Source organism: Gambusia affinis, linkage group LG04 (genome assembly GCF_019740435.1).
Source record: "Gambusia affinis linkage group LG04, SWU_Gaff_1.0, whole genome shotgun sequence".
Lineage (NCBI taxonomy): Eukaryota > Metazoa > Chordata > Actinopteri > Cyprinodontiformes > Poeciliidae > Gambusia > Gambusia affinis.
The window spans coordinates 20815556-21274101 of record NC_057871.1 but is presented as its reverse complement, the minus strand read 5'-3'; the positions used below and the strand labels follow the sequence as shown (position 1 = coordinate 21274101).

Genomic DNA, 458546 nt, shown 5'->3' with positions numbered 1-458546 from the left:
TGAGCTGTTTTTAGGGCGTCCTGCCACTTTAAATCCAAATAAGCTGCTGCTGGCCACTTCCTCCAACTCTATGTTCACGATGTCATGTGAAAATGGCTGCAAACAGATGGTAACTATTCAACCGTACAAGTTTGAAAAGCAGAAGAGAAGCCTCCTGTACAACCAACAAAAATGCAGCAAGAGGTTTCTGGATGTTAAGTCACTGTTGGTACACTTGTCTTTACCAGCTGACCAAATGTGCTGGAGCTTAGCTTAGTGTGCTAGGTAACGGTGCAATCCAAATCGATTGTGACTCAACAATCTGGAGGTTTTTGAAGATTCCAGACACCAAACAACATTAATTTATTACCAAAAAATGTCTGGGTGTTTCTGTAAGTTGTGTTTTTTTAGACCCAAATGTGAGTACAAAAAACTTGCAAAAAGTGCATTTTGCGTAATAGGTCTCTTTTAAATTTTAACCAAAACTAGAAAACCAGGCAAGGCAGGGGAATGAGAAGGAGGCTACCTTATTCCTGCTGTTAGCCAGGTTGATCCGGAGGACGCCCATTCCATGGAGGACAAACTTCATGGAAGTCAGGAGGTTATCCAACACCGCCGGCTGCAAAACAAAATCAGATCAGGTTGATTCATCAAAAACTTTTAAAAGTTTTTAAAAAGTTTGCAGCACATTCTCCTTAAACTCATATTCAGTGTTTAATTATTTGTCACATGGTCTGTTCAGTAGTGATGACCGTATGGACAAAGACTTGGGTCAGTCTAGCAGTAGGCAAGTTGTTACAGTATCCAAATTTAACATACAGTGGATTGGAAAATTATTCCAGTATAGTTTGTTCCTGCTTCCTACCTGCAACATGTTGTTGAAAGAAAAATATAAAAAGTCACATTTCATGTCATGTTGGGGATTCAGCAAACATGGGGCCAGAACTACAAGGCAATGCTTTGTAGTATTCATGTGTTATAATGGCCTAGTCAAAGTCCAATTGTGAATATGTGGCTTGATTGAAAAACTGATGCTCTGAATTTGGTAATAATGCTTATAAATCATGTTTAATTTTCCTTCCAATCAAGCATTACTTTGTGTTGATCTAGAACTTTAAATCCCTACATTTGATGTTTGCAACACGACTTAATGTGGAAAATGATTTTTTTTTCTTCAAATTGCACAAAGTATTTGCAAAAAAATATTTTCGCAAATAATACACATTGAAGAGAGACGGTGAACAAAATATGATTTTGTAGTTTTAAGAACATTAGCTGGGTTTTTATTTACCTTTGTTTGACAACAACAGTATAATGCATTTGTCTCTTTTTTTTTCTCAAATATGATCTGAAACTGCTGATCTCACTCAAAACATTCAACTGAGATGACGTGGATGTGGGTTTGGGAGTTCCTGTTTGGGACTGTGACCTTTTGAATTTGACTCCACTGAAACTGGGCAGCAGGGCAAAACAGAAACTGAGCCGTTATCATTAATCACAACGTAGATCTGGTTCAAAGCATGACCGGCTTTTTACTCCTGTTTTTCCTAAATATAATCATATGTTATATGATTATATTGCATTTTAAAGGCGTTTTAAGAGTAATTACTGAGACCATGAACACGACAAAAATCTCCAGTGAGGATGCCGCGCCCCCTGTTGGACATTACACCAACTGCAGGCGAAATCTTTTACATTTTGAACTGCTTGGTTTTCTGAGTCCAAGTTCAGCTTTTACAAACAATCTTTGATCGTAAAATGACACAGAACTATGTATTTCCACGGCCTATAGCCGTTCTGAAAAGATAAAGCATTAACTGTAGAATGAAAACTAAGACACTTTGAATTAGGCTTTTAAAAAAGTGTTAAATGTTTTGGCATAAAGTGTGAATAATTATATATCAGTCATTTTAAAGAAAGCTGCACTAAGACTGATTTTAGAATAACTGTGAGTGTGAATACTTCCTAGTGACTCAGTAAAGATAAATTTAAAGTTCAGCCTGATCAGTGTGCTTTATGGGCATTTTATTAATCCACCCTGACATCCGCTGCGCTCTCAGTGGAACATGTGAGGCTGGACAAGAGGGCGTTGTGTGAGTGGATTGGAAACATTTTGTGGCAGAGCTGCGTTGGTTCCTGTTGAAATAAAAGCCTCTTTGTGCTTTTGTCTATCTTCCTTTGGCTTCACTGTTATCATTGTCAGAAGAAAAGAAACTAAAGATCTCTATAGAATTGGTAGATTAAAAATCCCTGCTTTCTTTAAAACACCAAAATTGTTATTTTTGATACTATGACGTTAAAGATATTGCACAAATAAACTGTAAAAACTATTACTGATGTTTAACTTTCACTGGTCTTTGTAGGCTAATGGATCGCTCACAGTTTGGTTTATCATTTAGAAAGAAACGCAGCAATTGTCTCTAATGTTATCAGATTCAAAGTTGTTGTCCTCATCCCGTCTCTATCTTTGTGGTCCATAAAAGTCAGCAATAAAAATGGTTTCTGAACTGAAGGTGAATAAAACCAGATAAAAATAGGAGAGAAGAGGGAGAAGTAACAATGAGATGCAGGATGTTTGATACAGTGACCTCTGTCACTGAGTGAATTCCTGAGTTTGTGTAAATGTTGTAAATAGTTTCCAAAACCAAAAAAGGGAAGAATTTCATGCTGTTGTCTAAAACTGGCAGAAAACGACAACTTTAACAAAAGACATTACTCAAGAAAAGACATGGAATGCATTTGCATATCAAATCAATTATATAGCTTTATGTTATTAAAGCTAAAGTTTAATCAGTAATACTTTTATAAGAAATTATTATCAGATCATAATTTCCTGGTTAATGTCAAGTTGTCATAAGGAAGACATTTTGACTAATTTCAACTTTGTATTAAAAGTGTCATGATTTACCGAATGACACTTTATGACAATAGTCATAAATATTCATGAAGACTTACTCATGTTTATGACAGATGTCATGTCATGTTCATGACGGGTTTTATGTTTATCACAGGTGTTATGTCATGTTTATGACAGGTGTTATGTCATGTTCATGATGGTGTTATGTCATGTTCATGACAAGTGTTATGTCATGTTCATGATGGTGTTATGTCATGTTTATGACAGGCGTTATGTCATGTTTATGACAGGTGTTATGTCATGTTCATGATGGTGTTATGTCATGTTCATGACAAGTGTTATGTCATGTTCATGACAAGTGTTGTGTCATGTTCATGATGGTGTTATGTCATGTTCATGACAGGTGTTTTGTCATGTTCATGACAAGTGTTGTGTCATGTCTATGACAAGTGTTATGTCATGTTTATGACAGTGTTATGCCATGTTTATGACAGGTGTCATGTTTATGACAGGTGTTATGTCATGTTTATGACAGGTGTTATGTCATGTTTAAGACAGGTGTTGTGTCATGTTTATGACAGGTGTTATGTCATGTTTAAGACAGGTGTCATGTTTATGACAGGTGTTATGTCATGTTTATAACAGGTGTTATGTCATGTTTAAGACAGGTGTCATGTTTATGACAGGTGTTATGTCATGTTTATAACAGGTGTTATGTCATGTTTATGACGGAGTCATGACAGTCTTATTCACAACCCGTCAAATAAAGTGTTTCCTAAAGTTTTTAGAATGTGCTCTTGCATTATTATTTTGCTATTACCACTATGTGCCTTGAAAAGTGTCTCAAAACAACAATATCATCATTCATCACAATAAATTCTGTAACAATTTAATGTCCAGAAAAATGTGTTAACGTGACGGACCTTTACTGAGCCATGACTTTCTTTTACCTGAATTTATTTTCCAGCTGATCAAGCACCACCAGGCCTGCAGGAGCCATTATGTGCTTTTCCTGATCTTTTATTAGCTCTACATCACCTGAGCGTACAGAGTAACATAACACCTTCCTTTCTCTAATATTTGTGTGTAATTTTCCTGAAGGGAAGTCATTCAGATAGAAAAGAACATTTCTGACCTCCACTTCCTGCTGCGGTTTAAATCCCTGTGGGAACTCTGAGCGCCAGCAGACAAGTCCTGAGCTTCAGTACAGCAGTGTAATCTCTAAATCCATCCACCTACAGTGAACTATTGTTCTGCTCCAGGTTTGTGCTGGGTCTGCCTCTCTGAACACAGAAAGCGACCAGCCATTACAACCTGGATTGTGAGCATTTCCAAAGAAAGCACAGAGAAGAATGCGGATGAACGGGTTACCGCCTGATTTTAAATATTAGCCCCAGATTGTAAAACATGTAACGCATCATGAGAAGGTATGGGAGTGTTGGAGGAAGAGAAATGGCTATAAAAGATGCTATATTTACTAAATTTTTCATTAAAATCTGTGTTTTTAGCAAATATTTTTTTTCTACAGAATTAACACACTTTTCCGTATTCAGCTTCTCAAAGTTCTCGAGTTGTTTATGTTTATAAAAACATTTTGAAAGTATAAAATACTCAGTCAAAACAAGAATTTGATGCAGGAGATGTATTATACCAGATGGGATGGAAGGAAAGAAAAAGTGACGGAAAAACGGAAGGAAAGAAGGAAAGAAATGAAGGTAGGACGCAAGGGAGGAAATAAAGTAAAGAAGGAAAGAAGGATACAAGTTAGGGTGCAAAGAAAAAGGAAGGAAGGGAAGAGGATGGAGAGAGGAAGGAAGGACACAATGTGCTAAGTAACAAAGGAAGAAAATAAAAACATTCTTTTATTTTCTTAATTTAATTTTCTCCGTTCACCCAGACTGACTAGGAACGTCATATTAAGCACTTAACAGATATTTTGGACTGAAGATTTCATAGTTGTGGTATTTTATAAGCTCTGCCAGTCTGACACAAAGACAGAGTTATGTGTTCAGTCTGACCAAAGCCAGAACAACAGCATGGCCTCAAGCTTCAAATAAAAGAGGGATGAAACAACATTCCTCTCCTCATTTCCCTCCAAGAAGACATGGAGGTCTGTGAAAGTTTTACTGCAACACAAACCCAAATTAAAGGGCAACAAAGAAACACGAGTTAAGAAGCTCGGCCGCTCGCTGTGGGATGAGACGTTCGCTGCCGGGCTGATGGAGAAAAGATGCGTTTGAGTCAAACGGAGATAAAGACACAGATGAAACAATTTCCACAAAGGTCAGATAGAGAGCTGTGTGCGTGTGTGTGTGTGTGTTTGCCGTGGGAGAATGGGTCGGTTCAGGAAGGGAGGGACCGCCCTGTGGGTTAGTGTCATTTTCTCATCTGAAACTAAGGGCGTCAGCGCAGAACAAAGGCAGAGCTAACGGACACCAGACAGGACAAAGGAGCGGCGCGGTGGTGTGTTAACGCGCGTGAGCACGCTACCACACAAAACATTTATATCTGTAAAAAGTTGCTACTGAACCAACAGACGGGAAAACGTCTGGAAGAAGCTGCTGACAAACAGTTCTGTTTCTGAAAGGACTGTTTCCTGTTTTCAGATTCATCAAATGTCGAAAAATATTGAATGAAAACTTTTTCAAAATAAAGCTACGGTTTTTTTTATAAAACTTATTTAAAATGGTCACTAAAATCAAAATTTGAGCTTCCTTTTTCAAGTTCTTCTTTCCCACATTTATTTAAGTTTATGAACTGTGTTCACATTAACATCTGTATTCACGTGTGTATCATGAAATGCTTGATTCAACCAATCACAAGCCAGCATGTGTTTGAGTCAAACTGAGGTAAAAACAGATGAAACAGCATTCACAAAGCTCAAATAAAGATTTAGGCACGTAGACAAAGTCCAAACTGAGAATTGAAACGGGGAAGAGGGCAGAATTGCACGATTTAAGCATATTTATCTCTGCAATATCAGTTTCCACAATATTAATATCAAAAAGAAACATTAGCTAATGAATATTACTCGATTCACGACTGGAAGCAGACTGGCTATAACGCTGTAGATTTTATCAATCATTTCTTTTCTTTTTTACCAATTTTGTTTCAATAATCAAATTGATTGAACATGACTGTAGTTGTAGGCAAGTAATAAAAAAAATCATGAGTTTCACACACATCATGCTTTAAAGAGATAAAAACTGTAAATAAACACTTTACTGTCACATCCATCCCAATATGGCTGCCATGTAAACATATTGGATTTGGAGTTAGGGGATGGTGAGGAAACTCCCAAGTTTTCCAACTTTAATTCTCACTGAAGAGAATTTTCCAGTTTATTTTTCCAATGCCTGGAAAGCCTGACATCCAAGTAAATATAGCTTTCAAACAACATGGATTGTTGATACGTAGGAATGTTTCGTCTCTTTCAGTTCGGTTTTTATGCTTTTCTGAGGAGAATAGCCCAGTGGAATCATTGTTTCCCTGAGGATGGTTGAACTTGGAAACTTCTTTGGTATTCAGTGAGGTGGCATTGAGAATCAATGCTAACAGGAAGCAGAGGAATAAAGAGGCCAGATTCCAGACGACCGAGTCCCAGAAACAAAAACAAATACCAGTGAGACCTTTCCCAGATAAACCTCCAAGAAGAGGAATCAGCTGTTTTGCTTTCAGCAGGTAATTTAGTCCAGCCGTTCACATTTGGATACTGCGTAGGAAATATTCAAAGTGGTTACTGTCTCTCCCTTCAGAGGCTTACACAATGTTAAACTGACAACAAGCACGTCAAGCAAATTTCCAAAGGGCTGGCTCACACGAAGCTGAATTGACGACAACGGGCAGACGGGAGGTTAATTTTGCTAAACAACAACGACGAAACTGAATTGAACTTTAATCGGGTGTTTTAAGCAAAATATATTTTCCACGAACTCTTAATAAATCAGTAATATTGCACAATTAACACAAAGATGTAACAAAACTCAATAAACAATTTTATTAGATGTTGGTAGACTTTCCCGTTTTGCATAATGATTTTGAATGCTATAAAGCGCAATATGTTCAATATAATGTTGACTGATCCTTTTATTTAGACATTATAGTGTCTTATTTGCTTAAAAAGGTTCCAAAATGAGAAACTAAGAATGATAAGCAGAAGATTCTCAATATTAGAACCTCTTCTACTTAAACTCTACTGCCAAACTTTTTCAAAAATGACCATCTTTCATTATTGACTATTGTACGATACTTTGCAGAAGTACTCACACCCAGTGAATTCTTAACATTTTTTTTAGGTTACAATAATCAAACCTCACTTTATTTTATTGGGCTTTTATGGACCAACACAGGGCGTATCAAACTCCATCGGGGATGACTGTGACGTAATGATATAATACAAAGCAAACAGAATCTGACGTTGGTAACGAGTTGAGTTTGGTCCACAAAATCTTCCTTGTAATTAAAGCACAGAATGTATTTAGAAAGCCTAAATGAGGAGTATTTAATATTTAAATTACCTCCTCAGGTGAATGTCGGGATTTGGTAGCCACGCCCTTTTGGTTCCACAATCCCGACCTCAAGGTGTGAAAGCACACACACACAATCCCCAATCACATGAGATCGACTCATATGATCGAAAGAGGCTGACGGCTTAGTTGAAAATGAAGAGCAGCCACTGTAAGACGGCTAGAAATGATAAGTGAAAGCAGAAAGTGCTGCGTGTGTGTGTCTGTATTTTCGAACCAATTCCCTTTACCCCACCCCGTCCCAACCCCTGGAATAACAGAGGAATTTGGCTCCCATTTGCACTCACTCACACACTCACTCACACACAAAGAAGGAAAAGCAGATGTGAACTAAAACCACCGCATACCAGCTTGAATCCGAGTGTCATGACAAATCCCCTCTCGTCCCCCCCAACAGGAAAACGAGACTTCACCTCAGCTTCCCTCCGATCTGCATCACTGTTTCCTCATTTAAACAATCATTTTTTAAACCACTCTGCATTCTCTGCTGAGCTGCAGCTCTTCCCTCAGTGAAAATTACATTGTTCTATTCAAGTCATGCTTGTTTTGTAATATTTCTGGGCAGAGATTGGATGACGATCTAAGCCGAATTTGAGTTTCAATTAGAGCAATTCTCCGCACATCCCCCCAGCAGCTGCAGCTTGATTAACCTCTCTTTTAAATGATTAGCTAAGCTACATAGCTAAACCAGTGAGCTCACGTTGGATGCTTTGAACTGAGTGCATTACAAAGTGTGTTTACTTAAGCAATTTGTTTTTACTGGCTCTGATTAAATCATTTGATCGATCGGTTGCATCCAATTTTCGATAATACAGTCAGCTGCTTGTGTGATTTTGAAACGCGATACAACTTTAGGGAGATAATAAGTTGGCCAAATAAATAAATCTGCATTGATGGTGTCTGCCTACATTTAAATGAGGTGTTAAGCATGCATGTAGGGAAAAGCGTGGGAAAGGTTATATAAGTCAATCACGAAACAAGGAGGTTTTGATTTTGAAAGACTGGAGATGTTTGTTTCCTGCAAATTTGGCAGAAAAAAGGAACCAGCAAAAATGCTAACTTCACAAAAAAAACCCCACAAAAAACAAACATATAGTTTCAAATGCTTAGACAACTCAAATAAACGAACTTCCTAAAGATTTGATTGAATTGCTTGACTTCGGCGAAGAGTAGCTACTGAGGAACTAGAGGCACAGAGGCGGGACAGAAGTCAAAGGCAACTTTGTCGTAATAATTTTATCGTCTGATAGGCTACATGTTTAATTTCTGTCTTTCTTTTCACGGCGGACACATTTTCTCCCTGATAAAGCTGATACAACGTAGATATTGGGAAGATATCTGCTGAGTAACAAAAGAAACACACACAAACAAAAGAAAAAGGAGTCCAGCAAACTAACATGAAACTGTCCCACCACCAGCATTCTGATCTTATCAAATCAGTCAGAAAGATCAGGACAGCCTGGTGACGCTTTTGCGTCTCAAAATGTTTACTGCTTTCTGTTTTGTGAATCAGGTGCCAGAGAAACTCCAAGGAAGGTGAAGTCCCTCCCCTGTGTGCTGATGGGTCTCTGTGTGAAAGCTGTGTGAGGTTCCCACCTTGAAGCTGCTCAGCTCTTGCTTGGTGAAGCCATTGCTGTGGATGATTTTCATCTGTTTGACCAAAGTGCTTTTCCCACTCTCTGCTGCTCCTGCAAGGAGAGTAAACATGAGTTTTTACTTCCACATTTCAGTCGGACACCCGGGGATTTTTTAAAAGTTGATCTTGACAGTCGGTCTCACCCAGAATGAGGATTTTAACCACATTCATCTCCCGCTTTGCGCATTCGTACAGGTCTCTATCTATCTTGGCGCTGTTTATCTTCGCTTTCTTCTCGTCCTCTGTGTCTTCGGTCCCGAGGCACAGTCCCATCCTGAGCGATCATCTCCTCTCCGACCCAGACAGAGAGGAAACCTATAAAACTGCGAGCTCGTCACCCACTCCAAAAATAAAATAACCCAAAAATAACAACAACAAAAAAATAACCAGAAAATCTTCCCAGAGAAGTCAAACAACTCTGATTAAAGTTTTTTAAAAAGTTAGATTTCAGGCCATCTTGCATGCTTTTCAAACTCCTGCTGGCAGTTGATCGCCAAGCCTTCAGGCAAAACTGTTTTCACGCGTGGCTCCGAGCGCTTTCTCCGCCTCTCAGCGCCAGATTTAATCTGCGGTAAAAAAAAAAAAAAAAAAACAAAAACAGACCCAGAGCAGAGCTGTTCCTCCGCAGGTCAGCCTCCTGATCTGCCCAACAGAGGGAAAAGAGCCCACATTCTCCCACGGCAGCCCGCTGCCCAGAAAGAAACCTCTCGGAACTCCCTGGGGAAGTGACGTGGGCTCCGTGGGTCTCACCTGAAGACTTCAGCTCCAGCTCCGAACTTCGGCTTCCGCCGAGACGAAGTTTGCTACAGACATGATGATGTGGTGATGAAAAATCCATGTGAGGGGTTTCTGCTCTAAAAACCAAATATGTTCAAGGATTTAGTGCTCAATCACTTTTACAGTCCTCTCCGGAATGACCTCATCAGCGTCTCACATGACTGAAAGAAAAAGCAACATAATCTGCAGTTACCTTATCTGCTCCCGATCCTGGTTTCACTTTGTCTTATTCCCACGCATGTTTCACTTTGGGTCTCAGTTAGGCTTTGCTCATCACCTTGGGTGTGTTCATTTGTCCTCTGTGTGATGACATATGAAGCTCACACCTTAAGGACCCAGCACTGGATTTGAACCTAGTACAGATCTGGATCGTGAAAGGGTTAATTCATCCTTTCTTTCCTTGAATGAGTTTAATCTGGGCCGTGGCTTCATTAGTATTCTGATGCGTTCATAAACCATCATTCCTCCTCCACCCTGTTGCCATGAGGTGTGTGAGTTTGCCTTTTTTTTTTTTTTTATAATCAAACTATACCTTATATGCATGTGGAAATGTAATGGAACCCCATGTATTTAACCGTTGCCTATCAATTGCTTTATGTCGGTAGTTGAGTATTTTTGCTTAAGTAGCCTATTGAACATTATACACATTAACAGAGTATGTCAGCCTTAAGATGTTTCACTTTTCGAATTTTTTATTTATTTATTTGAAATGCCCCAGTTTCGTGATGCCCAGGCTTCTTGGGGCATCACGTGGTCTTGCGTACCTGGACGGCCACGCCTCCGAGGTTTAAACACTAAATTTTCCACCTACGGTAGAACATGAGACGCCTATTGTTTGTAAGTGACCATATAACCCTTTATGGATTGATTTGCAGCCACTTTGGCTTATATGAGGCCACTGCTGATGGCCATTGCTTCTTCAGGTTGTGCTATGCTCCTCACCAGAGCATTCCTTGGAAGAGAGGAACAAGCTTGTTACCAAATACCAAGATGATGCGATACCTGATGGCACAGGGTATCTGATGAAGACATTCCTCAGGCAGAAAAATGCTATCAAAGCGCACGTTTATCCAAAACCGTTCTGTGATGTGTGAAACTAAAGTGTAATGAATAGAAGTCACTTAGGAGCAAAGTAGAAAGAAAGAAAACAATTTCAAGAAACTGTGCAGTTGAATAAATAAACATTGCTTGAGATCTTTCCGTTTTTCTGCACAAGCACAGTGAAAAAATGCATGAAAGGTATCACTGTCTACACATAAAATTGATTTTGGTTACTCTAGCCTCATATCTCTTAAATGTCAACAACCAAAAAACATAAAAAAATTTTTTTTTAAAACCCTAACAGTATAAAACGATAAAACATAAAGGTTCAAAACTGATTCTAAGATGTGAACTTATGGATTCCTTAATTTGCATTTATAATCAGGTCAGGAGAGTTGTTAAAGTGTAGCTCAAACAGGTGTCCCTGCCGACTGACAAAACAAAACCAACCAATCAGAGAGGAGGTCAACATTTGTAGAGGAAATAAAACACCAAAAGGTCTGAAAGCTCACAGAAAACAACCAAACAGACCACCTGGTCAAAAACGCCCAGAACCCCAAGACACGAAGAGAGACCTTAATGAACGTGGATCAACCTCATGGTGGGATAGTTACTTCACAACAAACCCAAATGTTTTTTGTTTTTTTTCCTCCCCACCAGGGGGTCTTTTTGTGGGCTCTAGTGTCCCTTATATGACAGTAGGCTGACAGGAAGGGGGAGACATGCGGCAAATGTCGCCGGGTCCAGGATTCGAACCAGCGACAGCTCCGTCGAGGACTCAAGGCCTCCAAATGTGGGTTGCACTATCCCCTACGCCACCACAGCACGCCCCATATTTTGTCTGTTTATGGTAGAATTTATTCATGTGCTGAATTTTTATTTGTGGTATCAACGTAAAAGAGGCTGAACAGATGTATGCACACTTGTCTAATTTAGATTTGCAAAAACGAAAAACTAGAAAAATGTGTATTGTTTTCTTCCAGTTTACAATTATGTGCTAATTTGCACTGACATTTGTGGTTGTATCATAACACAATGGTGACACACATTAAGTCATGGATGTTGGCCTTATTTGTTCATTTACTATCTAAACTTCAAATAAAGAACAAAAAGGGCCACTCAACAAAGGTAAACAAAATTTTCTGTTTGGGCCTTGTAAAGATTAGAAATGTCCTCCAAGGGCCGGTAGTGGCAGAACGTATTGATCATAAACTATTCAAACATGAATAAATCTCTGCATTCGATGACTTCTTAAAGTTAAATAATATTGAACATCTCTTCACACTGATATAATTTGCCAGAAAACAGCTAAAATCTACTTTGATTAGACTGAGAAAATAATATTTCAGGCCAAAACTGCTATCTTCTATTAACGTGTCCCAGTCTGGAAGGCCATATGAAAAGCTTTGGCGGGCTGCATTTGGCCCCGGGGCCTCGAGTTTGACACACATAATATATAACAGAAACAAACTTAGTGTGACAACAGATCACCTGTCCTGGGGTCACAGCTCGACCAAAAAAAAACAACCCTGCAGCAGAACCTTCTTACACATTGCACTACTTTCTGAATTCATTTCCTCAGACGCGCCACTCAAAATATGGCGTCGACTGCGACGCTCGCGCGGCCTTTGGTTTTGGTAGCGACCCTTAAATTTCTCGGTCAGAACTACGACTGAAGGGGTGAATAAATGCTTTGAAAGAAATAACGAATGGATATACACAACGTGACATTACTAAATGTGATTTAGTACCACTTTGGAAGATGATGGCGGATACTGTAAAGTCATGCTAGTGTTGGCTGTGTGAGGGCTGCGGCTGAGTTAGCTTCAATTGTGTCGGAGCGACTGTGGCCTAATTTCTCCGCCTCAGCGAACCAGGACTATGTGCTGATCACACAAACGTCCACCTGCATGGATTAACACGTGACGCTTTTCACAGGTTGCCCATTTTATTTCAAAGTGAAATACACACACACACACACACACACACAAAAAGTTGTTACTGAAAAGCTGCGAAAAGCGCCAACATAAAAAAAACAAAACAGGTAAGTTTATATCTTAGGTTATATCTCACCACGTTTAAACCATTTTGTTTTCATGGATCACATTAACAGAACTCCGTTAAAAGAAAACAACAGAGAAGGTCTGGAAATGAAAATCTTTCCTTTCCTTGGATTGTCTCATAAAAAAAGAAGAAAATATGTTATTTATTTAAATCAAACAGCTCCAGAGACAGAAATGGTTTAAACCAACAGCCCTTACAATAATTTATAGCTTCAGGATCCAGGCACTACGTTCCTCTCACACTCACTTCCTCTCTTCTGTCTGCACTGGCTCACACTGACACACATTCATTCACACTTGGTGCAAATTCAGGTGGTTAAACTCCACAGATAAAAATTGACACTATTTCACAAGTTATTATACAAAACTATGACGAGGTTTTTAATACAGTGAGGACAAAAACAAAACTATAGCTACAAATTAACGGTGATACATTACAGCGCATTAAACATTACTGGTGCTAAAACTCCTTCACTTAAAAGACTGACGTTAACAGTTCATAAGTTATGAATAAAATCCCAAACTCAACATTCTTTCACGTGTAGTGTGTGACTCAAATGGGGAAAAAACTAAACCTAACAGAGAGAAAAGTAAAGTTTTCTTTGGAGGAAATGGAGGAGTAAAGAATTCAGCTAATTTTTTATTATTTTTTTTGAAAACTGAGATTGTGTAGAGGACCTGAAAGAGGCTGGCCCTGCTGAATCATCCTTCTTAAAGCTGAGTTGTACCTGGATGCATAAACCAGATTAAAAAACTGTCCAGGCGCGCTAATGTGCCACAGCTTCATCCTGCTGCGCCTCCCGCTCCTGGTGTTCTCTCCTCTTCATCGCTTCGAACACCTCCATCTCCTTAGCCTCCTTTTTCTGGTTCCTGGCTTCATACTGCAGCCTGGAAGCCCAACAAATATTTAAACATAAATTAAATAAACAGATTAAACTGTGCCGTGTCGCTCTGGCATTGCTGTTTGTACGGTGTGTCACCTGTTTGCGATGATCCTCTGCACGATGTCATCAGTGGTGAGACTGTTCCCGCTGTCGATGGTCCTGAATATCCCCCTCCTCCTCGGCTCCTAAAGGTCGAACACATAACTTACTGCATCAATGCAACCCAGAACCAAGACCAAATGGAGACCTGTATGAAAATATCACTGCAGAAACTGGGTCTCCTGGCGCCATCTTGTGTTAAAAAAAATAACAATGTAACAAATTAAGTAATGTGGTGATTACAACTCCTAGGTGCTGCACAGATTTTGTGTGGCAGTAATTTTTAGGCATCTTTTTTGTTGTTGTTGTTGTTGTTGTACTCACAGCGTATGGGTCGACCCCGTCCTTGTCTGGAAACACCTCGGTTTTGCCGTGACAAACCAAATCCACCTAGAAAGTAACAGAAATGCGGGAATACAGCAATAAATGTAGCAACTTTACCAAGAACAGTGAAAGATCAGCATGATGTCAAGTCAAACAGCAAAAAAAAAAGGTGTTTAAATAATGTTGTTTACCACATTTTTTAATGTTACAGTCTTATTTCAAAATGGCTCATTTCATCCTTCAAAACTATAAACACACTATGATGAGTCTTTTGCATATATCTATATGTATATATATACTACTAAGACATAACATGTGCATAAGTATTCACATTTTAGGATGCTTCCTAACATTTTGAAGCTCATACAGAAGCAAGTTTCTATCAACAGATTTTTAATTGCAAGCCCAGTTGTAGTTACTCTCTTTCTGTTGACAGTTTGAAATTTGGATGGAGAAAACTACGTGATCAAAAACATGGCTGTCCAAGGGAAGCTGCATTTACTGTCTGTTACTTATATTTGTACAATACTTTAATCACTAATGATAATGACTCTACTTTGCTGAAAATTAAATATTCTGAAAGTTATTCTAGTTTAGCGTAGATAAATTACTTGGATTTCCATAATTTTCACTGGGGAAACATGTCTTTAAATAAAAATTGTGAAGAAACCATTTGCCCGTTAGAGGTTCCACTATATGGAAATTATCACCAATAATGGAGTCAGACAGAGAAATAAAGATTCTTAGTTTCAACAAAGCGCTATTTGCTGAAAATCTGATGCAGTAAATGATGGTTTTCGGTGTTTTTACACTTTCTTCTCGCATTTGGGAGCAATTTGCAGCCATCTTTCAGCCAGGCTGCTGTTGTTCTCTTTAGCTGAACAGATAAAGTAGGTGCTAATTAATCCATTAAGAGAAAGTGAGAAACCCACCTTGAAATGATCCAGCAGGTCCTTGCCCACTGCATAAGGAGCGCCAATCACCACCTCTGACACATACTACACACACACACACACACAGAGAGAAACAATTAGGGAAAAACTAAATCTTCGATACTTTTTTCTTCTTTAAACGACTCTTAACCGCAAAGCCAAGCTAAAACTTTCTGCTTCCTTAAATGTTAGAAAATTTGGAAGTCTCTCAAAAGGCCTTCGTTAGAACTGATAGCAGAGCACACATTGATTGTGTAACATTGACATAACTGACACCAACAAACACACACACACACCACATGCACACACACACACACTCAATGCACACGGGTAACAAGGATTCATTGTTCTTGGCTGACGGCTAACTAGAAGGAATGAAGGGAACAGAGCCCGGTTCAGGCCGCGGTGCTGCGAACACGAAGAGCAGAAAAGCAGCCCACCATTCTGAGCATCAAGCATTGTGTGTGTGTGTGTGTGTGTGTGTGTCTGTTTGAGTGGGAGCTCACCCGACAGGCGAGGACGCTCAGAGTCCTCTCATGGATGTTCATGATCGGGTAGTTCTTCCCCTTGTAGCGGTTCACTTCCTGAAGATGGTGGGAGGACTCAGTGAGTGCTTTTACAGTCACATCAACTAGATTGCTTATAAACCATCTCCAGGAAGTCAACCATTTCTACACAGCCAGGAGTTCCATTTCGCTGCTCTTTTGTTATATTTTTGTTATTTACTGCAGCAGATTCACAAAGCAAATAGCATTACACACATGAAGACGCTAAGACCAGCAGATGGGACCAATTTGCACCGAGTTTTGAGTCGCTCTCTTTAGATGTGAATCAGACTGGAATAAAAACATGTTTTACTTTTTATCTGAAGGCACAGGATTGCTTCAGACTTGCATTTCTAAATCAACAAGTGATACTGCAGATGCTAAAAGAGATAACACATTTACAGTTTCTACAGCTGTAAATCACATAGAAAATACATAAAGAAAGGCAGGAGGTATACCATTACACATGCAAAATGCCTCATTTGTATGTGGGCTAACTGCCTCAGAGCAGAGTTATGCTGTACGGTTAGCAGACTTGTTCCAGGACCAGCTGTGCTGATGTATGCTGTTACAGAATTAGACAAATACTAACATTGAAGCACATTTCACAGCTGCAAATGCCTCCATAAATTTACACGTCAGAGTTTTCTCATGTGATAAAGGATACGGAAAAGATCAAAAGCTCCCGCCACATAAATGATGGCGTCTCCAGGCTGCGGCTCCTTCCCTGAGGCAAACTGGATGATCTTCTGGGATGTTTGCAGGAACTGAGAGACGCCCGTCCACGGACTGTGGACTGTAGCACCCTGAAACCGCCATGGCAGGACTTAACAGAGACTCTCTGCTGTCGCAGCGATGACAGAGCAAAAGCTATATGTAGTTTCATGTCTTTCAAGACAGAAACCATTTGTTTACCTTTCCAAAGTTGTCAGTGTGCTGCTGGTAATCTGTATTTTCCTGCAGGGAGAAGCACGCCAGGTCACAGTCAAGATAAGCAACAGTGGGCGACGTGCTGAACACGGGAGTGTGAACCTACCATGTTGCTGTGGTGGGCTTTGGTCATTAGCAGCATTCGTCCCACCAGGTCGGTGGTGGAGACGCCCTGAGTGCGTTTACACTCTCTGTAGCGCCCGGCACGCTTAACCTCTGCGTACGTGTCCTTACCGTCAACCGTTAGCGTGATGTCATCTGACAGACACAAAGCAGAAGCTCAAACTCTGAAGGAGCTTCCACCAAATCCTTTACAGTACTTCACAAAAGTATGCACACTTTTTCCTTATTTTGTCATCCACTAACTTTAATGTGTTTTATTGGGATACTATGTGATGAGGTTGTGTCTAACTGTGAAGTACAAGGACAAAAATACGCAGATTTCCAAATTTTCGGCTGAAAAAAATCTGAAAAGTGTGGGGTGCATTTGCACGTGGGCCAAAAAGTTGTGTTTTGATCTCATCTCAACATGTAGGTGAAGCACCTTCACCTACATGTTTGTTTGCAGAGTCCACTTCACAGCCTGTCTTTTGGAGAACTGGAAACGGGACCCATTCTTTAATAAAAGGCCAGATTTGTTGACCACATCACTGGTTGTGTGAAGTGAAGGTGTCTGTGAAAACCTCAAACTTTTGCCTGATAGAAAAGTGCGGCGAGAAAAAAAACCTACATAGAATACGAGACTGAATAGTCCTGTCACGACAAAATGTAAGACCTGTGACTCGCGTATTTAAGGCCAACTTTCACTTGCTTTAAGACATTAAAAAGCCTTTATTTTAGATAAATTACCTTAAGACCTTTTAAGTAGAAACGTCGTTCACACTAAGTGTCATTTTGTGTTGATTTATCACATCAAATCCAATTAAAGCAAATTGGAGTGTATCGTCAAAACGTGATGAAAAGCGTGTTAAAACAAAGGCGGCCTCACCTCCATGCACACAGAAGTCACAGTTGTATTTGTCCAAAGTCTCCAGAGTGGTGACATAAGGCGCTCCCTCAACTATCTCATCCACCCACTTGATGGCGCGGACCATCTTGTAGCGTTCTTCCTGAGTGAAAACTGGAGGACCTTTGTGTCTGGAAATCTCCGCTTTGAAAAGAAATTCTTGGAGTCAGATGCTTATTGCTGGCATGTCTGCGTCATACACACGATCCCTAAACATTAACCGCAGCTTTACATGAAACGTAATGATATGTCAAGTCTTTATTAATGAAAACATTTAAACCTGAAGGAGGAAATTCATCTCATACACGTTTGCCTCACCATCTGTGTGAACCCCAACTATGAGGTAATCTCCCATCGATTTAGCCTGCCGCAGCTGGTTGGAGTGACCATAGTGCACCATGTCGTAGCTGTGGAGACAAGACACCGAGAGTTTTAAAAACAACAGCTTGAAGAGCTGTTGTTTGTTTTATCTCAGGTCAAAAGAGATAAAACAACAACCACCCAGAGGGAGGCTGCAGCAACAGCACCCCAGGCGTCAGGCTTTCTTCTTTCAAAAGCAACTATTATCTTTTAAATGTCCTCTAAGCAAAGACGTTCAGGGCCAACTAAACAATCCTTTTGGGTTGAATATTCACTATTGGGCTCCATGTTCGTGGCTTTCCAAAATTATCCGACTTAATTTCACAAAACAGTCTGGTGCTGGTGGGTTATAGTGCTAAAGGTTACTGGGACTAAGGTAATGGCCACAGGCATCCTGTCGGCCACCAATGAGAAATGTTTATTTGACTTCGGTCACTTAGTAACTAAGGCAATCGATGCTTTGCTATGCTAAACCAGAGACTTGACTCAATCAGAAAAAGTAAACATGAGGAGAAGCGGCTGCTTTTATCAATACAATTAATAAATAACTAATTTGGACACTTTTGTTTAGTAGTGAATTAAAACTTTTACAGCTCTGTAAGATTACAGATACACCTTTTATTTACTGAAGTAAAAAGTGGATACCAGCAGTGAATTAGGCCAGAGATTACCAGAAACATCCAGATGTTTAGATCCATTTGACCAATCCGATCATTTTGGTTGTGACTCATGATCAGTGGTGTTGTGGATAAAATGATTCTGTGTCCTTCCTGTGTCTCTTTTATCTGCTCACACGCACACTGCCGCTGCTTACATACCCATTACACATAAGACTGGCGATGAACAACATGAAACTGGTAACCAATGCCCTTTAGGGAGGGTCCAGAATGAGGAGACGATAAAAGCAGAACTCGCTCTATAACTTCTGTCTCACTTGGTTGCACCCTCAAGGTGAGCTAAGTGTGGCCCAACGCTGCAACGACGATGAATGTCACTCTGTATCTGCTCCGTTTGGATGATTTTATAACATTTGTAACATCATTTTTGGCGTCAAATCCTGTTTCAAACTTAACAAAACTCATTATTTCAAGGTAAAACTCAGAGGAGTTTCATGGTCGGGACCCTTAACCGGTGAAACGAACTTGGTTGTTGCACAGAGAAGGCTAAAAATTGTTTCTCCTGGAGCCACTCTTAGCAGTACTTACTGTGCAGGTTAATTAGAATATACCTACATGTTATGTTACAATACTTTATGGACCAGATATCAAACACCTGTTTGCTGGCGGAATGCCTGTGAAATAGTTTACCTTGAACCAACACTCATGACGTTATGAATTAAAGGCACAGGAGATTCTATCTAACCCCAGGGCATAAGGCGTTTTAGAGAGAGCTACTACATTAACATAACTTATTACATTTAATTTAGATAGTTACATATATAAAGTATTCCCATGACCAAATGACAATCAATATGCAAAATAAATAGAAAAGCTATCACTATAAACCGGTTATACTCCTGTCATTAACCGCTAAGTAGCATGCTAACAGTAGCATGCTAGTCAGCCGACTTATTTCCTGCTGGGGCTTTCCACGAGGACAGCTTTAAACCAGACAAGCTTACCAATACCAGTAATACCAGTATAAGCAGACAGAGCGGCGAGTCCGACTTACCATCCATCGCACCACAACCGGACCACCCTCTTCCTTTTCTCCGGGCTACACGCGGAGGCACCCGGCTTACTGCAACCGGCTTCTCCGCTCTGATCCTTGGTGTCGTGGTGTCCGTTTTTGATCATTTCTACGAGTTTACAGAAATATGTTCAATGTTTTAGAGATGCTTTGTGTTTTAAAAAGTTACTACAATCTGTGCTGAAAGAATTAAACAACAAAAGTCGTCAACAGGTCAACTCCGCTTCTGGTGATCGGACTGAATGTCACTGAACAGCGGCCAACACCTCCGATTGCGTCACAGCGATCGGATGGTCTCACGATGACATAGTGATTGCATAATTAATCCAAAAAGAGATTTAAAGAAACAGAACCCGAATTTAAACCAAAAACGTTTGACTTCAGTTTAGAAATAAACTGACGCATTTGTAAATTTTCTAAATGTAAAAACTCCTAGTTGTAATTTCTCGCAAATTACCAAGTCTAAGTTATAATTTACACTTAACCTCAAATCCTTTTTAAAACCACGTCTATAAAATGAAAACCACGGAAGCCGATGTATATATGTAATGAAATAACTAATAATAAAAAAAAGTGTTGTAATTTTGGTAATGCCACCTTATAATTCTGCTTCAATATATAATTTATTTTATTAACAGAGGCAGAATTGAGTCCATACAGTATATTATGCTTCTTTCCTTCCTTCTTTCTCCTTAATATAATAGCAAGTAATCATATCAAAAATAGACTGGCGACCTGTCCAGGGTGTACCCCGCAGCCGGAGATAGGCACCAGCACCCTTCCCGACCCCACTAGGGACAATGATATACAGAGAATGGATGGATATCAAAAATGAAAATTTTAGCAAACTTCTTGCAAATAAATGTGCTTCATAGGACAATACATCTCCAAATCCCTGAATGAAAAAATAGAAGTAATTCTAACCTTTAAAAGAAACACTGGATATGTACTTTAGATATTTGTACAACCCTATTCCTATATACTGATACCCACAAGAACATTCTGTTCATTTAGCGTAAGCCAGGTTTATATTTGGGGAGAAAAAAACCCACAGAAGGAACTCAAAATAAACAACAAAAGCTTTTAATATTCTGGCTTTTGTTTAGCATCTGAATATCATCTATTAAAAAAAACACATTTTTTTTAAGTTTAATACCAGGTAGAAGTAATAAACCATCAACAAACTATCTTAACATACAGTTCTAATACACAGTTCTCAAGCTGCTTATGTTCCACACATTCCTGCAAGATACTGCTCTCGTAATTAAACCCGTTAGCATTAAAATGTCAATAAAACAAACAAAACAAAATGTTTTATGAACATTAGCACCTCTGGTGTTCTTAAACGAGTTAAAGCATTAAACGGTAAACATTGTTTGTTTGTTTTTTGTCTTATAAATAAATGCTTTACAAAATGCACCAAGGGAAAGCAGTCGCCTTCACATTCAGGTTTAACACTGTTTTCAGTTTTAGGAACTGTGAACCCAAGCTCATTATAGCTGTTCCCTGTTTTTGATTTAATAAATTACATGATGATCTCCATATCACATGAACTTCCTGAGAGAAAAATAATCAATGAAATTGTTACTAACCAAAGAAAACATTAAGTTATCACACAAAATAAGAAGTACCCAACATATGAGTAAAATATGAAAGACTTCTTTTCTTACACCTCTGTAAACAAATAAAGATAATCGTAGAATAACCCAAAACATATACAGTTACGATGGTCGGTTACAGAACAACTGCCAAGTTTAAGAAATAGTGTACGTAAATTACAACCCCTTCAAAATAAACACAAATGTACAGCACTGTAAAAAATAAAATGTATACAACTTTAACATGCACCTTTTGAAAAATGGAGTAAAAATATAGCTTTTGCATGTAGAAAAGTTAACAATACAAAACAAAATTTTTTTTTTGCTGCCTTGCTTCTCCTGAAACGTTTCATTGACAAACAAAAGTCCAATTTTTCCCAAACAAACACTAAGGTAATTGACTCTTTACATGGCAGCACCAGAAGAACAATAATAATGTTTATCTAGTCGATCTCCAACCAACTAGTTCCACAAAGGCTTGAAGAAAAAAGACAAGCTCACATGGTGCTGTGCATGCATATGGCGCAATCAGATGAGCAAAAAGTGCAGGAGTGTTTTCATTACTATCCAAAACCTGAAAGCTTCTTTCTTCAGGATCTTTTCTAAGACTTTTTAACCAACATTTTTGTTTGTAGTAATTTCCATTGCTCAGTAATCCCACAGTAACTGAAGTGGGTTAAAATCGCAGCTCTTATTAACCCCGATCCGCTAGCTAATGTAAAAAAGGTAATAAAAAAAAAAAAAAAAGAAAAGAAAAACTGCGACATGACGGGAGCTACTTTTAAATCCTGCTGCTCATATAGAATGAATGCAGAACAAAATAACAGTGCAACGATCTTTCTGTAAATCTCATACACATGATGCATGTGTATATTTATCATTTCAGCAAACAGCATCTTAAAGCTGGAGTCTGCGCTCCTCAATAAGATTAGGAAAATAAATCACTGGTAGCACCTGAATGCACTTTATCATCTCCAAGACCTTCCCTCATTTATGCCGCTTTTTTCTTTTTTTTCCTCCTGCCTTTGTTGTAGCCTCGACCGAACCAGCCGCCCTGCAGCGACGAAGTTTCCTCCGGCGGCTGCTGGTTCTCGACAAAGGGGCTTTCCTGGCCGCCGGGGGCAGCTAAGACCTCACGGTTATGGCTTTGGACTTCTTCTGGGCGGAGAGGCGTGGCTAGTTTGAAAATAGGGTCCTCTGCTCTGAGGAGACGATCACAAAGAAAGGAAAAACGTAGATAATCAGCCATTTAGTTTTTCTTTGCTTACATTTTTGCATGCTTTCATAAATGTCTAGTGGCTTGCAAAAGGATTCAACCTTCCAATTGCAAACTTAAGTAAGTAATTGAAGTCGCTCCTGACTGCAAGTCGCAGTTGATAATTTGTCACAAATTAAAAATAAAATTACCTAAATAAAACAAATTCACTCCACACTTTTTAGATTTTTTAAAAAAGAAAGACAAACGTGTAAATGTCCTTCTTCTTCTTCCTGATCCTAAACTATGTTGTGTTAGTCTATAATATTGTAATTTATAACAGCATGTGATTTATTTTAGCACTGTTCACCATTACTAGCATCTCCAACAGAAACTTCCACTCATGTCCTTAACAGAGGAAGTTAAATGGAGCATCGTTTGCAACTCTGTCGCTTTATCCAATCCATACCTGTCGTATTCAGGAATCTGGATGTTCAGCTCCTCCATGAGGAGCCTCATGACATCGTCGCACTTGCCGTGAATTTTCAGCACGGCCAGATCATCTTTTGGAGTCCACTAAAAATAGAAACAGAAACAGAAAGTCTGGCGCAGAACATCAAGGCATTTCAAAAAAAGAAAAAAAAAACAACCATCAAATTGAATGTACCTGGAGATTCACAATGTAGAGTTTGGGCCTTCGGTTTGCAGGCCTACTCATGGACCACAAACAAGCATATTTCTTTAGCACCTGTTCAAGGAAAAAAAAAAAAAAAAGAAGTCAAAACTCATTTATTTATGTTAGATGTGTTCAGGTAGCAAAGAACTAGACTTTCCGTCACAACAATAAATGTTACTAGTTGATAAGGTGTCTCAGAAATGATTGTGATTTAAGATTATTCCCAAGCAATATACTGATGATAACAACGCAGGGTATCCCTCTCAAAGACTAATAAACTTTCATTTTGTACAGAACACATCACAATGGAAGTGGAAGACATTTTGCATATCTAAAGTAAAACACAATAACCAATAGAGAGGAAATACAAAACCTGCCTTCAGACTGGAGCCCAAGCAGAGTATGACGTCGGCCTCGTTGGCAGCCTCCGCCGCTCCCTTCCAGTTCAGAGGCTGTTCCAGGGTTCCACGTTCCCCAAAGTGCACTATGGTGTCTCTCAGCTCACTGCCACAGTGGCTGCAGAGGCGCCCTGTCCCGTGGCGGTGCAGCGACGTCCGCTCCGTCACGTCAAATAAACGGACAAACTCCCTGGCAGGAGAACAGGAAGTGCACACCTGGAAACAGAGACAGTTGGTGCAACTCTGTTTGCTTTGGGAGAAACTTCCGCAAGACGGTTTATAAAACAAGTCATCCATTTTGTCTGGCAGATGCCTTTTAATTGTAACAGTAATGAGAACAGCCTGCCTAAATCCTATCTGGCTTTTAAATAAGGAAGCCGCGTCTCACCCTCCGCCTTCCTACATTTCAGTTAAATTATTTTTGGATTTTCACACAAGAGACTTTATTGACATAATTACAAATATTCATCTTGTAATGCTTAAATAGTGCTCTTCTCTGTAGATACAAGAAACATTTAACAAATATTTATGGACTTATGTTATTTTGTTGTCACTATTTTGTAAAAATCAGCTTTGACATTCAGGGTTTTCTTTTATTTGTTTTGCTCATGATTAATTTGGAAAAGCAGTAAAATGTCCAAAGTGTGACTACATTTACAGGCGTGGCATAAAAAAAACCCCAAAACAAAGGTCATTCATATTTAGTCAGGGCAAATATATAAGTTAAGTCACACTAAATTCAAACATGTGCGCCAAATTCATATATTTAAAAATCCTCTATGGTGTGTGTTGTGTGATCCTTCCAACACTAAAAAAAAAAAAGGTCAAAATCATTCCAAAAACAGGTTCATGTAAATCTCTGACCAGAGCTACCAGTCAGTTTGAGAGGCCGTGACAAACATCACAAGGCCTAAATCTGGGCCCACTTTGTCTCAATGAGAGACAAAAAAGAAGCCGTGGTAGAGGAGCGTTACCTCGATGAACATGTTGCCATGGAGCTCAGACAGAGCTTGTCTAGGCAGACCGCTTCGCAGGTGAAGTCCATCACAGTTCTGAGAAACAACATGTTTGACCTAAGTTGGGAAAAAAAAAAGAAGACATTTAGATGTTCATGGAAGAAAGGGACCAATCATCACCATCTGTTTGGGTTTAAACATACAAGCTTCTCTTTATGCAGCATCCTGATACACATGTGTGTGACAGTTGGTGCAGCTTTGCTCAAGTCTGAAGAGCTATAAAAGAAAACAGAAATGAGAGCAAAAATCAGTTCAAAAATATTTCTGAAAATGGATTTTCAATTTCCATCGGTAGCTATAACTTACCTTACGGTGCGGCCCTTCTGCAGCTGCGTCCACACCCCGTTAGGTCCTCTGTAGTCTGGGATGGAGGCTGCCTAAAATTAAAGTCATCATCACTTCTGGGAAACCTTAAAGTCACAAAAACACAGAGGAAGAAAGGTCCGGCCTACCGTGCTGATTCCTGCTCCAGTGTAAACCACCAGGTGATTGGCTTGCTTGACAGCCGCAGCCAGCTGCTTGACTTTACCCTTCAATTCATCAGCGTTGTCAAACACCTGCAAACAGCGCATGGGGATAAAGATACTAGACATATTAGAAATCAGGCCCCAAAGAGAACACATATGCTCATTTATAACTTTGCTTTATTTTTCTTAGCACATCATAATCTCAGTTAATGGGAGCAATTTGATGGAAGGGTCCCAATATGGAACCCTGAGGTACCCCCCTTGTGATTTTGAGTCTATTCTGGTTGTAAAAAAAAAAAAAAAAGGGTACATTTATTTATACCTCCCTGGCCGGTGTAGATGTTCTCCTAGTGTCAAAAATTACTGCCCTCCAAGAGTATTTTCATTTTTATTTTTCCATTTGGTAGTCCGCTGCTGAGCTCATTCATTCATCAAGTGGCCTCACCTCCTCCTGCTTCCTCTTCAAGACATTTCTTCGGATCTGCCTCCTGCAGAGCTCATCCACGGCCTCTCTGTGTAGCAGCAGCGCTGCGGCCTCTTCCTCCGACCGCTCAGCTTCAGGCTTCTTTAGAACCCGTCCGACCTGCGGAACAGCCGAGAACCCTCTCAGAAATACCTCCATGGAAACCATAGATTTAAAGCCCCGACTGCTAGATTAGCCTGCTAATGCGGTACATCGCTATCTAATTACGCTTTTCAAATGTCGTCTTACCAGTCGGAAAACTTTTCTGTCTCTTTCACGTTGTAGTATTTTGGCTTTTTCCAACGCTTTTCTCTCCGTCCGGGATGAATTCCCGGTCTCCGGATCCCCCTCCATTCCGACTGCGGTTAGCTGGAAACAAGCTAATCTATTCAAAACAAAGCGACTGAGAACGGAGGCGGACGTTAGGCAAATAGATCAACACGATGAGGCGACCAACAGCGACCCCTGCTGCTCGGAGTGTGAAACTGCCCTTAGATTCAGAACGTTTAGAAGAAAACAGCTTGACGGTGCATTACTGCCGTAACGAGAACTTTAGAATTATAATAGAAAAAAACTAATGCTTCCAAATAGACCAGAGAAACGGAACTGTAAATGGATAGCATCTCGTTTCCCTACTTTTAATTTCTAACCTATTGAAATTAATTCCGTATCAATATCGCTATGCTTTGTTGCTACCTTTGTCACTTTGTCTGCCATCTCATTTCCATTTACCTCAATACTTACTAGTATTCACCAAAATACTACCATAAACCTCATTCTTTGTGTTTTATACATTGTCTGCTGTATCTGAGAATCTACTCTATCCTCTGAATTACTGTTATGTAAATTTTGCAATTATAAACTTCTGACCCAATGATTGTTTTAAGTGACATATGGTACATCACTCACCCTTTTACCCACTACAACAAAAATTTCTGGAATAGATGCCACTCCCATCTTGTCATCTGAATTTTTGATGCATCTCTGCAGATCTGAATGTAATTATGAAAGCTATCAATATAATCCTGTATTTTCAGAAAAATAAAACAATAAGAAACCTTTATTATCAAATATAAACAAATAAATACCAAACATACTGAGCCTTTGTACTCAAGAATGTACAAAAGCCAAAGTCTACACATATTATGGCAAATCTATAATTATAAAATGGTACAAACTGTAAGGCAACAAATGCTTCCAAGCATGAAAAACATCCAAGTCTAAAATGTGACAGTGACATTTGGGTATGTCTGAGAACAGAATAAGCAAAAGTCAAAACAGCCAAACTGTGGGAATACTAAGGAAGGCCAATAGTGCTAAAAAATAATTTAAAATAGACTATTGAAATGTGACACAAGTAATTCAAATTCGATTAAATGTCATTCTATAAATAATGGTCCCACATGTGCAGCACATCTGTTAAGGGGGATTAACACTGCTCCAGTCAAGCTGATTGACTTGTCTTGCAGATATTTTTTTCAGTTATCAAAGTTTGTTTTAAAAAAAGGAATTAAACAGTTTAAAATTATGACACTGCAGCAATGGAACCATGAAAGACAAAAAGTGAAATAATTATACACAAATCTGCATTTAACACTTCAAATATGGATATATGTACAGACATAAAAAAAAAATGTAATAATTTTTAACACTTTTGGCCCTCCATACTTTGCTTGACTTTGTTGGAAGGCACAAAAAACATCATTTATTTGTTTTTGTTTTTTTTAGTATAGGTGCAATCACTAGCTCCAAAACTGAGTAAAAATGCACGTCAGGGGACTGAATACCCCTAAAGATGTGTGGAGTCCAAGTGAGCCATGAATTAGGAGCCAAACCGCCGGCGGCGTTTGTTTTCAACTCTTGAGAATATTCTGTTCTGATGAGCTACGATTCCTCTACTGAAAACTCTGAGCAATAAAAGAAGCAGATTAGATAAATAATTAGTTTTCCCTGAAACAGCATCTCTAAATCTCCTGGGTGTCTCCTGGGGTCGGTCAGCTACAACATCCATTTAGATTTCACATCTAAAAGGTTTCTTATCTAGCATTTATTCAGTTGGCTGAGGACATTGCAAGAGGAGTTCTCACTGGGGCCAATTAGAAAAGTATCATCGAGGTCTAGACAAGCAAACGCTTTTGGGAACCCTTTGAGGAGTTGCTTTAAACTGTCCCCGTTTCGTCTCCTGTGGTTTCTCGACGGAGAATCCAGACTTCGGGCCGGTCTGCGCCGGAGCCCCCCTGTGACATTCTGCAGCCTTTTTCTGAATCCTGGAGGGAAGAAAAGATGCTTTTTATTAGCTGAAATTTTAAATTACTGATGCCACATAAAAATCTCTAAAGTGTTCAAGACAAAACTAATTCAAAGTCAGTGCCAGAGAAATCACTATTAAAAAAAATCTAACTTTTAATTTGATTAAAATTATTCAGTGGGGAAAAAATCCCACCTTGGAAAATAACAAAATCACTGGAAGCACAAATGTTGCCTCTGTCAATAAGACAGCACTTAGTCTTCTCTCATAGCATTTTACAAAGGTCAAACCTACATAAACCAATGGCTCGTTGAACATTTCTGAGTTGATTTGGAACATTACTCTGCTGCCAAACATAATGACGACCCATTTTCAGTTCTGTGTAAGAATCCACCGGACTTTTATCTGAAGTTCCACAGAATTCTGATTAACCTTCCAAAGTAAAGGATTAACAGACTTCTTGGTGGTACCAATTAATATGCCATCGGTGATTTCTGCTTAAAACAATTACTCTTGAGTTACTTTCCACTGAGTAAATGTGATTATATTTTCCTAAGACTTTTCCATTGTCAGATTATGGGACAGCAATGCAAGATGAATGTATTTTAAAGCTTTTTAACACACCTTTGACAAGGTGTCAATAACTGTGGCTGGTACTGTATATATTTTAATGTAGGCTGGGTTCAACTTGTAGTGAACACACTTGGGTACACTGAGGGAAAACTCACATCCTTTCTCTCTTTCTCTCCAGAGATTTCTGCGTCGCAGCAGACAGAGAACTCTTCCTTTCGGCATGTCCGTTCTAAACAAGATTAAACACACGCACACACACACAGCTTTGTCAGCAGAAATAGGAGGGATCACAGGGTAGAAATATATCTACAGAGGACTTGAGTCATTCAGTCTTCTAATCATAAAGGCGCTTTTAGTATAAAAAATAAAATATGTTTGGTTTTAATTTTTGGCCATTTCTACTTTGGTCTCCTTTGTCTAAAGGACAAGGATAATTTAAGTCATGGTGCCACAATTGTTTAGAGAGAAATAGTTTTTTGTTGCAATCTGCCCAAAAAATGCAACACTTAAGTTTACTTTTAAATTTAGCTAGTGTTGACATGCTGTTAGGCCTGAGAAGATGAGTTTATGTCTGTTTCTATGAGCGTTGCTTGTGTTCCCTCAGGAAGAACTTGCTGCGTCCTCTAGTTTAGGTAAGAATGTCTACAATGATTTTCACAGGTGAATATTTTTTATTAACGAGGACCAGTAGCGATATCTTCTTGTTTTATCGTTCTTAAAGGGGCGGTATTTAGTTTTTTTTTCCAGCCAAATAGTGCCATTCTATAGCAGAACCATGTAACTATGTTACCTTCAGTTGTTACCAAAATGCTGTACATATCAAACATAAGCTAAAAGAAATTTGATTTCGTAATTTAGCTTCTTGAAATTGGGCCTGTGTTTCTTTAAGAAGAAGCTACTGCTCTTTCGGAAACTCTGCCTTCAGTACGTCAGCATAACAATAATCCTGCACCATGCCGTTAACAACCGTTTTCACTCAGCAGATCATCATACTCCCGGTTCCACCAGGTGTTTGCTAATTGCTGCTGCTAGTCTGAAGGACCTGAGTGGGAAGATGGCTGCTCTGTGAGGCAGAACCTCAGCTGGAGGAGCTTTGAGAGATCAAGGATTTCTCAAGCATGCATGAAAGAATCAAAGCAATCCATGTTTTTGATGAGGGCGTAACATTACAAGATGGTATAAAGCTTGAAAAAGTCGATTTTACATTATACCAGTCCTTTAAAGACAAATCTGTATCTAGAGGTCGAAGGTTAATGGAAACTAGAGATCTAAAATTGAATACAAAATTCTGATTGGTGCGTCTCTAAATGAAACAACACATGATACTCCATGTGTTGTCTTTTTCATAGCATGTCAAGTCCTGGTAAGAGTGATCAGATAAAAACATTAAGGCTAGAAATGAAACACCCCTTTTTACTTTGACTCGACATAGATGAAGAAAATAAATAACTGAGCCATGATACAAGTACGCTCCATGTTACTTTATTATGGAGCCAGATGGTCCAGAATCACCTGTTGTGCACCTGCATGTAATTCTACCACCCCAGGATTTACCGCACACTGTGGGGAGATTACCTGCCGTCTGAGCTGCCTCTCTCTGGCCAGCTCTCTGTCCCATCTGATCAGCTGCATCTGCTCTCCGGCTGACAGACTGAAGAATATGTCGTAAACCTCGTAACGGGCGGCGCGCAGCTGGAGAGTAGAAACAATTAAAAAGCAGAAGATGGTTTTAATGATTAGCTCGTAACGGCGCGAGTTAACAGATGTCTGTACGGCATGTGTTTGTGTTCACACCTGCAGAGCGACTCTCTCTTGCAATAATACATCTTGCCTACTACAGCGATCCCCTCTGCTGGCGCTCTGCTGCTGGAAGGCTTGCAGGAACTGCTGCGTGTCCTACACACACACACACACACACACACACAGATACACACACAGCAACATATAGAGTACTGCAAAAATATTCACCCAGCCTGAGCTTTTCCATATTTTGTCTTGTTGGTGTTTTGTTTGGGTGTAATGTGATAAGAAAAGCACAAAGCAGTTGATAATTGTGACACACTTTACTAAAAATGTGTACAAATGTTTTCAAAGTGCGGTCCGGGGGCCATTTGCGGCCCCTGGACTCATTTTGTGTGGCATCTCCCCAACAATTCAAGAATAAATTAGAACAGGTAGAACAAAAAGACGACTTTAAATTAAAATCTACTTACAAAAATGTTAAGACTTTTTTTCCAGAGCTTTCTGGTTGACTGCTGCTATCATGGTAACTAGGACCACATCTACTCATTGACATTTACTCTAAAGTACACCTTGGTGAAACCAAATCATATTTTAATTGCTGTATTAAACCTTGGCTAAATTCCGAAAGTGTTTTCAAATGAGTGCTGACCTAGATCTGTTTTTTATTGCTGAGAATAGACAAAATACTTTTTAAGTTTTCTTCAACTGAGCCAAAAATAAAAAGCAATCTGGACGCCTTTCATTTTAACAAGGAAAATAAAAACCACTTGAAGTTTTGGATCTATGATCTCATTCCTACAATAATCTGATTACATTATTTGTTTAATTAAAAGAGTTCATGGTGATGTCCCAGTCTGAAAGTGACATCATAAACTGGTCCGATATCAACCTAAAAAACGAGTATGGGGTTATATTTGGTCTGCATCCAAAGCATTTCTACCCAGCAGCGCCTGGATGCTGGGTAGAAACCAATGAATCTGCTTGGATGCAGATTCTTTGGTTAATAATAAATCAGTCAATTGTCGTTGTTTCTCTATCACTTGATCAAGCCTTTTTTTTTTAAACAATCCACACAACAAAACAAGTAATAAAATTATGTACAATTCAAGCTGATATCAAATTTTTGGCTGATTTTTGGATCTACATCATACCAGAAGTGAAAAAGTTGCATCCCTAATAGTTCATCTTTGGTTCATTGATGAGAGGGATTATAGTTTTTAAAAATTGCATTTTTTTCTGTCTGCGAGTGGTTTGAGGTGACGATTTTGACACGCGTGACAAAAAGTTTGGACACTCCTGGTCAATCATGCAAAATCTAAGAAAGTACATTAATATTTCTGTTTGTCAAAGTAAGAAAATGTGGAAAAAATGTCTCAGGGCATGAATACGTTTCCCAGCCACTTTTTAACGTCAATCCGTGATGAGCGTCAGTCCTGGTGTTTTTACTCACCCTGATGGTGCGCACCAGCTGCGCAATTCTCTCTGTCCTCAGAAGCCTGCGAGTTAGAAAGCCTTTTACGGCTGCAGCCACCAGGGGGCGGCAGCGCCGCGAGAGCGGGCTCAGAGGCTGATGAAGCCAGTGAGAGAGAGGGCAAAAGAGAGAGAGAATAATAAGAGAGGGGGAAGACAGAGGAGAATGCTAATTCCATCAATGACAACCAATTAATTTCCACCACGGCGTCTCAAGGTCCTTTTGCTGGCATCTGTTTGGAGCATCGGCGCAAGTGGACTCGCGGCTCATCATTAGAACCGAGAATAATAAACAGAATAATAAGCAGCTGCTGTGCTGTCACTCACTTGTTGATTCAAGAGCCGCAGCATTAAAGGGTCACGTTTGTTAAACAAATGGAGTCTAACGGGAACTCAGGTTGCTGGTTAGATCCGGGCACAATAGCACGCGATTGGTGCTGATTAGGATTTAAAATATATGGAGCGGGATAAGAAACTGCACAGGCAAAAGGTGGAGATGTTGTGGTAATACCTGAGGGAGGCTGGAGAAGGTCAACGCGTCCCCAAGTCGAGAGCAGGGAGACGCGTCCTGCAGGAGACGGTAACGTGTTGCCAACACCTGAGATGGACAGAAGGAGAGAGCAAATATGAGGATGGGTGTGTGTATGTGTAGGCACAGGTGTGTGTGTGTGTGTGTGTGTAGGCACAGGTGTGTGTGTGTGTGCGTCTGGGAGAAGAGAAGGGTGGAAAATATTGAATTGGAAAGGACAGCAAATGAGGCAGGAGGAAGAAATTAATTGGGGGTAGAGAGAAGAAGACAGAAGGGGAGTGACGGGGCACAGAGGGAAGAAGGATGAGACGAGGACCGGAGAGATCCGGGGAAATTAATACAAGCAGACAGTAAGAACAATGTTGGAGGAGGAATAATAGAAAACAAAGAGAGGGAGCGAATAAAAAGAAGAAGGAATCATTAGCGGCGGCACTCAGCGGGACGATCTGGCGCTTAACCACAGACGCTCATGAATTAAGCAAATTATCCTTCCCTTTTCTGTGTCAATTCCCTCAGTCCCCCCTCCTTCCGCCCTCCGCCAGAGAGTCCGGCCAGCTCGCTCTCACCGCGTCACAGAGCCAGAGAGAAGTCTTCTTTATTAAACAGCTTATGTTAATTATATTGTTGTTAAGGATACATAAATTAAACAGAGACCACAATTAACAGGGCGAGGACGGCAGCCAAGTACAAATATACGGACACGGGCTCCGGAACCAGGAACAGGTTGCCAGAGAACAGCGGGTGTCCTTGAAGCCTTGCATGGTCACACACACACACACACACACGCCTACACACAAACAGGCAGCCATGCCAGCTTGTCTTTTAGGGATGTAATGAAACATTTATGGTAGAATCCCCCTTTTTCTCCAGACTGCGGGGAGTCTGAAGGTCTCTTGTAATGAGCAGTCGTCTGCAGTCTGGCTCCTGCCCAGGAGCTCACTCGCACAGGTAGGCACACGGCCTGCGCGGGAACGCTTATGTGCTTTTTGTCTCAAAAGAAACATTAGCAGCCCGAGTTATTATTCTTCTGAAACAGTCAGAAATTCATAAGGCGCTTTTCAAAAAGACAAAGTCGAGACGAGCCAGATGTTGATTTATAATTCCTCAAGGGTGACTTTGGGTGAGCCGAGAACCCCGGGCAGGGTGAGTTATTGGCGCCGTTCTGGAATCACGCTGCACAGAATCTGTACGGCAATAAGTGATGCAATCCGATGCAAGAGGCAGGCCAATGGGAGGATGCTGCGCTGTTACAATGCCGTGCCTCAGAGTAAATGTTTTACTGCTGTCGGTGTTTCAGAAAGATGCAGATGCAGACCCACTTGTTATTGGCCCCGCTGGTAAAGATGTGCAAAAAGCTGCGAAATAAACTCTGATTTAAGTGTATATATTTTTTTTTATAAATCCAGCTCTTCATTTGAGAGAACACTTGTTCAAATGAAAAGCAAACAAAACCATGTTTGGAGATGCTTGTCTTTAACAAAATCTCAAGCAGCTCGGTTGCTGCCAGTCCAAACAACCCCATGAATATTCATGGAACTAAAACTTGTTTATTTGTTTAAACTTTTACTTTCTAACTTTCCTTCTATTACCATGTGGTATAAACATGATGATCACAAACAGTGAGCAGGATAAAAAAAGATTTAGGAACTCTCTGAACATTACAAAGTTTTGTTTCCAATTAAGGCTCCGACTTGTTTTAGTTATGGATGATTTTGATGAGTAATCGGATAAAAACACATTCTGCAGAATTTTCATTTAACTACTTTTTAAACACAATGATAGCAATACATTAAAAAGTACAAGCAAGCAAATAATTTAAATACCTTTTAAAATGAGAAGATAAACATTTTGTTGCCTAAAATGCAATAGCAACATTCATTTAGTGAATATTTGATCATTTGGATGAATCTAGAGCTAGAATAAAATAGCATTTACTAATCTGTTGTTTTTTTAAATTTTTTTATTAATAATTGCATAGCAAAAGTTGTTTAACAGGAGTTAACAGCATCTTAAATGCAAAATGTATATATCTTGTTTGGCCATTTTTAGGAGTCAACATGCCTGTTAATGATTACTCGATGTCTATATTAGTAGACGATTATTGCAATTATCAATTAATCACCATTTGACTAACTGTTTCAGCCCTATTTTCAATTTCACAGGCAGCGATTAGTAATTTCTTTTTTGTCAAAAATAAAAATAGTACGTTTTTGCTTGCCAAATTGTTTTCACTGTTATTATCAGCAGTTGGATTAAAGACAAACTAAAAGTGTTGGGCCTAAAATAAAAGACAAAAATACACGATAAAGGTTCCTGTGATTCTGTTGGTGAGACATTTCCTTGGTGCTTGTAGAACAGGGACTGTTGGACTGTGAGGAACCGAGTCCACTCAGTGTCTCCTCAGTCTAATACCTTCCTGTTTATCACCTGCCTGACAGCGAGGAGTTCCCAGCTGACGGTTTAAATCTCCCCGGCTTGTCCTCTCTTGAATCCTGCTCATAAAACGACTGCAATATTGAAGTAATCAAATTCTAATTTGACTTCTCAGGACCGTCTCTCATGATTAGATGATTAAGGCGGATCATAAAAGCAAAACAAGAGCTGTTTTATGGCAACTTATTTTTCACAAGTCCTACACTTTTGAAAAATAAGAAGAACTACAGCATTTCTTCCTAGTTGGACAGACTGTCCATGTTATTCAACTGCAGAATAATTTAAGTGGACCACAACCGTCCACTGCCAATCACTGCCGAGGAAAATGAATGGTGCTCTGGGATTTGCGAACGCCAGCCAACAGCGTGTCAAGTAGCATCGCGCCAAGTTATTTCTGCTTCCCAAGTTGCATTTTCTTTCGAACATTTTAGATTTGTTCTAGCGGTGGGGGGGGGGAGCTTGTATAGTTGGATTTTCCGCCAATGTGTTTGAGTGACGCGCCACTCATATCAGAGATATCTGTGAATACTAAACAACAAATGTGTGGGGATCCAAATATAATGTATTTGTGAAAGCATGTCCTATAAACTCTGATATTTTGATATAAAAGGTTTGTTTTCAAGTAAAAAGACCATGAAACAGCGTTTCCACACAATCTGCAAGACCTGTGCTGGTACCTAACACATGCACAAACACACTCACTGCACTTGGTTAACAAATGAAATTAGGACTGTTAAATTAAACATAAGTACTGACTATGGTCGGTACTCATGTATTTAAATTTGTAGGCACAGATCTGCTATCTTAATCACCTTAAATTATTCCCTCAAAGTTGCCAAATTATGTTTTAATGATCTCACCTGTAGGAGTTCCTCCTGCTGCTTCCTGTGCTCCTCTTGCAGGGCTCGGACTTGAGCTGCATGGATCTGTTTCAGTCGCTCTTGTTTACTTTTCAGTGTCTCTTGTTTCTGAAAGCTGCAGCCTTCAGACAAATACACCCCAGCTAAAGTTGACAAAAACAAATGGTCAAAAGTTGAAAATTATTCCAAGGCCAAATTCAGATGCAGAATAATTAGAGAAGCAAGTCGTCCTTGATCAGGAACAGCTCTAACTGATGACCAGGTGGTCAGAAAGTCTAAGTTAATTTTCCAACCAAACCATGCACCAGATAAGGAAACTGTAAGCAGTTGTTTTTAAAGGAACCTGCATTTTAAATGAATTGTCAAAACACATCTGAGGTTCACTAAGGCTGCAAGAAAGCAAGAGAGAGCAAGGCTTTAAGCGAATAAGTGGAAGGCTAACTGGAACATAGCAAAATTTTATTTTTTTGAACTTGTCTGCGTTTGAAAATGTCTAGAATATGCACAAGAAGAAACCCCTTTCTGTAATGCCAGCTATGCCAACTGAGCTTCTCACAAATATTTGGGCTAAAGTTGGTTTAAAATAGGGACTGTCCCAATCTAATATTGATATCAGAAATCAGTCTGATATCAATATCAGACTGATCATATCTAAAATCTCTGACAGAAGCACTCCACTCCAGCACTGAGTCCACCCCAGCATTTCTATCCAGCAGGGCTTGTATCCTGGATGCAGACTCAATGGTTAATAATGAATGTGTCAGTTGTTCACATAAAATAAGCAATGAAAGTACACATGATTTGTGCTGATATCATATCGGGTCATTATCGTATCAGAAGTAGTATCGGGACACTGCTAGTTTAAAATATCAACTCTTGATCTTTTTTGTTTTTAGCTATTAGTCATACCCTCTTTTGAAGAAATTGCACTCTAACATATGACATAATGTCGCCTCTGCTGCAAATATAAATAACTAATGACTGCTCATAGCAAAAAGACAACAAAAAATTACTCTCAATGCTGTTCTCGTATCAAGAGAAATTCATACTGACTAAAATCGCTATTGGCAGAACAAAGGAAATCTGAAATTGGTCCCAAAACTCTAATTGGTGACTTTCTTATCCTACTATCCTTCTACTTAACTTCATTTATTATAAATAATTACTATTGTTTTCTCTTTCAGCAAACCTGTTCTACTGTTTCAGAGAAATAAAACCTGCATAACTCAAAACCCCGATAGCCCTTCACTCTGTCCTTACCTGTAGGAGTGCAGGAGTTTGGTCTGACCACAGAGTCCACTGCTCGCCACCCTTCTTCATTCATCTCCACGGTCCCCTCGGTCACATGCATGAGCAGTCTCCGTTTGACCTTACACACCCCCAACTGATCCTCACCACCACTCTCTGGAGTCAGACCCTTTGTCTGACTGTAGCTACGCTGTGAGCAGAGGTCGGATCCTGATCCTTCCTGCAACCAAAGGTCTGACGGTGTGTCCACGTCATACGACCGATTAAGAGACTGTGAGGGGGCGGAGCCCTCAGCGCCAGCAGCTACTTTTTCCTTAAGATGTGAAAGGTGAGCCGCAAAGACGTTTTTGCAGGCAACATTTCGGAAAATACTGGGTATTCGCATCTGCTGCGCTATGGACATTGTATTTTTAGAAGGGAGTTGGACACCACACTGTGTTTTACTATTGCATCCTCCTTCTGGACTCATCTCATTTCTGTTTTCTTTTATTGAGGCTCGGACCTGACTATGTTGGCCTAGTTTATTGATCTCAAAGCCGTTCTGTAGGGAAACATCCCTGAGACTTGACCTTGGATTAGGTCCCACATCTTTATCCGTGTTCTTAAACTGAAAAAATGATTGTCTTTGCCTTAAGTCATCTACTTCATTGTCATCATCAGCATCCTGTGTGTCCTTCAAACAGCAGAAGGAAGCGTTTTCGATTTGCTCATGGTCCTTGCTGCTCTCAAGGTTATCATCACTTTGCACGCTGCAGTCAGGGTCCCGGCGATCGTCCAAGTTCTCTTTGACTGTGGACTCCAGATCTGAGATCAGCACCTTCAGACTGCACAGGTTGGACTCGAGCTGATCGATGTGCAGCGAACCTTTGGCGAACACGCTTGTGGCATCGTCTCCAACGATGACATTCCCAGAAGGAACCTCCGTTGGGCTCTGTTGGCAATCGAGGTTTATGTCCTTAACGCTGACGTCGTTAAAGTCAGAACTGGAATCTGATTTGGGTTCTGGTGTTCTTGCTGCATCTTCTGTTTTATTTTTGCAGGGAGCGGGACTCAGACAGAAGCTTGGGACTGGAACAGAACGGTACTTCTCAACTCCTCCATGAAAAGACGGCAGACAAGGTGGCTCATAAAACGTTCCTTGGATGAGGGAGGTTTTCAACAAAGACTCCTGCTGCTGAATCAAAACACCGACCTGTTTTGGTGTCGCTGTGACGTCTTGAGAACTGTTCAGCTTGTTTTTTAAGAATGTCTCTTCTTCAATGCTGAGGCGTTCCATTGCTTTCCCATCTTCTGCTACACCTTCACACTCAATCCTGTTTGTTTTCCAGAGTTGCTGAGGCAAGGTTTCCTCTGACCAGACAAGAGTGCCTCTTCCCTCCTTAGTCTTTTTTCCCTCTACCGTCACAGCGCCCTTGTGATGTAACTCCTCGTTCTCCTTGTCAGAAAGACTCGGCTCCTCCACTCGCCCTTTTGGCTTCTCCTGAATTCTCTCCTGGTGCATTTTAGTGTTTCTGGCTTGGTTCCTCAGCATCCGCTGGCGCCGCCGATACTCCTGAGACTTCTTCAGCAAAGCCTGGAGGCTAAGAGGACGAGACTCCTTGGGTTGCTTTAAGTCAGCGACTTCAATCTCAATGTCTGCAGGTTCTGCCTCTGCTTTGCCGGGAGGTTTCTGAACATGGATGACTTCTGTCAGATTTAGCGACTGCTGTAAATCTGCATCGTCTGACAGGCTGTTTTTTTCTGACAAAGCAAGTGATCCGTCATTCGTTTCTGTGCTGCTATTCCTAGCAGGATTTAGCTGGGCTGTAAAAGGAATGTCAACCTCTTTGTTCCGACTGTGCGGACGACTGAATTCAGGCTGTTCAGCTCTTAAAGGGTCACATCTCAGTGAATCGATGTGAAATGAGGTGCTACACAGATCTTTAGGTCCCATTATGTTTGTGCAAAAGAACGACTCGAGTCCAGTCCTCTCTAGCTCCTCTCCATCTATGGGAGGATGGCTGATAATATCAGGCATCTTGGCAATTGTGTTTGAGGTGCTGTGAAGGAAAAAGCCACCATTGTTGTTTGTTTCTTCTGTCGTCCAGACGCCAATCGTCCGGACAGAATCAGCTGTGGCATTTTCTTGATTCTCACAAGTGACATAACCTGAGGATAGTGAGTGGTGGCTTGCAGTATTAAAGGAACATGGCTGTAATCCTTGTTGGCTGTCCCGTCTCTCAGCAAGGTGTTTTTCCTGGAAACTTTGCTGAGGCGGCATACCTGAAGGAAAAAAGGCACTGTATGTTGTGGAAATCTTTGGAGGTTGGGCGGGGCCTGGTGAAAGACTTTCCCTGGTTCCAACGGAAACATCACAGCAGGACATGGAGAACCTGCTGTTGTTATCCAAGTGTGGAAATTCAAATTTAGTCTCCGTTTCTTGGAGTAAATCCTGCAGTGTTGGTGTCTTTCTCAGCTGCACACACAAGACAAAAAAGATTACAGTAATTAGACCAAAGGAAAAGTTCTTTTAACAATGTCATAAAAGGCAACAGAATTACAGATGCTCTAATCAGAGTTTAGAAGCTGAGTAACATTCACTAGTTTTGTAACCAAAGCTGATTTCTCCTTAAGATTAACAGCATTCAAAATACATGTTTTTGCTTTTCTCCAGGGTTTGGCTGATTTAAAACAAAGACATACCGAATAAAATGTTGACATTTCAAATAGTTTTTTTTACATATTTTATTGGTAATTAGCACAGTTAGCATCAGCGACTGTAAACAGCTGTCTCTGTGTGTATTTCATGGAGAATGTAGACTCTCAATACTCAGCAGTATCCAAAACACTGACAACATTACGAAAACCAGAATGTTCCATGGTGGTGTTTAAAAGATAAGGAGCAGAAAATGGAGGAACTTTGCAGAAATAAGTTCAGCCTTCCTGTTATCTGCTGAAAGTCTCACTTTTTACAACTGCATGAATGACCAGTAAAAATGTTTCCTAAATGAATACAGCTGCATCTTAAATGCCTTCTTAAATCTTTAGACTTCTCTGCCTTTATTGTTAAAAACACCTCACTGAAACTAAAAAAGCTTAGCTTCTTCCTTCAGTAACAACTTCAACACTGATGAGTGTTGCTATTAGCGCAACCCATTAGCACTTAGGGTATTTAGTGACCAGAAAGTGATCAGATTTTGAAGTTTAGAAACGGTTCGTCAAGCTAAAATTCCTCTCATTCAAATCTACAGCTAATTTCTCAGTGATTTCCTCATTAAATTGAATCTTTATACATTTTTTATTTTGTTTTAGACCCCTATTATATAAAAACTTTTGAAACAAATTATCTTCAAAATAAGGATTTCTTTCCAACATGACCAGGGTTTCAAAGCAAATTCACAAATCTAAGGAAACAGACACCAGTATGTGGAGATAATTATTCAAAAAATATATAAAGAAAGAACAAATGTAGATATCTTTTTTTTTTTTTTTACAAATTCCTCCACAGCAGTCTGAAGAACACAGCTGTCCTCACCCTCACACTAAAGTGTTATGATAACAGAGGATTTAGAAGCTATTTATGCTTTAGCATTAAATTAAAAATATTTTTTGGCCAGTGTAAAAATCATTTTTGGAGAGAAAAAAATGAGAAAAGAACCACAGGAGACCTGATTTAAAAGACTGCTGGGGTGTTTTGCCTTTATTAAACTACTGTTGCAAATCTTTAGCAACTCCCAAAGTCCCTGGGCATCTTAAATCTATGCGTCATTGTCCAGCAGAGGTAACTATCACCGCATGTTCCTAATGTTAATGTTTCAAACCAAAGTGAAGCTGTAAGTGTTGTCCTCTCCTCTCATGTTTCCACTGTCCTTGAAAAACTTTATTCTTTAAAAAAGCAGGAAGTTATTTCTCCCCCTGCTGAGCAGCAAGTTAAATACTGACAGGTTTGATTCTGTTTCCTCCAAAATGCACCAAACTGAACATTTTCACTTTTATCAATCTGTACAAACTGGATGTTCTTTAAATGCACATCATTTTGAGATTGGTATGAAACAAATCAAGATTAGAAACGAGTTTAAATAATTGAGGGTGATTTTGTAATCACTCAATTTTCTGTTGGATCTCTTTTAAGGAACCAGAAGCACATTTGAATGATAAAAAGTGCTAATTCAATTAAACTCAAACATACTTTCTTTTATCCCAAAGGAAATAGAAATGGTATCTCAACTCATATAATCCAAGTATCTTTAAAGAATCGCCGTGGATGGTGATGCTGTGAGCAGAAAAGATAAACTGAAAGCAGATTTTAACTAAATAATGTTGCAGTATAATAATCTTCAATAAGTATTGTGACATTTATCATCAAAATGTCTTCCACTTTTCTTCTTAGAGGTCAGACCTCAAAGAAGAAATCGGTATTGGCCAGCAATAGCCTTATCTTTGCATCCCTGTGCAGTATAATTACCTGAACACTGTGCAAGATAGTTTGCACATAGGCCATTCTGGAGTCATCCTTGAGCTTTTTGTTGGCTCTAGCTTCCTGTGCTTCGTCTCTGTGTCGCCTCATCTCCTCTCTCTGTTTCCCTGAGAGCTGTTTTCAACACAAAGCACACACTGGTGTCCTTAAACAAAGCATAAAACTAAAAAGCAACAGCACGTTCAAGCTCTTTTTAATATTCAACAATGTTTAACCGTGCAGTAAACTTCACATCTGATCAGATGTGAAAACATGCAATGAGCGGTTTTCCCCGGAAATTATTTGTGCATTTTCATGCTAATAAATGGCTACAAGATGCCCAGATCATAAAGTAGAGACTGCTACTGAAATGAACAGAGAACAACCAAGATTAGAAATCAGTTTAAATAATTGAGGGTGATTTTGTAATCACTCAATTTTCTGTTGGATCTCTTTAAGGAACCAGAAGCACATTTGAATGATTAAAAGTGCTAATTCAATTAAACTCAAACATACTTTCTTTTTATCCCAAAGGAAATAGAAATGGTATCTCAACTCATATAATCCAAGTATCTTTAAAGAATTGCCGTGGATGGTGATGCTGTGAGCAGAAAAAGGATAAACTGAAAGCAGATTTTAACTAAAAAATGTTGCAGTATAATAATCTTCAATAAGTATTGTGACATTTATCATCAAGCAATGCCGGTGACAGTTGGACTTTTCTTCTTAGAGGCGGACTCAAAGAAGGTGGCACCATCCAGCAAGGTAGCCTTATCTTTACAATATCCCTTCAAATAATAATAGTAATAATCAGAACACTGTGCAGAGACATTTAAATAGGCCATTCTTGAGTCATCCTTGAGCTTTTGTTGGCTCTAGCTTTTATAATTTTCTGTCTGCATGCCTCAATTGCCTATCACTTTGCTGCTGTTACACCTCAATTATCTGTGGGACGATAAAGAATATTTCTATTCTATTATATTTTACAGTATATTAGACACAGTCTCAAAGCTCGCAACATCTTTATAGGAGTGGGTGGGTTTGTTTTCTCTCATCAGAAAAATAAACCACTGGTACATCCTAATTTGTTTTATAAAAAAGTTATTGAATTGTACAAAACTCCTAAGCTAGCAATAAAAGTTACGCCACTGTCTTCACTCTCAGAGCATCTAACTTGTCATTGTTTGAAGTTTTATATTGTTCTGGGTAAGTGATTTTTTCAGTATTCTGCTCCATTATTGTCTGCTGACAGTTTTCTAATGTCTTACACCTCAAGGAATTGGTATTTCTTAACACTTTTATGTTGGCATGAAACACTTAGAAATAAATATATCTAATTGTAGATTCTTGTAAATGTGTGCTTGTTTACGGTTTAAGGTGAAATTGTGTCTAAAACCATGTATGTGGTGCTGACTTTTATGACAGAGATTTTTCACCACAGTGAGTTTTTCCTGGTTAGTTAAAGGCAGTGACGTGCGGTGAGGTTCATAGCTGGTGAGGCACTGACGTCATCAGAATCAGATTTGCAAATAGATGCATAGATTGACAGCAGTTTACAGGTTATGTTTCACTTCTGCATCCTTACACATACAAACTGTAGCTCACAAAACACACATTTCGACATGGATGACTACATTACAACAGTTGTAATGTAGTCATCCATGTCGAAAGTCGGGATAAGCGAGAGGAAAAAAATCACTATCTCTATTATAATCTATCGCTGCACTTGACTTGCTTCCCGAATCGTTTAGCCTAGCTCGCTGTCACTTACTCGGCAGTTGAGGAGTGAACAAGACGAACGTCTGGGATCTTGAGCGCCCCCTGCCATGAGGCAAGAGAACTGCGAACCTGTTCTCTGCCGTTTATAATCGCTCATTACAGAAACACGTTACACAAACACAGTTGGTGACAAAAGCACTGTACATTATATACATAAGCTAAATTATTGGAAATAAGTTCACATATTAAATTTGTTTAAACCATTTTATTGATACAGCAACATGCTCTCTCCGCTTAGCAGCCAGCGCAGAGCCAGGGGTTGCGAATCCAAGGTGGCTGCTGCCTCACCGCATCGCTTCCAAGCATTTGAATGGGAAAATAAGAAAATTCAGCGATTTTGAACAAATAAAAATCGAAATTGGTGAAGCTACATGAAAAATAAATATTTTTTAGTACAAACCACCGGATGAATATAACAATTTAAATTACTTTATGATTATATATTTTCTTTCTTTCCATGATGGCTGGTGAGGCACTGCCTCACCTGCCTCCCCTGACCGCACGTCACTGGTTAAAGGTGAAATCCAAAAGTTGTTGCTCCTGTGACTCTCAATGAATTAAAAGTTTTCAGGTAGTTTTAAAAACAACTCGATTGCTCTCAGACCTTCTTTTAAACACAGTTGAGATTCACAAAACGTTGCAGTTAAATATAAAGTGCACAAAATAATTAAGATTTTTTTTATGTATTATGGCCACCTAATGTGAGAATACAAAAAAATAATGAAATATTTGTGATTTATGAAACTCTCCCTCAGTGTCTATCCATCCATCTGTGGGGCAGCAGAAGGGGTTCATTCGGTTTACCGTTCATGCAAGAACTGCAGCTGCTGGGGTCAACCATCCAAAGCAAGGGGCGGCTCAAAATAAATAAAGCATGAAAACTTTTCAGAAAACAGAAGCGGATATACAGTTAACCTGCCAAGTTGGAGAACCTGATCTTAATTTACTCCCTGCTATAGGCTCGATTGCCTACATATAGCGTTCAAGTTATTCTAAGCTATGGAAATCCCAATTCTGAACAGCAAAAGATGGATTTCTGGTCATGTTACGTTTTTAATGTCAGATATCCAAAAACAAGAAGAAAACTATGCTCTAAATGACAAATCTTACATTTTTCAAATTAGTCACAATATCTAAAAAAATCTACAAACCACATTGAGTTGGGATAAAAATTGTGAAAGCGTCTTTTAAAGACTGCGAGACACTTTGACTCATTGTGGCGTTTCTGACTGTCTGACTCATTACAGCAGGAGAAACAGGTTTTGTTGTGCAATTACTGGAAGGAAACAGCAGTTCTGGTACGTGCAACATTAGTATGTTGTCACTCTTCTGAATTGTGACTCTGCAATATTTTAATGGTTTTAAGAAGAATTTCCATGTAACTCTAGGATGGCCACTCTACTGTAACTACCAGAATAGCTATTTTAAACCTCAATTAAGTAATATTGTAAGTGTATAGTGATGTTTAATTTAGCTATAACTAACCAATGTTTTTCAAAAGAAAATGACACCAATATTTATTGTTTTAGTTTAATAAAGAAAGTATTTTTTAAACTGTAGGCCTTCGGTTTTCATCTTGCCGACCAAAATTGGAATAGACTAGCAAAATTTTCTGTGTCCTACATGGGTAAAAAATATTGTATTTAACTTATCTTTTGCAAACTAACACTGTTTTTCTTTATTAGAATTTACACAGTGTTAGGAAAATCATTGTGTTTATACCTGATAAAGTAGGTAAACATGCAAATTGCATAGCGGTCATAATGACTGCCATGGTTGTTTTAATGTTCTAGTTTGTCTAATTAGCAGAAAAATCAAATGTTAGGACAATATTTGCATTTAAATGTTAGTTAAAAACAAGATGGCTGAAAAAAATACAACAAAAAACAAAAAAATATCTAGTTATACTTACCAAGTCTTTCAAGGATATAACTTTTTGTACTTGTACAGACCCGTAATAGGTGCCATCGATTTCAAGGAGCTGGCATGTCTGGATTGGTCACCAGAGGGCATAAGTGCTGGCAACGTGAGTGGATCACTGGTGTAACAGATAGTTGCTGGAGTCTGAGGCTCAGCCAAGACAGAGAGTGAAGGTCACCAGACAAAAAAAGATGCCTTGTGGATGCATTGCACCGCATTATGAGCACCTGCAGAGTTTGATAGGAGCCACATTGTAGGTGTGCATTAGGCTGAAGGGTTACATTGAGTAATGGCATCCATCCTTGTGAAAACCCCAACAGTGAACCTGGTCAGGTGTTGTCCACTTATTGTTTTATTGTTAGACAGTCCTGCAACTGCCTGCAACGTTGCTCTTCTCATAACATCACTGATTTAAGACGCACCAACTGCTTGCAAAATAAATAATTTACATATGTTGTAATTTGTTTGCAAAAGCAGATACACTGTTTGACTTCTTAAACATTTAGTTAAAAACTTGAATAAATTTTGTCTGGATCTAATGTGAAAAACCCTAACAGAAAGTAATGCTTAATTATGAAGTAAACTTGAAAGGATGCATCCTTTCATCGTCCGTTTCTCCCTGTCCATGTAGCGTCAACAGAGGGTCTGATTCCTGTCTCCAGCGGTCATTGGGTCGCCACTCCATCACATTTTTGGGCTTGATGTTTGATATTTATGTTTGTTTTTATTGATATTTGTAATAATATTTCACAAACTTTTTTTTTTTTTTTTTTACTGTTTTGTGAATGGTGTTTGATAGTGTCTGTGTTTGTGCCTTTTAGGTTTTTATCCACCCTGCTGCAAGGAAAATGTCCTGAACATATTATGTCTCATAAGAAAGTGAGGCATTCACAGTGAGCAGTTTAGCTAACAGTCATGTTTTTGGACAGAGGGAGAAACCCAGAGAAATTTCAAGGCATTAAACTACAAAGTGAAATTTATTTAGGAGCAACACAATACTTGACATGGTGTCATCCTCCAGCAGAACAATGGTCCTGAAAAGGCAGCCACAGCTATAATAGAACGATTCAGATTAAAACACAATGATATGCTAGAATGACCTAATCAAAGACCAGAAGAAGTGTTGTTCACAGACGCTTCCTATAATCTGATAGAACCTGATCTAGTTCATAAAGCAGGTAGAGACTTATGGTCCAAAGCCTTGCAGCTGTAAATACTGCTAAATTTCGTTCTACAAAGCATTGATTCACTTTTCAGATTTGCATTTTTAGAAAGATTGTGAAAACCATACCAGATTTGTTTTCCATTGTCCCGCTATGCTCTACTTCCACGACCGACCCCATGTTGTGGATATCTGCAGGAACACAAACCCCTTAATGCATTTTAAAACATGTTTATTGGTCATATACAAAATAAAGTAAGCTGTTTATCAACAAACATACAGTATTTACATCAATAAGATGCGTCGGACTGATGATGAAACAGTTCACTTTCATTATTACCAATACCTTGTCATCATATCTATCTACAAATTGCAAAGAAAAAGAAAAGTACAATAATTTAGTTGGAGATAAATACTTACAAAGACCGTCACATTTGAAGGTTTTTTTTTTCCCATAGAAAGTACCGTTGTACCGCAGAATAATTTATTACACCCCATACAGAAATATTACAAAACACAGAGCTTCTCATCACAAGGGCTTTTCTGAATACATTACGCCATATTCACACAAACTCACTACTGCTGTATAGCTTTAAACATATGATCGTATACTTTTGGAGACATTGAAACATCCCGGCTCCAATGAGCAACCTCGCTTAACCATAGATGAGTGATAAATAGGAAAAGAAGCTGATATCAAGGCTAAAATAAGTGAATGTGTTAAAAAGAGAGAGAGAGAAACAGAGAGAGGGAGAGAGAGAGAGAGAGAGAGAGAGAGAAAAGAAGTTTTGGTTGGACATTGTACAAGTGATGATGTGGGACAGCGGGGAGAAAGACACAACAGCAGATGAGGTAAGTCAGGAGGCTAAACAAACATCGTTATTGATGAAAAAGCCAAACGAACGATCAAAGGAATCCTCGGTTCATTTACTTTTATCGATCTGGATTTTGCGGTGGGTGAAAGGGCTTTTAGAGTCCAGTGGCGTGATTCAGTAGGCAGGAAAAACATCTGAACGAGTGCTCGCTGATTGGCCAAGCAGCGAGATAAGGAGTTAATGATTCCAGAAGAAATGGATGTTTTGAGGAAGGGCTTGGTAGGCCGCCGATTTGACTCGCGCTGCCTTCTTTGAAAGGAGGCCAGAGCGAGTGAGGCGGTTTAGGAGTGTTATCAGATGTGTCGCCACCGCCTCTTTCCAGCCTCTGTAAATTATTTATGGGTTCAAGTATGAGCGGTTTCTCTGGTTAGCGATGAAATGCCTTATCGTAAGAAGGTTGTGACCTCTGTACGTGCAGCGGAAAACAAGGCTGGCGTGTCTCACAGGTCGTAAACTCTGTTACGAAAAGAAAAGAAACCACGCCGCCTGCGCTCTGCTCGTACGGCTGAAGGTCGGCGCTGTCAGCTGACCGCGTCTGCTGAGGGGGAATCAGGATTAAACCTCTGTAATGTTTGACACCGTGGATCAAAGAGGCCACGCACTGCTTCACTAGAAATCCACATCTGGAAGACATGTTTCATCTTCCCCAGGAGAAGCTCCAGTGCAATTATTGGCACCCATGGTAAAAGTGTGTAAAAAGCGGTATTATAAGATGTAATGTTAATGATTTTTGTGGATAATTTTTTTTTTTTTTTTGTTTCTCCACCTCCTTTACCGCGTTCCCTCTTGCTTCCTTGTCTAGCCTTGTTTGCCACAGTTTCAGTTACACCCCTGATTAATTTATATGGCAACAGATCCAAGATTTGTCATTCCTTAGACACTGGATAAAGGACGCGTGCAAACCGTGAATTTAGAAAAAAAAAAAATCTTTATCTGTAAAAAGGTGCTAATACAAAAATGACGATAAATCCGTTTTACAATTCCTTTTTTTGTTGTTGTTGTACAAAAAACTATACAGCCTACACGGTCAAAAACTGTGTCTAGGTCATCCGTCCGTGTCTATGCAATCCGTCAATGTTTTTTTCAATACAATATACGGTCCGACAGGAAGTAAGCCTTTCAAAATAAAACTAAATTTCAGAATTAAAATGGCCTGAACAAAAAAACGTCAATATTTCCTATTCATGGCTCTAACATTTGGGTTTGTATCAAATGTTTCAGATCATTAAATGAATGTAATCAAACAAAACAACCTGGGCTATGCAAACAAGTTTGCAGAAAATTACACTCTCAAGCTGACAAAAGGTTGTGTCCTGCGTGGTGGAAGCATGAACAGGCTCGGTTGACCTCGAGCTTCTCAATGACGTAAGGCTGGACTTTGACTAGGCCACTTCAAAACATTGACTTAGTTGGTTTGGAACTGTGCCCTGCGACAGACTGGCGACCTGTCCAGGGTGAACCCTGCCTCTCGCCCAGAACGTAGCTGGAGATAGACACCAGCAACCCTCCCGATCTCATTAGGGACAAGGGAGGACAGAAAATGGATGGATGGATGTGTTTGGAACTGTTCAGAGGTGGACTTGCTGGTGTGCTTCGGTTTTGGGTTTTATAAAGCTTTCCAGACAGAGAGATGTCAAAGACTTTGTTTCAAATCGAGTCTTTAAGTTTCCTGTCTTATTTGACACCGGAGATCAGTTTATTTAAGAACTTTTCTGCTTTTACAAGTCCAGCAGTAATCGGCCCTGGCTGTGGCTAGTCAAACTGGGTGCACATACTTTTTCACAGCACTGAAAATGTATTCTCTGAGTGTAGACTTGGACAGGTAGCCCTTTTTTCTACTAAACATTTTCTGACTTATAGACATGTCTTCCCTTTTTAAATGGCATGTTTTCTTGTCTTTCCCATTTTGAAGCATGGATAAGAAAAATCACATAATTTTTATGACCCAAGGTAACAGGACGTCAGTGATTACCAGAGGAAGCTCCTTTAATTAAGGCACTCAGATTAAAGGTTGGATTTTTAAAGATGAGATTAGATCATTGTTGTTTTTCCTTTCGCATATTTTTTACCAGTGGTGCCAATAGATGTGAAGGGAGCCACGTGTCAAAGCTTATTTTACGCCATCCTCTCATTTGGAAAGAAATTAAAGAGATTTTATCATCGGAAATGTCACAGTTCACTTTTAGGAAAAACTGAGAAGACGCCACAACACTCTCAGCCGCAATTAAACAACGACAAGCCCACATCGGTTTTCATTATCGCTTACAAAATGCTTTTTAACCTCGTCACATCACCTTGCACCTGCAATTATAAAACAAACAGCTAGACAAAAAAAACAAAACAAAACAAAAAACAAAATAAAAACCACAGGCATGATAGCATCACTCCTCTTCTGAGGCAGGAGTTTTAATTTTACCCTACACCGTTTGCATAATAAGTTTTGGTTTAACACATTCATGCTTGTACAGACCGGATCCTTCACAAGCTGACGCCAGCGCAGAGTGGGATGAAACGCAGGTTGACAGAGGCACAGACAGCAGTAAACTCTCCAGTGGAAAAGAGAAATCTCTAGGTTTAACAGAAAAACAACGGAATACATCAGATTGACAGAGAGAAAATAGGTTGTCACCGATTGAGCTGATACATACTAATGCTTTTGTTTTTCCAATGAAAATTCCAGCATGATGTTGAAATCTGGATGTAGCTCGATTCCTCTGAATAGGCTACGGATCAATTCAATAAAATTTGGAGCCGTTTTGTCACAGAGTAAATTGTTGAAAACAGTTAAAATCCTGTAGAAACTGCTTAGTTTTTGCTCACCGTTTAAATTAAATTTACAATATATTCTTAAAGGTGGTGCCATGCTTGCTAACCTTTCTGCAGGGAGTTGTAGCAGTTCAGATAAAAAGACTCATCATTGTTAGAAATGCACCAATCGATTAGTCGGTTTCTCCTTCACTCTGTTATTTGGTTGTTAAAAAAACGGGAGAAAATAGGTTTTCCTGTTTGTTAAATGCATCAGCATTTGAAAATCCCCACCTTTTCGGAGGACCGTAACTGCATTAAGACCAAACAGGTTTTCTGATTCCCTTTTTGCTAAGAGTTGGGGACATATATGCTTCTTTTGTTTTCTGTGAACTCAATGTTACAGATCATGTTATGTTACGTTACATTTCAAAAAATCCCTCCAAATCAGCAAAAACAAAACACACACACAAATCTCCTCAAACGTTTCAACAAAAATTTGAAACTGAGGCCTGATCGGTGCATCTGTAATATTTAGAACCGGTTATAATCTTTTAAGTTGTTTTCATTTCATTATAATATCAGAGTGGAATTGCTTGAGACACTTGATGCAGGTTTTGGGTTTAGCAATCATCAGAGAAAGGTTAGGGACAAACTATTTGAATAATGAATGAGAATATAAATCCGTTAAATTTCCTTTCTTTCTATAAACCCATTTTAGTCTTTATGCTTTCCAGTCCTGACAAGACAAATCAAAACAAAACAACAGCTTACAATTAGCAAGTAGGAACACGGAAATATTGGAAATTGGATTTGGCCACTGAAGCCTGATGGTTTAAACTCAGTAAGTTGTTTGCAAGACATTGAAAGAAATCTTTAAAACCAGGTTAAAAAGGTCAACCTCGCCCTGGCAGACAGACCATTCAATAGCATAATATAGTTTGTTTGTTTTTTACTTTATAAAACATCGTATACACTTACAAATATCATTTAACTTCCCTGACCCTTCCAGAAGATCTTCAAAAGCTAACACAAGGACAACATTAAATATACATAAAATATACAGAGAAAAACAGAGTGCCTTATTCACACAGTACAAAAATAACTTACTGAAGGAGTGAGTTTGATGCAGCCAGAGAGCCTCTATCACCAGGTTTCACTTTTCTGCTAGCTTAACTCGAAGAGACAATATCGTTAAAGCCTCTTCTGTATTTTCATCCCAAAAGCAACAGGAACTGAACATAGCAACTGGCCAAAAGCAAAAGCAGCCACAACGTCCTGCTCAGAAATCTGTCAAACAAGCGAACTTGTTCAAATTCACTCTTTGTAAGTGCAGTTCAACAAATGACCTCGCAGGTCTGCGGCGTGGGAGCCGAACGACGTGGGGTTGCGAAAGAGTACACGATCGGAGAAAGAGTGCAGATACACACAACGTCATCGTCCACGTTTGGGCTGAAATCTAAAACAGATCAAAATCATAACCAACGAAATAGCTAGTAGTCACCTCGTTACATACCTACACAGCACGCCACACGCTAGTCCACCGTTACACACACGTGCCTAATCACTAGAGGAAAAATAAACAAAGCTATTCAGTAGTTAAGCCACTTTTGGTACAATTGCAAAATAGAGAGATTACTGTATATCAAACGGATTTTGTGATACCCTTTTTTTTCTATTTTTTTTTTTTTTTTTTACAAGTTGTTACAAACAATGCAAAGATAATTGTCTTTATAAAATTACAGACTCCACTATACATAGACTCTTTGAGTACAGAACACCACGGAGGACTACGCTTGTGGTAAAAGCCTGGGAGAAAAATAACAACCTGGTAGTGTGACTGGAAGAAAACAAAAAAGCTCGTTCAACAAGTCAGCCGACCTCCTCGGATCTGACCATCCTGGTGAAAATTAAATAGGAGTGAGCCTGTTTTTAATGAACCTGACACTCGCATTAATGAGTCTCATTAATATGTGAATCTGATGATGACAACAAATCTGAAGCAGTGCACAGCAAACCAAAGTGCCAGCCACAATTATTGGTGTTCCTGGTAAAGATGTGTCAGCAAATTATTATGTGTCGACATCAACTTACAATAACACGATGGAAATTAGTATTTGATGTATTTCTTCATTCATTTTAAATAAATGAATATAAATCTGAGAAAAAGCATTCAAATAAACTCAACTTTTATTGCAGCATAATAATCTCTTACTGGGAAAAAGAAAATCCTACTTGTAATTTGAGAGCATTCATCCGGTACAGAAAAAAAACAACCTGTTAATAAATAATTGTTTTGAACAACCAATGGTTCACAATTATTGATAACCCTGCTGTTGACACTCTGTACAACCCAGTTTTTGCCAATAGGACAGATTTTCTTTTCTCTTAGTCTTCTCTTAAAACAATTACTGCTGGAAAGATCCATCTCACTTTAAGCTTTCCAGCGGTTCCAGTTAAACTCCCATTTGGGTTCAATAAACTCCACATGTGGATGTAGAAAGTGTCCAATTGTTGCCATGGATACTTGGTGACCCAATGATGCCACTTTTTTTAAGAGTAAACCTTAAACTTGAAAGACTTATTGCATGTGGCGGCAACATTAACATGGCTAATAGAAATGGATCTTTGTCACATCATATTTATACCCCAAAAAACCAGAAAGTTTTGAATTTCAAGTTAAAATTCCCCACACACCAAGGGAAACAAATTGAAGAGACTGGGCCACATTGTTGAGTTTTATCCCCTCTCACTAATTCTTATAAGTTTGAGATTATGCTACTTCAACAAAAATGTGAACATTTTCTTTGCACATTTTTACCAGGAGTGCCAATAAATGCGTCCCGACCTGTAAATACTGTCTGATTCCTGATTGGTCAGCAGATATGCCATTAGGTACATCGTTATATCTGCATTGAATCCTAGCATCCTCCCTCAGTTCCTCTTGACTTTCTTCTTGGTGCATATCATTATAAGACCAAAGCACTTGCCCTTCCAATCTTTTTTTCTGTATTGAACATATTTTTCTAGAAAAATCTCACAAACCAAAGTTGTTTTCACATTTTCTTCAACAGGCTATTGTGCATTTGCCTCTTTCTATTTTTGTTAAGTACGAATTGCTCTGCAGCATCCTCATACTACTGACAAATGTTGGAAGTACGATATGTAATACTGGAAGCCACTTGCTCTTGAAAAAGGAAAACAGGAGGGAGAAAGAGCGAAAGACCATAGAAAAGAACACAGCTAACTAAACATAGCGATACCAGAACAAACACTCGCCACAGAATTTCACAGAATTCCTGATATATAACATTTCACACACAGAGAATACACCTTGGACCTCATGTGAATGACAACACGGTACAAAACAGTAGAAATACAGTTACCACCATCGTATATTATAGATTTTTCCATTAGTACTTTTCTGCAAAAGTTCTTGGGTGAAACAAAACTGGGCTTCTGTGCAGTCACTGAAATCAGCACGTCACTTTTTTCTTTTATAATTATTCTCAGACATAGCTGATGTACAGCTTGGGGTTTTCAATTGATGTACCTAATTTTTAATCAAAGATGCACCAAACCAACACGGTTAGAGATCAGAATTGGCCAATTTATTACTTGATTGGCTCTGATTTGAAATCTGCAGGTAAAATACCGAAAATGCAGATTTTCATCTCTATTTTATAAATGCATCAAATCTATCAATTCCAACTATTTTCTATTAGTTGCATGAATTTGACTGCCTTTCAGGGGGTTTTAATAATCAGATAGAGGCCAGTATCATATGCTGTGATGCCTAAATAGGGGTAATTTTTTAATACTTTGATTTTAATCTGGATCCAAAAGTCTATTAATGAACCTGCAGTAAAAAAAAAAATAATAATAATAATAATCGTAATCTTTCAAAACCAGAAATCATATTGCCAGGAAAAGCCTGATAGGTGCATCTCTGTTTCAGATTTCAACCTTTTTATTTAAACTCAACACTAGAAACTTGACATGATTCAAACGCAATTCCCGCAGGTTTTTCTAGTGTTTTCCCAATATGATCACTTTCAGGTTTAAATACGTGACTCTAGATCAAGTTCTCCAATTCTCTGACATTCGTAATCCATATTTTAGCCAAAGGGACTCTGTGTGTTCATCCAGTTCTGGATGATCAAACTCTGACTGGAAGCTTCTTTGTGAGCCAATAAAATATCCTCTGCCTCCATCTTGTCCTTCATCTGCACTGATCTGAGACGGACGATGGGAACACGTCGGAGTGGTCCGGGTGGTGCCGCCCAGCTGCTGGGAGTCGGTGCAGGTGGAGGAGAGGGGGGCGATAGAGAGGCAGGCTTACTCTGATGCGGCTGAGCTCCATCCTGTCACACCCTCCTCCAGCCTTCTTCCCCTCAAGACCGCGCGTCCGTCTTTGACTTGACTATTGTGATGACACTCGTCGCCGTCGCCACCTTCCCCGGTATGAGCGGGCCGATGACCGACGACGGCACCCCTCCGCCCCCACCGCCCCCGGCCCTCACCCCGACCCCGACGGTGGGGCTCCGCGCCACAGTCCTGGCGAAGGTCTGCAAGGCTTCGTACTTGGACCTCAGAGCGTCCAGCTCGATGCGCATGGACGCGTTCTCGTTGGCCAGTTTGTCCACCTCCTGCTGCAGCTGCGCCTTCTGCTTCTCCAGCTCCTCCTTCTGGGTGACCCGCTTGACCCGGCAGCTGGCGGCGTAGCCTCGGTTCTTCAGGGTGCGTCTCCTCTGCTTGAGCTGCAGGATCTCTTCCTTGGAGAGCCCCCGGAGGTGCTGGTTCAGCTCCCGCACGGACATGGTCACCAGCTCCTCGTCCGTGAGGCTGGTGCCATTTTCGCCCGGCTCACGCTTCACCTGGAGGAAACACGAGGGCGGGCGGTGAAAAACCAGATCGAACCAAGAGCAACGCTGAGAATTGGGTGGGAAACACATGAAAACATTACTTTCGTTTACCTTTAAGGCTTTATTTCCTTTGTTAGTCGTCGTCATGCCACAAGAGCCTTGCTCTTCTGCGCAAACCTTTGGAGAACACAGGAAAGCATAAAGCGTAAGAAACATAAAACAAAAGAAACCGTATTTTACCAAACCCCCCGTCCCCCTCCCCGATGGAATCAATATTTAGCACAGATTTATACCCACCAGAGAAAAAGGAGATATTAAGCGAAACCGAGCATTCTGGCTCTGTTGTGGGAGCATGGCACAGACTTTTTGCATCTGTATAAGACTGCATGAGTGAAAGTGACAAACGCTTCTTAGAATTTCCCTGACTTCCTGTTTCCTTGTGGTTTCACTCACAGTGCCCACTACCTTTGTACTCTCAAGCTCTCATTGGCTGGCTGGAGGCCAATAACGATGAAACGAGCAAGAAACAAGAGGAAGTGGTGAAGTTTGTAGGAAGGACTCCAGAGGGAAGCTAACTGTTACAGTCCTGTTTCAATATAAAGACAGACCATCTCAAAAGATAAAGAGCGCAACGCAGAGAAGTGTTCAAACCGCTCAAACGTTATCGTGCGGAACAACAAAATGTAATGTTTTTAACTGGGATTTTATGTGATGGAGCAACACAGCATGGTGCATAATTGAGCAACCAGCTGTTAAAGAGGCATGATTTTTAACTTTTTCTTTAACGACAAAACCGAGGGCCCCTCAAAGAAAATGTTGCGGCTCTGTATTGAGCCCTCAGGATTTGAAACTGAAATGTTTGCTCATTTTTCTTTGTTAAACAGCTCAAGCTCAGGCAGACTGAATGGAGAGCATTACGATGGGGGTGTGAATACCTCCAATACCTACGGGGATTTTTTTTAAAAAGAAGTAAAATCCCATCAGATCAATTAATATATTTGCTTTTGTCCCAAAGTGCAAACAAGGGACAAAAGGATGGAGACAGACGTGTGAATCAGAGGTGAACAAAGAGCGAGCGTGGAAGTGCAACAGATGAGATCAGACCTTGGAGCTCAGTGCTCCAGCGAAGAGCGTCTCCACAGGCTCTCAATGACAAGCTTTGTGTGTGTGCTGGCCTCCTCTCATCTCTCAGACCTCAGTGTATGTGCCTGAGATAAAGAGAGGCTATTGTTGCTGCTGCTGCTGCAAGATCATCATGAGACCAGTCATGATGACTCAGCAGATTGCTGATCTCAACCCAACCTGCCGCTTATCCCCTCTCCCAGCCTCCACACTTTGCTCTCTCCTCTGACACTTTATGTGGCGTCCACCCCCGCCTGCATGGCTTTGATGACTGTTTAACACCTTTTTTTGAAATCGGACCAGTGGGCCAAAACAGCAGACGAGCTACGGAGAGGCTAGAGAGGGAGAGTAGAGCCAGGAAGATGGCCAAGTTGTATCCGATGAGCTGCTAAACAGATACAGGAGGCACCTGTCGTCGAAGCTTTAGCAGGACGTTCTGCCATCAAGGCTTACCAAGGTTTTCAGAACGATAAAAAAAAGTTACGTCACATCGTCCTGAAGGTTTAAAACTGTCGTAATAAAATCCCAGAGAAGGTGCTGCAATGAGCTAAGTTTTCTCCAGCTGTCAGAGTTTAAAGTAAAGCTTAAAGGAAAGCAGCGCTGCCCCTCCCTCACCAACTGCTGCACAATGCTCAGTACATGGATTTGGAAACATCCTTAGTCAGGCAAAAAAAAACCAACAAAACCGACAGTGCTGTTGAAACTAAAGGAGGGCCACCTGTCACCTTTTATTACGACAACGTTGTTTTATTACTACAGTAGCCGAGCAACGTGTGCCATGTTTTTCTAAGTGACATTTTCAGTAACCGTTTCCTTACCAGAAATGGAGAGGTGTCATGACGTTTACCCTTTCAGCCATTAACTCTTTCAGCTCCTATCTGAGGTTTTAGTGGAAGCACGGTCAATGAAGTGAAACAGATTGAAGCAATCCATTAAAATTGCTCTCCTGTTTAAGCATGCCAATACAGGGTTTCAAAGTCAGGTTGTTCAAAAATAGGCAGATTTTTCGAAACAGTTGTTTTATTATCTCCATTTTTATCACCAGAAAGTCAAGTTGGGACAGATTGTGGAAAAAGCTAAAAAAAAAAAAAAAAAGATCAATGTCTTGTAAACTATCTGTGTTAAACATTGGGATTGTGCAGCAGGATCTTGATGGTAAAGCAAAACCTTTTCAAGTCTTGAAGTTGGAATCGGGATCAACCAGCGTAACTTTAGTGACGTTGTTCAAATTAGAAGACAACACTAATTACTGCACTTCCAACAGCAGTAATTCCAGTCATAGTTGCTTTAAATGGCATGAATCAGAGGAAACTGGAAGTCCATCTGATAAACTTTATATAAAATTTATTTATTCATGTTTCCATAAATGATGTGACGTTTTTTTTCTTCTACAGGTAAAGGGAATCGCTACTGATAATACAGAATCTCAAAAAAAAAAAAAAAAACACATTAAAAAATATCCCAACTGGCTGCTGCTTGGCTACCTGAGCAGAGAGTCTGACTAATTACTAAGCTAATATAATGTTGGATACCTGCAATATACAAGATTATATTATATCTTGCTATTCACGCAATAGAAGCACATTCACTTGAAATTTAAAGTACTAAGGTTAGAGGAGTTTTCTTTTCTTTTCTTCCTAACTATATAAATCAAAATAAATTTAGCAATTACATTATTAATGCAAAAACAACATTATTTTATTGTTTTTGCATCAGTAGTCAAGAAAACATCAAAATGTAAAACGACATCAAACATAGGTATGTTTTTACTACCAACTAAAAACTCATATCAGTCCATAACAGAAGAAAAAGTGAAATAACTCAAATGTGTTCATTAACATTTAAAATACTTTTAAATATTTATTTTTGAAACAAAGCTTTGTACTTGTGTATTATTTCTGCCTTATTTGCTTGTGTATTGCTTATCAAAGCTCTACAGTGAGAATGTCACACAGGGCCATGTTTACAGTGAAAGTAAGAGATTATTAAATCAAATAAACGAGCAAAGCTGCGAACAAAAAAAAAAAACAGCTGTGTGAACAAAAAAAAGCTCCTCCTTCAGAGGAAGCGATGGGTTTATAAGACACGAGGCCACATGTCTTGTTACATCTTTATTCTTTAGTACCAAAAAGGCACGGAGCCAATTGTGCGCCTCCCCCACAATGCACCTCTGCCTGTCTGTGAGGGTACCACAAATCCTACATTTATAAATAGCTGCAGATCAAAGAAAAAAAAAATGTAGCAGCTCATTAAGCGCACACGCACTAAATATGTCAATGCACAGCAATTTTTAAAATTCTGTTTACGACTGCATGACACGTTTAAAGTTGTGGGAATAACGCAAACGCCGTAGGAGGCTCCATCCAATCCTCCTGCTTTTATTCTATTTATCTTGAAACAACTCAAACTTCCTCTCAACGAGTCGGGATAACTCAAGTAACACGTGGCGACTGTTTTCAACAACTGGAGGGCTTCCACATGTGCTGCTGCAGTCTGAAGTTTGATTGTGATGCAGCCTCCTGCAGCTGGAGGTGCATCTTCGCACAATAGCTGCATCAAAGGCAGGGAGGCTGAGGGTGGCTGCCGGTGGTGGGGGCGGTGAGAGAAGACAGAGGGGGGGGGGGTTAGGAAGGAGGCCGATTTCCTGGCAAGCGCTGGTTTATTTCCCCTGTGTCGAACTCTCTCCACCCCCCCCCCCCCCCTTTCACCCCCCCTGAACACCCAACACCCACCCTCCATCGACACAGAAACAAAAAGCCTTCTGCCAAGATCGTGCACATTATCCCGCCGCCATGCCTGCGGGGTCTATTAAAGCACACACATGTAAAATGGTCGGCAGAGCTCAAACATGCAGCTTTAACTTTTTGGAGAAGAAGCCGACAGATGTGGAGAAGCTTTGAGTTCCTGCACCCCAGAGGTTCGATTAAAGTTACTTTTCAAAAGGATGTTTTAACGTGACAACAGAGTGTTGTTGCTTGGATCTGAGCTGACTGTGGAGCTAGATCCTACTGTCACAGTCTTAACACAATACTGCCAGGAAGAAGAACAAAAAGCAGCTGGCACGGTTCCCTCAGAGCCCGAGTGTCAACATCATAGAGTTAGTGATTACAAGAGGAGACACAGAGACAGCTTAAATATGCAGAACAATGGAGACAGGTGTGTTTGTAACGTTTCACCTGCCAACAGCTCAGGAGCACACAGGGAATTTGTTTGAAAGGCAGTGGGTGGTGGGGCAAAATCACACCTGGAAATGGAAAAATATATTATAGAAATAAATTTAAATATAAAAAAGTAGCAATTAATATTTTTACATCTACAGGGCTTTTTACATAATTACAGCCAACACTCTTAAGCAGATATTTGTTAATCGTAGTGTTCACAGCTGTTGTGTTTGTAAGGTGTTATGGTAAAATTCAACAGAAGTAGAGGTTGAAATATTGTAAACTATGCAACAATGACATATAAACATTTTAACAGTTTGAATTGTTTCCATCTGTGGTCACTCAGTAGCTCTGATTTATATTAAGAAAGATACTTTAAAACAACAGTGTTGAAAAAGGGTATTTTTCCCCCTTATTGTGTGATTTGTTCAGTGGATAAGATAAAATAACATGAAAGCAGTTTTCTGGCCGATCTTTAAAAATCTTGACCTGCTGGTTCTGATTTTAGCCCAGAATATATTCTTTTTTTTCTGGAAATGTCACTAAATATACCAAGAAAGTCACTGAGTTGGCAAAAGTGGGGTGATTATTGTTAACTGCAAACATGCAGATATGACCTGGTGGGCCGGTCTGTCAGTCAAACCTCTCTCTGCAGAGCAGAAGAGGACAGAGGCTGATATTTAGTCCTTTGGCCAGATAGATAAGATTAGTGGATAAGATAAGATTCACATTTAAGTATCGGCCGATCACCGATCTCCCAAAATTAAGGAAATCGGAGCGTGGTCGGTTTATCGGCTGACCAAGTGCTAAAATAGCAACTGGAACTGATTACAATCAGTAAAAAACATCACAATTTTACTTTAGCAACAACTCATTATTTCATTGATATGTTGAAGCCGGTGATCAGCACAACTCTGTAACCAAATTTAAAAATAATTCAATCAGACTAAATCTTTTTTAGGTCAGCTTCCTGTAGGTCAGCCACAGGTCAGCCAATGATCACAAATATTGTGAACTAGCCAATCAGAAGCTCACAAAGTAATGACATCATCATCTGAGCTTTTCTAAGGTGCAGTTATTTTAATGTATGTAAACTTCTGAGCTTGAAGAAATACTATTACTAATACTAAGAACAATGCTACTAGTACTACTACTACTGGTAGTACTACTACTTCTACAACTACTACTACTAATAATAATAATAATAATAACAATAATAATAATAATTAATAATAATAATACATTGTCTCTCTTTGTTCTGACGTTTTGAAAATACAAATAATTTTAGTAATTCTTATTTATTCAAACCATGAAAGGTTTAGCCTGATTTAATGTCAGTGGAAAAAAGGTTACATGTCTTTTTATTTACTGTACATAAATATTTATTTTCAACTGTTTAAGATGACGGTCTGCCTCCTCATCTTTTGATTGTTGTGCTGCAGCATTTTCTCTTGTTTCTGACTCCCAACAAATGGTTGTGTATTAAAATCCATAAAATGATTATTTGGCCAGTCATCAGTCAGTGAAACTAAAATAAAACAACCGAGTTGTCCGAAAGTGCTCCCTGTTTTGTTAAATGAAACTTAGTTTAAGACACAATAAAAGTTAATCAGTTTTTCTCAGTAAACTAAACTGTAAAATTTGCTATTCCTAAAGATAAATACTAATTAACAAAGCATATGAAGTGATAGAGGTGAATAATTAATATGTAACTCTACTGCAGTCTAGAAGTTCTTGTAATTAGAAATGTGTGATATTAAGAAAAGCTGAAGTATGGGACCGTATTGCAATGATTAAAACATGCTGACAACATTCACTGCATGTTTCAGCATGTGGCTATTTTATGCAAATATGACTCGTATTATGACTCGTATATGACTTGTATTATGAAGGTAATAACACTTTAGCTTTTTATAAAAAATACATAATAAAACTGTCTTAAGACAAAAAATGTGTTCAAATCCACACTACTAAACTACTGTATGCAACTTCCAGAAAAGTTTAGACCATTAGACCACATGGAAGTAACTCAGGTTAGCGATTATGTGTAGAGTAAAGGCAATGCCATTAATCGTACCAATCAGTGCACAAACACACATTATATCTTTCTATCCTCACAAGGACTTTTCATTGACTTCCACTCATTTTTGACTCATTCCTGCTCAACCTTGGCCCTGAACCTAATTATTACCAGTACATCCCTAAACCTAAACCTAACATAAACCCAGTTCACGTCTTAGTCCTAAACCTAACCACTAGTCCAAAATCAGCACTCCTTCTTGGAGCAGTGGGTCCTCACATCCAAGTATTTGCTGGAGAAATGGGTCTTACGAAATGAGAAATGGGAAAACACACACACACAGAGATATATATACTGTATATAAGCACACACACCTACACACACAGTCTCGGGGTGTCCTTCCCATAATGGTTGTGGGGTGTCATTGCAGAGCGGTCAATGCCACAGCCGCTGTTGCTACAACAGACAGGCTTTTTGCTGTGGCAGGCTGTATTTTTATGGAGCAACTTAAAGAACGCTGACAACTCAAGAGTAGAGCTGCTTACTGTTACAGTGGAGAGACGACACACACACACGCACACGCCTGCACACGCACACACACACACACACACACGCATACACACACACACACCCTGAGGATGGGACCCAGAGGCGAGGATGGGTGAAAAGGTGAAAAGTGTTAGAGATGAGCAAAATATGGCTTATAGACAAGAAGAGAAAAATCTGGAAGGAGAAGAAATAAACAGGTGAAAGACTGAAAAGACATTAAGGTGTGAGTGTGTGTGGGGGGAGGGAGCAGATGAGGACAGAGGGGAGAAAAGAAGAGATGAGGAAGAGGAGGAGTGGGGTGCTGTTGGTAGAGGACTGAAAGAATGCTGACGTCTCCAGAGCTGATTAGCGTTACACAGAGACATCACACCCACAGTCGGGGAAAAATGCTGAGTACGGAAGGAAGACAGGGTGGGGGGTGCAAATGACAAGGGAGAAAGAAGAGAAGAAAAAGAGAAGCGCAAGCAGGGAGGAGGAGGAGGACAGAGGTGGAGAGGAGGAGTGGGACGGTGGGGAGTGTAGAGGAAGGGGTGGGAAAGCGTTTGGGTGAAAATGCATCCTCAACACATTTGTAGGAGCTTAGCTGTTGAGTACGGGGAGGCGGAGGAGAGCGGGATGGTGGGGTGGAGGGGCGTTGGAGTCTGAGATATTAAAAAAAAAACAAAAAACTGAACTCAGCAGCAATCACAACCTCGAATCAGAAAGGTTTTGATCCATCAGACATGAGACCGTCAGCTTCATCGACAAGACGAGCATCAAGAAACTGGTGTTAAAAAAAAAACTAACTCAAAACTAAAGTATTAATTCCAAAGTGGTACCAGATCACACAGACACTCTTCAGTGTGAAAGTTGTTACTGAGTGAAGGAATGAATTTATAGTTTCTGTGAGGTGTTTAAAAGTACAGAACAAAACGTGTACAAATATGTTTAAAAGGAAACTGTTCTTACTTCATACAGAAGAATTTTAGTGTAATCAAACTGGAAGAGAACAAGAGAGAGTGAGACTTTTAGAAGACAACAGGAAGGCCTAACTAAGCGCATTAGACATGTCATTAAATCCTTCTGAGCTCTTGATTTACATTTTTATTAATTAATTTAAGAGTTTACAATCTCTATAGTATCCACACAGAGAGACTATTGTTTCAGCAATTGAAGCCAAGCTAACTGTGCTAAGATGTTATAAGACAGATTTATCAATTCTATTTTTTTAAGCCCTTTTCACAAAACAGTTCCATCATCAGTCCACAAAGATGAGCCCCTCTCTGAGCTGCCTCTGGCCATTCAGATTACAGATCGAGACGACAATATATTGCACTTGTAAGGTTGCAAAAATCTCAGCAGAGTTGATATTCAACATAACACTGGCAATGAGTGTTGAACATCTCCCACTCTGGAGGGGTAAATACACAGCTGGCATCTTATCAGTTTTGTTGTCTGCTGTGCATCACTGCTACAGAAAGAAATACCCTTGGCTAAAGTCCAGGGATCTTTTTTGTTTTAGCGCATTTCACCATGACTCAGCTAAAGTTTGCTAGTGACAAGGAATGCTGTGCACTCTGCAGTGACCCCAGTTAGTTTTCATTACATCCTTGACCCAGAAGCAGTCATTTCTTGTGGGTCTGTAACCACCTTGCTTGGCTGACTAGAGGGGTGACAGTGCTGGGTTGACTTCAACCCCCATGCTGTTTAGGTCCTACAGAAATGACAACAAGGCATCTAAAAGGTGATGACTGGGAACTCAGAGTAACTTTCCACTTTACTGCATTCCAGTTGTTCCACTCGTTAAGAGTCGGAAAGCCTTTGTTGTTCTAACTATACCCTGGTACCGCTGGGTAACAGTAGTAATAACCGAGCTGCACAGAACCCACTAGGATGAGGCATTGCAGGTGATTTTCCAGACTTGGAAGTCGAGATTTCCATGTTCCGACTACAAATAGGTTTGTAGTCCGAATGTCGTTTTTGGATGTTTTGTGAAAGAGCTTTTTGTTTTGAAGAGTTAGTTAAATCCTGTTTTATAGTGACTACTCTGTCATACACACAATGTGACATCACATCTGGTCCAATTATAAATAATGTACATTAGGAGTCATAAGGTGCATTCACACCAGCCCTGTTTAGTCCGCTTTAATCAAACTCCAGTTTCTTTGCCAAGAAAGTCTGGTTCGCTTGGGGAGTTGTGAATGCGTAATCAAACTCTAATGTGGACCAGAAAAGTGAACTCTGGTTCACCTACAAACTAAGGTCTCAGTTTGGTTGAAGTGAACGCTGGCGTGGTTCGTATCCAAAACCACCCTGACCGGAGACCGCTCCAAAAGCAGGAAGTGACTGTAGCACAAGGCATTCTGGGTAAATACATCCAATACAAACGGGAGAGTCTAATATCAGAGGGAGAAATGGCTGGAGGTCTTTTGCCAAAGGCAAAGGAGAAAACCTGCAAACACTAAAATCTGACATTAATCCATTATTGTTTACATTTAGTGAAGAAGGAAGTTCTTCTTATGTCTTCTTCAGAGGCTTTCATGTTGTGTCCTTCAGTAGTTCTTGATGCAGCGCCACCACAGGCAAAGGGGGGAAGATTATAATTTGTTTGACACAATGTAAACACATCTGAAAATTTAACAAACGTTGCAATTTTGGGTTCAAATCGAGTCTGCCAGACTATCAGGTGCGAAAACGTCCTTAAAGATACAAAGAAATTGACTAAAATAGGTAATGGCATGTTAATAATTTTAAGAAATACTATGATTGGGGGGCGTGCTCCGGTGGCGTAGAGGGTAGCGCGCCCCACGCCTGGAGGCCCCCAGTCCTCGACGCGGCCGTCGCGGGTTCGATTCCCGGACCCGACGATATTTGCCGCATGTCTTCCCCTTCTCCTTCCCCCTCTCCTGTCAGCCTACTGTTGTTTAAGGGACACTAGAGCCCACAAAAAGACCCCTTGGTGGGGAAAAAAAAAAAAAAAGAAATACTATGATTGGAATTGGCTACAAAATTCAAATAATCCCTGACATCGACCCTTGTTAGCAAATTGGGATGGTACGTAAAGCGAAGGAGTGGCAGGAGGTCAGAGTGGTAAATATGAGGCTTATAAAGACAGATTAAAGAGCAGAGGGAAGAGCACAAGACACCTTTCTCTTCGTGTAATGCAGACTAACAGGATAATGAACTCCAAGCTAGTGTGTGTGCGTGCGCGTGTGTGTTTGTGTGTGTGTTTTGGTTCAGACGGAGCTCTAATTAATCTTGTTTTAAAGAACCTTCTGCTCTGGCCACTGCTGCCCCACACAGACGAATTTCTTAGAAAGAGACTTTCGATTTAGCTAGCTGCTCAGACATGGGGGGGGAATAAATGTCCAGATTAGATGCTCCAAAAGCCACCGGGGAGGGAGATGAGTGGGTGTGCTCGCACATAAACAACACAGCGTTCAGGGGATGATCAAGAACAGATCGCGAGAGTCACAAGTCGTTTGAGATGCAGTGTTTATTGAATTATCCTGCCATAACAGCTGCTTTAACTGCACCGTCTCCCTCAGGCAACTCTCTGAGCAATAACTGAAATCACAAAGGATGGCATCCGAGTGAGGCGGCGAAGACGCGCAGCAGGACACAGAGGGAACGGGGATGGAGAGACACAAAGGCAGCATAATGTGGAAAGAGTGAGTTTAAAACCTCAGAGAGCTACAAAAACACAGCTGCTGGCTGCGGTCCCACCTTGCTTCTGCTAGAGAAATAAAAAGAGAGAGACCAAAACAAAGCAGCGCTTAAGCTGGCTGATCTAAAGCGGGCCGAGGGTGTTGAGGGAGTTGGTAAATAATTAACGACGGGCACTGTGTGGAGGCTAATTGAGAATTAGGAGCCAGATCAGAGATAATGGCAACCTGTGAATAGAGAAGACGCTCAGGGTGGAGATGCAGGACCATGGAGAGAGGGAGAGGGAGAAGATGAGAAGAGGACACCCATCTGAGCTGGGAGCGCGTGCAAGGGCAGAAAGAAAATAGGGAAGACATTAACAAGAAGGTATGCAGAGCGTGAAATAAGCATGATAACAGACGGAGGAGAAGAAAACACAGGGAAGGAGAAAAATAACAACAATCTTCACACTTTTCTGCAAGTTAAAAGTGTGTGTGCGTATGGGTGCGTTTTGTCAAACAAGTGTGTTATTAAAGGCAAGAAAAACTCCTGGCGTCGACACGTTTTTCCCATTTCAGGTAGTAAGTCGGAGTGTGATGACAAATTTCCCAACACAAGCAAAAAAAAGAAACTGCACTGTCAGGCAATTGAGCTCTGGCTCCCTTTTTTTCATAAGCACTTTTTCCTTTTTTTTGAATAGAGAAATATTCTACTGCTGGTTAAGTTACTTCCCTCTTTGTGGGTGTGTGTGTGTGTGGGGGGGGGGCTGTGCGTGTGTGTGTGTGTGTGTGTGTGTGTGTGTGTGCTTGGAAAACAAACAGAGCTGCGAGGGGAGACAGTATTAAGTCAAACCACACGGTGGGTTTATTTCTCTCTCTATACCTCCATCTTGATCAGCAATAGCAGTTTGGGAAGAAGAAAGTTGCAGCAGCGCATGAGCACCGTTTTTCTCTGTGGAAATGCTCAGATCTTTATCAGGCACGTTGATGAGAAAAGTGCACGGAGAAGCGTCTCGGCGGACACACAGAGACGTGTCCGGTGCCACAGGGAGCTCTGACCTTCAGCTCGGGGACATTCCTGGTACCCATTTTAAGGTTTTCCATCAGCTGCCCATCATTCTGGACGGTATGAGAAGCACGCACACGTACTGCTGCAACTATGCCACCTCTTTTTCTTCACTAAGGAATTCATCTATTCACGCTACGCAAACAGTCCAGAGCAAAAAACACAATCTGCAAACAAGTAACAAAAACAAGTTTAAACACTTTTCCATTCTGTTTTTTGTTCTTTTGTTTGTTTGTTTGTTTGTTTGTTTGTTTTTCGGTGATTATACTCAACTTAAATTCCTCAAATTAATAATGAAAAATAAAAACTTCTGATTTTACGGTGTGGTAAAGTTAAAGCTGAGAGATCTGCTTGTGACCAGAACTGGTTGGTTGGTTTTCACGCTGACCTACTACGGCTGGACGATATCAGGAAAACAGGCGACCTGACCCGTGAAAATGTGAGCGAAGGTTGCAATGGTGATGTGAACTGAACTGTACAGTGCTTATGTCATTCAGCCCCAGCTGGATTACAATAACAAACCCCAGAAAGTGAGTAGCAAGTTATGTCATGTCTAATAAGCCAATGCACTCCCACACTGACAATCTCTTTCTATGTGGTGGAAGTTGTGACTGCTGGAAGGAAACCTAAAAGTTTGTCATTTTCTGTGATGTTGAGGTGTTTAAACACGAAATCAAGGGTGAAAGACGATACTTAAAACGTCAACAAAGGTTCAATCTTGAGATGTGTCTGCGATTCATTCGGGCTGCGAGAGAGTGAGAGAGAGCAAGACTTTCAGCAGATAACAGAATAGCTGAACAAAGTAAAGCAGCATTGTTTCGTTTTACTCTTTTGAGGTTTTAATCTTTTATTAAAGGAAAATGTTGGCAGTTTTTGGAAAATAAGTAGGGATGGGAAATTATCGTAGCTTTCTTAATACAACAACTACAAAAGTTGCAACAATTTTGATGTATCATAATAATGATAAACTGTACTTGGTGTTGATTGCAAACCCAAAAATTAAAAGCATTGTCAAGATTGTTACTTTTACTATTTTTACAAGGTTATTTCTGTGAGAGAATCCAAAAAGACTGGAAGGAGATTTTAAACAAACAAGACAAGCCACTATGGAAATGTTAACCAACCTCATGTTGCTAACTGACAGTATAAGATCCCGAAATATCCATCCATCCATCCATTTTCTAACAGCCTTTGTCCCTAATGGGGTCAGGAGGGTTGCTGGTGTTTACCTCCAGCTAACGTTCCGGGCGAGAGGCGGGTTCACCCTGGACAGGTCGCCAGTCTGTCGCAGGGCAACACAGAGACACACAGGACAAACAACCATTCACACACACACTCACACCTAGGGAGGATTTAGAAAGACCAATTAACCTGACAGACATGTTTTTAGACTGTGGGAGGAAGCCGGAGAACCCGGAGAGAATCCACCATGCACAGGGAGAACATGCAAACTCCATGCAGAAAGACTCCGGGCCGGGAATCGAACCCAGGACCTTCTTGCTGCAAGGCAACAGCTCTACCAACTGCGCCATCCCAAAATATGTTTGAAATATTTAAACATATGTTTAAATTATGAAGTATTTATTTAAAATGTGTAAAATCCTCCTTTAAAGCAACAGTTCTCTCTCACACACAATATATAACATCAACTCTGCCTCCAATATTTATTAACAAAGAACGTTCACATCAAAAAGCTCAGAAAATTAATACTACGAACGTTGATTTTACATCCTAAACAAAGAAATCGCCCTCAGATTCTAATCAGTGGTTCTCTCACAAACAGCCATTTCAGCTTTTTTCCTCAACCAACTTAGATCCAATATAATTTTAGATCTTCAACAGACTTTTTAAATCACAATTTTTTTTAACATTTTCTTTTATTTGTAAAAATTCACACAAAATGTAGACTAGAAATACTCCATTCCTAATTCAACTGTTTTTTTTCCAAGTTGAAAAAAAAAATCCATTCTCACTTTTCTTTTTTTAACTTTTCCAAAGTTTGATAGTCAATATCTCCTTTGTGTATTTTTAACCAAAATACACAAAGGCAAAGACAAACCCTTGCCTTTGCCAACAGTCCAAGCTACATCTGGTTGGTTTTTAATTGATATAAAAAAGAGAAAATCTGCTATGTTCATTCATAATAAAAGAAGAGAAATCTAACTTTGTAGATATTTAAAATATTCTGTTCTTAAACAACTCCATTAAACCTCTGCCAATCTTCAGGTTGCAAAGTACAGTATGTTACAAAGACGATCGTTTGTTTCAAAGGATTTTTCCAACAAAAGCCAGAAGATCATGTAAAAATGTATAAATTTCACTTTAGATTGTTGTTCTAAGTACCAAACAATACAGTGCTTGGTTTGCTGACCTTAAATTTGGTTGTAATGATATGTAGTCAGTTAATTCTTAAAGAAGTTGCACTTTTGTTTAAAAACAGTTTAAATGTATAAACTATAAATCAGACTTTGGAATGAACAGAGGAAATATTTTAATGTCACAGGTGACGGTTAAGAGCTGCCACCACGCCGTGAGCTACAGACATACAGACTTTGTTCCCTCTCTTTTAACTCCTTGGCATTGATCCACAGAGACTGGTGCTTCTTTTCTTCTTGTCTTTCTTTCTTTTTTTTTTCTTTTTAAGGTTCACAAATTCATACCACAATCGGAGACTCGTCACACTGCAGTTAAAAACTGCGGCAAGTTGGCGCATTGAGATGATGCAACTAGTAGACAACCGGTATTGCGGGTATTCCTGTTACTAGGGCCTTCGAAGCTGTGCACTGTTCACAGGGCCTCGACGCCACAGGATTGTCACTGTGCACAGAGGGTCTCACGCAGACAGAAACTTCCCGAAAGCGAAGAAAGCCGTCGCCACAAGGGGAGATGTGGGAACTTTGTTTGAGACGTACGTTGATCTGAAGAGCTAAATGAGTTTGAACACAACTTAAACTAAAACTATGAACTTGTTTTCTGTCTGCTAATCCGTCTGGTGCAACTTACAATGAGATTTGTCTTGATTTCAGTCAGGTTATGTAAAAAGAAGTTAATGCACTTGTAGAGTTTGGGTATAAACAGACTAAATAACGCAGCCCACTAATGCGGAAGCAGATGAAGTGTGTGTAGGGGGGAGACAGTGGAGCACAGCAATGATTATGTACCAGATCTGCTTACACCATATTTCATCATTACTGTGGAGAGGAAAAAACACTCAAATATTGATCTGCCCCACTGCTTCCTTTCCTCCCTGCCTCTCTCACTCACCACCAAATCCGTCTTTTATTCCCGCGTTTCCATCTCTCGTTTTACTTCTCGCTAACACTTTCTGAAATTTGCAAGCATAACAAGACTTTTCTGAGAGGAATCCCAGTTGTAAAGACGATCATAAACACGCAGACGATACTTATGAATTATGTTCAAAAACACCAAAGTTTCTTGCCTTTAAACACACACAAAGAGAAGGTGGACAGAATATCGTGAACACCTGCGCAATCTATCGCAATCCAGGGCTTCAGGTGTGCAAGGGCAGCGCGTGTGAAGTTTTCTTTAATGTGTTCTCAAAACTCAGGGGTAAACAGACCACATCACGCAACAACTTAAAACTGAACACCAGTAATTAGGTTTTCAACAAACCTAACGGACTGAAAAAAACACTCATTTAGACACAACAAGCTGGGATGGACCACTCGTTAAAGCTTTTCTGGTATTTAAACTAAGCAAAAACAAGCTTTATGGCATTAAAGAGACAAATTTAATGGTTAAAACACAGGTTAAGTTCATGTTATAATAATCAAATAAAGGTATTACTAAGTCTTTTCATTAACTTTTGAAAAGCAAGTCTTTCAACTGCAGTCATTATTTGAAGACGCTCCTGGTAAAGTTGTGGGAAACGCTGTAAATAAATACATCCATTAAAGTAGCAGAGGAATCTCCCTAAGCTGAAAGTTTAAGAAAAAAATTCATCTGAGTTTCAGTGTATGTCTAATTGTTTCAGTAGAGCACGACATTTCACAGATGTACAATTATCTTAGCCACTCATCAGGAGCCACATTTATCTGCCACCACTCACAGTGATGGAGAATGCCTGGGAAGTCTTAAACTGTCCAAAACTCACTGTGAGAGAATTGGAGCAAAAGGTGCCATGTTGGAGTCACCAGGTCTTCATTACATCTCCATCTACCATGTTTGAGGTGTGCTTTGCTCAGACGAGACGAAGATTTGGGTTTGGCAAATGTGTGTCCACTCTCAGGTACGGCGGTGGATCTGTAATGCTGTGGACGTGTTTCTCTTCCAAACACCTTATTAGAAAGCAGAAAATCATAAACCATAAACGTTTTGGAATACCAGATGATTTAAAATTCGACTTTAAACCTTGGTTCTGTTGGGGGAGCTGAAGTGACCAGATCAACAAGAGGACCCTGAAATAAAGCACCGTCAAAGAATTTGTAAAGGATTTCTTAACCACAGAGGAAATGTACCTGAATTAAAAGTTGTATTTTTCTAAAGTTTTTCGGTGTGACATTATTCTAATGCAATGAAAGATGAGTTTGTTTTAAGGCACTTTATCTGTCTACCAATAAATGTGGGTAGCAATAAAGGCCACCAAGCTTTTATTAGCAACTTAATGACGCAACTAAGGTCAAAGCTAAACAACTAATAAAGCTAAACAACAATCCTTTATTTCTTATACAGCTCTAGCAGATGTTCCTGGACACCAAAGTTTCTTGCCTGTAAGCAAACACACACACACACACACACACAAAGAAGACGGCTATATTAACAGCGTACCTGTTAATATTTTCTGCCATACATTTAAACAAATTTCTTTCTGTCCTGTAGAGCAAACACCTGTCTTAGCTGTTTGCCCCGTCTTCCCTTCAAAGGAGGCTTTACGGAGCGTTTCATCAGCTTGATCCCCGTACACGCAGGGAATTGAGAGGCTCTTTACTCAGACAGACAAACTGCTCTGATGTGGTGAAACAGAGCGACGTTAAACCGAATTCAATGCTTTGGACTTTGTCCTGGAAGGAGGCAGCTCAGGTCAAACGTGGTGACGGGGTGGAAATGAAAGAAGTGTGAAATGTTCAAAGACCAACTGGTAGTAAAATCACTTCCCTTTGCAAAAAATAACTAAAAAAAGGAACTAAGACACGTTGTTGTTTTTTTTTTTGTTTTTTTGCTTTTACTTCGCTGCTACAATGCACAACAACAAGCAGATCTTAGGTTCTTGTAGGTGTTGTATATCTCAGTCTCCTCTTTGCACTCGCGCCCTCTTTCTCACATACACACATGCACGCACAAAAAAACAGGGCAAAGAAACTAGCTGTGGTAAGTAACAAGTGAAAACGCCATCTGTCAAGCGAGAGCGCATTTGCTTCGCCTCAGCATTTTCAGGGGAATGCCTTGAAGACAAAAAGGTCCTTGTTCTCAATCTCTCCGCAAATCCCATCTCTCATTCTTCCTCCCTCTTCCTTCATCCCCCTTGCTCCGCGCGTCTTGCCGCTCCGCCACCATCAGCAAAGTTGCACACATAAGCATTGGTCAGCGTTCAATTACCGCGAACACCAGGGAAGGATGGGAAAGTACTTGACAGAGAAATGCACTTCAAGCACTGATTAAATACTGATACCAAGTATAAAAAGCTAAGCCCCTTAGGTTGTGTGTGCGTACGTTCAACAAGAGAAAGGAAATGGGGAAAGTGTGTGAAGACAGTGGTGGTGGTAAGAGGGGTGGGGGGCTGCTTTTCCCTCCAATACTGATACAACTGTTTCATCATTATGACCCTCTATTACAGTACTTGCCAACTTGCTTACTACATACTTTTGATACACTCTGCAGAGTGCTGACTCTAACTAAAGCTGCTGATATGGAGTCATTAGGGGGTGAAGTTTCTGTTTTTCTTGTGCCCACAGAGCTTCCCTATTACTCTTTAGTGTTTAAGAGTTGCACCGCTCATAGGTTGCTACCAGGCAGCAGATAATGGCCTATCCACAAGAGATCAATCAGAGGATATTCTGTTGCAAGGCATTATAGTTCACTGAGCCGCTTTCCTTTTTTAGCTCAGGTCTGCGTGGTTCATTAACTGCCACAACAGTCAATCCCTTTCTGGGGCTTTTGTTTGTTTTATCGGGGGAGTTACTTAAGGTAAAGCCAGTATATTCAGAAAAACAGATATAAGGTTTTCAAATATTATGGCACCCAATTTGAATAAATGTTTACAGGCAAAAGCATGATGTTTATAAATTATAGTCTAATAGATATTTTTCATCTTAAAAAGAAGAGTCAGGCTAGCTAATTATGCTAAGGTGTATCAGAGGCAGATGTAAGCTTATAGATATCAAGATTTTCTCTATGAAAGTGACCAAATATATACATTATTTTTTAAACATAAATACAACCTCAATCAACTAAAAGAAGGCTAAAACCCTGCTTTTTAAGTCAGTCTAAAGGGGTAGTTCAACTTTTAAGTGAGTTCCTGTTAAAATGTTATAAGCACTTAGTTTCTTACCTGCAGGAGATAACTCTCTTTGTCTTTCATCTAAATCCAGATTAATTGGTCCAGAAACAAACAACTAGTCTGAGAGAAGCCAAAACCAAAGTGGAAATCACCAACCAAAAAAAACCCACAAAAAACCTCTAAGTTGATCCACACTATAAGAGAAATAGAAGTAGGTGTGCCATCAATAATCTTTATTGAGAAAAGAACATGCAAAGAGTTTTTCGATTAACCAACTGGACTCATCTAAAAGGAGAAAATAAGATGTTTCACACAGGAAGATTATTGGAGAAACACAGCCACTAACCTCCATTTTCCATGAAAATAATCATCAGCTTCTTTGTAAATAATAGCTCTAACCAAATAAGAAGACAGTTCAAAGATTCATGAATTAGCCAAACTTTTATGACGTTTTTGAGAGTGAAGTAGTTTAAGACGACAGAGGTTCTGTCTGCTCTTCACCAATAATCTGACTTTATTGTTGCACACTTTAATGATTAGACAGTGTGTTTTTCGCAGGTTCTTTATTTTCTTTACACTGTTAACACAGACAAGAGCGACAGTGAGCGCCTCCGCTGACCAGCCGTTACTGCACTAAATTGCCGTTGGCTCGCTGAGTCAATAAATATTTACAATATAGGTCAAAATGCTCATTCAAAACTTACACATAAACATTTAGTTACTTTACTCTAGCACACTTCCCCTCAACAAGACAATTTATGTAAATAGCAGCGCTAATTGATATTTACCTGTTAACACAGACAAGAGCGACAGTGAGCGCCTCCGCTGACCAGCCGTTACTGCACTAAATTGCCGTTGGCTCGCTGAGTCAGGAGTGCTCACCGTGCTCCATGTGCCAACTGGTGGCGAACTGCTGTAACTGCATCCCAGCTCAAGCAGGGGAAGTGCAGCCCAAAGGCACGGTCAAAAGAAGTCTTTAAATAAAGTAAAGTAAAAAAAGGGAGGGGGGTGTAATACTTCTAATGTCCATTCTGTCACACTCTCCCCTCCAAAATGTAATGTCGTCCCGACATTCGGGTACCCTAGCGTTACAGCAAATAAATCAGCAAACATGTTTTAATGCTTTACAATTATGCAGAGTACTTCTAGGAAGGAGTCAGAATGAATGTTCAAAGAGATGCTATGCTGTGTCCAGTCCGACAATATGACATATATCTCCTATTAACGCCACATTGCTGCAGTCGACGCCATTGTGCACGATGACAATCCACCACTTGATCCGCCAGTAGCGTAAATATCTGCAATCTCTTCTGAGAGTAAGGTACTTTAACTTAAAAGTAAACTCTACCTTTAAAAACATGCTGAAATTGATACCATGGGTACTCATCTATCATTCTACCTAAGATACATCAAAAAGTAGTTAATCATGCAAATCATTCTAACTTATTCACATTAGAGAAAAGGCTGTCCCAAATTATGGTAATTGAATCGTAACATAGGTTTTCTTGTTCAAAAGGATACCTTCCCACCCTGTGGGGTGATATGTCAGTCTCTTCTTGGACACTGGCAGCTGACTGGTGAGACTCATCTCCACTGTTCATGTTCTCTGGATGAAAGTCGTCTTCTAGTGTTGCATCCATGTCCTCACCAAGAGTTGGTTGCTGCCCTGGTCCACCACCATCAGCTATGCAGTCCCTTTGCATGTCCTCGTTGATTGGGTGGAACTCTGGTGCCTCCGCTCTCAGCTGACTCTCGATGAGATGATCTGACTCCATTTTGTGATGCTGTAGAGGTGGATGAATGATGGCTTCCCAGTTGTCTTCATCATCAGAGCTGTCTGCATGTCTCTGCTTCTCTTTCTTTTCGGGTCTTTTAGGTTGAGTGGTTACTTTTGGTTCTGTCGTTGAAAGGAAATCGCATGGAAGCAGCAGATTTCTGTGGATGGTCCTGATTCGCCTTTTCCACTTTCTGGGTGAATTTCATAGACAGGACTGTCCTGATGTTTCCTTTCTTTAACAAGGTACACTTTATCTTCCCAGAATGCTCTCAATTTTCCTGGTCCTCCCTTCTCATTCAGATTCCTAACAAGCACTCGGCAACCTGGATACAACTCCCTCCATGCAGTTTCCTATCATAGTGAGCCTTCCTCTCATCGCTTGCTTACTGGCTGTCCTGGATGCCAACTGATAGGCTTCACTCATCCTTGTCCTCCATTTTTCTGCATAATCCCGGTGGGAAGAGCTTTGGTTCTTTTCACTGAGACCAAACATAAGATCAATGGGGAGCCGGGCTGACCACCAAATAAGAGGAAGTACGGAGCATAGCCAGTAGCTTCTGCGTGTGCAATTGTATGCATGAACCACTTTTGGTAGAGAAGATTTCCAATCTTTTTTCAATTTCTGGCAGACTCCTCAGCATGGCAAGTAGTGTCCTGTTGAACCTTTCAACCTGACCATTACCCTGCGGATGGTATGGCGTTGTTCTTGACCCCTTGACTCCACTGTACTTTTCGAGTGATGCAAATAGTTTGTTTTCAAACTCTTTACCCTGGTCATGATGCAGCTTTGTGGGAAAACCAAACTTCAAAATAAAATCCCCAAATATTTTCTCTGCAGCTGTTTTGGCAGCTTTGTTTTTGCAAGGATAAGCCTGGGCAAACCGTGTGAAATGATCCATCACTACAAGGATGTATTCATACCCACCACTGCATTTCTCCAGATGTAAGAAATCAATGGAGACTAACTCAAATGGGTATGTAGTGATGATGTTGGTAAGAGGGGCTCGAGCTGGTTTATTGGGCCGCTTTCGTTTCAAACAACTGCATACACGGGTGACATAGTGTTCAACATCACCTTGCATGTTAGGCCAATAGAAACGATCTCTGATGAGATGCAACACCCTCTCAACTCCAAGATGACCCATCTCCTCATGAAGCTCCTTAAAAACAAGTGCATGATATTTCTGTGGTAGAAGGAGTTGTGAGCGACTGGCTGTCTTGCGGTGGAGTAGTCCATCTTCATCCATATATAATCTGTGTTTTTGTCTCATCAGAGCAACAGCCAACCTGTTGCCCTTGTGCCAGCCATGCTTTGGTTTTTTTCTGTGCAGTAATACATCTCAATACTTCACTAATCACTGGATCATCTTGTTGAGCTTGTCTAAGAGCTGCTCTACTGATGTCCTTTACTGATGTGTTAGCTGCATCACATTCCTCTGTGACCAGACTGTTGATGGTTGCTGGGCATAGCCATGGCTCAGAGTCTTGAAACTGAAGAGCAACTGCTTGAATAACACTGTTCATCACCTCTGGGTGTACTACCTGTGTGCAGGTTTGCATGTACTCCTCCATGCTGAGTGACATTCGGGAGAGACCATCTGCATCTCCATTTACTTTACCTGGGCGATACTTTATTGAGAACTGGAAATCAGCCAGTTCAGCAACCCATCGATGAGTGGTTGCATTCAGTTTAGCTGTGGAAAGCACATATGTAAGAGGGTTATTGTCAGTGTAAACTGTAAATGGTGGTGCATAATAGAGATAATCTCTAAACCTCTCACAGATGGCCCACTTCAGAGCCAGGAACTCCAGTTTTCCTGAATGAAGGTGATAGTTTTTTCTGGGGTGTTAGCGTTCTGGATCCATATGCTATGACTGCTAGAGTTCCCTGTTGTCTCTGGTAAAGTACAGCACCAAGCCCTTCTTGTGAAGCATCACAATGTAGAATGAACGGTTGTTCAAAGTCCGGATAACCCAATACTGGTGGCTTCACTAGAAAATCTAATAACTGGCCAAGCACTTCTTGATGTTTTGCTGACCATATAATTGGGTGTGATGATGGTAATTGTCCACTGTTCTGATTTTGTTTCCCTACTTCTCGCTTTTGTGTTTTCCTTTTCCCTTTTCTCAGGGCTTAAGGAGAGAAGATCATATAGAGGCTTAGCTATGCCGGAGAAGTTTGGGATGTAACTCATAGTAGGAGACAAATCCCAATAATTTTCTCAGTTCTCCCACTGTGGAGGGTTTTCTCTCTCAAAGCCTGTACAGGAGCAATATCTGCAGGATCCACTGTATATCCATCTTTTGTGACCAACTTTCCAAGAAATCTCACTTGGTTCTTAAAGATGTCACATTTCCTTGGTGTCAGCTTGACTCCTGTTTCCTGATAACGCTGCAATACACTTCTAAGATGATTCAAGTGGTCTTCAAATGTTTTAGAGTGCACCAAATTATCATCCAGGTAAGGCAAACACACCTCATCACGTAGTCCAGTCAGGCACTCCTCCATGGACCTCTGAAACTCTGCTGGTGCTGATGATAATCCAAATGGTATTCTCACCCATTCATACAGACCCCACGGTGTGATAAATGCAGTGAGCGGGCGACTTGATTCTTCCAGAAAGCCCTGGTGATAGGCTTTTCCCTGATCAAGGACAGAAAACCAAGAACTTCCAATCAGGCTATTTAGCATGTCCTGTATGCGGGGAATGGGATGACGATCTGGCAGAGACTTCTTATTCAACTCTCTGTAATCACAGCACAGTCTGAGGCTACCATCCCTTTTACGGACACAGACTATTGGGCTAGAATAATTTGACCTAGACTTTGTGATCCATCCTCTATTTAACAAATCTTCAAGATATTCTTTTACCTCATTGTGCAGTGGTTTTGGAACAGATATATATGTTCTTGTCACTGGTGTGGGATCTTGCAGTCGGATTTTGAGCTGCAGTGAGGGGATGGTTCCAACATCATAATCATCATGAGAGAAGGCTTTACACTCATCTCGGAGTAGTTGTTTCACCAACTGCTGTTGTGCTGGGGAAAGGTGGCTGATGGGAACTGGTGGATCCCAAAGATCTTCACTTTCAGCCCTATTTTGGTTCTCCTTTTTTTCTCCTTTGCTCTCTGATCCTGTTGAAGTTCCCTTTTCACAATTGAAATTTGGTGTCTCTATTTCATTTATTTTTGTTGATTCTGTTGGTGCCACATACATTGCTTTTACTGCTTGGATTTGACCTTTTTGCTTTTGGCGGGTAAAATAATGTCATGAGCAGTATCATTGTTCACTGGGATTCTGAAGCAGGACCAGGAACTCTGATGTAGGCACACTATTCCTTCTTTAACCCTTAGTCCTTCTGGTAGCTGCGACTGTGACAGAGGTTCAAACAGGACTCCTTGCTGACCTGCAAGTGGACCAGCTCAGTGTACTGCACTTCACCATCTTCGCCTGGCCAGCTGGGATGATGAAGTTTTCTCTCGATGCTTTAACAGTACTTATGCCCTGTTCCTCCTTCATATTTCTCATGACTTTTAGAAATACCTCTGCCTTCTTACTTTCAATGGAAAATGCTGTACTAACAGCTTCTGTGATGATGGTGGGAGGATCTAGACCCCTTTTAATAGGTACTCAATCACATTGTAACCAATGATTGGTTCTTCTCCCACTGCATCCTCTTCAGCAACTAGAACTGGCACCCAGAGCTCTAGTTGTGTTTGACTCACTGATGGTAATTTAAATTTGACCTCAACCCAGCCAATAAAAGGGATTGGTGTCTTATTCACTGCTCTTCCATCCAATATTCCAGGTCCAATAATCTCAGTGAGACTTCTGATAGTAACATGAGGGAGATTCTGCTTTCTCCATTTTTCACTCATGAGGCAGACCTGTGATCCAGTATCCCATAGAGCTCTGGTTTCCACTCCATCCAGCAGACAGATAATGGTACACTTCTTTCCAATCAAGTTAAGCAGTTTGTCTCTTTGTGATGGAGAGAGGAGGTTGATACCAACACTCTCATTCAACTCAGGTGCTGCATGTCTCACTCCTTCCATACACTTAAGTTCCGAATGATGTGTGATGTCAGTGGTCAGCTTGTGTCCATTTCCTGTTTGGTCATTTTCCTTTTTATCATATTCTGTTGCTGGTACAGATGTCACACTGCTCACAGACATATCTGCTTCTCCGGGCCTGTCTGATGTGTTTTTAACAAATCTACACCCACGTGATAGATGCCCACCTTGTCCACATTTGAAGCAATGGTCACAAAACTCTCCTCTATTGTTTTCCTGGCAATGTTTACATCCACGCCTCCGACTTGGTTTTGATTTGGAAATAGATAAATGAGAGTCATTAACCAGTCTCCTGATGTCTTGCATCTCACTTTGAAGTTGTCGGATGGCATCTAGGAGCTCAGTTTCTGTGTGAGAAGCAGATGATTGCACTTTTCCAGTTCTATTTTTTTTTTCGATGGAAGATGGCTGTTCTTGCTCCCAAACTGCTCCAACTGTTGTTTTGGGAACTGCCTGTGCTTCTGCTCTAACCTCCCTCACTTTCAGATCTTTATTATTCCTTCTGAACTTCTGTTGCCTTTCCCATTCAATACTAGCTGCCTCATTAGTCTTTGCTATCAGTACATCATCTGCAACTGTCAGATCATCCAGGAAGTTCTTGAGCTGGTGTTTAACATTATCATTAATAAGTCCTGTTCCTACTGCTCTCAGAAACTTCTTTTGAATCAGTTCTGGGCCGTAATCTTCCTCAGAGCCAGGTTCTCTAGATGCCGCAAGCAATCTTTCTTTTAACTCTATTGCTCTAAACAAGAAATTTTGTGGTGACTCATTACTGTCCTGTGTGATGTTAATTAACCGATGGTACAGGTCAGTGGAGCTGTCTTCTTTGTAATGACCCTTTAGTATTGTTCGCAGCTGTGCAATAGTGAGGTCTGTTTTGATCTCTAGCATGTCGCGAAGGGGTAGACCTGGGCTAATAGCCCTGACCACAGCCTCTATGATCTCCACTTCACTGTGATTTCTTTTTAGGCCCATTTCAATCTGATGGATCAAGTTTGAATAGGACAGTTTGTCTCTCTGACCTCTTTCTCCAATTTGGCCATTAATTTTAAATTCTCTTCTTATTGTAACTTCTGGTGGATGTGCTACAATGGGGTTGGTAGGTTGTTTTTTCACTTTGTTTTCCAATTTTGCCATTTCTCCCTGTAATTTCTTTGTTGCAGCCTGGAAACTTAACTGTAATGCTGCATATTGTTCTTGCAAACTTATAAGAGCAGCATTATCCTGATTCACAGCATCATCGACCATCTGTGACATCTCATTTTCGCTCACTTCTTTAGCTTTTGATATTAATCTGCTGAGGAATTCACAAGCCACATCCTCTTCCTCACAATCTATAGCTGTATCTACAGCTGTATTTATTAGACTGATCAGCTTGTGCTTCCTGGTTTGGTTTTCTGCTGAGACTTTTCCATATAAACACACCTCTTGTAGCTGGTCCACTTTCAACTGCACTAGGGCCTTACTTAGCTGGTCCTGCAGTTGCTCCAACTCCATCGCTGGTGTGCCACGATCTCTCTTTCTCTTTACTGAAGCACCGCTGATCCCCGTACGGGCCACCAATTTTTGTTGCACACTTTAATGATTAGACAGTGTGTTTTTCGCAGGTTCTTTATTTTCTTTACACTGTTAACACAGACAAGAGCGACAGTGAGCGCCTCCGCTGACCAGCCGTTACTGCACTAAATTGCCGTTGGCTCGCTGAGTCAATAAATATTTACAATATAGGTCAAAATGCTCATTCAAAACTTACACATAAACATTTAGTTACTTTACTCTAGCACACTTCCCCTCAACAAGACAATTTATGTAAATAGCAGCGCTAATTGATATTTACCTGTTAACACAGACAAGAGCGACAGTGAGCGCCTCCGCTGACCAGCCGTTACTGCACTAAATTGCCGTTGGCTCGCTGAGTCAGGAGTGCTCACCGTGCTCCATGTGCCAACTGGTGGCGAACTGCTGTAACTGCATCCCAGCTCAAGCAGGGGAAGTGCAGCCCAAAGGCACGGTCAAAAGAAGTCTTTAAATAAAGTAAAGTAAAAAAAGGGAGGGGGGTGTAATACTTCTAATGTCCATTCTGTCACATTATACTAAATGAAAACACCGAACAGCTACCTACTGCATTTATGAGCAGAGACATCTTCTGAGCATCACTTAACTTCTTCATATTTTCTATCTTTGTAGATTTTGACTGTTCTGCAATCGAGTTTTTAGAGCTGTCGACGGCTAACTCTTTCTAATGACCAACAATCTTAAAATATCCTGGGATTAGACAAAACGCAGAACTTAAATTCAAGTCTTAAAACGTGACATTTTTCTAAAACACAAATTTCGGCAAATTTGATTTTATCTTTCGGCGATTTAATTGCGAAACTGAAGCTATAGTTGAACTTCATTTCAGGTGGTATATTTCAAGAGTTTATTTCTAATCCTTTCAATGTTTATGGTATACAGTTTTTCTGAAAATGGAATATTAAATAAGACCAAAATAAGTAACTGAGCTCAGAAATATATACAACTATGTCAATGGAAAATTGAGTGGAAGGAAAAAGTATGAAAGGTGAATTGAATTACTGAAAAAAAGATATATATTTTTTGACAATATTCTAATTTACGATTCACCACAACCTAATTACAATTATCCCACATTTACCAAAAAAGCCAACATCACAGATACCAGAGTCTATCTTTTATTCCTCATCACAATATCAGCTAAACTTCCCCAAAATAAAAAAAAAATCAAATGTGCCGAAACACATATGAATATTACATAAGACTAATTTAAAAAAGGATGTTTATCACTGAAACATATCGTGATATATTAATGGAAAGCTAAAACGAATGGAGAAATACCTTCCTTGTTATTTTCTAATTTATTAATGTTCACCAGTAAATGAACATTTAATTTTACTTAATTTATTTAAAAGGGACAATAGGTATAAATAACAAGGGAACTTCAGTTTATATATGTGGCAGACTTAGCAATAAATAGAGGCTGATTTTCAGTGTAGTCCCTGTCAGGTTGGTGGTAATAAATGAAAAAAAAATCAGAATCATCTTTTTAATACGTTCATGATAGCTAATGTCAATATTTATAAAAATCCGGCAGATAAATAGGTTGCCTGAACAAACGGTCCACCCCTCTAAATAAATGCGAAAGGTCGAAACATGGTGACTAAAATAGTTTACAGTACGATGTCATTTGATGAGCCTCTGCCTATAAAGCACCAGCGGAACAAATGAATGGAAAACAAATGGATTCAGCTCCAATTCCGTTTTAAAAACCAGTTTCTTCCAACACAGAAATGGTTTAATTATCAGCAGAGAAAGAAAAAGTGAATATGAGCGACATAACGGAGCGTATTTTTGTTCCCTCGTCACAATATGAGCTGAGCTCCTCTTCCTTCGCTCCAGACCTTTGTCCGCCCGCCGCCGTGTTGCCATGGCTCCCTCATGCCTCCGCTCCGCTCGCGCAAACGTTGAGAAATAACAACGTTGTGATGAATCAGCATCTCTGCCGCCAGCCCAGCCGGTGTAGCTACAACACCGGCATGCCAGGAGACGAACCCACCGATTCCACACTTCGCTCCACTCACGCTCACGCTCACTCACACAATAAAAAGGAAAAATAAATCCTCTCCGCTGACAGACGCATGAGCTGAAGGCCTGTCGGGGGGGTGGCTGACACAAAGCAAATGTCAAAACAGCCGCTCCGTCTAAGCTAGCTGCTGGGACGTCTGACAGCTACCGACACTCTGGGATGACAGCCTGCACGTAGAGTCCGATTTGTAGGCACGTTTCAGTCACAGAACTTAACAAAGGGCGAACAGGCTGCGAGTCAGCACGTCAAATAAACCCACCTCAGGCGGCGCAGGTACCGAGCATCGGAGCAGCTGTCCTACCTGAATGTGTCCAGCTTGTGTCCGCCGCTGCTGCCGCCTCTCCGCTAATGAGGTTAGGTGTAGTTACCGCTCCGAGCTGCCAATGACGACCCCTCGCTCCTTTAGTTTCAGCCTCAAAACAAGGGAATCCCCAGGCTGAGCAGAGTAGCGCCCCCTCCTTCTCGGTCCTCTAATTCCGACACATAGTTTTTAAGCTTTGACAGCCCACCCGGCAGTCTGGCCCCCTTTGTCTGTGTTATTATGAAATCAGCGGCTGGTCGGTAGAGCGAGGCGGTTCGAGCGACCCAGCGGGTCCGCGGCGGCGCTCGTACCGAGCGATGATGATTCAGCACTACCAGCAGCGCTGACTGCCCTTTAAACAGCGGCTGGGGACAGGGGAGAGCAGGGGACAGCGCGGCGGCGGCGGCGGCGGCGGCAGCGGCAGCACGGCATCGCGACGGCTGAGGCGGCGGCGCACACTCAGCAAAACACCGCCACATTCAGCACTTTTCAGAGATTTCACTTTTGTTTCAAATTAAATCTGACTCACCAGAACTGGAGCCGGCGCCTTCGGAGCCTTGTTGCGTGGACACGGTGTGAGCGCTGGCAGGAGGACAGCCGGGAGTTGGAGAAGAAGCGCTTCTTTTTTCTCTTTTTTTTCCCCGCCGCCTCACGCTTTCTCACAGGTCTCTCTACATATATCCTCTGCCTCCTCGCTTGTTTTAGTCTGTGGTCGGAGGCGCCAGACGTCAAATGATGTTTGGATCACATGGTTTCATTCATGAAGGATCTACGCAACCCCGCATTTAAAGAGACACGCTACTACAGCGTGTTATAACAACAGGCGGCGTGGAAAGTGTGACAAAATCCGACAGCACAGCGCAGACTGGATGGATAAAACCAACCAAAACAAACCCTGCTGTTCTTCTCAGGAGCTGCGGAAAATGTAATACAGTTAGAGACGCAGCTCAATAAATCACAACACCCTCAAAAAGTTGCGTCATTTTTTCATTAATTCAATCTAAAATTTGAAAGCTATATATTTTATATAGTCATTACACCCAATCACGCGTTTATTTATTTCAGATTTTATGACTATGTCTCACTCCTTATGAATACATGCAATTCAGTAAAAAACAACAACAACAACAAAAAAAAAAACAATAAAAATGATTTTGAGCGCGTAAATGTTAGTCGAGACTGCTGAGTTGACTGACACTAAAAGAAACTGAAGGCCGAGAAAGTGCTCTACAGCAAAAATGTTAATGGAAAGTTGTGTGGAGAGAAAAAATGTGGGAGAAAAAGACACACAATCAACAGGGATAAACTGAGAGGATTTTGCCCAATCAAAGAGTTTGAGCAGATCCATAACTGATTCAAGATGCACCACAGATGCAGGACATGAACAACGACTGCTGTTTTCCTCATGTTACTGCACTCCTGAACCAGAGACAGCATCATAAAAATAAACTCAACTGTTGCTCGGTGATCCAGTCATCTATTTAATAAGTACATTTTCCCATTTCATTTGTAATTTGTGCCTGAGCTTGAACTACTGTAGGCTTACATTTCCGTTTTACCAAAATCCTTACTTGTTGGTTTTATGTTGAAATTAAAAGAAAAAACTACATTTTGGTTTTTCATCATCTATGAGCATCAAAATTAACCAAAAATAAACAAATGGAATGTATTACTCTGCTGATAATCCTGTGCAACACACATGATATTCACTTTTCGAATTAAATTACCAAAGTTTTTTTTAAACAAATCTCATCTTATTTCATGAAGATGCACATGTGGCAGTAAAACCAAAAAAAATTTAAATGATCGACACACCCATCCACTCAGAAGATAAAAATGTGTGGATGAATATAGAAGTTCCTCATATAGATGTGCCCGTAGAGCCAGGCCAGTGCAAAAGCAAACCGAGCAGCTGCATTTGGTCCCGAAACCAACAGGGGGCCCCAGAGAGCACTGGATGAGTCAAACAAGTCAGGCTCACAAATTTTACTTCTTGGTGTGAGTGATTCTTCATCAGCAGTATTTTTGCAAATCAAAGCATGAACTCTTGTAACTAAATTTTTACTTTGGTTCAGCTCTGCTTACATGTTTCTGTACATATTTTCTAAAAAAAAAAAAAAAAAAAAAACATCCAAATTACACTGAGATTCATATCACAAATTTTCCACTACCTCTCAAAGAAGGACGTGAATTGACAGAAAGGAAAGCTGATGAGTTTCATGTTGAATTTCCACCTTAGAGCAAATGACTTTGCTCTCACGTCTTAGATCTATTTTACACATACTGTATGTCTTATATTTACATAATCTTTACATAATCCAGCAGACAATCAGACGTTAGCTCTGTAAACACATCAGACAACAATTGCCATCAGTCCTCATTTATCCCAGCAAAAACCAAACCAGCCTATTAGGCCTGAAGTGCACCATCCCTATCCATTTCCATTTCAGAGGAATTAATGACTCTGTGTACAAGCCCAGGAAGCACTCAGCCATTATTAGGAGCCTATTTCCTGACAATGACACAGAAATAGCCTGTTTTTATTTACTGATGAACAGCTTAGACACAAGTTAGAGCTTTGAGGAGTAAATCTCTGGCAGGTTGCTGAAGCTGGAGGTATAACCTGATGGATCAGCTTGATGTCTCTGTTAAAAAAGATCAACTCTAACAGTCTGGACAGATTCGGTCCAGACATGGTAACATGATCGTAACAACCTGAGAAATATGACGTTAAAGTTTCGGCATATTCTTTACTATACCTTTATGATGTAATTAAGACAAATATGCAATAATGCTCCATTTCAGAGTGTTGCTGCTGGATTTCATTTTGGCTTAAATTTATGATAAGATAGCTGATAGAGTATTGGTTGCATTATTCATTTAAAAGTATTTTTGTCTCCATCACAGGTTGAAGATTCTTAAAATTATTAATAATTTTAAGAATCATTATAAGAATTATTATAAGAAAGAAATAATAATAAAAAAATTAAAATGTTCACTTTTACTGTTTTGATTCTAATTGTTCAAAGGACAATGTGTCATTTACTGCTCCTTGCAAAAGCAAACATACCCCCTTTTTACAGTTTGTCACATTACGACCACAAATGTCACTGCATTTCAATGGGATTCAATGGGATAGATAATCACTATATGATTGTGATGACGTAGAAAAATTATATAAAAATGTTTCACAAATGAAAAAAACTTAAAAAGCACACATATATTTAGTCCCCCTAGGCTTATAAAGTGCATATTTACTACTCTTGCCTACTGAATACTCAGTCAGATTCAACTGATAACCTCTGTGAACATCAAGTCTTGCCACAGATTCTCAATTGTATTCAGGTCTGGGCTTTGACTAGGCCGTTTATCAAATAATTACACTTAGATCTAGTCGATTCTATTATGCTCTGGCTGCATGTTCAGTCGTTGTCCTGCTAAGATGTGAACTTCCAGCCTGCAGTCTAAAGTATCTTAAAGGCTTGTCTGTTTTAATCCATCCATCCATCTTCCCATCATCTCTGACGAGCTTCCCTTTCACTGCTAAAGACATACAATAAAGGAATAAAATCAAACAAATAACAATATTTCTATATTAAAACCAGCATTGCTTGCACACACACTCCCTCTGCTCAGCAAACAGATGCAGCTTAAAAAGTAAGTAAATATACATGCTTCTCTCAGCACAAGGTTTCCAGCATGCTTTGTTTACTAACTTTACACAAAGGCTGTCTTTTTTTAAAGAAAGTCTGGTTCCGAAGGCTTAAAATTCATCCACAGTGATAAACTCGAGAGTTTTCAGACTTATTTAGAAAGAGGAAAGGATTTCCACAAGGCTATTGAGCAAAAAAAGCCACTTTGGAGAATATGGCTAAGCTGCCAAAATCCTAAAATGTGATCCCTGCACAGAGGTATGAAAGAAAAAAGGTGGTGGCTAGTTTTTGAAGACAAAAAGTTTTAAATAGCTAATTAAAAAAAAAAAAAAAAAACCGTTGGAAAACCGTTGTTATAACAAACCTCTGAGGATAACACAGAACAGCTATATGGTGAACTAATTACTAATTAGTTGATTTCTGAAGGTGCTTAAATTTTATCTAGGGGTATCAGAGCAGAAGGGGTTGAATATAAATACAAGCCACAACTTTAGGACTTTGTGTTGGTCTGGAACACAAAGTCTCAATAAAATACATCGACACCTGCGGTCGGAACATAAAACACCCTATCGGGTGTGAATACTTTTGCAAGACATTTGAAAAAAACATACAAGAAAAGGAAAAAGAAACCATATCGGTACAGACATGCAGTTACATTCTGAAGATGGAGGGGAAAAAAAAGCTCTGTGCAAGTTGTCAGCATAGGGAAGCTCTGAATGCAGATTCACCGACAGTGTGGTAACCATCGGAGGTTCCTGTTCCTGTGACCGTTTCACCAGACAGCTGCACAAAGCTGATACTGTATCAGCTCCAAGATCAATGTAATGCACAGGTCTCCATTTGATACACACACACACACACACCTACACACACACACACACACACGCACACACATACACACACACTGCTGACAGCCCAGGGGATAGCAAACACCTCTTTAAATCTACGTTTTATGTTGGAGAAAATTTTGTGTTTGCAGAAAAACCTCCTAAAAAACAAAAAGCTTTCCTTCTCTTCACAATGAAAAAATACAAAATCTTACCAAGTGGTTTTAGTCTAGCACAAATACAGGTACACTCGAAATAAGGCAAAACTAACTTACAAGAAACTTTTCAGCAAAATATGAGCTTGTTTTAAGTCAATAATTTCTTTAATACCATTTTTTAAAAGTACTAGTTCTGCTAAATTATTTCTGTCATATACATTTTTCTTAACTTGAAACAAGCTCTTATATCTTGGTAACAAGTTCCTTGCAAGTTAGTTTTATTTCAAGTGTACTAAGATATTTTCAGTAGACACCAGACTAAAAATACTCGATAAGATCGATCGTGTGTTTCTGCCGTTCACTCTTCATTGTTCCTGCTTCTCCGTGCTAGCAACCATGCTACTGCAAAGGTCACTGATTGCATTGATTGAATGGAGATGACAGACAGCATCTGGCCTACCTGTGGATAGAAATCTCACGCCAAGCTCCATCACACACACACACACACACGCACACACACGCACACACCCACACACACACACACACACACAGTAACAGCTCAGGATTATCAGCATCCGAACTGCCGCCTCAGACCCTCATGGTGTCAGGATGAGTGACACAGAGAGCATCTGCCTCGCCTTTTGAAGGAAGAGCGACGCCTTAAACCGGGAAAAGGTGGCAGAAGTCTAATAATGAGAGGCAAATAGAAGTCTCTCCTCGAAAGGCTAATCTTAACGGACAGTGGCAGGGCGAGTGTTGAATAAGGGGGGGGATTACGAAGACGCTTCAGCTGCAGAGAAAGAAGGAGGGGGTGGAGGGACTGTTGTACGCACAAATAAACAGCCAGATTGCACCAAGAGCACGTGGGGCGCAGTTTAATCAAGAGACGATGGTGTGTGAGAGAGTTTAAGAGGGGAAAATAACTAATCCTACAACAGCTATAAATTGTCCAATTATAATGAGGACATGGCTCTTCACAAACCATCGCTCCTCTTCATCATTCGCCATTATGCACCTGTATTGCCTGAATACATCCGGGAGCCTATCTCAAACCAGCACAAAGTGGCGGCTGCTAATCCAAAAACGTAGCAGCCCCGAGCACAGGAACGGGTCCAAATATCTAAAAAAAAAAAAAAAAAAAAAGCCTTAAAGAGCAGCACTCTGCTCTAGCTGCTCTCCTATTAAACCCCAAAATATTGCTGCTCTTTGTCCTCTACTATCAAACTCTTCGAAAACTCTCTACTATTGAGGTTTTAAGCTCACAAGCAGCCAGACGCAGAGAGGAACGTTTCTGCATTCCCACGTTGCTTTCATGTTCTTGTGAAATCTGTTTCTTCTGAATCTACTTAGGGCAGAAATAATCTTGGAAAGTTTTTACTTTTTACGAAAAAAGCAAAGCTTAAAAGTTACTAACTTACAAGAAACTTTTCAGCAAACCACAGGAAGTTGTTTTAAGTCAATAATTCCTTAAATATCGATTTTAAAAAAGTACTACTTCTACACTGATTATTTTGTTTATAAGACTGTTTCCCAATTTTTTTTATTGGTTTACGGCAATAATAACATTGTTTATTTAAGATACAAGGTGCTTGTATCTTGCTAACAAGTTACGTGTAGGCCTACATTAATTTGGTATTATTTCAAATGTACTGAAATATTTGCACTGGAAACTAGACTAAAAGCATTCTGTAAGAGACCCTGAAGAATAAATTTGTTCTTCAGAGTTTTCTCCTGAAGCTTTTATGTAATTGTGGAAAGTTACAGCCTGTGGTTATGCTGACCGTCCGAAATGTTACACCCCATTCTTGAAAAAGCTTTTGCTTTAAAACAATAACAACGTATTGAGCCAACAAGTTTGGTCTCGTTTTGGTAAGCTTGAAAAAAAATAAATAAAAATCTCCCGGTATTTTTTGTATCCACGTAGAAAGACCTGAGCGGCCATCGAGCGCTGCTGACGGAGGCCTTCTAAATCCGGACTGTGTTTCCTCTTAAAACAGCCAATCACAGCTCACCTCGGGGCTATTGAAGAGCACAAAAAATAAAAACACGTTTACGCTTCTTTTTTTTTAAGCATTTCGGTGCTAATTTTAGCAGGAGTGGATTTGATTGGAAAGAATTTAGGAGGCGCTCATCCACAGGAGGAGGCAAAAATAAAAACACCACAGAGATTCAGCTGGCGCGCGAGGGGGAAACATGTCGCCGTAGCAACGCAGTTAAAGCTGTTTACTGATTATTATGGAGGAGAAGCTATATTTAATCCAAGGTTAGGGTCAAGTTAAAGTTACTCTCAACTGGCAGTGGCATGAAGGTGATTTGATCCTCAAACTGTTTATATCCCAGGCAAGTTGATTAAAGAGCGCCATCTGGAGGACAGATTGGAAACATTTTAACTGATGAACAGATGCGCAAGAAAAGCTCATAATTGGCATGAATTTATTAAGTGTTTGTACGTGATGCATTTGAATTGTTTCTTCCTCAGAGTGAAATCAACAGCAGTGATGTAAAAAATGAAATTGGGTGTTTAATTTATTGCGGTTCTATACAGTTACACCCAAAATTTTAATATTTTTCTTAGCTGAAAAGTACGTTTTACCAACATGCTTCTTCTGACTTGAAGCAATCGTGCCAGTGGAAACAATTTACCTTTACAGGCAAACCTCTAATCCGCCGTCATCACTGAATAAATCGTTATCTGTCTCATAATAAACTGTCACAACATCGTGAGTTTGAACAAATATGTAAAAAAGACATTTTTTTTTTTAATAAAAATTTATTCACCATCTTCAGGGGTGATCGTAACTAGCCTGAGCTTTCATGACAGGATGGTTTGTGGTGAACCAGCTGCAGCATATCAGAGAGCAAGTGATCATACACAAAGTGATTGACAGCATTAAGACCTGCCTTCTGGTTCTGATTGGTTGTTTCTGAGCGAAGGGTGCATTTCCGTAGATGGCAGGAGAAAAACTGAGAGAAGCTAAAAGAGCAAAATTTTTTTCACATCTGTCTCATATTACACTGTCACCACATAGTGATAGTTTTGACAAACGTGGAAAAAAAAACAACCTATTTATAAAAGTTACATTCTGCAGCTTTAACGTTCAGATTGAGGCTTGGAGAAGATCATCTATAGTCTGCTTCATCCGTCCCATAACCAGCTTGGGATTATTCTCCCGTCGGAACGAACAGTTACGTCCGACGATCTGACCCAGTCAGTCACCGTCACCGACGCAATTTCCCATCAGATGAAATGTGGCAAAGGAAATTGCCCCAACAGCAAGAAGTGTTTCAAGCAGACAAGAAAACCGAACTGAATGTTAAACACAGCAGAGGCAGCATCATGCTATGGGGCTGATTTGCTAGTCTGGCTTTACAAAACAGCCAATGTTTTGCGACAAGAATATTCGCGTTACAGAGTAAGAGCTCTTTTTTATTCATAAATTAAAATTACTGGAAATAATGCTAAAAATGTTTAAAGGCTCAGAATCCATTTTTTTTTTTTCTAAAAAAACTGCAATGAATTTACTGTGGAGAAAACAAATATTATTCAGAGAGAAATTCGTTAATATATGTAATGAACTGTGCTTTTAAATTTACCTTATTTAAGCTTTATTGTAGCACTTATAGGTAATTACATCACATTTGCTGAAAAGAAAACATAAAAATTCTCTTTGGGCTTTCAGAGAAATCATAGGATGACAAAATTAGTGTTACATGACAGAAAAAAAACATCTGTTTGTTTTGTTTTTCTACAGGGGACAAAATCCCTGACATATCATTGGATGATCAAAACGTGTTCAGTCTCTGTTAACTTTATGCCAAAAGTAAAAATCTGGAGTTAATGTGGAACATGATGGAAGTATAAGGCTGTAAGACAGCTGATTCTTCTGGTTCCTCTAACTCAGTGTTTCTCAATACCGGTCCTCACGCCCCCCCTGCCCTGCATCTTTTAGGTGTTTCCCTTCTGCCACACACCTGTATTGAATATGTGGGTAATTAACAGGCTTCTGCAGCACTTGATGGTCATGAAATCATTTGAATCAGCTGCTCTGGAGTAGAGGTACATTTAAAACATGCAGAGTAGGGGGGGCTGAGGACTGGAATTGAGAAGCACTGCAACTGGACTTGTGTTCATGTATAGTCACAGTAGGAGGCGCCAGCTGTGCAGAATACTCCTGTGCCTGTGTGAAATGTATGTGTTCCTGGCTCTCGTATGAATAAATAACACCAGAAATGGATCTGTTGGCTGTTTTCAAAGCAGTCCTGAGTCCAGTTTAAATCCTACGGTTGGACGGGGCTTGGAGACCCGTTTGTGAGTCTGCCTGTTTAGGCGTGAACCTGCAGCATGTCTGTCTCTCGGCGTCTCTCTGCTCTCAGTTCTTCTTTTTGATCCCAGATGTGCGGTTGTTGAAGAGGTTGAGGCCCGACCGGCCGTTCCCGCCGGCGTCTCCGCCGACTGCGACTCCGGGTTGCTGCAACACTTTGTCCAGGGTGGTTTTCTTAATGGCTGCCGGAGAGATGCGCTCTTGGTCCGCAAGGAACTGCAGCTCCCTGCATGGAGAAATAAAAACAAAAAGATTAAAAAATAAAAAGCCAAAAAGATCACTTACTTTCAAATATTTCATAAATGAAAAAAAAACAAAAACAAAAAAACAAACAAAAAAAACTGAGAAGTGTGGGAGGCTTTTGTATTCAGCCCACTTTACTCTGTTACCAATTACTGCCTTCAATAGTCAGTTAATTAGTAAACAGCAGGGCTGAAACAATTAATTGGATTAATTAAGATTAACCGATTATTGAAATTATCGTCAGCTACTTTAGTAACTGATTTTTAACTGCAGTATTCAGACTGTAAAACATACTATTTGCTGAAAGAACAAAATACTCAGAACAGTAATTAAGCCAAAAATGTACAAACAATAAATACATACAATTTTCATTTATGATGAGAAAAATTGCTTCTTTATTTGTAAATATGTTGAACCTAAAATTTTTAACTTCACCTGGTTCCAATTCTGTAAAAAGAAAATCTCCCATTAAGCACATTTTGCTGTGAAATTAATATGTTAAAAAAACCCACCAGATTAACATTAAGTCAAGCAGTAAGCTTTTCATGTGTTGATGTTAGCAGACGCATCCTTAGCTAAAAATGATCAAGTATTTAATAAAACAATTCTACTTTGTTGCATACTAGCCAAGAAACTTTTTATTTTCTTATTTAAAAAAGAAACTGAATTATTAGTTTATTTGCATTTTTGATGCATTTCAAATATTGTATCAAAAAGGCTGAAGTGGTTAAATGAAAAATCTGAGTTCGATTTAATCTGGAGAGCAGAATGGGCAAACAGTTTGGCCTCCAAGTGCAAAGCTGCCAGAGACGACACAAAAGATCAACTGCAACAAAATGTGATTCTACAAAATTAAAGTTTGCTACAAAATAAAGTGTGAAAAGTTTAATTTGTGTATGAATACTTTAGCAAGACGCTCTAAAATTGGATAAAAAAAACCCAATCATGTTTACAAATAAAGAAGCATTTTTTTTTTCATCATTGATGTGAAATATGGATTTTGTGATGCGACAGCCTCACCTGGTCCTGATGCATGAAGCCTCCACCGCGTTGATCAGGAGGCTTCTGAAGCCACCGCTCTCCAAGAAGTGCAGGGCGTGGATGGTGGCGCCCCCTGGTGAGCAGACGTTGTCCTTCAGCTGGCCGGGGTGCTGCTCAGAGTCCAGCAGCATCTTGGCTGCTCCCTGAGGAACATCAGGACCAACAGAGCTAGAACAAGTCAAGCTCCAACCACAAGAGCCGAAATCATTCTGACATTTCACATGGCGATAAAAATAAGTCAAAATGCCAAAAAAAAAAAAAATCCTTTTGTGTTAGGTCAGAATCTACTACACCTCTTAGTTTGTCTGCAGTATCATTAATACTGAAAAGAAACGTTCCTCTCTCAGTCATTTTAAATGCTGCGAGACATTAATGATCTTTTTTTTTGCCTCTTAACATGCGGTGAAACACCTGATGCACAAACATCAGAGAACTCACCAAGAGAGCCTGAGCTCCGAGTCTGACGGCGAGCCTCCGGGGCAGACCCATCTTCACTCCTCCGTCTGCAAGAGCGTCCAGGGCTGTGAAGGCCTAGTTAAAAAAACCCAACAAAAAACGCAAAACCAAAGAGAAGGACAAGTTCAAGCTGCATTACTAATATCTGGGATTCATCTGTATGGTTGCTGTATTCATTATGCTGCCCTCTAAAAATTATTGTTTGACAGAAAAAGTCGAGATTTGCCATCAGGAAAAAAACTGCCTTTATGAAACCGTAACATCAATAACTTGTTTACGCTTTGGTCCTTCTTTCAAATTTAACGCAAAAATATGTTGTTGATTCTATGTTGCATTGTGTTTCTGTGTTCGATTTGATGTAAAGCACTTTGAAATGCCTTGATGCTGAAATGTGCTATACAAATAAAATTTGATTGATTGATTGATATCTTTAAGCTTATTGATGTAAATGCTGATGGGCATGGGCAGAAGGGGTCTCCTGCAGTAGTCTGTGTTACAGCTATTATGATGAAGCCTCTGACTGAAGACAGCAGGAAGGATTTAAGATGTCAATATAAAGTTATTAACAAAACTGGGCTCCTTCCTGCGTTCTTACAAAAAGCTTTAACTAGATAAAAGTAGTTCATTCATTCTTCTTCTCTCTCCATATTTCTGTATCATTTTAAAGATATAGCACAGTGGTGGCAGCATAGTACTCTGAAAAAAATGAAGTTCCTCAACTTATATTTAAAGCCTAGATGTAGAATTTAGATTTTGATTAGGGTTGAAACGATGAATCAAATTAATTGTGCTTAATCGATTATTGAAATAATTGTCAACTAATTTAGCAGTACATTAATCAATAACTGGAGAAGCAGGACTCTGAAACACACCAAAATAGAACTAATCGGGTGGCGCTTTTAGCTTCACCTGGCTCAAGTTCTGTTGAAAAACAGAGCTTCACTCACGTAGGCGGGTCCACTGCCACTCAGTCCAGTCACGGCATCAATCAGGTCCTCCTCCACCTCTGTGCAGAACCCAACACTGGCCATCAGCTGCTCCAGCAGCTTCCCATCCTCCACCTTAACCAAAACCATTTATGTGCATCGTCAATGTTCAGCTCTGCTTTTCAGATTACATTCATCAAGTCATTATGTTTTCCAAAGAGGAATCGGACCTCTGCATGCGTTCCCGTGGCGTACACGGTGGCGCCCTCTCGCACCACGACAGGAGTGTTGGTCATACACCTCATGACTCTGGGAGCCGAACGGTGCTGCAGCAGCTTCTGCATCAAGCAGAGAAGAGGAAAAAAAAAACACAGTAGGTGTGTGAAAAGAGAGTCACAACAGAGCTTTAACCAGCTCTCTGAAAGGAGGGATGTAGAAAAGGATCCAGGTCGTTGGGGAAACGTTCCAACAGCCTGCATGTTTTTAATGCTAAAGGCTTTACTTTCTCTATGGAGCTGATGGTAACGCCTGCAGCGCAGGAGACGATGAGATGGCGGTCTTCGATGTCCGGTCCGATCTCGTCCAGGACAAAGGGGATGATGTGGGGCTTCACAGCCAGAAACAGAACGTCGCTCCTGTTGACCGTTTCTTTGTTGCTCGTGGTCAGATTCACCCCCATTTTCTAAAGAAAAAACAGGAAACATGGGACTTTTTAAAAAAAATTTAAATTAAGAAAGGCACATTCTTCGTTTCACGCATTTCAAAACACCACACAGCTAAGCCTCACCCTCAGCCCCGTCACTGTGGGCAGGTCTGTGTCTGGGGAGCTGGCTGTGATCCTGTGGGCTGCGATCACACCTGAAGGAAAGGATGAAGAGTTGATGAACAAACATTCAATTAAGTAGGGCTGCACAGGTTGATGCAAAACAGGAAGCTACTAAAAACAATATCAGCTGATCTGAGATCACTTTATGATTCTGTTTGTCCATTAAACAGGATTCAGAAACTATTCCCACAGTAAAATTCAAGCAATTTTCAAGGTAAGTTTTCAAACTTTTCACACTTTGGAGATAAAAGCAATACAAATGAACTAAAAAACGTATAGCTGCACTATTTTATGATATAATTATTTATGTCATTAGTAATATCTTTTGATAGTATTGTACATTGTGCAGCAGAAAAAAAATCTAACAAAAATAACACCTTTAACACTTTACTGGTCCGAAAAAGCTAAAAAAATGAAATAAAATCAAAAGAGTGCTCGCCCGATGTTTTCTGAAATTTAGCAATTTTGAAAGAAAGAAAAAAAAAGAAAGAAAGAAAGAAACAGATACATATTTGCAAAAATTTTTACCTGCGGCAGTGAAACCTTTCACAAGTGCATGAGCCAGCTGGCCTGCTCCAATGAATCCAACGCTCATCCTGACAAATGATGTGGCGTTCACGACCTGTCCGAAAAATCAGACAGATGCTGCAGATCAACATCTGTCCTTTTTAAAAGTAAAAAAAAACAAAACAATGATAATAATAATAAAATATGGCGGCTTCTATACATGCTTTCAAGCCAAGCCTGATTAAAAAACTTAAAAATAAAGATGATGGGAATAGAACATGAGGAAAAAATTCTTCAAATACTCCATGAATATTTTTTAGAAGTAAATTATTTTACCTGGGAAGAAACATTACTGATTTACAGTTACGTTCATAACAACAAAGGCATGATTTATTTGATTCTCAGTTCAGAAATAGCTTCTAATGAGCCAAAATAAAAGATACATCATTGTAAACTGTGCTACGGCTAAGTTATACCGTTAACTCCGTGTAATACCATGGAGTTAGACCAGCTAGTTTCTTCCTTTTATCATGCTAGCTCTCCGGAATGCACCGGGTAGCCTTTTGCTAGCCGGGGTTTCTGGAGATTAAACTACTAATCATTAAAAACCAACAAATGTCTTACTGTTGACGTTACAGATGAAGAGACAATTGTCGACGTGACCTTTATTTCTCGGGACACGAAAAAATACCCACTTCTTGTGTCAACGTGGCTTCCACCTTTTTTTTTTTTTACTCAACCCCCATGTGCGCTGTGTACGTAAAAGGAAAGGGGATTAGACCAATCATGAACAGACGTTCCGAGGATTCGACCAATTAAAATGGGTAATGTAAGACGTGGGCGGGACATAATGTTCGCTACGCCCAGTTGCATCATTCCTCTGAGTTTTAGCGCTAAAGAGGATAATGGTCAAGCACAGTGATGTAGAAAGTAGGTCATGTTTTGTAGAAAGCATTGTTTGACTGCAAAACCTATCTATCTATCTATCTATCTATCTATCTATCTATCTATCTATCTATCTATCTATCTATCTATCTATCTATCTATCTATCTATCTATCTATCTATCTATCTATCTATCTATCTATCTATCTATCTATCTATCTATCTATCTATCTATCTATCTATCTATCTATCTATCTATCTATCTATCTATCTATCTATCTATCTATCTATCTATCTATCTATCTATCTATCTATCTATGCGAACATAATACATGAATACAAACCACTTTGTCGATCAATCAGTTAAACTTTTTTATAGACCATTTTCATACAGAAAGAGCCTTAATTAGGCAGTAAGACAAAGCAACAAAGCCAAGAACAACTTTTGAGTACTCATCTTCTCGAGAAAATAGATGTTTCCAAAACAAAACTCATGAGCTGCAATATATATGTTACAGAAATTGTATCAAATGATAGAGAAGCTGTGAAATCTGTAACAGCTTTTTTGTTTTAGGTATGAGCGTTAGCATGACTCCCTCATGTGAATTTTTGATTTCTGTCTACATTGACTGCTCAGAGGTGCTCCATACAAACTTTTTGTGAAACCTGAACAGTGAATCTGCCCGTTTTTAATTTACATCCCAGCAGAGCATCATCTTCTTCACTGTGTAGACATTAAAAGGATCAACGCTCCTCTCCAACTATTTCCTTTAATGTCTCTCATGCCACACAAGGCTAAATTTACTCTAGAATTATGAAGTTGGTATGTCTGCTCCCCTAAGGTACCACATTTATTTCCTCACAGGAATGCAGACTTGGGGTGGTGGGCTGTATGTTCATGTCTATATTTAAAGCCAAATGCAGCTGATGGCCCGGGACCATCAGCTGTTCAGATCCTCGTCAAGTCAGTCGGACTGGAGCAGAACTTCTTGTTCTAAAACAAAAATACAAGTAAAGTCTAAAACAATGGATTTGGTTGAGTCTTTATGCCATCTTCTGTCTGTCGGTTCACCTCTACTCATCTGACTGAGTTTTAATCTTGGTTTATTTAATAAACCGGTTCCTGGGCTCAAATCTCAACAACGGATGTTCGATTGGAGTGTGTGGGTTTTTAATTTGCATTTCTGGAGTTTCCCCCCCACAGACAAGCATGATCGTTTATTTATGGATTTTTTTTAATTTTTTTTATGGATGGATCCATAAAAAAGACACAAACAAAGGAAGTTCTCAGGTCTCTCAGCTTGGTGTTGAATGAGACCTTCTGCCTGTACAGATGTTTAAATTCAGTTTCCCAAAGTAAGTTTTCCTCCTCTTACAGTTATAGTGGCTATCCCAGCCTTTTTTTTTTTGTTTTTTTTTTGTACGATTTTCTGTTCTAATTATTTAAACAAAAATATCATCAATCTAATTTATTTTCTGATTAACTGAAGGTGCAAAAGCACTATATATATAAAACTTAGTTCACACCAGGTGAAGCTCTCTGCAGTTTCTCTCTGCGGCTCTCCCTCTCAGTCTGACTGACGCCTGTCCCTTTTGACCATGACTCGGACTCTGTGTGAGCGCCGAGGCATGACATGACGTTGCTGTTGTTTGATAAAACACTGAAAGATTCCTAAAAATGACCCGAGAGCAGGAATGTATTAAACTGGCAGATTTAGGAGAAATAGTCACGACAGATTGTTGCTAGCGGCAACTGAAGGCTTGAGTCGGTGTGTTTTGGTGCATGTGTGCAATGAAAGCAGGTCAGCAGGCAGAGAGGTTTGCAGTTTTCAACTGTCAGAAACAGAATCTGAAACAAAATCCATGAAAATCACACTCTGTGATCGCTACATGATTAATTAGAAATTTATTGCATGAAATAAGTATTTGATCGGTGAGGTCTGCTCACCTAACTGACCTAAATCAAGAAGTGACAGTTATGGGGAAAAATAATAAAAAAATTTTTAATGCACTGCATTTAAATTTAAGCTTTCAAATGTTTAAAATCATTGTGTCACAGATACTGACTCCTCACAATTTCTCAACACAACCCCAGAAAATGATTCCACCTGAGTGAAGTCGGCCCCTCACCTTCTTCAAATTAAACAAAATTGGTGTCAAACGCTTGTGTTGCTTTGTGCAGCAAAAATGTTGCCGCTCTTACTTTAAAGATATTTAAATAACATTTCAGGGGTCATCAAAGGTCAACCAGCCAGTCCACATTTACACAATCAAAAGAAATATGGTGTCAATAAACTATGCTACATTTGTCCTGTGTTTGTGCAGTAAAAAAGTATCGTTTGTCATTAGTAAGAATAAAAATAACATGTCCAGAGGTCATCAGGGATCAACCTCTCCCCACACACATTAACAAAATCAAAGAAACTTCATATAAATCAATTGCTCCATGTTGATTTGCTCCAAATTTTGTAAATGTGGCTGGAGGGAGGCTGACCTTTGATGACCTCTGGAAATATCTATCAATACCTTTAAAATGATAGCAGTAAAAATGAAACAATTTGCTGCGCAAACGTTGCACAAAAACACAAATTTTGTTTAATTTGAAGAAGATGGGGCCCAACTTCACGCTGGTGATTATTCCTAAGACAACATGAAAATTAAACACACAAGGAGCAGAATCTCAATGAACAGTCGGAAAGCTCAAAGGCATGAAGTAAAAGTAAATGTTGCTTACAGAATATTGCTTTTAAAGTTGCTATAACAAAAGTACTCTCTCATCAAAAGCCTCCGTAGTGATTGTTATCTTTCTAATTCTTCTTTTCCATTCATGCCTGGAATAGATCACACAGAAGTGTCACCATTTACTGTGGCGTGTCAGCTTCTCTCCACAGTAATCATCCTTACATGTGAAGTTGTCATGAATCCACTAAGAGAGAAAGAGAGAGAGGATTCAGATGCCGGCAACAAGCCACACGACATTTGGTCAAGCCAAAGCCCGGATCTTCAGGGAGGAAACTGCATCAGCAGCCGATGACATCAGAGATTAGTCGTAGACCAGCCGTCCCCCGTCCCTCTGTGCGGAGATCCAGAGGGGACAGCCATGATGGACACCTGTCACAGCTCGTCTCCGTCTGCAGAGCGTCTCCGCTGCTTGAGACGGAGACCGGCAGGGATGGAAGAGCGCTACGCATGAAGCAGCTGCTAAAAACGGGGGAGGGGGTCTGCAGTGACAGACGCTGTGCTGACACCGACTGCGAAAGCTTTCATCGCTTTGGTCTCTAATTGTTTGCAATTACACATTAGTCTCCGATTTTCTCTCTGTAATTCACAAATATTGGCAGAATGAGCAAAGCAGCAAATCTCTAAATCACACAGTGACGTCCTCGGCAGTCTTAGTCAGATTTGAACAAATGAAGCGGCCAGCTGGTGTTGGATTCACGGCTGGATAGCTTTACAGGAGGTTTGCTGCTCCACGTTCACTTTCTGACAAATCAAACTCACTGAACATTGACTTAAAAGAATAATATGATACACAAGGGATGTTTCAGCAAAGTTTCCATCAACACGAACCCGGACAAATCCGCCACTGAGCATTTTTTCTCAAACCTTAAAAGTGTAGAAAGTTGTTTGCTTCAAAATAATCATGACTTCCTGTTAGGAATTAAACATGGAGGACAGGAGGTTTACTTGCGTAGACGGATCCTGTAGAAGTTGAATGTCTGGGTGGCGCTACTTTTAAATAGTGTATTAGAATATAAAGTTAATAAAACACAAGACGACTTTGATTGGGAATCATGTCAAAGCAAGTTTGTGGACATATTAGCTCATTATGTTGGGCAGAATGTAACGCTCAGAACCGTAAACATCCGTTTTCCACAAATACAGAGTTTTGTCAAATGTCCACTTTGGGCATAATTTATTTATAAAAGTCAACTACGTTTTTGTGCGGATGAAAGGATAAAACGCATAAAAATGTATTTGCTTTCCCAGGTATCCAGTTTGCATGGACTAGACCTTGGATGACCAAAGCAAAAAAAAAGAAAGACAGAAAATATTGAAAAGAGCATTTTAATGTATGAGTCTAAGCAGGAGCAGATGTGGAATAAATGGGGAGAGAGGCAGTAAATAACACTTCACACCACACCAGGTATTCATTTACTTTTTCTCATTTGTAAAATAGATTTCACAAACCAGAATTGTGTTTTTAACAAACTAATCTTTTCATGAGACATGCCTGTCTCAATCTAAAGTGTTTGGTCTTTCTTTGTTTGTTTTAAAAATTAAAGGTTCCATTAATTTCTATAACTATGTTTTAGAGAATTTGTGTAATCCATCCCAGTTTGCCCAGTTTGCTCCACGCCAACAATTTGGCAGAACTCTACAAATCAGATGCCAACTTCTGTGATATCACCCTCCACTGGGGTACAGTCACATTTTCTTAGACTCAACTGCCATATAATAAATTTTTTTTGTTTTAATTATAAAAAATATGGCTGGAAATACACATACACATTGTGTCTTTATCCTTAATATCTGTAAAGTTTATATATTTATAAATTATGTCTGTATGTTGTGAGTTCTTTCTTTGTTTTCACCATGTCTGTGGTTGGTTCTGATTCCTCAGCAATTTTCTGTTTGGGTTTTAATGTAGTCATTCAAGCAGTTTCTTTAAATGGCTTTGCAGTCATAATATTTCTCTGCCATTTTGTAAAGGACTGTCTCTGCTTCAGGTCAGCACATCAGCTTATAAACTCTGCATGTCTCTAGTTTAACTTCAGAGATCATTTGAACAGCCAGAGTACGTGACAGGTTTGACCTGGCAGGGCCATGTTTGGAGCGTAAACACACAAAGATTGCTCGGACACGTCGACCTTGTTGTCAGTGTGATAATACTGGTGCGTTTCCAAACGTGGTGGTTCAAACTGAAGGTAATCTGGAGAAAACATTCCTTTGCTTTCTTTCTAAAAACCGCTGTCCATTTTCTTTGTGCGAGTTAAAAAAACATTACCAAAGCAGCTTTGACATCAGGAGCTCCCTATAAATGCGGTGTCACTGCTTCAGAGTGACTGCAGACGGCTGGTGTTTATTTTCGGCAGTCTGTGAATTGCAGGGTGTGGGGTTTGCAGATGGCAGGGACAGCAGAGATGCCATTACCAGATGTACAATTTATGCTGCACACTTTATGCGTTATTTTCACGGACAATGAAACTGCAGGACAGTGTGTGTTAATCCACAGACAAAAAGTGTCGCATTTAGATGGTTTACTTATGTATGTGCAGGTCTGAGAAAGCTTGGGCCAGGAATGGGTCAGGGGATTATTTAAAGAGGCAGGATGTCATTTCTGTGGGTGTCGCGTTGGAGAGGAGAAACTCCTCAGCAGTTCTTTGGATTGAAGTGTGTGTGTGTGTGGGTGTGTGCGTGTGTGTCCGTGTTTCAGGAGCGGTGGCCTCCATGCATGTCAGGAAAAGTCACATTATTTCAAATATCTCAGATGGTTGAGATAATTTCTAAACCACGGTTTGTCTCGAGTTGAGTACAAACTTTCTTTTCCGAATTGTCAGACGTTAATTCTTAGTTCAGTACGTCATCATCTTATGAGGAATATTTATTTCTTTATGAAACCACAAAGAGGCTTGGGACCATTTCACCCTTTTGGCAATTAATTCCCACGATTTTATGCCCACATGTTGCTATTTAGGGTATTTCTTCTTCTGTTTATATTTATTTCACCCATAAACAAACTTTTTTCATTCCCATATTTTATGCTTAATTATTGTGTATCAGTTTATTTATCAAGGTTGTATTTGATGTCCTACAAATACAAACAGCAATGGGTGTGAATACTTAAGGACATATGATTTTTTTATTCCCAAACCACCCTTTTCACTTCCTTTGTAAAAACAGGTTAAAAAAATAAATAAAAAGGATGTTACAAAAAATGAAGACAAAGTGAGCAGGTGTGAATACTTTCCAGGTGAACCGTAAAAAAAAATAAAGTTCTAAAATGTCATGCATGATGTTACATAATGGCAAGCTATTCTCTGGTGTTTTTATGTTGCATCTTTCCTGATGTTGGCAAATTAATAGGAAATAATTTCATAAAATTAAAGAAACAATAAATATGACAGATTATGACCCGTTGATTAAAATAAGTGAAGTCACGTAATCAAACTTCCTCACAGCACATTCTGGGTAAATTATGAACAGTTCATTTAAAACCATTGGCCATGAGGGCCGGCAGCAAACGTGATCAATAAGAACATCCTGGCACAAGCCGCTCCTTTCTGTACATCAAAACATGGGATGCAAAAATCTAAAACGACACAAGTGTGAAATCACAAAGAGAGGAAATGATTCGTAATCCTCCTCATGTCGAGAACAACCAGTGTTGTGTTTAAAAAAATCAGTCACCGCTCAGAAAAGAACCCATTTCAAACGTGGTCTTCAGGTAATGTTGAAAGAGACCCAATCGGGTTCAAATTTCTTTACCTGAATGAAAATAACAACCCAAAAATGTCTGACATGTAGTCTGAAAAATGTGACTTCTAACCAGCGACCAGCGGAAAACTTCCTACACGATGATACATCCATCAGGTGATATTTGCTGGATATTTTCTGTATTTCTTTTATCATATTTTTTTTTTTTTTTTAAACGCATGACCGTCAGACAATGTTTTATAATTTCACTCCCGATAATTGTTCTCATCCCTCCATCTTGAAGCACACACAGCACACACAACATGTCCCCTTTGTCAAGTAAAAAAAGATTGAAAAGAAAACACAGGAGCACAAATACAAATTTTTGGAGAAAATTGGAAAGCCTGAAGAAGTTTTTAACAAAGCCACTTTAGGACAGTGTGAGTCTGACTGTTTGAAAGCAAAATGTAAAGAAACAGAGAGGTAATATGTTCCCTGTAGCTTCAGACTGTTCTTTTTCTTCATACGGCCAAAAGACTCATAAAGATAATAAAAAGGTGAATTTATTTAGTAATCTACATGTGCTACAGTTTTCTTTATACAGGGCCGGATTTACAAGGCTGTGGGCCTTTGGGCTGGAGTCAATTTTGGTGCCCAATCCACTGCATCTACCAATGCAAATTACAATACATTAATATGTAGTCACCTACATTAATCGATGCATTTAAGGTTTTAAATGGCGGGAACAGCATGAAGCAGTGATCCATGTTGTTGCCCCCAGAAATACTATAACTTCATAAATTTCCAATATTTGAGTATCACATTTATTTATAAAAATGCCCAAAACATGAGCCTATAAATTGTACATAAAGTACAAAAGCAAAACATGTATTCATAAAAAAAATAATAATTATCTGGGGCCCCCAGAAACACGTTGAGATCTGAGCTTCTGCCCTGTAAGCCATTTCTAAAGTCTGGCCCAGGTTTTACAGGCGATCCTGCTCTGCAGCTACTGGCACCAAACACAAGAAGTATCCTAGCTTTCTGAAATGTTCATGTGAAACTGGAGTCATGTCTGTCAAGGTGTCATTATTTCTAGGTGGGTTGAAAGTTTTTAGGGTTCTGAGTGATTCTACACCCGCGAGTTGGTGGGAACGCGTGATGAAACAAATCGGATCCTCTGTGAGTACAGCAGGTCTGTCAGGTAAAGCCCAAAATTCACACAGGAGAACACGGCCACCACCACTTTGCTGTCCCAAGGACACTTCCCTTGTGGACACGACGAGGGTCTCCATGGAGACCCATATTTTGAGTCGAAGCAGAAAACTGGCCACACCACCGAGGCGCTCAAGTAGAGCAAAACCTCCAGGAAGGTGCACACCACTACGAAGCGATCGAAGGGCATGCACCTCACAGTTTTGGTGCGTTTACAGACGGTCATCATAACCACAAGGGCGGTGAGAGCAAAGCAGGAAGCGTACACGACCACACAGTAGATTGTGGCGGCGTAACGCGAGAACTGGCTCCCGTTGGCCAGAGCGCCAAAGATGATGCAGGCGACGAAGGCCTGCACCACTTTCAGAAGGCCGGGGACGGTAGCCATGTAGCCCACCACGATCTGGCCCGGTCTGGCCCGGCACAGGGCCACTTCGGCTCCGTAGGCCAGAGTTCCCAGGATGGAGCAGACGGTGACGGCGATGCGGAAATCTCGGACTTCACAGCCTTCGTACGGGCACTCGGATCTGACGAAGAACAGCGGGTAAACCACCGAGGCTGTCACGTACCTGCAGAAAGGAGGCAGGAAGACGGGTTCATCTGTCTGGTTTTTCACGTCATAGCACACTCAGGTTCAGCAAGTCAAGGCAAGAGCAAGATCTTAAAACTGATTGATTGATGGTGATGATTTTCTAAATCAATTATATAGCGTGGCTAGGAGGTAGGCGACGCGGTGCATGCTGGAAATGTCACAAGGTCATCACAGCTCAACAGGGTGACGCATAACATCACAAACACTCATAACTTTGGAGAAATTGAGCGATCGGTCGGTTGGACATCCATCAGTCCGAAGGGAAATGAGGGAAACCCAGACATCTCTTCCCCTATGGACGCTCTCCAGCTCTGGGGGAGACCAACTAGAGGGGATCTACAGTCTATACCTGTTTGTTGATTTTGATCCTCGTATTTGACAAAACATAATGTTTACTGATTGTTTCCTAATTGATAAATGGAATAATATTCATGATGCAAAGCGCTTTGAACTGCCTTGTTGCTGGAATGTGCTATAGAAATAAACTCGAGTCGAATATTGGGGGTAAAATCTGGAGGTGAATGATTATTTCGTGAGTGGACCTCCAGTGATTTCTGTCACCTACATGAGCGTAGCGCAGGCAGCCCACGTGACCGTCAGATTGTCCCAGGACACCCGGAGGCAGCTGTAGAGACGGGTGGCGTCCAGGAAGAAGACGGCCGCCGACACGGCGAAGCAGCAGCACCAGGCCGCCATGCAGAACACGCCCTGCGACCCGCTGTACCCGGCACTGTGGGTCACCATTGCGATCACAGCACATCCCATAGCTAACTGACAGATCCTGGCGCCACCCAGGGTGGAGCAGAGAGCCCCCTTGTTGAGGTACGGACTCCCCTGGGAGTCCATGGCTGACAGGAAAATGACTTGGCGTCCAGAAACAGCTCGACGTTTCAGGCCCTACACAGGTTTGTTGAGGATTTTCTTTCTTCAGGACATCTGTGAAGCAAAGAAACAGGGTGACATTTCCGTCATATTAAGAGTTGTAGGGGTTTTCTTACATTTCTATAACTGGTTGTACGTTCCCTCATTTTCTATCCAGTGTGCGACTCCTAGTTTTATAAAGTGCTGACTTAAAACAAAATGTAGTGTAGAAGTCATGCGAGTTTAAAAAAAGGTGATGTAAAAGTTGAACCACTGTAGATCTAGTCTTTTAGATCTACAGCCAGGTTTTGTGACTTTGCTTTAGTGAAACATGACACTCAACTAGATATAAAAATAACGATTTAGCTTCAACAAAACGATTCCCAGTCAGGTTTTAGCTGGAAACTTGGCACGCAGTCGGTGATCGGCTGAAGAATGATGAATATCTCAGGTCTTTGCTGGAGTCTCTCCCATTTCCGAATGACTTTCAGAAACATCTGCTGCAGACAGTTTTTCAAACCTGCATCCTTTCTCACATTATCAAAACTGAATGCTATGCCAGGCTGCGTTGTCAAACTGTCATCTGTGGTACTTTCTACTGATCCAATGAAAGAAATGGGAACAAATTACCTGAAGATACGATACAAAATGGATGATAAGTAACTTCTGTCTTGACTCAACCCTTGAGCTTGGAACCACTTTATTTTTCAATTATTCAAATGTCATGCTGTTTAACAAATTATGTAAAAATAAAAATAAAAAATTACTTTTCTTCTTGGGAGCAAAACACAATGGATCTGAAAAATAAAATAATTTAGAAAAGTCAACCAAACACCAGATTTGTAGATCATGATAAAACATTTCAAAATGAATTTGTAATCTTACATAAATCCTGTAAAATTCAGCTGAAAAAAAACAACAAAAAAAACAAAAATGTGTTAATAGATGGAATAAAACAGAAAGAGCTTCAATAAATCTGCACAAGCTTAAACTAATATTGATTTAAATGTAGCATTCAGTCTACTTCGGTGAGTCTGAGTTCTGGTTGGAAACTTCTGCAGCTCCTCAGTTTCCTTTTCGCATTAGTTTCTGTTTTCATTCATTTTGAAGATTCTTTTCTGTCTGTTCCATTTTTATTTATTTATTTTTTTGCTCTGTGTCATGCTACGTAACGACTGGAATTTTTATGCATCCTTCTCCAGACTGAGACATTTGCACAGTGGCATACTTTAGATGCTCTATAATTTCTCTGCATCCTGCAGCTTTAGCTCGAGAAAATTAGTAAAAAGTAAGTGAAGGTAATTTCATTTATGTAGCACAGTTTCAGCAGGAAAGCAGTTCAAAGTGCTTTACACGAATTAGAAAGAAATACATCAAAACGACAAACCAAAGGAAAGAAGTATAACCCCTTGTTTAAGGATGAGTAGTGCGTGATTTATAAACCAGTAGGCGTTTCTCTGGATTCCTGTTCTGATAATGTTGATAATGTTTCTCTAGATTAACTAATAAGTGTTTCTCTGGAGTTAAGTTTGTTCTAATCCCTGCTCTGGATTGAGTGAATTGTATAAACTAAATATTTCTGTTCTGCGTTGCTAAGCAGAAGAAGATAAGTGTTTTGAACGACTTCATTTTGGTCTCAGCTATTTCAGCCACGCCGAGATTTATTTTCGTGTCGATGAATCACAGCATGCCGAGACGGACACAAGGGGAAACACGTTTCAGAGATCTCCTGTCAGAACTCGGTCTGGTGCCGGCAGTGGGACACTCACCTCTCGGCTGACCGATCCCCCTCGATCACATGAGGCAAAAGCGCTCAAAGTTCTTCAACAAAACGACTTCCACAGCTCCGCATCATCAGCGCCGGGTCCAGACCCAACGCTCAGCGTGGAAAAACTCCACAATCCACTCCAGGTGAAACCTTCCAGGACCAAAATCCATGCTCTCATCTTCTTACTTTCCCCGAGACACACCCCGCCTCGCACACTTTCTCCTCCCAGTGTGGTGAGGAGGGGTCGCTGCTGGTCAGCGGGAGCAGAATGAAGGTTATTTGGGGCTGGGCCGTCCCCACGTGAAGAGGTGCAGGGCCCACGAGGCTGGGTGTGGAGTCAGAGGAATGCCGACACATTCCAGACCCTCTGGATTTCTAGCTGACCACATGAACACTGTCACTTTAAAATACAAAGATCGGGATTGACATGTGACGATTTACAACGGCTGAATAAGTCTGCAGATGTTAGTTAGGTTACAAATTTCAATAAATTTTATTGAGATTCTCTGTTACGGACTGAAACAAAGAGCATAACTGTGACGGGACAGAGAATATTCACTGTTCAAGCTATCATGAGAAAATGGAGAGCATGAAACGTATGCAAACCTACCAAGACGTGAGGTCCATCTGAACAGGCCAGGAATTAAAGAAAACCGGTACGAGGCTCATGGTTAGTCTGGAGGAGCTGCATAGGTCAAAGCTCAGGTGGGAGAAGCCGTCCACAAGATAATATTGAGTCTTACCATCCAGAAACGTGTCTTAAATTGAGGATTGGCAATAAGAAAGCTGGTGACATCAGCTTTCAACAGCTTTTACCATATTAAAGCATTAATTAATATGCTTTAATATGTTGCATATTAAAGCGTGAAAATGGTCTAGTCAAAGTCCAGACCTTAATCCAACTGAGAATCAGTGAGAGGACTTTGTGTCCACAGACTCAGGCTCATGTACTTTGGAGGGGTTCTGCTTTTATACAAAATCTTGTGACTCTTTCATTTTCTGTTGTAGGTTAAAGTCCTTCCTCTACAAATGAACCTGCAGCGCAGAACTCAAAGAAAACCAGAAACCGATGGAAGCCCGATCCGTTTATCTTTATTCATTAGAGCTGTAAGATTTCGGATAGATCGGTTTATATTCATTTAACACATAGACTAAAGCTTTGCACAACTGTAAATACGTTCACAGTAAAAGAAAAAACACGCTTAAAAACTACGATCCAAAAGGTAAATCGTTAGCAGCTGTTGTGAGTTAAAAAGCACAACGAACGTTACGCAGAGCCGATTTTAAAATATTTTCCTCAAAGCGGAGAAAACAGCAAATGCCATGTCATCCTCACTTTAAGTAAACTCACTACTTAAACTAGAATCAAGCCCTTTGGCTTGATGATGTAATTTGAATGAATAAAAACTGATTTCTGTTCATTTTTTTAGGTCTTTGTCTCCCCCTGCTGGTGTCACGCAGTCTTGACAGCCTCGGTCTAATCCATCAGCTCAGTCAGACATGCAAAGAGCTCCCCAAGTACTAAAATATAACACCAAATATTCACTCAAAATACATTATTGAACTATTAAAAATGTCATTATTTTGCGTTCAATTTGCTAAATGTTACCTAAAGACTAACTATGGCAAAATCACAGAGAGAGTAACGCCTCAGTCAGTTCATGCTTAATTATTTAACCTGATAAAGTACATGTTAGTTACCAAAAACTAAGCAGGATTGTTTCTTCTTAGACTTGGAAACTTCCAGGATCAAGAAGACAGAAATATTTCCAGTGTGAAGTTAAAAGAGCTGGAGAATGAAAGACAAACAAGAGCTAATCCTGTTAGCACAAGACTCTTTATTCAATCATCTGCCCATCCCCAACACGCTTCTCTCTCTCTCTATCCCAGGAACAAACTGGAATGAAACACAGCAATCGCCTTCAAATTAATCAGTTCAACGATTCCTCTCCAACTGTAAAGGCAGCAGGTTCTGGTTCTGGTGGATCAGGACTTCAGTGGAAGCACAGCGGAGGTGTGGATGTGGCTCTGACTCCTTCAACGCCTCATTTCTTACCTGGGTAACAAACAGAAAATGGTTAAATACGCCACAGGAAGCTTAGAAATGATAAGCGTTTAGATACTCTGGAACCTTTTCAAACTGCTGGAGCTTTTTTCACATCGTTCAATGTACGCTTGGGGTTCTGGGGGATTTTATGAGACAGCAACACAAAGAAGTGTTTAGTAGTCGAGAGGGAGGATATGCATGCTTTTTAAATTTTTTTGTATTCAGATAGACAATAAAGTCATGACTTCCTAATGTCTGATGGTGGACTGAACATTGCTCTGTGAGATCTTCAAAGCTTGGGATGTGATTTTATAACCCGATCCACCTGGAAACATCTCCATAACTTCCCCCAGTCTGTCTGGATGTTTGTACAAAATATTGAAAGCTACGTATCATTTTATTCAAGGTTTTCATTTACAGGCATATGTATGAATTAAGCTTCTTTTTGCTTCAATTGCAAATTAAAAAAAAATTTTTTTTTTTACAGTAGCGGAATATCAACAAAGTTTTACACACATTTGTAATGGAAAAGCAGCTGGTTAGGAATTAGATAAATTGGTAAGAAGAGCCAATGCACTGCTTCTGAAAATAGATCGGCTTACAAAATATTGTATAGTCAGGGCTCCCGTACATTTCTATATCCAAACTCTACAGATTCCCAGACTGAAATTTAAAGTTTTCAGTCCCATTTAGTCCAATTTTGTAAATGTATTTCAAGATATTTATAAAGTGGCCAGACGTTAAAAGTGCACCCCGCAAAAATGTCCAACTGTGAAGAAATGGGAGGAAGGAACCAAGAGAGAAGGAAAGAAAGGATGATGGCTAAACTGATAAATGGATGGCTAGACAGATGGATAACAATCCAAAGTTGGAAAACTGTTCATTTCCAGACATTTGTGGGAGCAGGAGCTCCATGGAACTCCGCACTGGAAAAACGCTCGTCATGGAGAGGAAGGACAAGAGAAAAGCCACCAATCAAAACCGTGCAAACACAAAACGAGGTGAGGATTCGTTCCTCCTGATGCGTCACCACTGATCCCCTCAGAAATGGACAAACAGCGCGACACACACACACACCGAGCAGAGTCTAGAGCGAGTGTGTTTCTGTGCACCGGTCCACACATGGAATCCATAATCCTCATTGAGCGCCCTCCCATCTGTCTTTTTCTTTTAACTTTCTTCATGAGAGAGAAAACAGCCACAGCTGGGTTCAGAGAGGACACACACAGAGATCAGCCAGAAATAAAACTCACAAAAACACAAACAACACGGGGGAGGGGCAGCAAACGGAGAGAATACCTCGAAGGAAAACACCAATATGGTGACCAGCAGAAACCCTACGACACACCAGAGGCTCTCTGGCTGGACACTCTGTGTGTGTGTGTGTGTGTGTGTGTGTGTGTGGTGGCATTCAGGACAGGATGTGGACGACAGATCTGAACCAACTGCTTGGTCCGAACATCCATCCCGATTATGTGAGTCACCAGCCGTTCTGTTCTTTAAAGGCAGCAATTTGTTGAATGTGGTTCGCTGTTCTCAGTTTGTTTGGAGCTTAATGGCGAAAAACTGCAGCGATAAAAAGTTACTTCACAAGAAAAAAGGGACGTAATTGATCTCAGCGGGCTTTTATTTCCATGTTTAGTGTCTAGTGATGTTTTCACTCCTTTTTAATGAAGTTTGTAAGCTCAATTCAGCAGCAAAGATGAACATTTTAAACACCGAAGGCCTGATCTACAAAGACTCGAAATGAGCGGCAAATTGTGCGAAGAATAAAACTGTAAGGGCAGAAAGAGGCCGTGTTGAACATAATTGATGAAAGGAGCGACAGAGGTGCAGACGACCCTATTTAAATGAGGATTTAAATAGTCCTGCTGTCATCATGGAGTGTCGGTGAACAGAGTGGGCATAAAAGATAAATGAAGTAGGAAGTGGTTAGGCTGCATGTAAAGTTATAATGCATTTCATTTAATGAGGTAAAACGCAACAGTAAAAACATTTAACCATCAAAGTAAAGCTCAAAACCTCTGTACTCGCGTCACACTAACCTACATCTTACCTCCGATCTTTATGTGACAATTTGAAAATAATAAACATCGCTTATTCAGCCCAAACATTGCAAACCAAGGTAAGGCCTTTACAATTTGTCACAACATAAACGCGCTTCATACGAGTCGGTCAAGAAACCTTCCTGGGCCTTAGAGCCGCGCTCCTGCAGAGCATCAAAACGTGACGGCGTGTTGCAGAAAGCAACTGGAATTATTCCCAACTCATAAACATCATTGCTGAATATATTTCTAATCAGTTTTTATTTTCTATTTAAATGTTTTACAAGCAAAGTCTGCTGTCATCGTATCTATGCCTCCTGCTCGACACCGTGACCTCAGACATCTCTTAGTGTTTACACTTAACCTTTCAAGTAAGTAACAAAAATAGCACTTAGGAATCTGGTTCAGGTTTGGTAAATCACGTTATAGGGGAAAGTAAAGTAGTGGAATATCTCCCTCCCACATTTCTTCGCTTCCTGGTGATCGCTGTGTGTTTTGCATATTCATGAAAGCAGACAAGCCGAATTTAGAGCGACTGCGACTCTCCTCATTTTGCAGGACAATCTTGTTTGTGCGTCGTTTGTAGATCAGGCGCGTGTGCACTTTATCAAGTTTGTACCAGGTTTTACAAGTCATATGGTTAAACAAACTTCATTAGTTTTAAACAAATTACAGCTCTTTCTAATACACTTTTGTTTTAAATAAATTACAATCACTTGAGACTAAGTGGCTGTTCCTTCTCTTCTGCCTAACATCAGACCAACCTGTTGCCTTCCCCTGTCTGTGATTCTTTCTCTCTTCTTCTTCTCTTCTTTCTCTCCATCCTCTCAGCTGAATGACATGAACTTCATGTTAAGTAGGCTTAAAATGCAACAGTCAAACCACAAAAGAAGCATAATTTTAACTAACAGCTGCTCCTGATCAGAACTAAATACATCACCACCGCTCACGAGTTAGACTGAGTGACGATATTTAAACTCAAGTTTGTCACCGCCGAGTTCTATAATTTATTGGTTTTACGGTTTCCATTTCACTCAACAAATGATGAATGTCAGCACAACAAAATAAGCACAAACAAGTTCCTTCATTTTTCTCGCTCTAATCCATTAGTTTGTAAAAGCAGCAAACATTGACAGGACAACAGCGACCTGTCATTTCACTGGCTAAGCTAACCTGGACATTTACAAGCGTCCTCTTGATGCACTTACCTGCTGTCTTTCAATCACGTTCAACTGTTTTTATGTTTTGTGCCCTGAGAGCTTTTTTGCCCGCCTCTCCATCTTTAGCTCAGGTGACAACGCGATTCTAATGGGAAAAAAAATCAAAGACCTGGCCACCGTGACAAGTATAAAAGCCGCAGAGCCGAACTGACTTGCACGCTTAACGCAAACCTCGAGAATAACTCAGCATGTGGGGAGGAGAGGGACTGAAGGAGCAGTCTAAAGATAATAATTGAAGTCCCTCTGTTGTTGATTACATCATGCACAAAGTTGTTAAATACAGAAAATGCCAACTAGAAATTATTTTTGCGGCACCATTTTGACGCCCCCTTAAGCACGGCACCCATGTGCGTTGCATGTCGTCCATACCCACTGTTTGCTCCAGTGGCTGTACATCCTCTTCTCACCTGGAAGTTTGAACCACTTGGGCACCTTGCCTGGGTCAGCTCTGGCCGGCTTAGCGCCATGTGGTCGTGTAGACGCTTCTGGCTCTTCCTGCGCAGACTTTGGGTCAGTGTCCATGGCTTCTGCGGGCGGCGGCAGCTCCTCGACAGGTTCTGAGCCGGGTGTGGTCTCTGGGGACCGGAGCAGGCAGCTACAGTAAGGAAACGAGAGGGAAAAAACCTCTGAGGGGAAGTGTTGACTGAGGCATGTTTGTGTCTGGATTATTTTCCTTTAGGGTTTCTGCTTTTTAAGACCATTATTAATGAAATTAAAGACTTGTATCACGACAGAAAATTGGATATTATATATAATAGTAGTACCAAGACTTTTTGCACAGAATCTGCATAGCAGATTAGCAACAGAGGTGAGGCAGTGAGGCATCCTTAACAATAAAAGATGCAAAACAAGCTAGCTAGCTAGCAAGGGTTTATTAGCAGCTAGTTAGCAGTAGCCTCAACCGTATCAAGTCGAACAACATAATTAAGATGTCTGAGTGCAAATTTGTTTTACCTGACAGAAAAGTCCCATGAAAAAAACTTAAATATAAGTACTTAAACACGACAAAATTTAAGACCAGCGGTTAATGTAATTAAGACATATTTTCCAGTGAATCTAAGACATTTCAAGGCCTTAAAATTCATACTTATTAAAGATGTACTTTGTCCTGGCTGGGCAGCTAAGACGAGGTTAAGTGCCAACATTGTCCCAGCAGCTGATGGTCACTTTTAAGGCTCTATCTTTAGAAGTACTGGGGCATGGTGTGTGTTTGTCTGCGTGTGTGTGTGTGTGTGGAGGAAATGAGGGTGAATAGGGGCACCTGTCACATAACCAAAACCTCAAAGAGATTCCACATACCTCGCAATGGACTCATTAGCTTGCAGGGCTGAAACAGACGTCTTAAGAAGATCTCTCTTTATGTAAAACTCTGCGGAGGAAAACTGGGTTGTATTAAAGTCCTCTGCAAAAACACAAGTATTTATTTGAAGCTGGCATAAAATGTGAGTAAAAGAAAAAATTTAAAACCTGCTTTGACGTCAGAGCCGAAGTACACCAGAGCACCAGGAAACAAGTCGGCCTGAAGACAGACGCAGAGAGCGAGCGAGTAAACAGAAGCTTTCAAAATGTTTGGCATTCTCGTCAATTTCTACAAACAGACCAAACTGCTGCTGCCTCCCGCTACAAGCAAACCAAACGTTCCTGGCAAATCGGAGGCAGAAATTAAGCTCGTTTCCTGGGATGATTCATGGCTCGGGGGGGATATGAACCAGCAACCACTGTTCTTTGAAGCGGACCACAAAATGAGCACCAATCAAATGGTTAGCGAAAACACTTTCACCCCTGAAGCTTCACATTCCTCCACCGTAGATGGTCCTAATGGTTATAATGGACCAGTGGCAGGAAGATAAATTATCAACCGTGTAATTTTGAGGTGAAAAACACAGACGGGTGGGCAGGCTGGGAGCACGTCTGTCACTCTAACAGGACAGAAGCGAAAAACAGGAAAAGAAAATGTCTTCTTCACACGAGAAACACACAAAATGGTTCTTGTGGAGGAGAGAACTGCAGTTTTTATTGGAATTATATATATATATATATAACTGGCTAAAATTAGGACAAAAAGGTTATCTTTTGTCTTAATTAGAGGTCACAGTGAAGCAGAAACATCGAAACTACAAAACTGGCTGAAACATTTCAATAATCCTTGTCAAAGAATATTTTGCTAAATCGCTTCATAACCCTGGCTGACCAGGAAACAGGCCTGAACCAATGAAGAATATATGGAGAGAGGAAGAGACGGCAGACCCAACAATGCAGAAGACCTGCAGAAGGTTTCCATGATTAACGTGCCTCAATGTACATTTTCCATTTTAATTAATCTCATTATTCAGTGAATTCTAGTGCGGATCAATATATGGATGCAAGGGGACCGGAGAGCACACCGCAAGCAGGAAGTGGACTGTAGCACAAGGCATTCTGGGTAAATACAACCCAAACAGACACGGTAGCCTAACATTGGTGGGGAAAATGTTTTCTGGGGTTTTGCCAATGGAAAATAGAAACTCTACAACCACTAAAATCTGATGTCACTCCATTCTGATTTACATTTCCTGAAGAAGGAAGTTGTGTTCAGTGTCTTCTTCTGAGGTTTCCATGTCGTTTCCTTCACAGATTCTTGGTGCAGGGAGGGCGGCGAAAAGGTTTCTCAATTAGTTTGGACTGTTTGACACAGTGCAGCGTAAAAGCGAAACTGGAAATGTTGCAATTTTGGTGCCCAACAGAACCGAGTTTATCGGACCATCAGGTGTGAGAACACCTTCAGTAAGCCTTAGCGCGTCCGCAGATTGTCCTCATGGAGACATATTCTCTGTAAAACGGTGCCGACAGCAGGAACTGCTGGGTTTTCATCTTTTACTTCCCTATTTCATGTCGGTCGTTTCGGCAGATCAAACAACTTTATACCAGCAGGTAATCACAGTGAATTGATGAGCTTCATCATCAAATAGATGTAGTAAAACGACCCGCATGACAAGAAGCCATCACAAACCACAACAACGATGAGGACGTATTTAAGTCTCTATCTTACAGCAGAAGTATCGGAGAGACTATACAACTTAGGGCTGAAGATAATTATTGTTTTAGTAATCAATTATTTTATCAATTATTCTGACAATGAATCAGATTTTAAAAAAATGGTCGCGTTCTACAGATTTCATTTAACAGTAGCTTTGTATACAATATTAGAAATGCATTACAAGATGGACAAATAAATTTATTCTTCAAATAAGAAAATGAACACTTTATTGCCTAATATTCAATACCTTAGCATTCCTTTAGTGAACGCTTGATCATTTGTAGCAAAAATACATCTGCAGCTAAAAATACTTCTAACATCAACATTTGAAGAAAAAAAAAACAATCAGCCCTTTTTGATTGACTTAGCATCAGTATAGTGTCGGGTAGTAGTGATCTGATGATCAGATTAATAATTGGACAGCAAAAGCTGTTTAATAAATTATTTTTTGCCCACTTGAGTGGTTCTGGATCGAACATACTTACAGTTAAGTTTATTTTTTTTATTTTTATTTTTTTACGTTAAATGCAAAACGTATAAACTTTTTGTACAGTTTTGGATTAGTTACTGCCCTGCGTTTGTCTTTCAGAAGTAGCATCGTTTTGAGTATGCACTCTCCACTTGACGATTATTTCAATCATCAGTTCATCACAATTAATAGTTTCAGCCCTGTAAGAGCTAAATGAGCTACTCTGCAGTGACACGGGGCAGGTGGCTGCCGGGGTCGCATGAGTTTACACATGCACGGTCCTCTCTCTGCCTTTGTGCGGCTGGTTGCTAAAACGGGACATACTGGCCTAATTGCTGTCATCAGAGCCCTGTGAGCAGGAAACAATGTGTTACAGCGGAACAACGAGCATTCCTGCGATCCCGTTCCCTACAAAGCAGCGCTCCGGAAGAGACGGGTCGACGAGAGGAGACCTGTGGGTGGGTGAGAGGAACGGACAGAGGGGGATAGAGTAAAAAACACTGGGTGACAGAGGAGGTGGCGGAACGGATCCTGATGGAAGAGCGAGGGGCAGACGGGCGAGGGAGGGGACGCCTGCTATAAAACGGCCTCTGGGTTGGGGAAACATTCCTTTCCTGACATGACACAAAGTGATTAAAGCGCACATTAGTGTGTGTGTGTGTGTGTGTGTGTGAGCCACATGTGCACAGACGTCTGTGTGACATGACAGAGAAAGATTAAAGATTCCTTCTGCGAGTCAAAGATTGATGTGTAGACTCCGAAACGGAGACAGACGGTTCGTGCCTGAGTGTGCGCAGAGATTAAAGATTTTGTTTTTGCGCACTTTAACGCTTTTAAGTCCCTAATGGGTAGAGACATGTGGGTGAAGGCCAGAGAGAGAGAGAGAGAGGAAGAGCCAGAAAGAGAGGGACCGTCTGGGTGCTGGAGGCTAAACGGAAAGAAGCCGTTGAAGTTGGGGTGCAGGAGGGCGGGCGGTGGAGGGGGATGAGTTGTGGGTAGCGGCTCGAGAGACGGAGAACAAAGACGGTTGCCGAACATGGCAACATCTGATTAGACTGAGACAGATCCTGACACGGGACAGCCTCAACAAAGACCTCTCAAAGTAGGCTTTTAAGGTCTTTGTTTTTTTTCCTGAAGGATTGTTATCATTTGTACCAGCCCCACTGAGGGCTGATTCTTCTTCTTCTTCATCATCACAACAAGATAAACTTCAAACAACTTCCCACCCCACCGCCGCCCCTTTGATTTGCCACTTTTTCAGGCGTCAAATACGTACGTAATTCCAACAAATATACTCAAAATCAAGAGAAGGAGCTAGAGGTATGGGAAGTGAGGCAACTACTTTATAACTCTGACACCATTCCCTCTAAACTCAAAGGCAACAAAGCATCCCGGCTGCCTACTGCTCCGTGTGTGTGTGTGTGTGTGTAAGATCAAAGCGAGGCCTGTATTAACCCCATGTGCCAGTCTGGGAAAAATCAAGCCCAGCTGGGGTCAAGGACAGTGGAGAGAAGGGGGCGGGGGGGGGGAAACAAGTAATGAGTGGAAGTGAAAAAAAAAAGGGATGGAGGGGGCAAGAATGCAGAGGAGCTTTGAAGAGCCAGCCGAAACATTTTATAGTTCTGTGCTAAGAGAGAGAGGGGGGAGAAAAAAACAGTTTTATTTGTTGTTTTGTTGGAGTTTAACTTTGAGGCAAATCAGTCCTTTCAACAGCGTCAGAGTGAAGCTGAAGGATCTTACCTCCACCAGAGTAGCTGAAGGGTCTTCCAGAAGAGTTTTTGGAGGGGTGATGACTGAAAAGGAGAGAGGTGAAAATCACAAACTGATAATTGAACTCATGATCAAATCAGCAGTTATTTAAACCCAACTTCAAATATAAGGCATGAATCCCTGGCGCATTCGTTCTTACGGTGCCCTGCACAAGTTCTCACTCCTTAAACGTATTCACACTATGTTACATTCTGATGGCTAATTTCAATGCATTTTTATGTAACCAACACAAAGTGGGTGTGTAATTGTGAAGAGCTATATCTGTCACTATGCTACTTTCTCTACTATTCTGCTGGAGTGACCAAGTTTCCTCCAGTCGTACAGAAAATACGGCGGTTCACGAATCCACAGCAACACGCATCCAACTACAGGTTAGCTAACCTAGTGACAACATGACTATTAAACCAGCTAATAGCTTGTTAGACTGTTAGTAACTCGCAGAAATTCTGGTAACTTCTGAGGCCCACATACATGAAGCTAAATGCAATCTGCTGGGTTTCCATAGATAGAAACCCATTACCAGAGTACCAGAAAAAAATATTATTTTAGCTGCATTGTATTGTAACTATGAAATATTTGGAATGTATGCATGCTGCTAACTAGAGTCTAGATCAGGCTTAAAAAAAAAAAAGTAACCCTAATCGACTAATTACCTTTAATTATAGGCTCCAGCCAAAAGTGAACCCAACATATTGTTTTAACTAAGATTTTCCTGCTTTTATTTTTTAACAGGAATTTGAGTAAGCAGTGTAACTTCTCCTGTTTTCAGCTTCGGTTTAACATCTTCAAGCTCCGTTTTGTTGTTTGCTGTAACCGCAGGGTGAGTCAGTTGCAAATATTTGGGGATGCGTCACTGACAGAAGTAGAGGAGAGCAGAGCTGCACCAACTCCTCTATGCAGACTACCATGAGTAGATTAAGAAAACTTTATATTGGCCCAACCCGACCATCAAGCAAATCATTTTGGCCGATAACATTTGTTGTTCATTTTTACAGAAATAAATTGACTTGAATAGAAATACAGTAGGGTGTCTTCTGTTAGTACTCAAAGGTGATTTTAAAGGTTTGCACAACAGCAGAAAGGCGGATCACCGTCTTAAAGGGTGAGTTTGGATACATGGAAGTCGTGGGAATAACTAAAAGGAAATTACATGCCACTTACATAAGTAGAAGCTGATCTGAGGATCCTCCAAGTGACTTCTCAAGAAGTCTCTCACTGCACCGACTGGACAAAAACCAATGTGGAAAAAACAAAAAAAAACAACAAAACAGCTATACTTCAATCACTCAGTTTGTGGACTGTAATTGATGTTTCAGAAGGAATTTTCCTTCAACCTGTTTTTTTCCTATGCTGGCTGTCAGATGGCTGTTGCTCATAATCCCTGGAATTACAGACTTGTCTCATTCTTTCTGTCTACATCGCTCTGCTGCGGCTGCAGTCGTGAATGTGTTTACGGTGCCACGAGTAAACTTCACATTGCAGCCATACCTGTGGCTAGTCAGGTGAAATGAGCACGCTCCAGCAATGTGGACCAGCACAAACACACGCACCTGTCTCCAGGGGCCTGAAGAAGCCCTGCAGAACATGTCTGTCTGGAAACTGGATCCGCAGGACCACCTGGAGACGCACAGGATATACATACTCTGAATTATAAAAAACCCCCACATGATTTACGTTGTAGAGGTATTTATGCCACTTGAAACTTTTGATATTTTGCCAGGTTACAATCAAAATTTAGTTTGTTTTGAGGAGATTTTATGCGTTTGACCAACACTGGACAGTGCGTAATGGTGAGGTTGAATGAACTTTTACTTTTAGCTCACGTCCGTATTCAGAATCCGTGAGCCAAAACTTAGTGGAAGCACATTTCTTGGGGTGCGTCCCTACAGGATGAATTGTTTCCTCTTTCTTTGAAAAGGTGGTGTAGTGTCAGGTCGTACACGGGCCTCCGGGTGTGTTGGAGCATATTTCTAAGCAGAGGTCTTACACTGGGACTGCTCATATAAGGAAATGGTATGGATTCCAGCACAATGTGGAGAGGGTCAAAGAACATATAAGGAAAATGTGTATATGGAAGAAACTGACGAAAGGAAGACGAATATGTTGGGGAAAGCCAAATATGGTGCTGTGGAAGAGACTGTTTCTAAAGACTTCTTCATGATTCGATTGTTTTAATACAGGTTGCACTTTAAAATAAAATCCTTATGTTGAATCTGCAGAGCCGGGAGTGTTAGTTTTACTCCAGATAATGTTTTAGAGTTTTAGTTTTGGTGTTCATTCTTCAACGTGTTTGCTGTGCTCCCGGCAAAACTTTAAAAAGGTTTGAACTTTCTTTCTACAACGGCTTTTTCTCTCTTCCGCAAAGACCAGATTTATTCATCTCAGCAGTTTCTCCAGCGTTACCATCGTCCTCTTGGATATCAGCTGATTAATGCGCTCCTCAACCAGCCAGCCAGCGTAGTTGGAGACCCATATCTTGGTGGGATTGTGGCGAGATGTGCACAGCTTCAAATATTACTTTATAATTTTATCCTGCTTTAAACTTCTCCACAACTTTCTCTCCACAACTCCAAAAGAAGAAAGCTGACTATAGCGCAGGGCATTCTGGGTAAACGCAAATCAAAACAAAGCTAGAGTCTAGTGTTAGTAGAAGAAATGGCTTAGAAACGCAGAAGAGAAATCCCACCGCCGCTGAAATGTGACCCTACTTTATTTTTGGTTGAATTTTGTGAAGAAGGAAGTTCATGTCTTCTTCAGAGGTTTTCGTGTTGTTTTCTTCAGTAGTTCTTGCTGCAGCGCCTCCGCAGCTTGCTCAAGGGGTTTGAATTGTTCCACAGTGTGAAAGCGAACCCCATCAGCTGAAAATGTAACAAATGTTGCAATCTTGGTCCCCAATCCAACCGAGTCTCCTGGACTATCCGGTGTGAAAACTCCCAGCGTAAAGGGGAATGAACAAATTTGTCAGTCTATTAGATTTGTAGTGGTAAAAAGAAAAAACTAAAAGTCCTGTCTCATTTTCCTTTCACTTCACACTCACGCACTACTCCATGTTGGTTTGTTACAAAACATCCAGATAAAATAGATCTCAGTTAGTTGTTGCAAGGAGACACAGTTCAAGGGTGTGAATACTTTTGCAAAGCCATGAAGACCAGAGGAATGTTTGGACGTTGCTCACTTTGGGATACCGTTCCATCTTTTCCTTCATCTGAGCTTCTCTCAAAGCCTTAGTGAGGAGCGGAGCCTCCTCTAATAACTTCCTAGAAAAACAGGGAACAGAGACAAACGGAGGTTCAGATACGAAGCGAACAGCGGAGAAATAGACGAGCGTGTGTGTGTGGCCGCGTGTGTGTGTTGTGCACGTCAGAGGCAGAGACAAATTGCTGTGGTCGATTTAACTCCGGCGTCGGTAATTGTAGCCATCGACATGGTAGCAGCGTCGCAGCGAGGCAGCATGTCGGCGCAGATTAAAGGTTGCGCTCGGCGAGGCCTCAACCTGATCGTGTTTGGTCCGTTGACTGGCCGGGCTGCACAGAACAGAACTACTAATTGCTGCCAGCACACTGCGTTCGCGGGGCCTTTGTAGTGTGTGTGGGGCGCGTTATAAAAGGAACCATGTTTGCAAACACACACACAACGTCTGCGCAGCTGCGGCCCGCCGCGGCCGCATCCAGAGACGGCCGAGTAAACTCGGTCCCATCTGTTTCGAGGAAGTGCTCATAAATAAATAAGAACTTCAAACTCATATTCGGCAGCATGGAAAAATAAAATAAAAACCTTCCAAACACACGCAGAGATGCCCAGCATTCTTCCTGCCTGTGGCCTGGCATCACTGCTGTGGTATTCAACAATTAATAGTTACATATTGACAAAACACCACAGGACCACATGCAAAACCGACTTAATTATCTGCTTCAAAGAGTGCAGGACCAGAAGTCGGATTCAGATGGGTTTCTGCGGCAACGCGTTTTTTTTGTTTGTTGTTGTTTTTTTTAACTGGCAAACAAACAGTTTTAAAAAACCCTTTAATTTATTTCCTGGTTTTGTTGTTTCCTTCCACTCACCTCTCGCTCTTCAGCTGGGCGAAGCGCTTACGCACGTCGTCCATGGTCACTTCAAAGAACTCGTCGGGCAGATCGGCGTGGTCCTCGGTCCGACGGAACGCATAGTCCATGTGGTAGACGAGAAGCTCCCTGTCCACTGGCTGGTCAAAGAGAGAAGCGACAATGTTGTGACCACGCCGTAACAGCAGCGACCCTGAAGGAGTATTCACACCCACTGAACTTTCACACATTTCGCTACAAACAGCCAGAAACTTCAACCAACACAAAGAGGCGCATAAACTGCACAGAGGAGAAGACAAGAAGATGCTGTTTTCAGATTTTTCTTTAGCAAGTAAAAATTAGAGAAGTATGGCAGGCATTTGAATGGATCCCACTTTACTCTGATGTGACATGTTCATACAAGCTGCAGACGCTTTGAAAACAATCAGATACACATCCTGTTTAGTACCACCTACGGAAGTGACACAGATTTCTTTGGGGTGAGAAGATTGGAAACGGGCCGTTCAGATTGCCGTAAAAAAAAAAAGAAAAAAAGACGAATTTAAGATGCACTAGGTTTGAAAAAAAAAAGAAAAGAAGTGGATTTGGGTCTCATTTGCCTGCTGAGTAAAAAATCCAGCTGTTTGGTGAAGACTTTAGAGGTTCGCAAGAGGACGTTAGTGAACAAGCAGCATCAGCAAACATCCTGAGACTCCTAAACTGACACAGATGGGCAAAGAGAGGAATATTCAGAGAAACAGCCAGGAGGCCCGTGGTAACTCTGGAGGAGCTGCAGCGACCGACGGCTCAAGTGGGAGAATGTATTGAGAGGAAAACTATGAATCGTACCGTCGACAAATCTGGTCTTTATGGAAGGATGGCAACAAAATAAGGCACTGTGGAGAAATGCGACCAGAAGCGAATCTTTTGGCCCACACTGAGAAACGTTTCCACAATGAAACGATTGGTAACATCATGCAGTGGCTGTACTTTGTCTCTGCCCTCCATTTCAGTCAAAATTCAGACATTGAATGAATTAGGGAATTTGTCACAAGAAATTAAATTCACAGATGTTATTCATTCAAGCTGACTGAGTTTGAGCTATTCAACAGAAAAAAAAAACCTCAAGAGTTGATGCTGTAGCTGCAGGAAAAAGTGGCTTTTCAAAAGTATTAACTACAAATGCATTACACACCTTGTATGTATTTATTTGTAAAAATAAAAAAGAGAGAGACAACAATTATTATTATTTTTTTTATTATTTCACATTTATGTGCTACTGTGTGATCATCTACGTCCAACAGATGCATTAATGTTTGTGGCTGTAACATGATAAAATGAGAAAAGGTTTGAGCAGAGACACACTGTATACACAGAGCAAGGCAGGGGAAGGAGGTTTAATTATTTAAATTATGTTGAAAATGTAAGGAATCGGGAGATGCAGGAGAAGACTCTATATGTAAATAAAGACAATACAACTCAAAAAGAGAAATTAAATGTTTACCTCTAGAAACTCTTCTGTGTTATCCAGATCCCGTTCTGCCGATTTGACAGTTGCTTTGCACTGACAAGACAAAAGATTAACTTGTCAGTAAAGCCAAGAAGTCTCGCGAAAATCATTTCAAGATGATTTTAACCATCCTGACATCACATACAAGAATCCACCTACAGTTCGTTTCACATCATTCATACGTTCTGACACCTCAAAAATATCACAAACAAAGCACTAGGGGATCTTTAACTCTGTTCCCAGTTTGGCAGAAATAAATTATTTAGCTTTTACTGAAAACTTCCACAGTTCTGCGAAAATCTGCTTCCATTCTGTCATATAATTCAATCACAAATGAAATCCACTTAACAGATTTATTTAATGTCACATTTCAACAGCTTCTTGTACTTATCAAAAGTGACAAAACCAGAGCATCAATGTCGTTATCGCTACAAGCCCACAATGCTCACCTTTATTATATGCCACACCATGAATGTGGTGTTTTTGATTTTTTTTAAACTGTTAAATCTGATTCTGTTTCTGGCGTTTCCTCGTTCTACCTCAGAAACAAAATGTCGATTTGGGCGGAGGTGAAAGCTTTTGTGCAAAAGAGATTTTCGACATCTTCTGATGCTCCATGAAAGCCAGCTTTTAAAACTGTTCCCCTCTATTTTGTTGTGTATTAATTAAATAAGAAATGTATGTGATGTGTTGCCGGGGCTCACTTTAGTGCTGTGGTTTGATCTGGCCTTCTTGGCTTTGGGCGATTGCACGGTCGTGGTTAGAGCCGACGGAGACGACGATGAAGACAGCGAGTGTCCGATCTCTCCGGGCAGACCCCCGAGGCGCTGACCGCCGCCAGAGAAAGGAATGAAAGGTGCTGCTGGAGCAGAGGAGGTTGGGTGAGAGTTCAATCCCGACGGTCCGGCTTCCTCTCCATCCTCGACTGCTCTCAGGACTTTGGGTCGAACCACATCCTGAGGTCCAGTGATGGAGCTTGGAGCTGGCACAGCTGGGGTTTCCGGTGGCTCGTGTGGATTTGATTTACTGGTTGGCACAACTTCAGCCGTCGCCTCTGGAATCGACGGCACAGGGTCGGGCTGAGGCGATTCGCTGAGAATGGCTTCCATTGCAACAGGTGTGCTTGGCTTTGCAAGAGGTTCCTCTTCCTCTCCTGCTGCTTGATTCTTTTTGTGTAGAAACCTACAACAAAAAGTGTTAGAATCACATCTCTAAAGTTGTCCACTCTTGCTAGTTAAAGTGAAAGAGAAAATAACATCAAATGTAAATAAAGCACAAATGTCTAACGATCACCAGAGAGGCACTAGAAAAATTCACCAGTGACCAAATCCAGACACTTTCCACCTTGGTCGGCCGGTCAGAAACTCAATAATGCCAGTTTTTTGTTGTTGTACGGACTGAGTTGTACCAGATGATGCCAGTTTGGATGCTGTCATGTGTCCAGCATCAGTAATAGTTTAGATAGAGACTGAAAAATTCCAGACACCGTGATGGAGCCTGATCCGATCCGACTAATGAACCTCACTTATAGGCCAAGCCCAAAGTAAACCCAGCAAACATTTTATTTAAGATTTTACAGCTTTTTGAGGAAGCAGTGGAACTTCTCCAATTGTTAGCTTTTGTTTAACATATTTCAGCTCCATTTGGTCACTTGTGTTTTTGACACTATGTTGAGACAACCTGGTGATTTATTCATGTTGCAAAAACATGAGAGAGAACAAGACTTTGGCAGATAATAGGAAGGTTAGCTGTAAAGCAGGAATGCTGTGCTTGCCATATTTTATTACATAGTTTTTACCTTTCTGTTATGCTAAATGTTTCATTTACAAAAGCTGACAATCTTCAGGTAAAATTTAGTGAAGGCTCTAGATACTCTATATACCATACCATACCAGCTTTATTTATAAAGCACTTTAAAACAACCACAGTTGATACAAAGTGCTGTATAATCCAAAAACACAACATAATAAAAATAATCATAATTAAAAATAGTTTAAAAACAAAGACATACACTTTAAACTAGATCTCACTGGTGTTGAAAGCCAAGTAAAATAGATGGGTTTTAAGACGAGCTAGCATATGTACATCAGGAAACTGCTGTTTTTGTCATACTAAATGCGCTAAATCGCTAAAAATGGAGCTCCATTAATGATTTTGGTTTATATTTCAAAATAGTAAAACTTTATTTTAAAGTGGAACAATACTGGCTCTTCTTCTAATAAAAATAACTGATCACACAGCACAAAGGTTAGAAAAAAAACATATATTCAGTGCTCATCTACTTGGATTGTAAACCTTAAGGTCAAAGCGTTTATCAAAGACAAAAGTGAACCCCAAAGTTCTGATTGGTGAGTCATTATTTTCATTTCTGATACAAAAAATGTCCTTTGTTGTTTAAATGGGATAAATTTCAGCTACAAGTGTGTCTAGGAGTTAATTTATTTTTATTTTTTTTACATTAAACCTTAACAATACTCCAACAGAAAATAAAGTACAGTTAAAGGCCAAAGAATATTTATTTTGCAAACACCAGAGGCTGGAACAGCAATCCCAATCTGTGGTTTGTTGTTAAAACTTAGGAGAAATTTGGACATTAGTTCAGATCCAGAGTTTTGTTTTTTGCTCTGACAAAGAGTGGAAATACATTAAAATAAAAACAATGAACAAAAAAAAAAGATATGTTTTGATATTCCAGCGTGATAAGGGTTGATGTGTTCGCCCTACCTGACAATGGCGCTTCCACCTGTAAGACCCAGAGACTTTAGAGTGGTTTTCTTTAACGCTTCCTCCCCACTCACCTACACACACATGGACAAGCAGCTGTGTTTCCATAAAGCTCACTTTCATCTCTTGAGAAAGGGAGAGTTAAAGGAAGGCTTCATACCTCGTCTCTCATGTAAACACATGCAGGAGTGGCTCCAGACTCGGTCAGCTCCGACACTCTGTCAGGATCCAGGGAAGTAAGAGTAAAACAAAGATTAAAACCAAAGGTAAACAGTAATAGCTTACTTTAACTGTGACAACAAAAAACAAGACATATTTCTTTTTATTGTCATTCCCCTTTGTAAGAGGAGTGCACCAATAAAACCTCATGGTACGTAGTGGAACGCTGCATGTATAAATCATGTGCTTACAATGTCGTGCAGAAACCAACTAAACATTTTACTATTGTTCCCCTAAATTACTGAAAATCAAAAACGACCCTTCCGTCTCTCGTCGTTCCCTACATTTTTGTTTTCCCCCCGTCGATGTGGAACTAATACCCACTTCTTAGAAGCATAACTTTGCTGGCAGGGAATCAGGATATGCAGTGATGTAATTTAATAGAGCCGAGATGAAGGCCGGGGGACTGCAGGAGCACCTGGCACCGCACAGCTGGAACTACTGCATGTTCCAGCTGTGCGGAACATGCGGTAGTTCCGCACTGCACAGAGGATGTTGGTTTGGCCCGTGTTCCATCTTTCATGCAACGCCAAGCTAAAATCTGCAGCACCCATAACGGGTGTATTCATTTCGTACAACATCACCTTTAACCTCTTCTTTGTCATTTATTTATTCAAAAGTTTTTTCATTTTTTTATCTTAGCGTCTATATTTTTTGTTATAGATAACATGTTACTGTGGTTTCATCTGTTGCTCTAATGTTTTTCTATCATGGCAGCATTGAAACAGTGTGTTTTAGTTGTTTGTGTTTATGGTAATGTTGATGAACGATGGTTTTGCACATTTGGGACAAACTGTCTACTTCCTATAATCAGAAAAAAAGACGACACTGAACTAAATGCTACCTTTTGATGCATCAGTTCTCTAACAGCTTTATGCTGAGATTAATATGCATTAGTGCTGCAAATAACAATTATTTCATTAATCGATTATTTTTTAACTATTAATTGAGTAACCAGGTAAAAAATTTGGCACATTCTGTAGATTTTTTTATTCACAATGAAACCTCCTGGTAAGATTATTTCATACAATGTGAAAAATCTGTAAGAAAATGCCAATAAACAAAAAACTCAATTCATTTAAAAAAAAAAAGAAAACAAGGACTTAATTGCCTTAAATGTCATAACAACATTCCTTCAGCGTATGCTTGATCAGCTGTAGCCAAAAAAAAAAAACTTCCATCGACAACATGTTAATATAAGCTTTCTTTGATTCGTGCATAACTGCTGTAATTTTAAAAGTTTATCATCCACCCTAGATCTGTCAACAAATTGCTGCTGAAGAAGGGGAATCTTTTCGGCCCCGTCCCGATCTCCTTGCGTCAGCCGCGCACGTTCAACACGCACCTGATCTGAGGAAAATGTGCGATCACTTCCCACAGGCTCTGTCCGGAGGAGAAGGAGCCCTGGAGCCGAGAGCCGTCCTCCATCTGGAGGGCGATCCGCACCTGATGCGCAGCGAGCCACAAGAACAACACAAGCTGCGTCAGAGAGCATACACGTTCCAACTACAACATAATGCAGAAGTAACTAGCGCCCATAAATGTTCAGCATCACTTCATCTACAATAAACTTCAAAATGAAAAAAAAAACAATAAAATACCAGAACACTACTTTCAGGGTAAAACAGGCAATATAAAACACTTTGAAATTTGTTCCTTTGTCTTTCTTCGCATTAAAGAAGCTAAAAATAATGCTCTACATTCATAAACCTCAAAAAGTCTCAAATTGATGAAATCTAAGAGAAAGTTATTGACTCTCTGATCTGGGGTCATTTTTTTCAGAGGAATAAACTCTTTGACAATCCAAGTTGTTTTGGTCGCACATGTGGGCCTACATCAGCGTGAAAACGAGCAACACACCCGGCAACAGTGTGAGGCTGATGTTCTCAGCTTCTGAGTCATACTCCGGGTTGTTTATGTTTACTCAACGATGCCGTTGTCCAGAACAGGGAGAGCGCTAAACGGCGGCTCACCGGGAGAGATGAAAAGAGAGACTTGGCTGTCAACACCAAACACTCACACACACGCCAGCCTGCCTGAGGTGAGTGGTTATGTGGACATGTATAAAAAAAAAATCTGTGAGGGATCAACAAATAAACCGTCCGTCAGATGAACAGAGCAGCAGATCAAACACAGCAATGAGTTTACGGATCAGATCATCAAGCTGTGATGTCAGAGGAAAGTAAAGCTCAGCTGCAACAAAGTGTGTGTTTGTTTTTTTTCTTTTTTTGGAGACAAGTGAGAGCGAACAGAGAATATGAACTTACTAAAACCTAAAACTGATGATGAAACTCACACACCAAGGTGAGCTACTAATGTAAGAGATAACGTGCAAATGTTTTTATCAGCAAATAATACAGGGTTGCTAGCTACATGCTCATAATCAAACCTTTAACTTTCCAGACTCAGATTTCCAGGGTTTTCTGCATATTTTGGAAGTATAAACACAGAATTTCAGTATCATTTTATAAATGAGTGGACAAATAGATGACAGATGTTCTAGATTGTGAAATGGATGAATGGTCGGACCGATGGTCAGACAGAGAGATCAACACATGATGGACAATGATGATGCCATTTGAGAAAATGTAACGTTTGTTGCTTGTTTCCTACTTGGTCACTGTATTATATTTTTATCATGTAAAAGCACTTTGACCAGCTTTGTTGCTGAAATGTGCCATAAAAATAAACTTGACTGCTTTAGTTGGACGAACACAGGACGGGATGGACGGACGGATAGATCGATTCTCTCACTCTTCCAAATCCAAGCAATGGTTCATTAAACAGGAAGCCACTAACTACATCAGTTAGGTAATTAACCGGTGAACAGCTGCAACATATTTAAATGCAGCATCCCTTTCCAGTTCGGCCCATTTGCTTAGTTAAATCCAGGTGTAATCCTCACTTCGTCAGGTTGCTTACAACCAACTGCATGCAAAACTATTTATCTAATACGCTCTTTCATTGCGTACACTATGGAGCATAAACACCAACATTACTAAAACTAAAATCTTTTCATCCATTAGACTTTTTACAGCCCAAAATTTTGAAACATGTAGAAGAGCATTGATTAAAAAAAAATAAATAAATTTAAAAAAAAAGTCCAACCATATGATTAGTATTTGAAGTTTGGAAACATAATCTGTTAATAACTCTGAATGCAATGAAGCCACTGTTATTGAAGAAGAAAAAGGTAATAATAATCTAGCACTTGCTATTATTAATAGTAGTGGATAATGTCATAATACTTCAAATCTATTAAAGGATCGAATTGCGCCTAAAAACTCTTCCGCCCATTTGCCTTGATGCAATTCTTAGAACAATATAAAAACTATTCACAGATTAGTGATTTAAAAATACCTACGTTATATCAATTTCAGTGAATTTCTGAATTAATTTCTGAATTTCTGAGGCTTCTTCAGATTCAGTGTAGTACAGACCGCTGCAGGAGATCTTTCCTGCCAACAGCCATCTTCAATAACTCTTTAAAGAATCTAAATTAATAAGTTACAACAACATTCACAAAGGGATTACTCTATAATGCCTTAGGGATTATAGAGTATTTTTGAATTTGAATAGGATTGCTTCAGAGTACAAAAAATTGTTAAAAAACTTACACGTGGAGCTAAAATCTCACAGGTAAATGCAGACAGGAAAACTTACCAATAAATGACACCACCGGTGTTGCCACTGTCAATGTCTTAATGGTTCTGGTGATGACCAGATTTTAACTTTTCCTAGTCTTTCACACACATTTTGTTTTAAAGTCAAGTTAACTAACCTGGCTGTCAGCTCCACTTTGTTTCCTTGCACTTGTCACCATTTCCAGTTTGGCATTGTTGGGAAGGTTGGCAAACCTCCACGGCAACGTCAGGTCAAGAACGGTCCTCTGAAACCTGTCAGCAAGTTCACAACAGAAATAAGACCGCTGGCACCTGTAAAAATGACTTGCATTACACTAATTACTAAAAGGTTCAGTGGAGCACAAAACCTACTTTTATGCACAAAGAAAAACATCCAAGCCTGGCAACATTTAGCAAAAAAGACATCAGAAGTCTCCTAAAAGCATCAAATGAAATCAAATTTTATTTGTATTGCACCTTTTAGCAACAAGGCATTTCAAAGTTCTTTACATCATAAAAACAAAAATATAAAGTCACAGAACACAGACAACAGACAACAACATCACATTTTGCTGTCTTTGCACATCAGAGTTAATGTTTCATGATTATGTTTCCAAAGCAACTCTAAACCGCTGGGTTTTTAGTCTAGATTAGCATGTGGTGGAAAGTTGTTACAATCTCAAGATGCCAAGGTAAATTTTTTGGATACAGTTCCACTAGGCATGTGTATAGTGGAAATATTTATTCAAAATTTTAGAGCACTTACAGAGAACAAGGTTGCTTATTTTCAGTATTTCATACTACCGTCCCTCAAAACTCTGCTATCGCATTCAAATACCTCCTACTTACTAACCAATACGCTCTGCTCTTCCTAACAACTGTTTCTGTCCTACATGGCTCGCCCACAAAACTTCTCTCCATCTGTTTGCATCCTTTTTCTCATACTCAATCTTCTACTCTGTGCAGATTAAGCCTAATCACTCAAGTCTGTCCTTTCCTGCCCACAAATTCACTTTGCAATTTCTCAAATCAAAGTTGTTATTGCTTCATAGCAGGACCAAACTTTAAGTGTGACTGGAGTTATTTGGAGCAAATGACTAATAAGGCATTTGCTCCAAATGTCACTTTATTTTTGAGAATGTGACAAGAGTTTAGATGGCAACAGGTTCAACACTTGAGTGTAAATAAGGAATCCTGCTTTAAACTGGAAAATTCTTACTCTAGAAGCAATTTATTTGCAAGGAAGATGAACAGATATTGCCAAATCAAGGTGTACATTTTTGGAAGACTCCTACTACCTAAAACATTTCCACAGATTATAAATGACTTGCCATGATTTGTTTTAGACAAAGAAAATCGGGCTTTTTTATTTTATTTTATTTTTTAGAAATTACTTTATCTCATGAGATTTTTATAATGCTCCTACCTTCATAGCTTTGAATTCAGACAGGCAATCAGATAAGATATATATATTGTCACACTCACTTTAAACCGTGATCATTGGGGTCAAATCCATGTTTTTTGCAAACATCTTCCAATATCTGCGAAAGGCAAACATAGCAGGATTGTAACAGATCAAAGTAAGTCAGATATGAACAGAGTTATGCTGACTTAATTCACCCGAAGGCTAAAACTGATCCGTCACTGGCTAACAAGTGTTAGCCTAGCATGCTAGCTGGAGAACAGTTCGCTCTCCTGTTTTCAGGCATGAACAGAAATAAAAAGCTTCGGGTGCCTGAGAGCACCGAGCGCTCACTGTACACCGGTTTACCTGTAACAAAGGTGTGTTTGGAGCCACTTTAATTGTTTGCCTTCTCCCGTTTGGAGTCAGAACCGTTACAGCTGAACCACTGGCTGCCATTGTTTGCAGTGACGTCACGGTGTTTGTTTGAATCAACTTTATTGTCCTCGTTACAGACAATGCAAAAAAAAAAAAGAAAAAAGAAAATTAAAGGACCAAATCACATTTCAAGCTGGGAAAAATTTGCTTCACAGCAAACATTGTATTCAGAACATTTTTTTCCGTTTTCTTTTTTGATTTGGTTCCGATAGAGAAAATAAATATGAAAAAATTTTGACCTGAGTGATTCATGACAGAAAGACAACAAGAACTTGCTCACAGTTTATTCTGAAGGCAAAGAAACTGACAAATGTTGAAATGCTGCAAATCGTTAAATTTATAGAGGCAGCAGAACAGCACTTTAGGAACATAGTCAGAATGAAAAGCTTCAAAAGTTCCATTGTTGTAGAAAATAGCAGTAATTGAGATTGCTAATTGGTATACTAATTTGATGATGAAGAAGATAGGCGGTAATGGAGCCCTGCAAGATACACGCTGAAGTACACACATATGTATCTTTTCACATTTTGTTGCATTACATCCTCAAACTTCAATTAATTTGTGAATTTTTAGTTGATAGTCAAGAAAGTGGTAGGAAAAGAAGACATGGTTTTCAATTGTGTTTTACAAGAACCTGAACATTTTTACATGTATATGAATTTAGCACCCTTTACTCTGAAACTGGTAAATAAACTCCAAGGCAATAAATTTCCTTTAAACATCACCTTTAAAGGAAGGGAGTTGAGCGGTGCATAATTTAGAAATAAAATTCTTCCTACAAGTTTCTGAAATTTGCATGCATGTGTCACCTCACAAGAGCTGAACACAAAGGCACACCACTTTATTACACTTTATTACACTTTATTTGTAAGTCTCTTGATTTGAACCATTAATCTTTCCTTTTCACTTCACTACATGCATTGGTCTATAACATAAGAATCCAGTAAAGTACAGTAAAGTTTGGGGCTATGGAGCGAAAAACTGTGAAAGATTTCAAGAAGGACGTATTGTAACCCAGTGTTTAAAAACACAAGAAAAAAGAATAATAATAGATGTTAATTCAATTCTACCAAAAGAACTAAAAGGTGATTACGTAAATCTTCAAAAAAAAAAGTGAAATAGGCCTTTAGTGTTAGCTTCTGTTGGCGGTTTGAGCAGCCAATGGCTGGCGCGGTCTGGTTTCGCGTCGGCCAATGGGGTTGATTGTCCCGCCCCTTTCAATCGGTTGTTTCGTTCGGAGCGCTCAGAACGCCTGAGAGCTAACAGCTGACGGTTGCTTCCGCTCAGAACGCTTGAGAACAGCTGACGGTTGCTTCGCTCAGAACGCCTGAGAGCTAACAGCTGACGGTTGTTTACTTAAAGAGCTAAAAAGAAATCGACAAATCTGGAGGTTGGTAAGGAAATCAATATTAATATAAATTGACTGAATATGTAATTCAAAGTACTAAATTCGTTTTATTAGATCTCGGAGAGTTTCCCCTGTAAACAGCTGAACCCCGAAAAATAGCCGTTGACAGCTCGGAGCATCGGTGAGTCATTGCACGCGCTCGACCGTTGGTTAAGAAAATTTGGTGAAAATTGGCTAAAATACTTATTAAATTATCAAATTTTATATAAAATGAAATGAATTGAAAGATTTTGTATTGTTATTGTTGTGTATGTTGTATTTGTTTTATGTAATTGCATTTTTTTTAAGATTGAATGTATATTATATTTTTTTTACCACATATAAGCTAATCTCTTTAGTTTTACTAATATGTTGGGAAATTTGTATTCTGTTAACTTGTTGTTGTACAACATAAAAAAAAACAGCAGAAGAACTTGAGAAATGATTAATTAAGCTTTAGTGATGCTGGCATCTTATGTGCTAACATGTTTTACTTTGGCCTTGTTATAGGTCAGGTTTTTTTTTGTTTTAGCTTGTTTGATACACTTTTGGCTTGGAGGGCCAAAGATTCCAAGACCCTCTTCTCTTGAACCTGGATGGCGAGCCCCAGCCCAGAGGACCAGGCGCACGGGTAGATAGTGACCCGACTGGTCACCAGCTGAGAGACTGAGACTGAACAATTGACTCATTGGAGACTAAAGTATTCAATTTATTTATTTATTTATTTTTATTTTTAAAGCGCGCAGTATTTGTTTGTCTGTTTTAAATGTGGATCCACCATTGTTAATTATATTAAATTTTGCTGTTTTCTTGTAGACACTGTGTGTTTCTTTGTTGCTCACACCTGGGTTCCCTCGAATTTAAAATCTTCTGATTAGGCCCAACTTCTTATATATATATATATACTAAATTAACCTGTTTTTTGTGAGTTGCAGGTTGTTACAAAAATTTGGCGAGCCAGCCAGGAGCCTAGTTGTGTGACAACAGTGGAACAACAATTTGAATTTTGTCTGTTAACACATTGGTACTATGGATTTCATTGCAAAATTAGGAATTAAGATACCAAATGCAGTCATTGTCAGTGGTTTAACTGGATCTGAAAAGGATGATGATGTTTTTGACTACTTGCGACAATGTGGTACAATAAGTAGGACACTAACAGTCGATGATAGCTCATCTGAGTTTTACCAGAACTGTGTCGTGGAGTTTAGCTCTGATTTAGCTGTTCAGGAGCTAACACCTGCATTGCCTTACCTGTATCCATCAGCTGAAAATCCAGATGTTAAATACTGTGTCCGCGCCCTAACAGATGTTTACACAAAAACCGTAGGGGGCAGTGTAACTGATACCTACCTCACTGAACTAAAGACCTTAGCTAAGTTAAGTGGGAAGGATTTTGAAGAAGTCTTAAGGGAGGTGATGTCAAAGTTTGAAGAGTCCATGGGATCTGTGGAGACAGCTGCAAGCCCATGTCCAAATAATGACACAGAGCCTACACAAAGTGTTGTTTTCCCTCCACACCACATTGATAACCCCCACTCTCCTAAGCTTGTTCAGAGCCCTAACCCAAGTTCCTTGAAACTTAATCAGAAACCTCACATGTTAAGTCAAACCGATCTAGTCTCACCTGAAGTACAGAGGATTGTGGTTGAACATGTTGTCAAAACTACAGAGAAGACATCTAATGCTCATTCCACCCTTAGGTTGAGAGCTTTTTCTGGAAAAAACCCTAGACCATATTCCGAAGCTGACTATGAAACATGGCGTTCCCATGTTGACTTAATGATGGGAGACACATCTCTTTCTAACTTGGAAAAAACCCGAAAAATTCTTGAAAGCCTTCTCACTCCAGCTTCAGATGTCATTCGACCTCTTGGGCCTGATGCATCCATTGATGACTATCTTAGGCTGCTTGAGTTGGCATTTGGCACTGTTGAAGATGGTGAGGAACTGCTTGTGTGATTCATGAACACTTTGCAGGATCCTGGGGAGAAACCATCTGCGTACTTGCATCGCTTGCAGGTGGCACTGAGTCTTGCAGTGCGCCGGGGTGGTGTAGACCCCAGATAAAGAGACAGACAGCTTCTTAAGCAATTTCAAAAAGGCTGTTGGGATGATAACCTACTGACAGAACTGCAGTTAGAGTTAAAGAAAAATAATCTGCCCACATTTGCAGAACTATTACTCCTACTCCGTACTGCAGAAAACAGACAAGAAGTTAGAAGCACAAGAATGAGAAAACACTTTAGTGCAACCAAACAAAAAGCAGCGTCATATGAACAAACTGTCACTGAAACAAAAATGGACTTTTCTGAAACAACTTCAAACACTTTAAGTGATCTGAAAAAACAGGTTGCTGATTTAAAAAGCCAATTAGCAGCAGTTATGAAACAAAAGAAACAAACAGTACCTAAGAAGAACCAAACAACAAAACCTGACCATGCAAACCCTGAACCCAACTTACCTTCACACAGCCGCCCTAGTTCACGGCCCAAGCCTTGGTACTGCTTTCGCTGTGGGGAGGACGGACATATTGTTGCCAACTGTGAATCTGAGCCAAACCCTGCACTTGTAGAGGCAAAACGTAAGGAACTAAAAGCAAAAAGACAAATATGGGATAGACAACACAATGGCTCTGCTTCTTTAAACTGAAGTGTGCCTCTGTTGAGGGACAAACAGAGGCTACCACAGAGTCAAACCGTCCCCTTGAACCCAAGCAAAATGTGCCGACTAAAAAACGTGCCATTTTAAAGTCGCATACTAAAACTGGCAGATTCAAACTGCCTCGAGGTTTAATCGGTACTAAAAGTACAGCCCAAGTAAAGATTAACAGCAATACTGTAAACTGCTTACTCGATTCTGGCTCCCAGGTGACCACGGTCCCACAATCATATTATGAACAACATCTGTCCAGTCATGAGATTAAGCCACTTTTTGACCTACTCGAAGTAGAAGGTGCAAACGGCCAATCAGTGCCTTATTTAGGGTACATTGAAATGAACGTCACTTTTCCAAAAGAGTTTCTCGGCATTGAAGCCGATGTGTCAACACTTGCCTTAGTCGTGCCAAACATTCGAGCTGCTTCCCAATCTTTGGTGTTAATTGGAACTAACACCTTAGATGTGCTTTATGAATTGTATAACGAAGCATGTTCCGGACAGCAGCCTCTCATTTCAGATGGTTATAAGGCAGTGTTAAAAGTGCTAGAGTTAAGACACAAACAGACCAAAGGCAGTAGCCTTGGTCTAGCAACTATGTACAACAAAGGCCCTCAGCTAGTCCCAGCAGGCCAGACAGTTGTCCTGGAAAGCTCGGTAGCTGTGTCAACTAATACCACAGAGAGATCCGTGCTGCTAGAGCACCCATCCTTTTCAACCTTACCAGGGGGTGTCCTAGTAAAGCCAAGTCTCATCAGCTTACCTGAGCGAGCACCCTACCTGATACCAGTTGTTCTCACCAATGAAACTGAACATGATGTGACAATCCCTCAAAAATGTGTGATTGGAGAGATCCACGCGTTCCAGAGAGTCCTCTCTCACCAACATTCAGTGGGATCTTCCAAATCTGAAGTCGGTCAAAAACACAATCTGGTTTTTAACTTTGAGTCCTCTCCTATCAGTACTGAGTGGAAAGAGCACATCTTGCATAAGCTCAATAACATGCCAGAGGTTTTTGCACAAAATGACCTTGATTTCGGTCGGACTGATCAAGTCAAGCACAACATTAAACTGTCAGACGAAACTCCATTCAAACACAAAGCTTGACCCATACACCCCAATGACCTAGAAGCCGTCAGAACATTTACAGGAGCTGCAACAAGCAGGCGTGATTCGAGAATCCACTTCACTGCTCTTCGCCCATTGTCAAAGCGAAAGAAAAATGGCGACGTCCGTCTCTGTATAGATTACAGAAAACTCAATTTGCAGACTGTAAAAGACGCTTACGCGCTCCCGAACTTGGAGGAAACATTCTCTACATTGACTGGATCTAAATGGTTTTCAGTCCTTGATTTAAAATCTGGCTACTATCAGATTGAAGTAGAGGAAGCTGACAAACCAAAAACTGCGTTTGTATGTCCTAGTGGCTTTTGGGAGTTTAATAGAATGCCTCAAGGCATTACAAATGCTCCCAGCACTTTCCAGCGGCTTATGGAACGATGTATGGGTGACATGAACTTAAAGGAAGTTCTTGTGTTCCTTGACGATATCATTGTCTTTTCCAAGACGCTTGAGGAGCATGAAACTCGATTAATGAAGGTTCTAAACCGCCTCAAAGAGTACGGTCTTAAACTGTCTCCTGAAAAATGCAAGTTTTTTCAAACTTCGGTGCGATACCTTGGACACATAGTATCCCACAAAGGGGTAGAGACAGACCCCGAGAAAGTGAAAGCTCTGAGTAGCTGGCCTGTGCCCAGAGACCTTAAACAGCTTCGTTCGTTCTTAGGTTTCTCGGGGTACTACAGGCGCTTTATCAAGAACTATTCGAGCCTTGTTAAGCCTCTCACTGATCTAACATCAGGCTATCCACCGCTGCGTAAGAGCACAAAACCCAAAACTAAGCCTGCTGAGTACCATGATCCGAAAAAACCCTTTGGTGAGCGGTGGACTCCTTCTTGTGAGCAAGCTTTCAAAGACATCATTGAGAAGCTCACTTCCGCTCCTATCTTGGCATTTGCAGACCCTAAGCTGCCGATTATTTCACACCGACGCCAGCACCACAGGGCTTGGCGCCGCCCTTTATCAGGAACAGGATGGACAAACAAGGGTCATTGCTTATGCCAGCAGGGGGTTATCCAGGAGCGAAGCTCGTTACCCCGCCCACAAGTTAGAGTTTTTGGCCCTAAAGTGGGCTGTAACCGAAAAGTTTGCAGACTATCTTTATGGGAACCAGTTTACTGTCATTACTGACAGTAACCCTCTGACCTATATTCTGACAACAGCTAAGATGGATGCAATGAGCTACCGTTGGTTAGCTTCTCTTTCCACCTTTAACTTTAAGCTCCAATATAGAGCAGGAAAACTCAACTCTGATGCAGACGGTCTTTCAAGGCGACCGCATGGTGAGTTATTAAATGATGCTGTATCACAAAAAGAGCTTGACAGGATACAGCAGTTCACCCAAACTCATTTGGCACAGCAAGACACCAGTTTAAGCCAAGAGGTGGTGTCAGCCATCTGTGAGAGACCCTTATGTTGTAGTTTCTCCGATGAACCTACCCCTCTTGTGCACTCATTAGCCATCTCGGTAAACACCTTACCAGATGACTTTGTCAATGAAGATGATTGTGGTGGTCTTCCAGTCGTGCCTCATCTGTCAGCTGAACAACTCAAACAAGAACAACGAGCTGACCCTTGCTTGCGCGAGGTCATTATCCAAATTGAGACTGGTAAAAAGGTTCCACCTACAGTCAGAACAGAACTTCCAAATATAAGTCTGTTGCTTCGAGAACTAAATCGTCTTGAGCTGCACAACCAAATATTGTACCGGACACGCCAAGATGATGGCAATGTCACTCATCAGCTCGTCCTACCTGAGCAGCTCCGTGAGGCAGTTTTTCACAGTCTCCATAATGATATGGGCCATTTAGGTATTGAGCGTACCATCGATCTCGCCAGAGGAAGGTTTTATTGGCCTCGTATGGCAGCTGACATCGAGAACAGAATCAAAACATGCAACCGCTGTGTGCGGCGAAAGACCCCTCCGGAAAAAGCTGCAGCGCTTGTGAACATAAAGTCTACCAGACCGCTTCAACTGGTTTGTATGGATTTCTTATCCATTGAGCCAGATCAAAGCAACACAAAGGATGTGCTCGTACTAACTGATCACTTCACTAAGTATGCCATAGCCATTCCAACTTCTAACCAAAAAGCCCAAACCGTGGCAAAATGTCTTTGGGATCACTTTATAGTTCCTTATGGCATCCCTGAACGATTACATAGTGATCAAGGGCCAGATTTTGAGTCACACGTAATAAAAGAACTTTGCAAGATCATGGGCATTCACAAGATTCGAACCACTCCTTATCATCCTAGGGGGAATCCTGTGGAACGCTTTAACCGCACCTTGTTAAGTATGCTTGGGACCTTAGAACATAAAGACAAAACGCAGTGGCGCAACTTTGTAAAACCATTGGTCCATGCGTACAATTGTACGAAAAATGACACAACCGGATTTGCACCTTATGAATTAATGTTTGGTCGTCAACCCAGATTACCTGTTGACCTTGCATTCAACCTACCTCTCCAAAACAAAAGTTTTAAGTCCCACTCACAATATGTGGAAAAACTGAGAACAACTCTCCAAGAAAGCTATAAACTAGCAACCCAAAATGCTAACAAAATGGCTGCCAGAAATAAAGCCAGATTTGACATGCACGTAAAACCATCCAAACTAGAACCCGGAGACCGAGTTTTGGTGCGAGCCGTTCGTCTTAGGGGTAAGCATAAACTAGCCGATAGGTGGGAGACAGACATTTATGTTGTGGTAGAACAAGCTGGTGATCTGCCAGTCTACACCATTAAGTCTGAAACTAAAGATGGGTCAGTGCGCACTGTCCATCGTGATCTTCTTCTACCTTGCGGGTTCCTTGCTCCCACAGAAGAAAATCCAACTCCGCCAAATCGGGTCTGCAAACCTAAAACACGGCAGTCCCCTGAGCAAAATGAAGAATTCAATCTTCCTGAACCTGAAAACGAGGAGCTCTATTGGCTTAGAGAACAACCTGTCCTAGAGCCAATCAAATTCACACAAATTTATGAGATTCCAAAACAGACATGGCCTAAAAAATTACCTGGATGTGACAACTTACCTGAATTCAACAATGTACCCGATTGTGATGACGTTCCTGGCAGTGACCCGGTAGTTCCTTCTGAAGAGAAGTTTGAAGCAGTAGCAAGTACTGAGCGTTTGAACCATGGTAGTGATTGTAAAAGTGAACCTAACCTACATAGTGAAGGTGTATGTAACCAAAATGTATCAGAGGACAAACCCAACCACCCAAGTCATGAAATCACAAATCCTGTGAGACGTTCAGAGAGACAAACCACTCAACCAAAGAGGCTCCAGTATAGCCAGTTAGGGAACCCACTCATATCCATTGCCCAGTCCCTATTCCATGGCTTAAGCCTTGCTTTTACTAGTGCCTTGATAGAACCTGAACTTGAAACCACTTTTAAGGGTTCCAGCATTCCTGTCATTTCAAAACAACCCATCCCATGCAAAGGGACTTGCATGTTCCAAGGGGGGACAGTGTAACCCAGTGTTTAAAAACACAAGAAAAAAGAATAATAATAGATGTTAATTCAATTCTACCAAAAGAACTAAAAGGTGATTACGTAAATCTTCAAAAAAAAAAGTGAAATAGGCCTTTAGTGTTAGCTTCTGTTGGCGGTTTGAGCAGCCAATGGCTGGCGCGGTCTGGTTTCGCGTCGGCCAATGGGGTTGATTGTCCCGCCCCTTTCAATCGGTTGTTTCTGCTCGAGCGCTCAGAACGCCTGAGAGCTAACAGCTGACGGTTGCTTCCGCTCAGAACGCTTGAGAACAGCTGACGGTTGCTTCGCTCAGAACGCCTGAGAGCTAACAGCTGACGGTTGTTTACTTAAAGAGCTAAAAAGAAATCGACAAATCTGGAGGTTGGTAAGGAAATCAATATTAATATAAATTGACTGAATATGTAATTCAAAGTACTAAATTCGTTTATTAGATCTCGGAGAGTTTCCCCTGTAACGGCTGAACCCCGAGAAATAGCCGTTGACAGCTCGGAGCATCGGTGAGTCATTGCACGCTAATCGTTGGTTAAGAAAAATTTGGTGAAAATTGGCTAAAATACTTATTAAATTATCAAATTTTATATAAAATGAAATGAATTGAAAGATTTTGTATTGTTATTGTTGTGTATGTTGTATTTGTTTTATGTAATTGCATTTATTTTAAGATTGAATGTATATTATATATTTTTTTAACCACATATAAGCTAATCTATTTAGTTTTACTAATATGTTGGGAAATTTGTATTCTGTTAACTTGTTGTTGTACAACATAAAAAAAAAACAGCAGAAGAACTTGAGAAATGATTAATTAAGCTTTAGTGATGCTGGCATCTTATGTGCTAACATGTTTTACTTTGGCCTTGTTATAGGTCAGGTTTTTTGTTTTAGCTTGTTTGATACACTTTTGGCTTGGAGGGCCAAAGATTCCAAGACCCTCTTCTCTTGAACCTGGATGGCGAGCCCCAGCCCAGAGGACCAGGCGCACGGGTAGATAGTGACCCGACTGGTCACCAGCTGAGAGACTGAGACTGAACAATTGACTCATTGGAGACTAAAGTATTCAATTTATTTATTTATTTATTTTTATTTTTAAAGCGCGCAGTATTTGTTTGTCTGTTTTAAATGTGGATCCACCATTGTTAATTATATTAAATTTTGCTGTTTTCTTGTAGACACTGTGTGTTTCTTTGTTGCTCACACCTGGGTTCCCTCGAATTTAAAATCTTCTGATTAGGCCCAACTTCTTATATATATATATACTAAATTAACCTGTTTTTTGTGGGTTGCTTGTTACACGTATACTTTTGCAAGACAGCCAGTTCTTTATTACATTAAAGATGTTTAACAAACCATATTTATAAGAAACTATGACATTTGTCAACCCCCCAAACCAAATGACATTGACATCAAGACAAATGGGTATTTAACAAATTCATTTCTTCAAGCTGTAATCCTTCTCTTGTAGATTTATAATGTCAAAATACACTTTTAAATGCCAACAGCAGTTGAAGCCGTGCCACTGATGAGAGGGTGCTAAAGGATGTCTTACTGTTTTAATAAATCCCAAACCCATCCACCAGCAAGGCATTAGATCTTTGACAGCGTAAAGCTCTTTTTCTTATTTTAGGACATTTAAAAGTAATGTGAAAAAAGAGATTTTAAATTATTTGCAGCGGCCTTTCAAGGAGAAGAAGATTGATCCTGTCAGAGGCCCGACCACAACACAGCAAATATGTTTCTCAGATGACTTCATGTAAGCACTGGGAGACGTCTGACAGATGACCTGGGCTGATACCAGAGAATCAAGGCTATTTTCTGTCAGCGAGTATCAGACCGGATCAAAGCCGGAGTCGCAGAGAAAAGACAATGGGACACATGGCGCAGCCATATGGAGAGGTGTGAAGGCCCAACAACGGACTGACTGACTGACTGACTGACTGACTGACAACTCGGTATATATTCAGACACAAAGCCAACGAGAGAGAAGAAGAAAAAGAAAGAGACCTCTGGTAGAAAACTGTCACCATCTGAGTAAACTACCAACAACTTGCTTCCTTCCTCACACTGCAGTACATAAGCTTTAAAATTTCCTGGATGGAGAGCGTGTTGTCACTTTCTCCATATCTGGTCTGGGTGTTAAAAACACATGATGTGATGCTTGTTCTGAAAAGCTTCTCAGGTGATAATGATCTGCACCATTCTTTCAGCTAAACACCTTTTTAATTGTGTGAGCAGTTTGGGATTTTCACTGTTCTTTTCCTTTTTGAATCCTGGAAAAGCAGAGCCAGTCCAATATTCTGCCTAGTACTCTTTTAGAGTAAATCTCAACAACGTCATTATTGCTCCCGTTAGTGGCTGAGATGTACTGGGCAGATTTCATTTAAATTTCAATTCAAACATACCTTATTAACCACAGAGTGAAATTAACTGGAAATCCATCCACGTGGATTTCCAGTAGCAGTCTGTGTTACAGCATTTCCAAAAAAGCCTCTAGGAAGAACTGTTGCTGCAGTCTCATAAAGAGGATCCTCAGGGTTGTTTGTCATGTTATGAAGAATCATTCTTTGCTCAACAATCTCCACAGGTTCCACAACATTTTTTTTCCTCAATGTTGTTGCGTTAGAAACAGCTTTTCCAAAACTGCAGCTGTCAAAAGGTGTTCCAGATTTGGCGGTCATTAGATTCTTCAACAGCCAAGAGATCAGCAGTATATTTGATATGTCAAGGCCACAGTGACTCATCACCTCCAGAGCGCAAACCTTTTTCTACAGAAAAATAATCATCTTTATTGTTTGTTTTAAATCATTTTCAAAGAATAAAAGCAACATTTAAAGGGTTTCAATCTTGAAATACATACAATTTTAATTGTTTTAAAAAAACATGAAAAAACAAAGATGTACAATAATTTAATAGCTGTATTTTTGGTGCTTGTTTTGTTTTGTTTTGTTTTGGTTTTTTTCAATAAAGATGTTAAGAGGGCTTAACACCTTTGAGGAGGACACAAGCAGTAGCTGTTGCAAATATTACTGATATGAACAGTAGGGCTCAGGCTGCATTTCTGTTGTACTGCTTTGTTGGCCCTGCCTGACTTTTCTCATGCACTTCACATATTTATTTCATAGGGATCGGTGACAAAGAATAAACAGTGAAAGAAAAAATAGCAACAAGTCAAGACTGGCCAACATAAATTACTGGTTTCAAATTAAAGCTTCACTTCAGAGGCAGTATCAAGACTTTCCTGTCCTTCATTTATTCATCTCTAGATCAAAACAGAAATACTTAGCATGATCAAAGATGTATGGAACAGTTTGAGATGTATTAAATCGCGACATGCAGAATATTTTTTGGCATCAGGACTACGCTAGATTGAGGAAAGCACACTCATTGATTTGGACTCACCTTTCAAGAAAAGAACCAAAACATTTTATTTTTAGTTTATGTGATAAGACAGTCATGCAGGAATGAATGATTGACGAGAGGTCTACGTGTCTCGTACTCCCCCGCTTAAACGCGTCCTCCCAGCACCTCGAGATCATCCCCACAATAAACGTGAAAAGTGAGGTTTCCGTTTTCAACTCACAAAAAGACATATATATGCGTGTGTGTGTGTGTGTGTGTGTGAGTGTGTGCACGTACCCCTCTCTCACACCGGATTCAATCAGCACTTCAAAGGCTGCGTGAGCCTGTGACGACACAACATCAAAAGGACGGAGGGCGAGACTCAAGCCCAGAGTGTGGGCGTGCCGCGGCGATGCGTGCGCTCAGGGTGTGGGGACAGACGCCCGGCGAGGAGTTTCAGCCAACCACAGCAGAGCCCGATTGGCCCGCGGGAGAGAGACAGAGAGAGGGAGGGACGGGTAGGAGGGAAGAACCTCAGATAAATACCCAACTTCATCCGGAGGTCGGGAGGACTTGGATCGGGAGAGAGATAACGCTGCGCCGTTAACAGACTTTAAACGTTTCCCTGCGGAGATGGATTGATTCAGTGATCCGAACTGGTTTTGTGCGTAAATTTGGGGGCAAATCTGGAAGCAGCCGCCTGTCTGAAAGAAACGATGGAGATCCATAATCTGCGCTCATTCAGTCCACCCATGAGCGAGCGATCGTCTCCGGGAGGGCTCCGTGCGCTTTAACAGGACTTCGCCTCTCTCCGTATAGAATGCTGTGTTTGATTCGGACCCTGCTGACACACACGCCCCAGTAACAGCTACAATATGAGGAGCCGCGGTGGGTTTCGAAGCTCGGCCGGTCTGTCAGCGGTGCGCTCCTGCCTGCTGCTGCTCTTCATCCACATGAGCGCTCCGGTGGAGGCGCGGCGAGTGCGTGGCGGCCGCGCTCAGACCCGGCGGGTCCAGCAGCAGCAGCCGCAGCAGCAGCCGCAGCAGACTCCGGAGCAGCAGCGGGTGGAAGTACCGGAGAGCTTCCCACTAGACTTCACAGCCGTGGAGAGCAACATGGACAACTTCATGGTGCAGGTTAAAAACCTGGCGCAGTCGCTGTACCCCTGCTCTGCGAAAAAGCTGGATCAAGACATGAAGCTGCACCTCTTGAGTAATTTGTCGGTGACCTGCAACGACGGTTCATCATCGGGGTGAGTGCACTGCTGGAGCTTATGTTTTAAGAGCCAAGCGAGTCTGCGGTTGGGCTCCCCTGAGCCCCTCATTCCCCTGTCACTCCGGATGTGACCAAAGTGGATCAAAGGAACAGATCAGAGAGCGCGCGCGCGGAGCGAAGAGACGATGACTGCAGATGCAGAGACCTTAATCCCCCATGTGACCAAGTTTTAAATTCTCCTCCAACCGGGTATATATGTGTATATATATATATATATATATATATATATATATATATATATATATATATATATATATATATATATATATATATATATCAGCATTAAAACAAATACACACCAAACTTTTATAGTATTATCTATTTGTAAACCATTTTCCAAATACACAGCATTGACGTATCACAACAATCCCTCCAAAAGTCCAAAAGTATATATTAATGCCTTGGTTTGCTAGTAATAATATTGGTCGTAAATTTGCGACCAAATGTATTCCATACTGTAAAAATAACCAGGACAAAAATTTCCTCCCTTTTGTGGATCATTTTTGTTTTCATAGATCAGTCGTTTGTGGTTTTACAGAGTCTCTTACATGCAGTACATGTTGTGGTGGTGATGATACGACTTTAGCTACAGAGTTCACAGAAATGTTTCTCAAATGTTACTATTATTCTTTGAAAGTGAAAAGATACTCTTAACACTGCAGTCGTTGCTAACGAGTGTGGACGGCTCCAGAGTATCAGTGTGTGTCCTCACAGGACGCATGGAGACGCACACTGTCTCGATGCACTGTGGAGGAGAGTACTTAAAGAGAGCCTGTTGTGGATCAGGTGGCTGCGTCTCTGTGCACAATCACTTCCTACCTGATCTGACATTCTTGTTCAGGTTCTACATCAAGGAGTCCAAAGGCAGCAGGAGGTGGCTTCTCTTCCTGGAAGGTGAGGATGAGCTAAAGGATGAAAGTCAGCCTGATGTCGTTCTCTGAAGCCTGTTGAGGTGCTCAATGTGTGTGTGTGTTTGATGCAGGTGGGTGGTACTGCTTCAACAAACAGACCTGCAGCAGCAGATATGAGACCATGAGGAATCTGATGAGCTCCACCAAGTGGCCACAGAGCAGAAGAGGTACGAGCTCGTCGCTGCATCAGTGCATGACCCCCGGGCGTTGTGCTTCACACGCTCACGCAGCTTTTCCCGTCACCAGAGGAAAGGGGGGAAAAAAAAAGTCTCCTGAATGGTCAGGATTCATCATGGAAGTGTTTGCGTTTCCTCTTGATCCATAAAAGCCAAACTCCCACTGAATTCCTTCTTAATTCCCACCAGGGATTCTGTCGAAATCTTCAACGCCTGCATGTACTCAATGGCCAAAGTGGGGAAAAGTTATTGGCTTACGTACTTCAATCAAAACATTCTCATTATATCCACAAAGACACAAATAATTATCCAGACTTGTGCCGGCCGTGATCCTCCCATTCGTCCGTTTTCTGTCTTCACAGGAACAGGGATTCTGTCTCCAGATCCAGAGGAAAACCCTCACTGGTGGAACGCCAACATGGTGTAAGAGTTTGTCTTTATGTTTCCTCCTTCTTCCCATTTTGAATCGGAAGAGAAAACTATTTATACTTTAATTGCTAAAGAGTTCAATTTACTGAAGATGTAAAAGGCAGCTGGCCAGAGATCAACGCCAGACGTTTAGCAGCTCCAGTACTGAAAAATCTGACTTTTTTTTTTACCCAAACCAATTTCAGTCACTAAACATTTCACATCGACCACCTTCATGTACATTAATGCACCTTGTTTGAGGTTAACATAATCCAGATCCATCTTAAAGACGTACACTTTCATGCGAGAGAATAATCTTGTAATCCTTTCATCTTCTGCTGGATGTAAAACTGCTTCTTCGGTCCAAGAATATGCAACACGGGTTTAAAAAAAAAAAATCTTTTATATGTTATTATCCTTAATAAATAGTCATCAGAATTGGAACCAGACCTCAATAAAAACCCAAAATTGCAACTGTCCAGGAAAAGACTGATTATTACATCCAAAAGGCATATTTCACTTGTTTATTTTATTTTATTTTTTGCACGGGTTTAGTTCCGACAGCTTTGGCAAACAATATGGTGGATCATGTTGCATTTACTTTGGTAGAGCAGATTGTTAAGGTAGCAAAGAACACATCTGCAGCTGTTATAAAGAAACGACAGCAACAGAGGGCGGAGTGTACTTTCAACAATTTGTCCAATGCCAGCATTTAATAACAAAACTTGCTCCATCGGCCGCACTTATAAACATATTCTCCAGTTTACTGTCCGACAGTCAGATTGCATTATAACTGAACATTTGTCAGCATCAGCAAACTGATGACCTTTAAATCCAGATGTTTTTGCCCTAATAAGAGTTTTATTTGCCGTTTCCTGCAGTTTTATCCCTTATTGCTCCAGCGACGTGTGGAGTGGAGCCACGCCAAAGACCGAGCACAGTAAGACCCAGTAAATTAGATCCATCACAATTTTCTGAGGTGTACTTTCCCCCACAGCCCCCATTTGTGTTTTTTTTTTTTTGGAAGCCACAACAAGAAAGACATAAAAAAAGATAGAGCTGATTGTTTTTATCCGTTTCAGAGAGTGGGGTGTTTGTAGATCTGTGAGACGGGATTCTGCTGAGGTACAAATCTGGGAAAGGATACTTCTGTTACTTTATGGAAATTGGAAACATGAACACTCCAGTATTTTGGCCTTTATTGCCCAGATTGGAACTATTTCCTCATTAAAGGGGATATGAAAGTCCTTTAAAAGGCTGCCAAAAAAGCACCAGAGTGACTTTTAGACTATAAGATACAAAAATCATCTGATCTGGTGAAAGAAGCTTGAAGTTTTTGGCACAACTCCTGTGAAAGTCTTTGAGAAGAAAGCCGACCACCCACTGGTTAATGCCATCCATCCCTGCAGCCGGCTGCTGTGAAGCGCAGCCGCACTGTGCAGCCGAGATGTTTGTATTTTACACAAGCTTGCAAACTGTTTTCGGGGTCAAGACGATGACAGATGCAGATAAATAACAAGCCAAAGCAAAAATCTGTTTCAGAGTCGTTGGAAGCAAGACTGGCGTCATGTCTGAACGTTTTAATAAGATTTCAACTTGAAGCAGAAAGTCCAGAATGAAATCAAAGAGGCGTCTACAAACAAACAGGAAGGACTGGACCCAGTAGAGGATTTAAAAGGGATCTACGTCCTAGCAATCCAACATGGTTTGATTTAATCATTAAGAAGAACAAGGGGGAGGAAAATCTTTCACAGGAAAGGCTTGCAAAGCTTCCTGGATGAATCTGTGAAGAAATCAGGACGCCAAATCTGCCAAAGGTGCATTTTATCAGCATTAAATTACCAGTTTAGGTCAGAAGTTCACATGAACTCATCACAGTCATGAAGGTCATCGCTTTTGAGTTTTAAAAGATTTGTTTTACAAATGAACGACGACTTGGTGAACTAGTTTGAATTACTTGTTGAATTTCTGTACTCCACACATGCTCAGAATGTACACACACACACACACACACACACACACACACACCTCCACACACACACATACACCTCCATTGGCAAGTCATCAGCCGTCAATCTTCTGACATAACTCCAAGTTTGGAGCACCTGCCTGAACTTTTCAGTCTCACCTGGTTAAACATTTCCAGGAAGAAGAAAACTGAGCTGAAGCTGCTATCTTAAAGCTGAGCTGTCGGTTCCAGTTTAACTCATGGAGAACCCACATTATTTCTCGAAATATTCTTTACAATCATGAGACAGTGACTCTGTTGTTTGCCCATAGTGATTAAAGGTACAGCTGGGAGAGGCTTTCAACCGAAGCATGGTGGTGGTGGTGTCATGCTGAGGTTCTCTCTCCTTCGGTGGTATTGGTGGATTTCGCAAAGTGGGTGAAATCATGAGAACTACTTTCAAATACTTGTACAGCTATTTGGTTTATGCTCGGACACAGCTGTGTGTTGTAACAACATCGATATAAATTAATTGTGGAAAACCCGAGCCTAAGTAATAAGCACTAAGAAACTTTCTGCATTTTTCTCCGTTCACTTTATGTGATGGCAGGAATGAAATACATCCACGTAGGATATTGTGCAGTAAGCAGGGACTTCCATCTTTAAAGGAGCAGGATTATGTCAAATATCTTGAGTTGTAAATCACATTACAATGTTATTCCCTCATTAAAAACATACCTGGAGTGTCCCATGCATGTTTGAGGAATCCTTTAAACTCCCATGACAACAAGTCAGAGTGCATAAACACTGGCTGCCTCAAAGCACTGCCTACTTCCACAAGACTCCTCCTTGGAGCCTCACAGAGCGCCTCTCGCCCCATCCAGTTCCTCCAGACTAGTGGCAGCAGCAATTAGCAAACACCTGGTGGAAATGTGCAACCGCCAAGCACATCATATGAACTACAGCTCAGTACAACGCTTTCTAAAAACATTTGTTAAAGCCTTAATAAAGGAGCACTGACGTGATGAAATCGGGGCATCGGAAAGAGCAGGAGCTTCTTAAAGAGACAGGGGCCCAATTTCAAGGAGTCACATTGCAAATAAAAATGTATTTTAAGACATGCTTGTTATATGAAGGTAACATATTTACTCAATTGTGGTATAAAGTGATACAATGTCCGTGGAAAATGCATAAACCTACAGTAGTCCAGCCTGTGCCTGACAGTCAGGAAATGAATAATCACGTTGTTTCCATATGTTCTCAGGTGATTATGCCTTCATGGGGTCTCTGATTATCAAGGAGGTGGTGAAGGAGCTGCTGACTAAAGGTCTGGACAAAGCCAAGGTTCTGCTCCTGGCAGGCAGCAGGTCAGTTCACCAGAGGCCTGTTTTGTAATTTTTCCTCCTCGCTGCAGTTTCTCCCTCTGAGCACTCTCTCTGGGTGTCACCAGTGCGGGCGGTACCGGCGTCCTGCTGAACGTGGACGGCGTCGCCGAGCAGCTGCAGGCGGCGGGCCACAGGGGGGTGCAGGTCAGGGGGCTGGTCGACTCTGGGTGGTTCCTGGACAACAAACAGTACAAAACCACCGACTGCCTGGACACGGTCAGCTGTGCCCCCACTGAGGCCATAAAGAGAGGCGTCAGGTCAGCGGAGGAGTCGTAGCAGAGAGGAAATGGTGACGGCTCAAAGAGGTGGCAACTTTGCTTGTGTTTTTTGCAGGTACTGGGGTGGACTGGTACCAGAGAGCTGCAGGCAGGCTCACGTAGGGGAGGAGTGGAGCTGCTTCTTGGGATATAAAGTCTACCCGACGTTGAAAAGTGAGTCACAGCACAAACCCAGAGGCTCTCAGTAAAACACAGAGCGGGAGTCTGACCCCTGGTCTGTACCGCGCAGGCCCGGTGTTTGTGGTCCAGTGGCTGTTTGACGAGGCTCAGCTGACCGTCGATAACATCCACCTGACCGGGCAGCCCCTTCACGAGGCCCAGTGGAGGTACATTCAGAACCTGGGTCAGGAGCTGAGGAGCACGCTGCGAGACATACCGTAAGAGCTGCAAACGCTCCTCACAGGCAGGAAGTGGCCAAAGAAGGAGATGGTTTCTAACAGGCTGCTGTGTTTCTGATTGGCAGAGCCATGTTTGCCCCAGCCTGTCTGTCTCACGAACTCATCACCAGGACGTAAGTAAGAACGTCATGTCGTCATTTTCGTCATTCCACCCTTTTTGAGCAGTGCAACTATTATTTTAGTAATCAATTATTATGACAATTAATCGATCAGATAAAAAAATAGGCTACAGATATTTATTTTCCTCACTTAAGGCTATTTAATGCAATATTAGGAATACATTAAAAGATGCAAGTAAATAATCACATTTTATAAATATGAAAATAGACATTTTATTGCCTAAAATGCAGTAACAGTGAGTTGGTGCAATTGTTGATTTGCTCTCTGAGGGGGGCTAGTTCTCCTAAACGTTGAAAACCCAAAACTTTCCCGTTGTCTCGTGCAGGTACTGGATGGACATCCAGGTGAAAGGCACGTCCCTGCCCAGAGCGCTCCACTGCTGGGACCGCAGCCTCCAGAGCACCCTGCACCTCAACAGCAGCCACGGCCAGAAGAAGCACCGGACCCCCCCGTCCAGGGGATGTCCCCTTCATCTGATGGACAGCTGCCCCTGGCCGCACTGCAACCCGTCCTGCCCGACCATCAGAGACCAGCTGACGGGACAGGAGATGAGCGTGGTCCAGTTCCTGAAGCACATGGGCTTTGACGTGCAGAAGATGGCCCAGCAGCAGGGAATGGACGCCAAGAGGCTACTGGGCATGCTCAGTAACGGAAGCTGAGCTGCTTGGTCGTAGCTGAACGAGCGCAGGTGTAGCTGTTGGAGTCTTTATAAGCACATGGATGAAATAAGAGGGGGGAAAAAAAGGAACCTCTTCTTACGTTGATGTCTTGGTGACAAACTGAACAATGTGCACAGTCACAAGTGCCTTGTTTATTTTGAAGACGTGCAAGTCGTGTACAACCAAACCAGAAGGTTTGAGCCGTTGGAAAGCTTCATATGGGATCAGCATAGATATGCTCCAAACTCAGAGGAGGCGGGTATAACACAGGGGCGTCTCAATGTAAAGTTAATTTATTTTCTTGACCCAAAGAATGAAACTCATTCTGCACATTCGTTAGTCAGTGATAGATTTCAAGTGTTTCTTTCTTTCCTGTTTCCTTTTGCATGAATTACTGCATTAATGTGGCGCAGCATGGAGGGTCAGGTTGCTTTGATAACGACCTTTAGCCCATTCATCTTTGTCTTGACATTACATAGATTCTCTATGAGGGTAAAGGTCAGGGGAGTTTGCAGCATGGTCACTGATCCAGCTTTTGGTACCACCGGCAGTTTGGATAGGTGCCGAGTCGTGCTGGAAAATGAAATCAGCATCGGCATAAAGATTGCGCAGAAGGAAGCATGAAATGACTTCCTGGCAGAGGCAGCATTGACTCTTGACTTCAGCAGGGTTTCTGCAGGTTTCAGCAAATCAAAATGAAGATTTTTTAAGATCACTTTGACTTAAATTTAAGACCTGTATCGCGACAGACATTAAAATAAATTGTATGTGTTTGCAGCAGAAGCGAGCCAATGAGTAAGATGAACTTCGTCCAGCCAACTGGTGGTAAATTTGCACTGAGCCATGTTGGACGTTAAAAAGTGAGCTAGCTTTAGCAGCTAGTTACCGCTAGCTGCTACCACCTTGAGTCACAGAACGCAGTGACCAGGTCTGCATGCAATTCAGCTTTGAGTACGTAATAGTAAACTCCTGAGAAAAAGAAAACTACACCGAATAAATAGTCCTTTCACGACACACTTTAATGTATTTGAGACCAACTTATTGTTTTTGGGGTTTTTTTAATTAAGTTGAAACATTTTAATGCCTTATTTTTAGAAAAATGAATTTAATACATTCTGAGGATGAACGAACACTCTGCTTCACAATCCTAACTTCTCTCTGTTTGTGAACTCCTCTTACTTCCACAGTTTTTCCTTCCGATCAACTTTCCATTAATATGTAAAACAATACATGAAAAGATTTAAAAAATTTTTTTTTTTAATTAATCTCATGCTTCATTCAAATTTTCAGAGAAATTCATCTTGGGTTTTCAAATCTGTGAGCCGCAATCAGGAAAACTAACAGAAATGAATGCTTGAAATGTATCACTCTGAGGGATACCTCTACAGAAGATGAGTTTCACTCTTGGGAAAGAAAAAAGGGATTTATATTCTTGATTATTTGGGAGACACCAGTATACGCAATAACCTGGACTTCATGCCCTCATGTGGAGGTAAAACAACGATGACAGCCGTCTTCAGCAGCCGGAGGGGTTCTAACGGGAAACCACCGGACTGGAAACCATTCCCAGTTTGACGTGGACATTCCCAGTATACTGTGGCCAGGGGAACGAGGCGGGCCAGAAATGGCACGGATTCCTCTGCTCACTAAATATGCTGCTTTTTCTCCGTGTAAAAAAATTATTTTATGGGAATTATTTACTAATAAAAACAGAATCTAACTCTGTTCTTGTGCCTACAGTTCACTGTACTATTTATTTTTTTATTGCTCAAATCTAGGAAATTTCTATATCAAGTCTACTTTTTATTTGCATGTTTGTAACAACTACTTGTATGCTTGTGGATCAATTACTTTGTTTTGTTTTGTTTTTAAAAAAAAGGTATTTTCATAAACTGTATTCTGCTCACCTATTTAAGCAAAAATAAATACAGATACACAGCGATGTAGTAAAATGTAATTTACTAACAAAAGCAGAGTGAAAAAAAACAAAAGAAACAACAAATAACTATTGACACCAACACTCCCAGAAAACCCAAAGTTGACCAATGACACATTAATGAAATATTTGGATGATGAACAGAAAATAGTTCACAGTTGGTAGAAAAAGTGCTTCTTTAAAAGGAGATGAAATCGAAATATTTCTTCTATAAATACAAAATGATCTGGATGTTGCTAACTGAGCAACATCCAGATCCTCCAGATCAAAAAAAGTCCTCTGACACAAAAGTCTGTCGTGTCTGTACCTTATTCGGAAGTAACGATGTGCAGATAAAGCATCAAGCTCTTTTCTATAAAATGTTTTCTTCTGATTTATTTTACCAGGGGTTTCGTACTGCTAGTTTGCTCCATATAAAACGTTGAATTGATCTTCCGCCACTGCATGAAGTTCATGAAAGTCTTTGTCTCAGTTACAAACCCAGCGGCTGAAGATTCCTCAGACAATTGAGGAAGTTCATCTTCCAGAAGCTCAGCGGCCTTAACAGGCAGAGTCCTGTGGCGGCGAAAAACAAGAAAAGTGAGCAAAATCAAAATCTGTTCATTTCAGTATTCAGCAGGAGGTACGATAATAATTGTAGGACAAGAGTAATTTATGTAGCTGTGCACAGACTAGTCAATCCCAGCGCATGAGCAGTCAGGAGCTGATAAACCCAGCTGCATTACTATTACCCACAGCTGAATGTGTAAAAATAAGGAAATATTTCTCTCAGATCTTAAAGTGACAGCATCACAACACAGATCCAACGACATGGTAAGATACAAACCAGAAATGAACTTTTTTTATTGTCATTCTATACTCTGTAGCTCAGATCAGGGCTGTTTGCAAAAAGGCCTCAGATTAAATCCACCTGTCCAGATTAAGGTTGTGCAGAATTACAGGCCGATATGAAGAAACTCTGAAGTCTGTAACAGAGCTGATTCAAATCAGACTTGCAAATAATCCCAGATTATTACATATCCCATGTTTTTAAGAACAACCAACATTTATCCTGGGAAAACTCTTGAGATCATTTTCAGCAGGCTTTTATTTTTCTCCCATCCTGCCAACTAATTAGGGACGATTCTAGGAAATTAAATGTTCAGGAATCCATAGTCGAAATGTGCCTAACAGCAGCAACAGAAAATTAATTATTTGGATTCATACAAGCCTGTCGATCCACAGACTGACCTGAATTGTGAGATTTCTCGCTGGAGTCCGTTTGCGCTCATGGATGGACTGAAGCCGAGTAATTAGGAACTTTTTGTCTTCTCCCTCCTGAACAGAGTAGTGAAAGAAAACAGGGAGCATGACTGAGTCTTTCTAATTCACTGGACTGGGAACAGGCAGAGCACTTACATTTTCTATCTGCTCCTGCAGTAAAGCGATGATCTTCCTTTGGCCGTCCACCACCTGACTCTGGAAGTAAATGACTATGCTGGGAAGAAAAAGACAGAAAGTCCCAAACATGCAGAGTGTAATTAGACAACCTGCATAATTACAGCGTGTTAGAAATGTAAGTTTAAACAGTACACTCTGCTCGCCTGCATCATCCTGCTATGGTGTGGTTCTTAAATGTGTGTGTGTGCAGGTGTGACGGGGTGTGAGTGTGTGTGAGAACTCACAGAAAGATGGCTGCTCCCACAAACAGGAAAAAGGGATTTTCCACCAAATAGGTGTGAGCTTGAGCCAGAAAGTACAAGTTGGGGTTTTCTTTAACCAGCTCAACAATCCTTTGTTTCCCCGCCTGGATCATGGTTTTGTTCCCACGGAAAGGACCGCATGACTCTGAGGATGGGAGCCTGTAGACAGAACAAAAAGGCAAAAAATGTGATGACTACATGTTTCTATTTTTCTGCATTTACACACACATCACCGTTACCACAGAAACAACAGTCTCTTTTGAGATTGTTGTTTTACAAAGGTTGATTTGACTAAAAGTGATCGGATTGATACCGCAACAGTTGTTGCTCAGAGTTTGTCGCAATTTTTGCGTTTTCTTTTTGTTTATTTTCTTGGACTTTTGGAGATTGTCCAAAATGTCCTTCCTTCAATCTCAGATTTTCTTTGCCATCACTTTTGTGCTTGTGACATGCTGCTCCATCTTTATGCGACACCCATGGTCCATCACCAAATTCTTCCTGAATTGTTGGGCAAAGTTGCTCTAGTTCCATTTTTAATTTGGGGCAGGTTTTTTTAAAAACCTCTTTAGGACCCAGATGTGAGACTTGCTGGATTTCCTTGACAACCCTTTCTTCAAGGCGACTGGACCCCTCTCCTTAAGGTTTTAAAAAAATGGCTGATTACGGTAAAATTTTACTAGCACCAGCTCCTATATCTAAGAAGAAGAATCTTAGCAATATTAAAGCAAACATTGAAGTGATGCTCAGAGGCCATTTTGTGGCAACTACTTGCTTTTTCACAGCTGGAAGTTTTAAGAAAAATCAGTAGGAACTGTAATTTTAGTCCCTATTCTGTGCTTCATTGGTGAGCACTGATAGATGATACGGTGTGCGTCGTCAGCGGCGATAACGACGGCTGCATCTCGAGTCGTGTCGCGGTACCTCCACATGGTGTATGTGACGCAGACGGAGGCACCGAGGAAGGAGGGGAAGCACAGGAGGGTGATGAAGATGGTGGTCATCTGGCTGACTCTGTACGGCCTGCTGGGGGGCTGGCAGTTCATCATCACACTGCTCTGTGGGAAGGAAGGACACAAACGCAGATGATCAGAGGGGTCAGAGGTCAGCCCCAGAGTCATACCAAACACGTGTGAAAGGTCAAAAGCTGTAAATGAGTAGAGTTTAATACCATCTTAATGTAGAAGAGCAGCAGCAGCTTGAGGATCTGCACAGCAGGCAGGAGAGGAGTGAAGAGAAGACCCAACCTGGAGAGACGAAAACGGACCACAGTCACCATCGTCACAGCACTCTGTGTGTGTGTGTGTGTGTGTGTGTGTGTGTGTGTTCATATGCTAGCAACACGGTCGGTACCAGGCTAACGTCTGTCCATAGATGAGGTCCAGGACATTCTTGGCGATATCAAACTCCGGTCTTCTGTTTCGCTTGAGCACTTTGTCAGAGAATAGCCTGCAGAGAAGCAAAGAGAGCTGTTGCTAATGTAAAGTTAGCGAGTGCTGAAAACTGCCACTATGTTAAGCTGCTTATTCTAGTTTTGGCTTCAGTTTATCCTAATTAAAACAACAAATGCAACAGATAACATTACTATGGCTTGTAATAATTAATATTATATTTAGGGCTTCAGCTAACTATTTGTTTTGGTTATCGATCATCTCTTCTAACAATCAAATTGTCACATTCCACAGCATTTATACAATATTAGAAATAACACTAATAATTTAGTTGCCTTTTAAAAAGAAAAAGAAAATAAACATTAATTGCCCAGAATGCAATAATGTACCATTCATTTCAGGAATGATTGATCATTTGTAGCAAAGGATTCTGGGAACAACGATGTACAATCATATTGTGATCAAGAGTTAGTTAATTTTGGTGATCGACTTCAGGAAGAACAAAACGGACATCCAGCCTCTCACCATCAGTGGGACCTGTGTGGAGAGGGTCCCAGTGTTCAGGTTTCTGGGCATGGAGTTGGAGGACAAGCTAACCTGGAGCACCAACACCAAGGAGCTGCTGAAGAAGGCACAGCGGAGACTGTACTGTCTGAGAATCCTCAAGAAGAACTGTCTCCCCTCAGACCTGCTGCAGGCCTTATATCACTGCTCCATAGACAGTGTGCTCACGTACAGTTTGTGTGTCTGGTATGGCAGCAGCACATCCTCAGACAACAAGGTGCTCCAGAGGGTTGTCAGGGCAGCAGAGAGAACCACAGGCTGCCTCCCTCCCCACCATGGAACAGATTTACAGGCGCCGCAACAAAGTTATGGACATTTTAAATGACTCTTCACACTCTGGCCATGGTCTCTTCCAGCTGCTGCCATCAGGCAAGAAGTACAGAGCAATAAAAACCAGGACAAATCGCCTAAAAAAACAGTTTCTACCCGATGGCAATTATGGCACTAAACTCAAAGGCATAAGAACTTCTGCTTTTGACGCCACTCTGTTAAAAATGTAAATTCTGTTTACTCTGCGACACCTCCAGGCGCTGCAACCATCTTCTGATGTCTATTTATTTCTCGTTTTGTGGTGTTTGATTTTTCATCTATTTATGTATGTATATTTATATTGTGTGTTGTGTATGTGTATATAACCTGCACTGTAACTCGAGTCAAGCACGGTCTCAATCTCGTTGTAATCTGATGATGACAATGACAAATAAATCTTATCTTATCTTAATTTTCATTATTTTGCTTTATTTTTTACATCTGGTCACATGAAGCTTATTAGCTTCATGTGCTAACGTCGCTCTACAATTGTATAAACTGGCGATGCTCTCTTAATTGATAGATTAACTTTCTTAAATCACGGTTTCTTCTTGCAGGTTGTGATAATAAAATATTAACTTGTTCGTATGACCTTCAGCCTTTTGGATGATTTGCAGCCTGACCACCAGCACTGGAGGTGTGCTTATTGCAACTCTAGTAAAATATTCAGCAGGAGGTTCTTGGATTATAAAGGTTGCTGGAATCGGATATGCTTTAAAAAGCAGCATTAAGAAAATTCAGCCGTTAACAAATCGACCCACCTCCAAAGCAGCTCTCCAAACAGGGTGGCCAGCAGAGTGAAGATGAAGTCGATGGTCAGGAAGCGATAAAGATCCTGACCGACAAAACTCTCCCAGCACTTGAATGTCTACAGAACAGAAATTACGCAGGATAAGCAGCGCATTCCTCTGCAAGAAGAAACAAAAGGATCGTCCTTCTTGAAAGCAGTCCCTCTCCGATAAAGTTACCTTGTTATCACTGGAGCTGCCAGCCACCCGTTTCAACCAATGGAAGCAGAGGACTCCGAGCACGCTCACTTTCAATATCAAGTTTCTATAAAACACAGACAACAGACGGCTCCAAAGATGCCTCATGTTCTCTTAGCACTGAAACAGCTGCGACAGGGCTCGACAAGAATCCCACTCCTCTTACCGACTGAGTGAAACAAACGTGCGCAGAGATGGAGAATCGTACTTCTCCATCCAGGCCGTGAACTGGAAGAGGATCGGTAACATCAAGTTGATGAAGGAGACGAGGACGGGCAGAGCCAAGAGGCTGGCTTCTTTTAATAACCCTGGATCCCCGGAATCATGTTGCCAACTTTCCTGCTGCTTTTTGTGGAGAGGCAGATAAGATGGAGAAAGTTACTACGAGGTGTTTGTCTCACTGCCATTCAGACGCATAGATTCATCTGTTAAAAAAAGTTTTATACAACCGTTTACAGATTTGAATTAGTAGTTTTGATTACAGGTCAGAGCTAATGTGACATACAGTGTCCATATTTTCACCGTTTGTTACGTTGCAGCCGCCAAAGTCAGTGCATGTTAAGCGGCAGACCAACACAAAGTTGTGGAAGGAGGGAAGGTAAATGATACATGCTTTAGGTGAAATTAGACCAAAACTGGACTTTTTGGCAGCAGGTGTAGCGGCAAACTGGGATTTCACACCAGGCAGCACTATGCTGTGGGGATGCTTTTCTTCAGCAGGGACAAGAAAGATGGTCAGAGTTGAGAGGAAGTTGGATGGAGCTGAACATAACATAGAAATATGTAGATATGTTCGCCTGCCAACTTTGAATAAATCTACCACAGAACTTCATGTTTTGACCTTTTTTTGTGCCACAAACCCACGATGCATCAAGTGACTATTCGATTACTCTTGAGGTCTCTTTTTGGGTTTTATGGACAGTCACTAAACATGTGAAGCTATGACTGTAATATAATGTCCTGGGCAAAGTCTGGATTTAAATCAAAGTCCAGAACGTAATAAAAACTAATAGTTTGAGCTATTCTGGCAGGAAGAATAACCTCCTTCTAGATGAAAAAGGTGATAAACACCAAAACAGTTCCCACTGTAACTGTAGTGAAAGATTTTCTACAAATTATTAATTTAGACTCTCCAGATTTTTGTTCACTAAACTACAAAACCAAGCTTTATCGACTTGACAATTATGCTCCATTTTGTGTTTGTCATATAAAACCTTTATAAAACACACACAAAATGTGAAAGTTAACTCCTGCATGTCAGGCTAAGTAAATTGCCAAAATATTTAAATATATCCTTCATGCAACCACTTGGGGGCAGTATCAATAAAACAGTAAATAACGAAAATCATCGGTTTGTGTGACTGATTTGCCTACATAGCAGAAGTGGGACAGTGAAACAAAAAAAAAAAAAAAAAGCAAATCCACTCAACCTTACTTCTTTGTGCATATAATCTGAGAAGTAGTAAATCCCGACCACGCATCCAGCGGTAGCCCCAATGCAGAGAGTCCAACCCAGGCCATGAATCATCAGTTTGATCAACTTGTCTAAGGTTGTACTCCTGGTGCGACTGTGATGTGCTTCTCCCAGCAGCTCCTACAGGGAGACGAAGTTGGGAGTGGTGAAATATTAACATCCAACACAAAGCAAGAACAGGAAACGGTGACGGAGGCCGAAGAAGAATGTGACAGATCATCACACTCCTATCAACCCTTTAAATAACAGCATAGGAAGGGAGGAAGGAAAAGGAGGCGATTTTATAAACAAAGTGAGTTTGCATGTACCTTGAGCTGGGTGCAGATGTTTTCAGACAGCAGCTTGACCGAGCTTTTCTTGATGACCTTAAAGTCCCACGAGCAGAAGACCTTCATGGCCAACATGCCGTTGGACTTGTCGATCCTGAAGCTCTGACCAAACGACTTTGACATACTTTCCGGAAATAAAATGCAAATATTTAAGTCTCTGTGTTAATTTACAAGATAAATTCCCAGTATTTCATTAAAAAAAAAAAAAAAAACCTCACCTGTACACAAGGATGATGCATGTAATGAAGAAGGAGAGTCCGATTGTGAAGAAATATGCAAGCGGCATGTTGTAGGACAGGGACTTTGAGTCACACTCCGGTCTTGGAGGACTGGAGGTGTTATTCTTGGAACAGCTCGGCAGTGTGTGGTTGCTGTAGTATCCGTAGTACAGCAGGGTGTTAGAGAAGTAGCCCTAAGGCAGAACAAATGCGATTCAGACAGAACCTTTCAAGCTTTATTTTTGCACCAAAAGTGACTAATTTAACTCAAAATGTTTCCACTGACTCGCACAGGAGATTTCTGATCAACACAGGAAATTTTACACTTTGATGAGATAACCATGCAAAAACGTACCGGCACTCTATCAACTTTGCATGTACCACATCCTCCATGGTGATAACATTTTTAAGTGAAGGACGATCGAGAGCAAAGTCCAACGTTTTAAAGAAGTCGTGGGAGCAATTACAAATGAGGAGGAAAAACTGTAGCAGTCATGGAAAGACCAAAACTAGGAGACGGTCTTGTTAACATTAGATTAGGTCTAATTATGTCGCTTAAATGCAGCTAAAATATTACATCTCCACCACTGTGGATTACTCAACAATCTTCTGCATTAATAAAAGCATTGTCTTTATTTTTATTTACATATTATGCCTCTCTGTAATGCATTATTTTACCTGCGGTGTCTTAGATATTCACCTTTTAGGCAGGAAAGTGGTTTCAGTGTAACCAGGGCTCAAACCCAGTCGCTCACATTAAGCATCAACATATTGCACTGCTTACATTCAAATCCATTAAGGAAACAAAAATCAGCCGAGCTCAGTTAAAATTTTTGTTAAATTAGCTCAAGAGTCAACGCTGTAGCAAACTAAATATCCACTAATTTGAACGGAAAAATGTCACGAGGACTTCACAGGACTTATGTAGCAAAATATCTTACAAATCCAGCTCCAGTTGTACGTTTTCAACTTATTTTAGGTTTAAAGAAATGCGGCACCCCGCTGGGGCCTGCTGAATACTTTCAGACACATGAAACAAGCCGCCAGTGCTGCAATCCTCAGCTGATCTTGCAATATCAATTATGTGTCAGGGTGGAACCTCTGGGAAATGATCACTTTACTTAACAAGGAAGTCCGCGCTGTTGAAATTATGAATATGTTTGTTAGTTGCGGCTGTCTGTGGAGCTTAGTGAACTAAAGCTAGCGAACTAATGGGAGGTTTGGCGAATTGCTCCTTCGAACTGCTTACCCCTCCGGTGAGGAGCTCCAGTCCAGTGAAGGACGTTCTGTTTTCAAGCCGCTCCGGGGGGTACACCGCCTGCGGAACCACCAAGAACGAACCCAGGACCAGAAAAAGGAACACGTTGAAGAAGAGGAGAGTTTTGAGGAACAGGAAGTAGGAGAGGACCCCGGAGCCGAAGCGCCCGCTGACTCTCTTGAGCGGCATTTGCCACAGATGCAGGGAGTGCAGGAAGGATAAACAGCTGTACCAGCTGTGCCTCAGGGCCTGAGAGGAGATGGAGAAACAGAGGCAAGTTAAAATCAATGTGGTGATTTAAAACAGAGTACGTGTGAATGTGGTTTGGAGAGTTAAAGCTCGCACAGCAGCACCTACAGGAAACACCCACTGATATCCGATGGCAAACCAAGAGAAATGATTTAAATATGATGGAAAGAATTGACTTTTTTTTCCTGTTTTCAGAAGATTTCTTTATACACCGTGTGTAGAAGGTACATTTGTTTTGGGAAAGGTTGGAGAATATTTTTAAAATGCATTATCCATCATCTCACCTCCTTGGCTTTATTTTCCCTCACAACTTCACCTCTTAATACATTTGCTGAACATTGACAACGCTATGCTGCAACACTCATATTTCACAGTGAAATCTCATAAGTGCTTTTATTCTGATGTAGTTTACTGATAAAACCTGGAGTAGTAAGTTGTCCAGTGTTTTATACATAGCAGATTATGCAGGAATTTACAATTATTCAGCATGTTGGTTGTCTGTGTACTGGACATCTGTCTTGATTTTCCCTTTTGCTATTGTTATCAAATGCAGAATTAATAGTAATGCATAAGAATGCCAAGAAAACAGAATCAATAAACAGTCACCTTTTAATGCAGATGATTTTTTTATTTGAAAACAATCGTAACGACCAAATGAGGTTTCTGGACGCAGCAACTCATTTCAGGACCTGATAGCGAGAGCCGTGCTTTCGCCACTGAACTTTCTAAGTGAATCTCCTGCTGTAGGAATGAACAACACAGTGTCTGCAGCAGCATCTTGCACCAACACACACACACACACACACACACACACACTCTTATTAGGCCACGTAAAGCACACAATGTTCAGCAAGCAGTTTAGAACATAAATTATGGATATATCAATAGTGTGCATTACTAAAATGAGCATCTTCCTATGGAGGGGTTGAGCTGTGAAAGTTTGTTGCTGAAAACAAACCTCTGGCTGGCGTGCAAAACACTACACGTAATGGAAAATGACCATTTCACACCCATCACCCATCATTCTTCAGAATGGACAGGAAACCAGCCCGGTGTAGTGGAAAGAAGTGCAACAGTACAATGACCCCAAACACAGTCAGAGCTATGATGAAACAACAGCTCAATGCATGTTCGTGTGTTAAAATGGTCCAGTCAAAGTCCAGATTTAAAACCGAATGAATGACAATCTTTGGAAAGAGACGAAAGCTGAAGCTCAAGTGTCTGCTCCGTCCATTTTGAGTTTGAGTCATTCTGCAAAGACGGACGGGCAAAAATTCTAGTGTCCAGAAGGACAAAGATGGCAGAAACACTCACTAGTTACACACAAACACACAAATAGATGGGAGGGAAATGTTCCCTAAGCTTTTCAGAGCGCTTCCTTTTCATAAGGGCAAATTACTTCCGGTTGGTCTACCAAGTAAAGATCCAGAGGAATGTAGAGAAGTTTGTTAAAGTTAATTGAAAAAAAGTGAAGTAAAATTGGAATGAATACGTTTGCAAGATGCTGTATGTGTGTCACCATGTTTATATTGAGGTTACATCTGACAAGTGAGGGGAGAAACAATGTAACAATTTTACTTTTAATAAGGTTACTTACTAAAATGATGTGAAATTTCAGATAACTGCAGCAGCGAAGGTTACGGCTGGAACGTGTTTGCTTGGTCATTTTCAACGTCAACCTCCTGATGAGAGACAGAAGTGAAAATTATACAGATTCATCAGCAAGAAAATGGAGCGATAAAAGCAATAATATTAATAATAATGATAATAATGTACCTGAGGCTTTTTTTCTCAGACAAATTCAGAGGCATTTCTTTGAGCATCCTCACTCGGTCAACCGCCGACAAGTCCTGCAGGTTTTTGACCAGCCGCTCCTGCTTCTTCTCTGCAACACATCCAGCAGGGCCGTTTTACAGGTCATTACGCCTCATTTCTGGCAAACGGTTTAATCAGCGGACACGTTTCTGCACCTGCTGAGTCTGTAGTGTCCACCTCCACGCCGTAGCCCCGTATGCTGGGTCTGGCGGAGCGAGAGAAGTCTTTGATGGACGCCCTTTTCTGCGTGCGTTTCCGGAGCCCAGTGGTCCTGTTGAAGTACTGAGAGAGGATGGCCCCCTGGCTGCGGCCTGCAGGATGAAAATGATCCGGTTCTTCAGCGTGTGGCGTAATACGTCATCGCGTTTCAATCAAAGTCATCTCACATTTGCAACAATGTAAAAAAAGATTATTCTGGGATAAATTTTCTTTCTATGGATGCTTATGCAAGTAGAGAGGGAAGCAGCGGTGTCAACCGAGAATGTCTGACTTCTCCCATGTGTTATATTAAGCTTGTCTTGCTCCTCCAGAGGGACAGCGAGCCGTTTCCATGACAGCCGGGAGAAATCTCCCCCATAACTCTGGGGCTATTCAAAGTCCATCTCCCACTGGTGCATGTCAGGAAGATGTCTCCAGGGAAGCACCCAGAGCTCAAACCGCCTTAGCCGAGTTGCTCTGATATGGAGGAACAACATATCGACAGGTGCAACTCAAAACGTTAGATTATTGCTAAAACATTCATTTATCTTAGTAACTATATTCCATAAGTGAAACATTTCATAGATTAACTGCACAGACTGACGTTATCAAACCTTTATGATGATTTTCAGCGTACAGATCATGAAAAAAAACATTTAGGATACATGCAGAACATTAAGTCAGACCAACAAAAACGAAATAATAATAATACAGCAACGTGAGCTTGATAAAAAGTAGAAGAGCTTTTATTCTGACAAATTAGTCTGGTCGGTTCGAATATTTTAATGAGATGTTCTTGGACGTCCTGAGATGACTGAGCTCCAAAACTCAGGTCAAACTCCTATTATCTTCTATTTTTCAATCCAGATAGTAAAATTTATAATTTTTATGTCACTTCTCAGTTATATTTGATCAGGCCAATAAAAATAGGGTATGTTTGATACAGAAATGTCTTCCTGCTGTGCAGGTTAGACACTCTATAGCTGTCTGAGGCTCCTTTTGCAAGAATCCTTGAATCAAATATGGCACTTTGAACAACAACGGTCAAGATGATCAGAAATAAATAAAATAAAACTTTAATAAATCCATATTTCATAATATAAGCTTAACTCCTTGAATTGAATTAGTGAAACTGGAATATATTGTCAATTACTTAGATGGGGCTGTAGAATACATATAAAAAATACAACAAAACAAAAAAGTCAGAGGAATCAAACCAAATGATCACAAGACAAATTGTAACATGTGACACAATGAGATCATTTTGCACAAACCAACACATCTATCAAACCATCTCTGAAAACATGCTGCACCATCTGATAGGAAGGCAAACTGCTTCCTCGTGAAACTCTGCTCAGTTGCAACACGTCCATTCTTCTCTTAAATGTACATCTTGTGGCACCGGCGATGCCAGCTTGAGTACTTATCGTGAATTAAGCAATTAAGGGAGAAGAAACTCTTATCACCGGCTGGGCTGGGCGATACAAAGCACTGCTTAATGTGTGTTTGCACACCACAGCCACTTACAATAAAAAAAAAAAAAAAACCACACAGAGCCATTGCATCTTTATCAGGTTTCACCATACTGAGGCTGGGTGTGACGGTGGCACAGTGTAACACTTTGTCTTACCACATTTAAATGCTGCTGAGGAGACACAGTTTTAGAAAGGTTATTTACAATCAGGGATGTGAGAACCGTCTCTTCTCAGTTCATCAGAGGAACTAAAAAACTCCCGTCGTTGTGAACTTATTTTACCAGTACTGACCGATGGTGCGGCTCGGCATGGAGGAGAGGATCTTCAGGGTGGCTGACGACCAGCGATCTTTGAGCAGAGAGTCCGTTTGTCTTTCACCTTCCTCCTCTCCAGTGTCATCACTTCCCATCCTCCGTCCCCGATCCTCATACGCCACATTGTCTGTCAGAGTAGACGCACGCGTGCACACAGTGAACGAACTGCTACGCAACGCTGAGAAAAGAAGACTTTTGATTTTAAAAGAGCAAATACATCAAATAATATTAGTCAGAATGAAAAACGTCTGACAGGGTAATTGCACGAAAGATTGCTTTCATTGTGTACAAAAATAACTTTTTTGGGGGGAAATATATTGAATGGACGTGTGGATGCTTTTTGGTGACAGAAAGCGGAGGGATTTAAGACTCTTGTTACAAACATCATCCGTGCAGAAAACATGAATGATATTCAGTGGTGGAGGACACATTTCTGCTCACCCACCAAAAACAGTCTCTGCTGAAAAATTTTTTTGCTTTAAGACCGTGAAACAATAAGAATCTTAGATTTTAAGGAACTGAAAACCTAATGGTGCGTTCACACCAAACGTGCTTTGAGAATCAGGTGCATCTAGTTTACATTCAAACGCACCAAACGGTTCAAATCGCGCTGTGCTAGACGCTCGAAACGCGCCACGGAGGCCTTTGACGCACCTCCACGTTGACTTCGAATGTAAACCAGATGGGCCTGACGCTCAAAACGTATTTGGTGTGAACGACCGTAAAGCCGAAGGTCACGGCAGACTGACTGAGCAGGAAGTCAACAGATAGCACTTGGGCCACTGCAGTCGTTGGGAGCATTAAGTGTATAAAGTGAGAAAATACTAATTAATCATGGATTATTTTTCCTCTGTCAGCACAAATTTTCTACCTATCTGGGCAAATCCCACCGAATCCACCAGATGTTCCTCCTGGGTCTCAATTGTTTCTGTGTCTGAGGTAAACCGGCCAAATGAAGGAGAGAACGTTTGATCGCCTCTGTCGACTTTGTTTACTTCCCTCCCGTCAATCACATGTGTAGCAGTAGCTTGAAGTGATTGAAAACTATTTTCCTCTAGGTCGGCCTCTGATGTTTTATGCTCTGATGCACAAGTTTGCTGTTCTAAGCAAAACGCCATTACTCTAAAGCAACTTCAGCCGTTTTCTCAGCTCTCTTGTCTTCATTTCTGATCAGGTTTTTGCATATTTCTCAATACACAAGCAGGACTGCAATTATAAAGACAAAGTGGCAACTGATAATTGTATCCCCTTTAATTTCCTTCTCATTTCGCATGAATAATATCTAATGGAGTACCTGGGCCCTCGTCTTCTGGATTCCTCTGCTGATGCTGCAGCTCGATGGCATCAGGCAGCCCCTCCCTCTGACTCTCTTCTTCAATCAGCTGGCTGAACGAATCATGAACAACTTCCTCGTCTGCTGGGCTTCTACCAGAGGAGCACATGGATTAAAAGTGAAATACAGTGAGTTGAGCACAGTCCAGATGTTTCAGTACACATTGGTGGGTCCTTTGAAAACAGGAAGCAAGTAGAAATACTGCAGATAAACTACAACGAATCAGAAACCCCCTGGGTGGAAAATGCAATGATTACAGTGTTGAGTGTTTATGTGGTCCTCCTTCTTGATGCACTGTAAACGGGGCCATCTGTTGTTCCATTTGTTAATAAAAGTCCATTTCCATTGAAGTCTATTGTTTGTTTTTTTTTCTCTATACAGAGACCACAAGAAGGAAACGCTTTCAAGCACAGCTTTGTGAAAACTGCATTTCTTCCAGGAACGGACAATAAACTAGATGTTAACAACAGATCACCAGGAGAGAGTTCAACATGTCCCTCCTTTACATTTCATCTTTTCTCTTCTTTCTCTCAGGCGTTGTTGTTGAGACAGCGTGAATGAACAAGACCCAACATGAGAAACCAAAGGGGAAAATAAAATAAAAAATAAAAAAAAGACACTCAACGGCAAAATGAATGAAAAGAACAATGATTAGGCTTACTCCAGTCCGGCTTCCACTCCGGGGTGACTCAGGTCGAAGTTAACATTGTGAGCCATTCTTCTTCTCTCACACCCACACTTGATCGGACCCGCACTCCACTCCCGGCATGCCGTTCAGTTTTTCCTAACCTGTAGGAGGAGCAAAAAATGTTAGAGGAGGATGTGTGCTTGAAGTACACTGGAGCAAAAGAAAAAAAAGAAAAAAAAAAGCCAACAGTCTTCTTTTCACTCCAGGGCTTCGGTCGTGTCTCAGCTTGTCCTCAACTGGTTTTACCAACAAAAACAAACAGAAAAGACTGACTTCACGTCAACCACCTTTGGTGTCTCTACATATTTGTGGAACAGAAGTAACAAAAGTAAATGTGTAACCACTTAAAGGAAGTAGATATTGGTTTAAAGCTCTAAATGTCTTTTTCTTTTTTTTTTGTCTCTGCTGAGACACAGCAGAGACAATTCTTATCACAGAATCCTCTGTGATAAGAATGATGATAATGACTCATGTTTGTGTCTTGCGTCACTTTGTCCAGACCGATAATGGATCTATTGTGGCTGAGAGCGGCAGTCGCCGCCACAGAAGTGAATATTCATGAGAGAACGATGACGGCCAACTGGAAAGAGTTTCTTTTGTGGGAAATTTGGACAGAATAAGTCGTTCTGCTATAAATCTGGCTTTGTTTAGGTGTTACAGCTCCATTAAAGGTTTCATCAAACATGCAGAGAGAATATGCCCTGTTGCTTAAATGCATCGCAGATGTGAACTTAAGCGTTAGTGAGGAATTTAAGATTCAAGAAAACTGAGGCCAGACGTGAATTAACGATCAATAAAATCTCCTTACAAGAACCATTATCAAAAGATGCTTTCGAGAAGGAGAAAAAAAGTGTTTGTGCAGACAATAGGTCTAAAAAACCGAGGACTAACACTCAACGTTACAATAACTTTTTGATCTTTAAAAAGACCAAAAAGTTAGTGGGTTTGATAGGATTTTATTTTGGGGAACTGGAGTAGAGGGGGGATAATACAAATTTATCCATCCATCCATTTTCTGTTAACCCTTTGTCCCTAATGGGGTCGGGAGGGTTGCTGGTATTTATGTCCAGCTAATGATCCGAGCGAGAGGCGGGTTCACCCTGGACAGGTCGCCAGTCTGTCGCAGGGCAACACAGAGACACACAGGACACACAACCATTCACACACACACTCACACCTAGGGAAAATTTAGAAAGACCAATGAACCTGACAGTCATGTTTTTGGACTGTGGGAGGAAGCCGGAGAACCCGGAGAGAACCCACCATGCACAGGGAGAACATGCAAACTCCATGCAGAAAGATCCCGGGCCGGGAATCGAACCCAGGACCTTCTTACTGCAAGGCAACAGCTCTACCAACTGCGCCACTGTGCAGCCCATGCAAATTTATTTATAAAATAAATAAATACAAATAAAAGTGAGGTGTAATTTTCCTCCCACTTCACAATTAAATGCTTTGTGTTAGTCTACGACATAACCTGCTCTAAAACGAAGTTACAGCAGGTTTACTAGTTTCTTAGTATTGTGAAGGAATTTTGTGAGTCTGGTGTTGAGTTTGAAAACAAATAGCATTTACATTACTTATTACTAATCTGAGTTGGTATATAAGATGTTTCAGACAGAAATTGAGGAAGTAACTTTCCTGTTTTAAACAATTGCTGGCATGTTCTGATACCAGTTTTGACCAGACAGAGTATTTCGGTTTAGGTACTTTCTGATTCAGAGTAATTAACAAGTTGGAACTTACACTTCACACAATAACTTTTGAAATAAAGATATATTTTATTTGGAATAGGGTGGCTCTTCTTTTTTAAAAAGGTGTCATCAACAACTTCTTCTTCTGTTTCAGAATAAGAAGCTGTTGACACCTTCTTATTCTGAAACAGAAGAAGAAGTTGTTGACACCTTCTTAAGAGATTGTTATCAGCAATTTCTTCCTGAGAAATTGTTGATGACACTGTCTTTTTAAGAGGAAGAGGCTTTATTTAGCATTACATACAGATTGGTTAGTCTTCGAATGCACCGTCACATTACTCGTTAATGGACGCTGTTTTCACCAAATATTTTAGATCTATATATTTAACCTAAATCCGAAAAGAAATTCAGACCGCCTCCAAAGAGGAGCTGCGTCTCAAAGGCGCGTTTTGCACAGACGTGTGAGATTGAAAGATTTATCAAACATGCATGAAAGAATTAAGGCAACACTCTGTGTTGTCTATATATTTCTGATATGGGAAAAATATATAGCATAATGTACAGCTAAATAAAAGGTAATTTTACATAATACTTTTATTATACCTTTAATAAGCCTGCGACGCATACACAGAGAAAGACAAATGAATTTGCATGAAAAAGCTGTGTCTAGTTCCACTTTTCCAAAAAAAAGGAATAAGTAGCTTGTTGAGGAAGGAAAGAAAGTCAGGTGCAGATGCTCATTAGGTGTAGAATAAATAAATGTGCATGCAGCTACACCCTGCTCCGCTCCTATCAATCACACATCCCAGGTAAAAATGGAGTTATGCTAATTAATGTACCCTACTTAACCTTTGTCTAATAGTAAATAAATAAAAGCTTACTCAAAATAATGTCGGACTCTAATAAACCAAAGCCACTTCGTCCTACCAACACTGACATCAATTCACACTTGTTTTAATAATTAGCGATAGCTAAACCTGGTGGAAAATAAAAACTACAGATATTTGCATCGTGTGAATTTGCAACGGTTTGTTATTCTCTAAAGAAGTTTTGATTTCTCATGTCTTTATTTTCTGAAAACCACATTAGAGGAGAATAAATCTCCTCCATAAATTTATTATTCGGCTTCACATATAACACATGCGCTTTATTTCCTTTGATTACTGAAGTAAAATTATGTTGAATTGAAACAAGGTAAATTGACTTCAGTAAAAAATTAACAAGCACTAATCATAAAACAACAGAATGAGCTGCAGGTTGAGCCAGCAGTTTTGAGTCCAACAGAAAAAAAAGGGATTACTAGATTATAACTATCTACACATTAAAGATATGCTCCAATCTATTATTGTCATTCGGACATTTATGTCTCCCCTTCCCTTAAGTGTAATAAAAACAGAACCTTAACCATCAATACTGAACATACAAAGTTGTGAACATAAAAGCATAGAGAACCAGATGTAAAAAAGCTGGAAAATATACGATTTGAATTATTATTTTTTTCAATCTGAAGAGAATGAATGTGAATGAGTTCATGTTGGAAGTGTCAGTTTAGTTTAGGTGGTGAATTACAATAATAAACTAATTCAATTTTAATCTGTGTAAGCTGCAGAACTTAAGACTAGTTAGTGTTGAAGGGATTATCCAAAATGGAGCCGCCTAAACAGAGTTTAAAATTGATGAGCTCTTGAAGAACCGTCCTATCTGCTGCCTTTCAGAAAGCTTCTTCCTGTCAGAAAGCTTCCTGTTTACATGAACTAGCATCAAAGAGCACAGCAGATTTCACCGCTTCATGTCATACTTTTAATTTAAGACCAATATCTCCACAGAAATGAATAAACTTTATCCAGCAAACTGGTGGTAAATTTGCTCTATCTATAATAAATGCAAAAAAAAAAAAAAAAGTTAGCAAGTTAGCAAAGGGCTATTAGCAGTTAACTAGCAGGAGCCTCAATCGTCTGGGTGGAACTCAATATTTTGCCTGACAGAAAAGTCCTGTGAGAAGAAAATACACATGGAATGAACAAGATTAAATAGAGCTGTCAAGACAAAACTTAAGATGTATGACATATGATCTTAAAGCATTCAACTTACTTTTTAAATTGAATTTAAGGTGTTTAAAGGTCTTCATTTTAGACGCATGAATTTAAGACCTTTCATCGGACATCTTGCAACTGTTCCAGATTCACTGAGAGTCTTAGGAACAATTTATTTTCTAAACAAAAACATCTAGTCCAGAAAGGTTGTATCAGATGTACACAGCTTTTAGCAAAAGTAAAAAACAGAATATTTACTGGAGGATCAAGACGATTTGTAATTTGTGGATGAAAATATGAACTGTTATACATACCATTCTGTTTGGAGTCAGAATATCTGGGAGTCAGAGGGGAGGGTCTGATGTAAAGCTGAAGAGAGATTTTAACTTTCAGCATTTCTGTCCTGTAACGGTCTATTCCAGGGGTGGGCACTCCTAGTCCTCGAGGGCCGGTGTCCTGCAACTTTTAGATGTATCTCTACTTCAACACACCTGTGTCAAATAATGAGGTCAGTAGCAGGACTCTGGAGAACCTGACTGCACTGAAGAGGTGATTCAGCCGTTGGATTCAGGTGTGTTGGACCAGGGAGACGTCGAAGACTTGCAGGACACCGACCCTCGAGGACCATGAGTTCCCACCCCTGGTCTAGTCAAAGCTCAGAACTACATCCATAAAAAATAAAGAGGTCACTTAACGAGGGGTAGGGTGCAAACAAACGTCCTCACAATCTCATAGATTTAGAGAAGTCTTGCAAGGCAGAGTGAGTGAATACTCAGGTCAAGATGTGACTTGTACATTGTACTCAACACTGCTACACACTAAGATAGCTAATACAAACAGTACAAACAGCCTTTTAAAGTGTTCAGTCACAGGTTGTTATATAAATAAAAAGTAACTTTCCCTGTCATAATGGCAACATGCACACAGTGCTCAATGCGCGATGTATGAATGTTGTGAGATAAAACAAAGACCCGGGCCCTTTTCTCAGGGTGCAGGTATTGCTAGTTGAGTCCTCAGTAATTAAAGTTCACACAGCGCACATGCATTGGTGGAGCTCTGAATATCGACCAGGAATATATCCAAACAGTTTGAAAATGTCCTTCTGAAACTTGTTTTTCTTCTGTGTAAAGTCCAGTTACAACAAGCTACAGCCAACAGATTTTCCCTATTACCGTACCCTCTCTCTCACAAGCAGGCTTTTCCCCATTACCAGACTTTTCTAGGATCATGTTGCACTTTTTTTTCCTCTCCATATTCCGATCATTTTCTGTGCAGCTCAAGACATAACGGTCCTCTTGAGACGGTACAGTTAGAGGCACATACTGTGGGAGTGGGACACAGCGCATGAACAATGAGTCAAAGTTGAGCTCTTCTCCTGCCAAATTAAATATACTTGAAACAAAGAGAGGAGTGGTCGACCACAAAACACAGATAAGAGTTTAGGCTGGATTCAGACGAATGTGACGGAAAAAAAAAAAAACTCTTGGAAGCTGCAAAACATCCATTTGAGTGGATTAATGTAGACTAAAGATCAATCCCTTGCATCATAAGTATGTTTATTATCCAGACAGAAACCAAAAGGAATTTAGTCAGCAGCATGAGGCTAAAGAAAAGGAAGGAGTTCGAAGTCATCTGTCCTGTAAACTCTGACCGCTTTAGACAACTAGAAAGTCAATCAGTTCCCACAGTACTTAGAAAAACTACTAACAGATCCAGCTATCCAAGCAAACGACATTTCTAGACTGATATTTATAGAGTTATTACCTAAAAGTTGAGGAATTAATTTTGACTGGAAATTGCTCTTAGGATACAGAAGATGACCATCATCTTCTGTATGTAGCTATTATTTTTGCCAAACAAAGCCCTATCATGGGGCATTTCTACCAAAGTGGTTCCGGTGCTTAAGCAGAGCTCTCTTTTTTTCACTTTTTGTGGATAATCACAGTGCAAGGAGACAGTTTAAATACACAATACATATTATTTATCTCAGTATCTTCACAAACAGAAGCCCTATCATTCCCAGATTTATTCTTAAGAACTTATTTTTAGCAATAAGTTGTGCTTTTGAATGCTTCACAATCACAGTCAAAGGATCTGCGGCACTGCTGGAGAACAGGAGCTAAAAGCACAAAATCTCCTGGTGGCATCAAAAGGCAGACGCTGCTGAAGAACTGAGTCGGAAATTATGTTTGTGAATGTCAGCAAATATCTGTGAGCTCAGCTCTCTGCGCAGCGCAGTGATCTACCTAAACTTCAGGACAAGTAATATCACAACATGAAGATGAGAAAGAGTGAGCTGATACTATGCTTATGCTACTGTCTTCAGCTTAGCACTGGGACCAGTTTAACAGAAGAGGAGACGGATATCGGCATCACCAGGAGTAACCTGATCGGTGCATCGCTGCCATTTATTGAAAGCTTCAATATCTACTTAGCAGTTTTCTTGAGATGTTGGATCAGAACATTTTGCACAATACAGATTGAAAACTGAGCAACATAAAGACCCAAGAGCATCAGGGTTTAAAACACACACAGGAGCATGCATATGACACAGATAAAAGGTATTTTCATGATCTTCTTTCTCAACATTTTTTCATGCTGCAACGTCTAAAGTCAAGTACACACAGCTCAATGGGATTATCATTCTGTTACAGTGTAATCAGATGCTCATAAAAAGCCAGTTTAAAAAATAAATAAATAAATAAAACAATTATCTATCTAGCCCGCCGATGCTACAGTGCTCTATCATCCTAACCAAGCATCTGTTGACAATTACCAAAAACAACAACCCTTTTCAACAATGCAGGAATCCAGTTACAGTTTAACTTCATACTGAACTCTGTTCCAGACCTATAATTGCCCTCACTCAGGGCAGGGGACTCTAAATTATAGGTTTGCTGTTGAGTCCTTCAGAGATACTGAACTGAATGCAACAAAAACGTTCCTGTTGTAAACAGAGACAGAAGAAGAACTCTAACCCGAGGGTAGAACAAAGGTCTACCTGCCATCACAGAACAGGAAAACTCTCCGATCAACTCAGATTGTGAATCTGAAACTTCCTCCGCCTAATCAGCTCCAAGCTCCGGGCAACAACAAAGGACAGACTCCCTCATCCTCACCACTTATAACACCGACTCTGCTCTGACTCCTGCCTGTTAAAAGTTTTCCACTCGCCTAAACTGTAACTAACGAACAGCGGCGGACAACGAGACAACTAGTTTCAGACTCCTTGTTAACCTGACACGGTTTTAAATAACAAACTAATCGCATTTTAAATGTGAAAGAGTAAAGAGGTAGTCAAACAAAGCACATAAATGCCAACTAAACCGAGCCACTTACCCACCAGCTAACTTGACAACCAGTTCAACCGCCTCACTGGGACGCCCGTCAGTCAAAACTGCAGCGCTGTGCCAGCGGCGGGGAGGAACCATTATCGAATTGCCTTTTAACATTAAAACAAACCAATACAGGTTTGACACTGGTTTAAAACCACGTCTATTTGTTTAAATATCCAATATAGATTTCGTGGAGTTTCAAGATATTTTTGTTGTCTATATTTTATTTTGTTAGTTTATCGACTTAATGTAAAGGTGACCCCCGCAAAGTAGGCGCGGATGGTTCGGTCCTTTTCAGACTCGCCGGTGTATACTTACTCAAAACTCGAACGGAGGCTGAATTTAGTGTTTCAAGTGTGGAAAAGTAGCAGCGACCTGCAAACGATACGTCTTTCACATAATGTGAAATGACCCAGGTCGGAGTTGTATGGGACATTGGGCAGAACTAGATTTTGTGCCCTCTTCCTGTTATGAACTTCCCCACCCTGAACAGGTTCCAGTAAACAATCTCGGAGAGGGGCCAAGTTCACGGATAGCTCCGCTAATTTTGGGAACACACTCAAACAAAGATTGAGCTTTAGGCATCAGATTGAACCCTACCACATCAATCTAATTATTGAAAAACAAAAAAAGTTATTTTATATTAGATTTTTTAAAATCAAATTAGACCATGAAAGATGGCTCAACAAACCTGCTGCGCTTATACAGCAGATAGTGTGTTTTTGCGGAAGTGACCCACTTTTATCACCGTAACTGATGTAGTTGAGCCCTTAATTGTGATATTTCCAAACCAGGCAATGATCATTTTAAAATGAAAACAGGTGTCATTTGGGTCAAAAGGACCCAAATGACACTCCTAATCGATCAGTTCCTGAGGTCTCCGCTTGAAAAATGTTTAAACAAACAGAAAGAAGAGCATAATTATGTGAGTAAAATTGATAAATTATTTTAATTAGGACCTGAAAAGTATGGGATGAATATGTGTTCAACCCACCAAAGTCAGAACTTCCCATTGTACATCACCGGGCTCAATGATTGGGGTTATTAATGGTGATGGGCAGATTCATTTGAACAACTTTTAATTAGTGTGAATCACATTTATAGACTTATTTTAGTTTTTTAGTTGTTTGCAGAAGAGGTTTTGTATGCAAAAAAAAAATATATATATATACTTGACCAGTATATCTTTTCCACACACAAATAAGGTTTTCTGTCTTTTATTTTTGCTTCCACGTGTAAAAATATGTAAATACTTTCTTTGCTAACTCTCCACTTCTTCTCCAAGTATACTTTGAACAAAAGCTCAACAACTTCTCTCCTCTCTGTTTCCATTCCTTGTCTCATAGCTAAACTCTAGCATCCCTTTGTTTCTGGCCAAGCAGAGTGCGTCTTTGACAGTTTCAGTAGAATGAAAACCAATCATGTGGAAACAGCAGCTAAGAAATGACGTTGACACCCATTTAAGAATGTATTGACTGGAAACCTCAAATGTCTTTGTGGTCTCCTGAAAGTGGGTGTAAAAAGCCTTCGTGTTTCATCACCTCCTTTTTTTCCCCCATCACTCACTGGCTGTAAACGGTGAACAGCCTCCCTGAGACGATGCAATGAAGTCGAGCTTTGGCCTAAAAAGCTTGTGATCTTCTTTTCTAATTAGCCAGAGTGGAAACTACTCACTGTGACAAGACAGAGCTGGAACTTGTGCTAAAAAAAAGAATTCAGTTTAAGATCATTACTACTAACTTTTTGTTGAATTTAAACAACTCATCACAGTCAATAATGAGTCAAGATGTCTGCATACATCAAAGTTTCATCTTATTACTTCCCTAAACCTCTCTGTGCTTTTTTTCCCCTTACCAGCCCATTGTGTGTGTATGTGTGTGTGCATTTCTTTTTGTCAAGTGAACTCAACAGTCTGCATCCTGTCATGTGACTTCCTGCGATCTGTTAAACTCCAGGCTCAGTTTGGACCAATTTTACACCTGAGAAACGGAAGCAGTCCCAGTAGCATGAGACAGAGCCGGTCAGCTGTTCAGAAGCACTTCTGCATGGCGTCCGCTGCGAGGCGTGAAGCATGGTATTCTGATGCAAGCCTCGGAAGTGACTTTTCACTTTTTTTGAAACTTTGAGTTGCAGCTCAAGTACAGAAGTCGACAGTATGTGTTGCTTACAAAGACGGACAGCTTAGTTTGCAATTAAAGAGGAAGTGCGGGGGGGAAAATGGAGGGCCAGAAAACAGTGAACTTCACGAGACTCTTGTCAGGTAATAAGAATCTAAATATTTCGACTCGGTGTGTGTGACAAAGTGAGATGAGAGAGCTCGTAAATGTGTGTAAGGCGATCAGAATTATTATCTCACAGGCATCATGTTCACAGGAAGCCATGTGTTTTGCACTGTTTCATGAAACAAAAGTTTATGTGCTTGGCTGTCTGTTCAGCTGGTTAGTCTGTGTTTAGTTATTCTCAAAACTAGACTTTTAAGTCAAACCTAAAGTCACCTTTTCTCCTTTTAATCAGAATGTGGCTGAAGATGATGGCGATGTGCTGGACTTTGACTCGACTCCTTTCTTTTTAGTTGTTCAGATGTAGATTTGCTACTGAGCCTCTGATTATTGTTCTATTTAACAACAAATAGAACAATAATATAAAGCTAAAATATAGCTATTATTGGACAGACAAACTTACGCTTAGGCAAATAATCTCAGGAAATTACACCAAAGCTTGTGATTTTTCAAAAGGTTGAAAACTAATTCAGCTTTGGCAGGACTCTATATTGTTAAATTGCTTTAACCTGTCCCAGACTTGTGCCATCATCCATCTGAATTAAGATAAAAATGTTGTTAAAAATTGAGATACGGTGACCAATTTTTCCTAAATTTCCCTAAATCCTGCAGGAATGGATTTCTGTTTTGTATGAATTCAACATACATTGTGCTGATTTACTTGTTGCTGTCCTGACAGATGAAAGCGTCGTGTCCACCCTGTCGTCAGACTCATGTGAGTACTACCAGACAGAGATATTTGACCTGCTGCCCAGTGTCCAGGCTGTCCGGTCCCAGCAGGACAGCTATGATACCAGCGAGGTCCACCAGGGTGGCCCGCAACCCGGGGAGACCGTCAGCACTGAGAACCAGTCAAGAGGACCCAGAGACAAGCAGTCTCTGCAGGCACTGCGGAACCTGACCATTTGTATGCAGGGGAAGAGGAGCGCAAGGTGGAAAAATTTTATGAATATATATATATTATTCTAAACTTGTTTAAAAACCTATAGAACTGTAAAAGCCTGTTTTCTAAAAGTGGAACTTCTGGAGCAAATGTAAAGTAAAATTAAGGGGTCACCACTTGCACTTGATTCAAATATTATTAGTTGTTGGTGCTAAAAAAAAAAAAAAATAAATAAATAAAAATTCTTCAAAGTAGAAGTTACTGTCTTTTGCTAAATATATATCTTCTGTTTTCAGTTCAGTGCTGTCAGACAACCATTTTCTAAAGAAACTTTAGTGGGAGTCTCGAAGCTGAAGTGGCCGCTGTAGTTCTGGACGTATTTCTGCAGTTGAGTGAATTTCAAACAGCAAAAGTTCAGGATGTAAAAATACACATCTGCTGTTAATTAGGGAAAGGAGGAAAATGCAGATCAGCAATATTGGTTTCTGGGAGTCATGGAGGCGGAGCCAGAGCATCAACAGGAAGAGGGTCTGGGCTCACATGAGGGAGGCGGGAGCCAGCTTGTTGCCTTGGAAACAGACGCTCCACAAAATTCAAGGTAACAGAAAATCTGAAAACCTGCGTTTCTTTCTCGCACCTTTTTGATCCTGTTTATTTATTTTTTTTTTTTTGTTGATTTTCAGGGAGGTTTGGCGTCGGAGTGAAGTCCTACTTTGTCTTCCTCAGATATCTGATCTACTTGAACCTGCTGCACTGTGCTCTGATCGGGGGCTTCATCCTGGGGCCCACAGGGTTTTATGGCACAAACAACAGAGGTATAGTTATATTTAACCCACCTCTGGTATAAAGTATGAAGCAGAAATGCAGTCGAGACATATGTGGAGTTAAATCTCGGTTATTTCACAGAATCGTTGCGATTTGGCGGAAACGACTCTGTGTTAGACTTCCTCCTGGGATCGGTAGGAGTTATTATTCTGAGCATGAATGCTAACACAAAATTACAGACATGAGGAAAAGCCATGTAAACATATTTTAATTTAAAACAAAAGATACCTGCTACATGCCACACATCAGCACATCTTCTGCTTCTTTTAAACCAGGGATTTCTGGCTCGTTCGCCTGTTTTCTTTGGCTTTTACACCAGAGGCTCTCTGGATCTCGACTGCCTGAACACACCCCTGCTGTACCTGGCTGGGATCCTCAGCATCATCGTCCTTAGTCTCATCATGGTGGTCCGCAGGTTGGTAAACCAGAGCAGTGCTGCAGAAACATCAATCATCTTCCGTTTACATGGGATCTCAGAAATGTGCCTGTTAAAATGCCAGACTTTAAAAATTAAACCCCAAAAATTCATTTTAAAGCTTTTGTCTCTTTTAGCTAGAGTGTAAAATGTAACTGAAAAGCAAATGTTGACAGGACAAAATCTATGCGACTTGATCAAAACTGTCTCTTGGTCTGGAGGTGTCTGTCACGGGAAAGATGCACTTTTTTTTTTAATCTACATTATGTAGCTGTCGCTCCGCAGAGAGGCTAGTCAACAATGACTTCAGAAAATAGGATTAAACTACATAAAAAATCCCCTGAAGTTTCTCCAAAAATTATACACGTACATATATATATATATATAAAAATTAGCCCAGAGGCTGAGGAGAAGCGCACAATTGTGTCATCAATTTCTTCTATTTTCCATTTTTCTGCACCAAACAGTGGAGCAGAAGACAGATGTCTTTTCTTCCACAGAAAACACTCAGACCTTGACAAGAAAACATTCTGAAAAACAGAAACCTATTTCAGAATGTGCTCCCGTCTGATGGGCCTCAGAACCAAAGCAACGCACCTCTTTAACAGAACTCGCAGTAAAGCACGATGGAGGAAGCATCATGCTTTGAGATTACTTTTCTTCAGATAGAATGGCTATTTTTTTTTTTTTTTTGGCCGGGTGGAGGAATGTGTGAGCAGTTTTGATTCAAAACTTTCAGTTCATAAAACGCTACAAATGAAGAGAGGTTTTACGTTTCTGCACAACGCTGAGTTCAATCATACGACCAAACCAGCAGAAATGTGTTTTACCAGAGGAAATTGGTAAATATGATGAAAAATTTGGGAACCAGAGGTTTTCTCTCAGTTTCACAGATTTAGAAAATCTTTGCTATAGAGTGGACAAACATTGTTAAATCAAGCTACAGTTCATTTCTGCAGGATTATGTCAAATAGAAGGTGGAAAAATGACGTGCAACAATAAAATTTTTCTACATCACACAAACCTCTCAGACATTTAATCCTTGGTGTGTACATTTTTTCTCCTCTTACAGAACAACTGTTGGCTACAAGCACACCTGGATGCTCGAGAAGCGAACCAGCATGAATGTGAGCTTTAAGGTCTTTTGTGGCTGGGACTACAGCATCCAGCATTCAGAGTCTGCAAAGCTCAAGCAGAGCTTCATCAGGAATGACCTCAAGGTGAGTGAGGAGACACACCTGCAGATGACAGCCTCCTGTTCTGCCATGCTCACGGCAGCCGACCTGATGCTAGGAAACAAAATGGAGGCAACACGCAGTGTGTACGAAACAGAAGAGTCTTCACAGCAACGGTTTGAAACTCTTCTGTGAACCAAATAATAGAAAGCTAAGAGGTGTCTGGCCAGAATGCAACCATTTCAATACTCCTGATGGAAATCTTTTTGCAGAGGCGTGTAATGTTTTGAAGATCCACAATATATAGAAAACTAAGAAATCAGAAGCTGGTTAATAACACAGCTCAATAGTATTAATAAAAACAAAACAAAATAATGCCTATCAATGTGCCAAAAAGCAAAAAACAAAACAAAGTACATTCTACCCTTCTATGTACAACTGTCCAAACATATTGATTATTTCAAATAAGTGTGGTCTGAATATTTTTGTTATTTTGAAGCTTTGGTCCCTCTTTCATTCTCAGTTGAATTAACTCAATAACTAAATTGTCTTTCTTTCTATTGACATTTTTGTTCTGTTGTATTGTTGTCTTCTTTATATATGATTTGACCAAATGTGTCACTCGGGAGACACTTTGAACCACTTAAAGCTGCAATATGTAACCTTTGTTAAAAATATTTCTTTATACGTCCTGACGGCATGACAAGAGACAGATAACTATGGAAACACATAGTTTCTCCACCTCCTCCCCAATGCTACTATTTCCATTTGTTAGGAACAACCAATCAGAAGCAGGAGGAGGGTCTTGTGTATCCTCTGCTTAAAGTGCTAATGGCAGCGAAACAGGTTGCAGAAAAACTCCTTATCCACCGTCATCAGTGGCTACGCTAACTAGCCTTAGCATCCACAACATGCTCTGTTGATGGGACCTAATGCATAGCAGATAGAAAGGACAGACGGTGTGAGTGGTACATACACGGGTATGATTGACAGCTCTAAGACCCTCCTCCTGGTTCTGACTGGTTGTTTCAGAGAGATGGCAGTAGTAGCACTGGGAGGAGGTGGAAGACTCAGATGATCTGTTTCATACTGTCAGAGCATAATGTTATGTAAAAAAACATTTTAAAAAATTTACTGCAGCTTTAAAGTATTTAATACCTTATTTTGACAAAACAAAACAAAACATTGCAAGAGGCAAACGGCTTATTTATCGACTGAATTTGTACCTCAGGCCTCACTAGGAAAGTGTTTTTTTCCCCTTATCTCCAAAAGAAATTAAAATGACGTGTAGCAACATTTAGGCGTGATCTTTATTACTATGTAAAAATCACACTAAAGGAAGTTACTCTTGTGCATCTTGTTGACCTACAGTAAAAATTGATCTAGACATTTATACTGCAAAAATCCGTTTGGCAGCTCTTCCTGGAGGAGATGATGTTTAACTTGAGAAAGGCTCAAAGGACTCTGGGACAAAAGCTGCGCCTCTACCTGCTGAGGTCTGTCCTGAACCTGATCGTTGTCTTTCTGCTCGGTGGAGCTTTCACCCTCATCGTCTTCTCCACAAACGTCTCCCTCAAAGAGGTAAGGAGTTCAGCCCTAAGTTTTGTATTTCTGCAGCAAATGCATGACTAAATATTGTTTGAAAAAATTGACAATGTCTGTTTTTCATAGTCGAACGACGTTTTGGTTCTCAAGCTGTTCCTTCATTATCTTTCTCCCATCACCATCACCTTTGTGGACCTAGTCCTCCCTCAGGTATTCCGCAAGATCTCATCTTTCGAGGACTACTCTCTAACCGTTCAAGTAAATGTAACACTTGTGAGGTGAGAGGCAGAAGGAGACAAACACCTTGTAAAGGTTACACACACATGGCCACAAGGGTTCACCGTGTCTTTTATTCAGGAGTATCTTCTTGAAGCTGGCTTCCCTGGGGATCTACTTATTTTTCCTCTTCAAAACACCAACATCAGTAGAAAATGTAAGTGAAAGTGAATGGAGTACGTAATATTCTACCTTCATAAAACCAACCCAATCTGAGTTATTTTGTTAAACTTGGTAATAGCTTAAAGATTTAGAATTTATTGGCATACATTATGAGCGCAGACTCTGGTTTGACTCTGCTTGAACTACTGGCACTTTTTTCAAAAAACAAACAAACAAAAAATTCTCCTTTTGACTTAATTTCTGTTGTTGCTGTGTGTGTTTCTTTTCAGCGTCTGTGCAGAGAAAACCAGATTGGCATTGAGATGTACAAACTGTGCATCTTCAACTTCCTCACCACTTTCTGCAACACTTTTCTGGTGAACTTCCCCAGGAAGTGGGTTGGCTTGAGATCACTCAGTTCCTTTCATAGTCATTGCGATGATTCCTACAGAAAGCCTATGCATGCTCTATGCCTTTTTTCTTTACCAAGCTGATGAATGTGCTTGTGTTCCTGCTGTTTGGCAGGCTTTTGCAGAAGAAGCGCCCAAACTGCTTGCTGGTCCGGCTGTGCGGGAGGCAGCGGTTTCTGATCCCGTTCAAAGTTCTGGATCTGGTCTACATCCAAACTGTGCTGTGGGTGGGAGTCTACTACTGCCCCCTGCTGCCTATGATCGGAGTGGTCAGCCTGTTGGCGATATTCTACATCCAAATGGTAGCAGACCAAAACAAGAGATTCGCATGATCAAATAAATTGATCGGGCATAACATTATGACCAGGGTGAGGACCCTGATTGGTTTGTGGCTGTGCAGCCCTGCATTCAACGAACTCTGGTGCATTTTCTATCTCGTAAACAGCACAAACCTCTTTACCATTTTAATCCGCGGGCGTTGTTGCTGCTCAACACATCCCACCCACTAGAAGGGTTCTGTCATGAATAGATAATCACTGCAAAGTTTTTCACTTCACCTGCCGGTGGTCGTAATGTTATGCCTGACTAATGCATCCCACTTGTGTTGTTAATATTTCTAATGAAACTTTTTAAAAATTTAACTAATGAAACCAGGCAACTGGGTGGTAGGCACGCAGATTTTATGCAGTAAAATGTATATATTTTATTTAAGTATATATGATTGAAGATGTTTCTAGTTCCCTTAGAAGCTTATAAAGCTTATAACAATGTTAGCAATGTTAGCTTAAATTACAGCGTGTTTGGTAAAAGTAAACTTCTTTAGTTTTATAAATATGATATTTGGAGCTACTAAGACAGGAGTCCTTGTGTTCACAGCTGCTGCTGTTCTTGTTTCTTAGACGATCTCCTCCATTTGGATACCAGTCAAAAAATTATACAAAAATGGTTATCCTAATAGTTGCCCTGCGACAGACTGGCGACCTGTCCAGGGTGAACCCGCCTCTCGCCCGGAACGTAGCTGGAGATAGACACCAGCAACCCTCCTGACCCCATTAGGGACAAAGGGTGAATAGAAAATGGATGGATGGATGGATGGATGGATGGATGGATGGATGGATGGATGGATGGATGGATGGATGGATGGATGGATGGATGGATGGATGGATGGATGGATGGATGGATGGATGGATGGATGGATGGATGGATGGATGGATGGTTATCCTAATAATGGAGATAAATATTACCCCTTTCGTAAACATTTGGCACTAAAAAAAATATCTAAATGTTACTTTTTGTAATTGATTGCAACTTTTTTCATCTGCAGCCTTAAAGCACTGGCGGCGGTGAAGTGGGAATAAAACTCATATCTCTGTTTTTTCAGTTTGATGTCCTGCAGTGTTGTGAGGCGGAGCAGCGGATGTTTCGAGCCTCCAGCTCTTCGGTTTTATTCCACTTCATGCTGCTGCTGGGTCTCCTCATGGCTGCAGCCGCACCGATAATTGACTTCCACCTGGTCGGGGGAACAAACACGTACGCATTGTTCCGTTACTCTTTTGACACTACATGTTTCAAGAACAGCATCCCATCTAAAATTATTCAAATTGTGTGTGTGTGTGTGTGTGTGTGTGTGTGTGTTTGTGTGTGTGCGTGCGTGTGCGTGTGTGTGTGTGTGTGTTTTTTTTACCAACCTTTTTTTGATACAGATTTTTCTCTTTGTCTCCTGCTTCAGGATCTCCTGTGGTCCTCTTAAAAATGAAACCGTACTTACCGTGACACACACCTGCGTGATAAGTCTTCCCAGCTCAGTCCAGAACGTTCTCAAGTACTTGTCCTCACAAGCCTTTGTCCTGCCTCTCCTGCTAGCTGAGGTGTAAGTTACATTAGGCGTCATCTTTTATCACAATGACGTATGCAGCTTTACCTGTCTGAAGAATGAGTTACTACCAACAGGTGGCACCAGAACACCCTGGACATCTCTTCATATTTTATCATGTTACAAACTTCATGAAGTACTGATTCAAAATGGCTGAATAACTATAACAGCTTCCAGATTTTTATTTGTACAACAATTTTGAAAACTATGCTTTCCCTTTCTTGTATGATGATTGACTTTGTATGTATGATGATTGACTTTGTGTTGCTACATCACATAAAACCCACTGAAGTCTATTTGGAAGCGGTATAAATACTTTCGCAAGCTGCCAACCATGTTGTGTGGTTGCTGTCCATCAACTCTGCATTAATCTGATAGGATCCACTGGAGATTAGATATGATGTGAAATGAAAATGTAACATTTTGTGTCCTCAGCATCATCCTGACGTCGTATGTGTCACGAGGACGCGCCAACCAGAAAGCAATCGAAAGGCTTAAAGACATGCTGATTATGGTAAGCTTCCAAATAATGTTTAACTCTGATATTTCTTATAGGATCCCGATATGAAATTTACAGGGTTTCTACCTAGTCTTAAAAAGTGGGTAACGTTTCACATTTCATTTTAATCCTGTTCAATGTCAGGATTAGCATGACGCAAAGAAAACTGAGCCTTCTGTTCATTTTTTGAAAGAAGGAAACATTCGTTTAACTTGGCTCTCGACATTTTAACTTTTATATGCGCTTTATGAGCTTCTGTCCTGTTTGTGTTAATACTACGTGTGTATTCTTGCTGTTGTCCCCCTACAGTGCAGCTCAGATAAACGGTTCCTGGTGAAGCAGCATGCCACCTTAATGAGAGGTCCTAAGAACCCAAACAGAGCCCGTCCTGCTGCTGTGGAACAGAAAAAGCCCCGGCATGGCGCTCCCTGAGGCTCCCAGTTTATTCTCCTCTGGAAACGGTGGAAAACAAGATGACATACGTTGAATTATTCACAAAGAAGCAGAGTGACCTATTGAAACTTGTGACCCAATTCTGTAAAAAGAGATTTTCAGATTATTTTTGCAACCTTCGTTGCAAACATTTTATACACCTGTGTTAAAGCTAATAACAGTGTACAGACTGCTAGAAGGCCTTTTATCAGTGTTGACATTAATGACATGCACATTAACCTCTTTATATGAAAAATAGAGCTTGGTAGTATTCCTAAATGTTAACTTAATATTATTCAAGAGGCTGTAAATGTTTTTATTTGTGTGTTTATTAAACTTTTTTGCACTAATTGCATGTTTTTCAGGCTCTTTGTGTGACGTCATAGCAAAACATCCCCTCTGTTACGTTATCTTCACACAACATATGTGTCCTTGACTCACTCCCACACATGCACATGCAATGAGACATACATGCAGAAAGGACCATGCCAAAGACACATTCATAGTCTTGTTATGAAGAACCGTCTCACTTTATATTTACTGCCAATTCTGGGTGAGTAATTTGGGACTTAAGATCTGAAAGGTGTATTTACTGGGTTAACATTCCTTCTGACTCGTGTTGTTGATTTGGTTTTTTTAATTTTTTATTTTTTTTTAGCTCTAGCAAGTTTGCCCGTCACGATAGGTAAGTGTGATCGTTCAGATATGGAGCAATGTTTACTCTCAACCAGCGAAAACCCTTCAAATACTTCGGTGCACTTTATAAACTTTAATGTGTCTATGGTGAACTGGAAAAATGGCTAAAACTGGTGTTTTAAAGGGATTTATGAGAAAATATTTAGTCAAAATGTAAAATTTGGGTTACAGATTTTCTGACTTCTTGGGTTCACTTTGGCTGGCTAATTATCAAAAAATTAAATCTCATTAGAGCTGTTAGAAAACACAGGGTAAGTAACAGGTAGCAACCTTAAACAATGTATGTAGCAAGATTTGACAGAATCCAACCAACTCACCAGCTACAATTTGGTATAATGGAAGCCTCAACGCTTAATCTGTGCTATGGAGGATTAAGGTTTAGCTGTCAATCCAGTACTAGCATATAAAAAGGTGGCAGATGAGTTCAAGTCCATAAAGGGATCAAGTAAAAACAAGACGGGAAATTGTTGTACATTCATCACTAAAAAAGCAATCACTGCACAGAGAGACAAGAACCGACTTTAAAATATGAAACCAAAATCAAAACGCATGAAAGATCAAAGGGAGAGTACACAATTTCAAGATAAATCCTAAAACATTAAGACTTGGCCTATAATGCCATGACACCTGTAATCAATTCTCTCAGATTGTCAGCATATTATATTTTGATACGTCATCATAAATGCACGCTTTTCTTGGGGGAGGTAACCATTTCTAACCCAAGAACATGTGATTTCAAGAACAATTGTCCTTCTCTTACTGCAGTGAGTCTGCTAATTTCAACTTGGCCCTTCCGCTAGTTTGTCATAAAGATTTTTGGGGATATATATGTACATTAGCTATGCTCCATTCTTTTTGATAAGTTTGCCTTGAATCTCCAGGTGAGCCAGGTTCTCTCCGTCCGGTGCTGTCTGGCCCTGACAGAGCCTACCTCAACACCAGGGTGGTCTTCCGCTGTTCTGCCCCCGGCTTGTCCTCTCGGGTCGCCTACAAGCTGATAAGGGATCGTCGTTTCCAGGTCGCCACAGAAGTCAGCCACAAAGGGGACCAACCTACAGCGTTTCCCCTGAAAGTCACCGCAGCTTCAGGCGGCTCATATCAGTGCAGGGCGTTTGCTGGACGAAAATCGGGACTCAGCAACAGGATCAAGCTGACTGTAGTCAGTAAGTACTGGACCTGTCTGGGTTCTACTGAACCTTCCCAGTCTAATGCCCTTTACCTTATTTATTTCTAGCTCCGCCATCAAACACAAGAGTGACCTCTGAGCCCTTTCCGCCGGTTGCCTACGAGGGGTCAAGAATCGTCATGAGCTGCGACGCTGAGCGAGGTTCCGACCTTAAGTACACCTGGCACCGCAACAGGAAGGAAGTGACCTCATCGACCGCTGGATTCGTTATCGCTGAGAACAAACTTGTGATGGAGGAGGTGACTCTGGACCAGGAGGGAAGCTATAGCTGCGTCGCTTGGTCTGTGGTGCGAGACATCAGTAGGTATTCAACCAGCGCAGAGGTCAAGGTGACAGTCAAAGGTAAACAAAACTATACTTCATGTATGTTGCATGTCTTTGCATGAAGGGTTTTGTCATGACGTGTGGTGGTGAAGTCGGACCTAAATGCAGGTGTGGCCGAGGCGGAGAGTTGGTTTCATATTTAATGGAAATTGATAACAAAAACTTGCAAAAGACAACACAGGGAGCCAGAGCAGAACAAAAACACAGGAACTAGGTAAAAAGCTGCCAGGATGTAAAGGGAAAGAAACTGGAGGAACCAGCAAGGATTGACTGAGAATGAGATGTAAAAATACTGAGGAGCTCCATTACAAAACAAGGAGCAGTGGCTGATTAGTAACAGGTTTCAGGCGTGAGGGGGGAGAGAGAGCGATAACATGGGACACTAAAAAATAGAGACTAGGAATAAATGAACACAATTAAACTAGAATCACTACGAAGGACTAAAGTGAAACAGAAATGAGGCGGATCTAATGAAAGTGTGAGACTAAAGTGAACAAAGAACAGAAATCAAAACTAGAATCAAATAATCAAACCCCAAAACAACCCAGCACCTGACAAGTTTGGACTCTTTTTTTTTAACTTCATCCCCAGGTGTTGGATGGATTTGTTGTGTGAAGTTGTTGGTTTGGTTGAGTTTGTTCTAAAATACATTCTCTCTCTCTCCACTTCTTTCTCCTCCTTTTCCACAGTCAAGATCTCAAAACCGGAAATTTCCATCTCCGTTTTCAAAGACGGGGAGAATTACCATGGAAATGTAACCTGCCGGTCCTCAAGAGGAAGTCCGCCTGTGAGCTTCTCTCTGCTACTGGACGACAGGGAGGTGAGGTCTGCCAAAGCTGCAGAGTCCCTCGCCGCCTGGTTCGATGTTCCTGTTGTGATCGGGCTGAACATGGGAGAGGCCCGATGCCGAGGGAGAACGGAGGTGCAGGACCTGAAGAGCGAGGCCCTCGCTCTGCAAGTAGGTGAGATGTGTGTTCAGGATCAAAATGCCATTCTGTGATCCACACTCCTGGTTCCCTCGCTGACCGGGAGCCATTTCTTAATTTCTCATCATCAATCTTTCCCTACGACAGGCTGTTATATTTTGAGAAAAAAAATGTGAGTAATAATTTGTCAAAGTCATATTTTCAACATGTTATTTACACATTTATAAATGTCAGAGATCCAAGCTAAATATTTAGCAAGTTAAATATTTAATTTGCAAATTAAATATTTAGTTTGGATCTACATATTCACTTTGCAAAATAGATATTTATTTTCCAGCTAAATGTTTTTGCAAACTAAACATGTAGTTTACCAACTAAGTGTTTAAGTCTGAGCTAAATTCTGTAGATTGTTTCAAACTAAATATTTTCTAAACTGAATATTTAATTTGAAAGCTAAATATTTAGTTTGTGTACTAAATATTTAACCTGTGAATTAAATGTTTAGTTTGAAACTCTGACATTAATACATTAATAGAATGTGTAACAACTTGAAAATATGACTTTGAAAAATGAACACCCATATTTTTTCTCTATGACGAGCTAAATAAATCAAAAATATTGCGGTTTGTCTTTATCATTATTATTTTACTCCGCATACCCATTGAGCTCAGAGCCTTCCTGTTGTCCTCTTGCTGTGTCTCCAGTCCCGGTCGGGGCGGACGTGAGAGTGGAAGTGGACTATCTGTACAGCGCCGAGGCCACGCTGACCGCTGCCAGGCTGAGCTGTCGCATCAGCAGAGGGACGTTCCCGCTCTTCTCCTGGCTCCTCAACGACTCCGTTCTTCTGCCCGAGGAGATTCAAACTCAGGCTGTCCTGTCCCACCAAAGAAAAGTCCTCTTCCTCCCTCAGCTGAGCGCAGAGGATTCTGGGTCTTACCGCTGCAGGGCCAGAGACAGCTACGAGGACTCTGGGCCCTGGGCCGAAAGCGCCGCTGTACTTGTCCGAATCACCGGTGAGAAAAAAAATAGTTATCATAAATGAAAAGTTGGAGATGCACTCTTACATTTCCAATCATTGTCCGTCAAAGTCTGCACAGTTTTAGGCAACGGAGTCACCAGATGTAGGATACAAATACTTTAAACAGTCGGGCCAAAGGAAACAAATCGATGTGTAACATTTCTGATTTATGCCACATTAATATTATATTGGTTTTCCATTCAAAGCAAAAGTAAAATAAGTACTACTTGAGTTAATATACTATTTCTTAACTTTATTAAACAATAATATCGTTGTTTTTTGTGGGTTTTTTTCTTGTACCCAGCTAATTTTATGCTGCAAAAGTGTAAAACATTACCAAGTTTCAAACTAAACATTTATAGTTTCCAGAGTAAATATCTTACTTGATTTTCTCCATCCAATCTGATTGACTTTGGGATATTATGCAGAGGAATGGACCAAAATGTAATTTTTTTTTAACGTGAGACAGGATGCTGGAGGGCTGCACAGTGGCACAGTCGGTAGAGCTGTTGCCTTGCAGCAAGAAGGTCCTGGGTTCGATTCCCAGCCCGGGTTCTTTCTGCATGGAGTTTGCATGTTCTCCCTGTGCATGGTGGGTTCTCTCCGGGTTCTCCGGCTTCCTCCCACAGTCCAAAAACATGACTGTCAGGTTAATTGGTCTCTCTAAATTCTCCCTAGGTGTGAGTGGTTGTTTGTCCTGTATGTCTCTGTGTTGCCCTGCGACAGACTGGCGACCTGTCCAGGGTGAACCCCGCCTCTCGCCCGGGACGCAGCTGGAGAGGAACCAGCAACCCTTCTGACCCCATTAGGGACAAGGGTGAACAGAAAATGGATGGATGGATGAATGGATGGATGGGGAAGATGGATACAAAAGCGCGCCACAGTTTTCCCATTTCTACTTCAAAAACAAAGTCAAAAACCATGCATAATTTTTTTCCCTCTAGTTCACATTCATGCAGTTTCGTTGTTTTTTTCACATGAAATCACATGAAATCTAAATAAAACACAATGAACTTTGCGGCTGTTTAACGATGAGCGATCTTAACCCTGGTCCTTTTATTCTGCTTGTTTTTCCCGTCAACCAGAGGAAAACCGCAACTCGATGGCTCAAGCATCACTCTGCAGTGAAACTTCACAAAGTAAAAAATAATATACGACACTACTAATACACTCTCATAAAGCCATGATGTGTTACATTAACGGCTTTGTGTCTTCTGACCCTCAGAGTTTCTTACTGAAGTTATCACCTTAGTGTTCTGCTGCTTCTTCCTGCTGATGCTGGCAGTGGCCTCCGCCTGTCTGTTCAAGATGCTTGACCTCTCCGCAGGTCTGTGCAGCAAAGCACGCGTGCAATCTGTCAAACTGAAATGCGGTATTCATTTTTTGCTCTCTGCATATGTCTCATTTGCAGCTCCTACCAATGTTTCTGCAGCTAAGTAAGTTTTTCCACTTAATTTAAAGTCATTTTGTCGTTTCTTTGATTTAAATCGCCTGGTTGTTGCGCATGAAATGTATATTTTCTGTGATTCCAGCACAATGCCATTTCATCTCTCTGAGCCGGAGTCTGAGACGGACACTTTGTCCCGTCATGTCCAGAACCAGGTAAACCTAGAATACGCCAGAGTTAATCCAGTTTTCTGACATGTTAATAGAACACTTCACTTCAAAACCCATATTTTTATTTTTATTTAAAGCTGTAGTAACATCTATATTTTCTTTGCAGCACTTTCATAAAATGATACAGAAGTAATTCAATAGAGGGTGCACTTACTCTGTGTACTTAAGTTTATTGTAATGTTTCCAGGCTTGACCAGTTGTTGCTCTCTGGAAAGAAATGTTACTAATAAAATTAGTGGAGGTCCTTTATTGCTACAGTTGATTAGGCAAAATTATAATTTTTGTGTGTTTTAATGTTAATTCAATTTGTGCTTTTTCTTGCAATGACCCGTGTGCCGTGTCTGCCGGGTCTCCCTCAAAACACAAATGATAATCACACAGAATCTGCTGGTTAAATAAAGAATAAATAAAAGTTTTTACAAATAAAGTAGTGCACTAGAAAAAATGCTTCCCTGTTATGTAGGTTATAGCTACACAGCTACAGCACTTATCGGTGTTGTATTTGTAAATACATGACATAAAATATTTGTGATCTCTGAAGCAGATGTTAGTGAACACCAGCCGTTTCAGCTTTTAACCACTCATCATCTTGAGGTTTGCTTGCAGGTTGAACACAAATTAAATCAGCCAAGAGCACTTTAAGCTTCTTCATTCAGGCTGGTCTTTGATCTTTCTTTAAAATATGCTCCTACGTCTTAGAAAATATGATTTTGGCTAAAGTTTAAGCTTACGGTTGCATGCATTCGGCAGTTCTTCTTCATATCTCACAATTTAATCAGTGGATGCATGTTGCTCAGTCGCTAGAGCAGAAAAACAACCACAACGTGTCGGCCGCCATGTGATGTCGGCTGACATGTGATCTCTGAGCGCAACAGCTGCAGGAGTTACATGCCGGTCTGGTGATAGTGTTTGGTGGTTTCCACAGACCCGGCTGAATTCGCTGAGTAAATCCTGTTTTATCTGTTAGCCGCCAGAGGAGCTCAAAATGTGGGCGGGGTTTAGGAAAAGCGAGGCGATCCGTCTCCTCTTGTTCCTGCCGCTGCAACTACCGGCAGGAACAAGAGCAGCAAGAACAATTCAGTCAACTTTTTATTCTTTTTTTTTAAATTCATTTCATCTTTACTTTTTTTTAAAAAATTGCAATTAGATTCTTTCAATAGTTTTAGTTAGATTTGAATGGATTCTAAAAATATCTACTAATAACAGAGTTTCATGTCGAATTATATTTTTTGAATAATTCACATTTATTAAAGTTTTTCACTTTGACAATTGAAATTGTTTAAATAGATCACATTCATAATTAATTATAAATAATTTCAATCTTCCCATATTGTTATCAATATGCTTCCTTTGTAATTTTAGGATTTGTATTTTATCAGCTTCTGAATTGATACATTTTAGTTTCTTGGGTTTTTTTTTTTTAATTTGTCACGTCTTAAAAAGTTTTTGTTCCACCTGAATAATTAGATTTTTGTCACACGTCACCCACGTAATTTATTTGTTTATCTGTCGTAATTTTAGTTTTGATTTTATTTAACCTGTCACCTCTAAAGTTTGAATTTTTAGTAGCCTATTGTACACTTTCAATTTTCAAATATATTTATGAAAGTCTTTCATTTTCTGAAACATTTGAAAAGAAAAAAAAATACTGTAGGTGCAAGATATATTTTTTACATGACTTAATGTGAAGGTACTATTTTTATTTCATTGTTGTTAATATTTTGTGCTCTATTTTAGCTCCCATGCAGACTATAAGCTTTACAATATAAAAAACATATAACTTATAAACAAAAACAATAAAGACATACTAATTCTGTCTGTTTCTGTTTCAGACCGCTGAAATCACAGTATGAAAACATCCCAGAAGATCCTGATTCATGCTAATTATTATGTATTTATGAAGTAACCAACTTTCTGTTTTCAATAATCTGATATGTTTTATAAAATGTTCTAAGAGTGGGCTATTCCTGTATAAAGAGTGATAAAATGTGTCGAACCACTACTGTACTTTGTAATTTTGCAAATAAATTCTAAAGACGTAAACATGTTTTCATCTATTAAGGGGAAGATGGGTCTCAGATATTTAAGATTGACAGCGACAAACGGAGGACAAAACTGACAAATTAAATGACAGTATATGCGAGAGTTTATTGCGAGGCAAAAGGTCCGTGTGTTTTCAGGCAGTTCTTCGTTTTTTTCGTTTGAAATGAAAAATGAAAAAACCGAAAATAGACTCGTATTTTGTTCATCAAACCAAAATCGGAAATCGGATTTGCGGCTCGTTATCCGATTTCCCATTTAGTGCACAACACGAAAATGGAAAAAGCGGATAACAAACGCTCAGTTCAAGTTTTCACGATAACATTTTTTGACCAGCGGTCTGAAGTTCTGCATGTATCAACTACGCAAGAGAACCGCAAGAACAAAACAGGAGGGGAGGGGAAAATCTGCGTTTTTAGCTAACCGCCAATAAAACTAGAAAAGAAGAAAAACCAGCTGTATTCACTACGCTCACTGTGGATAACTTCACTGTGTTTAGTGGGAATAAAAAATTAAACTTAAGAGGCGAAGATATGACTACTGAGGACATTGCAGTCATATTTCAGCTAGGTTTTTACTTTTATTCATGTTATGATTCTGTCAAGGCGAAGGGCAATAAACAACAACCAGAATGAAGTTAATTAACAATATTTATTATTACACAAATAAAAGGGGTTCCCGTTAACTTTATCCATTCGCTGTCAATCCCATAAGGTTCAACCCGAATTTAAACAGCACTGCAGGCGGACAAACCACTAAAATGTTCACTGCAAACTTAAGATGCACTCGATTCACTGCAAAATGATCACATGCAATCCAAACTCAAATCACACCAAACAGGAGAAAACAATGTTTTCTTGCTTCTCTGTGAGTCTAAGCTTGATTCAGTGAACTGCAGCAGGACGGTTTTATTTCTCCCAGCTGAAATGACGCTGAAGCTCGGGAGGCGTTGGCCTGCAGCTCTATCAGTCGCCCGCACGTTTCTCTGACTCTGCCTGTAAGGTCATCAGACGCACAGTTTCATCCGCCCAGTTACAACTGACACTTATCCCCTCCGATTTTTACACCATTCAAAGCCTCCCTCTGCATGAGCGACTTCAACATGTTTGCTTCTGTGTTTTTCGTCGTCCTGGGTGAGCAAGCCAGCAGAAACTCAATCGAGTGTCAAGGATTTTGAAATAATTTAACACTTCATCTGATTTCGTCTCCATTCCTACAGGGTTGTGCTGCTGCACAAAAGAGAGCAGTAAGTACATTTTCATGATCATTTCTGTGCCATACTGTGATGAGAGCTGATGGCTCTTTGGGATTTCTTTTCTTTTTTTTGTTTTTGTTTCAACAGATCAGTTCCAACTGGACCAGCCACGACTCCACGGCCCCTCGCAAGCTTTGGTAGGAGATATAATTTCCTTTGTGTGTGAAATTCCCAGTTCAGGAAATAATGAACCGATTCTTCTGACATTATACAGGTAAGTGGAGTCAGGTTACAGTTGGAGTTAAATGCATTCGGAGACATAAAGCAACAAGAGACATGTTGTAATTCCTGTCTCCAGGAAGGATGACCGTAAACAGATGTTTGGAGAATACACCCTCTCAGCCGGGGAGGGGATGGGAACCTTTTCCCAGGTTATCAAAGCTAAGCATGAGGGCTACTTCGAGTGTGTGGCCAGCGCACAAAACAACACTGAGATAAACGAGACTGTCAGCGAAGCACACTTCTTAAGGGTTATTGGTAAGTCCCTTGGACACTTGCATTGTTCTACACATTAAAAACTGTCTCCTTAGAATATAAGGTCAAAAAACTATTGTACACTCAGCAACAGTTCAACTCTGGTTAATTTCACTCATCAATGGCAGGAATGTCTTATTTATATACACTTTGTTAAATTTATAGAATAGAATAGAACTTCCTTTCATTGTTTTCAGTGGGGAAATTCACCTGTTTTTATCTTCAGGAAGGTGCTTTAGGACACCTCACAAATATATAATCATGTCTTAACGCAAGCATTCAATGAATTACAAATACACAGTGCAAACGAAATGCGTCCATATTAAGATCATATCTCTCCATGTTGTTGGTTAGTTATTGAAGTCCACATTATTTAGGTTTTATAAAATAGGGCTCCACTATAACAATCACAATATTGTGTGGTTTCATGGGGAACAAGTTGAATATCACTGAAATAATCTGGTTACAATCTGCTAAATGAGTACAGAAAAGACTAATAAAAAACAGTTCAAATACAGGAGCTCGAAAGATAAAATCTTTGCATATTCTCTTGTCTGACAGCTGTGGTAGTGACGTTTATGTCTTTTTCCTCTGTTTGTTTTGCAGTGCCAGTGGCCGGTGCTGCGATTGTTTACACGGGTCCAACAGAGATCTATGAGGAAACCAAGATAGAGCTGCAATGCAAAGTTGAATCTGGAAATCATGTTTCCTACAACTGGTTTCTCAATGGGCGCTTCGTCTCTCCGTCTCCTGTCCAGTGGATTGGAGACAACCGGATAATAATCACCAGGTCTGTGATGGCATAAAACATGGCTTGAAAGAACAAGGCTGGAGTCTTAAAAGAAATCCTTTTCTTTTCTTTAAGACTCGAGCACTAAACTATCTGAGCTTTTTAAATTGACTGCTAAATGTGTGCAAACCCACGTTTGTGCCTCCATATAATTCTCCAAATGTCAATTGTCTTTTGAAATTTACAGCAGTGCTGAATGCTGCTTACTGATTTAGAAATTCAGAACAGTTTTTATGTAATTTTTTAGCTTTGTTGAAGAAAATCATCAAGTAATGACATGGGGTCTTTGTGAGGAAATAATTGTTTTTCTGGTTACTCTTCCGTCTGCTGTGTTTGTTGCTGCAGCCTGTTGTGAGAATAGGTGTGAACTGCTTGCATTAGCTGCATTTCATGAGTCTATTTCCATCTGCACTTATTTAGTGAAATCTGCTCCGTAAATAAGAAATTATGACTGAATACTGAAAAAGAGCACAAAATAAACAGAGAAAATTGATGTTCTTTGTGAATTACCTCCTATTTTTACTGTAAAGATCTTACATGTCAACATCTGCTCTGTTGCTGAAACAAGACTGAAGTTTAGCTGATGCAGTTGGACATGATCAGCGCTGTAGCTTTTCCTGTCATCACTGGAAATATAAGGCACAGTGTCATCTGTTTTAGTGATAATCTGTTTCAGTTCCCCCTTTCTGAAACACAAGAAAGGGTTTAAAAACTTGCATTGATTCAAGACTTCTGCTTGACAGTTTTTTTTAACCATCAGTCTCTGTTTACATTTACCTCATTCAAACCGAAACACAGTGTACGGTTTTAAGATTAAAGTGTTTCAGAAGTCTTTGTTTGCTTGGTTAGAGTTGATGTAATCTGTGTCTCTCCTAGAGTGTCCTCTAAAGATGGCGGCTCCTACATGTGTCGGGCTAAAAACGTCTTCAACGAAACCAGATGGTTCACCTCCAACAGCTCAGACCTCGTTATCACAGTGAAAGGTTGGGAGTCGTCCGCAGCATGTGTTTGATTACACTGTGACTTGCAAACGCAGCTAAACCGCTTGAACTACTCAGATTTTGTCATGTTGCAACCACAAACAATTCTGTACTTTATTGGGGAGATTATTTTAAAATCAGTGCAGTTCAACCTGTTTCTTTCAGAAGTCGTTAGTAAAGTGAGTCGTCTAACCTCAAATCCAGCCGTCCCGTGAAAGAAATTTGTGATCCGAGTGCAATTCCAAATCAAATGCATTTAAAATGTGCAACGTGACAAAATGTGGAACAGCTCAACGGGGTTTAATACTCTTGTAAGGCGCCACATTTCCGCCCAGCAGATCTAACGCTCTCCTCGTCTCTGTTTCCTCAGATCTGGTGTCGACCCCTGACATCTCATTCACCGTGGTGAAGGAGGACGATGGCAGCTATTCAGCCAGGATCACCTGCCAGTCTGAGAGAGGCGATCCTCCCATAAGCTTCTCGCTCTACATAGGCACGGATCTGATGGTCAGGGAGAACGTTTCAGAGAGACACGCCACGTTCCGTCTTCCAGTGGTCCTGGACCAGCACTCCGGGTGGCTGCAGTGTCAGGCCAGGAACGGGAACCAGACTGAATACAGTCGATGGTTGCCTCTTGAAGTCGGTAGGTAATTGGGCTAACATAAAACTCTGCTGTGTATTTCTTACTCTGTAGATCTGCACTAAGTAGTTACCAAAATAAGAACCTCATCCCCCCCCAAAAAGAGACCTTTATCATGAAAAATCCAGACTCTTTGCTAACTCCCTGCTGTTGGCTGTGCTGCAGTACAAATGCTATCAACATTAGGAGTCCATGGTATTGCTTCATTGTGTTTGCATTGATTAGGGAGCGTTTCATTCAGCTACATGCTGCAGATGGAAGAAACCCAATCCGTTAAGATTTGTCCTTTGGTTTTTCTCTTTCAAAACAAGAACAAAAAAAAAACTTGTGGTTTTATTGTTTTTGTGTTTTTAAACTTAAATAAATGTATGCAAAATTAAAATTATTAAAAAACATAGTTTGATTTGATATAATATTTTTTGTTGTTGTTGTTTTTTATACGTGATACTGGAAATGGTGAAAGGCACCAAAGAAGAAGAGTGTAGAGGAGATTATTGCACTTCGTATTGTCATTTACTTTTACGTGGACTGTTATATACATTTTGTTCAGAGTTCATCAGCTCTCAATGCGATGCATCGACTCTATTAAGACAAGGATTTCTGCTGGTCGGGGTTTGGTTTAAGCCGATCAACAGTAAACCAGAACTGCACTAACAGTTTAACTCAAACTGAGACAGTAAAAGTGTGCAGAGCAGCACGAGGTCAAAATACGTCAACGGCTACAATACCTCTGACTTTGTGTCTCTTTTCTCTAGTGTCAGTCGCTGGCCCAGTGACGGTCCAATCTGAATACGACATGGGCAATAACTACGCCGTCATTGGCCTCAGGCTCTACTGCAAGGCGGCAGAGGGAACTCACCCGCGTTTCCAGTGGTACCTCAACCAAACGCCGCTACGTGAGCAGGGAAGCTTCTTCTACGTGGTGGATCTGCCAGAACAGTCCATCCTGCTGCTGGCCGTCGGGAGACGGAGCTCTGGAAAGTACCGCTGCGAAGTGTGGGACAGCTTCGACAACAGCACGGTCATAAGCAGCAAAGGGCTTTATGTGGACAAAGAAGGTGGACGCTGAATGTTGCTTGAGCAACGTCTCCGTGAGACAAATCGCTGACTCGTTTCCATTTCTCTACCTAGTGTTGAATCGTCTTCCAGCCTTAGTGGTGGCTGTGGTCTTCAGCTGTTTCGGGCTCCTGATTTTCCTGGTGTTGTTTTGTTGTCTGTCAGGAGTCATCTTCAGTAAGTTCGCCTGCTTTCATATCTTTGTTTGTCTTGTGAAGGGGAGATGCTGAACATTTGTCCGTTCTTCTTTCAGGGTGGAAACTGTCTCAACAGAAGTCAGAGTGAGTGGTTTTTTTGGGGGGTTTTTTTCCATTTATTGGAAAACAAAATAATCCCAAATGTTTAGCATGTAAATGTCTTGCTTTCTTTGGAGGAAAAGATAACGAATGACATCACAGATTCAAAGTGAAAATTAAAATGTGTCTATTCCAGTTTTCTATAAGCATCACAGCTGCTTATGAAAGAATAGACTGCAGTTTTTGAAGAGAAGTTCTGTTCAAATATTGTAAAACAGAGATTTGTCTCTTACCGTCTTCATGTGGGTTAAATCCAGCTCCCACAAAATTTATTCAGAACCTCCCTCATTAGTTTTGACCATAATTCAGTACGAGAATAAAGTGATGGAGATTTAGGACTACTAATTGCCAGAATATTTTTTGTTATGAACCTAAAGATGAAATCAAAAGAAGGTGACTGAGCTAAGTAAGAGTCTTGTTATTATTAGCCACAGTGCAACAAGTCCTGTACTAACATGGGGTGAAAGGTCATTTAATGAGGAAGATGCCATTAGTCCACTAGCAGGATAAAAAAAAACTAGGTTACAATTGCAAAAGGACTCAGGGATAAACATTTTTGCTTTTTGCAAACATATCTTGTGATCTAGTGAAATGGAAATGTATCTAAAATTGGTGTTTAGTCTGATTTGATGTCAGATTTAAGAAAAAAAAAAAAACTGCCCATGTAAATATCTGGTTTCAGCTGCATTTTCGTTCAAAGAGGAAGCAGCGCTATGGTGTATGCTTTGTTGCTTCTTCTGGGAAAAACCATTTTACCGCGTTCCACACCTCGATAGTAAATACCCTTCATCACACTGTAAATTTGTTTGGTTGTATTTCCCCAAACGATCATGCAGATTAGGTCCGGCAGGAGCTGAAACTTACTTAAAATGTTTCTGAAATGCTAACAAGCTAACTGTGTTTAAACTCACTGTTAGATCGAGTTTTGCGATGGAGGAAAGACTTGTTGTATCTGAGAATGAGATGGTAAGTCAGCATTCCTACAAACCTGAGCGTTTCCACCACATCACACCAGCAGCCCAAACGCCTGACATAAATCTTCTCCTGTAGGACTGGACAGAGTACGACGAGGACCCGGATGTGGCGAAAGCACCAAGAGAGGACGAACTTTATCAGGTGACGGCATCATTCAGTTCAATATTCAGCCATTGTTAACAAATATTCAAACTATTTTTCTCATATCCTGGTCAGGAATCTGAAGCCTCTGAGGACGAATGGCCTCAGATCGAGCAGGAAAGAAGGACACTGGAGAATGAAGCTGATGAAGACTCAAACTGAAAACTACAACTTAGTTGATTATCTGCACTCTGGTGCCGTTTTAGTGTAGATATTTGTAGCAACAGTTTTAGCAAAATGATGTTAAAGGTGTTTTTATAAAATAAGCAGTGTCTTTTTGACAAATATCTTGAACTCTTTCTTACATTTTGTAACATAACATCAACTTACTTAATTGGGATATTATACACAATTCTACATTAAAAAAAAAATCACATACTTAGCATTTATAACTGTGCTTTGCTGTTTAAATTCCCAGAAACCTATCAATGGATGACCAGGAATTAGACTGTACCTAAAGCATTGACTATGCATTGCTAAACTGCAGAGGAGGGAACCGAAAGAGTTTGTATTTCTGCTGCGTTTGCACTTGGTTTGGTCATAATTTTCTGAGCGTCCTAAATGTGTGCACCAACCAGTGTTGTGCAACTAACAAGAGCAAGAAGTTAAACATGTTGAAACTGAATCATCCATGTTCATAGTTCATCATCTAAAGACTGTTATCCAGTTTCAAAATTGGTTACTGTATCTGAACTGCCCTGTTGTTGTTGAAATAACAAATAAACTTGACTCGACACAAACTACGTTTTAAATCATGACTTTTAAAAAATAACAATGAAACATCTCAATTATCCTGTGACTAGTATAGAATTTGCAAACTGGTCTTATTTAATTGATGCACTTGTGTTTAGCTCTCTTTCGTTCTCTTTGCTCAAACAAACTGTATTTCACATTGGCTAGAAATAATAAAGCTGTTCTCGTTTTCCTGCATTAATTGCCAGAAATCAAAGAGGTAAAATTTAATTCAGACAGTTTGACTGAAAGCAGCTGCGACGTTGCTGTTCCTCAATAATGAAATCCTAGTTTTGTTTAACTGAGATAAACACCAGATCCTGTATTGCACCATTCCCTGCCTGCTGCAGGTTGCATGCAGTGTCAGCCGAAATTTGGCGAGGGAATAATTTGGTACAATCAGAGATGATGTTTAGGACACGAGCTTTGAGTTTATAATATTGTTGAGGTTAAGAAATGAAATATTTCACAATTCGGTCCCTGAATGTGTCCTGTGAGTTTCCTTTGAGGGAAGTTGTTGCAACTTCAGCTTTAAAAAGCCAAAATTCATCCCAAAACTTCATCATAACGGAGTGCGGTTAGGGCAAAATCACCTCAAATAAACAAAAAGATAATAAGCCAGGCATTAGTGTTAAGCCTTTGGTCCAACAAAATAATGTTTCACTAACTTGCAGGTAAGCTACATTGAAAAAAGAAATTATTCCAACGAAGACATTCTGTGTTGCTGTTTTTAATTGCGAAAAAAATCATACTTTATTGTAATGTACATGACCTTTGGGTTAAATAAAATCTGTATTAAGACATTTATCCTATTTACAAGACAAAACTTCAATCAGAGACCAATTGTTGGACATTTCAAGGTAATATCTAAATAGGAAATTTTTGTGATTGTGGATCAGATTTTTTTTTCAGTTTTTATTGTAAATGTTGGAGCAAAACTTACCCAATAATTTCAGTTTTTAGTTCTAATCCACGGTAATGGTCTCATTTAAATGTTTTTTATTTTTTATTTTTTTATTGCTTTCAAATTAAATTCTTTGTTCTTTTTTCCCCCCGATATTTTTCAAACCAACTCACTAGATTGTTTGAAAAAAGTCCTGAAGAAAAACTAAGCAGTTTTCTTTACATATTAAAGCTGAGCTGTGCAGCAGGAAAAATAGGAGGGCGGAAGTCAAGCTGGCCAAAGTTTACTGTAATTCTGGTGTAAGGATTAAAAAAAAGAAGAAGAAAGCAACGTATTTGTGAACAATCAACACTGACGGTCGGTCCTTCAGGCGGACGGCTCCCCGGCAGCTCCGCCCCTCTGCGCGCCGCTCTCCTCCTCCTGGTGCGGCTGTCACTTCAGGGAAACGCTCTCAGGAGGTGGCAGCACTTTTTAGCTTTGGTTCATCTAGCCCACAGGCTGTCTTCACTTGTCCGGGGGATTGGCTCCACTCCCAGGGTCAGGCATGGCGGAGACCGGAGGTGCAAGCGCATACGGAGTCGCGCTGGCTGGAGTGGGCTTTGACTTCTACAAGTTCGTCCGACAGCCGCAAACGATCGTGCGGGTCCTCAGCTGGGTGAGTGAGAGGCTGGAGGAGCTCAGACTTAAACAGAGTCGGTGGATATTTTAACCTAATATGTAAACAGGTGGACTCTGGGTTTAAATAAATAAATGAGCTGGAGAGTTAAAACCGGTTCTTCATGGTGCGTCTCCAGCAGGCGTCGTGTTTTTTTTTGTTTTTTTTTTGTTTTTTGTAGTTGACAGATCAACACTCAAGACAAAAGGCAGACAAACGTCATCTAGATTTTCACTTCCGGGATGAACTGAGCGTCTGAATGCTGCTGTTAGTCTCTGACCTTAACTCTGTCCTACTTCCATGTTGTGCAATATATGAAAACGACTATAGTTACACGTTGAGGTGGTTATGAGGAGAAATTATGGCAACTCATGCTGAGGGAATGTGCTGGTGTGATCACCTGTTGCTAGGTAATTTTATTAAATATAAATTTGTATTCTTGTGTCTCGTGAAACAGTAATATTTACTGTAAGCAGGGCCTAGTTCAGGAGGGCTAGAGCCAGTTTTGGTAGCATGATCTTCAGGGTGGTTAGATTGTGATCTCTTTTTTTATTTAAAATGTGACTAACTATGTTAACCTAAATGGAGTAACACAGTCACTGAAACTGACCAAACGCACAGTAGGAGATGTGGAGGATGCAGTTCAAGCTCTCTGTCTGTGCCCAGGGGTCAAAGGTTAGGTTAAAGGAGTGACTGTGACATCACTGTTGCCAGCAGTTGTGATTATGACTGAAACAATTAATAAGAATAATCGATTATTGAAAGAACCGTCAACAAATTTAGAAACTGATTAATCGATTAATCGTTAACTGAGGGGGAGAGGTGTTTTCACAGCATTAATTAAGCCAGAACTGTACTACAAATATATACGTTTGCATTTAGGATAAAAACATCTTTGTTTGTAAATATATTTAAGCCAAACCTCCTCAAGTGCTCTAGTTTATCTTCACCTAGTTCAAGTTTATTAAAAGAATGCTATGTGTTATGTTTTCCTTACTTAAAAAAGGAATTGAATCATTTATTTAGTGTATTTGTACTATTGGATAAAAAGGGCTTAAGAAGTTAAATTACATAAAAACATACATATTCTACATTTTTATCAGCTTAATCGTCAAAATAATTAGATTAATCAGTTACTAAAACAATCATTTGCACAATTTTGAGGCCTCTAAAACCACAGCGTCTCAGGCTTCGCCTGCTTGGGTCCGACTCAGACTGTGACGGTTTCCGTCCCTCTGTCCTGAAGTAGCTTCCTGGTGAAATAAAACCTTCCAAACTCTCTTTGTCTAACTGAGATACTCCTGAGAAATGAAACCCTCCAGATTCAGAGGAGTCAAAACATTTATTTTGCTGCAGATAAAGTTCTGCATTCAGGCTGTCAGATGAGGGCTGAGAACAGAACATGCCCTTGGCTGCCATCGTTGTTTATGTGAAACACAGTGTGTGTGAGGGAGATGATGAGTGTTGGTGGAAAATGGGGGCTCTGAACGGGCAGGTAAGGTGATACCTCCCCCCACCTGCTGACCCTTTCCTGTTACTCCTGGTCAGCTACTGCTCTCCCTGGGTAAATGCAGTGCATGCTTGCTGCGGCTGTGTACAACTCATCTGCAATTCCTATATCTGGTGACTTAAACCTAACTTTAATCTTGTTTTTGTTTTTTGTTTTCTGGAAACATACCTCCGGGTCCCATGATGTGCTTTAGCTAGTCTAGGATTAAGAGAAGTCACCATATGGTGCATTGTAGCCACTGGATTGTGATGACTATTATGGTCTGAAATGAAGAAAACCTGCAAAGGTCAACTGCTAATGTTCTGGACAGTTTATGAAAGCATAGTTTACCTTTTGTAGATGTTTAAAAGTTAGAATCGTTACTTCTCTGAGCTACAGGGAGCCAGTGTATGGACTTTAAAAATGGGGTGGTTTGCTCTAGCTTCCTGGTTTTAGTAAGAAGATTCGCAGCAGCGTTCTGGATCAGCTGTCTGATTTTTATTTTATTTTATTTTTTTCCTTTCAAATCAGACCTGTAAAGACAGTATTGCAGTAATCCATCCATCCATCCATCCATTTTCTTTACACCCTTCTTCCCTAATGGGGTCGGGAGGGTTGCTGGTGCCCATTTCCAGCTGCGTCCCGGGCGAGAGGCGGGGTTCACCTTGGACAGGTCGCCAGTCTGTCGCAGGTATTGCAGTAATCAATGCAACTAAACAAAGCACCAGAGAAACAAAACACATGGAGGAGTTTCTCTAGACTTCTCTAGCTGAGACATTTAATCTTGAAAATGTTCTTCAGGTGAGAGAAGACCAACTTTGTAATTGTCTTCATGCGTCATCCACATTTTGGGGCCTGATCAGTACTTTATAATTGTAATAATCGGGCAACAGAGACTCAGAAGGCCGATGAAGTGCCTCGCCCATGAACACAACGATGAAAGATGGAGTGGGGATTTGAACCTGCAACCCACCGGGTTACAGGTCAAACTCCTACCACTGCATCCCGTTAAGCCCAACAGAACTAGCGCTGTGGTTCTTCCACAGTCTGTATTTATGTGGATTGAACACTTTGTCGAGGGCGGCCCCAGTACTGTGGTAACCACGGAAACTGGACTCAGACATCGAAGTGGTTTGTCATTATTAGGAAGCTATTTAACTATTAAAACAACTTTTTCAGTGATTGTGGTGATGGGTGGCAGGTTGGAGATTTGCCTGTAATTCTGCAGTAGTGATTTGTCCAGATTGTTTGTTTGTTTGTTTTTATCAAAGGCTTAATAGCTGCTGTTTTAAAACACCTGATGAGAGGGATGAGTTTATGACAGGCTGGCCTTTCTTTAGAAACGTTGTGGGTATGATATCAGGACAGCAAGAAGAGCAGCTTAATTGAGTTATAATTCCTTCTAGTTTTTTGGGGGGTTGAGTTGGTAGAACAGTATTGTCTCCAGATTGATATTGATTTAATATTACATTAGTAACGGGCTGGATAATGATGATTAACCCTCTGATTTTCAGAATTTTCTCTGTAAGAAGCGAATTCAATGCAGTCACAGGAGGGTTTGTTAGTCACTCAACTATGGCAAACAAGACACAAGCAGGGTCAATATGTTAATGATTTCAAAGAAGAACGATTCTCTTGCATTCTTCAGGGTTAAGTGACACGTGTTCATCCTTTCTTTCAAGAGTTTCCAGCCATCTTTGTTTAACCTTTCGACAATTGCTTCTTTCTCTTCTAACTAGAGTAGTTCTCCATGTGGATTAGACATCAATTACAGAGATCAATGAAATATCAACACCCTTACTGATAAGTCCAGCGTTTGTCCTCGATTGTGTGTTGCATGTTTGATATTAGATATTGGATATTGATCACTGTTTTCATCCAACCATGTTTCTGCTAAAATCATAACATAGAGATTATGCTCTGTGTAAAGTCATTAGTTAAAATGACTTTAAAGAAAGCATATATATATATAAACTTATTTATATAGGACTGGGTTTCCCCCAGAAAACTTGCTAAGCCCAGTGGTTAGGGCGCTAGGGCAGTCGTCATCCAGCAGCCCGTCATGTTTTTGAGTTAAAAAATGTTTAAAGTTTGAAAATATCACAGGACAGGAAATTTGAAAATATCACTTGATATTTATGCATTATTTGAAAACTGGAAGACTAATGCCTAAACACCAACTATAAAGTCTTCAAAAAGGCAGTAATAAAAAATAACTAAGATAAACTAACAATGTCAAGCCTGGTGGGAGCTGAAGTAAAGCCTGGTGGGCCGCCAGGCTTCTAATACACTGAGGGAAGTCCTCAGGGCATAAAAACACAGACATTTTCCAACGTGCCACCATTCAATAAAGTGAAACACGATAAACAACAATAAGAACAAGAGAGCAAAAAATAAGGTGGAAACAAAATACAAATATACAACACAGACTGTTACCATGAAAGAATCACAAACTCTGAACCTCCATTTTTCAGCTCCTGCCACATTCTCCTCCCCTCTCCGCTCCCATTATGAGTGTTGTGGAGGGAGCTGGTGGCATCTCAGGAATCACATGGCAAGCAGCTGCACCCAAAATGAGGTCACATGGTGCAGCGAGTAATCAGAGCGGATAGTGGCTGACCGCAAGGACGGGGCGGGAGGGCGGCGGGAGGGGCATTTAAAGTGTCGACAGTGAGAAACGGGGCTGTTTGTGACGCAGTTTAATCTTGTTACCTGACTGTGGAAAGCAAATACAAGATGCTTTCATAGTTCTGCCTCCCGTTATCTAAAAAAATTATGAAATATGAAAGCCAAGCAAATTCCTCATTCTTTTGCATAGAAATTAGGTTGAATTCAGTTTTTTAGACATTTGCTTTAGTACTTTAATAAAGTGAACCAAATGACTGCCTCAAGGCTAAAATACGGTGTAAATTGACCTTTTATTTTAGCTTTATATCATGTTATGATGTTATTCCCCTAATCGAAAACATAAACAGAGTGCTGCTGCTTTGATTCTTTCATGCATCTTTGAGAAAATCCTTGAATTTCCCATGGCAACCATTCAGAGGTGCAGCAACGCTTGGTTTCACAATTTCCACAAAACTCCTCCCGACTAGCGGCAGCAGCAATTAGCACACAGCCGGTGGAACTGTGCGGCGGCTGAGCTCATTATTTCTGTCAAACGTTCCTAAGAATGGTTGTAAGCAGCAGGATGGAGGAACGCTGTGATGACCTGCTGGAGGTGGAGTGTCAGAAAGAGCAGCAGAGAGGCCAGCTTTAAAGTGTTAGAGCTCAAAAACAAATGTATTTTATGTTTAATATAGACAGTATTTTTATAACGGCGACCTCTTTTCTTCTCTTCTCTTCTGAAGGTGTTTGCCCTGGTGGTGTTTGCCTGCATCACCACGGAGGGGTACGTCAACTCTCCTAGCAGCTCCCAGGCAAAGTGCATCTTCAACCAGAGCGACTCGGCGTGTCAGTATGCCGTGGGAGTCGGGGTGATCGCCTTCCTGGCCTGCGTGGCCTTTCTCATGCTGGATGTTTACGTTCCCTTTATGAGCAACGCCCAGGACAGGAAGTACACTGTCATGGCGGACCTTGGATTCTCAGGTGAGTGGTGGACTTTGTTACATACAACAGCTGCACCAATCAGTAGTTGTTTTTTTTGTTGTTGTTGTTGTTTTTGTTCCCATCCTCTCTAGTTTTTAGCCCAATTGTTAATCCAATAAGTTGATTTCCATTATATGGCTTACATGTAGGTGTAAGAGGATCTGTTTGTAAATTTTATAAAAACGATGCAGTTGGTACAAACTCTACATCCAGCAGTCTGGGGTGAGCCGCGTCCCCTGACCTCAACCTTATGCTCGATTCGTTCGCACCACGGCTGTGAATTTGAAATAACGAAAGCTGCTGTTGAACCTGTTGGATTTTCAACTAACTGGTCACTTTATTAGATTCATCTACCTATTATGGGGTTGGACCCTCTTTTGTTGGTGAAGCTGCTCTGTTGGATCAAGATCTGGTAACTTAGAAGGTAACTGGAGTTCAGTGAACTCGCTGTCCCATCAGATGAGCGGTACGCTGTGGTCATACAGGGATAGAGGTTATCAGATGCAATACTATATCAGATGCAATTTTATATGATGCTGACCTGGTATTAGAGGATCTAAAGTGTCCCAAGAAAAGATCCCCCCAACCCCCGACCATTATACCTCCCCCAGCCTGAACGGTTGCTGAAAGACAGGATGAATATCTATACTTTACTCCTGTTGACACTACCGTCTGAATGCTGCAGCACGTCTTCTTACCCTGGTTCCAACAAATGGCTATTTGAGCTTTTGTTGCCTTTTATATTTTCTTTAACTGCTCAGAGATCAACACAAACACGGCTACTGCTGACTGGGTGATTTGTCTTTTCGGACCATTCTCGCTATACTCAACAAATGTTATTAAATTCTCACACCAGGCCGCCTCGCACCACGAACCACGCCACAATCAGAGCCAGTTCGTCCTCCTGATTTCGCCTTCACGTTTGAAGATGTGTACCTAATAAAGTGGCCATGTAAAAGTGGGCCACGAGAGGAGGTTGGTCAACATTTTGCCCTCTATTTATAAGAGGAAAACTCCTCCCTCTCTGCTCGTCATCGGCTCTAATCAGGTCAACCCTCACATAAAGACCTGGCCTGCTGCTTGGCAACCGAGCCGACCAACAGCATTGATATCTATGTCAATCAATGAGTCAGCCAACCAATCACAGTCCTTGACTTAACGCTAAACAAGAAAGAAACAGGAAAACAACAATCACACTTTGAAGCAAAACAGAAAAAAAGGTCATGTATTCCTGAGAATCTACATCATTGTAACTTTATTTGTATTTTTGTTATATTGGGATTTTTGTCCCTTCCTGAAAGTGGGCGATGAGACTGAGTCCTTGTATAATATAGAGAGCGTGTGTGAACATTCGCACTCAATAATGCACAAAACATTGTAATTATACTTTGACCTTTTTGCAGCTTTGTTTTTTGTTGTTGCTGTTTTTCATTTTTTTATGTTGACTTTTTTAGTAATGAAATCTATCTGCACATAGATATTTTGTGTTTTACCCACTTTAGGAGATATTTTGCTTTGGCTTTGTCAGCAGATGATTTAAGTATCCTTTTATTATCTGCCTTCAGTCTTTTGATAGGAAATGTGGATATATGACTCTATTAATTAACATGCTCCAGTAGGATATTTCTCAAAGTTATCTAGATTTGACCAGGAATAATAATTTGTCATATTCCATAAAGTCAACTGGATTGATCAGGGATCAAAAACGGAGACGGTGGGAACAGGGTGTAAAATTAAAATCTCCAGAAAATCACATGCAGTTAACTTGAAGTGAATGTTAAATTACATTTTAGATGTTTTTTTCTTCAATTATTATTTGCCTCTGATTCATTCATCAAACTACTTCAATATATTTGGATACAAATAATAATAATAATAATAATAATAATAATAATAATAATAATAATAATAATAATAATAATAATAACAATAACAATAAAAATCTGGGGGATGGCAGTCAGTAACCAGCTGTAGTTTTACCTCCATGTCAATAATTAATTAATCTAATTGTGTTACTCCTCTGTGAAGCTCAATCTCCTGGCATCATCATCATCTCCTGAATATATTAGCGAGTTTTTCCGTGCTTAACTCTGTACTTACTGAGAAGCAGGGTGGAGCGGCGGGAGGATGACCCGGCAGATTCTGATGAAATGCACGCTTATCAGCCGCACACAACACACTTCACAATTGGCCATTCTTCAAGCAAACAAAGACGTGTTAGTTTGAGGAAGAACCAACAGCTTGTGCTCAGCTGAGCAGATGGATACACTTTTAGTTGTTGTTTCCAAGTAAATGTCAAGCTTGCTTGCTCTTTATGTGAGAGTTTTAACTTTAAAAAGCAAGTGACTGTTTTTGAAATGCTGTCTCCATGTTTTCCAGGCGCGTGGACCTTCCTGTGGCTTGTGTGTTTCTGCCTTTTGGCCAGTCAGTGGTCTCGCACTCATGATGTCAGGGCGATCCCCGAGGACGCTGCGCGCGCCACCATTGCCTTCTCGTTCTTTTCCATCGCCACATGGGTAAGCACAAAGGCCACTGTGTTTGCTTTCTTGACGTATTCTCAGGCTTGGTTCCCACAAACATTTTACTGTGAGCGGATTGGTTGACGGTGGTTGTTTATGAGCAAGAAAACCTCTCTGAGTCAATTACATTCATGACTACCAATTAACCTCGTTAGAAAGCTGATGAAAAATTCTGACCAGGTAATTATATGTGAATGAATTTATATTTATATATTGTTTAGTAACTGCTGAGACATTTTGTTCTGAATAGAGACACACCCAACACTCCAAATTGTGTCGCGAATTTGTTCTTAAAGACCTAAACCACAGCAATATATAAAATACAATTTAAAATATATTTCTAGCCATGGCTGTTTTATTCATTTTAATCTTACCAGTTTGACAAACTGATTAAATAGTTGGCATTTATACCACCTCTTACAACCTTTATTAGTGGTTAGCAAGGTTAGCATCAGTAGCTTCCATATGTCTCTCCAAGAAAGGTTTCCAAAATAAAGCCAGCATTTCCAAGTCCAGCATTTTCTGCAACAAACAGAGGTTGAACACTCAGAGATAACGCAGGAAAAACTGCTATACCAATTTTGGGCTTCTTATTACAAGTCTTGTTAGTTGTGGTTAGTTTGACTATATTTTAATACTTATAACAACTAGTCCTATTTGCACCGTATTATTGAAGGCTGCTGTTGTTTGGTCACCTGGCAGTGCTTTGGGATGCTGTGTTCGCTGACTGAATAATGATTGGATTTGAAAGAAGTTCTTGCTCCATTTTACTCAGAAAAAGCTCAAGTTTTGGTCATTTCTGTCAAAGCTCTTTCCAAACGAAAGGTCCTGAGTCTGTTCTGTGTGATTAAACCCTACGTTAGCTGTAACATTTGTGTTAGCTAGCAGTTTTCTCTCCTTCTCCACATCCTTGTTTCACTTCTCTCCTGATAGACGAGTTGTGTTGTGAGGTTTAGCTGCTCTGCTATTGCCTCTTTATGACCTCATTGGTCGCTCCTGTGGAGGCTAACAATGGTGTTGAACTTCCTCTGTTAGTAAAAAACAAAAAAAACAAAAACATATAAGGTATGTTGAAATCCAGGCTACCTCTGGATATTTTTGGAAGCTTTTTTTACTTCTCTAACCTGTTGAGAAACAATGGCTCAACTTTTTTCAGGTCTTGAAAATATCTTACCTTGTAAAGAAAAACAAAATATCTAACCTTTTTTAAACCAGTTGGTATAAAACAAACGCATGTGAAATTGTTGCTTATTTAAAGTCTTGAATTCAATGATGATTTATCTGCTGTGGCCTTTCTCTCCTCTTTGAGAATATCTCATTGCATGTAGCAGGTCTCCGGTTTAATGAGGCAAAACTCTCCCTCTGAAAGCTAAGCAGACGGGTTTGAAAAACAAGAAGTCTCTGTAGTGTGATAACCGCGTTCAAAGTCAACATTGTCTGACTTCCTCGTGCTGCTGAGAGCCGAGTCTGAGACACAAAACACAAGATTTAATTTCCAGCCCTTTCAGAGTTCTCAGGAAATAGTAAGATTTCATGTGTTTGTTTACTTTAGTGAAATGTATTGTGATTACTAATAGTTTAATTATCAATTGGGAAACAAAATTATCACTTTGTCTGTATTTACATCCATAAATGTGTCTGTTATCAGGCACACGTTCCTGCTGATTCAAGTTTAACGCGGACCAGTTTGCTGAACTGCTAATCTAATGCTAGCATGCTTACTATTTGTTTTGATTGTTTCCTCGCTAATTTCATTGCTGGTCAAATTAATTCTGTGCAGAGTAAGGATACAGAAAAGGTTGTTTTCTCCTGCTCTATGAACATCTTGCTATGCTTTATAAAAGGAAACGACAGCTCTTTGCTGAGCAGGAGAAGCAAATGGGCAGCAGGTTATTACATAATACAGATTAGATGAGAATCTGCGGCAGCCAAAACAGTCGTGTCATTGTTAATAATGGAAAAAAAAACATGGGTTGTAATGGGAAACACAGGTTCAAACCCAGTCAAAATAAAGTACACTGGTTGTGGTACAGTTGTGTAAACAAAATGGAACCGTGACCTTTAGCTGGATGTCCCCCGATGGCTAGCTGCTGTGATCCAAACTCTGGTGCCCCTTAATATTGACTGAGAAAATATTTTACTACTAACTCATTGTCTATCATTTAAATTGTGTCCAAAAAATATTACTGCTAGTTGAATCAGACTGCCCTGCCAGTGAGCAGTGAATTGGGATTGACCTAAACTGGTCTGAGACCCATATTCTGCATTTACTTCCTGTGCCTCTATTAAATAAATTGGCGCTATTGATGTACATTTATGAAAACATGCGCCAAACTGTAATTCAAGAACATCCATTTCTATGGACGTCTCCTTTGAACAACATGGTCTAAAAATGTGTTGCATAACGGGGAGAAACTTTCAGGGACTTGAGTGAGTTTGACTGAATGATGTCACCAGAGTTGTGTGATATCTGGGACAACGAGACCTGCTGGTTTCCTCCAGACGAACAGGAAGCTGCGAATATATCAGCTTTCACAGGATTTTACAGATGAGTTGAAACATGCTGTGGTGGGGCAGGGGTTAAGCACAACCCACATAAGGAGGCCTTAGTCCTCGACGCGGCCGTCACAGGTTCGATTCCCAGCCTGGCGACCTTTTCCGCATGTCTTCCCCCTCCTCTCATTACCCACTTTCCTGTCAATTAACTATCAAATAAAGGCCACTAGAGCCAATAAAACCTTTAAAAAAATAAAAAAAGAAACATGCTGGTGTGAGATATCGCCTTATATGTGACACCAGCGCTTGCAGAGTCACATTTAGCTCAATGGGCTAACGTTTTCCGCTCTTACAAGCATCTTTCCAAGCTTTCATCTGCATTAAATCCTGAACGGTTACATTGTTAACCGTCTTTGACTTATTGCTGGAAAATAACTAGATGACTCACTAATCATCCTCTCCTCCTGCAGGGAATCCTGACCTACTTCGCCCTGGGCCGTTTCCGCCGGGGCGTGGACGACGTCAGCATTCCCACCTACACAGATCCAGCCCCGGAAATCCACACCCCGTACCCCCCCACCTACGCTCCCACCACCTACACCCCCACCACCTACACCTACCCCGGCAACGTGCCTGAATCCCAGAAGCAGCCCCCCTTCACCTCAAACCTCCCGCCGCAGAGCGACACCAGCTACCTGCCGCCCAAATACTGACGCAGAGGAGGGGTGTTGGGAGGGGTCTTCACGGATGACGGGGCGCTGCTGAGCGACAGAGCTCTATCGTATCGATGCGCTTTTACATTCAAGTCAACACACTGTTCAAAGTGTCCGGGGGGACGCGAGCCTCACGGTGGCCGGCTGGAGATGACGAGCCAACGCTGTTTACGCCATCGGGCCTGAGATCAGATCTGAAGACACTGAAAGAGGCTTGAGCAATGTGACCTTTGGCCTGTGTGCAAAAGCAACATTTACCTCAGACCAGCTGAACCTGCAGGGCGTTGGCAGTGAAAACAATCCTGCAGAGGAGCAACAATCAGTGTGGAGGAGGCCAAACGTGTGTTTCTCTTTATTCTGAAGACAGGACGGTCATGTGCCATGTTGTTTTGATTTTCGGGATTTTTTTTCTGTTTCTTTAAATGGCTCAGAAAGCTATAGTAATATAATTTACCAAAAGGTTTGTGGAGAAAAAACCCCCAACCTAATTTAAGTTGTATTTTATAACCATGGATTCTGTAAAAGTAACACAAATCCTGTGATAAGTAATCAGAAAAGGTTTTCCGTTCTTTAACTGCTTAAACTCATCAAAGCCATAACGATTGAGCATTTCCACCAGACTGACTGTACTAACTGTAACAGACGTGTGTTGGTTTGAAAAGGTTTACATGTGTTGAACTGACCTTTGAACTTGCAGCTAACGTTCTGATGGAGAGGGAGGAGCTTGGCCCTTATTGAACGAGTCTGTCCACTGAATGTTTTCTTCTTCTCTCTCTTGTGCAGCATTTCTTCCTCCACCGCCCAAAAACAGAGCAACGGCACCCTTCCTTGGTTAAACACTGACATTTTTAGTTTTCTGAGACGTGAGGGGTTTCTTCAGTTAACAGGCTTCACAAAAAACCTGCTCTCTTCAGCTTCCAGTTAATTTGTTCGCCAGTTCTTTCGGGTGCAGATCAGAGACCAGTTTTGGTTCGTTGTGTAAGCTGAATTTAGACCTGTGAATAGATTATGTTTTCCTTGAGTCGTCTGTGAAAACGGTGAAGTGACGTCTGTCATTTTTCATACAAAATGTGCATAAATGGTTCAGAGAAAAAGGAAGAGCAGACTTCGTTTGTACTGAGAATTGCCTTGCAACTTCATTCTGGTGGTCAAAGACAACAGATCCAGGAGAGTTCCTCTGGTTTAAAAACCACTTACAGCCTGCAGAGGTTTTCATACATCCCATTAAATCTTGCTAAGATAGCGTACTCGAGTTCTGGGGTTGTAGGTTGTGGGAGGATCGCAACTCCTAAGCTGCTTTGGGAACCGAAGAGTTTAAAATGTGATTAAATCTTGTGGTCATGTTTTTGAGTTGTAACAGCTGTGTCAAATGCTGAAAATCTAGTTCTTGGATCTGTGACATCTAAAGCAGTTTTTCTTTTAAATTTCTCACTTTAAACGGCTTGCTTTTGTTTTGTTTTTTTTTTCCCCCAGAAAAAGTGCCGTGAATAATGTGGCCAAGGATTTGTGATTTACTGAATAATTGTAGCGAATGAGCTCTGAAATGTGTGTAAATAATGTGCACCCCGTTTGATTCTTGCTTTAAAATAATAAAGAATTGGTTAGTGAATGGAAAAACATCGACATAGCATGTTTTAGTTTCCTCTGGTTGTGTATTCAATGTTAGCCTGGTAATAATCAGCTCCTTGTCCTAATGTTTGCTTCGTGCAGAAGATGTGGGATCTCAGAAATTGAGAAACAATTGCTTCCTGGAGACGTGGACAGTGTTTAGGTGGCTAACCTCCAAGGGTGTAACTTTGTGTTGCAAGTTGGTGGGGACAAGATGGAGCAGGGGTGGGGGTGCTGGTGCACCCTATTACTGGAAGACCTTTTCTTTTTTTAGTGCTAAGAACAATGCCAAAACTTACAATCTTATTCAATAAATTAGGATATATGTTGTTTTGGGGTTTTTTTTTAACTGTTGTAACCATTAAAAAATGTCCCTTTAAGTTCAACTTTATAAGTGGAGACACATTTGATGTTACCATTATAAAAATAACTTGCAATTAAACATTGGCAAAGCTCTATGTAATTTTCACAGGTGGTGAAGCGTTGTTCTTAGCAGCTGCAGAAAGTAACCAAGAAAGTTACTTTTAATGCAACTTAGTTACTTTCCAAATCAAGTAATCAGTAATTTAAGTTACTTTTTCAAGGAGTAATCGGTAATCCAATTAGTTACTTTTCAAGGAGTAATCGGTAATCGGTTCATGCCATCACTGTCCGTGACGTATGTAGTATGCCAGTTCGACGCTGTGAAAGCTAACCCGGAAATTGCCTGCGCTGTAAACAACCATCCTTCAGAGAAATGTCGAACTAAACAAGATGGCCGTTGTTGCCAATTCAATATTTGGAAGAGTGACCAACACGGACTTAACGGATTCGTTCACTTCCTCTGCTGCCATTGCTAAAGCTACAGGCAGACAATTGTAAAACAGCGTAGAAACATCATGATGATGTTGCCTGATAGAAATTCTACGGAGAAATCAACTTCAATGGGAGAGAAAGTCCAGGCGGAGCACTGAAGAGAGGTTAAATGAAATAATACACTGTAGAATCGAGCAGAATTGCGTCGGAAGACAATGGTCAGGCTAACTCAGCACAAAATCCTGAGATGTCAGAGAAAGTGACAGTTTTCTCCAGTTGTGTGGAGCAGTTTTCACATGTCGCCACGCACTGCTGACTGAAAGAATGTCATTATGCTTTACCTCAATACTGTCCGATGGAGTAAAAACTCAAACGTGGAGACTAAAGTAGAGCCACTTATCACTCAGCTAGCTGCAGGCTAGCTACACCAGCTAGCTACACCAGCTATTTAACCAGCAAGTACCAGCTAATTATATTTTGAAAATCAGGTTGAACATTCTGTATTTTATATTTTTAAGATGAAGTTAAAAATGTCCAATTTTGTGTAATGTTCTTCTACAGTACATTACGCAGCTCAGACTTTAAATGCAGAACCGATGAAAACCATACCCTGTAAAGGAGGATGAGCGCAACTTAAGAGCAGTTAGACGAGGAAGTCAAAATCGGTTTCTATTTCACAGACATGAAGTTTTCGACCCTGCTCACTGCAAACCACCGGCTCACTGCAGTGCGGTGGGTCGCTAAGATTTAAACTGTTTATTTTTATCCTCACTTTGCTGCGGTGGGGAGTTAGATTACACATCTTGGGGTGAAGAGGTCAAACGGAAGTAAAACATGTTTGAGGTTCCTACAGCTACTGTCAAAAATACTTAGACATAAAGCAATAAAAGTGTCAGTTCTGAGTTTATTATATAATTTCTGACTTTAAACAGAATAAAACAGATGTATTCTGAATTTGAGAGCAAAATGTGCATTTTCCTTAAAGATAATTTAAGATTTTATATCCGACGAGGCAACTTCCGCAGTAAAAATATCAGAATTGAACAAAAAGGTACCAATGTTACCTCAAGTTTATTAAATAGTAAGTTCTTACAAATTATGCAAAGATATCAAGTGCTTAAAGTCTTTCAAGTATCCAAAACGTCACACAAACAAATTCAGAATATTGAGTCGCTACGTTAATTCATCACAAAATCAAAAAACTCAAAAGAAGAAAAAGAAAGAAAATTGGACACACTTGTCACACACAGCAGATTGTTCAAATTGATGCATCAAGTCTTATGTTTCCTGCTCAGAGGTGCAGAGGGGAGAACAGTTTCCGGGGAACGTTGGGGTCGGCGAGTTTTCCCATCGGGACGTGAAGCGGCGTTTCATTCCTGATAGAGGAGCTGTTCTCTTTGTCCATCACCAGACCGCCGTAGCAATTTCTGCACACCGCCTGGTACTTGTCAGCACCGCCGATCACTTCCACCTGTAGAGGAGGAATAAATCCGGTTGGATTTGATAATGAGATGCAGTACAATCTGCTCCATTTAGACCAAAACTCATTAGACTAAAACGATCCGGTCCGTTTGTCTGGTCTCCTCACCTCCTGCTCTGCTCCGAGCCTCTTGGTGTAGGCGGCTTCTTTGTAACACTGCATGCAGACGGCGTGGAGCTTCACCACACTTTCTGCCAGAGGAACCAGGTTCAGGATGTTTCCAAAAGGCTGGAAGAACAAGCGTTCGGTTTGAGAGAGAAAAATTGTAAAGGAAGAAGCAGAACATCTAAATATAAGAAAGAAATGGTACAAGCTAGCTTTCTCGCTAATGTATCAAGCAGAAAGCATAATCGCTCAGTGGTTGTGTGTTTAACTGTGTCCTTTTCCAGGACTGAGCCTTAGATAGAGAAAGTGATGTCTGTAACTACCCAAAGTTTTAACCGTTTTTGGGATATAATGCGATGGCATCCTAGTAGCATTTTCAAAGAAATGAAATGTGGTCAACACGCCAACTCTAGAAGAACAGGAAATGATTGATAAAGTCGTAAAAACCAAAAACATCTGGACATCCAAGCAGGTGGGAACATGTCTGATCTTTATTTATGTATAATTGCTATTTTGTTAATACAAATAAGAAAAAAATTGAGAGAGGCAGGAAGAAACAAACCGCAAAAGACAGCATAGAAACATTACCTAGCACTAAAAGAATGGCGACTTAACAGCGTTACAATCACAAGAAAGGCACTATTGTGTGTGGTATAATGAGCACACTCGCTCATCTGCTGTTGCGGCCGATTGTTTGGATTCTGCCTTAAAACAGTTCATTGTGTGGGACGTTTTGTGACATCTGCCCAGCATGCGTCAGCACCCACCTTCCTCTGGAAGGTCCCGTCCAACGCGGCCACGATGACCGTCTTCCCTGAATTGGCCATCTCTTCACAAAAATCCACGGTGTCTGGAAACTGCATGCAGGAAACGGAGCGGATCAGATACGGGTTGCTTGTCTCACTCACATGAAGCTCAACGTTTTTAAACTGCGTGACAAATATCACCGTTACGACAGAAATACAGCAAAACGAGCCAGTTTTGCCCATAGTAGGTGCTTTTGGATCAGTGCTTCTTAAATCTACCATGTTTTCTTTTCGAGATGAAGACGGAAACGGCAGATGGTCGATCGTTCCAGTGAATGGATTTCACTTGTTTGTCTTGAGATTATATTTGCTCTCACTTGGTGCATTATAAATAAAAATGAACTGACCTATATTACAAATATCTGACCAAAACCAGGAAAGAGGCAGCGTAGATAAAAGTCACGATTTGATTTCAGTTTCAAAACAGCTAAAGACAAAGTTGACGCAACATGATTTAAATGCCATTACAGACTTTTCAACATTGTTCTCCGCCATTTTGTCTTCAAGTTCTCCTCCCACCTGTTTGCTCGTCTCCGCCTGGTGGTTTTATGTCACAATTCACCAGATGATGACTAACTCACTTCTCGTTGGTTGATTTCACAACTTTCCACAGGAGAGCTGGCACGCTCTGGTTTGCACAGTTTGTTTATTTCAGCAACATTGGAGGGTTTTGAGCCGTCGGAAGTCATGCCACGGCATCTCAGTTGGATCTGAAGGTGTACTTTAACTAGGCCAGTCCTAACTCTTTGTTTCCAGGTAATTCGGTGGTGGAGTTACCCATGTGCAATTGGAGATTAAAGTTGCTGATGAAAGGAGAATAAAAACAAAAATGTTGCCCAGGTCCCGAAGCAGCAACAGAGCCCCAGATCATCACACTACCACCACTGTGTTTGACTGTCGGTGTGCTGTTCTTTGTCTGAAATGCCATTTCCGTTTTACGTAGATTACTTTCCACAAAGAGTTACACTTTTGTGTCGTCTGTCAAAATGCAAAGGGGTCTTTCTTCCCCAGAGGTGTTGATTTTTATTAAGGTGATTGAAGGTTATAGGAGATTATTTGCAAACAAACTTACAAACTGTCCTTCGTCAATCCCAATCACGCAGGCCTTCAGAGCGGCGGAGCGAACGTCTGCTAGACAGGTGGCAGGCACGGCCTCCATGGTGTTTCTGAAACGGCAGCAAGATTCAGCAAAAAAAAGGTTTCATTATAAAACGGAAACTTGAGGATTTTCTGCCTTTAACATTCTGAAACAAAACTGCAGTAGTTGATTTTTAAATGCTAAATTTTTGAATTCAGTAACTACGGAACAAAACAAAGCAATTTCTTAAAATGTATGAAGTTTACAAAAGAAAATTAACATATGGTCAAACAGTACATATGGAAAAAATAGGAAGGTGTGTGTAGTTTTATCTTAATAAGATTGCTTTTGTTTGTAAATGCGTCATAGTGAAGTTCAGACCACACAAGGATGAATTGATGCCGTTTATTCTGTTTGTTTTGTCATCCTTTACAAAAATGCACCAGGGATTGATATCACTTGAAGGTCATGAACATACATGTTTGTATACAAAAGTTAGAACATTTTCATTTTTTTCGTTTTGATGGAAAACTACCGCGTCTTAGGGGAGACGGTGGCTGCAGTTACGACTGGATCATTGAGGTCAGACCTCAAAGAAAACCAGATACCGACTTTGGCCAGGAAAAGCCGAGTCAGTTTCTCTCTCCTTTTAATTGACGAGCCGTTCTGTGATAATGGAGTGTTGATAACTGTCAAATTTAATATTTGTTATTAGGCATAATCATTTTAATCTAGTGGTCAGTGACATATGACAGGACAAGCTGCTGTGATTGAAGAATATCACCAGCAGGGGTCAGCTCAGGCTCAGTTATTCCTGACAAACTATTTTCATCAGCAGCCACTGATTCCTGAACTTCAAACTTTATGCATAAAGCTGTCATTTTTCATGACAATAATAATAATAATACATGCATTGTTGTACATAAAGAAGGTACCAAACATGCTGAATCTCGACTGCGTTATAATGTTATATTTTCTTTCTCTTCCCCCCCCTTTAGCTGTGAGCAGAATAAATATCATATTCTTCATTGTATCAAGTTTTATGCTCATAGATTTAAAAAAAATATTTGCAAAATAAAAATAAAAACAGAAGCTTACTTGTCATGTGTGGCCACACCTGAGTCTGAATACCGGATGTCTTTGGCATATTTGATGACCAAACATTTGTACTGGGCCACCTGGAAACGGCGCACTCTTCTCATCAGTTCAGTGCTGCAAAATTATTCATTAAAAGCAGAATCATTAATACTGTGACCAAGACACTGGTCAACAAAGACATATTGGAATCATTTACATAATTATGCAGCACAAGCATTTATTAAATTATTTTTGATTCAACTATATAATAATAATATAACTCTACTGTGAGTAACAAGACCTGAACGTGATTCTATGATGGTACTAGTTTAAAATTTACTGAATTTGGACTGAAGTGTCTGGAGATTACATTTGTTGGAATGTAGTGCAATCTAAATAAATAAAATATAAAATATAGAGCTTTTTTAAGTCCTAAAAAACTTGCCAATTTGAATGTAAAAGCATAACAATTGTGTGCTTTGCACAAGAAGGATGTGAATGAATGGGAGTAGAGTAAACAAAGCAGAATTGGCGGGATGGTGATGTTTAAGCGGAAATCAAAGCAAAGATCATGTTTCATTCTCATTTTGAAAACTGCGGATGGATAAAACTGAACAAGTACATCAATTAAAGCAACGTAAAAATCACACACTTTGTGCTAAGAGTTATAAAAGATTAACTCACCTTTTGCCTGAAAACATCGGCCCAAATATAATCTAAAAACAAGAAAATTTGTGTAACTGTTAAATTAAGGAAAAGGCTCCCATTCCTTTTTACATCTACAGCTGATTTTAACTCAATTTTTGATACATTTTAGGTTTTCTCCAGCTGATACGAACCTGAATCTGTCCTCGGGATTTCCTCGGTGAGTTTTGTAACCTGATTGGACAAACTGGCGAATCGTAGAAGTCCATTTTGATTTAAATACACACTTAATAAAATATTACAATAAATAAAAGTTAAAATAAAAATATGCTATGCTTCTTGTAGTTGCTAACAAAGGATGTGCAGAGAAACTTTGAATGCGGCGCGCTAAAGTCAGCAATTTATTCTACGTCTCCACCAATAGCCTTGTTGTGACGTATCGCTACGGACCAATCAGCTTCAGCTGTCAACTGCAGCTGGGCAGGCTCCCGCCGCAACTATTGACCAATCAAACTACAGAGCGTCTTCACTCCCTCTGCTTTTTTTTCATTACAGTATGACGTTCTTTTGTGGTGGGAATTGTAGATCCTTTCCAAGATCCGATTCACTTGGCACTCGAAAGAACCGTATTTTTTCCACTCTCGAAGTAACTCTTATGACTGCTGTCGCTGCTATTCTCAGATAGATGAATGGATTTTAGCGTGTTAATCTAATCCCTTTACAGCAACTCACAGTAACCCTTACAAAGAAAAATCACTTAAAAGAGAAACTTAGTGTCTATAACAGAAATATCTGAAAAAGGCATAGCAGCTAAAATAGGACACAAACAATGCAACAGTAGAGGGTGACATTATATCTGTTCTCATAATTTAAGGCTTTGTAGAAAATCTATATAAACGACATATCATGTACAAGGGCTTGCACAGCTGCCTTGTAGCAAGAAGGCCATGGGTTCAAATCGCAGCCTGGGGGCTTTCTGAATGGATTTGTCATGTTCTCCCTGTGCATGCAACAACACTGTTAGGCTAGTTGGCCTCTCTCAATTGTTGGATATTAGATTACATTACATTCTCAGTTCCTGAAATGCAGCTGCAAGTTGAGAAGAGAGCAGAAACTGCCACAATCGTCTGTTCCTCTTTCTTTTTCCCTTCCCCTGTTGTCCAAAATCCAACCAGATAAAACACTAAGCAAAGTGTGTTGCGGAGCTGATTCTGCCGTGAACAATGTGTTTACACAGCGAGACTCTGCAGTCTAAAGATCAAATCTTCAGCAGATGGTGGTCACATTTATTCCTTCGCAGCAATCCGAGGTATTCTGTCTAAGTAAACGATGCATTGGATGGAAATGAAGAAAGACGTAAGAGTTTTCACTTTATCTGTTTGCGCTTTGGTTGCTGACGGGAGATAGAACATAATGTGAAGCTGGAGGAGTCGAGATCACTATGTGTGATTTGACTGTTTAGAGGAGGGTTTTTTTTTAAAGAAACAAATAAGGTTTTCATTCTCATTTGATTAACAACACAAAGAGAAAGTTTTATGATTGTAACATAGTCATTTTAAATTCATCAGCTTCGATAACCGTTGAGCGAAGATTCCCAGTGATCAGACCAGTGACTTTGCTCAGTTGTTTTATAGGTTGTGCAAAGTATTCAGATTGCACAGCCATGTGACTCTGTAGAGTTCAAAGTATATATCTTGTAAAGTGAAAAACGGTAAACAGACGCAATCATTTTTATCCCAAAAAAAGCAAGAAAATATTTTTAAAGAGGAATATAAATAAATGAATACATCTCTACAAGTAAATAAATAAATACATACATACATACATACATACATACATACATACATACATACATACATACATACATACATACATACATACATACATACATACATACATACATACATACATACATACATACATACATACATACATACAATATTTTAAATAATTTTTAAGACATTAAAAAGTCTGAATTCTTCTCACTAAATGAGAATGGATTATTTTAGTTGGTTGAGAATTACCTTGTTGGAGCTAAACAAAAAAATTTGATCCATGCCATATATTACTGGTGTCATTTTTTTTAAAATAAATTAGAAACAAATTGATTAAAATGTGACAGATTGCTGGTAAAAAATGCCTGAAGTTCTGAGTTACAGTTGTCTCTTTGCTGAGTTTTCTGTTACGTTTTGTTATGTTATTCTGTTATGTGTTAACACAAAATTCATCCTTTAAGTTTAACAGCTTTTCTGCTAGAGTGACGTGTAGCTTGAAGATAAATGGCTTACCAAAACAAATAACTGAATAACCTGCACTTAGGTAATGTTCAATGACTAGAAAATGAGGGACAAGCAACTAAAACGGCTCAAAATCTTCCAGAAACCCTTGGGGGGAAAAAAGAGAAAAGTTTACATAAACATTTTGAAATGTTCCAACAAAAGACAGGGCCAAAAGTCTTGAATCTAACAGGAATTGTGTTTCTGATAAACAGTACTGCAAAGTCATAACTTTAAGCCAGAAACAAAGGAACCAGAATGTGGCTTAGAAATGTTAAATACTGTAAAAACAAAACAAAAAAACAAATTTTTTTACACACTTTGTCATTTATGTTGGTATGTTGGGTTTCAATAAAAAAAAAAAAAAGTATTTGGTCAAGAAACCAAAAGTTCAATATTTGAACCCTGAGTCACTTATTTTTCACTGTTGCTTTGTGACATGGAGCTCCGTCATACTGAAAAAACATTGTTAATGAACAAACTGTACCTAGATCGAGGGACAAAGTATTTGCTTCACATGAAACTGGACTTATAATTTTTTTTTCCTTCTATGGACTGCCATATTTTCAAAATGTCCCAAACAATCTGAAGAGGGGCTTCATTAAAGAAAATAACTTCTCCTTAGTCCAGTTGTTGGACTTTCTGAGGTGCGTCGAAGCTTCCTGTTGAAGTTTGTGATGGTTTGATAAGTGGTTGATTTGGGTGCAGTTTTAGTTGCAGCAATAGTCTGTCCTGTGAAACTTTTTTGGTGCAAAGAAATTATGAAAGCAAGTTTCCTCTGAGGTAACTCCTATCACAAAGAAAATAATTTTCTTCAAGCACCACTCCCTTTAGATTCAATCATTCTGCTGATTTAATTCAGTGAGTAAGACAGAGACAAAACAACTTTATTGCCTCCCTTCAATGATAGGATTGTAGAAATGATTATAGCTCACTTAGTAGCAGAAATAAAGGAACCTGCAAATGAGGTTTCTGTGATTAGAGAAAAAGTTAATTAACTTTGATAATAATTTATAAACTTTATCAGACGGAGCATTTTAACAATACAGACCCATTCCACTCTGCAAACAAAAAGAACAAAGAATAAACAAATACGGCAACATTTTTATCTCTGTATTTTATTATTATTATTATTATTATTATTATTATTATTATTATTATTATTATTATTATTATTATTATTATTATTATTATTATTATTAAACAATCTCATAAAAATTGATACATGCAGTTCGGCCGTGTCGTCAGCAGAGGGCGCTCTTTGTTGCATAAGTATTCCTCCCTGCTTGGTGGTGTGTCAGCTCGCGTGGCGGCGGAGCGGCTCACAGGAGTGTTTTTCTGTCGATAGGAGCTTGAGAAGCAGTACTCACCCAGCAGGTGGTCTCACAGGATGGCGGCAGACGACGTGATCAAGGCCCACGTCAAGGCTCTGAAGGAAGGTTTGTTTGTTTACCGGCGACACGGTAACTTTGTTTTTAATCTGGCAGATCGACGGGGGGGCGGCGTCATTTCGGAGCACCGGTGTTGTGCTCAATGTTGTGTATCCGTAAATCTGAAAGCCCCGTCGGATAGTTATGAATGACTTTGGAAGTTTGAAGCTGTGTGTGTGGGATTTTTTTAGGCAATGAATGTGATTTTATTTGGTTAAAACATGCTAGCTAAGCTAAAAACATGTCTAGGTTTTTGTTGTTCATAAATCACATAGTTTGGAATTAACAGTAATTGTATATCCACAGTTGGATTTAAATGTTTACCACACACATATGCTACATACATGCTAATTTATATATTACTAAGAATCGCACCATTAAAATATGACAACATTATATTATCTTTTGTTTTATTTGTAGAGATTTAAAATGTGTTTTTATGGAAGCTCTAACGTAGTAAGATTCTCAGGACAGAGCATGAGGAAAAGACTTGTCCGCCAAATTATAAAATTTCATTGCACGGATTTTTTTTTTCCAGCCTGTCACAGTAAGTAAAGCACAGCTCTAAAGATTGGTGCATTCATTTACAAGGAGATGCTACACTCCAAGGTAGTTTTCTTGAAGCCTAAATCAAGTTGACGGGTTTAAAAGAAAAACCCACAACTCTCTCTTTCCAGTTTTCCTACAAGTTCTTGTCAGTCCATGATGGATACATTGTCTCTTTAGTGCCATGGTGCTCAGCTGTAGCGCTTGGGTTTCCTTCAGTGGTATTCAGGACAAATTTGCTGGACCCTATTTATGGTGTTCCCTCTGAAGGAGTGACCTCGTCCGACCATAACCAGTCTGAAGTTTAAAACCTGGTGGAATATGTCCAATAATGTGTTCAATGACCAGGATAACTACTGTTAGCAGTGCAGGCTAATAATAAGGTACTTCTCTGTCACTTGTGCAGCCAAACACTGTAGCAACATGTTCACCAAATGTGGTCATATCATGTCGTTTGTTAAAAATGTAATAAATACAAACCATTTAGAATTATTCATGTTTTACATATTTCCCATGTTGATTGTAAACGTTTGATTAAAAGATGGATTTTCCATCCTTTTCTTTTGCTTTTCAATTTTTGAATCACGTTTTCTCCCCAGGCACAGAGCGAGCCCGCGGTCTGGCTCAAACTTTAATCAATGTTCCGTACGGAGAGGGAGATGGAGAGAAACTGGACGTGTACATCCCCAAGACCGCCTCTTTGGGTATGGAGCTATGTTTCGGATGTCCCGAATCTACTCCCGGATAACTAGTAACCGGCTGCATGTTTTCTCTCTCAGACGTCAACCTTGTTATTTACATCCACGGAGGCTACTGGCAGTTTCTCAGGTACCGCTTCTTACCCAATGCTTTATTTTCCAATGTAAATTAAGACATCAAGTTAAAAAGAGAAGTCTTTGCAGCAAAGAGGAGTCTGGATTTATGGCTGTCCCACTCGTTGATAAGGACGTGGTTGTGGTTGCCGTTGGCTACGACATTGCCCCCAAAGGTAGAGTCATTTCTGATCTGCAGATAAAAAGATAATCTGAGGAGATAGACTGGAAATGTCAGCTGTGTGCTGCGCTTCCCTTTAAGGTAACATGGATCTGATGGTGTCCCAGGTTCGCAGGAGCGTTGTTTCTGTCATTCAGCAGTACTCTCATATCAGGTAAAAAAAAAAAAAAGATATGTTAATAGTAAGGTTTGAAGGACGTTCACCATGGTTATTTTCACTAGAATCAACTCCAGTGTGTTTAAATAATCTCTATGTGGTTCCTTATTCAGCGGTCTGTACCTGTGTGGCCACTCTGCAGGGGCTCACCTGGCCGCCATGGTGCTCTCCACCGACTGGTCCCAGTACGGCGCCACACCAGACATCAAAGGCAAGTCGCAGAGGATCAGGCTGGGCTTACTGGTGCCTTCAGAAAGATAGGCTCAGAAATGTCCGGTTGATTTTTATTTGTTCACTGTCGCTCTAATTTTCCTCCAAGGTGCTTTCCTTGTGAGCGGCATATACGACCTGCTGCCCATCCTGTCCACGTACGTCAACGAGCCTCTGAAGATGACAGAGTAGGTTCCCTGTGCTGGTCTGTTCTGATTTCCTGGAGTGCTCAAACATTGGGGGGAAAAAATAAACTTTTCTACAATCACAAAATCCTTGTTGCACACTGCTAACTTTGAAACCGCTGACAGAGATTGATGTTTGCAGATAAGTAGGCAGATAATTGAAATATATTCTAATGTATCTTATGGAAAAAGATTTCAGTCTGTTGGTAAGAGGAAACATTTATTCCTAAAAATCTACTTTTTTATTTGTCATAAAGCCTTTTGTTTATTGGGAAGCCTGTCACAATAATCAACTAATTATACCATTAATTAAAATGAGCTTGATCATTTCTTTGCTATGATCAATATTTTTTGAAGAACAACTTTTATTTATGGCGACTTCATAATCCACTTTATTAACGGTTTCAGTTGCATATGGTTTTTATTTGTTTTGGGTTGATTTTTTTTTTTTCATCTTGGATACTTGAAATGTCTTCCGCTTCCACAGTGGATGGGTCTGTATAAAATTAAAGTTTGTATAAAACTTTATATAACTTTATCAACAGACGTTCGAGGGTGAACGTCCGTTGTTATGCCGTTATCAATACATTGCATTGAAAACAACATTTGAAGTTCACCGCAATAATTTCGGGGACCATTTATCGTTCAGCAAAAAATGTGCTGTTTTGTCAGGCCTATCTATTAGTCAGAAAAGGTTTTCAAAAGCTTAAAATCCATATTTGCCTGCTAGGGGAATCATAGATCAATGGCCATTTGAAACAGATATGTAATTATTGATAACTTTCACCTCTTTGTATAGTTTTAATCTATGGATTTCGGATTGAGTCAATGCATTCTGAGTGAGTTTAAAGTTTATGAAGATAAGCAATGATCAGATAAGAGTTTCAGATTGTTGAATTAGCTAATTAAAATGTGTATGGCCTTCCAGTTACTCAGGCTTAATTCGGATAATCAGTCATAAGCTTAGATCTGGACACGATTGGTTGCTTTTTGAGACCTTTCAGTCGACTGGCTGGTTCTGCTTAATCGATTCCTTGATTCTACAGTTCTGAATCAACAGAGGGAGATTAAATGGAAAATAAACCAAAAAAAAAAAAAAAAAAGTGGTTAATCCCAGTTAATCAATGACTTTACTGTAGATGCTGGAAGGGTTTAAGTCTTAAAAACAGAAAACACAGATCTGATTTTAGACGTTTTGAACTCCTGCTGGGATTTTCATGTCCCGATTCTCCTTTAAATGGTACTGACTGGGTCGTGGAGAGCATCTGGTGGTAAATGTCATTGTTGGCGTCGCTGTAACTGCGCCGAGCTGGTGCCAGTCGGAGCCTCATTCCTTTGTGTCTGCAGGGAGGTGGCGGTGAGAAACAGCCCTAGCCAGCTGGTCCCTCAGCTCAAACGATCCTCGTCAGGCTGTCAGATCGTTGTGGCTGTCGCCCAGAACGACTCGCCGGAGTTTCGCAAGCAGTCAGAGGAATACTACAAAGTTAGTGGCCACAGCCGAGAATGAGTACCGCTGTGAATGACGCGGGAGCAGCTCGTCAATTGGAACAAACACAATTTGTGTTTTTCATGCACGATCAGAAACGTATTTCTACCTCATTCTGTTTTGAAAATACCAAGCTGCCACTCTGAAATTAAACCAGACTTAATTGCTCTTGTCACTAACTTCTCTTACTTTTGTGTGTCTTTAAGACTCTGGAAGCAGCAGGACTGACTGTGACCATGGAGGATGTGGCGAACACAGACCATTTTAGTATCATTGAGCAGCTGGTAGATGGAGACTATCACCTGACCAAGGTACACGCTCCCCTCACTTTCTGTTACGTTGGATTTTGTCAATACGGTGGATTCATCAGTGCTCAGCTGGGTCTGACCATGAGTAGCCTTTTTATTTCTTTACCCTCTCCTGTTGTGAAAAAAGGAAGATAGCTGAATCCACAGTTGCGTTTCAGAACTGGAAAAAAAGAAATGTCATCCTGATCCTTTGAGACCATTGTCAATAAAACAACAGTGACACAGATCTCAATTTCATTTACGACTGGGCTTTGACTAGGCCTTTCTAGCAGACAATTATCTTTTGACCTCATGCTTTGACTGAATGTTAAGTGAATTTTCACCACAGACTTTTGTTGCCACTAATCATTTTTTTCAGGATTGTCCTTTTTTTTTTTTTTTTTTTTTACATCATCAAAATGACTTTGAACTAATAATATAAACGCTCAATAAAATACAATTTGTAGTTGTAACCTAACAATATGTGAAAAATCTTAAACCCTTTTGAAAGATATCAAATTTTGTCAGAAAGAAAAGACCTTAAAAAGACCAGAAAACTATTGATAAACAGCACTTTAAGGAATTATTAAAAAAAAACATTTAAACTGTACTTTATATTGTAACACAATTTAAATATATTTCATGACAAACTTCTTTCATCATCTATGGTTCAACCTGTTGAGAAATCTGAACATGTTAGCTTTATAGCTTGTAACTTTTGCTTGTAACGTCAAAGCTGTAACTCTTTACTTTAATGCTTTCATTTCTCTGTAGCTCCTCCTGAAGATGATGGGGAAGAGCTGAAGTGTTCAACAGACCTCTGATCAGTCCCACTTCACCCACAATGAGAAAATAGGCATTTCTTCAGGGTTTCACTGTGGTAAATGTTCATTTTTTTTATTTATTTTTTTTTGTTATTTTGAGATCAATCCAGGTGACGTCAGTTGTTCTGATGGTTTAGTTTACATTATTTACAAATGTTCGTCGTCACGAAGTCCTAACTAAGCTTTGGATGTTTGGAACACCTTCGCTTCACTGCATCGTGGCAGAATCCACGTCTCAGGCTCGGCTGCAAACAGAATGCTGGACTACTGTGAATGTTGTTGTTGTTGTGAAGAAGCATGACACCACTGCACATTAAATATTTTTGAGTGGACTTTTACTTTTGACTTATTTCCGACTGGGCAAGTCTGACTGATTATTGCTGTTTTTATTTTTGTTTTTCCTTTGACAATCTTCAGTAAAAAGAATCGCGTATCATTCAACATGAAGGTAGCGTTTTCCCTGAACCTCCGGCTCCACGCTGAGATCTGACCCGGGGGAGTCCTGACGCGACACATGATGATGGCCCATAGCTTTTCCTGATCCTGATATATAATTGCAGAATTTTGATTCTACAAAACATGAGGTTTTGAAACTGATATTAAAATTAAACTGTAACAGTGACACTTTGATTTGCACTGCATATTGTAGCCTTGCACATTGTTTAACAATATTTACACCATGTTCTGCTTATCATTATTGTAGAATACAATAAATATTTATATTTAAGATAACATGTGGTCAGTTGTTTCTATTTGTGAATTCAATGACTCATCATTTCATAATAATTTCAGAGTGCTCATTACCTTTTAATCCAGCTGAACTGTGACCCAAAGAATAGTTGGTTTGTAATTGGTTGACTAAGGATCGTTGCATTGTGGATGATGTGTCTGTCCTTTTTTCGAGAGACTTTCAGTGTTTGAGTTCAGTGGTCATTCCATCAGTTTTTTTTTACTTGTAATTGATAATGTCAGACATCTTAAAACAAATCTAATGAAACGGTTATTTACCAAACTACTTTAAATATTACTGTGCGTTTGATTTGTCTGGGAACAATGTCAGACAAAATGAGGTCATTGTAGGTGGTAGTTTCAGATTTGTTACTGTGCTATTTACAATCTGTTGATAACCCTGTTCTTTCTAACCATCCACCTAGCTATGGGTGGAACATAGTCGCATTGTGCATTGTGGAGGAAAACATCAGAAGCAGAAAAATAAATACTGTATTCCTTCAACTTTTTAGATGTTTTATGCGCATGGAAGCCATGTTTGATCGAAACTTAGCAATTAGTCTAACAATTCATTTAAAACAATGCATTTCCGTGTTTTGCTTATGCAAACATTACAAAAACATCTTTACAAATTAAAATTGTGTCGTATGATGTGTGCCACCTTCAAACGTAATAAATGCTTTATACCAGCAATGTTTATAACTTTGCTTTCTATTTGTGCAGACATATAGCCTATATATGTTATATGCTATATTTCTGACTGGGAATATAACAATAAATAATTATCTTGAGTACAAACAAAACATAGCAGCAATACATCTTTAACAACGTTGACGCTTTTCTAAATAATCTACTGTATCACGTTAAAAATTATATTATTAATTATATTGACATTATATTGTCCCTGTAATAAAAAAAGTGATCTCAATTGAGATTTTCTGAATTTATTGATTTAATTTGTACTTTAAATACTAAAATAAAAAACTACATTTTTTAATATTTTGACAAGAATGACTTTTAAGTGTCTGTAAGCTGTTTTTGTATATAATTTATCAATGTGGCTGCGTAGAAACCCTATGGACACCATGTTTTGTTTATGACGTTTAAGAGCCGTGAGGTGCCCTTTCTCTTACTGTAGGGAGTCCCAGCAGTTCCTCCGGTGTAGGAGGAGACTGTCACCGTCCAACAGGGCGTCGTGAGAAGCCTCCACATCAGGTGAGCTGCTGGGGCAAATATGGGGACATGGGTCGAGTAAACTCTCCTTGGTGAGTCGGGGCGAAATGTTAACGTTTACAATGTTCTGTTGCTAGCTGATGTTAGCTGTGCGGCTAATAAAACGTCTGGAGGTGATGTCCGCTGTATGACATAACTTTCCGTCCGTGTGAAACACTTGGACATGTTCGAACATTTTTCCGGCTTACTGTTTGAGGAGTTTAATTCAGCTAATTCAGGCTAATTCAGCATGTACTGCCAAACTCTATGAACATTTAACCGGCTTTTGTAACCTCAGACTCTAGCTTAAAGTGGAGTTGTTCCAATTAATTCTCTCATCATTTACACACGACAAACAAGGGAAATAATGAAGATAAAAACCCGACTGACAGTTGAAATAGTCTAACATAGTTCGCAGCACAGTTGATTTGCGAAATTAACTGTTGAGAAAGCTTGGATGACGTGACTTTCTGCCCCGTTACGTAACATAACGTCCCACCGGCGTAAAGGAGTTAAAACCGCAGTTGACACTATACTTACGCCACACTTGAATATGAACGATATTTAGGTTTTTGAAAATCCCCTGTATGTAATTAGTTAACAAAACATTCAAGAAATACTTCAAAATTATTTAAGTGTATGACTATCTCTTCTTTAAAAAGGCATTTTTTTATTTGTATCATCTTCAATCTCGATTATTCTAGAGCACAGAACTTTTGCCGTTCAAAATGCAATGACAAAACCAAACAATGAAAAAAAATATACATTATTTTTCTTTGTTCATAGTACAGAAATATTGGAAAGAAAATGCTTTCCAATATTCCAATATATAAAAAAGAATATAAACATCAAACAGAAAAGCAGTTTACAGAAAAGGCAAGATTTTGCCATTTTGTTGTGCTTCTTGAAATACTGCTATTTCAGTCTCATCACTTTCCTTTTCTGTAGCATTGTTGGGGCTTGCCATGTTGCATTTGCTTCCTGAGAAAGAGCCTACTATTATTTTTCATGACCCTGAAAATAAATTTGAGAAGATTTAAAGTGCAACTTTTACTGCATTTTTTGGAAAAAATCAATTTCACATCAAATTTGTCTTTAAGCTGTATGCTGTAGCCTTTCTCTTATTTTTGGCAGATTTCTCTTATTTATTTATTAATTTTTAAAAGGTTTTGTTGGCTCTAGTGGCCTTTATGTGGAAGTAGTTTGACAGGAAAGTGGGTAACGACAGAGGGAAGACTTGCGGCAAACGTCACCAGGCTGGGAATCGAACCTGCGACCACCACCACGAGTACCAAGGCCTCAGTACGTGGGTCGTGCTTTTCCCCTGCTCCACCACAGCACCACCCCCAGATTTCTCTTATTAACAATTCAAATACAGTTCTTAATTCATTACTACGAAATCCAAGTTAGCTTTGGCTGTGAAACTTGAGATGATCTACAAGAGGGTAAAGAAAGAGACCTGCTGAAATCAATTATTCATGCGAATACGAGGGCTGAACGAGCGAGTTTCCCTGAGAGATGTGTGCAGAGCAGAACAACGTGATAGTAGCAGCCTGTTCAGGGGAGAAGAGGCGAAGGAAGGGTGAATAGTTTAATTCTTTATACGCCGTACAACAATGTCGAGCTTTGGCCTGTTGCGCAGGGAGGTGGAAAGTATGGGTTATGTATTCAGCAACGACAAAAAGCTATTTTTTTTTTTTTTTGTTCTGTCAAGCCTTGCGTGTTCAGTTTAAAGAATCGACAAGCGTGAACACGTTCAGAGAGAAGCAGCGGATGCACCGGGGGAAATTATGTGACACAAGATGATCTGTTCCACCCAAATGACTTCTTGGCAAATATTTTTTTTTTAAATCTTGTAGAATTTAGTAAGTAAATATAAATAAGTACACTTATTTTAACAATTTTAAGTTGTTTTAGAAGTAATATTCTGCTTAGAGTGCATATATTTAAATAGTCAAATCTTGTTTAAAAGATTCGAAATGGCTGGGCAGAGATTTGCTCTACTACTTGTCCTTGTTTAGAGTAGCATGAAGGGTCACCTTGGCCCTAAACAATAACAGATCTCTTATTTCAGCAGGTTCCACGTCTCTTTACCTATTTATCGAAGTTTCTGACGGAGAAGAAACAGTTTGTTGAGAATAAAAGTCTGCTAAACTTTTTAAGTTGTCTTAAAGTACTTGTCAGGAGAAACAATAAAGTTAAATCAGAGAGTCAAGGGGGGAGAATTTTGTACTACAGATTAGTGTGAAAAATTATAAAATGGATCAAAACACGTGACAAGTGTATAATCTTGACAGCAGTTCAACATGTTGATAAATTAAGGCAGACAGCAGGGTGAGGGTGTGCTGGTTCTGTTTCTGATGGTTTGGTACGTTCGTGGAGTTCTGTTCCTGTTCGGTATGCGGTCTGCTCAGCCCAACAAAGCCCTGTTGTGAACAAGGAACAATAGGAACAATAGGAACAAGAGCCCATTTTAGCAGCTTGCCCTCCTACCAGTGGCTATTCTTCTCCAGCTGCTATGAAAGCAGACTCATACTTGAAAAACCTCAAACTTTTCAACTAGGTTTTTTGCATTTTGTGTAAGCCTGCTGATGTCCCTCCTTGTTCTTCTTCTGCAGGCGGTGGAAGCGTTCATCTCCAACCCACAGCTGGCTCCAGGGATGAACCTGACACTTCCATGAACTCCTTCGGTTTCGCGGTTCGAGGCCTCCCCCTGGCCTTGTCGTCCATGACACAGGCCACTGCCTCCGACCTGCGCTTCCATCCCAGATGGAGAGCAATAATGGTGACCGCCCTGCTGGCCTTAGTGCTCATGCTGTACCTGCACCGGACCGTAGGGAACACAAACGCGCCAGCCAGAGGCACTCGCAGAGAGGAGGATGTGAGATCACAAAGACTCTCTTGGTGTCTAAAGAGAAAAAGGCCCTACAATGACACATACCCGTTGAGTCCACCAGAGAGGACACCGCACGGCATTCGCTACCGTATAGGAGTGATTGCCGACCTGGACACGGCGTCCCAAAGCTCCAAGGGTCAGACGTGGTTTAGCTACATGAAAAGAGGCTATGTGACCGTTTCAGAGAGCGCGGACAGACTGGAGGTGGAGTGGGATGCAGACACAGTCACCTTGGAGAGCAGTCTGGCTGAGAAAGGACGAGGTACGTGGCTAAAATCCTGCTTCGACACGCGGATGTGCATGTTCATATCAATATGTGGTGCAACGCCGTGCCTGCAGGTATGGAGCTGTCGGAGCTGGTGGCCTTCAACGGTCACCTTTACAGTGTGGATGACCGCACAGGTGTGGTGTACAGGATTGAGGGGAGCAGAGCCATTCCCTGGGTGATACTTCCTGATGGCGACGGCTCCGTGTCTAAAGGTCAGTGCCGAAGCTAAGGAACGCCAAAGATTGATGACAATTCCTTTTAAGAAAAACAAAAACTGAACGTTTAGTCGAGAACTTTCGCACCTTCCTGTATTCATACCTCCTGAACCTTTTATGGACTATTGTACACACGAATGTGCCTCAATCTAAACTGTTCCACTGTTTAGGTTTGTTGTCCTATTGGAAGGCAAACCTCTGAGCTACTCTCAAGTCTTTTAGATCTTCTAACAGATTTGTTTTTCAGGATTGTCATGTATTTAGCTCCACCCTTCATCCCTTTAACTCTGAGCCCTGCTTGATCTCTGTCAAAGAAAAGCTCCCTCACATTATTATGTGTTATTTTTTTTGTTTGTAAATGATTGTATGTACGGTGGGAACATTTGATTAGGGTCAGCCAGGTGTTGGTGGTCAAAAGAGTTGTCTGTGATCGCTGTGCTGGTGTGACTCAGGTTTGGTAATGTTGGATATTAAGACGGCCTGTGGAACAGCAAATGCAGTCAGTGGTGAGGAATACATTTTTAAGCTTACAAACAAACACTGCTGTTATTGGACTTCCATAAGTTTTCATTCATAACGGTGGCATCGGGTCAACTCCCCCTGTTGCCCACCACAGTAGCTTCAAGCTCCCACACAGGGTGATGTTTTAGTTTCTGTATACATATAGCCATTTGGATGTTTTATTTAGAGGTACCAGAGTACAGGAAGCTGACTGCAAATCCACAAAACACTACAGAACATTGTCTATTGAAAACTTGAAACATCGAGCATCGTCTTCCTCGCTTTTGACTTTGGTTCTTTAGTTTGAGTTGGTCTGTCACACAAAGCCCCAAAGCAGTACATTCAAGTCTGTTCTTGAAGCAATAAGTTGAATAAGAGCGAGGAGTACTTTTCCAAGGAGTTGTTTGCGATTCTAGTTAATGCTTTCATTTCCTGTGCAGGATTCAAGGCGGAGTGGCTGGCGGTGAAGGACGAGCACCTGTACGTCGGAGGTCTGGGGAAAGAGTGGACGACGACGTCCGGGGAATTCGTCAACAACAACCCCGAGTGGGTGAAAGTGATCGACTATAAAGGCGGCGTGGAGCATGAAAACTGGATGCCGTATTACGCCGCCCTGCGGAGAGCTGCGGGGATCAAACCACCAGGTGCATGTCTGCAGTCGATACCATCCTATGGTTGCGCTTAAAGACTAAAAAGTGTGGGACCTAAACCTGAGCCTTGTGGAGCACCAGTTTAAATCATACCGCTTCGATGAAGCACTATCTACATTTACGAACAGAAGTTCTTGTCAGGATTCATGTTTTTTTCCTGCGTTTTACGTTTTACTACTTTAGTACGTCTGGTTGAAATAAAGAGGTCAGTTCCTCCTCGTCGAGCTTGGTAGAAGCTTAACAACGGTCCATTCATTGGATTTAGGTGTGGCGCAGCAGGAAAACATTTGAAGCATGCTGGCCAGGGGGTCACCAGGATCAAAGCTGTAAAACATTAGGAACAACTTTCAGATCAAAGCTGCTAGACCACCTGCCAATTTCTGTGTAAAAGAAACATTTTATTAAAAATGTTTATTGCAGAAAACAGAATGTATAAAGTTTGGTTTTTTTTTTGGATGCTTCCGTTCACTTCATCTGACACAAAATGAAAAAAAAAATGTATTCATAGAAAAAGGATTTGTCCCGCTGCATTCAACATAATGACTGAAATGTTGCTGTCTTAAGGTTCTGAATCAAGTCAATTCAGCTTTGTGACTGGAAACGATCGTCCCGCTCAACATATAACGTGGACAGTTGGGCCAGCACCCTCAGTGGGGTTAAAGTGTAAATGAATCCTGGGCGTGCTGCGGTGGCGTAGGGGATAGCGCGACCCACAATTGGAGGCCTTGAGTCCTCGACACGGCCGTCGCGGGTTCGATTCCCGGACCCGGCTGCATGTCTTCCCCCTTTCCTGTCAGCCTACTGTCATATATGGGACACTAGAGCCCACAAAAAGACCCCCTGGTGGGGAAAAAAAAAGTGTAAATTAAATCCTCTTGCTCTTTGCAGGCTACCTCATCCATGAATCGGCAGCTTGGAGCGAGCGCCTCCAGCGGTGGTTCTTCCTGCCTCGCCGTGCCAGCCACGAGCACTACGAGGAGGCGGCCGACGAGCGTCGAGCCACCAACCTCCTCCTGTCCTGCCCCGCGGACTTCAGGCATGTGACCACGCAGCGCGTCGGACCTTTTAACCCCACCCACGGCTTCTCCTCGTTCAAATTCGTCCCCGACACCGACGACCAGGTCATCCTGGCTCTGAAGTCGGAGGAGGACGCCGGCCGGATCGCCACGTACATCATTGCTTTTACAGTGGACGGACGGCTGCTGATGCCCGAGACCAAGATGGGAGATGTGAAGTATGAAGGGCTGGAGTTCATTTGAAATGTGGCAGGGTGAACGTTTCATATCGCATTGTTATGATGATGGCAGATCGCTAGAGAGCATCGGGATAACAACGAGGGTAAAGCATTTTCTGAAAGCACAGGTGAAAGGTCAGCAGAACAATTGTGAAAAATGGACATCTGCTGATGTCTCCCGTCATCAAACACTAGAGTCAAACCTACATCACCTCAGTGCTGCTACATGTTTTAAATTTTGAGAAGAGACCCGATTGGAGTTGAATCTATAATTAAAGGGTAGAAAGTAAAGTGCTTCTAAAACCATAATTTATATATATATTTATATATATATTTATATATATATTTATATATATATTTATATATATATTTATATATATATTTATATATATATTTATATATATTATATAGGCCAGTTTTCTAGTATTTAAACCATGGGGAATGGTTTGCTAGTGAGGCAAAATGTTTTTTCCCTTTTCATAAGGTGCTAAATATTTTCTGATGATGGCATTCTTCATTGCTGATCATGACAAGCACAACGGTCCTCTTCACTGTGGAGGATTTAATGTTTAAGAAAAAAACAAATCTAATTTATTACCACAGGCGTATCTGCTTCATATCAGTGCACATTTAAAGAGATGGCTTTCGGTGTTTCTTCATTTTGTTTTATATCTTTAGCTTTTACCATCAAACTGGATTTATACCAAGGGTTTCCAAGTCGAAACGCTCAACTTAAATATGCTACTTTAAAAAAAATAAACCTCATGAGCAGAGATTTGTTCTTTTGAAAGGTTTGATATTTACCAGAGTCATGACATTCTCCACACCAAGTAAGGCTTAGAGTTATCATTCCATTGTCAGTCATTTCACAAATTTATCGTTTCGCTGCTTTTTATGGCCATGTGTAGTTCTTATCAGAAGTTTACATACACTTTATCTTGGGCAGAAACGTCAGAAAATTGGGGCGTTTAATGCTGGATGCGAACCGTAGTTCACTCAACTTGTTTGATTTCTTTGCACAGATTATACACTTGATTGGGTCGAGGTCAGAACCATTCCAGAAGCTCCATGTCGTCTCCTTTCACTCTAAACCGTGTTCTGATGTTTGCGTAGATTCGTTTCCTGTTGGAACCCAACCCATGTCCAAGTTTCAACCATTTGGTTGTAGATGCAGAATTAGGTGGCAGTCTTCTGCTGTTGTGTGCAATGCAACAACATGGCCACATAGCATGCTGCTGCCGCCACCAGACTTTACTGTTGCTATGGTGTTCTTCGGTTTGCACAAAGCCTCGTCCAGAACCTGTTTGAGCCTGTGTGTTTCATTACCATCCTGTGTGGATTGAAAGTAATCCATAGTAATCTCAGACATGCAGATTCTTTTTTTTTTTTTTTTTTTAAATGTCAAATGTTAAGTATAGTCACTCCACACTGAACAAACGGCTCAACTAAATAATTTGTTGGTGCAGCATTTCTACTTAGAATGACTATACAAGCTTTAGACAGGAATTTTATTTTTTTACACTACATTCTCTGTGTTTGTGTATGAATTTGCCTTTAAATCAAACATTGTAAGCAATTTATACTATAAGATATTTGTTTACTCGAAATATCTACAGCAGTGTAGCTTTTTTTTTTTCTTTTTAAAACAGGGTTTTCATATTCAGACGCAGTAAAAGCACGTCTCTGTGCAGCGTCTCTGTGCAGCGTCTCTCAGCTGATCACTCAGGGTTCAACAAACAGAGATAAAAAACTATAAAAAAAAATAAGTGTCCTTAATCTTAAATCCAGTCCTGTTTGTGTTTTACTGCAGAGAAACATTGAACTTTGTCGTGTTGTTTAGTGATCCCTTCATGTGTGGAGCAGACATTCTGGCACCATGACGCACGGTTACTTAATGAGGCAGGACGTTTGTTGTTGCTGATCTTTGTTCATCTTTATTTCCTTGTCCAAAGTTAAACTTTTTTATGCTTCTAAAGCGAGAGAACAGATTTAATAAAAAAGCTATTTAATCAAAGATTCATTCTTAATATATTCCCATTGTATTGTCTAAATGACATAAAATGCATTCTTTGTTTAATTGTCTTGGTGTGTGTGTGTGTGTGTGTGTGAGAATGTGTCGCCTTGATAAATGTCCCTCTAAACTTAGAAACGCCAGCGATTCACCGTGGACGTTTCCAGTTTATTGAAAAAATATCCTTACAGAGAAGACGTTGGCAAAATGTTAAAGACAAGGCGAAAGACTTGATTCGAACCGATGAGCGTAGTTTGCCAACATCCTAAATGCTTTCGCGTTACTGGAACTTTGTTGCCATGACGACGGCATCCTGAGGCAGACTCTTGTCCACGGGAACGTGCTTGAAGGAGCCGAGTTTAGAGTAAAAGTCGAGCATCCTCCGGTCGCTCTGCCTCAGCTCGCAGAAAACTCCTCTGGAGCCTGAAGGTTAAACAGAGAGTCAATAAGAGTCTATCTTTGATCAAATGCACCAAGGGTAAATATTAATAATAAAAAAAAACAACTTTCAATTCAGGAGTACACATTCAGGCAGGTCTAGTTTTAAAAAGTAAGGTGAAGATGATCAGGATCAGAACTACAGCATGCCTTTACTGTAGTAAAAGTAAAAAGCACCCATCCAAGAAATTACCCAAGTAAGAGTAAAGAAGTATTTGGTGAAAAAGACTACTCAAGTACTGAGTAACTGATCAAAACATCAATAACTTAATATAGAAAAAAGACCTAAAATAAACCAGAATACAATGTTAAGTGGAAATTCTAGTTTTAAGGACCAAAATAAAAATCAAAAAGCAAATTTTTTCCAAAAAGGTTTTACTCAATATAAAACTTTAACAAAAACAGCAGGTGTATATCTGGTGACTTTTAAAGTTAAAACAAGCTTATTCTCCATTAGCTTGTTTTAACTAATGGGAAGGGTAAGAGTAGCAATACGTCATACTAAAATTACTCAAGTAAAAGTAAAAAGTACAGAGTAATAATACTCCTACAAGTACTTTTTTTTTTTTTTTCAGAAAGAACGCAACTATTTACTACCCAACTCTGATCACGACTGATGTAAAGTAAAGCTGCAGCAACGGAGCAGGGCAGGTTCTCCTGGGGGTAAAAACCTTTAGACCCAAAAAGATTGTGATTTACTGACCAGCACTCAGAGCTTTGAGTCAGGGCGACTTACCGCTGCTCCTGATGGAGGACAGCAGCTGAGTGACCATACGCCTGACCGGGGACGGATCAGTGACCCGAGGCATCACTTGGACCACAAACATGGAGGGGTAATCCCTTAACAAGGTGTCACTTCCTGGCCTCTGGAACCACAACGCAACATTCGGTCAAGTCACACTTTGCTTATTTCCACCAACTGTCGTAGAAACTAAAGCTGGGATCTGAAGTTTGGACCACCTGCTCTGTGCCTGCAGCTTGTTTGGCATCGGTGAGCGCCAGCGCGTATCCACAGACCCCGATGTCATCCTCCACAACAAGAGCGCACTGTGGAGTGGGGGCCACGTCCCCCGAGGACAGGCTGCGGGCGGCCAGCAGAGCACATTACGACAAGAGGAAGTGTTTACAAAACAAACACTCATCACTGATGGCCAGCTGGCAGCTCCCAGCTGCTTTGTTCCTGGTTTTTTTTTTGTGTGGATATTTTATGATTTCAGACCTGGGGATAAATAACTGTCAAGAAATGAAAAGCTAAAACAGAAAAAACAACAATAAAACTGGGTAAAATGAAGAATGGAAGTATCCTTAAGGGGGGAAGTGCAAAGAGTGTTATTAATTCATCTATTATCTTCTCAAACGTGAGCACTTCTTCAAAAAAGGAAGAGGAATTATTCTGTCCCAAATTCACATCTTTCAAAGTACAGATTTAGGAAAACAAAGTAGAAAACTCCAATTAAATATATATCTGGGTTGGCTATTTGTTTTTTCTAGTTTTTTGGAATGATCAAATCTTAAACTGAACTATATTTTATATCTAGTTTGAGAATATGTAGCCACTCTTTTTGGTCCCATTTCCCCAGAAACAAAAACAACAAATATACGTATTTTTTGGGCTTTTTCTTACCGGTCACTGATCAGTTTAGGGCTTTGTTCCTCTCTTCTCTGCATCTCCTTAAAAATCTTCTGCACCTCAGCCTAACGGAACAGTTTTCATCTTAGGTCACATTTCAAATACAACCCAAACGGCGCCTCGGTGACGGACCTCACCTTGTCGCCGCTGCAGTAAGGACGGATGCAGTAGACCGCCGTCATGGGAGGGTGTTTAAATAGATCCCTGTTGCCATGTCCTGGAAGCATCCTCTGCAAATTCAAAACTCTTAACATTTTAACTTTGACCTTCTCCAACTTCAGTTTCTTCATTTCCTGCAGGCATTGAGTCATTACCGAATATTATTTTTGGAAGAAGCCACTACCCTGGCTTGGTTACCTGGAACTCTCCGGAGAGGCCTCCTCTGAAGCCCCACGGCTCCGGATCGTCGGTCAGCATCTGAGCGGAGGGTTGATCCTGACCTCCTGTGGAAATAAACGCGCGATATAAACAACACGCTTCTCTTTAATAAACAGCAGCTAGCATGTACTGTTTTTATAATGTTGGTTAATTTTGATAACGGTGTCTTGAGTTGATGAAAATAAAAGAGCTTTTTTATGTTACAGCCTACATTTATTATGAGGAAGACACTGAAGTTGAAGAGCGAGCCATAAACAGTCACTGCTAGAGCAGGCTGCCATTTCACAGTTTGGTATCCAAGCAAAGCAATGAAAAGTTTAGTGAAAGGAAAACATTTGGTCGCAAACAATTTTCTTGATGAAAGAAGATTTTGCACTTTATCTGGACTTGAAGTCCAGTGTGACGTTTCCACAGCTGGTGTTGGTCCACTTTGTTTTATGAAGTCCATTTCTGCTCAAGCTTTACGGAGATGCTGATTTTCCAGCAGCACTTAGTACCTCTCCAAACTCCCCTGACCTTTAACCCCACAGATAAGCTGTGTGTTGTTGTCAATGGAACTGCAGGGCTGCGACCAGTTGGCACAGCAATAACAGGTTGACAAACAAACAAAAACAAATCCTGCTCTTGAAAAACATTACCAGTTTTAATACGGCTTTTTGGGACACTAGTCACAAAGAATTGGGTTTTGTGTCACTAAACTGCACCCAATACCTGCATTTAATCGTATTTTAAAATTTATTGATACTCTTATTGAACAGACGGAGGATAAAATAGTAAAGCTAACAATCCTGACAACATGGACACTTTTGGACACGTTTTAAGCGTGATTGGGTAAATCTAAATTCTTGTCGCGATTCATCACAATAAATGACAAACGACACAATAAATGCCCAGCCCAATCGCCTTAAGAAATATAAACATTTTTAGAGAGACAAAATTTTGTATTTTTAATCAACACAAATAAAAACTTGAAATGCACTAAAAAAACAAAAAAATCTAAAATATACGAGTGAGGTTTTTAAAAAATATTAATAAAATAAACTTCTAATGACGTAAAACCTTTATAAATTTTGATCATTCTCATTATGCATCCTGAACTTCCAACTGTCCTTCTAGCAGAAAAACGTTTTCCCACCCAGAGTCTTGACGTAGGCTCGAGCCAGTCCCACGCCGCTCTTGATGTCGCAGATGTAGTTGTAGAGGTCGTACAAAACGCTGCGGTTCGGGGCGTTGGACAGACGGTTGAACATCTGCACCACTGCGTCGCACATGCCGTCGAACTTTCCCGCCCGGCCGCGCCACTGAAATCAAAAAGGAATATTTCACAGGGAGAACTACGATGCTCCAGGAAGTGTTTACAAAAATCTCTGCCCTACCTCATCCGTCTGCGCTGCGGCAGCCTCTCGGTGGGTTTTGAGCCAGTCCAGCTCCTCCAGCATGCTCCTGGCCGTGGCCCCGTGCTCGTACGGCAGGTAGAAGAGGTCCGACAGCAGGTTCAGGTCGTCCAGAGTCAGCGGCTCAGCCGTGTACAGCGGGTTGTCCCCTGGTCCGGGAACGTAGAGGCTCTCAGCCACGTCCGTCTGCATGGGCTCCTCGTCCGGCAACGCTTCTCTGAGGCGAGCCGACCGGCAAGCACCTGCAGGCATGAGTCGATTGGATTCCTGTCTCGCTGGTTTCCCCGAAGTTTGACTTAATGGGGGTGAACTCTGGCTGTACTCTACCTCCCGGCTGATCAGCGCTCATGAACTCCTGCAGCCAGTCTGAGAGGGCCAGAGTCAGGGCTTCCTGAGGGCTGTAGCCTGGAGGCAGAAACAGAGGAGGTCGTTCTCAGGGTCAAACTACACTCTGTTATTTAACTGACACACAGATGTACCTCCGTCAAATGATGATCAGAGATCAATCCAGATTTTTGTGATTTTTTCCCTATTTAGAACTTTCTTAAAACGTTATGGATTTTGTAACCAGTCTTCTCATTGTCTCAGTCTTAAAAGTGTCACCCTGGGCACAGTTATCCTACTTCCTCTCCTTCTGCAGACATTGCATGTAGTAAAGACTATAGTAGTAAGGACTATAGTACCACTACCATGTTTTAATGGAGCGTAAAGCATAACTTGTCTGTTCTCCAAGGACTCTTTGTATCTCTATGGTTTTTGTGTGCAAACAGAAAAGGGGGAAAAAAAAAACATTTAGCTGCTCTGCTTGGAACGCCCTGAAAGCTGAACTAAAAATGTCCAAACGGGTTTCACTGAACACTTTCCACAAAATTTTAAAACACCAACAATGTCCTGTCAACAGTGTCCAGTGAGTTTCAAATCTTGAATTGCCTATATTTTTTAAGTCACTGTTGTCGCAACTATTGTCAAATTGTTCCCCTTTCCTGTATTTTATTTATTTTTCTCCCCACCAGGGGGTCTTTTTGTGGGCTCTAGTGTCCCTTATATGACAGGAGGCTGACAGGAAAGGGAGAGTGAGAGGGGGAAAGACAAATGCGGTAAATGTCGGTCGGGTCCGGGAATTGAACCCACGACGGCCGCGTCGAGGACTGAAGGCCTCCAAATGTGGGTTGTGCTATCCCCTACACCACCACAGCACGCCCCACACCTTTCCTGTATTTTTAATGTCTATTTTTGACTAATTGACTTGTCCACCGTGGCATTTGTTGGCCAGGTCATTCTTGCAAAAGAGGTCTTGAGCTCAACTGGTTTTTATCTGGTTAAATAAATGTTTATTTAAAAAAAAAGATTCAATAGGCAGGATGTTTACGTTTTTTTGGGGTGGGGGTTTATTTCCATGTTTCTGTTTGTTACCTGTTCTGTCTGACATACAGATCCATAGAGAACTGCCAGACTAGCAGCTTTAAAGTTAGATATTTATCCCAGACAGCGAGACTCGCTCTGTTTCTGTACCATGTGTGGCCTGTAGGAGAATATAACGAAAGCGCGAGGCTTGCTTCTTTAAAAAACCCAAAACAAAACATTTTATGAATACCTTAGTGTCCAAAGCTTCAAAAATTTTGGGATTTTCCAATCTTCCTTAAAAGAAAAGGTTGTTCAATCATACTTGAAGACCATAAAATGTTTTTGGTTTTTTTTTTCCAATATAATTTCACTACTCCTTAGTGGTTTTAATGAAGAAAACGCGGATGATTTTTCAAGGCGCCATAAGCCAGGAGTTTACCTTTAGATGTAGCTTACATCTCACCCAAACACAAGGCAAGAAAAAAGCAGAACTCACCCATTCCCACATCGCTTCCTTCTCCAGCAGCCGAAGATCTACACCATGTTCCCAAAGTGTGGATGGCCACGAAGTTTAGATAAAACTCACAGTTGGGGTTTGTGAGCACGCCTCTCAGTTTAGGGATCAGCTCAGTGGGTCGATCCTTTATAAAGATGGAGTAAAAGCCGACCATTAAGGAGCTCACACAGGCAGCAGAGATGATTCTGCTGATGAATACCTTATACGGTCCCAGGAAGAGCCGTTGAGGATCATAGTCATTGGCATGAATATTGTCCCAGATGACCGGTGCCCTCTTCAAGACCGCCGTCACCTCCTCTATGGATTCAACTGAGATTTTGTTGGACACCACTTTTGGACCTGAGAAACAGCAGCAAAAAAAAAACAAACGGAATAGATGGACCCGATCTCTGATTAATAAACGTTGGAAATAAACCGACTATAACCTCACCAGTCCACAGTACGTCGATCCCAGGCAGGAGCTTTTCCCCAACCGTCTGCAGATATGAGGACTGAGGCACACTGGGGTTGCAGAAAGCAGCGCAGTAGTCTGGAGAGCCAAAACGAGTCAGAAGCAGGGGATAAAAACATCACAATTTAGCATCATCTGCTGTTTTAGAGGAACCTGACCTGTTGGGCAGAAGAGGAAGGTCTTGGCGTCTCTCAAGTGCTGGTACACCTCGTTGGTGATGGCCACCTGGGCGTGGGCGAAGGAGCTGAAGGCCTGCTTGTCCGCTGGACACATCTCGGTCTCGATGTCGTCAAAGAGCAACGAGAAGGACCGGCAGCCGAACTCCTTCACCTGAAACACGACAGCGGTTCAAACACGCTGGCTCAGCAGGATGAACTCACTAAATCTGAACGACTTTGGCTGCTTGTTGGGATCATAAAACCAGGAACTACCACACAGTGAATTTACTGACCTCTACAAGGAGTAAGAACTCCGCCTTCTAAAAGTATTCACACCCTTCACTGTTAGTTTTCTACTCCACTGTCTCATTCAGTACTTTGTAGGTCAGTTAGAAAGTCTTTTTGAGGTTGGTCTTTATAAACTTTACACATCTAGAGACTGACGTTTTTGCTCATTTCTCCATTACAAATACGTTGGGTTGTGCAGACTGTCTGCAACCATCGTTTTTTGTTTTTTTTTTTATATTCTCAAGGATTTGCTGTGTACTTTGACTGGGCCATTCTAACACAAATATCCTTCGATGTGAACCAGCTCAGTTCTCTGCCTTCAGGGTTGTCGTCCTGCTGGAGGCAAAGCTGAAAACTCCAACTCCAGCTGAAAACTATCATTTAGAGCTTCTTGGTTTTCTTCCATGACTGACTTGTTTTCAGCTCCATCCTCCATGTTTGTGGTTGCAAAATGAGAAAAAAAACAAAACTGTGAGCTGGGAGGAAGTTTAGGCACTGTAACTCAAAAGGTACAACAGCTAAAGGTTTTATGCCCACTCGTAAAATAAATCCTCTGGGAACCATAAAGCTAGATACAGTCAGCGGTCTCCTCTGCCCTGCTCCACCCTGCGCCTCGGCTGCCAGAGTCCTACCTGATCCAGCTTCCTCTTCAGAGCTGCGACCTCCCTGGGGTTGGAGAAGGTGATGTCCAGACCCGGGGAGATCGCGTAGATGAACTCGACCTGATTCTTTTCGGCTGCTGAAATCAGGGCCACCAGTTGCTCTAGGAGGAAGGGAAAAGACGGAGGCAGGTTCCGTGATTTGTCTCGACAGTTACCAACACAGATTAGCTTCGACACACTTCCTGACGACGTCCAAAGATGAGATCAGGCAACAAGAGGCATTTCTGTAAGAATGGCGAGGCAGTAAAAACCTGAAGGATTATCCTGAGATTAGATGGTAGATTCAGAGGGTTAAACATCAAACTTTAGCCTGAAACATCCCTGATAACAAGCAGAGATGTACCAAGCTTAGTGCTTAAACACCGTCTCCACGGAGATAAAGAGGACTCAGAGTGGGACTTTGAATTAGGCCGGCAGCTGACCCTTGAAGATGGCTGGTAAATCATTTCCGTGTTGATGTGGCCACACATTTAGTAACACTGTCCTGCAGCTGGTGCTCTGTTTACAGCCAACTGTCAAAGGCTGGCAGGTTTTCAAGAAAAAGAGGAACAGGCCCACAGCATCACGTATCCTCCGTTGTACATTACACTGGGAATGAGGCGTTTTTCACGACCTTATTCTCAAAGATCAAAGCTGAGCGTTGAGGCAGCAGCCCACCTGAAGTATTCATTGTGAGAGAAGTTTAATCTTGTCCTCTTGGTGTAACGATTTAAAACTTTAAATGTAAAAAAAATGTTCGGAGAGAAGCCATTTTCTTGTACACTTTTCCTTACTTGCAAAGACGAGCACTAATAAACTTTTTCCTTGTCTTGCGTTTCCCATTTTGAAGAGAAATTGTGCATCTTTCATATTATTCAATTATTCTGCTGCAATAACAGCTTTGTTTAGGGGTTTCCACACACTTTTACCAGTTTTCTCTAAATTGCCCTTAGTTATGAGGGCGTGTATCTGTGTTGCACCCCGCCACACCTCAGTGGTACTGGGCACAGACATCGGATGAATGCACAAAACTGACCTGCCTCCTCAGGAGAGTATAATTCTCTCCAATACATCCGGTGTTTGTAGTCGTCCTTGGGAGCGTACAGGTAGGTGTTCAGGCCCCACTTGTGCTCCCTGGGGAAAACAAACATGATCAAGTCACAGATTGTTCTGCAGATATGATGAGGTATGCATGGCTGCCTCAGTGACACAAAATCATTATCAAAATTATCAAAATCTTGCATTAAATGGAGTTTTAAATGTCGCTATATGATAGAACAATGCATCATTATCCCTAGCTGGGTCAGACATTGGAAAAGGACAGGGGCAGTAGCCCAGTGCCACAATATTGAAGGAGACAACAAATATGAGGTTGTTTTTTTTTTTATTTGAAAATCATGAAAGGTATAGTCAATTTCTTTGGAAACAACATGAAGTTATTGGCTGGGTTACTTCATATCTGCCAATGTATAGTACTAGCTTTTAATGTGCTGTAATTTAATTTGGAAAATAAATTTTCCTTAGTGTATCGCGGACCAAACAGCTCCAGCCCAGCGCCCACAAACCTTGTAAATGCGGCCCTGTCCCTCAGTAAGAAAAGTCTACCTCCCAGCAGCAGTTTTGTTTTAGTACACTCACCTTTTAAAGAGCTCTGTTCTCTGCTCCATAGTCCATGGCCGCCCATAAAATCCTGCATCCAGCAAATTTAAGCTTTAATTCACATTTTTGCCACAAACAATAAATAACAGCCTACTATAAAGAACCAGCAGATGTACCAGGAGGTAAATCTATGTTGATTTATTCGTCCGATAAATCCACGAGGAGTCTAATATGTACCAGGAGTGATTACTTATCTCACCTTCCACCACCCCACTTATGAAGGGTCTCTCGTCCCTGCCAGGTGTGGACATGTCCTCGGTGTGACACAGCCGTCTCGCCTCTTGTTCAGATGGAGCTTAAGACTGAAATGGCATGGCTCTGCTCCCTAACCTTTGCTTTCATCCACTGGTTTATGGCACCGTCTTATCGCAGCATGAGTAAACAGAGCTGATTCACCCAGCTGTACGGTTGCTGTGCAACTTCACATTCACACAAACCAGTAAACATCCGGTCTGAACGATAAACTCTCCTCCGCTCTTCCTTCCTTCATTCATAGCAGCAGGTGCGAAACTTCCAAGACGGAAGTTGCGTTCCGTCACAGTCAGCCGTTAGGTGAGCCGGCCATTAGTGATGACGAAACGAGAGTGGGAGGAGTTTCAGTTGAGACTAGTCAGAGGTACAATTTAATGGTTTAGCAAAGGTCAAGCTTTTATGTATCCTTTAGAGTGGAACCATAATCACAGTTTTAAAGGTTAATATGTTCTATCTCCTTCCTAGGAAAAAAATAAAATCAAAATTTATATTCCTACATCTGAGGTCTTAGGTAAATGAAAGGTAGTCAAGCAGGGATGTTTCATGGCGGAAATAAAGACCGTAGGAAGAGGATGGATCAAAAAACTTTAAACAAATACCCAGAATAGAAACAATAAAACATCTTTATTTTGATATAGAAAACTTTAAACATGTAACTTTGTGTGATGGAACGTAACAAACATGCAATAAAACATATTCAGTGCCAGAGCGCTACATAATGATGCTGTTCAACATTCCACCTGAAAAACTACAATCAGTGCTGTATTGTCATGTACAAATCAATAAATGCAAATGTGTTCAGCTTATTCATTCAAACCTGGAAACACCTGAAACAAAAGTAATACAACAAAAAAAAGACTTTGCTACATTATTGTGAGATTGATGCTCTGGGCTCCAGAAAGTCTCTCTGGATGATCTTCATGCTCCACTCGGCTCTGCTACCTCTTCAGTCCTCTCTGGGCCTGTTTCAGCAGCGAGTCAAAGTCCAGGTCTTCAAACCTACTCCTGGGGGGCGGCGGCTCTGTCTCTCTGTTAGCGTCTGAACAATAAGGTAAATTTAGGTTAAATTCATTTAAAATTACTATTTCATCCAAAATACACAAAAGATGTTTGTTTTGCCTTTTAAGCAGCAGTACGTAATTTAAAATATATATATATATATATATATATATATTTTTTCACATATTTGTTGAAACTGTCACCATGTTGTGAAGCAGTCAGAACCAGGGAGGGTATCAGTGACGTCAATTATGCTTGTGCATGTGCTGCTCACCCATCCCCGATTTTCTCTGCTGCGCTACAGCTACATTATCTCACCTTCCACCCGCTTATAAGGGTGGATGAACTGATTTCCTGTAATGCTAAGTTGCTCCTCCATTAACACATTGAGTAGTGTATACATGAGGTTGATCGACAGCACTAAGACCCTCCCCCTGACTCCAACTGGTTCTGAGTGAAGCATTTCTTCAGACGGTAATAGTAGGTGGAAGCGCTCCATTTCTTCAGATTATCTGTCTCATACTACACAGTCACAACATAACATTTTAACAAAAAATATAAAAACCTTTTTTTTTTAGATACATACCCCATCTCTAATGTTGGGAGTTAAGCTAAAAGAAATGACAGTGAAATGTCACTGAACACAGGGTTTTTTTTCCCAGAAGGCAACGCTTCTCACCCAGATCAGCGTAGTCAGAATTACAAAACTGCCTCCGGCCACCGAAGCAGAGGTCAAAGGGCAGCTCATCGGGTTGTCTCAGCTTCCCGCCGTTATCGATGGCTGCAAATGCGTCCTCTGTGTTGTAGAATGTCACGAAGCCATAGTGGTCGCTGTGGGGACCAACGATGGATTCCTGTTAATGCGGTTCAATAAGTGAAAGAAACGAGGGAGATTGACTTTGAGAACTGACCTGCCGTCTCTGAAGTGAAGCGACACGCACTCGACCTCTCCGAACTGAGAGAAGCGTTCCCTCAGCTCGTCATGAGTCATCGTTCTGCGGATCCGGCCGACGTACACCACCCTGCGTTCGTCCTGGGTCACATAAATTTACATACTTTCAGCCCACTGAACAAAAACAGAACGGTATGATACGCAAGAAAATGTACCCACTATGGCTTTAAGTTTCTGAATCCTCATCTCCCGTTCTCTGCTGCGCTGCCTGGACTCCCTGCTGCTGCGGCGAAGAGGAACAAAACAAAACTTAAAACATGAAGCTCATTGTGACTGTTTTTAACATACAGCTACAACGGTGTAAAGGTTTTCATCCATACGCTGTTTAACACCCCACTTCAAAGCAGCCATACTTCCTTGATGCCTTTTAAAATAGGAGTGTAACCATGGAGATCACCAAAATAAAACTTAAGAGAATTTTGTACATCAAGTCTGCCTGCGTTGACGACGACCCAAGACTTTTACACGTTAATGTGTGAGGAGGACTCATCAAGAAAAGTAACTCACGCAGACACATCCCTCCAGCGCCTGTGGTATATTTGTGGAGAAGACGACCGGGATCTGGACCGGGACCAGGACCTGGTTCTGGATCTGGACCTTGATCGGGCCTCGCTGTGACGCCGGGGAGGCGAGGCGCAGGAGGAGGGGGAAGACGAGCAGGAGCTGCTCTCTGAGCGCCGGCGCCGAATTCTGTGAGGAACAACAACGTGAGGTCAGAGAAGGTGGCGGTAACACCTGAGAACGACGAGAGACGAGGAGCACCTGGGTCGCTTTGGAGAGCAGGAGCAGGACGAGGAGCTGGAGCCAGAGTCCGAACGAGGAGACCTTACCCGGTACCTCCTCCTGCTCCGTCCCCTCCCAGGAGGAGTGGGTGGAGGCGTAGGGAGACCGCACAGCGCCGCCCTGCTGTCGTCTCGGCCGCCCCTGTCTGCAGCCTTTCTGGGTGAAAACCGCAGAGCTTCATCTGGACTCGTGTCTGTCTCTGAACTCGTCCTGGTTTGATCCGATCGACGGTACTCTGCAACCTGATCCGCCGTCCGCTCCGGTTTTGTGGCGGCTTCGGCCAGCTGCTGGGCTTGTGGAGGACAACGCTCAGCAGAACCGCAGTAATCATGATCGCAGCACAAATACGCGTAGATCTGAGCCGAACTGTGAGCGTCGGGCGGCTCCGACTGAGTCGTCCGAACCTTCCTGGTCGGAAGCGGGCGCGGGTCGATGATCTGAACGAGCTTCAGAGACAGACTTCTGCATCTAGTGGGCGGGTTCCTCTGGGTGCTCAGGACGACCTCGGTGTGTAGAGGCTCGGGGACGTCCGACGATTGGACGTCTTGCAGATCGTCTCCAGGGCTCGCTGGTTCCAGCGGCCCCACAGTGGGCTTCAGTGGTGATGTAGAGGTCAGCTCTGGTCCTTCAGGCTCAGGTCGGTCCAGGCCCACCCGACAGTTCGATTCGCTAGACAAGGACGAAGCAGCAGGAACTGGATGGGGCCCGTTATTACAAATGCCGTCGTCTATAGCTGAAAGGAAAAGAGAAGGAACAATGAGAAAGTGAGAAGATGGTTTAGCAAAGCAAACAGAAATAATCAAATTTCAAATCCTTGAAGAATCTTGAACAATTTGAGTTACCACAACATTTTATTTCCCTTTGGGATGAATAAAGTATGTTTTTTATTGCATTTCAACATAAAACCCAAGACAAGATTTAACGGAAAACACTATAAACACTAAATAGAGAGTTACAATGCTGCAGAAGTGATCTAATTGGTTTGAGCATCTAACTTTATCGCAGGGTTGAGTTATAAAAACAATGTCTGAAGCACTGTGAGAAGTAGCCATGAGTCCAAATGGTAACTCTGGGGTAGCAACAGAGATCAACAGCTCAGGTGGAATAAACTCCTGGCAGGACAACGCTTGGCAAACTTCCTTACAGGAAAAGGCCATAAAAACTCACGTTTACATTTGACAAGAGTTCAAATCTGAAAGAAGAGCCAAAGCTTGTTACCTTTTAAACCAGTAAGTATTTCTGGTCGCCATAGCTACGTAATAAGGATATATTAGCAGCTAGTTAGCAGTGGCCTTTAATGCCTCAAGTCTCAGAACACAATGAAGAGTCTGTCCACTATTCAAACTTTTGCCTGACAGAAAAGTCTCAACAAAAAAGACTACATACAATGTACAAGATTAAATAATCCTGCCACAACAAAATGTAGAGCCACAATTAACATATTAAGGGACAACTTCCATTTGTAAATAAATTAAAGACATTTTAATGCTGTAACTACATTATCAGCCCACCTTGTGTTTCCTCAAACTGCTCCAGCAGGCTGGTCAAGTCAGCAGCTTCAATACCTGAAAGAACAACAAACCGAGATCATTTATTTTTTCCTGTTCTTGAAAACATCATTACATTTAGTTTAAGACGTATTTTGCCTTGATTAACTTTAGAGAAGCTGTCAGTGAGGTAAATTGTCCCTTGTGAGAAGTCTATAAAATAAAATCTTTTGTTTTAATTAAATCAATCCAGAAACTCGATCTAGTCTTGTTCTCTGTCTCAGATGAAGTGACCCATCCTCAAGAGGCTTTACCTGATTGATCAGCACCACTGTTCTCTCTGCAGTCGTTCTGAGGCGGTTCTGGTTCCGTAGAGTCTGTAAACTCCTCCTGTGGCATCATGAGACCCTCTGTGGGAGGCTGATGGAGGCGTGGTGTGATGGCGGCAAACCCAACGTCTGGACTCGACGGCCGCTTTGCTCGGCTCAGATCCTGAGGAGATTCGGGGTAAACACATGGCGGCATCTCGGTCAGCTTGGCGTTTGCTTCCTGAAGCAGCGGGGTGTCCATGGCTTTACTGTCGTCGTTGGGAGGGGAGGTACTGAGCTTTGGTTCTGAAGATCTCTCATAAAGTGCTGGGGATTCATTTTGGATCTGTTGTGGAAGCTTGTTGCTGCGCAGTCTAACGAGGACCGGGTTTGGAGGATCGCTACTGACGAGCTTTGGCTTCTTCACTGGACTTCTGCTGTCTGGTTTCCTGCCGCTGGGTGTGGTTGAGTGCTCAGGTGGTGGGCTGGCAGCAGAGGTTCTGGGTTCAGGTTTTGAGCTCTTTAGCCTCCTGTGATGTAGATGGTTGTGTAGTTTAGCCTCCTTTAACTTAACTTGTTGGGTGAAAGTGTTGAACTCAGCTGCTGTGTTTGGTTTACGCAGGGGCAAGATGGGGGGCAGCTCTTTGGGCAGCTCAGACACAGAGGGCCAGCTGGTGGTGTAGTTCCTATGTTCCTCCACCAGGGGCCGTCTATTCAGCCGGAGCTGCCTGTATTCTTGCAGGCTCAGTGATTTGGTTCTTGTATCGCCTTTCTTCTCTTGTTCTCCGTTGCTTCCTTCTAAGGGCTGTGCTGAAGTTTGAAGTGCTGAGCCTGATGGCTCTTCAAGCGTTTTCCTGCTTTTCTCCTCAATTTCTTCTTTCTCTGATTCATCAAACGACGCCACATGAACAGGACCAAAGCTCACCCTCTTCTTCTCTCTAGAGATCGTTCCATTTAGCAGTACACTCTTCAGGAGTGAGCCACCCCCTCTACTTCCACCCTCTTCCTCCTCCTTTGTCTGTTTTGAAGGTGTCTCATCTTCAGACACGACATTTATCTCTTCGTCGCTGTCTTCGGAGGGCCGTTCGTACCGCCACACCTCTTCCTGAGAGAAAAGGGACTTGTTTTTCCTCGGATCCTCCTCCTTTTCCACATGCAGCTTCAAGCAATAGGGGTGCATGAGTTTCACCAAACTGACAAGGGACGTTGAGGTGAAAACCTCCACGTCCGCCTTCGCCCTCCTGGTTTTGGAACAGAGCAGCTTCTGATTTTGTTTCTTTAATATCTGGGGGCGGCCGTTCCTCTCTACTCTCTGCTCTCTGTCTGAACGGGTTCTCGAGGTTTCGTTTGGTGGTTTGGGTCTTGGTCGAAGTCTGAAAGAAGGCGAGGGTTCCTGAAGAGTAGGGAGACAAAGGCTGAGGTTCAAAAATTGTTTCTCGGACAAGAAGAAAAAAATATTATAGACAAAACAACACCCCATCAACAGCAATCAATAGAGTCCCGGCAGAATGTCAAAGAAATGTGCATTTATGCCAGCTTTTTTAGTCTGCTTTTAGTCTGCTCAAAGTCTAATCCATTTGCCTAGAAAGTCCGGTTCGTTTGGGGAGGTATGAACCCGCAATCAAACTCTGATGCAGACCAAATAAGAGAGCTATAGTCCACCTCAAAACCTAAGTCTTGGTTCGGTTGAAGTGAGCTCTGGTGCATTTTAAAAGCCCAGCTGGTCTGATATGGCCCCAAAAGCAGGAAGTGGACTACGGTGTATGGCATTCTGGGTAAATATGAATAAAAAAAAAAACAAAAACAAAAAAAAACGTTTTTATGGTGGATCACGGATCATGGCCTTTTACCAAAGACAAAACAGAAATCATGCAACTGGTAAAATCTGACAGCACTCCTTTTTTGTTTACATTCTGTGAAGAAAGAGGTTGGTCTAATGTTTTCTTCGGAGGTTTTAGTGTCGTTTCCTTCAATGCCTCTTAGTGCAGCGCCACCACAGGCGAGGGGGTGAACAAGTTTTTTAAATAGTTTGGATAATCTGGCACAATGCAGTGCGAAAGACAACCGCACCAGCTGAAAATTTAACAATTGTTACAACTTTGGTCGCCCACCAGAGAATCAGCCAGACAATGAGATATGAAACATCCTTAGACACAGAATTGCTTATCTAGAAATGGTGGGTTTCCAGGCACAGATTTAGCTTTTCAGCTGAGAGGGTGTTTTGATTACGTTTTTCAAATTTTCCTCTCTACTTCCTGTTTTACATCGGCCCTCTCCTGAGTGAATTTCCACAGTGGAACTTATGCATGTTACATCTACAAACACAGTAAGCACCTGCTTCCTCCTGCTGCAGGAATGTCGACTTAAGTCTTGTTCAGCTAATTTTCGGCATAAACTTCTGTCTCCTCATGCTGTCACAGCGGTAACACTTTATGACCTATATAAAGTTACTACAAAGTCCACGAGAAGATTCCGGTGTAAAAACTTTAAAGTGACTTTATCACTTCACTCTGCTCCGGTCCGGATTGAAATCTTGTGTTCTAGAGCAAGAAATGTGTGATTTCACAGCCGCAACCTTGTGAAACTGAACTATAATCACTTCAGAGTCTGAGAAATATCTGGATCAGTAATGACTGTTTTCTTTTGTTGCCTCTGAACGATTAGGTTGAGCAATAAATTACTTTAAATGGGTTGCTAAAAATAACTTTGAGAGGAAACTTATTACTTAGCACACTTCAATTAGCTTCTCCCCACCTGGAGGCGCGGCTCGTCTGTGCGCTTTGCTCGGTGCAGCAGCTCAGTGTTTGGCAGGAGGTCAAAGGGTGAGAAGATCCCGTCGTCGTCATCATCCTGCCCCACTCGGTCCAGCATCTCAGTCAGGGCACACAGCAGGCTCTCGTTTGCTTCCTCTGCACCGTTATGACTCTGAAAGAAAATAACCAACATCCGCACTTACCTGTCTAATCATGTCAGTGTGATGGGGAGAGCTGTTTGGCAGGATAATAACCGTCAAGGACTCTGTGCAGACTCTGCATGCCAATGTAAAGTTTCACCTCATGAAAAATGGCAGAAACATCTGAGCCAATTGTAACATTATCATAATATAATTACAAATGAATTGTTTTGCTGACTGCCTGCTGTCCATCATTAAAAAGATCCATAAGAATAAGTTATGAAGTAAAGACATTCTGGGTCACACTATCGACATGGATCTCTTCACACATGGCAACCTTTTATGATCTACTTTAATTCCTTGAAGACAATTACATCAGACTACATATTGTTGTTTCTTTTTGCTTCTTTTGTCCCATTCTTATTTGGGTCAGACCTAGGGGTAGGGATAAGTTACAAGCTGTTTCAAACTGATGGCTTGAATTGGACTGACTTGGATATTTATTTATTTTTTTTATACAATTTGTATCTGTTGATGTCAAAGTGCATGTCAAAATTAATAAAGATGAAAAGACTAAATTAAACTGCAAAGAACTGTTTTTTTGTTTTGTTTTTTGTTTTTACTGAAAATTCACAAATTTAGCAGAGGGTCAAATGCTTCCATCAACAAGCTTCAACTCTGACCTCTGGTGAAACAGATGAGTCTTCAAAGATGGCCAAAATAGAGTGGTCCACATCTCGACTTCTGCTCAGGACCAGCTGGAGGAACACAAAGGGAAAAACAGCTCCACAATTACACAGCCAGCAAACAACACACTCCTTTCCCTCAGGTGTCAGGAAAGCCCTAAAAACCTCCTCTTCTCAGGAAGTTTTAAGACAAAACTTCCCGATGTGGCTACATTTTCTGGGTATTTTTTGATAAATGCATTCATAATGGTAGAGAGGACCCCCTAATGAAGCGGAGGAGGAGTCAGCTGTAAATGAAGGAGCTCAGTAGTACTGCAATTACATAAATACAACAAGATAATGGGCACTTATGGAAACTGTTTACAATAGTCAATAAAAACTAGATAAGAGTGGATTTCCCTTTTTAGTAGAAAAATCTGCACATTGTTTTTGTGGCGTTTGTGAACCGTCAGTACGACTATCAACCGGAAAGACATTTAAAACGACACCGACTGCTCCAGAGAAGAGTTCAGCCTTTCCTCGGGAACATCCAGTCCTCCTGTCGTTCAAACGTGTCTGCCACTTTTAATACGCACTCAGTTAAAAACTCAAAGGTCTCATGAGGCCAAATAAATGTCGTCAGACTTAAAGAAACTACTATTTCGGTGTTAAAGTCAGGCTAATTGGTCCTCTTTAGTCATCTTCCTGAACTCTACCTCAGTAGTACTACAGCCACGTGTCGCTATGTGCGCATGTGGCCTCGCGAACCGGCGGAAACCGCCTCACGACAGCGACAAAAAACGCCCTTGTACCACTAAATTGATGCCGAGTTATGTTAGGCGGGGGAACAGGTACCTCATTAAGGGTGCTGCGGGACGGAAATTCGCTGTTGCCGGTAGCTAAATCGCTCTCTTCGCCCCTCTTCCGCGCCGCCATGTTGCTCCGCCACATGGTCCGCTGGCAGGCCGGACAGAGAGACACGTGGTCCACTGGCGGGAAGCAAGCGGCCGAAGCTGATCTCAGATCAGGTTGTAACCACCGCGTTGATTGTGAAGAGCGAGGCGGCGTATCGGAGTCTGACTCTGGGTCAGCTTTCCGGCTTCTTCCGCACTGCTTCGGTTTTATCTGCTAAAGTTCAAACACATTTCCCCCCCAAGACGAAAGACCGAACATCTGATCATTAAAGAGGTCATTAAAACAATCAAAACTCACCATAGTCAGGGACGAATGTATTTAAGATTTTTTTTTTTGAAAAAAAAAAAAAATAGGAATATAAAACCTGATAGTATTGTTTTACTTGTTTTTGGATTGTATACAAATTGCGACCTCTGGTGTCAAAATCATGACAATTTTTTAAACACTATATTTGATAATTAAATGTAAATGTTATCTTAATATATGACGCATTATTTATATTTTTGCCCTGTTTTAGCATATTTTTTCTTGTTGTATAAACGGAGTCTTATTCAAATGTTCATTATTTATTGTCTAAAAAACTGCAAGTATTTAAAGTACACAAGTAAAGACAATGAGCTCCACCATCCTGTTCAATGGCTAAATGGATTAACTGAAGCAATAATGCAATGAAACATGCCAAGTATACAGCTCACACACAAAAGGATAAAGAACATTACCAGTTACACTTCATATACAAGAACATTTTCTAACCCTTTCAGAAATCTTTGCAAGAAAAATGTAAATGAAAACCAAATATAATTTAGTTCCAAAGATTATCTGGAGGGAAAGCTTAGATACTGACCCCGTATGTGTCAACTGTTAACTATCATGTACTTACAACGTGATATATATATATATATATAGCACATGTACTTACAACGTTAAATGGCAGTATATATATATATATATATATATATATATATATATATATATATATATATATATATATATATATATATATATATATATATAGTCTTTATTTTAAGGATTAATCACCTGCGATAATCCAAAATGTTTATAAACCTAATTCGGACATGTCTTTTGGAAAAATGATATGTATACACACATGTGTCTATATATATATATATATATATATATATATATATATATATATATATATATATATATATATATATATATATATATATATATATATATAATCGCAGGTAAAGTGTTTGCACTTTGATAGCAAAGTCAAATTTCTTATTTGTGAGTTCAAATCTGACCAATACAGTTGATTCTGACAAGTTGCTCAGATTCTGCTTTAGGTTTCTTTCCATATTAACAGGATTAGTTTGATTTCGAAAGACCATTTCTTCTGAATCGGTGGTATAGCTCAACTGCTTAGTTGAATTAAACTGAAGTGAATTAAAGGAAAATCGCACCAAACTTGTGAAACCTCTTGCTGCTCATTTTGACCACTAGATGGCAGCATTGCACAACAATGTCGCATGTTTTCCGTTGACCACACAAGTTGTAAATAACTTAATATCATGAAACCGTGATTAATACGTCCCTCCTGACGTTGCACAGCTCCACCTGATGAAGGTCACTTTTTAAATCAAACGCATGTTCACACCGTTTTTGTCAGCTGGTGATTTTTTTTTTCCTGCCCAGCCCCCAGCTGAGAGCTGTGACTGTGTCCAACCTGTTGTCGTGAGCATACTCTGAGGAGTTGACCTTTTTGCTAAGAGTCATGGTGGGGTCAATGACTAGCAGGGAAGGAAATATAGCCACAGGCTCATATTTTAAAAGGTTAAAACGTGTATTTTTATTTTGAGCCGCTGCGTTTTGAGGTGTTTCAAGCATTCCCTCTCTATGATACGTCAGTCTGTGTGAGTTTTCTTCCCACATCAGTCTTCATCCCTCAAACCATCTCCTGCCTATTGGCGCACATTACTGTCTGAAACGGGGCCAAAACATCCTCCAGCGGGTGAGGTGCTGTGTGTTCAGCAGTGAGCATCTGAGTGTTTATGTAAACCTGGGGGTGGTGTGTGTGCGTGTGTGTGTGTGTGTGTGGGAGGGTGAGATCAGTGTAAGTAGGTTACCTTACTGCAGCATCCAGCACTCAACCATCATGTCAGTATATGGCCCCCCACATGCACAAATGCATTTAACTGACTCTGCAGTCACTGTCCCATTTTTCCACAGTTTTTTTTTTTTCCACAGGAAATGTAAAAATTCACCCACTCAGTGCCATTAGGCTCCAGAAAGCAGAGTGCCATCTTGGTCTGTGGTGAGTGAGGAGGAGGAGGAAGCTTAAAACAAAGCTAAATCGTTCCTCTCCTCTCTCCTGTGTGGCTCATCCCCTTTTCTCCCTCTTGACCCGTGGAAGGACTCCTACGGCGCTCTTTTGGCACGTCTGAATTTTTTAAGAACCCTTGAGCTCCTAGGAGTGAGGTTTATGTTTTCATCTCCCAGTCTCAGCCACACTTGGCTGCATCCGTGAAGGTTTTTTTTTTTCTTTTCTACGTGCCTTCCAGTCATCTTGGCTGCTCAGTCATGCAGTGTTTTGTGTGTGCACTTATGTGACCTTTCGAATATTGTGGGAGCCATGTGTTTAATAAAAAAAAAAAACAGGCAAAAGCACTCTGATCTTTAACTCCACACCAGGGGAAATAAACCCACAACTCGTGGGGCTTATACTACTTCAAGTCAGCTAAGTGAGCTGCCTTTGTCGATGTTTGATTTTTCTTTACTTCAAGTGGGCTGTCTTCTTCCTCCGTGGCAAAGAGGAGGAATGTCCTCCCAGAAGGCTGAGAGGACACCTGTTAGCGAGAAGTGACAGCCTGAGAGCGATACAAGAGAAGGAGGAAGACACTGACGTTTTGTCACGTTACAACCACAAACATCGTCTGGATTTAATGGGATACATCAACTTGATGTGTAACAGTGAAGTGGAAGGAAAATGATACATAGTTTTAAAACATTTGAAGTATTTTTGTGCACAAAAATCTGAAAAGTGTAGCATAAATAAGTTTATATTTATCACAACTTACTCTGTTTTTTTATTTTTTTTTATTGGCCTGTTGTAATATCCATCCACCCATCTATTTTCTGTTCACCCTTCTCCCTAATGGGGTCAGGAGGGTTGCTGGTTCCTCTCCAGCTACGTTCTGGGCGAGAGGCGGGTTCACCCTGGACAGGTCGCCAGTCTGTCGCAGGGCAACACAGAGACATACAAGACAAACAACCATTCACACCTAGGGAGAATTCAGAGAGCCCAATTAACCTGACAGTCATGTTTTTGGACTGTGGGAGGAAGCCGGAGAACCCGGAGAGAACCCACCATGCACAGGGAGAACATGCAAACTCCATGCAGAAAGATCCCCGGGCCGGGAATCGAACCCAGGACCTTCTTGCTGCAAGGCAACAGCTCTACCAACTGCGCCACTGTGCAGCCCGAGCTGTTGTAATATTCTAATTTTAAATGTCACGTTTTCATCAGCTGTCAGCTGAAAATCATCACGATTAAGAGAAATAATTCATAAATAATGTGTTTCAGTTGGTGATGGAGTTACCCAAATAAATTTAACTTTCAATAATATTCTAATTTATTGAAGGGGTCTGTAGATCTGTACTTTGACTGGGCCATTTTAACGCATGAATATGATGGATCATAGGAAATTTTTATTAGTAGTAGTAGTGATAGTATTAAACTCAAAAGTTAAAGAAGTCAAAGAAACAAAATTTAACTCCGGTAAAAGAAAAAAAGAACCCCAACAAGTCATGAACTTAACACACCAACTGACAGAGCAAATAATAAACAAAAATAACTAACGGAGGAAGTCAAAAATATTTAACTTAACATAGAAATGTTTAGCAAAAAAAACAAAAAGCTACTTTAACCAGAGAATAACCACTCTCCAATGGGAGCTGATGGTGCAGGACCATTGACCCTCCATGTGTTCAGATGTGCTGTGCTCTGGTCACCATCTTTTGTCTGTTAACTCTGCGGTTTGGGCAGGGGATGCAGAGCAGAGAGAAAATCAGTCGAGACCAGAGCCGAGAGATGAATTGGTAGGAGGCAGCGAACTACAGGTGTGTAGACGCTCCTGCACACACACGCTCAGCCACTCAGCATGGTAACAGAAACCGACATCAATAATGTAGCTGAGAGAAACAGAAAGCAGATTCAGCCTGAACACAGGAGTTAACAGACTGGCCGTGAACAGCCTGTCAGTCTGGGTTCTTTCCTCAGGCCGGATGCATGCTGCATTTCTTAAGCTAATTAGCCAAACACACAAACACTTGGACTACAAGACTTCCCAGAAAAAAAAAAACAGCAAAAAAATGTTGTGCCAAATTTAAAACTGTTTAAAAAAAAAAAAACAACCCTGACAAATAGAAATAATTTACATGATATAAGTAATTGCATAAATACTCACACCCGTTTAGAGACTGGATACAACTGCTGCCCAGGTTCTTCATCTGTCAATGCTTTATGGGAGAGTGGCAATGAGAAAAACACTGTCATCAATGCTGCACTAGAGTTTGCCAAAAGGCATCTGGGAGACTGGATTGGTAGAGAATAAGAGTTTGTTTGGTCTTTTTGTCCATCAGACAAGATGCCATGTTTGGCAGACAACAAACGCTCTGAGGTATTCTTGCTGGTGTCTTTTGGATCACTTTCCTGCTGTTTAGCCCATGTTTTCCAGTAGAAACTGGAGTTCATGTTTCTTCTGATCCAGACAAGTGGTCTAGTACTTGAAAAAGCATAGCAGCCATACACCATCACACCATTTTGGACTGTGAAGTTCTATTTGCAAAATGTTCAGTGAGTTCCTACACAGCCCCACAAAAAAAAAACAAAAAAAAAAAACAAAACACAAAAATTACACTTTATCTCATAAGTCCACCGAACACTTCACCGAAAGACTTGACTCTCCATGTGTGAGATGGATGAGATGACCAAACTGATGCCATTACTTTTCCTCTCGTGTGACCTCCTGAAAGAGTTGTTGAGGTAATTTTGGCAGGCCTGTCACCACTGGGAAAGTTCAACACTGTTCCATGTTTTCTCCGTTTATGGATTATGCATCTCAGCGTGGTTCGCCGAGGTCACAAACCCTTTCTAGGCTGACAGATGTCAATATGACAGTACATTTCTCTTGGTTGGGGCTTTTCAAGATGCTTCAAGTTATCAGACAGGTACTGGTAACAAGCAGGGACAGGGGAGGAAAATGTCAAAATACCCCGAGCTCTCTCAAGTTTTATCAACGACCACATAAGATCTTTTCCATATTGACTAAAGCAACATCCACTGCAGCTCTAAGGCAGAAAATTGCTGACTACAGTCATTTATTATTTGCCTTAATGGTCGCCACACGGCAAGAATCAATACGCAGAGCATAAACATGTCCATGACTTAAAAACAAAAATTGTAATTAATGTGAGTCTAAAATTGATATATTGAAAACTTTTTGTAGCAGCTAGTTGTGCTACGTAGCTAAGGCTAGCTTGTAAACAGAAAGCTTCCTGTTTGATTCAGTCATTTTGTCTGTTTACAGGCTTTGATTTTCTGCTAACTGACTGTTCAGATGTGTGTGTGTGTGTGTGTGTGTGTGTGTGTGTGTGTGTGCGTGTGTGTGTGTGTGTGTGCGTGTGTGTGTGTGTGTGTGTGTGTGTGCGTGTGTGTGTGTGTGTGTATGTGTGTGCTTGTAAATCAATAATTACGGTAAGGTGTTAGACAGCTTGCAGTGTATGCACACATTAATCTGAAAGTATGAAGTTGTTTCTATGAAACTGCTAATGTAGGCACATGTATGTGTGAACCACAGCTTTCATGCATTAAAAAAATGTGAGTGTGAGTTGAAGCTCATCATGCTTGTGCTATCCTTTTTCTGCCACATTGCCATGGTGACAGTGCCCTCCCGGGGTAATGGGGACGAGTGCGCCAGAGCTATTTATTCTCTCTTTCTCCCTCTTTCCTTCCATCGTTCTTTCCATCCACCCATGGCCCTCTCTCTCTCTCTCTCTCCCTTTCTCGCTCTCTTCATTTTCTTCCACCTCTCTCCATCTTCCTTTGCCCTCTTCCTCCTGCAGCCTCACCATCTTTCCATCTCACTCCTTTCTTCCTTCCTCGGCTCTTTCTTCCTCTCTGTGATTGGCTTAACACTCTCCTCCTCAAAATGAGATAGTGCTTAATGAGACAGAGGGTGAGGAAGAAAAGGAGGGGGTGACAAAGAGCAAGTGTTTTTCTTTTTTCACATAAAACAGAGGGAAGGGAACATTTCTGGAGGAGATTAATGCAAATTTGTGTTTTTTGTTTGGTGTAAAAAGAGAACATGAATGCACACCTTGTTCTTGTGTGTTTTTATATTTGGACATTTTGCCTTTTTCTGTCTCATTGCAGGACTTTTGATTCTGAATATCTGAATGGGAAGAGTGAAGTAAGTTTTTCTTTACTTCCTCTAAAAGTCTTTCAGATTATTAGATATTTATTCGTCACCTCTCAGGGTTTTTAGCTCAGGCCATTCGAAGGTCCTGAATCAGTCATAAATGTTGAGATGCTAACTTTTTTTCACAGCTTTTTATGTCAAAGCCACAAAATGTTATGCATTTTTTTAAGAGCTTAAGTGGTAGACAAACATAAAGTAGTTAGTAAGTGTGAAGTTGAGTGAAAATGAAGGACCTTATACAAATTAAAATTGGACTGCACATTTGGTATTTCCAACCCCTTTGCTATGAAACCACCAAATAAAAGCCATTGCACACAACTGACTTCACAAGTCACCGGATTACATTAGTCTCCACTTGTGTGTGATTTAATCTCAGTATGAATGCAGCTGGTCTATGTAGACCTCAATGGTTTGTTGGAGAACATAAATGAGCAAACAAAGTTCAAAGAGTGAAGTTAAAAAACAGATTCTCATTCTGGGAAAATCACACAGAGATCTGTTCAATTCACATTTACAAAAAGAGAAAAGAAAGAGGAAGTCTGGCACAGATCTGTGTCGATCAGTCGCATGAAATCTCAAAGATACACGATGAAGTTTGTTGTAAATGGACAGGAAGTCCAAAAACCAGTTTGAGGGGTATGAGGACCGCAAGGGCACTGTTTGTTTGGATTTTACAGAAAAGGGATGGTGCCACAACAAACAAGCATAAATCTCTCCTAAAGTGAACAAAAAACAAACGACAACGGTGCTCAAGCGCAAAAAAAGGTGACGCCCCTCTGGACAATTGTTTTAATCTCTCTGCCAATTTGCGTACACTGACAAGAAAATAAATGCCTGTATCTTTGAAGTTATTTTACTTTTTTTTTTTAAAAAGTCCAAATTAAACAGACGTGAACAATTTGATGAATTTGAAACAAAAATACCGACACATACCTATATGTACTGTTAGTGAACACGTGAAACAACTTGTCCAGTGGGGTGCAGGTACATGACCACCAAGAAAACACAGTCAACTCAAAACAAAGATTCATTTTAGATGCATATTACTATAAAAGTCTTGGAATTAATAAAATGACACAATTATTGCAGATTTATGTATGGGTAAAATATGGCCTTACAGCCTCCTTTAAGCTAAATGGTTGTCATGACGAGCAAAATTACAAGCAGCAGGGCTTTTAGATAGAGAAATGCTACTCTGGGCCACACACAATGCAATGTAAAAAAAAAATTCAAAAGGGCACCTTTTTTCACCAGAGGAAAAAAAGTGCAGGAGCTCTAGCACCAACTAGCGTCTGTCTGTGCACATCTCTATCAAAAAAAAACAACAAAAAGATAGTTGAATCATTTTTGACATATTTTGAACAATAAAAAGGCCTCACGTCCTTAAATCTCACCAACTCTCTCTTGCTCTCTGTCTCTTTCTCACATGAACAAACTCCAGCATTTGACCAGGGAGGGACAAATGAGACGGTGATGGAGGAAGAATTAGACGGGAGATGGAGACGGTAGGAGGGAAAGGTGGAGCGGAAGAAAGAGTAATAGGGAGGGAGAGGAGGAGGAGAAGGTGGGAGCGGAGATAAATGGCTGAGGAGACGGTGAGATGAGTGAAGTCAGAGCGCAACACTGTGTGACACACTGCAGACGGGAAGACTAACGGAGCGAGAGGAGCGGTGGGGTGAGGAGGGGTGAGGAAGAGGAGGCACGTCAGGCCCCCTCCCTCTCTCTATTTTCTCCCCCTGCCTCCCCCGCTGTGTAGCAGACCTTTGCTGGATGGTAACAAGCCACTCGGACGGCTGCAGGACACACACGCATACACACGCACACTCTCTCTCTCTCTTTCACTCACACACACACACACACACACACAAAAGACAGATTTGTGTTGAATAACATTCTCTACATATTTTAAAGGTATAAGAAAAAAGGGTTGTTCTCTGAAATCAGCCTTCGGGTCACTTTGACAGTCCTCTCTCTCTCTCTCTCTCTCTCTCTCTCTCTCTCTCTCTCTCTCTCCTCCCACCTGAGCTGTAATTTGCAGGGCTGATGAGGGTGAGGGCAGAGCAGAGGCAGGAGCAAAATTCGCCAGACACACTAACACACACACACACACACACACACACGCTCGCAGACAGGCGGCTGCAGCTGCGCCGTTTACAGCTACAAACTGTGGGAGAATCTGATCCTTTTGTGCGAGTGTCTGTTTGCTCTTTCCTAACCTCGTCTTTCCCCCTCTTTTCGCTCTCTCTCTCTCTCTCTCTCTCTTTCTCTCTCTTTCTCTCCACGTCCCCTCCTCTCTCTGTGCTCCCTGTTGGTGTATCGGCGTGTGTTTGTGTGTGTGAAACGTGGGGATAACAGACGCTTATGTGAGCAGCCTCAGTGGCTGGCTGGCGAGAGAGAGGGAAGGAGAGGAAAGGGATAACAGAAGCCACCACCACCATCATTCTGATCGGATTCACACCAGACATGTGAGAAGATGTCCGTGGGCGGCTGCGCGTGTCCCGGTGAGTACACCGCTCCTGACTTTATCTGCTTGGTGTTGTTGTGGTTTTGGTTGGAGAGTGCAGCTTGGGGGGGAATAAATTAGAAAAACGGTACCCCTTCGAGAGGCCCTGAGGTCCTGCTTGCAAAGACTCATGGGAGGTTGACCTGTCTTAAAAAGTAGAATAGATGGAGGAGCAACATGTTGTCTGGTTTCAGAGTGTGAAAATGAAAGGAGATGGAGATCTTTGTTGGCCTGCTCACATCTGAGCATGAAGTTGCTGCTGTTGCCATGGAGCCACAAATGCAACTTCTCCACTTGTTCGCGTTGCTTCGGCAGGTAAACAGTTGGCACTCCTCCTTCGGTTTGTGGAAGAAGAGGAGGACCAGAGTGTGACAGTTGCAGGGCAAAGCTCAGTGGCGTGGATCAGAGGCGTGCATGATTGATTTGCTGCACCTTTCCCGCCCCCCTACCGCCACCAGGGATCTATTAATGAATGTTTGATGTCTCACGACTCACATGGGAGTTTGTCATTTAGGATCCATGAAGAGGCTGATGAGCAGGAAGTGGTCGGAAAAGCAGATTGGATTAGAGAAAGTGTCTAACATGAGGCGCTCTGATGCATTTGTTTGTATCCATCATCGTTACAGCTTTAGCATCTGTAACGATGATGGATTTACTATGACTTTAAAATATGTTGACACATCTTTGGTTTCCCACATTTTGTCCTTTTACAGCCAAACGCTTCAATGCATTTGACTGGTACTTCATGTGATAGACCGGCAGAAAGTACAGTACCTATAGTTGAAAAGTGAAGGGAAAATGATGTTTTACCAATAAACACCTCGAGGTTAGTTATTTTTAGAACCATGTTTAACGTCGTTTACAGCCTGAAAATGACGTTTCAGAGTGTAAATAAAAATTTATTTGCAAGTTTTTATTTATTTTTGCATAATTGGTCAATATCGGAAGAGCATCAAAGAGTATACATTTTCAAATTGTCCCACAAATTTTAAATAGGATGTAATTTTGGACTCCGATCCAAACCCTACGTGTCTGTAGCGCTGCTTCTTCCTGCCGGAAGTTGAACATCCACCTCAGTCTCAAGACTGTTGACTTGTTTTTTTTTTTTCTTTGATTGTCATTGTTTTAGCTCCGCCCATTTTCTCTTCCAATTAAATCATCTTCCCTGTCCCACCGCATGATTATGCTACAATCATGTTTCGCATTTTACCAATATTTTAGATTTCTGTCATTCATAAAGTTTTGCACTGTGGGTCAGGAAGTTCAGTTTTGGTCTCATCTGACCAGAACTTGTGGCAAACCTTAAACAGGATGTTTGTTTGTTTTTTCTACTATGCTGTTCTTGATGCTTTCCATAAAGTCCAGATTTGTGGAATGTGCATCTAAACGTTTCTCTGTCATCAGATTTCACTACCTGAGTTGTGGCTCTTTGCAGCTCCCTCCTCTCTTCTCTGATTAAGTCACTCCTTGCCCAGTCAGTCACTTTAGGTGGGCATCCATTTTCTGGTGGATTCACCGTTGTGTCATGTTCTTCCCCTGAACTCTATGAGACGTTGAAAGTTTGGGGTATTGTTTTAGACCCTAACCCAGCTTTAAACCTCTCCACAACTTTCTCCCTGATTGACAAAGGCTGATATTTATACTGGATTTTATTTAGGGAAACCAGAGCAAATTCACAACTATGCACTCCTTTGTGTTGCTCTGTCACAGAAACTCCCAATAAAACACACTTCAGTTTGTGTTTGTGGTATAACAAGACGTTTAAAAGTTACGTTTGTATGAATACCGTGTAATACTAGCTGCATTTCCATGGACCGTATAATTGCGCAAACTGGAATTACGAAAATAAATTCTCTTAATGGAGACGGGTCAATTTAGAAAAAAAACAAAAACACGTTTTTTGATAGTTTTTGACTATGAAAATTTGTGTATTTCGTAAAACTGTAATGGACACATTTTTTCACTTCACACGTGAGAGGTTACTACTGGCAGAAAAGACAAAGACAACGACAGGAAGTTGTAGGAGGATGATGGCGCTACATTTTTAAAATGTTTTAACTCATTCGCATGTGATTTTGATTACATTTCTTTTTAAACGGAAACACCACAATTGCAAAATTGTGTTTTCTCAACGTCAGCGGAATATCCAAAAAAACGTTTTGCGCACATGTCATGGAAACGCAGCTACTGTTCACGGTCCACTTTAAATTTCTTAAAGCACAACTATTGTACATGCTACAATTACTGATATCATTACTTGCTGCCTGGGGTCCACATCGCTCTTGTCTCTGCCTTCATATGAACCATTCGTTGGTTCTATGTTCCCAAATTACAAGAGGATAAATCTGTAGTCTAACCAGAGGAACCTATCCATCTCATCTCACCAAAGTGATAGAAGAATGACTTTTGAGGACCAAAAGTTGTGTTTGGGTGACAGCAAACATATGATCCTTCACATTGCATTAACTTTAATCAGTCTGAGGAGAACAGAAACAAGAAGAATTGAGGTCTAGAAATAAACCCCACCGCTGCTGAGCCGGAGGCAGTCTATTATTAAGTGTTACAGCGATTTATGTAGCACCCCTGATAGGAGGTGCAGGATGTTGAAATATAATCCTGACGCTGAAAATCTATTCATAATCATGACAGATGTGCCTTAATTTCTTCAGTACGGTGTAATATTTAGCAGCGGGAGGGGAGAAAGTAAAGCACGACAGAAGTTGTGTGGAGGTGGCCTCGTCTCTTTCCCCCTCCATGCAGGACCACAGCAGCCGCAGCGGTCAAACCTCAAACAGCCGGGCTTGTGGATGAGGGAATTTACCCGACCGCTCATCTGGGATCACGTTTCCCGACTTTAAAAAGACGTAACCCTAACCGGTTCCATGTTCTTGAGGTTCTGGAAACTCTTTAGCTGGCGGATTATTTCAAAATGGAAAGTTAAGAAGGAGCAAAGCTGAGAAGCAGTGCCAGATTCTTCTTCTGGGAGACTGATGTTAAAGGCTGGGAGATGCAGGGAAGTGTTGACACTGCGATCAAAACAGACAAGGATGCGTTCTTCAGAGATACACACACCCACACAGCTGCATGGGGGGGGTATATACCCTGCATCAGTTAAAGCTGCATGCACACAGCAGCCTTCGTGCAAACGTGTGTTTCCAATCTGTGTGCAGCGCCCCGTGCTACGAAGGCAAACGCTGCCACCTCAGCCGTTAAACGAGCCTGCGCAGCAGAGGCAGGAGCGTTTGTTTAGAAACGAGCCTCCTCGGCTATCTTGCGGTCGGATTGCATACTTAATCAACATGGTCATGGAAATTTCCAACAAAAGACGTATGTCTGCACTAATTCTCGCACTCCGATTGTTCGGTCTGGTGTTCCCCCTTTGTTTTGTTGCTTCAGCTTCCCTCCTTTTGCTTTTTCACCAGGCTCGTGGTCCAATTTTTTATTTTTTTTTCCACTTGCAAATACAAGTAAAAACTTTAATTTGGAAGACAAAAGTAGGGTTTTCATTTCAGGAGTGACATGCTGGGAAACAAGGTGTTTGGACTTATAAAAGCCTCACCTGCACTCACTGACACACACAGAGGTAACTGAAAACCAATGTAAACACGACCTCCAAATACAGAACAATCATCTCCATTCATTCATGTCAACTCCAGATGAACCCCCAGCTTGACCCAACAGAGGCGCTGGTTTAATTTGCACGTTTGCAGCCACGTCAGTGCTCCCTCTCTGCCTTTATAACATCGAAAAGAAATCAAAAGGAACTGCTTCTACATCCAGTCGCTCTACAACTACACACTTCAAAGTATTTTATAGGGTCTGATGTGGTAGAACAGCACATTTCAAATTTGGTAGGGGAAAGAAAATGCACATGTAATATGAAACTTGATGCGTTTGATTCAGTGCTTTGTAAGCCCACTTCTTGTTGAGTTTCCAGCGTGAAGTGTTTTGTGGTTTGTCTCTACCTGCTTTGCACATGTAGAGACCGAAGTTTTTGCCCGTTTTTCTTGGCCTTTCTTTGACTTTGAGTAGGCCATTTCAACGCATGAATATGTTTCAATCGCAACCATCCCATTACAACTCTGACTGTAAGTTTAGGGTTGTTTTCCTGCTGGAAGTTGAACTTTTACGTCAGTCTCAACTTCGATTCGATTTTCTTCCTGGATCGCACTCAAATTACTGTCATCCATCTGTCCATCAACTGTTCCACCTCAAGAAAAGCATCCCCACAGTGCAATGCTGCCACCACCATGTTTTCGTGTGTGCAGTGTTAAGGCTCTCCCAAACTTAGTTCAAAGCCAACCAGTCGACGTTCGTATTCACACGCCTTCCATAAACGGCGCCGACCAACTGGGTGAGACCCACCCTGCTTCAGTATGCGTCGCGCCCCTAAAGCGTGCAGGGAAACGGTCAATGAGCGAGAGCCATGCCTTCCTGCAAACAGCCTCTTCCAGAGACACTACTTGGCAATATCCGCTAAGGAAGTTTTAGGCATTTGACAAACTTTGTAGGCATTTTGTGAAGAATTGCACAAATGTTCGTACTGCCCCATTGCGTTGGATAAGAACTATTTGTTTCACCTGCAGAATCAGATAGGGGAGATATTGGAAGCAGACTAGTTGAAGTGACAAATATTAATTTCTGTCCCGATGCATTTCTGCACAAATGGTTTTCGTGTCGTTTCAGTAGTTCGTGGTGCAGCGCCACCACAGTTGAGGGTGTGAACGGTTCTTAAAAAGGTTTGGATCGTTTGACACTGTGCAGTGTTACACTAGTTACACTGGAATCCATGTAGTGGTGCCAGAATAAGGCGGTCCAAATACAAAAGTACACCCCACTTTTCTGATCTTTATTTGGAAAACGGGGTCAGACCATGCATCTCTAACAATTATACTCCACGTTGTGTTGGTCTACACCATAAAATCCCAATAAAATCCACTGACGTTTGTGGCTTAATGTGACAAAGTGTGAAAAAATAATAGACATAACCGCTTTTACAGGGCGCTGTCGGAGAAGGGAAGAATATGACAAGGAACAATGCATACAAAATGATAAAACCCGTCTTGAGTCGCTCTTGTTCCTCGTCTTGTTTACATTCCTGAGCGGTGTTCGACACAGAAGGATCCTCCCCCTTCTTGTGTGGGCTCAGAGGGGTTTGTGTGTGTGTGTGTGTGTGTGTGTGTGTGTGTGTATGAATACGCAGCATGTGCCCCAACATGTGGGTGATATAAACAGAGGCGAGAGTGTGGGAATAACTCCAGTGAATACTGTGATTGTACAGTCAACTCCACGTTGTTGCAGATGTTTTGTCAATCTGACTCTTGGTTGACCTTCTAGGACCCTCCACCCTCCACCTTTCCAGCACGGCCCACCTCGTCCTCTGCAGTGTGCATCCACCTCCATCTTTCCTTCCACTCGCTCCCTCTTTCTTACTCCTTTGACTTTCCTGATTGCTAGCGTATGTTGGCTGGATGGGCTGACTGGCTGGCTGGATGGGGGGAGGAGGGAAGAGACTGTGTGTGCCCTCTCATGCAGAGAGTCACATGGTGTCCCTGATTGGAGGAAAATGAGTAAAGACTGCAGCTCTGGCTGAAATGGCAACAGACAAAAACGCACAAAGGCTGAGCTGTTTAAAAACGGGTTGCACAACAAGAGAGCCTGAAGAGGAGGAGGAGGAGGAGGGTGTGACAGAGGGGAGGAGAGCAGGAGGGAGCAGACACCGAGGAAAAGATGTGGATTAAGAGAGGAAGAGGAGGGGAGGGACGGGGGGAAGGGAGGGAGGAAAGGTGACGGAGGAGGGAGAGAAAGGCAGAGAGCGGAAGAGACAAGTGGGAGATGAGCACTGTAGGAGCGCGGGAGGAGTGGGTGAGACAGGGAGTGAGGAAGAGATCAGACTGTGTTTCTATGTTTTCTGCAAGGCTGAGCGCTGACGTGATTGGCTGAAAGGGGGGGGGGGGGTAATGTGTGGGGGGGGAGAGAGAGCAGACCTGACTCTGAGATCAGAGACAGACAAAATGGCTCCCAGAGAACAGAGAAGGCAGCATCAGGGCACTGTCATCTCCACTCACACAGCTGTCAGCTGACGCCACGCTCACATCTGGCACACCGACACAGGAAAGAGGCTGAGATGATGAGGAGTAATCCTGATCGCCGGCTTCCTGCAGCACTTTTTCTGTTTTATTATCGTTATTATTCATTAGCATAGAGATAAAAGAAAAAAAAACACACTTTAATGCCACGCCGCCTCACAGCTGACCCTTGTTCTAATTTAACCCCTCCGCCCTCCCCTTGGTGGTGTGGCCTGTTGTAACATGTGACGCACTCGAAGCTGAAGTTCCCCTGCTGCAGAGCCTCTGTGTTCGCCTGCCAAAGAAAACCCTGGACAGGGAATTCACCCAGTGAGAGTGGGGAAATAAAATACTGTGGGGCAGGATGAAAATAACAACACGCCGACTCTCTGCGGCCACAAGAGGGCGCTGCTGTCAAAGGACAACATGAGGTTGGAGGTCAGCTGGAGTTTTTCCTCCTGAGGATGCGACGTTGAGCCTCTTTTATTTCCGTTTTAAATTAAGTTGCTTTATTAGGCTGTGCACAAATCCACACTCCCAGCATTTGTAATTTTTATGGCTGCACCTTACAATTATTTTAATAGTTGATTATTCTATCGAATTTTCTGACGATCAATCGGAGAAACAATTGACGCATTCTACAGATTTTGTTGACACAATATTAGAAATACATTAAAAGGTGCAAATAAACAAATAATTCAATTATTTTTTTTAAATAAGAAAATTACAATTCCATGGCCTGAAATTCAGAAACATAGAATATCTTTAGTGAGCTTGAACCGGGTGAAGAGAAAAGAATTTCACTTGATGAGTTTTGGGTAAAGCATATTTACAGACAATGGTGTTTTCATCCTAAATGCAAAATCTATGCTTATTTTGTGAAGTTTTGGCTGAATTACTACTCTGAATATGTTGTTTTTTCCAGCCACTCACCATTTATTGAGTCTGTACACTCGATTAATGGACTACCAAATTAGTTGACAATTATTTCAATAACAGATTCATCATCACAATTGATCAGAGTAATAATTTCAGCCCTCATCATTTTAAAAACAAAATTTATCAAATTACAAAAAATGCAGATGCAACATAGCCATCAGGTTTGCTAGAGCTGAACAGTAAAATATGCAACGCGACAATGTCTTTCCCAACAGGTTTCCATCTGAATGCACGTTATCAAACACATCCCACCTTTCCACACATTTTCTTTAGTTGACAAAAAATATGAAGAATTCTTTCACAGCTCTAGTTATTCAAGATGACCCTTTATCTTTATTTCCTTTGTAAGAGATAAAATACCTTTGTATTGGTCAATAATGCTGCTACAGATAAGCCCAGAGTGGTTCACTCCCCTGGCAGATTTATGTTTATAATGTATTTTCAATCAAGAAAGATGTTTGTTTCTAGCACGAAGTGAAATGGAAATCTTCCAAGAGATTACGCAAATGGTGTGTCTTTTAAAAAACTTCTCTGCTTTTTTTACTTACGTTGTAACAGAAATGGCAATAATTTGCAATAATCAGTGTAGACATATGGGAGTAGTGACTGCAGAAATGTGCTGAAAGCATATTTAAGGCATCAACATCTCCTTGGTGGGGCAGGATGGAAGATGGCCTAGCCCAAGTTTCTCTGCTGTCCAAAAAATATGCATCTAAGGATAATTGGTTTATCTAAATGGATCCTTCTAGCACTTGATTGGCATCTATTGGGACTTAACCACTAATGCTTTTGGAGTAGTTTTGAAACCGTTGGTGAATTTTAAAGCCATACACAGAGTTTACATTAGATGGAAAATTAAATTTAGATTGGCAGCTAAGTGTCTTTTTATGTTTTTAAAGACAACAAAAGAAAAGGTGCTCCAAGGCATTTGTGTTTAATATAGAATATTATAATCCAATTTAAAATTTCTTTATCGAAAAATGTCGAAATGTTGAGTAAAATGGTTCTTTACCACATTGGTCAAATGACTGTTTTGGATGTTGCTCGTCAACAGGAAACTGAGCGACACATGCATCTGTTTGGATGTTGTTGAAAACAACCACTGTGTTGGTTGTTTTCAACAACATCCAAACAGTAAACCTGAACTATGTGAATGTTTTGTTTGCAAATATTCAAATTGCTATAAATTTGAATATTTATAACAAAAAAAAATCTAGAAATTTAAGCCAGGAAAGGTTTTAAATTTGAAAGTTTGTGAAAACTTTTTTAATATATGAGACTAACATAAAAATTCCTTGAAGGCACAACTAAAATTATAGAGTGATTCTGAACCTCTTACTAAAATAAATCCTTGATTTTACAGGGTTTTTAAAGTTTTAGGTTTATGTTCTCAAAGTTGCTAAAGTTTGTTTAGCAACCAGAACAAATTACCAGCTTTCTTTACATCGTGATGTGTTTGGTTTTTTAAAATATTTTTCCTTTGAGTTTTTTGAATAAATATAATTACACAGCTCACTCAGGCTTATTATGGAGTAAAGAGAGTCGACTTATTGGTTCAGTGCATTAACGCTAATGGAACAGAGCAGCCAGACATTAACAGCAGCAGAACCACAGAAACAACAGCGCTGCAAAAAAAAAAAAAAAAAAAAAAAAAAAAAAAAAAAAAAATCTGTACATTAGCCTATAATATATTTCGGCCATTTTTTTCAAGCACACCGGATCTCGCCTTTTGCTGACTTTATCTATTCTCACCATAACCTTTGAAAATGATCTTGTTGAACTTTTAGATTTAGTCACAGCAACGTTTCATCCAAAGCCTTCAAAATATCCGTATTTTCAGAAATCTTAAGTGTCATAGCCTATTCCTAAAACATCTCAAAGATTCTTTCAACATTTTCAAAGAATTATTACTTTCAAAATTACATCACGGACTCAGATTCGAGCCTGAAAGATGTCATTGAAATGTTGGTACATTTCATTTTTCTCATTGCCTACAAACCACAATATGTCTTCTCTCTGATTGGCTAATCAAGTTCCCATGATGACTCCTTCCCCAGACGGTGCTGTGGTGAGCTGAGGTCTAATCGCCCTTTTGAGATTCTGTTGATACATTTTTTTTTTTTTTTTTTTTTTTTTGCTTGCTTCAAACGCTTTGTTGCTTTCGTCTAATGTTTGAGTGAAGTTCAGAGTTTTGACTTTCCTCCTCTATTTTCTTTGAGAGCGTTCTTTCTTTACGTCCAACTCTGCTCCTGATTCAAGTGAGGAAATCATCAAGTCATGCAGCGAACTGAACCGGAACCTTTGGTGTGATGTTGTTGAACTCATTGGCTCAGCGTGGCTTTTCATAGAGGTAGATGATGAGAAAGTTGGATACGTCTTTATCCGCCATCTGACGCTCCAAAGACTGCAGGAAGACCGTATAGAAGTTGAAGCCCTGCGTCTCCGGACACAATCAGTTGCTCTGCATCAGAACTTTCCAAGTTCTGGCCTGGTTCTAGAGCAAATCTGGAAGAGGTTTTACCATCAGCCGAGCTGAAACACTGTGAGACTGATTCAGGACTAATTGATCAAAAAGTGGCTTTTAATAACAAATTTTTGTTTCCTCTGCTCAGTGGTTTCTGAACTCAGAGATATAAGCCAAGAAATCTCTTTCCTGAAACACTTGAAGCCCGTAACGCTTGGATAAAAGTTAAGCATTTAATTATTTTGGGCAATAATTTTTTGACATCTAAAATTTCTTCTATTTCCTCTCCTGTCAGTTTAATTTAATTATTATGACAAAGATCTTAGTATGATTATTCACAAAATACTTTTTTATTGCATGTTTACGTTGTTAAATGGTAAAAAATAATAATCTCAGAAATATTCAGAATTCCTTTTACTACGTGTAGTAAAAATAAATCAAATGGAGAGTCAAGTAATAAATACTGAAACTCATCGCGATGTTGCTACAACGATTTTATTTACTTTGAATTTTGATAGAATGTTTCTAATATTACGGTAATGTTACATTAATGAATTAAGAAATCTGCAAGCCCGAAGTGAGTATTATGTTTCACAGTCTGATCACAGTTTGATTATTTTTACCCTGAAAGTGTTTACTCTACTCGTCGGTGATGAATTCCACATCAGTGCTTTTGTTTCTTCATCTTATTCAGTAAAAGTGAAGAACTGAAGCCGCTTAACGTTTAACTCCTGATACCCGCCAACTAGCGAAAGACGATTACCAGAGAAGATATCTCTCGTGTGGAGCAGCGGGATAATCTGGGAACGTGTTTGAATGGGGTCGCTGCACTTGAGGAAAGAAATGTCCTGTTTGACCATTAGCAACTCGTAATGGTCAAAGAAAGAAAGAAAGAAAGAAAGAAACGGAAAAAACAGCTGTTAGCAGAAGTCGGCTCGGATCAGATTAACCGGGACAGTCTCCTGCAGACAGAACCGACACGAGGCTGTCCTCGGATCCCAGCTGAGGGGAGGGCGACGGAGACGGTTGTTATCAGAAGTTGGGCAGATGCATGTGGCGCTCAGTTTCCTGTTGACGAGCAAGTGGAAGTGGCGTGCTGCACGCATTTGCACGTGGCTGCACGCGCGCGCACATCAACACTCAGTGGCACATGCACGTGGACACTTTAGGCACCCCCCGCTACCCCCCTTGATGTGCCCCAGAGCCTGACAGTCTGGACATGGGAGATATCAGAGAGTGGGAGAGGCATGAAAACACAGCGCCCGAGTCAGATCTGGGTATAGCTGTGAAAGTGCATTTGTAGGTGACAAAATGGCGATGTCAGAGCAGCTTGAGTCCGAAGGAGGTAAGGTTTTTTGTTTTTTTTCCTTCCTTATTCTCATAGTCCTTCTCGTTTCTGGTTTGTAAGCAAAAAACACCTGAAAAACATCAGATGTATTAACTTTAGTTTGTCTTATCAACCAGAGCAGTAAAGAAAAAAAAAGTTCAGCCCATTCCAGCACGGTTATTTGATTATTCCTGGTTATTCAGCACCAACTTGTGCCAGCTTTAATCACTTCACAGACATGGATTTATGGCTTTAGGTGCGACTGTGCAGCTGGAAGTGTAGCTGGTGAAATGAAGGTTAGGCGTGTGTGTGTGTGTGTGTGTGTGTGTGTGTGTGTGTGTGTGTGTGTGTGTGTGTGTGTGTGTGTGTGTGTGTGCCTCGCTGCTTGGGGTGCTGGCTGAAGATAAGGCCGACCCTATGCCTGAGAGCGAAAGAGACGGTGTGTGTAAGCCCTTCAAGCCTTATCCCGGCACACCTCCCACCCCCACCTCCTCTCCATCACTCCGCTGCACACACGTCCACACACACATCCAGACGCAGCGGGGATTAACCCCATCATGTACCATTTCAATGGGGAAGCTTTGGAGACACACACACTGGCACACAGACTCACACAGGATTAACTCTTGTGTGTCCATTTCCATGGGTTTCTTAGCCGCTCTCCGGTTGTGTCGGTGTAGACTGCTCGAGTTTCCATGGTGACAGGGGCCAGTGAATGTAAGATAGGCAAATCCACATAAGTCACCCGCAACAGACACTCTGAGCTACTATTGACTACAGCTCCCCTGGTGCTAGACTCACAAAGATGCTGCCAAAGGACTGACAGGAGGCTTGTGAGCTGTGAAGTGCTCATGAAACAGGCTTACTTTGGTCAGAAGCAACAAACATAAAGTCAGTTTGAGCTTCTGCTGCTGCTGGTCGGGTGAGAGACGAGGCTTGAAGCAGATTATCCTCTGTAAATGAGTAACACCGCAACTTATTATATATTTGTTTTACACACAAGAGTATGCAAAGGTAAAATTGTATACTGTGCTCAGGTCAAATATAACCTGTTTTTGAAGTTTAGATAAAATTTGTGGGCTGCACAGTGGCGCAGTTGGTAGAGCTGTTGCCTTGCAGCAAGAAGGTCCTAGGTTCGATTCCCGGCCCGGGGTCTTTCTGCATGGAGTTTGCATGTTCTCCCTGTGCATGCGTGGGTGTAAAGAAAATGGATGGATGGATGGATAAAATTTGCTTTTCTCTTCTGGAACAGAAACAATTATTTTAACACAACAAAATTAAATGTACACACACGTGTCCATGTTATTTTTAAATGTTTTATACATGGTTTGATTTTTCATTTGCACTTGCTATTCTGGAATTATTTATTGTTTATAACCAAGCTTATTCAGTTGGATATATCTATCTATCTATCCATTGATAGATAGATATCTATAAATATATTTTTTTATTTTTAGAGAGAAAGGAGGTCTCACAGATCTGACAAACAACTAGATCCAAAATAAAGAGGGTCTGGCACAATTCCCTTATTAAAACTAAGTAATTTGTTCTCCTAAGTGTTGAGGATAAATTGTTTTCTGTTTCTTAGGCTGGTAAAAATGTACTCTATATGCTCCAAAACAGGTTTCAGTGTGATTTGTGTATTTATCAACTGGCAATGTTAGCATCTTTGCCAACAACTCCTTACAATAAACAGAATTAAAACGGTACAAACAAGAAATCTGGAGAGCTAAATTATAAAGATGAGTTAAACCAACAGCAGTAAAAACATTTGGGAGCAGAACTAATGCATTTTTGTTTGTTTATTCTTGAACCACTTTTTTTTTTTTTTTTTTTTTTTTTAAGAAACAGATTTACGCAACTGTAACTCATTGCTGCATTAGTCAATTAAAGCAGTGGTCATCCTAAATGTGTCATCGTCAGACAGTGATTGTTCAGCATTATTCATAACCATCATTATACAGTTGGACAACACAAGTGGTAAAAGCCAGACCACACAGTGACGCGCTCCACAGAGATTTAATTGCATGCTCAGTATGAGTGATTGCAGCAAATTTAACGCTTGCATTGACTGTCACCAGTGTGAACTCATCCACAAGAAGGGATACCTGCAAGTCAATGACTCAATGCAGTCTACTAGACTGTTTTACTATACTTTTTTTTTTTAACCAATTTGAATAATAAGCTGAACTGCATTGTTTGACAGATAGGATCAATTGGAAAAGATGTGCTTGGCTTGGAATATGTCATGTTGGGATGAATTTTCTTTTTCATTACTGCAAAAACCCTTCAGATGACGTGTTGTGAACTGGCACTTTATGAATAAACTGAATTTAATAGAAAAAATAAATGGCAAAAAAAAATAATAATAATAAAAAAAAATAAATCTGATTCCAGTTGCTTCTTCCAGTATTTAGCCAAAAGAGGAAAATCATTTGGTGGGTAAAAGCAATGAGATCTTTTCTAACATGAAATGAATCATCATTTTTATTCAATATGTGTAAAATCAGTCCTGCAAATGTCTAGTTTTCTGTTTTAAACCAACTCAAAGAGTTTTTATAATCTTTTAAAGTTGTTGCCTTTTGCTTAAGTTTTATTTTTAACTGAGTATTTTCTTTATTAAGCCACCCGGCTCTCATCTATTAATTTATATAAGAAAATTAACGAAGCTCAACTGATGAATCAGTTTCATAATTTTTCAGCTCTTTCTGTGCTTTTATTTGAACAAAAATCCATGTCTAGTTTTCTGTTCTTTGTTTGCATTCACAAAGAATGTCAAAGATAAAAAAGCAGACAGACATTAATTGTAGTTTTGATGATTCTCAAGCATCTGTTGCCCAAAAGCTCTGCTAAAGTCTATATTATGTTGTTAAGAAAAGAAAAAAAGTCGAGGTCAAAATGCCGCAGGACAGGACTGGAACACCATCAGAGTTCCTTACATCATTGTCTAATAGTTATGTTATGTTATGTTATGTTATGTTATGTTATGTTATGTTATGTTATGTTATGTTGATGGAAGTCAGAAAGGAAAAAGCTGCTTCAAAAATGACACCTGACCTGGAAACTGATGCATCAATTATTTGTCAGAACCTCATCAGAAAGAGTCTCAGGAGGACGGTGACCTAATTATGCAACAATTAGATGTAAAACCTTTAGCAACCCTGTCATATGGGCTGAAAAATACGAGTGTGGCATGTCTGATTCAAATTATTGTTAATGTGTATAAAATAATAAGCAGCGGGTAAAACATGGTGGAGGATGGGTCGTGGTGTAAGGACGACTTTCACGTGTTTCGATAGAAAACAAATGCAGAAAGAAATGTTTGATTATTTATTCTGCATATTGAAACATCTTATGGCAGTGATCCAAGACATTTTCTAAAGTAATCAAAGAATTCACTGATAGCAAAAACAAACATTTTTTTTAAGGTTCTACTTCAGAAAATCTAAGAGAAAAGTTCCCTTAAGCCAGAAATCTCTCACCAACTCCAGCTTTAAAATCCCATACAAACAGCTGCATTAAAAGGCGTTTTCTTTATACCACTAACAGCTTGTATTTTAATGAATACGTTGTCAGTCTTAAAGCTATACAACCTATAATCGTGTAAATGAAGGGGCCAGAGGCTCATGCAACAATTAGCAAATTCCTCATTTGTTTACAGATTTTCAGCAGGAACATGGTTGGTGTTATTCCTAGATCTAACTCCCAACTGCCAAGGTAAATTAAACTGAATATCTTAAGGTGGAGCTAAACATTTTTGAAGCAGTGTGGATCTAACCTGGCCATATGCAAATTCCCTTGATTTTCATCTTCCTTCACTGCTCTGCCTGGACTTTCTCCCATTGACTTGGATTTCCCTGGTAGAATTTCAACTGGGCCGATCAGCGAACAGAAGGCAAAGTTGTGAACGATAATGTTGATTTTCTTTAGAATTGAACTCTGCCTGTAGTTTTAGCAATGGCAATAGAGGAAGTAGTGAACAAAGCCATTCAGACCTTGCTGACCATATTTCTAAATATTGAATTGAACAGCTGTCTGATTCTGCACTTCTCTCTTCCCGGTGGCAGATGGTTGTTTGCAGCGCAGGTTTTATAGCGGCTTTCATTACTCTTTTTATCCGTCACTTACTAATTTTAGCAATTGGGTAAAATTTAAAACTTCAACAGACTCCACACCTCCAGCAGAAAATTGTTTCTCACTAGCCAAGTGTCCAGACTCTCTGAACGAAGTAAAGAGTAGAACAAGGGGCTGGTTTTTTACCAGGCTAGTGTAGATCAGTGGTCCCCAACCACCGGTCCGTGGCCCGGTACCGGGCCGTGCAAGAAATAATTAAATATGTCCGTTCTATGTATTGAGTCTGGAGGAACTTTTATTTTGAAAATCCTAAACCGGAGGCTGTCGGTTACGTTTTGCACGCCAACATGCAGCAGAATGAGTAAGAAACAACTGCAACGATCCTCACAACACGCGCACCACCCCGCCCCCGGTCCGCAGAAAATTTACGAAGGGTTGACTGGTCCGCTGTACTAAAACGTTTGGGGACCACTGGTGTAGATCACACTGACAGGAAAAATAGACCCAAAACAAAATAAATTATTCAGTGTTCTCCTTCATAAAAAAATAAAATAAATACATTTAAAAAAAATAATAAAAATAAATAAATCAAATCAAATCACTTTTTTGAAAAATAACTTTTGAAGGCTATCTGCTAACTGTAACTAAAGCAAGATCTGTGTCGGCACAAAGTTGAGTGTGCTTTCCATGTGGCTTCCCTTCATCACCGGTCCTGCTTGGAGCATCCACTGACAGGATCTTAAGCTATAGTCATGGAAAGTGTCTGGTTTGCAAACTTCATGTTCTCATCTTTGCTTATTGCAGATGTTTTGGTTCTGATGGCTTCCTCAGGCCAGGCCCTTCAGTTTTTAATGTCGGTGTCTTAGCTAACAGAGCAGAGGCTAGAATGAGAGTCAGTTCCTCTAAATCGGACTCCATGGTTCTTTACTGGCAAAAAAATTATGGGCTGCTCCATCCTGCCTCGAGTATCTCGGCGATTGGTTCACGAGCGACATATGATGGAGCAGGGAATGGATAGATGGACTGGGACCTCATCTGTTGTAACACTGCAGCACTCTGTTCTGTAGCAGTGAAGAGAGAGCTAAGGCAAAGGGCAAAGCTGTTGAATTACCAATCCTAAAGCAGCAGTGATGAGCTTACTCTGTGGCATGGCAGGGCTCAGCCTTGAGAGATCTACCTTTCATTTCTATACCGTTCACTGCAGATCAAATCATCCTGTATTCAACAACTGGTAGCAGACGGATCAACAGCAGAAGTGTACTTCTACTTTATAAAATACATACATTGATCACATGTCAGTTACTCTTTTTTTGTGTACAGAACATTTCACCACTATTACATCCTCTGTCTTTAAATTCAACCATGCATATGCTTGTGAATATGAAGGCAATTTCAGCATCTAGCCTAAAGGTCTTTCTGTCTGGTAGCGAAAATGGGATACGTGGCTGACAGTGTTACTGTGTGCACCTCTACTTGCGCATCCAAAAAAGTCAGTAGAGGTGGTTCAGACATCTGATCAGGACGCCACCTGGAAGTTTTCTGGGTCCACCAACGTGAAGCAGACTCCAGGGCAGACCCAGAGCTCACTGTAGGAAAAGCAGAGGGATTACCCTGACTGAGTTGGGAGTGTTGCTGAGGAGAGGGATATCATTGCTTTCCTGCTGGCACCTCACTCTTGTGAATGGATCTAGGTGAGCAGAAAGCAATGGATGAACAAACGCAATGTCTTCCAATACGCTGTGTGTTTTCTTCTATATCTCCCTTTACAAACCTGTTAGATACAGAAATGAAAGGTGGCCCAAGACATTTGTGCTGTTTTGCATCTGTAAAGATTAGGAGGCATAAAAATGTAGAAAATTGTTGGCTTTAGTCTGACCCTACTTGTTCTTTTTATATTTCAACCTTGGCCATATGGGTGGGATCTCGCTGCCTGTGATCTGAATATCTGATTATAAATTGAGGCGATTTAAGCCGATTTAGAAGCCTTTGGGATTCTCCTTTTGGCTTAGCATCTTTGTACATGTGTATGCTCATTAATGTGTGTGTGTGTGTGTGTGTGTGTGTGTGCGTGTGTGTGTGTGTGTGTTCGTGTGCATGCATGTGTGTGTCTGCAGTCTGAGCAGAAACTTGCAGAGAGAAAACTTACCCTGTTGATGGATCTGGGTTGTCCACCTTGGAGACAGTTCAGTGTACAAACTTTAAAACGCAATTAATTCAAACCGCTTCGGTCTCATACCTTCTGTGAAAGTTCAGAAGATCTTAATCTTCTTCAGAGTGATCGTGTTGCTGCATCAGCAGTGCTTGCATCACTCTGAATGAGCCCACTGTGTATGGCCAGGGCTCTCCGGCTGTCCCAGTTCGGCTGTTAGGAGCGAGCTGATGTGCACTAATTAGGCAAACATGAAAACCACTTTGCAGTCAACATGATCTTTGTTTCCACACAAATTTCCAGTCAGCTGCATTAGGCCAATTCTCATCTGTGTCAGTTAGGAGGAAGAGATGGGATGCAGGGAGGAGGAAGGGGAAAAATGCTTACCAGACAACCTTTATGTGCAGTTGTGCATTAAAGGGGGTGGTGGTGGACAAGGAGGAGGAGGAGAAGAAGAAGAAGAAGAGAAAAAACCGGGGGGAGAGGGTGGCAGACTGTGCTGGGCAGAGAAGAGAGGAGCAAATGCATTGCAGACGGAAAGGAGGAGGGCCTACAGCTATTGTTCATGTCCTCCCGTGAACAAAGGGCTCATCGGGGTCCGTATGTAAACCCACAGCAGGCTCCAGTCCACGGACAAGGCCTCATGCGGGACAAAACATAAAACTACCGACTCCCGCAATTTCGGCCTTATTCCGCTGTTGTCTCTCGGTCTGAGGAGATTTTTTATTGATCCTGTTGGGAAAGGACGTATTGTTGTGTGGGTACGTTGCGTCCTGCGGGCCTATCCGTTTTTACGCACGGAGCGTGCACACGGTCTATCATCACGGATCTGTAAACATCAATTTTCTGATTGGACTTCTTCGCAGGTAAAAGGTCACTTTTCCGCCGAAAGACAGTGTTTCTAATGTGAAACGCGACTCCTAATGCAATTAAATATGGTTAACCAGCACTCGCGGTGGAAATGTATCGCCGTTTAATAGGAGATTTGCCGTAGAGAAGGAATATAACGTCAAGGCGTTAGCCAAAAGGCTATCTGCTAACGGCTAAACTAGCCTGCCCGTCAAAGGCCTGCAAAGCAGTGTTGTAGTTGTGAAAGGTGTCAGGGTTATTTCTCTTCTATAACTTGGTGTTTAAACGAATCTGACATTTGGCACAAATATATAGGTTTCATCTTTTGTTGCAGATATTCCCAGTTTTCTTGCATGTAGGTCTTGTAGCGTAGCTTAGCTGGTGGCTAAGTGCTAACATTATGCGATGGCTGCCTCTAATTGCCTTTGTAACCAATTCTTGTAACTTTACAGTGAAATGTTTCAGCAGCGTAAAGTTGAAACATGCATTACAGACGCCTAAAGTGTAACAAAAATGATGGGAAGACATATGAAAGTGTATGACTTGGGTAGTTTGCTTGGTTTCTCCTAAATAACGCTAGTAGAAACCACAGTGGCCGTCTGTGACGAAACCAATCTAAGAAAAATAAAAAGTGTGGAGTGACGGTAGTTATTGACAGGAGATCAATGCTGTTAAATCTGAACTGTTTAAGGCTTCTACGCCTCTTTGTGGTAGGATTTAGGTTGAAGTTTGACCACATAGTTTATGTACAACACATGAACATGTATAGTATGTATATATAAACCGTATGTAATGTGTTGTTTGCTTGTAAAAGAGAGAGGAGCATGATTCCCAGTGGAGGAAGTGGAGTCCAGCTGATGCGATTGTGACTGACTGTCATTAACCGCTAACAGGAGAGGAGAGGAGCTAATGGAGCTTTCAACAACTAATGGACACATAACCATTGATTATTTATTTATTTATTTATCTGGCGGTGCATCCAGCCTATATCGTGGTGTTGCAATCCAAACTGTTTGTTGTTCCTTAAAGAGCAGACAGAGCTACAGCTGAAGGAGTGTTTTATTGCTTTTCTTCCTAGCTGAAGATAGGGAAACCTGTTATAAAAGGCCTATTTGTTTACCTTTAGGTTTCTAACTTTCTCCACATGCTCTCTGGAGTCTACAATACACATAGTGTGCATACTTGACTGCCATTACTCCTGCTTTACATTCATGGGATTGTTATCCTTAATTGACAAATCTGAATGACTAGTTTAAGGGAAAACTAATACACATGCTTTCAAACAACAATGTTAACTCTTGAGAGTTTTACTGCTAACTTAAACTAGGAAAGAAGTGTTCTTTTTGTTTTTGAATTTGTTGTTTGTACTTGAATTTCACATTAGTATCTTGTTTTTTACAATTGCTTACTCTACAGATGCACCAATGAATCAGTCTGTCAGTTTTCCCATAATCAGATGTGATTGGTGTTTGGGAGATCAGATGCCAGAAAAATCTGCCAGCTTCTTTTGCCCCTTTCTCAAGGGGCATTTATTCTGTTGTTTGTATTTTAGATGTACATTTAAACTGAGTATTGTTACCAGTAGTTGGTTATTTCCATAAGGTACAGAGCAGTTTATATAGTGATTAAAAAATCTTTTTCTTTTTAGGTTTTCATTTTTCTTCCAACACTATAACATGATGAAAAAGCGTGGACTGGGCTGTTCCAGTAGATTAAAAAGTGCATCACCTGTTGGTTGAGTTCTTAGTTTTTATGAATACCAAAAAAAAAAAAAAGATCCTGATCAGAACTGATTGAGCAGAAAGTTGTCCATTTCGGATTTCAATTGATTGATGTATGTCTGTTCAATAGTAACAAGACAGGGGGGACATTAAGGAGGAGGGGCCTCACCATGGTGACCGTGGGGTCATGACACCTACGCCGCCATGCCTGGATGGTCTTTATGACGGAGCCGAGCAGTTATTGTAAAAAAAGAAAAAAGGATGGGAACTGTTTGTGTCTGGGAGAGACATCAGCCTGTTTTATGAGTGTTCGCGTCGAGGACATATGGTCTGCTGGTATTTTTATATTTAGAGGTGTTTTCATGGAGATTAGATGGTGGCGAGGCGGAGGATTAGCTTTTGTGCGAGGAGGAGGATGCTTCTTCACCGTCTGTGTGTCACTAAAACGGACACGTTCCTGCTGCGTGGGGCTGACGTCCACATGTGTTGCTACACCAGATGAGCCCATTAATCAACTTGCACTGAAGACATTGTTGCACCAAAGACTTGTGGAATAATTTAGCTTTTGTCTCCGAGCATTGGGCGTTACTGTTCTACAAATTCTCTGCTGTAGTCTGTCTAGTTCCCTTTTTGTTGTCACAGATATTTATGTTTTTCCTCTCTTGTGTGTCTTCATGTCATCCAGGCTGTTCCTCCAAGTCATTCAAACTGTACTCCCCCAAGGAGCCCCCCAACGGTAGCACTTTCCCCCCTTTCCACCCCGGCACCATGCTGGACAGAGACGTGGGGTGAGTTTCCTGCAATTTGGGCATTTTAAAAATCTAATGCTGGTGTCTGTAGCTTTGTGACCCATATTGTATTCACAAAGAGAGTACAACAGGGATTTAATCATACAGCACTCGTATTTGTCTGATGTAAATTTAATCTGTAGTTTCTGGTTTAGAAATGTTGTGACCTTTCTCATCATCATCGTTTACGTGTAAATGTCTGGTTTGTGTTAATATTTATATAGTGTGATAAAGGAAGGTGAGTCAGGTGTATAATTGTTTTTATTCTGGACTGTAGCTGATTTCTTGGTGCACCTATATAGTCATTTAGCTAGTGAGGTCATCACTCATCACCCAGAGCAATAACTTAAGTCAGACTGGAATTTAATTGGTGTTCAGAAAGTAGTCTAAATTTATTGGACCGTGGAGGATAATATCTATTTTTCTTGATTTAAAAAGGAAGTGATGGGCTACTTTTGGAAAATAAACCAACTCCTGGTTAGACTTTGAAACATCCTGATGCAGCTTTCAAAGTATTTGTGCCATTTGTTGTGTTTATGATTAAATACCCATCAAAAAGTCAACATTGTAATGACAGGAAAAAGCTTCTAAACTTGAATTTGTTTTGGACATTTATAACAGTTTTTACAGTTTTATGGCATCTATAACAACAACTGAGTTTAGAAGATATTTAATTAAATAGTTATTAAAAAAAAAACACCAAACAAACAGCAATTTGTTTTTTTCCGTTTGATGAAAAATTAAATCATTTCGAACCTGAAGTAAAAGCTGTTTTTCTGCCGGATGTAGAAAAACTTTTTTTTTTCTCCTGAGATTAATATTGTGCATGTATTGTGTAGAAACCCATTTTCTGCTTCATGTTTCTTTTTTTTAAATAAAACAGAGGTTAAGATATTTGGGTGCTCGTTATATTTTCTTTGAATTCTGCTCATATATTTTCTAGTGAAGATGAACAACCACGTAGCTAAAGTTTAGTGAAATAATCTTCTTGTTTTCCAGTCCTACTCCGATGTATCCGCCCTCATACATGGAGCCAGGAATAGGGTAAGGCAACACTGTTTCCTGTTCCCTTCAGCTTGTGTTAATGTAGTGTGTTAATGTGTTTTACAGCAGCTGTCAACTCCTCCCCTTTAAATTAAGATTTAGTCAGAGAAACGCTTGAATGTACAAGTACTTTTATTTTCATCTCTGCTTTCTTATTCATCTTCTGTGTTTGTGCTGTAACTCAGGAGGCACACACCATATGGTAACCAAACAGACTACAGAATATTTGAGCTCAACAAGCGACTACAGAACTGGACAGAGGTTTGTGTCCAACTGGATGCACAAACACGCACCCGGAAATGCACACAAAAACAGTCGTGGTAATCCTTGTGTGCTGTTTTCTTCAAACGATCCTCTAGGAGTGCGACAACCTGTGGTGGGATGCTTTTACTACAGAATTCTTTGAAGACGATGCCATGTTGACCATTACTTTCTGTCTGGAAGACGGTCCCAAACGTTACAGTAAGTAAGAAACATTACTTGAGTTTTTAGTCTGCTAATGAGCCCCTATTCTCGACCCTTAACATTTTTCAGCGACGACCTTTAGTTATCCACAAAAAACTACAGATTCAATTATATATTCATGATGATCTGTGCGGTTATAGACTATCATGGTACATGTCACACTGTGTGAGAGCATTAACCTCTGTTCTGCTACAATGTGGAGTGTAAAATGCAGAGTTGCAAGTCGACTAATAACAGCAGATAGAGGCTCAGCAGAGAATGCAACCACTGTTGTTGACACACGCCTTTTTAGAAGGGGAGGTGTTCTGGGAAATGTTCAGAGCAAAAGCAGTAATAAGATGTTTGTCACAGTAGCATTCACAATGTACATTTCTTTAAGATTTGTACTTTTTTTTTTTTTCTTGAGATTTGACCTCTGTCTATTATTATGCGTGAGCCGCTAGGAGATTCTTGCAGTATGACAACGTGAATATTGTGATACCAGCATATGTATACAAAAAAACTGTTAGAATAAAAATGTGGCAACTAGTTCTCATGATCTAGAAAATAAAATTAAGAAAACACCAGCCTGATTAAAAACAAAAAACGGCCGTTGTTCTGCGCTTTGTTCAGAACAAGTGCTGAACAAAGAGATCTGGACTCTTTGCTGTTGAGGAATGATTGCTTCGTGGAGTCATGAACTCTGCTGAAGTTTAAAAGACTGGATTTGATTTGACCAAATCACCGATTTTTGGCCGTGACGCATGTAATTTGCCAGCTACGCTATGAAGCTTACCGGATATTTGCCGGGAAAACGCAGAGCTGAATGGTTTTTCTTTGATTTTTGTCGTCTTCTGGTAAAATGCATACTCTAATAGGAGGTGTGTGGTACTTAGTTTCCACATCATGGCTTTCTGTGTTTAAAACCAAATTACTTTTTCTTGTGAGGGGAAACAAAATGTAGTGGCCTTTTTCCGTCCAGCAGTGTCAATTCAGTGGTTTTAAGGCCTTGATAAATGTAGATGCTCAGTTGTTTTCAGTTCTGTTGGACCGACTAACCAGAGGACACTGGTTACAAATTTCAAATATTTTCTGCTGGTTCTTTCACAACAACTTTTTTTATGGATAAAGGTCATAAGTCTCTCAGTGTGCGCCCAGCTTTAGAGGCCAAACACACCAAACCAGCCACTGGTTGTTTGGAACATCTTAACGGCGTGGCGTTAAATTCCTCTCCTCGTGGGTCGGCCTCCTGCATGCTGAAGAGATGATGCAAGCATTTCAAACAGTTGTGTTGGAGCAGAGATTTATCTACAGCGTGTTGCTGACCAGCGTCTCTGCGAGTGTCGTCTCTTTGTGTTGCTATGGCAAATAATGCACCGCCTCAAGATCTGCAATGTTTTCTTACCCGATTTACTTCGTTCCCTCTGTCTTGCGTTAGAAAGGAGTCTGTTTTAAAAGAGACTTAAACAACAAACAAAATTGAAATAGACTGAGTGACATTTATTGTCTATAGTTAGACATATCCCTATTTTTGAGTGTCTGTCTTTCTTTAGAGGGACAGTGGTGAGTAGTGATTATACAATTCCAATCACAAATGGCACAACCTTTCTAATAGTGTTTGTCATCATTAGTTTTTTTTGGGTCCTGTCATTTCCTGAAGTCCTCCTATTAAAACCTGATTTCCTTCCTTTCAACTTCTTCAAAGCAAATAACCCATTCAACAAGAACTGAACCAACTAAGACAAAACCTTTTACCTCGATTCAGGATCAACTGCATCTCTGTGTAAAATTATGAAAAAGCGCAACGTGGTTAATTTTTTTTCTTTTCATGCCGTTTCCTGATTTCTCGTTTTTAGCCCAAGTGAGCACGGCGCTGCTTTTCATCTCCAAAGTGTCGATCTCAATAAAACCAACAAAAGTTGTCCAATTTTCCAACGTTTTTGGTGGCTTTTATATTTTCTCATTCTGTATATGTTTTGGTCATTCTCATGCCGGATTGCCTGTTTAAAAAAAAAAAAAAAAAAACTTTATTTTTTTTTCAGCCAAGTCCAATCGATGGCGGTGGCAGCTTTGGAAAAAGTCACAAAGTGTGTGTAGTTAACGATGGAGGCAAAAACAGGCTGAAGACGAGCTTTTCGTTTTAACTAACATTTTTTTCATTTTGCAAAGAGTTTTAATTTGTCTGCATCTTTTTTTTTTTTTGAAAGACCTCCTTGCTCATTATGTAATCTATTAATATGGAACAAACTTCCAGAAAACTGCTGAAACAGAGTCCCTTTAAATCAAAGTTAAGAAAACGATTCAGATTTGCTTTGATTCTGGAACATGGATCAAAGTCTTTGATGTATGTTTGCTTGGTGATTTTGAAGATGGCATTTGACCAAATGTTTTATTGCTTGCTTCACAATTGACTGTACTTTGAACTGCCTTGTTGTTTCTTGTTATATATATATTGTTATACAAACAAACTTGACTTAAATTTCACCAATTATTTTTTATAATTGTGTTTGTGGGCAAAATTTTTGCCATTCTAGAATAATTCCCCAGTGGCCGATTTTTTTATTTTTTTTTATTTTTATTTTTTTTGTTTTGTTTTTTGTGAACCTTCCAGTTTGTTAAAGCTCTGTTTGTTTAACACAGTTTATTTGAGGAGACGCAATAGGAGCCTTTTCTGCTCTTTGTCAATTTATTGTATTGGAGCGTCAGGCAAACCGTTGCATAACAGCATCATTTAGACCAGTGCCTCAAATTGGACCTGCATATATTAGTTTTTGCTGTTCTCTGGTGAACAGATGAGCTAAGAATATTTTTCACATCTGTTTTTTTTGTTGTTTTTTGTTCGTCCAGCGATTGGTCGGACGTTAATTCCAAGGTACTTCCGGAGTATATTTGAGGGCGGGGCCACGGAGCTCTACTACGTGCTGAAACATCCCAAGGAATCCTTCCACAATAACTTTGTTTCCCTTGACTGTGATCAGTGCACTATGGTCACTCAAAATGGAAAGCCCATGTTCACACAGGTACGTTTTGTCAGGAGAGATTTCCTTCTTCACGGCCTTGCAGGCTGAATCCGTCCTCTGAACCTCTGCAGGTGTGTGTAGAGGGCCGCTTGTACCTGGAGTTCATGTTTGATGACATGATGCGGATAAAGACGTGGCACTTCAGCATCAGACAGCACCGTGAACTCATCCCCCGCAGTATACTGGCCATGCACGTAAGTGAGGGACTGGGGTACATGTGGATACGTTAGAAGGGCGTCGTTTAAAAGTAATTTTTTGATCTCATTCCAGGCCCAGGACCCACAGATGCTTGACCAGTTGTCCAAAAACATAACAAGATGTGGCCTGTCAAACTCCACCCTCAACTACCTCCGGGTAAGGGGAGCCAGGGTATACGTTTTATTATTATTTTTTTGTTTGTTTTCTGTTCGATTTGGACCACAAAGCTGACTTTTATAGATGAAAATATCAGCAGGTTAATGCTGCAAAATCCTGTTGTCTTTTTTGAGTCTGTATGCTCAAATGATTCACCAATTACTAAATTAGTTGAGAGTTATTTCAATAATCATTAGAGCAATTACTCGTTCCAGGCCTGCTTGATTGTTTGTGTCATCAGAATGAGCATCTTTATGTTCTCGATTTGAAATGACAGGAGATTTCTAGAACAAACCTGTTTCTGCTGGGATGTACTTACTGGTTTAGCAATGATACGAAGCTCAGTTTTATTTCTCCATTTTTTCCTTTTTTGGTTTACGATCAACAGTTTCGTCTTCACCAGCACGTTATTCCACGTTTAGAAGTTTCCGCAGTTTCAGAGAGCCACAGCACACAGAGCGAAACAGGAAGTTGTTTGGGTTTTTTTTTCCAACAAACTCCTGCTGGATGCTTCTTTGTGAGTCTGTCTTGACTCTTTACCTTGCAGCTTTTTGTTTGGTAAGAACTGGGGAGAGCTCCATCTGTGTCTTAACTCTGGGGTCGCTGCGTCTTTGTGCGAGTCCTGCTCCTGCTGTCGGTGAGCAGAGGCTGCAGCGGCAGAAATACTGACATTCAGCTGGCCTTTCGTTGTTGTTTTAAAAAACAATACCACTGTGCGCTCACTAGCATTAAATAAAGCTGTGGATCATGGCAAAATCCTTAAAGCTGTTATGGAATTACTTCCTTCAAAATAAATGGGTCGTTTTCTATTTATGCTGTTTCCATTTTGTTACTAAAACTTATCAGTATGCAACTAAATGACAGAGTTGCATGTTGGCTTTATATGAATGAGTATATGAAAACATTAGCAGCAGTAGCAGTGGATAATAGATAGTTAATACAACTCTTATGTGTACCAGGGAAGCTATATATATATAGAGAGAGAGAGAGTAAAATAGTTAAAATAACTACAAAAACTAAAATGGTTCTGAATTGGTATTAAGTTTGAAGTGCTACACACGGTAGCAGGAGGTGTTTCATGAGGAAAATGGCCTGCAAAGTTGAATAAGATGTGCTGCTTGACGTTGATGTAGGAAAGAACCCTGGCAGAAGCCTTTGAACATATTGAAGCTGCTGCTGCTAGTCTACAGGTTAGATTAATTTAGCTATAGCAATATCTTTAGTCCACACGTAGATTTTAAAATGAGTTTGTTCTGAACCTTTCAACTAAAGCAGCGTCATGATGAGTTCCTTAAACTTCCTGCTACATGTTCCTTTAGATAAATGTTTGAGGAATCCTTTAGTCTAGAATCCCGGCTTCATGTTGGATTTAATGATGCGCTAATGCTAACGCTTTCAGCCTCAGTTCTGCTTCCATGTTTTTAAGGAGCCTATTAAAATGTAAAGATCGTGTCAGTATCTTAATGAATAACATACAGAATAAATACATCGAATAAAATCATAAACAATACACTTAATAAATACAAATCATAAATTTTGTGACATGGAAATATCAAACCCTTTAAACTTGTATTTTGAATGTTTAATGATGAATGAAAGGACTTCTGTTAACTGGTTCAATCTTGTATTTTAAATGTACTATTTTCCGAATAGTGCGTTTCTGAAGCAAAGTCAATCGTTTGGTAGGTAAATTGTTTAATCAGACAAATTGATTTTGTATAATTGTTTGTGACAATAATATTTAAAGCTTTTTCAGAGGTTCACTTTGTACGGTGCAGTTTCACTGCAGGAGTCTTATTGAAACATTGGAATGTTTAAAAATATGGATTTGATTAATTTATTCCGCAGCTCAATAATAATAATAATAATGTAGCTTAAACTCTCCATTTCAATAAGAAACATGTCTGTTCGTATTAAACTTTGCGTCACCCTTGGTCAACCTGTTGCTTCCTGTTCTGTTCCTTCCTGCAGCTGTGTGTTATTCTGGAGCCCATGCAGGAGCTGATGTCCAGACACAAGACATACAGTCTCAGCCCCAGAGACTGCCTCAAGACCTGCCTCTTCCAGAAATGGCAGAGGATGGTGGCACCGCCTGGTAAACCGGACGGACCGTGTAGATTCATAAACGCACAGTCAGCCTGACATTTGCGTAATCGCCGCTTTCTCTCCCGACTCGACAGCCGAGCCGTCGAGACAGGCCCCCAACAAGAGGCGGAAGCGTAAGATGTCAGGCGGCAGCACCATCAGCGGCGGAGGCGGGGCCAACAACAACAACAACAACAAAAAGAAGAGCCCCGGTAGCGGCTTCCCTCTGTCCAGCCAAGTTCCGGTCAGTACATCGTTGCCACCTAGTGTCAGCGCTTGGTTACTACAGGTTTTTTAAACGTGTTCATTTAGAAAGAGAAAAAAAACAAAAAAAAAAACAGACAGGGCCTGGACAATATCATAGTGTAACACAGCAATGGTGATATTGATTTGCACTTAAGCCCTATTTCCTCTACTCTGTTCCTGTTATTTTCCCCATCATCAGAATGTTCTCATCACTCTGTGCGGTCTGACATCTCAGACGGTAAAATCTATATGCGTCTGTATTATGAGCCAGGAAAGCCCCTTTGGCTTTAAAAATGTATAATTAGGACGCAAAGCCTAAGACAGGGCTAGTAAGGGTGCTTGAAATCCTTGAAAATGTTTGAATCTTAGCAAGGTGTTCTCAAGGTTTAGAAAGTACTTAATATTCAAACTGCACAGTTTAGGAATAAAGTGCAGTCTAAAGTTTGATTAAAGGTCTAAATTTGGAAAACGTTATTTAGAGTTGAAACCAGATAGTTGGATAATAAAAATTTTTTCTCTCCCTCCGAAGCTGAATCAGTCCAAACTTACTTAGATCTACCAAAAGTATTTCTGTTTGCCAGGAAACTTGGTGAGAATTTTATTTAATTTTTTTTAAAGATATTTTTTTTTTCTAGCTTTTTTTTGGACCAGTGAGGTATATAGGGTTTGTATAAGCCATATTGCACTTATTGATACTGTGCTGACGATCACAGTTTGATCAGCTCTTACTAGAAATACAAACACCACTTTGAATTTATTTTGGGTTTTGTTGTTTCAATTTGAATTGCAAAAATGCTAAAGACTACAAAGGAAAACTCAAGTCTCCCTGCTAACAAAGCCCTGTGTCGTGACCACAGGACGTGATGGTGGTGGGAGAGCCCACCCTGATGGGCGGGGAGTTCGGCGACGAGGACGAGCGTCTGATCACGCGGCTGGAGAACACGCAGTTCGACGCGGCCAACGGCATCGACGACGAGGACAGCTTCAACAACTCTCCGGCGCTCGGCTCCAACTCGCCCTGGAACAACAAGGCCCCTTCCAGCCAGGAGAGCAAGAGCGACAACCCCACCTCGCAGGCGTCCCAGTAGAGCCCCGGGGCGGGCCCCCCATAACCTCTATACAGACCCCTCTGTCAGCCCCCCCACCCTACCTCTATAGCCATGACTGCAGCCAAATTGGTCCATAGTCTGATTTGCAAACCAAACACAGCTGTAGCGCTCAGAATCACACCGCAGGTAGCCTGAAGGAGCTCCGTCTGTCCTCTGACTGAGCCAGAGAAATGTTTAGGCACTGTGTCCCACCACTGTTTCTCTCTCTCTTTCTCTCTTTCTCTCTCTCCCCTCCTCCAACTTTTTACACAAAACGCCCCCGTCTGCTGTTGCTCGCTTTCATTTCCGGATGGGGATAGGGGTTGACACGACCGAGAAGTAGCAGGAATTTATTCCACACAAGAACCAAGTACACTAACCTATGGGAGAAAAAAAACCCTCTCACACGGAGGGGTGGGCGGGGCCTGTGGGGGCGGGGCTTCACGGCGGTGGCGAGTGGCTACCCGTCATCTAAACACGACTCCGGATTGTGGCCTGTTCTGCCGATGCATAAGCCACCCTGCGTGTGTGAGCGAAAGTAAGTGTGTGTGCGTGTGTGTGTGAAGAGAAAACCTGAAGCGTTTATCCGTGGCTTTGCTGAATCAGACGGGTCAGAACCGAGCGTCGGGTTTTCAAAACTAACACACTAGTATGAAGGCTATTTTGAGGCACTAGGGCAATAACACACATGTATATTCTCACCCATGCATACACACGTAATAGTAAAGGTCATGATTGAAGGATTCTGAGTGCCCCCAGTGCCCCAACCATCTCTGATTAGACTGCAGTGATTGCAGTCTTTCAAATGGAAAGCATTTACAACACACACACACACACAGCTACACATTTTAAGAGTTTTTATACAGTATATATATTTCCCTAGAATGTTTTTTTTTTTAATTTGTATTAAACGCCTTCATTTCAATTACTTTTTTTTAATTTTCTACCAATACTGAAAAGCTACAGACCAAGGAGCAACGCAGGACTTTTACCCTCCTCTCCCCCCTCAAAAATATATTGTTTTTAAAAAAAATTTTTTTTATCTTTTATGTTTATAAAAGAGAAATAATTTAGTGTGGATGTTTTTATTTTGTCCTTTTGTTGTTTTTTTTGGGATTTTTTGTGTATTTGTGCTTGTATATTTAAGGTAGTAGCAAAGTTCTGTCTGACTGTAATAAAATGTATTCTTACTTAGATTTACCTAAAGCCATCCCGATCTAATGTAAAGAAACAAAAATAGGAAAAAGGAGAAAAAACACTCATGAACCTGTTCCCTCTTCCCCCCTGCTGTCTTTCCTCCTTCCTCTTTTTTAAAATAAAACTTGTGTAAATTAAATTACAAACCCCCGGGGGTACAATGCCACCATGGGAAGATGATTTTTCTTAGTTTTTTGTTTTTTTTTTCTATTTATTTTTTAAAAAATCACGCTTGTATTTTGATTAATCACAGCATCCCTGACAATTTTTCTGTATCTCATCTTGATGTTGACGTGAATGTGCTCAATGGCTTTTAGTTTCCCTGTAACCTTCCTGTTTCATCACTGGCTAAGAAACAATCTTTTGTTTTTGATTTTTTTTTTTTTTTATGAGTTTTATGTTAAATTTCTCTTATTTGTACAGTCTTGTTTATAACCAGCAGTGTCGCTAGCCATCTTAACATTAAGTACAGTCTGCATATTTTGGTAACAGTGCTGAGTCTGTAAAGTCCAATAGAGAACAGCTCTGTTATTGGTTTGTACATTTGTGGGGGTTTTTTGTTTGTTTTCTTTGGGGGGGAATTGATTCCAGCTGAATTTATGATTGACTTTGAATGGTGACTTGTACCTTCTCCAAACCCTGTAGAGAAATCTTTGTTTGATATATATTTTTTTGATTTGCTTAGTTTCTGCCCTTAATAATTAATGTATGGTACCAATAAAAAGATACATTTTCACTTTAAACCTGGTGTGGATGAGGAGTATTTGTAAATAATACGAATGCTGGACCCATAGTAAGATAAGGATCTTCTTGTTTATGAGGTTTTACATTTGTCAGTCATGTTAACTTTTAATTAGTAATTTATGTTTCCTGTTTACCTCAAGTGTTTGTGTAAAAGAGCAGCTCATTTGTCATTGTTACCCTTAAAAATGGGAAAGAGAAGCAAACATGAATCAGATAATGAAGATATGTTGAGTTTTATAAGTGGGGAAGAAGCTAAAAGGTTTCTCACTTAACATGTGCTATGAACAGATGTTTTAAAACAACAAAGTGAGATGGATGATAGAAGAAAACATTTCAGAAAACAACAAATAGCAAGCCTTCACATTGACTTTTTCTGTGGTGTTGGTATACTTCCTTAGCAAAGGTGGCGATAAAATTGGAGGGAACCGTGAAATGCTGTGGATATTTTATTTCTGTGAACAGTTTAAATAGGATTTTGTTTCTTGCTGCTGAGAGAACCACAACCAGTTAGAGGCCAGTTTGATTAGTTTTTCTCCATTAAAACATTTTTTGTCTATAATTGCAATTTATCTGACATTCTAAAACATTAGAAGTGCAACAGAAAAACTTTTTTTTTCTACTACACTCAGGATATGTTTTGAAAATGTTTTGAATTTTTCCAAGCATGAATGAATATGAACCCAGTTCCAAATATAATGTAGCTGTGCAGGATCACAATCCCTATTTAATATAGGGACTGTGATCCTGCACAGTCCCTATTTAATATACAGTAACAACACAACATGCTACTGCTTTCTTTTCTTTTTTTTTCTTTTTTTTTTTTTATTTACAATTTTGTACCATTGCTATCTGTAAAAGCTTGTCAATCCAGATAGCAAACTTGCTTCAGGTCGCACAGCTGAGACCCTCAGCTCTCTGCTGGCTGCACCTGTCAATTCAGTCCACCCATCCATTTTCTGTTCACCCTTGTTAGGCATCAGGGTTGCTGATGCCTAACATTCCGGGCGAGAGGCGGGGTTCACCCTGGACAGGTCGCCAGTCTGTCGCAGGGCAACACAGAAAACAGACAGAACAAACAACCATTCACACACACACTCACACCTAGAGAGAATTTAGAGAGACCAATTAACCTGACAGTCATGGTTTTGGACTGTGGGAGGAAGCCGGAGAGAACCCACCATGCACAGGGAGAACATGCAAACTCCATGCAGAAAGACCCCGGGCTGGGAATCGAACCCAGGACCTTCTTGCTGCAAGGCAACAGCTCTACCAACTGCGCCACTGTGCAGCCCTCCTTCAGTCCTCAAACAAATAAAAGGTGAGCTGAGAAGACACAACCAGCAGATTAAAGTTGATGTTGTTCAGGCTCCTGATCATGATGCCTCTTGGGCACGGGTAAATTTTGGTTATGGGCCATGGGGACAGTTACCCAGGATGGCAATAGAAAGAGCCCAATAAAAAAGTAAAACACAACGGATGGATGACGTTAACTCCTGGAGACGAAGACGGCACCCTCTTTGCAGAAGATTGAGATCAATCATCAGTTTATGCCACTCCAAAATTTCAGAGATTCTGCAAAGTTAGGAGGAGCAAAACTAAAACCAGAACTACCAGTCGAACAGGAGGGCACAGAAAGGCTGGAAGGAAATCATCAACCATTCCTAGAGCAGCTCCCTTGGTTCTGGCTGAAGAGAATCAACAGTATATCCAAAATAGTTTCCTCCTGGGTCTGTTTTTAGCCTTCCTCCCAGAAAAGTAGCCAGACACCGATGGGGACACGTGTCCTCAACTCAACCATTCCTAACAGCAGCTCCGCTTCGCTTCTCTAGAGAACCTGAACATGCCACCTACAGTATATCCAAAATAGTTTTTCTTTATCTAAGCGTTTAGTTCCTTCCTCCCAGAAAACTTCGTAGCCAGACACCGAGGGGACACAAGTGTCCTCTAAAGATGACACCACAGTTATTGATCACCCGGCAAAACAATGATAAGGTTTCATGGGGCGAGGAAGTCAACAATCTTGCCAGAGTGGAGCACAGAGAATAAACTGCTGGTCAGCGTCAATAAAAGCGAGGAGGCGATCATTGATTTTGGAACAAAGAGTGACAAGCGCCTCTAATTGAGCCGATGAAGAGTAAGTGAACACGTTTAGGCTCTGGGAATCATTATCACAGTGGCTTTGTCCTGGTGATTACATCTTCAGCTTGTGATGAAAAACCTGCACATCAGCTGTTCCCTTAAAGTGGAGCTGTAACACGGCTTTATCCGGCTTCTGGCCAGTGTGGCTTAAAGAAATTAGTTTTTATGTCATGTCTGATACCCAGCGAAAACAGAAAGTCTTCCATTCTTAATTAACTCTCATAAATTTGAAATTTGAGATTTAAATAAAATTGTGCTGCCATAAGAAAGTATTGATTTAGGTTAAGTTTTTTTTTATTTTTATTTTTTACACATCTTTTATATTTGGTGAAGCGCTACAGATTTGACCGAACCCTGTCGCCTAAAATCCAACTTTTGCAACAAAAAAGTAAGCACATTCACAGTAATGTACCCGCTGGCAGTCCTCATAAACACATACAAACCTATGTGTGGTAAAGTACAGTCACATTCAATAAATTAGAATATTACTGGAAACTTTATTTAAGTAACTCACTTCATATGTAGCCTACTGTTTTCAAGCTGATATATCAAATCATTATGAAAGGTGTCTGCTAATGGATAATAAAAACGCAGCATTTTAGACATTACATCAGGCCAATAAAAAAACGTTTTAAATAATAAATAATACATAAATGTGGATTTAATAAAAAAAGTATGTTTAATTCCTGCCAAAAGGATATTTTGAAATGATATTTTTTAAATATGATATACATTCATATTGAGGGAATGTGATGTATGACATGTTTCTCTGTTTTACAATTTAAGAAGAAATTCTGAGCTGAGCAAAGATAATTTTGCATTACATTTCATTTTGTGAGCACTTTTCCATTTTGTTTAGTGAATCTAATTTGGTGCAAGGCCTATGCACATTTTTTCTTACAGTAGCCTAATGTCTGATTGCTTTGCTTTCTTCTTCAGTTGTTTTAAGCGTTTAAAGGTCTCGTTCGGGATAAAGAGTCAAGGGGAAAAAAATAGGATTTCTGATTATTTAAAAGAAAATGTTGTGTTACAGAGATTTTAGAAGAAACTACATGAACAAACCTGTCGGACGTTAAGACCCTGTAGAGCAGCAGGATGCTAACAGGGCGCTAACAGCTAACTGCTGCCACAAGAATTCATGAACTACATTACCATTGGCATTTGACTGTTTGACTGAGGTACGTATGTGGAAGTCAACATATATAAACAATAATACACGGGCATTTAACCAGTAATTACGCAGGCGTTTGTCACTTAGCTCGTAACAGTTAAATCAGTGGTAGCTAACATAAATAACGATAGGCATCAGCTAGCTTAGCGTTAGCCAAAGGTGCGAAACATCTATATATAAAAGACCCGATTGAGTTTACAGTTGGTAATTTAACGAGCTTGCATAGTGGAGCTTAATGATTTTGTCTGCAGGACGAAAAGTATCTGATGGCCATGATTTCGCGTTTTGTAGTTTTAAGAAGATGGAGTAGTTCAGTAGAACTGGCTTATGAAGCTAACGCAAGATAAGGTAGCTAGCAGCTGATTCTAACTAGGACTGATCAATATTGACTTCATCAGTAGCAGCCAGTTTCAGCCGATAAGTGATCGAAATTATTTCAGTGTGCAGTCTCTAACTTCTGTCAAGTAGTGCTTTGCTAACATAGGTATTAAGAAAGTGCACTTGTGTTGGTATAAATTATTAAAAGCCAGTAAAATATTAACTTTGGCAATTAAGTTCTGAGAAGGTCGTTACTGTGCTTTGCGACAGTCCTGAGTTAAATTATTCGTCTTTAATGATAGTATAGGATCATAATAAGTGAAGTGAGACAAATGGGAAAATATTTTTGTAAATGTAACCAATGACAGGATGTTTACCTGTTGCTGAATCGCTGCATTGTTTACATTACACTAATTCCTGTTCATATTGTCCAGTCATTTGTCTAATCTCCCCCATATGAGCTTTATTATTTTAGGAAATGGGCTTTTAAAACGACTAATTCCATTACTAGTAAAACAGCTCCTAAAATATTTCTGTCTGTATTATTTTAGGTACATTTTCCAGGAACCGCAAATATGCGGAAAAGAATCAGATGTGTTACATCAATTATCTTCTTCTTATTTTTAGCTAGGTATGGTTGAATTTATGCGTATCTCAGAAACATTTTGACAAACGTGTAAGGGGATTGAAACAGTCAATGGTATTAATATCAGGTGTAAAAATAACAAGACATTGCACATTTGCAGAGACTTGTTTCAGGGATTCTTTGCGACTTTTAGAGTGTTGGTATTCCTCTGTTGTGATGCTAGGGTGTTGAATTATGAAATAAATCTTTTTGTCATACCTTTGGTCATCCATGTTTCTGATTCAGTGGGAGAGGCCAGTAAAAGTGAAGCGTAAATGGGTGTGAAACTGTAAATGGTGATTTCTTCCAGCCACTATTTGTCACTTGGCAGCATAGTCAGTGACATAAATCCCATGTCAAACGTTTCCTGCAATAATTTCTGTATATTGAGAACTAATCAGAAACAAGTAGAGTACACCATTAAGAGCTTACGAGATTGAATGACTTTAGCAGGATTCAGAGATCCACATTTAATAATTACACATATTGCAGTTTAAGCATTTGTTAATGACGGCTTGTTTTTGTATGCCTCCTGATTTTGCACACTGTTTGCATGCTAACTCCGTTTACGCTCTCTTTGCAGACTTAGTCATGTCTCAAGTTGAGAAGAAAGCAGGGCTACTGAGGAGGACGTCGTCCTCTAAAAAGCCTTTGAAAGAGAAGGTGGTTCTGATGTACGACGAGATTTTTGCTGTGAGTGCTCCGGCGGGTGGGAAGAAGTGGTGGGTGTTTTCAGAAAGGAGTAAATGTTCCAGTGCTGACAACGGCGTCCTTTCTATGCCCCTTTAGAAAGAAGACCCAGCTAAAAATAACCCTCGCTTCTGGGACGAGCTGTTTCTCATGAAGGTAGAGAAAACGCACTCCAGTGGAAATGTCTGCAGACATGTTTGGAAATTTGCCATCTGACCTGGTTAGCGTGATCGTGATGTGGACTGAAAATAGTAGTTTTCAGAGAAAACCGCTGTCAAATTGCAAAAAATCTGTTCCCGTGTCCAAGCTGAAAGAGGAAGTGCTGATTCACTCAAATCAGATTGGACTGCAGCATGACTGTGTATCAATCTGCCAGGTGGCGACATTTGCTTAATTTGTACAAATTCTCGGTTTTACTGTATTTAAAACAGATCAAGTGACTTGACTTTTTTTTTATTTATTTATTTATTTTTTTTAAGGATTTTATTGTGAAATAATTTTTTTGCCCCAGTTTGCGACATCCTTTGGTTTCAGGTGAACTTGGAGTACCTGGAGTCCAAATTGGAGAGTGTAAATGGGGAGGAAGTGCAACGTATCCAAGACAACATCAACTCCCTGTTTCACCACTGTGTCCAGGCTCTAGGAGAGGAGCATCAGATCAAAGTAGTCAACGCCCTGCAGGTAAACTGCAGGATGTCCGTGCATCCTTAAAAAGTCTTGAATTCATGTATCTAAAATCAAGGCCTAAAATGTCTTCAATTCATTAAAAAAAATGGCTTTAACTGTATTAATCAGAGGTCATAAAAGTTGTCATGGCAGGGCTGCTATTCTGTCTTGTGGGACTTTTTCTTTAAATCTGTACCTACTCAAAAGCAGCTAACACATTCTTCCTATCTGTTTTTTTTGTGTGTCTATAATGGATAAGTGGAATTTTATCATCAGTTGGCTGCAGGATGTTTGTTTTCATCATTGACTCGCATCTGTTCCCCACCCATTGGGGGCGAGCCCATTTTGTGCAAAAAAAATCATAATCTTTTAAGTTTGGTCTATGGGCAGTAGAGTGTGAGAAACACAAAGAGGCAGAAATGTCATGGTTTTTGCTGCGCTTGACTGTAATACAGCAGAATCCCCCAACCGTTTTCTTTACTTATAGCCTTTTTTTTTCTGTCTTAAATGTCATTCTCGGTGGCATTAAAGTATCTTAAATTTGACTCTCTGAAACCTGCAGGTACCCTGAACTCATGCAGGGATGCTTGCGATCTTCAAACACGAATGTTGTTAAGGCAGTAGATTAATTGCTTTAAGTATTTTTTTAAAATATATGAACACTTGCATTGGGAAGGGAAAGCGTAAATACAACAAAAGATATAAAAAGTGCTGTAAAATACGAAAGAAACTTATTCCTAGAACATCCAGTACTATTAAAATTTTTTGCTTTAATGGCTAAAACACCTTAATTCAGTCACAGTATCCTTTCCAGTTTATATATTCAGGAAGGTTTTCACATCGTGCAACAATCTCTGATCTCTGCTTATCTTGCCAGACGCTCTGTGCACTTTTCCGAGGGGTTCATCAGAAGAACAAGTCTGCATCCGGCTTCGACATTATTAACATGCTCATGGGCTTTGACAAGGCGGAGCAGAGGATGAAGGTGTGTGATAAATCACCTTTAGAAAGAGAAGCCATCTGTGCAATAAGTAAAGTACATGGGGATTAAAAAAAAAAGAGCACAGCCTGACTGAAGCTGTTATGTTTGCGATGATTCAGGTAGTTTGTGTCTCTTCCAGGACCTGATGGAGAGATTGGACAGCCTACTTTGTGGCGACAGCTCAGAGAGCCTCAAGAGCCTTTGCCTAAAGTTGTTACTGTGTTTGGTGACGGTGAGAAGAATAGATAGAATGTATAAAAAAACAACAAAAAGCAACAAAAAAACCTACATTTTACTGTAATGTGCTTAAATATTTGCTTCTCATGTTGTTTAAACATGACTCATAAATGTGGAAAAATTATATTTCCAGGTAACAGATAATATAAGCCAGAACACAATTCTGGAATATGTGATGATCAACAGTATTTTTGAAGCTATTCTCCAAGTAAGTGTTTTTCTTATATAGCGATATTTGATATGTTGTTTTGAAAACAGTTTGTGCCTTTTTGTTAAGTGACACTTTAACTTCTTCTTACCGTCTCAGATTCTGTCAGATCCGTCCAGCAGAGGGCAGCACGGGTATGACGCAGTGGTTCTTCTGGCGCTTCTGGTCAACTACAGAAAATATGAGGTGAGCATAACATTTATATGTGTGCTGTAGTGTTCAATATGCAGAACTAGAACCATATCTGACGCCCACAATGCTCATAAAAGCCCAACTAAAAAAATGAAATAGAATAAGTACAGATTTAATGGAACATTATATGGACGATAAGAGCATCAGAGTTTCTTTTTTTATTTAAAATTAATAAAAAGATGTAACCAACTATTTTTGTTTCAAAAGATCCTAAAAGCAAATTATTCTTTGTCATTAAATGTGTGAATTCTTTTTGCCCAGAGGATTATTACTCACAAAGACTCTTTCAAGATATTTAGATGATATGAATTAGGACAACATTTAATTTCCCTTTGGGAAAAATAAAGTAATTATGAATTTGAATTGAATTAGTTAAGCTGTATCAGGGTTTTAAAAATAGTGATTTCTAAGCCACAGAAGATCATGCATCTTCTATGGATTAAAGTTATTGTAAATCAAACAGAAAAAGTTTTGTGATTGGAATTTTCTCTGACATGATCTAATTGCTTTACTTTAAAAACAAACAACAAGTACACGCCCTGCTGCCGGCGCTAATAGACTCATAGTCAATTCAAGCCATTCGTGGTTTTGAATTGGCATTAGGTTAATAATGTTAGGATTTTATAAACCTCATGCCACTGAATTTATTTAAGCACTGCACAAATGATATAGGAGTGACTGTATAGCACTGTTACATATAATCTCATGCCACACTCTGCAGATGTTCTGTCTGCACTTATGAAGGTGCACTCACTTTGACACCGTAGAACATTGCCCAATGGAAAGGTACTGCAAATAGCAACATACGATACACATGCGTAATATAGAGGATATGACTTTTTAAAATATTCCTTATTTCTTCAGGTCTGCGGTTCTTGAGACTCCAGGTGTAATATCAGCCTAAGTGTAATATCTGTGTTTTTCTCTGATTGCTTTTCTTTCTTCAGTCTGTGAATCCGTACATTGTGAAACTCTCCATTGTGGACGATGAGCCGACGCTCGATGTAAGTATGCTGTTGCTCGCTGTCTCTTCATTAAAGAACGATGGTGAGAAGCAGATCTGGTGCAGCAGGCGACCTTTTCGTCCGGTAGATTGTTAAATGTATCATCTCTGAACGACTCATTGCATGTTATTCCCAGGGCATGGGCGTGGTCCTTCATCAAGCTCTGACAGAATATAACAGGTGAGATCTTTACGTTTCTTCACATGACTCAAACTGGTTTGTAATAGCTGTGTGTGTGTGTGTGTGTGTGTGTCTGTGTGTGTGTGTCTGTGTGTGTGAGATGAGGCTGTTGGAGTCATCAACGTTTCTATTTCTGCTCTGACGAAGGACAGAAACAATACAAGTTATTTATATCTGGCAGTTTGCTGTGGTGGTCTGTGATGTTTTTCCAGATGAAATGCTGTTTTTGAAGAAGGTTTGGTCCACCTGCATTCAAAGACAGACGCATCAGAGTGATGGATGGTGGCTTCAAGGAGCTGCTTGTTTTGCAGCCCATAGATAATATGCTGGAGTATTTTCTGTGGATGTGTGTCTGATTGTAAACATCAATCTCTGTGCTGTTATGTGGCTCTCTCCTTTATGTTTGTAGATGTATAATTTCCCCTTTTCTATTGTTTTTTGTTGTTGTTACATTTTAGACAGTACAAAGATAAAGAGGAAGAGAACCAGGGCGGGTTCTTCTCAACTCTCACTAGTATGGTAGGCTCCACTTTTATCTCATGGTTTTAAAATAAACCATTTTTTTAAAATGCCTAGTTTGCTTATGCTGTTATCTTTTTCTCCACAGGTGGGCAGCATGTTTATAGCAGATGTTGATGAGAAACTCTCTATACAGTAAGTTCAATGTTTAGTATGAGGCATAGGGCTGTATAATTATATCGATTCTAAGATATTTATACATTTTTTTTCCACCCTTGGAAGGTATCAATTTTTCATTGGCGAGTATCGATACGTTAAACCATAGGGGTCCATAAGCTTATACCGTCTTTTTAACGTGTCTGGTTTGTGACGGCGTAGCAGCAATACTCCGCCTCCCTCAGTCTCACTTTCAGCTTGTGCTTAAAGTGCACATTATAAACTACACACCAGTTTTTAAATTGTGTTAATAAGCCAAGTAAAGCCGGAGTTATGCTAAAATAAGTAAACCATATTTTAGCGAATGTCAGAGAAATGTCAAAAACCGGCTTTTCCAGTTATGTGAAAGGAAATGAGTTTCCAAACGTAAAAAACGAAACGCAACATTAGATTCCTTTGTTTTTGGAAGTCTCAAATCTTCAACAAATAACGATGGGCTGTATTTTGTTGCTAAGAAACAAAGTAAAGTTGCGCAAGGAACCGTGAAAGAGAAGCGGGACGGGGTAGCGGCGCGAACAGAGCAGCGGCAAAAGCAGTGAGATCGCAAAATTAATGCAAAGTTTGGATATCAGAGCGATTAGTGGCATCCACTTCGTAATTTGCTTTTAGCTTAGTGGTTTCTGTTCTATATATAAAGAATTACCTGAAGAATGAACATGCAGCAGGCAGTGGCGCTCAGTTTTAGCTGGAAAATGAAGAGGGGAAAGGCAGTCTGGGTGCAGTGAGGATTGCCATGATGACGATGGAGGATCGATCATTCAAGTCTCTGATACAGAGAGTATCAGAGACTGAGAGAACGACGAGATCCTGGCAGTCTGAGAGGCAGCTACTCAGATATCCTAGCAGAGGGATGGCGGCGCTGCGCTGCTGCAAGGAGTCGATCACTGTGGGGGAGGCGGAGCTGCTCCCCCAGCAGCTACTAGTAAACAACTTACAGCCACGGCTAACTCCGGGAGTAGAAAAGCCTTTCCCCTAGAGTCCAAAAGACTATTTTTACTCCAAAATGCAGCCACTGTATGTCCAAAATAAAAAAACAAAAGTGCAATCATTTGCATATTGTGAGTCTACAGAGGTTGATAATCTCCCCACTCACCTCCTGGATCACTGTTGAAACTTTGACTTTTATGTCAAATCCGCATGAATTGAATGACAGAAACTAATTTTCTCACTGCATCTTTGATTCATTTTGTCCAGCTGTAGACTTTGTCCAAGGTATTGTGTTGCTTTTATTCAAGTTTCAGTCCATTAAATCCAAGTCTATGGAACACAAAATGTCACTACAAACACTCTGTTCTTTAAATTCTTTCAGGAAATCGGGAAAGTGCATCGAATCATATCGAATTGTATTGTTTGCCAAATATCGTGATACATATCGCATCGTGATCAGAATATTGTATATTGTATCGTATCGTGAGATTATTGTATCGCTACACCCCTAATGAGGCACCATATTTACTTTTGCTCTCATTGTGAATCTTATTGCTGCTTAAAAAATCCCATATATGTAAACAAATATGCAGTAATGAAATACATGGATTTGAATTGGTTTTTGTCTGTTTTTTTATTTTTTCCCTTAAAGAAATTAAAAATGACAGAAAATATTTTTACAAAAAGCGCTTTTATTTCATTTATTCCTTCTGTGAATTAACCCTAATTCAAAGTCAAAAATAAATAGAAGCTGTAAAAAGCAGTCGTCAAACAAGATGGTTGTTCTTGAGTGGTTCGGTCTGAACTATGGAGTCTACTAGTGGGAAAAAATATCCAGATAATTAAATGTGATGAATCGATAAAATCGATTCAACCTGCAGGGAGTCTTAACGTCTGTTTTACCCAGAATTATCTCGGAAAAAAAGCCTCGTTTTCATTTAATAGTTAATTGTGTGCATTTTGAAACATTTCCCTTCCCAACCTTCAGGACAAACGAGGCAATTCTGCTGGCACTTTATGAGGCGGTCCACCTGAACAGAAACTTCATCACAGTGCTGGCACAGGTAAAATAACGTTTCCGCATGAATTCTTACTGCTTTGGGAGTGGAAGTGAGGACATCAGTAGTAAATAATTTCAAAGGTTTTGAGCTCCCTGTCTGTCACAGCAATTCTTCTGTCTCCAGTGTTTCTGATCTGGCTTTAACCGTCGCTGCCTTTCACATTAGGGAATCTTTTTGTTTCTGATCTCTCAACAGAGCCACCCTGAGATCGACATCGCAGTCACACCCTCCACTCCCACTCCAACAACACCAACAACACCCCTCGGCACGACACCACCCTCCCTAGATGGTAAGGTACTCGCTTTTATGTACAGAGTGACACGAGCTGTGACAATGTTTCTGTCTGCATTTAGAAAGTGCTTATCCTGCATAAAATAGTAAAAAGTTCCCCCAAAATTATCTTAAAAAGTTTTTCTTCTTACTTAAAACTGCCGCAGCAAGCACATGAGAGTGATTGACAGCGCTAAGTCCAGCCTCCTGGCTCTGATTGGTTGTTGCTGACATTGCGTTGTGTTTCTGCAGATGGCAGTAGGACCACAGGAAGGACATAGAAGAGCTAATATTTTTAATAGATTACTTGTTTCATTTTATACTGTCGGGGCAATTAACATATATTTTAAAAAAAACAGTTTTATTTTACTTACTGCAGCTTTAAGTTTTTTTTTTCTTTAAAAGGAGTGATGAAATCTGTGTAGATGACAAAGTTAACTTTTTTTAAGTGCCGAAGCGCCTGTCTGTTCACTCCCATTCAGCATTTTTATTACATCTTAAAGAGTTCATGAGTACCTAAAACGTTTCACACCGTCAAAATAAAATGCCAATATATTGTACAGGCAGAAATTTATTATGCAAGAAAAATTATGATGTAAAAACCACATAATTACGTTGTGTAATTATTTTTTTCCAAGAAATAATCCACGGCTGTCACTCCGTTTCTTGTCACTAGCATGTTCAGAAACAGGTTATTTCCGACACACATGCCCTCTTACTGTTAAAAGCTGTTCCTTTCTCTGCCCGGCTCTCCCTCCATCTCTGCTTTTCCCTGTATAAAATATTTACGTTCAGCTTCAAACACAGATATGCGTGCCACACGCGGACCGTCTTCTTGCCATTTCATGGAAGCTTCCAGTTAAACCAGACTCAGCCAGGCACATGCGTGTTTGTAATCACGTGTCCTGGAAAAGCCCAGACTTCTTTGTTGTACTTCTGGACCTGCAGTAGCCTAAGAGCGAGTGTTTGGTTGGGAACTGTAGATCCCTGTCTGGACCCAGTGGTGTAATAAAGCTGCAGTAACTAGATAAACTAGTCCTTTTCCTCAGAAAAACCTCCTTTCTACTGGCTGCACATATTTCCTTGTTCGCATATTTATGTTAAGCTGAAGTTTAATTTTCTGCTTATTGTGCAGTGATGAATAACCCAGAGCTGCCCTTGGATCCCAACCTGCAGACCAGCAACCTTCTCATTACCTTCCTCAAGTATGCCTCTATCGTAATGCAGGATACTAAAGGTAAACAGAGAACCTGCCGTCAATCTTTTTACTTTGCCTCAAGTCATTCTTCATTCTCCTGTCCGATTATCTACACTGGCTCTTTCTTTTGAATAGTCAGACTGTGTTTAATTGTTGCGGACGGGGGAGGCAGATAGTAAGCCTTTCAAAGTGATTCACTTCCTGCTCTGGTTCAGAGCAACCCGCCTTAGATCCAGTCCTTTTATAGAATAGAAATAGACTTTATTGTCCCACAGCGGGCGAAATTCAGGTGTAACAGCAGGAACAAGGTATGTGGGTTCACACGAAAGATCAAAAAGTGTTACTGTTTTTAATATTGAGTTTTTAAAATCCCCTTTTGTCAAAGACAACCAGTGCATTAACTCGTCTGAGAACCAAGAGTGGCTTACATCAGGGCGAGCTGGCCAGTTTAAACAAGCCAATAATCGTGTTCGTATTTCAAACGCAGTGAGCCCTGCACAGAGTCTGGCCTGCAAGAGAGGGAGGAGAATCTTCAACCTGAGCTCAGAGATGTCATGTATTTTGAAAAACAAAAAAAAAAGATTGTATGCAAATTTATATCAGTCATTACTACTGACAGTTTTGTACGAAAATGCAACAGCGTTATTACAAGATAGTTCAGTCAAAGCTCGGGTTGGGGCTCCTTTTGCGCCACTTAACAAGGCGCAGCATGCAGTACCTGTCTCTCAAAATGAAGTAGAGATAAAATTCAGCCGGCAATCAGTCGACATGAAGCAGACAAACCAGGCTGTTCTGAGAAGCACAAACATCTGGACAAAAATGAACAAACCAGGCAGCTTTAACTTCCTTTTGAATGTGCTGAAGACAAAATCATCCTCAAACACACAGTGTCATAATAAAGATTAAACCCCCCACCCAGCTATATTTAAAATTGTGTGTGCTTCTGTGGCAAAAATATCCCTGAGGATGCTCTGACAGATCAGTCTAAGGTTATGATAGACAGAAAGGTCTAAGGCATGCCAGCAGTCTCTGAATCAAAGTTGTCTCAGAATCGTTTTTTGTCATTAAGAGACGTTTGTGTGTTTACAGATGAGCATCGACTCAACAGCGCCAGACTGTGCCTGATCATCCTCACGTGCATCGCCGAGGTGGGAGCGTCCCCTCTGCTGTAAGCGTTCCATCTGTCCGTATTCTCCAGACGTCTGAGCGCTTCTGTGTTTGTCTGGTTTCGCCACAGGACCAGTACGCCAACGCCTTTCTCCATGACGACAATATAAACTTCAGAGTCAGCCTCCACAGGATGGTAAGTTTGTGGTTTACGCCGCCTCTGCTCGTTAAGAGTGGCTTTTCTGTAACGTTAAGATTTAAAATCGACGTTTCAGTGCTGTTGTGAATCTGCAAAGATAAAACATTGAAAGTCATTTTGTTTTTATTGTTTTTCAGCCGATGAGACACCGGAAAAAACCACCGGGTAAAAACATCCCTTCACGTCCGCTGGTTTGCGCTGTTCTAGGTAAACGTTATTCAGCCATAATCGCCCGTCTAATTTGAAAATAATGTTTTGATCATTTAAAACATATATATTTATATATCTTGCTGTAATATATGTATTACTACAGATTCAAGAAAATAAAGAAAATAGATTTTTTTTCCCCAACTCAATGATTTTTGATGCCTTGCTTTTGTTAGCTTTTTCGCCACACATTGTGTAGTGTAGTCATTATGGTTTAGCTTTACTTCTCGTTGTCCGTCTGCCTTTTTCATACAGCTCTACAATTTCCTTTAAAAGAACCGTTTTTATTTTGCTCTCTTTACTAAACTAAACTCAGACTTGTTGCTTTTGAGGTTAAACTAAGTTATTTCTGTCTAACAGTCCCGATTTCTTTTCCTGCTCTCTGGATTCTTGCATGTAGATCTCATGGTGGAGTTTATCGTCACTCATATGATGAAGGATTTCCCCATGGATCTGTACCTGTAAGCACACAATCAAAAAACAAGGATATTGTTGTGATTCGTCCATTATTATGTTTTCTGGACAACAAGTTTTAAGTCATCGTTTTCTTTTGAAGGCGCTGTGTTCAAATCATTCACAAACTGCTATGTTACCAGAAGAAATGCAGGATCAGGCTACACTACACCTGGAGAGAGCTTTGGTCAGGTAAAGTTACCTCCCTTTACTTTTGGCTGTGTGTGCTTGTGTGTTTTGTTTTGTTGAAATAAAGCTGCATCTGCTAGTACAGTGTTGTTGTCGGGGTCATTAGTGTTGAGGTGCATTGACTGATCAGAAAAAAAAATAGATTTATGAGATTTTGACAGGCTGGTCAATGAGACTGAACTGGCTGATTATATTACATCATATTGCATTTTTGAACGGAGTAATTGTTACAAACAAGTGATGCCAAAAATAGAAGTCGTGCATCTACAATTTTTAGTTTAAAATGACCCAAAGAAGCATCGTCAATTTTTCATTCAAGGTGATTATTACACAAACACACACAGTGTACTGAACCTCAATATTATAACACTCTTGAGACTTTAGTGATCGGACCACATGGATATATTTATTATGCTGCCTCTGAACTTGGAGTAATTCTGTTTTGGCAGAATAAGCCCATTTTCTTCTTAACTCAATGCGATTGGCGTTTTGAAGACGTATTGCGTCATCGAGGTTGGATAATGACTCTGAAGAGAGATCCATCCATCCTGGAGGCCTCACTTTTAGCTGGGTCAACACACAATAGGGTAACATTTCAGCTTTGTAATGGCTTCATCGCGTCCCATTGGAATACAGATTTCTCTAATCAGAGCAATAATCACCTTAATTCCCCGAGTAACACAGGCTCCCCCCTCTCGGTGGCGATAACGGCTTAACAGAAAATAAACCCGGAGACGAAAAATAGCCGAATTAAAACACCGGATGCTTTTATCTTCCTTCGGTGTGCTGTTGTGTCAGCTTACGTCGCCGTTTGTTCTGAGCAGGCGCTCGTTTTAGGTGCCATGATGGGTTTTGTTTTCCTCGGTAAAAGCTTGCAGACATCCTTGATTTGGTGTTGAAAGGTTCCTCACCCCCCCCCCCTCCTGAGTTTCATTATCCTCCTTAATGAAGATGCCCACTGAGAGGCTGCTGCTATCTGCCTCTGCTGGGAGACAATCCTCCTCATTATTTCTTTAATGCTAGCATGTCCTTCTCTCTACGCAGCTCTCATCAACCTGCTCAAGTTCCTGCTGTCAAATGAAACAACACTACTGGCCAAACACAACATCTTTCACCTGGCCTTGCTGGTGAGGAATGCGGACACACACAAAAAGTGGTGATGGGAGATTTATGGACCAGCCAGTGCTTGTTGCGTTACTGTTAAAGTTTGCTTTTATTTTATTCCTGTGTGTAATGTCATTGGGGGGGGGGGGGGGGGGAGAGAGAAAGGAAACAGTACTGCTATGTAAACAGTCTTCACCCATTTCAAAATAAGAGCACGAATACAAAGTCGACATATTCTTAAGTCAATAAGCAAAACTTCAATGCAGATGTCAAACTGTTAGCGCTTTAGAATTTATCCAGAAAGATGAATTCAGGAGAAGCTAGATGTGCTGAACGTTAGCAAAAGCGCTAAACAAATAACTGGTTCTGCTGCTGGTGCGTTACCGGGAGAGCGCCCACCGCTGATATGGTGACATCTGAAGAACAAGATGGTTCTTTAGTATAAGTTTAATTTTTCTTACAAAGAAAACTAAACTTATTTAGTTTAGTTTTTTCATTTGAATTTCTCTCAATCAATCTCAAATCAATAATTTGAATTTCTCTCTTAGACCACAACCCACTTCCTCCATTATTATTATTATTATTATTATTAAATATTATAGCCACAGTTCCGATTAAATATCTTCAAATATGGTGACATCTGAAGAACAAAATGGTTCTTCAGTATAAGTTTAGTTTTTCTTGCAAATCCTAATTTTGTGTGCTTCCCATGTGAGTTCCCTGAATCTTGTCTCCTTTTCTAGGTGGTAAACTTGTTCAACATGTTCATAACCTACGGAGACACATTCCTGCCCACATCCAACAGCTACGACGAACTGTATTACGAAATTGTCCGAATGCACCAGGTCTTTGACAACCTCTACTGTATGGGTACGCTCAAAAACCTTTTCATAAACCGTGGAGCGGAGCGGAACCACTGGACCTCTCTAGCTACCTAGCACCCGTTTAGCCCTGGAAACAGGCTTCAGTGTCTCTTTCAAAAAATGCGGGATGTGAATTATGGGTTGATTTAAAGAAAAGGGAGGAAGCTACCAGATCATGGTTTTTTTTTTTCTCCTCTTCCCTCCAGTTTTGAGAGTATCCACCAACACAGGACAGTGGAAGGAGGCAGCCAGCAAAGTCACGCACGCCCTCGTCAACATTCGGTAAGGACGCTCGCCCACTTGAACACAACGCTCCCACAGGACAGCGTCGAGCTTTGGGATACTTTTCTTCAGCAGGGACAGGGACGCTGATTAGAGTTGAAGGAACGATGAAGGGAAGTATTTTGCAGCCCTGGAAGGAAACCTGCAAGAGATTTTGGTTTATGATCCAAGGCCGGCCCGAACCTGACCCAAAATTCAGACGGGATCTGGCCAAAATTATTGGCTTAACGGTCGGGACGGGCTCGGGTTTCTATGGATCGTTTAATAAGCCTATCGTACAGACAGAAAGGGGAAAAACTAAACAAACTATTTCTGTTAGAGGAGTAGATAGTTTACTGCGTTGAGGAACGTAAGGAATAAGTTGCAGGTCTTCATTAGCGCAGTGCAGAGCACAGTAAATAGGCATGCAGCTCCGCTCCTACCAGTCACACATCCCAAATGATTTGCGCTTGACTCACCCTACAACAAACGAACAACATCTAAAAATGGAAAAAGTCACACAACTTATTCAAATAATGGTATAAAACCAAAAGCAGTGAAACCTTAATTAAAATAATATGTCGAGTTCACTTGAGGCTCGGATTGGACTGCATCTTCAATGTATTTTTTTTTTTCTAGTCTCATGTTTTAGATAGTCCAGAACTAAACCCAGTTCATAATCTGTCAGGAGAACAGAAGCTCACTGAGGCTCCCCAGCCAAGTTGACCCAACTTGATCCGATTTGTGAAGATGCGCTGAGGAGGTCGAGACAAACCCTGGAACAATGCAGCTGTGACTATTTCTGCATTTTTTTTTCCTTCCTCCTACAACAATGCTCTGGTTTGCGAGGCTTTTTTGTTTTAGATCTTAATAAAGTACCTGTAAATTTGAGCTTGTGACGTGACAAAATGGTACAAAGTTGAATTGGGACGCATACTTTTGCTTTTTCAGGGAACGACGAGTTGATTTAAATGCTTCGACCCAGAACCTGAAAAGACTATTTGACAAACTAAAAAAAATGGAAGGAGGAGGAGGTTATAAAGAGTTCAGTTAGACGACCAAATGAACTCAAATGAAGGAACTGATTCAATTTTGCCTCCATTAGTTCTCTCTTCTGTCGTCTCTTTGTGCTCACAGAAGAATTACAGTGACAGAAAAATCTCTCCAGTTCTGTCACACTAATATTTTTGATATATTACGCACTCCGGACTAACACAGGATAAGCCGTTTAATCTCCCAGCTATGCTTATTGAGTCACCTTGTATTTGAGCTACTGGGCAGTTTATTCTTCAGACTGAGAGCTAATACTGAAGAGCAATGTCTCTGAATTTACATTTGTGATTCTCTGTTGACTCGCTCAGGCTGAATGGATGGAGTTATGAAGTCACCAGACTGAGTGCTGCTGCTGCTGGTTTTTAACCACTCAACTGTTTCAGTTTGCGTCTGAACTGGTTTAATAAAGCAAGCTTTAGGTCCAAAGGTCAGCTTGGAAAATCGCTGTTTGTAGGCGTTTCATCGCTCTGACTGTAGATCTGCTCAGTAGGAACGAAAGTAGAAATCTTTAAGGGCGCAAAAACTCACAACGTTGTAAGTGTTCTCCAGTTAAGATCGGGTTTTTGTTTTCAAAATATTTTGTGTTAAATTGTGCTACTGTGCCAGAAAATGTTATTATTTTTAGGCTTTTTACACATCTTTACAAAGGCTGTCAGTGATGATGAAGCAATCTAACTTTCTAATGTGTGTAAATTTGACCTTGAGAAGTCCTCTAGCCTCCTTACTTCATTCCCTCTTTTGTCTCTGATGGACACATTTGCTGTTTAGAGCAGATTCTCTAGTGTCTCTGATGAATTGAGTTCTTTGTAATGTAGTTTATCCTCTTATGTTAACACTTAGGGAAGTTGCTTACGGAAATCCTCTTCAGATGAAGTGATTAAGTCGTGCCTTCAGCAGTCCAGCATGATGGATTCCAGTCAGATTTCTGTTTGCGTTAATCTGAAGCAGATCTGTTTTACGCTTCTCGTTCACCTGACGTTTTTTCTCCTAGATTTTAGAGCCAGATTTACTTTGCTCTAAAGTATGTTTCCATGTCAACAGATTTTTGGGGTTCCTGTTTGAAGTTTTGTATGATTTTCCATTAATTAGCCCAGATCAGTGATTGGCTATGTTAACGTTCCTCATGCACAAGGAAAACTGAAACATATTTGGAAACGTTATGCCAAATTGTTGCATTCTTTACTTTAAGTGTTCTAGATGTATAGTATAGTTTGTAAAGGAAAGTCGGGATCAGCAGGTCAGAGCTCAAATAAAACAACGTTTGTCTCCCACCTTCTCTCCACTGCTCCAAACATTAACAAGATTGGCAGCGTGTTCCCATAAAGGAGACATTTAACATATTCTGTCGTCAACTTTTCAGCAAGCCTCTTTATCTTTCAGTGCCATCATCAACCATTTTAATCCCAAGATTGAGTCGTACGCCGCAGTGAACCACATCTCCCAGCTGTCAGAGGAGCAGGTAAACAAAAAAACGCTTCACTTCTTTTAACTCTGAATACGAGTTTGGTCTGCAACGTCCTTGGATTATTTGGGTTTCGACGTGTCTGAAATCTGAGCAAGTGATCCCCAATCTATGAGATTAAATAAACTAAAAACACAGGAAACATTGATAATTGTATGTCATGGAGATTCTCTGCATCTTATTATACACAATTCAAACTCTGTTTGTGATGATGATGAGACATCTTTCACAGGGCCTTCCTTACTGTGCTTTTAAGGCAAGTATTAAAATAAGATTTAATACGTTTAAATCTCTTCCCACGTTTCTTGTAAATAGTTACATTTCGCATCGTCCCTCTGGCTTTGAGATTCACTAAAAGTGAGAAAAAAGTAATTAAAAAGACGCAGCTGGACAGCTTCTCAACCACTAATGTGTTTCTTAATTACTGTTTGAAGAGTATAAGAAGGCGGCGCGCTTTATTTGGGCCCGATTGCAGACATTTATCATTTATGCGAAAACTGTGAGGATGGAAAGCGCCGCCTGGAGACCTCCTTTTTATTCCCACCTGATAGGAGAGTAATGGATTAGGTCATTATGTGCTCTAATTACCTCTGTGCTTTTATCTGCTGGATTTATTCACAACAATGGGGAGAACAGCAGAACTTGTCCCGGGCTTGAGCCTGCAAACGTTTTTGTTTCTCCACATCACATTCATCCCCGCTAATACAAAACTTATCAAACCTTAGGCTGCTTTTTTTTTTGTTTATGAATTGTATTGCTTTATTTTTTTCTAAAGCCCCGCCTGTCTCAGTTATGGTCAGAGTTCATGACTCAACAATAACCAAGAGACTGATCAAGAACACTAAACCTTACCAAGTATTTTTGGTCTAGTTTCTAGTGAAAATATCTTAGTGCACTTGACATAGGATAAAAGTAACTTTTCAGCAAAATACAAGTGCTTTGTTTAAGTCAATAATTCCTTAATAAAATCAAAATATTGATTTTTAAAATCACTATTTTCCAGATTGTTTCACATGTAACAAGACATTTTTCCATGTTGCAAGTGAAATAATCTGTCAGTGGAACTGTGAATTTTTCACCAATTTTATGGAATTATTTAATTAAAACAAGTGTCTTGCTGAAAACTTACTTGTAATGCATTTTTGTCTTATTTCAAGTGTGATAAGACATTTTCATTAATACTAGATCAAAAGTACTTAATGGTGAGATTTTAGGTTTTTTGCAGCGAGCAAATGCGTCACTGGATGGCAAAACAAAGTTAAGCTATTGGAGTGGCCTAGTTAAAGGCGGGGCTTAAATCTGCTGAATCAAAATGGTGCTTTAAAGAAAAGTGGAGCAGATTTCAGTCCACAGCGATGGAAAACACTCATTACCAGACATGCAAGCTTCTCGAACTTGTCTACAATTAAAATTAGTTTGATCTGAAACATTTCATAAAATCTGTGTGGGGAGTAAATACTTTTTCACTGCCCTGGATGCACAAACGCTCCTCACTATCTGCATGTTTTCATTGAATCCAACCAGAAACACATTGAACATCTATGACTCTTGTTTCTATGATCAGTTGTAAGTGGTCCAATATAGCGCAATATGTTTTCTGAATATATTCAACATATGTTTACTATTTGATTTAATGGATTTTATCTGAAGATATACAATATATATATATATACATTGTAGCATTAGATGTAACCATTTTTTCGGCTTTTATGTTATATTTACTGTAACAAAAGCAAAAGAAAATCAGGAAAATCAAATGAAATATTGATGAAAGCCTCCAACCTAACGAAACCCTAGCTGCGCTTTTAGCAGCCGGTTACAGCATGCAGTACTGTAGATGAATTTAGAAACTCAAAGAGGGGCCACAGGAGGTTAAAACCCTGTCTAAACCTCCTGACTAAGCTTTTTGCTTTATGCTGACCCTTGTCAGCACACAGGTTTTACTGAACAATGGTGAACACTGGTGCATAATTTTAAAAAGGGTCATGAAGGAAAGTTTATCCCAGTTTGATCCTTTAAGCCACATAATGTCCCTGACTGCACATATAAAAGGATGGCGGTTTAAAATGATGAAAAATATCTAGTTCAGGAAGCGCTGTAAGGTGAAAAATGTGGAAAGTAGTAAATGAATAACGATTGTTTGTGAAGAACCCAGAAATACAGCATTAAATCAGAAAATGCAACACAGTTAAATAAAGAAAGGTTTCTAAACGCATTTCTTACGACCTCTTTCCGTTTACACTTTGTTCAGCTGACAGTGAGATTTACAACATTTTGGTAAATCTTTATTTTCGATAGCAGCAGTCAGATATCGACCAAAATCTTTCTATCTATGCATCTCTAGTTCCTATCATTTCATTTTTAGAGGATGTTTTCTTGATTTAGCTTTTGCAGTTCTCATCTGTTGCTAGGAGCTGCAGCACCCACAAAGCTTTCTCAGATATTTAATTTTTCCCCCAGAATGAAACGTAGGACGACCTTCTGCACTGTTTTTGTTAGTAATGTGATGAAAGAACAGCTCCTTTGGAACATGTGGCATTCGTAAAGAAATTAAAAACACCAAAAATGGACTCTAGTAAAAGTGAAAGTACTACATTAACATTTGTACTTGCGTAAAAGTAAAAATGTGCTGGCTTTTAAAAATACTTAAGTTTTAAAAGTAAAAGTATTTTATATATATATATATATATATTTTTTTTTTTTCTTGCTTAGTTTTCCATTTCCCTTTCTTCAGTTTTTTCCATTAGAGGTTGGAGGTCAAACTGTGCTGTACAAATTTTTCTGTTTTTTTTATTTTTTTTATTTTGCACACGTGTAGCAGTGAGGCAGCGGGTCTGTCACAAGAGAACAGGCGGGGTAAGGAATGGAAGATGTGTGGCCATGAATATTTTAACGGCGCACTTCCAGAGAGGCTGAAAGAGAAACGGCAAGCAGAACAGGAACTATTAGGCACTCGCTGTGAATTTTAAAAAAAAGACAAACAAGTTTAAATAATAGACAAATGTTTGTTAACGCCGTTAGGTTCACATCTGTTAAAACGACACTGAATCCGACTGTATCGGCGTTAAAAAAAGCTTTGAACTGTGCAGCTCTGAGTCCGCTGGGGCCAAAACACGGGAACAAGCAGGAGGGACTTTGAACGTTCAGCTTGTACGTATTAGTCTGAGGTCTCTTTGGATTAATTATTGATGCAAGTGCATCAAAAAATGAATCAACAAAATATATTTTTTAAGAGTCGAGTCACCTGTTCTCGTCAAAACCTCTTCAGACGCCCGCGAGTGAAATGAGGGATTACACAGGATCCAAAGTGTTTTACAAACTCAACAATCTACGCAAGTCACCTTTATACAAAGAAAAAAAAAGCATTATTTATACCGTGGTAGAATAAAAACATACAAAAAGCATATTTAGTAGAAATTGTATTCCAAAGAACCTAAATAAAAAAAAACAACTTTCATCTGCATAATAATAGATTTAAAGCTGAGCTGCCCTTTGACCTCTAATAGCAGCCAGATTATTTTGAGTTTCTCATTAATTAGGATTGCTGGTTATCTGAGGATTAACCAATCCATTCATTTTATTTCACTACAGCAATCTAATGTTTTCCTCATGTAAGGCACTTTGATTCTGATCCTGATGTCGATCTTTGGTGATTTAAAAAAAAAAAAAAGCACCAAGAGATAATTTAGGTCAAAAATTGAGGATTAATAGAGACTATGAAATGCAAATGAAGTGCAGAGAGATTGTGTGATTAATCTGGGCAGGATTGCTGTCTGTTAATGACACTGAGTCACCCGGTTGTTGGGGGGGGCGTCGGTACCACGAAGCATTGCATATCTCCACATGATCCTTCATGAATAAAATAATGCAGTAAAGTATTTAAAATCTCATCAATAATTTACATTTCCTCTCTCTGTTCCACCGTGTCACCCTGAGACACAGGAATTTATTTTAATCATATACCGTAACCCGTATTTCTCTTATGATTATCATTATTATTTTTGTTTGTTTGTTTGTTTTTCCCCCTTGTTCAGGTTTTGGAAGTGGTCCGCTCCCATTACGACACTCTGACCCTGAAGCTGCAGGACGGTCTGGACCAGTTTGAGAGATATTCAGAGCAGCCAAAAGAAGCTGCGTTCTTCAAGGAGCTGGTGAGAGACCAGACGCGCTCGTGGATTCGTCTCTCCCCTCATCCAGCTCCGCCATCCGTCGCGCTTCAGTTTTTCCCGTCCGTCCTGTCGGTTATTAATCTTTCCACCTGTCTTTCTAACCGTCCGTTTGTCTGCTGTTCCGTCTGTCCATCCTTTCTCCTTTCATACATCACTCTACCCGTCCGCAGCCTGTCAGTCCGTTGTTTTTACAGCGTCCCTAATGAAAGTGTTATGTTAAACTTTTGCAAATCTTCTATCAATGTAGTTTTTTCTTTAGGCAGTCACACTTAAAACCCCACTCTGTAATTAATATCATATTTAATTACTTTGGTCACTCTGAAACCATCCAATTAATTTAAGAGATTAACAACACACCAGGGAGGCATATTGTTTTTTTTGTTTTGTTTTTTTGTCCAGTGTGACGACCGGGAGGTGTTTTTGGACCGCTTTTTAAACTAACAAGATCAGATTAACTTTCATTTACATTTAAGATTTACGAATTTTTGGCAACACTTTATTTGAAGGGGTGTGCATAAGACCGACATGATGCTGTCATAAACATGATATAAGACCTGTTATGAACATGAAGGACTTCTTTGTGAATGTTTGACTGTTGTCATGAAGCATCATTTGGTAAATAATGACACTTTTAATGCAACTTTTAATAGATCTTTGCTTTAAAAGGGTCATTATTGACCAAATAATGCAAAGTTTACACTTTTAATGCAACTTTTAGTGCAACTTTACATTAAAAGTGTCATTATTTACCAAATGATGCTTCTTGACAACAGTTCGTGAAGAATCCTTCATGTTTATGACCATTATGTTTATGATAATGTCATGTCGGTCTTATGCACAGCCCTTCAAATAAAGTGTTACTGATTGGTTTTTATATTTTGTCTATATAAATATAGAAATAACATATTTATTTCAAATATTTTTCAAACTACCAAGTCGGACGTGCGTTCAAGAAACAAACAAGCTGCTTGTTGCCGGCCATGTCCTTTTCTTGGAATAATTTAGCTTTTGGAGTGTAGAGGTCCGTGTGTGTGAAAACCTGTACCAGGTTTTCATATTCTTATGGGAACCTATTTCTGTCTACAATGTGGGGTTATGGGGACCATTGATCCTTGTGGGGACATTTTCTTGGTCCCCATGAGGGGAATTGTTGGTTCTGGGTTGGTTGGTAGTTTAATTCTGTGATGATTAAGTTTAGGGTAAAGGTTAGGTATGTGATGGTTAGGGTTAGGATTATGATAAGGTTAGGCTGTAGAAATAAATGGAAGTCAATGTGAAGTCCCCACAAGTGATGAAAACACGACAGTGTGTGTGCGTGCGTGTGTGTGTGTGTGCGTGTGTGTGTCCTTGGCTCGGTGGGAGTGTGTTTTCTCTCCATTGACAGCCGTTTCTGTCTGCAGGTGCGCTCCATCAGTCTGAACGTGAGGAAGAACGTCTCTCTGAACACGCTGAGTCAGGACGTGCTGCTCAAAGAGTTCTCCACCATCTCCTGAAGCTTTGGGTTGGCCTTCATGTGCATGTGGACCCGTATACACACACACACACACTCACAAACACACATGCAGCCATCACACACACACAGACCAGACAAGTCCTCAGCAGTTCTTTCCATTTCCACAACCTTAGTCCGTGAACCAAGCGGTGGAAAACCGACGGACGCCGCGCCGACTGACCTGGACGCGGCAGTCCAATCCCTGTCCACGCTCTCTTCTTCTGTGGTTCTGGACGTGTCTGAATGCAATCAGCTGGACTGTTACTGACAGGGGCACAAAAAGTATTTCTCCTGCTGTTCATATAATCCCAGTTCCTGACATTTTTGGCTTTCCATGTTCCCTAAGCAGAGGCGATGGTGGTTCTGAGCCGTTTTGACCCGAGTGACTTTTGTTGATTTTTAGGTTTTTTTTTTGCTCTTGAAAGTCTGGAGTGGAGTGAATGTAAAAAGAAACAAACCTCTGGTATTTTTTATTTCTGATGAAGCGTAGAACAATAAGGTGATTGAGTTGAAGATGTCGCAAAGTGATTAAAAACTGACGACAGCTAATGAGAAATCCCTGCTGTTACCGTCATTTTCTCTTTAACAAACTAACCTGGAAGTGTTTAGGTGTTCACACACAACTGTGTGCGTTTTGGCACTAATTACAACTGTTTATAGCGTAAAAACAACCTTGATATAAAACTCTGAGGTGATTATTTTTAGTTTAGAGTCGACGTTAATTATGTAATTGTATGTCTGTGTATGGTCTGTCTGTCCTCTCTAAATCCTGTAGGTGTATTTATGTTTGGTTGTTTTTTGTAAAGATTCTTTTCCAACTTGATGTTTTGTTTTTTTTTCTCAGATGATGGATACATCACCACATCAAGTTTCTTTCACAGCCTTTCATCAGATCAGCTAATGTGCGCTCGGTCACCTCACTCAGCAGTGAAAGATGTGTTTTCTTTTGATGAATACAGTGACTGAAAACAAACGTTTCTTTTTGTCTGGGGTCATTTGTTGCTCCTGAGTTTCCCGTTTAGCAGCTGTGAAATGTGAGGCTTGTCTCCAGGTAGACGGAGCACACGTGGGCTCGGCTGCACACTCGGCTGAGTCGCGTTTCTGCCCGCCTTGTGGGAAAAAAAAGAGCTTCGTTCGTTCAGGTGAAACGAAAATACTGAGGGGTTTTGTGTTTGGTGCAGGACGTAAGAGCTGGTTTATCACAGAGTTTGAAGGGCTTCTGGTAAAAGTTGTGAACCAACGTGGTCTCACCTGCAGCAGATGTAGTGAATCTCAATATTATGCATCCCTGTGAAAAGGCCAGTTTTGTGAGTGAGTGAATGAGAACATAAGTCATTTCAAAATGTGACAATTGCATTTCCAGTTGCAGGATAACTACTCTACCCGTTGAGGAGCCACAGTCAACAAAATGGTGGCAGCTGGTGATAAGGGTGTTTGCCCAGGGCTCTATTAGAAAGTGGGGTGCACAATCTACCAGTTTTCCTGTCAATTACATTGTGGAACAGTTTTCCATTGTTTTTTTTGTTTTGTTTTTTACAGCAGTCAGTCCTGCTGAAGATGTTTTTATTTTTTATTTTATTTTTTTTATTTGATTATCTGATCTGTTTTGACTAAAGAGTAGGGATCAAGAAATAAGACATCAAAACCTTGGTTGAGATCTCCCGGAACCTGGTAAAGTAAAAAGTATTTATAATAAAAAATAAACTCGTGCAAAACACATTTTTTCTTCAAATAAAGCCATACAAATATAAGCAAATGTTATATTTTTTTGAAAAACCCATCTCCAACTCCTGGAAAAGTAGCTATTTGTCTCTGGAAGTACTTGGAAAAATATTCCTCAAGTAAAATTATGAAACATCAGAAAAAGAGAAATCAATTTTTCAGGAAAAAGAACTACGGTAATGCTTGTTGGTGATGAACAGAGTGCTTTTTAAAAAAAAGACAGGCAGGCGAGTGAGGATTTATTACGTCTTCTATCGGAAGGCCGAGAGAAATAATCCTCGAGCTGCAGGAGAAAAATTAGGCCCAGTGAGATATAAAGAATCAAAAACAGGAGAGGCAGAAGCAAAGCTGTTCCAGAGAGGTATTTAAATGCACTCTGTGCCTTGGGACTAGTAAATCTAGCAGTATTGATGTTTGGTCACCTCCTTACGGAGAAGTTCAGCACCACCAGAGGAAAGCGGAGCTGGCAGATAACCAATAACAAGCTCTGATTGATGCATGCAGAGGATTGTAACGCACTCTGAAAAAATAATCCTCTGACAGACAAATTGGCTCCACATTTGAGCTGTCGTAGTAAACGTCATAAACCAGCGTCTTTAAAAGGAGCTAAGTTTGTGTTTCCGGGCTGCAACCCAGAGAGGAAAAACTATTTTGAATAAAGAGTGACGTGGTTGTTCGGAGAAAACAAAGGACGCTACCTCCACCCAGATGAATATTTGATGAGGAGGCTGATATGCTCCAATGAAACATCATGAATACACGGCAGCGTTAATGTGGCGTCACAGTTTACACGCAAGCTGAGACTTGGCTTTGTTCGCCAAACACGTGAACTAACATCCCGACTCTTACGTCAGGGAAGGATTATCTACAAAAACAGCAGAACTCATCTGTTCAACTCACTGGACATGATTCAGAAAGACAACAACCTTCAACCAACTTCAGATATCTACAGGCACTGTATGATGTCTCACTGGCAGTAAATGAGGCCTCTCTCTATTGCTTCACTATTGCTTCTATTGCTTTTTTTTTTTTTTTTTTTTTAGGTAAAATGCAGCTAAAACAATGTAAAAGAGAGAGAAAAAAGTACCTTTTATTTATTTTTTTTAAAAAAAACCTCCATGTTGAAAAATAATCAAATCAAATTCTTCTCATAATTGCTAACCAGCTTTTACCATGTATTAATTTGATGCTGTTCATTTGAAGACCTTCCTAATCTTTAGCTTCACCTACAGATGCTCTATTCAAGTTGTTACTAAATATGTAACACTTTCAGTCCGTATAAGCATGTTGATTAAATTAAAACATTTCTAAATGGAACCTATATGTTTCAGGGGTATGGATACTTTTGAGCTTCCCTGTCCCTGGTTTTCTTCCGCTAACATCGGTGAGCTTCACCTAGGTTAGCAGAACTTCTGTGTTTTCAACGCAACCAGTTCCAGCATCCGAGCTCCGACTTCCGAGACAAATTGAACGCAGCATGATTAGAAGAGAAACCAGCGGGAGCTAATTATGGCGGCGCTAACTGCTGCTACCCGTCCAAAACCTCAATGGGATTCTCTCCTTCGTGATTAAAACACTGAGGAAACATGCTCACAAATAGTGTGTGTCCCACTGAATTGGTGAGACACACAAACAACAAAAAAAAAACATCTGAAATGCTGATGAATAGTTCATATCTGTAACTTATATTGCGCTTCGTAGGTGGCAGCCATTATTGACACTTTTTAAATCAGTGTTCGTCTGATGAAGGTTTATATTTAACACATTTGATGGTTCTGGGAACGAGGAAGCGGTCGCTGTGTGAGTTTTCCCAGAGATGTGAATCCGATTCATCCAGCTTTCTTTGGTGAGGATTTTCTACTCAAGGTTTCCAGTGAATTTAGCAGCAGACGGATACGTTTCTGTCTGCAATAGTAGTAATCTGGGGGGTAGGGAAACCAGGAACATGTCGGTGGTTGCAAAAATACAATCAGGTAAATAAATAAGCCAGAGCCGTCCAGAGGCTAATCACATAAGAGGATTAACAACGGGCTGCTGTTAAACAAAAAGCGGGTAAATTTTCATTTTTATTTCATTTTTTTTACAAACAACTCTCAGTATGCAATTCATTGAAAAAGTATTTGCACCTCCAAAATGTTTTTTTAAATATAGTTCATCATATTTAAATGACAAACTAATTGAATTCATTGAGATTTTGTGCAATTGTAACATCCACTGAAAACTGTACTTGGATTTCAACATTCTTTACAAGGAAAAATCATTTGTATTTAACCCCCAATTACTCTAATACAGATAAATAAAATTCAGTTTAGAAGTTATCTACAGTCTCAGTCAGAGGCTGTTTAGCTTGAGAATATTTCTAGATAGAAATAATAAAAAAAAATCATCAGGAAAAAACTCAAAGGAGAAATCACAACTTGCAGTTTAAAAATGACAACACCGGACCTAATGTCTTTTTTTTTAATGCTAATAATAATATTAATTAAAAAAACCAAAACATGCATTCTTCTCCTTCCAGCGTCTCACAGAGAAGAGGAGATCTCTCCGCTTCTCTGACGCTGTGCGCCCCCCTCCCTTCCTCTTTCCCAACAAATGTGAGGCGCACCAGGGGGACAGACTCAGCACGGTTCCAGTTCTTGTGCGCCAACAATCAGGAAAGTGACACTTGAATCTAAAACCTCCACAGAATCCATCCGACCCGTGGATGAGAGTCGGAGGAAGAAAACACGTTCCAGTTTGGGGAAAGAGGGGACCGCAGAGAGCTTTGCGCGGACAGTTTTCCTCCCTTGTTGATATTTCTTTTTTCTTTTTCTTTTTTTTCTTTTTGAGCAGCGCGCAGAGACTGACATGTCAACGGGAGTAAAGACGTGACTGTAGCGCGGCTCGGACCCTGCAGCGCCAGCGCGGCGGTTCAGTGAAAAATAAGAGGAAAGGATGAAATCCAGGAGTCAGGATCAGAGTCTCTCTGACTCCAGAGAGCTGGACAGATCCTTCGATCCGCTCACAGGTAAGGTTACTCATCATCATCATCATCATGTTGACAGCAGCAGCATTGTTTATTTAATGCTGTTTGCTGATTTACCAAGCTTTTGATTGAGATCCTCTTACTGAATGACGGTAAACATCAGCGCATGTTTCAAAGAGCTGTATCACGCACATGAATTAACTTTAAATTAGTTTTACCAGCGGGGGAAAAAATAATGCTAGATGGATTTGATCTTGATGCTGTTTTATTCCAGAAAGTAACATAAAGCAATGATCGCGATGCAACCAGAGGAGAAAGCAGGAGCGCAACTACTTCATGAAATGTATATCCGGAGCCCCTCATTGGTGCCGCTTAATCAGGGTCATGCCTCTGGTATCGAGTATATTATTTACACGCCCACAGGCAGCTGTTAAATCCAGAAAATGCTGATGTGAATAAATTTTTTCGCAATCACTTTGGCGCCCCCTCTAGCGCAGCACCCCTATGGGTCGCATTTAGTGCATATCCACTTTTTTGGGCCACTGGGATAAAGGATGGAAAATTTCTAGGGGAAATGGAACACGTGATGTTTTACATGTAAAAGGGCCGTATTTGTCTCATCTGCCCAGGGCATCAATTTCCATGTTTACGTTTTCTTGTGACAAACTACAAATACAGCTTTCTGTCAACAATGTCCTTCACCTTGGCACTTCGGAAAGGCCAGATATGTGGAGTGTGTGTGTAAGACGTACTCAATCTACAGATTCTAATAACCCTAACCTTGATATCTGTGGCTGTAACATGAGGAAAAAAATTTAAAAATCATGGCGTATGAAAACTTGCTTGCATTTCTTCGTGTGTGTCACATGTCGACGATGAAGTTGTAAACGGATACCGATCATAGACCAGTACTTGCACACATCTCTTAAATTTATTATTCCTAACGTGAAGACAGATCAAACTTCCACTCAGAATAGCTTGGCCTGCTTTGAACATCCTGGGTGTTAATTTTGCTAAATCAAATATTTATTATCTGCCACCAGGTTGAGGAAGAAGTATTTAAATGTGTACCTTAAAGTAAACTGTAGTTTATGAATCTGTATTGAAATAAAAGAGACTTTTTTTTGTTTTGTTATACCTGTCAGTGGGAGCCTATGCAGGCTGAGATCAGTGTATTTCTTATCTTTGTGGTTTTTTTTCCCCTCCTCTGTGGAGATCACACACACATTTCTCTGTTCTTTGAGTCTCTCTGTCCTTCTTCTGACAGCTCCCAAATATAGTGAAACAAGCTGGAGTAGCATATAAATATAACCAAGAAGCCACTTTTATTGCTGTTCCCATCACGATTTCAGAATCTTTGAAAACTACTTCAGTGACTGAAGATGTTGCTCACCAGAGGCAGGGCGGTACATGGATTGAGCTCCAGGTTAACTAAACACTGAACAGGTGTGAGGAAATATAAACAAACAGTTTTGTTTTTATTTTAAACAAAGAAAGCCTGAGGAATAAAACTTATTCTTGCAAAAAAACCTAAAGTCCAGCTCTCTTAGAAAGGTTCATGTACAATATTTACCAGCTGTCCTGATATTCAGGCTGCTGAAACCCTCGTGTGTTCATGTGATATATTCTTGATGCGGTACATATTTGTCATCATTCGTATGCGTCTCGCCCCATGTCACAGTGACCCCGAGGTCAAAGTGATGTCATGGAAAGCTGCTTTTTATGTTGTTGTTTTCATAGAAAAGGAGGACCATTGCTTCTAGAGCAGAATAAAAGCTTCAATAATATTCTACTTTAAATACTGTAAGCGTGGGACAAACTTGTGTTATGAGTTCAGTCATTTGAAAAAAACAAACAAACAAACAAAAAAAACTTACCGTAACGCCCTCCGGAGTCGATTTCCCCCTGGGAAACCGGAAGCTGATACGTTTCTGTTGAGTTACGACTTGTAAAGCGGTCTTCACATCCAGCCGCTCCTCGCATCAACAGGAAGATGTCGTAGAAACACATTTGTTATAAGACACACAAGGAAGTGTGTGTCTTAAGTCAATAAAATATGTAGTGACTGCAAATAAGTTTCCAAGTGTGTTTATGGAAAATAAAGCTTAAAATGTTTGTAAGAGGCATTGCTTGCAATTTTTACTTGTGTCACCATGTTGAAATTCCGACTTCTGAACCCTCATTATTATCAAGCATTTGGCTTGTGTACTTCTTGTTGTAATTCCCGAACAGCAATTTTAAAAAGTGCCAACATGCTGAGAAATTTCACTTTGAGGGCATATATCAATGAATCAAGTTTATTTGCATCACACATTTCAGCAACAAACAGTTCAAAGAGCTTCACATCATAAAAGCCCAAAATAAAACGTCATAAAAACATCACACAGTCACCAATTTGAGAAACTAGTTAACATTGTTTTGTCTATGCACACATACATAGAAAAAATGTATACGATACATTACAGCAGCCCCCGGTGCTTATGTGATTGGTACTTGCTTGACCAATCATAAGCTACTCTCTGATACCGACTCCAACAGTTTCTGATTCGGGCCTTTGGGAGTTTCCCGGCTAGGGAGAGTTGGTTTTCCTACAACCACAGAAAATGCTCTGCATCAAGGGTCACCGAGAGGTTCCATTCAAAGGGATCACGACCGTCCATTTGCAGTATGGATGGATACAAGAGAGGTTTCCACTTGTGCAAATGTCCATTCTGTGTACAAAGGTGAGACAGTGCTCCTCTGGCAGAAGATTGGAAACATCAGAAGGTGTCTGTCCCCAAACCAACAGCTGTGGGGGAGAACAACAAATTCATAGGAGGAACCTGAACATCTGGCCAAATGCTGGGAACAAACTCCACCAAATGTAGAACCTAAAGGCGGCCAGTGACAGTTTTCCAACTATTTTCTGGACATTGGTTCGTCTTCCACAAAGAGCTGCACCCCAATCAGGATCAAAAGCTAAAAAAAAAAAAAAAAACACAACAGCAATTTTCAGGAGGAGGTTGCTGCATTTTTTTCTTGGAGTTTAATTTCACAGCATGCCACAGAGATACGCATCTGAAAACCACTTCACAAACCAGGGACAGAAGATGAGGTTGTTCCGGTAAAAAGAGCAAAGACACAGACTATAAATTAAAAGTAAACAAAACCAAAAAGAAACATATAACTCAGTTGTAACCAGAATGCTGCTACCTCAGGTCAGACGTCAAACCCGGCTGCAAGACCCCAGATACAAAGTAACTGGAATGCAGCATGACCAGAGTTTCTAATTTTCCTGCTGAAACTGAAAGTGAGTTAATGTAGTGGATTGTGGGACTGATGGTCCTTACACCATCCATAAGTCAGTTTCAGACCCTCATTGCTGGATGTTCAAAAGTGACAATGGAAAGGAAAAATTGTCCCAGAAGGAGGAAACTTCCAGGAGGACCTGGAAGTTTTGGCATGAACGCCAATCTGGGGGTTCAGACAACTAAAGGCAGACACAAAAATAAAATCTTGGGCTTTTTTTTTTCTCCAATTCATTTTGTTGAGGTCTGATGAGATTCCAGTAATTTCAAGAGGACAAAATTTTTAAATCAAATTCTTTTTAGATTTGCCTCTATGATGAGGATCTTTGTCCTGTTGATGTTTTACTTTGGGAAGAGCTTCGGCTATCTTGAGTGAAGAATACTCTGCAGTACAGAGGAAGTCATAGTCAACTCAGTTACCAAGAAGTGCTCCAATTCTCGTTCTGAAACAACCAAACTATTTACATAAACTGAAAACACACCTGTACTACAACTCAATCTGAACAATAGATAAATCACAATTAATAAAACATGCCCGTCAACGAAACCACCAATTACACAACTGAGCAAATCAGTGATTTATATAAAGTGTTTGAAGATTGAATAGGGCTGGACAATGAAACAATGTCTATTGTGATAGACATGTGATCAGCATCAATAGAAAAAACGTCCAGTAGACACCAGTCGCAGTACCGTGACTCCCACTGGCAGTTGTGCGATGGATGCCCTGGTGGAGAAGAAAGAGGCCTAGTTGTCCATCTAGCTTGGTATTGGTATTATTCATTCAGGTTGTGGCAAATGAATTAATCTGTCACAAGAAATATAGGCAATTGCTGCGCTCAGCAATACAATCTCAGTAGACATTTCACAGAATACACACGGTCTGTTTCAGTGTGTGGGAGCACTTTCAAGTTTTGCTACCGTTTCCCATAAATCCTTAAAAATAAAAAAGCACAACTTGGAGAGAAAGGACATGAGAACAACCACTCAAGAGGAAAGGTCACATCACCAGTTAGGCGGTATTATGAATATTTAAACCAAACAACTAATCAATAATTATTGTGATATGAAATGGTTATATTGTGATACGCGTTTCAAAAAATATTGCCCAGCCCTAAGTCTGAAATACGAACATTAACTGCTGAAACCAGTTAATGACGTGGAAATATTTCACAGCCAACTGCAACAATGAAGTTCAAGTATTTCTCTTCCAGGGTGAGTTTTCATGCGTGTGTGTTTATATGTGATTTCTGTCTAAATCTTTGTCCACAACAGAAAAGTTTCTATCCTTTTGCGGATTCTTATATTTGTGTTTAAACTTTGTTTTTTGCCAAATCGTGCAATCAAAAAGAAAGATTTCCGTTGTGTGTGGAGACACAAAGTGTATGTTTACAAGTGATTTATGGCTAAATCTTTGCTCACAAATATCACTGCAGAAAGGTTTCTGATATGTGAATTCTCATGTGTGTATTTAAATTAGATTTTTGACTAAATCTTTGTCCGCAAATATCACAACAGAAAGGTTTCTGTCCTGTGTGAATTCTCATGTGTGTGCTTAAACTTACTTTATGGCCAAGTCTTTTCCCGCAAATATCACAACAGTAAGGCTTCTGTCCTGTATGGACTGTCATGTGTATGTTTACATGTAATTTCTGTCTAAATCTTTGGCCACAAAGATCACAACAGTAAGGTTTCTGTCCAGTGTGGATTCTCCTGTGTGTGTTTAAACTTCCTTTATCTGTAAATCTTTGTCCACAAAAGTCACAACAGAAAGGTTTCTCTCCAGTGTGGACTCTCCTGTGTCTGATTAAAGTTGATTTATGGCTAAAACTTTGTCCACAGAGATCACAACAGAAAGGTTTCTGTCCCGTGTGGATTCTCATGTGTATGTTTAAAGTTTGTTTCAGGTTAAATCGTTGTCCACAAACATCACAACAGAAAGGTTTCTGTCCTGTGTGGGTTCTCTTATGTCTGTTTAAAGTATTTTTTCTAGCAAATGTTTTTCCACAGTCTTCGCAGCTAAACTTCCCTTCCGTCTGTACTTTACTTTGTGAATCTGCATTTTTCTCTTCTGTAAAACATTTACTATTATCAACTGAGCTTGAAGACCCTATTTGTGAATGTGTCCCGTCAGTCTGAAGAGAGTAACTGTGAACATCAAACTCAAATGAGCTAAAAGATTTGTTAAGAATGTCTCCATTTGACTTCCAGGCGTTGCTCTTGCCATTAGTTCTCAGTCCAGAATCTGACAAGTGTTTCCTCTCAGAGACATGGTTTACATCATCGTCCTCTTCGTCATTCTCAGAATCTTCAGTCTCAGAAGATTGTGGCGATGGTTCGATTTCTTCAATCTTGATGGACTCACCTTCATCATTCTCTTCTGAAAGATCTCTGCCTTTAATTTGGTCGTGATAAAGATTCTGTGAGAGCAGAATGGACTGTTTTTCATCCTCACTCTTTGTAGGAGTCGTAGAGACTGTAAACCTGATGACATCAATCTCCTCCTTCTTGTTAAGCTGCTCTCTTCCCAGGCTGATGCAAATTTCTTCCTGCTCCTCCTTTATCTGGTGCGCGTTTGGGTCATGCAGCTCAGCAACAGATCTGTGGTCTTCAGGAGCTTCTTCTTTAACCATCAGTATCTGCTTAACATCTGCAAACATGGAAACACATTATGCTCATCACCCATTTTTATTCCCAGGAAAAAGGAGTTTCAGAGTGATCAAGTGACGTCATGGCTTGTTAAAACTCTTGGATATGCCCTTTGAAGGAACTCTAGAACCAAAATCTATCAGTTTGCTGCTTGTTTGTCTACTAACTGTAAAAAAAAGGAGAAAAGCCTGAACCTGGCCAATCTGAGCTGGGATGACGTCTACTAAGCAGGTTTCCCACCGCTATCCTGAGAGAAGATGGACCTCTGCTCCCCAGCCAAGCAGAACGCTTCTCCTGCTGCTAGACAGACAGCGGCCACTGCAACAGCTTTTCACTTTCCCCAGCCACTGCTGCCACCACACCCATTTGTACATTGGAACGTCAACTCTAACCACCAGAAATCTCCTAGGTCCTAAAAAGTGTTCCAGTAAGAGCAGAGAAAATTTGCTCAGAAAAAAAGACTATTGTTTCTCAGACAGTATTTGTGCACTGTCTGAGGTTAAATGGCTCGGGTGTAGACAAACCACTGAGCCTTGGGTATAAATATCTGTTTTGTAAGGTTATTAACTGGTAATAAGTCCACCAAGCTTATAATGCACTGGGAGAAACCCTGTAAAGATGACAAATTGTGTAATATATTGCAGCTGCAATTAAACGCTCTGTACTGCTTAAGCTAGGTAGCAATTCTTGATTTTGCTGTGTTTACAACACAAGTCATTTATTTTGTCATCCTGAGCAGACATTAATGATGAAATTATAAGAGCAGCTGCGTGGGAGGACCCAATTAAATTTTTTGCTATGACTTAAGAAGGATCTCTAAAATAACACAGCAGCACTAGTTTGTTGACATGTTCAGCCACTAATTGACATCATCTCATCTGCCAGCTGTTGCCAAATTGAGAGCCACCTTGCCCATTAACTTTTTAAATCGACGTCTAAGAAGAACAAATGTCAAACTCTGTGAGATTATCAACTATTTAGCATCATTAGCTCAGCTTCAGACTACTGTTTGCCTCCATTTCACTAGCATTCTATGAACGAAGGAAACAAATTACCAACATATTCATATATTTAACTTGTACCTGTAGCTCTTACTACACTTAACAGATGAGTCGGTCAGCAGCAGCAGCTGACCCGTCCTCATTACGCTAGTTAGTAATAGTAGCTCGTAGATGAGGTGGAGGAGATTGATCTTTTCACAGATTATCTGTCTCGTAACAAACTGTCACAACATGATGACAGCTTTAACAAATATGGAGCAAAGATATTTTTTATTAAAGTTATATACTGCAGCTTGAAGAAAATGCAATTTCATAGCATTTTTTTCACAAGTCTGGATTGCTTCATCTATGTTTTGCATGTTGCCTATGACTGTTGCTCATAGAAAAAATTAAGCAACCTACTTGCACACTGTATGCGGACTGTTGGATGTAAACTTCATGAGCAGTAAATATTGTGCCAATATTAGACCAACGAAAGGCAAGGCCATTGTAAGCCTTCAAAATTGTGACACTTTTCATGGGTCAAATAGACTAAAGATTCCTGGCAGTGTCTCTGAGGCCCCATAATAACATTTAAAAGGAAAACAATTAAAAGAAAAATGACCTAAAACGAACAACAATAAGTATTTGTAGGCTAAACTAAGTATTCTTAGGGTACACAATTTAAGTATTATTTGTATTAGGTTTTCTTAGCTAAGTAATGTCTGCAGCTTGGTGCAATATTTTGCTTTGCTGGTTCCCTCCAGGATTGTGCAATGTTATTTCTGTGATTGTTGCAGCCTAAATTTACTGATTTTGTGGCACCTTTTTCAAAACGTTGCGGTCAAAGTTGTACATTTTTAAGCTTTATTTTGTGCCATCACACGACCTTACAAAAAAGTTGAAATTGCTGCAAATAAACATCAGTTTCCTTTTCTTTTTCTCATCTAGCTATAATCCCTCTTTACCTGGGAAAATCTGCTTCTGGCCTCTGGTCTAATGTCTCTTCCCTGACTCTTTCCTCTTTATGTTGCGGCATTAAGACGTCTTACACACAGACATATTTTTGGTACTAATGGGACGTCAAATTATTGTTATCAAACCTTGTTTGATAACATTTTTCAAAATACATACACACACACATATATATATATATATATATATATATATATATGCATCCTAATTATCTTAAAGTCGTTGTCTCTGCTTTAACACATAATCTCGTTTCTTAGCAAAATCGGTTTCCAAGCCCGAATGATCACTAACAATATGAAGGACACGGAATATTTCTACCGAGAAAATAAAACATAATATTTTACATCTACTGGCTACATTTCACCTCACGAAGCTATTCATTAGTCACCTGTTCCTAAGCTATAGATGAAACGAAAACATACTAACCTAACCCGTCCAGCAGAACCGTGGGGTTGAAACCAGCCTCCATGATGTGTCGCACCTTATCTTCGTCTTAGCTGCTTCAGAAATTTCTCTTTCTGAAGCTCTCCGCCACAGTCTGAGCTGCCGTCTCCATGTCGCTGTTTTTAGCTTCTTTCCTGATATTCCTTAGACAGTTCCTGGGTAGCTGGAGCTCAGCTTTCATCCAAACTAAAGGAAGCTACGTTACATTACTTTGTTCTGCCTCAAACGGAAGAAACTGCCTCTGCAAACGTTCGTTCTTCTTCTTCTTCTTCTTCGATTTTGTTTTGCAGGTTGTATCCAACGTTAAGACGCATTATCGCCATCTACCGTGCTGGAGATGACGATACGGTAGTGAACAACCAGAAGTGAACTAGTTAGCTCACTTCTGGTTAGCTTTGAAGTGAGCGTGCCCCTTCACTTTTTATCCCAAAACTTTATTGAAATAATATTAATAGAAGACAGTTGTCAGTAGAGATTTATACAAATGAATAGAAGCCAGGGGGGTTGTAAATAAATTGTTTTTATTTTACTTTTCTTTTCTTGTTATTAGAGACAGAGATGATTATACTGCTCAAACTCTCTGAAACTCCAGAAAAGAAGGAATATGATTAACTTTAGATTTAGGTATGTAGTATTTCCTTAAGAGTATTAGATTAATGATATAAGGTTGTTTTTTTTTTGTTTTTTTACATTTGATATCATGGATTATCAATTGTATATTGCTACAGAAGTCAGTAAATCTTTTTTTGATATATTGGATAGTACTTCTCTTTCTCAGAAAGTGGCAGAACAGGTGTGTTTCAGGTTCAGCCTCACATAGAAAATAGTTCACACATTAGTCTGTCTTAAATTTCAATAAGTTCTGCTTGGAGTGTTTGGATTGTGCTAAAGTATGGATTGTGCTCTGTCACTATGGTTTATTTTTCCTGTATGTGCTCTGCTTTGCTGTTTTCAGGTAACCCTCTCACCAAACCCAACAAAAAGACAATTAAGCAGCGCTTCCTCAAACTGCTGCCCTGCTACCACTCTGGCTCCAGCCCTTCAATTACTCAAAGCAAGTGGTACTACACACACATACACACATTTTCTTAAAATTTTGTTTAGATGCTTCAGTGTGGATCTCTGTTGGTAAAATGTTACTGTTTTCATGTTTCTCTAAACAGGAAGTATAACTGAAGAGGGGGAGCCGTCCACAGCGTGTTACAGACCTGAGGGACTTGACAGTCTGGTCCAGCAGACTAATTTCAGCAAAAAGGAGCTGCAGGTTCTTTACCGGGGATTCAAAAATGTCAGTTTGAAGTACTGCTGGGAATGATCAACTCTTTTACATTCATTAACTCCTTAACTGTCACCTGCAAAATGCCTACATGTCAGAAAATGGTTTCAATGTTCTCATGACAGTTATGAGGTTTTAATATTGAGAATATCTGGATCTGTTATGTTCTTTATGTGTGTGAGCAGACTGGTGACACATCCTGCTGGCGTGTTTTTTTTTTTTTCTGGTATCTGCAGGAGTGTCCCAGTGGCGTTGTGAACGAGGATACGTTTAAAAGTATCTACTCCCACTTCTTCCCACAGGGAGGTCAGCCAGTGTCTCTTGCCTTTGTCAATGTTTTTATTCTGCCTTTGGTATGTGTTGTGTGTAGGTCGGGGAAGTGAAACTTTAAATCTGTTTTTTCACATTCAGATATCAAACTAAACAACAAGGGCCTTCCACCTGTCATTTCCACTGACCACAAAATTGCAAATTGAAATTCTGAAAAATACACTAGCTTGATCAAAACGCGCCAATTTTAAAAAACAAACAAAAACAATTCACCTTTTTTTTTATATAGTTTTTTGAGCTGGGATGAGGGTTTTTTTCTGCTGTATCAAAATTTGTATATTTTGCAGAAGTGCAATGGAAATACTTTTCTTTTGCATCACATGAGTCACGTTAACAATCAGAAGTTACCACTGGTGGAAAAGACTAAGCAGACAACAGGAAGTGGTAGGAGGATAATGGGACAACAATTTAAAATAATTAGTGTATCTCAAAGAAAGAAAATGATTATGTCTGCTGTTAATTTTAAATTTTACTTTTGACTAGGAACTCCATTTAAAAGAGCCTTTTGCTTAAAGCTTTGAATGTCATATTAGTACAGTAAAAAAAATTAGATTCATTGTTTCTTTTTTTTTTTCTTAGATTCAAGTATGTACGCACATTTCCTGTTTGAAGCCTTTGACACCCACAACAATGGACTGGTTAGCTTTGAAGTGAGATATTTCTCTTCCTTCTCATGCTTTTGTCTGTCCTCAGACTCTTGAATAATAATACTAATAATAGCAATAGGTTTTAAAAGGAGTGTGTACTCAACCATTTAATCAGTCATTACTTCTGAAGCAGTTTTTGTATAACAGCCTTAAAAACAAACTAAAGATGTATAAGCTTGTCAACATTTTGTCCTGGTTTGATTCGAGCTTGTTGTTTTTTTTTTCTGCTCCCCTGCTTTAGGACTTTGCGGTAAGTTTGTCCATCATTTTAAGAGGATCCATCACTGACAAACTGAACTGGGCCTTCAATATGTATGACCTGAACAAGGACGGCTGCATCACCAGAGAAGTACGCTCACTCTTTGTGCAAGCTGTCCTGGTCTGTGTCAACATTTCTTATTATTGCTTCCTCTCTTCTTTTGATTCAGGAGATGACAGACATAATGCACTCTATCTACAACATGATGGGGAAGCATACTTACCCCAGCATGAGGGACAGCGCTCCAAAGGAACATGTTGACAGCTTCTTCCAGGTAAAACGTTGACATGATTAAACCTGGAGTTGCATAAGGAGACACTGAAACTGGCCTGAATGGTATTTACTTCAGCATCTCCGCCATTAAGAAGAAAGTGATTCAAAATGGTGGTTGATATTTTCTATCTGGATTTACTGTGAAGGTGCTGCTGTTCTCATAGGTTCAAACCGTAAAACCTGTCGAATCACCGACAACCCACATTTATTTATTTTGATTTGCTTCTGATTACTACCCCACACAAATTTTAGCATTTAACACAAGATTACATTGTCTCTGTGTGTGTTTTAACTAGTAGCGCAGTGGTGGATGATGCATTTATTTGATCTATTTTTACTTTTTTTATGATTAAATTTGCACCTCCATGCATGTCTACCGGTACATATTTTAGACTTACACTACAAAAATGTAAAACAAAGAACTTAAGATTCCCCCTTTCAACCACTTGCGCCTCATGTTTTCCCAGAAAATGGACAAGAATAAAGATGGAGTGGTCACCATTGAGGAATTCTTGGAGACATGCCAAAAGGTTGGAAGTTTGATCCCTCCCGGACACGCATGCAGCTAATACAGTTATTTTAATTTGGTCTGTTATCTGCTCCAATCCAGGATGAAAACATCATGCACTCCATGCACTTGTTTGACAATATCATCTGAATGCTGATGGATGGCAGATGAGAAAAACTCTACCATTGCTTGGAGCTCTGCTGAGGTTTCTGTTCCTGCAACAATACGAGGAAGGGGGGAAATCCACTCCACCTCCTAGAAACTAAAGACACTGAGCAGAATGAGCCAAATGTTATGTCTCAAATGTGAGAAGGTAGGATTAGCTAACAAACATTTTGTTCGGCTGTATGAAGAGGATGACGTGTAACGTGTAAATACCTCTGCTAAAGTAACATAAAGAAAATCCCAGATATAATCGAGACGCAGCAATAGTTGCTATATTTTAATGCATGGAATAGATGAGAGCGTTTTTCTGTTTGCACATCAATCTACATTAGAGACACAACCTGAATGAACAGAAACACTCTCAAACAATGAAGTTGCGCTCAAACTGTAAGGTTTGAAAACTTTCTGAAATCACTGTCCAAACCTGTAACTTGAGATGGGATAAAAGCATGAAATGAAGCCATTGTGTCTGCATGATGTATGTATTTCTTTTTAACCAGCCATTGAAGTATTCACTGGGGATGCAAGCAATTATTCAACTTACGATTAATGGCTTATTAGATTAAAATTTGTTGTAACGTTCACTTTGACCTTTTTCTAGTGTTATAGTTTGGCCGCCATCCAGCGGAGTTACAGAAACAAAGATGGCGGGTAGATACCAGAACCAGAAAGAAAAACGGTCCAAACAGAGTCTGTTGTGGGATGCAAAACACATTTTATGGGATTCTGTCCTGAAATGTAAACACTTGTCGAGCTCCTTAAATTGTCACGTTAACGGGGATGAAAAATTGTAACATGATGGAAAGAAGCATTGTGCCAACAAGCAAGGTTGATTCTGAAGGCTGTTGTGAGTTAATGCACTTCATGGAGCGAAGTTTTAGCTTTTCTTCAAGAACAACTGCACATATTACTTGTACATAAATATCATGTAGAAGCCATATTCCTGGATATTCATAGATAACACAATTATCTGTTCATTGTGGATAAGGTTTTCCCTCATATTTCACTATTTTAATCTTTTTCCATTCAGGATTCTAAGAGGTTCTTGTTGTGTTATATTTTATAAATATGTCTAAGATTGATCATTTTTAGAAAACCACAATGTTCTGTTTACTCAGTTTATAATAAGGCTGACAAAATGGTGTTAAATTTGAAAACTTAGCCCTTTAAAATGTAGCCCTTTATGCTATGGAAAGACGCTCGGTCCTCTTAAACTGTTCAGATGTTTCATAAATGGAGGTGGTTGCAAACTGGTGTGTTTTGGAATAATAATAATAAAAAAACCAGATTCTATTTAAAAGCATGAATTTTGTTTATTTGCTTGTCTTATCTTTTAAAGGGCTGCTAAAGCTCAGTCTCATTTATGCGTGGTGGTGAGTGAGTTGTGGTTAAAGAGGAGAGCTTTGATGGCGATATAGGACACAAAACAAAACTTGTATCTAACACCAAAGACCTCTCCCATGTTTTTCATGTTCTGAATGCACTTTATCAACTAAGCCACTCAAGATTCAACTCAGAAATATTTAATCAAAATCAATACGACAAGCAAATATACAGACTTAACAACACACAGGAAAATCATCTCAAACCTAGTTGTAACACAAACAAGCAGAGGATGTAAAAGTCATAATTAGAAGCGGTTATCCTTTTAAGAAGGGATGAATGATAAATCTATCTATGCTGCTGTGTTGGGGATCATTTTCCTCATGATTCACTTTAGTCCAAGGATTAGCTGACTTTATCTTAACGCAAGCAAACTGTGGTATACAGAGGAGTTCATGGTCAACTTAGTGCTTTGATTCTCGTTCTCAAACAATAAACCCATTTACATGCAGTGAGAGCACAACCTGAACAATAGATAAAAAATAGCTTGAATAAAACATGCCTGGCAAACAAACTATCAAATGTACAAGGAAGCAAATTAGTAACTTATATAAGTGGCTTTGAGGTTGAAATGCAAACGTAACCACAAGAGAAAAGAGTGAAGATTGTTGTCAATAACAACGTGCAACTATTTCACAGTCATCCATAGCGGTGTTGATCAAATATTCAGTGTTAAATAATTTCCCCTCCAGAGTGGATTCTCATGTGTCTGTTTAAACTTGATTTATTACCAAATCTCCGTCCACAGATAATGCAACAGAAAGGTTGTTGTCCAGTGTGGATTATCTTGTGTCTGTTTAGACTTGATTTGTCGCCAAATTTTCGTCCACAGACGTCACAACAGAAAGGTTTCTGTCCTGTGTGGATTCTCGCGTGTGTAGTTAGAGTGGATTTTTGGCTAAATCGTTGTCCACAAATATCACAACAGAATGGTTTCTGGCCTGTGTGGGTTCTCATGTGTGTATTTAAACTTGATTTACGGTTAAATCGTTGTCCGCAGAGATCACAGCAGAAGTGTTTCTGTCCAGCGTGGCTGCTCACGTGTGTGTTTAGGCTTCCTTTTTGGCTAAATCTCTGTCCACAAATATCACAACTGAAAGGTTTCTGCCCTGTGTGGGTTATCATGTGTGTGTTTATGCTTGATTTATAACCAAATCTTTGCCCACAAATGTCACAACAGAAAGGTTTATCTCCCGTATGGATTATCTTATGTCTTTTTAAACCTGATTTATCACCAAATCTCCGTCCACAAACATCACAACAGAAAGCTTTCTGTCCTGTGTGGATTGTCTTGTGTGTGTTTAAAGTGTATTTTCCACTGAGCGTTTTACCACAGTCTTCACAACTAAACTTCATTCCTGTTTGGACTTTCCTTCCTGGGTCCACATTTTTCTTCTCTGTAAAACATTCATTATGCAGCGAGCTTGAAGTTCCCATTTCTGAATGTGTCATGTCTCCCTGAGCAGAGCAACAGTGAACAGATTCTTCAGTAAACTCAGAGGAGCTACAAGGGTTGTTAATGTTTCCGTCTGACTCAGGAGCTCTTCTCTCCTTCCAGTCACTGTCCTCGTCCTCAGTTTTCTCTCCAGAGTCTGACAAGCGTTCAACCTCAGAGACTGAGTAATTTACATCACTGTCCTCTTCGTCATCCTTAATGACTACAGAAATGAAATCATCTTCACAATCTTCTACCTTTTCTGAAAGCTCTCTGCTTTTAATTTGGTCTTGATAAAGCTGTGAGAGCAGAATGGACTCTTTATCATCCTCACTCTTTATAGAAGTAACATCAGTCTCCTCCTTTGCATTGAGCTGCTCTGTCCCCAGAACGATGCAGATTTCCTCCTCTTCCTCCTTTATTTGCTGCGGCTTTGGGTCATGCAGCTCAGCAACAGATCTGTGGTCTTCAGGAGTTTCTTCTTTAACCATCAGCATCTGCTTAACATCTGCAGAGAAACATGGAAACACATTAAAAAGTATATAGACTGCAATGTTGGCTGAGTTGATTTATCTGAAGCTTAACATTTTTGTTTAAGTTTTCCATTTTCCCTGCAATAAATCTTTTCAACAGCTTCAAACCTATCCATAGATATAAAGTTTTTCATATTTAAAAAAAAAACCAAAAACGTTTTCCCACAATTTTATGCCTGTTTTGTCCAAAAACGCTTGATTTATAAAATTATAAAACACCTCGATATGCAAAGTTTCCAAAAATGAACTGCAAAATGGAATATTTTTGATCTGTATGACTCAGCTTTGAACAAATCGAAAACGAATAACTTAAATTTTTATGCATAATTATTTTTACAGGAGGAAAAAAAAAAAGCAAAACCTGACACTTTTTAGCCTCAGGACTGACAGGTTAAAAGTGCAATAAAAAATATAGAGATATAGATTTATTTATGTTTTGAAAACAGATATATTTTTTATTCTTGTGTCATTTTATTCTCTGGCAAACTAATACAGTTTCCATTAAGTGGGATGCTCACTTATAAAATATTTTTGATTATAAATACAGAAACAACAATAGTCATAACAGCAGTCAAATAACATTATTTGATTGGGAACAGCAAGGGAGGTGAATACAGAGTAGGGGAGCTCTGGCTAAAACAAGGTTGCTGGAGTAAGTTGGCCTATTGTCCTCACAGAGAGCACATTTCATCAACCATAAACCAAGCTTTATTCTACATCCCTGGTCGGGATTGTCTAATTGAAAACAGGTTTTAACTTTTCTTTAACACGGGAACCCTCGTTTCTACCGTCTAACGGAGTATTTAATATTTACTGTCTATTGGCTACATTTGAGCTTTAAGAAGATAATCCATTAGTCACCTTAAAATGTCTCTCAACTGCAACAGACAGGAAAACATACTAACCGAATCCGTTCAACAGATCCTTATGGTAGAAGCCAGCCTCCATGATGTTGTGTTTGCTTTGTCCTCTTTTTTAAAGCTGTTTCCAAAATCCCTGTCACCGTCTGAACTGCTCCACACCTTATTCGTGTTTTTCTTCTTGTTCTCCTGCTTCTCTTCTTCTTCTTCTTCTTCTGGTTTTCACTGGTGGCTGGCAAACAAAGTGCATTGCCGCCACCTACTGGTGAATAGTGTGTGTCGGAGTGACAATTGTATTAAATTTGCTTTAAAAAAGCCCCTAATATTGTTTTAATTAGGCCTGTCTTTGTTAGATATTTAAATAAATACTAATAACATTCATTCCTCGCGTTTTTCTAAATAAAATGTCTGTCACTTTTACAAGAATTTCAACCCATAACCTTCGTTATTTCTGCTTGCGTTCCACTGATTCTCTTCGTCCACAACAATTACATCTACCGGAAATATGTTTTATTATTATGAATAATGTTTCATTTTATCCTCTTTGTAAAAATTTGAGTGAAATAAAAATGTCCTCTTTCCCGTTTCCTTCTGTAATCTTCATTTCTCCAACGTTCCTCTCTTCTTCCCATTGCTTTTGCACCATTCCTTCAGTCTTTTTGAATATTTTAAAATCCTCTTTGACCTCAGTCAACCATCTTGAGCTATTTCTTGCAACCTTATCTGCAATTTAATTTTATTTTAATCCCACAGGTTCACCCATAAAAACATAACAGAAACACCCATCATTTGAATTTGGTACAATAATTTCTATCAGAATATCTAATCAACCTGATCAACACACAGTGGCGAGCATAATACATCCACAAGCTTTGAATTATTCTGCATATTCTTGTCTAAATTAACACAAAAAACAATTGGTTTCTGATTAAACTTTTTTAAATATTAAAATGATTTATACTCCTGTCCATTTGCTATATGACTTCTTGCATTTTATTTTAAAAATATTGAGTTCATTGTATCATTTGGTTTTCTTGACTTTTCTGCTGTTTCAGCTTTTTAGCAACATGTTCTCATTGGGAATGAAAGCTCTTTCATTCCCTTTCATTCCCAATAATTTCTTTGTTCCTCTCAGAATTTTTACTTTTTCTTCCATCTTATGTTAAATCTAATCAGTGCAATTGATCACATGTGCCTATACTTTTCCTGTACATTATGGTCGCATTCTTGAAAATGATGTTTTTTGACTTTTTCTTCTTTTATAAGCATGCCTATAAGTGTCAAAAATATGGGCATGGTATTTCAAGGAATGGTTGAATAGTGAATAATGATGTTATAAAGATAATGTCCATAAAGATTGGTCCAGTTATGCCATTTTTAATTATGACACCACGATCACTTCATCAATTAACTCCTGATTCTTATTTGTTATAAAAGGCAGATGGCTAAATAAAAAAACAGATATATGATCATATAAAGGAAGAATATTCAGAGCATGACAAGATATATACAGAATACATCTAAACTATTAGACAGTTACTTTTAAGCAATTGTAAAGAAGGCACAACCAGGCAAATGTTAGATGCTTTTTTTATTCTAGTAATGCACTTTTGAATTGTTGTTGAATATTTGTAATACCTACATGTATATGTTGATATAAATATGAAGTAGAGTAAAGATGAGGTTAAAAGTATAATTGTAGTGAAACTAAAAAAGGAAAACGCAGGAACAATGGGACAAAGAAGGGAACCACACTTCTGGCCTGTTGGTGGCAGTAATGCGTTTGCCAACCATTAATCAAGACAAGAAGAAGAAAACCTGCAAAAAGACTCTTCGTCTGCGGTAGAACCAAGTAATGTAACTCAGCTTCCTTTAGTTTGGATGAAAGCCGAGCTCAGCTGCCCAGAATCTGTTGAAGGAAAATCTAAAGAGAAGCTAACAACAGAGACATGGACCAGCTTGAGCAGCGGCAGAGTGCAACAGAGGGAGAGATTCCCGAAGAAGCGATGAAAGAGGACAAAGAAAATAAGCTGCGACACGTCACGGAAGACGGTTACTACACCAAGGTTCTGCTGGACGAATCAAGTGAGTTTTCATTTCAGCTACAGTTGAGGAACACTTTCAGGTGTCTAATGGACTACACTCAAATGTAGCCAGTAGACCAGGAAGTCTGAGCTCAAACTGTGGCAGTGATAGCCAGGGGCGCCGCCAGGAATCTTGGGCTCCAGGACAAACATTAACCTGCCTGCGCAGCTGCTGTTACAATTTCTTGGGTCTTTCTGACTCATCAAAAGCATCACAATTTCCAAGGCTTGCGGCGGCCTTGCTTTCTTTGGTCCAACACTGGTAGTAGCACAATATTTACTGCTCGTGAATTTTACATGCAACAGTCTGCATACTGTATGCAAATAGGTGGCTTTTTTTTATTACTAGTTTTAGATTACTGTAAGGTCCCCACTGAATCAGTAGCGGCAATATGTATTTATGTATGCAGGTATGTATTTTAAAAAAAATATATATATTTTTAATTGATTCGTTTTAAAATTAACAAATCTAAAAACTTTTTCATATTCATGTTCAATTTTCATTCTGCCACAGAAGCTGTGTTAGCTGCCACAAAACCCAGAAGCTGCCACTACCAAGCTGTGGCAGTTTCCGACAGCCCCTGCAGCTAATGGCAGGTGTGACAGCTGACACCTGAAGTGCCGCTACACCTTATACTGCCCCCCCCCTCTTGTGAAAGTGTTCCTCTCTAAAAGAAGATTCATAACATTTATCTTAAAGTATGCGTGATATTTGTACAGCTGTACATAGTCCTGTGAAAAAAAAAAATATAGTCAAATTCATAAGAGGTAAAAAGCTTGTGATACTGGTTGTCAAATATTCTTAGATCCTTGCCAGAGGGAAACACTTTATCTTTATGGCACTTTTGCACTTTATGCTTCACATCTTTTAAACATTGCTGACAGGCCGACCCCTGTGATACCAATGAGCTGTCCAAACAGTTGGCTGCAGGACGTTTGATGTCCTGCACAAAGTTGTCATAAAACGTCACAATGTATAAACAGCTCAGCAGTAGGGGAGCGGAGCTGTAAACTTTGTGAGCTTGAAAAATCTGCAAAGAAATCTGCAGAAAATTTCTTATTTATTCTCTTCGCTCACCATCTACTCAAAACCGAACTTGATCCCATTCCCAAGCTGAAATAGAGCTTTGCAAATAGTTTTTTCATTTTGAGTGTTTTGGTTAAAATTTCAAAATGCTCTGTGAATCTGGGATGTTTTGACAAAACAGAATGAATATTGACAATATCTGTCATGTCATTCTGACTAGTCAGAATGTTAATTCTAGATGTCCTAAAATAGAAAAGTCATCCATGTTCAAGATATCTCTGATTCATTCGGAGACTTCTTAAGAGGCGTTTTGACTATTCAAAAACACAGTTCTAGATATCTCTAACTGAGTTTTGTGTACCATCATTCACGTTCAAGAGATCTGCAATTTAATTTGAACTAGTCGAATTTTGTATGTCTCTTAACTAAAACTACATGTCAATGAAGATGCATTGAATTGGTACTATAGCTAATCAGAGCAAGAAACAAGATATCTCAGATTTACTTTGACTAGCCAAAATTTAATTTATATATGAAATACATATTTCAGACATCATCTATATTTTTATACAATTGAAATAGTAGAAAATGGGATAAACTATGTGACAAACTCGCCCAGTTCCTCATCTTTGATCTGCTTGGAGAAATCGGTGTTGTCACGTGATTGTGAATAGAAATATTTTAATTCTTTGTTGTTTGATCGCTAATGTTTTTCACATCGCATATAATAAAAATGCTAAATTAGAATATCGCATGTGATCTATTAAGAGGATATTTTAAGAATAATGTCTGCGATCAGAAAACATCAAGTCAGACCTTGATCACTCTTTGAAACTCCCTTTTCCTGGGAATTGTGAATAAAGATGGGTGATGCAGTGCATTCTGGGAGTCAGCCCAGGCTGCAGCCCAAATACTTTCTAATATGCATAATGTGTTTTCCGTGTTCGCTGCAGATGTTAAGCAGATGCTGATGGTTAAAGAAGAAGCTCCTGAAGACCACAGATCTGTTGCTGAGCTGCATGACCCAAAGCCGCAGCAGATAAAGGAGGAAGAGGAGGAAATCTGCATCAGTTTGGGGGCAGAGCAGCTCAACGGGAAGGAGGAGACTGATGTCACTCCTGTAAAGAGTGAGGGTGAAATACAGTCCATTCTGCTCTCTCAGAATTTTTATGACGATAAAATTGAAGACAGAGATCTTCCAGAAGAGAATGATGAGGGAGAATCCATTAAGATAGAAAATCATGAAGATGGTTCCATTTTCTCAAAGATTGAAGTCATTGTAAAGGATGAAGAGGACGATGATGTAAAATATCCTGCCTCTGAACTGAATCATTTGCCCGACTCTGGACTGAAAACGAAGGACGAGGATAACGACTGGACGGAGAGTAGAGCCACCGAGTCTGACGGAAACATCTTTTCTGAGTTTGCTGAACAATTTCTTCACCGTCACTCTATTCAGACACACAAGACACATTCAGAAATAAGATCTGCAGCCCCTGTGCATAACAACAAATGTTTTACAGAGAAGAAAAATGTGGACTCGGAAAGGAAAGTCCAGGCAGGAGAGACGTTTAGCTGTGAAGATTGTGGTAAAACCTTTATTAGAAAATACAATTTTAACAGACATAAGCGAGTCCACACAGAGCAGAAATCTTTCTGTTGTGAGCTTTGTGAAGAAAGATTTAACCGTAAATCAAGTTTGAATTTACACATGAGAATTCACACAGAATACAAACCTTTCTGTTGTGATCTTTGTGGACAAGGATTGAGGCACAAGCGCAGTTTAAATGCACACATGAGAATCCACACAAAGCAGAAACCTTTCAGTTGTGATCTTTGTGAACAAAGGTTTAACCGTAAATCAAGTTTAAACACACACATGAGAATCCACACAGGACACAAACCCTTCTGTTGTGATCTTTGTGGACAAAGCTTTCGCCATAAATCAAATCTAAGTACACACGTGAGAAGCCACACAAGACAGCAACCTTTCTGTTGTGATATATGTGGACAAAGACTTCGCTATAAATCAAGTCTAAGCATACACATGAGCATTCACGCTGGACAGAGACCCTTCTGTTGTGATCTTTGTGGACAAAGATTTGTCAATACGTCACATTTAAACTCTCACAAGAGAATCCACACAGGACTGAAACCTTTCTGTTGTGATATATGTGGGAAAAGATTTGCCCACAAGCCACATTTAAGTGCACACACGCGAATCCATACAGGACAGAAACCTTTCTGTTGTGATTCATGTGGTAGAAAGTTTAGCGAAAAAGGAAAGTTAAAAAGACACATGAGAATCCACACCTAAGGTAAGTAGCTTATCTAGGAATAATGAAACTGAACTACTGCTGTTGGCTGTGAGATATGTGTCATTAAAGACAGCTGTATTCTCTTGGTTTCAGTATTTTTCCAGTGGTTAATTTAAACAACATTAAATTAATAGCCTGTGCCATTCCCTGTTTTTCTATCTACAGACCAAATTGAGCCGTGTATTTTCATTGCATGTAAATAGTTTTGTTTAAGAGAATCGGATCACCTTTCTGTCGTTAAGAAAGGTGAGTTCATGGTGACCTTGAGTCAAGAATGTCTGCTAATCCTTGAACTAAAGCGAATCACCAGCAGGACGATGATCCCAAACGCAGCAGGAAACCCAGAAAGATCATCCAAAGGGAATTAAGGTTCGGCAACGGCCTAGTTAAAACCCACACCAAACCTTGGCTTTCTGAATAAGAAAGCCGTTTCTAGTTACCGTTATATCCCGAGTTCAGCTTGATTGTGATGCAATTAGTTTTGATATGTTTCATGTCTATGAACTAAGTCTGGACGTTTTGTTGATTTGATTAAATGTGTGGATAGAAGCTTGACTTGTTCATTTGAGTGAGAAAGGGAAATTCAATTGAATATACTTGAGCTTTTCTAATTGAGTAACATAATTAAATCACATCTTGGTTATGTTGAAATCAATACAATGAAGATGCTTCTAGAAATCAGTTTTCTATTGCATTATAAGTATAGCCATATTTATTTCAGTAGTGATTCAGTGGCAGTCAAAAGCGCAGAGTAAAATACTTAAAAAAATATATTGTAGTAAAAATAAAGCAGAGTACATCAAATGGCATCTTTTTAAGGCAGCAGACATTCTCAGTCTGCTAATACATTTTATTCAAAAGGCGCCCTTTGTAGCATAAAGATCACCTTACAAAGACTAAAAGAAAGCAAAAATGTAGAGTAAAATGACCAGTCAAGATGCTTGTTTGAACTGTTGGGTTTTAGGGAGGATTTAAAGGGACAGTCCCAGAGAGACCTTTGGAGGGAGTGGTGACATCAAATTGTGGTGAAGCCTATTTTGCTGTAGGAGGGAGATGTGTTGAACCACACCAGTGGGGGCCAGTACATTCGTTAGGCACATATAGGTTGCATATTCACAGAATGGTAAAGGCGTGTTCATCTACAGAAAACTTGCTCTGGGCTTTAGGGAGGCCATCCAGCCAGCCGCCATGGTTTTGAGTTAAAAAGTTTTTAAAGTTGACAGGAAGTTTGAAAATGTTGCTTGATATTGGAAGACTGGAAGATTACTACCTAGACACTACCTTTAAAGTCTTAAAAAAAATGGCTATAATAAAAAAAAGCTAAGATAAATTAACAATTAGCTTGGTGGAGATACAAGTAAAGCCTGGCGGCCCGCCAGGCTTATAATACACTGTGGGAAACTCTGGACAGTCAGAGTTGGGAAACGGCGAGTGTGCCAGCCATCCAGTAACTTTATTCTTTTTAAAACTTTATATATATAAAGATGAGTATCATATATCTGATCGGGAAAATAGCCAGTAGGAAAATTGTTATGAGGAAATGGGGACAGGTGGATCTCCATTGCCCAGAACAACAGATTGAAATAGTAAGTAAAAAAATCTACATAATGGATTTATTGTTATTGCTTGTATTCATGTTGCATTTGTTGTAAATTGACGCTTTAACAAATTAAACTTTATCAATAAAAATCTGATTTTGCATTACCACATACGCAAATAATGGGTGAAGTAACAAAGAATCATGTTGGGCTTTTGTAGACTGTAAAAAGCATGAACAGAGGTGCATTTTTCATATATCATTTATTTTATTAAACAAAATCTCAGTAAAAACTCTTTATGAAATAGAAAGCAAGATTTCCCTGTCAGTAGTTCGCTGGCCATCCGGACTCCGTCATCTCATCCCCAACAATCCTCCTTGTGATTTCAACCACAGCTACAGATCAGTTTCTTATTAAAATTTCACTTCAAACAAACAAACAAAAAAACAAAACAAAAAAAAGACATATCTGCTAAATTAATGGAAGATATACACTGACGTTCTCCAAGTGAACAACTTATAAAAACAGTAAATCAGAAAAGAAAAACATCTCCAGTTTTTAGTAAAACAACTGATTACATAAGAGTAGCCAACAGGTCAGGCCAGGTCGCTTTAAGCATCTTTGTTCCCTTCTGTTGAATCATCACCTGACGAACAAGTTAGTGAATCGATTTCTGGCTCATGGCGGGAGAACGATGACGGTACAAAGTGAAAACGGTACAGTCAAAATAGTGATGTTAGAAAAAAAAAAAGGCCTAAAAAAGAGAAGTGAATAGGTGCACTGTGCACATTGAGCCACCTCTGGCAGTGTTCTCAAATATTATTTCTTGATTGTTAAAATAATAATAATGATAAAAAAAAGGAGGCTACATGATTATCATCACAGAACAGAAATCTCTTTGGCATAAACCACCCACCCAGAAGCCTAAACACATTCACACGCACGCGCATGCACACACTCCTAAAAGTTTCCTTTTATAAACCAAAACTTAAAAGCTGTTGTTTTTAAAATTCAATTATTCTTTCTATAAAAAAACTAAAAAAACAAAAACAAAGTTGAGCCCTGTTAAGATTATGAGTCCCATATTTGACGATAATTGCATATTTTACAGCAGGTGGAGAGCAGAGGGGGTGAATGTTTTCTCTTCTCTCTACCACAGAATCCCTCTTTAGGTCTTCAGCCTGTCGTCCAACATCCTGCGAGCAGAAAGGATGAGAAAATGATGAGAAAATGATCTGATGAAGGGTTTTCTACAGCATCTCAGTTGGTTCCTTCAAACTTAAGCTCAGTCTCTTGTGTCGTCCATGATATACGTTCATGCAAATTCATAATCAGAATAATTTCGGACATGTTCTGTCACATCAATTTGAAACAGTTTTTTCTTTTTTTTTTAACTTGACAAAAAGTTCCCGGTACTCCAGTTGTCTTCACAGCCATAAACCTGCAGCAACTGCACAACGGTTCAAATTAGCATCAATTTCCAATTCTTGATTTGAACTGAGTTATAGATCTAGACTTAGAGCTGCGAAAAAATGGTCTGAATCAAATAACACTGTTGCGTTGTGATGGTGCAGTCAGACTGTGTTCAGTGCAGGTCAACCTTCACCTTCAAGTCTTTTTAAAAACTCTCAGCAGCTCTCAAATGAAGCTCCATCTTCCCTGTGCTGACTAAGAAAAGCATCCACACAGCATTATGCTGCCAATGCCACTCTAGGTACACAAAGCTTTTTGTATTTAAACCAAAAAACGTAATTTTGGTTTCCTTCGACCACAGCGGCTTCTTCTGTCTTCATGAGCTTCACATGCCAGCCCTTCTCTCAACAACTCCACAATGTTATCGCTCTTCCATAAGAGCCAGAATAGCTAACAGATTTGAGCAATTCTGTCCACTTTGTATTCATCATGAATCCCAATAAAAATACACTGAAGTTAAAATGCGTCACATACTGACCGTTAATAATCATAGGGTCTGTTGTAGTTCATTCCTTGAAAGTCTTCCCCCATCATTTGTCCGTCATAGCCGTCCATTGGCATCTCACCTTGGTATGCAAAGGGTGCGTAACCGTCTGGTTCTATAAGGAGTTACATGTTTTTATTAGTATCCTGCTGTATTTATAACAACCATAAATATCACTCCACATTTTGAGAAAACTGACACAAAAAAAAGACCATAAAAGAAAAAAAGAGAAATGAGAGAAGAGACAGAGATTAAGAGAGAAGATGCAAAGTTTGTAGCTGTTATTGGAGGGTAGTAAAAGAAAATGATGCAGTGTTAGCAGAGTGTAAACATGTTGGTGCCCTGCTGCAGCTGCACCATGTCCTGCAGAATGTGCTGCGTTTGCACACTTAGGGTCACAGCTACTCACCATCTGGATAGCCTCCTTCCACGATAGTGTTGTGGGCCTGTCACAAGAAGGCAGCAGTCAGATACAAGCTACAGAGTTACATTTACTCATTTGTTCAAGACGAGATTAACATAAAAAAAGATATAACTGTCTATTTTACTACTGCTGTGTTGGAGACAGGATGTGGCATTTAGACAGCAGAGGGCGCCACACACTCACCGACTCCCAGGCTGCAGGGTCGTGTTTGAACAGAGAGTGCGTGAGCTCCACGGAGACGCGCTTCTTGTAGTCGGGATTCTTGTCTTCGGAAATGCGGTAGAGAACAGCAGCGGCGTAGGTAGCTGGAGAGAAAGAATCAAAACGATCAGCGATCCACAAATAAACAAGAATAAATGTCGAAACAGAAACGGACTTCAGGAATGCCGAAGCCGGACTTCAGGAGTACACCCGAGTCCTTAAAGGGCAGTTGAAGGTGAAAATTCATGTTGGAATCCTAACTCCATTTGCTGCATTGAATATAAAATATGAGGATCTAAAGATTAAAGTTGTGAGGATTTTTAATTTTCTTTTGCACTAATTGTATTTCTTGGCCTGGTGCTTTCACAACCTGTGAACAATCTTTGAAGTTAATTCAAGCTGATGGCCGTCTCTACTTCCCACACCGAAAGATGACACCAAACTGCTTTTTGCTACAAAACACTAAAATCACAAAGCTATCTGGAATAATAATAATAATAACTCTCATATTTTGCAGTAGTCATTAAGTTCAGATCAACTTAACTAATTTTTGCTTCATGGAACCTGACGCAGATTTTGGATGGGTGGGAGAACCCCAGACGTTTTGAGTTTTGTGGATGTAATTAGAGCAGCCGCTGCGGTGCAGCAGGGGGACATAATTTGGACATGAGTCATTAACAGAGTTTCTACTCCAACTGTAATATGAGAGAAATTAGTTCACTTTAGGATAAGGCCAATAGCTTGCCTGCAGCTGGGGAAGTAAATAGACGAGGCTGTCGAGGAACATCAAAAAGTTTCATTTAACCTTATATCAGATGGCAGAACAACCTTCTGTCCGGTATAAGCAGCGAGTTATACTGTCCACCTCAAAACAGATCATTTAATTGTGATTTAAGGAGCATAGCTGGTGTTAAGATACCCTAACTAGGTTGGCTGGTTTTCACCAACTATGATAAATCAGCTTAGTTAACTTCAAAAGGCAAAACTTTCTTACTTGTACTGCATTGAATTTGAGTGGATTTTCACTGGTAGATGGAAAGCCGATGGGAGAAAAGCATTTCTGTCAACTCCATGCATTCAAACAAAAGAGCTACATACACACCAAGTAGAGGTTGCACTCTCCATCCTGGTGTATGGAGCTTTCAGAAGTGCACATAAGTAAGTTATCCACCATGTTTCATATAGGCTGCAGCTACTGAATCAAAGCTGGGCATTTTGTGAGGTGTTCTGGTAGGTACTTTTACTTTATCCAACTTTAAACTGTGACAATCTGACTTCAGAAATATAACAAACTCTAGTTTGTTCAAATGGAAAGCTATGAAAACAAATTGTTAGCTTACGGTCAGCAACGCTGATGTTATCTTAGCTGGCGTAAAGCTGTAGGTCTGCTCCTTTAACCTTTTGAGGTTAGGTAGCACCAACATGTAACACCAGAGGTTAAAGCTTTGCTAGCTTAGCTGGAGTAAAGATATGTTGCTAATTAGCTTTGAAGAAACCACCAGCTCCCAACCTTTAAGCCAATTGTTTTGATTTCACATGCAAACTTTAGGGCGTGTAGGCATGACTTAAAAACAGGATATACCTCGTAGATTCACTTCTTAGCATACATATTTAGTTGTTCATTAATAATTAAGAAGCTACTAAGCAGAAGCAGTTATGGAAAATGATTCAAAGTCAGCATCTAAAATAATGAGGTGATATTTAAAATCTTAGTTTGAGCTGGTCAACTCAACGTTAGGCAGAAGTAACACTAGAAACGCCAAATATCTGCAGACTGCTCATAGAGCAAGTTCAGCTCGTCCAGAAACTGATTGCTTTTCCCTCCTGCGACTCATAGCAACATTACAAGAAGCTAATTGAGCTGTGATGTATAGGCAGCATACCAATGCCCTCATTGTTAGAGTGCAGAAGCTCCATCAGAGGAGCTGAAGCTCCCTCTCCATCAATAAGTTCAGCAGACGGTTTGTCCAGGGCCAGCTCACACAGAACGCCTGCCGCCACACGCTTCACGTTGTCCACCTGGGAGTAGAGGAGCTGCAGAGACGAGAATACATGTTAGAGGGGGAAAATAATTCCTTACACATTATTATTAGTTGACAGTAGTCATGGGCTGGTTACAATGTCAAGGTTTACGACCCAGCTTTTAAAATGTTTTCTGCACATGGTCAAATGTCGTCTTAATAAGATGCCAGAGGTGAAGAGTAATGCTGTAGCTTTGCTGTGCACTGCCGGTGAGCTGGCTGAAAGAAGGATACTAAACCTTTTTTCTTATTTCCACATTTTGGCTTCAAGCCTACATATGAATAATTATTTTGACAGTGGAACAAATTGTCTTTATGAAAATAATTGGATAAGATGTTCCATTTCTTATCGGATTCTTTTGAAAGCGCCATGATAAATTGACATTTTGACTTGAGGTAATGCTGTGAGAAGACGACTGACCCACCATTGCCCAGTTCTGAGTTTGTTACCTGGACAAAGAGTGGAATTGTGTCCAAGCTGGCAATTAGACTTCTATTTATGGGATCTCTTGCCAGGATGTGTAAGGCTCCTGTGCAACCCTCCACAATCTCCTCCATCCTCACTCCATCCTGAGATTGAAAGATCAGAGATTATCCTTGGAAAAGCCAGATTTATTTATTTTAATGTCTATCGAAGTAAAACAAACCAGAATCCGTCAGGTACCTGGTAAGCCTGCTGAGGAGATGAACCAGATTTCTGATTGTCCTGGTGGGCCTTGAGCAGCAGGTTGACCAGTCGGGGGACGGTTCCTGCATCTCTGAGGGGAGCCTGGTTTTCTGGGCACAGGGCCAGGTTACGGATCAGCCCAATAGCAGCCTGCAGAGGGGAAAGAGGCAGAAAGACACTGTTAACACACTCTGTCCATAATTGATTTGTAACCAAGAGTAAAAAATGGGCTTTTGCTTCTTTTCTTTTTTTTTAACTGAACCATTTCCATCTGACATGCTCCTTCAAGCCGCGTGACGCTTTGTCCGCTTGGACACCGTCGTTAATCATCTGTCCCTTCATTTACCTAGGAGTTCCTTGATGATGATTTCTTTTCAAATCTGTTTCTAACTTAAAAAAACAAAACAAAACACTAGCCTATTGTCTACCTCTCTGGCAATTTCCTAAACCAACACTTCAGCAGAAGCACACTTTTCTCTCCTTCAAATTCATTTCTCTACCTTGATGACTGGCCAGTAGTAGGGCATGTTGAGCAGCTTGACGATAGCTGGGATGCCGTAGTGGCTCCTCACGGCGTGCTGCGCCAACTCGGCGTCCTGGTGGCGTGAAGTCAGATGTCGCAGGGCGCAAACCGCCGGCTCAGTCACGTCCTCCTTCTCCCCGGCACGCAGTATGGCGTGGATCAGCGACTCGACACCGTTGTGTTGGGTGACCAGAGATTTGTTGTTGCTGTTGTTGCACGTGAGGTTGGACAGGATGCCGGTGGCGCAGGTGAGCATGTTGACGTCGTCTGCGCTGAGGAGCCCCACCAGAGTCTGCAGCAGGGGTTCAACTCCTTCCTGGATGGGAAGAATAAAGCAGTTCACATCAGTCGTGTGCTGGATTACGGCCCCGACACACTCCATCCGAAGCGGCAAAATCGGTTGACGTTGACGCGTAATTAAAAATCGCGTCATTTTGTTTGCAGAGAGGCCCTGGGTTGAAGTATTTCGACAGAGCTCTGTACGAAGTGTTGTGTGATTGGTTAGAAGTTTGTTGCTGTGATGGGACTGTTGATGTTCCTCTTAAACTATCTGGGTTTTGTATCTGCAGGAGACATGAACACTTTTGCCAAACATTTATCTGACGCCCAGAAGAATTCTGTACATTTGTTCGATTCTTCACTAAATAACTCCTCTACGATTGGCAAATGGTTAATTGTCCTGGATGGAAATTGGAACGTTGTCGATCACAAAGGAGGGTGTCTGCAGGAAAGTGTGTTGCTCTCAGACAGTTTCCTAAAAGCAGAACAGAGGAAGTGGGGAGGGAAAGGGAACCCCGGCAGGTAGGGGAGTGACGTATACTGAAGCGGGAGCGGTGTCCCCCATGTGGTCTACGCCGTTATACGAAAGGTGTGTGCAAAAACAAATAGTCCAAAACCACTTGACTGCATGTGGATTGTTCAGATTCGGATGAAGTATGTTGCTGGAATCTTAAGGTGCTTAAGAAGTGAATTAGGACCTGCTTTGTTGCAGCATCGGACAGGTTTCTGAGGGTCCACAGGCAGTTCTGCACCAGACGCTGGCTGGAGCCTTGCAGGTGTTTGCCAAGAGCCTGCATCCCACCTGAGAAAGGAGAAGGAAAACTCAGCTCTCAACGTCTCATAAACGCAGATTCAGTGTGTTAGGGGCATCAGCGCAGTTCAAAAAGCACGGCCCGACTCCCCTGCACACACATGTTTTTTTTTTCTCTCACATACTGCACACGTTACATACCAGCCTCAACAATGGCTGGTTTGTTGCTGGGGCACACAGAGAGCACTTTGAGGACGCGGCTCGTGGTCCAGAGCAACTTCTCGTAGTTGTAGGTCTTCATGATCTGAACAAGACCTTCAGGACCTCCGTTGGCCAGAATGATCAGCTGTTGCACAGAAATGCGGCGTTAAAGTACGACTTCTACACAGTTCAGAATCATCTTAATCTCTACATGAGGAAACCAAAAAATATCTCAAATCAGCAAAACCGTCGCTTGTCCAGGCAGATTAACCCCACTTAAACCCTTTCTTATTATTTTAATCATAAAAACTTAACTGCACCCAAGCTGTCACCTGAACAGCTTGGTTCTCATGCCACACCCAACACTAAACACCTTCCTACTGCAGATCTTGGCAGCTCTCCAAGAACGTGTCCTAGCTTCAAGAGCACAAGATGTAATAAAAGCAGACCTTGCTCTCCTGGTTGCCATACGACAGCAGCTGCAGACAGTCTGTGGTGATGGCCAGGAACTTAGGGTTGGTCTTCTTCAGCAGCGGGACCATCCTTTGCAGTCCGTCGGCCAGACGCACGGCCATCTTGGCTCCCTCCTGGTGCAGCAGCAGGTTGTGAAGTGTGGTGATGGCGTAGAACAGCACAGACTCTAGCGGAGAGCTGAAGACAAGCAAATTCACATCATTACAAAATCCTACCATGTTTTAGTCAACTAAGTTTCCTGTAGCTATAAGTTAATATGAAAAAAATGAAATCAGAGGAAAATCTCTTTAGGTGGACACGCAACTTAAAGGAAAACCATTTAAGAAAGAAGAAATTAAAGAATGGAGTTGATCAATAGCCAGTTCTACCTTTTTTTTTCTTTTTTTTTACATGGCTACAATTATGTCTGAGTTATACAATTGATTGAGTTCTCATCTTCATACATTTATTAGTGCATAAAAGTGATAATCACCTTCATGACTGACATTCTGGCCGACTTTTTATGAAGTTTAGTTTTGATCCAATTTTCACACGATAGTAGTTGACAATACTTGCATGTTTTCAGTTTCGGTCAACAAAAATAACATTTCACGAGGCTCTGGAGTGCATCAGAAACATTATGTTCTAATATGTTTCAGTGCAACTTCTGAGATTTTCAAGGAAACGGATAAAATCTGCAGACCTAAGCTGTCTGAGAAAAAAACATAAAAATGTGGCGATGAAAAAGAGTGACGTACTGGGTGTGGATTCATTTTAAGATCTGTGAAATGATGGCGGAAGCAGCAACACTAAGAGAGTCACATCCAGCTTTCATTCAGACCAACAAGCCGTCGGTCTGCTGGAGAAAGTTGGATGCGACCAGTTCATTGCACTCCCAACCCTGCAATTAAATCTAATAAATTGGTTTTTTTTTGCATTTTGTTTCCTGTCTTGGTTACTGCAGATGGAACTGAGGCAGAGGCTAAATGTTTTACAAAAATGTTTCTGTGCAGGAGAAATTCTTGGGAAGTCTTGACATGATTTCAAACAGCAGATGGGTGCGACATTTAAGTTTTAAATTAATCTCTGAATGAACTCAACAACTCATATTGTTGCTGTGCCAACTGCGACTTTATGCCAGCTCCACTTGTATCGATAGCCAGTGAGCAGCTTTTTAAAAAATGCATTAAAAAAAACAAAAAACAAATAAATGGAGTCAGTTGGTTTTTGCGTGAAAGACTTGCAATACATTTTGTAGAATTAACAAATTTGGGTTTTCACCACCAATATGAGTTTTTAAGCCCTTACAATAGCGCTAAGCTAAAGAGAGACTGCGTTGGCTGCATCAGCTTTGTGTCTGTGATGGCGTCTCGGCTCTGCCCGTTGTTCCCAAATGTCCTCAGCCTGATCGAGCCTCGCAAAGAACGAAGTAAAACCAGTAGTCATTACATTTTATGACCCTCAAAGAACTGCTCTGCATTTATGAAGGAGCAGAACATATCTTCTGTATGCTTTATTCTGCATTGTATTATAAGCAAGATTCTCAAGTATGTGTTTTAAAACTGTGTGGAAACATACCATCATTAGTAAGATGCAGGTTTCTTAAAGATTACAGCTGTATGTGTTTTGAGTTTAGATCAGGCCTAAAAAAAAAAAAAAAAAAAAAAAAATCCAACCCACCTGGTTGGAGCCCCATAGGCATTTTGTGTTCAAGTCAATTAGTAAACTTGACATATTTTAATTAAGATTTTGCTGCTTTTCTTTTTATTTAAAAGCAGAGCAACTTCTCCTGTTTCTAGATTTAACATCTTCCAGCTCCATCTTGTCGTTTGTTGGAACCGCAGGGTGAGTTAAGTGTAAGTCATCTGGGACGTGTGACTGAAAGGAGCCCATCTCTGCCGCTGCTCCCGCAGGACAGAGCTGTGTTTGTTACAGCCTGATTAACTTCTCCACCCTTCTCACGCACTTTCTTTCCTCAACAAGCTAAACCACCTACTCCTCTATTTACACTGATAAGCAGATAAGTAGAACTTTTTGTGGTGCATTCATGTTTGGTTTTCCTTGTGCTGTACATCAAGCAAATAATTTTGGCCCAAACTTTTGGGTCGGGCTCAGGCCATAGATCTAATCTCAAGTGCTGAGTAGTATATATCCTGAGCCAAATGATGTAGCTATGAGTGGTTTATGTGATGTGCCGTCAGGACTTTATAGCAACTCCAACCACGTTGGAGCAGCTTATAAAACCTCTAACTGGGACAAAATACCAGCTACAGTCGAGAAAATACGGTAACCCAGCAATTGGTGAACATCGGTGAACGAGTGAGGCGAGAGGCAGCCTTAAATGTCGCAGAGGAGACAATCTGGTGTGTATAGTAAATGAGGAATAAAGAGCGGGACGTGAAGCCCAGCAGTACCTGAGCATGCGGACAAGAGCGGGGATGCCGCCTGACTTGAAGATGGCGAGCAGGCCCTCCCTCTGGTGGGACAAGTTGTGGAGGATGCTGGCTGCCGCCTTGGTGGTTTCCATATTGTTTGAGTTCTGCAAGGCCCGGACCACCGCCGCCACCATCTGAGGGGACTGCATCAGGGCGCGGCGGGACGCCTCCTTATGGGTGAGCTGGTTCACAATCTGTGCCGCCTTGCAGACCACCACCTGTTTAGAGATTAAATATTTAGGGAGGGGAGAGTTTTTATTTGACTGCTGCAATCCTAGCTAATATTTTTTGATAATAAACAAAATGAACCAACAAGCCGGATCACAGTGCGATTTAGCCTGGCGGCATGTCCCCGTTCTCATCACCTGATCTTCATCGTTGAGCAGCTTGGTGAGCTCCGGGATGGCCCTGGTGGCCAGCTCGGCGTCGTCCTGGTAGTTGATCAGATGGACGATGGCCTGTTTGAGCATCTGGGAGGGCTCGGCCAGCCGCTGGACGTTGGTCATCTGGGACGGGTCCGTCTGGGTCGACAGGATGGTGGTGCTTTCTTCCATCGACTCGGGGAACATCGCAGCCCGAACACGCTGAGCTCTGCTCAGTGTGTAATGGGTCTCCAAGTCTGGAATACAGCAAGCGGCGGTCAAACTGACATCGAGGGAGAAATTTCCACCAAATTGGTCATTTTTACGATTGCGTTGTCTCACCGGGCTGCTCTTTGGTCACAGTGGTGGTTGTGACATAACGCGTGGTGGTTTTGTAGTCGCCGTCATCGTCTCTGATGGTGGTGGCTCCAGACTGGATGCCCGAGTCGTGACCATAATATGACTGATTCCACTCCTTGACCTTTACCATGCCACTATCCATCTCACTCACTGAAAAACCCCCACAAAAATAGGAAGAGAAGATCAGAAATGGTGCAGGTACATTTACATTCATTTGATCAGATCCCTCCCACTGGATCTGATTGGTTGTTTCAGAATGAGAGGTTTATTTCTGCCGATGGCAGTAGGACCACACAGAGGAGGCAGAGCAGCTCCAGCTTTTCACCGATTATCTGACTCGTTATACTGTGATGACAGTTTTATATTTTATAAATGAAGTGTTTCAATATGTAAAATAATATATAGATTTTTATAAAAGTTGAATGCTCCAACTTGAACAGAAATCTAGCTACTAGATTTCAGAAATCTTTGTTTCTGAAGCCAGGCTGAAGTGAGAACACTAAAAACAAAATGATTCAGGATAAGAAATTTTATTTCCAAAGAGATTATTGACAACATTTCAGCCTCCATGTTATCTACTCTGATTAAAGAAAAATTATATTTTAATTAAAATTGATGTGTTAGTCATCAGCCATTCTTGAACACAAAGTTGTTTCAAAAAGGTGACCCTTATATACAAGAAAACAATAGCTGAACTTTGGACATGTTATAATTAAAAGCCTGTCTCATAAACAACCGTAAAATATATCCTAACCTTTAAGATATTAAATTAAAAAGTTATTTTGACATAATTCCAACAATTTTGTCTGATTTTAACTTTGTTTATTCCGCAGGAATGTAAATCTAGAGCTAATGACTGCAATAATTTTCTAAGTCAGTTTTAGAGATGGTGTGTCAAATATACAAATGCTCAAAAAGTTTGAACTGGGAAATAAACGGCAGATTTCCATCAACCATGGCATTTAAACATCTCAATCAGCTGTGATCCAGAGCTCAATCTGGCTAGTATACAATGCAATGAAATTTTATTCTAGGGCATAATTGAAAATGCACAAAAGCAGCAACACACAAATAAACACACACAAAACAAAAGAAGTTGCACAGCAAGTTTTAAAAGAAATACTTCGTTGTATTTACTGAAACATTTGTTTCAGCTTTTGCAAACCTTCCTTCAGGGGAAAACTGGAATTTTTTTATGTGTCAGGATTTTTTTTTTTATAACTAATAATTTAGTAGATAATCAACTAGTTTATCTGGCAAGTTAATTAACTTAATTCTACTAACTGATTATTTCAACATCAGATTTATTGTTCTGTGTTGGTTTATAGCATTTATTCTATTTAATCACTCGTGACCTGGAAACATCAGATACCAACATAAGAGAAGATTTGCTTTTCCCTTCATTGCAGTTTGAGAAGATCTAAGCGACAAACCTCCAAGAGCCACAGGATGGAAAAGGTGCCAATGATTTCAGAAATGGTTAAATTTGACACAGAATTCAGGCCATCTTAAAGCATTAGACGAGCCAGACGAAAGGGGGAAACCAAATAACAACAATGTGACGTGACTGTGAAAAGAATGTCGTGGATAAAAACGACAACATCGCTAAAACAGGCAGCGAAGAAAAGAAATGCAGAGAAATTACGTATACAAAAAAAAAAAAAGGAGCTGAACGACTTACTGTGCATCTCCATCCTTGGCCGTTATCAAAGGAGCAATGACGGAGCCAACCTGAAATATGCAGAGAAATAAAATAATGATTTCCCCAGATTTCCTTCACTCCAAATGATCAAGACACATCTGACTACACGCCCATCCTTTCATGAATTACTAAGCATTCTGGCACGCTCTCTGCCTCCTTGCACAAGCGCTGTCGTTTTGCTTTCTCGTCTGCCAGCGTGACAGATCCCGAGCCGGACCCTCCTACCCTGCAGCCAGGCACTCTGACCTGAAAACGACAACACAAAGCAGCAGCAGCAGCAGCAGCAGCAGCAGCAGCAGCAGCAGCAACGTTGTGGTTCCAGGAGAAGGGAGGGCGAAGTGGGCGGAGAGACAGCATCGTGTCAGAAATTCTCAGCACCGACCTTTAACCCCCTGGTCCCCACCCAAGCAGCTTGAAGCAGCCTCCTGCCGACGTATGACGATAAACTCGCCTGTCAGGTTTAGATTCTGGTAAGCCGGCGTGTGTGTGTGTGTGTGTGTGTGTGTGTGTGTGTTTGTACAGTGAGCCGGCACCTCGTCACCCACAAAACAAAACATGAGAAAACACTAACTACTTCACGTTTATGTTCTTTAAGATCTGTTCGTACAGTAATCACAACACAGTTTCAAACAGCTACAGTTGTGTAATTACCCACCAGCCTCTCTTCAGGTTGCATATTTACACTGGTTCTTGCCAGCACATGCTCATTCTACACGCCTTGACATCATGTAATCATGCTTCATGCTACATTAGTTACTCAAACCAGATACAGCTTCACTCTAGTAAGTTGTTGAATTTGTGTGCATTTTGCAATAAAACCAATCCACCCCTTTGTAAGAAGGTAAAAACAGTGCAGCAGGACCTGGACCGGCGCACACAGTTTCCTAGTCAATGTAAGAGTTTTCTCTTTGTGCGCCGAGATTCTTTGTGCAGCGTCTTTATTTTCCGGCGTAAACAACCACTGTCGGGATATGCATGGAAACGATCGCCGCATGTCTGCAGCTCAGATGACATTCACCACAGAAACTCCCTTGAAAATCTGCATTTATAATAGCTGCCTGCCACTGCCTGTGACACATGACTAACCAGCACAATGCGTACACTGTGCTGCTTTCAAGTGCTTTCAGATGTTTGGCTGTTACAGACGGCTTTGTTAGGCAAATTGCCGGGCCACATTGTGTGCGTGTTTCATGATGGACTCAAGGTATACAAAGGTTTCAAAGAACAGGACAATAAATAATAGAAGAAAAAAAATGTATCATTTCTGAAGCTGTTGCGAGACATCTGGTTTTAGCACGGCAGTAAGAATCTATGAGAATCTTCCATTATTACAACCAATAAAACAAGCTCTGACAAAGGCACATAAGGTCTAGTTCCTGCATTGGCAGAAGGTGAGCTATAAAAACAAAGTCAGGGCGACAGAGTGATCAAAGTGCAGGAATTAAAGAGGACCGAGACAAAGCTTGTACAAAGTCTCAGTTCTTTTTTGTGCTGAAAGTTGTTCTGTGATGTGTTCAGAATTTAGGGTATTTTTAAACCTAATCCTGCTTTAAACCTCTCCATAACTCCCTCTCTGATATGTCTTCCTAGTTCTTTATGATGTTGTTTATTCACTCATGTGAACCTGCAGAGTTTATGCCAAATCACAGGCCATCCTGGACTTTATTGGCAGTAGAAGAGGAGAGGGAACTGAAAACAAAATGAACGTTTCCAATAATTTTTATTTGCAATAAAGAACCATGTGCTATTTTCTTTTTACTTCAAATGTGTGTGTCGGTCAAATCACATAAAATTCTAATTAAAACCACTCAGGTTTGTAGTTTTAACCCTCTAAAATGCTTCCTTGTTTTCTACAACACATGCACCATTCGCCTTCCCCTCCCCATCCTCCAGGTTTCAGAGAAAATATGCGATCGTTTTATAATGTTTCAACTTGTTTCTTTATCTCTGTTCACTTCCACAGAGATCAGCCACTCAGAGTTTCAGCTGCAGTGACTCCGGCATGATATCCCCACAGGACCAGGCCCCAGAGGATTGTCTGTACTTGCAGCTACATGATGCACTGACTCATCAAGCGTCCGCTGACAACTGCTCTTACAGTCAACATTCACGCTCACCTTTCCAAGTAAACAGGCGCAGCTTCAATTTACTGAAAAACATCCTCCATATTCACCAGCCGCTAATGGAAATAAATCGACTGATGCTATGAATAGCTTTGGTTAAAGTTTTGAAAGGCTGTTTTAAACATTGTTTCCCCCCACACAGCATGTTGCCATTCTCTGGAAATCAGGGAGGGTATCTGGTGCCGTTTTGTTACTCCTAGGCGACGCAGCGGGTTCAGTCAACTTTTGCAGTCTAATGACACGCCCTGCTGATCGCCTTGGTAACATACGCGGCTCTGTTTGGCTGAAGGTTTTATCTCCTGGCCCAACTCCTGTCTGACGCTGCAGACGTTTTGTTTTATTTTTTGATAAGATTGCTAAACTCTTACGGAAAGCCTCAAAATCTTTCTCTGATAAAAAGATTTAAAACAGAAGATTACAGTAAAAGTGAAACTAAGAGTTAATCTGGGCTTAAATTTTATTTTCTATTCGTCCTGCTGAGTTTCGAGTCTTATCAGCCGGTTTATAGTTAAATGCTTGGTCAGATTGTGAACTTCACACTGGACTTTGCTCTCTTCTAGTTAATAAGTGACGCCTTCTTTTCACTCGCACTTCTTTACCACCAGCAGTACAACAGTAACACGGGGGCCTAGCTTTGGGAGAAACCCGCATTTCACACTCAGCACCTCCCACCCATCTTGTTAGGCAACAGAATAACTTCAGGAGGCTTCTTCCAAAAAAAAACAAAAAAAAAACTGCCTTCACAGTAAAACCAGGAATGCGCATCCGTGAAAAGCTGCCAGAGAGCAAGTTTCGACATACAAAGCAGACGTGGACACTTTCCAGCTTTCGCCGCTGAAACACTGGTGTGACATTCCGCGCTAACGCTGCATATTCGATCTGTCCGAGAGCGACGCTTCTGCTGCAGAAACCAAAAACATCTCTCACAGTTTCACCACTTTTTATTTTAAACTCCTCTGACTCAGCCGTCATGTCAAAACTGCTGAAATGATCAGATAAGAGGACGCCTCTGCTGTGACAAAAGGGATGAGTAAGGCGGCTGTCAGTGGTGAGAACATGCAGTCCTGCCCCCGTCCCACAGGCGAGTCAAACAGGGAGTGTCTCCAGAGCAACAACAGGTTCCCGATAGGGTGTGGCAGAGGATTGCGAGGGTGAAGGTGAATACACCTTCAGGGAATATCAACGTTTCCTAACATCTTCTTCTTGTTGAGGTTTGCAGGTTGCCAATCGGGGGGGAGTGTGGTAACGAAAACCATTCCAGCAGATCTAAACTTCGCTGTCCTAAGCTCTTCTTCGTATCACAGCAGGAATAGATCAGGTTCCAGGGGCCCCGGGACGAACTCTGCTCATATTCCAGTCGTACTCCTAACAAGCTCCCAGGAGTTTGAGCTGATCTCTTGTTTAGGTTTAATCCTTTCTGGCGAAAAGGCTGGTAAGAAAAACATCTGAGATGTTGCTTGTCTCTCTGGTAAACTTTATAGCTACACTTACTTAAGAGCATTAGGCCCACACAAATCTAATAAAGCAAAAATGTTTTAGGAAATACACCCATTTGTCTTTTTGACAACAACTACATGAGAAAACTTATCCCTATTTGGACTCGCTTACAGGCCAGCAGCCAACTAGGCTACCAGAGATCAGCATGTCAGGGAAAAAAAAGTGAAAGCTTCTTAAAAACAGGTCACTTCTACTCAGCAAAATGCTAAAAATATTTGCACAAGAAAAAAGAAAAAAAAAAAGTGCGCATGTTGTCATCCAATACACATTCAAGTAAGAGGATCTTGTGTCTGTTGTTTAAAAAACAGAAGAAAGAAAAAAAGCCTTTTACCCCATCTGGTATAAATCTGATTTCTCACAGACTTGCTGGTTTTATGTTTGGGCTGACAAGCAAATAAAGCAGATTATTGAAGAACACATCTGTAAAGCTTCTTGCACCATCTGGATCAGAGAACTATGCGACACACAGGCCACCCTCCACATCATGAACACCCCACTTAAAAGGCAACCCACTCTCCTTAACAACACCCAGGACTGTAACAAACGTCCTCCACTCTGTGTCCTATCCTCCATGTTGTTCAAGGTAGAAAAGGTATATTTTGACCAAAATACTTTAACTTAGACCTATTATTGGGATACATTTTCACTAAACTTTAAAGTGGATTTATAGTAGAGACTTTTACATTTCGCCGAAGCATTTTTAGCAAACATTGCCGTCTGTTTTGGCGATAGCACATTTTGGTTAGATTTACTGATGTAAAGCCACTGAACTGCTAGTTTTACCACAAAATTAATCTCTTGTGCACTACATAGTTTATTAAAAGTTAAGATTTTACCGGAATTACCACACTAAAGCAAGCACTAGATATGTCTCAGCTTAGGCTACCAAGCTGCATAGTTTGATATTATGTTCAAACTTTGTAGCTGCATTTTACTGTCATGTCATGAATCTTGTGCACTATGTAGTAAATCATAAAAAAGTACAGTTGAAACTTGAAACGTTAGAATGCTAATGTTCGTGGCCTATTAGCTTTTATGGCTTGATAAAGTCAACAAACATAGTTCAGATGAACCATTCAACTTCTGTGCAGTATTTCAGTACATCATGCGATCCGTGGATGAAACGATATATATTATATACAGTACAGACCAAAAGTTTGGACACACCTTCCAGACTTTTCCAAACAGTCCAAACTTTTGGTCTGTACTGTATATACCTGTAAATTAAAATCCTACATGAATGCTAAAAGTAAAAAGTTAGCTGGTTCTCTTTGGCCACAAAGCTGTATTGTTACTAATTCATCCAGTGAGAACTAGGTTTTAAGTAATTTAAACAACTCTTCACCACAGATTTTGAAGTCGTCAATCCCAGTAGAATAAATCCTAACATATTGTGTACCAAATCCACCTGGACGCCAAGCCACAAGCTTCTCATCTTCTGCTTGGACAACAGTAACTGATCAGGCTGTAAAGGCTGTAAGGGCGCTCAGTTCGCTATGAATCAATAAGCGAGGATGTGAGAACAGCTAATGGATTTAACGTGGTGGGTGACAGGAAGTGATGGTCAACCTTATCTGACTCACTAAAGCTGCTAGTGCGATCAGACAGAGGAAGTTTTTTTAGAGAAGTTAAACTGCTGCTAATTACTATGAAACAGGCACAAAGTCGCTCAGGCATTTGTTTAAGCGCCACAAGCACAGATAAAGAGGACCCGAGCTTGAAGGGCACATTTTTAGAGTGTTTTGAAGTGACCGTAATGTCAGGTGATAAAGCCCAGTCCATAGCAGTGCCAGGTTTAACCCAAGGTTTAACTCAAAAACAGCCAACATATTACGGCAATTTCCTTTGGCAACATTAAACTGAATTAATCTAAGCTGCTTATCTGGAAATAAGCCAAGCAACTCTGTCGACCACTGACGGGAAACGAAATGGGCAGCAGCAGAATGGCTGAGAGTCCTGGTCCTTTCAGCTGATTCACTGCCGCTACTTTAATGAGTCAAATTAGGCCAGTGGATATAGTACGGCGGCTGTAAACTGGAGCGTAGCTGTTTACTCCCTCTGGGATCTGACTGTGAATCAAAGGAAATGTGAGAGGTCTCTGAGGAGGCGCCTGAGCGCAGACCAGATTCACATTACACCGACCTGATAACAAGACGGAAGGAGTAAAAAGCCGCAGTGAGTGGCTAATAAAGTTCACAAAACAAGGAGAAGATGCCTGTCCACACAGACCACAATCTTTATCAGAACCGACATAAAGAAAACACCTGAATATTGAATTCATAGTCGCTAACGTTGCTGGGAGATTCAAGTTTTTCCAGGCCCCTTTTTGAATTTAAAAGAAGGGACAGCCCCCCCCGCCACCACCCATCCATGGTGTTTGGCTGATGTTAGGAAGGAAGAGGATGAACTGACAACACAGAGAGCGCCCTGTTTCACTTTGTTCGAGACTGAGAGGAAGAGTAGCCACATTGTCCCACTGACTTCTGCTATATTGAAAAGGAAACTACTCAAGAGTTCCCCACTGGGTGCGAACAAAAAGAGGACTGAAGCACGTCATGATGGCTCTGTGTGTTCACAAGCCAAGCCTGGTGCACAAATCTGCAGCCAAAGCCCAGTCTGAAGGCCTGTGAGGGAAGTTTCATTTTCAACCATCAATGCTGAGTTAAAGTCTGCTTGAACTCTGAGGAAATGCAAAAGATAATTCATTTTTCAGGTAGGAGGAGGAATGTGTTGCCTAGGTTACCAGGGCAAGGGAATGAAGAGATCAGAAAGAACACAGAAAGTTTGTCAAACTTTGTTCAACAACTGAAAAAAGTGTTCAAAATAAATAATTATCTATTTAGCAAACATAAAATAGAATGTAATCAAGTTACAAGAACCGCTTGAAATATTTTAATGATCTCAAAGGGAAATTCCATTTTTTATTGACAAATCCACAAACAAATCATGAGCCTCTGTCCCTATGACATTTAGAAACTACGTCCTATATTATTCAGAAATATCCAACAAATACTCATTCAGTAACTGTTTGAGATTTAATGGCTTTACTGCCTGCAACTGTGGAAAAAAGAACAATCATGAAAATTCTCTTTAGGGTCAGTAAGGAGCAATAGTTAGTCTTAAATATTTATTTTTAATTTTAAAGCTGTGTACACTGTTATTAATAAAGTTAATGTTAACCCAAATCAGCTCAGGCATGACAGTCTTTTCCGACTGATAATGTGAGAAACCACATGATGAAAAAAATGATAGTTGTTAAAACAAAGCAACATTCTGCTTTGTTTTAAGCAAAATGTTGCTTAAAACAACATTTTTATGTTGTTTTAAGCAACTTAAAACAACTTAAAAATGTAGTTATTAGCATGCTAGGTTATTAGCATGCTAATAACCTAGCATGCTAAGGTTATTAGTTTGCTTAGCTAATGCCACAAAGCCACACAGTCCATTTGGACCTGTGTGAAAAACACTGGTATTGCTGAAGCATGCACCACATGATTAATTTAGTGTGCACTCTCAAGTGAACATAAAATTATATCTAAAATATCTAACAAACATTAGCGTTAGCATGCTATAGCTAATGAAAACTAGCTGTAGGTCACACAGATCCTTTGACCAAGGTTATGAAAAACCTCTGTACTACTTTTATAAATGTACCACATCATTAATTTATGTGGAGTGGCTCTGAAATCAAAGCCAAGTTTTAAACATTTAATGTAGCATTATCAAACTAAACACACTTGAGAGAGCTGTACAGGCGTTTTCGATCAATGTAATTTACCATCTCTGTACGCTACTTTTCTTGTGTTATTATAAATCTGTAGTAGACTACATAGAGGATGAACAATTACAGCTGTCAAACATTACAACTAAGCTTATGCAAATGTTAAAATGACGTAATTAACTTCAAGGAATTAAACCCTGACTCAGAGGCCCCCCCATAACCTCCCGTGTGTTTTTTGTCATACATTCATTACCGTTTCTGGATTACTCAAATGTCAGGTTGCACAATTTTCACAACCCATGACTTCCTGGGAGATTTAAAAAGCAATGGACAAAGAGAACAAAGCCTAATGCTTCACATTTTTTCCCCAAAAGGTGACTAAACAAATCTGAAACCAACGCCGTTTTTTTTGTGGTGCCTATTTACAAAGTAAAGCTTCCTAGTGGATTTCTCTCAGCCACACCCTACCCGTCTTTACTTTCCTCAATATGTCATAGAAGTGTAATTAAGGGACAGGGAGGAGACGTACAGAAACAGCCACAACCCGTCGCTGTCAGATCATCCAACAGTGAAAGAATTTCTCTTCCATCTGACTTGGAATGTAGATCCCTCCCTCCTCACCACAGCAATGAAAAAATTATCAGCAGTAATGTTTTCAGAGGAACGGCAGCAGAACCGATACCAGTGGGAAGCTGCGGGACTCATGCATAGTTAAGTCAGGCATCTTTGCAAAGGCCTGACCTGAACCTGGTAGTACTCGGCATGGTTTATAAACTGCCATGTTTAGGGGAAAAAGCAACTATGTTATTGGTTAAGACATTTGAGCAAGTGACTTTTGATTCAGCTAACTGCTGATGGTGAATAATTGCCTTAAGGACTTGTTGGCTATTTCCAACTGTACTTGGTAAACAATATAAAACTGTAGGAAGAGAATGAGTGGTTATTGATAATGATAACAGAAGCTTTAGATAGCTTACAGTCTATGCTTTTGTCATTTTAAAACAATAAAAAGAACATTTTGATTACTTGATCGCCCTGCTTCAACAATAAAGAGCAGCAAAGAAAACCATAATAGTTTTAAATATTTGGACTCAAAGCTCCATTGCTAAATAAATATTGTTGAAAGGCAAATCTATAGATAATCTATTAGACTTTTACCTCAATGGAAAACCCTTTGTTGTTCCCTCTCTATGGAAACGCTAGAATGCTTAACGCGATGCATTCAAAGACAATGAGTGGGGTGAAAAGCTGTAACTGAGCCTGTGGAAAGTTCACCGTCGGGCATCACTGGATCCAGACAGAAGCGGGTCCAGATCCAGGAGAGACAAAAACATAAACCAAGAGGTCAGGATATAAGACTTTCACTAATCCCCTTTGAAAAGTGTAATGTCCGCTAATGTAGGACAGTATCAGGGTATTAGATGGAGGGGGTAGGGATTAGCACTATGTATCCACAGATGTAACAGCGAAATCTACTGTAAGTCACCCCCGGGGGACATCCAACCACCATCCCACCCTTTCCCCTGAGGACAGACAGGAACAGCTTTCCAAACTTGCCCCTGTCTGGTGCAGAACTACGAGCCAGATTGGTATCAACCAAGAGAACCAAGTCCTGTTCAGTCCTTGGCACACTAAGCGGCTCCAGCAGGAAGCTTTCGTTCAAACCCAGCAGGATATCACACACATGTTGGCTCTCATCCAGATGCGTTGTAATAACTGGTGATGATTTACACTCAAGAATAATAAATGATACAATTACAGTTAATGATCCAAAAGTCGACATGGCAAACACAGTTGCAAATTAAAGATGTGCCGGCACAAGTGTAAGCCATTCTTAAACAGTCATTGAAGGTGTAGGGCACCTTGGGTTGACATTAGAGTTGCATAAAATAGTAGTCATCACAGGATCAGTGAGTATTGCCAAGGCCAGTCTGGATGTGGTATTTTGAATTATACTCTCAATGCTGGGCCTTCGTGCTGCAATACTAGTAATGCTTCAGACCATGTGGGAGGAAGTTAATGGATCTTAATGCTGACACTGGATGTGTATCTTTAGACGCTGAAGCACTTTGATAGTGGCGGTGGACGTGGATATGAAAAGTACCAGGAATGTGGACTTAGAAATCTGTAACGTTACTGCGATTTCCAGCAGTTGTATGATAATTTACATTTTCTTGATAGCATGCAGACCAAATTGTTTCTTACTCCAAATGGCAGCCAAAATGCCTTGTCTTTAAAAAAAAAAGAAAGAAAGAAGAAAACCCACAGAAATCAGGAGAGCATCAGCTAAAGTACCTCTGATTTCATTTTACAATGTGCTGGTAATTTTGCAGCATTTTGTCATCAAGTACCTACCTATATTTAGCACAAAAAGAGGCCAATGTTTCTTACTGATGAAGCGTCAGTTCGTAACCCCCTTGGGGATGTTGAATGGTGACCTTACAGTGAACTGTACCAACTTGGGAGATGCTGCATACTCGCCAAGTATCACCTCATTCCTGCCCTGGCGATGGTTTAGTGGTCACATATTGACCTGTTTGAGCCTTGGGGACATTTTACTGACCAACCTTCATTTGTACTTGTTTTGGGGACGTTTGGTAGCTAATCTGGCAATTAATGGTTAAGAGAAATTTTCTATACTTTCCAAAAAGTCCACGTATGAGTGCTATTTATCAACAGGAGGTCACTGGTACTTACTTTGATTTAATCATAATATGTGACACTTCATGAGAGTCATCTGGGATTCACCCAAATTTACAGGAACATTTACAACTTAAGCCTAAATTGATCAAATAATAAAACTATAGAGGCAAATAAAGTTATCTGCAGTGGTAAAGTAGATGATGTTATTGTGATATACACTAGCCTAAAATATTATTTGTTTTCAGATTTTCTCATGAATGTTTAAAGTTATCTTGACAAATAAAAAGGTTTTAAAAATGTGGAGGGCAGAGACAATATTTAAAGAAAAAACTCTTTCAGAGAAGATGAAAAAAAATATTGAGCAAAGCCATTTTAAAAGAGCATAATATGCCTGATTCATTGGAAATAATTCTAGAAAAAAGCAGAGATAAATGAAGGCGTGCAACGCAAATGAAGGGGTGGGTTTTAGTGTGGTGTCTTCTTTCAAATGTCTCACTTTCAGCGAGAGAGCCAACATTGCACAATAATACTCGGCACATCCAAACTAGATTTATTTATGTTTGGCATTGGGAAAAACAGATAAGCTAACATGTAAAAGTTTTTAAGGCACATTACTGGAAACCAAACTTATTTTTTTCATCCATTATATCTAATATCTCCAAGTTTCTTCAAAGTAGTGATCAGGTGGTTGTCAAAAATACTCCGTAAAATGTACTTATCATATTATTTAAGTATAGACGATCTAAAACAAACAAACAGACAAAAAAACAACAACAACAAAACAAACAAAACTGAAGCGTCTGTGGACGTATTGACTGATTATTCCCTACATTTCCCGACAGAGGTAGGACTGACTCAACCTCACCTCACCTGCCCCTTTCGGACGCAAACATACAGTAAAAGCGCATAAACCAAATGCCATAGAAATTTAGACAAATAAAATATTTATTGGCTTTTGAGAACAAGCTGATATTTTGTTGAGCAAAAGCAACTTTGAACACCACTAAACCTGTGGCCGCTGCAGACAGCAGAACAAGATCGTAGGAGTTTAAGGTATGCGGAAATGAACTCCAGTATGGATTTGTAATCAACAAAAGTGAGTTGTGATAATACGACCCTAAAATAACACAAACGCATTTCTACACGTAAAAAACCCCCCAAACAACTTAATATAAGTCGTTTTAAATAAGCTCACGCACAAACAAAGGCGGAGATGTGGGGGAAAACACATTGGGAGCCGTCTGTGGAGCAGTAAAACCAATGGGAATGTGATTGAATCTTACCTTTAGAAATCACACAATGGATTTTCAGATAATCCCAGGCCGGGCTCTGTTCTGGGGGACACTTGTTCGTCTTTCTATAGACTTCTCTCCCCCTGCAAATGTCGCTCGTCGACAGCGGTCTGAACAAAAAAACGTAGTGAAAGGAGCGTCACCTCGGCCAGGCTCCGCCCCTTCATGGCGCGACCCCACCCGGCAGGGCTCTGCTCCATGTCCCCACCACCCCAGGCGCTGCGTGGCTGTTTTATTGATGAAGACAAACTTGTGTTTTCAGTCGCAGGCAGTTATGTCTTTTTTTTTTTTTTCTTGTTTCACTGTTAGCGTATGTATTGCTTTCCATACAAAACCCTCCACAACAGTACAAAATGGCTTTAATTTACGTTCACTAGAGGCTGATAGGGGTTTAAGTAGCGTCACCTTACCGACAACATGAGTAAAATGTACCAGACGAGTTTATTTCTTGCGTTCAGAGGTCGTCTGCACTGTTCCCCCCGCTCCTCTGTTGGGTTTGTTTTTCTCCCACCTGCATGACGCTCGGCCACACCTTGAAAACAGCGAAACCAGACAGCTGAATGAGTCACTGCTGCCACCGGGAAGTGAAGCGCACCAAATCTCACAAACACATACCCTCCATTATGTTCGCTTCTCATTTGTATTTTTTACTAACTTATTTAAGGTTCTAGCCCTTTTGTGAAGAAAAGTCAGAAACGTTCAGAGAAAATTTGTGCCGGTTCGTCACGTCTCTCTTCACATGGGGATTTTAAAAACAACAACAATAACAACAACAACAACAACAACAACAACAACAACAACAACAACAACAACAACAACAACAACAACAACAACAACAACAACAACAACAACAACCACAACAACAACAACAACAACAACAACAACAACAACAACAACAACAACAACAAACAAACAAAAAATAATTACTTAGTTCTTTGCTTAATATGAAAAATAGTTTAGAAATCCCACTGTAAATAATTCAAAACCTTAAATTAATTAGTTTTTTAAATTTCACTAGCATAATCTCACAGAAAGATTGATTTACATATAACCTCCTGTACAATCTTTTTTGCCTTCAAAGCTGCCTTTTTTACAGTTTTGACCTTTTCAGTTATTGTTTTGACTGTAGATGCATAGCATGTGTTTAAGATCATTAAATAAATATTAATGTCAGGTAAAGACACCCAGACAAAGTATAAATAAATACATATTTATGCGGATGTTAAGTGTGGGAATGTCGCCCCTGTTAAAGCAGAAATTGACTGTGATTAACGTTTTGTTTAGTTTGGAGAACAGAGTTCAGATTCAGAGCTGCACCAGGTCTGATTACCTGGGGAATCAAGATCTTGAATAGAAGCTGTCTGATGTAAGCTAAAAGATCTTAAAAGCCACCCATCATGCACTGATCTTAAGATCAGCGCATGATGAGTTCTGGGCTTCTGTAAAAAGTAAAGCAAACCGCAGATTAAGACAACATGAAACAGAGGTGAGCGTTCCCAGGAGTCCCTGACCTTCCAAAATTACTCTGAGTGACATCTAAAGAATCATTTGAGAATCATTTACTCAAGCTAACTTGAGTAAATGATTCTCAAATTTATTTTGATATTCAGATTTATTTTAACATTTGAGTGAGAAAAAAACAACAAAACACACACTGAGAAAATTAGAACTTAACTTCGAATTAAATATGTAGACTAATTTTTATTGCATGGTTTCTATAATGACAATAAAAATCATTATTATTACTATTATTATTCAAATACCAGATCAGAATATTAAGTAATCTAAGCACCAAATCAACATATTTCTGATGGCATGTTACTGTTAACTGCTCATTTGTTTGGAGGTTTTTCTTCACTATATACTAAGTATTTTCCCTTCTTTGACTCCCTGTAGCTTACAAATGTTGTGTGTTATTATACCTTACAAGTGAGTCATTTATTAGCAGTTTTAATTTAAAATGTTTGAATCTTTTAACTTTTTTTACTTAAGAACAGACAATGCGAAATGATCGATCAGAGCTTTGCCTGCTGTGTTTCTGTCAGCATGTTTTAAAGCAGCAGCCGCGCCACCGGCAGACTGTAACAACCCTCTGATGCTTCAGCATTAATAATCTAGCAATGCATTATGTAAAAGCACATTAGTGGGATCAAACCCTAAATTTAGCTGCTGTTAGGTTTGCTGTTTCACTTTTTATGGAGGACTTTTGTGTCTCTTCCACTTCTCCACAGGCTTTGTGCGCTGATCAGCTGTATCGTTATAACTAAAGGTGTAGTGATGCGTGAAAAAGAGGAAGAACTGTTTATTTCAGTCCTGATTTCTCTCCAACAGCCTCTGTGACAAAGGTTAAAGAGCCCATGTTATACCCTGTCATGTGCATTTGAACAAAAGTCGGGCCTGCTGTTTTTGCACTCTGTTGCATGTGTCCGTATGCTCGACATCAAACAGCAAAGGTCAGGAAAAGATTAATGCCCCTAACTACCCACTGACTTTCAGAGTAGTGGCCTTTTATTGGCCAGTAATGCATGCATATAAATGCATTATTGAGATGAAGACTTTCTCGTCATACATATTTAAAAAAAAAAAAAAAAAAAAAAAGCAATAACCACACAGAGAGGAGATTTATATTGAACTCTGAGGAGGTAAAATGCCTCAGTGTGCAGAGGAGGCTCTCTAACTGCCTGTATGATACACTCATGCTGGATGATAGACGCAGATAGGTCAGGCTGTTCTCTGTGTCCCGCCTCGGGCGCTATCATCCCGGCTCTCTCCTGTGCAGCCATTGTGACAGTCATCATCTGTGGCTCGCCAAATGAAAGGGACAGAGGCAGAACAGGGACGGGCCAGGCCAGGTCACCGCTGGTTATTTAGGCCATTATATTTGTCAGAGCGAATGTGTGGACTTCTAAAAATAGCTCCGGGTCTAATTGACACTTGGGTTTAATCGTGATGCTTTGAGGGCCAGAGGGGGAAAAGGGGAGAAGGGGAGGTCCAATGATTATTAGGCTGTTCACTGAATGGAACAGTGGCTTCATGTTGCCAAAGCGGACCATTTGAATCTAAAATTTGCTGGCTTTGACTTTTACTTCATCAGATATCCCTGAGTGGTGGACACAGGGTCAGCACGGGCTTGAATGGAGCCATTGTTTGAACACAGCTGCTTCTTTCTGCCAGGAATTAAAAGAATGGGCTTGTAGCTCATGATTACTCTGGTTATAAACTCTATTTAGGGTTTACAGCTGAAGCATCTGGGTATTTTTGACGTTTATTTTTGATTATAAAGAGGCTGTGTGAATGCAGTGCTTTACAAAAGTTTGAAAAGTTCAAACTACTCCACAATTTACCACATCACAGTCACAAAGTTTGATGTTGTTTATTGCAACTTCTTACAGTAGTGCATAATTTTGAAATGGAAACAAAATTATGCACGATTTTCAGAAACCCATGGATATGTATCTATCCTCGTATAGCTGATACTTCTAAAAAAAAATCAGTGCAACACCTTCGGATGTCACTTAATTAGTGACGCCCGAATTGTTTAAAGTAATCTCGGTATAAGTCGAGCTGTTGTGTGAAGGCTTCAAAGAGAAACAAAGGGATACAGCAGATAGGTTCGGCTTTGGATACTAAGTTTATAACATAACATCTCACAGAGTGCTGTCCAGTCCAATCAGTCATCAGAAAATGGAGCGAGTGTTGCACAAAGGCTAGACCATAAATATCTGGACACCCGCCTAAACCGAGAGTCCAGGTTTAGAGGGCGTTCCCTGCATGGGTCTCTGTGGCTCAGTGTGTAGCTGTCTTACCATTGTGGGTTCAGTTCCAGGTTCTTCCTGTCGCATGTTAATGCGTCCCTTGGCAAGGCACTTCCAAATTTCCTAGGAATTTGGCCTAAAGCTCTTTGAGTTGTCAGAATGACTAGAAAACATCAATGTTGTCTAGATACATAGATTCAGGAAGACACATTTCTAGATACATAGATTTCTAGCTTCAGTTTGTTTACGCTTCAGATTTTTATTTTAAAAAAAGTCAAATATTCTGTCCTGCATTGAGCTCATGACCCGTCCAAGCTGTATCCGTCTCTCAACCAGTGACAGCTGGACTCTGACAAGGAATAAGCAGGTATAGACAATTAATGCAAGGATCATTTTGCTTCCTTTTCACAATCACAAATTTAGTTTTGTTGCATTCACATCACAGGGGTTTGTACCTGCAGCTCTAGAGCCGCATGTGACTCTTTCAAGCTCTTAAGAACCTAACAAAGGCTTTCTATGTATTTTTGTGCAAATCTTTAAAGCTCAATTCTTTTGAAGGGTCATGTAGGTTTTGAGGCTACAGACAAATGAGATTTTTAAAAGAAATTGAGGGTGAAACGGCTCTTTGGGTGGCAAAGGTTGCTGGAGAGACACAAAAATGACAAAAATGTGAAAAAGCTATTTTGGCAAGGCACAATCAGTGTGTCTGTTGTAAACCACCTTAACGGTCGCTACATAGACACATGAATGCTGCTAAGTGTGGCTTCTGTTGTCTAGCTGTTTGTCTTGTCTCCATTCTTGTCTGGTAAAATGATTATGAATCTCAGTCTGCCTTTTTACTCTCCAACTAGATACAGTGGTACGATGCCTTTGCTTTACAATACTCGTCTGTTTCTGCTGGTCTCTCTGGTACTTGGTTTCGTGCCCCACAGGAAATGGGCCCATTGTCCCTGGGAGAGGAAGTGGCCTGCTGCAGACCGGTCGCTCAGTGGAGGGAGGCTGAGGTAAATTATTAATCATCCCTGACAAAGAGAAGACACACACATACAGCTTGACAGTGGATGTCTACACTGGAATATTTCAAGAACAATGAACAGTAGAGCTGCAGCCGGACACCTGTTTGGGTAGAGGAGGACTCTGAGAATAAGAAACAAGAATATCAACGTTAAGCTGTATGTGCGGCACAGTAACAAAGTAACAGTAACAAAGACTCTTCTTAATTCAACAGTTACATTTAACCCCAAAATGTGAAAAGTAGCAAAGAATGAGTTCAGAGGGCTTGTTATGTACTGAAGCTCTTGTCAAAACTCTTCAAGACATCTATCTGGTAAAGATACTTGTAAAGCTTCAAAATGAAAAATAAAACGTTGAGTTGCTAAATTTTACATGATAAATATTACCACAGTGCTTCTAGCTTTGGATATATATATATATATTTTTTGTTTTTCCATTTTTGTGTGTGACTCTTGTCCAGCCTTGTTTGCCCAAGTTTAATTGCTTTAAACTTTTTATTTATCTCCCTGAAGGAGTGGCGTTGAAGACAAATTTCTGCCGTCTCTGTGACCTTATTAAGATCAAGGTACAACTAGCTTACATGAATGGCATGTTTTCTTGTGACATTGGTGATTTTGTAAAAAAAACAAAAACAACAATTATTCATTAATGCAGTAATTTTCCACCTCTGAATAAATGTGCTAGAATTAAAGATTTGATTTGACTTAATGTTTTACAACTTATACCATTTTTACCAAGGGGGCTAATATAACTGTGCTGAGAGATGTCTCTGATGCTTTTTTATTATTTACTACTCACTATGAAACTATTCATTTTCTAATGTTGTTAGTGTAAATATGAAACTAACAAAACAGCCAACCGCATTCAATGATATACTACAGGATCACAGCTCTTTTTTCCCCCTGTAAAACATTATTTTGTTTCCGTCGGTGGTTTGCCACTAGAGGGAGACAGAGCCTAATGTAGAGGATGCTATCCTGCAGCCAGTGTTTTGTGTTCATATCCTGAGTGTTGGCTTTCATATGGGTTAAAATAGTTCTGCAGCATTTGCTACAGTCACACGTGGGAACCCTTATTAGCTTGGTGCTGGTTAAGTCAGAGAGGCAGCTAAAATTAGCAACCATTCTAGATGGTTTTAAAGGCACATCCAGGGAAAAGCTATTTGAAGAGATTCAGTCTGAGGTGATTTTTAAAAAAAAATTATTTTCATCTGAAGTTAACCACAAACAGATTTGTTTGTAGACTTAAAAACAACAGCGTTAGATTCGACATTTTAGAAAAATCACCAACTGAAAAACCTTTAATTGTGTGTCTTTTACCGTCTTCAAAGCCTTGTAGCATTAATTTGGGCAAGAGGACTACATTACCCATGACACCTCGCTTCCTCGCTGACCAGATGGAACGCAGAGCGGACCAGCCGTGTGTGACAGTTGAGCTCCAACAAGTTCACGGTGGGAACTTCAGAGGAGAACACGACCTTGAACTGCAGAGAACCAAGTTAACATGTGAGTTTGGAGTTTTTCCCTCTTTTGCTTATGCGCACCTCGCCCCTCACCGGCCGCTCTGGGTTTTGTTCCGTCGCTTTGAGGTTCGTTTGTAGTTGAACCGTCCAAACTTGGCGAGAGGAGAGCCTTCCACTGCGCCTCAGGAAGGAGAAGGTGGTGGGATGATAACAACATTACTCTGTGGGAGGATGAGTGGATGCTGTCATCTTTCAAACATCTTTCTAACAGTGTGTGTTTATAACGTAGCTTAACTTGAGTCATTCTGACGTTGGACATTAGATTAAACACAAAATTAATAACTTTATGTTTTAGGTATATTGGGTATGGTCTGGTTTGCCGACCTTTGAGGCTCAGCTTTTCTTGGTTTCCTAATCTTTTAATTTATTTAAACTTTTATCGATTAGCTTTCTTTGCAAGACTGTGGCAGCTGCTAAAAACATTAAATGTCGGACTCATATTGAAAATATTTACATAAACAATAAATGTATCATTATACCCAGAGATCAAACTTCAATGCAGCGTTAACAGGGCTGATCAATTTATTGCTTTTCCATTTAATATTTGCATGTCTAAGATATATGTTTGATGCCATTTTGTAATCTATTTTGTACATATGCGGAGTTTCACCAAGGTAATGGAAAGAATAAAAATAAATAATTCAAATTGTAGACTCTAAAAAATGTTAAATATATCCACAAAAGAGTAGAAGTCATCTTTGGTCATTAAAATAAACATAAAAATAGTTTTTTGTTTTTTTTTACCTACGTCTATTAACGCTCTACTCTTTTTTTGCTCTCCAGTGTTCTTTGCTCTTCTTTGAATTTTCTTTCTCACCATATAAATCACGACACTCTGATATGTGTAGCATCCCCTCTGTAAATATACATCATATTATTTACATGTAACTCAGTTCAGAGGTGTACACTGAGGATGGATGGCATTTGCATTAAAATTTGAATGTGAACAACCAAGCAAAACGACAGGGACTTTAACCCAAGATCTCGGAGTTGAGCCTTCAGTGTTCAAAGGCTCAACTCATGTGCCATTTCATTACAGCAATGAAATGAAATGGCACATGAAGAGATCGCATGCATCTGATGTGACAATGTAGGTTGACTTGGGAACAATTAGTGATTTATTTTTTTTTCCCCACATAATTTTTATTTACTTATTTACTCAGGGCTTTTCCACCAACTCAGTCTGGAGCCCATTTTGGTTCCTAAATGTGATTTTTGAGCCAGTATTGTGGGTTTCCAATTGAGGAACAAAGTTCCCAAACGTTTAATCTGGTTCCATTCGAGAACCGTGGAATACCTGGTTCTTAGAACAGACCGTGATGTCACCTTGTGGACCGAGGAAACGACAATCACGGTGACGCTTCTGCACTCTTGGATGCAGAAGCGTGCAGATGTCCGCCATCTTGCCACTACACTCTTTTTCTGTGTTGTGTAGCATTCACAACACCTTTGCTTTGTTTGGAAAGCAAAACAACGTTCGTGCTGAGCCTGTTCTAGAACAAGAGTTTGTGCTATATGAGGATCAGAAATGTTTAGATTCAGTACTTACAATGTTTCTGTTTGCAAAAGATCTCGGATGCTTTACTTTTTCCATTTATGGTCATGTTAACTTTCTAATTGTTGTCTTTTCTACTTCACGATTGTGCTAAAAAAATGATTTAGTTTGGCTTTACAGAAGCCATTTTCACTTTAACTAGACATTGTGAACACACGCGAGGTTTGCTGCCTGGTCTAACCGCTGTGACTCACAAAGGGTTTCAAACGCTTCTCCGTACACAACCTGGTGGAATATGAATAGCACCTTTGTGTGTTATCCGCTTTTTAATTCCCTGTGTATACAACAGTGTTGAATGAGCTGTCAAATGGAGGTATTATCCAGAGGCAGAATGGAATGAAATACCCGTGTCCAGGCGTGGTTTATGAAGTAAGCAGGGCAGTGTTCAGAAAGATCAGCTACTCACTTTCATCCTCTTTTAGTTCCTCGTTTTGTTAAAATCCTCCAGCAGCTCTTCATGTCAATAGTTAATCAGTTTAGAAAAACACAGACCAGAAGAAGAAGTGTGGCAGAGTTGAAAATGCAACATGTACTGTAACTTCATAATATTCCTTGTGGAAAGTTTGGAGTAATTATGTGCAGCTAATGATTAATCAAACACATAATGTCTTTAAAGACATGATGTGTCTTTAAATGGGTCAAAGGGGAGGATGATGGCACTTCCTACATGATGATGTCATTTAATTGCACTCTTGTCAGCTTGAAAACACTGCTTTCATTTTAGGCTATTCTGATGCTGAGCTTGTATTTGGTTACTATTGATTGCTTGCAAACAATGTAGGAAGATAACTGGTAAAACTGTCAAAACAACTTAAAGCTTGACTATCAATAATTTTTCATTGGCATTAGTTCTTTTGTTTGTGCTTTTCCTAGTTAAAATAAGATCTAGTGTTGCATCCCAAGAAATCAAACAGTCGCTAACAAGGCAACCCAAACACAGTAATTAAATGTAAGCGTTTATTTCTGTCAATCTTCATGATCGACTCACAGCAAATAGAGACAAAACTCAAGTTCTTCAAAAGATTGAAAATGGCACCAGACAAATAAAACTGTATTTAATTCAAAAATGTCAGCCTGCTGAAAAGCAAGTTCACTTACAGTACTGTATCTACTTAGTTTGGACTCTTTTGGCATGAATTGCTGCACAGATGCAGCGTGGCACGAAATAAATCAGCTTGTGTCTCTGCTGAGGAAGCCCAGATTGCTTTAATAGTAACCTTCATTGTGCAGCATTGGCTCTGCTGTCTCTTTTCTTCCTTTTTAGAATACTTCATCGTTTCTCAGTGGCATTCAGATCAGGAGAAACCACGGCCATTTGAGTAGAAATCATACCTTTGGCAGTGTTGGTAAGGTGCTAAGTCCAGATAAAAATATAATCAGCATCACCTTAAAGCTTGTCAGTAGCAGGAGGAATGACGTGGTCTAAAAGTTTTTCTGGTTGCAGTGACTTTGGACTTGATAAAACACTGTTGATTTTCAAATGAAGTACAATGAGTGAGAATCCAGCCCTTTTTCATATTAGCCTGGAAAAGGTCTCTTCCAGCTGTTTTCCTGGTTCAGGTGCAGTCAAACCCAACGCTTGTCGCTCATCTCCTGCATACAGCTGTCTGCAGTGACTCTTCCAGATTACAGTCATCCATTCTAGGCCTGTCACTGTAAGGAAAAAAATCAATTAATCGCATGATAAATTTAAACAAACTCAATAATTTCCATTAGAATGATTTATCGTTTTTCTCTCTTTCCACCAAAAACTGGATGACAAAAGTCTTCAGTCTGGTGTTTTGGTCTCAACTTGCCCTTTTTTGAAGGACAGTTTTGTTAATGGAGACTTCATAATTCACTTTATTTCATGTTTTTGTTTATTTATTTTGGGTATTTAAAATACCTTCCAGCTCCAGTGATGAAAGCTAATCAGAATTTAAAGTTTATCTTTTCGAATGTGCTCTTGCATTATTATTATTATTATTATTATTATTATTATTATTATTATTATTATTATTATTATTATTATTATTATTATTATTATTATTATTATTATTATTATTATTACGCCTTTACATTATAGAACTTGAAAACGGTCTCAAAAAACTCTATTATTGTTTATCACTGTCACTTCTGTGGACAATTCATTGTCCAGCAAAATTAGTTACTGTGACAGGCCTGATCCGCTGTCGATTACGTGTTCTTGTTTTTCTACTGAACCCTTTCCTTCCACTCAACTTTCTATGAATATGCTTGAATATGGTAGCCTGTGAAATGCACAGACATCTTTTGCCTTATCCACCAGGTGTTTCCTGCAGTTTTTAACAATATTTCTGACTTGCTACATTTTGGGTTTATAACGTCTGTAAGCAATAATAAGACTTGGGGGGAAAAAAATCACTGTTTGAATGGAATTAGTGGAAAAAAATTATATTTTGATCAGTCTATTGAGCTGCACCTGCCGTTGAATCAGTAAAAGTGTATTTTATGTGTCTCATCTTTTAACAGCATTCGTTTGTTTACTGAACAGCCTAGCTTTCTCCTGCAGCACCATGACTGTGGTGTCCAAATGCTCTTTTGTGTTGTTTAGGAAAAATCTTTTTCGTTTTCAGATGGAGCGACAGCCCGAATCAATCAGAGAAATGCACAAGATATTTTATTTAGAAAATCAGAGTACATATCAGCACCTGAGAAAAGACGAGCAAGAGAGAAGAAGGACGAAGAAGTGTAACTTAAAGACATACAATTCTCCTTTTATATCTCATCGGTCGCGTACACGATGCCAGCCACTCATCTCTCCCCTGTAGGGAGTTTCTCTCAGTTTCTCTCATCTCTGGTTAATTGGAATCTCGGTCCCTAAATCAAACCTGGTTTCAGAGGAGTTTCGGTTGGATAAATGAGAAAAAACATCTTCACTGAAAACTCTGCTCCATGAGTACAACACTTATTCAGAAACCTTCATTATCAGTTTATTCTTTCCAATAAATAAGCAAAAGTTTTATTTTCCAAGACAGTGTCTAAATAAAAAAAATGGGAAGTAAATACTGTGTACTTTTTTGTTGTTTACAACTGACTTAAATCTTTAGTCAGGCTGGAATAACCTTTAAAAATACAAAAACAAACAAACAAACAAACAAAAAAACAGGACTGTCTGTGTGCTTTTTAAGTATTTCTATGTATACTCACACATTGCTTGAATCAGTCCAGTGTGTCTTTTGTAGTTGTTCCTAACATGTTCAACCAGATTTGACAAACATTCCCCGCTTTGTCCTTCAAAGATGTGTTTTTAGTGCAACGTTGCATCGAGGTCCAACATAGTAACAGTAGATTTCTGTCCCCTTTTTCAATATAGTCTATCTCTATATTTGGGCAAATAAAACGCTCAACAGCAGTAGATGCCAGAGTGATTCATCTGCTGAATACTATTGGTCTGCTTTAGGACGTGTGTAATTAATCCCAGATTGGACTCTGTAAATCAGTGACCAGCAGTGCTGGGAAACGGACTGCTGGCTCAGTGATAAAGGCTGAACAACAGGATAATATCTGATTTGAATAATAACAGCTGGGATCAAAGCTCGGCTTTTGGATGGATGCAAATAAAACATTCACACGAGGAAGCCGGAAGTTGTGACTTTTATCACAGTTTCTGACCATTGCAGACTTCCAGCTACTTCTGGTGTTCGGTAGCTTTACTTTGTCCATTGTGTCTCCACCCCACGGCGAGATGAAGCAGCATGCCTTTTCCCACTCCAGCCTCCCCTCCTCTTCCCCCTCCTCCTCTTTCTCCTCCTCCTTTTCCTCCTCTTGTCTCGTTCCCATGCCGGCCCCACCTCCACCCCGCCTCACTGTTTCTTCCTCTCTTTCTGGCAGGACACAGTCTGTGCAGGGAAGAAGCCGGCCGGTAAAGCAACACTAGTCGTAGAGAGCTTTTGTTTTGATGGGAATACGCTGAAGGAAGCCGCACCATTCCTACACAGAGCAACAAATGCAGAGATAACTACTTTGGCAGCACTGTAAGTATTTTTTATTATTTTTTTGTCTTTCACATTATCAGCACAAGCTGGTGCAGCGTTCGCACTTTTCTGCTCTCGTGCTGCTGCTGTGATCCGTGTGTACTTATTGCACTTAGCACCAAATCATTTCCCTGCTGGTTTTCCCACTATTGGCAGTGGTCGACACAATAAAACTATTGGAACCGTTGTAGTTCTATTAAATTGTTGCCCGAGGTTAGCTAGTTGTTCAAAAGCAATTTGATTTATGCAAAAATAAATGATTACATTTGTGTTTTAACCGATATTTACAATTCTAAAAGGCACTTCATGAGTTGTGTGACTGGTTCTTTGAATAAATGTTTGTCCATAACTGTAAATGTGTAAATGCATGTGAGAAAATATAAAAACCAGGCGATAAAAGTGTCACATGTTTCCAGTATATTCAGTTGTTTCCAGGAGTTGTTTTGAGTTGAATTTATTGAAGTCTTGTTTTGGTTTCTCAGTGTGAAAATGTGTTCTAGAGATTAAATGTTATGTACTAAATTTATATACTATATGTTAGTCATTGTTTGGTAAACTGTCATTAAGTCACTGTTCAGAGACCTCTGTACTTTACCATTGAAGGGCCCAAATTGACATTGAAACTGTAAACCCTGCTTACCTTTTGAGCCTGGACTTTGGACAGCTTAGACGAAAATTCAACTTAAGATAAAAATTAATTATTTAAGTTACATTTTTGGAGCTGGCAGTTTCATTTGTGGTTTAAAGGTCAGTAACTCGGTTAAGAGAAGTTTTATTTTCTTTGGCCAGATCTCATGGATCAGCATGGTGGACCTGTAGGTTGTTTTTTTAACTATAAAGAGGATTTACCCCCTGCAGGTTGAGTGTATTTCTCTTTAGAAGGGTGAAGGTCTTGGTATTTAGGTTTTTGAGACCACTTTCCTTTCACGTGGAGTCGCTGTCCAGATTTAGCTCTGCCAGTTGTCAGGGTGACATTCCTGCTCTCAGTAAACTCTTCTGTTGTTTCCCATGCTGTTTTTGCAGTTTTATCCCTGTTTAATCTCTCTGTTAATTTTAGATAAACTAAAGAATAAACATTGACAGTTGCTGTATTGCATTAGAAAACACAGAATTTAATTATTTCTTAATTACTTAAACCTTGCTGTATTGTATTTAGGCTCATTTTAAATGTTTTTTTTTTTTGTTTGACATGTTTCATTTTTAAACAGATACATTATTAATAATACAACAGATTGTTGTGGATATCATTTTACAACTCGCCTTTGGCCACGTGATGAGATGATTCAGCCTCTATTTCCTCTTCCCGCCAGCTTGAAAACGCCACCAAACCTTTGCTCACATTGGAGTATGGTTAGGAGGGATATCAATGTAACGGCTACCTTCTGGAAACCTTGTAGGAAGCGTAGGTAACAAATGATTAACCAAACGGTTCTTGTAATTTAAAGGTGGCTACAGAGGAGATTGGTCCCTCGGATAACGTCAGTTTCCTTCATGATGATGTCAGCTTGAATACGCCAGTTTCATTTTGACACATTTGACTTATACTTCTATTTATTTATTATGTTTTGGATAAAAACATCATATATGAACATTTAACTGAAGCCTAAAATTTTGTAGTTTGGCCTGTTCCTGTTATTAACTTTATTTTTTTATTTGTGTCTCATTATATGGTTGAGATGTAGTTAAATACTGAGATGTTCTTCCGTGTTTGTGCTCATAATCGGAGCAATGAAGTGTTTGGGTTTCTTGGCAACACAGATACAGTTTCAACTCTTGTCAAACAATATTCTGCACTTCAATTGCACTATAAAAGTCTTGTGATCTGTGTCTAATCAGGCTGCCGTGTGGGGATTTTTTTTTTTTGTGGTGCACTGCAGTCGTGAGCTGATGCATGTCTTATCTGTTCATTAAAGCATATTGCAGACGAACTGTTGGATCATAGTTACTGACTGATAAGGAACAAATATTTATTTCTGGATCATTTGAGGATATTGGATGATTTTTAAAGGTTGGTAAAATAAGAGTAATTAAAAAAAAACAGCAGAAAGTGTAGAATTATTTATTAAAGGGATTTTTTTCTGTCTTTCATACTTTAAGCTCAAAAGATCAAATAAACAGATATATACAAGCATATATACATATATATGTGTATATATATATATATATGTGTGTGTATGTATATACTGTGTGTGTGTAAATATATATTTATTCATCTGTGGTATTATGTATTTCATTTTATGGCACATTCAAGTAACTGTGTTAACTTGAGTTGTTATACAAATTCTGTGTATATCAAACACGACTTAAAAGAAATTTGACTTTGCAATTTGAAGCCTTGAAATTGAAATTGTCTCTTTAAGAAGCTCCTGCTGCTTCCATCACTCTGCCTTCACGTCATCACAACAATGTTCCTCCAGTATGCCTTTAACATAAATCTTTTGAGCGATGGACTGAGAAGTAATTTGTACGATAAGCTCAGCAGACTGTCGGTTTCACCAGGTATTTGCTAACTGCTGCTGCCGCTAGTCTGAAGGTACTGAGTAGAGGAAGGTGCTCTGTGAAGCAGACTGAACCTCCAAAGAGGAGCTGCATGGAAATAAGTGAGGTTTTGTGGGAGCAAGCGTTTAGGCACACCTGAATGTTTCCCAGGGGAGATTAAAGGAGTCCTCAAACATGCTTGAAAGAATCATAGCAACACTCCAGGTATAATTATGATGAGAGAATAACATTATATCATGCTAGAAAGCTCAAAAAGGTTGATTGTACACCAACCTGCCCCTTAAATGGGTGGGTGTAATGGGCTACCTAAGATGCATTGCTACTGTTAATAACTTCAAGTTACTGATTTTCAAATCCAACTCTGGTTCAAAGTTTCTTTTTTTTTGTTTCATGAGTATTTTCTTGTCTCACCTTTCAGACTTTAGAAGTAATGAAGCTCCCCAGTTGCACTGAACATGTTTGTTGCGGTTTCAAGGCGTACGGGTTCAGCCGTGGTTCATGCTGGAGTTTGTTTGGATTCCAAAGGATTTAAAGCAGAAAAACCGAAACTGCTGCTGTTAATCCTGTTCAGGGTTTTTCCCCATTTTGTTTTTTGAATACAGCGGAGTGAAAAACATTTGCTGCCTTGAGGCGTTACCATCAATTAGATGACTCGTATCATAAAACAAATTTTAATAGCAGAAAAACCCAAAAAGCAGTTTTCAAATAATCGATGGTTAAAAACCAACATGTCAATACAATGTAAAGGAGGAACCTAAAGAACCAAGAACATCTCAGGTGCTTCAGGCCTCACTGCTGCAGAAGTTAAGATCAAGATTTAACAATAAGAGACTAGATAGAAATCTGGAGGAGAGTTGATCTCTATCAGTTCTTTACTGACTTCATTTCTTGTATTTTTCAGTTTGGTTTGAAGTCTTTTTAATGTGTGGAGGAAGATCACCTGTTGATATTGATAGCATTTTTCTTGTGATGACAGGTGAAGCATTGTCTCACCTGCCTCTCCTGACTGCAAGTCACCGAGAAATTAGTATTTTTACCTTCAGAAGACTGATCTGTAGATCTCCATTTTAAAAAAATCAAGGAGAATTTATTAGTGAGTCAAGCCAACAGCTACTTCTTGAATATTTTAAAAGCAGGGAACCACTGGTATGAAAATCAGAGTCGATATCCAGATCAGATACCAATCTTGCTGTTATGGCTTCAGGTAAACGGCCCATAATCCTCCACTGCTGAACTATCAGCATCACATGCCCAACAAAACGCCACATGGCCAACCTCCTACCCAAACACATACAGATGACAATAAGATGGAGATAAACATCGGTTATTTATATCGGGCCAGTTTTACTTGTCAGGTTGTTATGAATATGTATCAAAAGTGACCAACCTGTTGGTGTCAGTGCAGCATGCATCACTGTTTGAAAGTTTGTTTGGGCTTAATCTTGCTGAATGGAGAATCACAATTTTCTCAGAGTGAAGTGAGATTCTGCATGTCAATCTAGTATCACTGGTGGAAAAGAAGCATCCTCTTTGTTTTAGAAATCCTAAATATCTTAAAATCTGTTCAATATGAATATGATATCATCAGCTGCATGGTAGATCTCAACATCTCTGTGTGCAGTATGCATATTCTGACAAATTGCTTAGACTGCAATTAACGTTAACGAATTATTCAGGTAGCATGGATTCAGGATATCCGTCCCTGAAATACATTTTGTTTAATTCAGCATAACAATGTTTTGAAGAGGTGGTAAAGTGGTGAATGTGTTTGGAAAGTACAAGTTGCTTAAATCCCACAACGTCAACCTAAAGCAACTTTTTCAATAGAACCTCGTTGCTTTACAACCAGCCCAAACCTTCTTACTGCAGCAGCTGTTTGGTTTAAATCTGTTGATCAGATGCTACATCTGTCTTAAATTGTGATTTTATCATTAGGCGCTAATTATGCACTAAACAGACCTGTTTGCCCAGTGTTTCTTGTTACTTTGTTAAACATTAAGTCAATGGTTCTCAACCTTTGTGGCCCTCAGCTAACAAAGCACAGGTGGCAGAATCTTTTGATGGGACATGTTCCCATTCACTCCACCGATGTGGTCTTTTTGGAAATGTGGCAAGATTTATGAAATGACACTAAATTAAATTCATCATTAACTTAAAGGAAGACTTGTCCAGGACACTGGGCTGCAAGATTTGACTCACTGGAGTAACATGTCAAGGGAAGGTCAAGAGAGTGTGAACATGTTCAAAGGTTATCAGCTGCAGGGGAGATGAGATAACTGAGTTTGCTAATTTACTTATTTATATGAAGTTAAATGTTGAAATACAGAAATAAAATTAACATTTATAGGTTTTAGTACTCTGAAGATTAGCATAAACCACCTCAGTTTTTCACAAACTGAAGATAATTTGGATTTAGTTTTAAGATGAATCACCTTCTGTTGCTGCCAGACTTTGATGACCTTTCTGTCTCGAAGAGGTAGACGTAAATTGATTTCTCAGCATGTAGACTTTGTGAATTTCCAGTGAGAACGGTGAATTAAAAAGTCCTTAATAGCACCCGACAGTGCTTGAATGCATGCGTCCTGGCCTCCCTCCCCCACATGGCTGCGTCTCTGTCTGTGTGCCTGGGCTCACGTACACACCCTCCTGGAAGGGCATTGTTTGCTCAGAGAACCAGTGCAGAGCTCGGCAGCGCCGCTGCTCCGGTCCGCTCTCCAAGGTCAGCGGCAGGCTTTGCTGCTTGTGTTTCACAGGTTCAGCTCTGATGTGACTTAAGACCAGCTCCATGAACCACTCCATCCTACAACATATTCATTAATTAACATTATGTAACAAAATTAAAGCCTTGTTGAGGGATATGCTTTTGACATTTCCTGTTGGCATTTTAAATTTCCACCTTTTGAGGCTGCTGCACCTATCTTCTCCGGAGCTTTTTTTATTTTCTGTGTCCTAGATGATTACTCCACTGACTTTTTCTTCTGGTGTCCTGCCTAGAAGGGCAAAAAAAAAAAAAAAAAGCAGGATTGCAAAGAATCGCTAAATGTCTAATAACATATATTGAAAACACATACAATTTTGTGTATTTTTTGTCTTGTTTCTAGTATAAACATCTTAGTTGTGTCTTATTTCAAGTGTATTAACTTACTGGTAACTTTTCAGTTGTTAGTTTTATCATACTTCAGGTGCATTAAGATACTGGATCTAGAAACTAAACCAAAAATACTTGGTAAGATTTTTGTGCTTTTTTGTGGCATATCCCTTCTTCACACTCTTAAGGGACTGATAGTTTTAACTTCTCATTTTTATTGAATCGTCCTCAATGGTTACCAACCACTAAATCAAAGCTGACTTTGTGCTGCTGACCTGAAAGGATTTTGAACTTTTGGGGTTAATCACATGATATGAATTTGGAGGTTATTTACCCACAGTCTTTCCAGACTACCATACAGAAAGACCAGAGTGATGTAAGAGCCTAAATCTGTGTGGTGTCAGTTGTCAGACCTCGCTTGGGGGAGACAGGATTAATGGGGACGTGTTGGCCACAAGCAGGAACACTCAGCTGATTGAAAGTATTTAAGACGGAGGCCTGGAGTGACGAAGCAAAAAGAGCCTCTGCACTGATACTGATATGTAGAGATAGTGGGGAATTAAATACAGCTAAAATGAATCTTGATAGCTGCATGTCATGTGCCTATGCATGTGTCTGTATGTACCCTGGTAGCCCTGCGGCAGCTGCTGTAATTAGGCCTTTACCCTCTGGTCAGCATGTTTTATTGACTGCAATAACTGGGTCGAGCTATCAAGTGTCCTTTTGTTACCAGCCTGGGCAAAGCGTCAAGCCTTTATGTAACTTTGGTTAATATGAGGCATCGTTTTAATAATAAAACACAGCTGAGTTCTCAGCTGTTTAAACTGGGTGAGAACAGAGGGGTCCGAAAGGTGAGCACGGTTTCTTAATGCATCGGTGGGAGAAAAAGTTTGAGTGAAAGCTCCACGGTTTAAAAAATGCAAAAGCATTTTCAAAGCCTTTTTAAAAAACAAACAAACAAAAAATCTAATTAATATCTTAAAATCCTTGTTGCCAAAGGCTTTGGCTTCAGTTTTGGACCCTCAGAGGAGATCTTGACTCTTGTAACAATGGCTGCTGCTGCAGGCTGCAAATGTTTTGTGTATAATTCTTGTTCCTCTGGCTTGGCATTGTGTTTATAGTGGTGAAATGTTCTGCTGAAGAACCTGATCTCTGTGGCTCCAGGCTGTTGTAACTCTATCTTTGTGACCCTAAAACTCAGACCTTTAACAGTAAAGGACACAGTAAGGAAACATTGGCGTAAAAACACACATTTTCTATTCACTCAAAGTGAAAACACTTGTTTTATTATTAAAACGATGCCTCATATTAATAAAAGTTACATAAATATCCGGAGTGGCGTGGATCAGAATCGCAACAAGAACGTGTTTTTTTTTTTTTATGCCTGATGCAAGTTGAATAAGTTATAGTTGGTTACAGTTCATATCTCATGAGAAATATAATAGAAAAAATAACAGAAATAAAGAACAAGTTATATTCAGTTATTCTGAATTGTGTTTTTTTTTTTTTTATACTTATTTTTTATTGAACATTTCTGAACACATACAGTGGAGAGGCATCAATACATTCAACTTCATACACAATGTTGGTCAACCGTGTCCATATTTAGCTGGGTACAAGAGTGGCATTCTCCTTGCGTCTGTAGTCGCTCCATTTTTCCCATTTAACATCAAACTTGTCCTCCTGCAGTCTTAGTCTATGTGTGATTTTCTCCATTATGAAAATCTCTTCCACGATGCTCAGCCACTCCTCCACTGCAGGAGGGTCTTGTCTATACCATAATTTTGTGATGGTTTTCCTTGATGCAGAAAGTAATATTTTCAACAGATATTCATCGTCCTTTTGAATTACATCGTGTGTGAGGCAACCCAGGTAGAGTGTTTTACATGATCTGGGTATTCTGTATCCCAATATGTTTTTCAAGATAAGGCTAACATTATGCCAGTATGTGGTTAGCTTTTGACAAGACCAGAATATGTGTGTGTGGCCTACATCAGTCTGGCCACAGAGTCTCCAGCATGGCTGTGAACTGGATACCATCCCGGACTTGATCTTTGGTGTTATAAAAAATCTAATCATGTTTTTCCAATTAAATTCCCTCCACACACGGGAGCAGGTGGCCATGCACTGCATTTTACAAATTTTAAACCATTCCTCCTCGCTTATGTGCTCCTTCAATTCGTCCTCCCATTTTTCTTTGATGTACATAGTAGATGTCTTCCTGCCTGCCATCAGTCCCTGGTATAGTGCTGAAATAACCCGCAATTTATTCCCCTCATAGGCCTTATGAAATATCTCTATTATTTCACTTACATTGGTTTTTATCTCTTTCTCATAATAATCTTTTATTTGCAGATATCTATACTGGTCTTGGTCCTCCAGTCCATATTTTCCCTTTAAGCTATTAAAGCTCAACAGATTGCCCTTTTCAGTCAATGTACACATTGCTGTGGCACCTTTATCTGCCCATTGTTTGAAACCTGCATCATAAATACCTGGTTTAAACCTCGGGTCCCAAGCAAACCAGCTCAAACTCTTTGTTTCTTTCTCTAACTGAATTGTGTTTTTATAAGAACTGAAATACAGTAATTTCTCTCCAGATGAATCAGAGAGTCATCTGGAATTCAACTTTTAGTCAGACCTGTCAGTACATTTTTGGCTTGTAATATAAATATACTAACAATCGAGGCTAACGCAAGAAAAAAAAACCCCAACATAATACTGTTTAAAACTGTGGTATGTGCAACTTCAAACATTTGTGGAACCAAGTTTTCTTTTACTATAATCATTGTTAATGCTGTTTGATTATTTTACTATGAAATGTTAGAATGAGCTGTAAGAAAGGAGAAGAAAGCAATTTATCAGCTCAACTGTTGTGACTGCTGACGTGTATCACACTTTGGTTTTTCTCTTTTAGTGAATTTATTAAATGGTTTAAATTGAAAGCAAATAAAAGACAGTATATACTTCTGCCAGTGGTCTATTTTCTGTAATACAGGCTGTTGGGTCTTCATGTTTAACGAGTGTTTGATTTTTTTTTTTCTTCCTTTTTGTTTGACATTGTGCAAAATTGAAGCTAGAACGTTTGTTCTCAAAAGTGGAAGTATCTACATTCATGCATTGTTGTAATCACTCGTCTTTGTTTTGTCTCTTTCTTCTCCTGTGCTTTCCTGCTTAGGCTTCACCTGCAGGTTCACAGAGACTCCAATGACCTTCATGTCTCTGTTTGGCCCCTAAGCCACCAACAGGGCGCCCGGCTTTAAGCTCCTGTTCACCCTGAACCCTCCACCCCGAGGCAAGCTGTCCCACCCTGCGTCCTCTCCTTCCTCGCCTCCTCTGGCTCGTCTTTCTCCTCCCTCCTGGCATCCACAGGCCCATCTGGACTCCCAGTCAACCCTCTACCCCAATGAGGGGCAGAGGGAGGCACCGGGCGCCCTGGATGGTGACGCCCAGCCTCCGCAGCATTCTACACCCAGGAACGTCTGTGACTCGGCGCAGCAGTCCCACCACGATGCGTCCACTATAACAGGTGCACCGTTTTATTTTAAAAGGCAGTAATGGCCAAACATTTGTATGTTTAGGTTTTTGTACTTGCCTTTACGGCAGACCTGGGCATTTTAAGGCCCGCGGGCCAGATATGGCCCGTTGGGCATCCCTGTCCGGCCCGCGTCCCCCCCCCCCCCAGTCAAAACAAAACACCGTATTTTCGAGTGCATGCGACACAGCTGTCTTTTATTTTGAAAGGGCTTGACGCACCGTTTATGAATGCACGTACATAAATGCTAACGCACAGCAACAACAAGTGATGCTAGCAGCCGAATACACGATCCCCACAAAATGTCATCTCACGGTAAAAAAAGAAAAGTTGATTCCGAATTCTGCATTTTTAACAAGGCATGGACAGCGAAATATTTCTTTATTGAAGTCAAAGGCAAGGCCGTGTGTTTAGTTTGTGGTGCGCAGGTGGCTGTGTTAAAGGAATATAATATCCACCGTCACTACGCACAGAAGAGAGACAAGAACTTTTAATAGAAAGAGCGCTTCACAGAGTCTTCTGTAATCGTAGCCAAGTTGCAAGCTCAACAAACACTATTTACAACACGCCTGGCATCTAGAGGAGCTGCAGACAAGGCAAGTTTTGTCATATCCCTAAGATTGCTAGGAAGAGCAAACCTTTCTCTGACGGAGAGTATATTAAGCAGTGCTAATATGTCCTGAGAAAAAGACGCTTTTGAGAACATCTCCTCTCCCGCCGCAAACGTAACGAGAAGGATGGAGGACATCGCGACGAACCTGGTGCTGCAACTGAAAGACAGCGTGAATGATTTTGAGTACCGGTATTTTTCCCTGGCTTTGGATGAGAGCTGTGACATACGGGACACTGCCCAGCTGCTCATCTGTTCGTCAGGCTTTTTCCAACACTTAAAACCATTTATTGCTCATATATGCAGTTGATCAGTTGATTAATATAACACACACCATTTCAATTGTGGAGAGATTAAAAAGTTAAAAATAAATTCAGATGTGATGACGATATTTTTTTTAACTATTAATTTGTTAATTCTCACTTCAGCCAAACCACAAATTGTTTTTTTATTTTTATTAATTTTTACTGAATATTCTTCTTAACAAAAGAATATGATTTAAATATTTTATTACAACAAGAGGTATGAGAAAATGAATAATGAGTCAAGATTAAATTTGAGTCATTGCTGGATCGGCCCTCCAACATATTTCATATTTTTCATGCGGCCCCCTGAAGAAATTAATTGCCCACCCCTGCTTTACGGGATACCTAAGAAGAAATTAATACTTTTAAAGGCTGCAATTGGTGAATATATGTCAAATTTATGCCAAAAGTCAATACTTGCAGTGTGATCCTTCATAGCTTCTTCAGTTCACTCTAAAATTCTGGAGGTGAACAAAAACATCAGATATTGATTCATTCTTGTCTCAGTTCTTGAAGTTTATCAACACTTTCATGACTTCATTCATTGTTGTGTTTTTCTGGTTTCACTGTAAGTCAAGTGTCTTTGATGAGAAGTAACTCGTGGATATGATCATCCTCATAATCTGAATGAGAGTGAGATTATTTTGTACCAGAATGTTGGGCTGTGTGATGAAAAGCCATTCTGTTTAAAACTAGTAGGAAAATTCAACTGCTTAGGCAGCGGTCAACCTCTGGAAGCCAGCACTCTTTAGGTTGGTTTTTACACAGCATGATGCGGGACTAAACAAACTTACACAAAAATGTCGAAATTCCTACAGAAACATAAAGATCGAGCCCAAAATAACTTATTTAGAAGTTGATTTGGGGTTGGTTACACTTTTAAAAGAAGATCCTGGGGCTTGTTGTATACTCTTGAATGTTCTGAATTTTCTCCAGTCCATCAATCCAGATTAAATGATGTATTAAAACTTTTTTTGTCTCTGGTAAGGTAACCTTAACTTTACATGCAAGGCAATTTTTAATGTTGACACTGATTCAACATCCTTCACTCTTTTCTGCTGATACTGGAATGAAGTGACAAACAAAACAATATGCATTTTCTCATTCTGCACAGAAAGCTAAGAACCATGTGGACTGCCAGGACAAAAAGATGCAACATTTGCAAAACAGAACATCATTTCTCACTTCCAAACCTCAAACCATAACTCTACAAACAATAACAATGGAGCGCAATAAATCTATACGTTAGCCACTAGAGGGCAGTGCAGCTGCATGGCTCACACATCAACTCAGTTGTTAAGTTTAATGTTGCTTTCTTTTTCTTCTTCCCTCATTCCTGAACCTGCACATTCATGAATCCCCCAAACCCTCGGCACACTCAGACCTTTGCTCAAACCTGCCGGAGCTGGAGATAGTGAGTCTGCTGTCAGAACGTCAGCCCAAATACACCCTCAGAGCAGACACCGTGTTCGGATATGACAGTGACGACTGGCTGCACACCCCTCTGGTGCCACCAGAGGTGGTACTGGGACTCACTTATGAACAGATCGAAGAGACCTTCAAATATTTCTGTGAGTACTGCTCGTTTTCTACATGTTGTGTGATGTGAGGCAGATGAGGTCTCAGGATATTAAGATCTTTTGTCAAACATTCAGATATTTTTATTTTCAGATCATATTTTCTCTCAAAGCCTTTTACTGCAGAGCTGGATAAATCATTCCTACTTGATTCACTAAAAACATTTGCTCAGGGTCCGGTTCAATCTTCAGCTGGCTTGCGTTATGCAGCAGGACAATGAGCTGATTAGTGAAAGATTTTGGGATGACCTAGTCAAAGTCTCACCTTAAAGGAAACTGAGATCCTACTTAATGAACTTAAACACACAATATTTGCTTAAAAACTCTTCTAAGTGGCTTAATTAATTGAACCTAATAATTAACTGATTAACTACAGGATGAAGCTTAGCACCAGCACACGGATCACAAATATCTGATTGTCGTCTTCAGCTGGTATCCTCACTAAATAATGATTTAATTTAAGTTTATCATGTTGCTGTTTTTTTTTAAGAAAGATTTGCTCTAAAACTGCTTACTAAAACAAGCTTCCCTCACATTTTTTAATTAAGCCTTAGCTGATTTAGTTTGAAATAAAAAACAAAATCCCATGTTTCGTTTTGGGCTCTTTTCTGATCTCTCACCTCCAGGATAAGTGCTTAATTTTGAAGTCATTGATGTCAAATGCCATCAAGCCAATTACCCTACTGTTCCTTGCCGCTCTAAGCAGTTTACGCTGAAGGCGAGCAGACTGCGGAGCCCGATGGCCGCTCTGACATCATGATGATAGGGTTGGCATGACGACTGCTGCAGCCTCCCTGAGAGGGTTTATTTTTAGATTCATTGGTTGTCTAGACTTTGTTGGGTGATGAACGGATGTGTGGCAAAAGGTCAGGTGCTCTTTATGTACATTTTAGCAATCCGATGTCTATTATGTAAAAAAATGTTTTAGTAAAAGACTCTTTTCTTTAAAATAAAGGGGCTTGATTCATACCGAGTGAAATGTACAAATACAGCAACTCACATTTGTTGTTTTTACCTGCAGATTATAATTAATCTCACATGACGATTAATTACTATTGTCATGCAATTAACAATTGTTAATTACATTAATCCATAACTTTTAAGACTATTCTCAGTGACCTGACCCTTCTTTGTTGGGCTTTTCACAGTTGGTTAAACCAGATTTTATCGAGACCTTCAGGAAATCTGAATAGACCAAAATTCACTTGTTTTTGTGGAAAATAGTCCACTAAGGAAATTGGCTTACAGTGAGGATTTAGTGAGATTGTAGGGGTATGTCCTGTTAACACCCAATAGACTGTCCCAACCACATGTTGCTAACAGAACCAGGACAGACTAATCTGATTGATGCACACTGTGCCACACTGTGCTTCTGTTTGAATTATTTAGCCAAGGGACATATGGTGGTGTTTGTCAGTGCTACTGAATCCTCTGGTATCCTGTTTCCCTGTTGCTGTTTCTGCTTTGCATTTTATTTTTACCACTAGGCACTGAAATGAGTCTTGTCACACTTGTTTTGTGTAACTGATGGTTTCCTGAGGCATCCTCATCAGTCCATGTATGACTAAATTTCCACAATTTTTAATATTTTTCATGAGAACAAACTTCTAGGTTAGTAACTAAAAGTACGAGAGAGTAAGTCCTTAAAAAAGTTGACAGGAAAAGATGTTACAGATGTTTAAAAGTAGAAGAGACTAGTGGATTCTGAAATACATGCCTCAGTTTAACAACTTTTATTTTAAAAAAGTGTTTTCTGCAAAAACTTAAAGCACGTCTTAAATTTTACAACCTAAAGTAAAGCACTTCCTCTCTAAACTTTCGTCAATGCAGAAAACTTGGCATATTAAAATTAGAAAAGGCCTTTTTGAGATTTATCTTCATAATAGTAGCTGTCGCTACAACAGTGGACAGTCAGCTTGTTGTTCCAGAGGACAATGTTATCCATTTATGGTCGTGGATTTCCTCTTTAGAGTGACATGGCCTTTAAGTGTTTATTTTATGTGTGTGTGTTTGAGAAGTATGTTTTTCATTACTTTTCAGTCTTTATAATTTGGAAATGCAAATTTTGAATTATGCTCCATAGCTTTAAGAATAATTTGCCCTTCATGTTATTTAAAGAAGGTAGCTTGCCTTTGTGATGCATGTGGGTATAAAAGCTCAAGATTTCTGGTTTACTGCAGCTGAGTTAACGGCAGAGAACAAACTTCTAGGAAAACTGTTCATCCGCCGTCATCGGTGGCCATTTTGACTAGTCTGTGGCATAGTAGAGAGCAGTACGTACCTGAGTGTGTTTGACAGCGCTAAGACCCTCCTCCTTGCTCTGATTGGTTGTGTGTGACTGGGGGTGGTGAATTGCTGCAGATGGTAGCAGGTCTACAAGAAGAAACAGAGGAGCTAGATTGTTTTTCCACACATTATCTGTCTTATATTATGGTGACAGGACATATGGCAGATTTAACAAATATGCAAAAAAACAAAAAATGTTATACTTTACTTACAGCAGCTGTAGAAAATGAACTTGTGCATTAGTTGTGTTAGAGCTAATTTAGTTGGCAACTGGAATTCAGCAACATCTTCGGGCTACAATAATTTGAATAATTTTACTGTTTAAAGTAAAATTGCATCCATCACAATTAATGTGCAAATTTTTTAAGTGTAGTATTATAGCTGGAGCTCAGCTCTGCTGGGTGAATTAGGTTGTTTTAGTTCATCATGTGGATCATTGTAATCCAAAGCCATTTAATTGATGTCTGCATATTTTACACCTGCAGTAGACAACTTGAAACTTTAGATTGCAGCAACACTACTTTGATATAAACCTAACTGAGATAAACCCTAACCCAGTCAATTGTGGTCAAATTTAACATTTTAGATAATTTAATTTGATTTTTAGAAATTTAAGACCTACTGTATTGTCACACAAGAGCACTGAGTGAATCTAAATACAATATGTTGTGTGTAAAGAAAGGAAGCATTAGACAAGATCTTTTTCAGTGACATAAAATCAGCAGCTATCGCTTTAATTTTGGGAGTATGCAGTGCAGCAAAAGGAGTTCTGTCTTTATCATGCTGCATGTTTTGATTGTTCACTTGGGAGTTGACTGCAAATGAAGCGACTGATCTTTATCACGTAATCCCTGGTTATGTATTAAGTTTATTAAAGGCACGTACAGGGCGTTTTTATTTGGATGCTGTGAATAAAAGCACCTTCCTGGTTTTCATCTCACAAAGAATCTAATTGATTTCAGAGTTGTTGCAGCAGTGGAGCAGATTAAAGTAAATATTAATAAATCACCAAGTGATTTGTAAGAATCTGTTGAGTGAATGTTTAATGGTTACATCACTAAAACATGAGGATATAGCTCCACTTCTTAATAATTTGATTTCTGAAGCAAGTTTAACAGGAAGCAGAGGAATACACCTTCCTAAAGTATTTCCACTTCTCTCTTTACAACCATACACCAACATAAACATGTCAGACAACTGAAGTAGAAGGAAACTGTCACATGGGTTTCAAAATGTTTTGTACATAAAAGGTTTTTGCATTTCTGTTTGTGAATCATTTTAACTCAAGTCATACCTCTGTATAAATCGATCTATTGTGGCTCTGGTCAGACTTCAGGGTTGTTGTCCTCCAGTCTGTCTCACAGGTTTTCACTGGTTATATATTAAGTTTATTAACGGCACGTAACCTGCTTTGGATGCTTGAACAGGAAGTAAAGCACATTCCTACTTTCCTTCTTGGAAAGAAAACCTCGTTGATATCAGTGTTGATGTTTGAAGAGTGAAGCAGATGAAATTTATTGATAAATTGTCAAATGATTTGTAAAAGTTTGGCTTAATTGCTGCGACAAACAGATCGGGGACTCCAAAAGGTGGTTTGAAGGAAATCATTTACTTTACAAACTGCCCACTACTTTACAAACCCAAACTGCAAAACACAAAATCTTATCAATTATATTTGGTCTATAGGGCAAATATCTTTTGTCTTATTTCAAGTATACTGACTTACAAGTAAAGTTCCAGCACGACATGGGAGCTTAGTTATAAGATAAATAACATTTAAGACATTTTTCCCATATTTAAGGTTGTAAGGTCTTGTTCCAAGTTCACTTTGTCTTATTTAAAGTGTACTGAGATATTTGCACTAGAAACTAAACCAAAAAACCTGGTGAGATTTTGTTTTTGCAGCACAAAAGTAACGTGTCACTTTTCAGTAATGTTTGAAGACCTGGATGTGTAGAGATGCAAAAAGAGTTAAAACCAAATATTAGAGGTGACCAGAGACAAATCCACTCTGAACAGAGGAGCACCACTGAAGAGTAGGCAGGAGCGCAACAGGTCCATGAGCATCTCTTACTACTTTCTGCTTTTTAGGCTCTCCTAAAAAGCAGAAAGAAAGAGACTCCCTAGTGGTGGGTTTGTCACACAAACACCCTCCACCCTCTTAGAGAAATTGGTTTCCACTAATAATCCAATTACAAACTTGTTACATTTTGAAACAGATATGCTGTCAATCCTCAGTACCTAGAGAAATCCCTTTAAGATTAACATTTAGGGAAGGAGAGGTTTGATCAAAGGGCTTAATGTGATGACACACCCGAAGATCAAGGGGCAAAGCATCGCCACATGGTTGTCAGAGTCATTATGTGGCAAGTATGTAAATGAAAAGACTGTGAAAGCAAAATCCGTCGCATTAAGCTGTGATTTGGGCAATGGAAGGATTTCAAGATAGTGGTGGGATTATGGACCATAAGAAGAGCAGCGAACTCTTCATCGCAGCAAAATGTTGAAGTGCCCAGACAAGAGCCAGTGTTTCTTCATTGATGACAGAAGAGCTTAAGAATAGAGAAGAGTTTCTTCCTGTCTTCACTTTCCAAGTCTGTTCCTTCTTAGCTGGGTTCATACTGAGATTAAGTTACACACAGGTGGATTAAGTGACTTTTAGAGACAATTTACTGCGTTGGCTTTCATTTAAGGGTATTTGAGCAAATGCATTCTTCTAATTTTCATTTGAATGAAAATATGTCGCTGTGTAATTTTTCATCTTTTTCTCAAGAATAATATAATATAAACATAACATAAAAAAATATGAAAAAGCTTAAGAGGAATGAATACTTTTGGAAGGAACTGTAGTTTTTAGTTTTTGTTTATGAAGCATGTGACTCTTGTTGTTTTGATATTGAGACCAGAGTCCTCAGTCCATTACTTCTTTGTAACCATCCGTTTCTCTGGAATTTCAATTATCTTGCTTTAGTAATCAGTTTCACAGCTCCAAGGTATCAGGAACGTGTAATCTGGAATAAACAAACGTGTTCTGGCAAAGATGCGGCACGGCGTCCCACCAGTGACGGTGAAAGTGGTGTCTGTGACCGTGCAGGCTGCAGGTTGATGCCCTGCATGGCCACTGAAATGTTTATGAGGAGGTTAATATTTGATCGGTAGAAACTCCTGTGTCTCGTTTAGGGTTGTTTTTTTTCCGTTTTTGTTTTTTTTGGCAGACTGGCAAATGTGTTTGCTGGAAGCAGTTCTGAGATTCACCAAAAATGCTTGTAAATCCTGACCAGAAAAGAAACTCAGGACGGAAAATGTGAAAATCTCTGCAAATGTATATAAAAACAACGACCCTCCATTTCCTTGAGGCTCTCACTCACATAAGAACCATTTTTATGAATAACTTGGTACATTTGTTTAGGCATATTCTTAGTAAAATATTTAGATTCTTACATGTAGGATTTCAAATACCTCTGCTCCATTGGCTGTTTCTGAGCTGCTTTATCTTTATTTGTGAACTCTCATTGAAGTCAGCAGATCAGATACTTAAATTGTAAAGAAAATGTTGAATGGGATTGGTAGGTAAATATCAGTAGCATTTCTGTGCAGGCTGCTGCCTCCACCAGAACGCTGTGGGTGTGTCTGTCTGCAGCAGAGTAACGCAGAGCCTCTCCTCTGTCTGTTACATATGAGAGGAGAGCAGCTGCAGGGATTCTGGGACCATACCATCTTCCTCAAATCATGGGGTAGAGCAGGATTTGTGCAGCATCCTTTTTCAAATGCACCATCTTCCGAATTATTCCTTCTCCTGCATATGCATCTTCCTCGTCTTCCTGTGACTGCTCCAGGTCAGAACGATTAAAATCCTCCTTTGTGTCCAAAGGTCCAGAGCTCGATTGGTCCTTCGCTCCCTCCTCAGCTTCCCCCTCTCCTTTCCTACCCGGTAGTCCAACGTGGCCAGGTGAATGGAGGCAGGCATGACGACAGATGGCGCGCAGGGATTATATATTAACTCCCAGCAGCTCAGATTCTCTCACACACAAAACGCCTCGCACAGAACCCAGCAGAATCATGCAGCAGACACAGCCAGCGCGCCGCAGCACCGACAGCGCGCAGTAAAACGGGAAAAGCAGAGGATTTAACTCATGGACAAAGTGACAGAGGGGAGTTTTTCTGCAGTCACCATGGAGGTGTGGAGCTCCTCGGCATCCGAGGAGGAGGAAGACGACAAGAGCACGTTCAGCTGTGTGGAGGAAATACTTGAAGAGGATCAAATCAGCCCCAACAGCAATAACAGCAATAACAACAACAACAACAGCGAGCGCCTTTGCAAGGAGGTAACGCAAGGTGAGATGTTGCAGTGGGCGACGTGACAGCGGCTTGCAGAGGAGGCCGATGAGTGATGTGCAGAGATCATATCACTGCAGGACAGGAGGCTCAGAACATGCAGGATTATAAAAATCAGTCCACTGTGTTTAAACAGCACTGAGGGGTAAATGATGTACCTTGAGATTCACAGTGAGCTGCAGTTTTGAGGTCTGTTATCTAAGGGATTTAATGCTTAATAGTGCATGTAGTTCAGCGTGTGGAGATGTCATTGAGAGCGCATCATTCATAGCGATAAAAAAAGCTCAAAATAAGCTGTATTGCTGATCTTTGTAACTTTAAATATATGTGCACTAAAACTTATTGGTAGCTTTGAAAATAAATACAGATCTAAAATGCTTCCATGTAGTCTGATGAAGGTCACTGAGATAAATACGTGTGTGTGGGTGTGTGTGTGTGTGGGTGTACAGTCTGCTGCTGCACAGAGAGGTCCTAAGCTCTGTGTGTGTCAGCAGTTATCAGTGCTGTAAATCTGTTCTCAACAAAATGCTGTTTGTAAATTTGGCACATCATCTTTTGATTGCTGCAGCTTTCATTCAAAAATCCAGACGTAGTTCAGAATGAGGAATAAACTAAAACAACCAACTCAGTGTTTTAATAGTTGTGCCTCAGTAATTCAGTAAATGAGTGAAGTTTATTTTATAAAGCTTTCTTTTTTTAATACCAGCGTAGGTCTTTGCTTTCTTTCAATTTTATATCTAAATATATTTATTGAACTTTTTGTGTGATCTTGAATAGTTGATGTTGACCGCCTCTCTGAGGCAGTTAATGCACAGGTTTTTGGTTTAAAATGGTCCCTCATCATTATTTAGGTGTAATATAGCCAAGTCTCCTCTGTCCTTCTCTCTCTGGTGTCCTTTGTCTGAGCAGACATGTGGAGGGTAAAAATACTGCAACCTGCTGGCAGCTCTCCAAAAACCAAGACATGATGAACATCCTTCTGTCTTTATTTGTGAAGCACATTTCAGCAACAAGGCAGTTCAAAGTGATTTAAAAACATCATGCAGTCACCAATTATGGAACGAGCAGTAGACATTACATTTTGTCAAATGCCATCATCAGAATCAAGCAAATGCACACGATTGCTGTCCCATTAACTGCTAACCAAAGGCAGCTCTAAACAAATGGCCGTTTCGCCTTGATATAGAGGCTTTTTGAACGTTTGTTCCAGATTAGAGGAGCGTAAATAATTTCAGAATTTGTCTTGATACTCATCTTTATAAAAGAGTTTTTTTGTTTTTTTAAAATCCTTTTTAACGTTTTATTTTTAAATAAATGGATCAGTTTCGCACCAGTGATGCTCTTCTTCTTCTTGCAACGATGCTCATCCTCGCCTGTCTGATCCCCTCAATATAACAGACGTCATAAGCAAACCTAAGTCAACGAAGTTTATCTGCAGGAACAGTATTAGGGTAACAGTTCAGACCACCTGCTTGGATTTAGCTTCACCCCACACTGTAAAACCTGTGGCTTTATCTCTGCTGCATGGCAGCCTGGTCAGCAGGTCAGAGGTCAGGGATTTCCCCTGGTGGAACCTGGAAGGGTGTTTAGGCTGCATCAAACCTAATGGGATCCCGAACTACACAAGTGCGTACTCTTGAATTTTACTTGTAAAAATGCAACCCAGTGTGTAATAATACGGATGTGATAAATATAAACATTTATTTATTTGTTTGGTGGCTTTGGAAGATAATTTGAGTGGATTTTCTGTAACATAATGGATCTTATTTTGGGTGTGTGTGAAGAGATGTGTATGCCAGCCAAGTGTCCCACTGCAGGCTGCCCTGTTAGCACAGGAAATGCTGGGATCCACTTTGAGAACAATAGGATTAGTGGAATTGTTATCTCATTAGGCTTTTCTTAATTTATAGACTCTGTCTTGTGTGTGTGATCTTAATCCTGCATAATTTAGGATCTACCTTTATAATACATTAGAGTTGTTATTGTTAGTGTGCCCCTGAGAAGGACAAACATGTCTGCCCTCTTTCTGTTTAAGTGGTATAATAGAGATACTTTAACCAGTAGGATGTTGAATATTTTTTATGAAATTCTCAATGTTTCATTTTTAGGGATTTTCTTCTTGTGACATTTAAGATTTTAGTGTATAAGTCAAAAAGCAAATGTAAACAGACTTTAAATGAAGGATGAATCCAGTTAGATCTATTGTTTTGCGTCTTTGTACGTTTTTTTCTTGCTGCAGCATCAGAGGGAACCGTCTTGTCCAGTCAGCAGAACCATTTTAAGGGTGTAAAGAAGGTTTACAGTATTGTTTGTCCAACTGTCCTACAAGGTTTTGGTCACGTTTTAATGATTTCCTTTTCTGCATACCCTATTGTCGCTGACTGAAAATGATCATCTAAAACTGACACTGAATCATCTTGGATATTGATGTATTTTAATCATTGACGGTGTACATAGTGCAGCTGCAGCCGGGACGCTCTCCGTTAAGCTGATTAAATATGGCTGCAGTATCAAATCACAGTTTCCAGGCCAAATCAATCTAATCACTTTACCTTGTAGAGAGCCTGTTAGTTCATCTGAGCTTCGAAAATGAAGGAAAACGTTTGTGATTTAAGTAAAGGAACCATCAAAGATGCGTTCAGGTCTGTTCTATACTAAACACAAAGTCATAAACCTGATGTTTAAATGTTGCTCAACTTCTGTCTGCTTTCTTTTTTTACTTCCGGCGTCAGAGGATTGTTGTTGATGCAACTTAATGGTTTTGCTTTGTTTATTTATTTATGTATTTTGTTTTTTACAACTAATAACAAATAACTGTTATTTTTTTTACAACTATGTACAACAAGTTGTAACTTAACTGGTAATAAGTCAAGTTACAACTTATCGAGTTGTAATAAGTTTATCACCAGTTACAACTAGCTGGTTTATTTTTTACAAACCATTTACAGCAAGATGTTTCACGTGTCCAGCTGATTTTTATAAATAATCTGCTTTTTTTACATGCTTAGGTCCAACAGTCTCATTATAGTGGTAAAATATATTTTGAGTACTTAATAAACTATTGTAAACAACAAAACGGCACCTGAGAAGAGTGAGCTTCCTGCTATCACTTAAAGTTTAGTTTCACGTTTAAATTGATGAAAACTTGGACGCTTTGTTTCCCGGTTTTTGAGAAATGTTGTTCAGCTTGATGTCATGTTCAGACCTAATGTTTAAGGCAAACATTTAAACAAACCTGAGCTTGATTTCCATGCAAACTGCATAATAGAGGAAAAGGTTTAAGGGGAAAGAGGCTCATTTTCTGTAGAGATGACAGGAAAAACATCAAGCAAACTTAAAGGAGAACAATAATCAAACATCCAAACTGTACATTTAAATCACTTCTCAATCAAAAATAACTAAATCCTTTACTCAAAAACACATATTTCTACCTCATACGGTTCATTAAATTTATTGTAATGAACTCCTTTGCTCAGTACTTTTAGTTTTAAAGGAAGATAATTTCCCTCTTTGTAAAAATGGATGTGACTTTAAAAACTTTCAGTGGGTTTAATTTTTTTCTTGTTTCACAACCAGAAATATTAAAATTGAAGAAATACCTTAAATTTTTAATTGGAAAGTGAGCTCCACTTTCTTGGAATTAAGTGGGTTGCGGGACGTTCAGCACCAATAAAATCTAATCAATATTTAAATTAACTGTGAATAATTACGAGTAATGGGGACCTGAATGGGTTTACTCCAAACCCTGTCCACGTCAGTGCTAAATCCCTGCCAGCTAATTGATTAATCCTTCTGTTCTTGTTCCGCTGTAATGCCTTTAAAGTGAATAAAGACAAACCATTGTTCAGGATGTAAACAGATTTTCACGTCAGCAGCCAGTTTCCGTCTTTCCCTGCGTCTCCGGGTGAAATGGACACCATCAGGTTTCCTCTGCGGTCGGCTGAATGAAGCTATTCTGGTGTCTTTACTGGCATCTTAAGTGGGCTCAGAGGGATCAGGCTAAGAGGATCAGTCGATGGTGAGCCACATGAAGATGTTTTGGTGTGGCTCCTAAAACTTCAGTGGGACAAGACATATTGAGTACTCTTTAGCTATAAAACGTTCATTCTGTAAATTTTTTAGTTTCTGCTCTTTCCTCAGTCAGAAATGCGTCATTTTCTGCCTCCATTCATTAAAATGTTCCCTCCTTCATTCCTCAGTGCTGTGCTCAGACAGAGTGGGCCAGGTCACCAAGACGTATCATGACATCAAGGCGGTGACCCACCTGCTGGAGGAGGTAAGAGAGACACACAGCAGGTGAACTGGATTAACAGAGGATTAGACATATGGTCCTCTCTGCCCAGCTCTGTTTTGCACAATTTTTTGGCTCGCATGTCCCAATCAACCTAATTTCAAAATATACGTGTTGGTGAATCCCTGTGCAGAAAGAGCGGGATCTGGAGTTAGCGGCTCGGATCGGACAGTCCCTCCTGAAGCAGAACCAAGAGATAACATCTCGCAATGAGACGCTGGACGAACAGCTGGAAATCGCAAAGGAAGAGGTAGTGAGCCTCATCGTGCACAGACAAAAACTCCCATCCTGCTGAGCCTCAGCGATCAACAACACTTTTTCTATTTCTTCAGATCGCTCAACTTCGCCATGAGCTGTCGATGCGAGACGACCTGCTGCAGTTCTACGCCAGCACGGAGGAGACGGAGAACGCTCAGGGTCTCTCACCGTGAGTACAGAAACACACACATCCGCCCAAAGCTCTACACACACGCTGATGATTTGTCTAAAACACCTGCCGGTCAATTAAAGGCACCCATGAGCAGCCAAAATGTTTTCCTTTTTTTCTTTTTTAATCCAAAAATAATTTTGCTGGGATTTTCATTTCAACAGATCAGAAATAACCCAAACATGCAATATTTTACTTAAGAGAATAAATTATTTTCCAGGCACATAGTGTCGTTTCATTTCACAAACAAGTAACTGTGTTGACCTAAGTTATGAAATGCTGAACATTTTAAACATAAAAAGAAATGTAATAGATTAAATGATTTCTCACAGCAGCACTCCGTGTATGTTTTGGATGAGAGACTAACGTAATATGATGTAAAACTAAAAAAACTAAATAAATTGTTTTGTTTAGAAATATCTTTATCTGGCAACAAAACAGCAAAACACGACGTGGGAAGTTCAAAGAATGGATGTGCTTTGAAGTAATTGTAGCTGAAAGTTTGTGGCTCCATGTAACCAAAGAGCATGACTGAACTTTGTGTTATACCAACATTTTTTTTTATTTATTTTTATTAAAAGGTTGTATGGCCTGCAGCAAAGGTGACATTGTTGGTGGGCCAAATTAGAATCGTTCTTGAATCAAGCAAAAACAGGCCAAAGACTTCAAACAGTTGAATATTAGTCATGTTGTTGCTTTTTATTTTAATGAGACGCCAAAGTGTTGCTGTAACCAGCGTTTTCTCTGGTTATTTAAAGCATTGAGTAGCAAAGGGTCGCCCCTCCCTCACTTGTTGCTGCCCATCAGCTCGCTCAAAGGAGGCTGCTACACTTTTCCCTCATTTAGGAAAAGAACAACGTTTTCTGTTGGGGAATATTTATGGTTGTAGAATCAGGTGTGGAAACTGAAGGTGTACCACCAATCCGTCTTATTAAAGTGACTCAGTTTAAAACCTACTGTAAGCAGTCGCCTCCAGGCTGGCTACCGGTGCAGATAGCAGGACTAATTGGCTCACAGTTGTGATTAGAGCTGTAAACTAATAAAAATTGAAGTTCTGCACAAAAATCCCTGGATACATAAAACTAATTTGTAGATTTTTTTGTATTAAAATCGACATTGTAAATGTCAGTAGAGCCACTATAAGGAGATGTCGTATATTTTAATATCTTTATTTTAAAAACATACTCTAAGAGTCTCAAGCTGGCTCAGACCTAGCTGCAGAACAAGAACATCTATCATTTCATTTCTAGAACATTTTGAGGTCATTTTTCTTACTACACCTGTAGTTTAGTGCAAGTTTAGATTGATGCAGGTTTATGCTTGAGACACGACATAGAAACTAGCACAACCCTCCCTCCCTCTTTATTAAAATTAATTGAACTGCTCCATATATCAAGTTTGATTGTGAGTAAACACACGTCAGAGCAGCTCTTCTGATCCTCTTAATGATTCCAGCTTAGCTTTCTAGAAACTTCCTTCCTATCTGGAGTTAATCCAAGTTGTTGTTTTTTTTTCTGAGAAATGCGTATGTCTAATAGTAAGTGATGTTTATTGATTATCAGAGTTACTACAGCGGGTTTCATAATCTGAGCATGTCAGCTTCTAATATTATTTTGCTTTCCGGAGCCCAGAGGAGGCAGTAAATGAAGAACTTTTGGCTGTAAGATCTTAAAGCTGGTTCTTTACCATCAAACCAAATCGACACATCTTTATGTTTCACACACCAGCATCTGTTTTTCACTTAAATATGTAAAGCAACACATTCATTTGTCGTGATGTTCTTGAAAGTTAAAATATTTTTCTTTCTTTTTGTTTTCTGCAGAATTAAAAGAAATGAATCCAGCAGTTCTCTCAGCAACTTTGTCCATTATGACTTTCTGCATCAGAAACTGAAGAGTTTGGAGGAAGAGAACCGCAAACTGAGATTAGAGGTATGCACAATGAAATTCCAACTCAATATAAAATAATAAAAAAGAAAATATAGGTTTTCTATTTTTCAAAGTGACCATTGGGTTGTTTTCATTGATATGCGAATGTTGTCTTCTCAGGCCACTGAGCTCTCCACAGAAACGACCAGCTATGAGGAGCAGGAGCAGGAGCTGATGATGGTGTGTGTGGAGGAGCTCTGTAAGTTTTTCTCCCTGATCTACTTGTAAACGATGGAGCCGTCGTTCTCTCACTCTCCAGTTGTATTTATGAACCTGGTGTGTTTCAGCGTCTGCAAATAAACAGGTGGTGGACCTGTCGGAAGAGCTGGCCAGAAAAGTGGAGGACACCGTCCGACAGCAGGAGGAGATCAGCTCACTGCTCGCTCAGATCGTCGACCTGCAGGCCCGCTGCAAAGGGGTGAGGCGCAAAAACACAAACTCTGTGAAATTATTGTTTCCTGGCAGCTCCATAGCTTTCCTATTCTTTTATTTTCTTATTTTGGTTCCAAAAGGTGAAGTAAATTAACTTTCTGTTCTGTGATGGTAAAATTTTTTAAATCCTGCTTCTGTTCTTTAGCTTGGCCATGAGAACGAAGAGCTGAACCACCAGCTGAGTGCCTCCAGAGAGAAGGAGGCAAAACTCAAGTCTGAGGTAATTGATCACAGCAGTCTTTTTCAAAGTGTCCGGCCACCAGGGGGCGCTAGAGGAACCTCAGACAGCTGGAGGGAAGATAATACATTTTTTTATGTATTCTGTTTTTCAGTCATTATTATAAAATATAGGCTAAAATAATTATTTAATGTTATTTGCCATGCAGTCAAATTTATCACTCTGATTTGCTCATAATGTAGAATCTGAAGGTACAAGGCAGAGTTTATGTTAAATGAATGTAATAATTATTGAATAGCGAATAAATGTGAGAAAACATTCAAATAGTTGATGTTTTACATTTTTGTAGCCTTTTGCAAAGCGGGTCCCTGTCCAGAAGCTAATGCTGTTTGGGGGGCACGGCATGGAGAAGTTTGGGAAACTCTGGACTATAACATCACATTCAGAGTTGGATTAAAATGAGATAAAATGCTAATTTTAGCTTTTTATTTCTCGCTGGTTTTGTAGTTGTTGCGATGTCTGCTTAACAACTCATCTTAGTTATTTAATGTGTGTCTTTATTTTTGTATTTTGCAGCTCAAGGACTTGCAAGACAAGTACTCCGAGTGTGAGGACATGCTGCACGAGGCACAGAAGGACATAAAGAACCTGCGAAACAAGAGTCTGCCCAACAGCACGGTGCAGCGGTACACCGCGCTGGCCTCGGTCCTCCCCATGGACTCTCTGGCTGCAGAGATAGAAGGCACCTTCCGGAAAGGTCTGGACTCTCCCACTCCGTCAGAGTACAAGTGAGTCTGTCATCAGAACCAACAACCACTCTCACCGTTTGTGATTGTCCAAGAGTACAAAATTAGTTTGGGGTTAATACCTGTAAAGATGGTGGATCCGAATTTGATCATTTTTGATTGATTCATTTGGGTAATAACATTTTCCTTTGATTCGTTTTTTGAAAACTTTTGTTGGGCAAATGAAAGTGCAAAAGTCACAAAATGACACTAATTGTTTTGTTAAGTGTCTTTTAACGGCAAGGGATTTGCCATTTGACCTAGAAAGAGGAAAATTCGGCAAAGAAATGACGTGACTTACTGGTTGTAGAAAATGAGGAGGAAAAGGGCAATTTCTGATGGAAAACCACAGAAGTAGCAGAAGTTGCATTTAGCAGCAGTGGCGCCCCCAAGTGTGGGATGAAGGGCGGCCCAGAGAATCATGTAAATAAAATATATTTTTTCGTGTTGTAATAACGATTGTATTATTTAGATTTATTCCTAATCTTCCAGAGCATGGGTTACAGAGTTCAGTGATAAGCATTTGTTGGCTGCAGGTTATGCGTGACGTTGTTGGTCTCTCCTGGCAGGAACCACCCATATCGCGTGTTTGAAACGGTGAAGGTGGCGAACAAAGCAGGGAGGATGCGGTCCCAGTGTCACTCACCAGGACTACCGGGCTCCAGCCCCGTGTCCAGTTGCACCAGCACCCCTCGGACCAGCTACTACGGTTCCGACAATGCCAGCTTCATCCTGGAGGACAAGCCCGGCTCCAGCTCCACTCAGAGAGAGGACAGCAAGTGAGCTTCCAGAGCGGCAGGAAGTGGCTGAAACTCACTTTGTTTTACTTCATGTAGGTCACCGTTGTTTTTCTCCCCCACAGTGCTAGTGGGCCAAAACGCCTGGGTCAGCCAGGCACACCTGGAGGTCAGGACCTGGAAACCGCTCTGCGCAACTTGTCGGCTCGCCAGCAGAGCCACGCCTCCGACCGGCCTTTCTTTGACGTGGAGAGAGAACGGAAACTCCGCGCCTTGGCGGCAAACTGCGAGGAGGGCGACGGCTCCAGCGGCTTCCTGACACCAAACGACAGCCTGGCCTCCAGCTCAGCTGCATCGACCGGCACCAACTACTCCAACGGGAGCTCACGGCACTCCTGCGGCTCCTCAGGAGGGTCTAGGTCCTACCTGCCAGACCGCCTGCAGATCGTTAAACCTCTAGAAGGTAAAAAAGGTTCCACTTTCAAGCATGGTTTACAGGTGTTTTCACACCTGATAGTCTGTTAGACTCAGTTTGATTGGCGAATTAAATTAATACATGTGGAGTGGTTCGGTACTGTCAAAAGATCCAAATTTATTGGAAAGCCTGCTTTACCTCCTCGCCTGTGGTGGCGCTGCACCAAGAACTACTCAAGGAAATGACTTGAAAATCTCAGATGAAGTCATAAACTCAATTTCCTTCTTCCCAAAATGTAAACAAAAATTAAGTGGCATCAGATTTTAGGATTTCTCTTTTGTTTTTGATCAAAGACCACAAGCCATTTTTCTCGCTACCACTGTTTGTTTAGGCTGCATTTACCCAGAATTGCCCGCGCTGTAGTTTGCTGTAGTTTGCTTCCCGGTTTAAGAGAAGTATTCAATCCGCTTGGCATCCACATATGCATTCAAACCACACAAGAGTTCATTTAAACGCGAGGGAAAGTAAATTAATAACATTTTAATATTTAAACAAATAAAATAAACAGTTTGGATGTCTGCATTTAAAATATTTGGACTGAAAGGTGTTTAAAATTATTCATTTACCTTCTTAACCTCAGTGAGGAACGTATGCTGAAAAAAGGAAGCAAAAAATAAACTGAATGCTCACCTATGTGTTATTAGCTCACGGTCCGCATGGTTTAAATACTTGGACAGTTTTGTCTGAGAATGCAAACTATGCTATGGTGTTGTCATTGAAAAGAGAAGTTGCCCAAGACCTGCCACTGTTGCAAACATGGCTGTTAGTTTCCACTAAGTTTGGATTTAATCCTAAGGTCGTCCAACAAAAGACAAAAAACAAAGAAACGCTACATATTTTGTAGCGTTAATAAAACGTTCTGTAAAAGTTTAATTAAATCTTAAACTGTGTTTCTAAAGAATTTCAGTTCAGTATAGAAGCAATAAGTACAACTTTTAGATAATCAATTGCAGTCCTGAATTATCATAAAAACAGTGAAATATTTTTTTTTAAATTCAGTGTTGGTGGAAAATGACCAACTACATCAACTTTTGTGTCTCCAGTTGCTACAGTTACTGCTAACAGTTAGCCAATCCTGTGACCTCCATTTACGAATCACTCATAATACCGCTAGATAATCAGTTTGAAAATGTTGTCAACAGTGAAGCAATCTTTACTAGTCGAATTAGTCGTCACAATAACTGCATTGCTTCAGAAAAAGAGCCCAGAGATGGCATCAAGTTTATACATGTCACCGTATTATTAGAGCCACTAATAGCCACTTGCTCATGCTAAACCAGAAAAAGTCTCTTGCCAACAACAGCTAGCTTGTGCTTCTCAACAGGAACTTCAATTGGAGAAGGACTATGGTGGTGCTTTATTGTTACAAACCATCCAGAAAGTGACAAACCCAGAAAACAAAACCATAGAAAATGTTTGAGCCAAGCGAGGATCTGCTCAGTAATCTGTGTTTTTGTTTAAGACGGTCCAGAGACAGTCCTCTGTCTCTCTGTCTCTCCATCAGGCTCAGTGACCCTGCACCACTGGCAGCAGCTGGCTAAACCCAACCTGGGGGGCATCCTCCACCCTCGTCCTGGAGTCCTGACCAAGGACTTCAAGGAGCTGGAGGTGGACGTGCAGCACGTCTACAGCCTGAACGACCTGGAGGAGGACGAGCCTGACCTCTCGCAGTTTTCTGCAGCTCATGGTTTGGGTAAGACGTATGATCATCTAAAATGTCTTCCAATTTCTCAATCCTGTTTAGCTTATTAAAAGCCTAAAAGATGTGTGGGTTTTCCTCCATGTGAGGTTTAATATTGGTGTCTCCTCCCTTAACCGGACAGCGTCCTCATCGGGTCCCGACCTCCCTCAGACCTTCCCCACACATCCCAAAACCACCTGCAAAGTCCTCCAACCCTTCCCTCTCATCCCCTCCTTCTCCAATCGGTAAGAGCTCTGCAGGTTACACTGCTGCTGTCTGGTGATTTTCACACCTCTGACTGAAATTCACTTTCGTATTCGATGAAGTTGAACGATTTCAAGCCAGCTGATCAAGTTTTTCTTTTCTTTCCTTTATATCAAAATCAAAACATTTCCAGATTTCCTGTCTTGTTTCCTGCCGTTTTCCCACCTCCTGACTTTGTCCTCTTTGCCCCTTCCCCTGGTAGGAAGCGTCTATCGAGGGTCATTCTGAAACTTTAGAAGCAGCCTGCAGGGAAAAGTAAGAGCCCAGCGGATGCCTGCATATTAACTGATTCATGTCTTAAATGTTTGCTGGCATCCTAACTATTCACCGCGGAGGCAGAGTCACACTAAACTACAGCTTAGTGTGATGCTACAGCTGCAGAAAAGCTAACAGTTAACTGCATTTGAGCATAAATTGTTCATATATGTTTGTTTGACAGACACCCAAGTCTCAAATGCAAAGAAAAACCGATGAGACAAAGATATAATGAATAATATTTTTCTTTGAAGGGAAATTTAGCTGGGAGACTCCATTATTTATTTTCTACACAGTTTCTGTTGTGTGTTGCTTTTTATCTCCCTTTTATTCATTGTTTTTGTTTTATTTTGGAAAATATCTTCCAGTTCCATGGGTTCATTGTACAATTAAAGTTTAAAAGTATTTGAGAGGGCTTATGCCGTTATTAATATGTTACCTGAAGATGCTGTCAATATTATTGCTTATCAAAATAATTTCTGGGACAATTTATTGTGCAGCAAAATGTGTTATTGTGACAGGCCTAATAGTGTGAAGGTTTGATAATGTTGAGGACTGAAGATTAAATCTAACTCCATAAGTCAAAGTAATTGTTTAAAACCCCTGATCAGATGTTTACTCCATTACGTATTTACAATTAATGTGCACAGATTTACTGGATAAATCTGTGAGTTATTAATCTGAGAGTTATTAATCAGGCCTCTGTAATCCCTGAAGCAGCATCTGAACCCATCTGCAGTCCAGACGCTTTTCTTAATTTTGAGCCACTTCGGATCGATTCTCCTTGCTGTCTTGAAGCTTCATCTCATGTTTGGCATCAGTTCTCCAGTTTCTCCTGTTAAATGTCATCAGACAAACTTGTTTGATTTATACAGGTTAAATCATACATCCGTCTTTGATATAGAAATCTCCCCCACTAGAGACTTTCTCAGCCTGATTGTGCGAATGTACACAAGCTGCGTTTTTTTTGTGAGCTACTTGTTCTCAGGTTTCTCTCTTCAATAAATAACATAAAAACAATAAATACATTTTACCCATTAAAAAAAAAAAACTTTTAACTGTAGTTCAGTATTTTGCCTCTGCCTCTGTGTACTAATGTTTTTTATTTTATTTACTGCTGATGTTAAAGTCGTCTCAGCTGACTGAAATCTCGGCTGTCATTTTGCATTAATCGGCTTTTTCTTTCTTTAAGTTTTCATTAAACAAACAGACGCTGCCTTATTACGCTGGACAAACTAACACGCTTCTCCATTTTTTAGAGATTAATCACCAAAATAACCAAAACTTGTTTTGTCACCAGTTTTGCAAAAGTTTGTTTTGTAGCTCATGTTTTCCTTTAGAGGAGCCAGACTTTGATTTTAGCCCTCAAATTTATTTATTTCTTTTCATCTGGACTTTGTTTGCATTTTTATGCTATTATTAGGATTAATTTATAAGTTTGTTCTTGTTATATTGCTATTTTTCACAATATGCAACATATATTTGATATAATCATAATAATATTCTTATAGATATTTTTAAGATTTGTTTTTATTATCTTAACATTGTTTTCAAGAAAAACAACGTTTTCCAATATAAAATAGAATATATAAAAAAAAAAAAATTCTGTTATATGTTATCAACAATTATTACTTAATAATTTGTTATTAATGTTTTGAATTTGTATACAAATATTACATATTTGTATACAAAATCATTGGTTTTGGTTATTTGAAATTTATATTTTTAAGATTTTTTTATTTGTGTTATTTTATTACAAGTTTACTATATATATTTATGTATAAAATGAAATGACTATTTTTTCTGTCTTAATTTAATAATATGCCCAGCTGTCATGGAGGACGATCCGTTTTAAATGAGATCTTTCAGCACATTAATACTATCAACCATGAACAAAACACATTTAGTTGTAATTTCTTTAATGTATTTTCTGATTATAAATTATAGTCAGCTGTAGATTAAAATTTAAGAATGTTGAAGGTGTGGCTCCTTGGAAGTAAGATATCGAGAATATGAATAAAACTTTTGTACGCTGCTGTTTGTGAATGGATGCATGATGGATATAAAGCTTCTATTTAATGTTGTGTTCATGTTTTCTTTTTCTAATGTTTTGGTCTGCAGCCTTCGCTCTTTCAGCCTGCCACCTCATCGGGACGGTGAGCACGTGAGCGCCTCGTCTTCCTCCGTCCTCCAGCACTTTCACCAGAGTAGCCTCGCCTCCACCGTCGGCGCCACCGCATCCCTGGGACTGCTGCAGCTGCTGCAGCAACACGGCATCTCCGCCTCCACCGACCCCTACAGCAACCTGCACTACGCTCCGCCGCAGCCGCAGCCGCCTCCTCCGACCTCCGACGTGAAACAGACGGGAGGACGCAGCTCGTCCTCGGACCAAAGCCGCGGGTCGAGCCTCTTCAGCCTGAACCTGGTGGAGAAGCTCCAGAGCCTCGGGCTGCACCGGGTGGCGGCCTGGGGAATGATGGGCCGGCGTGGGACCGACGGACACAATCACCCCACAAAACTGTGACACGCTCACCCCGACTTCCCCCCCCCTCCTCACCAGCGTGACTTCGCATTAAGCCATGAGATTTCCCCCCCACACACACACAGTGCAATTCACAGCCCACCGCAGCACCCCGTGTCTTGAAAAACAGAACGCCGCCGAATGTGTTGGAGCCACGCTAGAGACGTTAACCGGGTAGAGCGATGAACTCAGCCGCTTCTCATCACACACACGAAACAGCAAACAGAATCGTTTTGTATTGTGTTGGTGAACGTCATTTTACTGTTGTCTCCATCGCTGGTTTTAAATAATGTAATCACTTGTTGTTGTTTTTTTTGTTGTTGTTTTTTTTAGTTTCCAAAGTGTAAATAGTAGTATTCTTGTTTGATATTTAAGAAAAAGGAAAAAAAAAAGACTACATGCAGTATAAACTGACGTTGTGGCACTGAAGAACATTCAGATGCACCAAAGCACTGGTTTTCCTGTAACTTAGAGCTGCTACACTGAGAGAAACTGATACAGGAGCGCTGCGATGACGTCCTTTATCCTCCCACATATCTTCTCATCTCCGATTTGTTTTGTGTGTCGATCTGAGCCACGCCCGACCGAACGGGTTGGACTTCCAGCGTACAAAGAAACAGATCTTGTCGATTCTGCTGTCTTTCACACCGTCAGGAGTCTGTGAAACCGCTGGGATTTCTGTCTGATCAGGATCGGTTTTTTTTCTGGGCATTCGGAGTGATTTCTCAATTTTTTTTTAATGTTTGAACATTCAGAACAATCAAATGTAGCAAAAAAATGGCATAGGATACTGTGGATTTAAAAGGGAAGAAATCATAAACACAACATAGTAATTAGTTTTTGACCTAAATATGCCAAATTCTTGTTTCTCTGCACTGCTTTTCTCTGTAGTCTGCCAGCTCTCTGTCAGTGTGTCTTTTACCACCTGAGAATAATAATAATAATAATAATAATAATAAAAAACGTACATTTTCATCCATTTCGGCTTCGAATGTCTTTCAGTGAAGATTAAATCAGTCTGGACCGCAGAGATCATTATGCAAAGATCTTTATTTAAACATTTTCAAGCCTCAACTTTTCTGTACACCGTGAAGAAAAACCAGGACCGAGTCGCTGTCCTTCCTCAGTCCTCCGCGTCCCTGCGTCCGAAGTCCACCCAGCCCTGGTAGTCTCGGCCCGCCATGCAGTCCGAGTTCATCACCTCTGTGAACAAACCATTCCTACGTTGAACCACACACACACACACACAACACCTCAGTGCACAGATCCGATCACTTCCCGCACATTCACCCATCTGATCAGATTATCAGAAGGGAGAACAGTCTCAGCCGCCCCGGCGTACCTGCGATGGCTTGCATGACCTGCTTGGTCATTATCTCCCGCTCGTCTTCAGACAGGTGCGCCCGTCTCTCCGCCCGGGGCGCCGACGCCTCCCTCGCTTTCTCCCTCTTGGCCAGGAGCCGCTGCAAGACGTCCGCCCCCTTCGCCTGTCCGGCCGCGGCGCTCTGAGGCGAGGCCGCAGAGTCAGAGGCGATCAACGCCACCAACAGCGCAAAGACCAAAATTACTTTCCTGGACATCTGGACAAAAAAATCTGTTAGAAACGCACGCGAGATATTCCTCGTGCATATACCGAAAATAAAAAACGTACCTGTGAGGATGGGATGGGACGTTCACTCCGAAGAAAGATGCTGCCTCGGCTGCCGACCCGAGAGTCGGTCAGCGCTTTTATACCTCCTAAAATCAAAGACCGATAAGAACCTTCATCGGAGAACATTTGATGGATTGGGAGACAGATGCTCGGGAAGGAAGTGCGTAAAGGAAACGAAGCGCCTTAAAACCCATAATTATGCTTTTCGCACTGCAATAACAATAAAACAAGTCGAAGAGTTTAAAGAAGAAATTCAATAATGTTTTAGAGCTGCGTGTAGCCAATACAAGTATAATGGTTCAGCCTCAAGGGAGCTGCAGATCATAAACACAGAAATGTCAACCAAAGCAATAAAAAAAACAAAAAAAAAAAAACAAGCTAAAAACACCCCAAAAAAGTTTTCAATGTTTGAAATTTTAATTTTTTATAGAGGAAGACCCTGATAAAAACAGAAACACATGTATTAGTTTGGTTTTTATAATTGCAGTATGAAATATTGCATTTCTTTTAGCCAGTTATATCGGCTAAGCTTAAAATAAAGTGATCTACCAGTCGTTTCCTCTGACCAGAGGTAATGCATTAGGGTGATGGCAAGGAGCCCCTCCCCCCCTCTTAAGACCTGCAGCTCAGCACCAAAGATAAACCATCAAATTTCCACCTGAGTCGTGCAAAAAGCTGCTCTGCAGCTACAGGAAGGGTTTGATTACTGTGACCAAAACAAATATATATTTTAAGATGATCATTAAGAGGGGCATGAATTATTTTCAAGTTGATCATTTGAGTTGAGGGATTTTTTTTTCTTTTTTAAATGTTCCTCTTTTTAATTTTACTTATGTTATTGTCGTCTCGTTTCTGATCAAAGACAAACATCTTGTTTGGGAGAACGTTTCTGTAAATCTGGTCCCACTGCGAATCTTTTTGGGCTTCACAGTCCTGCAGTTTGATTTGTTTTCACCCGAATCTTTGCGGTCCTATTAAAAAAGCCCCTGCACTGTAAAATGTAAAAGTAAAGTGTACTCAAAAAGAAAAGTCACCTGAACTCATTCCAGCTTACTCTGTTGACTATACTAACTTAAACTTAGCAAAGACAACTTTCTACTGAGGCAAGTAATCAAACTCATCAGCAGCAAGTAACCCGAACTTGGAGTTATGAGTGAGCAAAACGCATCTGCATAACCAGCAAAAAACTCGGCATCATTCGGCAGCTCTCGTTGAACGCACATGCGCAGTTGGCCACTGACGAGTGACGACATTATTTGAAAGAAGCACCAAACTGTCAACAATACGGCGGTTGCTGCAGCTACGTTTGGTCACGGTAAGTCCCACTGTTTTTTAGCAAACTTATATTCGTTATCTCGGCCGTATAATTCATCCGTAAGTCCAGGTTTTGAGGTTAACTTTATGTGTAATGATTTAGCGATGCCTGGGACTAACGTTAGTCGAAAATATCATGTTTATGTAGTGGCAACAAGATGGAGCGGCAGAGCAAAAAAGCTGTCCGGGGCGCAAAACAAAAAAAAGGAAAAGGGATAAGGATAAAGATGTTGGCGGGTTAAAAAAGCCGTTGTACTGTTATAGAAGGCTTATGATGAGTAGACTGCCATAGGTGGGACAGCTGTAAACTGTAGGAGAAGCAGCCGTGATGAAGAAGTGTAGGGTCACCAGATTTGGGTTTCTGAAAAGGAGGACACTTCTTTTTTTGTTGGCGGGGATGGGAGGAGGGTAGAATCGGCGGACACACATGTGCGCCAACGGGGTGGAGAAGGGGAGACGGGGTGGGGGGTAGAACCAGCGGTAGCACAAGAATCGGTAGCACATGTGTGTACATGTGCCGATTTATTTGCCAAACAAATAAACCTGGAATGGAGTAGTGGAGCGGAGTGGCAATGTAAACACAATGCACTGTAAGCTATGTAATGTGTTTTGAGGCAGTTGACCAAAATCCCTAACGATTTTTAAATTCCCCCTGGACATTTTTTTAGGTCTGAAAAGTAGGACATGTCCGGGTAAAGAGGACATCTGGTCACCCTAAAGAAGTGTTACGTTGATATGTAATTGTGGTGTCGCTTCTATTGTTGTTAGGACTGCAGAGACCCAGACGTGTCTCACACCCCCATTGGGATCCTGACCATCATTCCTGAGGACAGGCAGGCCTCCACTGACTCACTGCACCTCCAGTCTTCAAGTACTGCCATCATTTTGGAAGGAAGTCTTGTCATGAATGATCTTGGGAATCTTCCACATGCCATGTGTTTGCTCTTTGGACTTATTTATACTCTGAATTTGGAGTACCCTCAACAACTGAAGTACACCTTTGACTTCATCCAAAGGGTGCTTCTGTCACTTGGACATAAATCCCTAAAACCAAAAAATACAATCACTCAAAAATCTTCTGATGCAATGAGTGAATGTGATGTGACATTATGGATCAACGTTGATACCTTTACCCTTATTGGAAAAGTGATTTTTATTTCTTGTTTGATTCTTTTTTTGTTGGAGAGAGCATCATTGCATTTGCAGACTACTAAATGGTTTTATGTTAATGAGGAGAAACATTACTTCACTTCACTACTTCACTATTTACTTTATCAATGTTATGATAAATGTTGGGCTCTAGTATTGAGAATTGAGTTTTTGTTTCACACCAGTCAACAAAGACATTTAAGCAGGGATTCTCAAAGTTTTAAAGACTGAGGGCCATTTGAAGGATTCAATATTAGATTGAAGGCTACCCTAGAAAAAAAGTCGTAATTTTTTTTCCCTAAAAAAAGTCTATGGAAAACTTTGTTTCCAGGTTAGTGTGTATGTAACCACACTTGAGAACCTTGTATTTAAGGTAAACTTGTTTAATTATTAAACATTTTTTTCCATTCAAACTGTTGTCTGTTGGCTCTTCGTTCCAATAACTTAACACTTTTGGTTCATCTTACTTGAACATATCAAGGCAATCGGTTTCCTGATATTTTGCAAGTAATGTGAACTCTTAAACGTGTAAGCATAACTTATTTTTATGAGTACTGCTTAATTGACATAACTCACAATTTGAAGTAGTCATAATTTACATTTTAAAGTCAACTTTACTAATGATTTTGAGTTAACGGCACTCAAGTTTACTGCCATTGCATGAGTTGTCTGAATGAATATTTTACAGTTAACCCAATTAATGATTTTGAGTTAACTGCACTCAGGTTTACTGCCTTTATCTGAGTGGTCTGAACATAGTTATTTTTAGCAATAACACCTTAAAATGAATTAGCTACTTTACTTGAAGATTTTGAGGCAATCGGTTTCCTAACTTTTTTTAAGTAAAGTGAACTTATTACTTTTTACAGTGTGTGGACGAACGTTTCTTACCGACCACGTTCTTTGGAATAGTTTCTCTAAATTGGCCATTTAAAGTGATTCCTACAGCCGACTCTCACTCTACAGGAAGGTATGTGACTAATATTTACCCTCAGGAGGAAAGTGACTTTGCTTTCACCAGGGCTTCAGGTTCACGTGGATCAACTGGTCCAAACAGGGATCGGAAATGGAGAGATTGCAATGCAAGACATATGGAAGACATTATTTGTGGGATTTTGAGCTTTGTCTCCGAGTGTTTATCCAACTAATTGATCAAAAATGGTTATGACAACAAATTAGCGATGGGTCAAACTGACCCGGACACGTCCCACTTTGTGATTTTGAACTTCTGTGACATTGAGGCGAAAACTTGTTTCCGTTTTGGTGGAAAATGACCAGCAGGCCTCTAAATACTCACAGTGGAAGTTAAGCAACTCAGATGTGTTTTTCCTTCCTCTCCGTGGGGAAGGTTTGTCGTGATCTTTGCCACGGGTCCAGCAGGATGGAGACGAGCCTCGGCAGGAAGGGAGCTGCTGCTGGACTTGCTGGGCGACGAATTGCTATCCTGTTGGTGACGCCACCTCAGAGATTAGGAGGCGTTAATGATGTTTACACTCGGTATAGATTTTCTTACTCGAGTGGCTCGTTTCCGCCATGGGTCAGTGTGATTCAAATGTGAACGGTGTTCAGCCTGTCACCTGTCTCACGGTGAAGTCGCACAACTGCTCCGTGGGTTTGCTCCCCCGCCCAAACAGGTCAATCTTAGTCTCTGACTAAAACACTTTTTGACTCGTGAGGTTAAGATCGACCTTAAAGGGGTCTGATTTGGAGCGCGGGGTTCTTTCTTGGTCAGGACTCGCTTATTTCAGGGAATGTGAAGCTTCCTTCACTGGTAGACTTCAGCCTAGTGGTTCCCATGTCAAACAATTTCATTTCACCTGAGAGTGAAGGTTTAGCAACCTCAAAGAGAACTACGTGTCCCAACAGGATAATAATCCCACAAAACACCAAAACTGGTTTGAAATAAACAAAACAAACCATCATTAAGCTTCTGGAGTAATCCTCCTAAAGCCCCATCAACTGTTGTGATGTAATGAAAAGCAAAATCCGTGTCAGAAACGTCCAACAGTTTAAAGGAGATCTATTTCTGCTGTCATAAATCCAGCTGGGGTTATGCCAAGAGAATAAACTTTGGGGTTTTGAGCTTTTCTGTGTCATTTTCACTGCGTGTGGATCAATTTAAGTTCTTCTTACATCTTATTGACTTTTTGTTCCCTTTGCAGAGCAAAAACCCCACATTGAGAAGAGAGTGAAGACCATCGTGGAGGAAATTGTTAATGGACAAGTTGTGTCCTCCTCTGCTGACACTCAAGTGCACATTGTTCAGTAGTCCGCCTGCCTCCTGTAAAACTTGCAGAGTTGGTGATTTACCTGTGCTTTTTAGCTGACCACGTGTTCTTTTTGGTGTTTTGGATTTGTCTTGACATATGGAGCGAACTTGATTTATGTCCTGGTCTTTCTGCGGGCTCTGCTTTAGGAAAAACAGTAACCCAAAAAATCAAACAAATAAACGACTTCAAAAATCCAGTTGTAAGCTAACAGAATGTGAATATAAATGTCCGCCATTCTGATCATAGTTGAAACTCACGCCCCTCTGTAAGTTAATCGTAGTAACTAAAGATAAAATATATAATAATACTGCAAAAGTTTTATAAACCCAAAGAAGATATCTTCAGAGAACTTGAATTTCACTTTGATGTAATGCAAGTTATGACCACCAGGTGTCTCTGTTGTCTGAGAAGACGGTCTGGCACAGCTTCATGTTGCACAACCTGAATTTGCTAAAATGGAAACAGGTGCTTTTTTTGGGTTTTTTTGCTGCAAAATAGACCCTTCCAAATATGATTGGCTTGGTTTACTAGCAGTAAGCTAATTATCTGTTGGATGTGTAAAACTGAAGCTTTATTCCAAAAGTCCCGGAGGAAACGAAGCCAATGCTGGAAATAATTTGACACAGAAGCACGCAAGGGGGGACAATTATTTTTTTGCTTTAGTAAAAAAAAAAAAAAAATCATACAAAGAGGTTTATAATGCTCCAAGAGCTAAAATGATGGTCTTCTGGTCATTCTGGAGACATCAAAGATTTCTTGTCAAAGCGGAGTTGAATGAAGCCGAGCTTTGGGATTAATGCCGTGGTTTGAGGTCCGCCTCCCCTTCGCTGCTTTTGTGCGTTTGCTTTCTTCCAACATGCTGAAACTGTTTGGAACCAGCGCTGTCATCATCAGTCCTCTGTCAAAATGTCAAGTTTACGTAACAATAAAGATGAAACCCATTCACATCGACAGTTGAGTTGTTAAACCACCTGTGCTGAAGCAGAGGAACCCGTCTTTCTTTTCTTTTTACGTGCAAAAGAACGATGTTTTTAAAGTGTTAGTTTGACTACGGCGATCACTGGCGCAGGTAGGGGTGGGCTGGTGGTGCTGCAGCCCCATAGGGCAGCTAAACTAATAAGCACTTTACACAAAACATAACTTTATTTAAGAAAACAGATTACATCAAATCAACTAAGTTGCAGGAAAAAGGCAGAACCCACAATTTAACTTGTTTAAACAGACCACAGCCCAGAGTTATAGCACAGGAAGTTTGAACAGCATGTAGCTCACTTCAGCTTTGTTTGTTAAGGGCAAATCCAGGATAAACACCATTTCAAGTATGCAATCAGAAAATACACCCTTCATGAGAAGGTGCTCTTGGTTTCTAAAGTGATTCAACTTGTGCAAGATCACACACTATATATTTCACCAAACTGGGAAAAAGTAGAGAAATACTAAGTAGACTGGAAACCCTAAAAGTATTTAAACTGGGTATACTTCCTTTGCTATTTCAACCACATGTGTGTAATTAGGTTAAATACAGATTTAGTCGATAAATTCAAGTTCAGTCAGACTTAAATCCCGTATAACTGCATGCAGTCCCATTTAATTCAGAATTATAAAAGTGCAGGTCAGTGAAAAACATTGTCTCAAGCAAACCTGCATGTTACATTAAATCTTCTCTAGAGTCCGCAGCTCAGCAATCTGCCTCTCAAGCTCCTTTTATGTACACAAGTAGCAAAAAGCAGCTTAAATTTGCTGAAACTCATTGGGATCCATCTGAGTCTACCTCCTCCAGACAGCCTCTGCACCGCTGCGTTGGTCTCCTTTTTAGTTGTCTGCTGCTTCTCGTCGACACAATCAAACTGCACAAAACTGACCAGGAACGTCAGGTGCAAAAGAAAACGGCCTCAAACACAAAACTCTGGATGGAGCATCTTTAATTTCAAAGTGTTTCCTCCTGGTGTGAAAACTGTAAAAACAAATGGCTGCCTGAAGAAATGTTTTTTCTTTCTTTCTTTTTTTTTTTTGCTATAGAGGATTTACAATCAAGCAAACCAGAACACGGCATTTCACATTTGTGTTCAGGTCCTCAGGAGGTAAAATCTCTCAGTCAGTTTACTGCAGCTATACCTCTATCATTACCACGACACCACACAAGCATGCTTTATGGCTTTAATTTATTCATTTATTGAAAATAATCAACTTTAATTTTCATCAGTGGGAGCTGTAACTCTCAGGACTTGTGAAATCTCTGCAGCCTTTTTGCATGGGAGCCTGTGTGAGGTGTGGTCACTCCCTGCAGGGCATCAGAAGAAACCCGTACAGGAAGCAGAGCGTGCGACAGAACACAAAGACACCAGATTACTGCCAAAAAAAACAAATCAAAAATACCTGACTGGTCTGTGAGTCATCTTGGCACTAACACTCACCTTCACCTTCAGATACTGTTTTGTATCGGCCCACACAGAAGGGATCCACGCCCAGGCAAAGGCCGATGGGCATATCTCTCATTCTTCTGCACATTACAGACGTACTGTTCTTCATTTTATGACAAGCAGGGAGGGCCTTTCTGTATGCCAGGAAAGTACTTTCTACCCGGACTAGAATCTGCTTTTTGCATCGTGAGAAGTCATTGGAGCGTGCCGCGCAGGCAAATGTGTGACAAGGAATTATGCATGATCTTCTCGCCTCAACCGCAAACTGATCTCCAACTTATGCGCAATAATGACCCACTTAAGAAATCATAAATTAGGTTGAATCTGTGGCGAGGTTTGGATTGTTCCAGCAAGCGAAACGCTGATTACTTCATTCAGCAAAAGGGAGCAAGCAAATACAAAGCTTCCAAACAAAAACCACAACCACACCTTGGCTTATCCCCACACATACCGACACCATCAATCACTCAGCGAGAAATGAAACAATGGCTCCACTGTTACCGTAGGAAAGGTGAGCATAGTGCAGGGACGAACAGCGTTAAAATGAGTTGTACATTTCAGATAAAACCAGGACAAACAGAGAGCAGGTGAATGCTGTGTTATTAACTCTTATTTACATTTGCATTTTCCTCTGTTTGCTGCTGTGTTGTTCCATAAATCTCTGGGATAAACCAGACCTGAAAGAGTTCATGTTGCGCGGTGGGAAAGATTTGCACTTCTTGAACTTGGGAGGTTGTTTTGTTCGTGTAGAAGAAATAATTTTGACTTATTTTATTTGCATGAATCAATCATAGGTATGTCTGGGGCTTCAGAGGTTAAAGAAATAAAACAAATTCAATAAAAAAAACCCAGCATGCATTCTTGTTTCTTGAGTTGGTTTGAATGTTTTTGTTGTTTGTCTTTGGCAGAGATCACAGCAAAAGGTGGTTCTACAAAGTTTTTACTACGCTTTTGTATTAAAATTTGTTTGTGAAAACATGGCGGCTTGTGGTTGTAATTTGAGAAAATATGACACAGCTGAGCGGGTAGGAATGCAACACAATACAGTTGATACCAACAAGGAATGTAAATCATCATTTGTCCCTGTTATAAATAGCCTCGCCAACATTTCAGGTTTGGTCATCCATTGTCCATACAGGCTCCTGCTTGCAGGGGAAGCGGGTTTCTATCTCGAGTTGTCATTGGGTGCAAAGTGAAACACATCCAGGTCGGTGGCAACTCTGTTGACCTCTGGCCAATGAAACCACAGAAACAAATTTCTGTGCACTGCGTCCTGAATGTTCTGTTTAGTGCTTTGTCTTCCCTTCTGGCTGCTGATGCTCATGTTTAATTACAGGACAGAGAGATCCTCTCACGGTGCCTTGTTATGATTACATACCCAGGGCAACAAAGCAACCACAAGCTGCAAACATTTCTGGATCGCCGTTTTGCCCTGCAGCAGTGACGTGAGCTGTTCACTTTGGATAGTTTCTGCAGGTCACATCATGCCAAAATGCCAGCGCTTTCTCAAACAGAGCTGTCCTGTAGCAACACATTTCCAGTTTCTCTCCCTGATCTGCACTCACAAAGTTGCCAGCAAAATATGGAGACGAAACTCATCGTTCTTAAACACCTGCTTTTCGTCTCAGAATGTGAGAGATCGTGGAAGCTGAATGCAGTTGATCTTTGAGAAACTGATCATTTTTCCAATTGTGACAGCTCACCAGTTTGTGAAAAGTTTTGAGCTGAATCTGCCAAACTGAGACAAGGAAGAGTCTCACATCGGACACTTTTGAAACAGGACAATTCACCTGCATGCCTCAGATTTGAATCTGTTTGATTGAGGGTATCAGTGACATCTGGCAGGTGTTTAGTTTGCAGTGAACATGAAATGGTAGATAAGAATTTGATACATACAATAAATTGCAGCTGCCGATGTTTTGATTATGGCTTTTGAAGAAAACAGTGATATGGCTGATAAGCATCGCTGCAATGATTTTTTGGAATAATTTGAAGGAAAAAAAGGACATCAATGAGTGTTTTTTATTATAGTATTGCTAAGCATTTTCTGTTCAGACAGCCACTCTGATTAGACAAATATACTAGACCAGCTCAGATTAGGTCTGAGCTACTAAACCCTACTAAACCCCCTGCTGGCAAAGTCTCACCTGGATACTTTGTTTTGATGAATAATAAAAAAAAAAAAGAGAAGAGAAATAGCTTTAGTTAAAATTATATTCATCTTTTTATGTATTTATGTCAATTTGGATTGTCTGATAGCCCCTCCAGCTGGTGGGGCAATTGCCTATTCCAGAGGGGTAACAGTAAACAGGCTTCTAATGTAACACAAATACAAATACAAGCATTTTTGTAATCTTTCAAATGAAATAACCATGTTGTATGTATGTACAATAGACCGTGTTTATTAATACGCAATAAACAACAATGATGCAAACAGTGACAGAAAATGCCGAGTAATGACGTTCAGGCTCACATGAACATTTTTGCTCATACATTGCAGATAGACTCTAATGCCTGCAATCTCTTAAGTCTGTTTCTTTAAATGCAAAATCGATCTATAATCGATACAATAAGAGTAGCAATAGTTCATAATATTAGTCAAGTGAAAGGAAAAAGTGAGGTGCAGTGAAACTCCCACAAGTACTTTTGCTACCAAAAAGTTACTGAAGTAAATGTGGCCAGTACGAGAAACCTTTGATCCCACCCGTCCTGGACGAGCCGCTCTGCACAGCAGCAACTCTCTGTCGCTGCCCCGTGGGGGTAAAAACCCGGCGCGAGCATTTTAACGCTCGTGATGTGTATGAAGGCGGCTCAGAAATGCCCGTTATGACACGTCAACGGATTAAATATTTGCAACAGCCGAAAAAAAGGGGCACAGATACGGGAACTGCGGGATCCCCTGCTGTATCAAATCGAGATAGGAGTAGCCTAATGGAAAGTTGGCCACTCTGAGGTAAAAATAACAAACAGAAAATCAAAACTAAACCAGTCTAGGGCAGCGTGGCCGACTCTGTGGGTGGGCAATGCCCACCAGTGATGCCCCACCTCAACCGTGTCCCCCCTTCATTCCTCTTAAAAAACTTATTGGATGTGGCCCTGCTCAGCAGTCTGAAGGAGGCATTTAATATAGATAATAAGCAGCATAACCTTTAAATAGTTTGAATCTGACAAACAAAATTAAGATTCACTGGAGGGTTAACAGAGAGGGTAACACAAATTAGCGCACATTAATATAGCTATATATTGTCATTAATCTAAGCTTTCTCGAGGAGTTTCTGTTTCTAATTTTCTCTCTATTTTCCCCTGCCCTGAATAATCTCCATAGCTGAAGTCCGTCACCCTGTTACAGCGTTGCACAGAACATTGCCTGTATTAATGTGACCAGGACCGGTTCGCTTTCCCCCCCTCATCGGACCCAGAACCTGCTGCACAGAGCTCTGAAATACGTTCAACATGATGAGCGCAGCAGCAGCGGCCAGTTCGGCGTCACTTCCACCTCTGTGCCACATCAAAGTGCTTTGTGATGTGAAGTCGTGCAGCCGATGGAAATACAGAAAAATGTTGAGGAAAGCTGCCACCGTGGAAACGCATTTAAATCCTACGCGATTCAGCTCCCATTCATCTCTAGTCTGTACATGTTGAGAGGTGCAGAGGGACAGATTGTCAGTCCATCACAGGGTAACACAGGAATCATGCCTGCAATGCACACACTCATACCTAAGAACAATTCAGAGAGACTAATGAACGTGTGTTTTTGGACTGCATACTGAACAGAGCTCTCCGCGAATGCATGGGGAATACATGCAAACTTGATGCTTTTAAATCTATCACATCATTTCTGTTTTAAAGGTAGTAAACCAACCAAACACTCTGACAAAACTCTCCCCAGAAGGAAAATTCCGATCATGAATCCACTGCTTCCAACTTCGGGTCTCTCTGACATTTACCTCTGCCTCGGGCAATTAAACCGGACCTTAGGCAATTCCAACAGACATTAGTGAACTCTGTGAAGTTCTGGAAAAGACTGTTTAGTTGGGTCTTTGAAGCACATGTGGTGATGTCACCAGTTCCCCCCTCTGCTCTCTGTTCAAGCTCCTTCTACATCTAATCATTTTCAAGTTCTGCCAATCCTTCAAAGGAATTAAAAAAAAAATGCATTTTGTCAGTGGTGTAGTAATCAAGATGTAATGTGATGAAGAGCAACTTTGTTGTGCATATTATGCCGTTTTGTCTTCGCTTCAGTCTGAAACTGCCCAGAGTCCCGGACATCTGTTTCTTGTTTAGCTCTGAGGAGTCGAGTTTGGACCCTCAAAGTGATAAGTTGCAGCTTGAGGAGAGCTCTGGTTTGTGTTTTCCTGCGCTGTGTGCATGCATCGTCAGCAACAGGCATCCGTCGGTTGGAGGTAATAAAAACCATAAATCACAGACACACACACACACACACTCAAAAAGGGGTGTTGCTAAAACTCAGTGTTACCAACATGACTCCAAATCTGGATTCAAATAGTTAAAACTATGTAATTATTTCCAAAGGTTTTCTGTGACAGTTTGGTTAAATGTTCGGGGTGATATTATGAAACCCTTCAGGATGTATAGAAGCAAACAAGCGAGAGCTTGTTCTCTTTCGGGTTATGATGGGCATGCCAGGACTTCAGTCCAAGAAAATAACAGGCACTTAAATCCATGGTGAGCCAAGTATTGAATAGAGCCAGAGAGAGTTGCAGGAGGAAAAACCCTGCAGGCTGCTGCAGAATAAAAGGAGACTGAAATGTAAGATGTGCACCTTCTCCTAGATAATTTTAAAAGAATGTTTTTCTGAATGCAACGTGAAACTGTATCGGACATAAGCCAAGCTCACCCATCTTCTTGTGTTTGTTCTGATTGGCGTCTTGGCAACAAAACTGGTTTGGGCAGCGCTGTGTGTTTGTTTGTCCGGCTGCGTGTTAGCTATTGCAGAAAATCAAAGGAAATTGCTTTTACCTGAGAGGATCTTAGCAGGACTTAAAACCTGTCCGAGAGCAAACACACAATAATGGGTGTGGCTCTTTTACTCAACCTGTTGCAGACACCAAAAGGTTGACATATGAGCGTTGTTTTAATAAAAACAAACACAGTCTTATGACATTACTGTGTCTTGAGATAGTTTTTAAAAATAATTTTCAGCTTGTTGTAAATTTTTCTTAAAAAATATCCAGTTCTGCATGGTGGTATTTGAAAAAGAACAGTCTGAAGTTGGTGCATGAAGGGTTGGACTCCTGCACCCATTTTAGATAATGTTCTCGCCATCAGTCATCCTGTGGGCTCCACCCATGTTGGCAGTAGGTGCGTACAGCATAAAAAGGGGGCAGCGGCAGAGTTGTGCATCTCAGCCATCTCCTTCCCTCTCGAGCAGACAGACCTCCTGAGCAGCTTCAACAATGAGCAGCCTATCAAGAGTTAGCATGTCCAGCGGTTACTCTGGACGCAACTTTGGTGGTGGAAGCTTGGGTGGAGCCCGGATGCAGAGGCAGTACGCTTCCAGTGTTTATGGTGGTGCAGGCGGGAGTGGAGCGAAGATCTCCGTCTCATCTAGTGGGTTTGGGGGTGGAAGCTATGGGATGGGAGGGGGGTCAGGTTTCGGCGGTGGTGCGGGCTATGGGGGTGGTGCGGGTTACGGGGGTGGTGCGGGCTACGGGGGTGGTGCGGGCTTTGGGGCCGGTGGAGGAATGGACATCAACGTTGGAGCCAATGAGAAAGCCACCATGCAGAACCTGAATGACCGTCTGGCCTCTTACATCGAGAAGGTGCGCAAACTGGAGAGCGCCAACGCCGAGCTGGAGCTGAAGATCCGACAGTACTTGGACAGCAAGACCGGCCCCGCTTCCCGGGACTACTCTGCTTACATGGCCACCATCGCTGACCTGCAGGGAAAGGTACGTTGCATGACTTTCTAGTTCTAATTAAAACATGATTTTCCATCCTGAATGCGTCAAATAGATCCCTGGCAGTCAATATTGGGAGTTGCTTCTTTATCCTGCAGATCCAGGATGCTATTTGTAATAATGGATCCGTCTTTTTGGCCAACGAGAATGCAAAGTTGGCAGCAGACGACTTCAGAACCAAGTAAGAACAGGAGCTTAAGGCTTGGTGTGTTTGTACAATTGGAAGAATTCACTAGAAGACGATGTGTGTTTCTTACTGCCCCGCAGGTATGAAAACGAGCTAAGCATGCGTACATCAGTGGAGGCAGACATTGCTGAGTTGAAGAGAGTGCTGGATCAGCTCACGTTAGCCAGATCTGACCTGGAGATGCAGATAGAGGGTCTCAAGGAAGAACTGATCTTCCTCAAAAAGAACCATTTGGAGGTGCGTCCAGAACTTGAGCAAGTCTACAGCCGCATGCTGTCTCAAAGGTAGCATAAAATCCACAGAAACCCAATTCAACAGAACATGCGCTGTGATTATACAGGAAATGGAGGCTCTGAGGAACCAGATGAGTGGCCAGATCAATGTGGAGGTGGATGCAAAGCCGCAGGTAGACCTGACCAAGATCATGGCTGAGATCCGTGAGCAGTATGAAGGTGTGGCCATCAAGAACCAGAGGGAACTCCAGTCCTGGCTCGACTCAAAGGTGAGCCTTGGTTCTCTCAGAGAAGTTCAGCGGCCACCAGTCTGTTTACGGTTCGGTATTTGCAGATTTTTGACTTCAAGGTGGTCATGGTCACTGAACCCAGTGGTCAACAGAAGTTTAAAAGTTTGATGTGACTCATGACTCTGATGTTTTCCCATATCTGCAGACAGAGACGCTCAACAAAGAGATTGTGGAGAGCACCGAAACTCTGCAGACGACCAAGACAGAGATCTCTGAGCTCCGGCGAACATTACAAGGCCTGGAAATTGAGCTGCAGTCACAATACAGCATGGTAAGTTACCCTGACCTGGCTTTGCTTCTGTTCCCATGAACCAAATGCTATTGTTCTGCTTCTGGTAAATGTATGTATCCTCCGCTCTCCTCATCAGAAAGCGGGTCTGGAGGGCACGTTAGCTGAAACAGAGTCCCGGTACTCTATGAAGCTCCAAGGGCTCCAGATGCAGGTGACATCTCTGGAGAACCAGCTAACACAGCTGCGTGCCGACATGGAACGACAAAGCCAAGAGTACCAGGTGCTGCTCGACATGAAGGCGAGGCTGGAGATGGAGATCGCAGAATACAGGAGGCTGCTGGATGGAGAGGGCAGGTCAGTGGAAAAAAGAAAAAGACAATCTGACGTTTAATCAAAAACTAAATGAAAGCCTCAGCTTTATCTTTATACAAGCGCTGATTGTCTGTGTGTCCTTGTAGCATTGGCGGTAATGTTGGCAGTAAAGTAAGCACCACCACGAAGAAGGTCATCGTGGTCACAGAGGAGATTAAGGACGGCAAGGTGGTTTCTTCCTCCACCTCCTGATGACCTGAGACACACAGAAAACACGAGGACCAGCAGCTGAAGGATGTATCACCATCTGGATCAGAACTGCAATAACACCAACGCAATAAAAGCCTCTATCACTCGATCCTGTCTGCGTCTTTGTAATTCTTGATAATCCCAAGTAAAATTTGTTTTCATTGACACACTATCAACAAGCAGCTAGTGCTTTAAAATGAAAATTGTGCCTTGTATTCTGTCACAACATCTTCAGACTAAAAGGATAAGCCTTTAATATAAAAAACAAACAGATCAACTTGAAATTTATCTGCTTGAAAACATAGATATTAGTTTATAAAAACCTCCTCCTTGAGTAACAATTTCTTATGAGTTGATCTGTTCAGTGTCCTGAAGTAAAATGTTAGGTTTTTTGCGGTACACCAGTATAATCATAATGGGTAACCGCAAAGCTTCCAGGCTCAATTAAATCGTATGTTGGAAGAAAAATTAAAGTTATTGGGTCTTTAAACACATTTATCCCTCTTCTCGAGATGATGAGGAATTTGTTCAAAAACACTGGTCAGGGATGAGTTTAAAATCAACAAGGAGAGAGAAAACAGTAATTTTCTTTGTTGCTTTGCCAGTGACTTAATCCTTTTAGTGTTTTAAAATTGACAGAAAATTACAGGAAATTTATGTCGCTGTCATTTTCAGTCGATACAGATTGTTTTCAGTCTCTCTCTATGTTATTGTTGATGTTCATAAGACAGGCATTATGTGCTGACCTTCTGCAGAGGACGCAGGAATGAGAGCGGTCCAGCTGTAGTTTGATTGTAGGTTCTACCTGTGCTTTAAAGCTACACTACGGCATTTTATGAAAAAATATGTTTTTTCACATTTTTATTAAAATCGTCGCTGTCATAACTCTATAACATGAGACATGCCCCCCCTGGACCTGCTGCCATCTGAAGAAATACTCTGCTCCTGCTCAAATCATCCATGTGTACGCGCTTCTCCCAACCTCCTCCTTGCTCCCTGATACTCTACAATGAAAGCTGTGAATGCTGAAGCTATTTAGCATAGCCACCGAAGATAGCGGATAAACTGGTTTCCTGGTACGTTGTTTCTCCACTAACAGTTGAATGAGCATCTCATAAAAGAGTGGTATTGACAGCGCTAAGATATTCCTCCTGGCACTGCTTGGTTGTTTTTGACAGGGACGGTGCATTTCTCAGGGGAGATCAGAAGACCTCAGTCTTTTCACAGATTATTTGTCTCACATTACGCTGTCACAGTGACAGTTCTAACAATAGAACAGTATTTTTTTTAAATAAGGTACATACAACAGCTTTGGGTGTTTTTTCAGTGTGACACTGAGTGCATTCAGATATAGTGCACAAGACCTGTGCTTTAGTTTTACAAACATGACTTTTCTGAATTTTATCAAATTAATAGAACCCCACGGCAAAAAAATAAATAAATAAAAAAATAAAAAAAAATAAATAAATAAATTTAAGAACATTGTTTTAAATATATTTTTTAATTATTTATTAAGTCACACACAGAACTTAATAAAAAAAGTTCTGTGTTTAGTTCCTCTAAATATAAGAACGTCTATAGACAATCTGTGAAAACTTTCACTGTTATATTCTCGTTAGGAATTCAGATGGGAGAAGGAGATATTTATGACAAATAATAAAACACGTAAGTCTGACACTGTGATACGGAGAACATTACAGGGGAGAGAAAATGGTAAACGAGACAAACCTTTGTTGTAACCTTGTGCATATAATCATGTCTTATTGCTGTATAGTTTATCTACAAGAACAAAACAACCAAAAAAGACATTTGAAACAATTCAAGACACAAGTAGGCTGGGTTCACTCCTTGGGGTTGCACCCGATTTCTCCCTATCAGATTTTGGTCCAACACCGAGCTGCTTAATTACCTTAAGGCCAGAAATAAGCAGCCAAAACATTTCTATAAGACATAACCAACCGCGTGCGCACGTTCACATGCACGCGATGGTTTTATTCCTTTTAAAGAAAAAAAAGCTTTTTGTAAAACTGCCTTTCTTGTTCGAGCCGCCTTGGAGCCTCAGTCCCATAATTATCAGATTTAAACAAACATGACGCTGAAAAGATTCAGTTAAAGGAATGGCTCGTTGATAATCCCAGTTGTCAACCTTACGTACCACTGTTAGACTTGCTTTTGCTGCCCTCTGCTGTCACCCTGTCTCGGTTGTGCTGATTGTTTCTGACTGATGTTTGTCTAACAGATGCTGTCTTTTAGGCTCCCAAACTCTGGAGCTCTTTCGCCACTGAGCTAAAGCTAAAGACACACTTTAGCATCTATAATAGTGCCCAAAAGCATTAGCTTAAGCCTGGGCAAAGCTGCTTACACGGGAAAACGTAATGCATGTCCTTTTAGCACTGGCCATTCTGCTTTTTTTTATTTTCTTCATTTTATCCCCCTCTCTTTTCTTATTCTTCAAAAACTTCCTATAGTCAGGTGTTGAAAATTAGCAAGGCTGTTATAACACACAAAAAACATCGCATCTCGTATTCTGGTGTATAATTGTCTATAATTAAATGAATAAAATAAGATGGAAAAGAATATTGGTATTGTAAATTTATAGTTCTACTTCTAATTTCGTAGGGTGTCTAAGAACTGCAAGTGAAAAATTGCATTTAAGCTAACTGGCATTTTGACCGAAATGTTATTAATATCCACACAAGAAACACACAAGAAAATTCGACTGCAAGACCTTTATTAAATTTTGCTCGTGCTTTTTCACACTTTAGAGGAAGACGAGGAAGATGAGGAAGACACCACCTTTCCATCCACAATTGTCTCCTCCACAACGATGGTCTTTGTGACCACTGCAAAAAGACAAGCAGGATTTATGAACAAATTGATGTCTTAAAGATTAAAATACTTAAAGGGCAAATTTAGAAGAAAATTCCTCTTACCTTGTTTAGAGCTGCTATTTGAAAAGGAAAAAAAAGAACTGATTACTTCGTGTTTATTTAATCTTACTCATAAAGTTCTCTTCATCTTGCCCGGCTCTCACCTGAAGTCCTCCCCATCAAGCAGCCTCCTGTACTCTGCAATCTCCGCCTCCAGACGGGTCTTGATGTCCAGAAGATTGCCGTACTTCAATTCGTTTTCTCTGATGTTTTCACTCAGACTTGACAACTGAGCTTCCAGGCCCGTGACGACATCCTGCAGACCTGTTAGCTGGGCAGCAAACCGTCGCTGAGTCTCTAGCAGAGATGCTTCTAGAGACGATTTCTGTCGAGGAAGGAGAAAATGTTTTGTTTTTTCATAATTTGGTTCAACTGCATGGGGAGGTAAACTTGAACGGAGTGAAAATGTGACAAGGAAAATGTGAGGCTTACCATACTCTGATGTGACTGCAGTTCAATCTGATATTTCTGCAGGGTGTTCTTCAGTTCTTTAATCTCAGTGTGGGATGTCTGAAGATTGCTTGTTTGTTCTGCTACACCCTTCTCCACCACTATGACCTGGACAGAATCGCATCAAATGTTGTTGGAGTCCAGTGAAGCTCTATTGGACTGAAAGGGCTGCAGCTTTGTGTCTCACCTTGTTCTGGTACCACTGCTCAAGATCCTTGCGGTTCTTGGCAATAAGAGCCTCGTAGTGCTCCCTGATCTCCGTCATGATCCGGTTCAGGTCAACTTGAGAACCAGCGTCGACCTCCACGTTGACCTGGCCGCTCATCTGGTTCCTCAGCTGAGCCAAGTCCTGCAGGGGAATTAAATAATCTTACAGGAAGAGAACAACATATGGGAATGTGAAGACAGCAAAGGGCAGACCCAGGAAAAGCAAAAATGCCGCCAGGTCTTTCATTTAAACGCAACCTAAAGTAATATTTCATCTGTTTTATCTGGGGCGAGAAAGAAGTAATGAGTTTTATCTTTAGCACACAACAGAAATATGAGTCAAACTAAGGTTACTAGTAAAGTAAATAGCTGCGAATAGATGATTTACAACCAGTGTTAATTAATCATAGTCGGATCGGGCCAATCCGGCTTCTGTTTAGGCCTGGTGTGGACAGACATGTTGACTTATCAGGCACCCCAAAGTCGTCGAACTTGTTTCTTTGCCACAGGCTCTCGGTTTTCTCTGCAGCTTTACCTCCTCATGGTTCTTCTTCAGCATGATGAGCTCCTCCCTCAGAGTCTCCTGCTGACTCTCCAGATCCATTTTGCACATAGTGAGATCATCCAAAAATCTCTTCAGTCCAGCGATGTCGGCCTCTACAGCCTGCTTCATGTTTAGCTCGGTCTCAAATCTGATAAGGAAGGGCAGAACAGGTCAGAGAGGTTTCAGGCAGAAGAGGTTTTCTGTAGGGCATGAGTTCACGTTGTGATGCATTAGCAAAATGTCACAGCAGGAGCTGGGAGTAAAAACTCAGAGAAAACACTCACTTCATTTTAAAGTCGTCAGCAGCCAGTTTTGAATTGTCAATCTCCAAGTAGATCCTTGCGTTGACCATGGTGGCTTCTCGGATCTGAGGATGGAAAAAAAAAAAAAATCAGGGCTGCTGTTCAATAAAGGTGAGCATATCTGTATTTTTTTTTTCTTAGTGTTACCTGATGACAAAGAGTAGACAGAGTATTGTGCTTCATCCACAAATATGGTTTGATTATGTTAACTTAACTTTTAAAAAAAGTTTTAATTAATTTAATCATGAATTTAGAACTTAACTCATGATTAAAATTAGCTATTAAACAAGGACTGATAAAATCAGCACTCCAATGAGGCCTGAATTTGTTATGGTAGTAATTTAAATTTCTTAACCGCACACTTTGAAAGACATCTAACAATCTTAAAACATGGCACCTTCACAGACACAACATGCGAAAAGATCCCTCATCGACCACAGAACATTATGTTGGTTAGATCAGACCTACAAGGGTTGCAGCTTTCTGGGTGTTTCCTTCTTACCTTGTTCTGCAGATCTTCGATGGTGGCCATGTAGGCACTGTAATCATGGCTGATCACAGTTTTGCTTGTGTACCACTCAGCGATCTGCTTTTCCAGCTGTTCGTTCTCCTTCTCCAGCTTGCGCACCTTCTGCAGGTAGGAGGCCAGACGGTCGTTCAGGTTCTGAAGCGTGGCCTTCTCGTTGGCATCAACGTGGAGATCGAGATTATTGATGGCTCCTGAACGGGACAAGTAGTCAATCTGGCCTACGGAGATGCGGGTGCCAGAACCTCCTGCTCCGCCGTAGACACTCATGGTCTTCTGACCAGTGGACCTCTGGCCAAAGGATCTGGAGGAGAAAGACATCTTGGAGAGTTTTGGATCTGAACCAGCAAGAACAGCTGTAGATGACCTGTAGTACAAAACACCGCCGGGACTCTCTGGTTATATAGCAAAGTGGGAAGGGCCTGGAACTTCACATGAAAGGAGGAATGCATTTGGCAGATTACCCCTCTTCTGTCTAATCCCTTCTTTGCCATGGGTGTGGCGATCACAGGGTAGGGGTTCATTTGTCCACCATCAAGTCAAACTCGTAAATCCACTTTTTCTTGTTCCTAAAGGGCATGGTAAAGTTACAAACATGTTTTTTTTCCATCAATGGCAAACTCAAGTCACTGCTTTACAATGAATATATATTAAAAAATATTTTTGGTCTTTCTGCTGCTCGTATAGTGACAGAATTGACACATGCCAGTGACACTTTCACCTCTGTGAAAAGTGGACTCATCGTCTGTAATATTCTCACCAGCCACACTTTTTGCTTCCACTGCTTATTATCAAAGGGTGACACACAAGTTTTAGCAATGAAAAACTTCAACATAAATTTCATTTTTTTGGGTGTGTGAACAGCTTAGATTGCAGATGTTAACATTTATATGAAAGGTACTTATAGAGACTATTAACACACATTTTGTGGTGACACAGATATATACTTTTTTAAAAATATAGCAACATTTTTACTAAACGGATGAAATTAAATCTTTCTAAAAATGTAAATCTTTTAATACTGATGGTTTTTTGCTTTCATCGTAAAAAGAAGTACAAGTACCCAGCAGCTCCAATTCACCTAGAGCTGTCTGACAAAAATGTTTTCACTGCAACAACTGCTGCAGTTGCTACCGTCAATGTGCTACCGGTACTTTGCGGTAGTTAAGTGACATTTGCTCAAGAATTTCAAAACGTTTTCTTCAGGGCAGTATGCTCCTGGGATCTTCGCAGGAGTTATTCTTGGCAATGCTGTAAAACATTTCTTCACAAGCAAAGTGGAGGTATTTTTATCAGTGCAACCTGTTTGTGTTCGTAAACGATAAAAGGTTTTGCGAAGGTATTTTCACTTATCAAAATAACAAGATGCTTCTAGTTGGAATAAATGCACCGCCAAATTTAAAAACCCTCTAAACCAAAAGTATATTTTATTTACGTGTTTTTATGAGTTTATACTCATTGTAGCTCCTATGTTTGCGGTGCCTGTGATGTATTTTTTTTATATAAATATAGTTGAAAGCATATCGTTACAATGCTTAGTTGCCTTTCATTGTACAAATGTCAGAAGTTATTTGTTCAGCCGTCAAACTGATAAGCAGGGTGAGGCCAGATACAGTGAGGAGTGAAGGCTTTATTTGCACTTAAAGAATGCTGGGCAGGTAGTTCCTTCTTGTGCAACTGTGATACAAAATGTATCAAAGGCAGAACATAAAAAAAATAAAAATTTTACCTTCTGTGCTTCTGTTGTTTTAAAGATTTTAGACTAAATTCATGTTTGCACGAAGTGACTTGTCAGATGTTGCACAAACCTTTTATGTAAGCACTTCTCTCTATAGTAACTCTAAAAGGCAATGATGACAGAAACCAAAACAATGAGCTCATCTCTCCAAGCAGGAAAAGGCCAGAAGGGCAACAGAAAGCCACCAATTTCATCCTAACATTACCATCTGGATTTATCTGAATACACATTGTTCTTAACCTCTAGAACCCTAGAGGTTCCACCGGTGGGTCCAAAGTGATTGACATGCGGTAAATATGAAACAATTATGAGTACTTTTCCAAAGTGCTTCTTTTGCACACTTAGATGTTTCCTGTGCAGTCAACCCTCCAGCCAGCTGAAGCAAATAGCCGTCCATGCTCAGCCTGTTTCAGCTGGTTCCTCTCTGTGAATGGGTAGATGGGTTTTTTCTCCCGTCATTGCCTTTTTAACCAGGTTAGGAAACTGAACAGAAACATGGGGTTTTAGATATTAGCAACTGATTGAAATGTGTTGCACTGAAAAAGATTGGAAAGAAGGTAACCTAAACTGAGTTTCTCTTGTTCTTTACTTTGTGCAGTGGATAGATAAACTAAATTGAACTAAATAAATCTGGGTGGTGACTAATTGTTTCTGCAATGTTCCTTACATTTTCATTTTGGACAACCTTCATAGATTAGGTGCTGCTAAGGTCTTTCCCCATATAAGTGCTAAAAACTGCAATCTCACTTTATCACTTTGCACTAAGTGGCACTAACATATTTTTGCAACAAAAACAAGATTGCATTCACTGGCAATGCAGTTGTTTACTGAATGTAAACATGTACATATATTTTACACATGAGAGTTGGTTGCATATTTTAAATTCTGTTCATCTTTATGTTATAAATATGCCATAAATAAGGTAAATAAGTTGACAGAATCCATGCAATAAACTGTTTTTTTCTCATTCTGCCAGTCGCTAGAGGGAAAATAGGATAAACACTGATTCATTTTGTTTCGGAATAACATTAAAAAAGGTACCTGATAACTCCACCTGCAAACAGGTTCTTTATGTTTGCATTTTGCAACGCTGTCCTCTGTAGCTCATGAGGCTGTTGGCATTTTTAGAGCATTTAGGTGGCGCAACATTTTGTAACGTAGAAGCTAGGAGAATTTTTTTAAGCAAACAAGTAAAAAGAAAATACAGTTGCTGTGAGACAAGCTTGTCAAGGTGATCAGGTCAACTAACTGAAGTGACACCGAGACTTTTGAAAGAGGAGGGAGTGACTGCAATACCCGGTTTCAGTGCAAATGCTTATTAAAGAGACTGAGTTTCTGAGGTGCTTTCAACATCAATCAGGAAAACTCTCCACTGGCTATTAGATTACGTTGATATTTTCTTATTTATTATTCATTTACTTCATCGGGGGATACAATTGTTCCGTTATGTTGCTAGGAAGCTTTTACATTTCTAATATCACTGTGCTGTGGTCCTGCGGAGAAGCAGCAGCATTAGGTTCAATAAACTCTTAGAGAATGAATGGAGCAATAAAACCAAACCTATTTGAGTCAGAGAGCAAGGTGTCACGCTTGTTTCTCCAATGGATTCTCATGGATCTTTGTTCACAAATAATGATTCCTGATATTCCTAGGTTTAGATTTTCATTGTATAACAGCTTATCTCTGTGAAACCTATGAATGTGAAAACTGATTTAATGATTTTCCACATCTGGATAATGTGGAAAGTGAAATAAATAATGTGGGACAATTAAAGTTGAAGATGTAGAAAATATAAGTTTCCACACGGATATTCTGTAACGTAAAAGACAAAAGCCTGAGCTTGTTTGCATGACACCTTTTACTCGTTGGCAGCCCAGCATATTTTTGTCTAACTCCTTGACTGTTCTGGTTTTTTAGTTACTATCAGATATATAAACTCTTTAAAAACATCATAAATGACAGTTTTACAGGTTTTTGGTCTTTTAATCTCCTCACTTCTGTTTTTAAAACTGGATCACAACAGTATCAGTGATCACAACTGGGTGATCACTGATACTGGAAGGGAAGTTTTTGTTTCAGCTTATTGCTGAAATGAAAACTTCAACAATGTGTTGTTCCATCATTTTTGGGAGCTGGTGGGAGAAACAGATTATAAAACCCATCTAATATTTATAAAAAACAAAAGCAAAAAGGAAAATCAGATGAATTATGGGACATTTGGAATTTGGAAAATAAAAAATGCAGCAGCAATGAAAGTAGCTTAAACAGTGTCTAATGATCAGAAACCAGTTTATAAGTGGAGATAAAACATTCTTTAAGCTGTTATTTGTGGCTTCAGCCTGTTCACTTTGGTTGCTGGCAAAAGCAACACAGCCAAATATCCAGGCTATGTTGTGGAAAAGCAGTTTTAGAAATGGAAAGACTACAAGTAAATCTCCAGCTTCAGAGCAAAATGGCCTCTTTGAAACATCTTTTGTACGAAGAACAATTACAATTCAAAAAGCAACACAGCCAAATATCCAGGCTATGTTGTGGAAAAGCAGTTTTAGAAATGGAAAGACTACAAGTAAATCTCCAGCTTCAGAGCAAAATGGCCTCTTTGAAACATCTTTTGTACGAAGAACAATTACAATTCAGTAGTTAAAAGGAAGCTGGGGAGAGAAACAAATGCTGTAGCATTTGATTAGCTGAAGAGATTTATGGGGACAAGGACACTGACCCTGCATGTGCTCTCTTTTTTATGTGCGGTTTCAGGAACTGACGGTCTGATGACACAACAACCCCCCCGCCTGCTTCTCCTCTGTCTGACCGTGACATCTGCCGCACTCTTCCTGAGCATCAGGCTAAGACCGCGGGAGGGCTAGGATGAGTTTGTGCGACCTACAGCAATAAATTATTTTTTTACAGTCTATGAATTAGTATAGCCAATTATAATAAAAAAATCAAGACCTTTCTTTTGGTGTATGGTATTTTTACAGTATTTTATATGTGCGTTTATGTAAAGTTAATTGCAATGGACCCAGCACTGAGCCATGTGGTACACCCTACTTGATTTACGTTAAAGATTTATCATTGACATGAACGACCAGAATTAAAATGATCTAAACCAGCCTAAAATGTCTATTTGATACCTACAACATATTAACCCTGTGTAAAAGAGCAATGTGGTCAACAGTTTGAAATGAAGAACTGAAATGTGACTGGCCAGTTTAACGTCCTTCGTCTTCAATATCCTTGTTAAACATTAATTTTTAAACACCCAACAAAGTTAGGTTTTTTGTGGATTATTGTGTGATCTTCACACGTCAGGAAAGAGCTCTGCTTAAATTAGCTGATTTGAACAGTCAGAGGGATGTTGAATTTATCTTCTCACTGCAAACAGTGAACAGGAAGCAAGTTAAAAAAAAAATCACATGGGGTGCAGCAAAGAGCCTTGAAGTCTCTGTAAAAAATCAATTCATGAAATCAACCCAATAACCTGTTTGTGAGGCCTTATTCTGTTCCCCCATCAAAAAACTTTACTACAATTGTAGAGCTATTTGCTTCGGTCAGAGGAGAACGAGAATTTGATTTTCCTCAACAAATTCTCCTGGTGCGCCTGGTGTGTAACAAAAAGTGAATGTGTACTGTTACTGAAAACATTTAGTAGGAGTTGTGTAGCAGTGGGCCATTTCTTCTTCCTGCAAACTTTGCGAGAAGTTATGGTTGTTATTGGGGGAGGGCGCTGTACCCGCCCTCCCCCAATAACGCTGCTACAGAGCCGAGCCGGCCGGAGGAAACGCGGTCACTTCGAAATAGAGCCGAGCCGGTGCTAAAAATAGATAAAGCATAATGTCTTTCCGCCTTTTCATTAAGAAACCAAACAAAATGTGGATCCACAAGTTTGACTTGAAAAGATAAGAATCAGCCCCCTCACTGTTGATGAAACCTTTGCATAGCAAAGTGCAGGATGTTATCTGTGAGCAGCATTCCTCCTTTCACCTGAATGTCCAGGCCCTTCCCACTTTGCTATATAACCAGAGTCCCGGCTGTGTTTGTACTACAGATCATCTACAGCTGTTCTTGCTGGTTCAGATCCAAAACTCTCCAAGATGTCTTTCTCCTCCAGATCCTTTGGCCAGAGGTCAACTGGTCAGAAGACCATGAGTGTCTACGGCGGAGCAGGAGGTTCTGGCACCCGCATCTCCGTAGGCCAGATTGACTACTTGTCCCGTTCAGGAGCCATCAATAATCTCGATCTCCACGTTGATGCCAACGAGAAGGCCACGCTTCAGAACCTGAACGATCGTCTGGCCTCCTACCTGCAGAAGGTGCGCAAGCTGGAGAAGGAGAACGAACAGCTGGAAAAGCAGATCACAGAGTGGTACACAAGCAAAACTGTGATCGATTACAGTGCCTACATGGCCACTATCGAAGATCTGCAGAACAAGGTAAGAAGGAAACACCCAGAAAGCTGCAACCCTTGTAGGTCTGAAATTTGCAAACTTTGGAGTATAACTCTGCCAAATTGTAAAAAGGTGTATATTACCCTGATGTTTCTTTTTCATCCTCAGATCCGAGATGCCACCACAGTCAACGCTAGGGTCCACTTGGAGATTGACAATTCAGAATTGGCTGCTGATGATTTTAAAATGAAGTGAGTGTTTTCTGTAGCTGTTTACTTCCATCTTCTGTTGTAACATTTCATTCATGCATCACAATCAGAAAACCTCTGCTCATAAGTATGACCTGAAACCTCTCTGGCCTGTTCTGCCCTTCCTTATCAGATATGAGACTGAGCTAAACATGAGGCAGGCTGTGGAGGGCGACATCGCTGCACTGAAGAGAGTTTTGGATGATCTCACTCTGGTGAAAATGAATCTGGAGAGTCAGTGTGAGTCTGTGAAGGAGGAGCTCATCGTGTTGAAGAGGAACCACAAGGAGGTAAAGCTGCACGTCCCTTGCAGAGCAGCTTTCAGGTTTACTGATGTGTCAGCATGTCATTGTGTCTATGTTTGTGGCCGACACACATAAAATCAGTAGGATGGCTCATTTCCAGGCCTCTCCAAAACGTAATGGCTTGATTTATTGATGAGGTTATTGAACTTTTTGATTCGGGTCTTCTTCGTCTAGAAGTTACATGATTTAGACTCTGAAGGAGAGTTTTGTACGTCTGGTCTACCCCATGTCTGAGGACAACGGAAAAAAACTGAGAAATATTTTAATTAATTTGTGTTAAATTAATTGATTTCTCAGTTATCCATTGTCTCAGCAGCAGCTGTTTACTGAAGGAAAACGTTTCACTCTAACTTCTCTCTTCATGTTGTGCCAACCCAATCATACATAATTTATACCCCTGTTAAAAGAGAGGAAATATTGCTTTAGATTTCTGCTGAAGTAAACCGCTCTACTGCATTTGGCTTCACCCCTTCACCGCCCTCCTCACATTTAGTTCTTGTCTTCTTCCATTTACTCAACCCTGTTATTTGTTGAACACCTGCAGGACATTTCTCTGCTGAGGATGCAGGTAGGCGGCCAGGTTAACGTGGAGGTCGACGCTCCTTCTCCAGCAGATCTGAACCGGATCATGACGGAGCTCAGGGAGAACTACGAGGCTCTTATCGCCAAGAACCGCAAGGAACTTGAGACGTGGCACCACAAAAAGGTGAGACATAAAATCATATTCAACATAGCAAGAACCAATCCAGAGGCGTCCGGAGTAGTAATGATAGTTACTGCTGATTTTCTGCCCAGATGACATCGGAGGGGAAGGGTGTAGAAGAACAAACAACCAGTCCGGACGGATTCCGCTTGGAGATTAAAGACCTGAGGATGGTTGTGCAGAGGCTTGAGATTGAACTGCAGTCCAATTTAAGTATGGTATGTCCTATCCCTCACCGAGACATTTACACGCCCCATATTGGTCCGTGGAGATTGAAAAACTGACATTCAGCCTGTATAAAGCCTTCATTAATTCGTTTTATGATTTCCTTTATATGACCAAGTTTGTCCCATTTATTTCACAAATTATTTTTTACATGTAATTCAAGTTAATGCATTTAATTTTCCAAGAAAAATGCAAACTTTTTCTTCTAAAATCCTACTAAGAATACAAAGTAGAGATATCTATTTACTTTTTTTTTTTTTTTTTTTAACCAAAGCCTAACCAGTACAGTTAGAGAATTGTACATTTTGCTACGTAGTGATGCTGTTGTTGGCTTGTACATGCTGTTTGATGTTGTTTTTACCAGCTACATTTGGAAACTTTTCCCTGCAGTAATGTCAACTCATTGTAAACAAGACGGATACAGAATGCAACATCTTTGCACAATATATAAAACTTACAGAGTTCTTTAAACAAAACAAGCTGATGCAGGTTTCCATGAGGGAATGTTGCATTTCATTATTACCAGAAGATGATAAATCATTTACCAAGACACAACTTAACGTGTCTGTTCATTATCCATCCTTTCCATCAGAAATACTCTCTAGAGGCATCTCTGCAAGAGATTCAGCAACGTTACGCTGCCCAGCTGGCAGGTTTCCAGGTTGTGGTCACGGGCCTGGAAACTCAGATATCAGATGTTAACGCTGCGCTAGAGGAGAAGAGACAGATGTACAGCACTCTTCTGGACCTCACAACCCGTCTGGAGGCAGAGATTGTAGAGTACCGGAGGCTGCTTGATGGGGAGGACAACAGGTGAGGGATGGGAAGATGCATGTCCACTAATATTACACTTAATGAACAAAACGTAGATAAAGTAAAACTAAACATGAACTAATGTTTTCTTTTTATTCTTCTCCAACAGCAGCTCTAAACAAGGTAAGACAGATTTTTTTCCTGTCAGTGTTTTCCAATTATCATCGTTTTGCAGAATGTAAAGTATCAATAAATCTTGTTTCTTCACTTTTTTCCAGTGATAACAAAGACCACCACTGTGCAGGAGACATATGTGGATGGAAAAAAGGTTGACTCCTCCAAGAGTTGATGTGGATCAGATCAAGTAAAAAGAAATGGAAAGAAACCGCAAAATACAGCTGCAGCTGATCTAGCGTTTCATGTGTATTTATCAAACACATATAGACCAAAACAGGATTGTTTCCTCTATTATTATCGTTCACTTCTCTTTCTTTACAGATCAAAATCAATCTCAGTACCACAACTAATCTGAACCAATCAGAGCTCAGGGATTTATCCCATTCAGAACAAACGCTAGTTTGTTCTAACTTTGGATCCACTCACTAGTTATTATCAGAAATTATTTTGTCCACTGCAATTCCTTTATAAAATCCAAAATCATGCATCTTATAATAATTAGTGTGTTTGAATAATTGGTCCTAAAAAACAAAACAGAAAGACCTTCAAAATAATGATATACTGGGTCCAGTATACACTCCAATGTGTACTGGACCCAATGTTGTTTGTTCACATTAATATGCGCTCATTGAAATGAATGGGATCACACATGGCATGAAAATCACAAAATGACACCAGGAAGCAACCACATCTTTGAAGAAGATGAAATAAGTAGAGAGGGATAATTTAAAATATAATTCTAATCTGCAGAGTTCTGCTGAAATATGCATTCACGTCTTCTTTGTATTTGATGCCGTCTACATGTAATCCATCGATTTAAATCGCTACACAGAATAACCTGCAGTCAGGCAGACATTTTGTCATATTCATTAGTTTACAAGTTTATGCATACATGACCAAAGTATTTGGTCCTCTGCCTTCACCTATAGTGTCTGTAAAAATATTCTCTCTCTTGGGTGTTTTATCCCTCTATTGCTTCTACAAATCAATCATAATCAGCAAAATTGAATGTTTTTGACTAAAACCTTTACAAAAAAAAAAAAAAAAACTCCTGTTAAATTGACTTCTACAAATAAAAATGTTCAATAAAAATAAGTGATTTCATAAATATTTACCCCTTCTAGTCTCTATTTAGTAGTCGTACATTTGGCTGCAGTGACGGCGTGTAGTCTGTGTGGCCAGGTCTCTCTCAGGCTTCTTGGGGATTGGCTGTGAACAGCCCTTTTCAAGTCTCGCCACATAATCTCTGTCTCAGATAGTGATGCTTTTGCAAATCCTCCTAGCCAACCAAACCCAATCTCTTCCAGCAGAGGGTCCCAGGGCTCCACCGGTACGTCAGACCACTTGGGACGTCACAATTCCTTCCCCTGATTGGTTCTTGGGGGACTTGGCCCACTCTGGGGGATTTCTTCTGCAATATTTTCTAGTAATCAATCCTGCCCCGTCCGTCTCTGTTATTGTGTTCTTGAGCAAGACGCCTGTCGGTGGTGTTCAAAGGCCGACGGCGCGGTACAGCAGCCTGGCTTCAGTCAGACGGGCCCAGGGCAGCTGTGGCTACAGTTCAGTAGTTTGGCATCAGTGAGTGAATCAGTGTGTGAATCAGTGTGTGAATCAGTGTGTGAATCAGTGTGTGAATCAGTGTGTGAATGGGAATGACTAATGTCGCCTTAGAGTGTCATAATACAGTGATATATGTAGGTCTGCCACGATAACATATTCCGCTGGACGATAAATTGCTCCAAAAGTTACTGTGATAAACAATAACATTGTATTTTTTTTTTAGACTATCTTGAAGTAATATAATGATAATTGCATAATAATGCAAAAACACATTCTTAAAAAAAATCAATAAACTTTAAATTGTGATGAACATTTAACACTGGAACTGAAAGACATTTAAAATATCCAAAACAAATAAACAAAACAACAAATAAAATGAATTTTGAAGTCTGAAGAGCCGGTGGAAAAAAACTTTTACCCTCCCGCTTTTGGTGGAGAGAAAAAACTAGATAAACAATAAATCATGCCAGTGGAAATTATTGAGTTTGTTTTAATTTATTATGCGATTAATGGATTTATTGATTATTGCAAAAGGCAGAGATATATGTGTAATTACTTCCACTGATGCATCTGGACAAATTGTCAGTGATGTTCCTGGAGTCATTGGGTGTTTCGGATCTTTCCGAATCACACAGACTTTCTCCAAAGACTTCTTCCAAGTGATCTTTCCATTGGACTGTCGGCTCCAGCAGCACAGCTTGCTTGGTGACCTCGGACACAAGGACGTAGGTCTGATGTCATTCCATTTCATTACACAACAAACAAGATATCTTCAAAATCCTTGGATCCACCAGTTTTTTTTTATGTATATCATCTATAACTACAGGCAACTGTAGTCGTAGATACTTCTTCTGTCATGCAGGTTGTGTTAGAAAAATATTGTGTTTGAGAAGCCGGATATTCTCGAGACTGATTTTCTCCAATAAATGAATGTGATTTTTTTTCAATTCAGATTGCAGACTGTTCCAACGCAAATTTTTTAACATGTAGAAGCTAATAAGGGAGTAAAAAATGGACTCTCATTGCACAATGTGGGTGAGGCAGACTGAGGAATCTCTGCCTCTCTAGAGTGTAGCACTAAAAGTGAGAGGAGTGTCAATGATCTGTGAAGCAGGAAGAGAGAAGAAAGGTTAATGTTGCAATCTAGTGCAGCCGGCAAAGCAAAAGATAAAATCAGCCCTTTGCTAATAGTTCTCTGATGATATATCAATTTGCACATTTGTACAGACTATGCAATATGACTTTACAAGCTGATACCTTTCTAAATTCAATCAGTGCTTTTTGTGTTTTCATGAATTAGTTAAAACGGTAAATGGACTGAACTTATGCAGCACTTTTTCAGTCAAACTGGACACTCAAAGCACTTTACACTAGAGCTGCATTCACCCATTCACACTCACAAATGCGTACATGTTTATGTACTGGCACATAGATTGGTATGGAAGTTGGATTCAAGTGCCTTGGATTTAAGTGCCACATCGTGTGACAGGAGGAAGCTGGAATAAAACCTAGAAACTCTCCAACTGGAAGACAACGACCCACTGAGCCACAGCTGCCCCTTCAAATGGACAACACAGACCATTATCGCTTCAATATGCAGTGAGGCACTAAAACATCTGCCTTACTGATCTGAAAAGCATCCGCCCAAATATGTTTCCTCAAAGAAACTATCTATTGAATGTTGCTCTAGGAGTGTCTCCTCAGATCAGAGCACAGATCAAGAGGACAACTGATGCCTGTAGCAAAGAAAAGTGCAGTTTGACTGTATTTCCTTGGTGCGTTTGCCTCAGTCTGATTAAAGTGTGATGCATTGTTAAGCTGGTGCAGATAAAAAGCAATGACATACATTGGTCAAGAAATGTATTACATTATTATTGAAAACAACATTTATTTCAGAAACTTAATTTACGAACTGAAAACATTAGATAGATGAATTACACAGAAGCCTTTATTTCTGCCAACTATACTATGACGATTTATCTGCTACAGCTCATGAAAATACATTGCACTTTCAATATTCCATCAGATCAATAAAAAAAAAACTTCAAACACATATATGTGGCTGAATTAAAAATATGTTTAATGCGTGCGTAAAGATTGTTGTTCTCTAAAGGTTTCTTTAGTCTGAAACAACAAGCCTTATTCGAAGGCATAAGTCTGATTTATTAGATGTGTTCACATGTCCCCTAGAGGGGCTGCAGTAATCCCTGAGGGTATTTTTTTGACTTTGGAGGATTCAGGTCGAGCAACATTTTATGTCATCACACTGTTAAAAAAAAAAGATCAACAAAAAAATGAAAGGTAGAAAGTTGTACTGCAAGCTTGTCCTGATAATAAAATTTGATGATTGAAGGGCCCTCGAGGCGAGTGCGTTTGTCAAACTCTGCTTTAATTTAAATGTAAATTAAACCTGAATGGTGTAAATTTTGCATAAAAAGGCTGGTTTGGATGGACTAACAGCCTTTTATTTCGGTATTATCTTAATTTAATCAAAAATGCTCCGCTCATTCTATTAAGGCACCAGAAACTGTTGACTGATGTCCTCTGCTGAGTGGAAGGAGCGAAACATTTCTGGAATGAAAAGAAACATTTTTGGAGCTTCTCTTTTTGGCCTCACCCTGTTCATCAGTTTGACAGCTGTCTGAAGTTGTGAAATGATTGATTACAGAAAAAAAAACAGCAAAGCATCCTTGACGTGTTCTGCTCAGGGGTAGAGCCAAACTGGGGAGAAAAGTTGGCCCAGGAGTTCCTTGCAGACTGCTCAGTTTGAATTTTTAATGTAAATATGTATTTCTATGTGTATAATAAATTCATGCTGGGCAGTTGAACGTGGGACAGTCTGTCAGGAGCTGCTGGGCCAATTTTGTCTCTCCGGTTCACCCTTGGTTGTGCCATAACACAAATATGATTGGTTCTTACAAAGGACTTAGTCTATAACGATAAATATCTATAGCAATCATGCATTATTAGGATAACCTCAAACAAAGTGCATTGTGAGCTGAGTTAAAGAAAATGCATATTTGACTCTTTACAACAAACGTCTTGAATAACAAAACAGCCCTGGTTCAGAGTGGGCGTAACCACGCCCCTCCAGGTTTCATCTCCATCGCCCACCTGAGCGTTGAAGTCCCCCAACGGGACAAGGACGTTCCCAGGTGGAGCCCCCTCCAGCAGCAACTCTACTGACTCCAAAAAGGGTGGATACTCTGACCAACCATTGGGCTCGTAAACACAGACGAAAGTCAGAACCTGATGTAAGCGGAGAGAGACTATCCTCTTGTTCACTGAGGTGAACCCCAACATTCAGGGGTTCACCTCTGCTGTTGTTGAGGTTTCTACCTCAACATCTGCTTGGACAGCCTCTGCACACCTACTTAGTGGCTCAGTGACTCAAGGAAGTAGGAATTTGTCCTGTAAATGATGGTTCAAACCCCCTCTATGTCCATCTCAGTTATTGTGTCCATGGGAAAAGCACTTCACCCAGCTTGCCTGGTGCTGGTGGTCAGAGGAGCGACTGGCATCTGTTTTATGTCAATAAGTCATCAAATTGCATGCATTTTCAGCATTATGCTAAGTGGCTCCTGCAGTGTTGCATAAATTTATCCAATCTTTATCTATTTTCAGATATGCACAGAAGAAAATGATAAAGGGTTTCATCTAATGACAGTCCTTTGGTGATAAAGACAACAATGTGGATTCACAAGTTTGACTCGAAAAGATAGGAATCAGCCCCTAAGCACTTGTCTCCACACCCAAGGTGATGAAAACTGTGTACGGTATTATCTGTCAGCAGCATTCCTCCTTCCGCCTGAATGTCCAGGCCCTTCCCACCTTGCTATATAACCAGGGAGTCCTGGTGATGTTTTGTACTGCAGATCATCTCCAGTTGTTCTTGCTGATTGGGATCCAAACTCTCCAAGATGTCTTTCTCCTCCAGATCCTCCGGCCAGAAATTTATCGGTCAGAAGACCATGAGTGTCTACGGCGGAGCAGGAGGTTCTGGCACCCGCATCTCCATAGGCCAGATTGACTACTTGTCCCGTTCAGGAGCCATCAATAATCTCGATCTCCACGTTGATGCCAACGAGAAGGCCACGCTTCAGAACCTGAACGACCGTCTGGCCTCCTACCTGCAGAAGGTGCGCAAACTGGAGAAGGAGAACGAACAGCTGGAAAAGCAGATTGCAGAGTGGTACACAAGCAAAACTGTGATCAGCCACGATTACAGTGCCTACATGGCCACCATCGAAGATCTGCAGAACAAGGTAAGAAGGAAACACCCAGAAGTGTGATCGGTTTTATAAGTTTACAAGTTTTGGAGTATAACTCAATGTCAAATTGTAATAACTAAAAGAAAGGTGCATTTTGCCCTGATGTTTCTCTTTTTTATCCTCAGATCCGAGAAGCCACCATGGTCAACGCAAGGATCCATTTGGAGATTGACAATTCAAAACTGGCTGCAGAAGACTTTACAATGAAGTGAGTGGTTTTTTCTGAGTATTTTCTCCCTAGCAACTCTTGTAAGATTTCACTCATGCATCATAACGTGAACTCATGCCTTACATAAAACATCTGCTCGTATCTAAACCATGAAGCCTCTCTGACCTGTTCTGCCCTTCCTTCTGAAATCTTATCAGATATGAGACCGAGCTAAACATGAAGCAGGCTGTAGAGGCCGACATCGCTGGACTGAAGAGACTTTTGGATGATCTCACTCTGGTGAAAATGGATCTGGAGAGTCAGCAGGAGACTCTGAGGGAGGAACTCATCATGCTGAAGAAGAACCATGAGGAGGTAAAGCTGCAGAGAAAACCGAGAGCTGTAGGAAAAAACCCGTTTGTCTGTACCAATTCTACACAGAACAATAAACTACTTGTTTGTTATTGACAAAACTGTTTCACATCAACTATTAGTAGCAGAAATTTACAGTAGATAGTTAAAGTGTAACCCCTTCTCTAGTTGCATGTAACAAATGAAGAAATCTTATCTTCGGTAGTAAATCAACAGCTCAGTAACTCTATGGATTTTCCACTGCTACCACCTTCTCTCTTTAAATTTCTGTGCATTGCTGTTGTCTCCTCCTGTTAGCAAATGTCTGCTATTTGTAGATAAAACTCATTACTTCTTTCTTGCCCCAGATAAAACAGATAAAATATTACTTTAGGTTGCGTTTAAATGAAAGACCTGGCGGCATTTTTGTTTTTCCTGGGTCTGCCCTTTGCTGTCTTCACATTCCCATATGTTGTTCTCTTCCTGTAAGATTATTTAATTCCCCTGCAGGACTTGGCTCAGCTGAGGAACCAGATGAGCGGCCAGGTCAACGTGGAGGTCGACGCTGTTTCTCAAGTTGACCTGAACCGGATCATGACGGAGATCAGGGAGCACTACGAGGCTCTTATTGCCAAGAACCGCAAGGATCTTGAGCAGTGGTACCAGAACAAGGTGAGACACAAAGCTGCAGCCCTTTCAGTCCAACAGAGCTTCACTGGACTCCAACAACATTTGATGTGATTCTGTCCAGGTCATAGTGGTGGAGAAGGGTGTAGCAGAACAAACAAGCAATCTTCAGACATCCCACACTGAGATTAAAGAACTGAAGAACACCTTGCAGAAATATCAGATTGAACTGCAGTCACATCAGAGTATGGTAAGCCTCACATTTTCCTCGTCACATTTTCACTCCGTTCAAGTTTACCTCCCCATGCAGTTGAACCAAATTATGAAAAAACAAAACATTTTCTCCTTCCCCGACAGAAATCGTCTCTAGAAGCAACTCTGCTAGAGACTCAGCAACGTTTTGCTGCCCAGCTAACAGGTCTGCAGGATGTCGTCACGGGCCTGGAAGCTCAGTTGTCAAGTCTGAGCGAAAACATCAGAGAAATGGATCTGAAGTACGGCACTCTTCTGGACATCAAGACCCGTCTGGAGGTGGAGATTGCAGAGTACAGGAGGCTGCTTGATGGGGAGGACTTCAGGTGAGAGCCGGGCAAGATGCATGTACAATAATATTACAGATAATAATAAAATAAAAAGAGTGAGCAAATGTAAAATTTAATTAAGTGTTAATTGTTCTCTTTCCATTTTCTTAAGCTCCTTTTCAAGCTCAAAACAAGGTGAGAAACATCTATTACATTTCAAAATGAACAAAATATGAGGGTTTGTAAAAAAAAGAAAAAAAAAAGTCAAGAAAAAACTAAGCTTATTTCTCCACTTTTTCAGTGATTACAAAGACCATCGTTATGGAGGAGACATTTGTGAATGGAGTCAAGGTTGAGTCCAAGTAAAAAATAAAAATAAATGAAAAGAATTGAATTAAAAGAAACAAGTCAGCAAAATTCAATAAAGATTCTGCAGTGAAGCTAAAGTTTCTGCCATTTGTTATCTATCTATGCATCTATCCATCCTCTGGACCCCCCCTGTACTCTGTATTCCCTGCAGACTTTTTGTGATGGTGTGTGGTGCCTACAGTTATGAGAATCGGAGAAATGCACCAAAGCAATTGAGAAAAACCCTGTAACTTCCCTCAGTGTTTTGATCCAATTGTGCCCAACTCTGTAAAACATTTAAACTTAAAAATGGAAACTCTTCTGCAGCCTTGACAGTAAAGTGCCTCCACTGTATGTGATGACAGCTCAGTAAGTGGTGTGTGTGCTGAGTGTGGCAGCCGTCCTCCGGTCAGAAGGGGGGCGCTGCATGCTGAAAAGAGAACTGGGATGCTGAGGGAGCGAGGAAGAGACTGCATGTGTAGAGTGTGAGCGTAGCTGACGACCGGAGCAGCGACTAAGGAAAAAGTCTGTGCAGTTTTCTACTGTTAGCTGGCGCTATTAAAAGTTAACTTCCAGCCACCGTGTGGTTCATGTCCCAGGCGTATGAAGGAGTTAACCCCGAAGTAGATGTCACTTCGGCCCTGGAGAAAGAACTCCCCTGAGTCTCCCGACCACAGTCAGAAGACTGAGTAGGAACGGTTAACACAGTAGTCAACCAGACACTAGTTTTTGTTTCAACCCAGAAATTAAAGTTCATCGAGTTGATTTAACACATTTTCTAAATGTTGTCTTTTAAGCTCAGTTATGATGGATGGCGAGTTGCTTCAACTTGCAGTAAGCATCACAGCTCTGTTGAAAAGACAATCCACTCATCGTCAAAAATCAACCACACACTTAGTGAGTAGTTCTCTGAGGTCAAACCACGACCACCACCACCACCCTCAGATGTGGTTCAAACAAGAATTCTTAACTCCTTCATGGTCGCTGACGAAACTTGAAGCTGTTTCTTACATTCCTTTTTCTCAGCATCCGATGAAACAAAACTACGACTGCCAGTTCAGTTTAGACTAGTCTTCTTGTTGCATATCCATCCATAAGCTCTCACAAGGGGCATCATATCATGGTTTGCTTAAAGAGAAGTCATTCTTCAGCCATGCGATGGGAGATGTTGCTTGTAAAATGAGACATGTTTCCTCCAGATGAACGTCTGGACAAAAGAAATTTCTAGTTGCTAATTTTTGGTGGCTTAAACATGCTATCACACATAATAGTCGTTGAAAATTTGGAAACGGTTGCTCTTTATTTGCCAAAGTCCATGGTTACGCCTGATCGTAACCATGGAGACAAGTAGAAGCTCGAATACAAACATACTAACCAACATTGTGAATTATCGTGATCAGCTAATGTATCACTAGATGGCGCACTTTAGCTAAAAAAGAAACCCTCCCGGACTCCCGGACAGTGCAGGAAATTTGTAAGTAGGATTGAGAGCCTGTTGCGTTTGCAGAGATCTGTGCACTTCTAATGCAGAAACTATAAACACCCTTTTTTTAGTTTTGCACACAGGTTCTTTGTACATTTAACACAAACTTGCGCAATAGATGCTGAGCTCCAACAAACGTGATTCTTGAAGAAACGAAAAGATTGAAACACAGAAGGCAGCCTGTCTGTGGATGCTATGGTCAGAAAACCCCAAAAAGAGAGACCTTTAAGTAGCAAGCCTCAGAGGCATGAAGATTTCTTTTGCAATCTGTCTTGATCAACTGAAGTTTGGGAATGGGCCGACGCATGTCAACATGGCTTTATTTACTCGTGCTACAGTGCGTGGAAGAATATAAAGTGAGTCAATATGCAAAGGCGGTAATTCGTTGAGAGTGAATGTTTAACTTTGCAGAAACTGTTCTCGGCATGGAGAACAGAGGGCACACAAGAGGGATCAAATTATCCTTCAAGCTCATAATAACCTCTTCCCCTCCCAGGTCGCAGCACATTTTAGTGTGTGTGTCGAGTCAGTAATTCAGTGCAGGATATTTGTTTGAAATGTTGCACACTGGGAAGGTCCCGCTCAGCGCAGAGTGAGTAGTTGAGCAGGACGTGATAATGTCTGTGGAGGGGTGTGGTGTATTCACAGGAGGCTCTAAAGGATCGTGTTGCTACAAATAGGTTCACATCTGTGAGTCAGAGTTTCTACTTTGGTGTGTTTGTCCATCCGTTGGCATGATTTTTGTGTTTTTTTTTGGGGGCGGAGGGGTTCATGAAGGAAGGTCATTAAACATAAATCTGCTCAAATAGCCCCACAGGATGAATGTGGTGCTTAGCTAAAAGTCAAACATCGAAACTGATTGACAGGAAACTCAGAGTCTCTTTCCACACTGCAGGTGTGGTCAAATACCCCAGGTGACAGAGGTCAGGCCTGGTTTGCTGCTTCTTACCGAAGGTGAAGAGCATCCTCCAAAAACGCACAAAGCACAAGTTACAAAGAGCTGTTCAGTAAATACGACTCGAAAAGAAGAAATACAAGATGTAAAAATATTAATAAACTAACTTTACTTACCTGGTGTGTTGAGGGCAAAACAAAATGCTAATGTATCTGTAGCTGCATTATGATAACATCCTGTTAACTAATAAAATGCAAAGACAGCCTGTCAGGTTTTACTAGAACATTTTACAGTAAAGTTTAGCATGAAACTGCACTGAGTTTACTGGGGATCTGAGTAGGGTGGAGTTGGTTGTTAAGACACCTCGATTAAGGTAAGATGTGTAAAGTAAGATCTTTATGGCAGCCAGAGATCTGTTGGGGTTTTGTAATGCCTGACTCACAAAATAACTAGATCTGCTCAGAAATACCCACATTTCCAACATGAGGCCAGTGCAAAATCCAACACCTGCAGGTTGAGCCGTTGGTTTTGATTTGCCCCATCAAGCATGTTGAGCTCAATTAAAAATTATTATGAGTTGGGTGTGTGGTTTGTGGTGGGAATCCACAAAGACCAGCAGATGAGAAGCTAGCAATGTCTCAGTAGTTAGAGCGTTGGGCACAAGATTAAACCCAAGTTGTGATTTAAACAAAAAAGATAAAATCTGGAAGCAGTTTGCTTAAAAAGCTAAACAAACCCAAGAAGTAATATTACTCTTAGTAAACTATCGAGTCTCACGTTTTTGGCATTCTTTAGCTGTTAGTCACTGACTCTATACATTGGTCAACACACACAAGTACACACATGTATTCTTCAATGTGTGTAAGGTCAGTCGCCTATAAGGCAGCTGAAACTTTAACTTGTTGGAGTTTGGCTGCTCCATTACACAGTTCCTCAATCAAAGCCTGGCGTCTCCTGGTTGTTTCCAAAGTGTCTCAAAGACTCATCCTTAGTCTGATTTTGTGCACGCTACTCATGCTCTTCTCATCTGTCCAATGAAAGCAATAAATGTTCCTTCCTATCTGAATGTAAAGCTTCTAAGATATTTTCTCTGTGCACGGTGACCTTCACTCACCATTTAGCCTGTCTGTTGGTTGTCCTTGACTCTCTTTGACTCTTTTGATGGATCTCCAATTCAGACAGCTCCTTCAGAAATGTATTTTCAAACACTGGATGAGCAATATAAATTATTAGCTAGAGGAACTTTATTAAGGTAGCTACGACCGCTACTGTTAAAGCAACATATTCAGCAAAACCAGTTTTGAAACGTACTGAACCCACACACAACAATGTTTATCTCCCTAAATGTTTGCCAAATGGTAAATATAAACCCAATCAATCCCACAACTTTGAAGCAACAGGTCATGAGAATTATTAGCTTTCCTACCTGAAGCAGCTAGCTATATTGCAGTGCTAACACTAGCTCGAACAAAAACCAGACAAAAAGAAGTGAAAACCAGGCTTCAGCTGAAATATTTCCTGTTCCCCATTCTAAAGGTGAACAGGAGACCATTAGTTATTAGAATGGCTAATGAACAAAAGTTTGCTGCTCCTTGTGTAAACTAACTATGTGTTTATGTTGTTCTGACTGTGGAAAATCAGTTCAACACTGAGTCGATGTTCATTTAAGCTTCTTTTCTTTTGCTTTTATGACAATGTATTAGTTACGTTTTATATAAGAGATGAGAAATTTGATTTCATTGGTGAAATCAAAGCTAAGAGCAGAAAAAGAGCTAGCTCAGGAGACCAGGGCAGTAACTGTTTTACATTCATTCAACATGGATAAAATAGCAAGTAGCCATAACCAAAGAAGAGAACAAAAAAAATGTAAATGTTAGTTTATCTACAATAACAAAACTAATGGGAATCGTGCCACCAACAATGAGCTGCTTTTGTTTGCAAGAAGCCGTAACAGACCTCAAAGCCAGAGCTAAGTGCTCTGACACAACTTACGACAAATTAGGCAACAACTCGATTGTGAAAGACAGTCCACTTTTTTTTTTCTTCCCACCGCAAGATGAAACTGATAGCAGTTTAACACCACATGCATTTGGGCAATGTTTATGCTCAGGTGCAAGAATCCAGACTGTCAGGAAGTCAAAGACAATAGAAGAGACTCATTCAGAAGTAGTGACACATGTAATACTACTCATTACTGTAAACAAATACAGGAATATTTGGACGTATCCATGGGAACTATTGATTTTTTGTAGCCTGGAGACCACTGTACCAGTACAGACTGGAATAATGTTGTTATTAAAGCACAGTGAAGCCACTTTAGATGCTCTAATTTACTCTTTTAAGAAATTTTAAAACCTAACTCTAGTCTGATTGCCTGTATTTATTTTTTTCCTATGAGATGTCGTCAGTTGACTGTTCTGGTT

The 458546-nt window shown here is 40.3% G+C and overlaps 32 protein-coding genes across 72 annotated transcripts in view; 16 read left to right on the top strand and 16 right to left on the bottom strand.

Annotated features, from left to right (window-relative positions):
- Window positions 1–9596, bottom strand: part of gnav1 (guanine nucleotide binding protein (G protein) alpha v1) — a 29643-nt gene extending 20047 nt beyond the window's left edge. Inside the window, exons 1-3 of one of the 2 annotated variants that reach the window (XM_044114382.1) lie at window positions 9142–9596; window positions 8959–9044; window positions 506–598 (exon numbers count right to left, since the gene is read on the bottom strand). In XM_044114382.1, coding sequence (XP_043970317.1) covers window positions 506–598; window positions 8959–9044; window positions 9142–9271 — 309 coding nt within the window. In that variant the 5' untranslated portion in view covers window positions 9272–9596. Of the gene's footprint in view, window positions 1–505; window positions 599–8958; window positions 9051–9141 lie in introns of both variants that reach the window. The other variant, XM_044114381.1, reaches the window with a different exon arrangement.
- Window positions 9597–12990: 3394 nt separating this feature from the next.
- pcyt2 (phosphate cytidylyltransferase 2, ethanolamine) lies at window positions 12991–25920 on the bottom strand. The gene is given in 22 exon segments (XM_044114411.1): window positions 12991–13767; window positions 13860–13948; window positions 14187–14252; window positions 15119–15184; window positions 15625–15748; window positions 15750–15789; window positions 16331–16469; window positions 16579–16620; window positions 16700–16851; window positions 17582–17743; window positions 17918–18006; window positions 19631–19757; window positions 22270–22448; window positions 22911–23017; window positions 23109–23189; window positions 23495–23731; window positions 24490–24588; window positions 24675–24747; window positions 24838–24908; window positions 24984–25088; window positions 25444–25581; window positions 25711–25920. Coding segments are annotated over 22 exon segments (2412 nt in total). The 5' UTR covers window positions 25816–25920; the 3' UTR covers window positions 12991–13646.
- A 422-nt stretch (window positions 25921–26342) lies between these two features.
- On the bottom strand, window positions 26343–41166 carry si:ch73-100l22.3. Its single transcript, XM_044114288.1, has 9 exons — window positions 41010–41166; window positions 36578–39020; window positions 35318–35460; window positions 32007–32093; window positions 31476–31592; window positions 30077–30178; window positions 29858–29974; window positions 28438–28511; window positions 26343–27728 (listed from the first exon to the last, which is right to left on the bottom strand). Exons 1-9 carry the CDS (start codon window positions 41109–41111, stop codon window positions 27569–27571), a joined length of 3345 nt encoding a protein of 1114 aa, XP_043970223.1. The 5' UTR covers window positions 41112–41166; the 3' UTR covers window positions 26343–27568.
- Window positions 41167–43296: 2130 nt separating this feature from the next.
- On the bottom strand, window positions 43297–82932 carry mafgb (v-maf avian musculoaponeurotic fibrosarcoma oncogene homolog Gb). Of its 15 annotated transcripts, XR_006370399.1 has the most exons (4): window positions 54644–54818; window positions 50592–54523; window positions 49207–49304; window positions 43297–46053 (listed from the first exon to the last, which is right to left on the bottom strand). XR_006370399.1 is itself a non-coding variant. In XM_044114306.1 (3 exons), the coding sequence occupies exons 2-3, from the start codon at window positions 54491–54493 to the stop codon at window positions 53876–53878; spliced, it is 519 nt and encodes a 172-aa protein (XP_043970241.1). In that variant the 5' UTR covers window positions 54494–54523; window positions 82630–82932; the 3' UTR covers window positions 46063–53875. The 15 variants fall into 15 exon arrangements, 11 of the variants coding, with proteins under 11 accessions (XP_043970241.1, XP_043970242.1, XP_043970244.1 ...); XR_006370397.1 differs by having other exon boundaries at window positions 49207–54523; XR_006370400.1 differs by lacking the exon at window positions 49207–49304.
- Window positions 82933–90320: 7388 nt separating this feature from the next.
- On the bottom strand, window positions 90321–95814 carry pycr1b (pyrroline-5-carboxylate reductase 1b). 2 transcript variants are annotated; one of them, XM_044114388.1, is made up of 9 exons: window positions 95684–95814; window positions 95081–95174; window positions 94514–94584; window positions 94229–94408; window positions 93957–94064; window positions 93748–93861; window positions 92783–92875; window positions 92324–92487; window positions 90321–91286 (listed from the first exon to the last, which is right to left on the bottom strand). In XM_044114388.1, the coding sequence occupies exons 2-9, from the start codon at window positions 95145–95147 to the stop codon at window positions 91109–91111; spliced, it is 975 nt and encodes a 324-aa protein (XP_043970323.1). In that variant the 5' UTR covers window positions 95148–95174; window positions 95684–95814; the 3' UTR covers window positions 90321–91108. The 2 variants fall into 2 exon arrangements, with proteins under 2 accessions (XP_043970323.1, XP_043970324.1); XM_044114389.1 differs by having other exon boundaries at window positions 95755–95773.
- A 4085-nt stretch (window positions 95815–99899) lies between these two features.
- LOC122829645 (myeloid-associated differentiation marker-like protein 2) lies at window positions 99900–107478 on the bottom strand. Its single transcript, XM_044114390.1, has 3 exons — window positions 106798–107478; window positions 104733–105103; window positions 99900–104144 (listed from the first exon to the last, which is right to left on the bottom strand). The coding sequence occupies exons 2-3, from the start codon at window positions 105011–105013 to the stop codon at window positions 103493–103495; spliced, it is 933 nt and encodes a 310-aa protein (XP_043970325.1). The 5' UTR covers window positions 105014–105103; window positions 106798–107478; the 3' UTR covers window positions 99900–103492.
- Window positions 107479–108614: 1136 nt separating this feature from the next.
- aspscr1 (ASPSCR1 tether for SLC2A4, UBX domain containing) lies at window positions 108615–131381 on the bottom strand. 2 transcript variants are annotated; one of them, XM_044114314.1, is made up of 18 exons: window positions 131251–131381; window positions 130965–131020; window positions 129638–129752; window positions 127202–127302; window positions 125798–125855; window positions 125638–125711; window positions 123618–124095; window positions 122908–122967; window positions 121425–121564; window positions 120539–120620; window positions 118914–118980; window positions 118525–118587; window positions 117334–117386; window positions 113576–113627; window positions 113408–113477; window positions 112516–112703; window positions 111653–111719; window positions 108615–108852 (listed from the first exon to the last, which is right to left on the bottom strand). In XM_044114314.1, the coding sequence occupies exons 1-18, from the start codon at window positions 131338–131340 to the stop codon at window positions 108849–108851; spliced, it is 1818 nt and encodes a 605-aa protein (XP_043970249.1). In that variant the 5' UTR covers window positions 131341–131381; the 3' UTR covers window positions 108615–108848. The 2 variants fall into 2 exon arrangements, with proteins under 2 accessions (XP_043970249.1, XP_043970250.1); XM_044114315.1 differs by lacking the exon at window positions 111653–111719.
- A 961-nt stretch (window positions 131382–132342) lies between these two features.
- LOC122829647 lies at window positions 132343–136460 on the top strand. Its single transcript, XM_044114393.1, has 3 exons — window positions 132343–132709; window positions 132782–132848; window positions 133217–136460. The coding sequence occupies exon 3, from the start codon at window positions 133736–133738 to the stop codon at window positions 134666–134668; it is 933 nt and encodes a 310-aa protein (XP_043970328.1). The 5' UTR covers window positions 132343–132709; window positions 132782–132848; window positions 133217–133735; the 3' UTR covers window positions 134669–136460.
- A 7441-nt stretch (window positions 136461–143901) lies between these two features.
- notum1b (notum, palmitoleoyl-protein carboxylesterase b) lies at window positions 143902–153039 on the top strand. Its single transcript, XM_044114282.1, has 11 exons — window positions 143902–144565; window positions 145430–145482; window positions 145571–145666; window positions 146038–146098; window positions 146965–147023; window positions 149296–149398; window positions 149482–149673; window positions 149750–149847; window positions 149924–150071; window positions 150158–150205; window positions 150538–153039. Exons 1-11 carry the CDS (start codon window positions 144189–144191, stop codon window positions 150869–150871), a joined length of 1569 nt encoding a protein of 522 aa, XP_043970217.1. The 5' UTR covers window positions 143902–144188; the 3' UTR covers window positions 150872–153039.
- tmc6b (transmembrane channel-like 6b) lies at window positions 152116–174861 on the bottom strand. 6 transcript variants are annotated; one of them, XM_044114273.1, is made up of 22 exons: window positions 174154–174169; window positions 171129–171183; window positions 167061–167188; window positions 166361–166491; window positions 165044–165193; window positions 163235–163390; window positions 163041–163149; window positions 162862–162946; window positions 161007–161264; window positions 159758–159951; window positions 159519–159663; window positions 159172–159330; window positions 157903–158081; window positions 157719–157803; window positions 157512–157618; window positions 155840–155935; window positions 155658–155733; window positions 155411–155544; window positions 154472–154648; window positions 154206–154284; window positions 154038–154124; window positions 152116–153362 (listed from the first exon to the last, which is right to left on the bottom strand). In XM_044114273.1, exons 3-22 carry the CDS (start codon window positions 167114–167116, stop codon window positions 153348–153350), a joined length of 2478 nt encoding a protein of 825 aa, XP_043970208.1. In that variant the 5' UTR covers window positions 167117–167188; window positions 171129–171183; window positions 174154–174169; the 3' UTR covers window positions 152116–153347. The 6 variants fall into 6 exon arrangements, with proteins under 6 accessions (XP_043970208.1, XP_043970211.1, XP_043970212.1 ...); XM_044114276.1 differs by lacking the exons at window positions 171129–171183; window positions 174154–174169 and adding an exon at window positions 174841–174861; XM_044114277.1 differs by lacking the exons at window positions 171129–171183; window positions 174154–174169 and adding an exon at window positions 174841–174861 and having other exon boundaries at window positions 157903–158078.
- Window positions 174862–174888: 27 nt separating this feature from the next.
- On the top strand, window positions 174889–185213 carry tmc8 (transmembrane channel-like 8). Of its 3 annotated transcripts, XM_044114279.1 has the most exons (17): window positions 174889–175074; window positions 176105–176409; window positions 177108–177360; window positions 177761–177909; window positions 177995–178126; window positions 178218–178270; window positions 178412–178551; window positions 179624–179771; window positions 181143–181307; window positions 181398–181549; window positions 181629–181704; window positions 181940–182043; window positions 182175–182361; window positions 183441–183589; window positions 183789–183929; window positions 184368–184446; window positions 184741–185206. In XM_044114279.1, exons 2-17 carry the CDS (start codon window positions 176367–176369, stop codon window positions 184861–184863), a joined length of 2094 nt encoding a protein of 697 aa, XP_043970214.1. In that variant the 5' UTR covers window positions 174889–175074; window positions 176105–176366; the 3' UTR covers window positions 184864–185206. The 3 variants fall into 3 exon arrangements, with proteins under 3 accessions (XP_043970214.1, XP_043970213.1, XP_043970215.1); XM_044114278.1 differs by lacking the exon at window positions 174889–175074 and having other exon boundaries at window positions 184741–185213; XM_044114280.1 differs by lacking the exons at window positions 174889–175074; window positions 176105–176409 and having other exon boundaries at window positions 177223–177360; window positions 178038–178126.
- A 101-nt stretch (window positions 185214–185314) lies between these two features.
- LOC122829592 (Fc receptor-like protein 5) lies at window positions 185315–192675 on the top strand. The gene is made up of 11 exons (XM_044114270.1): window positions 185315–185416; window positions 185522–185548; window positions 186441–186722; window positions 186794–187087; window positions 187759–188031; window positions 188700–189008; window positions 190099–190152; window positions 190239–190340; window positions 190425–190449; window positions 190546–190615; window positions 192463–192675. The coding sequence occupies exons 1-11, from the start codon at window positions 185335–185337 to the stop codon at window positions 192481–192483; spliced, it is 1539 nt and encodes a 512-aa protein (XP_043970205.1). The 5' UTR covers window positions 185315–185334; the 3' UTR covers window positions 192484–192675.
- A 1008-nt stretch (window positions 192676–193683) lies between these two features.
- Window positions 193684–200111, top strand: si:dkey-93h22.7 (Fc receptor-like protein 2). Its single transcript, XM_044114269.1, has 13 exons — window positions 193684–193803; window positions 193890–193916; window positions 194013–194139; window positions 194224–194402; window positions 195006–195189; window positions 196066–196172; window positions 196540–196812; window positions 197565–197867; window positions 197941–198042; window positions 198119–198146; window positions 199079–199127; window positions 199212–199277; window positions 199353–200111. Exons 1-13 carry the CDS (start codon window positions 193758–193760, stop codon window positions 199437–199439), a joined length of 1578 nt encoding a protein of 525 aa, XP_043970204.1. The 5' UTR covers window positions 193684–193757; the 3' UTR covers window positions 199440–200111.
- Window positions 200112–201280: 1169 nt separating this feature from the next.
- Window positions 201281–213992, top strand: syngr2b (synaptogyrin 2b). The gene is made up of 4 exons (XM_044114268.1): window positions 201281–201568; window positions 206408–206645; window positions 209025–209161; window positions 212131–213992. The coding sequence occupies exons 1-4, from the start codon at window positions 201458–201460 to the stop codon at window positions 212371–212373; spliced, it is 729 nt and encodes a 242-aa protein (XP_043970203.1). The 5' UTR covers window positions 201281–201457; the 3' UTR covers window positions 212374–213992.
- Window positions 213993–215828: 1836 nt separating this feature from the next.
- tk1 (thymidine kinase 1, soluble) lies at window positions 215829–220379 on the bottom strand. The gene is made up of 7 exons (XM_044114266.1): window positions 220162–220379; window positions 220007–220038; window positions 219344–219457; window positions 218240–218333; window positions 217129–217218; window positions 216365–216484; window positions 215829–216247 (listed from the first exon to the last, which is right to left on the bottom strand). Exons 1-7 carry the CDS (start codon window positions 220234–220236, stop codon window positions 216068–216070), a joined length of 705 nt encoding a protein of 234 aa, XP_043970201.1. The 5' UTR covers window positions 220237–220379; the 3' UTR covers window positions 215829–216067.
- A 558-nt stretch (window positions 220380–220937) lies between these two features.
- On the top strand, window positions 220938–229093 carry afmid (arylformamidase). Of its 3 annotated transcripts, XR_006370394.1 has the most exons (12): window positions 220957–221323; window positions 223592–223682; window positions 224819–224923; window positions 224999–225047; window positions 225122–225207; window positions 225294–225366; window positions 225483–225580; window positions 225689–225767; window positions 227112–227247; window positions 227457–227561; window positions 228312–228417; window positions 228779–229093. XR_006370394.1 is itself a non-coding variant. In XM_044114265.1 (11 exons), the coding sequence occupies exons 1-11, from the start codon at window positions 221297–221299 to the stop codon at window positions 228339–228341; spliced, it is 879 nt and encodes a 292-aa protein (XP_043970200.1). In that variant the 5' UTR covers window positions 220957–221296; the 3' UTR covers window positions 228342–229093. The 3 variants fall into 3 exon arrangements, 1 of the variants encoding a protein (XP_043970200.1); XR_006370395.1 differs by lacking the exon at window positions 228779–229093 and having other exon boundaries at window positions 220938–221323; window positions 227112–227349; XM_044114265.1 differs by having other exon boundaries at window positions 228312–229093.
- Window positions 229094–230177: 1084 nt separating this feature from the next.
- Window positions 230178–240726, top strand: cant1b (calcium activated nucleotidase 1b). Of its 4 annotated transcripts, none has more exons than XM_044114261.1 (6): window positions 230178–230305; window positions 232921–233460; window positions 233538–233678; window positions 234623–234826; window positions 235721–236066; window positions 239091–240726. In XM_044114261.1, the coding sequence occupies exons 2-6, from the start codon at window positions 232980–232982 to the stop codon at window positions 239140–239142; spliced, it is 1224 nt and encodes a 407-aa protein (XP_043970196.1). In that variant the 5' UTR covers window positions 230178–230305; window positions 232921–232979; the 3' UTR covers window positions 239143–240726. The 4 variants fall into 4 exon arrangements, with proteins under 4 accessions (XP_043970196.1, XP_043970197.1, XP_043970199.1 ...); XM_044114262.1 differs by having other exon boundaries at window positions 230178–230355; XM_044114264.1 differs by having other exon boundaries at window positions 230179–230305; window positions 240445–240533.
- Window positions 237981–247539, bottom strand: ogal (O-GlcNAcase like). Its single transcript, XM_044114260.1, has 17 exons — window positions 247175–247539; window positions 246955–247006; window positions 246353–246450; window positions 245308–245438; window positions 244388–244559; window positions 244209–244307; window positions 243978–244117; window positions 243758–243902; window positions 242245–242322; window positions 241900–242159; window positions 241659–241824; window positions 240503–240588; window positions 240283–240375; window positions 240140–240210; window positions 239476–239596; window positions 239252–239381; window positions 237981–238500 (listed from the first exon to the last, which is right to left on the bottom strand). Exons 1-17 carry the CDS (start codon window positions 247224–247226, stop codon window positions 238358–238360), a joined length of 2037 nt encoding a protein of 678 aa, XP_043970195.1. The 5' UTR covers window positions 247227–247539; the 3' UTR covers window positions 237981–238357.
- A 293-nt stretch (window positions 247540–247832) lies between these two features.
- Window positions 247833–256394, bottom strand: LOC122829585 (peroxisome proliferator-activated receptor gamma coactivator-related protein 1-like). Of its 2 annotated transcripts, none has more exons than XM_044114257.1 (11): window positions 256170–256394; window positions 255333–255407; window positions 254511–254681; window positions 251763–253149; window positions 251473–251526; window positions 249941–250694; window positions 249686–249868; window positions 249338–249401; window positions 249138–249259; window positions 248906–249057; window positions 247833–248266 (listed from the first exon to the last, which is right to left on the bottom strand). In XM_044114257.1, the coding sequence occupies exons 1-11, from the start codon at window positions 256263–256265 to the stop codon at window positions 248166–248168; spliced, it is 3159 nt and encodes a 1052-aa protein (XP_043970192.1). In that variant the 5' UTR covers window positions 256266–256394; the 3' UTR covers window positions 247833–248165. The 2 variants fall into 2 exon arrangements, with proteins under 2 accessions (XP_043970192.1, XP_043970193.1); XM_044114258.1 differs by having other exon boundaries at window positions 254511–254785; window positions 256170–256188.
- Window positions 256395–264719: 8325 nt separating this feature from the next.
- ldb1b (LIM-domain binding 1b) lies at window positions 264720–295775 on the top strand. Of its 3 annotated transcripts, none has more exons than XM_044114255.1 (11): window positions 264720–265173; window positions 285452–285554; window positions 286554–286598; window positions 286784–286859; window positions 286958–287060; window positions 289890–290062; window positions 290134–290256; window positions 290333–290416; window positions 292388–292511; window positions 292597–292745; window positions 293605–295775. In XM_044114255.1, the coding sequence occupies exons 1-11, from the start codon at window positions 265146–265148 to the stop codon at window positions 293833–293835; spliced, it is 1239 nt and encodes a 412-aa protein (XP_043970190.1). In that variant the 5' UTR covers window positions 264720–265145; the 3' UTR covers window positions 293836–295775. The 3 variants fall into 3 exon arrangements, with proteins under 3 accessions (XP_043970190.1, XP_043970189.1, XP_043970191.1); XM_044114254.1 differs by lacking the exon at window positions 264720–265173 and adding an exon at window positions 275692–275991; XM_044114256.1 differs by lacking the exons at window positions 264720–265173; window positions 285452–285554 and adding an exon at window positions 282659–283062.
- A 1887-nt stretch (window positions 295776–297662) lies between these two features.
- On the top strand, window positions 297663–321851 carry armh3 (armadillo like helical domain containing 3). Of its 3 annotated transcripts, XM_044114251.1 has the most exons (27): window positions 297663–297910; window positions 298949–299093; window positions 300613–300722; window positions 300819–300875; window positions 301254–301400; window positions 302263–302370; window positions 302507–302599; window positions 302738–302812; window positions 302912–302998; window positions 303952–304008; window positions 304145–304188; window positions 304647–304707; window positions 304796–304842; window positions 306779–306854; window positions 307047–307140; window positions 308257–308358; window positions 309409–309467; window positions 309557–309622; window positions 309763–309832; window positions 310233–310293; window positions 310389–310477; window positions 311519–311601; window positions 312322–312448; window positions 312648–312723; window positions 315136–315214; window positions 319252–319368; window positions 320787–321851. In XM_044114251.1, exons 3-27 carry the CDS (start codon window positions 300621–300623, stop codon window positions 320877–320879), a joined length of 2070 nt encoding a protein of 689 aa, XP_043970186.1. In that variant the 5' UTR covers window positions 297663–297910; window positions 298949–299093; window positions 300613–300620; the 3' UTR covers window positions 320880–321851. The 3 variants fall into 3 exon arrangements, with proteins under 3 accessions (XP_043970186.1, XP_043970187.1, XP_043970188.1); XM_044114252.1 differs by lacking the exon at window positions 297663–297910 and having other exon boundaries at window positions 298776–299093; XM_044114253.1 differs by lacking the exons at window positions 297663–297910; window positions 298949–299093 and adding an exon at window positions 299342–299434.
- Window positions 321852–325257: 3406 nt separating this feature from the next.
- LOC122829582 (Kv channel-interacting protein 2-like) lies at window positions 325258–338070 on the top strand. Of its 4 annotated transcripts, none has more exons than XM_044114249.1 (9): window positions 325258–325607; window positions 334856–334954; window positions 335064–335164; window positions 335413–335482; window positions 336086–336156; window positions 336395–336502; window positions 336582–336686; window positions 337153–337215; window positions 337296–338070. In XM_044114249.1, the coding sequence occupies exons 1-9, from the start codon at window positions 325535–325537 to the stop codon at window positions 337341–337343; spliced, it is 738 nt and encodes a 245-aa protein (XP_043970184.1). In that variant the 5' UTR covers window positions 325258–325534; the 3' UTR covers window positions 337344–338070. The 4 variants fall into 4 exon arrangements, with proteins under 4 accessions (XP_043970184.1, XP_043970183.1, XP_043970182.1 ...); XM_044114248.1 differs by having other exon boundaries at window positions 335064–335188; XM_044114247.1 differs by lacking the exon at window positions 325258–325607 and adding an exon at window positions 334011–334149.
- On the bottom strand, window positions 327864–334262 carry LOC122829580 (zinc finger protein OZF-like). The gene is made up of 2 exons (XM_044114245.1): window positions 333883–334262; window positions 327864–331502 (listed from the first exon to the last, which is right to left on the bottom strand). The coding sequence occupies exons 1-2, from the start codon at window positions 333923–333925 to the stop codon at window positions 330280–330282; spliced, it is 1266 nt and encodes a 421-aa protein (XP_043970180.1). The 5' UTR covers window positions 333926–334262; the 3' UTR covers window positions 327864–330279.
- A 795-nt stretch (window positions 338071–338865) lies between the features above and the next one.
- LOC122829579 (zinc finger protein OZF-like) lies at window positions 338866–341842 on the bottom strand. Its single transcript, XM_044114244.1, has 2 exons — window positions 341615–341842; window positions 338866–340684 (listed from the first exon to the last, which is right to left on the bottom strand). The coding sequence occupies exons 1-2, from the start codon at window positions 341655–341657 to the stop codon at window positions 339414–339416; spliced, it is 1314 nt and encodes a 437-aa protein (XP_043970179.1). The 5' UTR covers window positions 341658–341842; the 3' UTR covers window positions 338866–339413.
- Window positions 341843–343335: 1493 nt separating this feature from the next.
- Window positions 343336–348975, top strand: LOC122829553 (zinc finger protein OZF-like). The gene is made up of 2 exons (XM_044114213.1): window positions 343336–343654; window positions 345634–348975. The coding sequence occupies exons 1-2, from the start codon at window positions 343519–343521 to the stop codon at window positions 346995–346997; spliced, it is 1500 nt and encodes a 499-aa protein (XP_043970148.1). The 5' UTR covers window positions 343336–343518; the 3' UTR covers window positions 346998–348975.
- On the bottom strand, window positions 348780–372358 carry jupa (junction plakoglobin a). Its single transcript, XM_044114197.1, has 16 exons — window positions 372140–372358; window positions 360852–360901; window positions 359153–359320; window positions 358814–359067; window positions 358428–358666; window positions 356010–356211; window positions 355561–355705; window positions 355307–355410; window positions 354307–354645; window positions 353804–353956; window positions 353590–353709; window positions 353002–353152; window positions 351101–351222; window positions 350903–350939; window positions 350488–350608; window positions 348780–349732 (listed from the first exon to the last, which is right to left on the bottom strand). Exons 2-15 carry the CDS (start codon window positions 360862–360864, stop codon window positions 350490–350492), a joined length of 2166 nt encoding a protein of 721 aa, XP_043970132.1. The 5' UTR covers window positions 360865–360901; window positions 372140–372358; the 3' UTR covers window positions 348780–349732; window positions 350488–350489.
- A 16705-nt stretch (window positions 372359–389063) lies between these two features.
- Window positions 389064–417137, top strand: hap1 (huntingtin associated protein 1). The gene is made up of 17 exons (XM_044113750.1): window positions 389064–389207; window positions 392755–392767; window positions 392815–393105; window positions 395409–395597; window positions 406424–406500; window positions 406649–406765; window positions 406848–406942; window positions 408765–408873; window positions 408991–409069; window positions 409158–409288; window positions 409448–409522; window positions 410057–410268; window positions 410835–411044; window positions 411128–411465; window positions 412982–413170; window positions 413301–413403; window positions 415799–417137. The coding sequence occupies exons 1-17, from the start codon at window positions 389064–389066 to the stop codon at window positions 416199–416201; spliced, it is 2775 nt and encodes a 924-aa protein (XP_043969685.1). The 3' UTR covers window positions 416202–417137.
- Window positions 417138–417262: 125 nt separating this feature from the next.
- On the bottom strand, window positions 417263–422010 carry LOC122829575 (cholecystokinin). Of its 3 annotated transcripts, XM_044114242.1 has the most exons (5): window positions 421890–422010; window positions 421610–421756; window positions 417850–417935; window positions 417541–417778; window positions 417263–417401 (listed from the first exon to the last, which is right to left on the bottom strand). In XM_044114242.1, the coding sequence occupies exons 4-5, from the start codon at window positions 417776–417778 to the stop codon at window positions 417322–417324; spliced, it is 318 nt and encodes a 105-aa protein (XP_043970177.1). In that variant the 5' UTR covers window positions 417850–417935; window positions 421610–421756; window positions 421890–422010; the 3' UTR covers window positions 417263–417321. The 3 variants fall into 3 exon arrangements, with proteins under 3 accessions (XP_043970177.1, XP_043970176.1, XP_043970175.1); XM_044114241.1 differs by having other exon boundaries at window positions 421610–422010; XM_044114240.1 differs by lacking the exons at window positions 421610–421756; window positions 421890–422010 and having other exon boundaries at window positions 417850–417979.
- An 8342-nt stretch (window positions 422011–430352) lies between these two features.
- On the top strand, window positions 430353–432535 carry LOC122829557 (keratin, type I cytoskeletal 13-like). Its single transcript, XM_044114216.1, has 7 exons — window positions 430353–430914; window positions 431022–431104; window positions 431191–431347; window positions 431451–431612; window positions 431779–431904; window positions 432002–432219; window positions 432324–432535. The coding sequence occupies exons 1-7, from the start codon at window positions 430420–430422 to the stop codon at window positions 432427–432429; spliced, it is 1347 nt and encodes a 448-aa protein (XP_043970151.1). The 5' UTR covers window positions 430353–430419; the 3' UTR covers window positions 432430–432535.
- Window positions 432536–435140: 2605 nt separating this feature from the next.
- On the bottom strand, window positions 435141–437770 carry LOC122829559 (keratin, type I cytoskeletal 13-like). Of its 2 annotated transcripts, none has more exons than XM_044114219.1 (8): window positions 437362–437770; window positions 436842–436924; window positions 436549–436705; window positions 435994–436155; window positions 435789–435914; window positions 435461–435681; window positions 435360–435373; window positions 435141–435269 (listed from the first exon to the last, which is right to left on the bottom strand). In XM_044114219.1, exons 1-8 carry the CDS (start codon window positions 437704–437706, stop codon window positions 435181–435183), a joined length of 1197 nt encoding a protein of 398 aa, XP_043970154.1. In that variant the 5' UTR covers window positions 437707–437770; the 3' UTR covers window positions 435141–435180. The 2 variants fall into 2 exon arrangements, with proteins under 2 accessions (XP_043970154.1, XP_043970155.1); XM_044114220.1 differs by having other exon boundaries at window positions 435360–435370.
- A 5385-nt stretch (window positions 437771–443155) lies between these two features.
- LOC122829561 (keratin, type I cytoskeletal 13-like) lies at window positions 443156–446119 on the top strand. Its single transcript, XM_044114222.1, has 8 exons — window positions 443156–443553; window positions 443677–443759; window positions 443890–444046; window positions 444606–444767; window positions 444857–444982; window positions 445582–445802; window positions 445912–445925; window positions 446021–446119. The coding sequence occupies exons 1-8, from the start codon at window positions 443215–443217 to the stop codon at window positions 446089–446091; spliced, it is 1173 nt and encodes a 390-aa protein (XP_043970157.1). The 5' UTR covers window positions 443156–443214; the 3' UTR covers window positions 446092–446119.
- Window positions 446120–448571: 2452 nt separating this feature from the next.
- On the top strand, window positions 448572–454464 carry LOC122829560 (keratin, type I cytoskeletal 13-like). The gene is made up of 8 exons (XM_044114221.1): window positions 448572–451744; window positions 451876–451958; window positions 452117–452273; window positions 452760–452921; window positions 453001–453126; window positions 453234–453454; window positions 453570–453592; window positions 453699–454464. The coding sequence occupies exons 1-8, from the start codon at window positions 451400–451402 to the stop codon at window positions 453761–453763; spliced, it is 1182 nt and encodes a 393-aa protein (XP_043970156.1). The 5' UTR covers window positions 448572–451399; the 3' UTR covers window positions 453764–454464.
- The last annotated feature ends 4082 nt before the right edge of the window (window positions 454465–458546 follow it).

Coding starts and splice junctions, on each gene's coding strand:
- si:ch73-100l22.3 (XM_044114288.1), bottom strand. CDS start 41,111: ATGAGGCGACACAGAGACGAAGCACAGGAAGCTAGAGCCAACAAAAAG. Junction 39,021..41,009: donor CTATCTTGCACAGTGTTCAG/GTAATTATACTG, acceptor TTGTGTGTGCAG/CTGAGAAAGACACCAACACT. Junction 35,461..36,577: donor AAACTCCTGCACTCCTACAG/GTAAGGACAGAG, acceptor TGTCAACTTTAG/CTGGGGTGTATTTGTCTGAA.
- mafgb (XM_044114299.1), bottom strand. CDS start 79,692: ATGGAGTTGGAGCAACTGCAGGACCAGCTAAGTAAGGCCCTAGTGCAG.
- pycr1b (XM_044114388.1), bottom strand. CDS start 95,147: ATGAGCGTTGGATTCATTGGAGCAGGCCAGCTGGCTCATGCACTTGTG. Junction 94,585..95,080: donor GAAAGGTTTCACTGCCGCAG/GTAAAAATTTTT, acceptor CCTTTCCTTCAG/GTGTGATCGCAGCCCACAGG. Junction 91,287..92,323: donor GCTTCATGCATCAGGACCAG/GTGAGGCTGTCG, acceptor TTCTCCATGCAG/GGAGCTGCAGTTCCTTGCGG.
- LOC122829645 (XM_044114390.1), bottom strand. CDS start 105,013: ATGGACTCCCAGGGGAGTCCGTACCTCAACAAGGGGGCTCTCTGCTCC. Junction 104,145..104,732: donor GCTGCCTGCGCTACGCTCAT/GTAGGTGACAGA, acceptor TCCTTTCTGCAG/GTACGTGACAGCCTCGGTGG.
- aspscr1 (XM_044114314.1), bottom strand. CDS start 131,340: ATGGCAGCCAGTGGTTCAGCTGTAACGGTTCTGACTCCAAACGGGAGA. Junction 131,021..131,250: donor CAAACACACCTTTGTTACAG/GTAAACCGGTGT, acceptor TGCCTTTCGCAG/ATATTGGAAGATGTTTGCAA. Junction 112,704..113,407: donor GCTAATGAGTCCATTGCGAG/GTATGTGGAATC, acceptor TCCTTACTGTAG/CTGCCTGCTCCGGTCCCCAG.
- LOC122829647 (XM_044114393.1), top strand. CDS start 133,736: ATGGATTTCATTGCAAAATTAGGAATTAAGATACCAAATGCAGTCATT.
- notum1b (XM_044114282.1), top strand. CDS start 144,189: ATGAGGAGCCGCGGTGGGTTTCGAAGCTCGGCCGGTCTGTCAGCGGTG. Junction 145,483..145,570: donor GTGGCTTCTCTTCCTGGAAG/GTGAGGATGAGC, acceptor TGTTTGATGCAG/GTGGGTGGTACTGCTTCAAC. Junction 145,667..146,037: donor GTGGCCACAGAGCAGAAGAG/GTACGAGCTCGT, acceptor CTGTCTTCACAG/GAACAGGGATTCTGTCTCCA.
- tmc6b (XM_044114276.1), bottom strand. CDS start 167,116: ATGGCTCACAATGTTAACTTCGACCTGAGTCACCCCGGAGTGGAAGCC. Junction 159,952..161,006: donor TGGAGCTCCTCACCGGAGGG/GTAAGCAGTTCG, acceptor GTTCTGCCTTAG/GGCTACTTCTCTAACACCCT. Junction 155,734..155,839: donor TATGGACAGACGTTAGCCTG/GTACCGACCGTG, acceptor TCGTCTCTCCAG/GTTGGGTCTTCTCTTCACTC.
- tmc8 (XM_044114278.1), top strand. CDS start 176,367: ATGGAGGGCCAGAAAACAGTGAACTTCACGAGACTCTTGTCAG. Junction 181,308..181,397: donor CAAACGTCTCCCTCAAAGAG/GTAAGGAGTTCA, acceptor TGTTTTTCATAG/TCGAACGACGTTTTGGTTCT. Junction 184,447..184,740: donor TTAAAGACATGCTGATTATG/GTAAGCTTCCAA, acceptor GTCCCCCTACAG/TGCAGCTCAGATAAACGGTT.
- LOC122829592 (XM_044114270.1), top strand. CDS start 185,335: ATGCAGAAAGGACCATGCCAAAGACACATTCATAGTCTTGTTATGAAG. Junction 185,549..186,440: donor AAGTTTGCCCGTCACGATAG/GTAAGTGTGATC, acceptor TTGAATCTCCAG/GTGAGCCAGGTTCTCTCCGT. Junction 187,088..187,758: donor GGTCAAGGTGACAGTCAAAG/GTAAACAAAACT, acceptor CCTTTTCCACAG/TCAAGATCTCAAAACCGGAA.
- si:dkey-93h22.7 (XM_044114269.1), top strand. CDS start 193,758: ATGAGCGACTTCAACATGTTTGCTTCTGTGTTTTTCGTCGTCCTGG. Junction 198,043..198,118: donor TCTGTCAGGAGTCATCTTCA/GTAAGTTCGCCT, acceptor TTCTTCTTTCAG/GGTGGAAACTGTCTCAACAG. Junction 198,147..199,078: donor CTGTCTCAACAGAAGTCAGA/GTGAGTGGTTTT, acceptor ACTCACTGTTAG/ATCGAGTTTTGCGATGGAGG.
- syngr2b (XM_044114268.1), top strand. CDS start 201,458: ATGGCGGAGACCGGAGGTGCAAGCGCATACGGAGTCGCGCTGGCTGGA. Junction 206,646..209,024: donor GGCGGACCTTGGATTCTCAG/GTGAGTGGTGGA, acceptor CATGTTTTCCAG/GCGCGTGGACCTTCCTGTGG. Junction 209,162..212,130: donor TCTTTTCCATCGCCACATGG/GTAAGCACAAAG, acceptor CTCCTCCTGCAG/GGAATCCTGACCTACTTCGC.
- tk1 (XM_044114266.1), bottom strand. CDS start 220,236: ATGGACTTCTACGATTCGCCAGTTTGTCCAATCAGGTTACAAAACTCA. Junction 217,219..218,239: donor GGATTGACGAAGGACAGTTT/GTAAGTTTGTTT, acceptor TCCTGCATGCAG/TTTCCAGACACCGTGGATTT. Junction 216,485..217,128: donor ACGGGACCTTCCAGAGGAAG/GTGGGTGCTGAC, acceptor TTGTTCTTCCAG/CCTTTTGGAAACATCCTGAA.
- afmid (XM_044114265.1), top strand. CDS start 221,297: ATGCATTGGATGGAAATGAAGAAAGAC. Junction 225,048..225,121: donor GGCTACTGGCAGTTTCTCAG/GTACCGCTTCTT, acceptor AAGTCTTTGCAG/CAAAGAGGAGTCTGGATTTA. Junction 225,768..227,111: donor GAGCCTCTGAAGATGACAGA/GTAGGTTCCCTG, acceptor TTGTGTCTGCAG/GGAGGTGGCGGTGAGAAACA.
- cant1b (XM_044114261.1), top strand. CDS start 232,980: ATGAACTCCTTCGGTTTCGCGGTTCGAGGCCTCCCCCTGGCCTTGTCG. Junction 233,461..233,537: donor TCTGGCTGAGAAAGGACGAG/GTACGTGGCTAA, acceptor CCGTGCCTGCAG/GTATGGAGCTGTCGGAGCTG. Junction 233,679..234,622: donor CGACGGCTCCGTGTCTAAAG/GTCAGTGCCGAA, acceptor TTTCCTGTGCAG/GATTCAAGGCGGAGTGGCTG.
- ogal (XM_044114260.1), bottom strand. CDS start 247,226: ATGTCCACACCTGGCAGGGACGAGAGACCCTTCATAAGTGGGGTGGTG. Junction 246,451..246,954: donor AGAACAGAGCTCTTTAAAAG/GTGAGTGTACTA, acceptor TGTTTTCCCCAG/GGAGCACAAGTGGGGCCTGA. Junction 242,323..243,757: donor AGGAAGCGATGTGGGAATGG/GTGAGTTCTGCT, acceptor TTCTGCCTCCAG/GCTACAGCCCTCAGGAAGCC.
- LOC122829585 (XM_044114257.1), bottom strand. CDS start 256,265: ATGTGGCGGAGCAACATGGCGGCGCGGAAGAGGGGCGAAGAGAGCGAT. Junction 255,408..256,169: donor CCCGCAGCACCCTTAATGAG/GTACCTGTTCCC, acceptor GTGTTCCTCCAG/CTGGTCCTGAGCAGAAGTCG. Junction 249,402..249,685: donor CGCTGGAGGGATGTGTCTGC/GTGAGTTACTTT, acceptor TCTTCGCCGCAG/CAGCAGGGAGTCCAGGCAGC.
- ldb1b (XM_044114254.1), top strand. CDS start 275,958: ATGGCGATGTCAGAGCAGCTTGAGTCCGAAGGAG. Junction 285,555..286,553: donor ATGCTGGACAGAGACGTGGG/GTGAGTTTCCTG, acceptor CTTGTTTTCCAG/TCCTACTCCGATGTATCCGC. Junction 290,257..290,332: donor GCAGTATACTGGCCATGCAC/GTAAGTGAGGGA, acceptor ATCTCATTCCAG/GCCCAGGACCCACAGATGCT.
- armh3 (XM_044114251.1), top strand. CDS start 300,621: ATGTCTCAAGTTGAGAAGAAAGCAGGGCTACTGAGGAGGACGTCGTCC. Junction 301,401..302,262: donor AAGTAGTCAACGCCCTGCAG/GTAAACTGCAGG, acceptor TTATCTTGCCAG/ACGCTCTGTGCACTTTTCCG. Junction 312,449..312,647: donor TGACAACCTCTACTGTATGG/GTACGCTCAAAA, acceptor TCTTCCCTCCAG/TTTTGAGAGTATCCACCAAC.
- LOC122829580 (XM_044114245.1), bottom strand. CDS start 333,925: ATGGAGGCTGGTTTCAACCCCACGGTTCTGCTGGACGGGTTAG. Junction 331,503..333,882: donor GGTTCTGCTGGACGGGTTAG/GTTAGTATGTTT, acceptor CCATGTTTGCAG/ATGTTAAGCAGATACTGATG.
- LOC122829582 (XM_044114246.1), top strand. CDS start 334,011: ATGTCGCTGTTTTTAGCTTCTTTCCTGATATTCCTTAGACAGTTCCTG. Junction 335,189..335,412: donor TTTACCGGGGATTCAAAAAT/GTCAGTTTGAAG, acceptor TGGTATCTGCAG/GAGTGTCCCAGTGGCGTTGT. Junction 335,483..336,085: donor CCACTTCTTCCCACAGGGAG/GTCAGCCAGTGT, acceptor TTTTTTTCTTAG/ATTCAAGTATGTACGCACAT.
- LOC122829579 (XM_044114244.1), bottom strand. CDS start 341,657: ATGGAGGCTGGCTTCTACCATAAGGATCTGTTGAACGGATTCG. Junction 340,685..341,614: donor GGATCTGTTGAACGGATTCG/GTTAGTATGTTT, acceptor GTTTCTCTGCAG/ATGTTAAGCAGATGCTGATG.
- LOC122829553 (XM_044114213.1), top strand. CDS start 343,519: ATGGACCAGCTTGAGCAGCGGCAGAGTGCAACAGAGGGAGAGATTCCC. Junction 343,655..345,633: donor GGTTCTGCTGGACGAATCAA/GTGAGTTTTCAT, acceptor TGTTCGCTGCAG/ATGTTAAGCAGATGCTGATG.
- jupa (XM_044114197.1), bottom strand. Junction 356,212..358,427: donor GCTCTTGTCCGCATGCTCAG/GTACTGCTGGGC, acceptor GCTTGTCTTCAG/CTCTCCGCTAGAGTCTGTGC. Junction 350,940..351,100: donor ACCCTGCAGCCTGGGAGTCG/GTGAGTGTGTGG, acceptor TTCTTGTGACAG/GCCCACAACACTATCGTGGA.
- hap1 (XM_044113750.1), top strand. CDS start 389,064: ATGCGTCCTGGCCTCCCTCCCCCACATGGCTGCGTCTCTGTCTGTGTG. Junction 406,766..406,847: donor TGGAAATCGCAAAGGAAGAG/GTAGTGAGCCTC, acceptor CTATTTCTTCAG/ATCGCTCAACTTCGCCATGA. Junction 413,171..413,300: donor TTCTGCAGCTCATGGTTTGG/GTAAGACGTATG, acceptor TTAACCGGACAG/CGTCCTCATCGGGTCCCGAC.
- LOC122829575 (XM_044114240.1), bottom strand. CDS start 417,975: ATGTTCTCCGATGAAGGTTCTTATCGGTCTTTGATTTTAGGAGGTATA. Junction 417,779..417,849: donor GTCCCATCCCATCCTCACAG/GTACGTTTTTTA, acceptor TTTTTTGTCCAG/ATGTCCAGGAAAGTAATTTT. Junction 417,402..417,540: donor GGTCATGCAAGCCATCGCAG/GTACGCCGGGGC, acceptor GTTTGTTCACAG/AGGTGATGAACTCGGACTGC.
- LOC122829557 (XM_044114216.1), top strand. CDS start 430,420: ATGAGCAGCCTATCAAGAGTTAGCATGTCCAGCGGTTACTCTGGACGC. Junction 430,915..431,021: donor TCGCTGACCTGCAGGGAAAG/GTACGTTGCATG, acceptor TTTATCCTGCAG/ATCCAGGATGCTATTTGTAA. Junction 431,105..431,190: donor GCAGACGACTTCAGAACCAA/GTAAGAACAGGA, acceptor ACTGCCCCGCAG/GTATGAAAACGAGCTAAGCA.
- LOC122829559 (XM_044114219.1), bottom strand. CDS start 437,706: ATGTCTTTCTCCTCCAGATCCTTTGGCCAGAGGTCCACTGGTCAGAAG. Junction 435,915..435,993: donor AGCAGTGGTACCAGAACAAG/GTGAGACACAAA, acceptor GATTCTGTCCAG/GTCATAGTGGTGGAGAAGGG. Junction 435,682..435,788: donor TGCAGTCACATCAGAGTATG/GTAAGCCTCACA, acceptor CTTCCTCGACAG/AAATCGTCTCTAGAAGCATC.
- LOC122829561 (XM_044114222.1), top strand. CDS start 443,215: ATGTCTTTCTCCTCCAGATCCTTTGGCCAGAGGTCAACTGGTCAGAAG. Junction 443,760..443,889: donor GCTGATGATTTTAAAATGAA/GTGAGTGTTTTC, acceptor CTTCCTTATCAG/ATATGAGACTGAGCTAAACA. Junction 444,047..444,605: donor TGAAGAGGAACCACAAGGAG/GTAAAGCTGCAC, acceptor GAACACCTGCAG/GACATTTCTCTGCTGAGGAT.
- LOC122829560 (XM_044114221.1), top strand. CDS start 451,400: ATGTCTTTCTCCTCCAGATCCTCCGGCCAGAAATTTATCGGTCAGAAG. Junction 453,455..453,569: donor CTTGATGGGGAGGACTTCAG/GTGAGAGCCGGG, acceptor CATTTTCTTAAG/CTCCTTTTCAAGCTCAAAAC. Junction 453,593..453,698: donor CTTTTCAAGCTCAAAACAAG/GTGAGAAACATC, acceptor CCACTTTTTCAG/TGATTACAAAGACCATCGTT.